The sequence below is a fragment of the Saccopteryx leptura genome, chromosome 3 (assembly GCF_036850995.1).
Source record: "Saccopteryx leptura isolate mSacLep1 chromosome 3, mSacLep1_pri_phased_curated, whole genome shotgun sequence".
Lineage (NCBI taxonomy): Eukaryota > Metazoa > Chordata > Mammalia > Chiroptera > Emballonuridae > Saccopteryx > Saccopteryx leptura.
In genome coordinates this window covers 307,066,390-307,643,105 of record NC_089505.1, presented here as the reverse complement: position 1 = coordinate 307,643,105, position 576,716 = coordinate 307,066,390, and the positions used below count along the sequence as shown (strand labels likewise).

General features: G+C 37.6%; 2 protein-coding genes across 2 annotated transcripts; both read left to right on the top strand.

Moving 5' to 3' along the window:
• The first annotated feature begins 105,460 nt into the window (after positions 1-105,460).
• Positions 105,461-374,542, top strand: PREX2 (phosphatidylinositol-3,4,5-trisphosphate dependent Rac exchange factor 2). Its single transcript, XM_066378926.1, has 41 exons — positions 105,461-105,541; positions 105,686-106,168; positions 186,427-186,498; positions 187,840-187,962; positions 190,231-190,335; positions 194,068-194,169; positions 197,881-198,042; positions 206,998-207,131; positions 212,586-212,689; positions 214,682-214,831; positions 218,359-218,503; positions 223,339-223,439; positions 228,569-228,672; positions 229,386-229,435; positions 232,470-232,545; positions 235,844-235,916; positions 239,160-239,302; positions 239,460-239,552; positions 241,026-241,174; positions 246,958-247,043; positions 251,643-251,779; positions 254,628-254,745; positions 256,981-257,165; positions 259,534-259,695; positions 275,571-275,790; positions 276,300-276,507; positions 282,058-282,237; positions 285,226-285,320; positions 286,107-286,189; positions 286,912-287,002; positions 287,657-287,785; positions 292,193-292,234; positions 297,050-297,267; positions 301,277-301,379; positions 308,815-308,958; positions 316,721-316,835; positions 339,578-339,644; positions 339,891-340,081; positions 361,983-362,085; positions 366,402-366,469; positions 371,755-374,542. Exons 2-41 carry the CDS (start codon positions 106,052-106,054, stop codon positions 371,798-371,800), a joined length of 4,794 nt encoding a protein of 1,597 aa, XP_066235023.1. The 5' UTR covers positions 105,461-105,541; positions 105,686-106,051; the 3' UTR covers positions 371,801-374,542.
• Positions 374,543-425,042: 50,500 nt separating this feature from the next.
• On the top strand, positions 425,043-554,624 carry C3H8orf34 (chromosome 3 C8orf34 homolog). The gene is given in 10 exon segments (XM_066372442.1): positions 425,043-425,085; positions 425,088-425,177; positions 425,180-425,275; positions 425,278-425,357; positions 503,492-503,639; positions 509,350-509,481; positions 516,458-516,586; positions 525,443-525,471; positions 542,605-542,777; positions 554,441-554,624. Coding segments are annotated over 10 exon segments (1,104 nt in total).
• Positions 554,625-576,716: the final 22,092 nt, after the last annotated feature.

Genomic DNA, 576,716 nt, shown 5'->3' with positions numbered 1-576,716 from the left:
CACATCAAGCCACTTTTAAGGTGTTCCTAGGGAAGCTTCTTGTTTATGTTAATTTACAGAGTTATGACATCAAGATACTTCTTATCTATATATAACTTCACACACACACTAACTGGGCCCTGCTCAAAAGTCAGAGTCTGTTTATCATATTTGTACACACTATATTAATTCCTATTCAGATGGCATAACTTTATTTAATTTCTTTAATTGCTTTTAATATTATATCTTAATTACTTTTATATATCTTCCATATTTTTCTATATTTAATTACTATAACATTATATTACTACAACAAACAGTCCCACTGTTCCCATGAATCCATTTAAATTTATTGTAAATACGAACATATATGTCTATTCCTATTTTATTTTGTGCTTTTCATTTTTCTCTTCATTTGTTTGTTTTTTTTCCTTTATCTGTTGCCTATTATTTAATTGATTGAGAGCTTTTTTCTTCTTCCTGTTTTTCCCCAGTGATTCCTTTTAAACTTATATCAAGCATATTTGCCTGATCTGTGGTGGCGCAGGGGATAAAGCGTTGACCTGGAAATGCTGAGGTCGCCGGTTTGAAACCCTGGGCTTGCCTGGTCAAGGCACATATGGGAGTTGATGCTTCCAGCTCCTCCCCACCTTCTCTCTCTCTGTCTCTCCTCTCTCTCTGTCTCTCCCTCTCCTCTCTAAAATGAATAAATAAAAAATAAAAATAAAAAAAATAAAATATCAATTAAGCATATTTAACAGAGAAAATTAAAATCTAATCAATATTTTTATTATTTAGGCAGGAAAAGAAAAACTACTTTAAGTCTTTTAGTAGAGGGGATTTAATACAGGGAATTGGTTACAAGGGCACTAGGAATGCAAATATTGCAGGAATCAAAGGAGGACAAAAAATGCCCTGACAACTTGATAAAAGAAGTAGGATATATTTAGCCAGTAGAGCTACATGATCCCAAAAGAGGCAACAAAACACGTGCTCCCCAAAGTTAGATTTCTTCATCTTATATACCTTTTACAGAATACAGGTTTTTATGCAAGGGGCTCTGATCCCTTTGTCTAGAGCAGAGGTAGTCCACCTTTTTATACCTACCGCCCCTTTTTGTATCTCTGTTAGTAGTAAAATTTTCTAACCGCCCACCGGTTCCACAGTAATGGTGATTTATAAAGTAGGGAAGTAACTTTACTTTATAAAATTTATAAAGCAGAGTTACAGCAAGTTAAAGCATATAATAACAATTACTTACCAAGTACTTTATGTTGGTTTTTCGCTAAGTTTGGCAGAATAAATCTTTATAAAACAATTTACTATAGTTAAATCAATCTTTTTATTTATACTTTGGTTGCTCTGCTACCACCCACTATAAAAGCTGAAATGCCCATTAGTGGGCGGTAGGGACCAGGTTGACTACCACAGGTCTAGAGGTATAACGTTACTCTCCTGACTCCAGATGGGAGGATGAGTTTAGGCGAGGTCAGAGAATAAGCATTGGAATTTATAAATTCAGGTCTTAAAAACTTTTAAGAAAAGAGGACGGGGTTTTCAGAAATGTTCTATCTTCCTTTCTCTGTGTAGCAAGTGGCCCCAAGCACCCTTTCAGAGAACTATAGGAAGCAGTTAATCCCCCGCAGGCTCCCTTCCCCCTGCATTCCTCCTGCCTCCTCCTTCTCAGGGAGGTGGGGGAGGGGGCCTGACTTCTCCTTCCTTACAAAGAAGCTATATGGAGGATAGTCCTTCAGAGTTGAGCATTATCAAGAAATTGCTTCCACTTCTAGTTGGAGGGGCAATGGAAAGGAGTCCAAATGATATACAGTGGTTCCCCTCTTATCTATAGTTTCACTTTCCATCTGATAATATAAAATAAAAAATTCAAGAAATAAACAATTCATAGGTTTTTAATTGCCTGCTGCTCTGAGTACCATGATGAAATCTCATACATTCCTGCTATGTTCCACCTAGCGTGTGAATCAGCCTTTTGCCCAAGTGTCTCCGTGCAATAGATGTTCCCCGCCCATTAGTCACTTATAGCCATGTCAGTTATCAGATTGACTGCTTGTTTTAGCATCTCAGTGCTTAGGTTCATATCACTTTATTTTGCGAAGTAACGGTCTCAGGTAAAAGAGCAATGATGCTGGCAATTTGGACATGTCGAAGAGAAGTTGTAACATGATTCCTTTTAGTTGGAAAAGTATGTATGTATAGGAAAAAAATATAGTATATATAGAGTTTGATATTATTCCTGGTGTAAAGCCAGTAGCCAGGGCCACTATCACAGCTGCCTGGGCCATGCAGGTTTGCATTGGATTCAGACAGTTGGTAAAGAAACAATGGAGCCAAAAACTGATGGGCCATCATCTTTAATCCTAGCTTGCACCCGATGGGCAAGTAAAAACACACACTGGACTCCAAAACCCACTCACATTCAGTGCTCACAAAGCGACTGACTTATCTGAGTTTCCTAGAATCAAAGGTTTCTAGCTCACCAGACTTATTCACCTCTGTTCCCCATCTCCTTCCTTCTCCCTGCACAAACTCTGCACAAACTGGCTTCTCACTCAGCATTCTGCCATCTTGTCTGCTTCTCCTGGCCTCCTCCACGTGGCCTTTCTCTGCTCCCTGCTCTCTAATGCTATTCTCAGGAACCAAGAGGGCAAGCTCCCATTCTGCCCCCATTTTATAGTGTAGAAATCAAAACCTTTAATCCAATATACAAAATAGAGAAGTCTCTAATACAAAGTCACTTATCAGAGACATGATGGGATTGTACCACCCCACATCAAAAAGGGTGGGAAAGGCTTAGTCCTAAAACCAAGTCCCAGGCTACAAGGATCCTGCCTGTCCACAGCCCACCCCCAACGCACATTAATATCACCTGGGCAACAGGCTTCCATGTGGGCAGCGCCATCTTTAACAAAGTGAGCATAATATATTTTATCTGCCCAACACCTGGTTTCAGAGATCCACTGAGGGTCTTGGAACTGTCTCTTGTACATAAAGGGGAACCACTTTCAGTGCTCTCTTTTTACTTGGACTTCACTTTCCATTAATCTACTTTCGGTATTTTCATCTCTTCGTTGTCTATATTCTCTGTGTTCTGTGTAATTTTGTCCAACACCTTCATGTTTCCTATTCCTTATTGTCAGGCAGATAAATTATATTTTGCTCACTCTGTTAAAGAATGGTTGCTGCTCTCATGTGGTGATGTTTTCACATGATACAGCTAGTCGCCCTTCTTGCTTGGGATGGGCTTGGTTATGCTAATGTGTGCTGGAAGAAGGGGTTGTCCCAGGGAAAAGTTTTTAAAGGAGGAGCTAGGAGGCCATTTTGGAAAGAGTGGCCACATTCTTATAGAGAGGAGGAGCCCATGCTATAGCAGGGCAAAGAGAGGCCACGTGGAAGAGAGGAGGTAGCCAAAATGGTGAAATGTAGGAAGTAGAAGCCAATTCGTGGAAGAGAAGGAGATGGGGAACAGAGGTGAATAAGACTGGTGAGGTGGAAGCCTTTGCTTCTAGGAAAACTCAGATGAATCAGTGGCTTTGGGAGCCCTGAATGGAAAGGGAAGTATTTCCTGCTGTGTGTATTCTATCACCCACTGAGTGTGAGCTAGGATGAAAGGAAAATGGAACACCAGTTTTTGGCTCTGTTGATTCCTTACCATCTGTCTGAATTAAATGTGAACCTGCATTGGCCAGGCAGCTGTGATGGCGGCTACGAATAATGGCCATACACTTATCTTTTGTGCTGTTAACCCTTATAACATTAAAATTATTACATAATTGTCAGTCAGATATGTTTGTAAATATGATATATATGTTTGCTTGCTTATAGTTTGCATTGGGTGTGGGAGACTGGCTGTAAGCCGGCAAAGTCATTATAGCCTAAGGCTTAGTTTTAAGACTAAGCCTTTCCCACCCTTTTAATGCTAAGCTCTTTTCAAAACTAAGCTTTTCCCCATACCTTTGACTGTTGCATGATGTGAGGTGGTGCACTCTTATGAGGAATCCCATTTATGCCTCAGATAAGTGACTTTGTATCAGAGCCTTCCTTATTTGTATATTGGCTTAAAGGTTTTGATTTCTACACTATACTATGGGGCAGACCAGGGACTCTCTCTCTCTTTTTTGGTTCCTGCAATTAGCATTGCAGAGGAGAAGCAGCCAAGATGGCAGAGTGCCAAAGAAGAAGCCAATTTGTGCAGAGAGAAGGAGATGGGGAACAGAGATGAGTAAGGCTGGTGAGGTAGAAACCTTTGATTCTAGGAAACTCTGATGAGTCATTGGCTTTGAGAGCCCTGAATGGAAAGGGAAGTGTTTTCCTACTGTGTGTATTTCTCACCCACCAAGTACGAGCTAGGATTAAATGTAATGGCCCACCAGTACTTGGCTTCGTTGTTTCATTACCGTCTGTCTGAATCAAACCTGAACCTGCGTTGGCCAGACAGCTCTGATGGTGGCCCTGGATACTGGCTTTACAATAATTCATCTGTAGAACTTCTCTTTATTTCTTTTCAAAAAATCTGCCTGTTAATATGTGTGTAGTATCTTTCCCTTGTTTAAATTCATTTTTTTCTTTAAACACATTTAAATTATTTTATATTCTACATGTGAAAATTCTACTGTCATGTTTTTGCAGGTATAATTTTATGGTTGGTTTTTTATTTCCTGACTCTCATTCATGGTGACACATTCTTATGTGATTTATTATTATTTTTTATAGTGAACTTAAATTTGTTGAAAGTGTTTCTGAGGATGCTTTAAATCTGGGCATGAGTATATGTTCGTTCAGGAAAATGTTATGCTTGCTCCTAACATCACCTGGGGCACTATAAACTTGTATACACTCTAAACTACAGGTTTTGGTTTACAGTATTTAGGGCCATCAAAAGACTGTAAATCAGGCCCTAAACTCACATGAGGTCTGGCCAGTGATCAAGAATTCTAAGGAAAGACTTTTTAAAACCTCTAACTAGAACCAAGACCAAGACAGAAAAGTCTCGCCTGACCTGTGGTGGCACAGTGGATAAAGCGTCGACCTGGAAATGCTGAGGTCGCCGGTTCGAAACCCTGGGCTTGCCTGGTCAAGGCACATATGGGAGTTGATGCTTCCTGCTCCTCCCCCCTTCTCTCTCTCTGTCTCTCTCTCTCCTTCTCTCTCTCCTCTCTAAAAATGAATAAATAAAAAGAAATTAAAAAAAAAAAAGAATATAAAAAAAAAAAAAGACAGAAAAGTCTCTTGACAACTGCTTTTGTAAACACGTTATTTTTTCCCTAGTAATTATTCCTGAGAGTATATTTCCTCCAGGATCCTGAATGGAAGTGAATGGCCTTTGAGCAATCTCCCTTCCCTGCAAAGGTCCAAGACTATGTCCCGAGCCCTCTTGTGCTCCAGGCTTCAAGGTCGTGGTTGTAACTGAGCATCCACCAGGTTTGGTACTCATTCCCTCATCTCTTACTTCTTCTTCTTTTCTTTTCTTTTCTTTTCAAGTGAGAGGAGGGGAGATAGAGAGACAGACTCCCACATGTGTCCCTACTGGGATCCATCTGGCTACTCCTGTCTGGGGCCGATGCTCAAATCAATTGAGTTATCCTCAGTGCCTGAGGCCTACACTCAAACCAATCGAGCCACTGGCTGTGAAAGGGGAAGACACAGGGGGAGAGGGGAAGAGAAGCAGATGGTCACTTTTCATGTGTACCCTGACCAGGGATTGAACCCAGGACTTCTGTACACTGAGCCAATATTCTATCCACTGAGCCAACTAGCCAGGGCCTAATTCATCTCTTAATTCTGCTTTGCTTCTCTTCTCCATGTTTTTGTCATACTTTCTTATGGGCTTATTTGATTTTTTAAAAGTTATAAAAATATTATTTATTAAACATTTTTAGTAGTTACATATAAAGGTAAAAATTCCATTCTTTTTTTTTAAATAATTTTTTTCTTTATTTTTTATATATTCATTTGTTTTTTAGAGAGGAGAGAGAGAGACAGAGAAAGAGGAGAGACAGAGAGAAAGAAGGGAGGAGGAGCTGGAAGCATCAACTCCCATATGTGCCTTGACCAGGCAAGCCCAGGGTTTCGAACAGGCGACCTCAGCATTTCCAGGTCGATGCTTTATCCAGTGCGCCACCACAGGTCAGGCAAAAAAAAAAAAAATTCCATTCTTAAATAAATATACGGAAATAGCAAATAAAGAAGGGTAGCAACTTCACAAGTTATCTTTTGTACTAGTATACAAACACTCTTCAAAAGGCATTTCTATGTGTTTGTTAATATACTGCTCACAAACTTTAGGGGATATTTCAAAATGAGTATGAAGCAATAAAAAAAAGAAGCATTTGAATTTTTTTATTAAACAAGAACATCAGAAAACAAACAATAAGTCAAGGAAAGTTGTTCAGTTATGCAAATGAGATGCAAAACCAACTTTCATTTCATTGGTGAAAATGCACTATACAAAAGGTTGAAAGTACTGGAGTATCTGCATGTTCCCTGATCCCCTAATTTTTGTGAGCAGTGTATTTTCCTCCACTTACTATGTATAAGGTTCTCTGCTAAGCATATTATCTAATTAGTCCTTGTAACAACTCCATAAAATAGACATTGTTATTATTACCATATCATTTTATACCTTAGAAAAATGAAGTTCAGAAATATTAGGTAACATACTCCAAATCATGTAAGTAATAAGTGTCAGAGGTACATTAGAACTTGGTACCTCTGCCTATAAAACCCATGTTGTAACTACTCTTCTATAAATTTTAGTACAAATAAAATGGTTGAAATACTGTAGACTCAATAATCTTCATAAAAATCTTTAGATCCTTGAGTCAGAAGGCTATTGATTACATTTTTAATCTTTGATTAAAGGGATATAGTGATAAGACTTTGAAGTTGAAAATTATAAATCCACTTTATTTTTATTTTTGAACTCCAATTATATCAAAGACTTCACTGGAGTTTGGTAAGTTCCCATCACTTTTATGCCCATATCTTTTCTTTAGGTCTTTTTTTAAACACTCACCCATACAGCATGCTATGTGACAGATGAGTAGGTAGGAGAGAAAATAAGACAGATAAAAAATCAAACAGAATTTTACATGGCATTCAAAACTCATGCTCCAGACCCTCTCCTTAACATATTTTTTAAAAGTATGATATTGACAGTGCCAAGTCTTTTTTCTATGCATTTAAATCCAAGTTATATGACACGTTGTAAATCAAAAACAAACACAGGAAAAGACATTGACTAAGGGAGATTGTGAGTCAGATTCCTGAGAGAGAGAATCATTTTTCATCTGAGCTGCTCACAGTACACTTTTCATGTGTGATCATTAATATCATTAATGAGTGATCTGTGAAGCAGCAGAAGGCCAGCTTCAAGAAGGAAGGAGAAAATAAAGAAATAAATATTTAGAAGCTTTCTACAGGGAATTTTTAAAAAGGAAATATGAACTAGAGAATGGAGAGTATAGGTAAATTTCTATAATAGGCATAATATAGCATGCACAGATGAGAAGCCTGGGGAGCCGAAGGAGGGGGCAACCCACCTCTGCTCCTTTTTGTACAATGAATGCAGGAGAGTGCAGCGCTTGAATGAGCTTTGGTCATTATCAGATGTGAAAATTCCTTCTTTCCTTGTGCCTGTGAAGAAAAATAACTCTCATTTCCTAAGATCTTTCTGTTCTTACAGCTAATGCTAAAAAAATTGAAGTGATTCTACGTGAAATTTCTAAAACTGAGTTCAAAAACTATACTGCCGTTACAATTGAATGCCCTTTGAGAAATAATCAACCTTTTCCTTAATCTAATAAAGATGTTTACAATGGAATATTATTGGTACTGATATAGAATGGCAGTGCATGGAAATAGAAAAAGCAGCCTAGGTGTTTTTTTAATTTAATTAATTGTGTTTACATAGATCTTAGTGTTGCCCTGAATGCATCGCCCCTCTACCTTATTCCCTTCAACATCTCCCTTACCCCCATCCCAACAGCGCCCTCCCCCCCTTCCCTTCAGGTTTATCTCAACCTGTCATCCCCTTTCCCTCTGTCCTCTTTTCCTCTGGTCCCTTTTATCCCTCTGTCTCAATTTTGTTCCTCAGTTCACATTGTTTCTTGGATTCCTCAAATGAATGAGGTCATATGGTATTTTTCTTTCTCTGCCTGGCTTATTTCATTTAACATAATAGTTTCCAGGTCCATCCATGTTGTTGTAAAAGGTAATATTTCCTTCTTTTTCATGGCCCCATAGTATTCCATTGTGTATATGTACCACTGCTTTTTAATCCACTCGTCCACTGACGGACACTTGGGCTGTTTCCAGATCTTCGCTATTGTGAACAATGCTGCAATAAACATGAGAGTGCATTTCTTTTTTTTCAGTTGGTGATATGGTGTTCTTGGGATATATTCCTAAAAGTGAGATGGCTGGCTCAAAAGGGAGATCCATTTTTAATTTTTTGAGGAATCTCCATATTGTTTTCCATAGTGGCTGCACCAGTCTGCATTCCCACCAGCAATGCAGGAGGGTTCCCTTTTCTCCACATCCTCACCAGCACTTATTCTGTGTTGTTTTGTTAATGTGCACCATTCTGACTAGTGTGAGGTGATATCTCATTATGGTTTTAATTTGCATTTTTCTAATGATTAGTGATGTTGAACATTTTTTCATATGCCTATTGGCCATCTGTATGTCCTCTTTGGAGGAGTGTCTATTCATTTATCTTCCTGGTGTTGAGTTTTACAAGTTCTTTATAAATTTTGGTTATTAACATCTTATCAGACGTATTGTCTAATATGTTCTCCCATTGTGTGGTTTGTCTTTTTATTCTGTTCATATTGTCTTTAGCTGTACAAAAGCTTTTTAGTTTGATATAGTCCCATTTGTTTATCCTGTCTTTTATTTCACTTGCCCATGGAAATAAATCACCAAATATATTGCAGCGAGAGATGTTGGTGAGCTTACTGCCTATGTTTTCTGCCAAGATGCTTATGGTTTCCTGACTTACATTTAAGTCTTTTATCCATTTGACTATATTTTTGTGAATTGTGTATGTTGGTGGTCTAGTTTTATTTTTTTGCAGGTAGCTGTCCAATTTTTCTAACACCATTTGTTAAACAGGCTGTCTTTATTTCATTGTATGCTCTTACCTCCTTTGTCAAATATCAATTGTCCATAAGGATGTGGGTTTATTTCTGGGTTTTCTGTTCCATTCCATTGATCTATATGCCTGTTCTTATGCCAGTACCAAGCTGTTTTGAGACAATGGCCTTGTAGTATAACTTCATATCCGGAAGTGTGATACCTCCCACTTTATTTTTCTTTTTCAAGATTGCTGAGGTTATGCATGTTCTTTTGATTCCATATAAATTTTTGGAATATTTATTTTATATCTTTGAAGTATACCATTGGTATTTTAATAGGAATTGCATTAAATTTATAAATTGCTTTGGGTAATATAGACATTTTAATAATGTTTATTCTTCCTAACCATGAACATGGTATATGCTTTCACTTGTTTGTATCTTCCATTGAATTTTTAAATTGCTTTGGGTAATATAGACATTTTAATAATGTTTATTCTTCCTAACCATAAACACGGTATATGCTTCCACTTGTTTGTACCTTCCTTGATTTCTTTACCAATGTTTTATAATTTTCTGAGTACAAGTCTTTAACCTCCTTGGTTACATTTACTCCTGGGTACTTTACTTTTTTTTGGTTGCAATAGTGAAGGGGATTGTTTCCTTAATTTCTCTTTCTGACAGTTTATTGTTGGTGTATAAAAATGCCTCCGATTTCTGTGTATTAATTTTATACCCTGCCACTTTGCTGAATTCATTTATCAGGTCGAGTAGTTTTTGCAGTGAGACTTTAGGGTTTTTTATATACAGTATCATATCATCTGCAAATAATAATAGTTTTACTTCTTTTCCAATTTGGATGCCTTTTATTTCTTCTTCTTGTCTGATTGCTATAGCTAAGACTTCCAGTACTATGTTGAATAAGAGTGGTGAAAGGGGGCACCCCTGCCTTGTTCCTGATCTTAAAGGGATTGCTTTTAATATTTGCCCATTGAGTATGATGTTGGCTGTGAGTTTGTCATAGATGGCCTTTATCATGTTGAGGTATGTTCCCTGTATTCCCACTTTGCTGAGAGTTTTGATCATAAATGGGTGCTGGATTTTATCAAATGCTTTTTCTGCATCTATTGATTTTATCATATGGTTTTTCTTCTTCCTTTTATTTATGTGATGAATCACATTGATTGATTTATGAATATTGTATTATACTATCCTTGCCTCCCCAGAATAAATCCCACTTGATCATGATGTATGATTCTTTTCATGTATTGCTGGATCCTGTTTGCTAATATTTTGTTGAGTATTTTAGAATCTAAATTCATCAGAAATATTTGCCTATTATTTCCTTTCTCTGTGTTGTCTTTGCCTAGTTTTGGAATCAGAATTATGCTCGCCTCATAAAAGGAACTTGGAGATCTTCCTTCCTCTTGGATTTTTTGAAATACCTTGAGAAAGATAGGAGTTAGTTTTTCTTTGAATATTTGGTAGAATTCCCCTGTGAAGCCATCCAGCCCAGGGCTTTTGTATTTTGGGAGTTTTTGGATAACTGTTTCCATCTCGTTTGTTGTAAATAGCCTGTTTAAGTTTCCTGATTCTTCCAGATTGATTATTGAAAAATTATATGTTTCAAGGAATTTGTCCATTTCATTTAGGTTGTGTAATTTTCTGGCATGTTGTTTTTCATAGTATTTTCTTACAATATTTTGTATTTCTGTTGTGTCAGTTGTTATTTCTCCACTCTCATTTTTAACTTTATTTATTTGTGTCCTCTCTTTTTTTCTTGGTGAGTCTGGTTAAGGGTTCATCGATTTTGTGTACCCTTTCAAGAACAAGCTCTTGGTTCTTTTGATCCTCTGTATTGTTTCTTTAGCCTCTATGTCATTTATTTCCTCTCTGATCTTTCTTATTTCCTTCCTTCTTTCCTACTACCTCTGGGCTTTACTAGCTGTTCTTTTTCTAGTTCTCTCAGATGCAGGGTTAAGTTGTTTATTTGAGCTTTTTCTAGCTTCTTAAAGTATGCCTGTAGTGCTATGAACTTTCCTCTCAGGACTGCTTTTGCTGTGTCTCATAAATTTTGAGTTGTTGTATGCGCATTATCATTCATTTCTGGGAATTTTTTATTTCTTCTTTGATCTCATTGTTAATCCATTTGTTATTTAATAACATGCTATTTAGATTCCAAGTGTTTGAGAATTTTTTAGTTTTTCTGTTGTGGTTGATTTCTAGTTTCATGCCATTGTGATCAGAGAAAATGCTTGATATGATTTCAATCTTTTAAAATTTGTTGAGACCATTTTTGTGCCCTGACATGTGGTCTATCCTAGAGAATGTACCATTAGCACTTGAAAAGGATGTATTTTTTGCTGCTTTAGGGTGAAAGGTTCTGAAGATATTTATTAAATCGAGTTGATCTAGTGTGTTCTTTAAGTCTGCTGTTTCTTTCTTAATTTTCTTTTTGAGGATCTATCTAGTGATGTTAGTGGGGTATTGAAATCCCCTACTATTATAGTATTGCTGTTGATCTCACCCTTTATATTTATTAAAGTCTGCTTTATATATTAGGTGCTCCCATATTAGGTGCTTAGATATTTATGATGGTTATATCTTCCTGTTGGATTGCTCCCTTTATCATTATGTAGTGACCTTCTTTATTTCTTACTATAGCCTTTGTTTTAAAGTCCACTTTGTCTGCTGTATGTATTGCTACCCCTGCTTTTTTTTCATTTCCATTTGCATAAAATATTTTTTTCCATTCTTTTACCTTCAGTGTATGTGTATCTTTTGTTTTTAGGTGTTATCTTGTAGACAGCATATGTATGGGCCCTTTTTTCTTATCCATGCAGCTACCCTATGTCTTTTGATTGGATCCTTTAATCCATTTACATTTAAGGTTATTATTCATATGTAGTTGTTTACTGCCATTTTATTCTTTAAAGCTTTATTCCTCTTTTACTATATTCTTTTCCCTTTCTGTTTTGTTTACAATATGCTCCTTAACATTACTTGCAGCATTTGTTTGGTTGTAATAAATTCCTTGAGTTTTTGTTGTTGTTGTTTTTTTTGGTCAGGAAGCTTTTTATTTCTCCTTCAATTTTAAACAATAGCCTTGATGGATAAAGTAGTCTTGGTTGTAGGTTCTTGTTCTGCATTACTTTGAATATTTCTTGCCATTCCTTTCTGTTCTCAAGTATTTCCATTGAGAAGTCGAATGTCATCCTTATGGGGCTCCTTTGTAGGTGTTAGCCTTTTTTTTCTCTAACAGCTTTTAATATTTTCTCTTTAACTCTTAGCTTTGGTATTTTAATTATAATGTATCTTGGTGTAGATTTCTTTGGGTTTCTCTTTAATGGAGTTCTCTGTGCTTCTTTAACTTGTGTGACTTTTTTCTATGTCAATATAGGGAAGATTTTAGCTATGATTTCATTGAACAAGGTCGCTATATTACCCAAAGCAATTTATAAATTTAATGCAATTTCTATTAAAACACCAATGGCATACTTCAAAGATATAGAGTAAATATTTCAAAAATTTATATGGAATAAAAAAAACCACCTATAGCCTCAGCAATCTTGAAAAAGAAGAATAAAGTAGGAGGTATCACACTTCCAGATATCACGTTATACTACAAGGCCATTGTACTCAAAACAGTACTGGCATAAGGATAGGCATATAGATCAATAGAACAGAACAGAGAACCCAGAATAAATCCACACATTTATGGACAATTGATATTTGACAAAGAAGATAAGATCATACAATGAAGTAAAGACAGTATCTTTAATTAATGGTGTTGGGAAAATTGGACAGCTACCTACAAAGAAATGAAACTAGACCACCAACTTTCACCATTCACAAAAATAAACTCAAAATGGATAAAAGACTTAAATGTAAGTCATGAAACCATAAGCACCTTAGAAGAAAACATAGGCAGTAAGCTCTCTGACATCTCTCGCAGCAATTTATTTGCTGATTTATCTTCACGGGCAAATGGAATAAAAGACAGGATAAACAAATGGGACTATATCAAACTAAAAAGTTTTTGTACAGCTAAAGACAATATGAGCAGAATAAAAAAGACAAACTAAACAATGGGAGAACATATTCGACAATACGTCTGATAACAGGTTATTAACTAAAATTTATTTTAGTTATTATGTATAGACACTTCTTCAAAGAGGACATACAGATAGCCAATAGGCAGATGAAAAAATGTTTAACATCACTAATCATTAGAGAAGTGCAAATTAAAACCACAATGAGATACTACCTCACACCAGTCAGAATGGCGCTCATTAACAAAATGACACATAATAAGTGCTGGCAAGGATGTGGAGAAAAGGGAACCCTCCTGCACTGCTGTTGGGAATGCAGACTGGTGCAGCCACTGTGGAAAACAGTATGGAGATTCCTCAAAAAATTAAAAATGGATCTTTCTTTTGACCCAGCCATCCCAAATTTAGGAATATATCCTAGGAATACCAAATCACTAATTCAAAAGAAGAAATGCACCCCTATGTTTAATGCAGCATTGTTTACAATAGCCAAGATGTGGAGATTGCCCAAGTGTCTGTCAGTGGACAAGTGTAGTAAATAGCAGTAGTACAAAAACACAGTGGAATACTACGTGACCATGAAAAAGAAGAAAACTTACATTTTGCAACAATATGGATGGACCTAGAAACTATTATACTAAGTGAAATAAGCCAGGCAGGGAAAGAAATATCATATGACCTCACTCATTTGAGGAATTTAATGAGCAATTTGAACTGAGGAATAGAATAGAGGCAGAGGCGGTCATCAAAGGGACTAGAGGGAAAGCAGTCATAGGAAAAGTGGATGAGAGGATGGAATCAGAAAACAAAAAGAAGTTAGTGAGATTATATATACATAACACAGCATTATAGAGAACAGGACAGCAAATCCTGGAGGGAAGGGGGGAAGGCATTGGGGGGAGGGTCAAGGGGGATGTCGAGGGGAACAGAGGGATGGGGGGAGATATAGTCATTGAGACATTTGAATCTATGTAAACACAATAAATTAAAATCAATAAAAATTTTAAAAAAAGAATGAGAGATCTCTATGAACTGAAATCAAGTGATTTTCTGAATATATTGCTAAGGAAGAACACCAAAGTGCAAGAGAACATGTAAAAAGCCTATATGGTATGCTACCTTTAATAAAGAAGAGATCATTTTATATATACTAATTACATATAAATGTGTGTATTAATCTTTAAAAGAGTTGGACAGTAATGATAAACCAGAAGACAATAAAGTTAGTCACCTACAGTGGTTAGTTCAGCGAACCCAGTTGGAAGAGATACAGGAGGGAGTGACATTTTTCTGAGCATACTTTTTGGAATATTTTTCACTTTTGGAACTCTTAATGTTCTATGTATTCAAAAATAAAATGAAATAAACAAGATGGAAACAACAAAAAAAAAAAAACTAAAACAAGAATCAAACTGAAACAAAGGAACCAACTGTATTTCAAATGAATATCATAACCACACTAAAGAAGGGAGGGATAAATTTTAGTATCTTGTGAACATAATATTTGACCATGCATCCTCAGTCTTGGGAGTTGATGTGGTGGTGATGGTGTGAAAAATGGCAAGCACATACTTAATCACTTATATTAGGTTTTTAAATTTTTTTGTGGTAGTATGGGTGAAGAAAGTCTGCAATTCTTTTTTTTTTTTTTTTGTATTACAGGACTGAGCAAATGAGGGAATGTGTTGAGTTTTGGGGAGCCAGGGTTCTCACTGTGGAAGGAAGGTCATACATGTATGGGATGAAGGAAGGCAAGGAAGATCTAAACTGTAATGGGGAGTATTGGTATGAGTTCATGAATTCTAAGATGTATGTGTATGTGTGTCCTCGTACATATATGTACATACAGTGTGTGCATAAAGTCATAGTGCACTTTTGACCAGTCACAGGAAAGCAAGAAAAGACCATAGAAATGTGAATCTGTACCAAATAAAAGGAAAACCCTCCCAGTTTCTGTAGAATGATGTGGCAGCATGTACGCATGCACAGATGATGACGTGACACTGTGTATACAGCGGAGCAGCCCACGGCCATGCCAGTCAAGATGTGGACAGTACAGAGGAAAATTCAGTGTGTTCTGTGGCTCGCTAAATTCGAATCCATGACCAAAGTGCAATGTGACTAACGGTGCGTTTGTAATGAAGCGCCAACACATAGGAATAACATTACTTGGTGGGATAAGCAGTTGAAGGAAACCGGCAGTTTGGTGGAGAAACCCCGTTCTGGTAGGCCATCAGTCAGTGACGAGTCTGTAGAGGCTATACGGGATAGCCACCTAAGGAGCCCTAAAAAATCTGTGCATGAGCCCACATCGAACTGCATTGAATAGGTATGAAACTAGGAGACTTTTTCTTTTATTTGGTGCAGATTTCACATTTCTATCATCTTTTGTTGCTTTCCTGTGACTGGTCAAATGTGCACCATGACTTTACGGACACACTGTACTTACTTGTGTGTGTGCAACCGTGTGTTCCAGTTTCATCTGCTGACACATTCCTATGTGTCAGGAGCAATGCATACCTATAACACTCAGATCTTCCTCTACATATAATACTGTTTTCCACTGTAAGTATCAATACTAGGCTCCTCAGAAAAATGTTTGACTACAGATCTGGGGTAGGAATAGTACAAAATGAGCTCAGAACATCTTTTTAAAGATAAAAGTCTGTTAAAAGGACACAGGAACCAACATACATAAACATGCCCCAACTGACTAGATATACAACATAGTGATGCCATGGCTTTGTCCCCTTCAGCTGTGACTCTTTCCCTGACTCAGCGGGCAAGGAGTAGAAGGTAAAAAGTATCTATGTTGATACTTTCAGACCATGTCTTTGTGCCATTTTTATTTACACTTACACTTGCAAATGCAGGTGATTCATTGCAGCATACTCCAACTGTTTTCTCTGTGCATCACCCACTCTGCAGCCCTGCCAAAGTTATCCTTCTAAAAGAAAAAAATATTTTTCTGCTAAAATCTTTCTCTCCTGCTTCTCTGATTACAGAGCTCATGTCTCATGTATGGGTCTAGCACATCTCACTGTCGTGTCCTGAGAGTACTATATGCCTGAGTTTTAATATCTCAAGATTTGATTAAAATAGGGGCTTATAAGAAGAGTATTGAGACCCTCTAAGTAATAAATGCTATGTGGCAGTTAGGGAGAGAAAGAAATCAAATATGCACAGTTAATAACATTGGTAGAAACTTTTTGTGTTAGATATTTTATTCTTAACAAATCTGAACCAGATACGTATATATTTGCGGCATTATTATTTTAATATGAGCCTGACTTTTCTAACCATCCCTTTCCCTGCTATACTTAGTAGCAGTTACCACTTGTCCCTGACAGAATGGTATTTCTGTATCAAAGTTGTTTTTGATTGAGGAAAATATCAATGTATAGGACATGTAAAATGAATAAGTTAATTAATCATGCCTATTCTGTCTTTTGATTCTGGCCCTATCTGGAACATTACTTTAGTTTTCATTATACTTATCTCTTAAATGAATTAAGGAAAATGTTAAAAATTAGTCATGAATGATTTATTCAGATACCATGTACAAATATTTTATAGAGAGATTAGTAGCTCTGACCCTCTGATGCAAAATTCATAAATTGGATTTTTCTCTTTTTACTTTTTAAAGTTTTTCATAGGTTCCTGAGCTTGATTTTGAAATTTTAACTAATTCTATGAGTTTTGGACTATGTGTTAATTGTCAAGTTGAAAACAGTTTCTTCCCACACAAAAAATGCTTATTATACATTATGAAATGAAAAGAGAAGATTATATTTTAGTTTTCATTTTTTAGTTTTGCTTTATTTTTCATTCTAATTAGTTCTAGCTTGTGTACAATAAGAGGCACCCATTTTGAGAATATATTTTTATGAGTTCTGACAAATGGAATAAACATCATCATAATCAAGGCAGAGAATATTTTCTTCATCTCTCCACTTCCAGCTGCAGGCACCCATTAATCTTTTATTTTATTTTATTTTAGAATTTCACATAAATGGGATCATATAAAATTTAAAATTTTAAATCTCTAATTTCTGACAAGTATGTGTGTGTACACACGCATATAAGATAATGTTAGTGGCTGTGCTCTGTCAGTGATGGTATTATAGAAGCAGACTTATGACTTGTCTCCCATTCCCAGCCCTCCTTCAGGCATCAGACCCAGATCTCATTCTGGCATCACATTCTCCACTACCTGCAGTTTTTGTTACCTGGAAGGCAGGTCTCACCCCTGGTACCCTGTCAGTCAGCACACAATCTGTGACAGATTCGGGGCTAGGCCCATTCAGAACCAACTCAGTTCTGAAGCTTTAGTGTCAGCCATCAGGACTGCAGTCTTTCTTTGCCCCACAAGATGTGGACCTGGAGGTAAGGCAGTGCTCAGGTAGCTGGATTGCAACCATGCTGCAGCCCTAAAGAGTAGTCTAGGTGAGCATACAGCCAACCTCGTGGATGGTGAAGCCAGAGGTGACGAGATGGAAATCTGGTCCTGGAAACATCATTTGACCTTAAATCAACTGGTGTCTGAAGCTAGTTCAAGCCCTGCTCTGTCAGTTCTAGGAGCCAATAGATCTCCTCTTTGCTTAGACAATTTAAATTGGTTTTTTTTGTTACCTACCATAGAAAGAGTCCTAGCACTTAAAAATTATAGATAATTTTTTATTAGTTTTTTATAAAATATTTTCTATTTTCCTATGATGGACATAATAGCTATGAATAGAACCCCCCCCCAGTAAATATTATAAAATTATTTTTATTTCTCCAAAATAGTATTAACAAATTCTTCCTTTTATTTTTGATGTTGAAAAGTGTAGTCATTCTCTTAATGTTTTACCTGAATTTTCTTTTGCAGATAAAAAATACATTCCCTTAAAGAAAGAACTTTTTTTCCTAAATCTTGTTCAAGTTATTTTGGCAACTGACAATACACAGGATGGTTTTAGAATAATCTTTTTACTTTCTTTGAAGCTAACTTAGATTTAAGAAAGACTCAGTTTTCTTTATCTACATCAAAGTATTATAGATACCAGTTATCATTCTATAGAAATTTCCATTCCAGGCTAAAGAAACTTTGACACTTATTTCATTTTATTCATTGTGATTATTTGGTATGCATTTTATTAATATATTAATACAAGGCCCTAAATTTAACATAATACCTCACAGAATGCTTTTGATGAATAAATACTTGCTGAGAAATAGTCTGAACTCCCAATCTTCTTAGGTCAAAATTGACTGACTTCAGGGAAGCCAAAGAATCAGCGGAAGGATGAAGGTGAATGACAGGTGGCATCTTTAAATGAATGGAGCCAGAAAGTCTGTGTGGAAATCTGGAAAAAAGAAATTATGTGTTGTCTTAGTCCTTTCATGATGCTATAATAAACTAACATAGGGCGGCTTATAAACAACAGAATTTACTTGTCATAGTCTGTGTGCTAGGAAGTCTAAGATCAAGGTGCCAGCAGAGCTTGTGTCATCTCTTTCCTGGTCATGGATGGCTGTCTTTTCAGTGTGTCCTCGTGTAGTGGAAGGGCAAGAGAGCTCTCTGGGATGTCTTTTACAAGGCACAAACGCCATTCACAAGAGCTCCACATCTTGACTTAAGCACCTCCCAAATGTTCCAATTCCAAATACCATTACATTGGGGATTGGGTTTTAATGTACTAATTTGTGGGGGACATAGACATTTAGCCTATAGCAGGTTATGTTCCAAGAATTTGTTTTAGACATTGAGTATACATAGATGAAAAACATCTTCCCACTTTTCCCTTGAGGACCTTATTATTTAGTGAGAGGTGACCTTCTGTAGGGCCTTAGCTGGCTCACTCATGTGAGAGAGCTATGCGTCAACTAGAGCTCATGGTGGAAAGCAAGAGAAACTGGCTCTGAGAACTTAAGCAAAACATTCACTTTTGGAAGGATCTGGCATGATTCACTGAACAGAAGATCAGCAGAAGAACCCAGCTGGAAAGGATAGGAAATGGGTGAACTGGGCATCCTGAAGCAGGAATTAATCTACGATATAAATCAATCAGCTCTGTCTTTTTTCCTTCTCTTTCTTTCTCTACTAAAAGCATAGTCCTATGATAGAGAAGGTCTCGGGCTGAGAAGGGCAAAGCACCTTCCTTGCTAGATTCATCAATTCTGTTCTCAGCAGAAGGATGCCAACCAAAATTACAATGTTTACTATATTCAGTTAGGATTTAATAGTGGGTATAATACTTGCCCACTCAAGGCCCCCACTCATGTGATAGATAATTCATGTTTTAAGTTAACTCTACATGGTTACCTCCTGTCTTGTGAAATAATTCTGTAAAATAGTCAACACAACACTTGTCATATATTAAGCTGTCAATAAATGGTGGTAGTTACTACAGCATTTGTCATTTCAGAATCATGCTTTTAACACTTTTTTAATATAGCTCATTGTGATGTCCTGGGAAATTTTTATATGAGGTTATTCCTTTAGAATATTGGAGGATAGTGATATGACAGTCTACTATTGCATGGTGGAGTCAGGTCCGGACAAGGAAGAAGTATGACCTTTGACCTGGAGTGAGACCTCAACAAGAAATAGAGTGAGGACTAGATGACTGACCTGGCTGGGATACAGGGTTTGGCTCTAGAAATGTATCCTGGTGGGCCAGATGTAGGATTCAGGATTCAAGAGAGTATAACTGTCCTCACTGACCATTTATGGTGGACTGATATTTTGGTGTTAATGCTTCACTCCCTTGTAGTAGAATTAGATATCTACACGGTTGCCATGGCCTCATATCCCCTGCACCCCAGGACTTTGGGCCATGTGGCTTGCTTTGGCCAATAAGAATTTAGAATACTAATGAATGGAGGCTGAAAGTATGCTTCACTTTTGAGTTTTTAATTCTTCTGCCATTCTTATGAAAAGAACAGAATGAGAACATGGCCTGGGGTGAGTCACACGTAGCAGAGACACCGCATCTGACCCTCAGATGCGTGATTGAGAAATAGTTGCCTATTGTAATGTGTTATAAAATTTTAGAGTGGCTGGTGATATTGTATTATTGTGACAATAACTGACTTACAGACTATTTTTAAAATTCTTTATATGTGCTTAGGAGGTAGAAGATGAGTGGATGTGCAGTGATCTCCAAGAAACCAAAAAAAAACTGTTAATGGATTGAAATTTGACAGGGATATTTTCAAATATGATTGCTATAAAACATCTGTATTTCACAGAAATTTCTTTCCACTATTATGTAATGTAAAATTCACAAAAAAATATTTTATGTTGTTGACCTTAAACAAATAGGCAGCCAAATATTTCTCCAGAAAAATTGGTTCATTTTTGCATACAGTCTAATAGCAAACCATGCACTAATCCAGAGGAACAACGGAGAATAATGTTTTCCTATGGACTTGGGGAGAGCTGTTACATATGAAGGGTCTTATGCAGAAAATGAAGAGCTTGAAGTATAGTGACTTTTCATTGGCTGACTTACAGCAATTCCCATTGGCTGAGCTGTTACTGAGCAAGGAGAAATCTTTTCTTCCTCCTGCTAGGTATTGAAGTAGTATCACTTCCAGTCTGATATGCAAGGTATCTTTTACCTGTGGGGTCAGTCATGTGAGTTGAGTGATACGTGCTTGAGAGTTAGTTCTCTTCTAGCCTCCCAAGTCCATTTTCAGTGAGGTTTCTGTTTATTAGTAATTTTCACGGTATAATATTGTTAAAGAAGTTATCTCTTCATGTCTGCCTAAATACTATGTCAAATAAAAATTATTTGGCTCCTTCAATTACATAGCTAGCATTCTGTTAAGTGGCTTGAAAGAAAATGATAGTGGTATTTGGAAGCTATTTTTAATTTTAAGAAATAAATTGCATCATGTCTTAATAGAGTGACAAAGCAGCTTTAACAGATGTGCTCAGCAGAGTATGTAGAAGGCAAGTTCTATTTTTAATGCTATCTCAACAGAAGAAATAAATTAATATTTAAGGGAATAGCATTAAATAATAAAAAACTAATTTTTTTACTTAAAATTACAATAAATTTTCATAATATGCCTTAATTTTTCCCAGTGGTATCTCTCTTTATTCTTTTTTAAAGATGTCATGCAGAACTTTGGAAATATAATGTTATTATCAGGGAGTTTTATTCCCCTGAACTTTTTTATAGTTGACTTTTAAAAGATTATAATGTTAGCTGAAATTTTCCCAGAAGCAGATTTTTCAAAAGATCAAAATAAGTTGAACTGATCCCTAGGACATAGGCAAAGCCTTTAGGTCAAAAGCTATTTCTACCATAGATAAAGTGATAAAATTTAAAATATATCAAATAACTCAAGTAAATATTAAAGGCCCATCTCCTCAAACGAATGAAAGTTAAATTGAGCATAAGTAATGCAGCAGTCACTACCTCATCTATTTCTGTAAAGGCCACTCAAATGTAGTGGTATGCAGCAACCACCATGGGTTATTAATGTCTCTCAGATCTGAGGGTGGACTGGGCTCAGGGGGCAGTTTCACTGAAGGTATCTCATGCAGTAAGAGTCAGTGGCTAAGACTAGAGTCATCTTGGTGGCTGCTTAGCTCACATGTATGGCACATGAGCTGCGCACACTCAAACAGCTATCATCTGCTGAGATGGGGTCTCAACTCCTATCTCTTCCCTGTTTCTCCAGTAACATTGCAACCAACACTGATGCACACTTGCTTCACCGGTCTCTCTGAAAGTCATTCTATTTTAATTCAACAGCAACATATGTACATTGCCCATACTCAAGACCAAAGCAATGACCCATCTCTATCTTATTTCACTCACATATTGGAAATGACTTAACTTCAGAAACCAAACAAGAAAGGTAAATAAAGTCCATCTGTACTACTGGAAATCTCAACAGAGAAACCAGATTGCTCCAGCCAGATGTTTTCACTTTTACTTCTACAAAATAGCTAACCGATACTCCTCAAAAGTTTCAAAGTTGAAACATGACACAGCTAAGTACTGTGTGGGATCCTGGATTGGACCTTAGCACACACAAAAAAAATTAGTAAAAAACAACAACAAAACAAACAAACAAACAAACAGAAAAAACAAAACCTCATGAAAATTAAATAAAATCTGTCATTCAGTTAATAGTATTGTACCAATGTTAATGTCCTGGTTTTGACCATTGTATTTTTATAATGTAAAATTGATTGCCAGGGATTATGCAGGAGGAAAGGATAAATAGATACAGTACAGCAGTACAGAGGATTTTAGGGCAAAATGCTCTTTATAATACTGCAATGGTGAATACATGTCACCATACATTTATCCAAAACCACTAATTGTAAAACACCAAGGGTGACTCTTAATATAAACTCTGGATTTTGGATGATAATGATGTGCATTCATCATCTGTGACATACACTACTGGGGGGGGGGGTGATGGTAAAGGCTATGCCTGTGTGGAGACAAGAATTCTAAGGGATATCTCTGTAGGCTTTCTCTCAATTTTGCTTTGAACATCAAACTACTTTAAAGAACAAATTTTTTGGCCCTGGCCGGTTGGCTCAGCGGTAGAGCGTCGGCCTGGCGTGTGGGGGACCCGGGTTCGATTCCCGGCCAGGGCACATAGGAGAAGCGCCCATTTGCTTCTCCATCCCCCCTTCCTCTCTGTCTCTCTCTTCCCCTCCCGCAGCGAGGCTCCATTGGAGCAAAGATGGCCCGGGCGCTGGGGATGGCTCCTTGGTCTCTGCCCCAGGCGCTAGAGTGGCTCTGGTCACGGCAGAGTGACGCCCCGGAGGGGCAGAGCATCGCCCCCTGGTGGGCAGAGCGTCGCCCCTGGTGGGCGTGCCGGCTGGATCCCTGTCGGGCACATGCGGGAGTCTGTCTGACTGTCTCTCCCCGTTTCCAGCTTCAGAAGAAAATAAATAAAGAACAAATTTTTTGTTTTTAAATTTTTAAAACATTTTTCCATTCATGTGAGAGAGAGCAGGGAGGCAGGGCAAGGGGAGAGAGAGAGGGAGAGAGAATCATCAATTCATTATTTCACTTAGTTCCATTTAGTTGTGTACTCATTGATTGTTTCTCATATGTGTCGGCTTGATGCTTTATCTACTGAGCAACCCAGCTAGGGCAAGAAAAAATTCTTAAGAAACTAAGATTTTTTTTTTTTAAGTCTGAAAATTTGTCCTGGCCAGATAGCTCTAGAGCGTCATCCAGAAACACAGAGCTTGTTGGTTCAATCGCCGGTCAAGGCACATCACATCAATGTTCCTGTTTCTCTCTCTCTTCCTCTCTCCCCTTTCTCTCTCACTAAAATCAATAACAAAAAATCTAAAAATTTAAGAATGTTGATATTATTGGAACCCCAAATAAGTGGGCCCATAACATATCGTTTATTTTCTACACATGAAATTAATTTTCTTATTCTACATAAATGAGTTTGCGCCTAAAAATAAGCATGTAACACTGCCAGGGAAACTGATGGGAAGCTTACTAGAGCTGCTGTCATGTCAGAGATATCAACAGTCCTTTGTTTTAGAAGTTTGAAGCAAGGTGTTCTGAAAGTAGAAAATTATTCAATTGACTAAATCTCATAGACCTGCACCACAGTTTTCTAATTAAAGTATAAACGAACCAGGAGTAATCTTAAACAAAGAGTATTTTGAACATTAAAAATGACAATTTATCTTCAAATTTAAGCAGATTGTGATTCAGAAATAATGCCTTTGTAAGATTTTTAGTAGTTAATGATCGCAGTGCCCATCAGGGTTTCCTCATTTTCCTTCTCCCTCACTCTCATGTCCCCTGACTAAAAAGAAAAGAAAAAAAAAAGATCTGTCAAAAAGTAACTAGTGTCAACATCTTAACTAGTGGGTTGATTTTCAGCTTTTATAAACCCAATGATATATAATGATAAACCTCCCACCCTACAGCCCTGAGGGGTCACACAGGACCACCTCAGCCAGTGGCCATTTGAGGTTTTCAGCGCCAGGCCAGCAGGAGAGAACCTGCCCGACTTGCAGCTCTGATTTACTTTTTCTGCAGAAGATTCTTCATCGCTAACAAAGCTGTTTCTTGCAGCCCATGAAAACCCCACACCAGGGAGGTCATGCTGCAGGCAGCGGAGCCTCAAGCAATAGGATTCCAAGAGCAGATAGGATATCACTGCACATCCACCATTTCTCCCTTAGATGTGTCAATGCCGGAGTTTCTGGGGGAAGACCCTGTTACTCAGACCTTCAAAACTTGGATCAGGGCCAAGAGATGAAAACCACATTATTTCCAAACCCAAGAGGATACTCAGCCCCAAAATCAAATCGTGTGCTGTGCTTATATTTAACATTACTTTCCTTAAAACGGGACCATCGATTTATACCTTTGAGCTACATCACCCAATTCTGTTTCTGTATTCTGACACAGTTTACTCTGCTTCCTCAACCAAGTCTCTCCCCATCCTTGGCCTCCTAACCGTTACTCTACATTATTAGTAGATAGTTCCTACCCCCACTCCCACCTTAAAAGTTCCCGATTTAGATGGTATTGTAATCCTGAACAGCAAATGTGAGCATCCTGAGATATTGGGCCACAGGTCAGTTTCACTGGGAGAAAGATGCTTCTAATCTAATCCTCTGTCCCCCTGCCCTGAAAATGAACCAGCAACCAGCAATCAGATATTTACCTAGAAGACAATCATGTGTTCAGTTGACTGATGGACAATTCAACCTTGGACACTGATTGATTCACAGGAGTCCCGAAGTGTCTGGGCAGCCTCATGCCTAGTTTAATAGAATGGTTTTTAGATTCAGTTTCAGGATAAAAGACTGTAAAAAAATGAAATTAAAATATTCATCATACCAGTAAATTTGTAAGATTGGGATAGATTTTTCTAAGGCCATATTCACTTTTATTGTGATAATTAGCCCCCATGTTTAAAAATAATGTCAAATGTTATTAGAATCTGGTAAGTTATTGCACAGCTTACTGACACAGAAAAGGAAACCCCTGGGCAAGGTAAAGCCCCCATCCAGTAGTTATTTCAAGTCATCTAGGTAAGTTGAGGTTTATAGGTTCCTATTACATGTGGCTCTCTGGCTTTCCTTATTGTAAAATCTTTTTGAGAAGTCTGGGCTCCGTGCAGTATCTAACCTGAGTGATGACTCTTGTAGGCCCTTGAACACTCAAATTGGCCTCCCTGGTGTCACAGCTTCAGTAGGAACCTAATCCAGACATAAAGCAGAGGATAATGGCTAGAAAAGTGACCTCCTGTCTCTCTCCTATCTCATGTCAAAAATTCTTTGAGCTAGATGGCAAATGTGGAGTAATGTCATCAGGGTGAACTTATCTCATCTATTTTAAATTCTCTTATTAAACTAGGAGATCCCCCTTTTCCTCTCTCTATCCCAACCTTTTTCAAATGCACAATTTAATTTACCCAGGTAGTTAATATTTTAATTCTGGAGGAGATATTAAAAGCTGAGTGTGTATATAATATGTGTAATATGTGTTTGTGAAATAAATATATTCATTGAGTAGCTACAATTTCCTGCATATACTAGAGCTTGACGTATGAGTAAAATATAATACTTGTTCTCAAGGAGCAAATAAACTAGTTGGATATTTATTCACATATATTTATCGAGCACCTATAAGTACCCAGCATTATGCAATAAAGATGTTATGTCTTTGCTTTTGTTTGTTGAATAGTGGAGAGGAGCGTGGAGGAGGGACCCTTAATCCAGTCTGGGAGGAGAGAGGTTAGGTAGGTGGGAAGTGGAGGGAAGGTGAGACTTCCAAAGGAAATAATAACTGAATGAACTCAAAGGATGGGTGAAAGTTAGCTGACTAAAGAAGAAAGAGGCAGGGCAGCGCTTCCAAGACCTGGCACTGAGACAGACAGCAGAACATACATTTCAGGTGTACATTTCATCAGTGAACACAGTCTTGTGAAAACAGTACTCATTTCTCTCAGAAATGTAGGGCAGAAAAAAGAAGTTTGGGGCCGGTCGGGGCCAAAAGAAACAGAAAGCATATTTCATTCACTTTACTGAATTGCCTAGAACATAGACCCTAATTAAGAAGATTTCAAATGCATAAATATAACGCTTTCCGGAAGATGCTGTGTACAACACCAGCTGCTTGGAATATTAATAAATACCACTTTGAAATAGGTTCCAGGGTCAAATTGATTCAGAAAATGTGAATATCCATTGTGAATCTTAATTGGGGGTAAAGTCTAATGCTTTCTAGAAGATTTGGGCAGCTTTTCACCTGCGCACCTTGAGAAACTAATTCTCAAGGGAAATGCCATGTCACGCCTGGATGCTACCCAGCTAGTCTAACAGGTCCAATACTCCCTGAAGATAAGCTGACCCTCCTGAGAGAGGTTAGCACAAGCTGGAGGGGACTAGACAGAGGCATCTGCAGATAATGTTAAAGAGAGAAGATCCAGAAATGGAGAGTGAAGGAAGTTGTTCAAACAACTGGACCTTTGACTTAACCCACTGCTCTTCTGTTGTGTGCTGGGATTTGTAAGCCGTTCAGCTCTCCAAATTGCCTGCTTTCTATGGCTGAGAAGCATTTGTTCCTTTGCCTATTTCTTTACATTCTTCTGACCTCTTTAGGCAGTAAAGTGACTCTCATGGATATTAAATTTAACATTTTTTGTTTGGTTGGTTTTAGAGAGATGAGAGAGAGAGAAAGGGAGGAGGAACAAGAAGCATCAACTTGTAGTAGTAGTTGCTTTCACATGTGCCTTGGCTGGGCAAGCCCAGAGTTTCAAACTGGAGACCTCAGCACTCCAGGTTGACGCCTTACCCACTGCACCACCACAGGTCAGACAACATCTTTTTTTTTTTTTTTTTAGTTAGAGTATTTGATGGGATAAAGTAGGAATTCTTGATAAGGATAGGAGAGGTCATTTGGGAAATAATTTTATCTACTTTGAACCCTAAGTATTTGAGAAAATTGTACCTTCCAAGAATTCTGGTTTTCAGAGTCAAAAGAGGGAGCTTAAAAATTTAAATTAAAGCTACATGAGAGTCATCTGTTATCTATGTTGGAAATTTCAGGATTATTGTTGAGGGCTGGTCACTCAGAAAGGATCTGATGTACTTTTGGACATCAAGGGGATAAAAAGTAATACATTTCTCTTGATTCCTAGAGATCCTCTGTTCTTTGATCACCTATACAAAGAGACAATTACTTCATTTACTCTCTTGATGTCAGTATCTCTCTCCCAAGTGTTAATTTCAATAAGCTATTAGATTTGTAATTTTTATGATGTTCATAGACTTTTAATGTCCTATCCGTAAAAAGATCTTCACAGATCATGTTGGGTGGTGCCTTCAGCTTGATTGTGTTTTTGAATTGTTTGTAGAGAAAGCCCTGATGGTGCTTCTGCAAGAATGGGAGCACTTGGACATGAGGAGAGCCATCATGTAAGCAGAGGTCTGGGGTGTGTTGAGGGGAGTAGTTCTTGTGTTTATTTCTTCCTCTTATCATGACTGACTATGGTCTTTGTGACTTTTAGGAGATGAGGTTAGGACATAGAGGAGCGATGGCTGAGAACATTCAAATGGAAAATATCTAGAGAGCAAAAATTTGTATTAAGCTCTGTTGGAACCATTTCACACCTATTCTGCTAGGTATCTTCTCTGTTTAACTCATACCTAGCATCATTTTTCATCCAAACAGAAATCTATCATAGAAATCACTTAACTCTTGGAAGGTATGTTGTCTCTAAAATAAAATCTGGTTGGATGTTAAAATCTCCAGCTTACCATCCTTTCCTCCCTTATATCGTAAATCTCTCATATAGCCTGATTTATCTGTAAGAAGTGAAGTAGCATCTTCCTGGAATAATTAGTAAAGATTAATTAGATACCTGCTAATTTGCTTAAACATCTGTGTTAAGACACACAAAAATAGAGCTGCTCAACATTTGTGGTGTGAAGCAAAGTGAATGCTTAACTTATTTTCCATTAATTCTTGATGTTGAATTATTGCAGTTTTGGTGTCTCCCATATGTGAGGTAAAACATCAGAGACATTCATTAGTTTATAAATGTCATGTAAGGGGGAAGAAAATGGAGACTTCTGTGCACTTAAGTGAATGTTAATTCATAAATCTATTTCTGGCTTGTAATCTGAGGAGATGAGAACAATGTCTTCATTTTGGGTGTTATTACCTCTATATAACTCTAAGAATAAGTACAATATGTTAATGAGGCAAAAAAAAGTCTCAGAATACTAGTTTCTTCTCCCTTTCTCTAGAATGAGCTAATGGCTTATTATTCAGAACTTTCTTCTTTGCATTTTTTCCTGTCTTTGGAGATGATGTCACAAAGTTTTGCGAATACCCTCTTTGATGATCAGAGTCGGTCAGGACCCCCTTATTGCGCCTGGTCCTGAGCTGCCGGCTCATGTCTTCCTGCCCCAGGATCAGTCACCGTAGCAGATCCCCTGAGCTGCAGTGTGCTCCGGGTTTCCATCTTCAGACTGTTCCCAGGCAAGAAGAACAGAGATCTCATTTAGGATGGGACTCAAGCTTTTTCCAGAGTCAGAATACTTGACAGGGTCACTAAAGAGTTCTGGAAGAGGCCTTGATTAGAAATTTCATGACAGTTTTCTTTCCACATGTTCACTAGGTCAAATAGCAACCCTTATGACAGGGACTTTCTTCCTGACTACGTCTAGCACAGTGCTCAGTAAATAGTATTTTCCATTTGTTCCCTGTAAGGGTGTTATTTAAAAAGATGACGACAGAGAGATTTTAGCAGAGGGAGAGACTACTATGTATAGCTGATATGAGGGTCAAAATATTTTGTGGATAAGGTTGATTTGAACCAAAGACCACAGAGTAGGTTCCCTCATTCACTTGACAGATGCCAAAGCCTACTCACTGTATTTCAGGCACTGCTACACATGAGAGCATAATGGTGATCAAAAATAAACACAAGAGTTTACAAACATTCACAGAACAAACAAGTCAAATAATCACATAACAAAATATACATTTTTATGGCAAGCATTATAAATATCCAAATGAAAAATGGTGAACTAAATTACATGTTTTTTTAATTTAACCCTTTGAGTAGTACAAACGTTCATATACATCCTCCCTCAAAGAGTTAACAAAAAACTCACTACTCAAAGGATTAATTCAAGGTAGCAATTGAAAGTGTCTCCACACATTTTATAATGATTATATAGCACTATTTGAGAAGTGAGAAATAAAAATACAGAGTAAAATTCCTATTTTATGAAAACAAATGCTTGTTTGCCTATGTATGGGAAAGTTGATTCTATACCACATTGAACAGTGATTAATCATGATAATGAGATTTTGAAGCATAGAGCATGTTCTCATTAAAGAGTAATGTTTTTGCCAGGAGGCAAGTAGATTTGTTTTCCCTTGTTTGAATTTACAATTAGAGCCTTTGCATTCTTTGAATGGGGAACTAAAGTTTTGATGTATTTTTTTCTCTTTCTCTTTTGGTTGTTTCTTTTTTGTTTTGATGGGAAAGGGATTAAGGGGAAGGCCCTTGAGAGAATCAAGTTTTAAATTCTAAATAAAACTTGCTTTCAGTGGTCTTGTCTATATAATAATGTATTAATAAATTACTACCCTGTATTTGGTCTGAAAGAACCAAAGAATGTTTGATTTTGCACCAGGAAGAAACTTGGTTTTAAGGAAAGTTCATTTTGGTAAATTTTTCCTTTGAACCTTGGATGGATGTGACTGATGTTACTACTTATCACTGATACCTAGTTTCATTCTCCTTGCAGACCACACTCAGGGGACTATCATTTACCAACTGCTTATAGTTAGGTGCATCCTTGTGACTAGCTCTGGCCACTTCTGAGGATCTTTTCTGACAAGATTTTAAAGAATGCTTATAAGAGACCGACTCACCAGCTCTGTGAGGCAAATGCAGAAACACTTTGGTGAGATGGAGATTCCTTCAACAGCGGTCCCTGAGTGACTACTGAGCTAGGACCCCCCCAATTCCCAATCCTCTCCCCAACCTCAGCCACCTCAGGCCCACATTGGACATGGAACTTAAGTGAAAGATAAAACTTGGCTGTTCAAGCCACTGAGATTCGGAGTTTTGGGGGCTACCACACATAACCTAGCTACCAAGGATGACACAGGGAGCAACTCAGCCACTGACAACCACTGGCTTACCCAAAGATCACAACAGCCTCCTCGATATTCAAGTCCTCTCTAATGACAGATGTCCATGCTGCTGCCAGTTTTAATGCACAGTGGAACGTTCTTTTAGAACAGAAAGCAATATTGTGGGGCACATTACACAAAATGCCTAAAGAATGAGGTCTTTCTGTGATTTCTAAAGACTGTGTGTATTTCATGCCAAATACCCAGATGACATGAAAAATTCAATCAAATATCTGTGTTCTCAAAGAGCATTTAGATGCTGGATATCAACAAAACATCTGCTCAACTGCTGGATTTGGAAAATTTCCATTGGATATTTAGCATTGTCTAAAATCAAGGATTCAGTTTGAGTTTGGGCATAGAAATTCTCTGCTTAATGAAGTGGACCAGGGTAGACTTGCACAAAAGCAGATTAGATGTCTTATTAAATGCTGTATAGCTTTGAAAGTGGATAATTCCAGCCTCTTTCCCTCAAAAGAGATCCTTTAAAAATCCACTGTTAGTGATATACTTCTTTCTTTACTGAAATACAGATTTTCTCTTTTAATATGCAAATATGGCTGAGGTGGTAACAGCACTTTATCATGCATATGCCATATTTCACCATGTATAACAGTGGTAATCAACCTGGTCCCTACTGCCCACTAGTGGGCATTCCAGCTTTCATGGTGGGCGGTAGCGGAGCTACCAAAGTATAAATAGAAAGACAGATTTAACTATAGTAAGTTGTTTTATAAAGATTTTTTCTGCCAAACTTAGCAAAAATCCAATATACAGTACTTGGTAAGTAATTATTATTATATGCTTTAACTTGTTGTAACTCTGCTTTATAAATTTTATAAAGTTAAGTTACTTCCCTACTTTATAAATCACCATTACTGTGGAACTGTGGGTGGTTAGAAAGTTTTACTACTAACAGAGATATAAAAGTGGGTAGTAGGTATAAAATGGTTGACTACCCCTGATGTATAAGATGCTCCTATGTATAATACACACCTTAATTTTGAGGCCTGAAATTTGAAAAAAAAATGTATTACATAAAGTTATTGAACTCAAGTTTTATTCATCATAAAATTCATACAAGTTCTCATCACTGTCAAACCTCCCATCCATTAGCTTGTCTTTATCTGTGTCTGATTATGTATCACTGTCTTCAACAATGAACACAAAAACAAGAGTGAAAAAGCAGGAAATGCAAGTAAAAAAAAACTACAACCACTGTATAAGACACACCCAGGTTTTAGATCCCAAATTTTTCAAAAAAGGGTGCATTTTATACATAGGGAAATACAGTACTTGAAAATCAGTGAAGAAAAGGCTGTTTATGTAAGTGGGCTGTGGAGTAGAAAGTGGATACTAACTAGAAAGAAGCAATTTCAGAAAGTGAGAAGAGATCTGCTGAGGACATGCACAGAGATGTCCCAAAGCTCTTTTCTTCCCTGTGCAGATGAAGACTCCTTTTTTATCTCCTAAAGTGGGATCTTAATAAAAAGTGTGGAAGTGGATTCTAGAATTCCTGGGGGAGAGAGAGAGAGAGAAAGAGGTGTTTTCATGATCAAAGAAAGGATCTATATGTAAACTATAAATTGAGAAAATTCAGCATTACTTTTGAAGATCAAAGATTAACATTACTTTTGAATAAATCAGGCCCAGTTGGTTGGCTCAGTGGTAGAGCATCGGCCTGGCATGTGGATGTCCTGGGTTCGATTCCCAGTCAGGGCACACAGGAGAAGCAACCATCTGCTTCTCTTCCACTCCCCCCTCCTGTCTTTCTCTATCTCTGTCTGCCCCTCCCACAACCATGGCTCAGGTTGGAGCAAGTTGGCCCTGGCCAACTGAGAATGGCTCCATAGCCTTGCTTCAGGTGCTAAAACAGCTCAGTTGCCAAGTAACAGAGCAACACTACAGATGGGCAGAGCATCGCCCTGTAGGGGACTTGCTGGGTGAATCCCATTCAGGGCACATGAGGGAGTCTGTCTCTCCATCTTCCTGCTTCTCACTTAAGAAAAAAAATCCTGACCAGTCAGTGGCGCAGTGGATAGAGCATTGGACTCGGACGCCTTTGACCCAGGTTTGAAACTTGAGGTCGAGGGCTGGAGCACAGGCTCATCCGACTTAAGTGCAGGGCTCAGCAGCTTGAGTGCAGGGTTGCTAGCTTGAGCATGGGATCATAGACGTGACCCAAGGTCGCTGGCTTGAACCCAAGGTCACAGACTTGAGCAAAGGGTCATTTGCTCTGCTGTAGCCCCTCAATCAAGGCACATATGAGAAAGCAATCAATGAACAACTAAGGAGTCAAAAATGAAGAATTAATGCTTCTCATCTCTCTCCCTTCCTGTCTGTTTCTATCTGTCCCTCTCTCTGTCTCTCTCTGTGTCTCTGTCACAAAAAAAAGAAAAGTAAAGAAAAGAAAAAAAATCAATGTTCATATGTTTATTTGGGTCTGTTTTCCGTATTAAGTAATACTTTAGTGGCAGCCAATGATTTCCACTTTGTCGATTTCTGTTTTCCATACAGTGATACAGTGTGGAGGGGCAGTGGCTGTAACCGTGGTGCCATCTTCCCTCTCTGAGACTCAGTTGTGTGTTCTCCTGATGTCAGCCACTTTTGTTCTCAGAAATGCTGCTTCATTGCTGTTGGCTTCACAATAGGATCACAAAATGTTTCAAGGTCATGTTCAGTGCCCTCTGGAACTGAGGAGGAAGTAGAGGAAACCCAATTTCCTGTTAGAATCATTGGAGCTTTTGGTACAAAAGGTCACTGTTGCCTATAAAATCTTGTGTGGCTCTGGAACTCACTGAGTTCCAGAATTGGGCCAAGCAGACATGGGTGTGGAGCAAAAATTGGCCTTCCACTCATTTACTTGGCCTCATGCTGAAGAATAATAATGACTTCCATGTCACAGATTTTTATCTAATAAGAGCATAAAGGGTTTTAAATCCCTATACTCCCATCAACCTCTATGCAGCTAATTAGAACTTAAAATACAGGCATTGTTCCTATTGTTTCTATTGTGGTTTAGGAGGGACATTTAATAGAAAATATGTAGAAATATCTGGATGGAGATAACCTTTCAACTCATATGATTATGATCAGATTCCTGCATCTAACATCATTTCCTTCAAATCATCAAAGGTGAATGTTCAGAATGATAAATTTACATTGTATCACTCAATTTACACTGCTCACAAAAAGTAGGGGATCAGGGGATATGTAGATATTCCAGTACTTTCAGCCTTTTATATAATGCATTTTCACCAATGAAATAAAAGTTTGTTTTGCATCTCCTTTGCATAAATCGAACAACTTTCTTTGACTTGTTATTTGCTTTGCTGATGTTCTTGTTTAATAAAAATAATCAAATGCTTTTTTTAATTGCTTCATATTCATTTTGAAATATCCCCTAATTTTAGTGAGCAGTATAGTTAGTCCAATCTCATCACTTTTTTATTTATTTATTAAATTTAATGCAGTGACATTGATAAATCAGGGTACATATGTTGAGAGAAAACATCTCTAGATTATTTTGACATTTGATTGTGCTGTATACCCCTCCCCCAAAGTTAAATTGCCTTCTGTCACCTTCTATCTGTTTTTTTTGTGCCCCTCTCCTCCCCCAACCCCTCTCTCCTTCTTCACCCCCTCCCCCCTCCCTCTACCCCCCACTCCTGTTGCCATCACATTCTTTTTTTTTTTTTTTTTTTTTTTTTTTGTATTTTGCTGAAGCTGGAAATGGGGAGAGACAGTCAGACAGACTCCCGCATGCGCACGACCGGGATCCACCCTGCACGCCCACCAGGGGCGACGCTCTGCCCACCAAGGGGCGATGCTCTGCCCCTCTGGGGCATCGCTCTGCTGTGACCAGAGCCACTCTAGCACCTGGGGCAGAGGCCAAGGAGCCATCCCCAGCGCCCGGGCCATCTTTGCTCCAATGGAGCCTTGCCTGCGGGAGGGGAAGAGAGAGACAGAGAGGAAGGAAGGGGGGGTGGAGAAGCAATGGGCACTTCTCCTGTGTGCCCTGGCTGGGAATCGAACCCAGGTCCCCCGCACGCCAGGCCGACACTCTACCACTGAGCCAACCAGCCAGGGCCTGCCATCACATTCTTGTTCATATCTCTGAGTCTCATTTTTATGTCCCTTCTATGTATGGATTCATATAGTTCTTAGTTTTTTTTCTGATTTACTTATTTCACTCCGTATAATGTTATCAAGGTCCATCCATGTTATTGTAAATAACCCAATGTCATCATTTCTTATGGCTGAGTAGTATTCCATAGTATATATGTACCAAAGCTTTTTAATCCACTCGTCCTCTGACGGACACTTGGGCTGTTTCCAGATCTTCGCTATTGTGAACAATGCTGCCACAAACATGGGGGTGCATTTCTCCTTTTGGAGCCATTCTATGGTGTCCTTGGGGTATATTCCTAAAAGTGGGATAGCTGGGTCAAAAGGCAGTTCGATTTTTAGTTTTTTGAGGAATCTCCATACTGTTTTCCACAGTGGCTGCACCAGTCTGCATTCCCACCAGCAGTGCAGGAGGGTTCCCTTTTCTCCACATCCTCGCCAGCATTTATTCTGTGTTGTTTTCTTGATGAGCGCCATTCTGGCTGGTGTGAGGTGATATCTCATTGTGGTTTTAATTTGCATTTCTCTAATGATTAGTGATGTTGAGCATTTTTTTCATATGCCTATTGGCCATCTGTATGTCCTCTTTGGAGAAGTGTCTATTCATCTCTTTTGCCCATTTTTGGATTGGATTGTTTGTCTTCCTGGTGTTGAGATTTACAAGTTCTTTATAAATTTTGGTTATTAACCCCTTATCAGACGTATTGTCAAATATGTTCTCCCATTGTGTAGTTTGTCTTTTTATTCTGTTCTTGTTGTCTTTAGCTGTGCAAAAGCTTTTTAGTTTGATATAGTCCCATTTGTTTATCCTGTCTTTTATTTCACACCCCCGTGGAGATAAATCAGCAAATATATTGCTCCGAGAGATGTCCAAGAGCTTACTGCCTATGTTTTCTTCTAAGATGCTTACGGTTTCACGGCCTACATTTAAGTCTTTTATCCATTTTGAGTTTATTTTTGTGAGTGGTGCAAGCTGATGATCTAGTTTCATTTTTTTGCAGGTAGCTGCCCAATTTTCCCAACACCATTTGTTAAAGAGGCTGTCTTTACTCCATTGTATGCCCTTACCTCCTTTGTCAAATATCAGTTGTCCATAGAACTGTGGGTTTATTTCTGGGTTCTCTGTTCTGTTCCATTGATCTATATGCCTGTTCTTATGCCAGTGCCAGGCTGTTTTGAGTACAATGGCCTTGTAGTATAACTTGATATCAGGAAGTGTGATACCTCCCACTTTATTCTTCTTTTTTGAGATTGCTGAGGCTATTCATGTTCTCTTTTGGTTCCATATAAATTTTTGGAATATGTGGTCTATATCTTTGAAGTATATCATTGGTATTTTAATTGGTATTGCATTGAATTTATAGATTGCTTTGGGTAATATAGACATGTTAATGATGTTTATTCTTCCTAACCATGAGCACAGTATATGCTTCCACTTGTTTGTACCTTCCTTGATTTCTTTTATCAATGCTTTGTAATTTTCCGAGTACAAGTCTTTAGTCTCCTTGGTTAAGTTTACTCCTAGGTACTTTATTTTTTTGGTTGTAATTGTGAAGGGGATTGTTTCCTTAATTTCTCTTTCTGACTGTTCATTGTTGGTGTATAAAAATGCCTCTGATTTCTGAGTATTGATTTTATATCCTGCCACTTTGCTGAATTCATTTATCAGGTCCAGTAGCTTTTTGACTGAGACTTTAGGGTTTTCTATATACAATATCATATCATCTGCAAATAATGATAGTTTTACTTCTTCTTTTCCAACTTGAATGCCTTTTATTTCTTCTTCTTGTCTGATTGCTGTGGCTAGGACTTCCAAGACCATCTTAAATAAGAGTGGTGAAAGGGGGCACCCCTGCCTTGTTCCTGATCTTAAGGGTATTGCTTTTAATTTTTGCCCATTGAGTATGATGTTGGTTGTAGGTTTCTCATAGATGGCTTTTATCATGTTGAGGTATGTTCCCTGTATTCCCACTTTGCTGAGAGTTTTGATCATGAATGGGTGCTGGATTTTATCAAATGCTTTTTCTGCATCTATTGAAATTATCATATGGTTTTTCTCCTTTTTGTTTATGTGATGAGTCACATTGATTGATTTACGAATATTGTACCAGCCTTGCCTCCCCAGAATAAATCCCACTTGATCATGGTGTATGATTTTTTCCATATATTGTTGGATCCGGTTTGCTAATATTTTGTTGAGAATTTTAGCATCTATATTCATCAGAGATATTGGCCTATAATTTTCTTTCTTTGTGTTGTCTTTGCCTGGTTTGGGAATCAGAATTATGCTCGCCTCATAAAAGAAGCTTGGAAATCTTCCTTCCTCTTGAATTTTTTGAAATAGTTTGAGAAGGATAGGAGTTAGTTCTTCTTTGAATATTTGGTAGAATTCCATTGTGAAGCCATCGGGCCCTGGACTTTTCTTTGTTGGGAGTTTTTTGATAACTATTTCAATCTGATTTGTTGTAATCAGTCTGTTTAGGTTTTCTGATTCTTCCAGATTGATTTTTGGAAGATTGTATGTTTCGAGGAATTTGTCCATTTCATCTAGGTTGTCTAGTTTTTTGGCATACAGTTCTTCATAGTATTTTCTTACAATATTTTGTATTTCTGTTGTGTCAGTTGTTATTTCTCCTCTCTCATTTCTAATTTTATTTATTTGAGTCCTCTCTCTCTTTTTCTTGGTGAGTCTAGTTAAAGGTTCATCAATCCTGTTTACCTTTTCAAAGAACCAGCTCCTAGTTTCATTGATCCTCTGTATTGTTTCTTTAGCCTCTATGCCATTTATTTCTGCTCTGATCTTTATTATTTCCTTCCTTCTACTACTTCTGGGCTTTCCTTGCTGTTCTTTTTTTAATTCTTTTAGATGCAGGGTTAAGTTGTTTATTTGAGCTTTTTCTAGCTTCTGAAAGTGTGCCTGTAGTGCTATGAACTTCCCTCTCAGCACTGCTTTCGCTGTGTCCCATAAATTTTGAGTTGTTGTATGCTCATTGTCATTCATTTCTAGGATTTTTTTTATTTCTTCTTTGATCTCATTCTTAATTCATTCATTATTTAACACCCTGCTATTTAGTTTCCATGTGTTTGAGAATTTTTGAGCTTTTCTGTTGTGATTCATTTCTAGTTTCGTGTCGTTGTGATCAGAGAAAGTGCTTGATATGATTTCAGTCTTCTTAAATTTATTGAGAGCACTTTTGTGCCCTAACATGTGGTCTATCCTAGAGAATGTACCATGAGCACTTGAAAAGAATGTATATTCTGCTGCTTTAGGTTGAAAGGTTCTGAAGATCTAGTGTTTCCAATAAGTCTGCTGTTTCTTTGTTAATTTTCTTTCTTGAGGATCTATCTAGTGATGTTAATGGGGTTTTGAAATCTCCTACTATTATAGTATTGCTATTGATCTCACCCTTTAAATCCATCAGAGTCTGCTTTATATATTTGGGTGCTCCTATATTAGGTGCATAGATATTTATAATAGTTATATCTTCCTGTTGGATTACTTCCTTTATCATTATGTAGTGGCCTTCTTTATCTCTTACTATATCCTTTGTTTTAAAGTCCAATTTGTCTGATATAAGTATTGCTACCCCAGCTTTTTTTTTCATTTCTGTTTGCATGGAATGTTTTTTTCCATCCTTTTACCTTCAATCTATGTGTGTCCTTTGTTCTAAGGTGTGTCTCTTGTAGACAACATATATATGGGTCCTGTTTTCTTTTTTTTGTTGTATTTTTCTGAAGCTGGAAATGGGGAGAGATAGTCAGACAGACTCCTGCATGCGCCCGTCCAGGATCCACCCGGCATGCCCACCAGGGGCGACGCTCTGCCCACCAGGGGGCGATGCTCTGCCCCTCCGGGGCGTCGCTCTGCCACGACCAGAGCCACTCTAGCGCCTGGGGCAGAGGCCAAGGAGCCATCCCCAGTGCCCGGGCCATCTTTGCTCCAATGGAGCCTTGGCTGCGGGAGGGGAAGAGAGAGACAGAGAGGAAGGAGGGGGTGGGGGTGGAGAAGCAAATGGGCGCTTCTCCTATGTGCCCTGGCCGGGAATCGAACCCGGGTCCCCCGCACGCCAGGCCGACGCTCTACCGCTGAGCCAACCAGCCAGGGCCGGGTCCTGTTTTCTTATCCACGCAGCTACCCTAGTCTTTTGATTGGATCATTTAATCCATTTACATATAAGGTTATTATTGATATGTAGTTGTTTATTGCCATTTTCTTCTTTAAAGGTGTATTCCTTTTTTGCTATATTCTTTTCCCACTTTGATCTGTTTACAACAGGCCCCTTAACATTTCCTGCAGCATTGGTTTGGTTGTAATGAATTCCTTGAGTTGTTTTTTGTCTGGGAAGCTTTTTATTTCTCCTTAGATTTTAAATGATAGCCTTGCTGGATAAAGTAGTCTTGGTTGTAGGTTCTTGTTCTGCATTACTTTGAATATTTCTTGCCATTCCCTTCTGGCCTCCAGTGTTTCTGTTGAGAAGTCGGATGTCATCCTTATGGGGGCTCCTTTGTAGGTGATAACTTTTTTTTTCTCTTGCAGCTTTTAATATTTTCTCTTTATTGCTTAGCTTTGGTATTTTAATTATGATATGTCTTGGTGTAGGTTTCTTTTGGTTTCTCTTTAATGGAGTCCTCTGTGCTTCTTGGACTTGTGAGAGTTTCTCTTGCATTAATTTAGGGAAGTTTTCAGCTATGATATGATTGAACAAAGTCTCTATCCCTTGTTCTTTTTCTTCTTCTTCAGGAACCCCTATGATGCAGATGTTATTTCTCTTCATGTTGTCATAGAGCTCTCTAAGAGTTTCCTCTGACTTTTTGAGTCTCTTTTCTCTTTTCTTCTCTGCTTTCATGCCTTCATTCCAGTTGTCCTCTAACTCGCTGATTCAATCCTGAGCTCTATCTATCCTGTTTTTAATTCCTTCCATTGTAGTCTTTATTTCTGATATTGTATTTGTCATCTCTGACTGATTCTTTTTTATACTTGCTATTTCTTTATTTAGGTGTTCATAATGACCATCCATTGTTGTTCTAAGATTCCTAAGCATCCTTACAATCATTATTTTGAACTCCACATCTGGAAGTTTGATTATTTCCATATCACTCAATTCATCTCCTGAAGATGTCTCTTGTGGTTTCGTTTGGATTGCACTTCTTTGTCTTCTCATTATCTGTTTTTGGGTGTTTTATTTGTAGAGTTGGTTGAGTCTAGGCTTGGTGTTGTCTGCCTCCAGTTTTCAGTTGTGTTATTTCTAGGTCTTCTTGGGTTGGTATCAGCTGTTATCTGTAATCCATTTTCAGATTTGTGCAGCTTTGAAGTCTTGATTTGTTTGTTTTCTTAACAGGTGATAGTCTTGTTTACTGATCTCAGCAGGGGGCTTCCTTGAAACTGTATCCAGGAATGCGATGGGTGTAACCTGAGATTCTGAAGGCCTCTTTAGCCAGCTAATCTCACTGGGGGCAATGTGTTTTCTCAGCTTCAGTAGGGGGAGGTGTATCTCAGATCTCCATGGAGACCTGAGTTACTGCCCCACCTCCCCACTTCTTGTTTTCAGCTGTGTCTTGTTGCGCTGATTGGAGCTGGATAGATGTCCGGAGATCTCTGATCCGAAAGCACTTCAGCTCTGTTTTGTGAAAAGTTCAGTCCCTCCCCCAGCTATGGCCACCTCCAGCACGGATGAGACAGCCTTTTTAGTTCGTTTCCTGCATTCCTTAGCCCCTCACAGTCTGTCCCTCTCCCTGTCCTTTCCACTTGGGAGATAAGCTGGTCTTTTCAACACAGCTCGCTCCCTGGTCACCAGGCAAGTGGCTATGAGCAGTAGTTTCTGCTCTTTTCCCTGTGTGAGATCCCCTCTGGGCTCTCAGCCTCACCCCCTCCCTCCATTCTTGTAAGCAGAGGAGATTCAGGCGCTCCCTACCAGGTTTGTTGTGGCTTCTTCTTTGCTCCTTGGTTTTTGAGAGCTGTTCTTGCAGTTCAGAGTTGGTTTTTCATGCTGATTTTTCCTAAATTGATTTGTATTCCAGTTTGGTGGTGAGAGCTGGGCATCTGTGCGTCCGCCTACTCCGCTGCCATCTTTTTCTCCCTCATCACTTTTTGGATTAAAACTTTCAAAGATCCATTCATTCTTCTCTTTCTGTCCCCCCCTTCTAAGCAACCCACGGCTGCCTATAGAGGTAGCTGATAATAAACATGATACAATAGCAAGCAAATTTGTTTTTGGCGCTAATGTCAACATCAATTTTTCTACTTGAGTAATGAGTGTCCTATTCCTTCTGATCTTCAAACTTCAGTGGTGCTGTCATCTGCATTGATCATTTGACTTCCTGCCCATGTTGAGAGAGACACTTGAACTTCTTGAGTTCCTCCATGTCTTGCTGTGGGTTAAGACTGCAAGGCTCCTTTCCCAGACCATTTCTCAGCCTTCTTTATGCAGCTGTAAACTGGGAGATGAGTGTTGTATCCCCTTTGAACCAGGAGCAGACTAGCTTGCTTTTTGCTAGAAGAGACGTGGATTCCCCAAGCTCCACTGATGCTTGCTGTGCCATGAATGATGATGTCCTTTGTTTCTGACCCAGTATCTCATGTTTTCTGCTAAACATCCAGGAAACCATGATAGGCTAAATTTGTAGTTTATATGTGGGATAAAATCAAATCCATATCCAGCAGTTTATACTGCATGAATTGCTTTTATATATGTGTGTTCCCCTCCACCAAATAGTAAGCTCTTGAGGTCAAGATTCTGAGTACTCTTTGCATTCTCTCTGGTAATAACAGATACACAATAAGTGGTCACTGGCCATGCTGATGACAGGAGTTTATGACATTTGGGGGTGAAATATTGACATTGAGAAAACAAGGATATCATTGTGGCAACTTGAAATGACATAATAGAATGCCACTCCTTGCTCACGTCTTACTCATTCTAACTTGTGATTGTAGACAATACTATGCTGTGGAGAGATTCTTCTGTAGGAAACAGGTGTGAAGAATTAGATTATAATGAAGAGATGCTGAGACTATTGCAGACATAGTTGCTCAACCCTTATTTCTCCACGCTAGTGAAAAATAGCTTTAGGCAGAACAGTCGTTTGTCATAAAGAAGAAAGGCTCACTTAAAGAAAAAAAAAGCTGTTACTTCTCTATATTTTTGCAATAATGATTTTTTTCTTCCTCTTTACCATTTACTGAGAAGGAACTGACAACTTTCTTTGACTAAAAACCATCGAGTGGCTGTCAAAAGAGCCCAAGAGGTACAAAGATTCTCTGAGTAATTAATTCATTTATCTTTTTGTACACAGAAAACACTCATTTCTCTACAGAATTAATTTCTCTATCATTTAAACAGATCTACTTGTAGTGAGTGCCACATGATGCACAGATATGCACATGTTATTCTAAGTCTGTCCCTGGTGACGCATTCCCGGAAGAGCTGACTCTTTGGTGTGACTGCCATGAGAATTTGTCTCTCGGATCTCCTCCCACTGCAGGAAGCATAATTGACCTAAAGTCCCAGCCACCTGGCCCTGAAATCCATCATGGCGTTTGTGCCAAAGCTGCACTTGCCATGTGTTGCTCCCAGTGATTGACTGGAAGTGGCGGGAACACTATGGCAGGCTGATTCCTCGGACAGATGAGACTCTTCTGATTAGTGGCTGTGGTTGAGGACTCACCAACGGCCTTGTGGAACTTTCTATAAAAGTCATTGCTGTCTAAGACACTTCCACTCGAAAGTCCTTTCTTCTTTCTATTCTTCACTGGCTATCAGATTTGTGTCATAGTCTAATGGTTCCCTCTGCATGCCCTCTCACATAAAACACAACCCATTGGCCTGGCCTGTGGTGGCATAGTGGGTAAATCATGGACCTAGAATGCTGAGGTCACCAGTTTGAAAATGTGGGCTTGCCTAGTTAAGGCACATAGGGGAGTTGATGCTTCTTGCTCCCCTCTTCTCTCTCTAAAATGAATAACTAAAAATCTAAAAAAAATTTTAAACATATCCCATTGGTTGGGTTGTGTTCTATGAATATGTGAGTTTCTCTTTTATAAAAAAAACAGATGAGTGCATAGTTCACAAGATGGGTTCAATATACACTTACTGAGCTGAATGTCAACTACTTTCTCAGACCCTGGTTATAGAACAGGGAAATGCTTGGAAGTTTGGCAAATTAGAGCCCACCAATGGTAATTGTTTTTGCTTTTTTTTTTTTTTTTCCTTGTCTCATGACTGCTGAGAAATAATATTAACTATACAATTATATAATGTTCTGTACCCATTCTTAAAAATAACTTATAAATAAAGAAAACAGACTGACAGCTGTCAGAGAGAAAGGGGTAGGGGCACTGGATTAAAAATATAAAGGGATTATGCAAAAAGAAAAGAACCCTCCTTGACTGACAACAGTATGGTGACGACCAGAAAGAAAACAGAGTGCGGAGAGGGAGGAGAGGGTAAAAGGGGGATAAACAGTGATGGAAGGAGACTTGACTTGGGGTGCTGAGCACACAGTTCAATATACAGATGATGTGTTATAGAATTGTTATCCCTGAAGCCTATATAATTTTATTAACCAATGTCACCCCAATAAATTCAATAAAAAAGGAACATCCAAAAGTAATGATTTAAGACAGTCAACTGAGTCTTTGAATTTGAAATTATGACTACTTCCTATGAGCAGACCTCACCCCTGACTTCTCCCTTTAGGTCCTCTCAAAGGGGATGATCAACTTCACGTTCCCTTCTCCTCCTCAGTACGTTGCAGCATTGTCTGTATTATCTCAACCTATCCTGCCTCATACTGGACTCGTTAAGATCCATCAGAGTGATTTGTGTTTGTGTGGAGAAAATCACCTTTTCCTCCCTGGAAAAGCTTCCTGCCAAAGGCATGAAGTGCTAGAGCTTTAATGCCGCACTCCTTTGAAGCGGGAGCAGAGGCCAGGTTCCGTCCTTTTATCTTGACATCTATAAAGCTACGATGTGCAGAGAGAAGCTTCTGACTGCTGCCAAATTTGTATTAGCTGCCAGCCCTTTACTCTTGCCTGCATCTGTGTGTCAAATGACACTGGAGGGGCAGATTAGAGAATTTATTTGCATATGGCAGTGTCTCAAGTGATCATTTTATGGCTTTGAAAAAATATTATATGAAAATATGGGTGTGCTTTTAAAAATCTCATGATACAGCTCCCCCCCCCCCCATAAATGCATTCACCTGTATTTAGTTGCCAGCTGCTATAGAATATGTTAAATTGTCTAATCCTTCAAATGATGGAAAAGTTTGGTGAGCAACTTCTGGTCACAAAGTGAGACAAGGTGAATGTAAATCTCAACTGTGTCTTTTATTCCAGCAAAATTTAATAGCTCGCTGCTGGATGTGTACAATTTTATTGGACAAATTAAATATGTTTAGAGCTCAATTTTAAAATTATTGTAATAGCCCTGGCCGGTTGGCTTAGCGGTAGAGCGTCAGCCTAGCGTGCGGAGGACCCGGGTTCGATTCCCGGCCAGGGCACACAGGAGAAGCGCCCATTTGCTTCTCCACCCCTCCGCCGCGCTTTCCTCTCTGTCTCTCTCTTCCCCTCCCGCAGCCAAGGCTCCATTGGAGCAAAGATGGCCCGGGCGCTGGGGATGGCTCTGTGGCCTCTGCCTCAGGCGCTGGAGTGGCTCTGGTCGCGACATGGCGACGCCCAGGATGGGCAGAGCATCGCCCCCTGGTGGGCAGAGCATCGCCCCCTGGTGGGCAGAGCGTCGCCCCTGGTGGGCGTGCCGGGTGGATCCCGGTCGGGCGCATGCGGGAGTCTGTCTGACTGTCTCTCCCTGTTTCCAGCTTCAGAAAAATGAAAAAAAAAAAAATAAAATAAAATAAATAAAATTATTGTAATAGCAACTCTATACTCTTATGGTTTTTGCAGTGTTTCATGTAAGAAATTAAGCATCTCCCCATTTCCCATGAGAGGGAGGCTCAGCACATATTTCTGAGGTGTCTCTCTGGCCCATGTGCATTTATGGTACCCTAAATAGCCATCTACTCTACTGTTTGACTTCATGAGGGTGTATCAAACTATCAGTGGGGCTCACAGCCTTCACGAATAGCCAGGGAGGAAGCATAATACTCCCCACTGTGCTTGCAGACCCCACCCCCAAAAGAAATCCTTTCCCTCTTGCTAAGAATCATCATGGAGGTAAGCACAGATTTCCTTTCTCTGGAATGCTCCCTGATCTCAAATCTTCGTTCTTATTTTCCTCCTCTCCTCATCTTAAAGCATTTTATCAAGTATGGGGAAATGGTATGTTGTAGATGACAGGGTATAAGTTCTACCCGAATAAACTTTCCCCCAAAAACCCTTTTTATCTTACCTCTGCATCTATTCCTCTGCATTAAAAAGAAGAAGAAGAAAAAGAAATACTGAGAAATCATTGATGCCCCATCCAATGGAAATGAAATTGTATGTTTTGGGGGTTCCTGTAATGACATACCAGTTCACACCCATTAGGAAGGCTACAATTTAGAAAAATGGAAACTAACATGCTGATGAGCATGTAGGGAAATTGGAACTCTCATTTACATTTAGTGGGAATGAATGTAAAATGGTACAACTTGTGTAGAAAGTTTGATGGTTCTTCAAATGCACCTGTCATCCAGCTTCCTGTGTCAAGATTAATCTCCAAAACGTAAATACATAATTCACACCTTATGTAACATTAATTCAAAATGTAGTAACAACATAAATATAAGAACTAAAACCAAAAAACTCAAAGAAGTAAACATGGCAATACATCTTTATGACCTTAGGGTTTTGTGGTTTTAGTTCTTATATTTATGTTGGCAATAGATTCTTAGATCTGAAACTGAAAGCATGAGCAATAAAATAAATAAATAAAACTATCAAAGACTTTTGTGGATGGAAGAACATTATCAAAAAAGTTAAAAGAATCTACAGAAAGGGAGAAAATATTTACAAGTCATTTATCTGATGAGGGTTTAATATCCAGAATATATAAAGCACTCCCAAAACTCAACAACAAAAAAATAAAGAGCACCATAGAAAATGGGCAAAGACTTGAATAAATATTTCCCCAAATTATATATATAAATAAGCAATTCACATGCAAAGGTGCTCAGTATCACTAATAATTAGGGAAATGCAAAACAAAACAATAATGATATATCAATCATTATAGGATGGCTATAACTTAGCAAAATGGAAAATGACATGCTGATGAGCACATGCAGAATTGGAACTCTAATTTACTGCTGGTAGGGATGTAAAATGGTGCAGCTTCTATGGAAAACAGTTTCATAGTTCCTCAAAATATAAATATAGAATTACCATAAGACCCAGAAATTACACTCCCAGTTGTGTGCCCTACATCATTGAAAACAGGCTCAAACAGATACTTGTATGCCAATGTTCATTGCAATGTTCATATATATAAATGTATATCACACACACAACAGAATATTGTTCAGCCATAAAAAATGAATTCCTGATACACACTCCAACTTGGATGTAACTTAAAAATATGCTAAGTGAAATAATGCAGACACAAAAAGACAGATATTGTGTGACTCCACGTGTGAAGTATCTAGAATAGATAATTTCATAGACAGAGAGTGGATTAGAGTTTACCAGAAGCTGATAGAGAGAGAGGAGAATGGGAACTTATTACTTACTAGTTACAGACTCTCCAAAACTTTTGGGATGCTGAAAAAGTTTTGGAAACAGATAGTGGGTATGGTTGCAACACATAGTGAATATAATTAATGTCACTAAGCTATACTCTTAAAAATAGCTAAAATTGCTGTAAATAAATAAATTGATAGTTGTCTTTATTCCCCTGTACCAATAGACTAGCAGAATTTGAAAGACAGGTTTAATTGTTAGTTTATGACTGGTAAAAATGGACATATATTCCCAGGAAGATATTTAAAGGATTATATTAGTGGGTGAGATGAAGACAGCAGTGTTTTATGAGAACCATGGGAGGAAAGACGTATCGCATCCTTGTTCAGTCAGCTCTGCTCCTGGAAGGGGATTCTCTGAAAGACGCACAGAAAAGTCCACTTGGGAGGTATTGTCATTGACCACTGACTAAGACAACTCACACCAGAGGGTACCGGGGTTGGTAGAAGTTATCCATTAATTTTTACTAGTTCTTCTTTAGGAACTTAAAATAATTTCTTTAAAAGTGATCATATGTGCTTGCTTTAGATGCTATTTTTGTCTTTTTTAGTAAGCTGGTATCCACAAAACATAATAGTTATTAGAAGCAAAACCTTATAGTCAACATTTCTGCCTTGCTTTTTCTGTCTGAAATTGGTAATAGGATCGAGTAATATTTTCAAGTAACTACTTTGTTTGTGCTTGGATGACCACTATGAATAGAACTAGACTTTCTTAACTGTATAACATTATTCTTCAGGGAAGTTTTAAATGCTTGGACTTACTTCTATTTCAATTTTGTCTTACAATCTTTTTTATTATTATTTTTCCATTGATTTGAGAGACAGAGAGAGAGAGAGAGAGAGAAAGGGAGAGAGAGAGAAGCATTAACCTGTTGTTTCACTTAGTAGTGCACTCACTGATCCCTTCTCGTATGTGCCCTGACCAGTGGTTGAACCTGAGGTCTCTTGCCTGTGGGGTTGATGCTCTATCCACCGAACCATGCAGCCACAGCCTGTCTTATAATCTTAACCCTTTTGGAGGATAAGAAAGGTGATAGACCTAGGTATAAACAACAATAGCCAATACCCAAAGTTGTTATGCATTTACATGGCAGCTGACCAGCACTTTAAAAAAATTTCCAAGATTGTGTTTCTCAATGTTAACAAACACTTATTTGTAATTTTCCATAACATTCTTGCTAGAAATAAGGAATTTTTTTATAGGTTGATGTCTGTGCAATCATATAAAGGCCTCATAAATATGCAGTGGTACACTAGAGATAAAAACATTCACACCGAAACCAGCACAGGCACATCACAGTCCCAGACCATCCCCCAAGCGTGTCCTCCTGTTAGAGCCTTGGAAAGGGGCATGCAGGAAAGAAGGGGGATGGGAGACCCAGGGCAGTGGTCAAGGATTTATAATGTTGAAAGTGGGTGATGATAACCAGAGGAGAGGGAGTTTGATTAGTACTAGGAAGAAAACAGCTAGGGAGAGCATAAGAAAAGAATGGATAAAAAAAAGTAAATGAGAACAAAAAGGAAGGGTGGGAGGGCGCAGTGCTGCCGTTCCCACAGGCCTGCAGGTGGCGGGCATTGTAATGCGAGTTCACAGGGGTCTAGCTTTTCAAACCATTTCTTTTGTCTGCCACCCCTGTAGGTTCAGGAGCCTCCTCGCCTTCCAGAATCTCTAGGCGTTCATGATTTTGTAGTTCCAGTTTCTGCTGCAAAATTGTTGAAAGCCAGTATGAGGGCCCCACTGTATTCTAAGTCAGAAACACCTCTCAGATACACAAGGATAAATAATCTTTGTAGCCAGTTAACTGTTTTGGGAGAAATTGAACTGTTGCAATCAAAACAACATCAGAAGCAACTGAACAATTTGACCAATGCGTTGCATAGTCTTCTCCTAAGGTTATTATAGGAATGGTGCTTTGTCATTGATTTATCTACTCATTGGTTCAAGTGCATGCTTTGTAAGATACTACAACCTCCCTCACCTTATGAGTGCTTAGTTAATGACTTTTCAACATAACATATTTTAAAAGTTATTCTACTTTTTTGAACAATGACTCTTTTTTCCCCCAGAGGAGCAAGATTTTGACACTGAATCAATATGCTATATGCTATAATGTGGTATCTCCACATTATGATTTCAAGGCCAAGACATGCTTAGTGATTCACTCCAAACAAATGTTTAGTCAGAGAACAGCATGTGGAACCTGTGGATGCACCCCAAATATTTCCTGTGTGCACACAGGACAAGCAAAAGCAATGAAAAGGCAACATCTTCAGCTGGTTACACATGTGGGTTATGTTGAAGTGTTAGGAGGCATTCTCATGGCTCTTTAACCTTTATTTCGTCCTAATGGTGTGTTTATGCTGCAACTTCAAGAGTAGATTTGAGTGCAAGACAACCATGAGACCTAAAAATGCTGAAAAACTGACCAAGAGAATGAAGCAGAAGGAAAACACCTTTCGCAGAATATCTTTCTCACACCTGTCTTTTATTATTCTTATTACATAACATTTTAAGTATAAACTATATTTATTTACTTTACGCTGTTTACTTATTAACTGCAATCCATTTTTTATTGTTCAAATCATATATTTTTCTAAGAAGATTGTTTGGGTGTCTTAAGCTTTGGGCACATGCATCATAATTTTTACTATTAAATTAAATTGAATAGTTTATTTTTTTTCCATTTAATGCTTCTTCACTTGGTGGCAGCATTTCACAAATGAATTAAAGTCATTAAGCAACAGAATACATTGGTGGAGTGAAAGAGATAAATAAAAAATAAAACACAGCTCAGCTTTAAAAGAATTTGCAACCTTTTTGAGGAGATAGATTTGTACATAAGAGTACATAACATGTTAAAAGTCATGTGAACTATAAAGAAACAGGATTGATTCTTTTAAAATAAATAAGCATATCTGAGCTTATACACCAAAACTAGTGTTGTCTCTTTTAAAAGATCCCCTAGAAAAATCTACCCTATCATTCTTAAAAGCACATTTTATTAAAAAATGAGTTGTAATGATAAAGTAATGGGAATGGTGTCACTGAGAATCATTGGGATAAAAAATGCCCTGAGCATAGGAATGACGACCCATAAGGAGCCCCCGCCGTCATCTACCTGAAGGAGACTATCCCTTGTTAAACACTTTCCACATAAGACAATAAGAAGATTCAGAATACCTGATACAAAGGGAGCATCCGTTTGCTAAAGTCCTGTTTAGGAAGTTAAGTCCAGCTCACAATCCATCAGAAGTGGATACTTAAATAATGAGAAACCACCAGGAACTAAAGCAAGTTACTTTGTATAATGACTCCAGTAAATTCATTCTAGAAATGAAGAGCCTTTTCCTGTTCAAAAGCATTGTGGGCAGTTGGTGGATTCTAATGCCACCCTGTGTTCAGCAGAAACAGGCACATACAGAGAAAATTTATGGGCACTTTAGGACATTCAAAAGGAATTTAGAAAGCAAAAAATGTAGAGCCAATCAACTGTACTTTTGAGAACGGTCAAGTATCAATCATAAATGATCACTCTGTATGGACCCGGTCAAGATTCAAAACAAGTGAGACTGAAGATAGCACTGCACCAGGAACAAAGAGGTTCCCGAAGTCACTCTGCTATGCCCTGGCCAGGCTCTCCAGCATGTCCCATGATGATGAATTTGTAGTTAGCATCAGTGCCATGTGTAGACACACTCATATATAATGCATGTTTTGGTATGTTTATCCCATAATATGAGTTAATTTCTACTCAAGCAATTCTTTTTTTTTTTTTTTTTAATTAAATGGGAGTCAGGGAGGCAGAGAAAGAGACTCCTACATGTGCCCTGACTGGGATCCACTCAGCAAGCTCTGTTCATCTGGGTCATTGCTCCGTTGCTTGGCAACTGAGCTATTTTAGCACCTGAGGCAAGGCCATGGAGCTATCCTCAGTGTCCTAGGACCAATTTGCTCTAATCAAGCCATGGCTGTGAGAGGGGAAGAGAGAGAGAGAAGGGGGGGGGGGGCAAAGGTGGAGAAGTAGATGGTTGCTTCTCCTAGGTTCCTAGACCAGGAATCAAACCTGGAACTTCTACACACCAGGCCAACGCTCTCCTGCTGAGCCAACCAGTCAGGACCTCAAGCATTTCTTTTATATTTGTCCCAAGTTAAAAAAAAACCAAAACATTTTATTAAAAGGAGGTTTTTGAGCTGAATGGACATTGTGAATGGATATTGTATTTCTGAAGGTAATGGACACTATAGGTTCTTGCATCCTGATTTGCTGATGAGCAGATATAATATTGGTTCCCTTATGAAGTAAACAGGTCCATTAAGTAAACATTCTTACATTAATCAACTATTAATCCACTAAGGATTATACATTGTTACTACTTAAAAGTCCCCCCCAAAAAAACATAGGCATATAATGATTTCTTCAGCACAATATCCAATATACCTCCATCTCAATTGTATCATCATTCCTAAATTGATCACAGCAGGGGAACCGAGGCTTTGTAAGTCCCTGCTGGTGCTGATTACTCTGTCTGTCTCTTCTCCATTCTGCCCCAAGGAGCTGACAGAGAAGGTCTGCAGCATCCAGGCTCTCCCGCCCTCTGATCAGTTGTTCTGACAATGCAGTGCAGGAGATTGGAGAGTGAGAGCAGGGAGATGTCAGGGTATTTGTTCCTGTTGCTCCCTGCCTGGTTTGGCAGTGTCTGTATTCCTTTACCGGATGGCCTCACTTTGGTCGGCTGGCTTCTCTCCCAGGGTTCCAGCTCTTGCCAGGCTCAAGGTCAGCTCCCTCCCTTGTGCCTTCAGTTCTAGGGGTGGTAACAGGTCATCCTGCTGCTGCATCAACATTCTCTGTTGGTTCTTTGCCCTCCTCAATCAGTCCTACATCAAACCCTGTTCACTTCCCCTCTTTGAATGAGCCACATTTTCTTGCCTGACACACTATCTTCCATAAATTATTTAATTGCCACAATATCCCTGTGAGAAGTATCAATCTAAAGGTCACCAAACAAGATTATATCTACTAAATATTGTAATTTAGATTTAAATCTACATTTGACTGACTGTAAACCATTGTTCCTTCCTATATAATTTCCTTCTAGAAGGTTAGTTAGTACTTACTTAGTGCCATCATCTGTAAATTTACTATTATTTTTCCCATTTTGCAAATGAGAAACTGAACATCCTAACCTTCTACCATCCACCCCGCCCCTCCCCCTACATATTCAGTTTACTGTTCACATCCTCATGATTCTATTCCACCACTGTCTCCTTTATCACCATGTCCTAACCATTCCAGGAAGTTTCTATCCAGAGAGATAAAAGTTAAAAATAACTTTAATGTTCCTTTCAGGAATTTCCTGAAAAATTCATTTTTAATGAACAGAAGACTGTTTGTCTTCACTGATAACATCAAACAACTCTTTTCTAAGACTCTACTGTACCCTTACCTCAAAACCCTCATTTTCCTCTGCCTATCAATCCTAAAGTTTTCTATCTTGATATGTGCCCTATCCCAATCCCACATCCCAGTCCGATGCTCTATCCACTGTGCCATTGCCTGGTCAGGCCTTAACCCTTGCCTTAAACTAAATCCTTAAACCTCGTAAATATCAACCTTGCTCTCTCTCCTTCAAGATGCTACAAATTCATTGTAAAAGTAGTGTTCTCCTTTACTGAAGTAAGCAATAAACTCAGATTTACCAGTTAAATAGGTTATTTTGGTGATATTTTTAAGGGTCCAGTATTTGACCACACTAACATGTCCAAAACTTAGATAATTGCCTATAGCCATCCAGACAGGAGGAGGTGGAGCTGAGATTGAAGCCCAGGTAGTCTGACCCTGGTGCCTTCTATGGACAGCCCACTATTCTGCTTTCAGTAAGCGATAATGTCAAAGGAAACTGTGACAAATTACCCAGCACAAATATTGCTACATGTCTCTGATGACTTAAAAATCAGAGCATTATTAATCTTTTCAGCTATTCAGGAAAAAAAATGACTAAATTAATCCTTTATTATCTTCTAAAGCTGAACTTTTAAGGATTTTGTTACTTAGATGTATGAATATGTCAGAGGTAATTAGCAAAAACGAATAGAATTTCTTTATAGTATCAATTTGTCACATGAAAATGTTAAATTGTGTTTTTATCATTACCGAAGAGTAAAAAAGGGATTTTTCAGAATACCTATTTCTGACTTGTTTTCGGTATGCAGCATAGATTATTTTATTATCTAAATAAAATAGAGCAGAATTTTGCTTTTAAAATAAACATGACTATTACAATAAAAGTAGACACTTTAATAAAAACCGTACATGGTTTTTTTTTCTGATACCAAAGTGTATAACTTGTGGAATTAGAATTTAAAATTTAAAATTACACATTTGAAGATAACCATGGAAATAGAAACTATGAATATAACCAAAGGAATCAAGAAATTTTCTAGAAAATTCTGGAAGTGGAGTCTATTTCTCTTCTTGTTTGTTTTCCATGGTAATCTGTGTCCTTTGGGGACACAATAAATTTGATGCAAACATTGCATGCTTAATGTTCTTTTAGCCTGCTTTATGGGGAGCAGCTCTCTGAGCAGGTAGCTGACTTTCACAAGTAACTGACTCTCTATCATCTGTCTGAACGATACTAATTGGTTCCCTCAGCAAACTGACTTCAAGGCTGCTACACTACTCCCCATTCAGTTCATGCCCTGTGCTCCCACTAGCTGAGTTGTATGCTTCTCTGGACTCAGTTGTGTTTGATCCCAAACTTTTTCATTATAATAATAAAAAACACATATTATGTAAGATGACAAGTTTTATAAAAAAAAAACACGTTGCTATTTAAAAATATACATATTAGCCCTGGCCAGTTGGCTCAGTGGTAGAGCATTGGCCCGGCATGTGGATGTCCCTTCCGGGTTCAATCCTAGTCAGGGCACACAGGAAAAGCACCCAACTGCTTCTTTACCCCTCATACTCTATCTTTTCTCTCTCTCTCTTTCTCCTACAGCCATGTCTTGATTCGAGCGAGTTGGCCCTGGGTGCTGAGGATGACTGCAGGATATCTGCCTCAGGAGCTAAAAAATGGCTCTGGTTGCAATGAATCAAGGGCCCCAGATAGGCAGAGCATCGCCCCCTAGTGGACTTGCCAGATGAATCCCAGTCAAGGTGAATGCAGGAGGCCGTTTCTGCCTCCCCTCCTCTCATTAAATTAAAAAAAAATACTTTAGAAAGCAAACTACTTTTCAAAAATAGGATCAAATCAATGAAAAAATTAGGAAAATAACTTTCAAGGTCTAGAAAAATTTTTGATTTTGAATTGTAAGTTCTTTTTCTTACTTAAGGAAACAGACACTGGAAAATGTAGAAAGTGAATTAAGAGTTACAGTTTTGAACAAAAAAACCTTGTAGAATTTCAATCACCAGACTTATACTGAAAAGAAAAAGCTTTGGGTCTACTACAAAAGATTTGCAAAAAAGTATGCATTTATATATTTGAAGTAACATCAAAAGTTCAAGGTCTCTATGTATATGTGTGTGTATATATATATATATGTGTGTGTGTGTGTGTATATATATATATATATATTTTTTTTTTTTTTTTTTTTTTGTATTCTTCTGAAGTGAGAAGCGGGGAGGCAGAGAGACAGACTCCCACATGCACCTGACCAGGATCCACCCAGCATGCCCACCAGGGAGAGATGCTCCGCCCATCTGGGGCATTGCTCTGTTGCAACTGAGCCATTCTAGGGCCTGAGGTGGAGGCCATGGAGCCATCCTCAGCACCTGGGCCAGCTTTGTTCCTGTGGAGCCTTTGCTGTGGCAGGGGAAGAGAGAGACAGAGAGAAAGGAGAAGGAGAGGGGTGAAGAAACAAATGGGCATTTTTCCTATGTGCCCTGGCTGGGAATCGAACCCAGGACTTACACACACCGGGCCAATGCTCTGCCACTGAGCCAGCTGTGTATATCTCTAATGATTACCTAATATGAATGACATTTTTTGTTTAACCAACTATGATGGTTAATTATATGTGCCATTTTAATTGGGCCCTCAGTTATTCAGATATTTAGTCAAACATTACTCAAGGTGTGCCTTTAAGGGTATTTTTATATGTGATTAACATTTGAATTGGTAAATGGAGTAAAGCAGATCTCTCCTTAATGTGGTGGGCCTCATCCAATCACTTGAAGGTCTAAATCAGTGGTAGTCAACCTGGTCCCTACCGCCCACTAGTGGGCGTTCCAGTTTTTATGATGGGCGGTAGTGGAGCAACCAAAGTATAAATATAAAGGTAGATTTAACTATAGTAAGTTGTTTTAAAAAGATTTATTCTGCCAAACTTAGTGAAAATTTGACATAAAGTACTAGGTAAGTGATTATTATTATATGCTTTAACTTGCTGTGACTCTGCTTTATAAATTTTATAAAGTAAAGTTACTTCCCTACTTTATAAATCACCATAACTGTGGAACCGGTGGGTGGTTAGAAAATTTTACTACTAACAGAGATACAAAAGTGGGCGGTAGGTATAAAAAGGTTGATTACACCTGGTCTAAATAGACCAGAAGGGCTGATTCTCCTCTAAGTAAGAAGGAACTACTTCTTCCTGACCACTGAGCTGGGGTATTAGTCTTTTCATACATTCAGACTCAGACTGAAACATCAGTTCTTCTTGTGTCTCAAGCCTTACAGCTTTCAAACTTGAACTACGCCAATAGCTCTCCAAGATCTCCAGCTTGCTGACTGACGATCTGGGGACTTGCACTTAAACATCTAGGGTATGGCAGAAGAGGAAGAGCAAGAAAGAAGACTGAGGACCATATGATTAAGTAAGAGAAAAACAGGAGAAAGTGGAATCCTTCTACTTCAAAAAAGAGAATTTCAAGAGTGGACAGTTAGTTGTATTAAATGCCAAAATGTCAAGAAAGATAAGGTCAAGGCAATTCTCAATGTATATAGCACTATGGAGGTTGGTTGTGACTTTGATGGAAGTAATTCTACTAGTATGGTAAGAATGAAAACCAGATTATAAGGACTGAAGAATTATACCTCTAGTTAATAAGGTATATTGGATGCAAGTGATTACTTCTGTTCCCTTTCATTATACCCTTAAAAAAACAGCAGAAGAGGTTTTTCTTAAAAAATGCAATGAATGCAGAAGACCACAAAAACTAAATGAAAGACTACCGCAGATGAGATATTTCAGCAAGTTTTTGAAAACTGGAAAATGGATGACCAAGGGGGTAACTAACTTAGTAGTCTGAAAAAAGGTGAAAGTGGATGCAGTAAGGTGAGGAGCAGGTATACAAAAAGCAGGATGGCTCGATGTCTTAGAACCGTGGGAGACTTGGGAACTCAAGGTATCAGAGAACTTTGAAAGATAAGTTAAAAATCTGTTTATGAAACAGGTCCTCACATCTCTGATCTTCAGCCAATGGGTAACCTGTTCTTATACCAGCAAAGATGGAAGAAACTTCACTTTCCAGAAAGGTTGACTCTTTCCCCAAACAACAATGAGAAGACTTCCAGCCTCCTTCTTAACACAACAGGTTGGAGAATATCAGATTCCCCTCTGGGAAAACTGACCAGCCTGAGGTGAAAAACAGAGATACTTATATTTGTGTACCCCTCAATAAAAAATCCAGATGACTGTCAAGTGATATTCACCAGAGACAAATTCTGCTCACATATCTAGAACTCCTAACGTGAAATTCATAAAGAAAATAATAAATAAATCAGGAATCAGACATCAAAAAGCCCCCCCAAAAAAACAGAGAAAATAAAAGATACAACAAGGATCAAAAAACTCAAAAAGATATTTTAATAATATTTTCAAAGAGGTACATCTGTGTAGGTGGACCAACAGCTAAATAATAAAAGTTTCGGACAGAAAATAAGAGGAAATATAAGAAAAATAAAACACAAACATTTTTGGACCCAAAGTTCAGAAGTTTCTAGATTAAAATTGACTATCCCACCATATAAATGAAAGAAGCAAATCAGGAAACTATACTATAGAGAGAAAAAATTAGATTATATACAAAAGCTAGACTCTAATGGCTTTCAAAGGACTTCTGAACAGTAGTAAATGAAGACTTTGGATGAAGGGAAAGCACATGAACACACAAAGGGGATATCTGAAGAGAACTATCCGTGGATGCAGGGAAATACCTGCATGATGGCTGTGCAGCAACGAGAGAGATGTGGAGAGAATCAGGGGCCTTGACTGCAGGGAAACCTGCCTAAACAGTATCGAAAGGCATGAAGAGCTCAGGGCCAATAGGAAGGCAGGCAGTCCACCAGCCATGCCCCAACTTAGCCTATAGTAAAGCGGGCCTTAGCCAGCTACTGTTTGTTCCTAAAGTTCTACTGAAGCAGACAGCAGAGGACTCTGACTAAGGAAGCATGTACTTGGGTTACCCAATGCTAGTTATCCCCACCTACAGAATGCAGTCTTCTCTCATTTTGTTTGTTTGTTTGTTTGTTTGTTTGTCTGGAAGCATTCTTGTCTGTGACCATCAATTTCATTGAGAATTTCCCAACGTGGGAGAACCCCACTATTGGCACACTGAGTCTACAAAGGATTTTTTTCAATTGTGGCTACTTTGAATAGTAATAGCTATTACATAACACACCCTTTCAAGCAGTTGATTGTTTTCCTTTGTGACAAACCCACTCTTTTGAAGTATTTGTGTGATTTAGGTATTGGATTTATTTTCTTAGCAACTGGCCCCAGAATGCCTTTTAGGGAGGAAACTACCTTTGAGGAAATGCCTCAATGAGCCACTGGATAGATCAGGGTTCCCCAAAGTAGGGCCCGCGGGCCGCATGCGGCCCCCTGAGGCCATTTATCCGGCCCCGCCGCACTTCTGGAAGGGGCACCTCTTTCATTGGTAGTCAGTGAGAGGAGCATAGTTCCCATTGAAATATTGGTCAGTTTGTTGATTTAAATTTACTTGTTCTTTATTTTAAATATTGTATTTGTTCCCGTTTTGTTTTTTTTACTTTAAAATAAGATATGTTCAGTGTGCATAGGGATTTGTTCATAGTTTCTTTTTATAGTCCAGCCCTCCAATGGTCTGAGGGACAGTGAACTGGCCCCCTGTGTAAAAAGTTTGGTGACCCCTGGGATAGATGGTGGGGTCCTGTGGGGTGTGGTGTTCAGTAAAGTCAAGGTCACCAAAAAGACTAGTAAAAACCGCCCTTATGAAAATTATAGAGGATTTTCTTTTGTTTATGAAAGGGAAAGGTGGGAGAGAGAGGGAACCAAAGAAGAGAGGAAAGAGAGTAGAGGTTAGGAAGAGGAAATTGTGATGTGATCTGGGTCATAGGCGGTAAAACAGCTGGTGGGAAAAAAAACAAGTGACCAAGGGATTTTCTATGAAGAGGCTTGTTGACAATAATTGTCTGCATTTCTGCAACTAAACCCACTCTTCTCCTGCGTCGCCCCATACCAAATCCTCCAGTGTACCACACTCACAAATGAGTGTCCCTGCCGGCTTGAGCAAAGAGGCTATTTTTATGCCTGGATCAATTCAGTGTTAAATAGAGATGGCAGGCCCAGAAGTATGAACCCAGAAACAGATTTGGCCCTGAGAAGGTTTGTTCTTCAAGAATGGGAAGGCTTTGAATTTCCACACTGTGCAAAATGAGAGTTTAGCTCTCACATTTTGGACCTGTTTAGATCTCAAAAGGGGAAGAGACCAACCGCAGTTGATAGGAAGATTATACTTTTAGCAACACCTCACTAATGTGACAGAGTTTTACATATGACTTTTTTTTTTCTTTAATGGCCAGTTTTTTTCCTATCATTTAACCTACAGTGTGTTCAGTCCAAACTACAGCTTGGTTTTCATTTAGTTACTTTCAAAAAACTCTGTGTGAAATTAATTACAGCTAATGAATGGTATGTGTTTTGTGAGTTTCTCATGCTTCAAAATGAGGCCAGTTCCTTATTAAATAAGGCCTTTAAAAATCTGATTTCATTATGCACTGTGTGTACTGTTTTCCTCATTTTGTGATGCTTAGTATCACCTTAAAAACCCTGTTACTGTGTTCCACATCAGGGCTATATTTCTTCCTCTGTCCACACATTCTCTCCATATATGTTTTTTCCTGTTGCCTACTATCCAGTCTCTCTTCTTCATATCTAGAAATTTTATGTCTTGGCAGCTAGCTATCATAGCACAGAAGTGAAATTATAGCTTAACTGATCCTCTATTTCCGTTTCCTACTTCTTGTTCTTCACTGTCATTTTTTTTTTTACCACACTAATTTTCTTTTCTGCTAACTGTCATAGTTAATTTAAAAGCCTCTTCTGTGTTAGTTGAAAGATTTATCATAGTTAACATTGCTTCCCTGTACTTCCATCAGATCAGTCTTTATAAGCAAACTCATCTCTGTTAACCTTAGCTGATAAAAAACAAACAGGCCTTGGCTGTTTGGCTCAGTAGTAGAGCGTCAGCTGGGCATGTGGATGTCCTGGGGTTGATTCTCAGTCAGGGCACACAGGAGAAGTGCCCATCTGCTTCTCTATCCCTCCCCCTCTCACTTCTCTCTCTCTTCTCCACCCCTCTTGTAGCCATGGTGATTAGAGCAAGTTGTTCCCAGGCACTGAGGATGGCTCCATGGCCCCCCCCTCCCACAGGCTCTAAAATATAGGGCTCTGGTTGTGTTAGTCAAATAAGTTGGTTAAAATATGATTTTCATTTTTGCTCGCTTATAGTTTGCATTGGGGGCTGGGCAGTGCCAGGTATATGTGGTCTGTGAAATTGCAAATTAACTTCCTGCTTGGGAAGGGCCATTGTTTTGCTAATGTTTGCTGGAGGAGAGGTTTCATACATGAAAGTTTTAAAAAGAGAGAAGAAGAGGAAGAAGCCATGTTTGCAGAGTGAGAGCAGAGAGATGCAGAGTGCTGAAGAAGAAGCTATGTTGGCAGGGAAAGAGAAGGTGTGCAGATGGGGAACCAGAGCTGAGGGGCTTTGCGAGCTCCACTAAGACTGGGGGGACCTTTGATTCTAGGAGAAACCAGAGAAGATTCTCCTGGTTGTGGAATTGGAGAATGTTTCAGGGCTTTGGTAGCTCTGAATGAGTGAAAGGGAAGTGTTTTCCCTGTGTGTTTGTTCATTGGCCAATGCAAGACTAGGAATGGCCCACCATCTTTTGGCTCCACTGTTTGTTTACCATTTGTCCGAATTCAATAAGAACCTGTATGTCCATGGCCACGATGGCCGCGACTACTGGCCATACAGGTTGCAATGCAGCAAGGACCCCAGATGGGCAGAGTATTGTCCCTTATAGGCTTGCCGGGTAGATCCCGGTCAGGCGCATGTGGGAGTCTGTCTCTGCCATTCCACCTCTCACTAAATTGAAACAAACAAACAACAACAACAAAAAAACAGAGGCATCATTTTACTTTTCTTTCTCTCCAATATCGAGCTTTTGTTTTTTAGTAAGCTGATACTTTTCACTGCATTTACCAGAGCATGCCTGTAACAGACATCTTTTCTGAACTAATCCATCATTCATTTGGAAGACTCCTGCCTTACTTCTTGACTTGGAAGTTAAGCACAGTTAATGAATCTATTCCTAGAGCAGAATGAGCAATGTCAGTCATAGTTTCTAATCTCCCTATTTCAAGGTTCAGTTCATTTGCTAACAGTACACAAAATCCCATTAAACCACAACCAGTTAATGTCAAATAGCATGAATATTAGAATCTGCACATAGCTGAGATAATCAATGATAAAGGGTGAAGAAAGGAATGCCATTAGTTCTCTAATTCTTGCATTGTCAATAGATACACTTACTCTCTATTTTCTTGAAAAAAAAATTGAAGCTGCCAGAAGAAATTTTTTCATTTCCCTTGTTAAAAAAGCAAAGTTTAATCAAGTATATTTGGAGATCTAATTGTTTTCATTAGCAATTCATGAATCAGGCAGCATCCCACCTAGTACCTAGAAGAGTACTCCAGGGGTTGTACAACATGGGAGATTTTTATAGGAAAGAGGGGTAAAGCAAGGAAGCTATTAGCACAAGAAAAGATTATTTTTAGACTAGTACATCTTCTTTTGGGGATAAGAAAATAGCACGTATTTTGTCACGCACATTGATGCTCCTTTCTATGTAAGTGGTGGTGGGTGGGTAGAGGGCCTGTAAAACAGATTATCTCTTTGATATTGACTAGAAAATTCAAGACTAGCTGACTGAGGTTATGTTTCTGAAAGAGGTAGAAACAGCCATTAGGTCAGATGTGATCTAGATTTGGAATCGTGGGCTCTAACACAAGTGACACCCTTTGGATCTGTGGTTTTTTCTTTAACACCCTGTCTGAGCAATAGACTGGCCAGCCTCTGCCCAACACTTTCCTCCTTATTCCCCGGGTCTCCCTTTTCTCCGGACCCCATCCTCTCTCATCTCCTAAAACAGGTTACCCTATTGATTGTTTACTTCTATATTTTCAGTTTAGACCCATCCCATCAACATTTTAATGTGTTCTAATCTTTCTCATTTAAAAAAAAATTCTGGACCCCATACCCTCTTCCTATAACCATTTTAGGGTTGTCCTGCTTTTTACAGCCAAGCATAAAACAGTTCTGTGCACTCACTGCCTGTGTGTCAGCACATCCTGTTTGTCCCTCCATGCCCGCCACCTGGCTGTGAGCCCCATGCTTTCAGCAAAATAACTCTCAGCTTCAGAGACCTTTCTTATCAGACAAACGTGCACCGTTGTGCTTTTATGTCCCCTGGTTTCTCATTCTCACTCGACATCATTTACCATATTTCCTTCTGTAAAACACAGTACCTGTGGCTTTCAGCACCCGCCAACCCTCTGGTTTTACACTCATTTCTCTGGCCCTGCACTTCTCAGCCTCCTTTTCTGGATTTTTCTTCCACTTTTCTGAGCTAAGCCATTTGTGGCAGCTGCTCAGGGCTTGGACCATCCCCCTCTCCTGATTCCGTGCTCCCTCCCTCATGCCTTCATACCTTCTCGGAGGTTTTACTTCCCATTATCTCCCATCCATTAAATCCATCCAGAAGATGGATGGATTTAAATGCCACTTAATTATAAAAAAGGCTCTGTTGATTTTTGCTTTTGGAGAGGCTTTCCCTCCCTTCACAGGGAAATATTCAAGAAAGGGGTATGTCATCAACTGACATTGTCATTTCCATGTTGACGAATATTCAAAAATGAGGAATTCTTTAACAGATCCTGAGCTCTTTGAGTAATTTTGATAGATTCCTAATTTTGTCCTTCCTCAGCTCTCAGTGAGATAGCTCTCAAAGTATCTTTGGTTTGTTTGTAAAGTTCTTATTTAGTCTCAGGAAAGATTATTTCTTTCATTGGATCATTGCTTACTTCCTCCTAAGGAGAGGACGTGTTTCTAAGCTTTTGATAATATGACTTATTTTTATTACCAGGATACTTGATAACCATCTTACTTTTTTTTTTTTTCAGGCATTACTTAGCTCCCTGGTAGAGAAACTATTTATAATATTTACTCTAGAAAATTCCTTGAAAGTTTTTAGTTTGATGTAATATTTGATAGTTGAATACATGTGGCAGATGGTTACTTCAGAAAATTTTACCAAAATCAGGCCATTTCTTAGAACCTGTGTGTTTGAGTACTGAGCAATGTCAGTGGAGTCAAGGACTCTTCCTTAGGGGCACTGTTTGCTGCTGAACAATCAGGCTACAAGTCCTACTTTTAGGACATGCTAACTATGCATCTTATTTGATCACTGATGGATGGGAGAGTTCTTTAAGGAATATTGACTTATTCATTCACCAGGTTAGAATCTCCCACAATAATAAGCAATTACGAAGAACAATAAAAAGGTCTGTGCTTTGTTTGAAACTAGGCTAGCCTGGGTTCACATGCTGACTCAATGGTTTGTTACTGTGATATTTATTAGGAAATGATTTCACTTCCTTGATTCTCGCTCTATCATCTGTAAATTAGTTTATTTTATGTCAACTTTATTTTTTGGAACATTTTTAGGTTTATAACATAACTGAGAGGAAGATATATTTTTCATATACCTCTTACCCCCCCCCCCCCCACACACACACAGGCCTAGCTTCTCCTATTATCAACTGCATTTATCAAAATGGTACAATTTACTAAGAATAAACCTACATTGACACACTGTAATCACACAAATACCATAGTTTGTCACTCTTGGTTTTGTACATCCTCTGGCTTTGGACCCACGTATAATGACATATATTCATCATTACAATAGCCTACAGAGCATTTCCACTGCTCTGTCTTCAGTGTTCTGCCCTTCATCTCTCTGCCTCTCCTTCCTCTCCACTGGTAACCACTGATCTTTTTATTGGCTCCATAGTTTGTCAATGTCCATAAAATAACTTGGGATTTTGAATGAGATTGCTTTGAATCTATAGGCCAAATTGGGAATAACTGACATCTTCATACTGTTGCATCTCCTATTCATGAACGTGAAGTATCTTTCCATTTATTTAGTTTTACTTTGATATTGTTCATCAGAGTTTTTTTTTTCATCTCTCACATAGACCTCATACATATTGTATTTGAACTATAACCTAAGTATATCCATTTTCCTGAATGCTAATGTAAATAGTATTGTGCTAATTTCAAATTTCACTTGTTCATTTTTCGTTTATAGGAAATCAATTGAATTTTGTATTTTAAACTTTTATTTTATAATCTTGCTGTAATTGCTTATTTGTTCCAGGAGGTTTTAGGGGTTTTTTTGTTTGTTAATGTGTTTGTTTATTTGTTTGTTTTGGTGAATTCTTTTGGATTTTCTACTTAGACAATTATATCATCTTTGAACAATGGTTTTATGTCTTCCTTCCAATTTGTATACACTTAATTTCCTTTTCTTGCCTTATTACAAAGCAAGGATTTCCAGTACCATGTTGAAAATGAGTGATAAGAAGGAATATCTCTGCTTTATAACTGATCTCAGTGGGAAAGCTTCTAATTTCTCACAAGTAAAATATTAGCTGTAGGTATTTTATAGATAGTCTTTATCAAATTGAGAAAGTTTCTATTCCTAATTTACTGAGAGTCTTTATAATGAGCAGGATTTGGATTTTATCCAATGCTTTTTGTGTATCTATTGAAATGATCATGTGATTTTTCTTTTTTTTAGCCTGTTAATATGATGAATTACATTTATTGATTTTTAAATGTTGAACTACCTTTACCTACTTGGGGTACATCCCACTTGATCATGGTGTATAATTCTTTTTGTAACTTTTGGATTTAACTTACTACTTTTTGAAGGATTTTATATTTACATATTTTTAAAAGATTTTATTTATTCATTTTAGAGAGTAGGGAGAGAGAGAAGAGGGGAAGAGCTAGAAGTATCAACTCTCATATGTGCCTTAACTGGGCAAGCCCAGGGTTTTGAACCGGCAACCTCAGCATTTCCAGGTTGACACTTTATCCACTGCACCACCACAGATCAGGCTATATCTATATTTATTAGCAATATTGGTCTGTAGTTTTTCTTCTTATAATTTTTTTTGGGGGAGCGGTATTACAGTGAGACTGGCCTCATAGAATGAATTAGGAAGTATTCCCTCAGCTTATATATTTTAAAAGTGATTGTTAAGAGTTGGTATAATTTCTTCCTTAAATGTTTGGTAGCATCCACCTATGAAACCATTTGGTCCTAAGACTTTCTGTTTTGGATAAATTGGTTTTAAATATTCTTATGTCAAGGGATTATTGTGATCATTAGATAAAGTAGTGTATGGAAAATGTTTGATACTAATAATAGTAATATCCCAGGTCAGGATTAAAAGCTTCCTCTCAATATCTATGTGTTTTTGAAATACACACATTTCAAGTTAGATATAATAATTAAAATGTGGACAGGATTTTGTCACTTTTGTTACATATATATTTTTATCCTTGAAATAACCCTCAGCTTGGAAGTCTTTACTTCTATTTTGGATAAGGAGGCACAGTGTAAGAATTGCTGGATACCATCTTCAAGCTCACTGAGCCAGATTACTATCGGATCCAGGTGGTAAAATCAGTGTCTCATTACTTACAATGTATTGATGAACTAATCCTATTTGCTTGAAATGAATCTTAAGTCTACTATAATAATATTCAGTAAGATTCCTTATACATAAAATTTTATGATTGTCAAATGAATGTGTTTACCTAAATATTTATATATTACTAAGTGTGGCCAAAGCCTAATACTCCTTTTACTTTTTTATTCATGATAGTCAAAGTAATTAAATATTAAAATTATTTGCAGTTCAAACTGAAGGAAAGCTAGAAGATACTTATAGTGCTAAATCATTTTTAATAGAGTTGAAATAACTTATTTTAAGATCACAAAGAGCATTTTATATTTTCTCTCACATGATATTTTAGCTTTTTTGATACTTCAGATGGAGTGTTTTAGAATTTTGATCATAGCAATATGCCAATTTCATATCCTACTCCTGTTAGTGTATTTAAGATATAGTATGTAATCAATTTCTTTTTTCTTTTTTACCCCTGACACCACATACACACACACACACACACACACACACACGTATACACAGGCACACACAGTAGTTTAGTTTTACATCAGACTACTAGCTACAGATTTAATCTTTTTGTTTAACACATAGACAATATCAGAACATAACTGAAGCTAAAAGGTTTTTGGCCAATTGGATAGTTTATTGTTTTTAAATGGATTATTTTAGTCTGAGGAAAATAATACAAGTAGAAAAAAATTAATTTGGTTAGTTTTAATTACTGTAATCTAGAATTATTTTAAAACCATAGTGTTGTGTTAGAGAATAATTTTCTTTAAAAGGTGAGGTCATTATTCTCCTACAAATACAAAATGACCATATGCTAAAGATTTTATATATTTCATGAATTAAATGAGGAAACAAAAAGATGTTACAACAGGCTCAAAGACGTCAAAAAGCAGAAGCATTTACTGATCAGAAGTACTGAATAAATGTGCCAAAGGATGCAACACAGCTTTCCACCACCTCTTCCTCTCTTTTCTGATGAGGAGTAGGGGAGAGGTTTCCCTCCTTGGACATAATTTATCTGTGTATGTATAGACCACCATGACTATACTGCTATCAGTGTTCTGCAGCCAAAAGAGTGGTAAAATAGCCCAAAGACAATGAAGTCTACAGAACACCCATGGAACCAATGCCAGCTAACCCTGAAACTACACTTGAAAGCTGTGAACAGTACACAGTTTTCTACTGAAAATACATTTCCCTACATTTGAAAAATAGTGATAAGACTTCCTACCTTACAAAACATTGAAGTCAGGTTGTGAATGTTCTGTCTTTTAGTGTAGTTTATATTAAGACAGAAATACTTGTTTACTTCTTAGAGAAAACCTGTATATCAAAAGAATTCAAGGAGATTCCACATCTGCTAATCTTGTTTATTTTGACAAAGTCATGGCAACAATAAATAAACAGTTTGGACCTATAGAATATCTTTATAGATTCTTCAAAATCTATGATTCTAAGAAATTCTTGCAAAGGAATAATTTGTTTATACTAGTCCAAATCTATTGAGTCAGTCTTGCAAGATGATTGAGAGGTTTCTTGAATTGGCATTTTTCCAGCCCTTGAAGAGGAAGTGAGCTCCTGAAGAACTTGTTCTAATTTGTACATTGCTCCATACAGTTCACCAACTTGGTGAAGAATCTTATTTTGGAGCTCAGCAAGGGAACACAGCTCTGATTTTAAGAAGCATCAGTGACCAGACCTGGTAATGAAGGTACTGGAAATATCCCAGCTCCAGGGACTGCTGGCTTCTGGTAGGAAGAGCCTCCTTAGCAGCTTTGTTTGCAACCGTGGACCAGGAGGAGGAAAGCAAGCAAACATTGAAGGGGGAAAAAAGAAAGTATCGACTTGCTATTTTTTGGCAGCTTGGTTATGTTACTTGAGGAATGTTGGCATCTTCATTTTTGAGGGCTTTTAAATTGATTTTTGGTTCTCACTAGATCAATGTGTTTGGAGAGCTTATCGTATAGCATTGATGGAGTTTATATTTTTCTCTTGATGTGACTGCAGTTCTCATTAGCACCAATGATGATTCCACATTGCTCTTATCCCCATTTGCCAACTGTGCATCTCCTTTGGAAAATGGATATATTTTTTTCCTATTTCTTGTAAAGTGTCTCCAGCCTTAAAAATTTAGATGGATTTAAAAATGTGCTTTAGCCTATTGCTCTATGCATGGCTTCCAAGTACTTGCAAGTTAATATCTTTGTGTAAGTTACTTAGTACATATATGAGAATAAATAAATGATTAAAAATGTATTAGAAATTTTATTTAGTTGGTGAAATGCTTAATTCATTCTTCATTAAGAAAAAAATAAATGTAATACACAGTTGCAACAAGCTGGTTGTGTGTGTGTGTGTGTGTGTGTGTGTGTGTGTGTGTGTGTCCCTGCATCTGTTGTAGACTCATGATATTATTTTAGTATGAATTGTAATTGTCCTTTTCTGGAACTCAATACAGAACAACAAGGCATATTTCCTCTAGATAATAGTAATTCTTTAAATGGAAAGTACCCTATGCCATTGTTTCATTTTTAAAGGTTCAAATTATTTTAGTATGATTGATGACAACAGCAGTTCCTTTGACAATCTTAATAACTATAGCCTGTTAATTTAAGACTTCACTTTGCCCAGTTTATGGTTAAATGCTCTAATTACAGTTGGATGTAATACAAATAGTACTTGCGCTTGACTCTGACCAAATTTGGAAACTGTAGTTTTGATCAAACCAGTATCCCCATAGAAATAAGAGAAAATAAATAAAGTCCTCATCTAGCCACCTTCTCATCTTGCTTTAGTTTCAGTTTTACTGACTAATCTGGGCTTTTTTATAGTTTATTTAAGCCAATCATACAAATCAATAATTGACAGAATCTCAAAATGTCCATAGTACTGGTTTCCTTAAGAAAAACACCTCCCAACTTCTATTTCCCTAGTCCTTGGTCCTTTTTTTTCCATTACTGACCCTTCAGGGGATGAAAAAAGGCTGGTCAGGTCATGGCCAGGACCTTTGTGCCCTCTGCCTTTGCTTGTCTCTGGAGTCCTTATTTATCTGACACTTTCATTCAGTGATGCAGTTACAGTGCCCTCTCTGGCTTCAGTGCACCTTGCTCTGACTCCGGTTTCCCCATAACTTCAAATAGGGTGCTCTCTGTCCTGTCAGTGACCCACATCTTTTCTCTGAGTTGCTATAAAGACCAAAATTAATTTTCAGTCTTGCAATTTTACTTTATTTCTACTGCATCCAGGATTGTCTTTCTTAAAACCCAAATTTCAACCTCTCACTCTCTGTGTTCAAGCCACTTTCCGCTCAGCTCCTTGGGGAAGGGACAGAATCCCAATTAATGGATCCAGCCACAACTTGTGTCATGACTGTCCTAACAGGCTCTGTTGTGGTCCAGGTTTTTCAGGATGGGGCCCCAGACCAACACCACCCGGGAACCTGTGAGATGTGCAGGTTCCCCAGGGTTCCTCCCCAGACCTACTACATCAGAAACACCGGGATGGAGTCCAGCAATCTGTGTTCTAATAACCTCGCTAGGGCATTCTGAGGCAAGTTCAAGTTCGAGAACCTCTGCTATAATCTTAAACACCTGGAGTTCTAATGCCTGCTTTCTTTTTCTCACTTCCAGAATTGATCATTCCCCCACAGTTCCTACTGTTTCACCTACTGCATTGCCACCGGACTGATTCCTGTTTGTTCTTCAGTACAAGATATAACCTCTTCTAGTGATAGATCCCACACCCCTTATTTGTGTCCCCATGCAAAACAAACCCTGTGCTAACTTTATGCTAGCCTTTTTACCTAACAGCCTGAGGCTCTAACACTGCCATGCTCGCTCCTCCTCCAAGCCTGTGAGTACTACAAATGCATGGCAGCCAGCAATAGTTAATTTCATTCCTTTTCACAGCTGAGCATAATGCCTGAAGCAAAGTAGGTCAGTATAAATGTGAATATGTTTATCAGATCAGTTCCTTACCTATTTGATTTACATCAGCTTCTAATTGTCATTTAAGAATTGACTGATATCATTTCAAACATGTATATGTTGTTTCCTCAGTTGGATTTTAAGATTGAAAAATTTCTCAAGGACAGGCATGATTTTTTTATATGTCCCCTTTTTTTTTCAACAGTGTTTTCTTTCAAGAATGTTAAAGCAACATTTGCTGCATATGGGATTTTATTTCAAAGCATTACTCAAAATGGCATACCAGTAAGTGCTTAGTATAACTGATTATCTTCAGTAAAAAGATGAGAGTGTGGGCAGGATGATGTCTATAACTAAGCTAATTTTAAATGAACCTTTATTATTCATTTTCTTCATGCATGTTAACATGTGCTGATGAACATAAAGTCCTCTGGAGTTTGTCAGAAAGACGGAATTTATTTACTTAACTGGATTTTGAAAGTGTGTTCTCCCATGACCAAGACTGTAGTCTTTTCATGTAATTCAAAGCATTTATTCCAGGAAAAATGTTCAGAGACCATCAAAAGCTAGCGAATTTTCTCAAATCACTGAATGGTGTCTACCAGAGAAATTCTACCCCAAATAACACCCCCATGAGTAGCTTAAAGAGTAAATAGAATCACTTTTGAGGTATATTTTAATAGTTTCCAGGTTCATGCTTAATAAAAATCACTGGATGAGTAGAGTCAGGTTCCCATTTTATGGAACAGTTTCCAAAACTCTACTTCAGAGATGGTTAGTAAAGATATTCTAAAAATGATTTTAAATACAGAGTTTCTGGTAATGTCAATACTGCCAAATATCACTAATCATTTCACTTCTGTCTTAAAGCAAATAAGAATAAATATTGAAACATATCCAGTTTCAGTACCTATAATATAGTATTCAATGTATGAAAGAATAAACTTATAAGAATATGGGACTTTTAGTAGGATTGAAAGGTCTTACTCTCTTCTTTCTGAAAAGAATTGTCTCCTTGATGATACTGACAGGCTATTTTTGAAGTTTATAAGATAAAGGCAACTTATTGAACTACTTCTTGAGAGACACATGCTCTGGCTATTTCTAGTTGGAAATATAGGCTTTGCTGTGGATCAAATGACTAGTTATTCATCTTTAAGAATGGTATTGCTTCTGGGTTTTATACAAAACCAGCAGGTCCTAAAGACTAAATGACTACACTCCCTCTGAGCTCCAGCACTGGGACAGCAGCTTGAAAGGATTCAGGGACATATGGGGAGGAACTGAATTGTCTGGCATCAGAGCAAGAACTAGGGGGCCAGCTTTCTGCCAGACAAAAGTGCTGGAAGAGGAAATTGTTCATTTTCTGAGACCCCTCATTCCACAGAGCCTGAAGTTGGGCATTATATCTGAGTCTCCATCAACCTGGCTCACACTCTTTGCCCCTCCCAAGTGATTCCCTGAGACCCCACCCCACCCAATGTGGGTTCTTCCAAGCCATTTCCAGTGACTTTTCCATACAAATAGCCTCTCTTGCCTCATGCTTTGAACTTGTCTAAAATCTCTCAAAAAAGCAGCATCTGGCCTCTGTGTACTCTGTACCTCTTGTTAAGTGGCTCCAAGCCTGGCAGCTGACTTTGGTTCACAGCTTGGCCTTTCCTGGGCACCTTCAAGCCCAGAGCAAGTAGCAGCCATCTGTACATCTCTCTGTAGCTCATGCCAGGTGGCTCTAGACAAGACAGAGGTTGTAGTTGACCTTACAACTCCTGGTAGGCCCCGGAGCCAGTGCACCCAGTGAACAGCTTCAGACCAAGCCAAGTACAACCCTACCACCTCCATGAGCAACACTCTCAAAATGTGGACTCGGCCCTGGCCGGTTGGCTCAGCGGTAGAGCGTCGGCCTGGTGTGCGGGGGATCTGGGTTCGATTCCCGGCCAGGGCACATAGGAGAAGCACCCATTTGCTTCTCCACCCCTACCCCCTCCTTCCTCTCTGTCTCTCTCTTCCCCTCCCACAGCCAAGGCTCCATTGGAGCAAAGATGGCCCGGGCACTGGGGATGGCTCCTTGGCCTCTGCCCCAGGCGCTAGAGTGGCTCTGGTTGCGGCAGAGCGACACCCCAGAGGGGCAGAGCATCACCCCCTGGTGGGCAGAGCGTCACCCCTGGTGGGCGTACCAGGTGGATCCCGGTCGGGCGCATGCGGGAGTCTGTCTGACTGTCTCTCCCTGTTTCCAGCTTCAGAAAAATAAAAAAATTAAAAAAAAATGTGGACTCAGTGAGCAGCAAAACCCAACCAGAACAAGTCCTGCTTCATAGGGTCAACTTCTGCACAGCAGCTCCTCAACTTGTAGTTGCAGCCAGTCCTCACGGACAATGGGCCTGGGGGTCAATCCTTCCCAATGATGTCTATAGCAATCAAGGCTCAACTACAACAGGATGGTGCACAGAGCTCACACAGGGGCACACCTGGAGTACTCAGCTCATATGACTGGCAAGGCTGTGCCACTGGGCTCTATAGGGTAGTTACTATATACAAGGCCACTCTATCAAGTCTGGGAGATGTAGCAGCTCTACCTAATACATAGAAATAAACATAGGGAAGCAGCCAAAATGCAGAGACAAAGAATCATGTCCCAAATGAAAGAACAGGAAGAAAAAAAACCTATATAAAACAGAGGCAAGCAAACAACCAGACACAGGTTCAAAGCAATGACTATAAGGGGCGCAAGGAACTTAACGAGAGCTTCACCAGCATGGAAAATGACATAAAAACCATAAAAAGAGCCAGTCAAAAATAAAAGACACACTAACTAAAAGGAAGAATAATTTACAGGGAATCAACAGTAGAGTAGATGAAGCTGAGAATAAATTTAGCAATTTGGAATATAAGATAGCAAAAAATATCCAATCAGAACAGCAGAAAGAAAATAATCCCCAAAAGATGAAGATAGTATAAGAGACAAATTTAAATGTACCAACATTTACATTGTGGAACTGCCAGAAGGAAAAGAGAGAAAGCTAGAAATTAAAAACGTATTTAAAAAAATTATGACAGATAACTTCCCCAACTTGGTGAAGGAAATAGATATACAAGCCTAGGAAGTGCTGAGAGTCTTAAAAAAGATGAACCCAAAGAGGCTTCTACCAGAACACACCATAATTTAAGTGCCAAAGGATAAAGACAAAGATAATTTTAAAAGTAGCAAGAGAAAAGCCGTTAGTTGCCTACAAGGGAGATCCTATAAGACTGTCAGTTGATTTCTCAACAAAAACTATGCAGGCCAGAAAAGAGTGGCAAGAAATCTTCAAAGTGATGGAAAGCAAGAACCTACAACCAAGACTATTCTACCCTCTCATCTAGAACAGAAGGACATACTGCTCACAAAAATTAGGGGATATTTTATCACTTCATATTCATTTTGAAATATCCCCTAAGTTTTGTGAGCAGTAGATAAAAAACTCCCAGACAAGAAAAAGCTAAAGGAGTTCATCACCACCAAATCAGTATTATATGAAATGTTAGCAGGTCTTCTTTAGGAAGAAGAAGGGGAAAAAAAAGATCAAAAGCCTTGACCAGATAGCTAAGTTGGTCAGAGTGTCATCCTGAACCACAGAGGTTGCCGGTTCGATCCTCGGTCAGGGCACATATAGGACCAGATCTATGTTCCTCTCTCTCTCTCTCTCTCTCTCTCTCTCTCTCCCTTCCTCTCTCTAAAAAATGAATAAAATTAAAAAGAAGATAAAAAAAATTAATAATAAAATGGCAATAACTATATATCAAAAATTAAGTCTTAAAACAAAATAAACAACAAGCAGAACAAAAACAGGCTCACAAATGCAGAGAACATTTTGATGGTTGCCAGATGAGAGGGGCATTGGGGGATGAGTGAAAAAGATGAAAGGATTGAGAAGTTGTTGGGCAGATAAAATATATTATGCTCACTTTGTTAAAGATGGCGCTTGTTGTGGACCATAAATGGCAAAAAGCCTTTGTAGATTTAAGGCTTAGCAAAAGGCTAATTTCTTCCCCCTTCAGCTCCATACTGGCTATGATGCTGTAAGTATTTGCACCCACTTCACTTGCTTGCTTAAGTTGCTGGAAGCAATTTACATGTCCTTCCTCTCATTCTTTGTTTGTTCAGATATTGGTTGATTTCATTTATACATGGTGGGGGGATTCCTGTTTATGCCTTAAGAGAGTTCCTGTTTTTGCCTCAGATGTATAACTTTGTATCAAGGACTTCCTTGATTTGCATATGACTATATAATAAAGCAAACTGGGGCTATGGGGCACTCAGATATTGCCATCAGCATTGAAGAGTACTCCTGATCCCAACCTTTTTTTAATAAGTCTGTTTTCTTAATTCTGCACCATTCACATTCAAAACCCAGAATTAGGAGCCGCACTGGTCCGCGGCAAGTGGTGCCCGAACAGAAGACTTGAGTACAAGAAAACTAAACTGAAGGCTGGTGATAGAACTCCCCAAGTGAAGTGTGCACAATGAGTAAAGAAAGTTTTTGGGAAAGTATAATCGGGAGTAAAAAGTTATAGGACAGTTAGGGTAAAAAATAAAGGACTTTTTCATAGAAATGTTTCTGTATGAGGACAAATCATTGTCTGAAGAGTATCAGGGTGAGCTGGAAACAGAGGGATGTGATGAATACGAGGATAACTTGGAGTCTGAGGATGACTTGGGATTAAAAAATCTGCGGCTATGGCTGCGTTAGCCGCAGGGTCTCCGCTGCCCTCGGCTCCTTCCTATGTTCAACCCTCTGTTCCTCCATTCTCCTATCGGGCTGATTACAAAGTCTATAGCTCAAAATCTGGGAAATTCCCTCTCCAACAATCTATATACCAGGCTCGAAAAATAGGGGAAACAATAAATAGCTTTACCTGTTTTCCTGTTTTAGAAAGGAAGATTCGGGGAGACTAGTGCGAGAACATGAACCTGTACCTTTTAGAACTCTGAAAGAGCTTAAACTTGCTTGTGTTCAGTATGGGCTTTCTGCCCCCTTTTTACTTGGTTTATTAGATACTATTAGTGCAAATGCTCTTTCCCCAAATGACTGGAAGGCATTCACTCATGCTTGTCTCTCCGGGGGTGATTATTTGCTGTGAAAGTCAGACTTTCATGAAAACACTGTAGAGGTAGGGGAGAAATCTCAACATAGTCGACCTGAGCTGCTGGTTACAGTGACTATAGAATTTGAGAATGGATTTGAGACTTAGGCATTAGGGAAGTAACAGCTTTTCCTGTTATGGTCTGATTTTCTTTAATGTTCTAACTACAATTTTCTGAACTATCATTTTGTTTCTTTCCTATTCTTTGCCTGGAAATTGAGGCGGGGGACCTGTGTTGGATCTGACTATAGAAAATATCCCAGCAGCTGCCAAGAGCAAATTTTCTCGGGGAGATTTTTGTTTAGTTCCATCCTTCAGTCCCTCTGTCAGAAAATGCCCTGACTAAAATCAGGCAGTCATCTTTCTAATTTGATTGTGCTCTGAAATCCCAGGTTACTCTCTGGTTTGTCTGGTTCATCTAATTCTTGTTTCTGTTTAGTCTTTGTTTAATGTTGTCTAAAATGTGTCTGTTTTTAAGGCCTGAATTAAGTTCTTTTTTTTCTTTACATGCATAAATTGGAAATGCTGGCTCTAATATTTAGAAACAATAAAATTATTTTAGAACTTGTAAGGAGCACTCATTTAAATTTAAATAGAATAGAATGTAGATTCTTAAGTAAGATGTGTTCAGAGTTAGGAACAAAATAACAATTCAAGTATTAGGATTAATCAAAGTTATATGTTATACTTGTGTTTTTTGTGCATAAATTGTCTTGTTTATGTGTAAGGTTATACTCTCAGGTATGCAAAACAAAGGAATTGAGCAAAATTAAGCAGGACCCTAATAAGTCATTTCAAGAATTTGTCTCAAGCTGCTTCAGGCAGTTAGAAGATTAGTATAAGGATGCTAATTCTGCTTCTCAGGCCACATCCTGCAAAAGAAGTCCCAGGGAAATTGGTGATTTGGCTCCTCTGATTTTGCCTATTGGATTCAAAACATAGGTCAGGAATACCCTGAAATGGTACTAACAATACAAGGGCATAAATTTAAAGGACTTTTAGATACTGGAGCTGATGTATTGTTATTGCTAAGCTACATTACCCTCCTTTCTGGCCCACTTATGCAGCAGCCACAGAAAGTATAGAGCAGAGTAAATACCCTCAACAAAACTCTAGTTTTTTATAATGGGAAGATCTAGAAGGTCATTCTGGACTTTTTCAGCCTTATGTCCTCTCTGAATTGCCAGTTAATTTATAAAGTAAAAATGTTTTGAAATATATAGGAGCATTGCTTGTCAGTCCTAATAATTTAGTCAATACTCAAGTGCTTAATCAGGAAATTTTGCCCACTAAGGGACTAGGGAAAGAACAGTGGGGAATTCTCACTCCTATACAAGTGGCACCCAATACCAGAAGGCATGGAATAGGATATCAAAATTTAGCATGAGGGCCTTGTTAGCTCCTACCCCAATAATGCATTGTGCAGACCCAATTAGTTAGAAATCAAATAATCCTGTATAGGTAGACCATTGGCCCCTATCTCAGGAGAAACTTAAGGCAGCTGCTCAATTGGTACAAGAGCAGTTACAGCTTGGGCACATTGAACCTTCTTATAGCCCATGGAATATGCTTATATTTGTTATTAAAAAGAAATCAGGCCCTGGCCGGTTGGCTCAGCGGTAAAGCATCGGCCTGGCGTGCGGGGGACCTGGGTTCGATTCCCGACTGGGGCACATAGGAGAAGCGCCCATTTGCTTCTCCACCCCCCCCCTCCTTCCTGTCTGTCTCTCTCTTCCCCTCCAGCAGCCAAGGCTCCATTGGAGCAAAGATGGCCCGGGCACTGGGGATGGCTCCTTGGCCTCTGCCCCAGGCGCTAGAGTGGCTCTGGTTGAGGCAGAGCGATGCCCTGGAGGGGCAGAGCATCGCCCCCTGGTGGGCAGAGCATCTCCCCTGGTGGGCGTGCCAGGTGGATCCCGGTCGGGCGCATGTGGGAGTCTGTCTGACAGTCTCTCCCTGTTTCCAGCTTCAGAAAAATACAAAAAGAAAAAAAAGAAAAAAAAAAAAAGAAATCAGGAAAATGGAAGCTATTACAAGATTTGAGAGCAGTAAATAAGACTATGGAAATTATGGGTCCTCTCCAGATAGGACTCCCTTCTCCTCCATGGAATTATCACCTGTAGTTGTTGACTTGAAGGATTGCTTTTTTACTATTCCTTTAAACCCTCATGATTGCAAGCGTTTTGCATTCAGTGTTCCTTTGGTTAATTTCCAGGCTACAATGGAGCGATACCAGTGAAGAGTTTTGCCTCAAGGTATGGCTAACAGTCCTACCTTGTGCCAAAAATATGTTGCTCAAGCTATCTCTCCAGTACAAAGGCAGCACCCTAAGGCATACATAATTCATTATATGAATGATATTCTCATCGCTCATCCAGGTAAAGACATTGTGTTGACCACTTTGCAACAACTAGAATATTCTTTGAAAGAATCAGGACTGTATATAGTTCCTGAAAAGGTACAGCAATCTTTACCTTTTTCTTATTTAGGACAAATTATTGAGGGACAACAAATTTGTCCACAAAAATTAGAAATCAGAACAGATCATTGGCAAACTTTAAACGATTTCCAGAAATTATTAGGAGACCTTGAATTTAACTACCAGAGAACTGAAACCACTTTTTGATAGTCTTAGAGGCTCAGCTGAACCAGCTTCTCCTCAGCTACTTACAGCTGCAGGACAGCAAGCTTTAAAGCTTGTAGAAGAAGACTTGCAACAAGCACAACTAAAACGCATAAATCCTGAAGAATCAATTGCCTTACTAATATGTCCCTCAAGTTACACTCCAACAGGACTATTGTGGCAAGCTTCAGGTCCTATTGAATGGATTCATTTAGCTGTTACTCCTAAGATAGTTTTATCTCCATATTTTGATCTTGTCGCCTCCTTGATTATCAAGGGACGTAGGCGACTCTTACAGTTTATAGGTTTTGAGCCTCAAATTATTATTATTATTATTATTATTATTATTATTTTATTTATTTTATTTTTTTTACAGAGACAGAGAGAGAGAGTGTCAGAAAGAGGGATAGATAGGGACAAACAGACAGGAACGGAGAGAGATGAGATGAATCAATCATCAGTTTTTCATTGGGATACCTTAGTTGTTCATTGATTGCTTTCCCATATGTGCCTTGACCATGGACCTTCAGCAGACCGAGTAACCCCTAGCTCAAGCCAGCAACCATGGGTCCAAGCTGGTGAGCTTTGTTCAAACTTGATGAGCCCCCACTCAAGCTGGTGACCTCGGGGTCTTGAAACTGGGTCCTCCGCATCCCAGTCTGACGCTCTATCCACTGAGCCACAGTCTGGTCAGGCGAGCCTCAAATTATTGTTGTTTCTTTTTTCAAAGGATCAACAACAATGGCTCTGGGAAACTTCCACTAAATGGCAAATTGCTTTTGCAAATTTAACAGGCCAAATTTATTCTCACTACCCAGCTGATAAAATAGTTACATTTATATTTCCTAAAACAATTGTTAATGGGCCCATTTCTGAAGCACCTACAGTTTTTACTAATGGGTCCAGCTCAGGAATAGCAGGCTTAATCATCGATGGACAAGTTTTTACTAAAACAGTTGCTTTAAAATCAGCTCAAAGACTAGAATTACATGCTATTATCATGGCTTTTCAGCATTTTCCATGTTCCTCCTTTAATCTGTAAACAGACAGCAAATATTTACTTATGGTTGTTTCTACTATAAAGACTGCTGTCTTAGGGACAACTACTGTTGAGGAACTATTGCAGCAACTTCTCCTCTTCAAAGACTTGTGTGTCAACATAGAGCTCCATGTTTTATAGAACATATTCGAGCTCACTCCATGCTCCCTGGAGCTTTAGCACAAGGGAATTTCCTTGTTGATCAAGCTACCCAAAAGAAAATTATTGGAGCAACCATGACAGATCAAGCAATCCAGTCTCATACTATTCATCACCAGAATGCTGCAGCCCTGCGTAAACAGTTTCAACTTTCTCGGGAAGCAGCATGGCAGATTATTAAATCCTGTCCAAGGTGTTCTATACTACAATCTGTCCCTTCGTTTGGAGTTAACCCTCAAGGACTTCTATCAGGACAACTTTGGCAAATAGATGTTACTCATATACCTTCATTTGGTAAACAGTCCTTTGTCCACATTACAGTGGATACTTATTCTGGATTTATAGTAGCCTCTGCCAGAACAGGAGAGGTTGCTAAGCATGTTATAGTTCATTGTTTGTATGCATATTTTATTGTTGGACTTCCTAAACTGGTTAAAACTGACAATACTCCAACATAGGTAAAGAAAAAAAAAAGCATTTACTATATTTTGTCAAATCTTTCGAATTACGAGTATTTCTTACAATATTTAAAGTCAAAGTATTATTAAAGGTGTACCCAGCAAATATTTAAGGTCAATTTTAAAAAATATAAAAGAGGGAGTCATATCCTGGAACTCCTGCAAATCTACTTTATCTTAAAAAAAATTTTTTTGAATGCTGATGAACAGGAGACACCAAATCTTTTTCTCCTGCAAACTTCTATCCCCTTTTATTTGATCCAGCTAATAACACTGTTTTGTCTTTTTCCAAATAGCTCCAGATATACAGAAAAGGTTTATATAGGTGGATGGGGATTCTCAAACCCCTCAGTGAGATCTTCTGAGCATGGCTTTTAAGGCTAAGAGGCAGAAAAAGCCCAATAGAAATCAGGGGAAATACCAGCACTTGGCATACACCCTTAAAGGCTCCAATGCCCCAAAGGGGCCTCATAGGACTCCATCTGGGCCCTGCTTCAAGAGTGGAAAGGAAGGTCATTGAGCTAAAGCCTGCCGGGCTTCTTGGCCCTCACCAGGGCCATGCCTTTGCTTCCCCCTTGCTCCTCTAAGGGAGGGTTCAGTCTCTTCCAGTCCTGCTCCAGCCACCTGTGACCTAACCTTGCCCAACCTGCTGGAACTTGCCACTGTAGGCTAAAGGTGTCTAGGGCCGTCGGCCCCATCTCACGTAGACAAACCGAGGTATTTCTTCCAAGTAGCAAGTAAACTGATCTAATTTCTACGGAAAAAAGGGCCACTTACTATGTCTTGCCTGAATATTTGGGTTTTTGTTCATCCCTTGAAGATCTCTGTTGTGGGTGTTTATAGTCCTATTTTCTGCTGCTTTGTTTAATATATAGTGTCTCCTTTATTCCTCTTGCCTCAATGCCCCATTCATATTTTAGGCTGGAACCTACTCCTAATTTAGAATTCTTTTTCTCCTTTTTGCCAACTTACAAATTTACCTCTGCCACCCAGCTTTGTGTATCCCAAAGTTCTTCTCACCATGCCACGGTTGCAGAGCTCCAGGGAAAAGCACCCTGGTCTCATCTCTCCAGGCTGAGGATAACAGAAGCTCCATCTCCACACATGCTGCAGATGGCTTTTTCAGTCTACCTGAATCATTACCATATTTCACTGGGACTTGGACATGAGCTGCAAAGTATAGAAATATAACAATTCCAATGCCATGTGGACTTTTCCTGGAATCCTGCTCCTTGTGACAGCTCCTAATGTACTGAACTGGGGTTGGGTTGCACTTGCAGGGATTTGGAATGGTGACAGTGCCAACTTGGACTTGGTGAAAATGTTAAGGACATTACTCTTTTATAGATTCTTGTTATATTGGCTAAGAATTTGCTTAAAGGCTTTAATCACTGTAATGAATTAGAATGTTTCTTTGAGTGTCTGTTAGCATTGGCTATACTAATTTTGTGTTTGTTCTGTATTTTTTCAGTCTGCCTCCAAATTAGAATCAGGGAAACTAGGAAATCAGATGAGTGCAAATATCAGCACACAAATTAAAAATAAAAAAGAAAAGGGGGATATGTTGTGGACTATAAATGGCAAAAAGCCACTGTAGATTCAAGGCTTAGCAAAAGGCTAATTTCTCCCCCTAAACCTCCATATTGGCTATGATGCTGAGTATTTGCACCCGCTTCACTTGCTTAATTAAGTTGCTAGAAGCAATTTACATGCCCTTCCTCTCACTCTTTGTTTGTTCAGATATTGGTTGATTTCATTTATACATGGTGGGGGGATTCCTGTTTATGCCTTAAGAGAGTTCCTGTTTTTGCCTTAGATGTATAGCTTTGTATCAAGGACTTCCTTGATTTGCATATGACTATATAATAAAGCAAACTGGGGCTATGGGGCACTTAGATATTGCCATCAGCATTGAAGAGTCCTCCCGATCCCAACCTTTTTCTTAATAAGTCTGTTTTCTTAATTCTGCGCCATTCACATTCAAAACCCAGAATTAGGAGCCACACTGGTCCACAGCAGGCACTGCCCACGTGGAAGCCTGTCACCCAGGTGATAATATTAGTTGCTCTTCTTGCTTGGGATGGGTATGATTATGTTAATATGTGTTGGGGGAGGGCTATTGTACCAAAAGGTTTTTAAAGGAAGAGAGATCACATTGTTCCGGGAGAAGAGTGATTACATTCTAGGAGGAGCCCATGCTGGAGGAGAGCAGAGAAAGGCCACGTGGAGGAGAGGATAAGTAGCCAAGATGGCAGAGTGCTGAAGAAGAAGTAAGTTTGTGTAGAGTTCATGCAGAGAGAAGGAGATGGGGAACAGAGATGAATAAGGCTGGTGAGGTAGATATCTTTGATTCTAGGAAACTCAGATAAGTCAGTGGCTTTGGAGCACTGAATAGAAAGGGAAGTGTTTTCCCACTGTGTGTATTTCTTGCCCACCAGGTGCAAGCCAGGATTAAAGGTGATGGCTCACCAGTTTTTGGCTCCATTGTTTTATTACCATCTGTCGGAATCCAATGCAAACCTGCATAGGCCAGGCAGCTGTGATGGTGGCCATGGCTGCTGGCTTTACAGAAGTACAGATTGGTTGTTACAGATAGTCATGGGGATGTAAAGTACGGCATAGGAAATATAGTCAATAATATTCTAAATTCAATGTATGGTGCCAGATGTGTATGAGACTTATCAGGATGATCACTTAGTAAGTTATATAATGTCTTATCACTGGTTTGTATACCTGAAACTAACATCATGTTGTATGTCAACCATAATTAAAAAAAAATGATCCAGGACTGAAGGACTATACTTCAGGATTCTGAGATTTAGTCATTGTCTTTCGTACTTAAAATAAGGGTGTGGAGCAGGGGTCCCCAAACTTTTTACACAGGGGGCCAGTTCACTGTCCCTCAGACTGTTGGAGGGCCAGACTATAAAAAATCTATGAACAAATCCCTATGCACATTGCACATATCTTATTTTAAAGTAAAAAAACAAAACGGAAACAAATACAATATTTAAAATAAAGAACAAGTAAATTTAAATCAACAAACTGACCAGTATTTCAATGGGAACTATGGGCCTGCTTTTAGCTAATGAGATGGTCAATGTCCAGTTCCATATTTGTCACTGCTAGCTGTAACAAGTAATATGACATGCTTCCAGAGCCGTGACGCGTGCGACCCGCATCACCGGAAGTAGTACTGTATGTGAGCGATGCCGCGCTTTGCGGCTCTGCCACATACAGTACTCTAGGAGCACAGGATGTGGATGCATCCTGTGCTCCTCTCACTGACCACCAATGAAAGAGGTGCCCCTTTTGGAAGTGCGGTGGGGGCCGGATAAATGGCCTCAGGGGGCCACATGCGGCCTGCGGGGGCCGTAGTTTGGGGACCCCTGTGGAGTGTGGTTATCTCTAAGGATTTTTTCTACTTTTCTAAAGTGGAGAGTGACCACGTAAAAAGAAAATAGATTTTGTAGTTCAGGTAGCCCTGGAGTTACTATCTACTGGCTGTGATCCTGGAAAGTTAGTTATTTTGTCTCTGTGTGACTCACTTTATACACCTGCAAATTGAGAACATTAATGCTTATATCACAGAATTACAGTATAATTTTATTCATAGTTACTGAAGCAAAAGTAGATAGGATATTGACTTAGCAAAGTGAAGGTGCTTATTCATGAGAAGCATTATTAATTAGGTATGCTTGTACCCCTGCCAACAATTAAGTGTGCAACTTTAGGAAAGCTACTTAAACCGAAGTTCCTATCAGCAGACAAACCTGGACTCTAAAGTCTAACAGTCATCACAGTTGTGAGACTCTCAACAAATATAAAGTATTTTGGGATGAAGATATGAACCATTTTCAGACTGACCTATAACGATGGTTATTCTTTTTCTGGGTGATTTACTATTTAAAAATAAATGGCCTTGGAGAAGAGGGGTAAGTGCTAAAAATGCATTTTCACAAAACTTGAAAAACAGTATCATTGCTCTACACACGCCCCCTAAAGCAGTTACTAAAAATGGTGCTTAGTGTTGTATCCCTTGGCTTAGAGCCTCCAGCGTCCTATGAGAACATTGAAAATAACACAGGAAATATTTTATTCAAGAGAAGTTAATTTATCCTTTCTTCAGGCAGCTTCATCTGTGCCAAATCTAAACCATGTTTGAAGGTCTATGTATCAAGCAGCATTGGCTGTGTTTTAAGTGAAAAGATCTGTGTTGCTTTTGTGTTGGGTTCCAGGACAAGTATATGCTGGGGAACAGTAGAACTAAAGTCAGGTCATGTCTTTCCTTTGCTCAAACCTCTTGACACCATTTCATCTCACTCAGATTCTCCCTCTGGTCTACATAACCGTGCAGACTGGTCCTCATTTACCTCTGACCTTATCTACTGACATTCTTTCCACTTTTCAGCTTCTTTCCCACCAGCGTTCCCAGACAAGCTCCTGCTGTAGGGCCTTGACATACTCTCCTCTTCTGCCTAGAAGGCTCTTTGCCCAGATACCTATCAATCTTCATACTTCCTTCCTTTGCTGATACTGTCATCTCATTGTGAACTTCTCTAGTTACCCATGCCATTCCTTCCCCCTTGTATCATTTATTTATTTCTCCTTAGTAATTATTATTCAGTTATGTTCTATATAGCATTTTATTTATTTAGTTTGTTAACTGTTCCCTCTACTACCTTGTGTGCTAGAGGAGGTCAGATGTTTTTTAAAATTAGTTTTATTTACTGCTTATATTTTAAATAGGTCCTGGTCCAAGATAGGTTCTCAATTCATTTTTTTTTTTGAATCAATGAAGAAATGAATGTTGATAATCTGACAAGAAAAATGATTCACCAGGACAAACCGTCAGAGATGTTAGTGTGTACGCTGCCCAAGGGAAAGTCCTTGTCTTGTTAATTCTCTACAGCTTCCTCAGAACTTTGCAAAGCTCTGGAATATAGTGGGTATTCCATTAATGTCTATTTTATAAATAAATTAACTTATTAGTTAATGATTTAAGCTTTCTAATTGTCACAGTGTGCCTTAAATAAAACATCATGCTTTGGGCAACTGGTTTATTATTATAATTTGGCTACCAAATTTGTTTTAGAAACTTAAGTAAATTTCTCATTTCTGAGCCTCAATCTTATCTTAAAATACTATTTTTTAGGGTATGTATCTAAGATTTAGAATAGCTAAATTATATACAATGTCTGGCAGATAATAAATTTCAATAAATGTAATGTGATTTTCCCCCCTCTTTTTAAATCAAACTAGCTCTAAATGACTCTTGTAGTACAATTTACATTTACATTGTTCTCTTTGAGAAAAAACTTAAGAGCTCAGCTGCAACACACCATCTGTACCAGTAAAACAAATTGGAAATTTATATTCTCTTCCCTAAGTTCCTCCCTAAATTTCAAGCTACACCTGTGCAGGAAGTAGTATACAACATAAACAAAATCTTAATCATTGACTACCATCAAAAAGGAGCAGAAGGGGAAAACATCTACAACTTCCAGAGGAAATTCCAAGCACAAATTCTCACAGTTGCTTCTATTCACTTGTTGTTATCACTTTGACCATTGTTTTAACTATGGCTTGAAGAGGGACGTTAGTTTCATGGTACTTGTGCCTCCTAAAAGCAAAGTACTATTGCTGCTCTCCAATCTTAATGACTGTAATACTTACACTTGTCAGCTAGGCTGAATTAAGCCAGGTAACATAGAAACTCAAAGAGTAAATTCTGCAAGTTAAATTTAAAGAGGAAAATGTTTAATCCAAGTGCCATAAAGCTTGTAAATAGTCCCTTTGATTGTAGCACTAGAAAGCAGTCTGTTGGAAGGCATGCTTCATTAACTTTCATTTACATAGGCCTGAAGCAGATGATCATCATCTTATAAAATTAATAGTATGGCTATAATTTTTCCTCTTATAATTAGAAGTAGAAGATTTACAAGAGGAATTATTTTAAGGAAATCCTGATAAGGGAACTGATATAATACTTCAGAGAGAGTTCTAAATTTAACCCAATGGTGAACTTGGCCTATCTATCTAAATATCTGGAATTTATTTTTATTTTATGCTGACCAGTTTTTGACTCATTAATCTCATTAGTCCTTCTTTGTTGAACTTTAATTTTAAAAGATGCCACGGTTAGAGAATAGCACCAATTGTATGTGGTATAATTTGTTGTCTCAGTTGATAAAAATGTCCCTATTTTGGCAATTTTTTACTATTTTCTGATTCTATTCAGAGTGGTTGAAATTTGTTACTTTTTTGTCTATTGAATTTATTGAGGTGACACTGGTTAACAAAATTATACACGTTTCAGGTGTACAATTCTGCAATAGGTCATCTATACACTAAAGTGCGTGTTCACTACCTCAAGTCAAGTCTCCATTCATCACCATTTATTCCCCATACCCTCGTCCACCTCTCCCACACCCTCTCCCCACAGTAATCACCACACTGTTGTTTGTGTATATGAGGTTTTTTCTTTTTTTTTCTCAATCCTCCACCCCCTCCTTTTAAGCTCCCCACCCCCCAAAAGCTATCAGCCTGCTCTCTATGTATGAGTCTTTTGCTTATCTATTCATTTGTTCATTCGATTCCACATATGTGTAAAATCATATGGTACTTGTCTTTCTCTGACTGGCTTATTTCACTTAGTATAATATTCTCCAGGTCCACCCATGCTGTTAAAAAGGGTAAGATTTCCTTTTTTATGGCTGAGTAGTATTCCATTTTGTACATGTTCTGCATTTCAGTGCTTGCTTAGGCTTAGGGGAAAGCCAATGTTGACAGGCCTGTGGGGAGGAGAGAAGCCTGACTGAGGTGTGATCATGGCAAAGCAGGGAATAAGAAATGGGTAATTGTGAACATTTGATGCATGTATTGGAGTGGAAGAAGCTGAAAGTAAAGTTTCTAAGCATTTATCTCAAGAAGTTAGGCAAATAGTTGCAAATTAAATCCAATAAGAGCAGAAAGTATGATATAATAAATATAAAAGAAATACATGGTGATGCAAAAATATTATCACTAGTATCCAATACTTTTTTTAATTTTTAAGACTTCATTTATTCATTTTAGATAGGGGAGAGAGAGAGAGAGAGAGAGAGAGAGAGAGAGAAGGGAAGAGCAGGAAGCATCAACTCCCATATGTGCCTTGAACAGGCAAGCCCAGTGTTTTGAACTGGCGACCTCAGCATTCCAGGTCAATGCTTTATCCACTGTGCCACCACAGGTCAGGCCCAATAATTTTTTTTTTAAGTGAGAGGAGGGGAGATAAGAGACAGACTCACACATGTGCCCCTACTTGAGTCCACCCAGCAACCCCCATCTGGGGCCCATGTTCGAATCAACCAAGCTAGCCTCAGAACCTGAGGCTGATGCTCGAACAAATCAAGCCACTGGCTGCAAGAGGGAAAGAGAGGGAGAAGTGGGAAGGGAGGGACAGAGAAGCAGATAGTTGCTTCTCATTTGTGCCCTGACGGGGGACCAACCCAGGACATCTATAAGCCTGGCCATAGCTCTATCCACTGAGCCAACTGGCCAGGGCCATATTCAATAGTTTTAAGAAAAATTCTTAAATAAAACATGCACATAACTTGCTGAATAAGACAAGAAATAAATCTGAATTTTTATAGAGATGTAGGATTTGTTATTAATAATATTCCCACAAACTAAAGCTCAATCTGATATGGCTTCATTAGTGAATTCTTTTAAATGTTTAGATAAAAAATGAAAATGATTTTACACAAATACTTTCAGAAAATATAGACAAAGGGAATATTTATCTACTATTTGTATAAGTTCAGAATAATCTTAGTATTAACATTTGACAAAAATATTACCAGAAAGTAAATTAAATGTCATTATACTTTATGAATATAGATTCAAATACCATAAAAGGTAACTGATTAATCCTAGTAATAGCTTAATACATAGTGACTTATGGGTTTTGTTCCAGAAATATGAGTTGTTTACTTTGTAAAATTTAACAATTTATTTCACTGTATTAACAGGAATAGAGAAGAAAAAAATCATTGTAGATACAAAAATATTTGATAACAGACAAAACAATGGATGATAAAAATTCTTACATCTAAAAACATAAGAGAATTTCCTTAATTTTAAGAAAGTGCCTACAAAAAATGACAACCACAACAAATATCACTTACCTGTAACATATTAAAAGTTTGCATTGTGATATTAGAACTAAAACAAAGGGTCACTTATTAACATTTCAGTTAATCATTTTATTAAAGGTCTTACTTAACCAGTGCAAAAACATAAGGAGATAACAGAGTGGTTAAAACTTTAAACAGTGTTTTAAGTAAACAAAATAAGTTTACAATTAGAATAAGTGCAGAAATATATTTGGGGTAATTTCCTTGGAATAATAATATTTTATTTATATCTCATTGTAATCATGAGCTACAAGATTGGCTTTGAAAGATCCTTAAATTCCATCCAAACTAATTTTGAGCTTAATGTGGCAATATTTTGTTGAGTGCATGCTTTGGTCAAGACAACACATTAATTCTCTCATCTCTAAAGCTGACTCTTTTGCCCATTCAGAGCAAATGGGTGAAAAATAATAGTAATTTTCATTTTCAGCATCCTCTGCCTTGAATTTTTTTCAGTAGTCCTTTGCCTCACATGCTTGACTACATAATACTCTAAAAGGAAGATGTGGTGTTTAGAGAATTATGGCTGAGGTAATAAGTCTAACATTTTAATATAATTACTCTGCAAATGTTTAGTGAACACTGGATTGTTATCTATTGCTGAATAACAGCCTCAAAACTTAGTAGCTTAAAATAACAATCTTGTTTTTCATGATTCTGTGTGTTGGCTCTGGCTCAGCTGGGTGGTTGTTCCGCTGGTCTTGCTTGGGATCTCACATGAGATTGTAGTCAGATGGTAAGTGGAGCTGATCATTCAAAATGGCTTCTTTTCTCACTTCTTAGGCACATTGGGGCTCCTACATGGGTTCTCTATTTCCAATGCGTTGCCTAGATTTCTTTCATAATGGCTCAGGAGACTGAGAGACTGTTATGGAAGCTGCTACTCTTCTGTAAGTCTGGTTCCAAAGTCCCAGGATATAATTTATATTGTATTGTATTGGTTAAAGCCAATCAAAGGCCATTAACAATTCATAAAGATTGGTAAATAAAGGAAATAAGGGTTTCAGCCCAGAATAGAAAGCTGGATAAAATGTCTTTCCCACCTCTACAACAAACACGACAAGGTCTATCACTGGGGTGTACACCTGAAACTAATATAATATTGTATATTAACTGTAATTGAAAATTAAAAAATGATTAAAAGAAAAAAATTAAATTAAAAGATGAATACTTAAGAAATTTTAGAATGGTCGGCTAAACATAGTGACTATGGCTGATTACAATCAATAGACGTTGTAACCATCTACACATAAGCGGATTCTCTATTTTATTAATAATAAATGTCAATCAATAGCCAAATTGATTAATAATGGCCAACAAACAAATTTTAATTTCAAAATTATTATTTATTAACATTATCTTTTAACTGTCCTTTTTCGTCTTATAATATATCAAAATAGAGAAAAATTCTGGATATTCTAATTCAATTTTGACAAGTATATATAGAGTCAATTTCTTTTTTAAATGTTAGTACAAATTATTGGAATCAGTTATAGATTTGGTACTCTTAAAATTATTTTACTGCCACTTCCAAGGATATTTTTGATAGTTGAGTTATGCTTAATACATTTGTGTATATTTATTAAAAAACAATATTCAGTGACACTTGTTAGAGATGGCGAAGCAGACTTTACTCAGGACCATTAAGATAGGTGTAGGCAGCACAGCAGTGGGATTGTGCAGTATGGGAGAGAGCTTGGGCTCAACATCTAAAACAGTATAAACAAGTGGTAATTTATACCGAAAGAGTAAAGTAGGGGTTAGTGGATGGAAAATTACTAAGAGAAAACATGAGGAGTAAAGGAGGTTCTGGATAAACTGGACCTAACAGAATTCTGCTGAAGACAGGCCAGGGTGATTAGACATCACCCGGGAGCTGGTGAAGGGTGAGCAACCTGATCCTATATTGAAAGTGATCAACATATGAAGGGTGGAGTATGATGGCTACACGTACTTCGCAGGTGCTTGCTGAAACTGGATTTTACAAGGAAATGCACAGATGGGCCTAGGAGAACATTCAGGGGACTGACTAAGGTTTGGTCAAGTAATGAATTTTTGTCATATCCAATCAATCACAACATGATAGTATATGTTAAAGGTAGAATAGAATAAATCAAGGATTCTCAAGTCTGAACAGGCATCAGAGTTACCCCAAGGGCTTGTTAAAAACCAGATTGCTGAGCCTTACCCTCAGATTTCTGATTCAGCAGATGAAGGGCAGGGCCTGAGAATTTGCCTTACTCAGAAGTTTCTAGGTAACACTATTATTTTGGGTCAGGGGATCACCTGTTGAAAACTCCTTGCATAGATAAACAAATATACTTTCAGGTCAGACACACCTGAGTAAAACCCAGATCTGCTACCAATTCATTCTGAGGAAATTGGGCACAACCTTATTGTTTTCATCTGTAAAATGAAATATTAATAACTACCATGTAGGGTTGCTGCTAGAATTCCATTATGTGCTAGCCACAGTGTCTGGAACAGATAATGTAGCCAATAAATGAAACCTGTTGATACTATTTTGAATGTTTGATGATGAAGGTATCATTGGAATATTGTTATGCTATTCTCAATGCATTTACTTAATTTATATCTTCACATGTATTGATCAAGTTAAGTAAATTGGTTGAATATTTTTATTCTGATCCCACTAACAGGAAAAATACTTTTGAATTTGAAGTAACTATTTAAATACTATTTCAATTCTGTCTCTCAAGAGGGATCCTTGTTTTGCAAAAAAAAAAAAAAAAAAAATGATCAGTCAACCAATATTTATTGAGCCTCTTTGTCCCCAGGGAGAATACATACACATAAATTTTAAAGTGTATACAAATTGGCTACCTTATTTTTCTCTCTTTCCTTTATCATTTTATCTGTGGAGTTGGTGCTTCAGTTTGCAGGTTGCAGGGTGCCCCTCCCCCATGTTCAACAGGCACATCTTGCATCAATTGAGTACCTACCCCAAAAGTGGCTGACACATGTGTGGGCTCTTCTGTATTTTGGTATTGTAATTTCCTATTACTGAAAAAAATGAGAAGTGTTACCAAAGGGTCCAAGGGGATTTCCTGACTAGCAGTGCTTTTGAAGTTGAAAAATATTTCAAGACAGAGATTTTTAATTGCAAAGAATCTTAATCACGTAGAGAAGTATGCCTTTGAATTTTTTTTTTTTTTTTGAACAGCATATTTACCAGTTCAGGAAGCTCATTTCGAAGAAATTATATTTTAATTTTAATGCTTTTTCTTCCCTTACCTTGCTACAATTTTATTCTTAGTCTTATTTATTACATTCGGAAAATTAGGCCACTTGCCTTGAGCTATTCTATATAATAAATGTTTCCATTTCAAGTACCCATTATTTTACAGATGCAATTGTAGGCTTTAATTGAAGAAAACAATATAAGATGGCTTTGACCAAGATTTTCCGGGTTTATTCTACTGCCATCTTTGCAGGGTGCTATTCCCCACTTGAAAAATCTGAGAATTTCTAGTAGTGTTAATTCTGGGTCTAAACTCATCGATCTGGAGGAAAAAAGACTTTACTTCTAAATTCAATTTTTCTAACTAATTTCATTTGCCTGAAGTTTGAATAAACAGGGCTCATCTTAGAATGGATATCTGATCATGAAAAAGCCAACACAAGAGGAGTAAAAAAGCTTGTCATTTGTTTAAGACAGGAAAACAATACTGTTCAAAGTTTATGTCAAAAACACATTGCCATAAATGTTGCACTATTTATCCCAGTTAGAAGGTAAGAATATTTGTTTGTGTTCCTATTCCTAAGTGGTACATATAACATAACCAGAAACATATTTTGTCTTTCGTTATAGTAACACACACACAGAGGATCATTGAAACCCAAATAAAATGACATTCATTAGGAAGCCACAATCTTTTGAATTAAGTGCAATTCTTTTTTTTACTTTTTGTTTATTTTACTTTTTAAATTTTATTTAGAAAATTAACTTTAACAGGGTGACATTGATCAATAAGAGTACATAGGTTTCAGGTAAACATCTCTATAGTATTTGAATTGTTGATTACATTGTGTGCCCATCACCCAAAGTCAAATCATTTTCTGTCACATTAGAGTTGTCCCTCCTTACACCCTTCCTTCTACTGCCTCCAGCACCCCCCTTTCCCACAGCCCCCTCCCCCTGTGACCACTTCACTTTTAATCTATGTCCATTTGTCTCAGTTTTATATCTCACCTGTGTGTGAAATCATACAGTTCTTAGCTTTTTCTGATTTACTTCTTTCACTCAGTATAATGTTCTCAAGGTTTGAGTGCAATTCTGAAACAAAATAAATATTTTAAGTACAGACCCTTTACTTAAAACACAATCACTAATTGTAAATAGATGCATTGATATCATCAACCTAACCTGAATGAATGATCTACCATATTTGTAAATATATTAATGATTATTATGTATGTAGATATGTATATTAATACATCTTTGGCCCCAGGGTCTCTTAAGATTTGGGTTGCAAATTTGGTTTCCAGGTTGCTTGTTTTGTCTAATTTTTGTTTTTAGAGGTATTAGTAATGCCATTAATAAATTTGATTTTGACTTTAGGAAAAATCTATTACTATGTTTTTTAGCTTTTCCACATATGCCTGTGGGGTTAAAACCCCGGGGTAACCAATAATATTATATTTGCTCATCACAGAAGAAGTGTGAGGCAAGGAAGACTGTACCAGGTGATGCAAGTCAGGGGAGGTCCCTTGGGCCAACCACAGTGGCAGCTTTATGTTTGTGTAAAGGAGAGCTTCCAGAGGGTGAATCGGGCTGGGAGGAAAGACTTGGGGACCTTACCTAAAAGCTGGGGTTGCACAGCATATTACACGGAATTAAGGAGAAGTCAAGTGCCTATTACAGAGAGGGGTGGGAGTGAGGTGAGGGAGATGGTTGCAGCCTCACTGATAGAGATGATGGTTATAGTAGGTAAGTTGATCTAGGAAAAAGGTAAGAGGTAAAAAAAAAAACACGGCAAGTTTAGTGTCAAGAACATTATTCATTATTTTTTTCTAACTAGGAGACTTGTGTGCCAGCTATTCAATGTTGGAAAAATAAGAATCATCTGGACTTTCAAAATATGCTTTCATCTCTGCTTATTGAGAAGCCTAGAAAAAGGCCTGAAGCACTTTCAGTTTTGGTTAAAACAAACAAGCATATTTTTAAAATATCTCACACTTCATCCATCCAAAAGCTTTTTTTAAAGAGCCTAATAAATAGTATTCCTTTTAAAAGGAACATGTAAAAAAAATCTTTCTTTTACATACCATGAGCAATAGCTCCTATGAAAATGGGTATACTGGAAATTTATGATCAAAATCAAGAACAAATTTTCCAGGATATCTAATTTAATTGTATTTTCCCCATTTTTTAAAAAAGGAAAGTTTGTACTAAACATTAGCTCAAAGATATCTTCAAAGAAGCTATCAAATATATTATCTAATGCCTTAAATTTTAAAGACCATGTCAATCACATTAAAGCAGTGCTTTTCCTTTTAACAGATTATTTTGACATTCAGGAAAGGAATATAAAGTGAAAAATACTTTCCTCTATTCACAAATATTCGGGATTAAGGTCAACATTAATAAGTAGACATCTTACCTGTGACAACAGTTAAGGCATATTTTGATTTTGAAGCACTGTAAGAACATTTGGCTTATAAAAACAGAGCAATTTTTGATCTTTAAAGTCTATGGTTGAGGACACAAGGACAATGCTTCCAACACCAGTTCCATTGTGAGTGTTTGTCTCATACCACCAAGCAGCTTTGTGACACCAGGTGGGTGTCTTACAATTCAGCTCAACTCTGTCTACCTGGAGGTACTGTCAGATCCTACAGGTAATGGCCCAGGTCTAGAATATAGCCCTTGCCACACACACATATCAATCACAAGTCCATGTTATCACCTGCTTCTGATCCACCAGATTGGAGGTTCCTAGGACCTCCTCCTTGGGATTGACCAATTTGTTAGAGCAACTACAGAACACAGAGAAACTTTTTGCTTACTAGATTAACAGTTTATTATAAAGTAATAACTGAGGAACAGCCAGATAAAGCCAATACATAAGACAAGGTATGGATAATGGGCACGGAGCTTCCATGTCCTAACTGAGCATGCCCCTCTCCCAGCACCTGGAGGCATTCATCAGTCTGGAAGCACCATGAAGTCCATCATTTGGTTTTTCATGAAGGCTTCATTAGGTAGGCATGACTGACTAACCACTGGCCTCTCTCCCCTTCCTCTCTTACCATCCCTACATGAGAGTTCCCACACTGATGACCTCATCTAAACCTAATTACCTCAAAAAAGTCCCATTTCCAAATGTTAAAATGGGGTGAAGGCTTCAACATATGAATTTGAGGGCACACATTTCAGTCCATAGCAATGAGATTCTTCAATCTGTAGGTTTATAGTTTCACCAAATTTGGAAAAAATTTTGGCCATCATTTTATTTTTAATGTTATTTCTGTTCCCATGGCTTTCTCCTCTTTTTCTTGCGACTCCAATTACAAATAGATGTTAGGTCATTTGTTATTTTACCATAGCTCATGGGTGTTCTCTTTAATTTCTTGTGTTTAATTTTGGATAATTTTTACTACTATGTGTCTAAAGTTCACTAGTATTTCCTTTTGCAGTGTCTAATCTGCATTTAATTCCATCCTATGTATTTCATTTTAGATATTTTATTTTTTTATCTCTAGGGGTTTGAATTGGTTTTAAAAAATATCCTTTTTTTCTCCCCTCTTTATGCTCACACTTTTCTCTATCTTCTTGAATATAAGGGGTTTATTTATAACATTCTTTATTAATTCTAGCATCTTATTTCTGGGTCTGTTGATATTGATTTTTTTCTTGAAAAGTGATTATGGCTCATTTTTTCCTGATTTTTTGCATATAAGTTAATTTTTATTGGGTGTCAGACGTTGTGAATTTTACATTGTCAAATGCTGGATATTTTTGTATGCCTTTACCTATTTGGGGGCTTTGTCTTAGACAATAAAATTACATAGAATCAATGTGACCCTTTGAGGTTTGCTTTTAGTCTTCATTGTGGCAAGTTTAATTTAGGAATAATTGGCCTTCTAGTAAGCAATACCTTCTGTAGACCTTACCTGGTGGCTCCTTTATTATATCTGTCCACTCTGGCTGGTAGGAACATGAATTATTCCTGGCTCTGTGAGATCTGAGGGCTGCCCCACCTACTCCTCTCTGGTGGTCTTTCCTCAGCCTTAAATAGCTTTCTTACATGCACACACAGTCAGAGAAGACCTGGGAGGGCCCCTCTGCACCTCTGTCAAACCCTCTCTGTGCATTGCTCTCCTTCCTGCCACTCTACCCAGCCTGAGAATTATAGCTGCCTTAGCCTCCTATGTTCTGTCTCCATAATCAGTGAGGTTGCTGGACTATTGGAGCTATTCCTTCTAGATGTTAGCCTGAGAAGGCTCTCCAGGCAGTGAGCCAGGTCACTCACAGGTCTCATCTTTCCTGATTCCCCTGTTTTAGGAATCACTGTTCTAAGCTGCCTGTAGTCCAGGTCTGAAACCTGTCATTTCAGTATTAGGTTAGCTTTTCTAGTTCTTTAAGATGGGGGTCTCATTTTCCAATTACTTTTGAATACTGCCTTTGTTAGACATTGGATTTGTACATACATTGTAATGTATCTATTGACTGACTATTCCCTGTTACTCTGATATACTTGTCTATTTATGTGCTAATAACACATTCTTTTGATTACATTAAGAATGTAATATTTTACATTAAGTTGTAATATTTGCAAGTCAAATCTATCCTGTACTTTTTATACATTTTTCTATTGCTCTCAAATATTTTTTATGATATACTTTCCCCTTTCTAAAAATCTTGTTAAATGACCTAAAATAATAGCTTATCATTATATTCAATTAAGCACTTTATCTTTATTGCTGGAAATAAATATTATGTGTTTAAACCATATTATAAATGAATTGTATTATTCCCAGTATAGAATAAAGCTACTAAATTTTGCATATTTTTCTTTTAAGAGGTAATCAAATCTTCTTTTTATAGCATATTATAACAGCAAAAAGATAATTTATTTTTGTTTAATATCAACTGATATTATTATACTTTAACGTTATAGAACTGTGAATCAATGTTGTTTAATTATGATACTAGAGAGCATTTCTGTCTTATTCCTGATTTTGATGAAAATGGCTTTCGTGTTTCACCATTCGGAATAAAATTTTTGGCTCATCATATTTAAGACCTTTATTTTAATGCCTTCTTAGAGTTTTTATTAGAAGTTCTGCTATATTATATCAAGCACCACTTCAGAATGAACTGAAATGATGAAAACATTTTCTCCATAGTGTATTAATTGGTGAATTATGTTAATTGGGATATTTTTATCTTGAACCCCCTTTTCATTCCTAAAATAAATTGTCCTTAATCATTTTGATACCTATTTGTGAGTGGAATGAATTCTATTATTAAATGTCAGATATTGTTAGATTGGATTTAAAAACAACAGGTTTTTTAGAATTTGCACCAATAGTCCTGACAGTAACAAATGAGTGGTTTTCCTTTTTGTGTTCTCTTTAACAAGTTCTATTATTAAATTAAATCAGATTCTTAATATAAATGAGGAGACATCTAGAAAAATCAATGGTCTGGATTTAAAATTCTAAAAAATTAAAATTATATCAAGAAGAATCCAAGCATTGACACCATCACTGAAAGAGGACAGTGAGTTGCACGTCATCATCCAGAGGTGTGAGCAGAGACTGTGATAGCTGAGAGTGACCTGTCCGGGGCATGCATATTTTTCCGTTGTTTATGAATAGCATCTCCCTCTTCTTTATTCTCGCTCCTCCCTCTTCCCTGAGATTTACTGCCTCTGTGTCAACATGAGCTAGGCTCAGCTGCAGAACAGTTTTTGTACTTTTGCTACAGCCGAACATATGAAGCTGGAATGCCCAGTCTCTTAGGGCTTAGCAAGTGTTAAAGCGAGAAAATCCTCTCTGGCAACTGTTGAGGGAATACATTAACGTCAGGGAATGAGGCTATCCTGGAGGCAAAGAGCCACTGCTCAGAGACATAGACATGTGACTTGCATGGCAGGCCCACTCATCATTCTGGGCAGCAGCTGTGGTGGGTGTTCTGGAACTCAGAACAGTTCCTAAAATCTTGGATACTCAACTATAATCAACATTTCTCTCTTTTACAGCTGATTCTGCAGTCAGCACTGTTCTTATAACCTTAAAATAGGCTGCGGTTGTCATTGAAGAAATGTGTGGCCTTTCCCACCCCACACATGAGTCCTCTACCTTGGCAACCCCCCTTGGACGGGGCATTCTCCTTTCCTTCCCCAGTTTGTCACTACACTGTATTTCTGTCTCATCTCTTCTGTCTTTTCAACATTACCTTTACTCTCTCCACATATTGATCGCAACTCAGTTTAGGCTGAATGTAGTATTTGCAGCTCACTTTGAATGCCATGATCACATGGGATGTGGAGTCATTATACAATATTGGCAAAAATAGGCATGGAGTAATGGAAGCAGTACAGTACAGTGGACTCAGGGGTAGCAATTATGAAAGTGGCAAATTCAGTAAGGGTGCCAGCAGCTTCCATAGTGACATTGTTGGCTTCTAGAGGAGCAGGGAATGAATAATGGTCATGAACCAGGACTTTGCCGTGGTCAGTTGCTACCTTCCCTCCACCTGTCATGGACATCATATTTGTCTTGCTAGCATCCATTTAACTCCCTCTCCATTAGCTTGAGATTGAACTTACCCTCATTTCTAGGAATGGGACTTGGTTTGATCTAAGACAATCATAGTTTCTTGCTACAAGAGCTAGTTCAAAGTTAAGCGAAGACTCAGCCCTAAGCTGATTAGTGCACAGATTTGATTTAGCCAGAGCAATTTTTGAAGGTATAGGCACAAGCCTAATGGTTTAGTTAGAGACACTGTTCAGATCTTCTGTTAGATATTGTTGATGTTGTTTCAGTAATTCATTGCTCAAGGGAAAAAAAACACTGAAAAACTTAGTGTCTTGAGAATCAATGATATATTCTCTTCATTTTGTGAGTCAACCATGTGATTGTTTTTTCTTCTCGCCTTGCCTGAGGTCATTCATTGTGGTAACAATCATATAAGAGTTCACTTGTAACTGGAGGATCTCAAATGGTATTACCCTCATGGCTGACAATGATACTGACTGTTGCTTGGGAGTGCCTTGGCTCTTCTCCATGTGCTTTTTATCCCACAGTAGGGTACCCTGGTCATTTGCCTAACATGTTGGTCTTAGGTTTTTAAGAGGGAAAGAATGGGAGTTACAAGTTCTTTTAAGGCTTAATCTCTGGAACTTGCATATGATCACTTCCATTATATTTTATTGGTGAGAGCAATTAACAAGGCCATCTAATATTTAAGCTAGAGAAAAAAATAGACTTCACTTCTTAGTGGGAGCAGCAGAATTGTCAAATTACTCAGTGATATAAACACAAAGAATTATAATTTATTAAGTGACATTATCTATAATGGTTAAGTAAGGCTAGTTCTACAGTGCAAGTTATGTATGTCGCATAACCCATTGTCCATAACTTTGAAAAATTTTGTAGATACTTCCATTTGGTGGAGGAAATTTGTTCTCTTAACTTTCTCTACATAACTGGCTTTTTGATCGACCACATCTTTGTGTGTGTTATGCTTAGTTTAATGTATGTGTACCTGTCATAAATCTAAGTGTGAAGACACTACTGGTTTTTTCTTTTTGGATTATCATAACCCTTTTATTTAAATGTTCCACTGAAAGCTGTATTATATTGGATTTGAAACTTCTAGATAAAGATGGTTCAAGATAATGAACATGAAGATGTATGTTTTTTCTTCTCCTCACCACCACCACCAGGCCCCTGCTACCATGACTAGATAATAGTAAAAGAAAACACCCATTACCACAATGAGAACCATGAGTATGAGAGAGATTTCAACAAATTTCTGAAAAGCAAAAGAGGACAGAAGGTTTTGACAAGAGAAAGAGAATAAGACAATGTTAGAGCAGCATACCAGAAGCCTTAAGAAAAGGAGAGTTGGTGGTTATAAAGGTGACAGAGTGAGAAAGGCTTAGTTGAGAAGTCTATGTGCAAAATAAGTTTATGCTTTTTCCTGATGTGCTATGTCTTTGTTTCCCTTCTTTGTGTTCCCTGATGCTTAGTGCAGGGACCAACCATCAATTTCAGACTAAAATTATCTAAGGATTCTTTTCTAATAAGATGTAAGTATATGCATAGGCAGAATGAGAGCTTTTGGTATCAGCACCCTAGAGTAAAGTTACCCCACTGTCGCAGTTGGATCTTTCATAGCTAATGCCTGTTTCCATTGCAAGGTTCATTTCATTTAGACAAGCCTAGGACACAACATAAAGTTCCCAATCAGTGTTCCTATTAGTGAGAGAGACCAAGCAGGAAAACAGGCCCATACATAACAGTACAAACACACCCCTGCTACAGAGAGAAATTATCCCATTCTCCTTTCTTAAATAGAAGGGAATATCCAAAGACCATTGACATCATGAATGTACAGGATTAAAGTCAGGACAAGAAAAAAATACAGGATAACATTAAAACAACAACAACAAACTAACACACACACACACACACACACACACACACACACACACACACACACACACACACCGTCTCTACAAGAAACAAAGAAACTTCAGAGAAAGATTTCAGAAGGTAGTGCCCCTAGAATTTAAGAACAGAATGCTGTGAGAAAAGAGCAATCAGAGAACAAATTGTAATATCACATGTATAATCATGTGCCACATGAAAGACTTGAAGGGGGGTCATAATATAGAGTATGTCTCTTGCGACATAGAGAAAACAAAACAGAGATTGAACCAAAAAGACAACACCAAGAAAACAAAGAGATTGAATATGAGATAGATATGATATACAGAGAGTAATTCTAGGAGATCCAACTCAACTTTGGAGTTCCAGAAAAATGGGCACACAATAAAAGGAGGGAAGACATTTTTAAAAAATGACACAAAAAACTTTCTCAGAGATTGGAAGAGAAAACTTTTCTGTTTGAGTCTATCAAGTTCCTAGCAAATAATTGAGAAAAGACTCATGTGGATATAGTCCTGAAATCTTTTTGTCATAACACAAAAGAAAGAGAAGATTCTTAAAATTTTTCAGATAAAACAGGTTCTTCAGAAAGGATAGAGAATCAAACTAGCATTGGACTTCTAATCATCACCACAAATGGTAAGAGAAAAATGAGCAATGCATTCAAAATTTTAATGGGCAATAATTCTGAACCTAGCATTCTTACATAGTTAAGCTAGTAGTGAACCATAATAAAAAAAAAGGACTCAGAAAATGTATATTCCATGCACCCTTTCTAAAAAAGTCTTTTAAGACATAATACATCAAAATGAGTATAGATATCAAGTGTTGTCAGTTCAATTGTGTTTTCTTAAAATAGTTCTATCTATGAGACATTATTTGGAAATAAGGTCTTTACAGATTATCAAGTTAAGAGGATGTCATTAGGGTGAGCTCTAATCCAATATGACTATGTCCTTCAAAGGGGAAATTTGGACACAAAGATAGACACCCACAGAGTGAAGACCATGAGAAGACACAGAAAGAATACCATCATCATGCTAAGGAATGTCTGAGGATCCCAGAAAACAGGACAGAGGCATGAACAGATTCTCCTTCACAGACATCAGAATGAACCAACCTTGCCAACAGCTTGATCTTAGACATTTGGCCTTTAGAACATTAAAATATGAATACCTTGTTACAGCAGCCCTAGAAAATTAATACATTAAGAGAATAGATTTTTTATAGAAGAGATGAGGGAATTCATCAGAGTTTTGGAAAAATAATTCCTGGATGACAGTTTTCTATGAGGTCCTTAGCAATCAGTCCAGATTGGAAATGAAATCAGAGGGCTCCAAGGAGAATGAGGAACAGAACAGAAAAGAAAATAACAAATAGGCCTAGGGGGCTAAATAATGTTAGTGACTTTTAAAAGAATATATTTCTTTTTTCCACAAAAAAATCAAGATTTCTACAAAAACCAGAAAACAAAAACAAACAAAAAAACTAACAAACTATGTAACAAAGTCATGGTTCAAGTATAAAGGAAACTGAGAGATGTCATGCATGCCTTTCAGTAATTAATGGTGTGTTATGAAACAGAAACCATTTAACCTAGAAGTAGTCCCTTGAGTGTCATGAGTATTATAACTTTGGACCCAAAGAGAATAAAATGCAATTTTACCACACTATTTATTTATTTATTTATTTATTTATTTATTTATTTATTTATTTAGCATTATTAAAGTAGTCAGATAGTATATATTCCATTTATTGATTTTAACTTTCAGAAAGTAACATTAGTGACTCAAATGTGGTTACAAAACACAAAATAGATATTATCAACCCTGACACTACAAAACTGAGGACAAAGTTCAAAAGGTAGAATGTAGAAAAAGTGAGATGAAGAAAAAAGGCCAGAATTAGGAGAAGTCTCATCTGATATAATGGGTAGATGAGACATTGATTAAATTTTAGAAAAAGAGTTGAGTGTCATTAATTTTTACAAAGGTTATCAGTATAGAAATTAAATTTATAACTATCAAAAATGGGTACAGCCTGACCAATGGTGGCATGGTGAATAAAACATCCACACAGAATGCTGAGATCCCCAGTTTGAAACCCTAAGCTCTCCAGCTTTGCTGTCTTGAGCAAAGGATCACTGACATGATGATCCTAAGGTTGCACACTTGAAGCCCAAGGTTACTGGCTTGAGCAAGGGGTCACTGGCTTGGCTTGAGGCAACCCTCCTTATCCTGGTCAAAACATGTATGAAAAGAAGCAACTATGAATTGATGCTCCTCACTCTTTTTCTTTCCCTTCTTGTCTCTCTAAAACAAACAAAAAAGAAAATCAATAAAAAAATGTATATAGCCTTTCCTAACTTGATAAAGAACATCAATGAAAATCCTATAGCTAATATCATAATTAATGGCAAGCACCTAGATGCTTTCCCACCAAGATCAAGGATTGGCCCTGGTCAATTGGCTCAGTGGATAAAGTGTTGGTCTGGCATATTAATGTCCTAGGTATGATCCCTGGTCAAGACACACATGATAAGTGACCATCTGTTTCTCTTTCCCTCTCTCTCCCCCTTCTCTCTCTTTTCCCCTCTTGCAGCCAGTGGCTTGACTGGTTTGAGTGTCAGCCCCAGGCACTGAGGATAGCTCAGTTGGTCTGTGCTTTGGCCTCAGGTGCTGAGGATAGCTCAGTTGATTTGAGCATCGGCCCCAGACAGGGGATGCTGGGTGGATTCCAGTCAGGCTGCATGCAGGAGTCTGTTTCTCTATTTCCCCTCCTCTCACTTAAAAAAAAAGGCAAGAAAAGCTGCTATCAACATTACTATTCCTCATTGTACAGGAGGTCCTAGCTAATGTAAAAAGAAAAGGAAAGAAAAGATATCAGATTGGGAAAAAAGAAATAAGACTGTTTGTGTTCACAGATGACATGATTATTTAAGTAGAAATCTCAAAATGATAGCAACAAAACTCTCCTGAAACTAATAAGTAATTATAGCAAGATGATAGGATACTGAGTTAATATATAAAAGTCAATTGATTTCTTCTATATCAACAATAAACAGTGTGAATTTGGAATAAAAAACAAGAGACTATTTACATTAGCACACAAAAATATAATAAAATATGTTTAATATCTATATAAAAAATTTAAAACTCTGATAAAAAATCAATAAAAACCTAAATAAATGAAGAGATATTCCACATACATGGGTAGAAACACTCAATATTGTAAAGGTGATAGTTTCTTCCAACTTAATCTATAGACTCAACATAATTCCAACTGAAATTCCAGGAAGTTAATTTGTACATATTGAATAGCCAACTTGGGAGAAGAACAAAGTTAGAAGACTGATAATACTTGACTTCAAGACTGATGATAAATCTAGAGTAATCAATACAATGTGGTACTGGTGAAAGAATAGCTCAAGATATTAGAAAAGAAAGCACAGAAATAGATTCACACAACTATAATCTACTGATATTTGAAAAAGAAGCAAAGGCAATCTAATTAAGATTAAATTCAAAAGGTAGTTTTTGCAACAATTCATGCTGGAACAACTGTACATCCACATGCAAAAAAAAAAAAAAAAAAAAAAAAGACCTTGTACCTTTTATAAAATTAACACCTGGTCATAAACCTAAGTGAAATTGTAAACATTTGAGAAGATAACACAGGAGAAAATCAAGGTGGTTTTGAGTCTGGAGATGATAAATCCACACATTTTTAAATATAATATTTTAGATACCACACCAAAAATGTAATCCATGAAAGAAAAATTGATAAATTAGGTTTTATTAAAATGAAAACCTTCTGCTCTGCAAAATGACAGTGTCAAGAAAATAAAAAGATATGAAACAGACTGGGTGCACATGGGTGACTCAATCTTTTTCTTCAAGACACTGTGATCTCATAGTGAGTTTCCTCAATTGATCTGGCAATAATGATAAAGTGTAATCAGTGCTATGAATGGGAGAAAGGACTGAACTGTGGGGCTTGGCATTATAAGAATTCTGAAAGTACTCCAGTGAGGCTGGGGTGCATTTGCACAGTGGGGCATGGCATGAAATACAGGCAGGGAGGTTGGTCAGCAATGATATTTGTCTTTTTATCTTGAAGTGCTTGAAATAGGATTAGAAACTTCATGTATTCAAGGGAAAAAAACTGTCGTGACTTCTTTTATTCCAGATGATTGTGAAAACAGTTTCTCATACTCAGATCAATCTGATACAGGAACAATCTCAGAGTGCCTCGCCCTTCTCACTTCCTGACTCAAATCTTATCTGTGAAAACCTCTAGGCACTCACTCATGGGCAATGTGGTCTTACAGAGACCAGTCAGTACCCTACGGGGAAATCCTTGACCAACTGAGAACAGGAAATGATGAATAAATGCTTCCCTCTTTCTTCCTCCAGGTGGGTAGCAGGGCTTCTCAGAAGGTCCTATAGGAGAGCATCCAGTTTCCTGTAGGGGTGGCATTTGTGAATTGTTTTCCCTCTTTCTCGGTTTCACTATTCCCTTTCCCTCACTCCTGCTCCTTAGGATCACATGACTACATATACTGTTTTCACATTAGCTTTTGTCTCACACTCTGCTTTCTCAGGAAACTAGGCTAAGACCAGCAGAGAATATGTATACATATATATATATCTATATTATATATTTGATATATAATATTTGATATATAATATATATTATGTACAGGTAACTATTAGATAGTAATATACAATATAACATAACATAACATAATATATTTTATATATTGGAATGACATAATATACATTTTATGTGTATTAGAATGATAATCATGGGAGGATATATTACAGAGTGTTAATATAGAAAGCAAGACAACCAGATAGAAATTTGTATAAGGAGGAGTTACTAGAGTATAGCTTGAGGATGAGAGGTTGGAGAGAATTTTTAAGGAAAGGAAAGGACAGGAAGTTTAATCAGGCAGATGGTACAATGTAAAGATGTATTACTTTTTTTTTTAGAGAATAATCACAGACAAAACCTGGCTATGTATTTTACAAAGATGGTTGTAGGAAATGATTATCTATTACATGTTAGATTTTGTCTATGAGAATTATTTGGGGTTATTCAAGCCATTATGGAAATGACCACATCTTGAAGAACTTTAGCGTCTTGCTGAAGTAATACTATCCAAACATTTATTTAGTTTTATATGCTATAAACATTGTATCTAAAATTAAAACATGGCTATGAAAACTATATTTTGTCCTTTGAGGCAATACACAATTTAAAAGTCCTTGAATTGGTATGATAGAAATAATTACATGCTCCAGTACATTCTATGCTTGTTACCACTAAAGTATAACTGAATTAGTAAGCCTTTTTAGAATTACTTCTTGTCCAAGACTCTTAATTGGGCATTAAATAGCTCAAACTGTCTGTAATATTTTTATACTAGTATAATTTAGAATTATCCACCATAAGCCAGAAGGAAATACCAGAATCAATTTTACTTGTAAAAAAGAACAGTCTGACTCTTCAAATTCTCTATTTAACTAGGTGAATACATAATCTTTTTATTATTATTTTTTTTAGTGCTGTTATCTTAATAAATGCCAGCATTGAATTTATTACTTACCTAGTATTGAAATGGCTGGAAGGCTAAAATGGTCTCTATCTGAAATATGACCTGGGAAGCTGTCGTCTTACAAAGAGACAGCCTTGGATTTTTCTTTTAGTCCAGGAAGTCCTTCTCTCAGCCTGACTAAAGGAAACCTACTCTACCTTGTAGTTTGGCTCTTCGAACCATGTGATAATGGATTCTACTCATGCCAAGTTCGTGCAAATGAAATAAATTTAATGGCTGAGCTAGTTCCCTCCTCAGCAGCCTCTTCTCTCTGTCTTCTTTCCTTCCATCTCTTTTTTATTGGATGCTTCAACCTCATTAGTATTTCAGGAAAAAACTGGATCTTGTCCATCATTTTTGTTGCTGCTTTTCTTTTCTTGGCAGACAGAGCCTGAAGTTTCAATAAGGGAAGTGGGGAGGGATACAACACATTCAGAGTTTATGAAAGACCTTATTTACCATCAAAGTGAAGGTTTCCAGATACTCCGGCCCTGTTTTCTTATGCTCTTATGTCTTTGAGGAGGAATTAATAACTCCAGCCAGGGCTACAGAAGACACTGAGAGTCGCCTGGCAGAAGGCACTACCCGGTGTCCTGAAGCTGTTCATTATGGTGAATGATATTGAGGAGTACACTGAAGTGCAGAAGAGTGGGCAGAACTATTAATAATTCCTCCATGGGCACTTCTGAGAGAAGTCTGAATACTTAAGTGGATATTTTTCTGCTAGCTTTTTTGCACATTTTTTTTTCTTTGCAAAGCACTCATTGCAGTTTGCCTTTACAGAGTTACTTATATTTGTGACTTTCTGTTCCACTCAATTATTAAGTCTTTAGAATGGTGGCTCTCAGATGTTATTGTGTCTAAGAATTATCTGAAGACCTTGTCAGATTGAGATTCTCAATCAATAAATTTGGAATGAGGCCCCGGGGATGTTCATTTTAACGAGATCTTAGAGACTCTCGTACTGTGGTCTATGATCCACCTGAGAATATCTGTCTGAGATCAAAGCCTCTGTGGTCTCACGCCCTAGCACTATGCAATACACATAGAAGTCCTCAGCACATGTGTGTGGAACTGAAGCACATGCTTTGGGTAGGTAGAACCCCATTGGTGATTCAGGCTCAATGTATTGTTCTCAGAGGTGAGACCGAAGCTCTAGTGGGTTGTATATGGACTTTTTACCCCCTACAAAAGGTGTTCTCCATTTAGGAACAATTGATAAGAGAGACATTTTATCTGGGACAACCCCAGTAGGAAAGCATCATTTATTTACTTATTTTTTATATTAGAGGAGGGTGCATGCCCAGGGGGGAGGAAATGCATTCATTCCTCGCTGCCTGTTGTACACTGTGATAGATTCAATCATGTTTGACTTTCCCATTCATTTCTGGATGCGCATTTGCCATGTCTTCAGTTTGTTTCTTTTGTTTATTGTTTACTATGTGCTGTGAGGTCTGCTCTTTCATGTGCTTTGTCCTTTGTTCTTCTGCCACAAGGTGTGAAGCCTTTTATTTATTTGTTCTTTGCTTATAGCTACCTCTAAATAGCCATGTGCAAAAGAAAGAGGAAAACCACATCTTGTCCATCGGCTCTTCATACATCATTCAAAAACGGAGTCCTTAATATATTATATAAGAAGAAAAGGACAGTTCCTCTCCTTTACAGAGGATAGTAATTCATTACAAACTGTGCTCTCAAAAGACATCATCTGGAAAACTGATCATTATTTTAATGTTAATAATTGGAAAGCAACTTTACTTTTTTAGAGTTTTGCTAATGCTTTCAACTATTGGAACAGATTAGAATGCCTCTTTCTTGCATCAAAACCATTCACTCCTCAGTTTATTTAAACGTCATTAGAGCAGACTGTTTAAAGTTGGTTTAACGACTGAAAAATACGTGAAATAGTATGAAGACAAAAAATATATAATATATAGGTTGTTTTGTGTGCTTGTTAAATTAATTGGAAATATTCAGTATTCATTAAGTCCTGGATCTGTTTGCAAGAAAGAAAGGGCAATCAACATAAACATTAAAATCTAGACATGCTCTGTTGTTTTTTCTCCATTTTCAAATCCTACGATGCTGTATCTTTTGATGAGCATTCAATAACAACTTTGTCTTTTTAATTAATGACACTGTCTTAAGTTAGAGCAGCCTCTTACAAACAAAACCTGCACAAATATTCTTGCCAGGTTGGATTTACATACTATCTAGATGTTGAAAAAAAGTTACAGACTTGCAAAGGGTCTCCCTTCAAAACAGCACAGTGCAATGGTGATGCTTATTGTATCTGGAGCATATTGTACAGGCCAGGGCTTCCACTTTCCCATAGTGTCTTTATTTATTATGCTAATTGCCTCTCCCAGGGCAGCAGGAGAGTATCAGCTCTGTGAAATCTTCTCGGTTGGGGGCGGGGGGGTGTTAAAGCTAACCTGTTTTGTGCCTGAATAAAACCAAAAATCAATGCCTCTCCCTCCCCACCCCACCCCCGTCCCCCCAAAGACGGGAGGGTCAATAGCATGCTTGTTTTTGTTCCCATCCAGTTATGTAACCGTGGGGACTTGTTTCTTTGCTTTCAGGATTTGTACAAAACACATTAAAGCTAAACAATAGACGAGAGTCAGAAGGAGCAGCCCTGGAGCTGTCTTGGGAGTATGTATGTGTTCTTTTAGGTTTGGGAATCTTTCATTAGTTCCATCTCAAGTGCTGTATGTGTGTGTGTGTGCGCGCGCGCGGCGTGTGTAGTTAGCTGGCACGCAACACACTTCCCCAGGATTGTGTTTCCTTTTTCCTTAGATTTGGCGAAGGGTAAAGGGTCGGAGTCACATGGATACAAAGCATTTGATTAATGCCCAAGTCACCGCTGTGGCCGCCGGAGCTGCCTCCCCTGCAGTCGGGGCCGAGTGAGGCTGGAGCGCGCCGGGCGCGCAGGTCCCGGGCCGGAGCCCCGACCCCGGGAGTTTCCTCTGCGGTGTCCTGCGCCTCCCGCGCCGGAGTCACAGTGGGCGGCCCCGATTGCCCCCTGCCCCCGCGACCCCCCTGCAGGTAAAGTCGCCCGAGCCTCCTAGAACTCTGCAGAGGCACCGACTTTCCTTTCCCGCGGCGGCGCGGGGCCGGAACTGCGCGCAGCACGGCCGCCAGCCCAGCGCCCCGCTGCCCACCATGAGCGACGAGAGCGCCAAGGACCTGGAGAAGCAGCTTCGCCTGCGCGTGTGTGTGCTCAGCGAGCTCCAGAAGACCGAGCGCGACTATGTGGGCACGTTGGAGTTCCTGGTGTCGGTGAGTGGCTCGGCGCGACGCAGGGGGTAGCGCGCGCGGAGCGGCATTGTCTGCGCCGGGACGCGGCCGGTCCCAGCATCGTAGCTCCCAGATCTGCACTGGGGTGCTGTGTTCGCGGGCGCGTTGATTCCTACCGGGAAATTGTAAAGACCGGGGACGCAAGGAGTTGCCAGGGGTTGGGAGAACTGAGGGTTTGAAAGTTAGCTGGAATGGGGGCGCAGGCGCTGGTCCAGGGAATCCCGGCTGCCCCCATCTTTCCCCACTCTCCTTTCCCCCCTGCCCGGCATGCTCCATTGCATTGTGCAATCCTCCCCCTCTTCTCTCCCTCCTCTGGGGATTTTATGTTAAGACTTTAGCTTGCTGATTAAAGTCAGTCTGCTACATTCAAGAACATTTAGATTTAAAAGTCCTTCATTCTTCTAGAGCCTGAGTTCATTATTCAGATTCCATGGCAGTGAAGTCCCTTTAGTTAGAATAATCTTTGAAGCAAGTTTCTGGTGGAGGGTAGATACAGAAAGAACAGCAGGGTTATGATCTTTAGCAGCTGTTGGATATTAAAGCCATATGTGGCGGTCACCGGTCCTAGTCTTGCAATCTCCTTCCCCACCTCCGACCCTGGGTTTAAATCAGTCCCCGCTCAGGTTCTGGGTTCCCTGTTTCCACTGCGCGCGCCCGGGAGAGGCTCATAATAAAACTCATGTCAAACAACTTCAAATTTTCCTAGAACTGGCAGGAACTTTGTTTCAGAATTTCAGCTCACTGGAAGTCGGCTTTGTAAACGGTTCATTCATTGCAGGACCAGGAAGGACAAAACAGTGAATAAAACTTCTGAGACATAAGCTCAAAAGTTGAAAATGTTTTTTATTTTTTTATTCACTGCTGCAAAGACAAAGAATTTGAAGATTGGCTGCTCTCCCCTTGATGCTGGGGAGAGCATCATTCAGACTCAGGAGTTGTAGCCTTTGCAGTCTCCCCCAAATCTTCTCACCTTCTTCCACCACCATATTGGGTGATCACCTGGTCCAAAGGGAAGTGTGTCATAGGCCAGACTTCCTGCTCAGATTTCTTTCTGAAAGATACTAACTTTTTGCTTATGATTTTGATAGAAGAAATTTACTTCTTAACTATGGCAAGAAGGAAAGAACAATGTCTCAAGGGATGTAGGATGCACAGGTTGGCTTCTGTTTAATTTCTCAAGTTAAAATCAATCTACTTGAGCCCCCAGGGGCCACATTCTTTTGAAATGTAGCGGTATTTGAGAATGCACTACTAATTGGTCATAAGTAGAATTGTACACTTGCATGCAGCAATGTCAAAATAATGTGTTTTAAAAGAGATTTGACTTTTTAATAGCCTCAAATTTGGTTTTCATGAAACTTTGATGGTGACAAAATCCTTTGCTTTATAAAAATCTGTGTCACTTCTTAAGTTCTATTAGTTACTTCCTTTTGGAAGCTTATGAAAAAGGTACTGTGCAGAGTCCTAATTTAGAGAAACAGTTAACCTAAATTACCTGCTTAAAAACCAACTTGTTCTGTATTTAAAGTATTATTTTTCCTTCTCATCTTAACATCTGATTATTAAAACTGCAAACTTACTGCTCTGTAGAGGTAGGTAACAAAATTATGAAAGGTATAAAACAAATTGTATTTTCCTGTTTACAAGTAGATCATCTTATAATTTCATTCTTCTCATCTCATTAAGAAATTAAGGACTTTTCCACTCTTTCTTTTTCTTTGTTCATTATTTGTGCACGTATGTGTTCACGCACATGTGCAAACACACATCCTGGCCTGAAAGTCACCCTTAACAAAAGTTAGCCCTGACTTTGTTATAGTCTTGTAACTATTCAAAGCCTAAAATTTTTACACTGCCAGGTTTTCTTTTTGGGGTAATAGTTATAGTAACATTCAATTATATTTTGTTAGGTCACCATGTAGATGTAGTCATTCTAGTTTTAATTGTTGCCTAAGCTGATATGTACCAAGAGCTTTAAAAATATTTAATCCCTTTGGCCTGGGAAATCATATTCTAGAAGTCCATCTGAATGGAATAGTAAGAAATGCAGACAAACAATAAAAGTTATTTTTTAAAAGTAGCTGTAGTATTAAATGAGTACTGTTGCAAAAATTTGATAAAGCATTCTTCAAATTTTAATATTTGTTGGATTGTCATTTAGATTTCTGTCATTACTTCAAGCTATTTAACATAGATGAAGCGTAACTCTTATCTTTACTACGAAAAGATAGAAAACATGTCTTTAGTTTTACAAAGAACACATTTTTTCACTTGAGGGCCCATAAAAAAGCCAACAAAATGGTATTATTGTTCTTGATTAAATGATTGGATGCCTGAGGGGGATACCTTTTCTTACTAAGGCAATTTTCTTCTAATTCTTTTCTCTTTTCCAAACCTTCACCTTAGGAGAGGAGAGCACTTCTCCCCATGCCCACACCCACATAGTCCACAGACATTGCCTTTTTTCTCTGTACAGAGACTCAATCTGTGTGCACCTTCTTTCCAGTTGCCACCCAGGCACACAGGGAAGAGTAGGTACACTCTCACCTTGGGGGATGCAGCAGGAAGAAAGGGCCTGCCCTTTTATCTTGCTGCTGTCATTTAGAGTGGCTTTCTCTTCCCACGGGTGCTATGCTTTCTCAGGGCTCTTTTGCTCCTCCCTAGCCCTTAGGTACCTGCTGGATTCCTACTGGGCTTTCGAGGCTCAGTTCTAGTACTTTAGGAAACCTTTCACGCATCCCTTTCTTCCTGCTGCATCCCCCAAGGTGAGAGTGTACCTACTCTTCCCTGTGTTTACTTCTTCCTTAGCACTGAAGAAAGCTTATGCATTTATTTGTTTACCTTTGCCTCATTCTGCTGGACTGTAAGCTTCTTCTTGAGGGTGACATTTTGTCTGTGTTTCCCCAGAATTTTGTAAGATGCTTGAGACATTGTAGATACTCAATAATACCGCGGAATGAATGAATGAATGAATGAGCAAATTGACCCATCCTTTAAACTCCCATCCCTTTTTAGGGACAGTTTTGTAATCATCCTTAAAATTTGGATTTTGTTTTTCTTCCATTTGGTCTGTGTAGTAGTGGAAACTTTGTAACAATATTTTAACATTAGTGCCTGCATTTAAAACAGAAACATGATTTTAATCAGGCATTGAGGTATTAAAAGATTTCAACTCATTGTATTCTAAATTTTCATTTGAGAACATGGATAGATTACATTTTCAGGATTAATTACATTTAGGACAAAGATAAAATAGTGGAGAGTGACCAAATTTGCTTGAATGTATGTTCTTGTTTTGCTTGGGAAATGAAATGTTGTGCTTCATTAGAAATACTTTACAACGTTTCTTCTAAAGAAATGCTATCATAGATCTAGTATTTAATGTCCAAAGTCTAGACAATAGTAGGTTGTAACCAGTTTCCTGTTTGCAGCCCAGTCACAGGCATGCCCAGATCACGAAGGTTTCACAGACCCATATGAGTAGATAGAAGATGGACAAATCTGGGCCACCCTCATGGACCTCACTTCATAGCAGCATAACAGTCACACAGTGCTCAACACTGAAAAGGACCTTCAGCAAGGTTCAATGCTCTGCCATTACTGTCTTGAAATTCTTGCTAATTTTGTCTTTAAATTTGTCTTTTTCAAGCAAAGTCCTGTGGGGCAATGTAGTGTGAGCAGAGTGGACCCATAAAAGAAAGGAAAAAACTATATATTTCACCACCTGTAATAGTACATTTTTCTCTGCTTTTTGAACAGAAGGCCTCCCAGTTTTATTTAGCACTGGACCTGTGTCACTGGAGCAAGTGACATCAAGGCAGGCTGGCCATATACTTTTCTGGGATACTTTTGGGAGTGAAAGAGAGCGCTAGTAATAATTACAGCGGGATACAGACATAAACTGGGATTATACCTGGCAAATCAGAATGCATAATTATTCCATGCTGTAGGCACATTAAGATAAAGTTATGTTTGTTGCCATGAACCAAAGATACTGAAATTTGTTATCTGTCTAGGCTTTGACCTCAGATACCCCAGAGTCAGTCCTGTCTCCAATTTACTATGTAACTTTGGACACATTCTTAAACTTATCAAGCCCCATTCTCCTCATCTGTAAAATAGGAAAACAGTAAATGTCTCAAGGTTGCAGTGAGGATGAGATGATGTATATGCATTGGGCCCAGCTTAGAGTCTGGCTTACAGGAGGGCCTTCTAAAAAGTCACTTATTTCCTTTGATGCTATAGTTGTCACACAGAATCACACATATTGGTCATCCTTAGTGTATAATTTTTGTCTCTATTATTTTCTCCTCTACTTTTTTACTATGTCCCTGAGTCTCTTCTTTGCTTCCTCCCTGTGTTTCCTTGTGTGATACACTCCTTCCCACGGTGCTCCACAAATGCCCAGTGGACTTGAAGATAATGAAAACACCTTACATCCAGGGGCCCCCAAACTACGGCCCGCAGGCCACATGCGGCCCCCTGAGGCCATTTATCCGGCCCCCGCTGCACTTCCGGAAGGGGCACCTCTTTCATTGGTGGTCAATGAAAGGAGCACATTGACCATCTCATTGGCCAAAAGCAGGCCCATAATTCCCATTGAAATACTGGTCAGTTTCTTGATTTAAATTTAGTTGTTTTTTTATTTTAAATATTGTATTTGTTCCCGTTTTGTTTTTTTACTTTAAAATAAGATATGTGCAATGTGCAGTGTGCATAGGGATTTGTTCATAGTTTTTTTTATAGTCCGGCCCTCCAATGGTCTGAGGGACAGTGAACTGGCCCCCTGTGTAAAAAGTTTGGGGACCCCTGCCTTATATCTACGTAACAACTATATAGTGTGTTACAGTTTACTCTAAATGATTGCATATTCATTATCTTATTTAGCCTAAGATATGTGTGACTTTTAGCTCTTTCAAATGGTGCTCCCTAGAGCTCCAGGGTTCTGTGGTTTGCTTGGGGTCCTCACAAAGGGTTGGAGGAATTGAATGGTGTGGATTCAGGCTGTCCATCCTGGCTTCTCGCATAGCTCCCCTCCTTCCGCTTTGTGTTTTTGCTAAAGTAGCAAGAGAAACCACTTAACTAGAAGGTAAACTCCAAGAGAACAGGGACGGTGCGTTTACTTCCTCTGTACACTTTTCTTGGACTAAATACAGTGCTTTGTAAATAGCAGGTGTTCAAGAAGAAAAACAGGCAAATAAAGCAAAAGCAAACAAAGCAGTTTAAACAAATCTGAAAACAACTTTTTTTAGTCATGATCTAACTTTTCCAGGCAAAGATTAATCAATTCAACACATCATCTTAAGGTGTATGTTACTGGCTGCATTGTGACTCTTGACCCCACTCATGTTGCAGTCCTAACCATTAGTCTGTGAATACTTTCTGTGTCCTGTGGGAGGCGCAACAATAGAGTGATAAACGAAGTAGGTGGGAGACATAGAGGTGCTCCCTCAGTCTGGGATCAAGGGAAGTTTTGGGGAAGAGGTGATAATGGAGCTGGCTCTTGAAGGCTGTGGAGGAATGGGCAGACAGGGAAAAGAATTATCCATCCCAAAAATGTAGCATGTTCAGTGTGACGTGGTATGGCATGTTGGGTATGCTGGCATGACCTGGCATGCAGGAGGTGTTGAAATATTCTTCATTAAAGGAGATTCAAAGTTCTGTGTGCTTTATAGGTATTGCCAGATGATGAGGTAAGTTCAGTCCAGTTTGAGTAGGATTCCATTCTTTAACATTCTGACTTCAGCTAAAGACAATGAGATAGCAATTGTGAGTGTATGCTTGCTCTTTTTTTAAAATAAAAAATATTTAAGTCTTGCAAGTGCCAAGGTTGACACTGGAAAGTCATCTCCCTTTGAAAGAAGTTGCCAGACCAAGATTCCCTGAATCTGTGTCTCTGAGTGTCACTTTCAAATTCCTTCTCCTTGGCCTTGGCTGGTTGGCTCAGTGGATAGAGTGTTGGCCTGGTGTATGTACATCCCAGGTTTAATCCCTGGTCAGGTCACACATGAGAAGTGACCATCTGCTTCTCTTCCCCTCCCTCTCTCTCTTCTCTCCCTCTTCCCCTCCTACAGTCAGTGGCTCCATTGGTTCAAGCATTGCTCCAGGCATTGAGAATAGCTCAGTTGATTGGAACCATTGGCTCCAGATGGGGTTGCTGGGTGGATCCGAATTGAGGCACATGCAGCAGTCTGTCTATCTCCCCTCCTCTCACTTAAAAAAAAAATTCCTTCTCTTCACTCCCTACTTCCTCCATCTCACTGGCCCTCAGCATGCATGGCTTCTTCAACAATCCACACACACATACAGAGCAGACCTTTTCTGCCTCTGCTTAATCTGGGCCAGGTTATAAACTTCAAAAAGTGTTGTTGTTATTTACTGAAGGAGAACATAGGCCAATAATCCTATAAACAACACAAAAGATAAACATAGCCTAGCATGTGTAATATGGATTTCTTCTCCTACCAAAGTGCTCTGGTTCTCAGGGTTTGCAGACTCTTTCCTGTTTTTAACTTAAGCCGCGGACAGCTTCTCTTTGACCCCCCTGGCTGGGCACTACTCCTGGGCTGATTTGACTGGGTTCTTTGTTTTGTGGTCATTAGCCTGAAGTGTCTATTTAAGGGTGGCATCAGGAAGCTGCCCTTAAGGTGTTCTGACTCTTGCATTATTTATACTATGAACTAAATGGGATTCATGCCTAATTCTGATTTTTGGAGTGGCCAGAATCTACTCCCTACACAGAGGGATGTATCTTCAGCCTACCATTTCATTTGCATAATTGTACCTTATTAGAATGTGATCATGTTAATGGAAAAATTGTATGTATTGAGATTAGCTTTGTTTTTTAGCAAGATAATTCTGTCAACGGATTTGAGGAACAAAGACTGGAGTCTAGTTAGCCATTAGGAGTTTCTGCTCTTATGGCGGTCTGGGTAAGAAATGTGGAATGCCTGCTCGAAGGTAGAAGCAGTGAAGAAGGTACCAAACCTAACCGCAGAAAACCAAACACTCAACAACTAGGAGACATTTCTTGGGTAGAACTGTTCGTATTCATGTTCACTCAGAAGTGAAGGTAAGTAGAATGGAGAATACAGGTGGTGCGTAGATCTCTAGTCTGAAGATAATAAGATGGGCAGTGTCCTTAATGAGAAATGCCATGCAAGGGACAGAACTGTGTTGGGAGGGGGAGAAAAGGGAATTTGGTTTTGGATGTGCTTAGCTGAAAATTCTGCTGATTTTTGAAGATAGGAAGATAAAACTTAGGAAAGAATGTGGGGCAAAAGTTAGAGATCTTGAAATTTACTAATCATATATGTGAAAGCTATCAGGTGGATCAGATGACACAAGAGGAACAATTTGAGGAAGAAAACATACAAACCACACGTTGGATGTGGGAGAGCCAAGGTTAGAGGAAGAAGCGGATACCCTGGTAACGGATTGAGCCATCAAAATTTGAAACAAAGAACCAGGATGACATGATCTTTTGAAAGACAGGGAAGAATCTAGTTCCCAGAAGGAAGGTTTCTTTAAGGTGTCAACTTGAGAGAAGTACTTACTATGAAGATTGAAGTTTTGGCCATTAGAGCGTCTTTGGGGTTTAGCATCAGTGGTGTGTAGTATGTGTGAACAGAAGCCTGCTTAAGAATGAACTGAGATGGAAGTGGAAGCTGAGGAAGTGAAGAAGATGGAGAAACTAGTCAAGGAGCGTGGTGGTAAATGCAAGTAAAGAAATAGATTAGTATTGTAAGGAGATAATTTTGTCCAGGATGATTGAAGTAGATGCCTACAGCCAAGGAGGAAGAGAGAATGAATAGAGCACTAAAGCAGCTACAACATAGCATGGCAGAAGTCAGATGCATCTGGCACGCCTTGGCAAGGGCCTCCACGGCCCCGGGTGACAGGGCACGTGGTGAGATTCACTGAGCCATCCCACCATGGAACGTACCCACAGCAAGATGTCATTGCAGAACCAAGACTGAGCAAGTTGTCTCTTAAATAATTTAAAAATTCTGTATCTTCTCTAGTCTAGAGCTTGTGGAACTGCTGGGATGGCCTTTGTACAAACTCCTTGAGAATACTCACCAGGGCTCTGCCTCCCTCCCTGGGACAGTGGGCCAAGTGCATGGTACAGAGCATGTGTTAGGGAATCTGATGACCTGGGCTTAAGGTCCTGGCATGAAATCTACAAACTGTGTGACTTTGGGCAGATTACTTGGCCTCTTTATGCCTAGTTTCATATTTGGAAAACACGTTTGATACCTCACAGGGCTGGCCTGAAGTTCTCATCTGTTCCTGTAGGGCAAGTCTTGGTAGGTAGTAAGTAAGGGTAAGCGTTTTCTCTCTTTGTCCCTTTCCAAACTCGGAGTTTTTTCTTTCTCCTCTGTTTCTCCTCCCTCACAGACTGAGTCTGGAACTTGCTCAGGCCACCTGCCCTACTCCCGACCCTTTAGTTTTCCAGTTCTAGAGGCATACACGAAGGTTTAATATCATACATAGAGGAAGGTCCTGAGGCAGAGGGGCCTTCAGGAATGCAGGGAGGGGGGTCTTGGAAATACAGGAGTGATGCTGTCCTCTGGGACGGGAAAGGAAGGTAAGGCCAAGGGTCATGTTAGGAGAGAGGGAAGTTGGAGTTTCTACCTGGTGGCCTTCATTTCTCTGTGGAGTTGAACTCTTGTTTTCTTTGTATTCTGTTTTGTTTTTCTGTTTGTTTTGTTTGTATAGACTGTGAGGGAGTTGCCTCCAAAAAAATACTAAATATTTGGAACATACACTTTCAGGAATAGAAAAGGAAATTGAACATAGACTTCTGAGGTTTGTTGGATGTATGTATAACATTGTTTTATAATTATTCTTTTAAATGTGACTTTCTTAAATGCAACATATAAATTTCAAAGTCAAAATAGAGATGTAACATCTCCTGATCTGATACATCTATTATAACTAGGTACAAATCTTGGAAATACTGATGTAATCATTTTTAAACCATGATCCAAGTGGTATAGAATTTCTATATAACATTTAATGTACACAGCAATCATGCCTACTTTTTAAAAAGAAACATTGATATATCTGACATTTTGGTGTGATTATATTTTTCTCAGTGCTGGTCTTTTAACTGTGTTTTGCTGAGTGTTATTTTACTGTATACCTGGTATTACATTTTAATACCTAATAAAACTGTATTGAGTACAATTAATTTGACCTAAAATAATTCTTTTTGTTCATATTAATTCTTTGAAAATCTTATGTATATTTACTTTATATAATGGATGAATTTTTATTCTCAATCTATTAAAATTGCATTAGCTATATTAAAATCCCATTTTCCTTGATTTATGACATTATATTTACCTCAAAGATTTTTTTGATTTATGACATTATATAAATAATAAAAAATACAGGAAAAACATCCCTTAGTATGTTTTCCTTGCTTAAAAGTATGGTTGGTCACTTTTTCAATGGTATTAAGCATAATCAATGAAACCTTGACATCTAATAAAAACTTCTTTTTTCTAATTTTTTTCCCTGTTCTTATGAATTATTTCATTTGATTCAGAGATTTAATGATAGTAATTTTAAGAAAATTGATACGTTACATTGAGGTTGTGATTTTAAACACTTCTAGTTAGGATAGATGATTTTAGACTTCCGTTCCCTGAATAAATTTGTTGTATTTTAGCTAAGGATGATGTATAAAAAAGGACCTGTTTTGTGGGAGAACAGTTAAGCCAAGGACACTATGTTCCGTCATTAATGCAAAATGAATATTTTTCATTAAAAGGCAAACCCTTTATTTGAAAAGGCTAAGTGGCATAATACTTAAGAAGTGACCCCAACTGCTTAAATTTAGAATACTGTTATAAAAAATATTCTGTGAGTTTATAGCAAAAATACAGGAACAGAGAATATGAATAGGTAAACATTTTTATTCATGTGAAAGCCTGGTTTCTCTGAGGCAGTCAAATAAGAATTGATATGAATGTTTGGCATTGCTTTGCCACTTTTGTTACTTTAATGATCTATTTATGTTGTCTTCTTGCCAGTAAGAGAGGCTTTATAAATGGTGACACATTTTTTGTGATTGTGCAAGTAGTGTTGATGTTCCCCTTTGATGCCTTGTAATGCCTCAACTTGGCCTTGCTCTCTTGGATTCTAGTTTTGTCTAATTTGCCTCCCCCCTCCCCAATAAATATTAGGAGTCCAGAAATGACATCTCCCATTCCAAAGTTTTACTCCTGTCAATAGCACTAGGGGAGGAGCTATATAAAGACATTAGTTCCCCTAAATATTAGTCTCATATTCACATAGTCCAAGATTACTTTAATAAGTCATTATTTTCCCAGAGGTGAAACTATGAGAGGAAAGAGGATTTTCATGTTTTTGGACACTATATCTAAGTTGTGTTTGACTTTGTATAACTTTAATATATTTTGATATTGTATGTAGAAATATTTTTGTATTTATATATTTTATATTTGACAATGTTTTTTGAATATTCTAGGCAAAACTTTATCTCAGTTTTTCTTATACCTTTTTATAATGAGACCTCTGGCAGAGACTTCTAATTGCCTCTAATATCCAATATTTTTGGCCTGACCTGTGGTGGCGCAGTGGATAAAGCGTCGACCTGGAACACTGAGGTCGCCGGTTCAAAACCCTGGGCTTACCTGGTCAAGGCACATATGGGAGTTGATGCTTCCTGCTCCTCCCCCCTTCTCTCTCTCTCTCTCTCTGTCTCTCCCCTCTCTATAATGAATAAATAAAATCTTTATAAAAAAATACATTGAAAAAAAAATCCAATATTTTTTCCTTCTGTGGTGATAAAAGTTTTAGTTTAGTACATGATTATCCAGCTTAAGATTACATTTGCCAGCCACCCTTGCAGTTAGGTGTGGGCATATGTTTAGGTTATGAAAACTGGAATGAATGGAAGTGCTAAGGCGTGTCCTTATAACAAAGAAGTATGTACTCTCCCCTTCTCCCCAGCTGGAATGAGGAGATGATGGCAGGTGATGGGGCAGCCATTTTGGACCATGAAATGGAGGTCACACGTTTAGGATGATAGGGTAACAGAACTGAAGAAATCCATTTTTTTACTAAAGCAGTCTATCCTGTAACCTGTCAAAATTGGACCTGTACGATAAATCAGTATTTATTTAACTCTGAAATACAATCCTTTTTTTAAAAAAATATTTTTAAACTTAATTTATTGTATTTACATAGATTCTAGTGTTGCCTCGAATGCATCCCCCTGCCCCATATTCCCCTCAACATCTCCCTTGCCCCTTTCCCAACATCACCCTCCTCCCTTCCCTTCAGGTTTATCCCATCCTTTCATCCCCTTTCCCTCTGTCCTCTTTTCCTGTGGTGCCTTTGATCCAACCTCCTCTGTCTCAATTCCGTTCCTCAGTTCACATTATTTCTTGGATTCTTCAAATGAGTGAGGTCATATGATAATTTTCTTTCTCTGCCGTGCTTATATCACTTAACATAATAGTTTCCAGGTCCATCTATGTTGTTGCAAAAGGTAATATTTCCTTCTTTTTCATGGCCCCATAGTATTCCATTGTATATATGTACCACTGCTTTTTAATCCACTCGTCCACTGATGGACACTTGGGCTGTTTCCAGATCTTCGCTATTGTGAACAATGCTGCTATAAACATGGAGATGCATTTCTTTTTTTGTGTTCTTGCGATATATTCATAAAAGTGGGATGGCTGGGTCAAAAGGCAGTTCCATTTTTAATTTTTTGAGAAATCTCCATACTGTTTTCCACAATGGCTGCACCAGTCTGCATTCCCACCAGCAGTGCAGGAGGGTTCCCTTTTCTCCACATCCTTACAGCACTTAATTCTGTGTTGTTTTGTTGATGAGCGCCATTCTGACTGGTGTGAGGTGGTATCTCATTGTGATTTTAATTTGCATCACTAATCATTAGATTAGTGATGTTGAGCATTTTTTCATATGCCTATTGGCCATCTGTATGTCCTCTTTGGAGAAGTGTCTATTCATTTCTTTTGCCTATTTTTTGATTGGATTGTTTATCTTCCTGATGTTGAGTTTTACAAGTTCTTTATAAATTTTGGTTATTAACCCCTTATCAGACATATTGTCGAATATGTTCTTCCATTGTGTGGTTTGTCTTTTTATTCTGTTCATATTGTCTTTAGCTGTACAAAAACTTTTTAGTTTGATATAGTCCCATTTGTTTATCCTGTCTTTTATTTCACTTGCCCATGGAGATAAATCAGCAAATATACATATATTGCTGTGAGAGATGTCGGTGAGCTTACATTCTGTGTTTTCTTCTAAGATGCTTATGGTTTCATGACTTACATTTAAGTCTTTTATTCATTTTTAGTTTATTTTTGTGAATGGTGTAAGTTAGTGGTCTAGTTTCATTTTTTTGCAGGAAGCTGTACAATTTTTCCAACACTATTTGTTAAAGAGACTGTCTTTACTCCATTGTATGATCAAATATCAATTGTCCATAAAGGTGTGGGTTTATTTCTGGGTTCTCTGTTCTATTTCATTGATCTATATGCCTGTTCCTATGCCAGTACCAAGCTGTTTTGAGTACAATGGCCTTGTAGTATAACTTGATATCAGGAAGTGTGATACCACCCACTTTATTCTTCTTTTTCCAGATTGCTGAGGCTATTCCAGTTTTTTTTTGTTTTTGTTTTGGTTCCATATAAATTTTTGGAATATGTGTTCTACATCTTTGAAGTATGTCATTGGTATTTTAATTGATATTGTATTGAATTTATAAATTGCTTTGGGTAACATAGAAATTTTAATGATGTTTATTCTTCCTATCCATGAACCTGGTATATGCTTCCACTTGTTTGTATCTTCCTTGATTTCTTTTATCAATGTTTTATAATTTTCCGAGTAGAAGTCTTTAATCTCCTTGGTTACATTTACTCCTAGGTACTTTATTTTTTGTTGCAATAGTGAAGGGGATTGTTTCCTTAATTTCTCTTTCTGATGGTTCATTGTTGGTGTATAAAAATGCCTTTGATTTCTGTGTATTAATTTTATTTCATGACAGCTTGCTGAATTCATTTATCAGGTCCAGTAGTTTTTTGACTGAGACTTTAGGATTTTCTATATACAGTATCATATCATCTGCAAATAATGATAGCTTTACATTTTCTTTTCCAATTTGGATGCCGTTTATTTCTTCTTCTGGTCTGATTGCTGTAGCTAGGACTTCCAGAACCTGGTTGAATAAGAGTGGTAAAGGGGGCACCTCTGCCTTGTTCCTAATCTTAAGGGGATTGCTTTTAATTTTTGCCCATTGAATATGATGTTGGCTGTGGGTTTGTCATAGGTGACCTTTATCATGTTGAGGTATGTTCCCTGATATTCCCACTTTGCTGAGAGTTTTTATCATAAATGGGTGCTGGATTTTATCAAATGCTTTTTCTGCATCTATTGAAATTATTATTTGTTTTTTTCCCTTCTTTTTGTTTATGTGATGAATCACATTGATTGATTTGTGAATATTGTACTATCCTTGCCTCCTCAGAATAAATCCCACTTAATCATGTTGTATGATTTTTTCCATATATTGCTGGATCCAGTTTGCTAATATTTTGTTGAGGATTTTAGCATCTAAATTCATCAGGGATATTGGCCTATAATTTTTCTTTTTGTTGTCTTTGTCTGGTTTTAGAATCAGAATTATGCTTGCCTCATAAAAGGAACTTGTAAATCTTCCTTCCTCTTGAATTTTTTGAAATATCTTGAGAAGGATAAGAGTTAGTTTTTTGAATATTTGGTAGAATTCACCTGTGAAGCCATCTGGCCCAGGGCTTTTGTTTGTTGGGAGTTTTTTAATAACTGTTTTGATTCATTTGTTGTAATCAGTCTGTTTAGGTTTTCTGATTCTTCCAGATTGATTTTTGAAAGATTATATATTTCAAGGAATTTTTCCATTTTACCTAGGTTGTTTGATTTTTTGGCATTCAGTTCTTCATAGTATTTTCCTACAATATTTTGTATTTCTGTTGTGTCAGTTGTTATTTCTCCACTCTCATTTCTAATTTTATTTATTTGAGCCCTCTCTCTCTTTTTCTTGGTGAGTCTAGTTAAAGGTTCATCAATCTTGTTTACCTTTTCAAAGATCCAGCTCCTAGTTTCATTGATCCCCTGTATTGTTTGTTTAGCCTCTATGTCATTTATTTCTGCTCTGATCTTTATTATTTCCTTCCTTCTACTAGCTCTGGGCTTTACTTGCTGTTCTTTTTCTAGTTCTTTTAGATGCAGGGTTAAGTTGTTTATTTGAGCTTGTTCTAGCTTCTTAAGGTATGCCTGTAATGCTACGAACTTCCCTCTCAGGACTGCTTTTGCTGTGTCCAATAAATTTTGAGTTGTTGTATGCTCATTATCATTCGTTTCTAGGAATTTTCTTATTTCTTCTTTGATCTCATTGTTAACCCATTCGTTATTTAATAACATGCTATTTAGTTTCCATTTTTTTGAGTATTTTTCAGTTTTTCTGTTGTGGTTGATTTCTAGTTTCATGTTATTGTGATTAGAGAAAGTGCTTGATATGATTTCAATCTTCTTAAATTTGTTGAGACTGCTTTTGTGCCCTAATATGTGGTCTATCATAGAGAATGTACCATGAGCACTTGAGAAGAATGTATATTCTGCTGCTTAGTGGAAAGTTCTGAAGATATCTATTAAATCCAGTTGATCTTGTATGTCCTTTAAGTCTGCTGTTTCTTTGTTAATTTTATTTCTTGAGGATATATCTAGTGATGTTAGTGTGGTATTGAAATCCCCTACTATTATAGTATTGCTGTTGATCTCGCCCTTTATATCCATCAAAGTCTGCTTTATATATTTAGGTGCTCCTATATTAGATGTGTAGATATTTATATTTGGTTATATCTTCCTGCTGGATTGCTCCCTTAATCATTATATAGTGGCCTTCTTTATCTCTTACTATTGCCTTTGTTTTAAAGTCCATTTTGTCTGATATAAGTATTGCTACCCCAGCTTTTTTTTCATTTCCATTTGCATGAAGTATTTTTTTCTATCCTTTTATCTTCAGTTTATGTGTATTTTTTGTTTTTAAGTGTGTCTCTTGTAGACAGCATAAATATGGGTTCTGTTTTCTTATCCACACAGCTACCCTATGTCTTTTGATTGGATTATTTAATCCATTTACATTTACGGTTATTATTAATATGTACTTGTTTATTGCCATTTTATTCTTTAAAGCTATCTTCCTCTCTACTATATTGTTTTCCCTTTTTGTTCTGTTTACAACAGGCCCCTTAACATTTCTTGCAGCATTGGTTTGGGTGTAATGAATTCCTTGAGTTATTTTTTGAAGCTTTCTATTTCTCCTTCAATTTTAAATGATAGCCTTGCTGGATAAAGAAGTCTTGGTTATAGGCTCTTTTTCTGCATTACTTTGAATATTTCTTGCCATTCCCTTCTGGCCTCAACTCTTTCTGTTGAGGAGTCAGATGTCATTTGTATGAGGGCTTCTTTGTAGGTGATAGCCTTTTTTTCTCTAGCAGCCTTTAATATTTTCTCTTTATCTCTTAGCTTTGGTATTTTAATTATGATGTGTCTTGGTGTATATTTCTTGGGTTTCCTTTTAATGGAGTTCTCTGAGCATCTTGAACTTGTGTGACTTTTACCTGCATCAATTTAGAGAAGTTTTCAGCTATATTTCATTGAACAAGGTCTCTATCCCTTGTTCTTTCTCTTCTTCAGGAACCCCTATGATGCGGATGTTGTTTCTCTTTAGGTTGTCACAGAGCTCTCTTAGAGTTTCCTCTGATTATTTCAGCCTGTTTTCTTTTTGCTGCTCTGCTTCTGTGTTTTCGTTTATCTTGTCTTCTAAATCATTGATTCGATCCTCTGGTTCTTCCAGCCTGCTTTTAATTGCTTCTAGTGTAGTTTTCATTTCTGATATTGTATTTGTCATTTCTGACTGGTTCTTCTTTATTATTTCAATTTCCTTTTTGATGCTTGTTATCTATTTATGTGTTTATTGTTTCCATCCATTGTTCTAAGGTCTTTCAGCATTCTAGTAATCATTATTTTAAACTCTGCATCTTGTATTTTGCTTATTTCCATCTCACTCAGTTCATTTTCTGGCGGTTTTTTGTTAGTCATTTGGATTGTACTTCTCTGTCTTCCATTTTGTCTGTGTATACTCTCCTCATTTGGGTATGTTGTTTGTAGAGCTGGGTAAGTTGAGGGTTGTTTTTTTCTCTAGTATCACCTTATTGAGATTTCACATTTTGCTTCCAAGTTTTCATTAAATTATGCAAATTATTAATGAACTGGCAAATTTTAATGTTTTTTTCTGCCTTTGACTTGCCAAACTGAATAGTTTTAATATTTTAAATATATTTTTTTCTGTCTTTTTCAATTGAGTTTTATTGGGATGATGTTGGTTAATATAATTATACAGGTTTAAGGTGCTCCATTCTACAACACATCTCTGTACACTGTACTGTGTGTTCATACACCCTCATGTCAAGTCTTTGTTTATCATCAGTTATCCCTCCTGTACCCTCCTCCACATCCCCACCTCTTTGCTATTACTGTACTGTTGTTCATGTCCATAAATCTTTTCTTTTTATTTTGTCCTTTTCTGCTCTAGTCTTCCACCTCCCTTACCCAACACCCCCACCCCAAAGCTGTCAGCCTGCTATCTAGGAGTCTGTCTTTCTTTTGCTTATTAGTTCCTTTTGCTCAGTAGATTTCACATATGAATGAAATCATGTGTTACTTGTCTTTCTCTGATGGGCCTATTTCACTTAGCATAAAGCTCTCCAGGTCCATCCATGCTGTCACAAAAGGTAATTTGTTTTACTGCTGGGTAGTATTCCATTGTGTAAATTACCATGGCTCTTTTATTCCCTTATCTACTGATGGGCAGTTGATCTGCTTCAAAATCTTGACTATTGTAAATGGTGCTGCAATGAACATAGGGGTGCATATATTCTTTCAAATTAGTGTTTCTGGATTTTTAGGATAAATTTCCAGAAGTGGGATGACTGAGTCAAAAGGCAGTTCCGTTTATAATTTTTTGAGCACTTTTCATGATGCTCAACATCACTAATCATCAGAAAAATGCAAATTGAAACCACAGTGAGATATCACCACACACCTGTCAGAATGGTTACCATCAATAAATCAACACACAACAAGTGCTGGTGAAGATTTGGAGAAAAGGGAACCCTTGTGCACTGTTTTTGGGAATGCAGACTCATGCAGCCAATGTGGAAAGCAATCTAGATTTATCTTAGAATATTTTTAGTTTTCTTTATGGAACTTCTGTAGCTCACCAATGATTTTTCTGGATTATGCTAAAACCACACTCTTTTTTTTTCTGCTATTGGTGTACTTTAGCATTTTTTAAAATATATTCTTTCTTATGAAGACCAGAATCTCTGTGTTTATTATGTATATTTATAAGGATATTTACTCAGCTGCTTTCACTGAGGCCAAATATCAGTAGTTTTAACAACACAGATGGATTTTTTTGTGAACATAAAATCTGTATGTAATCATTATGGCTATTTTTTTGCTTTCTCTGTTGGAGCTCTGCTTATTTAATATTTTTATACTATTGCCCAACACTGTTTTTGGGGAGTAGGCAGCTCAGCTCCATCAGGTCATTTAGAGACTCGTTCTCTCTGTCTATTGCTTCACCACCCTGAGGACCAATTAAATTCGAGTCTGTGGAAAGGAGAGCCAGCCATCAGTATTGTATGTACTTCTCCAGGTGGTTCCATTGTGCAAAGAAGGTTGGGGAACCGATACACTAAAGTGTTCTTATCTGTCTAGTTGAAGCTAGCTAACCAGAGATTTTTCTCCCATTTCAGTCCTGGCGGGGGGCAGAGAGTGTGAGACAAATTCCACCCATCACTGTCACACTCTTGGTCAGAACCAGCTGCAAGGGAGACTGGGAAATGTGTTGTGTCATTAGGTAGCTATGTGTATAGCTTGGGGAGTTCTATAGTAAAATTAAGAATTGGAGAATTAATACCGAGAGGCAAAGTGTAGTCTTTTCCATATTTTGGAACCCAATGATACTTTAAGCTCCTGTCATTAGAAAATCATTTGTGTTAATTCTTGGGTTCCTTTAACGTAAGAGCTTTTTGTACTTAAATTATAATTTGGATTATTTTTTCTTCAAAATAATGTATTCTTATTCACATAGAAATTCATCTAATAACATCTATCTATATTTTCACATATATTTGTAAGACAGCCCTATAGTTTTCCCCCACATTGGCATTCATTACAGGAAGAGTTTGGGGGGATTTAGAGATTTTCATAATTTTTTTATTTTTCTGAAGTCTCCAAAAGAAATATCCCAAGGTAATATTGAAATAACCAATTATTATGTGTTTGTATGTGTCAGGTGCTGCATATTCATTTATAATTCACAACTCACAAACTACCTTCAAATCTTACATCATTGTAACTCACACTAGAGGACATGCCAGTCAGTTTCTAAGTGAGAGGGTGAGGATTCTGAGTAGATCCATTGTGCAGCTATTCCGGATTCAGCGGGTGATTTACTGGCCTGGACGTTTCTAGATTGTGGTATGAGTGTGATTAACCAGGAATGGGAAAACCAAGGCTGGTGTTGGAACCTGGACACAGAACTTGTTGACTCTGGAAGGACATAGAAGCTAGAAGTAGGGAAGGAGCAGTAGTTCACTTTAGGTAAACCGTCAAGAGCAAGAGAGCAAAGATGCTAACGGTCAACCAGGACAGGTCAGAGCCAAGCAAGAACTCAGGAGCCAAAGATTGCCCAGAAGTCAGCAGTGTCCCTCTTAGAAATGAGACACACAATGAACCTTTGAAAAATAAGCACCCTTAGTTCTCTTGGTGGTTTCCTGTTAATATACATAATTCTTGAGACTACTTTCAGCTTAATTTAATTCTTCTAGGAACATTTTGGATCTCTCTGTACTTATTTACTTAGCACTTCATAGCAGATTTGAATTCTTGGTTTTATGTGTTTAATATAGCTCATGTTTATTCAATACATGCTTAAGTCATAAGATATTTGAGGCAAGGATTAATTTTACACACACACACTCACACCCCTTCTACTCTCCAAAATGTGTGCACTGCTCTGCACTCAGTGGATATTGTATAGATAGCATTGGTAGAAAGCATTAAGGTAATTTAAACACAAATAAAGTGACTCCATAATTGAAATGATTATTATCCTGGGATTCTGATGACAGTTTGACTTCTGTTGATCTGAGGGATGAGACAGAGAAACTGACATTCTGGTAGTGAAGGAATGAGGTCTGACAAACAGGCCACGTTATATGGACAGGGTTAGTCACATCAGTTTCCAGCAAGGGTAGTTGGCACAACTGTATATATTCTTGGAGTCCAGAAGAAATCATGCTGTGGATAGATGAGTATAGCTTTCAATTAAAACATAAGAAGTTGATGTTTCTCCTATTTTGTCAGTGAACTAATAATTTTCAGATATAAACTGTACCTCCTCTGTATGGTGAAATTTTGGGGGTTAGCAAATATACATTGGGATTTAGAGTGTTTTTTTTTTCCAAGTTCATACTTAAGTTGACTTCATTATAAGAACATGGTAAAAAAAATAAAAATAAAAAAGGTAAAAAAAAAAAGAACATGGTAAGTTAGATTGTAAGACAATTTGAGAGTTAAGTTGATACATGAATGGATTCTTAATTTTAAGCATACATATTTATATAGTTGAGGATTTGGGTCAGATTCAACTTCCATGATATTATGAAAATATAAAGAAATGTTAATGAGAGATCCAAGTGGTCAGCCAGGATACTTGAATACATTTTTAAAAAGTCTACTAACTAGATTTAAAGAGAAAAACATGTAGTTGTCTATACTGTATTATATATCTTCCCTACAAATATTTCTTTTCCAGCCTGTCAGGATTCAAAGTTTCAACTCCTTTGTGATAGAGTTTCTTAGTATTTAACATGTGTTAAATAAAATTTGTAGTAATTTTAAAATAAGGACAACTGAAAAAATTGTAAAAATGACTACGCAATGGAATCTGATTTTTAATGCATTTCTAAAACCAACTTATTTAATTTCTGAAAAGCGTTATTTTCAGCATAGTGTAATTTATGAGTAAGGTCATTTAAAATAATAACCTAGTATGCTAATTTTGATTGATTTTTTTCAGTAATTGTTTTAGAAAACATAGGGTCCAGATAGTTCAATTGTTAACATTCCAGGGCATATCTGTTGAGTACGTACTGTGTGCCAACCACTGTTCCAGATTGAGAAGGATATACATATGAGTTAGAACTCCCTGCTTTCACAGAGGGAAAGGGGATGATAGGAAGAGATAAACCTGAAGGGAAGGGTGGAGGGCGCTATGGGGAGGGGGGAAAGGAGATGTAGTAGAGGGGAATAGGGGGGAAGGAGAGTGCATTTGGGACAACACTAGAATCTATGTAAACACAAATAAATTAAAATCAATAAAGACAAAAAAAACAAAACAAAAAAACTCCCTGCTTTCATGAGGGGAATACGGGGGAAGGGGGATGCATTCGGGGCCATACTAGAATCTATGTAAACACAATAAATTAAAATCATTCCAAAAAAAACCCAACTTCCTGCTTTCATGAGGGGAATATGGGGAAGGGGGGATGCGTTCGAGGTAACATGAGAATATATGTAAAAACAATAAATTAAAATCAATAAAAAAAAAAGGAAACTCCCATTCTAAACCAGGAGATACAAGATGAAAGATGAAGATATATGATATATTAGACCACCTAACGGCAAGCTGAATGAATGAAGTAGCGAAGGAATAAAAATCAGCGTGTCTTTTGACATTTTCTAGAACAAAAAGGCAGGAATTCACTCCTTTCTGTAATTCCCTAAAAATATTTGAAAATAACATGCAATATTTTTTACTGTTGACCTTAACAGATGGTATCTAAGAGGAAACAGGTCTCTTGTTTAACTCTCCAATATAATTATAATTTATAAATGAAATTAAACCCAGATGTACACTGTCAATAAAGTTAATACAACACATTAACCAAAAAAGCATGGTGATTAAGATTGAAGGCTTTCACCGGTTAATTCTTTAGCTGTCACTTTTCAGCACATTGGCTGTAACATAATGAGCACATATTTCTGGACGTGCAAACCGAAAACCCACTCTCTCATTCTGTTCCACGTTTACGCCAATGAGGAGCTCATTTTGTAGTGTGTTTGCCAGTATGGTTTCGGGTCACAGCAGCTTTGTGTCACCGTCATCCACAGGCACTGCTGCTGAGAAGCTTGTGCAGGAAATGAAGTGTCCTTTGGCCCCAGTGAACCAAGGCACTGAGCAAGGGGGGATGTATGAGGGGTCAGAGATCCTGAGTACAGGTCACCATCTAAAGCCAGTTTTATAGCTCTTACCTTACAAGCTAAGGCATGAAGCACTGTCCTACATTTCAGTTGTTCAAGGTCTTTCCCTGACAGGGAACAGGAAGGGTTAGCAGTGATCCTGGCAACCCTGCCCCCCTCCTGTCCCTACAGTACTGTATCCCTGATGTCCCTATAGGAGTGACTCCCTGGAGAAGTGTGGACAGCTGGACGCAGCCTCTTTGTGGCCTAGAAAGTGTCCCTGGAAGCCACTGCCGAGACTGAGGGGGAGGGAAAGGTCACTTCAGGACTGTGGAAAATATTCCCTTTCGCTCAGCATCCGAGACCTCCCTGTTCAGAGTCTGAGAGCGCGGGTGCTGGGCCCGAAGCTCTGGTCTGGGTTAGTTAGTTCTACAAATGACATTTTAAAAGCAGCCTTTTGTGGAGCTCTGTTCTTAGTTCACTGACTTTGTAGGCACAAAGGGGAGGAAGCAGATTTATTACTGCCGTCATTACCTACTTCAGAATAGAAATTGGTGGATAATTCTGCTTATATTAGATGTTAAAAAAATAGTGTAACCGAAGGGAAGGGATTTAGCTGCCTGTATTTTTTGATAAGGTTCTGCGCTTTCCTCTTCCGTTTCTTGTTAGAAACCATTCTGTGGCTCATGCATCATACAAGCTAAAAGGAAGTGCAAACACAATTACCACAGAAAGTTGAAATCTTTTCCATTCACTTCTTTGTGCTATTTGTGACTTGTCTGCCTGATTGTTTCAAAGTTAAAAAAAAAGCTGGTATTCTTATCTCTCCTTTATCAGCGGCACTGGTTTTTAGAGTGTGGTGTGGGACAAAATCAGCCCTAACCCAGCAGCCATGGTGCTAAATTAACCACAGGACCGTGTGCAGAGTACAGGCAGTGAGCTTCACAGGCGAGTAGATTTGTATAATGAAATAATGTAAGTGTCTAGGAAGGAAGTCAGACATCGAACTTCCCTTTAACCCTATAACAAAATCTTCAGTGCTGTCAGTAGTCCTACTCCGGAGCTCTGAGATTTTCTGCTTCACTCTGCTCAGGATCTTAGCACTCCTCCAGGTCATCGGTCCCAAAGTCCCAGGAGGAGGCACCGAGGCCTGATGGCGCTCATTAATCAAGAGCGCAGTGACTGCCCCTTGGTGATCACTGGGAAGCTAGGCTGCGTTTAGAAGCAAGCTGGTCTAAGATAACATCTGGACATTTCAGAGGGTCATGAAAGGAAATGGGGTCAAGGGTTAACACAGCTGAGTTCTCTGTGACACAGAGCTAAGGAGGCAGCTTCAGGAGATCTCTGCCACCTTTCACTCTCGAGAAGAGAAGTGTGGTCCCTACTGTCAGCCCCTTCCCATGTACTCTGGGCTGGTCCACCCCTGCACCACTCATTCCAGGACCCTGTGGTGGGGACTGTTCTCATGGACTGCCGAGTAATTTAGAGGACGGACTTCAGACTTGTGAGAATGTCTGAGGGAATAGATGATTTCATAACAGTAAAGATTTGGACCAATATTTATAACAAGGAGAGGTAGATTTTAATGGCTTTTATTAAACTTATTTCCTGAGATGATTAGAATAATCATTTGAGCCAATTAGTTTGTAGTTACTCCCTTAGCCCATTTTCCACCTAGGAAGGCTTATTAATGTTTTATGATTATTGTATAATTTATAGGTATTCCTACCAGACACAAGGGCCTCCCTTAATAAATCAAGTCCCTGTCTTACCTAGAGACAGAGCCTTTAGAAGAAAGTTGAAAACATTCCCGTCACCTTGTCTGAATGTCAGCAGTTTCATTTTGCTATGACTGTGTGAATATTAAAAGGGTTTCCTTCAGTCCACTGACGGTCCCAGGTGCACAGAGGTGAAATGGGTCGCTCCAAACAAAAGGAACATCTGAACCTGACCCCATCTTAATGTCCTATAATACAAATTCCTAAAGCTCAATTTATTCTAATTCCCAGAACCTTAAAATACTTCTTTCCCTTAGTTGTTTATATTGGTGATATAATTAGTTTAGAGATTTAGGAAGTATGAAAAAACAAGTAAGAGAAAAATCAGTTATCTTCTTCATTTGGGGAAACCACAGAACAAAGTGTTTTTTTGTTTTTCCTATTACCTTGATGATGTTTGAGTAACAGTCATTGAGAGTAAGGTTAAGATCTTTTATTAGGCGTCATAGTCTGTAAGTTTCATGTAAAAAAGGGTAAAGTCCTAAATCAATTTAGTCTTCAGACTGTCACACCAAACTGAATAAAAAACCTCAAACCTCAAATGAGAGCCATTCCTATTCATATAAAGAAATACTGTAATAATCATCAGCCTTTCAACAACATGGGATTAATTATCCCAACAAGAAGAATAATACCCCTAGTCTATTTTCACCCTTCTATGTCTCTGATGGGATCAATTTACAAATAAAGGCTGACGTTTTACTGTGAGTTCTCAGCCCCACCAACCTCCTGCGGAGACTGGGCTATGCTGCCAGTTTGGGAAAAGACACCAAAAACACTTGGAGTGAAGAGTTCTCACACTAGTAGCTAAAATCTCATATTTTGTTGATCAAGAAGTAATTCCACTTTTGTCTTCAGAGTAAGAAATATATAAATGAGGAGAAAATTGTTCTCCTCTTCTGAAATTGTTATGCAGTTGATGTCATGAATGAGGCTACTCTGAACCTTCTAGAGTAGAGCCTGCTGAGTCAGTACAGAGCTAGTGTTGTGGGGCTTCCCTTCCTCACCTGCTGACCTGGGGCTCAAACTATGAAGCTGTTTAACTATTATATTCACACACTAATTCATTTTATGCAAACAGATTCTCTTTCATCTGTGACTCTCGTGACAAAGAGTGAAGGCCTGTGCTGTGCTGTTTTTGAGTAGACTCTAGTTTTGATGGGAGATGCTGAAGAGGCTGTCTCGTTCTTTGGTTCTGCTTCTACAGAACAGTGATTAGAATGGTCAGACTGAAGGAATAGAGGAATAGTGGTGAGTGACCAAGGTGGCCTGGGTCAGATGGTGGTGGATAGACTTGGATGCCAGAAGAAGTACCTTAGAACTATCAATAAGAAATGGAGAGCTGGGGGACATTGTTGAGCCATGGAGTGACAACACTGAGCCTTGATTCAGGAAGAGTCATGTGGCAGACTGGCTTTAGACAGCCAGTGCTGTAGAAGTGGCTCTACTGGGCCCAAGGGGATTGGAAGAGATTAAATCAGTGGGCAATGTGATGATGGCCTCACTCTACCAACTTAATTAGAATCTCAGGGTAAGAGGAAACAGGATGGGGACTCAGGAATCAGCATTTTAATTTTTAAATTTCACTTATTTTTTATTAGTTGAATTTATCAGTGTTTTTTAAAAGTTGATTCTAATGCATAGGTAGGGTTGAAAAATACAAGGAAATAAATAAAATCGCTTTAATATACATCTCAGTCAAGCATTGAAATAAATAATGTTTTTCCAATATGCCCCTAAAAATTTGATCAGTGTGGTTCAAGCTGTGTGCTTGCTTCCTTGAAGAACGAGAGAACTCTGAGTTGATAAAGAGGAAAACAGAATGACTTGAGAATTGGAGTGCGATTACAGAGTAGTTCAGAAGTCAGCTCTAGGAAGAAAGATGTTATTGAATTGATCAAAATGACCAGAATGAGGCAGAGTGGCCATAGTCATGAACCAGAACAGGTTTTTCTGCAGTTAAATGTGTTTAGGGATTTTCTGATGCTCCCTCCTCTTCCCCACTTGATTCTAGTTCTCCAGATACATGAATCTCTGAAAAGAAGAAATACTTTTTCTTAAAGTGCTATATGGTTGGAGAGGTACGGCGAGGTCTGACGTCTGGTCCTCCTGCTGCTTCCTGGGAAATTGATGAAAGTAACTGATGAATGTCAAGCAATTCCCATATGATAGAGCTTTCTTACATTCCATTATCATTAACCAGCACAGCAGTCCTGGGGTACAGGGCTTAGCCTCCACATTTTACAGGAAGTGAAAGGAGGCCTAGAGGGGTTCACTGGTGTGCGAGGGAGCCACATGTACTTGCTCCATGCCTGTGCTTCTTCCTTTACCCTGCTGTCTCCGCACAGGTGAGAGACCGTGGAGGGTGCTTTGGAATAACGGAGAGTGCAGAGTAGTGTTAATATTGTCATCATTAATCATTATAGAGATAACCCAGATGGATGGCAGGTTCAAGGTTACATAAAAGTAAGCGACAAAGGAAAAGTTTATGTGCAGAAGGAAGATGAGCTCAGTTATCCCGAGAAAAGAAAGAAGAGTTAGGCTGAAGACACAGGTAAATTCACATTAGTCTCTTCACAAAATTTTTGAACCCAGCCCTACTGGTGTTCATTCTACCAGTCCATCAAAAATGCCTTTGTCAAAGTCACCGATGACACCCATGTTGCTAAATCCAGTGGTCAGTCTCTCAGTCCTCATTTCACTTGACCTAAAGGAGTGTTTGACCTTCCACCTCACTTTCTTCCAGGATGCCCCACCCTCCTGACTCTCCTCTCCTGCTGGCTCTGTGCTCGTCCATGTCAGCATCACTTTGCTGGTTGCTTTTCTCCATGACACGTAGTTGTTGGAGCTCCGTATGCTCCCTGGAGGACAAGGACCCATCACTCTGACGCTTCTCTTCTCTACTTATATTTATTCACTTGGTCATCACCCTGAACTTCAGCCTTTAATTTCTGCCCCCCCTTCTGGATGTCTACCAGATGTCTCAAATTCAGCGTGGCCCGCACCAAACTCCTGATCACCTACCCTTCCTCCTACCCGCCTCTCTCGCTGGCAGCCTCATCCTCTTGAGAGCTTACTTGTGTCAGTAAATGACAACTTAATCTTTTCTTGCCTCCCTCATTTAATACTGACAAATCCTTTTAGTAGCACTATCTTTAAAAATAATTCTAGACTTTAACAACTTTTCACTTCCTCTGTCTGCTACTGTTACCCTGATCCAGCAGCTTCCTCTGCAGTGGTAGCCAACCTGTTCCCTCCCGCCCACTAGTGGGCGTTCCAGCTTTCATGGTGGGCGGTAGCGGAGCAACCAAAGTATAAATAAAAAGACAGATTTAACTATAGTAAGTTGTTTTATAAAGATTTATTCTGCTAAACTTAGCGAAAATCCGACATAAAGTACTTGGAAAGTAATTATAATTATATGCTTTAACTTGCTGTAACTCTGCTTTATAAATTTTATAAAGTAAAGTTACTTCCCTAGTTTATAAATCTCCATTACTGTGGAACCGGTGGGCGGTTAGAAAATTTTACTACTAACAGAGATACAAAAGGGGGCGGTAGGTATAAAAAGGTTGACTACCCCTGCTCTATGGGTTTCTGCACTCGTGGAACCGGGATTTACGTGGTAGCTGGAGTGACTCTGTAAGAGCATGTCAGGTCATTTCACCTCTTTGTTCTAAATCCTCCAAATACTTCTCATCCCATTTAATGCAAAAGTTAAAATTCTAGTGGTCTCATTTGGTGCTATTCCTCCCACACCCTCTTTTAATCACAATGTTCTCTTTGCTGATCCTGGAACAAGCCAGGCACACTCCTGCCTCAGGGACTTTGCACACTGTTGTTCCCTTTGCTCAGAGCACTCTCTTCCTAGATACCCTGATAGCTAGCTTCTTAGCTGCAGTTAGGTGTCAGTGGGGCCTTCCCTGTCTGCCTCATTCCAAAATTGCAGCTCTGCTGTTTTCAGTCCAACCTCCCCATTCACTTTCCTGCTTTCACTTTTCTGAAGCACTTGCTGACATACTAAATACTTTAATTTCTTTGTTTATGTCTGTTTCTTCTCTCACTGGAAAGAGAGCTTATTAGGAAAGGAAAGGGATTCATGATGGGTAGTTTATTGCTGTTTGCTCCACCCCTCTAAGGATGTCTAGCATGTAGTAGGTGCTCATAAATGTTTTGGAATGAATTTGTCTGAGTCATACTATATTATATTAATAGATAGAAGTATATTTTTAAAAACCCTACATTGAGAAAAATGCTTGAAACATTCACCATATATTAGGTATTGAAGCTCTAATAATGAGCTACAGACTTGAGTCAGATCTATAAATGTTAAGAGTCTAACAAAGTCAATAAAACAACTCTGAATTAAGTATACTTAGGTCCATTTTATTACTAAAAAACTGAGGCTCTGACTTCTGGGATAAGATGGGAGATTGAAACTACTTCGGAAAACTTCTAACCTACTTTACGTAACAGAATGATGAAGAAGATTTACTAACAGTCACTAAACAAGAAGAAGTGTTCAAGCTGATGTTACAGACCTCAAAAACAGTGTCTGAAGACAGAAACAGGGGCTTCTGGAGCTTAGCAAGGGAACAGCTGGGCTCAGCTCCTGACACCACCTCCACCATCTAGATCAGTGGTTCTCAACCTGTGGGTAGCGGCCCTGGCGGGGTCACCTAAAGCTATCGGAAAATACATAATGCATATCAGGTATTTACATTCTGAATCATAACTGTAGCAAAATTACAGTTATGAAGTAGCCACCAAAATTATTTTTTGGTTTGGGGTCACCGCAACATGAGAAACTGTATTGCGGGGTCACGGCATTAGAAAGGTTGAGAACCACTGGTCTAGATCTTGTGATGGATCCTGAGAGTTCTCACTAATCTCAAGCCTGAAAAGCAAACAGCAACCACCCTTGTCTTCCTCTTCCTCCTTCTTCTCCTCCTTTTCTGCCACCTCCTCCTCCTCCTCTGATGCCTTCTTCAGACTATAACATTGATGGTAACGGGTGAAGCGACAAGCCTGGCCCTACGCCCTGTTATCCTGATCTCAGAATGAGCCAGAGAGTGTTGAGGAGCCAGAATACAGATTCATGTAAATAATGGATTCCAAAGGCTCAGAGAACTTCCCGAACCCAGCTCTGGCCCAAGTCTGCATCAATCTGGATAGAGTTATTTGAGGAAAATGAATTGAGAGTTCCAACCACCTTCCAACCATGGAGAGATCTGGGAATCAGAAAGAATCTAAATGAACTTCATGTTACCATTTCAGAACCACTCCTTGGGGTGGGCTTTGTGATTTAAACATGGTGAGGAGACATCCTGTGAATAAGAAATGTGCCATGCTGATGTGAACCCAGACTCTCTGTGCACTTTCTGGTCCAGCCTGGCTACACAGACAGTTCTCAGCATCTAGGGAAGCCTGAGACATGGAAATCACTCAGCCAAGCCAACCAAGTGATGGGCGGCTTCAAACTGCTCCCTCCTATGGGGAGAAATAGTGAACACCAGATTGGGGTCTTAAAAGAGGGGCTAGTTAGAGAACCAAGGATTTGAAGGAGAAAAAAATGAGGAGGACAGAAGGCCTGGCAGAACAGGTGCACTCGTGGAGTCACCAGCGGAAACCTTTCCAATGCATTTCCCAGGGCTCCTCAGCAGACCTCACAGCTGGGCAGTTTTCCCAGCAGCAACCCACCGGAGAGCGATCTCTGCACTGGCTTTGTGTCCTCCATTTTCATTCTCCTGGCCCACTCCTGTTCCTTGGGATCACTTCCCAAACAGGATCTGTAGCACTTGTCTCCACTCTGCTTTCCCTTTAAATATAGTAAATGCCGTGGGGCACCATCAGGAAAAAAAAAATTTTAACAAAGTAATTAGTATTGATGATAAAATGAATGATGAGAAAGGCTACCCTGACAAAATTAACTTATAAAACTAAGCAGTAACTAAACATTGAAGAAGAAGCTAAAGAGAAATGAAATTAGCTGGGAGACTGCATTTTTTGGGAGATGCCATTCAGTGGTAATCCAGTAATACTTTCCAACAGTAATGAGAAATACTGGTAGTATAAAAGGTAAAGTTTCGATTTAACTTAGGGAGAGAGAGGTCAACTAATTATTTTCCATGAATGTGACCAAAGCAATAAGACAACAGTGGTTAGTGGGAAGTACTCTCGATGTGGGAAAGGAAGTATGCTACTTTGGGAAATAAGGATGTTGTAGAAACTAATATTTTAAAGTCCTTAGATGATTCCCATAGGGGACTGATGTGCTTTCCAAAGTTCTTTGTTGTGATAAGATACGGAGGGCTATTTTCTAAGTGCCAGTTTATGAGTATAAGCATCAGTATACCAAGGGAGATTTGAAATGCAAGGAAACTGCTAAGTTTTGATGCGATGTCCGGAACGGTTTTGTTTTGTATTGTTTTGTCTCATCCCTCGTGTCTAAAGGTATAATTAAAGCTTCCTGGTGTGAGAGGCACAGATGCATTTGCTTTTGGCTGTAATAGCAGTAGTTTGATTTCCAGTTGCAATAAATCTTGTAATAAGGTCCTGTAATAATTGGTGATCTCCACAGAACTTAGGCTATTACTATTATTTATGTAGAAAGACAAAAACCTCACTTTAATTTCTTTCTCTCTGTAGGATTACTTAGTGCCGTCAGATTAGGTAGGTCTTTTGTATTGAAAATATGAGTGGAACCTCACCTGCATCTCATTGAGACGGTAGCTGCTGTGGAAATACCAAAGCTTTCAGACTCTTCGTCTACATTGCTCTATTTAACTGCATTTAATGCTCTGTGCCCTTTTTGAACCCTTTCCAACTCCTCTCTAAAAGAAGGATTCCTGAAGTTTTCCAGTGACCATCTTTTAATCATTTTTCTTACTCTGTCCCAAGTTTGATTTCCCTTTCCTTTGCTTCCCTGTGGCATTTGGCATTGTCTTTTATTTTATTTTTTTAAGTGAGTAGACAGACAGGAAGGAGAGAGATGAGAAGAATAAATTCTTCATTGTGACACCTTAGTTGTTCATTGATTGCTTTCTCATATGTGCCTTGACTAGGGAGTTCCAGCCAAGCTAGTGACCCTTTGCTCAAGCCAGTGACTTTGGGCTCAAGCCAGAGACCTTGGGCTTCAAGCCAGTGTCCTCTGGGCACAGGCCAGCGGCCATGGGGTTATGTCTATGAACCCACGTTCAAACAACCCTGTGCTAAAACTGGTGCGCCCACGCTCAAGCATGCGACCTTGGAGTTTTGAACCTGGGCCTTCAGCATCCCAGGCTGATGCTCTCTATCCACTGTGCCACCACCTGGTCAGGTAGCAATGTTACATTTTTGAAGTTCCCTCTTTTAGGATGGCCCTTTTGGGTTCATGATGAAATTCCATAATTACTCTCTTTGCTTCCAATTCTCATTCTTAGCTTCTCATTCCCTTTTTTACACAATTTTTAGTTTTATTCACTAAGCTTATCAACACTCCATGGCCTCTACAATTCTCCTATCCACCCTTTTTTTGTGTGGCAGAGACAGAGAGAGACAGAGAGAGGGACAGAAAGGGACAGATAGAAAGGGAGAGAGATGAGAAGTATCAGTTCTTAGTTGCGGCACCTTAGTTGTTCATTGATTGCTTTCTCATATGTGCTTTTACCAGAGGGCCACAGCAGACTGAGTGAGCCCTTGCTCAAGCCAGTAACCTTGGGTTCAAGCTGGTGAGCCTTGCTCAAACCAGATGAGCCTGCGCTCAAGCTGGTGACCTTGGGGTTTCGAATCTGGGTCCTCTGCGTCCCAGTCCAATGCTCTATCCACTGCGCCAATGCCTGGTCAGGCTATCCACCTTTTTTTTTAATGATTACCTTTACATAAATAAAATTTAATTCTAATATATTGCTCCAGTTAAGATCTCATACAGGACATTCTACTCTATGTCTCACTATCATGTCCAACTCACCATGTGCGAAATTGACTCATCATTTTCCCTTTAATGAGACTTACCTCTTTCTCTCCCTACCTCTTTATGTAATTGGCATTCTCTAGTCTCCCTGGACGAGAGGGTTTGGTGTCTGTCTCATTATCTTTCATCCCTATCTGACCAGTCTCAATGCCTTATGGATTCCTCTTTCTAAATGTCTCCAGACATTTATAAATGTCCCCGAGCCTCTACTGCTTATTTTATGAATTAAATTCCCTTCTTTCGGGGAGATATAATAGTGATGGAGAGTGATATCCACCCAGCCACATGCCTAGATTAATCTTCCAAAAACAGTCTTTTCATCTTTTTATTTCTTTCATCGTAGACCTCACCTCCTTGAAACTCACACCTCTTAATTTCTCAACTTGACGTTCTAGAGCCTTTATAAAAAGGTCCTTACCATATTTGTCCAAATTTTCTTTCTTTAGTTACCCCTAAGAATCCCTCTTCTATGGTTAGTTTGATTCTCAAGTAATCCAAATGAATGCGTTACTGACCTAACTTTCTGCCTCTGCTTATGCTATTTTTTCTGCTGAGATAACTCTTTTCCTCCTCTTGAGTATCTATATTTCATTTGACTTTCCAGACTCTATTTAAGCCAGGCTGGTTAACTCAGTTGGTTAGAACATCGTTCCAATATGCCAAGGTTGAGGGTTCAATCCCTGGTCAGGGCACATACAAGAATCAACCAATGAATGCATGAATAGGTGGAACAATAAATCAATCTCTCTCTCTCTTTCTCTCTCTCTTCCTCTCTCTCCTTCTTCCTCCCTTTCTCTTTCTCTCTAATATCAAAACCAGTTGTCACCGCAATAAAATCAGTTAAAATCTTTCAAAAGACCTGATTTAAATACACCTTTTTGTAATGGCATCCCTTCCTAATCTGTCCTATACCACTTTAGTTTTCATCACCTTCTGTGTGTTTTGTTATTCATAGCACAAGTTCATCACTTCAGTATTCCTTGTCTTGCATTGCCATTTATATGGTTTTTCTAATAATTATTGGCATGGGCATCACAGTTCAAAAAAAGCATTATCCTGTCTGTATCTGATAATAAAACAGGTCCTACATTTAGCAGCTGGGAAAAGTAATGTTAGTAAGAGCCTCGGAACACGTGGATAGCGAGTCTCCAGTGTGCAAGGGAAGCAGCACCTGAGTGCTGCCGCCAAGTGCTGTGCTCTGTCAGTTGTTCCAGCTTCCAGGGTGCTTCCACTTATTGTAAAAATCTTATGTTTTTTCTTTGTATTTTTTATAGAACCTAGCATATGTATGTTACATAGCGTTAAGTATCTTGTTCGTTGATTGTAATATATGTTATAAGTAATCAAGGCAATGTTTTCTGAATTATCAAATTGTACTTACATTTACCATTTCTGCACTTATATTGAAAACTGGAGATAAGTGAATTATTTCTAAAAATTGCTTTGATGTGCTCTGATAAACAGCTCTCTTAAATTATAGGAACCTCCTGTTCGAAAGATCTTTTCTCTGTGTTGCTTTTATGGTACTTCTGTGGACTTAGCTGATGAAATATAATTTTGCTGGTATCTTGGTTAAGAAGAAACGGCATGATTGGTAGATTGAAAAAGTAAAAAAAAAAAAGAAACGAGTTTTTAAAGGATTCTACTAAATATGATTTTGAAAGAGCAAATTTATGAGCACTCTGTCATATTCTAAAAATATATTTGAGTAGATATATATTATCTCTTGCTGTATATAAATGTTTAAAATAAAAGTTTTAACACTTATTATATTTTAAAACATGGAATAAGATAAGTTAGCTAAAATCTTACTGAGAAATAGTCTTCTTTATTAAGTTTTGAAGTTAATTTTCCTATATAAAGAATAACAAAAGGGTGACTGAAAGGGAGTTTGTTTATTATTTATTTATTTATATATATTTATTTATTTTTGTTAGCTTAAAATAGTATAGTTAGCCAAGTATGAGGGTGAGAAAATGTTCCTACTATGAATCATGCAACTTCTGAGAATTTGTTTGGGACTTAGTAGACAAAACTAATATAAAGAAGTTATGACAGGTCTTCTAACTTGGAGATAATATAATGACATTTAGAAAATAATTGTGTTTCAGCCCTGGCCGGTTGGCTCAGTGGAAGAGTGTCAGCTCGGTGTGTGGAAGTCCCGGGTTCGATTTCTGGCCCGGGCACACAGGAGAAGTGCCCATCTGCTTCTCCTCCACCCTTCCCCCACTCCTTTCCCTCTATCTCTCTCTTCCCCTCCCGCAGCCAAGGCTCCGTTGGAGCAAGAGTTGGCCCCGGGCACTGAGAATGGCTCCATGGCCTCCAACTCAGGCACTAGAATGGCTTCAGTAGCAATGGAGCAATGCCTCAGATGGGCAGAACATCGCCCCCTAGTGGGCATACCGGGTGGATCTTGGTTGGGTGCATGTGGGAGTCTATCTCTTTGCCTTCCAGCTTCTCACTTCAGAAAAATACAAAAATGATAGTAAAAATAATTGTGTCTCAGCTCTATCTATTTCTTAGATCTTTTTCAATTTTACACTTTTATTTATGTCAGATGATAAATAATTGGCTATAAAATTAGTTGTAAAATTAGGTACATGACTGGATCATTTTGGTGTTCACATTTGATCTCTGCTGGGTCCTGCCTGCTGACTATCAGAACAGATTCCTGAGTCCTCCCTGCCATCTTTTCTCTCACACTCAAGATGAGCCTTTACACCTCTTTCTGGATCTCCCTGAACTTTGTCCTCTCAATCCCTCCTGCACTGCTAAGGAATTAAATGTCTTAATGGATGCATGGGCATGGCTTTTACTTTATCCTCCCTTTTGTGCCCTCAGATTATGTGACATCAAAAATGTGTAATGGCTCATCGTGAACTGTTGAAAGCCAATCCAAAGTCATGGTTTTCTCCAGTCGGGGCCTCCCAGTTTTTTGAACTGTTATGAACAAATGAATCAATGGATCTGATTCATGTTCCCTATATGTAGCCTGTGCTCTTCTGGCTCTACGTCTTACTCATAACTTTTTCTTCAAGAACTGCAAGCAGAAATGTTCTTTTTGAATTTTTATTCTCTATCATTAATTCCTCATATAGTGCTACTTTTTTTTATATAGTGCTACTTTTATATATAATGCTACTTTTTTATATAATGTTGCTATATATCTTTTTATCAATTCCATTTCCAAGTGTATAGTAGTCTCTTAATAAACTGACTATAGGAGAAAATGGGAGAAATGCAATTGAGTAAAGACTTGGATGGATATTGTCATGATGAAGGTGTCGTCTAAGTTTACCTTTTAGCATGTGATTGATTATGCCTTTTCAACATATCTTATCCATCTAGTATACTTAGTATTTATTAGGAATTCAAGAGTGGTTTTAGATTGCATTAATGCATGCAATATGTGTGTGTGTGTGTGTGTGTGTGTGTATTTAAGCTTTCGATTAAATAATAACATGATACTGTAGCTGGTTTTCAGGGTTATCTTCCCAATGAACAAAACCTCTCCCAGTGATCACACCTTATGTAGCACCCTTTCTTTGACACTGGGTTGGCCTTGTAAATTGCTGTTGATCAGTGACTTTCAAAGCTGGGTCATAAGAAGTTTTGCAGCTTCTGTTTGAGTCTCTTGGGAAGATTTGCTTTTGGGATGCTTCCTCTTGAAGCCAGTCACCATGTAGGAAGTGTCACTATGCTGAGATTACCCTACTATGGGAAACCTGAACCATAGGGGTAGGCCCATGGAGGGAGAGACAGAGACAGGCCAAGGTTCATCAATGTGTCAGATGTGTGTGATGAAGGGATGAAGCCATTTTAGCAATGGGTCCTCCAGTCACCCAAGCGGTGCCACATATAACAAACATGAAATGGTAGGCTGAGCTCTTTACAAATTTCTAACCCTCAAAATTATGAGCAAAATAAATTGTTGATTATAGCCACTAAGTTTTGGCATACTTAGTTATGTAGCAATAGATAACTGAAACAACATACAGAAAAATGTAAATCATCAATAAATTTACAAATCAAACACAACTAACAACTTGTACCAGAAATAGCACCTTGGGAGCTGTTTCCATCTCCTTCTAGTAATGGCCTCCACAAGTATCTACTGCTCTGACATTCAGCACCCTCGGTTAGTTTTGTCTGGTTCTGAATTCTGTGTAAATGGATTTATTCATTATATATATATTTTTGTGTCTTATATCTTTCACTTATAATATTTGTGTGATTTATATGTGGTTGTAGTTTGAAACTTCTCATTGCTGTATAGTATCTCATTCTATGAATGTATCACAATTTATCCATTCTTCTGTTGATGGACAATGGGGTAGTTTCCCCATTTACATTCTTAGTTATGTCTTTGGTAAACCTATAAATACCTTTTTGTTGGGTGGTTTCTGAATTGTTTTATACCTGTTAGTTTAAACTCTATAAGAAGTCTATATGCATTTTAGAGTACAACGACTAGGTTTTATATATTTTTCTTTCCCATCATGGCAAGCAGAGTTCAGGTTTAAAGTTCTTATTCAGGAAATATATGTTGATAGGTCTTTTAGAAGTTTGAGAGCACATGTCTTTGGCTTCTCCAGAAAAGTTCTAAATTAATCATAGATTTATACTCTAGTCTTTAAGTGCAAAAAATAAGGAATATCCTTTTAATTAGTCAATTCATTTAAATAATAATAGTTTATTGGAAAATATTTCATTTGCCCAGAGCTATTGTTTTTTGTTTTGTAAATAGTGTGAGAAAGAAAATCACTTTGTTTCTTATAATGATGAAAGAAAGGATACTAATGAACAACTAAGGTTTCTGTGTACTGTTAGCATACCTAAAGGTTTTAAGCTTCAGTGACTCACTTGTTAGGAAAGAATAAATTAAATTTGCCTGTGTAACTTGTAAATAGTGTCAGAGTCCCTATTCTGTTTTTATGTGTTATGTGTTTAGAGCTGTATCATATCATTTACTGTAATATAAATTTATGGGTACTAAAATTATAATTTCTTTATTTACATCTAATTAACTCCAGAAATTCCCTTGTTCTTTGCTGTAACAATTGAACTGTTTACTTAAAAAAAAGTACAATGATAAAACTATTTAATATAAGCTAGGTCTGATTATTTTCAATCCTAGCACATTTACTTTCATTCCATATGGAAAAATTTAACTCTGATATACCAGTTTTTTTTTTTCTTTTTTAGTGAAGTGTTGCTTTTGGACCAAAAAAAAAAAAAAAATGAGTGGCATTGAAATTCAGATTAATGTCAGATGGTTTTATAGTTTGTATGCTTGCTAAACTCTGAAGAATCAGGATATACAAAAAGATGAAAGAATCTTTTCAACCACAAAGCTTAAAATATATATGTTTACAAACAAATCCATGCATTGTCTCTCTTGGTTTATCCTTGTCCCTTTAATTACCAGTATTTTTTTTTTCACTACTGTGATGTCTGTTGCATCCTCTCATTTGTTTATTTATTCAGCCAAGATTTTTTTTTGAGTGTTTTCTATGGGGAAAATACAACTCTGAGCCCTTCTGTTTTCATAGACTAGACATGGCTCTGCCTGGAGGAGATCACAGTCTGTCTCCTGGGAATACCAGATATGTAGACAGATAATTTACAATTTACCATCTAATAGATACACGAGCGAAGTGGGAGCTGTTCTGCTAACCTTGGAACTGAGACGTAAAGGAAGTGTAGGAATTTGAACAAAGAAGTGGAGGGAATGATCTATGCAAAGGGAGTAGGATAATACAGATCTGTGCTGAGAAAGGTCTGGCATGTTCAGGAAACAGTGGTACATTCCATTTGCTTAGAGCTCAAAGCATGGGGTCGTGAAGAGGAGAGGAGAAGAGTGGGGATGAGGTAAGAGCCTAGCCTCCCCCAAGGTATCTCTTCTTCTATCTTGAAATGTTGCTGTAATCTGGGAACTGGTAACCCTCTCTGGAATTGGCAGGAATTGAAGGAAAGGTAAGCTTTTGATCAGCTAAGGGATTAGGATTGGGTGTTTCAAAAAAGAAACAAGTAAAGAAGGAGAGGAGTAGTTTTAGAACAATAAGTATATCAGTTGGCCATTCTTAAAATAGAGATGCTGCAGATTAAGTAGGCGCACCACTTGGCAGAAATGGCTTTCTTTATTTGTCTCTGACCTGTGTGAAATCACAGAGGGCAGCTGGATGCAATAGATGCTAATGTGCTTGATGACAGAAGCAAGCAACAAAAATGATTTTTTGATAGGAAGATAGGACGGCCTGAAAATGAGAAAGTAAAATTTAAAGGCGTAAATACAACTTTCTCAAATTTTACAGTTATTTGGAAAAAGATGTTAGGTATTTTAAACAAATTCCTAAAAGAAGGGAACAGTATTCCGAGACTGTTAAGGAAGCAAATATCTTACCAGGATAACCTGGATAAAGAAGGGAGAAAGTGTCTCTCTCCCCTCCACCAAGGCATTTCATTTAGTCTGGATGCCATGTATTAAGAGATAATTGCAGAGAAGAAAATGGCCAGAGAAGGTAACCAGGGCAGAGAAAGGTCTGGGAACAGTACTGCAGATAATGGAACTGAGCCTATACACCCTCTAATTGATTGGAGGAGATAAGACATTTGTTGAAAGCAAGAATTGTCTAGAGGGAAGACAGCAATCACTAAATGAAGTCCAGTGAGTAGATTTAGTTCTAAGATGAGATGATTTTTCTAATGGTTTTCATTGTGAATGGGAAAGTCAACACTATTGGAATACAGCACTTCCAAGGTAATGAGTTCCCTGTGGACTAGGAATGTCCCAGCCTGTCAGGAATGCTGTGAATTGTGGGAGTTTTACCTAGTGACCATCAATGTCACTAGATGTCTGGAAGTGTAAAATATGACAATTGATATTCTTAAGACATGTGGGAAACAGATGGCCTCAGCTGAATGCATTTAGGAGCCTAGAAGCCCATAAACCCTGGGCATAAAGGAGGGCTATGTGAGGAGAAGTTTTATCTGAAATTTGACTGGTAGGAAATGACCTAGTTGCTAAATTGAGATGCAGTCAGTAATAATCGTAGCCACTAGGAAATGAGTGCTCCTTAGTGCCCAGTTCTCAGCTGGGCACTTCACATACCATGCCCGAATTAATCCTCACAACACACTTGGGTGGTGGGATTTCTATTCACCTTTCCTTTCACCAGTGAAAAATTGGGGTTCAACAATTGAGTCCAACTTAGACATTTAGTAGCTGTGTCACCTTGGAAGAGTGACATAATGTCTCCATGCCTCAGTTCTGCCATTTAAAGTGTGGATCTTATGAGGTGTGTTGTGAGGGTTAAAGGTGTCTGGGATAGAGTAGATACTAACAACAAAAGTTTGCTATTATACTTTAATTTTTATAATGGCTCCAAAACTCATGGTTTGCACTGTGGCACTTTAACATTCCCTCACCTAGCAAAGGATGGAAGCAAATACGACAATTAGCAAAAGAAATAATTGAAAAGTATTAGAATCTTCACTCTTTACAGGGAAAATATTAAAAAGGTATGCATTGCATTTAGAAATTCGGTAGGGAGTGGGGTATCACGTGTGTGGACCTACATTTTTATGTATAAGGACACCTCACAGTTATTTTCCTTTCTGTATATTTTTCTCATGCCTATGATCTCTCAAAGCCAATCTACATAGAACGCTACCTACTTTATAAACTTTTTTTCTGACCTACAAAATCAAATGGGAGTGTCTTTCTTTATGCTCTTATAAAATCTTATTTGCTTATTTTCTGCCATAAATAATAGTTACTTGTGCACCTGTCTTATCTTCCCCAGATGATCTGAAGCTCAGTATTGGCCTGGTCTTTGTCATCTTCTATGTGATGTTTCTTGGAATACTTCAATTTTGCTATGCAGGCACTCAAGTCTTTTTTTAAAATTTTTATTAATTTTTATTTATTTTGTTTACATGGATTCAAGTGTCCCACTGAATATAACACCCTCCCCCCCACCCCTGTGTCCCTATTTATACCCCCTTTGCTCCCCTCCTCTAACTCCCTCCCCCCTTCCCTCTGGGATTTGCTGTCCTGTTTTCTGTATCTAGGTGTTATATATATATATATAATTTCACTAATTCCTTCACCTTCTCTGAGCACTCAAGTCTTTATTTGAATTGAGCCACATTATTAAGCTTTAAATTTTATCCTTTTTTTCTAATCTCTTTAAATATGACTGAAGGGCATCTTCAGAACTTTTATTTTATATGAGCATAGTGTTTTTTTTTAAACAGCTATGCCAATTCTAAAAATTTTATGTTTATGTTCTTCAAAAACAAACATTACTATAAAGAAAATAGATTCTGAATTTTTGTTATGCATATATTGTCAATTGTGAATCAGTGGTGAAGAAAACAAACTTTGTGTCACTCTTAGCTCACCCCATAGGACTTCCATGAGCCAAAGACAAGTGCTCCTTTTAGCTGCTCCAACTCCACGGCCACATGGGTGCAGATTGTCCCTGCGTTGGCAGCCAGCCGGCACAACCATGCCTGAATGTACAAGTGCTTTGCAATATCTGTCATCTCTCCATCCTCACTGTCATTGAGTTTGTATTCTAAAATTCTCATACCTGAGTTATTGTAATAGCCACCTAATTTCAGGTTCCTGCCTCATTCTTGACTCAAACAAGTCTCCCCTCACAATGGTAGTGAGCTTCCTGCACAGAGAGTTGACCGTGTTCCTACTAGCACGTCCCCAGCAGTTCCATGCAGTTAGCTGGCCTAGAGCACCTCCCCAGGTCACTCCCTGTGGAATCGCCACCATCCTCCTCCTGGCCTCTCCTCTCTGCCAGACCCATTGGGCTTTATGCTCCAGAAATACAAGTTAGTTCTTTCATTTGTTTACTCTTTGGTCATCCATTGAATGTTATTGTGTTCCTCCTCAGTAGTTATTAGAGACGTGGGCTCTGGATCCACATGGCTCAGATTGAAGCTTTGTGATCATAGAAAAGCTTCCTAATCTGTGTCTCCTTCACCTTTTGCATCTGTAAGATGAGGGTGGTATGAGCACCCAAGTCCTAGATTGTTGTGAATATTGAGTTAATGCAGGTAAAGAGCTTAGCACGGTTCCTGGCTCACACCAGGCACACATCAGTTTCACTCTGCTCCGTCCTGCTCTGGGAATTTGTCTCGTCACGCCTTTGTTCCTGCTGTTCTCTGCATCTCAAGAGCGCTTCTCTGTCAACTTGAAGAATTTCCATCCATTCTTTAGACCCCTCCTAAGGTATCAGCTACTTAGTAAAGCCTTTCTATGTCACCCTTTCGCCCTCAGCAAGACCTGATCACTCCATCTTCTTTTCTACTTCTGAACCTTGACAATAAATTTATATGCAACCCACATTAATGCAAATAATTTTATACATATCAGTGTCCCCTACTGGATTACAAACTCATAGAACAAAGACTACTATTTATTTGTCATTGATTCCTTAGAAGCTAGCTCAGTACCTGTCACAAAGTATTGAACAAATAATTGTGGAATTGTATGTCTTGAATTGAACAGCAGAGCACTTCATGACATAAAGTGGTGGTGGCATTGAAATTCAAGATGTTGGATTCTGATCCAGAGCGTGTTGTCACTATGTCATGCCAATAGGTGTACGTATAAACATATCTGTGTGTAGTCTGATTAGTATGTGTCGATTGAATACAATGACTGCGAGTCGTTCATTTACTTAACTGCCTCTGAAAGTTTAAAAGAAATTAATTTCTCTGACTTCCTATGTAGAAATGGAAGCCGAGAGTTGTGGTTGTGGTGGTTCAGTGGCAAAGTCACGTCACTATTTACCTGGAGGACTCCGTGTCTGCTGGTCCAAGCTGTGCTTTTATAAACAGGAGCTCCAACACTTGATGACGGGAAGGACAGCTGAGGACTCTTTCAAGTGCACATGCTGATCACGCTGACTGCTTTTCTGGGTCATGTTCATTTCATAAAAACAGTCCATTCCCAGCCTTCCCAGGAGAGGAAATGCTGAAGGTCCCCAGCTGCAATGTGGGGTGAGGGGGAAACCAAAGACTGGGAGCGGGGAGGGGGGGGCCCTGCCTGTCCTCTCCTTGGCGAATAACCGGTCGGCACCAGGCCAGGCACACAGGTCCCCGCATAGCAGCTTTCAGGCTAAGTTTGGGCTGCTGCTTAAATGCAGAAGTGTTTTTTTTCCCCTTTTGTAGCGACCACGTTGTTCCAGTGACCAGAGCAACATGACATAGAAGCAGAAAAAACACACAAAGTTCTTGCCAGTTGCTAAGCAGAGAAAATGCTTTTGAGTGGTTGAAGTATGCTTCCCATGTTGATTTCCTAATCATGACTTGTTTTCAAAGCCAAATACAATAGCCCTGTGTACACTCATCAGCATTTGGTCAGCTTTGCTGCCAAGCTAATTAACAGCTTTGAATTGAGAGGGAGGAGAATAAAGGGGATGCTTTTGGTAAAGAAGTAGCTTCGTGGGAAATTTGATTTTTCTCTATTTAAGGGTGGTTACTTCTAATTTTTTGACATAATATCATAAATACTAATTCTGCTGGCCATGTGTGTTTTAATTATAACACGTGCAGTCTTTAGGTTTTACTTAATGTCAATGCCAACATATTTGCAATGGATATTACTCAAATTATCTTTTTTAAAAATCTGATGAATTATTGAAAAGGTACTTCACTTTGGATCCAGATGTCAAGACAAGAGCAGTTTACCTGTCTGATGATGTACTTGTGTACTGATGAGGATTAATGAGGCTTAATTCTCTGTCTTGTCAGGGGTGGGAACGCTGCTGTTTGCTCTGAAACACCAGAGCCCTCCCTGTTATCCTCTGAACCCTCAAGTCAGAGGCTGTTGAGTGTAGGAGGCTGAAAGGGAAGTGGCAAGGGGACTCTTCCCTGGATGGCTAAACACCTGTGGAAGGGACAGGAGCAGGGAGGCTGCCGCGGCCGGTGTGAGAGTGGTGTCAGGGCCGGGATTCGGCTGGTCTCAGTGCCAGCCGTTTACCTGGCTCTTTACCACGCATCCGGGCAGCCAGCGGCACCCCCCAGAGGTATCCAGGGTGAGGTCTCTTTAATTCTGTTTTCAGAACTGTGAGGATTTTAGCTGGGAACACAGCTCTACATGAGGCGTTCAGGAAGCTTTGAGAATAGGAAGATACATGTGGTGGTGGAAAGAGCGCAGACCAGCTGTCACTTGGGAGATGGAGGTTCAAGGTTAATTTCAGTTGGTTGGCAAAAGAGTATTGAGAGAAAAGTTCGTTTTCATAATGTTTCTTTTGGCTGGAGACACGAGAAATGGGGAAAAGATTAACATATTTTTCTAGGATCTTTTCTGGGTGAATGAGGTTATGCTAATGAAAATGATTAGTGTGCAAAGCACAGTACTAAAGTGCATTGTGTATGTAAACTCTCAGTTCTTGCAGTAGCCCCATGAGGTAGAAACCGTTGCTCTTTCCTTCTTGCAGATGAGAAATTCAGGTGCAGAGAGATTAACCAATTGCCCAGAATCACCAGCTAGTAAGTGGCAGAGCAGGGATTCGAACCAAAGAAGTCTTGAGATACAGTCCCTGCTCTGTGCCCTCCCTGCCTGTGTCTTCAGGGAGGTATCGATATTCCCGCTGGACTGGTCTCTGCGCATGCTCTGTAAGGCACTTTTCTCACTGGATTTGAGTTATGATTTACATTGTATCACTGTGTCATGCTGCAGGGCTTTGACTTTGTTTCCCTGCACCAGCGTAGTGCCAGAGACCTCAGGAAGTTGTGGGAAACAGAGCCAGCGACCTGGGGCCCAGAGTGACAGGAAGGTGGGGAGCATCGAGTGACTGAGGTGACTCTTTTCAGCTCTTGTCAGAGGAATAGACATAATGTCTTGTGTTGGGAGTTTAGAATTCACTGAAACCAAACTTAAAAACAATTGAAGAAATAAAATTATCCATTTTTAAATTTGCACAGGAGTTTAACTTTGTTTTTTTAAAATTATTTTTTATTTAATTTATTGGTTAATAAAAGTATATAGGTTTCAGGTGTACAATTCTGTAATCCATCATCTGTATATTGTATTGTGTGTTCACCGCCCCAAGCAAGTCTTCCTTCCATCATCATTTATCCCCCTTTACCCTCTCTACTTCTCCCACCCCCATTCCTCTCTGATAATCACCACACTGTTTTCTGTGTCTATGAGGCACTTTTTGAGGAGAGCCTAATCCCTTCACCTTTTTCATTCAGGTCTGCAACACCCCCTCTGCTCTGACAGCTGTCAGTCTGTTTTCCATCTATGAGTCTATTTCTACATTGTTTGCTAGAGTCTCCTCCGTGTATTTTGAGCAGTCAGGAGATGGTACAGTAGAATGGAAAGAGAAGAGTCGGGGAGATGTGTGCTGGGACCCCAGGGTGGCTCGCTCTCTGTGAACACTCTCTCTTGGGAGAGGACAGTGATGAGGACACACTGGAGTGTACCAGGCACATGGCAGGGCTCAGGAGACTCAGGAGCGGGTGTGTGTGTGTGTCTGTGTGTGTGTGTGTGTGTGTGTGTGTCACAGGGGAGGGTGGGCAGGTATGGGACTGTCAGTGGTGCAGGCTGCCTTCAGATCCCAGCTGTACTCCCTCATCTCCATGAGCTTCAGCTTCTTCACCTGTAAGACTTGAAACAGTGACACAGCGTGCCTGGGAGAGCATTCAGCTCCTCAACTGACCACCAACCCTGCCACTCTAAATCTGGTCCTGGTTCCACATCGCAGGAGGGAGGACGAGGGGAGTGATCTAGAACTGAGGGAAAGGAACTGCACTCTGAAATACAGCAGGGGGTTCTTGGGCAGATGCTGAGAAAAGGTGGAGTTTCAGCATCACAGGCAGAGAAGGCTCCCACAGGCGGGAGAATGTGGGGTAAAGGGCATTTCCAACAAAGGGAACCATCTGAGGCCAGACCCAGAGGCAGAAGCTCCCAGGTCTGTTTGAGGACAGGTGATCAGTCCAGCGCACATGGTGGAGACATGGGGTGGCAGAGGACAGTGAGGGGTGGAAATGAGCCTGAGATGTACCTGGAGAGAGATTATAGATGGCTTTCAGGGCCGGACTGTGGCTGCATTCTGGACACATTCAGTTACTGTACGTTTGCACCCAATGCACATAACTCACTTCATGTAGAGATAACCCCAGAATCCCAGCACAAGTATAGAGAGCTGGAGAGGATTAATAAATATTCTCAAGATGCCCAGACAGTATAAAGAAAAGGAATCAAGCTTTTAGATGTCAACATTGGCTCTGAATTGATCCGGTTAGCATTGGTAGCCAAATGCCTTGCTAGCTTAAATTTAGGGAGAGTTGACTGGCTTTACTTAGTTCTGGAAAGACAGAAATATTGATGATAAAAAGAAAGCAAACATAAACACATCAAAAATGAATTAATTGTGCTGTGTGTTTGATTGATCTCAGAACTATTTTTAATTTCCCAACAACTCTACATAGTAGTTATAATTTTACAAAGAGAAAACAAGAGCACAAAGAACTAGTAAGTAGTAGGATTTAAACCCAGGTAGTCTGACCCCAGAATTCACATGATTAACCTTCCTACCAAAGGGTTCAAATAAAACACTCATGGGATGAGGCAGGGAACAAAAATTAGCAAAGCTGCTCAGGAGCAAACATTAGGGAGTGGTGTGGTCTGGGGCACAGACAGGGGCACCACCACTCAGCTCTAGTCATTGCTGCTAGGCACATGTGTGTCCCCTTATGTAGCCAGAATCTCTGATTTTTAAAAAGAGCTCATCTAAAATATCTGAGATTTTTAATATAAATCTTTCACAAATTCTAAACATACCAAGCCTTTTTGCAATTACAACACTATCTTTACTGTTTTTCATGCTTTGTAAGGAAAAGCCCTAGTCAAGGACAGAGGTTCTGAAAAGATAGTACAAGTAATGAATTAAGTTCTTTGAGAAGAGAGCATAGAGATTCTTTCAATGAGAGACTGGTCTTTCCCATAGACAGGGCCGATATTGACCTACACTCACTCTTTGTCTTACTATCTCCAGAACTAGCGTAGACTGGTCTTTCATGAGGCCAAAGCTAAGCTGCAAGTACAGGAGTGTCACATTGGTGGTCTGAGGTTAAGTCAAGGACATCTGCCCAGTTTCCTTGCTAGCTCTGTGGTTTAGCAAAGATGTCATGGGCACATGTGTTAAGATATACACCCCCCCCCTTCCCTTGCAGCTAAACTAACATCCTGGTTTTGCCCTATTTTCATGGATAAATGTCTAATTTTGGTGCTTGTATATTAGTCTCCACTGAGAAGTGTGATTAACATTTCCTTAGTATTTATTTATTCAACAAGCATTTAGGCTGAGAAACATTGAGAACTTTGGAGAAATAGAGTGTTTTATAATTTTATGGAACATTGCTTAAACTCTGATCAGATATTGATCCTTTTAAAAACACATTTGAGACTGTTTGATGAGCAATTTTCAAAATACAGGTTTCTCCTTTAATTTTCTAACAGCAGTTTAGGCATTCTTAATACAGGGCAGTATTTTGCAAGAAATGTCATTGTTAATGGCAGTATATAACCATGGGATCTGAATATTACCACTTTGATTTAGAAGCAGTCAAAAGCTTGTTTTCCATATCCTTTATAGCAACGGTTCAGATTTCATTAGTTGGTTTATTCATCTGAACATAATAGGAACTGTCTTCTTGTTATGGGAACCAAACTAAGTTTTTTTTTTCAGTGGGTATGAGGGGTTGTAACTGGTGCCTTAGAAAAACAAGGACAATATGATTAGTTATTCTTAAGGAAAAATGTCTATTGAACACACTTCAATTGTAAATTCTAATGTTATGAACAGATTCCAGTGTTTTCTTTAAAAATAATATTTGAAGATTATGAACTATTTATTTCAGAACTTGAACCACCACTAAAATTATCTTTGGCTTAAGTTTGTAAGCAGATTTCAAAATGTTTTTTTTTTTTAACGGTCAAGAAACAGTTGGTAAAAGTGGTTCTAGAATTGATGTTCCTATAAGAATTCTCTTATAAATACTGCTAATTTCTGAAATTGATGTCTTGCTTTGGCTATATTTTCTGAACATGCATTGTACTTTATTAGGCTGTATCTCCTTTCTAGATAATAACATACATTTAGAATCATATGATGGTTGAGGATGAAATTTGTGTCTAATTCTGGTTTCTTAGGAAGAATACTATGGTTTACAGCTATTTTTTGATACTTTAGAATATTAATTTACTTCAGTACTTACTGGAGTACTTTATCCAGTGTCAATCATTATGAGCATGTTCAAATATAAGATTAAAGACCAAATAAGCACTTTAGCCAACTAATTCTATTGGTAATCTATTAAGGAAAAAAAATATATGGGCAAAAGATTGAAGGAAATCTTCATGGAGAAAGTGGGCTTTGATGTGTAGGTCCTGAAGGCTGGATTGAATTTATATAGACACGTGTGTGCAGGTATTATCATTAATAACACTAGTGATTGAAGGGAGAAGTAACTGGGATCACAGGATGACTTTAGACAGATAAATGGCTGAGAGATAATATTAAAAAAAATAAATTAAGTTCTGTAGGATTTTGATGTATAGCAACCATATATAACTCTAGACTGATTATTACTCATCTACTGTCATCTGGTCCTGGGTGATTCTGTTGGTTAAAGCATAGTATCTAATGCAAGCCAGACCTCTTCTTTTGTGTTCCAAGGCCATAGACTGCACTTACTGTCTCAGAAATGTGTCCTACTGATCATCAGTAGGTGGGCTGGCTGAGATCACCACTCAAAATGGACAGCTGAAAGCCTGCATTAGCCAAGCCCATGAATCATAATGTTTGCATTTGACAGATATTTCAAATGGCATAGATGCTGAAACAAAAAGTCAGCTGTTGGAGTTACTGGATGTATTATTGTAAGTTTTGTGATAAAGAAGAGAGGAGCTTTTTATTTTAAATTTTTTTTAAAAAAATTTACTGATTTTAGTGAGAGAGGAAGGGGGAGAGAGAGAGAGAGAGAGAAGACAAGAACATCGATTTGTTTCTGTATATGCCTGACCAGGAATCGAACCAGCAACCTCTGGGTTACAGGACCATGCTCTAACCAACTGAGCTATCCAGCCAGGGCAAGAGGAGCTCCTTCTACTGATTACTTTTGATGTCAACAAATTGGTTTCCTAAATCTTGAACGAAATGTTCTCCTATATTTGAAGAAGATAATAAAGATGAGTATAAGTTATTTTCACATAATGGTATATTAAACAATTGTTGCAAAATTTGGATTCAAAAAAGTACACTGGAGGAAAGAAACATTCACACCCAATGAATTTAGCATGCTTTTGTTAGGCATCTGTTATGTGCAGAGTCCTGGGCTAGATTCTGTGAGACAACCAGAGAAACAGATTTCATCTTCGTTTTCAAGAATTTTCTGTCACTAGCTTTGCTGACTAAATTTTCAGGGGAACTAGTCCCTGAGGAAATGAGTTTACACATATTTATTGAGCCTCTGCTATGTGCCATGTAATATAATATCCAGGGGGATATTAAAAGCCAGAATCATGCCTGGAGAGGAGATGGGGATTAGATTCTAGATGATATTTTATGCTAGGAAGTTCTATAAAGTTTTAATATAATTTGTTATGTGTATAATTTTATACTAAAACTAAAGTATAATCATTTTGAAGGGAAGAATTCTGTTTTCTTTTATCCTTTATTTCCTTTTTTCCTCTTTTCTCCCCTTCACAATTTTCTCTTTATTTCTTTTATACTAATTTGCACAAACTTGGTGTACTCTTTATATCAATTGCCCTCCATACATAATGGTAAATAATAAATGTTTTATGGATAATGAGGGTATAAATTTTAGTTATAAAGTTGTGGAATAGAATTTATATGGCTTTTCATGATTAATTTTTTTATGATTAGTACAATGCAAACATTTTCTTATAACCATTTTATTATTGATTTTAATTTTTTATTTTCACTAATATGTTTTATAAACACAATATGATATAAATTCCCAATTTGAAGATACTGTAATTAATTATAGGTACTTCAATTTTTTTTCCTTTTTAGAGTATCATTTGTGGTCATCAAAAAAACCAGTTATATGTACTTCATTGTATCATACTACAATTTGAAAATAGTCATTTTTTTACAATAAACAAAATTAGCTTGTACTTTTACTATATTTCATTATCTAAGATACCATACCATGTTGTACCTATATATTTTTTAAAAAACTGTGTTTACATAGAAAACTTTCAAATTGTCAGCATATGTGAAATTTTTTTGTTGTTTTATTAAATGATATATAAATATTTATCAATTACAACTTAAATATATACCTTAATGGATAACTTCTGTGAAAAAGTTGATATGCACACTTGTGTTTATAATGGCACGTGGTGAGAACGTAATTCATCTATTCGGTACTTGATACACACTTAGGTTTTTTCTAATTTTTTTATCTATTGTAAACAAAGCTGTCATGGATGTTTGAACAAGTCTTTGGGTTGACATATAGGTCCTTTGGGGGGGGGTAAATTCCATGTAGTGGAATTGTGGGGTCATCTTGGAAATGTATGTTTAAGTTTATAAGAAACTGTTTTTCCAAGTGGCTGTGGTTACTAGTTTGCATTCTCACTAGCAATGCATTAGAGTTCCAGTTCAAATCCTTGCCAACACTTGGTATTGTTAGTCTTCATAATTTTAGTTCATGGTATTTAGTTAGTGGTTACTTATTCTCATTTTCAGTTCCTGGTAATTAATGACCTGAAGTACCCTTTTATGTGCTTATTGACATAAACTATATCTTTTTTTGTGTTCAAGTTTTTATCCATTTAAAAAATTGAGTAGTTTTTTGTTTTTGTTATTAATTTGTAGGTATTCTTTATATATTCTATATAAGGGTCCCATGCCAGACATATGTATTACAAATATTTGTTTCCAGTCTGTGGCTTAACTATTAATTTTCTTAAGTAATGGTGGGTTTTTTTTTTGTAATGGTGTTTTGATAGGGAAAAAATTCTCAATCATGATAACAGGTATATACATTTTTTCTTTTGTAATCAGTACATTTTTATTCTAGAAATATTTGCCTATCCCAAGATGATATATTTTTCTATTTTTTTCTGCAACTTATGTATTTCTATCTTATTCATTTGGGTCTATGATAAACTATGATTGAATGAGTAGGAGTCGAGGTTTAGTTTACATTTTTTAGATGGATATACAGTTCTTCTGGCAACATCTATTAATAAAATTTTTTTCTTCATTGAATCCAATTAGCATACAATGGTACCTTGACACACGAGCACTTTAAATCATGAGCAATTTGAGAGACAAGCAGTCACTTGCAGGATTTTTTGCTTTAAGTCGCAAGCGAATATATGAATCATGAGCTTCCGCCATCCTCCACTAGATGGCCTGCTGAACATTCTGCAAGGGAGGAAGAAACAAACTTCCATGGAAAGGTTTTTGTTGAAACAGCCTCTAAGTGAAAGTGAGGAAAGTGTGGCAAAAAAGCCAAAAGTCATTGAAGAAAATGATGATGATTAAGCAAAGTAAAAAAATAGCAATTAAGTTTAGTCAATAAAGTTACATATTATACGTAGTGTGTAAGTTAAATTTTGCAATTAAATGTAGCATTAAGTGTGTAGAAAGTTATGTTAAGTTATACTGCATGAAATGAAAACCTCCTCTGCCAGTCTCCTCCCCCTCCACCAGCATCTTTGCCTGACCTTGAAGGTAAATACACTTTATAAACCAGTTTATTTCTTTACATTCTCTTATTATGCATATATATATGTATATGTATATGTATTTGTTTTCTTATTTAAAAGCATATAAAACAAAAAATTAATGTGGTTTTTTGGGGACAGAATGGATGAATTGCATTCCTATTAATTTAAATGGGGAAATTCGATTTGATGCATGAGCAAGTTGAGTCACGAGCTTGGCCATGAAATGAATTAAACTTGTGTGTCAAGGTACTTGTAAAAAAAATCAATTAACCCTATGTTTGAGGTTATTTATCTACTCTCTATTCTGTTTCATAGATTTATTTGCCTATTCTATGCTCATGATGCCTTATCTTGAATACTCTATTTTTATAGTATATCTTGAAATCAGGTAATATAAGTTTTTTTTTTTACTATTTTGTTGTTTCTTTTCAAGATTTTTTTGTCAATTTCCTTTTGCATTTCCACGTAAAAGAATCAGAAACAGCTGTCAATTTCTTCAGAAAAAAATTACTGATATTTTGATTGAGTTTGTGTTAAACATATAGATCAATCTGGGCAGAACTGATATCTTATAAGTATTGAGCCTTTCAATCCATGAACATGGTACAGCTCCATTTACTAAGATCTTCTCTATAATCCTCAGAAGTATTTTGTGATTTTCAACATAGAGATCTTCTTTCCTTATATTATTACTAATTGCCTGATGATTTGATGTGATTGTAAATGGTATTTTTATTTTAAGATTTTATTAATGATGTTTATAAAAGTTTTACCTTCCACTCATTTGTTCACCACTGGCTTTAAATATTTTGAATATAGGAACAAGATTTACTTTTCTACAGGGTTTGAAGCCCTGGTGAGAACTAGGAGATTTTTTTTTTTTTTTACATTTTGCAGCTTAGTTTGCCTTCTCTCCTAATAACATTTTGTGTTCCTGGGAGTTTTCTTAGTGCCTCATTACCACACCTGGCTTTACATACCACAAGAGTTCTCTTTCCATCTTGCTGCCCTGAGCCCAGCATTTAGACAGGTGCTGTAGCATGCACTCTCTGAAGGTTGCTGGTTGATTAACGTCAGTTCTCTCTGGTCCTCAGTTTTCAGTGGGTCCCTTGCCTTGCACTGGGGAAGGCCCTGTGTGCTCTACTGGGGATCTTTCTCAGCTTTCCTGCTTTGCTCTCCATGCTTTAGCACACTCTGCCCTTCAGCACACTTCAGCACTTGGTGAAGGCTTGAGGGAAAGAGTTGGCTGGTGCGTGTGAACTTGGCTTGTGGCTGGGAATTCTTGGGATTCTAATTTTCCATGTAGTCTTTAAAAGTTTCTTAAAAGTTGAGCTAATTTCTCTGTACTCCGATCTATAATGGATTCATATTGCTTCTATAGCTTCTCCAGGTATGTAAGCAGCATACCTGGTCATTTCTCTTATGAAGGGCTCACCACTCTCTGAAATTCATTTTATTTAGATTTTTTTTGCATCATTAGCTCTCTGAAAAACTTATCTATTATGTTCTTCTTGTCAGAGTAGAAGCAATGGTGTCTTGCAACTTTTTTATCCCAACTGAAACACAGAAGTGTTTTTATAAAGCTTCTAAAATCTTCACATGCATGGCGAAGAGATTAATTTTCTTCATATCATTATCTCAGTGGCTCTTCATCCTAGTGGAAACATTCAGTGTACTGTTTGTATTATGTGAAATTATTGGAATATGTGGGCTTATTGGTAACGTGTTTGTGATATGTGAACTTAGGAAATTGAAAATATTCTTGGATAGTTCTTTACCACATGTAATACAAACCCATTCTATTGAAAGTGTGGGTGGTACTTCCTTATTTTAAGAGATTTGAAATGCATTTAAAATCATAATGAATGCCAGTTGCATGATGGAAAAACAGAATTTGTTGAACCATTAGTTTGAGAAAAGTGGTAAATATCATAATTTGGTAATGGTTACATCTAGTTATTTGGCTTTTTGAGTTAAACTATCAGATCTATGATAGTTTAGGGAAAATATGCTGGTTAAGGAATTCACATTTTAACCTCATGCAGAGAATAGTTAGCTCTCTGGAGAATGAGTGCTTCATATAATTGTTATCATTATTAACTGCATAGGTCCATGGAGATTTTTATGCTACTTTTAACTCATTAGTACATTGTTCTTAAAAGATGTCTGAAGACTATTTCAGGGTCTGGGATTTATCCTAACTATGTTCTAAACCCTTATCAGTCCTCTTATATTCATTTAAGTAGTAGTTTCTTCATATAGTAATTTCTGATTAACACAACATGACCCTTAATTCCTCAAAGGAAAAAGTTCATTCAGGTGGGTACAGTTTTGCTAAGTGAAACTAGTGAGCAGTACGCAACCAGGAAGACCTCCGCCTGCCCTGTGTCAGCTGGAACTTGTTAACTGAAAGAAGGTCCTCAATTGTATTGTGTCCTTTGATGTGGTCTCCTTCATGTACAAGCTGTAATTAGGATAAGAGGAAAGGGTTTCTGGAGAATTTTCTTTTCTAAGCAATATTCTGTTACAGAAATACAAGGTTACTCAAATTCTGTGATTTTTATTCAGTTAGGGAAAAAGTCAGTTCAATCAAAGTCAAGTAGGCTTAAACAGAAGAGATATTTAATTTCTCTGCTGAAAGATATAAAACCAGTGACATCCTTTTCAAAGCAGGGAAAGGAACTTTGGAAATTAAATTTAGACACTGAGTGTAATTTGTTTTTTTTTTTTTTTTTCTGCCTCTGCATGAGGTCTCCTGGCCTGACTATTCTAACTCACCTGTGAGGAAGTATGGGTTTAATCATCTAATCAATGGTCAGAATGCTGGCTCAGTTCAGCAAGGACTGAATCCAGTGCCTGGCTATTTGGCAAAAGAAAAAAAAAGAAAGCTATTTCCTGGCTGTTTGACCTTGGAGAAGGTACAGCAGTTCCTCCAATGATGTTGTTTTGTTCAACATCATTTTGTTATAATATTGATGAGAAAAACAGAATCTGGGGCCACTGCCACTATGAGTTTGCACCTTCTCCCCACATCTGTGTGGGTTCTGTCCTGGTCCTCCAAATTCCTGCCAGGTCCCAGAGATGAGCATGTGAGGTCAATTGGCGTGTTTCCATTTCCCCAGCCTTGGTGAGTGTGGGTGGGGGTGAGTGAGCCTGGGATGGAAGGGCGTCCTGTCTAGGGTGGGTCCTGCCTGGTGCCTGAGCTGCCAGGGCAGGATTTGGCCACTCATGACCCTGAACTGGAATAAGCAGGTTGGAAAATTATCTTAGTTGTTTTTAATAAATCTTTCTTAAATGTATGTCTAGCTCACATTTACTTCACTGTTTAATATCGGCAGCGTTTGGATCTTTAATTAGAAGTTCGCTGTTTTTGTGATCAGAAATATGCTGTAGGAACTTGACTCTTGTTTCTATCAATTAGCCTCTGGTCAAGTTGGTTTTGTAATATATGGGTTCCCTTAAATTTGGCCACAAGTTTAAGAACTTGTGGGCCCCGGTGAGATTCTTACTGTACTTCTAGGCTCAGTTGCTCCATTGCGGAAAGGAGTTAAGATTACAGTTAGGAGTACTGAAGTATTAATCGAGACAATTTCTATAGCTGGTGAAAATGACCACTTTATCATTTTTGCTATGACTGTAATAAAGTAAGTTGGAACAGAAACCTTGATTATTCTGTAGTTGTCTTTTTTTTTCGGGCCTTCTGGCAATGAGTAGATATTTCATGTCCATTCGTTCATACCTGCTTTCATTAACTTAACTATCATATTTAGTGAATGGACATCAAATCAGCTATGCCTGTCCTTACCAACTTAGACTCCTTTGAAAATTCAAAGTTGTTTATATTTCTTAACAGTGATAAAGGGAGTGTCAATTTATACGAAATGTTCTACTTAGTTTAGATTTCTTAGCTTAGTATGATTTCTTGATTAAAATAATTTTTAATATTTTTTCTTAAACATTAGCAATTCCTGTATAAAAATATATGTATGATGCTTCTCATTTCTGAACTCATATTCCCTCAAATAAGAACTTTTGACAATAGGAGGCCTTTATTTATTAACATCACTTTGGAATAAAAAAAGAACTACAAGGTGAGTATGAGTACATCTAATTTATTCTTAATTTAATGAAATAGGACTTCGGAAGAAAGCAGCTGTTGACATTATTTACTAGTAATATTTTTTATGGCTTCCCTAATTCAGTCTGCAGAACAGAAGGGGAATATTTCAGTGAAAAAGAGAAACATAAAACAGAAGAAATAGCTTTGCAGCTACCCCTTAACTCGCCTTGTAAATAATTTTGAGAAGTAGAAAAGGAAATTCTTTAGATAAGTGTTTATTAATTAAAATTGTTTGTGTGTATGTTTGTGCATCTTTCTGTATGTAAAACATTTCTTATTATGGAGGTGGGTATTAACAAAATTTATTTTACTTAATGAGGGATGCAATAGCTTCATAACTCATCTTCCTGCTTCTGAGCTTGAGTCCTATTTTCTGTGATCAACAAGCTACTATACTTATCCTTTTAAAACGTAAGCCAAGTCATAACACTTCTCAGCTCAAAACCCTTCACTGTGAGTAAAACTTAAAGACCTCATAATGGCCAACAAGGTACTAACTACCCTCTTCCCCTTACTTCTCTGGCTTTATTTTCTACTCCCTCCCGTTATCTATAAGATGATGATATTTGTGCCCCCTGTTTTACAGATGAGGAAACTGAAGCCCAGAGATTCTCTAATTTTAACTTGCACTCAGATTCTATTCATATATTGAATTCCTACTATGTGGACAGCACTGCTAGTTGTTTTGAGTATAAAGATGGTTCAAATTTTACGCTTGTCCTCAAAGAGCTGCAGGCTAGTGGAGGAAAGGCGTGCATACATTTAATACAAGCAAATGGTGCAGGAGGTGCAATTGTGAGGAAGCACATGGGGCATTCTGGAAGCCAGGAATCAGAACCCGCCTGGCCTGGGGAGGTAATACAGGGCTACCAGGAGAGGGGGACACCTAAGTGCCTGTTAAGGAGTGGAAGTTGACTGAGTTTGAAGTGGAGGAAGGATCTTCCAGGCAGAGACACAGTGAGGACATAGGCACAGAGGAGGAGAAACCTGAGGCATGGTGAGCACTGGAGGAAGATGAGCATTTCAGGACCTTGCCCTTCATTGAAGGCAGTGAGTGGTGAATGGACGGGCACCTTCGATGCCCTTTTAATGTCCTTATCTCTTGTGTCTTGCCTTTTTGCTATCATGTTTACTGTAGAAAAACCATTATCTATAAAATGTGGATTTAAAATATGTTTAATTTTAATAGTTTATGAACCTGTTACCTAACATTAGGAATTAGCTGTCTCTTTCCACCTTCTACCCATGTTGAGTGAATTGGTCCTGTTGCATATTTACCTTGACAAGATAAGCACTTGTTTTCCCTCCAACCCTGATCTCCCTGGTCTTTCCCATACCAGTAAATGGCACCAGTGTTCACCTAGATGCTCGGGACAAAAAGTTAACAGGCAACCTTGCTTTCTCTCATTCTTTCACAGTCTATATCCAATCCATCAGTAAGTCCTGACAGCAATAGCTTTAAAACACACTCAGATTCTGACTGCTCAGTCCCCAGCACCATCATCTCTCAGCTTATTTCAATAGAAACCCAGTTGTTTTCCCATGACTCACTCTCTCAGCTCCCTAAGGTGTCTCTTCAAACAACACCTCTTAAGAGAATTCTTCCCCAGTTGTCACTCTTCCCATTACCAATTTTATTGTTCTCCATAGTACTTACCACCACCTGAAATTAAATTTGAAACTGTATTTAGTGGTTTATCTTTTGCATATCTACTCCGTGTAACACATGCTCCCAAGAGCTAGGAATTGGTTTTTGTATCATTACCTGTCTAGTGCCTACTACGGAGCCTGGCATAGAGTGACTCTCTCATATATGTACAATGTTTATCTCATCATCTCATCGACCATCACAATGACTATGAGGATTTTGTTCTTTTTCCTCTGGTGACAATTAGTAAAATTCTGGAGATACTTCAGGACATAGGCATTATTCCCCAATGGGACACCCACTCCTAGTACACTCAGGATGCAATGTTGAATGTGAAGTTTTGAAACTCAGTTCCTGCCATTATTCTCTGAGCACTGTTATCATTGACATGGAGGAGACAGCTCGCTCCCTGTCTGCTGGTCCTCTGAGCCATGTCCTCAGCTTCCCAGTGCCCTAGGGGCAGTCCTGACCAAGTTGAAAGGGAAAGGGGATTCCTGGCCACCCTGGGAGGCAGGGTCTGGAATTAGTTTTGCTGTCCCAAATTGAGGGACCTGGGATAAGCAAGGACACCAAATCCTCCACTGAACCTCAGGCTGATAATCCGCCTGCACAGTGGGCATCCACACTGTAAACTGGGGTTCTACTGCATCTGCTTTTTATTCAAGTTCTTTATCAGGTCTGGGGCCCGAACTGAAATCCCACTGAATTTGGAGGAGGCCGTGACAAGAACAATTATTCTGTCAGATGCCACGCTCCCTCTTCACCACCACCTCTCTCCTTAGGTATCATCAGCCTGTGACACTGCACCATACACTCCCTGAGTACTGTCACTGCTACCTGACGTCTCCTTACTGAGGTGCTTAGGGCTTCTAGAGCTCCTCACCCCCAAACATTTTTTCCATTCAGTTTATCCTTTATATATTTGCATTTTCAAACTCTAAGACTTGAAAATAATTGCCCTAAACCATGTTAGTTATCTGTACTCAATCCAAGCACAATTTCACTTACATTCCCAAAGGGCTGCTTCTCAGGTCCCTGGGATGACACAGGGACTGTGATACCAAGAACTATTGATTTGGGGAGTATTTGTCATTTTTCACGCATTGGACAAATCTGTTGCATCTTTGTGATTATATAACAAATCTCATGGCTAAAGTCTGACCACAATAGCTTTTTCTTTGTTATTTTATGTAACTCAGGTCAGAAAAGTAATGCATGAAATATTGTTTAGTTTTCATAGATTTTTTTCCTGGAAGGTAACTTTTCTTGTTCATCTGCACCCAGCTTGCCTCATGAATATTTAGCTGTTGATAGATCTGTGAGCCAATATCCATGGAAATGAACTCATTAATAGCATTTGCGGACTCCTATTTGACTTATGAAGTGTGTAGAAGTAGCTATGATTTTCATATTTTATTTTCAGTTTTTGAGAATAGTATTGTTGATAATAATTGTCACCAAGATTGGAAGTTGAATTTATTTGTTTTTTCTCCTTTTTCTGAATGTATAAGCAAATGCTTTCAGATATGTGCCTTGCAGATTTGTTGATATTTTTACAAGGACATTATGAATAAAAATTATGACTGGCTTAAAAAGTTTTAAACTATTTTCTATATTTATACATATACAATGCCTATTCCTCTTATTAATGCGTTGATTATAACTGGCTGTGTGGATGTTGTAAAAGAAAATGATCCTCTTTGAAACTCTGCTTTCAGAGATGAAGTGTGCAGTTATTTAATGAAAGTGACTTATTTTTTTTTTCCCATGTTTATTTATTTTTTATTTATTTATTTTTTTGTATTTTTCTGAAGCTGGAAACGGGGAGGCAGTCAGACAGACTCCCGCATGCGCCTGACCGGGATCCACCCGGCACGCCCACCAGGGGGTGATGCTCTGCCCATCCGGGGCGTCGCTCTGTCGTGACCAGAGCCACTCTAGCACCTGGGGCAGAGGCCAAGGAGCCATCCCCAGCGCCCAGGCCATCTTTTTGCTCCAATGGAGCCTCTGCTGCGGGAGGGGAAGAGAGAGACAGAGAGGAAGGAGGGGGGGGTGGAGAAGCAGATGGGCGCCTCTCCTGTGTGCCCTGGCCGGGAATCGAACCCGGGACTTCCGCATGCCAGGTTGACGCTCTACCACTGAGCCAACCAGCCAGGGCCAAGAAAGTGACTTCTTGCAAGTATATTTGGTGATATCAAATCAAAGAGAAAAAATAGTGATAATAGCAAACAGTTAGTATTAGTCCTTGATATGCCAGTTGCTTTATACATATTAATTTATTTAATCTTTAGAGCAAGTCTGCAAGAGTAGAATATCATATTACTCTTACTCGACAAATATGGAGACTCTGCACAGAGAAAAACTCGTGAGATGTCACATGTCTGGTAACTGGCAAGGCTGAGATTTGAACCCAGGTGGACCAGCTCCAGAGTTCAAGCTCTTAACACTTCACATTCTTGTCTTCTGGCATAGTTTGACAAAGTCTATAAACTCAACTGCCTATTGTCTCAGCACCTGTGCATCCTTTCCTCACTTATTTGATGTTCCACCTGTTTTAAATACTAAATTCCCTCCTACTCAGGATGTTTCCTGGACTGTCTTCCGTTCCATTGATCTATTTGCCTAGATTAGCCCAACACTAATTGTTTTCATTACTACACATTAATTCTTGTTAAGAGTAGGGTTTGAATGGAATGAAAAAAAGAAAAGGAAACAAAACTATACACTAAAGATTGAACATTTGGGCATGAGAAAAGGGGAGACAGGACGTGGTGAGTCAGAAGGGCAATGGGATATTGATAGAAAAAATTAGGGTAAGAATGGATAATTCCAGGTGTCAGGTTTTAGAGGAAAGGTAAAGTATTATATAGATTTCTGAATATAAAGTTCTTTATATTCGTTGAAACAAGTAGGTATCATGAAGTGAATTTGAAAATCTTTTTCTCTGTACCTTATGAGATTGCACAGTGTGAAAAATGTGGGAGAGAAAAGAGGGTGGTGGAAACCAGGCAGGGCCGAGTCTCCGAGCTGGAACCCTTGATTCATTTCTCCAGGTTGTTTTCCAGCTTGGAATACTTTTCCTTCCCCCACTGCTTACATTTCCTTTTCATGGGAACTGAATTCTCGAATAACGACTTAAACAGGAATAGTGTTCTGCATTTTGAATTCGGGAAATGACCAGTTTCCTGTGCCAGAGAAAAATTCGTGCTTGAGAATATTATCTATATTATGTGCTCTGTACTTCCCGCTCGGCCTTCTCTCTCATTGTGCTGTGTGTTCCAAGTTATCTGATATCAATGCGCATTCCTGAGCAGCACAATATGAAGTATTATATCGAAGGCACAATAACCTACTGGCATCTCTGTGTAAATATTTGTATGAGAGTAAAAACACAGCGGTTTACGAGGCATCTTATTAAGGAGAATTTTCAGCTCATGAACTGCCTTTTAGAAATTTGTTTTATCCCATAGTGGTCACTCACGGACACCATGCGACATACTTTTATCTGAAATGCCACCAGAAATTGTGGGATATTTGAAGTATTTTTATATTTTTGCTATGGTTCTGAACTTAATTAAAAGTTTATTATTTTCATCTGACACTAAGCTCTTTTACACACGTCATAATTTGTCATGCATGAAGAATAGACTTTAAGTTTTGCCCCCTAGCCTAATATATTACCTTGGTTTAATAGTTCTGTTGGTACTACAAAGAGTTGATAGCATCCAGAAGATCCAAGGCAACTTCAAGAATATTAGTCTTCTTTTCTGTACCAGATTTTTCTGTAGAAATGTTCTCAGATTAGCCTGTGTGTTTCTTGTCCATACCCAGTTCCTGCCGCAAGTCATTGAAATCAATGCCATGGCCTGGCCATAGTCCACGTGCATTGTTCTGTTTTTATTAACACCTTGTTCTCTAAGTCCTCTCCAGTATTATGGAGATAAGCTCTAATCTTTATTAGCACTTTATAGTTTGATCCAGAATTCATTTCTTTTCTACCTTCTGCTATTTAATTTTTACATTTCTGGAATGTTTAGAAACTATGAATGGATAGATTGACGTGTGCCAGGTTTGGGGGTCAGCCTGGAATCCTGTGTAGAAAAGACCCAATACAATTTGAAATATATCTGTGTGGATATATGTATACAAGAATATTCGTGTGCATTTAAATAAATATAGTAGATTTTACCCCCAAAAAGATTTGAATTATTTGTTTTGAGACAAAGGAATTTTTCAGAAGTTGGAGTTTAGGGTCTATTAGAGCGATTCACAATTAACAGAGGAGCAAAAGAAGGGGATAGGCAGGAGTCTCAACTTTTCTCTCTACTTCTCTCTAGTGTTAGTAATGATTATAACCATAGGAGACATAATAGAACTGTGTCTGTGAATATAGCAGCAATAGCAGAAATATCAGCTAACGTTTATTTGGTCCCAATTATGCACTAGCACTGTACAAAGTGCCAACAAAAATTACCTCCATGTAATTTTCTTCACTTCTCCGTGAAATAGCTGTATTTTTAATAACCCAATTTGATGAGCAAGAAAGCTGAGGCTTAGAACCTTGGGGCTCCTACATGCTTCTCAGAGTACTGAACTCCACCTCTTGGAGACATCTTGTATCTGTACAGGTGTGTGTGGGTAGGTGTTTCTAAGTGTGTTGGGGAGGCTTAATTTTGATCGTTTTCACAACTGACTACCAACATTGGGCACTTCTTAATTGTACTTACTTTATTTAGTTGATTTCTCCCTAGCATTTGGTGTATCCCTGACCATTCCGGAAAGAGACACCAATCATTCTAAACAATACAAGGAACACAAGATCATCATAAATCAAATGATACTTGGAGTATATAAGACAAGAAGAGTTTATTGTCAGAAGTTATTTTATTAGAAGAAATATTTAATAGTTTAAAATAAAGGATACAGAGTTGTTTTAGTGTTTGTGAACATCCGTTGAATCCATAGCTTCCAGAGTTATCATCTAAGAATTAATATCTAACTTAATTTTGAATCCTTGGGAAACTAGGATTTAAGTAAGTAGGCATCAGTTTCTTTAATAGTTTTTTCTCACTCCCATCTTGGGAATACATGGTCAGACATGTTAAGATCAAATGCCATTTTAAAACTTAGAAGTCTGGGTGATCAGTATTAAAAATTTGTAAGAGGCAAACGGGCCTAGGCAAACCTCAGGGCTGTGGCTGAAAACTGAAATGGCTACAGACGTATCTAAGTCACAAAAATGAATAAAATGGACTTTGTGTTTAAAAAATAAAGAAATCACTAGTGTGGAAATGAATAGTTAACATTTAGTTTTGGTGTAGGGGATACTAGGGAACAGTGGTGACTACAGCAAAATGAAAGGAACGTGCAGCTCTCTGTTGTAGCCTATTGTTACCATTCAAAAATGTGGGCCCTACATTTTTCTTCCTAGTGTGGAAGAGAAACTATAAATACCGACTTTAAGGTGAATGCTACCATTTCTTTCAATGCTAGCAAGTTAATCAATGTTTTAACAACAGTGTGCTATGTTAAAAAAATACCTTTACAGCTTTTTTTTTAAACTTTTTGTTTGATTTTATTGTGTTAACATGGATTGAAGTGTCCCATTCAATTCCTACCCCCGTGTCCCCCATTACACCCCGTTTGTCCCCCTCTTACTAACTCCCTCCCCTTTCCCTCTGGGATTTGCTGTCCTGTTATCTCTGTCTCTGTGTTATGTATATATAGTTTCACTAATTCCTTCACCTTCTCTGATCCGATCCCCTCATCCCCCTTCCCTCTGATAGCTCTACCTCTCCTCCCTGTGACCCCACCTCTGCCTCTATTTTGTTCCTCAGTTCACTTTGTTCATTAGGGGGAGGGGCACAAAGAAAACTAGATAGAAGGTGACAGAGGACAATCTGACTTTGGGTGATGGGTATGCAACATAATTGAATGACAAGATAACCTGGACATGTCTTCTTTGAATATATGTACCCTGATTTATTAATGTCACCTCATTAAAATTAATAAAAATTTATTTATAAAAAAAAGATTCCACATATAAATGAGATTATATAATATTTGTCTTTCTCTGCCTGGCTTATTTCACTTAACATAATAATCTCCAGGTCCATTCATGCCATCCCAAAAGGTAAGATTTCCTTATTTTTCAAGGCCACGTAGTATTCCATTGTATATGTGTACCATAGCTTTTCAATCCACACGTCCACTGTCTGATACTTGGGCTGTTTCCAGATCTTGGCTATTGTAAACAATGCTGCAATAAACATGGGGGTGCATTTCTTCTTTTGAATCAGTGGTTTGGTATTCTTAGGATATATTCCTAAAAATGGAATAGCTGGGTCAAAAGCCAGTTCCAATTTTAATTTTTTGAGGAAACGCCATACTGTTTTCCACAGAGGCTGCACCAATCTGCACTCCCACCAGCAGTGCAGGAGGGTTCTCTTTTCTCCACACCCTTGCCAGCACTTGCTACGTGTTGTTTGTTAACGGGCACCATTCTGACAGGTGTGAGGTGGTATCTAATTGTGGTTTTAATTTGCATTTCTGTGATGATTAGTGACATTGAACATTTTTTCATATGCCTATTGGCCATCTGTATGTCCTCTTTGGAGAAATGTTATTCAGATCTTCTGCCCACTTTTAATTGGATTGTTTATGTTCCTGGTGTTGAATTTTCAAAGTTCTATATAAATTTTGGTTATTAACCCCTTATCAGACGTGTTGGCGAATATGTTCTCCCATTGTGTGGGTAGTCTTTTCATTTTGTTAATGGAATCTTTTGCTGTGCAAAAGCTTTTAAATATGATATAGTCCCATTTGTTTATCTTGTCCTTGATTTCACTTGCCTGTGGAGAAAATTCAGCAAAAATATTGCTACAAGAGATATTGGTGAGTTTACTGCCTATGTTTTCTTCTAAAATGTTTATGATTTCACGACTTACATTTAAGTCTTTTCTCCATTTTGAGTTTATTTTTGTGATTGGTGTAAGTTGATGGTCTAGTTTCACTTTTTTGCATGTACCTCTCCAATATCCCCAACACCATTTATTAAAAACACTGTCTTTACTCCACTGTATGCTCTTACCTCCTTTGTCAAATATCAATTGGCCATAAAGGCATGGGTTTATTTCTGGGTTCTTTGTTCTGTTCCATTGATCTTTATGCCTTTTCTTATGTCAGTACCAGGCTGTTTTGATTACAATGGCCTTGATATTCGAAAGTGTGATACCTCCCACTTTATTCTTTATTTTCAAGATTGCTGAAGCTATTCATTTTATTTTTTGGTTCAGTAATTTTTTGGAATATTTATTCTATATCTTTGAAGTATGCCATTGGTATTTTAATAGGAATTACATTGAATATATAGATTGCTTTGGGTAATATAGACATTTTAATGACATTTATTCTTCCTATCCATGAACACAGTATATGCTTCCACTTGTTTTTATCTTCCTTGATTTCTTTTTTCAATGTCTTATAATGTTCTGAGTACAAGTCCTTTACCTCCTTGGTTAAATTTACATTTAGGTACTTTATTTTTTTTATTGCAACAGTAAAAGAGATTGTTTACTTAATTTCTCTTTCAGAAAGTTTATTTTGGTGTATAAAAATGCCACTGATTTCTGAATATTAATTTTATATCCTACCACCTTGCTGAATTCATTTATCAGGTCTAGTAGTTTTTTTTACTGAGACTTTAGGGTTTTCTATATACAGTATCATGTCATCAGCAAATAATGATAGTTTTACTTCTTCTTTTCCAATTTAGATGCCTTTTATTTTTTCTTCTTGTCTGATTGCTGTGGCTAGGACTTCCAGAACTATGTTGAATAAGAGTGGTGAAAGGCAGCACCCTTGCATTGTTCCTGATCTCAATGGGATTGCTTTTAATATTTATCCATTGAGTATGATGTTGGCTGTCGGTTTGTCATAAATGGCCTTTATTATGTTGAGGTATGTTCCCTGTATTCCCACATTGCTGAGAGTTTTGATCATAAGTGGGTGCTGGGTTTTATCAAATTTTTTTTTCTGCATCTATTGATATAATCATGTGTTTTATACTTCCTTTTGTTTATGTGATGAATCACATTGGTTGATTTGCGAATATTGTACCAACCTTGCCTCCCCAGAATAAATAATATTTGATCATGATGTATGACTTTTTAAATTTATTGCTGGTTCTGGTTTGCTAATAATGTTCATCAGGGATATTGTTGTATAGTTTTTTTCTTTGTAGTATCTATACCTAGTTATGGAATGAGAATAATGCTTGCCTCATAAAAAGAACTTGGAAATCTTTGTCTCTCTTGAATTTTTTGAAATAGCTTGAGACGGATAGGTGTTAGTTATTCTTTGAATGTTTGGTAAAATTCACCTGTGAAGCCATCTGGTCCAGGACTTTTGTTTGTTGGGAATTTTTTGATGACTGTTTCAATTTCATTTGTTGTAATTGGTCTGTTTAGGTTTTCTGATTCTTCCTGATTGAATCTTGGAAGATTGTATGTTTCTAGGAATTTATCCATTTCACCCAGGTTGTCCAATTTTTTGGCATATAGATCTTCATAGAATTTTCTTACATATGTCTTTGTATTTCTGCAATGTCAGTTGTTACTTTTCCATTTTTATATCTAATTTTATTTATTTGAGTCCTCTCTCTTTTTTTCTTGATGAATCTGGTTAAAGGTTTGTCAATCTTGTTTACCTTTTCAAAGAACCACCTCTTGGTTTAATTGATCATTTTTGTTCTTCTTTTGGTCTCTATGTCATTTATTTCTGCTCTGATCTTTATTATTTCCTTCTTTCCACTTCTTCTAGGCTTTATTTGTTGTTCTTTTTCTAGGTCTTTTAGATGCAGGTTAAGTTGTTTTATTTGAGCTTTTCTTGCTTTCTTAGGTATGCCTGTAATGCTGTGAACTCCCCTCTAAGGACTGCTTTTTCTGTGTCCCATAAATTTTAAGTTGTTGTATGTTCATTTTTATTTGTTTCATGAACATTTTTTATTTCTTCCTTGATCTTATTGTTAACCCGTTTGATATTTAATAACATGCTATGTAGCCTCCAAGTGTTTGAATGTTTTTCAGTTTTTCTATTGTAGTTGATTTCTAGTTTCATGCCATTGTGATCAGAGAAGATGCTTGATATGATTTCAATCTTCTTAAATTTACTGAGACTTATTTTGTGTCCTCATATATGGTCTATCCTAGAGAATGTACTATGAGCACTTTAAAAGAATGTACAGTGTGTCTGTAAAGTCATGGTGCACTTTTGACTGGTCACAGAAAAGCAACAAAAGACAATAGAAATGTGAAATCTGCACCAAAAAAAAAGGAAAACCCTCCCAGTTTCTGTAGGATGATGTGGCTCATGTACGCATGTTCAGATGATGATGTAACACCATGTATACAGCGGAGCAGTCCACGGCCATGCCAGTCTAGATGTGGATGGTACAGAGGAAAGTTAAGTGTGTTCTGTAGCTCGCTATATTGGAATCCGTGACCAAAGTGCAACTTGAATATTGGCGCTTTTATAACGAAGTGCCACCACATAGGAATAACATTACTCAGTGGGATAAGCAGTTGAAGGAAACCGGCAGTTTGGTGGAGAAACCCCGTTCTGGTAGGCCATCAGTCAGTGACGAGTCTGTAGAGGCTATAAGGGATAGCTACCTAAGGAGCCCTAAAAAATCTGTACGTGAGCCCACTTTGAACTGCACTGAATAGTATGAAACTGGGAGAATTTTTCTTTTATTTGGTGCAGATTTCACGTTTCTACTGTCTTTGGTTGCTTTCCTGTGGCCGGTCAAAAGTGCACCATGACTTTACGGACACACTGTATATTCTGCTGCTTTGGGGTGAAGGGTTCTGAAGATATCTATTAAATCCAGTTGATGTAGTGTGTCATTTAAGGTGACTGGTTCTTTGTTAATTTTTGGTCTGGAAGATCTATCTATTGATGTTAGTACAGTATTAAAATCCCCTAATATTATACTATTGCTGTTTATCTCACACTTTATGTCCATCAAAATCTGTTTTATATATTTAGGTGCTCCTATATTTGGTGCATAGATATTTATAATGGTTATATCCTCCTGTTGGATTGCTCCCTTTATCATTATGTAGTGAACTTCTTTATCCCTTACTATATAGCCCAGGGCTTGAGAACCTATGGCTCGTGAGCCAGATGTGGCTCTTTTGATGGCTGCATCTGGCTTGCAGACAAATCTTTAATAAAAAAATATTAAAAATATAAAACATTCTCATGTATTACAATCCATTTATTTTCTTTCACTCATGTTCATGCTTGCAAGTGGCTGGAGCCAATCACAGCTGTCCTCTGGGACAACACCAAATTTTTATTGGATAATGTGTAATGTACACGGGTTGTTGTATGGCTCTCATGGAATTACATTTTAAAATATGTGGTGTTCATGGCTCTCTCAGCCAAAAAGGTTCTGAACCCCTGATATAGCCTTTGTTTTAAAGTCTATTTGGTCAGATATAAGTGTTGCTATACCAGCTTGCTTTTTCTTTCCATTTGTGTGAAATATTTTTTCCATCCCTTCACTTTCAGTCTATGTGTATCTTTTGTTCTGAGGTAGGTCTCTTGTAGACAACATAAGTATGGGTCCTGTTTTCTTATCCATGCAGGTACTCTATGTCTTTTGATTGGAACATTTAATCCATTTACATTTAAGGTTATTATTGACAGGTACTTATATATTGCCATTTTATTCTTTAAATCTACAATCCTCTGCTTCTCAATATCTTGTTTTCCTTTGCTCTTTTTACAGCAGGCCCTGTAACATTTCTTGCAGTACTTACTGGTTTGGTTGTAATGAATTTCTTGAGGTTTGTTGTGGGTTTTGTTTTTTTTGTTTTTTTGGTCTGGGAAGCTTTTTATTTCTCTTCAGTTTTAAATAATAGCTTTTCTGGATAAAGTAGTCTTGGTTGTAGGTTCTTGTTTTGCATCACTTTGAATATTTTTTGCCAATCCTTTCTGGCCTCAAGTGTTTCTGTTGAGAAACCAGATGTCATCTTTGTGGGGGCTCCTTTGTAGGTAATTAATTGCTTTTCTCTTACAGCTTTTAGTATTCTTTCTTTGTCTCTTAACTTTGACATTTTAATTATGATATGTCTTCCTGTAGGCCTCCTTGGGTTACTCTTTAATGGGACTCGCTGTGCTTCTTGAATTTGTGTGACTTTTTCCTTCATCAATTTAGGGAAATATTCAAGTATGATTTTTTCAAACATGTTCTCTATCCCTTATTTGTTCTCTTCTCCTTCAGGAACCCTTATGATGTGGATATTGTTTCTTAACATGTTGTCACAATGGTCTCCTAGAGTTTCCTCAGTCTTTTTGCACCTCTTTTTGTTTTGGTGCTCTGCTTCTGTGCTTATGTTTATCCTGTCTTTTAAATTGCTGATTTGATCCTCTGCTTCATCCAACCTGCTGCTGATTCCTTCTGGTTTAGTCTTCATTTGTGATATTGTATTTGTCATTTCTGACTGGTTATTTTTTATGTTTTCAATGTCCTTTTTGACGCTTGCTATCTCTTTATTTGCATGCTCATTATGTCCATCCATTGTTGCTCTAAATCCTTGAGCATCCTAAAAATCATTATTTTAAACTCTCCCTCTGGTAGTTTGGTTTCTTCTATTTCATTTAGTTCTTTTTCTGGGGATTTCTCTTGTTGATTCAGTTGGGTCGCATTTCTTTGCCTGCCCATTTTGTCTGTGTATTAGGTAATGCTGACTAATTTTGACAGTTTTATGGTGTCTTTATGAGGATGATGGGCTCGGTGGTACTGACCTCCAGGCCACCTGTTTTCTTTTTTCTAGGACTGCTTTTTGAGGGTATTATTTTCCCTCCTGTCTTGTGTGAGTATTGAATGCAGTTCGTCCTTTCTTGGGTACAGTTATTTCTTCAGTCTGGTTGGCTCTCAGGGTCAGCCTTGAGCAAGTATTTTATATATCGTGCAATATCTGCCCTGTTGGGCGTATTTATTCTCCACAGTGTCTGGTGCCTGCTAGACTCGTCCTTCAGGTGTGCCACTTGTGTAGCTAGCTGAGTCTAGGTTTGGTTCTGTCTGTCACACCAGTACCAATTTTTTTGGTTTGAGATCTTCTTGGTTTGGCATCAGCTGTTGTTTTTAACCCACTGTGGGCTACCTGTCTGCAGCTACTGCTCTTTTTTCTGTTTGTGCTGTGTTTTCTATGCCTGGGTAGTGTAGGAGGGGCCAACCTGTGTATAAGGATCACCTTCCTCTTGCTTAGAGATGACCAGAACTCCATAAAAACCCCAAGTTCCTTAATATTTGTCTTCACTTTTCATTTACTCCACCCCCTCTTATAGTTGTCTGGCCCTCAGCAACCTTCTTGGATCTACAAGCAATCCAGTGTTTGTGGCTACTTCTGCTGGGCCCAAGTGCACATGGAAATACAAAGCTGCACATCTAGGCTGGATTTTACCAACATTGGGCCTGGGAGAAGGTCCACTTAAAAGGCTAAGGTTCCCTGAGTCCTGACTCTTGCAGACTCTGTTTGCTGGTTGGCTGCTTGTTAGGCTTGCCCACTGAAAAAACCTCTGGTGGAGTCTAGAGTCTGTGGCAGTTCAGGGATTAAGAAGGGTGGTGGGTATGGCTCTGCCCCTTGGCCACAAGTGTCAGTCTGTCACCACTTTTATCACAGGCCTCAGTAGGGTGTGGCCTCAGGAGTCTGGTAGGTATAGCCTCTGAGACCCAGAGGTGTGGTCTGCTTGTGGTCTGGAAAGTTTCTACTGAGTCGCCTGTGAGGAAGAAGCACCAGTCCTAGTCTCAGGAGCATGTGGGAGAAAGCTCTGGCCTCCTCACCAGAAAACTGAGTCACCGACGCACCCCCTGCTTCCTGGCATCTCAGTACAACCCAATTTTCATGACTGGGGCAGGAGAGACTCCCGAGGGTGTAGCAGTTGCTTTTTCTCAGACTGATGCCTCTCAGAGGGTACTGCTCCACCCAAGTAAAATGGCGACTGCAGTATTGGAGAATGACTCAGCACAAGGGTTCCAGTGGCCGTCCACCACAGTGTCTCTTCCTGGGCCTCCAACTTTAAACTCTCCTCATGCAACTCTATTTTTCTCAGCTCTCCCTCTGCTGGAGCCCTGGGTAAGTGGCTGTGAACAAGATTTTCTGTGTGGGCCCTTTAAGACAGAGCCTGCTTCTCTGAGAGCTCCATTTCTTTCTTACAGATAAAAACCTGGCTCTTTTCACCTCCAAATGCTGTGTGGGTGTCTCTTCTTGGTTCTGGAGCTCTAGGCTGGGTCTCCAGGCCTAGGACTGAGGACCCACACTTCTCAGGTGACCCTCCCTGCAGTGAGAATCCCTCCACACCCTCAGCCACAGCTCACTCTGCCCTTTCTACCAGTCTCGGTGTGGCTTCTTCTGTGATCCTTGGTTATAGACTTCTCTTTGTTAAGTCCAAAGTTGGTTTTTAAAGATGATTGTTCTTAAATTAAGTTGTAACCCAATTTGGTCCTGGGAGGTGGCAGTTGGTATGTTCGCCTACTCCATCGCCATCTTGGAATCCTGAACTTTTTTTTTTCTTTTAAAGATTTTATTTATTCGTTTTAGAGAGGAGAGAGAGACAGAGAAAGAAGGGAGAGAAAAGGGAGGAGGAACAGGAAGCTTCAACTCTCATATGTGCTTTGACCAGGCAAGCCCGGGGTTTCATACCTGCAACCTCAGCGTTCCAGGTCTGTGCTCCATCCACTGCGTCACCAGAGAGTGGAACCTTTACTGCTTTTGACTTCTGGTGTAGATCAACTCATTACCTTAGGCCAGTGGAAATTAAATATTCAAAAAAGATGGCTACAATAACCCTATTCTTAGAGTCTGAGCTGTGAGATAAATTTGTGAGAATTGTAATTACAAAAAAATAAAAAATATTAAACATAAACTTCACAAAAAAAGAATAAAAACTTTTAAAAATCAACAAAAGGCAACTTTAAAAAAGTTTGCATTTATTGTATTATTTTATTATAATCATCTCAATAAACTTTATTATAATCATCTCAATAAATTGCTGAATTGTCACTTTCATTTTCACAGTTGTTGTGATTTTATAATCATAATTCCTTTGAGAATGGTTCTGATTTCTCTGTTATCTTTTGTCCGGTTTCCCTATTGGTTCTCCAGTCACCTGTTAAACCTCCTTAAAAAGTTTAAACTTTTAAACATTTTAAACTATTAAACATCTTTAAAAAGTTTAGGTAGTCAGTGTACTGGTCACATGCCAAAGATGAGTTATTTCTATGAAAAACTGAAGAACACAGTTCTGTCATTGAGGCCAAATAGAAGACACTAATTATCATTAAATCCTGAAAAATTTCATTCAGGAGAGTTTTAAAAATCTGATAAGTATGATGAAAAGTTATCTTCTAGTCTCTGAGTTCATGGCAATGTTCACTTTGATTTAATAATTCTAAAAAAGAATAAAACATATTTTTATGGGAAATTGAGTGGATGTTATAAGGTTCTTAATAACTCAAACACAACAAACCCCTTTGGTATTAAGTACTAAAAACGTCAGCAATCCAAGGGCTTTTGCTGGGGACTTAGACGTACTATTTGGGTGTCACTGTGATCTCTTTGGGCATCTGAGTAATCAGGCATGGCATGCATTTTCTGTGGTTACAGAATGAGAGATGCCCATAAAGGTGAGTCTTAAGTGCTACTTACTCTACTACTAACTAATGATTTACTCTTCTGTACGTTTTGGAGTTTAGTATGGATACAGTGTTGTTATAGCCATCTAGGGGCAAACTAATATCTGTTCTGAAAGTGAGAAGATGCTACTCAAATTCTGAAGAAACTTACACTCTGGTGGAGAGTGGACATACAAATTGACAGCATTTTTAAATTAGTGTTCACTGTAACAACATGTAAATTTAAACATAAATTCCCCCTAATTATAATTTTCTTAAAAATGTGTTTGACTTTTCATTCATAATCCAGCACATTTATTGATAATGGACTGAGCAAAAATTCAGCTAGACATGGGAGCTCACTCATTTTTATAATGTTGTTCAGCGAGGTTGATAATTCAGAAACCTTTATGCTAAGTGAAAAAAGCCAGTCAGGGAAAGACAAGAATATGATTTCACTTATATGAGCATCTTAATGGACAAAATAAACTAACAAACGAAATAGAAATAGACTCATAGATACAGAGAATGGACTGACAGCTGTCAGAGGGGAAGGGGGCTAGGGGCTGAGCAGAGCAGGTGAAAGGATTAAGCAAAGAAAAAAATTAACAGACACAGATGAGACTATGGGAACTGCAGGAGGGAAAGGGGGTTGGGGGAGGTGGAAGAGGATAGAGGAGGGATAGATGGTGATGGAGGGAGACAACTTGGGTGGTGAACACACAATGCAATGAATGTACAGATAATGTATTGTAGAATTGTGCACTTGAAATCTGGATAATTTTATTAACCAATGTCACCTCAGTAAATTCAATAAATAATTTCTAAAAGCCTTTAACCTCAAATTTGTGAATTTACTTGGCATTGCTATAGGTATTTTGGGACTTATATGCCAATGTGCTCAACTTTGGGGGTTGGGTGGGCATGAGGCAGTATATGGAGACATTTTTTGTTGTTATAATGAGGGGTGGTGTTTGCTTCTGGCATCCAGTAAGCAGAACTGTTAAATCTCCTAAGTGTACGAGACAGGCTCTATAACCAAAATTTATCTGGTCCCCAGTGTCAATAGTGTCAAATGCTGGCAGATGGTGATAGAAAAGAGAACGATTGTATGATATTCTTATATTTTACATTGCTGAGTATCTGGATTCAGGGAACGATATTTAGGAAGATAATGTACTATTTGGGAATATTTAGGAAGGTAATGTACTAGGGAAATTAATACTACTCACTCTGGTGGTCTTTAGATACAACAATGTTTCTTAGTTAAAGAAAAAATTCTCCACTCATTCCACTGAAGTTTTTTTGAGAACTTACAAAGTGCTGGGCAGTGCTGTGGGAGCTGGGATACCCAGTGAACCAGACACAGTCTCTGTCTTCATGGAGCTGCTGTCCCAGAGTGGGAGGCTGGCAAACAGACAGACACAGAGCATGGGACATGGAGGAGTGGGCAGTGCTGTGGGGTAAACAAAGTAGAATACTGTGACAGGACGTGACATGGCTTGGCAAAGGGAGCATGTCACACTGGATGGTCATGAGAGAATATGCTGGCGAATATGCTGAGAACTGAGTGCCAGCAGTGAACATCCAGAAAGGAGTGTTCCAAGCAGAGGAAGCCCGTGGTGAAAAGGTGCTAAGGTGGATGTAAGCATGGCAGGTTTGAGGAGGAGCAGGAGGGCTATTGTGGACAGGAAACTGGGACGTGACCATGAAAGAGGGCAGGACAAAGGGAGAGGCTAGAAGTCAGTGATGGGAGTCTGAAACTCTAGAGCAGGCCCACCATTGTAAGATAATTCTAAAAACATTTATTGTTTGTAAATATTCCTGAATTTCTGACTTGTTTTAGTTCCCTACTCAAATGAGTCCCAAGTGCTTGGCAGTAAAAATAAAGAGGAGGAATGCTTGTTTTCTTCTCCTTGGAGGTGACTGGAAATTGTAACGGGAGGCTACAGCATCCCATCCCACTGTTGGTCTCATGCGAGTGCAGACAGTAGGACATAAAGAAAGAAAAGTGAACAGGTGGCTTTGGCTGGCATGAGAAGTGTTGCCATGGATGTAACAAGAGAAAGGTCAAGTTTAATTAAATAACAGAATTGAATGGTGTTCAGATTCATGATGCCAAATTTTGGGCCCTGGATCTTGGAGAGCCTAGGAATTATCGCAAGGCATTATAGGGTTTTACAAATGTGCATAGATACTCTATTATTATGATGTTTAATTCATTGCTGAGTTTTAGCACCTACCTTCTAATATACCATATATGTTTATTATGTTTATTGCATATTATGTGTCTCTTCCCAATAGTATATAAGCAGGGATTTTTGACTATTTTTTTTATTAATATACTGCTCACAAAAATTAGAGGATATTTCAAAATGAATATGAATATGTTCTACATGCCTAGAACAGTAGCTCTCAAAATGTGGTTTGCAGACATTTGGAGTTCTGTGAAATCTTTATAGGAGATTTGAAAGGTCAAAGTAATTTTTATTGTATACTAAAATTTTATTTGCTTTTTTTTTCTGTGTTGACATTTGTACTGATGGTGCAGAAGCAATGGTGTGTAAACCTGTTGATGGTTTGGTATGAATGAAGGCATGGCACGACACTGTGCTGGTGGTCACAGTATATTTCACTGTCACCCACTCATGGGGGCGGGCATAGTAAGATGCCAGTTTCACTTAAGAATGTTCTTGATAAAGCTGTAAAAACTATTAGTTTTATTGAATCTTGACTCTTGAGCACATGTCTTTTTAATAAATTGTACAGTGAAATGGGACGTGCACCTAAGTACTTCTGGTGCATAATTATGGTTGTCTCCAGGGAAGGAATGTGTGTGATTGTTTGAGTTGCTATGGAACATATGTTATTTACTTGAAGTAACAACTGTGAGGCAAACAGTGGCTTCAGTTTCAGGAAATTGAGGCATTTGGCAGATACTTTCTCAAAAGACAATGAAGTGAGCCTGTCACTTCAAGGAAAACAATGGAAAGTATTTGTTGCTGATGATAAATTCAAGCTTGCAAGTGAACTTAGAATTTTGGAGAAGTTATGTCTATGACTATGATCTTTGACAACTTCCTAAAAAAGACTTTCCTAATGATATTAACTTATGGGATGTGGTTTTTTGGATAATATTAAATGAAATGTGTTAATATTTCAAATATTTGCTTGTCTTAGTTAATTGATGTTAAATTTATAAAATCACACATGGATAAAAGGTTCCTTCAGATTACAAGATAGATCATTGGGGTTTTAATGGATCAGTACAAAAAGCTCACTGATAGGATTTTAGATTCCACATCATTAATAACTTCTAAGAAACTACCACTTACTTAGTTTTGGTGTTGTATTAAAGAAGAATACCCACAAATAACTGAAAATGTTTCCCACTATCATTAGAAATATGTTTCCAAATAACATATCACAACAAATGGAAGCATATATGAGAAATTAGCTATTTTCAACCTAGACCCTAAAAAATTTTGTAATTATATAAAACAGTACAACACTTCTGACTAAATTATTTTGGAAAAAGGTAACATTTTTATAAGACTATATTATGTACAGTTAACCTGTAATTGGTTTATTTTTTATTTTTAATAAATTTATAAATAAACTTATTGAATAATAAGTATTAAATTTGTTCTTAGTTTTGATTTCTAATATATTAACTATTGATAGACATAAAATATGAAAGTTAGAGCTCTTTGTGGTTCTCTATAAGTTTTAAAAATTAGCCCTGGCCGGTTGGCTCAGCGGTAGAGTGTTGGCCTGGTGTGCAGGAGTCCCGATTTCGATTCCTGGCCAGGGCACACAGGAGAAGCGCCCATCTGCTTCTCCACCCCTCCCCCTCTCCTTCCTCTCTGTCTCTCTCTTCCCCTCCTGCAGCCGCAGCTGAGGCTCCATTGGGGCAAAGATGGCCCGGGCGCTGAGGATGGCTCTGTGGCCTCTGCCTCAGGCGCTAGAATGGCTTTGGTTGCAACAGAGCGACGCCCAGATGGGTAGAGGATCGCCCCCTGGTGGGCATGCCGGGTGGATCCCGGTCGGGCGCATGTAGGAGTCTGTCTGACTGCCTCCCCGTGTCCAATTTCAGAAAAATACAAAAAAAAATTTATTTTAATTATTTACATTTTAATGTTTATTTTATTGATTTTAGAGAAAGAGAAAGAGAGAGAGTGAGACAAGAACATTGAACTGTTCCTATGTGTGCCTTGACCGGGGGATGGAACCAGCAACCACTATGTTTCTGGTCAGTGTTCTAACCAATCAAGCTATCTGGCCAGGGCTGTTCTTTATAATTTTTAAGACTATAAAAGAATCCTGAGATGGAAACATTTAAGAGCCACTGCCAAAAACAATGCCTGGCACAAAGCATAAAATTGTTGAATTATTTCTAATAGTTTATTGTTAATAAATATTTAAATCAGCAGATTAATATTAGCACCATGATATGCATGTCTATTGCTATTTTTCACGTTGAGAGAAGTATTTCTACTAAACATTTGGGTATCTGTAGATGTTCCGGGAAAGGTGGTATCCAGTGGACTGGAAAGGTTATAAAGGTTCACTGAAACTATACTGCTCACAAAATTTAGGGGATGTTTCAAAATGAATATGAAGCTATAAAATATCCCCTAATTTTTGTGAGCAGTGTATTTTAAAAGAACATAATATGTGATCTGAAGACTAAATTGAAAGTATTATCTAACTTAAAAAAAATAAGCCTTCCCTTGATTCAAATCTGCTCCCATATCTCTGCTCCCTTTATCAGCATAACGTTAAAAATTTTTAAACTTTTTGTGGTAATGGCTCCATTTCCAGAACCTTCCTCTTCCCCTCTACCCATTTCACTGGGAACTGTTCTCGTCAAAATCACCACTGACTGACTTCTATATTGTCAAGTTGTGTATCTGCTCGTATGTTACTTGATTTCTCAGCATTGTTAGAGCAGTTGATCGCTCCCCTATTCTGGAAACCCTCTCTACTGCTGGCTTTTATGACATCCCATTCTCCTGGGTTTGTTCCTACCTCACTGGCTTCTTTGGTTTCTCTTATTCTGCTTGACGTCTAAATGTTGGAGTGCCCAAGGTTCTTTCCTGGGGGCTTTTGTTTTCTCTATCCATATTCTCTATCCAGTGGGGCCAGTTGTCTCTTCTCTCCATGTATACTTTCCCTGCATTATGTCTTTGTGCTATAGATCCTCAACTCTACCTTCAGCTCTGCTCTCTCCTTAGAACCTCAGATTGGTACAGTAACTCCCTACTTGAGGTAGGGACGTTGGTGTCCAACAGGCATCTCAAACTCAACATTGCCAGACACACTCTGATTCTCCCACCCCCAAATCTATTCCTCCTTCAGACTTCTCCATTCCAATAAAGTGGTATCACGATCAACCAGGTGTAAAGAGAAACTCAAATCACAGGTCTTTTTCATTTATTAGGACTTCATTTTTCTCTCAGACAAAATATGACAACTTCTAAAGATTTTTTTTAATTTATATTTTAAATTACTGGGTTAACATGGTTTACCAAACTATACAGCTTTCAAGCATACAACTCAATATAACATCATCTAAAGAATTTTGATGTGATAATATTTTTTTACATTAAAGGGTGAAAGGAAAATATTTACACTTATTTTTTCAATTTATTTTTATGAAATGAGTATACAGTTTCCTGCAATAGTGTAGCCCATTAAAAATTTTCCCCCTTTCACTTTTATATGTAAAATTTATCTCTATCCATATTAAATAGCCACATTTAAAAAATAAGTTGTTCCTAAGATCATTCTGAATGTAGAATATTTATAGGAGTAATATGGTTCGCTGTCCGTGCAATATTATGAAATTCAGATTGGTGTCAGGTATCTAGAATTAAATATATAGACTGTTAAGCCTGACCAGGCAGTGGTGCAGTGGATAAAGTGTTGCCCTGGAACCCTGAGGACCCAGGTTCAAAACCTGGAGGTTGTCAGCCTGAGCACAGGCTCATCTGGATTGAGCGTGGGATAATAGACATGACCCCATAATTGCTGGCTGGAGCTCAAAGGTCACTGGCTTGAAGCCCTAGGTTGCTAGCTTTAGCGGAGCTCACTGTTTTGAGCAAGGGGTCCCTTGCTTAGCTGGAGCCCCCTGAACAAAGCACTTATGAGAAAGCAATCAATGAACAACAACTAAGGTGCTGCAATTGTGAGTTGATGCTTCTCATCTCTCTACCTTCCTGTCTGTTCCTCTCTCTGTCTTTCTCTCTTTCTCACACACACATAGCATGCGCACGCACACACACACACACACACACACACACACACACACACACACACTAAAAGAATGTACAGACCATTAAAATCTATGGAACTTTTGAGAAATCTACTGTGTGTACCTGACAAATGACAAGAGTGGAAAGGACAAAAGGGAGTTGAGAGAAATCACTGAGTACACTGAAATCAGGAAATTAGCATATGTATTCTGAGAATAAAACACATCATGGACTTGACTTATGAACTATCAGTGGCCCAGGTGGGCAGACAAGGGGAAACAGGGTCACTGTCACCTCCGTGTTGTATCTTAATAAGTTTTCTCTCTTCCTTAAATTTCTTGGTAGCAAATGTGTAACATTTAGCTTTCTTAAACTTTAATATATAGCATTGAACATATTTTACCAAATATGATAGGAGGAAAGTAGTATATGGATCAAGTTGAAAAGTTCTGCTTGCTGAGAAGGAAAAAAGCAGCCGTGGCTAGAGTGACACCTAGAAATACGGTGTACAGAATCATGTTAGCGGAATGCTGGTGCACCTGCCGGTTGAAAGGTACATCGAGGGGCACCTGCGAGCCTCATTCCTCCAGATATGGCTCAGTCTCTTGAAACTGGCTCACCTGTTTCTGTGTCTTCCTAGCGTTTGGCGACTATTAAGACTTGTTTACTCCCAGATTGTGATTTTTGTTGTGGGGGTGGTCTTCTGGCAGAGTATTAGCTGTCTCAGTAAGTGAGAGGGAATGGTATACATAGAGGGAGTTAGACAGATTGAAAGTCAAGGTGAAATACACCCCCCCCTTTTTTTCATTCAGACTCACTTGTTTCTCAAAGTCTTTATTCAGACTTTGGAAGAAAAAGCATAAAGGTATAGTCATCAAAATGTGGTCTGTAGAACAGCTATATCAGAATGCAGATTTGCTTCAAATGCAGATTTCTGGGTCCCAAACCAATCTGGTGAATCAGATCTTCAGGGAGTAGGCCAGGGAATCTTCATTTGGAAGTAACTTTCTAAGTCTTATACACAATAAAACGTTTGAGAATGACTGGCATTAAAAGCTATTTTCTAGTACATATTTTCAATGTATTTGTATTAAAATGAAGATGATCTAATTCTGATGAAATTCTGGACCAGTGAGAATGACTGAATGCAGAGCATATTAACTCTCACCCATGGTTTTATGACTAGGATATTAATATTTTCTTGATTGATATGAGGAAGGTTGAATGCCTTACGCACCAAAGCTGAAAGGACTCTAGATTCTGGTTATTAAAGGATGATTCTGAACTCACATTATTTATCTCTATCTTCAGGAAGGAAGACGTAAATATTTTATAAAAAATGTCAACCAGTTTTTATAAATTGGCAGTGTCAACAAACTGTCTAAAATCTGCCTTCACTGTTGTGCAAATTGAGGCTCTTGTGAAAAATAAATGCTTGGTCAGAAATGCTAATAATAAGTTCCAGGTTTTCTTTGTATACAGTTAAGTACAAAGTTCCATAGTGTCACAGAGGATAAGAAGATAAAATGTCAGATAAAGATATAGTTTACTTTATTAGTTTGTATTTCCCCTTCTAACTCACGTTTTGATTCATTTTTACTAGCTCCTTACTTTAATTTATTGGTTTCAGGATGTGACTAGGTTCAGTTTATGAAGAAAAGGTTTATAAATCTAGACTTGAAGTTTAAGCTTTGCTTACACGAGAGGTTACCTGTTTACTGTGTGGTCAATATTGAAATGTAAACTAGGCAACTAAACCATCCATGGTATTTTAAGACTAAATGGAAAGGGCTAAAGAGCACTCTCGGTATAAGTATGTGGAAAAATACTTAAGAAAAAACTAAAATTAAACAGATTAATATTAATTAAAATGGGCACTTCAAGTCAGAAAATTTAAAACCTGTATTTTCATTGCCAACTAAATGAAACTAGAAAATAGTTCAAAAATTGTATCAAGCTTTTTAAAAATAAAAATGTTAAGGTAACCATCCAGTATATTGTTATTCATTTTATTTAATTCAGCTGAATTATTTTATTCTATTGAAGCTATTAGTGCTGATGTAGCTTTGTAGTCATGTAATATGAAACATGAATTGGTTGAATGTGGCGCTTAAGTGAATGTTAAGGATAAGAGCTTGTGGCTCATTCATTTTGTTTCTTTCAAATAGTTTTTCTTTTTACAAATGTTATAACATGCTCACAGTCAAATATTCTAAAAATAAAAGTGTACAAAGGTAGCTTTCCTACTACTTGGAGGTAACCACTGTTTGTGTTTTGGTATATGCTACATATTTTTTCTTGGAATGCACGCATACTGACATTATGCACGTGTGTGTGCATATATATACTTGTAAATGTGTGCATATATGTATGTGCGTGCATATCAAGAATGCTACTTTGTAAATCTTTTCACCAAACAGTATTTTAGAGACAATTGTTTTATACACAAATATATATATAATTTTATAACATTTCATTTATGATTATATATTTGCAATGTATTCTAGAATATGAATGTACAAAAATATATTATCTAATTCTCTTATTGATGGCTATTTATGTTATTTCCAATGTTTCTACTTTTATATTCAATACACTGAAAACCTGGTCTGAATATTTTCTTAGGGTAAATTTCTAGAGTTAAAGGGAATGCCCATTTAAAAACTTAAGATATATTGTCAAAATATTTTCAGAAATGTTCTGCTAATTTATGCTCTTACTAGCAATGTCCTGAGGGTGATAATTTTGGAACATCACGACCAACCCTGGGTTTTATTAATCTGATAAATATTTAGTATGCCAGAGGTGGGATTCTTACTTTATTTGGTTTGCTACAGTCTCTGGAGATTCCCTAGAGCGTCTCTGACTCCTGGGGGTCGGCGCCCTGCATGTCAGGTAGCTGGCAGAGTTCTTAAGACAGACAAGGGAAAGAATGGTCTCACCTGGGTGTTAGATAGTTAATGGACAATGTCTTGAGGACAGAAACTAACTTTGCTGGATGGAAAGTCTTCTCCTTTTTTTTAAACTTCCTCTTTTGAGGCCCAATATAGTGAATTCATCCTACTCTTTTTTTTCTTTGCAAAAATAACAGCTTATTTTTAAAAAAGTCCAGATCTTTGAAATGCTAACAAACTTATTTGTGTACCATAGCGCTATGCAGAATGCTGAGCTGATCCCAGAAATATAAATTCTGGCTTCCTAAAACTTGGGGACAAGGGGATAAAAAGGGAAGAGACATCCTTTTGTTTCTTTTTGAAGAGTCACTTTCTCTTTCTTTCCCTCCCTCTGTCAGTCTCTCAATTCTAACTGGTAATTCAAAATTTCTGGCTCTTGTATTTTTCATTAGAAATTCTAAATTTTCATTAGACTTTGGCTTTTGTACTTCATACAACTTAGAAGTTTAGGAAACACCCATCTCTAAATGTTTGCCATAGAACTTGAGAGTCCAGTGGATTAATTTAACTCAAGTATATGTGATTCCTTGTGCCTTGACCCACAACTATAAAGGAAATATAATTCCCAGGTCAGAACAGCAAGGTACAAGGGACCCCTTTTATGATATAACTATTATACTCAACAATTATTGGATTTTTAAACTTTGGTTTCTTATTAAAAAAATTAATTTTAGTTTAATCAGCTCAGTTATTTTATTAACTTAATATTACCTTTATAATATCTTCTCTTGTTGAATGCAGGCATTCTTGCACCGAATGAACCAGTGTGCAGCATCAAAAGTTGACAAAAATGTCACAGAGGAAACAGTGAAGGTGAGGAGGCGCCCTTGACCCAAACACTAGTTCCCTTGAATCAAAATGTCATCTGTGGTATGTTTCTGTAGGACTTTCCCCACTGATCTGCAGTCCCAGAACAAGTTCTTGTGCATTCACTTGTGTGGGTGATAATTAGGGAAAGGAAAACCAGAGTCTGCAAAAAGAAATGGGGATTAAGAAGATGGACTAGAAGACATAGTAGAGACATTTTCCCCCCCAAGGCCTTAAGAAAGCCCAGAAAGAAGAAGAAATATAAACCCAGGACCAGGAACTTAGTATCTGAGAGAGAGCAGGCAGGCGGGAGCTCAGCTATGTGTCAGATGATCACTAGAGGTGGCTCTGGAGGATAGGTTTGAGCAGATGCGACTTCCAGTCTCTAATCACTAAAGAGCAAATGATTTGGATGGTCCATTATTGCAGAAAAGAAAGTTTGCATAATATCTGCAACTAGGAACCAAATGTGTAAGCATTTCTTTTTAAACTGTAAGGAAGGATAATTTTGAGAAGCTTTGGGGAAAAAAGGCGGGATGGTGAATGAAAATGAATTGTGCTGTATTCATGATTACTCATTTAAGCTGTATAAATCATCATTGATATTTATTTTTGATGCCAAATGCTGTTTTACTTTACTGAAAATAAAAACTTCCAAGGGTTTCTTATAGGCTCTCCTTACTTTGTTTCCCCATAAGTTAAATTACTAACTTGCAAATTCTCCTACCATGGGAGTATTTCACTTTGTGTGTTTTTGGTTGCAAAAGACACCGATTACTCAGATTTTCTTGAAGATAACTTTGACTCTCACTTTAGGAGCTCTAGACAGAAGAGAAGGTTCAGGACTGGGGACTCAGAGAGGTTAATAAGTTTGCCGTGTTCTCCTCAGCTCTTCCTTCTGGCATCCAGGTTGTCAGCTCTGCCCCTGGACTGGCTCCTCCCACTGCTGCAAAATGACTCTGTAGCTGGCCAGACAAAGCAGCTTTCCAGAGTGGGAAGGGTACCCTCTGTAGGATCAAAAAGCCTGCCAGCCAGTCTGCCTGCAGTGTTTTACCTGCAGCCCATTCTTGTTATTGTGGTGGGACCACCATGCTTGGAGTCAGTCACGCAGGCTTTTCCTGAGAGTCAAGAATAAGTTCCTGGTTCCCAAAGCTGTGTGGGAGTAGAGAGGATGTTCAGACAAAATTGGTACTCTGCCTGCTGGGTGGGAGGAAGGGACGGATGTGGGATAGGTAGCTGTCCCCTGCAGTTGTCAGCTTGAAAGAAAATACTATACTTGCCTAGACTTCCTTTAAAAATAATACTTGCTTCTCTATTGCACTTACTTACACATTTATTTATTTACAGATTCTGTTCTCAAACATTGAAGACATCCTCGCAGTACATAAGGAATTCTTAAAAGTCGTGGAAGAATGCTTACATCCTGAACCGAATGCTCAGCAAGAAGTGGGAACCTGCTTTCTTCACTTTGTAGGATAAACTTCTGTTTATTTTACAAGCTCCTCCCCCCGACATTTTGAGGTTTAGCTTTTGGCCCAGTAGGATGTGGGAATTTAGCATTAGAAGTAAAATCGGACACCAAAAGTTTGGGGTCCTTTAAGGCCAAGGAAATCTTCCACTTGGAGCCAGAAAAGGGGAGAGTGCCTCACATCATCCATTTTACTCAGTGAAGAATAAACAGCCTTTTCTTTTTCCCAACAAGTTAGTGCTTCGCATCTTCCGTAGCTTTGAATTCTAATGAATATTCAGGCTGTTCATAATGAATGGATTTTTATGTTTTGCTCAAACATAGAGCATTTCTCTTTTGAGGCAGAGAATTCTTACTCCTATAATGGCATGGGGAGGCTTTGATGAGTCAGAATGTTCCCTTGTGAATCAACTTGTGACAGACCTGGAGGTGAACAAACCCAATTACTCTAGGTACACATATGTCTGTGTCGGCATTTTTCTCAAAGATGGTTTCTCAGAGGGGTGTACTGAGCAGTGCAGAAGAAAATGTCAGTCCCCCTTGACTTCTGATTAGCTCTCATGCTTGTATGATCATTTTCATCTCTTTGAACACGAGAGCTGAAATAATTTATGCAATTGATTTACAAAGTGAAAAGCCACCTGTATAATAAAAATTGTTTTCAGAACTAAAGAGCACTTACCTAAAAAAGTGTTACTTATACCATCCTACTGATGCTAATTTTGAGAATACTAACTTGAATCCATAGTTATCAAAATGCTGTACAATTAATGTTTTATTCAAAAATGTGTCAGTGTTCCATCATCAAAATCAATTTTGGTGTATTTTAGATTTCTATCTAGTCTTTTATAAAGGTAACCATATATAGTTTCTAAGTCTATATGTGGTGAACAGACTGTACATATAATCAGAAAATACTATTTCATAAAGGTAATTATATTAAAGGGAGAGGCTCTTGGGTGGAGGAAGAGGAAGCTGTGCTCTCCTTGGGCGTGGCTGGAAGCCAGGCATGTTTGTGTCCGTGTAACCCAAACTGCTCATTTTCATGAGAGAATTCGAGTCGCCTGCCAGCTGGAGTTGTTGCTATCTCCGATCAGGGCTGCATATGGGAATCTTCCACCTGACATCCATTTCCTCTGCAACACACTATCAATCTGTCAGCCATGAAGTTAGCTAAACTATTTCTGAAGAGTGTTTTATTTTGTTTCATACCATCTCTTGAAATAAGTGATTCAATACATTTCCTACTGGCTATGTACAATAGTGCTCCATGTTTTTTTCCAAATGCATGCCTTTGAAATTTCCGGGGACATGTTTCTGTTCTAGCTTTTGGTCCATATACACTTTCTGTCTTCCTTTTTGATTGTTACTGCCTGGGTAGCTATTGACCATAGCCACAGAGAGAAAATTTTGCAGGCGGAGAAAAGCTTAGAGAACATGATGTTGAAATTCCTCTTTTTATTTTTTTTAAAGTATCCCATCTATAGCTTCTGTGAAAATGTTTTTATTTTGTTTTTCGCTTGATCACTTTTAGTGACAGCTCTACTTGTTAGACACTGTTTATATTAATCCTGAATCTGCCAATCATTGCCTTGTACTCCCTTGCAATTTCCACTTAGTGATTCTAGTTTTGTGTTTTGAAGTAATGTAAAGTTGTAGATTCTTTACAATATGACAGCTATTTAAATGTAGCTACCATTTCCTTATTTTCATATATATTGTATACTAACATAACGTCTTTCTGAAATGACCTGTCATATGTAGTGGCTTCCTTACTTTAGTCACTTTTTGCTGAATATTCTCCTCTTAAACACACGATCCTGCTCAGTGCCTGTGAACTGCAGGGCGCCGTCTCTAGATTCCTGTAGGAGCTGGCACACTTGCCCCTCTGCCTAAAATACTTTCTTCCTTCTCCCTGCCTGGGGATCCTGGACTCGTCTCTCTGGACCTTGCGCTGATGTTACCAGTACTTCTCTTTTAAAGCTGTATCTGAATCCTCTCAGCAAAACTAGAGACTCTCTTCTCTATAAGTCACTGACACTTGGTTCATTTACACATATGGTATTGGATGGTAGTTAATATGTCTAGCTAGTTTCTACAGCTATTCTTCATGGATCAGGAAAAAGAAAGAAATAAAGTGTACTGATACGTACATACATTATAATTCTTAAAATAGAGTGAACACTTAATAAAGTTCATAAATATCACACAGGTTAATATTTCAAAATGGCTAATAAAATGACTGTAACTAATTCTCCTTGAATTTACAGAAAGACAAGTTTCGTATCTATGACGAATATTGTAGTAACCATGAGAAGGCACAAAAATTGCTTCTTGAACTAAACAAAATTAGAACAATCCGGACATTTCTTTTGGTGAGTATATATTTATGTGTTACCACGTGCTGCTGTTTTTTGGTAGGCCTACCAAGAGCCAAGGAGTAGCATTAGTGTGGTGTAGAACTTGCTTGTGGGACAACTCTTTTAACATATCCAGTCTGGGAAGCTAGAGTCCTGTGACAAATGTAGGAACTGAAGGATGGAAGAGGCTAGTAGGTGCGGACACACGGATATTGCCCTCTTCTGGTTGATTCTGCATTGTTTGCAAAGCCCACAGGTTCCTAGTGAGAGAAGACATTCATGTGAGTACATCATTCCTTTTGTATCCCTCACTCTAGGATTTTGTTTACTTCTGCTAAGAATGCTGTAAGTAGGGCAGTAACAGGAAGGAAATAAATCGTGAGTATGGTAGAAAAGAAATTTTGACCTTGGCTAGGTCACTTAGTAGATAAAGCATCAACAAGACACTTGAGAGGTCACGGGTTCAACCCTTGATCAGGCCACATATGAGAAGCAACCAATGAGTGCACAAGCAAATGCAACAACTAAGTAGAATGAGTTGATGCTTCTCTCTCTCTTTCTCCCCCTCTCTCCCTCTTCCTCAAATCAATGGAAAAATAAAAATAAAAGAAATTTGAAGATTTCTTTCTTCTACATACTTTCTTTATTCAGTTTTAATAGGGCAAGAATTTCATTTCTTTAGGATAACAGAAATAAATGCTTATTTTGTCAGTTACTCGGACAATGTAATTGCCAGTGAGAAACACATTGTAAACACAGAATCCAATGATATTTATCAGTGTGTGGAGCAGAACAGCCATCCCCATGGTCCAGCTTTAGAACATTTTCTATTAGCCCACAAGCCCCTCATGCCTTTCTATAGCCCCTCTCCACTCCCACCATTAGCTCCAGGCGATCATTGATTTGTGCTCTGTCTCCAGAGATTTGCATTTTCTGGAGGTTTTCTATCAAGGAAATAACAGGATGTAAACTCTTTATGCCTGGCTTCTTTTACTAAGTAAAGTGTTTTTGAGGTTCATCCTTGTAGTATGTCTCTATATCCCACTCATATTTATTGCCGAATAATGTTCCATTGACTGGATATACAGTTCTTGTTTATCCATTGCCAGTTATGAACATTGGGTCAACAAGTGACCATGACAGTGATGGACCTTATAGAAACCACATATGAAAGGTCATGTCATACAGAGAGATTTGTTAGCATAGAAAAGTCAGGAAATGTTCAGTTTGGGCTATTATCAATAATGCTTTCATGAACATTTATGTACAGCTCTTTGTTTGGACAATTATTTTCATTCTCTTCGTTAGATACTAAGAGTAGAGTTGCTGGGTCATAGTAAGTTCACGTTTAACTTATTAAGAAACTACCAAAGTGGCTGTGCCATGTCCACCAGCAATGTATGAGGATTGTGCTTTTTCTGTATCTGCCAACACATGGTGTTATCATCCAGTTATGGCCATGCTAGTAGATGTGTAGTGGTATCTCAAGGAGATTATTATTTGCATTTCTTTAATGACCAATAATACTAAACATGATTTAATGTATTTTTTTAGTCATTTGTATATTCTTTTTGGTGAAATGCTTACTTATTCAAAAATTTTGCCCAGGGCCTAGCCGGTTGGCTCAGTGGTAGAACATTGGCCTAGCATCCTGGCCCAGCATCCCAGGTTTGATTCCCAGTCAGGGTACACAGGAGAAGTGACCCTCTTCTTCTCTATGCCTCTCCCTTCTTTCTCTTTCTCACTCTCTCTTCCCTAACCACAGCCATGGCTCAAATGGTTTGAGCAAACTGGCCCCGGGTGCTGAGGATTGCTGTGTGGCTTCACCTCAGGCACTAAAATAGCTTGATTGCTAAGCAATGGAGTAGCAGCCCCAGATGGGCAGAGCATTGCCTTTAGAGGGCTTGCCTGGTGGATCCCAGTCAGGGAGTCAGGGATCATGCAGGAGTCTGTTGGTCTGCCTCCCTGCCTCTCACTTAATTAAAAAAAATGCCCATATTTAAATCACACTGTTTATCTTAGATATATTGAGCTATAACCTTATTTTGGCTATAATTCTATATCAATCATAATTTGCAATTTTTTTTCTCCTAGTGTGGTTTGTCTATTTTAAAATATTGCCCTTTGAAAATCAAAGGTCTTACATTTTGGTGAAGTCCAATCTATTAAATTTTTCCTGTTATGGCCATGCCTTTTCTCTTGCCATCTTTAAGACATCCCCATCCAGGTCTGATACTTTGTTAAATTTATTCCTAAGTACATTTAAATTGTTCTTTTTGATGCTATTATGATTGGAATTGTCTTAATTTCATTTTTGGTTTATTCATTTCCAGTTTACAGAAATTAAATTGACGTATATTCTTGTATCTTGTGTATTCTGCATTCCTGTATACTGTGATTCAAATTCATGTTCTGAAATATTTTGGAAAATCTTTAGGATATTTTACATATAAGATTATGTCATCTGAGAGTAAAGATGATTTTACTTCCTCCTCTTCAATGTGAATGTCATTTTTTTTCTTGCCTTTTGCACTGACTAGAACCAATACAGGGCTGCAGAGAAGTGCCAAGAACAGACACTCCTGCCTTGTTTCTCATCTTTGGGGCAAACCATTCCATTTTTCATCATTGCACATGGTGTTATGTGTAGATTTTTTTGTAGGTGTTTTCTATTAGGTTAAGGAAGTTTTATTATATTCATAGTTTGTTAAGAGTCTTTAAGACTCTTTTCCCCCTTTTCTAATATATGTATTTAAAGCTATGACTTTTGCCTTGTATACAGCTTTATTCGCATTCCATAAATTTTGACATGTAATTTCATGTTCATTCAGTTTCTTCGATTCATTGTTTACTTAGAAGTTTGTCTTGGGAGGCATTTCTCCATGAGTCTCTTGTGTTTCTGTATATTTTTTGATTAGAGGAACTGACTATCTGTGTTCTACCTGTCCTTTGTTTTTTACATAATGTTGGCCCCACTAGCAGCCTCAGAGGTGCATTGTCTTCTGCTGTGGGTAGCCACGCATGCTGCCTTCATAAAAGGTTCATGTTTCCTGATCTTAGGTCTCCTCTCCTGTTGTACATGTACACAAGTCACCTGGCCCTCTTTGTGTTGTACTGTAGGAAGTGGAGCTTCAGAAATGGGCCTCCAAATAATGATACTCTGGCTATTGCTGTGACTAAGAGAATAACTGTTCCATATCTCAATCCAGTTGTGTCACTAGTGAGTGGCAGAATGTATAAATACATGGAACCCAGTTGTCTTTAGGACTGTTCTACAAAACGACACTATCTCCCTTTATAAGGAGGATACATCTATATATCTCTCTATTATTTATCCATCCATCCATCCATCCATCCATCCATCCATCCATCCATCCATATATTTATTCATCCATCCATCTATCCACCTTTCCCTCCCTCCCTCCATCTCTCCATCTCTCCATCTCTCCATCTCTATCTCTGTTTCTATGTTTTTCCTCAGACTTCATACTCAGGAGAATATACATGAATTAATTGTCAATATATAAATCCAAAACACATTTTGGTTTCTATAACTAATATGAAAGGCATAAGTATTTCTCTTTATCTTCTGTAAATGTTATTTGTGATGGAATGTGATCTTCTTAGAGAAAGAAACTATATAGAGACATGCTTTCACAACTTTTCAGCAGAAAATTTTATGATAGAAGAAAGATTTACAGCTCTAGGTTTTAAAAATGTAGTTAATTATGTCTATTTCCACCCTAGAACTGCATGCTACTTGGAGGGCGGAAGAACACAGACGTCCCTCTGGAAGGGTATTTGGTAACACCAATACAAAGAATATGCAAGTACCCTCTCCTTTTGAAGGTATTTTATGTGTTTATTGTAACGTTTTTCTCGTACTTGTGTATTTTGGTTATGATCTTTAAAATATTTTTCTTTTAAATAGTCTAACATTCTACAAAAAAGGAGATATCATAGTCATTAAGGGAAATGGCTATTTGGTCACTAATTTATATATGAAGTAAGAAATAAATCTTTTAAGAAAAGAAACAAAAAGTACTCCTTGTATAGAAAACATACTTGTATGAGTTTCATTTAGAGTAAATGCATTAGTTTCAAGATAAAGCTCATGAAGTACATGATGATCAGTTTTTATAGCACTTTGACTTCTTTATCATAAGTCAATTCTCAATGGGTATATTCTTTTATTTACTCTGACATTGGTGCTAATAAGTGAAGGTCAAAGTTACATAATTTCGGAGCCTGGTTTTAAATTACAGGGCATGGTGTGGGTCACATCGGACAGTAAATGATGAGTGTGGAACGACACTGTCAAGAAAACTCTGCCTCTGAAAGATAGGAAATACTTCATTAATGGTTAGAAGGACATTGCCTCATTATAATGACCAATATTTCTATTATGAAAAACATATTATAAAGTACTAATTACTTATGAATAAATTAGAATCACATTTCTGGAAATAGTGTTTGATAGGAAGTTTGGGGTGGTGGTTGAGCTCATGAGTTCTGAATTCAAGTGCTATATGTTCTGTTTCTATTTGTATGACTGAGCACATAATCTAATCTCTTAAAGCCTTAGGTTTTTCACTTTTGAGTCAAAGGATGATGATGAAATTATAGCATATACTTATAAAAATATATATACAGTGTGTCCGTAAAGTCATGGTGCACTTTTGACCGGTCACAGGAAAGCAACAAAAGATGATAGAAATGTGAAATCTGCACCAAATAAAAGGAAAACCTTCCCAGTTTCTGTAGGATCATGTGGCAGCATGTGTGCATGCGCAGATAATGACGTAACACAGTGTATACAGTGGAGCAGCCCACAGTCATGCCAGTCGAAATGTAGATGGTACAGAGGAAAGTTCAGTGTGTTCTGTGGCTCGCTAAATTCGAATCCGTGACCAAAGTGCAACGTGAATATTGGCACATTTATAACGAAGCGCCACCACATAGGAATAACATTACTCGTTGGGATAAGCAGTTGAAGGAAACCGGCAGTTTGGTGGAGAAACCCCGTTCTAGTAGGTCATCAGTCAGTGACGAGTCTGTAGAGGCTATATGGGATAGCTACCTAAGGAGCCCTAAAAAATCTGTGGCTGAGCCCACATCAAACTGCACTGAATAGGGATGAAACTGGGAGAGTTTTCCTTTTATTTGGTGCAGATTTCACATTTCTATCATCTTTTGTTGCTTTTCTGTGACCGGTCAAAAATGCACCATGACTTTATGGACAGACACACTGTATGTATATGTGTATCTGTGTATGTTTACATATATACATATATAAATTATCTAATAATTAATTGAGCTATCTTATATAAATCATTTAGCATAGTATATACTCCATAAGTATTAGCCATTATTATTCATACATATATATTTGGTTTTGATTTATTTTAATATATTAATTATCACTTGGCATTCAAATTTTAAAATATTCAGAAATGCTATGTACATATTAACTGGTATTCTTATTGATTTATTTTTTGAGAAATAAATGTTATGAATTTGAACTAAAAATATACTTCTTATTACAACTTTTGTCAGCTGCATAGTTTCTGTGTAAAAATTTTTTGGAAAGGATATCTCCTTATGGAAAACACAAGTAAAGTTGCCTGGGCAAGCCACAGAGAGAAGCTAGCACAGGGATCTCCAGTTCCGCAGGACTTGAGTGCAGTCAAGAGGGCAGGGAGGAGTGGTGGAGACTTGACTCCTTTTTGGGGGGAAGTCCCTTCAGAACTCTCACTTTTGTGACTCAGATTTGCACAAATACTCATCGCTGCAGTTATTTCTGTCCCCAATTTTGGAGTTTGAGGGATTTGTTTTAAGATTCAGAGGCGTAGTGATGTTAAGAGAAGTGCATCATGCCAAGTGGTTGTTCTAGATCACTCCTTTCTGGATAAGGATGACCTCAGGTACTAGAGCTGACCTTTCAAAAGACAGGATCATGGATAAGCCTTTACTTAGGAAAAAAGAGGTTATTTCAGAGCACCTTCAAGCAGTGGAAAGACGACATCTTCTCCCATTTTTGGAAGGTTACTTTCACAAAGAAACATGAAAAAATGTTTATTTGTGTGGTAGATATGTTAGTGTTGAGATTTTTCTTTCTGGTACTATAAGCTGATAAATTGTGCTGGTGTTCTCTTTGGTTTCGGATGGCTTTATTTACTTAGAGAAAAAAGGGGATTAAGCTATGTGTTAAAGAAAAGATACATTGGTCTTAATTGTGAAACTTAAAATTATTGGGTTGGCTAATGAGCGCTGGGTTTGTAGCAGGTCACTGAGAGAAGGTTGTCACTGGTCACTTCTCACTATTTCACATGATCTAAATTCATGTCTCAACTCTACAGACACCCATACGGCCTCAAATATCATCTACTGCAGACTGGCTTGACCCTTTCACATAATTTACAAATATTTCTACCCTTCAGAATTTCTGGAGAAGGTTGTCTATCTCTTTTATGTATTTGTGATTCAGCATAACTTTTTACACCTTGTCTTGGGAGTGAGGTAATGTGTGTTCTTTTGGTGATTGGCCTGTAGAACAGAGTGTGAGCACATTGAGAATGCAGGGTCAAAGTATATGGCACATTCGTCAAAACTAACAGACCTCAAGAGAACAGAACATCTGCATGTTTTCCCATTGTTACATGGAGAATTAAGAAAACTCTTTCAAAGATTTGCCTCAGGATTTCTGTAATTGTGTTAGTTACTGATGATGGCAACTGTAAGGAATGAAATGACTAATTAAAAAACAATGTGGTCATAACTGTCTAGACAGTGGGTGAAAATGTTTAATTTTGTGCTTCCAAACAAATAACAAAACCTTTTAATATATTTTAAGATTAAAGATCACTCTAGTTCTGATATCTCAAATGGAAAATAAGAACATGGATGAAAAGCAAAAAAACCCTTTGCAAAAACAAAACTACAGCTATTGAGGGACATATGGCAGTTCATTCATAGCAGAGAATGAAATTGACATATTGGTGAAAAGAGCATAAATTATTTCTTTAATGATGGAATACTGTAGAATTTATAAATTATTTATTTTGCCAGAGTATATGACATTATTTAAAAGTTTTAGTTTATTTATGACATTTTTATAGTTTTTTAAAAATTATTAGAGAATAAAGGCACTTACATTATTTTTTAAATCATGGGACATATTTATTTGAAAATTGGCTGTTCTGTTAAAGACTAGGAAATGAAATTAACATTGAAAGTTGTACTCTGTTATTGAAAAGTCAGACATAAAAAAAATGACATGCTGCACGTGAATTATTTGACAATTTGAAAAGAGAAGTCTAATTTAGTTTTTAAAACCAAAATAATTTTCAGGGAAAAATAAAGGGATTGCAAAATGTGTATGAGGGTAACACTTATTCATGGCTCAGCTTTTTGTTTTTGATCTTGATCTTCGTGGAGTCGCGATGCCTCTTCTGGAAGTGGCTCTCGAGATCTTTGCAGTTTTCATTTCCTGGTCAGTCTGAACCTGCTGTACCAGAAAGCTGAAGATCAAAGGGCGATTTGTTCTTTGTGTATAAACAGGAGTTGCTGAAGCGGACTCCAAGGAAACACAGCGACTACGCAGCGGTGATGGAAGCCCTCCAAGCCATGAAAGCCGTCTGTTCCAACATAAATGAGGCCAAGAGACAGATGGAGAAGTTAGAAGTTTTAGAGGAATGGCAGTCTCACATTGAAGGCTGGGAGGTACATTCACTGTTCTCAACAATAGAGCTTAAAATAGTTTTGCTATTTCTCATGATGTGTGTAGAATCGATTGGCATTGGAAGGAACTGTAAATGTTCATTTTCTTAGATAATGCTAGGGGCTTCTATGCATTTCTGAAAAGTGTCATTTTAATTTTTAAATATCTTTAAAGTGGCAGTTAATTGGCTTAACCTCAAGCTTTATGATAGAGCCAGTCAATACTGTGTGGGTTATAAGCTTTGATATTTCAGTATTTGTGCATCAGGGTTATCCTTTCTTTCCTGTCTTAACTTTGATCAGTGAGTTCATAACCTGAGCCCTCGAGAGAGTACAGAAGGGGAGTAAGCTCTATATGTGTGCTGTGATGTTATTTTTACACCATAAATTAGGTGTTTGATGATGACTTTCATTGTAAACCCACTTAATCTTTCTAAATTTGAATTCACTTCTAAAATGAATGAATTAGCTATGTTGTGATTTTTACGGTTCATTCAAGACAAAAAATGTACAGGTCCGTGATTCATTAAAGAAAGATTCTTTAAAAATTATATAAGAGCAAATGAAGAGTAATATTCAGAATCTGTAGTATGTTTATAGCCATGGTAACTTTGAATCCCAGTTAATTTAAGGGGTTGGAGTTCTATATTAGTTACTATTATATAAAGAATAAACTAAAATTTTCTGTCTTTCAATTGCCTTAATTCAGATGAGCATGAGCTTTGGATTGGAATAAATTTTTATTATAAAGTAAGCAATCATAGTTTTTTAAAGTATAATCACTTTTAAAGTATTTCTAACCAAATATTATATCAGACAAATCCTAGTGAATTATTTTTATTTTTAGGGCATTATAATTTTGACAGATTTGTTTCTTATCTTCAAAATGTTGATTCCCATTAAGAGAAAAAATGATAGCCATTTAGCCTTGGACAGTAGCTCAGTTGGTTAGAACATTGTCCCAATGTGCCGAGTTTGTGGATTTGAGCCCGGTCAAGGCACATACAAGGATCAACCAGTGATGGCATGAATAAGTGGAACATCAAATTAAAATTTCTCTCTCTCTCTCCTTCTTCCTCACTCTCTAAAAGTCAATTAAAAATTAAAGAGAAAATTAATTCATGGCCACAATTCTCAAACATTGACCTCAGAGAATTCTCTTATTTATACATTCTTCCCCATGAATTTTTAAAAATGCTTCCTGGGATCTGACTTAGCTTCCTTCTCATTTATATTCTTCCATTTCAAGTGTCCAGGATAACCCCCATTCAACATAAATGCTACTTATTCTAATAAATTAAAATGGTTGTGTGTTTTACAGTTAATTCATGATGATAATTCTTTTCCTGGGGAGCGGTTGTCCTGCTGGGATGAGGAAAATGGACTAAAGTTTGCTCTTGCTGTTCCGTTGTCACTGAACCATTGGGAGAAAAACTGAACTGGCCTTAAGTTGCAGGATTTGCCAGTGATGTCTGCCAGGCCTTTTCCCCAAACAAAAACTTCAGTCTCTGTTTGGCATTTAATGGAAATGGGATCTGTAATAATTTTGTTTCCAACTCATATAGATCCTAAAAATTGGGTCTATTACAGAAATGAGTGATTCTCTGAAAAGTATTGATACTTCTTTTACTGTACAAACCAGTTACCCCAAGGAAGAATGTATAAGGGCCATATTCTGTCACAGGTGACCCATGGTGGTGGTGCCTGGACCCCCTCGGCCTTGCTGGTTGTACAGCACTGGAGGGCAAGAGAGAAAAGGAGCGTCAATATGGAGGAAACTGGTGGAAGGAAATCAGATATGACTTTAGTTCTAATAGGAGATAATATGGATGTTGGGTTTCAAATAGAGTGGCAACATACATTCAGCTTGAGGAGATTTGATAATGATTGCTTAAGACACAGCCATATAGTGCAGCTTAGAGTAGGGCCGGGCCAGTTGGCTGATAACTTGTGTTAAGAACTTGACTCCTCTTCTCAGTCCAGCACCTTCGAGAGATGGGGGAACGCTATTAAGGGGATTCAGTCTCTCAGCCTAGTCCCTTCTGGGCAGTTTAGGAGAAACTGCTGTCTGATAGGACTCCAAAGGTCACAAGACAGACCCAGTCATTCAGGATGAAATCCCTCCCTGGGAGGGTGTGGGAATGGTTCAAGAGCTTTCTTTGAATAACCAGCAGGTTATTGTTCAGTTTACAGACAGCTTTGCATATGTTTAGTGTGGCTGTCCTGGGGTTAGGACAGAGCCAGGAACAGATGTCTGATGGCTTGACACTTACAGGACAGGGTTTCTCAGAGGGTGTTTGAGATTAGGAGTCTTAAACTAACTTTGGGAAGCAGCTCCTTGTCCAGCTCCTTCCCCAGTTCCTGTGGACCTTTTAGGTCCACCTGATAGATGACACTCTTGTTCCAGTAACTAAAATTCTCTTGAATGAGATTGAGTCTGATATGCCATAAATGTGTCTTATTTCCACTTTAGGGGGTTTATTATTTCAAATGAGTTAATTATCTAGAATCTTATTTCCCCATTCATCAAATAAAGGCTTTTTACAGTGAAACCTCTCTGATAAACTTGCCTACTATAAACATCAGGTTTTGGCCAGAGGGACTGCTACCACAGAAGAGCTGTAGTTGTTTTAATTGCTCATAATTGAAGTTCTACCTTTTATTAATATAACTATTGTATCTCTGTCATTTATCTTACCCTTCATTCCAAGCATTCCACAGGATGTTCTACAAAAGATAATTGTAGAGTAATGATCAATGTGCTTGGAAGCAAAGTTTATTAACTGGTAAATCAGAGTCATTGATTCACTTTGTAGTACAAGATCATTCTTAGTCTCCTTTTGGGTTGGGTAATAGTATTGTAACTATAACTAATCTTTGGAGTGATACTGACTGATATTGACAAAGGACTATCAATAAACATTACAACATTTAGTAATTCTACTTTCCATCCTTGATAGGCTTGATCTCTCAAATCAGGAAAGAAGTCACAATAAAAGATAAAAAGGTGAATTATTAATATATGAAGGTATTGGAAAAAATAAGACTCAAGATAATTACTTTGTTTTAGGAAGTAAAAAGGAACAATAGAAAGTTGACACCTCTTGATTACCATTTTACATGGAGAAACACAATGCTCCCAGACCATTTTAAAATCACCTCTTGTTGGTTTTGGAACCTGTTTGATCCTTACACTTGATAAAGTTTTTGTCTGACAGTATATTGACTTTAAGTCATGTACTCTTGTTAGATCATGAGTGTGAGTCTTGCAAATGTTATGGTGAGACTTGTTTCTTTTTGTCTCTTGTACAAGGTGATTTGGTAAATAGAATTTGTCTACCTTGAGGTGGAATTGATTTATAGATAGTCCTTATTATTTAAGGATAAGTGGTCTGGGGAAAAGACCACTGAAAGTGAATCCACATAAGAGAGGAACCAAAATTTCACAATATTAGGGCAGGGGGAAATTTGATTGAACATTGTCTTGATAAAATAAAAATTTATATTATTTGTTTTATCAAATATATAACAGAATTTAGGTTTTAATTTCAGTTAATAATTTGAATGTCTAAAAGAGTAAATCAAAAGCTGAGTCTTTTTGGGAGGAGTGTGATAGTTTTCATGTTTGACTTTCACAGTAGTTTAAAAGTTCTTTTTGAAAGAATATTCAAATGCTTCATTAATTTTCTCAAGAAACTCTTTTGATATTGAAACTGTTCTCTTCAGAAACACCCATCTACTTGTCCTTCTTGTCAATATTCTTTTCTTTTGCTGTGAATGGGTCTTGCTCTCTTAGATCTTTGTCTGTCAATGCATTGTATAGAGGGAGGGAGGGAGGAAGGTTCAAGGTCTCTTTCATCTCTCATCTTTCCCCAGATTATGTTTTCCTTTCTGCAGCCAGATAGTGTTTTTCTGATGTTGACATTCAACCTTTAGTTGACAAGATGAATGAGATTACCCCTGGTGTTAAGCAGGGAAAGCTGATAATGGGGTCAGATAATCAGTGAATGGTTTCCTGTTACAGTGATTTTTGCCACCTCATAGCTGCAAAGAATTTGTAATGAACCCTTAAGTGGGTTATTTTGAGAGAACTTGTTAACATAAAAAATATTTACCCTTGCAAACAGTCCAAATATGATTTAGCAATATTTGTATCGGGTTTCTTTGAGAAGAGATTTGTTTTATTATTGCAGTTCTTCATAAATTATGATTTTAATGTTTGCAGTAACACTGAAAATTAGAAAAGAACCCATAAAATAAATACACATAATTCTGATTGGCTTTTCTGGCTCTAGTCACTTTCTGAAAGTATACTTTGGCACCTAACAAGTGTCCACTCCTGAAATGTATCATACTTCTGCATTAAATTCTATAATGGTACTCTGAAATTTAATAGTTTTTCATTTATGCTGACTGTATAATTAATTGGCAGCCAATTATATATTTTAAATTATAGATGAAAAAATATTCAACTTCTTAACAAATTAGATTCTGAATTGTTGTGTTCTTGCTGTATCTCATAACATGAGGCACACACAAGAAGAGATGCTGTTGGTGAGCAGTGGTATTAAAATGGGCTCGTCTGGGTCCCAGTCTGTGACAGAAGTCATTGTATTGGTTTATCCATTCAGATTGATCTCAATCGTATTGAAAGGTGATATTTATATGCTGTACTTCATATATTCAAAACCTGAAACCACAACATGGAATGAACTAGGTGATTAATGATAAACATACATAATTATAAACACACAGCCATCCCTGATGCCAGTTCTCATTTTATTAATGATTTATTCTTACAGTGATCACACTGCATTTAATTCTGTTCACATTTCTGTTCCTCTACTGTATATGTTTCTTGGGAGCAGGGGTCATGTTTCAAGCTTTGGATCCCCAGCATCTATGACAGTGTCTGATACATAGTGGGCTGAGTGATAACTAAATACAGATATAATTACATTGTAGTTATGTATTAATTGTTAGTGGCTTCTTACTACGTACTTTTGGATACTCTTGGCTCTTTTAGTTGATGGCAGTGATTCTGACCTGGTTCTATATAGGATCCAATGTTTATTTCATTATTCTACTACTCAATGTTCTCCAATGATATTTAGTATCCTGTTCTGGTTTATGGTTCACACATATCTTGTGATATTTTTTCACTTCTCAATTATTAGAGCCGAGCACTCTGCAGTTGTTTGAAATTCAGCATTATAATGGTGTTTCTACAATAGTCCTGTATCTTTTGTCTAAGGAACATGGGTGGGCTTCTCTTCATGTGTTTTGCTCTTTGCCCTGCTGCAGTGGGTGACGGAGGAGGAATAGGACAGGTGTGCACAGTTTCGGGTAGAGAAAGAGAAGCTTTTGCAATGAGAGGGGTCCGGATGGTCTCCTACCACGGATCACAGATACTTGTTCAGGATTACTTATACCTTGAACTTTCAGCCAGCCTTCCTTTCCTGATCTAAGGAAAGCAGTCAGGATCACAACTATCCTCGTAACTTCCCAGCTGGGGTTTTACTGTATTTAATTCTGTGTATGGAATTCATCGCAAACAGTTTCTGATTTTATGCTGCGGACCAGCGCAGCGCCTAATAATGGTGCGGAATTAAGGAAACAGACTTTTTTTTTAAAAAAGATGGGACCGAGGGGACTCTTCAAATGCTGATGGCAATATCTGAGTGGCCCATAGCCCCAGTTTGCTTTATTATATAGGCATATGCAAATCAAGGAAGTCTTTGATACAAAGTTACACATCTGAGGCTAAAACAGGAATCCCCCCACCATGCATAAGTGAAATCAACCAACATCTGAACAAACAAAGAGGAAGAGGAAGGGCATATAAATTGCTTCCAGCAACTTAAGGAGGCAAGTGAAGTGGGTGCAAATACTCAGCATCGTAGCCAATATGGAGGTGCAGGGGGAGGAATTTAGCCTTTTGCTAAACCTCGAATCTACAATGGCGTTTTGCCATTTACAGTCCACAACAATTTTACATCATAAATGTAGCTTCCTACAGGGAAATGTACATGAAAGATAAATCATCTAGATGATAAAGTACATTACTTTGGTTACATTTTAAAGAATTGGTAAAAGACAGTAGAGCTCTGATTTATATGAGTAAAAACATTACTTAAAAGTATCTGCATTAAATATGTACATATACACATTACATCATATGTAATAGCTCTTGGGCAGTTCAAAATTAATGATTGATGCAAAGCCCTCTTAATTTTTAGAAGTAAGTCTTTCATATCTTACCACTCAAATGCTGTTTTATGACTCTGAGATATCACCACACTGTTCAAGTAGCTTATTTTCATGGACAGTATTTTTTTCACAGTACTAGAGTCTACTTCCTCTGACATCTACATGGTGACCCATGAGACAGTTTACAAAGCTGACTTAATTCAATAAACATTTTCCCCCTAAAACTTTAGAAATAGAAGGCCAGTTTGCTAAAGATTTATACGAAGAGAAAATATTTAACACGTCACTTGTCATGTTGTAGAAATGTTAATAATCGGACTTTACTATTTATTTAGATACATGTTTATTATACACGGTTGTTCAATAACTATGCATTTGTGAAAAAATAGCTATATTTAAAAATTAACATCAGTGTGCAAATGAAGATAAAATACTAAACAGGTAAAGTAACATTTATGCAGATTTAAATGAATATTTAGTGATGATGAGATATACCATAGGGATGAATCACACTGGAGGTATAACTGTGACCGTGCAACGCTTGTAACACGTGTAACTTCTGCCTTGGGCACAGGGAAGCAGCTGGGACTGCCTCAGGCAGAGACCTGTGCTCAGCTTTATCTGCCCGTTAGCATGGCTGCCACACTGAACACTTGGGCACCTGAGCTCAGGTAATCAAGCCTCCAAAGCAGTGTTGCTACAGTGTTTACAGAAGATCACATGCATTAGGACCTACTGGATGGTCTGGGACCTACCTCGGATTTACTCAGTTTCAATCTCTGAAGGCAGTGTCAAGCAAAGTTTTAGCTAGCCCTTCAGGTATGTCTTCCAAACTCTAAAATTTGAGAACCATTGTCCTGGAGGTTTTGATCTCTCTGGTGATCTGCCTGACTTGTTTGATTTTCTAGCTCACTCATCTGACATTTTCCTTATGACAGACTTTAGCACTCCTGACTTTTACCTAGCAATCTAATTCTTGTAGCCATACCTTATTTCAATTTCTCCTATAAATTTTGTACCCTGTCTTTTTTATCCTTAACCCCAAAAACTCTCCTGGCGTTTCTAGGTAAATGAAAAAAAAAAATGCACGTAATTTTCAAAGTATCATAAGCTTCATATGTTGCAAAGATAAAGCTACGATATATATATTTACTTCAGAGAAAGGTAGATTTTAGAATATTTATAGTAGTAACCCTTTTATGATATAACAGATTATCTTCCTGCCTTGGCTTTTATGGGGCACTATAAGGTAAATTACAGTAGTTTGTACCTTCTGTAAAATTGCTATTAATAAAGCCCCTTCTTACAATGTTGTGTAGGGCCCTTGTGTAGAAAGCAATGTGATGTTTCCTTTTTTTAAACTTTAAATACTATTCTATCTTAGGTTTTCTTCTAAGGTATGGATGACGTTTAACTATAAATAAGAAATCATTGCTACTGGAATTGGGATTTATATTCATATTCAATTACAGTTTTTGCTCTACTATCACATGACAAAGCATGCGAAATTCTATAAATGTTTGACAGCTCTCCATTTATAATCTACCCTAACGATGGAAAGAAAGAGCAAATTATTTACAATTTAAAATGTATTTTATAATATAGACACTCAAATTAGCACAATAAAACTGTCTTAATTAACTTCCCATAGGGAACTTTCTTATTATATCAACTATCATTTTAACTTAAATTTTTTAATTAATCAGAATAAATATATCAGTTATTGTGGACATGTGATATTTAAAATTAATGTTCTGAGTTTTAAGTATCAAAAATAAAAATTAAACCATTAAGTTTAAAAAGAATTAGAAATTCACCCCTACATTTAAAGAGACTAGACATATTTAAAATTAAAGTATTCTTGTAGACAGAGCACACTTACCAGATTTCTACTGAAAGTTTCGTTTTTATAAAAATCCAACTCAGTGCCTTAGTTTTGATAGTTTAAGTTGAGGTTATAGAAACAAGAAAATGGCAATATTTATCATTGCTCAAAATAGATACTTACGCCTGTGTTCTCCTCAGTGGGTAGTTTCCTCTCGGAATGAATCAGGCACCCAGGCCCTTCCCTCCTGTGGCTCTTCTCAACTGTCAATGGTTCACACTTGTGTTGAGAATCAGTTTTGTCACTGAATCATATGACTTTAGTGGGCACTCAAGGTTTATTTAATGAATGTGTATGTCTTTGCCAACTTTTAATAATGATGCTGAAACACTCCCGTGGAAGGTTATTCTCTTTAAATATGTAGATTTCTTCTTTTACTTCTTTTCTTTTTCCTCTCCATCCTAGGGGTGGGTCCATAAACTGAGTCCTGCTAAAATATAGATGGGTTCTTATTCTTTGTCATGTGTCCATGTAGCTCTTTCCCCAGACCAGGGAAAAACAGGGGGAAGAAAGGAATATTAAGAATGTTAATGTTATTAACCAGTTTGAAATCATTTTATTTTTAAAGAACATAGGTAAGGTGTCATATGCTTATGTATGCCTACATAAGTGAAATAGCTAAAAGAGACCCAGAATCTCTTTTAACAGTAGTTGTATGGTCTGAGACCAACCAGGAGGAGACTGGAAGGAAAGGAGACGTATGTTCAGTTTATAAATACTGTATTTGTGCTGTTTGAACTGTTATCCTGTTTGTATATTGCACCTTTAATTAAAAATGAATATACTTTTAAGGAAAAAAAAAGAACAACACATGAAATTTTCTATTAAGTAATCTGACAGTCTCTCCATTTTTTCTGACTTAGGGCTCCAGCATTACTGACACGTGCACTGAAATGCTCATGTGTGGAGTCCTACTGAAAATTTCTTCTGGAAATATTCAAGAGCGGGTGTTTTTTCTTTTTGATAATCTTTTGGTATATTGCAAAAGAAAACACAGGTAAGAGGATAAACAGGTAACACTTTAGAAACTGTGTATCCATCTCACAGTTTCGACCTTTTCCTCTTTGGTCTTGGGAACTCATGGTTTCATCAGTCAATTCCAGACAGCCTGTTCTATGATCTTGCAACACCAAACTGAAATGTGACTGTCATCCAATGACACTGCCTTCCCAGGAGCCCTTTAGAGAAAAGATATTTTGGTTGTTGTTCCTGTACCCCTACCTTAGACCCTGTAGGACAGGTGGATGTGTCTGCTTTCTTTCCTAATGCTGCTTCCCAGCCACTTCCTTCTTTTCCTTTAAGAATCCCAGCACACGTGAAATTCAGGCCATTAGTCCTTCTTATTTAGTAGCTTTCTTGGTTCGTTGCCTCATACAGAACACTTCATGTCTCCCTGCCACACACGAATTCAGTGATCACTTCAGCTCTTGTACCACTATCTAGTATTTTCTTGCTTACCATTTTTGTGTTCAAAACCCATATGGATGATCTGTTTGGTATTTGGACCTGAAAATCTGCAGGCCCTTCACCTGCAATGATATTCTACTTCTTATACCTGAGCCACCTGTCCTGTGAGCATCCCTTTACTTTGTCAACACTAACAGTTATAAAAATTGAAATCTTGATTGTAAGCATCCCACTCTGCTCCACTGAGCTGCTCGTGCCAAAGTCATCATTCACCTCTGTGTTTTCTAAGGAAGTGAACACTTTCCTGTCCTGTAAGGTTTTACTTGTTTTCTCAGCAGTATTTAGCTTAGTTGAGCACTTCTTCCTTCTTAGAACATTTTCATATCTTTATTTTATATAAAATAAAGAGCATAAATTATAGGGCAGTAAATGGAAAAGTATGGGACCGGTTAGGAGACAACCACTGTCACCCAGGGAGGAGGTACTGATGGACTGGCTTAGGGTAGGTAACAAGATGTGGAAGATTTTTGTATATTTTAAATGTAGAATCAAATGTAGATTTTCTAATGGCTTGGATATGGGAGGATAAGGGAACAATAGCTTTGGGTTCTGACTCCTATGTTTTGGAATCAGGGAGACTAGTGGATGGAGACAACTGAGAGAGGAGCAGTTTTAGGAGACGGAATCAAGAAATTTTCTTTTAATTAATTATTTTTTCAATTACAGTTTACATTCACTATTATCTTGTATTGGTTTCAAGTGTACAGCCTAGTGGTTAGACAAGCATATACTAACAAAGTGATCCACTGATATTTCCAGTTCCCCACTGGCACCATGCCTAGTTATTACAGTGTTATTGACAATGTTTTCTATGCTGTACTTCACATTTCAGTGAGAAAATCAAGAATTCTATTTCTTCCATGTTGCACTGGCTTTTTCACCTTCCTAGTTGCTTTTGCCTCCAAGTTTTTCATGGCTGGGTTCTTCATGTCTTTTATTTATTTATTTTTATTTATTTATTTATTTATTTTTTTGTATTTTTCTGAAGCTGGAAACGGGGAGAGACAGTCAGACAGACTCCCGCATGCGCCCGACCGGGATCCACCCGGCACGCCCACCATGGGGCGCCGCTCTGCCCACCAGGGGGCGATGCTCTGCCCCTCCGGGGGTGTCGCTGTGCCGCGACCAGAGCCACTCTAGCGCCTGGGGCAGAGGCCAAGGAGCCATCCCCAGCGCCCGGGCCATCTTTGCTCCAATGGAGCCTTGGCTGCGGGAGGGGAAGAGAGAGACAGAGAGGAAGGAGGGGGGGTGGGGGGTGGAGAAGCAAATGGGCTCTTCTCCTATGTGCCCTGGCCGGGAATCGAACCCGGGTCCCCCGCATGCCAGGCCGACGCTCTACCGCTGAGCCAACCGGCCAGGGCTCTTCATGTCTTTTAGATCTCATTTAAATATCATCTCTTCAGAAATATCTTCCCTGACCACCCCATCCAACATAGCCTACCAACTTCTATATCAATATCTGGAAAGTGCATGCTGATATTTTCTACATAATTTATTTGTTTATTTCCTGCCACCTTTATAAGATTAGACTGTAAGATCCATAAGAACAAGGGTCTTGCTACTTTTCCTTTGCTATTTCCCCAGAGACTGGAACAGACCTGCCAGGTAATAGATATCAAGATATATTTGTTGAATAAGTGAAGAAATGATTGAATGAAGGCAACCCAAGCCTTGATAGAGCTTAGCCATCATTAGTTTAATGTGATAATATTAGTGTTATTGGTTGTTTCCTTGAAATTTTGGGAAAAGTTTTTGCAGGTCCATTAAGCAAAATAGTAGAGTTGCACTTTATTGGAAAATTTCCTGAGCCTTGTTGTGCTTGTTTTTTACTATATCTAGTAGAAACATTAGTTTTGATGAAGTTGTATCAGGTACCTCGATAAAAGGAAACAGGTTAGAGTCAAAATATAATATATTATAGTCATTTTATTGGGCTTAATGGGCTTTTAAGAAAAAATTGCTGTTTACCACATGTGAAAAGGAACCTTTTTTTTTTCTTGTATGCGCTTCCAAATTCTTTGGTAACAAGATTGAGATTAATAGAAATAGGCTTTAGGAAAATGTAGAAAAGGCTGTTAATTTAATTTTGTGTAACTAATTAAAAAATTGTAATACAATTCAAGTAATTTATTTTTTCTAGCTTTATTGAGGTATAATTAAGAAATGAAATTGTAAGGTATTTAGAGTATATAGCATGATGATTTGATATACATAATATGTTGTGAAAGGATTTTCCCATTGAGTTAATTGACATATCTGTCTAGGTACAGTTATTAATGGCATTCATTTAGAATCATATTTTTTGTTACACTCTTATCATATATATATGTATATATATATATATTGTGTGTGTATATATATATATATGTATATATATATGCCTGCCTTTAAGTTCAAAAGTTTTGTGAGTAAAAATTGTACAAATGATGATATTATTTATGGAATCATGGCATTAATATTGAAATGAGGTAAACAACAGGAAAGGTTTTATAAAATTAAAATCTTGCAGTTTAGCAAATGTCCTTAATGTATGTATAGCATGGGCAAAATACATAGTGATTAGAAATGGAATCACTAAATAAATCTGTGTCCATCCCTTTCTGAATGATGGTACTGTGAATCAACCATCTGTTTTCTCATTTAAAAATACTTCATTTCCTTGCCATGTACTGTCTAAGCTCTAATGATCCTTCAGAAAGTATGAATAAACTGAACCTTTTCCAGCTTCCATAATGTTATAATTGCAAGAACCAGGGACCTGATATATTTATTTCAATTTTAGAGTTATATTCATTAAAGACAACAGTGCTTACAGGCATTCCAGATCTCCATATTTTTAAACATTTTTAATCTTAGAATAAACTAGTATTTTAAAATGTATTATGTAGTTTTTGATACACATGACTGCTTAGTTTACTTGTTTATGAGATTTGTATTTGAGATACTATTGTGTATTTTGTTGTCTGCAACTTATATTTTGAGTACAATGTGCTTTTTAAACTATACTCCATGTGCATAGCAATAGTTTATTCATCTTTACTGCTGCATAATATTCCATTGGTTGAATACAATGCATTTAATTAATAACAATTTATTCATTCTCCTAGCCCTGGACTTGTGGGTTCTTTCTCGTTTTTCTATTATTGTGGACATTCTTGTATGTGTATCCTGGTGACCATTAAAACACATAATTAGAAAGGAAATTATAGCCTCAACATATGCAAATACTTGACAATACAACATAGAGTAAAATTATTTTCAAATCATAGATGTTTTAATCTCTAAAATCCAATAGAGCCATTTTCTTAAGGGACCAAAGATCAATTTGAACTAATTGTTACAGTATAGATAAGACACGTACTAGAGCTTCACATTGACTGTTATCATCTGTAGGTCAAGAGGAATATAAAAGCCTATGCAGAGTTAGCAGCAGAATAACAAAGAAAATTATTACTTTGGAAAATAGGTCCCAATGAAAGATTCCATGCCATGATTATTTCCCTATGATTAAAATTGTCATTAAGGACATTAGGCTTTTCAAAATATGATTGGTTTTAAGTATGATGTATCAACTTATAAGAAATTCTTTTTTGCAACACACCATGATATGATTTCCTACCAGAGAGAATATGTGGTTACCTGCATATCAGCTGGCTCTGCATTCTTTATCTTCGGCCTCCAGTGATGCCAACTTTCATAGCTACCTGGCTCCAATCCCTGATTTATAGCATTTGTCTAGGCTTATGAATGAAAGGCATTTAGAGGTTGCTTTAGATGAATATGAGAGCGCAAGATCGTGAAGGCCTGGAGCTGACATACCCTCAGTCAAATAAATTAATCATTTTCGTTTTCTTTACTAGTGATGAAGGACGGTAAAATTTGATGAGGGTTTAGACTGATAAGCAGGAATATATACTCTATTCCAAAGAAGGAAGTCAGGGACTGTGAAGATACCTTGTGACACCTCCCTGTACCCACCCTTTCCACTCCATAGCAGGCATCTAACTACCAAGGAGAAGAGGAAAGGGAACACTGAGTTGGTGTACCGTCACAGCTTAACTTTGCTAGGTGTGTCTGTATTACACAGTCAATGAATAATTATTTCAGTATATTAAATTGATAGCCAGGCTTGTGTCAATAAGTCAACCTAAATAGTTTAGCTCATTTGAAATCGCTTGATTGACTAGGTATTCTTTAATTATCATGAATCTTTCTTTGGAATCTTTGCGTTTACATTTAATTGAGAAGACCCAGTTTTTAAAATACTATCTTCTGAATGTTCAGTGATTCATCTATAAACATATGTTATTACAAAGTTCTTTTTTTTTTTTTTTTTACTTTATGTTACATACTTTTAAAGATGAAAGGCCAGTACTGGATCTACAATACACAAGGTTTTGAAATTTTTGGACTATTTTGAAAATAAATAAGAACTTTATGAAAGATTATAAATGTAATAAGAAACTCAACCAGTATACAATTATATAGGAAACAATATAGGAACACTGTTTTCAGCTTAAGACCCTCCTAGCAGAGTCCATTTCTTTGCAGAGGGATAATAAGAACTGATTGATTTTAGCAGGGATTGAAAAAATGGGAATTACCAGCTACTTACTGAAAAATGAGAGATGAAGGTGAAAGAAATCAAATGAAACTTCAACCAACTACTAGTGTCTGTGAGTTTGGTTGGGTGCCTTTGATGTCCCACATTAAGCAAAAGCACGTATTTACCCCCCACCTATATATTGTTTTGAGCCCAGAGATTCAGTTTCTTTTAAAAATGAGAATAAATTGCATCCTGTAAAGCAACCAGTGCTGTTATGAATGGAAGGACATAAGTAAAAAATACCAAGAGTCTAATATTTGATATTGTTGATCGAATTGGTATCTCTTTTTCAAAGATTCGCTTAAGTTATATTGCTTCAGCATTGTTTTCCATTAAGTAGAGTAATGATGATTTCTTGTGATTTCATTTCTTTGTAAGACGATTGAAGAATAGCAAGACTTCTACAGATGGACATCGGTACCTTTTTCGTGGCCGGATCAATACAGAGGTGATGGAAGTGGAGAATGTGGATGATGGCACAGGTAGCGATTAGTAGATTTAAAATGAAAGGCCAATGGTAAACCCCCTCAGAGGACAGACTGCTCTCTTGAATAATTCACACGCAGTGCATTAGAGCCTAGAAATACTTTGTTAGGTAGAGCAGTCAGAGGAAAAAGAAAAAAGGGAGAGGGAGACTATTGTCAAAATGGAAAATTGTAGTTGATTGAAACACACTAATATTAAACACAGATATAAGAAATAGCTGAACAGGAATGTCATAGACACAGTTCCTAGTCCAGAGAATGTGCATGCAGAAAATCCTTAATGAATGAATGGATTTTCTTTAAGTTATTCCATATCTTATAAGTATATATATGACATTGATTGCTATGATATATTCAATATAGAATATAGCAAACTCTAGATTTATTTTAACTACACAGTTGTTATTAATATAAACAGGTTGTCAATTGGCTAGTGTGAGAAAGTTGTGGATGGAGGTGGTTTGTGTAATTTTAAGTGCTTACTTTAAGTTTTTAGTTCACAAAGATAGTAAATTTTTGCTCTGTATGGACTTTTATAAGTAAATTTGGGAGATCATGATTAATCACAAACGTTAAGTAAGATGAAGTTAAAATAAATTATTATTTACTATTTGAAAAAAGTTCTCAAACTATGAATGCTTAGTAAATTAAATCACTTTTAAACCCCAAAGATTTTAATTAGAATTTCAAAAGCATGCTTCTAAGAGAAAAGACAAGAAAATATAAAATATATTAATTGTTGATAAATGACTTTTATTCCCATATAGAGAAATATCTTTGTAATTTTCAGTTTAAACATGGTACTGGGGCTCAGATCAGCTCCCCCTCCCACCTGCCTTTGTTGTCATCCCTGGGTCTCAGAGGGGAGAGGACTTTATAATCTGTCAGGAATATAAGTTTGCAAGTGCTCACTTATTTGTCCTTTCTCTACCTTATTAGCATCCTAAAAAAACTGTCCAGTACTTAAAATAGTAAACTGTGGTTGCCACAGGTAAGGGAAAGAGACATGCAATGCACAGAATTCAGATGGTGCCTGAAACAGGGCACTTTCCGCGGGAACCAAGTCGTGCTGTGGAGGTGCTCCTTGTTGCCAGTGGTGGCATGGAGGTGAGGAGCTGTCAGTCAGCAGGACCAGGGAGAAACCCCACATTTCAAATCCCCGTCTGTGCCGCAGACTACAGCACGGCGGCAGAATCTCCTGTAATCACACGGGGACCTAAGCAGGCTATCTTTCCACGACCGGTTGTGTGTGTTAGTTTGTGTAAGTGACACTCATTTTTAAGGCTCTCTAAGGAGATAGTTTAGTGACACATAGAAATGCTACCTGTCTAAAATGTGAACAGTTCTCCTGTTTCAATAACCTAAATGCTCAAGAGAACACCCAACGCCCACATTTGGCTTGAGGTGGGAGGAAGCGAGACCGAAGAAGGCACACTCACACCTCCACGCTGCTCTTGGTTGCCTTGTCTCACCCGGGGAACCTCCTCTCCCCTGTGGCTTCAGCACTGTCTTTGTCTTTTTCCCTTTTCCAATGGGGGCAGAGCTCCTGCATCTCCCTTTCTTCCTTCTCCCTCGCATGATGTGGTTGTGAGCATTTGTACCATCTGCCCTGATTGTCTAAATGAATTTTGTATTGATTACTATGGTTACTGTGCTCATGGGAAACGGGCACTAGATATTGACATGTAAGAATCCAGGGCCTTTGGAGGGTTGGGCATGAAAGCTGTCCTGAGTGTGTCTATGTCAGATGTGAGGGAGTGACACAGCCCACGAGGAGTGGTGATGTTAGAAATGTTCCATTATTGAGCACTGAATGCATTCAGTGCATAAGCATTTTGTTAACTTCTTAGCTTTTGTTCTTTACCACACACATATAAGGCAAAGATATTTCGAAGAATTCAGTGGTTTTGGAGCTTTGGTGAATTGAACGATTGCATTGCTATAATAGGATATGTAACATTGGCTCGTTCCCTTTGCTGTTATTTCCAGCTGATTTCCACAGCAGCGGCCACATTGTGGTGAACGGCTGGAAGATACACAACACAGCAAAGAATAAATGGTTTGTGTGCATGGCAAAAACGCCCGAAGAGAAGCATGAATGGTTTGAGGCTATTCTGAAAGAAAGAGAAAGAAGAAAAGGTGGGTATGTGAACTGGGCACTATTAAACTATGTGAAGATTCTGCCTTGGCAGAAAAACAGATAGTGGGCAAAAGTTATGAGAAAGAAAATAGGTATATTTATATTCACTTGAATATTCTATGTGGATTATGGTGGAAGCCCCATGCTAAAATATTTTTTTTAATACTTCCAATATTGTTACTTTCTAAAGTAAAAGAATAACCTTATTTAGTTAACAAAATAATTATATTGTGATTGGCGTGTCTTTTAACTGGTGTCTTAGTCCATTGGGGCTGCTGTAACAGAATACTGTGGGCTAAGTGGCTTATAAACAACAGAGATTTATTTTTCACAGTTCTGGAGGCTGGGAAGTCCAAGATCATGACGCTGCAGATTCTGTGTTCTGTGACAGCCCACTTCCTCATGCAAGGCTTCATACTGTGGCCTCACAGGCAGAAGGAGCGAGAGGGATCTCTGGAGTCTCTTTTATAAGGGAACTAATCACTGGGGCTTAGGTTTTCACATAAGAATTAGGGGGGCACACGAGCATTCAGTCTACTGCTTTAAAATCTGTTCATTTCTCTTTGCATTTTATTCTTGCCATTTCTAAAGCATTATCACAGAATTTTTCTTTTAGAGACAAGCTTCAAAAATACACAGTGTTACAGGGCCTCCAACAATTGTGCTCTGTGCATTTAATAGTACACTGAAAATGCTTAGATTGAATATATTAGTGTCCTAATTATAGAATAAGGCACTTTGGATTTATATTAACTTTTAAAAAATGTTATAATACCATTGAATATAATGTAACCAATAAGGAGCATGTTCACATGTGGCGGCCTAACTCAAATTTGTTTTTAGTGTTTATAACAAGATTTGCAGTAAGTATTTGGTCTGGCAATATTCAGTTGTGCGGACTTTGTCTGCAAGTAACCTTATTTCTGTAATTCATCTAGGAAATAGAAATGCTCGTATAACTATTAGTTTCTTTATCAAATTTGATAAGAAACATGAGAGTGTTTATTCCTTTCCCCAGAGATCTAGGAATGAAACATTTCATTGTTGATAAAATCTTAGAACACAAAGAGCCCTTTCCATCTTCAGTTATTTTCCCTTGAAGAACACACAAAATTTCTTCAAGGGAAAATATCTGAAGATGGAAATACCCCTAGTACACAGTTGTGTAAGAATTTCCAAAGCATTTTCAAATACTCTTTTAGTTGATGAAGAATGAAAAACCAGAAGGATTTTTTAAGACTAAGATTATGAACTCCTAAGTTTTGTTGAATCTAGCAATTACTTAAAATATAACAATATTTAAAAGATAAATTGAATTTTTCATGAAATTGAAACTTTATTTTTTTTTTTTCAGAATGGCTATGCATGTAGATATACCCAAAAACCCCTAAAAAAAGTGGAGGGGGAGAAAGAATAAATAAAAGAATGAAAGCACATTCTATAAATCTTTGTATGTTAATAGACCAATTCCTTTTTTTTTTTTTTTTGTGACAGAGAGAGGGACAGATAGTGACAGACAGACAAGAAGGGAGAGAAATGAAAAGCATCAATTCTTTGTTGTAGCACCTCAGTTGTTCATTGATTGCTTCTCATATGTGCCTTGACTGGGGTACTACAGCAGATCAAGTGACCCCTTGCTCACACCAGTGACCTTGGGCTCAAGCCAGTGACCTTGAATATAAGCTGGTGAGCTGTGCTCAAACCAGATGAGCTCGCACTCAAGCCAGCGACCTCAGGGTTTTGAACCTTGGTCCTCTGAGTCCCAGTCCGATGCTCTATCTACTGTGCCACCACCTGGTCAGGCAATAGACCCAATTCTTAATGGGTTACTCACTATTGCTGACAAATTTTAATGGTTCTTACATTGTAAAAAATAAAATGTTAATAAGAAAATTTGTATCTAGAAGATTGAAAATAATTTGAGTATTTCTTCTTCTGCAAAAGTTTTTAATGAAAGTTCCATTGATTAAGTGTCAGTGTTCCCAAGATTTCTGCTTTGGCACTGGCCTCCTCTAAACTAGAGTCCTACCCTGGCTCATCTGTTCCAGCAAGATTGACTTCTACTTCTGCATTGCCAAGTTCTCAATCTTTATGTCTGGACTTGTCCTCTTTACTGGACTTCATACTTACGTATTCCATTGACCCCTGGATGCTACCTCAGTGTTCAAAGTCAGCCTGCTCAGTGCTGGGATCCTGTTTACCTGAAACTCCCTTTCTATTAGGCCTCCCCACACCATTCAGTAGTCATGTCAAAATCTGGAAGGCAGCCTGATTTCTTCTCTTGATTTCATACCTGCAATTAACCTTCTGATATGTCCCCCTAAATACTATATCATAGATATTTCTTAACTTTGTCCCTATTATTGTCTGTAGGGGCTCAAACTTGCCTGAACTTTTGCAGTTCCCTCCTAATGGTCTTCCTCTTTTTATTTTGTGTTATTATTTATTTAATTTTTATAATTGAATTTTATTGGAGTAACACTGATTAATACAATTATATGAATTTCAGGCGCCCAATTCTACAGTACATCTCTGTACAGTGTACTGTGTGTTCATACCCCAAAGTTAAGTCTTCGTCCATTACCATTTATCACCCCTATACCCTCCTCTACCCCCGCCCCCCACCTTGGCAATCACCACACTGTTGTCCGTGTCCATGAGGTTATTCTGGTCCTTTTTTTGCTCTTCCACCTCCCTCACCCAACCCCCTGCCAACAGCTGTCAGCCTGCTCTCTATGTGAGTCTGTTTCTGTTTTGTTTGTTAGTTCATTTTGCCCATTAGATTCCACAAATGAGTGAAATCATATGGTACTTGTCTTTCTCTGTTCCCTCTTTTAAACCTTTCCCCTTAAGCTTGTCCTCTGAGCTTAGTTTCCAAAGCAACAAAACATCCTTTCCTGCACTACCCTGACTTCTGCCCTCTGATTAAAACAAACATCTCCCTATTACTTAAGGAATGAAGGACCTGAACAGCAGCTGAGCAGTGTCCCTGCTCCAACCCACCGTTGCATCTCCTGTGCTCTCACCTAAACCCAGGGCTGCCTGTCTCTGCTGCTTCAGCTCAGTTAGCTCTTGTGACTCCTTTCTCTCTCTCTGCCAATCCTGTTCATACTTGTGCGTTCACACAGGACCCTTCTGTGAAGCCTTTCTGAACATTTTCAGATAAGGGAGCTGCTCTCAATGTGTCTCTATTGTATCACAATTTTCCCTCTGGGGCCACCCTGTCTGGCTGGGCTGACCAAGTCCTGCAGCGTGTCCATAGAGTGTGAGATACAGCTGCTCTCCCCTCACTGGCCAAACCAGGTACCTTTGAGGCACAGCTTGCACAGAGGTGTCAAATGGCCCTGGACATCTTATCTCGACTGTCTCCTTGTATCCCATGGGCTTCCTGAAAACCAACCCCTGTAGTACAGAGCTCTGTGTGCACAGCCCAGCACATGGAGACATGCAGTAAATGTGTGCTTAATGAAGGTGAGTGAATCAAGAGACATTATCAGTTACCTGTCCTTTGTTTCATTTTCAATAGGTTTAAAACTAGGAATGGAGCAAGACACCTGGGTGATGATCTCTGAACAGGGTGAGAAACTTTATAAAATGATGTGCAAACAGGGAAATCTGATCAAAGACAGGAAACGAAAACTGACTACGTTCCCTAAATGCTTTCTTGGAAGGTAAGATTGGTAGTCTGGGTGCATGTATCTATTTTTATATTTTCACTATCTTATGTTAATTTTCTTTATTTGGTTTTCTTTAAACAAAATTCTTCTAAGCATTCTTTGAATTTTTTTTTTTTTTTTGTATTTTTCTGAAGCTGGAAACGGGGAGAGACAGTCAGACAGACTCCCGCATACACCTGACCGGGATCCACCCGGCACGCCCACCAGGGGCGACGCTCTGCCCACCAGGGGGCGATGCTCTGCTCCTCCGGGGCGTCGCTCTGCCGAGACCAGAGCCACTCTAGCACCTGGGGCAGAGGCCAAGGAGCCATCCCCAGTGCCCGGGCCATCTTTGCTCCAATGGAGCCTTGGCTGCGGGAGGGGAAGAGAGAGACAGAGAGGAAGGAGGGGGGGGTGGAGAAGCAAATGGGCGCTTCTCCTATGTGCCCTGGCCGGGAATCGAACCTGGGTCCCCCGCACGCCAGGCCGATGCTCTACCGCTGAGCCAACCGGCCAGGGCCTGAATATTTCTTTACTATTATCATTTCCTTGACTGTAGTGGCATGAGGGAATGGATGTGGAGCTGGGAACCATGACTGGATCACTTAAGGCATTGATCCATTCAGTTCTGACTCCAGTACTTTCTGGTAGACTATGGTCCAAGGGCAAAGCAGCGGCTGGGCAGTCAGGCAGATTTGCCTCTAGGGGATAGAGTCTGGCGAGGATGTGAGTACAGGGTCTCGATAGCAGAGAAAACAGGAGAACTGAAGAAACACAGTCGAAGCTACCAATTAATCTAGAATTTTGAAAGCTGGGCTCAGGATGAAGGGCTACAGATGAAGAATCCGAAAAAGTGGATCATGCGAGGGCCCAGGCACAGAGCAACAGGCGGGAAGTCACTGGGGTGTTGAGCTTAGATAGACTGTGTGTGTCTTTGGTTTTTTGCAGACAGCTCCACTCAGGGAGTCCATGTGGGGTTAAGGAGGTGGGGCCGAAGAGGAGGGTGGTGCCTCAGAGACCCATAGGTAGGCCAGGCTTTGGGCTGGAGTTTTTTTTTTTTTTTTTTAGTGAAAGGAAGAAAGGTAGAGACATACTCCTCCATGTACCTGACCGACTGGGATCCACCTGGCAAGCACACTAGGGGGCGGTGCTCTGCCTATCTGGGGCATTGCTCCATTGCTCAGCAACCGAGCTCTTCCTAGGCCATGGAGCCATCCTCAGTGCCTGGGGTCAGCTCACTCCAATCAAGCCATGGCTGCAGGAGGGGAAGAGAGAGAGAGACAGAAGCGAGAAGGGGAGATATGGAGAAGCAGATGGGCGCTTCTCTGGTGTATCCTAACTGGGAATTGAACCCGGGACGTGATGGGCTGACACTCTACCACTGAGCGAACTGGCCAGGGCTTGGGCTGGATTTTTTTATTTAGACATTTTTTCTAATCCTCAAATACATACTTATATTTTATAAAGATTCAGAAACTAGAGATCAGGGAAGTTAACATGCCCGAGTTCATACAGCTAGTGAAGGTTAATGTCACTTCTCTGGAGTAGTAGCTCAAAGCCCAGACATCAGACTTCATAATCACACTGTCTCCATTCAGATCTGGTGCTGCTACTGACTAATTGAGATTTGGCAAAGTTAAATTTCTCCTTCCTTCTTAAAAATGGAGATTATTGTAGTCCCTACCTGTAACAACTACCAGAATGTCTAATTAGTGAGCAGTGCAGACGCACAAAATCCCCTTGGGCCGCACCAGCTCCCAGCCTCATCAGAAGAATGCAGGTCAGGAAACCATGTGCTTGTCGTGAGGGCAGCCTGGTGTCTCTTCTTCAGGGGGTGTCGTCCTCATAGCTGGCCACAGCTGCCAGCAGGCTGGTGTTTCTAGTGTCTCTAGACCGCCAGGTGATGGTTCTTGTGCACAGGAAAGAGCCAGTGTGAACCCACCCTGGCCTAGAAGCCCGTATCACAAGGTAAACACTATTTCTGTTAGCAACCTTGTAGGCATGACTTCCAGGATCTCCATGGGGCTTTTCATCAGATATTATAAGTACAAGGTTTATCCATTGGGGTCATTATGACCATGAGCAGTGCTGCCTGCTAATGCAGCTGACACCTGCCTTCATCAGGTTTCCAGAGAAGCAGAGCCGCTAACCCAGGGTCACACTGGTCCTATTGAAGGAGAAGGGGTTTGATTAACCCTTACCCACACTGTCTCCTATGACTGTAGTGCTAGTTAGTTACAAAGATGTGCAAAGTATTCCCCAGAGTGCTTGATACACAGGAGATGCAGAAATGTCAGCTGTGTTAATTGTGGCCTTTTCTATAGCAGCACACTCCCTCTTTTTTTTTGTTTTAATTTTTTTTTACAGGGACAGAGAGAGAGTCAGAGAGAGGGATAGACAGAGACAGACAGACAGGAACAGAGAGATAAGAAGCATCAATCATTAGTTTTTCATTGCGTGTTGCAATACCTTAGTTGTTCATTGATTGCTTTCTCATATGTTCCTTGACCACGGGCCTTCAGCCAACTGAGTAACCCCTTGCTTGAGCCAGTAACCTTGGGTCCAAGCTGGTGAGCTTTGCTCAAACCAGATGAGCCCGCGCTCAAGCTGGCGACCTCAGGGTCTCGAACTTGGGTCCTCCACATCTCAGTCTGACGCTCTATCCACTGCGCCACCGCCTGGTCAGGCAAGCACACTCCCTCTTATATCCACCATGTCCCACCCGTTAGGAATTTATGATCCAGTTACCCTGTGAAGTTCCTTTCGGTTTAATTTATTACAGAGCCTCTTTTTTGTCAGTACTCCTAATTTGTAGCAGTGCTTAAAATGTGCCCTTTACCTCACTGGAGTTTGACACATTGAGGAATCTTATGATGTCAGAACGTAAAATGATGCTTTAGCTCCATTCCAGACACCTAAACGCACTTGTCAATCTCTGACATGTGAGTGCTCACAACGTGCCCTGCACTTGCTGGGTTCCTGACAGGACCAGCTCCGTTGAAGGAGCTGTGACAGCACTGTGACATTGATGTTATTTCTGTGTTAGAAAGAAGAACACTGAGGTTTACAGAGCTGAATTTACTAATCCAATATCACACAGCCATTAGAAGCAGAAACAGGCTCTGAAGCCAGGCTGTCCTGTCACAAAGCACATGACCTCAACTGCGGTGTTATGGTTCCCCTTGCTTCTTTTATATAAGAAAAAATTCTTTTGCATAATAAAAATTGTAAAATGTTTCTGTAGTTAGTGTTCTTGTAATGATACCACATGGCCTTAAAATTTTTACTACAGAGCTGTGGCTGTCTTTCCTAAATGTTACACAACATCATCCTTCTTATCTGCAATCCCTGGGGCCCCGCCCCCTCCAGAAGTGTTGAGAGATGAGGGCTGTAGTCCTCTGTGGCTTCGCCAGCCCCCGCAGCTGTGTGTGGTAGACCGTCCTGATAGATGGCTTTTTGCTGGAGTGTTCCTTATGGATGACAGTTTAGATACAGCAATGAATTTACTAAGTAACTTTAAATTTGAGAAAAATGTAGTAAAACTTTTCTGTCTTTCGGTGTGTATCAATATTTTATTGCTGCAAAACAAATTACCCACCTACGTTGTGGCTTGAAACAACACCCATTTATTAGCTCATAGTTCTGTATGTCAGACATGCTGGTGAGCAGGACAAAGCAGGGTTTTCTGCTTAGGGTCTCCTAAGGCCAAAGTCAGGGTGTGGGCTGGGCTGAGGCTTTTACCTGGAGACCCAGGAAGAATCCACTTCCAAGCACATTCGGGTTGTTGGCGGAATTCAGGCCTTCCTGGTTATAAGGATGAGGTTCCATTTCATGCTTGCTGTTAGCCGGGGTGGTTGTCAGCTGGAAGCTTCCTGCAGTTCCTTGCAATGTGGCCCCTCCACATTCAAAGGCAGCAGTGACACACTGAATCTGTCCTATGCTTTTAATTTTTCTCATTTCCTCTTGGGCCAGCAGCCTGAGAAAAGTCCCTCAAAGGGCTCAAGTTATGGGGGCTGGCCCAGTGGGATAACTTTTATATGTTAAAGTCAGCTGACTTGCGGTTTAATTACATATGCAAAATCTGTTGAGAGCATTACTTACATTAGTATGTGATAAAAATAAGAGGTGATGGGATTCTTGATGCGGGGTGGGAGGGCATCTTCTGAATTCTGCCATACAGGGCACGCGGTTTGGTTTTCTTTGCCCTCCTGGAGTTCTCTGTGCCTGGAAAGGCACATCAAGAGTTGATCTCTTTACAAAGTGTTTCCCCTGATATTACTGGTATCCACCAGGCCCCATACATAGTTATCCAAGTTTTATTGACTCTATTCCTTATGCTGTACTGTACATCCCCATGACTATGATTGTCTAACCACTAAGCTGTTCACCTGAAACCAACATAAAGTAATGTTGAAAGTGAACTGTTACTGTCTGTAATTAAAAAAGGAGTTTATCTTTTATATTAAGTCATTATTACTGTATTTAGTTTTGTCCCTTAGCTATCTTGAGGATCTGTAGTATATACTCTTTATCCCATATATGCCTTTATGTGGACAGTAACCTTATAATTGAAGCTACTTTAAGATTTTTCCCTTTGTGTTTTTTAGCAGTCTCAAGTTAAATAATTATTAAGTATGGCTTAGGTAAGTCAGAATATTTGGACATGAGTTTTCTAGAAGTGTCCAATTAAATAATTTTATGGATATGAAAAATGTATGCTGAAATACACTGAAAATATTTCTTTATATTTTGAGACTCCTTTCATAGCTGCTTGATGAACACATGGCACAGACAGACTTCTTGGGGGGAAATAATGAACTATTTAACCTTTTCATTGGATGTTATTGCAGTGAATTTGTATCATGGCTGTTGGAAATTGGGGAGATTCACAGGCCTGAAGAAGGTGTTCACTTGGGACAAGCATTATTAGAAAATGGAATTATACACCATGGTAATTATTTTATTGATTGCTTATTCTGTTTACCTATAGATTGCATGTATCTTAGGTCTATTGTTTGGTTTAGTTTATAATAATTCTCCACATTATAAGATGCTTAGGTTTTTCAGTATTTTTGACTGGCTAATACATGTAGAACCATGTTTCAGGGAATGAAGGCTTATGGTCATATATTTGCTAACTTTAAAATGAACAACTATAGTACAGGCAAGAATCAGAAATACAGGTATATGTTGTGAGATTGAGGAAGGGGTGGTGAGTTCTAGCTAGAATATTTAGAAGGTGGGATTCATGTTGAGTACTACAGAATAACTAGGACTCTGACTGGGACATTTCACCCTGAGAAATGTTCTATGGTGCTCAGGCACGGGAGTGGGGACATTCATTGTGGCGTCTTCAGGAACCGGCACTGTCTCATGTGGCAAGACAGGATAGTTCCACAGTGAATATACTGGTGCAGGGGGCAGGTGAGAAAGGTGAGCAAACACCTGATGCAGAGGATCTTCACTCCCTGCCCATAGTATCTGTGGCTGACTCTGGAGGTAATAAACTGATGGATACTTTTAAGCAAAGGAGTGATTAGACTTGGTTTTAGAACTAATAGATGCAGCGATGTGAAGCCTGAAGTAGATGGGTTAGAGACCACAGAGCTCCGTGCACTGAGGGGGGGGTGCATTGCATTTCCAGAAGTGAAAGGGTGCTGTCAGTGGACATGATGCGGGTGGCCCATGGCAGAGGTTCTGGTGAAACTAGAAAAGTGTACTTGGTAACTGGATGAGGGAGATGAGATATAAAGAGTAAAATCAGATTATTCTGAGCTTTCTATTTGGATGACAGGATGACAGAGAGAGCTAATTCAGGAGAAGGAACATGTTGGAGAGGAAATAAAGCTTTGCTGTGGATTGGATATGAGACATCAGGCGGAAGTGCCCGGCCAAGGGTGAAAACATATATATATATAAAGCTCAGGGTAGAGAGAGTGAGAGACAGATTTGAGAATCATTTCAACAGAGTTATTAGATTTTTGAGAACATCAATAAGAAACAACAAATAAAAAGAAGAAAACAGTGATAATGAGACTAAGAATAAAAACTTGAAGAATGTCTAATACAAAATGTGGGAGAGCAGAAAAAGACAGGGGATTATGAATAAATATGGACATTTAGCTATGGTATTTTGATGTTCATTTTCTTTCTAATTTAGAGTGGGTTGAAAACCAGCTAGATCTTTCCCATATTTTTCCACACTGGGCACTGCCAATGCCACGTAACACCATCTATCCAGAGAGGAATCATCTGCAATTCCTTTCTCACCCTCTAAAAAGAACATAAGATTTTTTGTTTGGAAGGTATATCAGAATGGGAGAATTTCAGTCCTAATCAACTTATCTCTATGACACCACTCTTCTCCAACAATACAATTTTGAAAAGGAAATAGTAATAGGTAAATTCTGGATTAAAATTTATTTTGAAATTTGCAAATGCAAGAACCATTTGATTGTTTAATGAGAATTTAAATCTTTTTTGAACAGTGATATTTATAAGCTGATTAACTCTTTTTCTAAGAAATATATCTTTGAGTATTCTATTAATATTGTTCTGTTCACCACAGTTTTGATTTTAGTGGCCTGTGCTATTACTGTTTTCAGGATTTGTTCAGATGTAATATCAGATTTGGCATACACAATTTTTGTCACTGGAAATAGTCTTCTTTTTGTGTTTGAAATTAATTGATTCTCCCAAACTAGGGGTAAGAAAACATATTATGTAATTTCACATTAATAATTTTATTAGATTGCAGAAATATGAGTCCCACGTGCTAGTTTCATTGGTATGTGGTTCCAGCTGCATTTCAGCAAAAATAGAATTCCTAAAATAAAGTTGAGTGAACCATCTGTTTTAAGGAAAGCAAAGCAAAAAACAGTAGAAAGTGGACTGTTGTTACTGTTACTGACATTGAAAATACTGCTGAGAACTTCAAGAATAAAACCTTGTTATATCATGAAGTCATGGATCGAAGTGCATATGCTATTTCTGTGATATACTGATAATATTCTTCTTGTCGAGAGCTACTATTTACATTATAAATTTTTACTTCGTTTGTTATACCACTGATTGCTGCAGTTGGCTTGTACAGGCTCAAGAGAGCTGGTAATTAATTTTTTAAAGTTTGCAAGGTGGTTTTTAAATACATCTATTATTAAACTTTATGTTATAGAAACATGTAAGTATATAAATTATAAACAAAGATATCTTCTTAAAACTCATGGCTTCTTAATTATTTTATTGTATTTTATTGTTAATTATGCTTTTGGTGTTACTTATATCTATTATTTCTGTGTGTCACTGCACATCTAACACTGTGTTCAGTGACTTTGTTTTAGTAGCTTGAAGTTGGCCATTGTGGGAGTGTTGGGCAAATGAGTTTGTATAATCTGTATTTTCTGGTTTTGCTCACTCTTATTTTAAAAATAGCTGCTGCTCACATGATGATGCTCTCATGTGATACAGCTAATTGCCTTTCTGCTTGGGAAGGGACTTGGTTATGCTAATGTGTGCTGGAGGAGGGGGTTTTCCTGCTGAAAAGTTTTAAAAGGAGGAGCTAGGAGGCCATTTTGGGAGAAAGACCACATTGTTATAGAGAGAGAAGGAGACCATGTTGTTCCAGGGGAGAGAGGCTATGTGGTGGGAGGAGAGGAGGCAGCCAAAATGGAGGCAAACAGAGGTGGGAACCTTTGATTCTAGGAAAAAACTGGAAAGAATGGGTTTTGGTGCCCGTATGTTTGTTTTCACACATTGGCCTGTATGAGTCTAGAATAAAGGAAAATGACCCACCAGTTCTTGGCTCTGTTGTTTCATTATCATATGTCAAGATCAAATGTTAACCTGCATGTGAATGACCGTGATAGCGGCAGCAGCCCCTGGTGTTACAGGGAGTATTTACACCATGGAAATTTGGCGAATGCAGCAAATCATAGGTCTACCTATCAGAGAGCCAGTTGTTTGGCATTTACCAGTGCACTTTGGTAATATCTTATAGTTGTTCACAAGATGGGAATAAGCAACCTTTCTCACAGGATGGCCTGAACTCTCATCAGTTAGTAAACCCTTTTGCAATGATCAAGAGGTTGAGGGAGTGGATTTGAATGTAGAGTTATTCCCTGTTTTTCCAAGGCAACAGCTAAGAGTTGTAGGTTAAGGTTCATTCTCAGAGTCACAGGAGTTTGCCTGGTGGCTTAGCATTCCATTTGAATAGGTTAAACCACCTCTTGTTTTGTTGTGGCAAGAGGCATCTGGGCCCAGCATTTCCTTGAATTTTGGAATATCAAGACATTAATTTATTTAAGTGAATCTTTTTTTGTTTGGGGTTTTTTTACAGAGAGAAAGAGAGGCAGAGAGAGGGATAGATAGGGACAGACAGACTGGAATGGAGAGAGATGAGAAGCATCAATCATCAGTTTTTTGTTGCAACACCTTAGTTGTTCATTGATTGCTTTCTCATATGTGCCTTGACCGTGGGCCTTCAACAGACAGAGTAACCCCTTGCTCAAGCCAGCGACGTTGGGTCCAAGCTGGTAAGCTTTGCTCAAACCAGATGAGCCTGTGCTCAAGCTGGCGACCTCGGGGTCTTGAACTTGGGTCCTCTGCATCCCAGTCTGATGCTCTATCCACTGCGCCACCGCCTGGTCAGGCTATTTAAGTGAATCTTAAGGGATAAAAATGGGAATAGGTAGATTATATAGGAGAAATAAATAATGTTGAAAGATGTCTAGGGTTTAAAAATATTTCTCTTGTTTTTATTTATTTTTTTAGCACTTTTAAAAAACTTTGGAGCATCATCTGGAAAAATGATGTCAAAAGTCTATGTTATCTATCTTTTTTGGGGTGTAGCAATCCTGTTTCTGTTTTATGGCTACAAGCCATCCACAGGTTTGGATAGGTAGGGGTAAAATAGCTGAAACTTCGTGTGCCTGTGTGTGTGTTTTACAAGTCTTTTGGGGTTTTTTTTCCTAGATTCACCAAATGTAGTTCATAAAATTTAATTCTGACAGCTTTTCTCCCCCGTCAACATTGTTAGCGAAATGTAAAGGTCAGAGTCTTCTATCTAATGTGAAAATAGAGCCCACCACGCTAAATTGTCTCTTCTGCGAAAGTTGCATTCCCTGTAAAGAAAACATTTACATATAAACTCTTTGAGCTTTTTCCTTTCTAAAGAGTCAGTTGTTTTTTTTTTAAAAAATTGACTTTCTGTAAAATGACTTCTGGAGAAAAGAAAATTTTGGAGGAAGTTTAATAGTCTTTATGAATATGAAAATCTTATCCTGAGAATGCAAGTGAAGGATGGCTCTCATTTTGCACTAAAAAAAAACAAAATAAGTGACATGAAAGAAAACATTTCTCAGTGTAAGAAAACTTATAATTTTGGAATCAGTTATGTATTGAAATTATGTAATCTGCCCTGGAGAACTAAACAGTATAAATGGTCAAGATTGGTGTATGTGTGGTCTTGGCTTGATCACTGTGGGATAAAACAGATAAATATTAAAATTCACTTCCAGGGCTGAAACTCAAACCCTAACTCACTAATTGGAATATCTGCTCTTTGAAGGGCACTTCTTGCTTGATTTTGTGGCATTCTAAAGAAATAGAAAAATACACTCCCTGGCCGGAGAGAGCATCCTCCTGATGCACAGAGGTCGCCTGTTTGATCCCTGGTCAGGGCACACACCGGAACAGACTGATGTTTCTGTCTCTCTCTTTCTCCCTTCCTCTCTCTAAAATCAATAAATACATTTAAAAAAGAAATAAAAACCACAAACTCGTATATTCCTATAAATACAAATACACTGCACCCTAGTACATGTAATATGCTAGCTAAATGTTGCTAACCTCAATTTAAGTATAAGTCACTCTATGGAAATAGTAAATATGTTATGTAACCAAATCTTATTATGAATCTTACTGTCTACTGGATTTGCATTACTGTGTTAGGATAATAGAAGCTCTTGGTAAAACTGAAGTTTTAGTATCTGGGAATATGTATTTCATAAAAATACTTTTCTTTTTTTTAGCTGCCACTTTTTAGATTGTCAGTATTTTAATATATTGGTTTATTTTTCTTAGTTACTGATAAACATCAATTCAAACCAGAGCAGATGCTATATAGATTTCGCTATGATGATGGAACATTTTATCCAAGAAATGAAATGCAGGATGTGATTTCAAAGGTAAACATCTTCTATAATCTTTTATCAATAGCAGGATTCATGTCATACTTTAACAAGATTAAATGCTAAGATTAAATATTAAGAGACTTAAAATATTCTTCTGGTAGAGAAAATTTTTAAATGATATGTATAAGCAAACTGCTCAATTTATTTTTGCTATTTTAAAACTTCTAATAAATTATTTTTTTCATTCTCTTACCTAGTTCTACATGGAAGTAATGCAGTTGCATTATTTAGAAGGTTACATCCATTGAAAGCTATTTCACATTCAGCAATAAGTGGTCATGATATGTGAATAAATAAAAACAATACAAATATATAAAATTAATGTAATATTATTTTTCTTTGTATACTTGACAAAATTTATATTGACATACAATGAACCGATAGTATGATATATTGCTGCATAAGTAGATTTATTTTCTGTTTATATCTTGATATTTTTAAGAAAAATAATTTTAAACGCCCTTTGTATATGTATATGACAAATTCATATGACAATTTAGTGCTGTTCTTAATGACTTAAGTCACAGTGTTTTTATGATTTATAACATTTATATTATAATGTAACATTCAAGTAAGTTTTATATAGATTGAGATTGTGTAATGATTCCAGAAAGTCAACAGTGAATAAATACATTTATTACAAAATGTCATTGGTATGTCCTTTGAGTGATCTTACTTGCTTTTGACATATCTTTATTTTACAATAGGGTGTAAGATTATATTGCCGTCTTCATAGTTTATTTACTCCAGTGATAAGGTGAGTCTGGTTTCTAAATTCTGGACAACTTATATGGAAATATTTATACTGGATATTAGTTAAATATTATCCAGCTGAAATTCATTAGTTTATTTTTTTCTAAAAGTGGAAATTTTACTTTTAAAGATTATTTTAAGTAATAAGTTTATCTTAAAATATTTCTAATTTTTCTGAGACTCTAAGTATGTAGATTCTTCCTGTCTTTTTATTGAGTTCTAAAATTATTTGCATTAACTCATGGTAAATTATAGACTTGCTAATGAAATCTATATTTACTTAAAATTTAATAAATAATAGTTGACTGGGAGAAGACTTGAAGATATTGTTTACCGTAAATATTTACCATTATGATTATGTACATATTAATTTTTAAATGTAATTGTGTAATTCAATCTTGGATGTGTATTTTATTTGGCAGTATTTCCTTCTAATGATCTTTTATTAAAAAAAATTTTATATTTGAAAATTTAGAATCACTTTTGTGTTAATAAGTATAATTTAATAATTTTATTCTCTACTATGTTTTTCCTTTTGAAGAGATATGCCTTTTATTTTTTAAGAGGAATTGGGATTAATTTTTAATTTAACTCTTTCAAAAGAAATCCAAAAACTTTGAGGTTTGTATTATAATTAAAAATAGAGGAACCCATCCAGCAGTAGCATTGTACTTTGTAATATATACTGAGGTACAAACTGACAGCACATAATGTAATCTTAAATTGATTTCAAATGCCCAGATGTCATTCAGACTTTACTGACTTAAAACAATTTTCCACAAAAAAATATGGATGTACTATATCTAAAATGAATAAAGAGGCTTTTCAGTTGTGGCTATAGAATCCAAATGTTTACTGTGCAGTGTTTCTAGTTTTCATTCTGATTTCCAGTTCCAAGGAAACGCAGTGCTCAATTAAAAATAAAAGCATTTCAGACAATGCGAAGTGTATTGGATTGCTCACTAACATTTCAGAGAATAGACTGCAGGGTGTGGAGGAGAAAACAGGGGCTCAGCCATTACTCCTGAAAGTGCCCTGTCCACTTTCTCAGGCAGGCTTCACAAAGTAAGAAGAGGAAAAAGAACTAATATTTGTTGATTCTCTGGCACAGACCCTGCAAATATGTTGCATAATTTCATACTAAAAGATGTTTGCTTAACATCAATAGCAAGCGCGTACTTATTTTTTTCTGCTAAACTAATAGCAAACAATAATTGTTAAATTTTTCATGTCACTAGTGTAGACGTAGAGTTTGTATGTGAGAAAAGGTGTTTTGAAAATACTTTTTAGCTATATGGCATTTTTTCCCCGTCTTTTTTCTTTTTGGAACACAACAACCCTGTGATATGCCTTTTTCCGAGGGGAATTCCAACTTAGTTTACATATGATTGTAAAGCCTATGATTTTTCCTGGTTTTTATTAATAAAATGAAAAAAATTAATAGAGATGTAAAAAGTAATCCCAATTGACATTATAAGACATTTATGCAGAGAGAAAGTGAGACACTGCTGAGTCATGAACAGACAATGTTTTAACAAAGAAATTCAAAAGAACTTAAATCTATATGGGATTTCTTATCGAGAAAGTTACATTTGGTAAGAGCTGATAAGGAGGAATTGTTCTTTGGCTAGAAATGACAATTGTGTGTGAGGCATCAAGGGAAAATTCATGGGAAAAAAGCCACATAAAATAGATGGAATGTATGATAGTCATGCTTTTAATATGTAAGAACTCAGCTTATGAAAAGAAAAATTACTTGGCTGACGTACCCACAGACCCACATGTGGTCTGTAATAGATTTACCTCTCCCCTCCTAATAATACTTATGAGAACCAAGAAGAAATGGGTGATGAGGTGTCAACAAGGAGATAGATCTAAAAAGATTTTTAAAATCTGCTGTCAATTACTGGCTAACCTAGTGCATTTATTATTGACATCTCAGAAATTTCAACCTTATTTCAGGGAGCTCTTTATGAATGTGGATAAAGTGATGTAAATATTAATATAAATCCCTGACAGAGGCTAGAGACCTCTGAATAGAGCTAGTAATTATTCATCACTTCAAGTTGTTTACAGTTTGGATTTCTTGACATTTTGAAAAGACTGTCGCTTTCTCAATCCCTTTTGATCCAGGTGTGCAAACTCAGTGAATTACAGATTGCCTTTGGGGCCTCATTCTGATGATGAGCACCTTATTGGTATCTAACTAACCTTTGACTAGTTTCTCAGACCTGGGAAGTCTACTGAAAGGAGTCTGATGTGGAGACAGTTGATTACTTTGGTTCCCTGGGGAGGTAGTGTCACTACAACAAAATGCATGACATGGGCCTGACCTGTGGTGGCGCAGTGGATAAAGTGTCGACCTGGAAATACTGAGGTCGCTGGTTCGAAACCCTGGGCTTGCCTGGTCAAGGCACATATGGGAGTTGATGCTTCCAGCTCCTCCCCCCTTCTCTCTCTCTGTCTCTCTCTCTCCTCTCTCTAAAAAAAAAAAAAAAAAAAAAAAAAAATGCATGACACAGTTCTCAGTGTGTTTCCCATAGAACAGGGTTACGGTCTTCCCCTGCAGCTGAGCCAAACCAACCCTCCTTCAGAGCAAGTCCAGCCTTTCTGGAGAAGTCAGGAGTGGGAAATAAACGGATTGCTTTCTTCTTCACATTTTGAGATGTTTTTTAGACCTCATCTTGATTTAAAGGGAAAAAATTCTATTTTATTATTCTTTTATTAATGAGATATTATATTTGTAGCTAAGCTATTAGTGGCAATATAGCAGCAGTAATCAGTATGGTTATAAGAAAATGTGAAAGAAGAAATGTTCTGTGTTGGTATTATTGTGGATTTCTTCTATTGGTGTAAGCTAATGAAGGAGTTTTCAGGTGTTGTACAGACCTTGTTAATCTCTCTTATTTATACACAACGTGGACAGTCAGTTTAGATTATGTTCAGTAAATGTTCCTGTTTACATACTAAATGAAATGTTTCCCTGTGCTCAGTTATCTCTTTTCTTAATGATTTTTGGTGTCTTTTTTTCTTTGTAGGGATAAAGATTACCACTTAAGGACCTACAAATCTGTAGTCATGGCCAACAAATTGATAGACTGGTTAATTGCACAGGTAAATAGACAGATAGAAGTTGCTGAGTTACATTCACTGTTGATGTAAATTTGAGCATGTGATTTAGGTAATTTTAAAAAATCCCCACCCACAGATGAGGCACAATAAAATAACTTGACCCTTCATACAGCTAATTTGAAGGAGAGTTAGGATTTGAAACTGGACAATCTATTTGACTTCAGAGTCTTCAAGCTTAATTTTTGTGCTATGTTGTCTTTCAAGAAGATGTTTCATTTTTTAAATTATCAGATGAGATACTTAGATCAAAGAATGGAGTATAATTTGAATATCGTTGAAAAAAGCAGTGGACATATACTAATATTTTTTCATGTTTTGTCCACTAATTTTAGTTTTAAAATACCTGTTTCTTAGTCTTACCAAGTTATTCTAATTGTCCTATGCCTTTTTCTCTGTTAGAAAATAATTGTGCTTTGATACTATGAGCTTTAATAAACATCTTCATATATTTTAAATAAAAAAGTACAAAATTTGTTGTAATTTTTATTCTATTTCCTAAAATGTGGAAGCTGGGAAATGGTATTTGCCAATCAAGCAATCTTGCCCCTCATAATAGATACTCAAATATAAATTTATTTAAATGTTTTATCATATTAGGTCAACTACTAAATGATCAAATATTTTCTATTAATTGAAGAAAAGACTAAGAAAAGTGATATCCACTTTGACAAAACATACTATTTTGGAGAAGGGGATATTGAATATTTGAAATATTGTCGGTTTGTTTGGGTTCTTGAGTCAATTTCATAAGCAGTTTTACTTTTTTGTTATTAAACAAAGTGGCCTACTTCCTGATACAAGTGGATAATAACATTTGATACTTAACCATAAAAATATTTATTTTTGTTTCAAATATTAATTCACATTTGATTCATGTGTACACAGACATTTTGAGATTTTTATTAATATTAATTTCTAGACTGTTCAAGACCACCTAATTTTGTATTTTATAACACTTAAATTTATTCTATTTAGAAGTTAAAATTCTTAAGTTAAATCAACAGTTACCTTTAGATAAAACTCTCATTCATAAACACAATGGGTTTACTAGTGTCAGAGCCTTTTCTAACACTGTGGTCAGCGTCTGTGATTGAAATTGGTTCTGGCCTGACGGGGAGTTGGCGCCATGGATAGAGCGTCAGACTGGGACGCAGAGGACTCAGGATTGAAACCTCAAAGTCACCGCCTTGAGCATGGGCTCATCTGGTTTGAGCACAGCTCACAGGCTTGAGCCCAAGGTTGCTGGCTTGAGCAAGGGGCACTGGATCAGCTGGAGTCCCCCTGGTCAAGGTGAGAAAGCAATCAATGAACAACTAAGGTACCACAACGAAGAATTAATTGATACTTCTCATCTCTCTCCCTTCCTGTCTGTCTGTCCCTATCTGTCCCTCTCTCTGACTCTCTCTGTCTCTCCCACAAGAAAAAAAATTTTTTACATGCATTATGATAAAAGTGATTTTCCCTTTTTTTTTTTTTTTTTTTTTGTATTTTTCCGAAACTGGAAACAGGGAGGCAGTCAGACAGACTCCCGCATGCGCCTGACCAGGATCCACCCAGCACGCCCACCAGGGGGCGATGCTCTGCCCATCTGGGGCGTCGCTCTGTTGCAACCAGAGCCACTCTAGTGCCTGAGGCAGAGGCCACAGAGCCATCCTCAGCGCCCGGGCCAGCTTTGTTCTGATGGAGCCCTGGCTGCGGGAGGGGAAGAGAGAGACAGAGAGGAAGGAGAGGGGCAGGGGTGGAGAAGCAGATGGGTGCTTCTCCTGTGTGCCGTGGCCGAGAATCGAACCTGGGACTCCTGCATGCCAGGCCGACGCTCTACCACTGAGCCAACCAGCCAGGGCCTGAAGAACATATTTTTGAAGTAAAAGCTGGTGTTGAATAAATATTTAAACCTCTGACTCAGGAAGTCAGTTATCATCATTTTTTTATTCTTTTGGCATTTTTACTTTCCAAGTATGAGCATTAAGAGAATTACTCAAATCCTGGACCAATTGCAAGTGTTTTTCTAAAGTGTTTGTTAGCGGTATGTTATGAATGATAAAGTCTGTAGAAATTAAATGCAATATAGATCACAATGGACTGGGACTCTGCAACCTGGTGTCTGATGACAGCTCTGTTGATAAGTAGTTATGCAAACTTGAACAAGGCATTTATTCTCCCTGAATGTTATTTTCACAACTGTTTGCTACTTACTGTATTAACTATTCCTGTCTTTTCTTCTCTATAATATAAGTTTTATAATTCTGATACTGTAAAGCTTATCCAAATGCAAGCATCAGACATAACTCTTATTGCTTAGCTTGAAATTAGGAAAACATGGGCTGGCTTTGATGAAGACATACTAGATTAGAGTGTTGATGTAGAAACTGAATGGACAAAGAAGAGAAGATAGATTATGTAGAGTACCTGAGTGCTGAAAGGACTAGGAAAAAATGAAATAATATGTGGAAGGCACTTTTTAAACTCTAAAACATACAACTCTAAGGTTGTACACACACACACACACACATACACGTAAATATTCATATATATGAATTCATACCTACAGAAATAAAGTAGGTGCCATGACAAGAAGTTGCATTGAGCTTTTTTTTTAGAGTTTAGTTATCTAATCTGATTATTTTTTCAGCAAGACGATGAGAGAGAAACTTGAATTTGCTGATTTAGCCAAAAAATTTACCCTACGGGTCTTACTAGTCACCCTAGATTAGTAGGGTTCATTAAGAGGTTTCAAAGAGCAAGGCCATTTGGTGGAAGGGAAGTAATAGCTGAGATCATGCATAATGATGTACTTAGCTTTATTTAGTATGATTTTAATATTTAGGATATTTTGTTGATGGGATAAAAGGTTAAAGAAATAAGAGAAGGGAATCATTCTTGGTAGCAATACATTTTAATCATGTTTTTATATTTAATAAAATATGGTTTTTCTCAAGAAATATTAAATCTTTGTTTTTATTTAATGTCAAAAGGAGGTGTTTTCATAATCAGGTGAATGTTTTATATATTGTGGGCTTAGAAAATCAATGTAGACCATAATACAGGGTGGGGCAAAAGTAGGTTTATAATTGTGAGTAGGAAAAACACATTTTATTCATGTTTTATTATTTATTAATTATTGCATTATTTTCCATACGAACTACTGTAAACCTACTTTTTCCTTGCCCTGCATATGATTGACTTTGTCTGCTTAGTGCTGGGAACATCAACTACAGTAAAGATGGAAGACTCCAGTTGCATATTAACCTGTACCGTGCTTTCTTTCAATGGTTCACAGGGGGATTGCCGCACCAGAGAAGAGGCAATGATATTTGGCATCGGACTCTGTGACAATGGATTTATGCACCATGGTAGGAATTAGGAATTTTTATTTTGAAAGCTTACAGATGTATTTTACTGTTTGTTTTTGTTAGGACACCGAGAATACCTCAGTGTTCCAGTGAAGTCATTTAGAGGTGGACCAGCAAGACTGTCGGGCCTTGCCAGGTGTCCATGTTGGGTCACCACATCTGCATTATCTCCCAATTTCTGGCACTAGTCTTCTATTTTTCTAGGCTGTAGCTGATTCCAGAAGAGTAAGGACATGAGTTTTGAAGTTTTTATTTTTTTCAAGAAAGCTCATATACATCTTTGAAACTATTTCAGATCAGATTCATGTTTTGGTTTTTTTTTCAATGCTAGAATATAATAAAATAATTAAATGAAAGTATATATGGTTAAATATTTATTGTTCTTTTTATAAAATTACGTTCAAACTTATCTCAGAGAACAATATTATACATTTTTGGAAGAAATTTGGTTTTTTTGGCTACTAATTTGAGATAGATTTTCTTTCTTGTTTGATGACTTCATTTCACATAAATTTATAAAAAAAATACTGAGACTTAATTTCCTTCTCTATTTATACCATTTTAGAAATTATTGTAACTATATACATGCTTATAGACATGTAATCAATAGCATTTGTCAAATATTTATTAATATATTATATATGCTTATAGACATTATTTAATAGCACCTGTCAAATATTTGATACCTATATGTAAGTTGCTTTCAGATGCTTGTTACATTCTTATGAAGAAAAAAGTACACAGCGGTAGAGCGTCGGCCTAGCGTGCGGAGGACCCGGGTTTGATTCCCGGCCAGGGCACACAAGAGAGGCGCCCATTTGCCTCTCCACCCCTCCGCCGCGCTTTCCTCTCTGTCTCTCTCTTCCCCTCCAGCAGCCAAGGCTCCATTGGAGCAAAGATGGCCCGGGCGCTGGGGATGGCTCTGTGGCCTCTGCCTCAGGCGCTGGAGTGGCTCTGGTCGCAACATGGCAACGCCCAGGATGGGCAGAGCATCGCCCCCTGGTGGGCAGAGCTTCACCCCTGGTGGGTGTGCCGGGTGGATCCCGGTCGGGCGCATGCGGGAGTCTGTCTGACTGTCTCTCCCTGTTTCCAGCTTAAGAAAAATGAAAAAAAAAAAAAAAAGAAAAAAGTACAGCAAAGGTTACAGTAATTTGAAGACATCCTTGGTTATTATATATTCCTTTGGGAATTCCATTACATTCCACTATCTCTAGAGTACAGTGTCCATTGTGATATAGAAATATTGATCCTTGAGGAGCGAACCATTGAATGGAAGAAATGACATCATGATAGGGAATTTATTTATTTTTTATTTTTTATTTTTTTGTATTTTTCTGAAGCTGGAAACGGGGAGAGACAGTCAGACAGACTCCCGCATGCGCCTGACCGGGATCCACCCAGCACGTCCACCAGGGGGCGACACTCTGCCCACCAGGGGGCGATGCTCTGCCCCTCCGGGGCGTCGCTCTGCCGCGACCAGAGCCACTCTAGTGCCTGGGGCAGAGGCCAAGGAGCCATCCCTAGCGCCCGGGCCATCCCCGTTCCAATGGAGCCTCGGCTGCGGGAGGGGAAGAGAGAGACAGAGAGGAAGGGGGGGGGTGGAGAAGCAAATGGGCGCCTCTCCTATGTGCCCTGGCCGGGAATCAAACCCGGGTCCCCCGCACGCCAGGCCGACGCTCTACCGCTGAGCCAACTGGCCAGGGCCATGATAGGGAATTTAAACTATAATATCAAGCTGAAAACAAGCAGTAATAAGCAGCAATTTGATCTCAACACTTATTTTTAAATGTTGAGTTATAACAAATATTTTTCCTACAAAAGTCTGTCAGTAAAGTACAATCAGTTCAACTAGTCCTGGCCTTCCTGATGTCTTATCACTCCTTTAGACAGACGATTTTGGGGGGGAGGAAGGAGTACCATGTGAGTTTTGAGACAAAATTGCTCATGTCATGTAGACAAGACCTAACTCAATCTCACATACAGTCTCATTTCTGTTGTCCGCTATGACTTTGTGGTTGATAGCTTCATTTGTTAACTCACATTGACAGACAGTCTTTACTCAAAGATCAATACATACAGCTATCTGGTCAATAATTATTATTTGGAACTCTATAAAAATAACAAAATAAATAGCTATCTTTAATTGCTTACTGTATGTCAAAATATTTACATTTATTACCTCATTTTAATTTTGTACAACACTATGAAAAATGTTTTATGGCCCATATTTCACAGATGAGGAAACTGAAATTCAAACTGTTTAGGTAACTTTCCCAATGTTACACCCAGAATCAATGCCAGACCTGGAATTTAAACACAGGTCTGTTTCATCATAAAGCCTTATATTTCTACTGTGGGGCAGGACCTGCCTGCCTCCTCTTTAGCTCCCTGGCTCAATGAATCACCCTGTTTCTACAAAGTACTTAGGAAAGATAAATGGAAATAGAAAAGATTTCTTTTTTTAACACATTTTGACAGCTGCCAGGATCTTGCTGAATACAAATATCTTCTATTGGTATTAAGCCTAATTTTTTAAAGGCCTATAAAACATAAACCTTGTATCACTAGGGCATGCCAGGAATCTTAGGGGTTTGGGGGGAAATATTAATGTTCCGATGAAAGGGGAAAAAAAACTGACCTTTGAAGAAATAAGGTTATGTGAGACTGATGCTTTTAAACAGAGAAGAGCTAGGAATTAATGGAAACTAAAATCACATTTCTCCCAGGAGACATAGTTTTGGTTTCAAGTGTTAGAACAAAGTGACCATGTTGGCATTTGCTCACACACAGAAAGACAACACTTTTAATCCATTTGAATTTCCCATTATTGTGCAAGATATTAAAAACAGACTTAAAATTTTTACTACAAATTCAAAACATTATAGTTTCCTATGTTTTGGATTGCATACATTTTTTTATTCAATATTTTTTTTTACTTAAATTAAGGTTTTAATCTGGAAAGTTAAGATGTGGTTAAGTATAAAAAAGTTAACATTGAAAAAAATACACCTTATATTAAAAATTCAAATCTTTTAGGTAAGAGTAACTTAAAGAAAACATTGGCTGGAAATTATAGAAATAAACAGAAAATTATCTTATGAATTTTAGAGAAGGTAACTTGTCCTAGAAGTATAGAATTGAGGCCATGGTACTGGTATTACTTTACTGAATGTCTATCAGTTTGTTAAAAAGTTTGAGTTTTGAATTAATTGAAACAATTTGAATCTCTTTCTGTTTCCTTAGTCCTTGAAAAAAGTGAATTCAAAGATGAACCTCTACTCTTCCGGTTTTTTGCTGATGAAGAAATGGAAGGATCCAATATAAAACATCGACTTATGAAGCATGATTTAAAAGTCGTGGAAAATGTTATAGCTAAATCACTATTGGTAAGTTATTACCGTGTTATAGGTTTGCTTCTTGATTTTATTTTGGCAGGAGATTGCATAAACATGTTTGATGGAATGCATATTATTTCTTACTCTTTGATTTGCAGACATTTTTCCTGCTTGCTTTATTAATAATTGTTAATATTTTGCATTTCAGATTAAATCCAATGAAGGCAGCTATGGTTTTGGGTTAGAAGACAAAAATAAAGTTCCAATAATTAAGTTGGTAGAAAAGGGGTCTAATGCTGAGGTAATGTAAATTAGCATTTTTATTTAAATTTGTTGCTCATAACATATAAATATAAAATTTCTAAACTAATTAAAATCAGCCTTTAAGTACCTTTATTGAAAATAACGTTTCTGAATAATCTAATTCTGAGGTTCTACCAAATACTTTTGGGAAGTGTGAGAGGAGTCCATGTCTGGGTACTCAGGTGTAGTTGGAGGGGCAGTATTCAAGGAATCAATAGCTGTGAACTTCTTACCTCCTGGGAGACCAGATGGCTCATTGTATGCCTGTGGGGCTTCCCTGTTCCCTGATTCTTGCCTGGCACCAAGTGAAGACTGTGTAGGGTGGGGCTGTATTCGTTCATTAATTGAGAAATATTTATTTAGTACCTGTTATATGCTAGGCAATGTTCTAGGCTCTGGGAATACAACAATGAACAAAATAGACACATTTCTTGTCTTCACGGAATCTAGTTTACAGTGTTATATACCAAGGTTATCAGAGTTAAAATATTCTCACCTCGTTGCTGGGCTTGTAAAATGCTTAATCCCCTAGCAAACTTCTCAATATTTAAGTCTTTAAGAAAGAATTTGATCATGAATGAAATGTGGCTTTTAACTTTGAATCTGTTTACAGTTAGTACACTGCCACCCATTGTCTCATCTGCTAATGCCCAAGGTCCCTGTCTTTGACCAAATCACAAACTTACACCTGATGAAGCTTAATGTACAGCAGCACATTAATGTCAAACAAAATATCTGGTCAACTTGTACTCTGTCCATGGGCCTGGTCACCAAATGCTTATTTTTAATCATTTTCTGTGAGAAGGAAATGTTTCTCCCAGACATTTTCAGAGGATGTTTCTGAAGCACAGCTTCATCTGACATTGCCCCTGATAAAATACCTTCTCCCAGGTTTTTATCATTTATATGGTAACTAAAACAGCATATAGTGTATAGGCAGTAGGCCTGGTTGACATGGAGAGATATGTCTTCTTTGTGGTCTTTCCGGCATTTTGTAGTCTGTGCTTGTTGGAGCACAATTGGTTTCTAGGCCATTAAGAAATGGCCTGGGAAACGCTTGGGCTTTCTCAGGCTAACGATGCATATTTGCTCATCATGGATGTCTGTGCTGAGCTTGAAGCTCTGAGTTAATTGGATATAGATGGCAAAAGTATTTGACTATAGTTAAAAGGATGAAATTTAAAAAAAACTATAAAATACCACAGAAGAAAGGGACACAGGAGGAAGACAACGTTAAGTCATGGATGGAGGGGGAGAATCTCAGTAAAGATGGGTGATCAAATTTAAAACTAGGTCAGAGAGAATAATTCTGTCATCTCAGCCACAGTTCTGTTTTGTGAAGTTGAGTAAAGACATTTGCAGATGTGTTAAAATGTCAAAATCTAAATACTAGACCTTTTCAGATTCTAATTCTGGAAAAAAAATAGATCCCTTATTAAAATATAATTTGATTTTTTTTTTCCTTTCTTAGATGGCTGGCATGGAAGTTGGGAAAAAGATTTTTGCTATTAATGGTGACCTAGTTTTTATGAGACCTTTCAATGAAGTGGATTGCTTCCTGAAATCATGCTTAAGCAGCAGAAAACCTCTAAGAGTTCTTGTGAGCACAAAGCCAAGGGAGTAAGTTGTTATGATTTGTGTGGGATTTAAAAAATTATACATAGGTGAATAAAATAGAAAAGTTAACTAAGCATATGTCTAGAATTAAGCATCTCATTTCTTGGAATATTTAAACCTCACCAACATTACTAAAACTGGTCTTTAAAATAATGGGGAAACTATGGGTCGGCAAGAAAGTAATTTCGGTTTTATAGTGTGAAAACTCATTTTTATATACAAAAAATGAATTTTAATCAACTATATATTTTCCATTTTGTTCAATGACTTTTTGCCATCTTTCTTGCAGCTTCATGATTCTACACTTATAGAAATTTTGGTCTTTATCAGCAAAAAACTGAACCAAGTGCGATTTAAGGTCATCATCATTTGTGAAAGTTTTACCATTCAAAGAGTTTTGCAAACTTCAAAATAAATGGTAATCAGATGGTGCCAGCTTAGGGCTGAAGGGGGGATGTGACATCACTTCCCAAACAAGCTCCAGTAATTTCCCATGAGTTACTAAAGATATGTGAGGCTTTGTATTATGGTGGAACACAATTCCTTGGCGATTTGCCAATCATGGCCATTTTTCTTTGATTGCTTCATCCCGTTTCATTAGTTGTTGACAGTAAACATCTGAATTAATCGTCTGATTTCTTTGGAAGCAGCTCAAAATACACAACACCTTTGTAGTCCCACCAAATTGACGGCATGACCTTTTTTTGATGCAATTCAGCTTTAGATGTGGTTTGTGCAGGTTCATCACACTTGGATCACAATTGTTTTTGAATGATGTTACTGTAGATGACCCATTTTTCATCACCAGTGATGATACTTTTCAAAAAAGGGTTCATTTTCATTGCGCAAGAGATACTATAGCAAATATTGATTTGTTGTGTTAAGTGAATCTCTTCCAACTCATGCAGAACCCAAATATCGAGCTTCTCAGCGAGTCCAAGATATTTTAAGTGATTTTCAATTGTTGTGTGTGATACATTTAACCTTTCTGCAAATCTCTTGAACAGTTATATGATGATTCTCTTCAATTATGGCTTTGATTTGGTCATCATCAACTTCAGTAGGTCGACCAGAACGTTTTTCATCTTTGAGTGAAAAATCTCTGAAACAGAATTTTTTAAACTAATTCTGACATGTGCGTTCTGTTATGTAATCAACACAATAAACTTCACCTATCTTTCTGTGGGCCTCAGCAGCTTTCTTTCCTTTATGGAAATAAAAATGTAAAATATACCAAAAATGTTTGTTTCTGTACTCCATGTTAATATACCATATAACATGGAGTTTGTTTCTGTACTCCATGTTAAAATTGACCCTAAACTAACAGCTACAAACAAAATTACTCACAACTTGCTTCTAAAGTAACCTAAATGTGACTGATATCAAATGTCAAAAGGGAAAAACTATAACACTGACAGAAATCCTTCAAAACAATTACAACACTATGTGTGACAACTGAAAATACTTTCTTGTCAACCCATACTTGACTTATGAAGATAAAATGCTTCCTACTTAAATCAGGTAGTTTCAGAAGAAATAATACATTTCTTTTGCTGCCTAAATTTCCTGGTGTGGGTTGGGTTAAGTCTGACCATGAGTGAAGAAAACTAATAGAACACTTCGTAATAAATAATTGCATTCCTCCATTTTCAGCTCTAAGAATTTCAAGGGCTATGAGTGGATTCAACAGCATTTATAATTAAATACTCATAAGAGATGGGGTAAAGATTGGATGAAAGACATTTCCATGCTTGTGTGTACTTAGAAATAGGTCCATTCTTCAAAAAAGAAAAAAGAAAAGTCTGCCTATCTATATACCTATGATTAGAAAATAACATATTTTTATAGGAAATTTAGAGAATAAACTTCTAAAGGAAGACTTCTTAGAATCATATCATCCATAAATACCCATTGTTATTCTTTTGAAAATTATTGTTAGTTGAAGTTTATAAGTACTAACACACATATGCATGATTATATATTTCTAAAATGGGAGATGCTTAAATCTCTTGTTTTTTTATAAGAAAAAATAAGATATTATGAATATGGTTAGGAAACAGTGGCTTTTCTTTTGTAATCATTGATGATCTCGTGTTCCCTTATCAGGTTTCCTTTTGTTTAACCAATTAAGTAATTGAAATAATGCATATAAAGTGCTTACCATCATGTTGTAATGTACTATAATTATATCTAAATTACTGATTAAGACTGAATTATATTATTTATCAATAGTGATAAGAAATTTTATGAATTTTAAGATAAGTAAAGGTTACCACTTCAAAAACAAAATGGTTTATTGTAACTACTTATAGAAAGATTCTAAGTATATATTGTTTAATACAGTATTCTATCCTGCCTTAATATAAGTACAGCAAAGCTGGGTGTACTATTTATCTTAAAAGTTGAAGTGCAGTGTAATGGGCTAGATTCTATAGTGTTAAGTCAAGGTAAATGCTTCTACTAACAGCTTACCAACGGGTCTGAAAGAGTGGACCTCATTAAAGTTATTAATTTCAGAGGACTTTGGGCTAGAGAGCAGCAAATAACCAGAAAAGTGGCATCTCTCTAAAATGAATTATATAGTGCTCCCCTCTTCTCCAGCTCTATCTAGGATAAAGCTAACCCAGTTGCCTTACTGGATACTTTGAGGACATTTAACAGGAAAGGAATAAGGGAGTAGTATTTTAAAGCAATCATTAGTGAACATGAAGGCTTTCCCCATGGCCCATTTCCTCCTAACTTAACCCTGCAAACACTGGCCCACTGCTCACAAACATTTTAGCAGGTAGAAGACTTTGAAGTCAACAGTTTGAAAATTAAATAGATAGTGCAAATCCTAAGTCGTCAAAGTAATTGCTTCTCCCCTTAGTGTTTGTTGCACAGTAACTGGAACCTGATATTTCCGGTCCAGGTTCAAGGCTCTCATCCACCACTTGCTTGCTAATTGTGCTGTTTCAACATCCTCATCCATAAAAAAATAGGGATGATAAGCATTCTTATGTCATGAAGCTGCTAAGAACACTAGACAAATCTAGGATGGTGAAGACTCCGTGACACGTTTGGCCCATAATGTATACTCCAGTGATGTTATCTATGATGCTTTTCTGTTCTTTCATTTCATTTTTTCCATTGATTCTTTATTACATCAAGAGTATATTGGCCCTGGCCAGTTGGCTCAGCGGTAGAGCGTTGGCCTGGCGTGAGGGGGACCCGGGTTCGATTCCCGGCCAGGGCACATAGGAGAAGCGCCCATTTGCTTCTCCAACCCTCCCCTCCTTCCTCTCTGTCTCTCTCTTCCCCTCCCGCAGCCAAGGCTCCATTGGAGCAAAGATGGCCCGGGCGCTGGGGATGGCTCCTTGGCCTCTGCTCCAGGCGCTAGAGAGGCTCTGGTCGCAGCAGAGCAACGCCCCGGAGGGGCAGAGCATCGCCCCCTGGTGGGCAGAGCATCGCCCCTGGTGGGCGTGCCGGGTGGATCCCGGTCAGGCGCATGCGGGAGTCTGTCTGACTGTCTCTCCCTGTTTCCAGCTTCAGAAAAATACAAAAAAAAAAAAAAAGAGTATATTTGACATTGTATTTTAAAACTGTTTTGAGGATGGAGTCTCATTTTTATCTTTTTAATTTTTTTGAATTTACAACCTTTCCTTTATGTCCTCATTCTAATGTATTATTCATTTATCTATAAATCACTTTTTTTATTTTCTAGCAATAGCTACTTATAATTCATAAAGTATCCTGTTTGGGGACCAAAATAAAAAATGTGAGAAGTAAATACAACACCATTTTTCTTTTGAATCTGTATTTTATGATAGATAGCATCAAGATATTTTTCGGCAGGCCTTGTAGTAGATAATTTAGGCACTTGTTTTCTACAGGAAATAGAGCATCCTTCTTTATAAATTTAATTCTTCTTTTAATAGGCAACATAGTGTTTCCACAATAGGGAAACATGTTTTCCAAAGATAATTTTATGATGGGAGTCCCCAAATTATGACCAAGCACATCTCATGGTATTTTGTACAAATTTTGTTAAGAAAATTATAATAATCTTCTAGGTGATTAGGGTAGGTCAACCTTCTAGAGCAATATTAGAAGCATAGAAGACCTTACTTAGAAAGGGTTGAGAGGCCATTATGAATTGTTCATAATCCTAAAGAACAATAATTCATCATAGCCTGAAAGTTCTGTTATTTCAGCAAAAGTAGACTCCCACTGATAATTTACAGGAACATGAGATACCTGTATTTTTTGTTTCATACTCAGAAAATGTATTGAATTCCCTTTTCTTTTCCTTAGTTATCTTCTATTTTCAAGTGTATCTTTGACAGACACTAGTAACAAGTTGCTATTCAGAGAAAGCAGGTATAGCTTTATGTACCAAAAATTATTTAATTAAGGATAAAGGATAAATTAGTTCTGTGTCCTCCATCCCACCAATGTGTAGATCACTTCACAGTGTGTTACCTAATTTGTAATAATACTTTTAAGGTTCTTTGAAACAGGCAATGTGTGTTTCTACTGCCAAACGCCTCAATGCCTCAACGCCTGCCTAGGTTATATTTTAGGTTGCAGAGCCAGATCGCTGTCAGGCCTAAATGCACTAGCTGGGTTTCTCAAGTGTTTTGGGCACTGTGTTGCTCCAACTGCTCTAACAGCTATTTCATAAATTGCAAGTAAGACTTGCTGTACCCAACCTGAGACTCTGCTTAATATACCCGTGAAGTACTGCTGCATTTATTTCATAGCTCATTCATCAGCTTTTGGAAAACACTTTTGTTTCTTGGGCATCCAGGACAATCAATCAAAATGTATTGGATTGTATTCGTTTGTCTTTGCTCTCTACTGCAATTTATTATACTCATTTTTATTGTTGTGAGGTTCCATCCTGTCTGCTGTTCTCTGCTTTTCATTGTTACTATCTGATTTCTCGCTTCCTTCTATGAAGTAGCTCATTTGTCAGGGCCACTTCGGACACCCCTCTCTGTTTGCCATGACAGCTTATTCACGTTCTCTATCCCTTCATCTTCTTTTTCGTGTGGATTCATTGAACATTTCTTTTCCCTTATGCAGGTTTATCCTTTGATATATTATTCTTTTAACATTCCACTGAATACATAATAAAGTTCTTTATATTACTTTGATGTAGTGTTTGACACATCTGTTTTTTTATAACTAGCTCTTTGTTGTTTTTTTGGTGGAGTTTTCCAACAGGTAGAAATGTATTGATTCTGTATTTCTTTTATGTTAATGTTAACAAAGACATTTCACAGAGCACTGATGTCTTCTTTGCAATAGTAAACTAAGGAGAGAAGTTTCCATTTTGTTAAGTACCTATGTAGTTCATAGACAATGCAGGGCAATTTACCAAAGGTATCTCTTTTAATCTCCACTGACACCTTGCAAAATAAGTTTTAACACCATCCTCTTTCTGGAAACTCAGTCTCAGAGAAGTTAAGGAGTTCATTCAAGTTATCCAACTATCAAGTGCCTAAAGGAGGATTTGAAGTGACATGTGTCTGAGCCCCTGGTCTGGTCCTTGTTCAGGATATACTTGTTCAGGATATACAGCGATATGTCAAGTGAAAAACTCCACAATGTGTGCCTGCTATGTGCCTTTGTGAGGGCAAGCAGCGTAATGCCTGTTTCATGGGTTTCGAACCCAGTGTTTTTCACATGGTCGACTCTCATTACATATTTTTTGAAAGAATAAATAAAAGTGTGGACAGCTATTGTTTTAACCAATGATGGCATTTTAAGGTTGCCTTACCTGATTTTCTGCTTGATATTAGGACAGTGAAGATCCCAGATTCAGCCGAGGGACTTGGATTCCAGATCCGGGGCTATGGCCCATCGGTTGTGCACGCGGTGGGAAGAGGTGAGAATTCAACCTGCGTGACGCAGCCACTGGCATGTTGGGGATTCTTGACTAAATGAGAATATGTCCAAAATGTGCATAATCATGATGTCATACATATCTCAATCATATTTTTACTGTATTAACTCAATGATGGTCTATTTCTAAAATAATATTTTTTAAAACTTAAAAAGTGTTAAAAATTTATAAGTGAATGATGCCTCCTAAAATCACTCTTTTGTGTGCTTCAGTTTAGTCAAAGCATGTGATGATTTTAAAGTCATCTTTTTGTCTTTTTTTCAAGAAGCAAATAACTATATTTTTTGTCAGTAATTCAAAGATGTGAGTTTCCAAGTTTAAGAATCTGTGTGCTTGAAAGCCTGTTGCTGTATGATTACTTCAGGTGTTCTATTAGCCATGCATTTTATAAATCATAAAATACATTTTAAATGGAATAATTTTAATGACTAAACATTTTGTTTATATTATTCTCTTTGTTTTGTGGACTAATTAGCCATTGATATCTCTTGTTATCATGTATGTTTTAAATTTCATACTAACATTGTAATGATTTAAGGAAGTAACTGTTAGATCTCATACTGCCAAAGATAGTAAGTAATTTGTGGCTATAGGAAGTCACCATGAGCATAAGAGGCCATTTGTGTATCTCATCAAGGAACGTAAGTGATTTTCATTACAAAGAAATATAAAATGTAAAGCATATGAATATGATCACCCAAACATTTGACTGGAACATTTTGAGAAGACATGTCTCTTAGAATCAAATTTGTCAAGAACATACCAGCTAGACCTTTATTAGATTACAAATTTGCATTCATTAGCTTTTGCACAATGAAAATGAATCCTACTTCAAAAGCTTATCTTTTTGCTCAGATTTTTTTTATTTTAGCAACCAAGGTCAGATTTTTAAAATATGTAGATTAATGGACATTTAAACCTTTCTCACAACTCATTGATTTTATCAAACTGAAATGAGATATAGCTCATACTGAAATAGGATATTTGATACATCAAATATCTTCTTCAGTTTTACAAACAAAAAAGAGCAAGTCACATTATCATTTCTATAAAATAACTGAAAACCTGAGTGATTCAAGTTGTACCTCTTTCCCTATTACAATAGCATGTGGAGAGCAGGTTTCTGTCTTTGGAACTTAGCGATAGGGTAGCCTACTTGCTGTGCTCTTTGCTTCTCATGAGTGAAGGACAGAAATGCGCATGTGCTCTCCTTTCAGATATATATATATATAGATATATATATATATATATATATATATATCATATAAAAAGACAGTATTCACTTATTTCTTTTTTCAGCATATTTTTACCCTAAGAGAAAGAGACTTTCTCCTTCACTTTTCAGTCCTTTCCCATGGCTACCCACTAGATTATATCAGTAACTTGAATTTCACCTTTGGAATCTAAAATTCTGATCTGCTAATTTTCTGACTACACTCTCTTAGTTTGCTCTTTTTTTTTTTTTTTCAAAATGAGGGGAGAATCATTTTTTAAATTTTTATCTTTTTAGGACTTTATTCATTTTAGAGAGGAGAGAGAGAGCGCGCGAGAGAGAGAGAGAGAGACAGAGAAGGGGGAAGGAGCAGAAAGCATCAACTCCCATATGTGCCTTGACCAGGCAAGCCCAGGGTTTCAAACTGGCAACCTCAGAATTCTAGGTCGGCGCTTTATTCACTGTGCCCCCACAGGTTGGGCTAGTTTGCTCTCTTATCACTTTGATAGTCTCAGGTTGTTTGCCAGTTCAGTAGGAACTTCTATTCTTTGGATGCTTCTCTTTTTCTCCTAGTTAGTTACTACTCAAGACTCCACTTCCCTCCTTAGCCAGCCTTATCCCCATGGTGAGTCACTTTAGTCATACTTGTCAGCACCAGCAAGATCCCCTCATCCTTACCCCCCAGGGGGATCCAGTCCATTTCTTTTCAGGGACAACTAGGCTTTTTCCTGAGTCGCTAGGTAAAACTGCCATGGATATGGACTTAATGTCATCCCAATTCACTGTCTTGTCTTCACTGGGTCTGGATTACTACCCACTGATCTTCATGTGTCTCTGTTCCACTCCCTCTTTTTCTCCTCATCATTGCCTCCTGGCTCCCAAAATGCACTTCCTTTGCCACCTCACAGACAAATTCAGGATACCAGGTGTGAAGCCCGCAGAGCCCCACCCTTTTATGCACATATTGCTGGCTGGGTCATCATCACCAACTTTTCTCCCATTCTAGAGGAAGAGGTCTTTTTTCTCCTTTCTGTAGTTCAAGGTCAGTTTCTCCACAAATGTTCTGGACCCTACCCCTCTGGATCCTCTGTCAGACACCCCTTTCCAGAACTTTCAACCTTTTCATTGTATTATTATAGTATAGGCTCAGTTCCTTTCTTTAAAATCAACAAGAAACAAAAACTTCTTAAACTAGAACAGCAAACACAAAACCTCTTCTTCTTGCTTATTTTCTCCTCTAGAATCTTGCTATTTAGTTTGGTCCACAGACCTACAGCATTGGCACCCCCACACAGCTGGTGAGAAATGATGCATCTCAGCTCCCCCCACCTCAGGACATACTGAGTCAGAATCGTCATTTTACCGAGTCTCCCAGGTGACAACGATTCAGAGGCGCAGCTCTAAAATAGTGCTCTAATAACTTTTACTTTTGTCCTGGGCAAACTTCCCAAAATGCTGGTCTGTATTTTTGCCTGTCCATACTTACTTCATATTTGCGTTTTAAATCTCTTTTCATCATCATTTATCCTGCTATACCATCCTCTACCTCCTCCACCTCCCCACAGTCAGAACGTTGTCCTTGCCCATTAATTTTTTTCTCTCTTTTTGTCTTTGTTGCGAATCCCTCTACTCCCCTCACCGCCCACTCCATCTGTCAGCCTGCTCTCTGAGTCTGTCTCCGTTTTGCTTGTTAGTTCATTTTGTTCATTAGATTCTACAAATGAGTGAAATCTTCTGGTATCTGTCATTCTCTTGACTGGCTTACTTGACTCAGCATAACTGTGGGCACCTCTTCTCCAGAAGCAATCTTGTTGATTCTCTTTGCTGCGGATTTTTAATTTCTGTCTCCAGCCAAGTCTCTTTCCTGAGTTTTATAGCTTAGATCTAATTGTTCATTATGCATATAAAGGCCCCTGGGCACCTTAAACTCAGTATTATCCTCAAGTGAACTTTTCATTCATTCTCCAAAGCTGCTTTACCTTTTGTGATCTCTCTTTAGTTAAATGATTCCGTCTACTCAGTCACTGAGTCCAAAAGCACAGTAGCGGTCCTGGGCACTGTAGCCTTTCAAAAACATCATCACACATCAAGTACTTGATCTCATTCTCCCCTTTATAACTAATGCTGCCTTAGTTTTAGCTTGGAAAATTGCAGTTAGATGTTGTGATTTTGATTTTCAACTTAAACTTCAGTGATGCCTTGTCCATTTGGAGGGATCATGTCACTTCTCTGGCTTAAAATTTTTAAAGATTTTTCCTCTTCCATATATAGGTAAGGTTCAGATTCTCAAAACGTCACGCAAAGCACCCAGAATGTCACAACCTGGCTCTGCGCTGCTCTTCAGTACCTCTCTCTATTCCAAGGTCACATTCCCAACTGCGCATGTGTTCCCAAATGTCCAGGTTATTTCTTGACTCACTGCCTGTTTTCAGGCTGTTCTTTCTGCTGGGAATGTCGTTCACCGAGAATCAATTGAATCTAGAAAAAGCACTTAATATTTCTGGGAGTGAGTTTTAATGAGAAGACAACTCATATATAAAAATTATGTTCTTCAAGATGATTAATAATTCATTCATGGGAGAAATTGCTTATAAAGAAAGGCTCTTCTAACATACTTACAATAAGTTGTATAGTAATTTATATTAATTATGTATTTTTTTATTAATGGTGATTTGTAAGTGTTGATTTACTTGGAATATCAAATAATAACAACTGGAAGGTTCTGCAAATCTCAACTCACTGGTTAGGATGTGCCACTCCATAGTTAAGTCAATGTCCTTGGGAATAATTGTGGCCAGTTGATGTTATCTGATTAATTTTATACTTCACCAGTTCTTGGGTTCCTGACCCTTTGTACATCTCCTTAACTTATTTTTCTTAGCAAATCCAGTCTACTTGTAGTTGATAATTGACTTTGTTTCCCCGAAGAATTTCTTTTAATTGTTGGCATTTTAAAACGTAAAAGTGAATACTATTTTAATTTTTAGAGATTTTATACACTAAATATAAATAAAGTACATTTCTGGCTTTCTTCTTTCTGCCAGTATATATGTATATTTAGATAATTAGATTGACTAGACATTTTAAAGAGAAAATAACTGATTGCCATTACAAAGGTTACTTTACAATATCTTTTCAAACTAATTCATAGGGAGGTGGGAAGATGTTCTGTTAACCACAGTTTGAATAGGCTACTGAATAGGAGGAAAATTTTGAGAAGGCATTTCTATTAGAACCAAACTTATCAAAAACGCACTAGCTAGATCTTTATTATATTTTTAATTGCTTTCCTCATTGCATATGTGATAAAAACGATTCTCATTCCTAAAATTTGTTCTTTTTTGCAATCTTCTCATTTGTATTTAAAGGAACTGTGGCTGCAGCAGCTGGACTTCACCCTGGACAGTGTATTATCAAAGTCAATGGGATCAATGTCAGCAAAGAGACACATGCAAGTGTTATTGCGCATGTCACAGCCTGCAGGAAGTACAGGAGACCCATGAAGGTAAGCTGCTTCTTGGCTTATCTAGATCGAATTGCAAACCTGCATAGAAACGCCAGGGGACAACATAGGATGTGCCAGAGATGTTTGGGGTTTCCCACTTCTAAGTTCACATTTAATCACAGCATTGTAAATCTAATCATGATTGCTTTATCGGCATAAATTAGTTATAGTTGATTAGGCTTAAATGATTACATTTTTTTTTTTTTTTGTATTTTTCTGAAGCTGGTAATGGGGAGGCAGTCAGACAGACTCCCACATGCGCCTGACCGGGATCCACCCGGCACGCCCACCAGGGGGTGATGCTCTGCCCATCCGGGGCGTCGCTCTGTTGCGACCAGAGCCACTCTAGTGCCTGGGGCAGAGGCCACGGAGCCATCCCCAGCGCCCGGGCCATCTTTTGCTCCAATGGAGCCTCGGCTGTGGGAGGGGAAGAGAGAGACAGAGAGGAAGGAGAGGGAGAGGGGTGGAGAAGCAGATGGGCGCCTCTCCTGTGTGCCCTGGCCGGGAATCGAACCCAGGACTTCCGCACATCAGGACGACGCTCTACCACCGAGCCAACCGGCCAGGGCCTTAAATGATTACATTTTATTGTTGCAGTATTCTCACCTGTTTAAAAAGTGCTCTTAGGGCATTTTAATTGTGATTTGAATTTTTGAATAGCTAACTTCATATTGAAATCCAAAGGCTTCTATTTTTTTTGAATTTATTTATTGATTTTAGAGAGAGGGACAGAAATATCACTCTGTTCCTATATGTGCCTTGACCAGGGATTCTTGGTTCTTGTGATGGCTTTAGATTATAGAATGTGATCTTGTGTCAGTATATATGAATTGTTAATGTTTATAATATTTATTAGAATTTTGAGAAAAACAAAAACTTGTGGGTTTTATGGGGTCTGCAATTGATATTTAGATATATTTATTTAGGCAATTGAATTAAGCTCTGTAAAAACACCATAACAGAGTTGTCATTATTTAAAATTTTCAGCACTATCCTCTGATCCAAATTTCAAGTGTCACAGAAAAGTAAAATTACAATCCTAATTTATAAGCAAAGTTTATTATCTTGTGAGGTACCAGTGAGTATTGGATTAAAAGAAAAAATTCAACCTAATCAACTAAAGGCAAAAGGACTTTAAATGCAAAAAAGCCACAAAACTTCAAAGGAGAGGTTGTATATTTTTTCTGTCATGTACAGTGAAATACAATTTTCTAGATTTGAGAATATGCTTTTGTGTTCAAACCAGAAAGATAAATGACTACTTTTTCATAGTTCAGGCCTGACAGCCTGCAAAATACTGAACATACAAGAAAATAACTCATCGATTTTGCTTACTAATAAGGTCAAACCAACATAGCAAATTGGAATTCACACATTGATGCATAGGTTCTTCTGGTTGATAGTAATTAGTTTAATAAATATTTAATGAACTGTATTATTGAATGAATTTTTAAGAAGGACACTTTGAAATATCAAAATTTTCACCTTCTTTAAGAATTTTAATAAGTAACTATAATAAATAGATTTGAGTTTTATTTCTTTTTATTTCCCCTGCCTGCCTTCTTGGAGTAGTGTTGTTGATCAATAAAATGATTAAGAAAAACAATAAATAAACAGAAAAATGAAATAAGTAAATACCATGCTCTATCAACTACCCATTGACAGTTGACTGTCTCAGCACTTGGTGGCTTAAAATAGCGATTGATTATTTCTCTTGATTCTGCAAGTTGATTGGTATTGGCTCCTGTGAGAGCCCTGTTGTATCTGCATTCTGCTAGGACGGCCCCAGCACTGCGGTCCTGCTGCTGGTGGTCTCCCTTTCCAATAGTTAGCAGGATTTTCATTCCTACATGGTGTCTGAATTTTAAGAGGGGATATTATGTACAATCAACTCTATTTACATCATGCTAGTTAATATCCCTTTGGAAAAGTCAGATCTCATGACCAAGCCCAGGGTCGTCACTGTGGGAAGGAATTGCGTAAAGCTGTGGAAACTGGGTGCTATGTGAAAACTGGAGGCCACAAAGGGATACCAGAATGTGTTGTAATAATCAAGTGTTAGCTAGCATTTTAATAAGGTATAGTAATATAATAAACACAACTGTAAAGTTCATAATACAAGAGAAAAATGGATAATGTGTATATCATACTTCAGAAGCACAATCCAATTTATGATCTTGCCTAGGAAAAGTAATGCAACCATGAAAACATTTACTTGCTAGTCATTTTTGTGTCTCCCATTTCTCTAAAGATTGGAACTGCGATTTCAATTAAAATACAGGATGATTTATGACATGGGAGGATTAAAAGATAGTTACATGACTTGTAACTATCGATATCTTTAGATAGATAGAACTTGATGAGATGATGAGATGAAAGATGTTTTTAAATTTGTTTTATTGGTTAGATTCAAAAAAGCATTAAGTGTATTAAAATATATGTGACTGTTAAGAGAGCATTTAAATGGTTTGTACAATTATAGATGATTGATTCTTTGGAAGACTGTTCATCTAACATTTACTTATTAAAAATATAATTTATAATTTATTTTAAACTATGCTTGAGGCATTTAAGTACAACATTTGAGAAAATATATCTTAAAAACATAGGAAGATAAAACTCCAAGCTTTAAAAGTACAATTTGTTAAACAATAACAATAGTTGCCATTGAATTTCTATTAGTTTCTGATGTTGTTGATTTTCTTTCTTTTTCAAATGTTATTATTTTTAAACAAACTAGAAGAAAAAACAAGATTGTCAGCTCTCCTTGTAAAGCAGGTTTATGACATGTATATGCAGGTTAGGGAGCACTAATACCTCCGAGGTTTTTGTCCTTCCTCATTTCCAGCAAGACTCCATACAGTGGGTGTATAACAGCCTTGAGAGCGCACAAGAAGACCTTCAAAAGTCCACCGCCAAACCCCCTGGAGAGGAAGCAGGGGATGCTTTTGACTGCAAAGTAGAAGGTGGGTTTCTTCTTTTCTCCTTATTTGTTTATAGTTTTCTTTTTCAATGTTCCTGCGTCTAGTCCCAATTATTGAACATTTATATGTTCATTCTTGAATGTAAAGCTCTTTTTAAATTATAGTTTACATACAATACTGTATCCGTTTCAGGTGTCCAACATAGTGATTCGACATTTATATTCCTTACAAAGTTATCACCACAAGAAGTCTAGTAACCGTCTATCACATACACAGTTATTATGATGCTATTGACAATATTCCTTATGCTGTACTTAATTTATATTCCTGTGACTTGTTATAACTATTAGTTGGTACCTCTTAATCTCCTTCACTTTTTGTCTATTCCTCTATTCAGGCTACTTCCTTAAGTCATAGTCACCAATAGTTGTCATGTCAAATGCATAAGTAATGATAGCTTATAGGTAGTATATAATAGCTACTGCACTTCGTTAGGCACTTTATTGTGTTTTACATGGATTATCTCATTTAGTCGTCAAAAAAGAAAATCTCCTAAGGTGTGATTATCACCATCCTCATTTAAGAGGAGATGAAATTGAGGCTAAGGGAGTTGCCCAAGCCAGTACATGGTCCAATGAGGATTCAAACCCAAGTTATAATGGGTTTCCTAGTTTTGAGTTTTGATGTTGGACCTTGCTACTCTAGTGTGGTTTGCAACCAGCAGCAGCAGCAGTACCTGCCGTGCAGGAGAGATGGAGACTCTCAGCTCCCCCACCCTGATCTGCTGACTCAGAAGAATCTCCATGCTAATAAAGATCTGATCTGAATGCACACTAATATTTGAGAAGCCCTGGTTGAGTAGATCCATAGGTCCTTTGAAAGAATTTCTTTATTTAGGTAACCTTTACTGTGTCATAACACTGATGATAAAGAATGAGGCAAACTAATGTGAAAATACAAGCCACTGTTATCTCAGTGGCTTCTTCATCAAAGGTGAAGGGGTAGAGGCAATTATGTTCGCATTTGACAAATGCCTTGAATTATTGTTTCAACAGGTTTTCATAGAAGCCCTTCAATCCTCTCTTCCATTTTCCTAGGATTTTTCCACTCATGTATTGGTGGTTGCCTCTAAATTTTAATTGTAGTTTTTTTAGTTTCTTCTAAACCAGACCAGGTGAAGAATTCCTTATATATATTGCTCATATGGGGAAAATTGGGAAAAGCTGTTTTCCCTCTACTTCTGGAAGGCCACTTGGTAGGAGCCACTTAGTTCATGGGCATATTGGAAATACTCAGCCTCATATTGGAAATACTCAGTGTTGCTGCTCTATGATAAATCAACTCTCTTATTTATGTAAACCAAGGACCTTATCCTGAGGCTTTTATTTATCATTTAGAGTTTTTGTTTTTGTATTTTTTCTAATTATTTTTGCTGTCACAGTGACAGGTAGAGTGGGTTGATGCCGTGTTCTGGAAATTGATTTCTGGCTGTTCTGGGACTTTATTATTTTAAGAAAAACCATTTTCCAGCTTTTGCCTATTTTATATTTTCTGTTTCCAATATTCTATAACCTAATTGTTTTAAATAAACAAACATTTTATTTTTGCTTATTTAATATTTACTGTTAGGTTTCTCAGTGTTTCTTGAGATTTTAGGTGGATTATTTGTTTGTTTATTTGTTTGTTTGTTTTTACCAGCTGACTGATTGTAGGCCAAAACCTGTAAGAAGGCATTCAGATGAAAATATTACTATAGTGCATGATGACAAATTTTCTCAATGAGCTATCTCTGAAAGATGCTATCTGGGAGAAATCAGGCACCCTCTCTGCTGAAATCATGATTATTATATCTTCTTTCTACTTCTTCAGTATGGCTTATGTATTTTTTCTGCTTTCAGAAAGCATTTCTACAATGTTGAAGGCAGTTTTAAGAATGCTGACTTTAACTTATGCATGCTTTTAATGAGAAAATATAAAATAGTGTGTGCAATATTTATATTAGTGTAAAGACGCTCATGTATGGTCATAGATCAATATGGATATGCAGAGATAAGACTAGTCATGTTAGATTAGTGAGGTTTGGATCACTCAAGCATATTTTTAAAAAACGTTCTTTTTTTAAAAAACATGTGACCAAGGATAGATGCTTCATTTAGCACATCACATTTAGCCGTCCTTTAAAAAACTCTTTAAAAATTATTCAAAGAGACTCAAATTATTTGAAAAGACTAATAAACCCTTCATGAATCTGCAGAATTAAAATGATCTTTATTGCAGAGGTAATTGACAAGTTCAACACCATGGCCATCATTGACGGGAAGAAGGAGCACGTGAGCCTGACAGTGGATAACGTCCACCTGGAATATGGGGTTGTGTATGAGTATGACAGCACCGCTGGGATCAAGTGCAATGTGGTGGAGAAGATGATCGAGCCCAAAGGTTTCTTCAGCCTCACTGCCAAGGTAAGGGTGGTCCTGGGGACAAGGGACTGCGTACTAAATAAAGGAACCGAAACCCTCCTCCACCCCCACCTTAAAAAAATGTAAGTAGCTAAATGTTTTAGCTGTCAGCCCATTTAGCTTCTCTCTCCCACCCCATTCCTCAGTATGTATGTGTACAGTCTTCCTTTGTATTAATACTTTTTGGAGCCCAGTGTTAAGTTAGATAGGACTCCAGCCCAGGGGAGTGTTAGTTGATTTGGCAAAGTCTTCTCTGCATTTAGTAAGTTTGCTGTGTTTGTTAATTTAGTATCATGTGTACATTTCAGGTGGTTGTCACAACAGGTGGTGCTTTTTTAAATGTACACAAACCTCTGAAGAGTATCTGAAGTCATAAAATGCATTATAAGAAACTTATATTCTGCAAGTCTTAAGTTTCTTTCATAAAATTTCACAAAGTTTAGAGATTGAGTGTGAATAGATCCTCAGACATGTATATAATTCTTGGTCATGAAGGATGTCATCCTTAGTCCTTAAACTGTAACAAGATAGGGAGGGAGGAGGTGTGTCTTCATCCAAAGGTGTACATCATGTAGGAGGTCAGAGGTGATCCTGTGTTTGCTTTTCATGATCCTTCCACAAGGGACATCGATCAAACTCCTGTGGGTCCCTCAACAGGTTAGAACTTTAGTGTTTTGTTTGCTTTCATATGACCCTGTGAGGAGTCAGGTATTTCGAGAAAGTAGTAAACATGTATCTTCACTATCTTTATTTCTGCATCTCGATTCTTGTGTCATATATACGTGTTGTTGAGATAGACTGAAAACATTTATAGAATGTATTTTTAAAATTTTAGTTGGAGAAAATAATTATATAAATATAAATGCACTATTTAGAAATAATTGTTATGCTTTTCTTTTATTCTAAAAGTGAACTTTTAAAAATCCACATATTTCAGATAACATGTATTACTATATGTAGCTATTGATATAGAATCTATATTTAAAAAATGCAGCCCCTTATTGAATGCATTATACTATTAAAGGGGATCTGTGTAAGAATTTGTGATCAAATTATTGTAGTTAATTTTATCTCATTTTCTAGCTATTTCAAATATGCAAAATTACATGGATTATTTTATATATGACAACTGTATGTTAGTACTCTAAAGTATTTATATTTCCATTTCATACATGAAGATGAGAAAGTCAAAGATGATAAAGGGAGCTCAAATTTCTAGATTAGTAACTCACACTCCATAATAATTAGTGGATTGAATAAATAACTCACACTCCATATTCTGCAAGACAAGGAGTCCAGCCTGACCTGTGGTGGCGCAGTGGATAAAGCGTCGACCTGGAAATGCTGAGGTCGCCAGTTCGAAACCCTGGGCTTGCCTGGTCAAGGCACATATGGGAGTTGATGCCTCCAGCTCCTCCCCCCTTCTCTCTCTCCCTCTCTGTCTCTCCTCTCTCTCCCTCTCTGTCTCTCTCTCTCTCCTTTCTAAAAATGAATAAATAAAATAAAAAAAATTTAAAAAATACAAGGAGTCCAGGTGGCAGGAGAGTTCAGATAAATATACTATCTGTACATTTCTCACAAAATATTAAAAACATGTTTGGTAAGGGTGTAACCAATCCTTATGATCTTTGAACAATCAAAAATGCTACATATACATATGACACGTAAATGATTCTCAATTCATTGGAAATTCTCAGTGATCCAGGGTATGTGTATGTGTTCATGTGAACATGTGCTTATGCACACACACACGCGGGTGCACATACACACAGATACATTGCCTGACCACTATTCAAACAGCCAAAAGGATTAACTAAATAAATATATAATAGGATGCATTTATCTGATGCTTTTATCAGATAGAGCTTGGACATGGCAGGTGACAAGGATTGTTACTTTAGCAAGAGAACTCATTTATTCATCCCTTCAGCAAACATTTGTTAAATGCTCTGTCTGTACTGGGCAAGTGAGGAGGCTAGTCTTTGTTTTTCCTTAGTATTTATTCTATAAAATTGAGAGGGGGAAAACAGTATTCTGAGTAACATGTAGGCATGTGTGTGTGTTGCCACATCACAGTGCACTGGTTTATCCAGCAAAGCCTTGGAGGTGCACTCATCTCCTTCAGGAAGCCTTTTAGAGCCAACAGGAGGCAAACCCTGAGATGCCAAATGCGTAACCCGTGGCTGCCAGCGCTCTGCTGAACATAGAGATCCTGGGCAGCTGGGCAGCTACGTGGAGAACCCTGGGGAAGTGACCTCTGTATGGAATTGTGAACATTTTATTTGCTAATTTTGAAGGTTTTATTTTCTTTTTTTGTTTTACATTTTGCGTGTGTGTGTGTGTGTGTGTGTGTGTGTGTGTGTGTCTACAGATTCTTGAAGCCCTGGCTAAAAGTGATGATCATTTTGTACAAAACTGCGCCAGCCTCAACTCTTTAAATGAAGTGATTCCTACAGACCTTCAGAGTAAATTCAGTGCCATTTGCAGTGAAAAAATTGAGCACATATGTCAGAGAATATCCAGTTATAAAAAGGTAAATGTTCTATGTGTATATTTTACGTGTAATTATTATTTAAATTGTTTAAATGTCAAATTTAATTATATTCCTATTTTTATTACTTATTTATGTGCCCATTTATTGATATGATAATATTGATATAACATTTTGGAGATTTTAAAATGCCTGTAAATCTATTACATTATTTGATCCTAGCAAACCTGTAAGTTAGGTCACTATTGTACATTTTCCAATTCTAATAACTGAGGCTTAAAAAAAATTATATTACCTACTAGCAAAAGATAGAGGGGATTTGAATCCTGGCCACCTCATTCTAAAGTCAAATTTTAAAATTAGACTATAGTTCTTCTTTCCTTTTTCTCTGGACAGAGCGAATAGTGCCCTTAATCAGAAAGTACACAGAACATGCGCTGTTTTAAATTGTCGAATGTTTCATTTATTTGACATATTTTATTGAGCAGAATTTATGTGCCAAGTACTGCTCTTGGGCCCAGGAGTATGGAAGTGGAAGACAGAATATCTTTCCTCTCCTGGTGCTTATGTTTATGTGGGGGAAGTATCAAAGAAGGAAATATCTTCAAAGAGGGGGAAATCAAGTATTGAATAGAGTTATGAGGATAACAAAATAAAGAGCTTTAGTGGGAAGTGCTCAGGTGGTAACTTCATACTGTATGTATTGCAGTTGTAATTTTTATGTCTATAAAACATGAGGAAAATGATACTCAAGTATAAGGTTTAGAGAAAGCCTCTTTGAGAAAGCTTGCACTGAATGACAAGTTGAACTCTTCATTTAAACTGGAGTGGGGAAGCATTCAGGTAGCAGGAGCAGCTGATACAGAAGCCCCCAGCCAAGAGGCAGCCAGGGTAGAAGAGGGCGTGGCTAGGCATGAGGTTGGAGGCTTAGGTAGGGACCAGTTGAAAATTTGGATAGAATTTGGATTTTCTTCTTACATTAATAAGAAGCAAGTGGAAGCTTTTAAATTGGCTGATGACTTCATCTGAAGGAGGTTTTTAAAAGACCATGCTGACTCTTCTATTGGAATGGGTTGTAAGGGGCAGGAATGGAGGTGTAGAGACAAGTAAGAAGCTATTACAGTAGTCCAGGTGAGGGATGATGATAGCTTGGATTATGGTGAAGAAGGGAGACAGAGAAAAGTAGATGGGTTTGAGAATATACAGGGGTGGGCAAAGTAGGTTTATAGTTGTGAGTACATGAAAGATGGAGTTAATAATGATATTTTAATAGTCATAACCTGCATGTCTTTTTCCGTAGGAGCGATGGTAAACCTACATTGGCCCACTTCTATATTTTAGAGGTAGAATTAATAAAAATTTATTTCCAAAACATATAGATTTTAATTTCTTTTCTATTTGTATCAATAGGAAACTAGTTGATTAAGTTATTTCTCTCAAAATGAGGCTAGATGCTTCAAATTTGGTACAGCCATTCTAGGACATATAATTTATCTCAAAATTTATGTACATGAGTGAACTGTATGTGTCTGATATAATAAGTAAAAGATAAGCCAGTGCATGTCCAGTGTGTCCATTTGAAAAGGGAGAAATGCGTGAATGGACTGAAGGGACGTCCACCTTGGCTCTCTTAGGGGGACTGGGATGAGGGGGAGAGGAAGCGCTATGTTTTGTCTCTAAGTATTTCCTATGATGTTTTCCTTGTTTAATTAAATATGTATTGCAATTGTAATTTTTATGTCTATAAAACCTGAGGAAAATGATACTCAAGATCACATCTGTCAGCCTTCTTTCCATGACTGCTGAGCTCAATTTATCTGTTTGAGCTTGAGAAGGATTTCGTGAATGTTCCTTGTTGAAGTTGAAGAACAGAAGATTTTCTTTTTACTTCTGTCTCTGTAAAATGTGACAGTGCTTTGAAGTAAAACTTAAAAACTCTAAATAAATACAAAATACTATTTCCCCTTTGAACACATTTTGAAAAGAGAATCATGCTACTTTGGAGATGGACCTGTATAAGTTGCAAGAGGGGTTTAGGAAGTTGGGCAGTTTCTGGTTGTCAGTCTTGTCATTGTGTATATCATTTTCTTTTCCTTCCCTCCCTCCCTCCCTCCCTCCCTCCCTCCCTCCCTTCCTTCCTTTCTCCTTCCCTCCCTCCGTACCTCCCTCCCTTCTTTTCTTTCTTTCTTTTTTACTTTCTTTGTACTTTCTTTTCTCTATACAACAAAATCAGTGGAAGTAGCTTTAAGAAATAAAGTGGAAATAGGTACATTATATAAATAAAAATAAAACATTTGGATCAGAGCCCAGTAGGTAGGATATGATTCAGCTGCTTTAGTGGGACTGAGATAACATAGGCTAAAATGAGTATGTTTTATTTCTCACTTGTATTGAAGCCCAATGTAATAGGAATCCAGTGGGTAGGTCTTGACAGTCTTCTGGGATCCTTCTATATTTTTGTTCTCTTTCCACCACGATGTAATTCATAGCTCCTCAGGAGGGAAAAGAGCAAGTTTCCTTTTGAGTGCGTGACTCAGACCTTGTAGGTATCACTCCTGATCACATCCTGTTAGTCATTTAGTGAAAGGGAGGCTGGGCATCTGTGTACTCAGCTAAGATTCAGGAAATGCTATTACTAAAAGGAAGAAGGAGACAATAAATATTGAAGGAAATAGGGAGGTAAGTTTATAGGTAAAGCTACATGTTAGAATAACAGTATAGATCACCAGGGAAATAGGTTCGTAGGTAAGAGGTCCCAAGACTCTATTTAGTTGCTAATGTGCAATATTATATTTAGATTTCAGTTTCCTGAGGGCCAAAATGAAAAAGGAAACAAAGTCTTTTATATATTTATCAGCATTCCTGTGATATTTTTACATGTTTCTTAAGAGAAGCAACACTTTTCTTGGCCTGAGTTCTAAAAGAAATCACTCACACTGGATTTCAAAGAGGCGACATCAGGAAATGGCAGGGCAGTACCCATAAACATAACTATACAAAAGAAGCAGCAATTTGTTTTACATGGCAGATATTTTTAATGCCTCTTTGATGAAAATCAATGACTTAGGTTAAAAACTCAAGTTCACAAAAGCCAATTTGCAGGATGGGACAGGAATAAGAACTATTTACTAAATGTGCATCTTTTATATAGGCAACAGAACTTTAATCATTTACTTAAGAATGCCTACCCTTTTATACTTATAGTCTGTTTGGGACAAAAGGTAAAATATATGAAGTTAGTAATAATAATATTGGTTACTTAACCTCCTATAGTAGTAGGTACCATTGTGAATGATTGGACGTGCTGGCACCTCACATTCTGATCTATGTGAGGGTGTTCTCTGAAGTTACATAGCACACAACAATTGGCAGTCCACTACAGGTGTCAGACTCTGTATGTGATAGTTTGCAGTCTGCATGTGTTACATAATCTTACCAATACAATGACACGAGACACATTATTCATTTTGTAGATGAAGTGTTAGAAACTCAGAGTATTCAATTAACTTGCCCAAAGTGACAGAGCTGGAACAGCAGAAGAATTAGAAACTTGTTCCCTTTTGTTCTAAAGCTGGTTGGTGCTTGTTTCCCTGTATTGACACCGAGCTACACAGCTTATATCCTAAACAGTATTGTTCAGACTAAATGGGCAATAGCATTGCAGGAAAGAAGAAATTACTGTGTGTCAAATAGTCAGAAAATACCAGCTGCTAGTTCGAAAGCTTTGTCAGTGAAGAGGAGGAGAGGTGCCACTCAACACTCAAATAAAGGGAAATATAAGTGAAGATAGAGATGTAGGCATGACACTGATCATATCTATGAAGAATTGGCATACTGCCTGGACCAAGAAGGAGAATTTGAGCGGATGCAATAAAAGAAGTAAACGGAAAACAATCTAATTTTTCCAGTGTTATTTGGAATGGCATAATAATCAGATTTGTTTGTAAAAAAAGAAGTGCCAGTTGATGGTGACTTAGATTTGTATATAGGAGCGTTGGGGATTGACAGAAAAGTATCAGGTCAAGCTGTATGTAAGAGGTAAAATATACACAGCTTTGCAATGGCAAATGAAGAAGGTGTTATTCCCTGGCTTCTAAGGAAAAATATGGTTTGTGATTAATTGAGGAGTGTATGTTGTGGGGGATTATAAGCTAAAGAATATTGTTTTCTTTCAAATGTGGGAATTCTCAAACATAGCACTCTGGCAAGTGATAAGAATGAAAACACATCCTTCTTACATATTCTCAGGAGAAACTGGGAACCTGGGAAGTTTTTTTTTTTTATTAATTTAAATGGGGTGACATTAATCAATCAGGGTACATAGGTTCAGAGAAAACATCTCCAGGTTATTTTGACATTTGATTATGTTGCATACCCATCACTCAAAGTCATATAGTCTTCCGTTACCTTCTATCTGGTTTTCTTTGTCACCCTCCCCTCCCCCCCACCCCCATAACCACCACACTCTTGTCCATGTTCCTGAGTCTCATTTTTATGTCCCACCTATGTATGGAATCATATAGTTCTTAGTTTTTTCTGATTTACTTATTTTACTCAGTATAATGTTATCAAGGTCCATCTATGTTGTTATAAATGATCCGATGTCATCATTTCTTATGGCTGAGTAGTATTCCTATCTAAGAACAAGGAATATTTTTCCATTTCATTATATCTTTTTCAATTTCCCTTAACAATGCTTTGTAGTTTTCATTATATAGGTCCTTTACATTCTTTGTTATGTTTATTCCTAGATATTTTTTTTTTGTTGCAGCCATGAGGGGATTGTTTTTTTTGAGCAGTTTCTGATGTTTCATTGTTGGCATATAGGAAGGAAATGGACTTTTGTATATTAATTTTGTATCCTGTGACCTTACTGTATTGGTTTATTGTTTCTACTAGTCTTTTTCTGGAGTCTTTGGGGTTTTCAATGTACAGGATCATATCATCTGCAAAAAGTGAAACCTTTACTTCTTCATTCCCAGTATGAATGCCTTTTATTTCTTTCTCTTGTCTGATTGCTCTGGCTAGAAATTCCAGCACTGCATTGAATAAGAGTGGACAGAGTAGACAACCTTGTCTTGTTCCTGATTGTAGGGGAAAAGTCCTCAGTTTTATGCCATTTAATATGATGTTAGCTGATGGTTTATCATAGATGGCCTTTATTATGTTGAGATATTTTTCTTCTATACCCATTTTGTTAAGTGTTTTAAACATAAAATGATGTTGTATTTTATCAAATGCCTTTCCTGCATCTATTGATAAGATCATATGGTTTGTGTTCTTTCTTTTGTTGACATGGTGTATTACATTAACTGTTTTACATATGTTGAACCGTCCTTGTGATTCTGGGATGAATCCCATTTGATTATGATGAATTATTTTTTAATGTGTTGTTGTATTTGATTTGCTAGTATTTTGTTTAGTATTTTAGCATCTGTATTCATTAGAAATATTAGTCTTTAGTTTTCTTTTTTTGTGTTGTCCTTGCCAGGTTTTGGTATGAGGGTTATGTTGGCCTCATAGAATGTGTTTGGAAGTATTGCTTCTTCAAATTTTTGGAAGACTTTGAGTAGAATAGGAACAAAGTCTTCTTTGAATGTTTGATAGAATTTACTAGTATAGCCGTCTGGCCCTGTACTTTTATCTTTGGGGAGGTTTTTAATAGTTGTTTCTATTTCCTCCCTGCTTATGGATCTGTTTAAGCTTTCTGCTTCTTAATGACTCAATCTAGGAAGATTGTATTGTTCTAGGAATGTATCCATTTCTTTTAGATTGTTAAATTTGATGACATAGTTTTTCATAGTATTCTACAATAATTCTTTGTATATCTATGATATCTGTGGTGATTTCTCCTCTTTCATTTTGGATTTTGTTTATATAAGTCCTTTCTCTTTTTTCCTTGGTGAGTCTTGCCAAGGGTTTGTCAATTTTGTTGATCTTTTCAAAGAACCAGCTCCTTGTTTTATTAATTTTTTCTATAGTTTTTCTGTTCTCTATTTCATTTATTTCTGCTCTGATTTTTATTATTTCCTTTCTTCTGCTGGTTTTGGGTTGTCTTTGTTATTCTTTTTATAGTTCCTTAAGATGTGAAGTTAAGTGGTTTACTTGGGCTCTCTCTTGTTTGTTCATATAGGCCTGTAGTGATATGAATTTCTCTCTTATTACTGCTTTTGCTGCATCCCAGAGATTCTGATATGTTGTATTGTTATCTTCATTTGCCTGTATGTATCTTTTGATCTCTGGTCTTATTTCTTCTTTGACTCACTCATTTTTTAAAAGCATGTTGTTTAGTTTTCACATTTTTGTGGGTTTGTTCACCTCTTTTTTGCAGTTAAATTCTAGTTTCAAGTCTTTATGATCAGAAAATATGCTTGGTATAGTTTCAATCTTTCTGAATTTGTTGATGTTATTTTTGTGGCCCAACATATGGTCAATTCTTGAGAATGTTCCATGTACACTAGAGAAAAATATATGCTCTGCCACTTTGGTTTGAAATGTCCTGTAGATGTCTGTCATATCCAATTGTTCTAGTGTTTCATTTAAGGCCAATATTCCTTTGTTGATTTTCTGTTTGGGTGAACGATCTAGAGCAGGGGTAATCAACTTCTTTATACCTACTGCCCACTTTTGTATCTTTGTTAGTAGTAAAATTTTTTAACCACCACCGGTTCCACAGTAATGGTGATTTATAATGTAGGGAAGTAACTGTACTTTATAAAATTTATAAAGCAGAGTTACAGCAAATTAAAACATATAATAATAATTACTTTCCAAGTACTTTATGTCAGATTTTTGCTAATTTTGGCAGAATAAATCTTTATAAAACAACTTACTGTAGTTAAATCTATCTTTTTATTTATACTTTGGTTGCTCCGCTACTGCCCACCATGAAAGCTGGAACGCCTACTAGTGGCCATAGGGACCAAGTTGATTACCGCTGATCCAGAGCCATCAGTGGTGTATTGAGGTCTCCAAGTATGATTGTATTTTTGTCGGTTTTTGATTTTAAATTAGTTAGTAGCTGTCTTATATATTTTGGTGCTCCTTGGTTTGGTGCCTATATAGTAAGAGGTGTCATGTCTTCTTGATTCAATGTCCCCTTTATCATTATGAAATGACCATTTTGTCTCTGATTACCTGTGCTGTCTTGTAGTCAGCATTGTTAGATATGAGTATTGCTACACCTGCATTTTTTTTGGATGTTATTTGCTTGGAGTATTGTTTTCCAACCTTTCACTTTGAATTTGTTTTTATCCTTGTATCTTAGATGTGTTTCTTGTAGGCAGCATACATTTGGATTTTCTTTTTTATTCCATTCTGCTACTCTGTGTCTTTTTATTGGTGATTTCAACCCATTTACGTTTAGTGTAATTTTTGACATTTGAGGGTTTCCTATTGCCATTTTATATATTGCTTTCTGATACTTTTTTATTCTGTTTGGTTCTTCTTTTTTGTTTTTCTGTAATTTGTTTTTGGTTGTAATCAATACTTTTCTCTGTTACTTCTTTTTTCAAGCCATATACTTCTGTGTTGGTTTTTTCAGGGGTGGTTACCATTAAGTAATGGAAAGCATACATATCATGTTCATTGTAGTACATTATCTCATGAATGCTTCTGCACTCCATTTTCCTTTGTCCTCTCCCCTTTTTTGTTTCTTTGTCACAGATTAATCTTGTTTTTATTACGATCTTGATGGAGCTTTTACATGTAGTTTTGTTTTGTTTTGCTCTTTGTGTCTGGTCGGAAAACCTCCTTTCGTATTTCCTGAAGTAGGGGTTTTCTGGTGATAAATTCTCTCATTTTTTCTGTATCTGTGAATGTTGTTATTTCTCCTTCATATTTGAAGGATAGCTTTGATGAGTATAGTATTCTTGGCTGGAAGTTCCTTTCTTTCAGAAATTTAAATATTAGGGTTCACAGTCTTCTAGCTTGTAGAGTTTCTTCTGAGAAATCTGTTGATAATCTATTGGGCCTTCTTTTATATGTTGTATTCTTCTTTTCCCTGGCTGCCTTGAAAATTTTTTCTTGTTGTTGGTTTGTGCCAATTTCATTATGATGTGCCTTGAAGTAGGTTTGTTAGGTCTAAGATAACTCAGTGTTCTGTTTGCTTCTTGAATTTGAAGCTTTAGTTCTTTCCACAGGCTTGGGAAGTTCTCATCTATTATTTGTTTGAATATATTCTCCATTCCATTTTCTCTCTCTTCTCCTTCTGATATACCCATTATTCTTATGTGCTCTTTCTGATGGAGTCCTACAATTCTGGTAGGGCTGTCTCATTTTTTTTTTAAATTCATGAGTCTCTCTCCTCCTCTCTGTAGTGCCTCTAGTTGCTTGTCTTCTATTTCACTAATTCTCTCCTCTACTGGCCTGTCCTGTTGGCTAAGCTTGTTACCTCATTTTTCAGTTCATGAATTGAGTTTTTCATCTCTGTTTGATTCGTTTTTATAGTTTCAGTTTCCTTGCTGAAGTATTCTTTCTGTTCATTGAATTGTTTTTTTAGCTCCCTAAATTTCCTTTCTGTACTTCTTGTATATCCCTGAGTATTTTTAGGACTTCAATTTTAAATTCTCTGTCATTTAACTCCAAGGTTTCTAAGCTATTGAAATTTTTTTCTATAATTTTTCCTCATCTATCTGAGCTACATCACTGTCTTTTGTATTCATGATATTCAATTTCTTTTTCTTTAATGGCATTTGAGAGTGGTATTGTTAATAACACTAATAAGAATTGATAAGAAAAAAACTTTTTTTGAGAAAATACAATGAAAAACTGAAAATTCTATTGTGCTAAGTGGAACAAAAATACATAGAATGGACGACCTGGGTTGGGGGGGAGTGACAAAGAGGCAAAAAACAAGGTAAGAACCCACAAAATGCCACAAAGAAAAAATTTAAATGAAGAACAAAAGAATATGTTTGTAAATGATTGTCAAATGAGAGAAACAGTGTAAGAGAAAAGAAAAAAAAGAAAAAGAGAAAAAAGAAAAAATACAGTGAAAATCAAAATTCTATTGTATTAAGTGGCACAAAAAGTATGGAATGGAGAGCTGGAGTTGGGGGAAATGCTAAAGAGATAAAAGGTGAAGTAAAAAGCACACAAAATGCCACAAAGAAAAAATTTGAATCCAGAATAAATAATTTGCTTGTGGGTGAGATTTGAATGAGAGAAAAAGTGAAAGAGAAAAGAAGCAACAAAAGCGAGAAAAAAAATTGAGTTAAGTATTTTGGAATGTAACACTCATAGAAAAAAAGAATGGCTGCCCTGGCCGGTTGGCTCAGCGGTAGAGCGTCGGCCTAGCGTGCGGAGGACCCGGGTTCGATTCCCGGCCAGGGCACACAGGAGAAGCGCCCATTTGCTTCTCCACCCCTCCGCCGCGCTTTCCCTCTCTGTCTCTCTCTTCCCCTCCCGCAGCCAAGGCTCCATTAGAGCAAAGATGGCCCGGGCGCTGGGGATGGCTCTGTGGCCTCTGCCCCAGGCGCTAGAGTGGCTCTGGTCACAACATGGCGACGCCCAGGATGGGCAGAGCATCGCCCCCTGGTGGGCAGAGCGTCGCCCCTGGTGGGCGTGCCGGGTGGATCCCGGTCAGGCGCATGCGGGAGTCTGTCTGACTGTCTCTCCCTGTTTCCAGCTTCAGAAAAAAAAAAAAAAAAAAAGAATGGAAAATGTCACTCCTATGGATAATAATGTTCAAAATGGAAAAAAGGAATAAAACAGAAAGAGGATAAAATGACCAAGGTGGAAGGAAAAAAAAAGATAAAAAACACAAGAAAAAAATGGAAAAAGTTATAAAGACTGTGGGTTTTTCCTGGTTTTGAGAGGTTATCTTTTTCCTTTTTCTTTCTTCTTTCTCTTTTTTTGCCGGTGGCACTGTATCCCAGGTTCTTCCTCTGTGGCACTCTTAGGCAGAGATTTGCTGTTGTGTCGCTATGGTGATGACATAAACTAGGCCTCAGACCTGTTGGTAGGTGGGACTTGTTAGCGTTTGCAGGCTTCAACAATGGGAGAGTCTGTTTTCCTGGAGCCTCTCTCCAAATCTGTCCTTCCTGAACCAGCAGCCTGGGGACCCAGCTGTGACATTGCCCCAGCCACTGCCTGGAGAGCCAGAGGCTCTAAGAGCTGCCAAATTCCCCTTCTATCCCCACTCAACGCAGGGTTCTGTGTAAGGTTTTGCCAGCCAGAGCTGCCAGCATAATCAGGCAGGGCTGGGGGCTGATTGCCTCTTAGGTGTCTTTCTATGAGCCTCCGGGCATGTTTAGTATCCCTCAGTACTCCGCAGGTCTGCTCTCCAGAGGCTGCCTGCAAGCTGCCTGCATGCCCTCTCCCCCCCCCCCACTTCTGCAGTTCTCTTCCCCAGGAGTGTTCTTTGTTTGCCTGTATGGCTGGCAGAGGTGCCACGCCCAGACAGGTCTGGGTGTAGGGAAGCCGGCTTTCATGCACTTCCTGCGCTGTTGTTTGGGAAGCTGGGATTATTCAGAAACTCTGGTCACAGCCCACACAGAGGGTCACTACTGACAGTCTCTGACCCAGACCCTCTGTCTGGGAACACGGGCACCCACGCCCAAAGCGCCTGGTGGATTCACTCGCACACTGCCCACACTCGCCGACCAGGATACCGGAAATAAACAAGGCAACTGCTTGCCCACCTTTGCCGGGGTCTGCCACTGGCATTAGCTCCATGTAGGCTGAGCCATGGGCCTACTCTCTCCTTGGCTCGAACGTCTCTGTCCTAGCCCAGCTTTTTCCGCACCCCAGCCCTCGCTTTCTCTCAGTTCCAAGTGAAAGCAGCCCTTGCTCAGGTCAGTGAGGAAAGTGGAATACTCCGTTCTCCATCTTATTTCCTTCAGAGTGGATTATATATTCAACCACCTTTTCACCCAGTCGTACCTTTGTTTGATGTATGTGTATTTCAGATGCTCCTGAGATTGTTTTTCTGTCTCTAGTTGTTGAATTTGTTGAAGTTTCAGGGAGAGGTATCGGGAGCACTCCTCACAACACCATTTCTCTGACATCACTCCCTGGGATGTTATTAAAGCGGATATGGAGAGGCAAATGGTCAACAGTTTCAGATGATAAAAATAATAACACTGAATTATTATGTACATTATTAAGCTCTTTTATGTACATTATTATTTAAGCTTCGAAATAACCGTGCATACTGCATACACTTATCTGCTTCTTTCTCAGGGAGATAACTTCCTTAATGTCACATAGATGGCAAGTGCAAGACTAGGTATCAGTCCTATGCAATGCTCTCACTTAAACATCATCAACTAGGACTTTAAAGAAATTAAAGCTATTTCTCTTTGTTCTCCCTTCTTGATTATAATGTATTTGGAATAATTGGCTATCTTTCTCACTAAATACACAAACCAGATTAGCAAGAAAAAGTTTTCAAGGATCTTTTCTATTTGAATAAAATTTAGATACCTAAGAGAATAGCCTTACTAGCTCATGTAAGGTTAGCCCCATTTGCGTATCAAGTTCATGTCAACAGAAACAATAGCATTGGTGAATATGTATGTTTAATTTTCACATATTTACTTATGTAGGATTATTAGCAAACATTTTTTTTCCAGATGAAGGCTTCAAACACCCCTCTTTCTGTAAAATAAAATGTATCCATAGAAACTGAACTCTCCCAAGAGGCTACCTTGCCTTCATTTTGACTCTAAAAGTTTTAAATTTTAAAAAGAGAAAGCAGTTGATTTCTATAGTTTCTGTAGCCAGGCTAGTGCCATTGTAATTGATTTCCTGACCGGTTTTACCAGCCTTAGCTGTTTTCCCGGCCGTGGATGGGAGAAGTTCAGATGTTGCCGAATACCTGAGTGACTCCTCCACAGGCATTTAGTCTCTGATGGATTTGTGGGCAAACCAGGTGTAAAAATTGCACTGTTCAAGGAATACTCTTCCAAATTGTTTTTAGACACCTTTGTGATTCCAGATTTATTTTTCTGTTTTACAAATAGTTTTATAATTGGGTTTTTGTTTTGTTATTGGGGTACTTCCTCCATATACATATTTCACAGTTTTCAAGAGATACTTCCTTTTTACACAAAAGTATTGCAGGTAGGAATCAAAGTCTTACTTTGAATATTCCAAGGACCTTCAGTTATTTTTTTAATTTTATTTTTTAGTGAGTGTGTGAGAGAGGGAGGGACAAACAGAAAGGGAGAGAGATGAGAAGCATTATCTTGTTGTTGCAGCACTTTAGTTGTTCATTGATTGCTTCTCATATGTGTCTTGACCAGGGGGATCCAGCTGAGCCAATGACCCCTTGCTTAAGCCAGCGACCTTTGGGCTCAATCCAGCGACCATGGGGTCATGTCTGTGATCCTTCACTCAATCCAGCGACCCTGTGCTCAAGCTGGTTGAGCTCATGCTCAAGCTGGTGAGCCCATGCTCAAGCCTGCAATCTCAGAGTTTCGAACCTGGGTCCTTTATATCCCAGGCCAATGCTTTACCCACTGAACCACTACATGGTCAGGTGGGACCTTTAGTTATTAATGCCACATAATCTTCAAACTGAGTTATGGATTTGGAAAATTGTTGGTAAAATTTCTCCCCATGTGCTCATCCCATACTACAAATTGTTTATAACTCCATGTCAATTTTATACTTAATCGGGATGAGTGACTATCTGCAAAATAATAGTTTATCTTTGTATCATTTTGGACTTTTAGTCAAGTCACTGGAATTGAATTTAAATGTGTTGACATGGTTGATAATTCATGCATTAAAATGCATTAAAACCTGTAGTTTCATTCTCAAGAATGTTCTTCTTGTCAGTGTACAAATATGCCTTACTATCATCTATATTTAAAAAAAATAAGTATTTTTATTGACCCTCATACTCCTCTCTATCTACTGTTCCATTTCTTTGATCTTTGTCCTGAAAAGAGCTACCTGTATATGCTCTCTATACCTGTTTTCTCCATCAGCTTTCCTTCTCGGCTCGGTCATATTGGGCTCTGGTCACCTTCATGTAACTGAAATGGCTCTTTTTAAGGTCAACGGTGACCTCTATTTTACCAAAGTTCATCCACTGTTGTCATTGTATTTGAATAACATTGTTATTATCTGTAGCCATAATATATTAGTTTTTTAAAATTCCTTCTTATTGATTGATTTTTGAGAGAGAGAGCAAACCATTGATTTGTTGTTCCCCTTACTTATGCATTAATTGGTTGAGACTTGTATGTGTCCTGACAGGGGATCAAATACTCAACCTTGGCGTATGGGGATGACACTATAACCAACTGAGCTACTTGGCCAGAGCAATTTTTATTAGTGTCTCCTAGTAGACCATGAACTCCATGAGGATGAGGGCTATATTTCTAGCATTTAGCGGAGGACCTGAAATAGATGCTTCTCTTTATATTTATGAATGAATGGATATTGGTTAAAATAAAAGCAAGCAAGAGAAGTGTCTCTGCCAACTGTGGTAGATGCTGTGACATAATATCATATTTGGTATTATAAAAGTGATTTCTGTGCCTTTCTTTGTGCCATGGGAGATTTATCTGAGATTCCTATCCTTTACTACAATAGAGAAGAACTCTGATGAAAGTTTGCATTATTATCACATTTGTTAGTAATTATGTTAATAGTTTCCTATATTTCAATCCATTTTCATTTAGATTCTACTGTGTGCTAGAACTTCACTCAGCTATATAGCTTTTGATTGATTATATGTATATAAAATATGAATACAGAATTAGCCCTGGCTGGTTGGCTCAGCGGTAGAGCGTCAGCCTAGCGTGTGGAGGACCCGGGTTCGATTCCTGACCAGGGCACACAGGAGAAGCGCCCATTTGCTTTTCCACCCCTCCGCTGCGCTTTCCTCTCTGTCTCTCTCTTCTCCTCCCGCAGCCAAGGCTCCATTGGAGCAAAGATGGCCTGGGCGCTGGGGATGGCTCTGTGGCCTCTGCCTCAGGCGCTAGAGTGGCTCTGGTCACAACATGGCGACGCCCAGGATGGGCAGAGCATCGCCCCCTGGTGGGCAGAGCATCGCCCCTGGTGGGCATGCCGGGTGGATCCCGGTCGGGCGCATGCGGGAGTCTGTCTGACTGTCTCTCCCTGTTTCCAGCTTCAGAAAAATGAAAAAAAAATATGAATACAGAATTTAATATACATATAAGATCGTTCATATTCTAATGGTGAGTTAAAATTTTTAAGATGTGATTTTTTGATACCACACTTTTTCTTGAACTGTACCTACAAAAGTTATATGGTAACCAGTGGTAGTCTTAATTTTTATTCTTTTTAATGCCCAAATTACTACTCTACTAATAAAATAAGCAGATAGCATCTGGTTATATGTAATTTTTAAACAAGAAAGAGCATAGACCTGATTTAATCCATATTCTTTATTGTACTATGAATGATAAAAAAATGGTAACTTGTCCAGCAGCACATCACATATTGGGACAACATAACTGAATAACTGGTGGTTCTTGGTCTTTTGCTTTAGAAACTTGAATCCAGTTCATCTCTCTGAGATGCCTGTTTATGGTGCACAGGACAGACAGCAGCATTACCCTCATGGAATTTACCATCTGCTAAGGGAGATAGAGATAGGAAGATTATTCGTAATTGTAGGGAGGGTTATATTGTACTGTAACCAGACACAAAACCAGGGACACCGAACTGAGCCTAGGGCTCAGAAAGGCTCGTGATGATTTCATAGAACTTGGAAATGCATGGGAGTAAGTTTGGTAGTGAGGGAAGAACATTTCGGGTACTCTGGCCAGTGTGTCCGAAGAATGAGTAAATGAAGTATGAGAGGAGCTGCATGAAGAACAGAAGGAGTGAAGGGAGCAAGGGCAAGAGAGCTTGAGAAAATAAGCTAGGAGCGATTAACCTCTGGGCAGCTCTAGAGACATGGCAAGGACTGGGTAGAGTTGCAAGGTTTTTTAGCAGTGAGGTAGCTATCCTTGGAAGTAATGTACTGTAAATCCTTTGAGTATTGCTTTATTTTCAATAGCATAAAAGCAGAGTCTACACCAGGGTTTCCCAAACATTTTATACAGGGGGCTAGTTCACTGTCCCTCAGACCATTGGAGGGCCGGACTATAAAAAAAGCTATAAACAAATCCCTATGCACACTGCACATATCTTATTTTAAAGTAAAAAAACAAAATGGGAACAAATACAATATTTAAAATAAAGAACAAGTAAATTTAAATCAACAAACTGACCAGTATTTCAATGGGAACTATACTCCTCTCACTGACCACCAATGAAAGATGTGCCCCTTCCGGAAGTGCAGCGGGGGCCAGATAAATGGCCTCAGGGGGCTGCAAGCGGCCCAGGGGCTGTAGTTTGGGAACCCCTGGTCTGCACAGTCCTCAGCCTGAGCCTGGCCGAAGAACTCAGCAATGATCAACAGAAGGCGTGGGAAATGCAGTGGTTTCTGTCTGTCATCCTGCATCTGCAGCACCACGCCTTCTATCTAACCTGCTCATAGACTCAGGCTTGGATTCACTTTCTGACAGTTTGCAATAATCCCATCTTCTTCCACTCTTGACCCGACAGCTCCTCTGTTCTGCCACCTTGCCTCAGTTTAAAGATCGAGATCCTATGTTGGTGTCTTAGGACACTGATTTCTCTGGCAGACTCTCAGCTGTTAGAAGTCTGTGAATTTCAATCCTAGGAAGTGATATTGGTCACTTAAATTAATTTTTTTAGCACCTTTCTTGCAATCAGACTTTCAAAGGACTTATATGCATTTATTGTCTGTATTGCTTTGCTTTATTAAAAATATGTGGATTTTAAAATAACAATTTAAATTCTAACAACTTACCCACTTGCACCAGTTGACAGGTTTTAATGTTCTTTTGATTTTGCTGTGGATGATGGAAGTGCAGTGTTTGAGTTATCACCATCTGTTCCACTGCTGTTTATTTCTTAATTTGCAGTTTTCCCGTGTACTAAAGAATAGAGCCTGGCCCACCTTTAAGCAAGCCAAATCTAAAATATCTCCCCTGCACAGCAGTGATTTCTGCCCCACCAACTGCCACGTCAATGTGATGGAAGTGTCTTATCCCAAAACGTCAACCTCCCTGGGGAGTGCCTTTGGTGTCCAGCTGGATAGCAGGAAGCACAATTCTCATGATAAAGAGAACAAATCTGAGCAAGGTATGTTAGCTTTTGAGACTTGATCAATCATGAAATGTCTTTTAGGTGATCATAACTGTCCCCTCTTCCCTGACATTGGATAGACTCCTACTGTGTAAGCAAGTCTGAACTTTTGTAAAGAAACCTTCCTCACTAGATTCATGTGGATGATTGTGTATACGTGTTAAAGAATGCAAATGGAGTATGCAGTTTTATTATATTATTTTTCCTTTAAGAACAATGACTGTTCTTGCCTTTTTCACACATGATAGACACAGCTCATCTTGCTGTGAAAACCATCCATTGGAAGTGGCGCTATAATTATGAGAAAAATAAAGATGCACAATTCCCACCATCACAGCAGGCTGTGAGATCTAACTATTCCTCCCCTTTAATCACAAGTCCCCATAGACTTTAATTCCGGAATTAAATTCTGCATTTAGTTGGCATTTTATTTTATGTAAGCTTAGGAATTGTTCCTGTAAGTTCAAGGTAGTGACTATGACTATGGCGTGATTTTACCTCCTCAGGGAAACTGAGTCCCATGGTGTACATTCAGCACACGATCACAACTATGGCAGCCCCATCAGGCTTGTCTCTGTCACAGCAGGACGGGCATGGGCTCCGGTATTTGTTAAAAGAAGAAGACCTAGAAACCCAGGACATCTACGTGAAACTGCTGGGCAAACTTCAGACTGCACTGAAAGAGGTGGAGATGTGCGTCTGTCAGATAGATGAGTAAGTATTTTGCTTACTGTATTTTTAAATGTGCCTAATAAAATAGCTGTAGAAAATGAAGCTTTTGAACATCCATCGTTTTCTCTTTAGGTTTTGGAAATGTAGATTTTTGTTGACCATGTAGATCCACTTCTTTCTAACAACTTAAAAATGATAAAACCTAGCAAATATCTATAAATACATATTTTAAAGAAGCTTTAATTAATGCCAGGGAAGATAATGACAAAATTTTATTGTATGTAAAAACAGTAAGTTTCTCACTGTGATAATATGAAGCTGAAAAATGTGATTGAAACAGTATTAACTGTGTACAGGGATTTCCTTTTAGTCTTTCCAGAGCAGAACACAGGGTAGGGTGAAAGTGGGTTTACAGTTGTGAGTATGCAAAACACTGAGTTTATTCTTGTATTATTATAATATTTATTAATCATTGTATTATTTGCCACACAAACAACTGTAAACCTACTTTTGCCCCACCTTGTGTGCATGCAGTAGATGTTTAGAAAAAAATGTAAAATATAAAATTTCCTTAACGTCTTAAATGAGTAAATCCAAAACTATGTGTTCCTTGGACCAAAGATGAATACTTTTTTGCACTTCTAATTGAATTAATGGTCTAGTAAGCAATAACCCAAATAGCTGTGCCAGTAATTTGAAAGATTTTACCAAGTAAGACAGAGGACATTAATTATAACTTTCTGAGGAGATCGACTGAACCTTCCTGAAGAGTTTGATGACTGGAGAGCTGCCTGGGCTCTGCAGGGCGGGTGGTCTGCCACATCGAAATGTGTGGTTAAGTTCCAGATCTAGTCAAGGAAGCTCTGTGTGGTCCAATCAACATGGCAGGTGGGGTGGCACAGTGTCTCGTGTATACAACAGGATCAGTAATAGTAGCACATTACAAGTTTGTGGCAACAATTATAAAAATTAATACAAAAAGCCATCAACATAGTGTGTAACATCATGCTTGCTTATCATTCAAGGGGTTGAAATTGTGGAACATATCCAAAGATGGTAGAATCTGACAGTGGTATAAACACTGTTAATCCTCTTTTTATTGTACCTGTTTTTGAAGTTACAGATTTAGATTGCTAACAGGTGTATGTTGTGAAGTCCACACACACAAACATCTTCCCATACTTCCATAGATATTTCAGTTTTGACAAAATACTTAGAGCTTATTCTAAGCCTTTGTTGTAATTAGACATTATACTAATGAAGTCTTAATTGACATGCTCTCTGATTTACACATCTTAAAAATGTAGAGATCAAAATCACCATATTGGATGCATCCTTTCTGTAAGATTATCTTTAAATATTTACTATTTATTATGCTATTTTCCATGATGCTTTAAGGAGTTAATTTAGAATTACAATTCTGTTTCCCTATATTTAATACACTAATTTTTAAAAAGGACTTCTCTTATTTGTATATTATATTGTGACTGTCCCATTTACAGATAAATTTCAACAGTTTGAGGTTCCTAAGAACAGGAAGCTATTTTTAAATAATTGTGTGATACTTTTGAATTGTCTTAGAATGACTAGATGACCTTGTGATAGAGAAGTTTATGTTTTAGGGCATTATAGTTTGCTTTATTTAATAAATCAGATTTCCTTATATGATATGTTCTATATAAGAAAGCACTTTCCCCCTCTCCTTTGAAATACTTAGGAAATGCATACAGGAAGATTTATAGTCAAAAAGGTTATAACTAGTGGCATTGAATTATGTATCCTAGATCTCAAAGTGTTTTGGGAGAACATCTGGACCAATCTCATACTTCCAATCAGGCCAAGAGTGATTATTCCTACTTTTCAGATGAGTCCTTTGTCGATGGTAGGATTATTGATGTCCCTGAGAGCACTCTGCCTCGGAGACAAGGCTTCTGATGCACTGAGTACCCAGCGCTGCCTGGCCACTGTCCAGGCTTTGTCTGTCTGTGTTAATTTTTTGACTTTTTATTTTCAAGTTCTGCATTAGTAGAACTTAAGCATTTTCAAGAAAATGGTTAGAGCCAAGGGACTCCTTTTCCTTGGTTTAAAATGCTTTACATTTAAAGCACTAGTTGCAGAAAAGAGTTATTTTTATTCTCCAAAACTACTTAAAATTACCTATCTTTACTTAAGATCTCCCTACTCTATTCTTCTAAAAGCCTTTACCCAACTGTGCTTGCTTATTAGGAAAGCGACATGAAATGAGCACATGATTTGAGAAACTTTCTTGGTTCTCTTTGTGTACACCATATAATTCAATTCTAAATATAAATATGTTCCACATAATTCAAAGTGCAGTGTAATCACTTTAAGACAGTGCAGTTGTCCAAGAGCCTGGATTCCCCATTGCCCTTAGAATTCAGAGATGCTACAGTGCAGTCGAGCTTGCCAAATTATTTGAAAAGCTAGTTACCAAACAGTTTTCTCCTTACGTAGGAGTTATTCTTGGTTGGACATAGAAGTCTCTGCAGAGTAGGGAAGCAGGCCTCAGATACTTTGCTAATTTTTAAGAGAAATTGCCTCAGAACATCATCCCATCGCTAGCCTTTCTAGAAGTCAGCCAATCCTGTGAAAGGGCCTGGTGGTGAACTTGTCTTACCCCCAAGTCTGATTACCCTGTCACTTGGGAACACTTCTCCTAAAAATAAAAATTTATTTGGACATTCTACTAAATTCTCCTACTTCATCCAAGGCCAAAGATGGAACTAGAGATGAATTTGCTGTCTAGTATCACGAATTGAGGCAGAGTTATTGATTTAATCAAGACTGTGATTTTTGTTTCATTGCAGGATGCTAAATAGTTTTGCCTTTCAATGGGCTAGTTTCTGATTAATAACACTTAGGTACTAGACATATGTAAAAAAAATAGCTTGTGAATAGTCTAAAATCTTTCATGGATTTCAGAAAAGGGAGGAAGTAAATGAAGAGGCTTTGGGACTATTTATTGAAGGTGAGAAATTTAAGAACAGACTTTATTTTACATTTGCTAGATATACCAGGATTGAACTATGGACAAACTGTATTGTAGGACATTCAGAGGGGCAGGGGTTGCAAAGAGGAATGGTAGGGCTGGTGGTGGAATCACCTTTGAGATTTCCCAAGTATTTTTCTGGTAAATATTATATATAAAAAAGGGTGTAGTTTCATGAAAACTAAAATGCATATAGGTGTTGGTACAATGTCACTTTGTGCACTGACTTGGTTCATTCTCACTGACCCTCTGTGATGTGGTTTATGAACCACTGGGATGAGCAAAAGTAAAAGAAAATGCTTTTGAGTGCACACATGTTAAGTTTTATGCCTTATTATTGTTTTTAGGAATCTAGCATTTTATGCAAAAACATGGTGTCAAAAACTGTCTTTCTAACATTTGTCAGCATAATACTTGTTCCCACAAGGGCAGTGTGAGCATGATTGCAGCTATATGAAATGAAAGACAAATATGTATGTGAATACAGATCATATAACTTTAAAAGACATGTTTATGCTTAGCCCCATGGCTTCTAACTCAGAAGGTCCACAGAGTGCAGATGACTCCTTGCACAATGAGAACTCCTGCAAACTCTTGGGTATTCAGAGCTCATCTGTCTGTGCAGTGTAGAGCTTGGGTAACTGGTATTAGTCTTATGTTTCAGTTTTTGGGGTGGAGAGAGTGAATACATATACAGTCTGTCTTATAAGACATAAAAGTATCTTTCCAAATAGAAAAACTATGTTTAAAATAATATGTAGCCTCACAGGGCCCTGCACAATGCACCACAACTTCCTGATTGTTACTGCTTTCTAAAAACCGTGACTACTAAGTGTTCTTCTAGTGTCAATGAGACCTTACCAGACTCCATGATTTGAAGTCACAGCTCTGACTTCTGGTCTTTGCTTTTCTCCTTAACGTTGGTTACCATCTGATGTACTAGACTATTCACTTGTTTATTGTGTGTTTCCACCCAGGAGATTTTAAGCTCCAAGATGGCAGGGGCTTTTGTTTTTTTGTAAACTTTGGTATCTACAGCACTGAGAACAACACCTAGTACAATAAATGTGTCTAATTAATTAATTAGTCAAATTCCCTTGACAGATCTTTACTAATGCACAGAATTGGGTTTGACATTATGGTATAGACCTATAAGAGGTATAAGACATTTTTGTGGTCTTGAAATAAACATGAGGTTGCAATGGAAAAACAAGTGTCAAGATATGTGCATGGGCTGTTGACCAGAATGGAAAATCATTGATGTTTGCTAAATGAGAAGATAATGGTTGGCTACAGAAGCCATTCTAGGGCCCTTCTTTTTATTTATTTATTTATTTATTTATTTATTTATTTATTTATTTATTTACAGAGACAGAGAGTCAGAGACAGGGATAGATAGGGACAGACAGGCAGGAACAGAGAGAGATGAGAAGCATCAATCATTAGTTTTTCATTGGAACACCTTAGTTGTTCATTGATTGCTTTCTCACATGTGCCTTGAGCACGGGCCTTCAGCAGACCCCTTGCTCGAGCCAGTGACCTTGAGTCCAAGCTGGTGAGCTTTTGCCAAACCAGATGAGCCTGCGCTCAAGCTGGCGACTTTGGGGCCTCTCGAACCTGAGTCCTCTGCATCCCAGTCTAGCGCTTTATCCACTGCGCCACTGCCTGGTCAGGCTAGGGCCCTACTTTTTAGATGTGATTTAATTCAAGTTTTATAGCATGTTGTTTGCTAGGAAAGACCAATTTCATTTTCACATAATTTTGAGTTAGATGGTTCTAACAGAAACCTTATACAGTCAAACATTCAGGGCTTGAGTGGTGGAACCTGTGCTTCTCAAAGTCCAAAACCAAGTTTTACCCCAATTCAGCATCATTTTAGCTATGAGCCAAGTTGGAAGTGACCCACACTGGGGCAGATCTATGCCATTCATCTGACAGACTGAAGATGATGTGGAGGGGCCCCTGCTGGCTTCTTATCCTCACTTCAGGTATGACCGTTTAGCATCTTATGGTCACAAGCGCCAGGACTCCTGTTATTCTGAGCAGTGAGGAAGGATTGACAAACAGAGAAAGCCTGGAAGACAGCCAGGGCAGGCATAGGTAATGAGGTGGCTTTTTAATATTACAGGGTAAGCCAGTGCAGATATTTAAGCACAGTTAGTGTTTGTTTTAATATTGGGTAGCCCTTTAAAGTTTCCCAGGTATTTTCATATGAGGTGTGAGTGGCTAATGGGCAAGACAGAGGTAACGCCCCCTGAGTACCAGGAACGCGACGTTCTCATAACATTCTCACAGCAGTCTTGTGGCTAGTTATTATTCCCATTTCATGATGTCAAAGAGAGTGCCATAGTTCTGTTTTGATAAAAAAGTTAATCAGTTGGAGAATCAGGATTTGATCCTGCTGTTTCTATTCCTTGTTCTGAGAGAAAAAAGTAAACTTTGACAGTAGCATATTTACTCCACATGAAACTCAGATGTACTCTGGACATATTTGTAAGCCTATCATAGCAACAAGCAGGCAGCCAGTTTGAAAACGTGCACTTATTCTTTTTTTTTTTTTTTTTTTTAATATCACAATGCAGCCTTCTGTCTTCAATAACATATTCTCCGAAATTAGACCGTAAGACATCCGAGTGCATAGTACCATCAGACAGTGACAATGACAAGGGGGAAAGAAACAGCAAACGAGTCTGTTTTAACGTGGCAGGGGACGAGCAGGAAGATTCAGGTCATGACACCATCAGCAATAGAGACTCTTACAGGTAGGTAATTAATGAATTACTGAAACTCATTTCATCAACAAAGTCCAGTGTGATTCTGTATTTTCCACAAAGGTCTTGAGAAAAAGTTTGATTGTTGCTTTTATTTATTACATACAAAATAACCGCTATCTGTGACTACTCCTAGACAAAGTGTAGTGAGACAACAGGACCTTTCAAATTCTTCATTTTTAAAATCTGAGTAATCTGGAAAAAAGCACTTTTTTTCTCTAGGTTTGTGGACCTAATTTGGGAAACTTGTTCTTTTTTGGATTGTGTAACTATGTATGGCAAATAATCAAACTGTGCCTGTATTAACATTTTATTCAAATATCTGTTTCTGATTATTGAACAATTGGGTAGTAAATAGGGGTTTCTTTTTTGTCTTGTTTCTTCTCCTTCTTCTTCTATTTTTCTGTTCCGGGCTAATTGGATTCATCTTACTTGCTCACCTCCATGACCAGTCTGTGTATTTTTTCTTCTCTTGCATGCCTTCGGTGTAATTTTGGTAGAGCTGCTATGACACAGTACCAAGAACTGGGTGGCTCAGACAACAGAAATTTATCATCCACAGTCTGGCGCTAGAAGTCCAAAATCAAGGTGTCAGGAGGGCTGGTCCCCCTGAGGGCTGTGAGGGGAGGATCTGTCACAGGCCTCTCTTTGGTTTGTAGATGGCCATCCTCTCCCTCTTTCTCTTCACATCTTCTTCCCTCGAATCATGTATCTGTCCAAATTTTCTCTTCTTATAAGGGCACTAGTCATTCGGGATTAGGGCCCCTCTTAATGACCTCATTTTAACTTGATTACCCTTGTAAAGACCCTCACTCCAAATAAGGTCCCATTATGGAGTTCTGAGTGTTAGACAACAATATAATGAATTTTGAGAGGACACGATTCGACTCATCACACCATACAACTTCCAAGCTCTGTTATCATCTTCCTTCCAGACTCGCAAATGATGGCTTCTTCAAAGAACTTTCTTAACTGAGAGTGCTTTTTCTCCTCTGAGTCCTTGCATTACTGAGACCTCACTGAGGACTGGTATCACCTGCCATCTGTGCTACGTTTTCAACTTCAGCAGCTCTCATTTTATTTGCATTAATTAAAGCAGCACCTCTCTTATTCATTCTTATTTATTATACAGTGTTTTACAGTGAAAAGATATTAAGTAATTATTGTTCAATCAAAGTTATTGCCATCAGAGAGGTTCAGTACACACTCATAGCTATTGAAAACATTTTTACCAGACACATGGAGGAACAGGATGATCTCACGTAATTCCCACCACAACCCTATGTAGCTGGCTCAGACATCAACTCCATTTTACAGATAAGGAAACTGAGGCCCACAGAACTTACCTATATCCCTGTGAAACCAGGTGTTCTGGCCCTTAGTTTCTTTCTTATCCACTCTACTATCCCAACTTCTCTGTGAAAGGGATTTTAACAAATGCGTGAGAGTTTAGTATTCCTAGAGATTTAATAATATGTGGTACAGATGGACCACTTTTACCATTTCATTTACTTTTAGCTTCTAAGGATACCAGTATGCTCTTTAATAGAAACCTGTGGTTTCTCTCCAATGGGAAATTATTTGTCTAAAAATACTTTCTTTCCTCAAATTCTAGTTATCAAGTAATTAAAATTACCCTCATAGTCTTCCTCTTGGCAAAAGTAGAATTTTTCAATGTTAATTTAAAGTTAAGTTAAATAATTTTCACCTATTGTGAAAAAATGGTATTTAATCTCCTGCACTATTTCAGGTATCTGTAGTATATCCATATTCACTCACACCAGTTTAAACCTCCTTTCCTTTACATTCACCATTATTGAGTATGTCCAAGGTCCTTGTCCTTGCTGAGCTCTGAGGTGAACAGAAGACACTGGTCCCCCTTGAGGGAGCTCAGGGTGTCATTGATAACTTATGCTTTAAGCTACCAGGCAGAATTGAATGGCAGAGATCAGAAACAGGACTTTATTTGTCTCTATTAATAAATTAACTACTGGCAGACACTATCAAATTGTTTATGAATAATTTTAAATTTGGTTTGATGCCTAATTTATATCTATACCTTTAAAAAATTTATGCATCAAAAATTTTATTTAGGATTAGGTTATATGACAAGAAAATTTTTTCCTGACCAGGCGGTGGCGCAGTGGATAGAGCATCAGACTGGGATGCGGAGGACCCAGGCTCAAGACCCCGAGGTCGCCAGCTTGAGCATGGGGTCATCTGGCTTGAGCAAAAAGCTCACCAGCTTGAACTCAAGGTCACTGGCTTGAGCAAGGGGTTACTTGGTCTGCTGAAGGCCCGCGGTCAAGGCACATGTGAGAAAGCAATCAATGAACAACTAAGATGTTCCAGTGAAAGACTAATGATTGATGCTTCTCATCTCTCTCTGTTCCTGCTTGTCTGTCTCTATCCCTCTCTCTGACTCTCTTTCTCTCCTTGTAAAAAAAAATTGCATTTAAAATACATTTTTTTGCCTGACCAGGCAGTAGTGCAGTGGATTGAGCATCGACTTGAGCCACAGAGGATCCAGGTTCAACATCCCGAGGTTGCCAGGTTGAGAGAGGGCTCATCCAGCTAGCGTGCAGGGTTGCTAGCTTGAGCATGGGATCATAGAACCTGACCCCGTGGTCATTGGCTTGAACTCAAAGGCCCCTGTCTTGAAGCCCAAGGTCTCTGGCTTGAGCCCAAAGTTGCTGGCTTGAGCAACGGGTCACTGGCTCAGCTGGAGCCCCCCTGTCAAGGCACATATGAGAAAGCAATCAATGAACAACTAAGGTGCCATAACAAAGAATTGATGCTTCTCATGTCTCTCCCTTTCTGTCTGTCTGTCTGTCTCTCTCTCTCTCTCTCATTAAAAATAAATAAATAATACATTTTTAAAAGAAGTTCGCTAAGCTCTGTTAGAGTTTATCTCATAAGAAATCAAAGAGCAAGTGTGGCAAATGTAACCTGAAAGTAACTGTAGCTCCTCCTTTTCAGCGACTGCAACAGCAACAGGAACTCCGTCGCCTCCTTCACGAGCATTTGCAGCAGCCAGTGCAGCTCGTATTTTCACAGCGATGAAATGGACTCAGGTGTGTTTGCTGAATACATTGGTGCTTTTGGACACTAGTTCTGTTGGTGATACTTGACTGGGATTGCCTTGTTTGGTCCTCGTGCATTTTTACCTTTTATCAGTCATGCCTGGTAACTGCACATGTGGCGTTTCAGTTTTACATGCTCAATAAAGTCAGTTTCCCACCCCCAGTAATAAACAGTGAATTAAAAAGAGATGCAAGAAACCAATTTTTTATTTATCTTACTATATGGTATGATCTTTCTTTGGCATTATTATATAGGCTGATGGGTATGGGGGAGGCAGGTTTTACTAAAACATTAGGCACTGTTGACTGGATGTGGAGGTGGGAAGGGCTTTGAAACTAAGGATTTCACAACAGTAGATGCACCGAGTGGCCTTGACGTAGGTGATGGGAGTGATGAGGAGAACACCAGCTGATACAGATAACTCACAAATATCTTGTTTGGTATGTGTCACAAACAGGACTTTTCAGTCAGTTAGGATAAGTCTTAATTTTTAAATCTGCCATTTACTTAAACGATTTAACCATTAGAAAAATATACCATTTGGAAACATTAACTTGAATAATGCAGTGCTCTTTCTGTGTGGCCGCTTCACCTTCCTCTCCAAGGATCAATAATCTGATAGCCTCACAGCCATAAAATCTTATGGAATTCGTTTTCTGAACATAAGAACCAATGTTTGGAATAAGAGCTCATGGTTAAATAGTTTTTGTTTTGTTTCTATTAAAATACTTTGGAATGCTAAACATAAGATTAATGATTTTATTTTTACTATCTAGGTGATGAACTTCCGCTGAGTGTTCGTATTTCTCATGAAAAACAGGACAAGATACATAGTTGCCTTGAGCACCTTTTCAGCCAGGTATAATTGAGACAGCCATGGGCACTGTTTCTGCAGACTAAACTATCAAGAATCCCTTTTTCAGATCTAGTGAAGGAGGTTGGAATTAGAATAGAAAGGCCTTACTTTGTTCCTCCACCTACTTGACCTCAATTTCCACAGTGTAAGATAGGAATAAATATTCTTGCCACCAGCTAACCCAAAGGATCATTGTAATGTCAAGTAGTCTACACTCCTGGGAAAATTATAAAAAGTTATATGCACAGTAGCTATTTTCTTCATTGTTTGTTTCTCTGTGGGTTTTCAGAATCCCTTATGACATTTCATGTTTAATTTTATTTCTAACTTCAAAAAGCAGAAGATTGTCTCAGGGTTGATGTTGTTGTTTTATAGTCTTAAAAAATTTATATCCATAACCAAAATGTATAATGTATTAGCTTTTACTATTTTGCAAAGGTTTTTGATGACTTTAAAGCCTTTTAATAACTTTAAACCTTTACTTTTTTGTTGATGTGAATTTATATTTTGTATTAATATATGGGAGGTTAGTAAGAAATGTTATCGCAAATGTTATCAGGTGAGTTTATGTCGATAATTTATTTAAAGGTCGATTTCACAAGAAACATGGGATTTCAAAAAATGATCAATGCTTTAAGAAAAAAATATGTTGCAAGATTTACTCTTGGAAATATATATTCTGTGTTATGAGAATATGTAACTCAGAATCTCTACTATTTGCATAGGTGGATTCAATTACCAATCTCCTAAAAGGGCAGGCTGTGGTGAGAGCCTTCGAGCAAACCAAGTACCTCACCCCGGGTCGAGGATTACAGGGTAAGGTTTAAAAACCAACTGTTAGAAGAAATTGAGAAACAAAGCAGTAGACAATATAGTTATGAAACAAAAGTGTAGTGCACAAAGGAAGATTCTGGTTGCTCATGTTTCATAATTCACTTAATACTACTTCTATTTTGAGCATTTTTGAAGATAAGTAAAAAATCAGTATAGGAACTTTTAGGTATCTTTGAAAGTTAAAATGTTTAATGCTTATCAGGGCCAGACTGAGTAGAAATGAGTTAATTGAAGAGATGTATGTGTTGAGTGGCCTTGGCTAAAACCAAGCATCATGCGGGCTTGCTCTGTCCAAGTGGTGGGGGAGGGGGTTTGGGAGCGTGGGTGGGCAAACAGAACAGCCAAACAAAACAGGGTGGAGAGCTCCCACTTTCTGACATCTACGTTAGCACGTTTAAAGTATAGCTTTTCATCTAAATTTGCTCCTTTGTTTAAACATTTGTAAGGAAACAATATTAAGGTCTGGCTCTCCGTATTTCACACATTTTATCCTGTGATCTAGTTAAAGAAATTGCCACCCTGATAATGATTTAGAACAACAGCCAGGAAAATAAAATTCTGAAGCTTACAGTCTTGTTAAACTGCTTGGTAAATGATTGAGAGTTAAGAGAGATTTTTTTTTGTGTGTTTATTCAGAATTTCAGCAGGAAATGGAACCAAAGCTGAGTTGTCCAAAAAGATTAAGGCTTCATATCAAGCAAGATCCTTGGAATCTTCCCAGCAGCGTCCGGAATCTTGCTCAGAACATCAGAAAATTTGTTGAAGGTCAGGATGAAAAGCAAAGAACATCTCATGACATTAGCAATAATCATTTAAAAACACATTAAAACAACAGTTGAGTAATGCTCTGATGAGCTTTCCAGTGTTTCATGTTGAGAGGATTATAGGGCTGTAGAGTGTGATGGAGGAAAACAGAAGGGAGGGATAAGATTGCAGAACCTTATGATCCAAGGATCTATGATCTGTATCATGGAGAGTATTTTCAATGAATAAAATAAGGGCCTATACTTACGAAGACAAATGGAACATAGAGAGGGTTTCATATTTTATAATATGAAGCAACATCAGAAAAATTTCTAAAGGATTCACAAAAGTCATGAAGCTAAATTGAATGGAAAAATATAAAAAATCAATTGTATATCTGTGTGAGAATCAAAATGATGACATCCTTAGTTTTTAAGTTTCTTTTTCAGAATTTCTTGTCAGAGTTGATGGTGTTATTAACTACCATGACATTGTTTCCCCAATACCCTATAAGTAATTCAACCTGTAATTGTTGATATAACTTCGAGGCAACTTCAGTAAGTCTGATCTCATGCTAAGGGTCAGAGATACTAAGTAGAAAATTCGGAGTATTTTCAACATGATTATGGTGCAAAAGATGAAATGAGAAATTTAATTTTCTGAAATTTAGCAATTTTTCCCCATTATTGTCTAGTGGTTGGCAGTATCTGGAGACACACTGTGGCAGGTACAGCTGTGGGTGTACAACTGACATCAAGTGGGTCGAGTGCAAGGATGCTACGGAATGTTCTACAATGTATAGGACAGTCCCTCACAACAGAGAATTATTTGAGCCAAAATGTTAATGTGCTGTAGCCAAGGAACCTATACAATTAATAAATATTATGCCTGTATTTAAATTTTTTTCTTCAGTCATTTGTATGTCAGTTGGATGTAGTAAGTAGTATTCAGCAAAATTATAACACAGCCTCATTAGAGAGGGTTATATACTGTTTTTTTTATACTGTTAAAAAGCAAAATTCAACTGAGTAAATTTGAAGCTCTAATTGCCTTTATTAAATGATTCATGAATTAGGCAGCGCCCTATCTAGCAACTGCAGGGGTGCTCTAAGGGCTGTGCCAGATGGAAGGTTATTACAGCAAGAAGGGTGGGACAAGGGAGCTATTAACAAATGAAGAAGAAGGATTATACTATTTAGACCAGCACATTTTCTTTTGGAGGAAAGGGAACTGCAAGGGTTTTTATCACTCAGGTTGGTTCTTCTTTCTGTGAGAGATTACCTTAACAGGTTACCTTAGTGTTGTTTGACCAGAAAATTCCAGATGGCTGATGAAGGTTGTATTTCCAGGAAAAGTTGAAATAGCAATGAATAAATAAATCGGGTTTGGTATCATCAGTTCTAACACAAGTGGCGCTATTTTGGGTCTGTGGTTTTCTCTACCAATTCTTTCCTGTTCAAAGCTAGCTCTGAAACTCAACAGAGGCTGAGCCAGTCGCTTAACCCCTTTGAGCCTCAGTTTCTTCATTGTGGGGGGCCTCTTTTCTTCATAAATGACAGAAATGGTTTAAATATTCTATGATTACTAAGTCTTCTGCCTAGAAATATACTCAAATATAACAGCTTAGGTATGGTTTAGAGATCAGCAGAGAAGTTTGTAAAGATGTGAAAAACTCTAGATAAATCACAGCAGTTCTATTGTTTGATGAAATCTTTTGTTCTTGACAGCTGAATTTCTTGGCTGTAATTTTATTTTATAGCTAAATACCATGGTTAGTTGTGATACATTATAACAGAACATTTGAAGTTTCCCAAGATAATGAATAGCAAAAGTGATAATTATGTTTTTTAAAGGCTGTTAGGCTTATGGGATTTAGTTGTATATATACTTTACTAAGTAAAAGATATGTTTTCACTGTATAGATACCAGTATCATAACACTTCTAAAAGTTATAATTTATGAATCTAAATGCAGTTGTTTTCATCATCCTTGAGGTTTTTTTTTTTTACTTTATATAGATTTTAGAGTAAATGAAATATTATGAACAGAGAAATCCTTAAACCTTTTTTGTTTGTTTGTTTGTTTTGAAGAGCTTTATCTTTAAGATATAAACCTCTTCTAATGCAGGATGAAATGCTTACTTTTTGAGAATGTCTTCATTTGAAGAACCATACATTTTTACCTCAAGTCCTGCTTTTATACTTTTAGTTCCTCATAGCACAGTAAGCAGCAGCAAGAATGGCAGTTATCTACATTTATTGATTAGTGATAGAGGTTGAATGTGGACCACTGTTGGTTATGGGAGCCCAACAGCTGAATGGATGTGGCTGGGTATGCCAAGAGTCATAGTCAATGGTGCAGGAAGGGCTCTTGGCAGAATTTAAGATGCATTCCTGGTTGCAAGTTTCAATGAAATGATATTACCTTGGGCAAGAGCTATGATTGTCACCATATTAAGTGAGACCCTGAAAAACAATTCATCACTAGTTCAGCTCAATGAACCATTCAAGGCAGAGATCAAGTTGCCATTTCCTGGTAATGTGATGTGTGTGATGTCTGGTCCTGTTCTATGGGATGGAAGTGGCAGCCCTGGGATCCTTGTTAGCAGCTGCTTGTTACATGGAGGCACTGAAGTAGCCTCACCAGTTCAGCATGAATTTATGTAATGTAACCTAAAGTAATTTTTATTTTATTTCTCAAATTGTCTTTATGTAGAGAATGATTTAATGGAAAGTTAAGTCGTACCTGTAAAATAGCATAGTGCCACTTTGTGAGAATTTCAGTGTTTATATATGCAGCTGGGATGACCCCATTCTGCTGTTCCTGTAGGGCAAAAATAAATATCCCTTTTCTCCTATTCTTCTGGGTACTCTGACTGGGGCTCTGTATGTGAGACTGACAAAAGGCAAATTAACAAGAGGAAAACATGTTTAACATAATAATCTATTTTAAATAAGTTTTTCATGAGACAGGAATCTTCATTATGAAATGAAGACCCAAAGAAATAGTTAAACCTGAGAGTTTTTATACTAGGTTTGATGAAGAGTAGAAAGTTGTGGGAAAATGTAATAGGACAAAGGGTGTGAGCTAAGGGCAGTAAACTGGGGGAAACTTAGCAAGGTCTGTTCCTCCAGCATCTTTGGACTTAAGGGTGCTTCTTTCCTCTAGATAGAGGGAGGGCATCTCTCATATGAGATTGTATGATCTGCTTCAGGGGAGAAGGGGGAGGTCAAAGAGTCCTTCGTACACCTGCAGTTTCTCAAATTCATTCAGCTTAAAATACTTAATATGCCGAAGTGCCATATTTGGGGGTAGCATGTTCTGAACCTTTATTTCCTTACCTGTTGGGAGAGTGCCTATTCAGACAGCATGAACGCTCCATGCTTTCCGCCATACCATACCTTGCCCTTGCCTCACTTTCATGTGACTGTTCTGAGTTATATCATTTTGTAATAAACTGAGCAAGTTGAGACTCAAAGAAGTTTAGAAATTTTTTAAAGACCGCGGATCTAGTATGTAATACAGGGTCTTCTGACCTAGTTCAGTGTACTTCCTGCCTCTGAAATCCTTTGTTTTTGCAATCTCACTTGTAAATGGTAATGACCGCTTAAGTATTTCCTGTATTACTTGTAGGTTGATTTCGTTGTTCTGACTGTTGTGGACCTATATAGAATAAGATGCAACCTAACCTTTGTTATATCCCATATTCTTGGACATGTAAAGAACTTGATAGGCTTTTATATCATATTTACCTGTTGCAAGTAAACTACTTGCCAATTGGAAGTAAATGACCATATAACTTATTGGACAGATAGCAACAAGTATAAAGTTCATACATATCATTTATGAAACACTTGTGATTGACCTTGTTTGGAGATGGGGTAGTAAGATGAGTGTTCCTCAACATTTACTATTTTTCTGTCCTTTAAGGCAATATCTTGACTTACAGATAGAAAAGAAGACTATATATATTCTACATAATCTATAAATATAACCATTTAATTATATATAAACTATAATTCAAATATATTAGTCATAATATAATATGTACTTGTATATTAGTTATATATATAATATTTTAAAGTTTTAATAACTAAGAAAAATACTGTTTGATAGTTTATTGATCATGACTATGACAACTGTAGAAGTTTAGAAAATGCCGTGTAAGCGCTAGCAGCTAAGGAGGAACTATAGAGGGAGCAGAATTTGAGTGATGTTTCATAAGTTCACATAATTCAGATTCAAGAGGCATTTTAGGGTCTTGAGCAATGGATAAAATTTATACAGGTAGGTAGGAAAGAATAGCATTTCAAGTGACTGGGTCTTCATTATCTGATGTAATGAAACTGTCCTAATTTTTAATATAGTACAGTTAAAATGTGGCAGATAAAGACTGAACAATTAACTGATATTTTTTTTTTTCTGCAGAGGTAAAATGTAGGATACTTCTGGCACTTCTTGAGTATTCAGGTAATATTTTTCATTTATTTTACTATTTAAAATTAATATACACCATGACTTTAAAAGTCTTTAAAAGCAAGACAATGCCTTCAGCAAACTAGATGGAAATATGACTCCTTCCTTCTCTAAAGTCTTGCAAAAATTGGAAAAAAAGGACTTAGTTTCAATAAAAACACTAAAATATATACTCATCTTCAATTACAGGTAGAAACATGAAAATACATAGAAACATTTATATAGAATATAATTTAAAAACAGAAAGGGAGCAGATTTGGTAAAGTTAATTGTGCAAATGGATATATATTGTGAAATGGTGTCTAACTTCTGTCTGTGAACAAGGATGAAGTAGACACAAATTTAAGGGGTGGAGAAGTGGGTGGTACTCCTGGATGGGCGGAGCCTCAATCTCATAATCATATTACAAGGGCCTGGGTATAGGCAGTGGAGGAATTCTTAACCTCTTTTACAATCCACCACAGTTGAAAATTTTAAATTGTAAATAAATAAAAGGAAAAGCCAAGTTAACCAAGAGGGCCTTTTTGTTTGTTGGTTGGTTTTGTCTTAAAACAGGTTTTGCTTTGCTTTTTGACTGGATAATAATAATAATAATACCATAAACTTCATACATTTTTTTAAAGTTTCATTAATACGCACACAGTTGATGGACCTCATTCTTATGTATCTCATTAGGTTCTCACAACCACTCAGTGAGAATATTATTATATTTGCACCGTTTTGAAAGTGAAGAAATTAATAATCAGGCAGATTAGTAATAATTAACCAATAATAATTAAAAATAAAAAATAAGGCAGATTAATATTAATAATTAGTAAATTATGTTTGTTCAACACATATTTTTGAGCATCTGGAAGATTAGGCATATAGATGCTTTATTGAGTATATGAATAAATAAATGGTAGATGGCAGGTTTGAAATTCAAACTTACGCCAGTTTCAGAAGTGGTCCTTGGAATGTATTACTTGACTCATTAATATTCAAGTATCTGTTCTTACAGATCCTTATGCTGATTTCACTTTTTTTTTATTCTTGTCATAATTCTACTTTTCCCTTCCTCATTCACTCTTTGTTCCCTCCTGTATGTAGCGTGGCACTGAAGAAAAACAAATTCCTCCATATCCCTGACTGCAAAATCCACTCTGCTTGAAAAGAGTAGACTGTGTCTGCAAAATATTATTCTTACCTCGCTTTTATTCCTGTCTCTCTCTAATCGTCTCCTTTTGTTTCCTTGTCTATTTTGCTTTCTTTTCCCTACTGTCTCAGAAGAATGACTGGGATTGCTTGTGTGTCTAGAAACCATCTCATTCTTTTTAGGCTAGCTAGCTAACTGTGACACTTGACTAAAACAGTCAAGATTAAATGAAGTGTTAATATTTTAAAACATGTTTGTAGAAAATGACTTTTCGTAGGTGCTTAAAAATTGAAATGAAACAGAAGTATTTGATAAGTTTTTAAAATCCACTTGTTTTTAGTCTAATCCCACTACAAGAGAATACTTACAATGAGACACAAATAAGCTCTCACAAAAAAACACAGTGCTCTGCTTTTCTTCTTTTTACTAGACCCAGGAAGCATTAATTGTGATTCTTGCTGTAGTTCCTATTGATAAAAATGAGGAAGGAGAATAGCTTTGGAAAAAATGGACACTTGTGAATTTCAAACAGCTGTATAATTAAAAGGAAAAGACCTTTTAATAGGTTTTTGCTGGGAGTTAGCTTAATTTAGTTTCTTTATCACGGTGTTCCTTCACATTCAGCAATAAAGCTAAGCACCCACTTGGTGCAGGTGCCAAGCACCATGCCAGATGCTAGAGAAAAGAAGAATCAACATAATAAAACCCTCCAATTTCACTTTGCTAAATGCTCTAAATGTTTTTATCTCATTTATCATCATTTCAGATCTAAAACCTAGGAATATCTCATCTTGCATCTAAGACTCTAATACTTAGGATTATATCGTTTAAAATTAGTGCAGTGGGTAGACGAAGGCAGATTATATGTCTCTTAAGTTCATGAGCATAATGCACACGTTATATGGTATATGCCACTTCCCCTGGCCTTCTGTGCTGAAAGTCCCTGGGTTCACAAACAAGTATACAGATTCTTACAACAGTAGGTCATTAGCCATTTAGTACAGGGATGCCCCCAGGCCTGGTGGCAGATAGAAGTGCAAATACTTCCTGAAGGAGAGGGGGGGATATCACAACGGGAGATAATATTTTAATAGTTCAGAGTTTCAATAATTCAGTGAGTTGACTCTTAACTGATGATTTAAAGACTGCTGGTGGAGGAGAGAGCCTGCAGCCAGTGGGCCCATGGACAAAGGTGTAGATTATAGGGGCATTTCTTGATGTGCCTTTGACATCTATGCTAACTAGTTATTTGCTCTCTGTTAAAAATAAGAAGGTGGCAGTTGAAAATCACCTCATTAAATAATAAGCATTTATTTAGTGCTTTTCATTTTTAAATATGTTGGTTTAAGATTTCAGTAGCAGTATGGTTCAAAGGCATCTTGGTTGTCTCCTCTCTCAGTCTGCTGAAAGCATAGACATGTCCAAGACCCCAACTTGGACTTTTTATAACCCCGGTAATTGGTTCAATGTTTAATTCCTGTGGGGCACTCAGTGTTAAAAGTTTGAATCAATGAACAGATTCAACTTTTCCATGATGCATTCTGATTTGATAATGAGGCTGAATGAGAAATATAATTTGGCTTCAAATGCATACAGAATTTAGTAGCAGAAAGTAGAAGAAACATTTAAGTATTTGTTTGAAAAGAAAAGAAGAAACTTGAGAATTTCTTCTCAAAAGCTACTTGGAAATAAATTGTTTTCTACTGTTGGCTAAGTTATTAACCCTTGTAGTCTCTTCTTAAGCACACAGTGGAACCAGGTCCTTCCTTCTCCAGAACTTAGCCTTCCGCTCTTGACATAAGCAATTTTTTTCCACTTTGACTTTTATTAGGACATTATTCTCAGGTTATATAGGTGGGAATATTCCTGCCAAAACTACCAAAATATATTTTAAATTGATCCCAGATTTCTGCTTTACTGTAGAACAATAGAAAAGCAAAGCAACAATGCAGAAAGAAGATACAGGGCAATTTTTACTTTAGTTCCAATCTTGAACCTCTGTCCTTTAGCTGCACTTTTGGGCTAAAAGCTATCTGAGTTACTAAATCTAGGCATTTCAAGAAGCCAGAAAATGAGTGCAGATATTTTTATTTACTTAATTCATTTGTCTGTTAGTTGCTCTACTGGTTTATTACTTCCATTCATTCATTCATTCAGTAAACATCTATTGAATGTCTATATTCTTTTAGAAATTATGCACAAGAATAGAAAAAGTGTTTTGTTTTCTTAATTACGAATTGGACAAAGTTCTTTCCCAGTTTGGGTATTTTATAGTTACTTATAAAATGCTCTTTTCCATTTATTAGAACGAGGTACCTGGTATATAACTGCTTAAGGAAAATGTCCAACACATGCTGTTGGTTAAATTAATAAGTTAAATCATATGGAATTGCATGTTCAACTACTTTGACCTACTAAAGTAGCAAGTTCTTACAGTTTAACCTAAAAATGAATATTTTCATTGTAAAATTAAATATTTTTAATGTTATTTATTTTTCTAATAAAATTTTCAAGAGTAGGTTTCACTAACAGTGAAACTAAGTAACACACCATTACATTATGTGTATATGTGCCTTTGATGGTTATTAAAAACAGATGTTCTGTGTTAAGTTGGTAAACAACTTAAAAACTATGTCTTTTTATGAATAAAGCAAGAATTCACCACTGAGTAAAGGCAGCATTTAATAACTTATACACTAATATTGATAATGTGCCTTTATTTCAAAAGGTTCTGAGCCCTCAAAATATTCAATAGAATTTTTGGACTATGACTATTTTTACCTTTGTTGTTATTCTAGTACAAATGGTTTTTCAATGTATATAATACATGGCTTGGTGTTTATATTATTTATATAGTTTGTTTACATCTGAACACACAAGGGCATTAACCCTTTGTGATCAGGTTCTCAGAAGCCTAGTTCTTTCCATTTGAGAAAACAGTGGCCCAGAAGTGGCAGTTTACATGGTAAACATACCTTCAAAGTGTTTCAGTGAAAACGCCAGTCAATTGCAGAATAAGAATCCTATTAAAGTCAATTTGTGTTAAAACTAAATATATTACTTATTTCAAAGAATTATTGTTGTTTGTGAACTGGACATATTTATAACTTGTGAAGTTGAATAGTAAATTCAGAAGATACAGATTTGCTTATTGTTACAAACTGTTGGACATCAGTATTTTTTTCCTATGTACATGTCACAAAAATATTTCAATGGGTTAGGTAGACAATGTTTAAAAATTTAGTATTAATAATATTGTATTTTATTTGCCAGTGCAGACTAAAAAATTAGTCTTTGAGTTTCCTTTAGGAAAGTCTTGGGCAACAAATGCAAATTGTGGACCACCAGGAAAAAAATGTAAATAAATAAAAACCTTAGTTTTTTTTCCCCCTCCTCCAGTTTTATAAAGCAATTTAGTGATTATAAAATAAAGTTACAATATGAACTAAGAAAAATTATTTTAATGTTTTTAACTTTTTTGGTGTTTAATGTTTTCTAAAAAACAAATATGCTAAAATGTATATGCTCATTAAGGGAGCTCAGATTCACATTTCTCATGTGGTGTGAGTTTAGGAAATGGATGAAATCACAGTGAATGTAAATGCTTAATGGATTGGTTTGGTGTGCATGACATTTTCTCAGAAGAACTTTCTTTGTGTTCCCCTGGATCACAGACAGCGAACCACAGCTCCGAAGAGACATGGTTTTCTGCCAGAGCCTCGTGGCCACCGTCTGTGCCTTCTCTGAGCAGCTCATGGCGGCCTTAAACCAGATGTTCGACAACAGCAAGGAGAATGAGATGGAAACGTGGGAGGCCAGCAGGAGGTGGCTGGACCAGATCGCCCATGCAGGTGTTCTCTTTCACTTTCAGTCACTTCTGTCGCCGAACTTGGTAAGGGGTCACAGTGCGCACCGCTGTCTGTGTCAGCGGCAACATTGTTGTAACATATTCCCAAATATGAACTGTTTTGTTATTATATCAATGGTCATTCAGCTACTTTAAAAACAAATACATTTTCCCATGGGCAAATATAACTTTAATAGGCAGATAGAAGGAATTCTTTCTTTCCCGGTTTTTATCATTTCTCAGTGGCTGCTAAAATCTGAGAAAGCCTCCGTCTGTTTATGACTTTCTGCGTCCTTAAACAATGACTTTAAAAAGTCATCAGAGAAGGAGGTCTTTCTGCTATGGCTCATTTCCAGTCCAAAAAAAAGAGCCCGCCAGGAAACTGAACCTTTCTCTGAGGTTGATATTCTGGAACATTCTTGATAGAGAGTTCTGACAACTTGCATATCATACTGTCTGACAATCTGTTTAAATTTGCATGTGTTAAATGATTCTATTTCCTTCCTTTGTATGCATGTTTGTCCTGTTAAGTCTAAGGACGTTGCCTTAATTACTATAGAAGATTCCATGTTTATGCATTAGTTTTCCACAGTGGGTATGAAGAAAGTATCTTGAAATATTTGATAATTAACACTAAGGTGAACTAAGAGTTTTTTCACATGTACTTTCTGTGGTTCCGGTAGTTGCCATGATGTTTAAAGGCAAACACATTCAACTTTTATATATAAACTTAAGGTGCTAGTTAAATGGAATTGTTATTTTGAACATGAGATTCTATTTCATATGTTAAAGCTCACAGAAGACATAGCTACCATATAATATGGTTATAATTTTAAACAAATGTATGTGAATTTATACATCAAAACAATGTTTTTCTTCAATGACATTCAGGCTAGGAAGGTAATCATTGTACTGCACAGTCATAGAAGGTTCTGGAATGATAAGGTAAGGAAGTCCATCTCAGTATACTTCAGAGAAACAACTAAATTCCTTTAAAAAGACTCTACATTCCAGCTCTGGCCAGTTGGCTCAGTGGCAGAGTGTTGGCCATACGTATGGAAGTCCTGAGTTCAATTCCCGGCCAGGGCACACAGGAGAAGCGTCCATCTGCTTCTCCCCCCTCCCCCTTCTCCTTCTTCTCTGTCTCTCTCTTCCCCTCCCACAGCCAAGGCTCCACTGCAGCAAAGTTGGCTTGGGCACTGAGGATGGCTCCATGGCTTTTGCCTCAGGCACTAGAATGGCTCTGGCCGCAATGGAGCAATGCCCTAGATGGGCCAAGCATCACCCTGTAGTGGGCAACCCGAGTGCATCCTGGTCGAGCGTATACAGGAGTCTGTCTGACTGCCTCCCTGCCTCTAACTTCAGAAAAATACAAAAAAAATAAAATAAAATAAAAAAAGGACTCTGTATTTCATATGGATAATCAATTTCTCATTTGGTTTAATTAATAGAAATTTTAAAATAAGGCAATTTTGAAAAATGTGTTTTAAAATAGTATTAATCATTTCCCCTAAAATAGAACTTACATAAGAAGCCCACTTCCTAACACATGAAGGCACTGAGTGTTGATAACTGACTAAAAGAATGAATGAGGCTTTATTTCTCTTCTAGTCTTACCTTTTCACTGCCATTGTTTAATCAAGTGCAGGTACTTTAAACTTACTTTTATTTGAAATTTTATTTATTTATAAATCATATATCTGATAAGTGTCATCTAGGTTACATAATGAATTCTTCAAACTAAACAATTAAAAAAAAATCTCAAAGAGTAGGCAAAGAATTTGAATGGTTGTTTCTCCAGAGGATATATAAAGTTGCCAAAAATTATAAAAAAGATGATCAACATCATTAGCCATGGGAAATGCAACTCAAAACTACATTGAGATACTATGTCGCATGTGATGTGTATGGCTGTGATTTATAAGACAGTCAATCACAAGAGGTAGTGATGTGGTGGAAATGTAACATAGTGGAGCAATTTTGGTACAGAATTTCCACATTACCAAGACATTTCACCCCTTGGTAATACCGAAGGGAAATGAAAACTTATATTCACACAAAAACTTGTACACAAATGTGCTTAGTGAGATTATTCATAATAATTTAAAAAGTTGAGACAACCCAAATGTCCATGAACTGATGAATGAATAAACAAGTAGTGGTATATTCATACAGGAGAATATTATTCAGCAACAAAAAGGAATGAAATACTGATATAAGCTACAACATGGATGAGTTTGAAAACATTATGCAATGTGTAATAAGCCAGTGACAAAAGACTACATATTATGTGATTCCGTGATTATGTAGTGTGCAAAATAGGCAAACCTTAGAGTCTAAAAGTAGTCTAGTGATTACCTGGGGCTAAGGTTTGTGGGACATTATTGGGGGGATGAATGGTAGTGGGTACTGAGTTTCTTTTTGGGGTGATGAAAATATTCTAAAATTAGATGGCAATTGATAGTTATTCAACTCTGCGAGTATACTAAAAACTGAGCTGTATACTATACATAGGTGAATTTTATAGTATGTGAATCACATCTCAAGAAAACGGTGTTTTCTTTAAATTGTTGCAAAACACATTTATTACAGAACTGATTAAAAATTCAAAGTTTGCAAGAAAAAAAAATTAAAGAAACCCAGAATCTTTGTTTCTGAAACAAGAGCATAAATGCCCTGAGGACTGTGAAGGATTCTGGGAACTGAGGCTCTGGTGGTCTGTGTGTCCCTGAGCTCTGAGGGCAGTCCCGGTCAGTTGTGTGTGGCTTTTGTCAGATCAGGTGGAGAATTGTGGTATGCATGTTAGCAAGTAGAGGCCAGCCTCTTTGGGACATTTCTTCCTGTGTGGGTTTCTTCAACTGGAAAAATACTGATTCTTTAGTCCTGTCCATCCATTTCTATTCATGGCATTCATTCTGCTTCAAAGGACTTTAGAAAAGTAAATAATGACTTAATTAACATTTATCCAGTACTTACTGTGTACCATACACTATTTTAAGTACCACACCAAGGTGCAGAGGTGACAATTATCTTAACCTCTTGGTTTCCATTCAGTATTCTTTTCCATTAGATAGAAATTCTTGCCATCTCCTGCAGTCTCTATTCAAGCTGCCCCAAAATGTGGCTATAAACTTACAGCAGCTTTTTAATAATGTGTGTAAAGCATGTTTAAATTATTGTTTAAAAGGATCATTGACATTATTACAGAAACAAATGTCACCTTTAAAAGATAATCTATGCATGATAAGGCTCATTATTCTTTCATGAGGAAATTAGTGAAAGACTCTCATGGACTAAATTGTACATAGGAAGGCCAGAATCCAATCCTGGAAAGATGGTATTGCTGAGACATGCACTGAACTGGTTATCACATCTGTCCTTACCGGCCTCAGCAAGAGAATAACATGTTGTGAGAATGCAACAGATAATTAAAACAAATCAGATTGCATATTCACACGATTTTAGGTTCAGGCCCCACCGAAGCAAGTGAGGGGGAAATGATTCTTATCCCCATCCCTTTGAAAGAAAAAACATTACACACATGCAAATTGCTTTTATCACAGTTTTAATAAATTGAATAATGAATAATGCATAGATTATCTTAATGTAAAATAGGATGATCAGTATGTAATTTGGCTTTTTAATAAAACAACATTCTCACCTTTCAGCTGTTACATTTATAAGATTATAGAAATTTAGAGGCAAATGACATGCTTTTTTGTACAGATTTATTTGTAAATAATAAACAAAATAAACATGATTAGAGTCTAGCTACAAAACAAAATGGAGAGTTGTGTAGAACATTTAGACAACTGAGAAAAGTAAAAATATAAAGCTATACAGCTTTGAGAGATTTATTAATTTTATTTTAGACAGTAAACTTTTAGTTAAGTGTCGATAATATTTGTATTTCAGTGAAGCACAAGGGAAGCTAGTTTGGGTCCAGAGATGTTATGTTATGTAATGCTATGCTATGTGTGCTGTGCTGTACTATGTTATGTTCTATACAATCCTGTTGTATCATGTATTATTTGTTTGTGTTTTTTCTTTCTAGACAGATGAACAAGCCATGTTAGAAGATACACTGGTTGCACTATTTGATTTGGAAAAAGTTTCTTTTTACTTTAAACCATCAGAAGAGGAACCACTGGTTGCAAGTACGTCATTAAATGTTTTATAGGTGTTTTATAGAATTTCTTCGGTGTCAAAAAACAACATATGGTAATAATTTGATATTAATATATTTAATATGAAGTTTAAATTGTTTTATATAAAATGCCATATTTAGGAAAAATAATAGCAATTTAGAAGGGATAAAAAAGTATATATAACTTAAATCTACAGATAATTCTAAACTTTTATTTTTATCTATCAGTTTGGCCTCCAAAACTTTTTGAGCATATGCATCAAATTTTGTGCTAGTCAAGGTTTTCTTCACTTTTTAAAAATTTTTTGTTATTGTGTTAAAACATACATACCATAAATTTACCTTTTAACCAGTTTTCAGTGTAGAATTCAGTGACATTAAGTATATTCACAATGTCATGCAGCCATGTTCAACATCCATCTCCAGAATTTTTTCATTCTCTGAAACAGAAACTCCATACTCATTAAGCAATAAGTCCCCATTCCCTCCTCCAATTCCTGGTAACCTCTATTCAATTTTCTGTCTCTTAGAATTTGCCTATGCTGGTACCTCATATAAATAGGATCACTGGATATTTGTTCTTTCTACTGCTATTTTATATCAAGATTTTAAAGAAATAAAATAAAAGGACTGTCCTAATATTTCTGGCTGTGTAGATAAAATCCATAGTTTCTAAAAATTTTTCTCAAACAGGTAGCAAAATTGACGAGATTGGGTTTACACTCCTCCTCAGTCGCTCCTGTAGAGAATGTGTTAGCCGGCAATGAAAACAGGCATTTAGGGCCAGTAAGAAACAGAAGAGCCCTGTGTCATGCTCACATTGCATGAAATGTAGATCTAAACCAACTGAATATGACATAATTATTTGATCTGACAATAGTTGATAAAAGTTATAATTTAATTTTGAAGTTCACACATATTCTCTATTTTATGCTAGCTTAAAAATGAAAATTAAAAATCATTTCACCTGAGTGTCAGGAAGTTTAATGTGTATAAATACAATCACAATAACCATCTTGATTCATTTATTCATCCTCTACAATATCTAAGATGGCAAACCTTTTTCCGTCTTGCTCATTGTTATATTTCCAGCATCCAAGAGAATGCCTGGAATAGAAAGGCCAACTTTTTTTTTTTTAGAAAATAAATGAACAAATATCGATTAAGTATATGCACTGCCACAGGCTAAAGGGCTCTATGATTATAAAAGTAAAAGGGAAAACAAACTTAGTGTGGAGAATGAAGGAGAGAACTTCAACAGAACATGGTTGTGTCTAATGCTGCAAGGAACTTACTTAATAAATTGAAGGAAGGAATGAAAAGTATTTCTTTAATTTAGCAATTTGCCATCATTATACTTAATAAAGATGATATTGTTTAGAAGTATACATCCAACAAAGCCTAGGTTTTAAACGCTTTATCTTTTACTTTCTGCAAGTTATCCTTTAACTGCTATTTCAACATTGTTGTAAACAGGTTTAAAATTTATTTGTGAGTCCAAGAAATATTTAACAGTTTGTTATTTTTCTGCCCCTTTTTTTTCATAAGTGCGAGGATCTTTATTATGGTAGAAATCCAGGGCTTGAAAAGGTTCTTACTTATTTTCACGTTTTTAATGTCTAGTGCAACAAATAGGGAGTCAAAAAACATTCACTTAATCCATGATCTGATTTAAGAATGATAATCTTGCCTGACCAGGCAGTGGCACAGTGGATAGAGCATCGGACTGGGATGCAGAAGGACCCAGGTTCAAGACCCCGAGGTCGCCAGCTTGAGTGCAGGCTCATCTGGTTTGAGCAAAGCTCACCAGCTTGGACCCAAGGTCACTGGCTTGAGCAAGGGGTTACTCAGTCTGCTGAAGGCCCATGGTCAAGGCACATATGAGAAAGCAATCAATGAACAACTAAGGTGTCACAACGAAAAACTAATGATTGATGCTTCTCATCTCCCTCCGTTCCTGTCTTTCTGACCCTATCTGCCCCGCTCTCTGACTCTCCCTCTGGCTCTGTAAAAAAAAAAAAAAAAAGATAATCTCATTCATTCATTCATTCATCAAAAATCTTTTAAATGCCTATGAAGACCAAATCCTATTTTCTACATTGGATACAGGAGAGAATTAAACAGAGAGCCCTCACAGGGTAGATATTCAAATGTGGAGATATAAATAATAAGCAAGATAAAAGGAGGTAATTTGATAACAAATTAAAAGATAGTAATAAAAATGAATAAGGGAAATAGAAGAGGACAGAGGAAGAAAATGAAGGGCAGAGAGAAGTGTGCAGGTGGTTAACAAGCTGGGTAGAAAAGACAGACTGAGGAGCAAAGCAGACATCTGAGGGGTTAAGGGAGCATATCATACAGATAGATATTTAGGAGGGGGTGCTCCAGACTCCTTGAGTCAGTGTGACACACTCTCTGGACAGCAGGGAGGCCTGTGTGACTGGATTGGAGTGACTGAGGGGGGAAAAGTAGGAGATAAGAGGAGGCCAGAACATTGAAAGAATTTTGCCTTTTATTTTTTTAAGTGAGAGGCAGGGAGGCAGAAAGATAGAATCCGGCATGTGCCCCGACTAGGGTCCACCAGGCAAGCCCCCTACAGGGCAATACTCTGACCATCTGAAGCACGGCTCTATTGCTTGGCAACTGAACTATTTCAACACCTGAGGCAAGGCCATGGAGCCATCTTCCGTGCCCGGGCCAACTTGCTCGAACCATTCGAGCCATGGCTTCAGGAAGAGAAGGGGATGTGTGTGTGTAGGGTGGGCAGATGATCTCTTCTGCGTGCCCTGACCAGAAATCGAATCCAGGACTTCCACATGCCGGGCTGACACTCTAGCACTGAGCCAACTTGCCAGAGCCAAACTTTGCCTTTCTTATTAAGCCATTGAGCAGAGGAAAGATATGAACTGCCTTACCTATTAAAAGCTGCCTCAGACTGCTGTGGGCCAGGGCAGAAGCAGAGAGAGCAGTTACAAAGCTGCTGCTGCGACCCAGGTGAAAGATGATGGTGACTTGACCTTTAGAGATGGTAAAAGTCATTGATTCTGTATGTATTAAATTATGAAGGTAGAGAAAACAGAATTTTATTAAAATTTCACCTTCACTGATAAATAAGAGAGAACAAGAACATGAATTACAATGTGAAGAATATATGATATGGATGGATCTTGAGAACATTATACTAAGTAAAACAAGTAAATCAGAAAAAGCTAAGAACTGGTTGATTTCACACAAAGGTGGGACATAAAACTGAGACTCTTGGGTGTAGTTAAAACTGGAGTGGTTACCAAGGGGAGGGGAATAAAGAGGAAAAAAGAAAAAAAAATAAAAAATTTATCTGTACTTATTAAAATTAAATTAAAAACAAATGCCCTGGCCAGTTAGTTCCGTTGGTTAGAGTGTTCTCCTGAAGCTCAGAGGTTGCCGCTTCGATCCTCAATCAGGGCACATATAGGAACAGAGTGATGTTCCTGTCTCTCCCTCTCCCCCCTACTCTAAAGACAATAAGTTAAAGAAGTGTAATAACAAATAATTAAATTTAAAAAGAATATAGGTTATATTCAAGGGAGAAATTGTCTGGTAAAGGGGATTATTTGACAAGGATAATATTATTTAAACAGACTTCATTATCTTCTGTGGGCATGTATAAAATAGAATATATTTTCATTTACCTGGTTAATGTAAACACAGCTTTGCTGATGGTAGAGACACTATTTTCACAATATAACCTAATGTTTTTTCTTCTAAATTTTGCCTGAGGAGACATAAGCTCACAGAAGTACTTTTTGCCATGGTTTAAATATGACATTCCTGGTGAAGGGTATATTGAACAAGCAGAAGAAGAGCCCATATTATAAGCTTGATAAACTATTTCCTTATTGTATCATATATCCACTATGAAAGACTTAACTTTGGCATATTGAAAATATACTGTTAAAGGTAATTAAGACCATTAAGTAACATTAGTATGTAAATGTAAATGAATCTGTAACAAACACAAAAACTGTGAGATACATTCAGTGATACATTTTTATGTACGGTATTTTCCTGAAGCAATAACCTCAACTGTTAGAAAGTCACTTCCAAAGCTATATTACTAGATATTCCAAATAATGTAAAACAGTGATGATAGGAAGATAGTTATTCTAAGTTAATTTCTGGAAAAGAGAAAATTATTCAGTACCCAAGTGTCATCACATCTTATCTGTGTGTTGTAAGAAAACGAGTTTTTACATTAATTATATATGACTTAATTTCTATAAGCATAGAAGCAGAGGCATCATTTTAAGTAATTGACTTGTATAGCTAATGAAAACTGGTTGGCTGCATGTCTGTGAGAAAAAGGTGGAGTGCAGAGAAGCAGATGCATGCAAGTATAAAGAGAAGAAAGAGAACATCAACCTTGAAGTCAAGAAACATTAGTTCAGATCCTGGCTCTGGTCTTATCTGCTAACATGAGAATATTAGCTTGCCCTGACTTACAGGGTTGTGAGGTTTAAATCAAGTAATGTATTTGAAAGTCTCTAGTGTTATATAAGGCTTGTGGTAGTATTCAGTAAATACTCTAACCTGTCTATATTTATTACTTTGTATTTAGTATTATTCATAGTCTTGCTTTTATATTAAAGAATAGTAAGATTCTAAAGAAATATGGTATGCCAAGTAAATAGAATTCAAATGTCTGAATTGAAGTCAGTTCATTTTCTCAGAACAAGTAATTATTAAGTATATAAGCATGCTAAGTGCTGAACTAAGTTTTAAGGATATAATGGTGACTAAACAAGATCCCTGTTGGCATACATCTTAGAGAACAGTAAGAGATACAAAAGAATGAACTGGCAATTTGACCCACTTCAGTATAAGGCAGGGGTCCCCAAACTTTTTACACAGGGGGCCAGTTCACTGTCCCTCAGACCGTTGGAGGGCCGGACTATAAAAAAACTATGAACAAATCCCTATGCACACTGCACATATCTTATTTTAAAGAAAAAAAAACAAAACGGGAACAAATACAATATTTAAAATAAAGAACAAGTAAATTTAAATCAACAAACTGACCAGTATTTCAATGGGAACTATGCTCCTCTCACTGACCACCAATGAAAGAGGTGCCCCTTCCAGAAGTGCGGCGGGGGCTGGATAAATGGCCTCAGGGGGCCGCATGCGGCCCGGGGGCCGTAGTTTGGGGACCCCTGGTAGGGAAAGTAAAAGATACTTCCCATTTCATATTATGTAATTGAAGGAAGAATAAAGGAGCCAAATGATTAGGTTGTATAACATTAAATTGTGTGGGAAAGCTTTATGTTTGTGGAGAATAATATAAAGGCAGCAGATGTTTCCCCTTTCACTCATAGTACAGGAATTTTATAGTATCTATTAGGGGAATGAACACTTATGAGCATCCAGTCTCTCTGTAAGTGTCGGGAGCTGTGGATGCCACAGTGAGTAAGATACACATGCCCCCGCATTCATGGAGCTCACAGCCTAGTTGGGAGACAACAAGTAAGAAATCAACAACAAAGACAATTTGGGACATGATAATCTTGTGCAGGAAATAAATAAGGCATGAAGAGCAAGGGTGAGGTGGCCCTTTTAGGGGTCATGAGGAAAGGAGACTTGGTAGATGTAGCATTTAAACTGAAATCTAAAGGACAGGAAAGATCCAACCTTGCAGAGGGAAAGGGAAGAGCAATTCAGGCAAAGGGAACTAACAACTTCTTAGTCAAAGACTTATTCTCAAACTCTCTGGCCCATTCCATGATGAAGGCCATGTTTCCAGAGGAGAGATCATGCCACTGAAACTTCCCTTGAGGATGAATCACTCTGTAAGATGGAACCAGAAACCTTTTCCTTATACAATAATGTTTTTGTAGCTTTAATCATTAAGTTTGTTTTTCATAGTTACAAGTAGAAGGCATCCATTTTCAGCTCCACATTTCAGGTACACCAAACACTTTGAGAGAAATGGGTTTCCATTTTCTTTTTACATAGTATTCTCAGTTTTTTATTTTATTTTATATTTGATATACTTGATTATTTTCAGTTTAAGTTTCTTAATTTCTGGCAAAGCATCTTTATTTGTTCTCTGTTAGTCCTATAATAGGAACTCAAATGCTTCCTTCATATATTTTCCTTTCAGAAATATTATTTTCTTGATAATACCATGATTGGCTACATTGGTGCCAAAGAGTAAAGGGATGGGATATAACAAAATTAAATTTATATGAAAGACTGTGTATGAAAGGGGAGCTGAAGATACCAATATTTAAAATAAAATATATAAATGTATTTTCTTTGGTGTCCATGCATCTTTTTTTTAATTTTAGAATCAGGAAACAAATACAAGAATTTTCCCAATCATTAAAATGTAGTTAATGTCCAACTCTTTACCTGAGAAATGTATTTGTTCTTTTTCCTAAACCAAAATCCTTCGTCTCCCTTAAGAAAAACTACGCATTATTAGTATATGCATAAAAGAGACTTGTAGATGTTAAAACAATGCTTCTATTGATAAGTAGAATTGCATACATTTCAAAAGAAATTTGGAATCTGTTTTTAATGGTATTTAATCTTGGACTCTACTTTTATAAACAGTTTTATTTCAGGAAGCAGATTAGAAATAAGATATATTGAGTCAAGGACATATATCAAATGCCTATTAAATTTTGACCTTGTTTTTTAACTGGTTAATGTGACTATTCTAGCTTTTAAGAAAGATTCTACATTCATTCTTTTTAAATTATGTGGACATTATTTGTCATGATGAAGTAGCATGAAATGAAGAGGATTTATGATAATATTGTGCAGTATTTTACCTTTTAGAATTAGTTGGTGGTTGGTTTTCTGGTTTGTTTGGTTTTTTTTTCATTTTTAGGGGTTTCTTTTGGTAATTTAAATTTAGGATATTTGAAAAAAGCTGAAAGAAGTTGAACGGATAATTTCTAATCACTGTTGGACATCCACAGAGATAATCTAGTTTTGATCTGGGGCTCAGGGAGTGGAACTTGCAAAACCCGTGCTGATTTTGATAATGGCTGCCATGTACTCAGTTCCTTGCACATTGCTTACGAAGTGTACTCCATGGAGTCATCTTGACTAAAATATGAATGAAGCAGTGGCCCTGGGAGATGTGATTCCAAACCACATGTAGCTTAATTTCTCATTTCGTTAAGTGAGACATCTGGTGTGTCAAAGTGAAACGAGGTTTCCTCTTACGGGATTTTATATACACTACAGTAATAAATCTATTGCTTTGGCTAATGAGAATCTGATTTATAGTCTTTCCCTGAATAGCACTGCAAGTATATGTAACCTGAACTTGATAAACATGGATACTTTTAAGATATTTAGTTTCTGGTCATTTTCAGGATTCTTCTTAAAGGTCAACAAATGTATTAACAATATCCTGATTTTTGGAAATACTATAACATGAAATATCATTTTAGATGTTCCTCTGACATACCAAGTGGAAGGAAGCCGGCAAGCTCTGAAAGTTTACTTCTACATCGATAGTTATCATTTTGAACAGCTGCCTCAACGGTTGAAAAATGGAGGAGGGTTTAAAATTCATACTGTTCTTTTTGCACAAGGTAAACTGCTCCCTTTTTATATTTCACACACCTAAATTGTTTTATCTTAATCAAGTTTTAAAAATGAATTTAATTGTAAACATCATCATGTTTTTTTCTGTTGTTGTTAATTGAAAAATTCCTGCATATTGCCTGGGTAATACATTTACTTTTGGGAATGTTTATTAAAGAAAGAATCACAGATGGTTTAAATATTTATAAGAGAAAATCACAGCATTATTTATAATGGAGAAACAAGACACAAATGGTTGAAATACACAAAGATAAGTTAATTTGGCTTAAATAAATGATGGTAGAGCCATTAAAATTGTATGATTAAAAATATATTATGAGATAGAAAAAGGGTGACAATATATGTGAGGATTATGAAAAAGAATTTATATTATAGTCTCAATTATGTCATCCATGTAGATATGTATACACTTATCTATGTATACTTATGTGTGTATATGTATACTTATGTATGTATAATGCTTTCAATATAATTGGGTTATTAATGGTGATATTTTATTCTTTGGGTTTGTCTATATTATGTATATTTTATCAATAAAAATGTATTCCTTTTATAAATAAAAATAATGTTTTTGATAATGAGCAGTGAGTATCAACTACAACAGAAAAAATGAAAACTAACACGAGTGAAACAATTTGTGCCATGAACTGGTTTCCAAGATCCTTTTTGTTTTTGGGGTCATAAATGCTGCTGTGAAAAGATCAGAAGTCCAGATTCTTGTGTCATTTCTGCTAGGCTATGCCTTTAAAAAAAAAATTCATCCTGTAGTCGCAAGATTCTATCAATTTTTTGAGTGGTACCACAGAGTGTTTCATTTAGTTATTCTTTTGAGTTTTCAAGGTCTGCATTGGTTTTGCTGTGGAATTTTTATAGTCTAATAAAAATGAGAAAAGTAGAGGCATAAAATCTGCCTCTGTAACTGAAGGACAGGCATATGAAATCTAAATTCACTACCAAGTGAAAATTCTGCTTGTACCAAATGCATATTATTTTAATTGTAAAAGATAAGTTACCTTTCCTTCAATTACCACTGTTTAAAAGCAATGATCACCCTGATCAGATTCTTGACAAGAATACATTTAAATAAAGGAAAATTTCAGTGGAAAGAAGACCTTAGGCCCTGGCTGGTTGGCTCAGTGGTGGAGCATCGACCCGGCGTGTGAAAGTCCTGGGTTTGATTCCCAGCCAGGGCACACAAGAGAAGTGCCCATCTGCTTCTTTCACCCTTCCCCCTCTCCTTTCTCTCTATTTTTCTCTTCCTGTCTCATAGCCAAGGCTCCATGGGAGCAGAGTTGACCGGGCACTGAGGATGGCTCCATGGCTTTTACCTCAGGCACTAGAATGGCTCCAGTTGAAGTGGAGCAATACCCCAGAAGGGTGGATCATCACCCTCTTATGGGCATGCCAGGTGGATCCCGTTCAGGCAGATCCTGGTCGGGCACATGCAGGAGTCTGTCTGTCTGACCCCCACCCCCACACCCCGTGCAGCTTCTCACTTCAGAAAAATTAAAAAAATAAAAAAGATCTTAGGAGTTATTAGAAGGTATTTCCTCCTTCCCTCCCTCCCTCCCTCCCTCCCTCCCTCCCTCCTTTCCTCCCTCCCTCCATTCCTCTCTCTCTTTTTCTTTACTTTTTTCTTTTTTTGAGGACTATAGTAAGACCCATAAAGTTAATACAAATTTCTGTAATGAGAAGGAATTAAAAAAAAATAACTGAGCAAAAATAGACCTTTGGCCCTATAAGTGAATAGTTTAGCTTACAATGTAAAAAAGCCATTGCAGAGATGTAGTTTTAGAAGAGAGGGAGGGATGTGGGTCTAGAATGTTAAAAGAAGTTAAAGCCTCTTCCTTTCTCTTCCTTTATTTGTCTCTTTTTAAAAAATAGGTCTTTGAAATCATTACTTAGATGACAGATGGTGTTAAGCATCTTTTCTAAAAAAAAAAAAATTATTACATGTGAGACATAGCAGCCTTAAATAGCTGAATATTCCTACCCAGCAGTAAATGACATAGGAAAAAGATTACTTTGCAAGTCACCTCTATTTTATAATTGTGGCTAAAACAAATTTAAAAAGAGTCCCTAACTATATATTATTTCAGTAAGTACGATATCACTTTTAAAATGTAATTTAAAGAAAAACTACAGCAAACGTTAGTTTTAGTATTCACCCAGCACTGTAAAATGATAAATGAATTGAATTACCAACTGGGAAAATAGTTCTACAGTTGAAGTCACAGATAGGGAGAGAAGACTGGAAAAACAGTTTGTCCCATTAAAAAGCTATCCTTGATAAAGTAGTTTATAGAAAGAGCTTGCAGAAGTTCCTCTGCATTGATAAAACTCCCATGAGGAAACATTAGTAGTCTCAGTCCTCGTCAGATGTAGGGAAACACAATAAAAGCAGCCCTAGTTTGAGTGGAGATTACCATCTCATAATAGAAAGTAATAGTAAGCGGAAGAGATTCCAAATGGAGCCTATTCTGGGATGAACGTTTATTTAGTTTTGTGTGTACATGCATAGATAGGTCTTTGCGAGCAAATAAAACATAGAACTATTAGATGAATTGGCCAATTTCCTGGGAAATTTATTAAAGTCAGCCCTCTGAAAGTTGTGTGTGGTACCCTATACACACAGAACAGGAAGTGAAGGAAATGCCTTCTTCCCAGTTTTCTTGCCAGAATGAGTCCTTGGACAGAGGAGGGTACACTCCTTGATGGGGCACCCTGCAGAGATGGGACATGTGAGGGAACATGTATTGCTGAAAATCAGAGCTGCCGAACAGGATTCCAGGAAGACAAAACAAGTGATACAGGTGTCTAAGATAAAGACCACAGAGACCATCAGGAGAGTCCGCACAACGCATTACCAAAATGGTTGAAAGTGAAGATCATGCTAAAGCAATCTTCTATAAGTGCTTCCTACAGGTCAGAGAATTAATCCTGTTGGGCTAGCCTTAGTTGAGACAAAGGAAGTAAAAAGATGGGAGTAAAGGAGGTTATTCAGGGTCACTTCTCCACCTGCTTTTTACTGGCTCATTATCATGCTGGCCGTGTATTAGTCACCATGGAAGGTTTTAGAAAATAACACAATAAATTAAAAATGAACTAAAAAGAAAAAGAAAATACCAATGCCTGATCCCATACCAAACCAATTACATAAGAATCTTGGGGATGTGGGGCCCAAATACCAGTATATTTTAGCAGCATTCCAGGAGGTTCTGAATGTCCCCTGGGAATGAGAAAGCACAGGTCTGTGGGGATTATGAAACACTGCACAATTATCCAGTTAATATTTGTTTAAATAGAATAACCCATTTTACAAATGTTTGACACATATTCTGGGGAGCTGGTATAAGGGGGCTGGACCTTTTACGTATGCTTTATTAGGTCATTAGGATGTGGGCCTCCCCCAAAGGAAATGTGATTAATAAAGTTTTCCAGCAAAGGCTGAAGATGCCTTAGAGCAGTGGTCCCCAACCTTTTTTGGGCCACGGACCAGTTTAATGTCAGAAAATATTTTCACGGACCGGCCTTTAGGGTGGGACAGATAAATGCACAAAATAAAATCATGCAACCGGCGTAAAAACTGTGGTATTTTTAAATATAATTGTCGAACTTACGAGACAAGCATCAAGAGTGAGTTTTAGACAGATGTAACAGAGGGAATCTGGTCATTTTTTAAAAATAAAATATCGTTCAGACTTAAATATAAATAAAACAGAAATAATGTAAGTTATTTATTCTTTCTCTGTGGACTGGTACCAAATAGCCCACGGACCGGTACTGGTCCTTGGCCCGAGGGTTGGGGACCACTGCCTTAGAGAGCTAACAGTTGAGGATGTCTTCTGGCCGTCACAGCAGCTGGGCAACAAGCCCATCATTTCTGAAAGGGAATCTGATTTGGTAATGTTTAGAGCATAGTCCACATCTCGCACCCTCAGATCCATTCCTTTTTAGGATTGGAGGCATGTCCTTCATGACTGATGGGCCTCTCTTCCTGGGAGGTAATTTAGAAGAAACATGTTAATGGTACAAGCTCTAGTCCTTTTGCTACAGCCGATCTTGGCTGCAGCAGATCATTTTTTCTCTTCAGCTGTCCATTGTAGATTAGCCTTGTTCTCAACCTGAACATCTGCTGGTCTCCATGACATGACAAAGACCTTCATCCCTGCTGGGCCTGATCCCCTGGTCACTATGCTCTTCTCAGATCAAGGTCTGTGCAGGTGTCCAATCACCATCAAAAATGGGCAAGGGAGTACCAAAAGGGAGTTGAGTTGATTACCTGGATGCCAAACACATTCCTCATTATGTTATAGTATCCTATTTCCTTATGATGATCAGGGTCTATTAGCCTTGCCAAGATGCTCTTTGCTCTTCTTGGCTGCTAGTGCCTTGGTACAAGGAGCCTCAGTGCCCAGGTGGTAACAACAGCTTATAGTTCAGTGGGAGTCCTGCTTTGTCTCCTAGGGAAAAAGTGCCCCTTTGGGGATCAGGACCTTTACACCCACATAGACAGAGTTTCAGGAATGGAAAACACATGTTTCTCAAGTGACGCACTGGCACTGAATTTGTGTTAGTTTCCCACGGATGTCACAATAAATGACCACAAACTGAGTGGGTTAAAACAACAGAAATCTATTCTTGAGGCTACAATTCTGAAATAAAGATGTCTCATAGAATGAGAATTAAGGTAACCAGACAAGAAAATGCTAAGGAGAGGCCAAATTTTAAAGTTTGGACATTATTATATATTTAACCTACTTTTCTGAGAATAGAAATCTGATTTGATAAAACATCATTCTATTTTCTTCTTTTAAAAACAATATATACCCAACCTATGAACCTAAAATAGGGAATGTGGTTCTTCCTCTTCTTCGTGATACCAAGTTTACCTTTTTAAATATAGAACTCATCTTTTTTTGTTCATTTGCCCACAACACCATACAGGTACCATAAGATCTTGCTGAGACTCTTGACAAAATTATTAGACTCTCTTTAAAAAAGTGTTTTTACATAATTGTAAATTTTAACTGTTGTTAATTTGGAAAAATTGTCAAATATAACAAAAATATGAATTTGTATTTATATTATAACCAACTTTTAGAGCAAGATTGGACATTCCATTTAAAGTTGAGCCATCAAGACTTTTTTTGTGTGTGTGTGACAGAGACAGAGACAGAGAGGGAAAGATAGGGACAGATAGGGACAGACAGGCAGGAAGGGAGAGAGAGAGATGAGAAGCATCAATTCTTAGTTGCAATTCCTTAGTTGTTCATTGATTGCTTTCTCTTATGTGCCTTGACCGGGGAGAGGGGGGCTACAGCGGAGTGAGTGACCCATTGCTCAAGCCAGCAACCTTGGGGCTCAAGCCTCAATCTAGTGACCTTGGGCTTTAAGCCAGTGACCATAGGGCCATGTCTGTGATCCCACACTCAAGCTAGCAACCCAGCTCTCAAGCCAGATGAGCCTGAGCTTAAGCCAGTGACCTCAGGGTTTCGAACCTGGATCCTCCGTGTCCCAGTCCATTGCTCTATTCACTGCGCCACCGCCTGGTCAGGCAAGCTATCAAGACTTTTGTAAGAATTAGATCCCAGGTGTTTTCTTCTTTTCCTTCCATCTCCCCTACTCCATCCACCCTTGCTTCTTCCTAGTGTTTTTCCAGTATTTCTGATCTTACATCACAAATTGAAGTGTCCTTGTATAGACCCTCCTCTCAATTCCCAAAATTTACTGTTTGGCTAAGCACACTGTACATAATCTATATGTCTTGGTAATTAGATAATGCCCACAGGGCATTGGGCATGTTGCCTAGTACACAAAACACGTGCAGTAAATGATTAAGAGTAGTCATAGGCTTCCATAATACTATTAGTTAACTCAGTTCTTTTTCAAGAACCATAATTAGTAGGTACTCTTATTTTCCATTTCACAAATGAGGAACCTGAGGATCTCAGGTATTAATGAACATGCCCAAGGTCATACAGCTACTAAGGAACAGAAGTGGTGGTTTTACTCCAGTGCAAGGGATCTCATTATTAGCTTTACAACTAGTGTGAGGAATCCACATCGAAGCATGACTGTTGATAGATTCCTCCTGTAATATTTGCTTTTCACAAATAAACATCCTGTTAATGAAAGTGAATATGATGTGTATTTGTAGATTGATTTTTCAGGAAGACTTCTTTTTATTTCTGATGTGTATTCAGAACCAGAAACTTGCTGAACCAGTGAAAATCCTCTAATTAATGCAAAGGTCTTAAGGAATTAACAAATAAATAATCACCAAAACAAGCTCACAAATTTTATTTCCTACATCCAAGTAAATGGAGTGGGCTTTCTCTCAAATTTTGTACAAATGCTTTTCTCAATTTTGGCCTAAAATTCCATTTAAAAATTTTCAAATTTAGTAGTCCTCTAAAATTTTTGTCATTTCTTTAACACACTAGAAATCTGACCAGTTCAGAAAATACAACACAGCTAAAGTTAGCAGCAACTTTCTTTTTTTTTGCCCCCAAAATTGTGATAAGTTTTTGTCAATATGAGGAATCCTTATTATTTCATTTAGAAACTATTGTATTTAGAAGTTTTGAAAGAAGATTAATTTTTTAATCAATTTTGAAATCATCTGCTAGGAGAAACCATTTATGTTGGACCAGGTTCATTTCAATGCCATTCTTTTTGTTGGCAATCTCTCCATAGGCAGTCTTGTACTTCTGGGCAATTCTATGTGGTTAATTTGCTCTCCAAAAGGTTAAAAATATCACCGCATAAAGTTACAAAGAAAAGAGCCATTCAACCAAAAATGGTAGTTAAGGAGAAAGTCCATATTAATCAAAGGACTTTTAAAATTAATGAAAGACATTTTTTAACTAAATTTTTTTTATTATTAATATTAAGTGAGAGGCAGGGAGGCAGAGAGACAGAATCCCGCATGAGCCTCAACCAAGATACACCTGGCTAGCCCCCTGTGGGGCGATGTTCTGCCCATCTGGGGTCATTACTCCATTGCTCTGCAACCAAGCTATTTTAGCACCTGAGGTGAGGCCATGGTACCATCCTCAGTAACCAGGGCCAACTTGCTTGAATGAGCCATGGCTACAGGAAGGGAAGAGGGGGGCATGGGAGGTAGGGTAGAGAAGCAGATGGTCGCTTCTTCTGTGTGCCCTGACTGGGAATTGAACTCAGGACTTCAACATGCCAGGCCAATGCTCTACTGCTGAGCCAATTGGCCAGGGCCTTTTAACTAAATTTACTGACCATTGTAGTAAAGATAGTATTTTAAGATTTTACTTTATATTTCTTATTTATTGCACTAATATTTCATAATTGAATTGCAGCTATAAGAGAATGTGAATAAACATGGTGAGCAACAATTGTTCAATATGTTTTGCTTTTATGTATGTTTATATATAGTTCTGCCTCATACATATGCATGTGTTTATACATGTATATATATCTTTGTATATTAATAATATATATTAGTTTGAGTTTAGCTTCACAAAGAACATATATAAAATAGGAGATGGTTTAAATGAGAAATTACCTTTTCCTACTTAACAGAATCAACAACTGTTTGCTATTTATTATGAGAGCAGAAGAATGATTTTTATTTATTGCTGGTCTGGTAAAAGATAGTTTCTTACATACATGGTCATATTGGTGCTATTTAATACATTTACTAATAATAAGATTACAGGAAATGTGGAGAAACTGAGTCATAAAGTCACAGACATTTACTTGTTTACACAGCACTGGAGAGCATGGAAGGGTATTACTACAGAGACAATGTTTCAGTGGAGGAATTTCAGGCCCAAATAAATGCAGCCTCGTTGGAAAAGGTCAAACAATACAACCAGAAGCTCAGGTATGTAATCATTCAATTTTTTTTTTTAAAGTTTCTATAGTTTGACAGGAGCAGAAAAATAAGAGTTTTTGACATTATTATGTTAGCTGATTCATGATATTTCTTTTGATATAAGGTCCTCTATTTAGGATTTAGGATTTCAAATATTCTAATGGGTACTGTTTGTCAGAATAAAATAGAAAAAATGAAACTTTTTCTGCTGTTTTTTTTTAATTGAATTTATTGGAACGACATTGGTTTGCAAAACCATAGAGGTTTCAAATGTACTACTCAACAAACCACCATCTTCCTACCACATCATGTGCCTCTGTCCCTAACAAGGTCTCTTTCTGTGCCCTCCCGCTTTGCCCACCTCCACCAAAACTCCATCCTCTTTCCCTCTGTCACCACACTGTTGACCATGTCTATGTGTTATGTGTATATGTTTTTTAGTTAATCCCTTCACCTTCTTTTATGCAGTCCCCCACCCCTCTCCCCTCTGACAGCTGTCCATCTGTTCCATGTTTCCATGGCTCTGTTTCTATTTTGTTCATAAGTTTATTTTGTTCATTAGATTCCAAGTGAGATCATATGATATTTGTCTTTGACTGACTCATTTGTTTCAATTTCTGTTGAAGATCAAGGGATTAAATATTTATAGTAGTAAACCATTTCCTGGAGAAAAAGCATTGATGTACAGTGGTGTCCCCTAGAACAGTGGTCCCCAACCTTTTTTGGGCCATGGACCGGTTTAATGTCAGAAAATATTTTCACGGACCGACCTTTAGGGTGGGACAGATAAATGTATCACGTGACCGAGACAAGCGTCAAGAGTGAGTCTTAGATCAGGGGTCCCCAAACTTTTTACACAGGGGGCCAGTTCACTGTCCCTCAGACTGTTGGAGGGCCGGACTATAAAAAAAAACTATAAAAAAATCCCTATGCACACTGCACATATCTTATTTTAAACTAAAAAACAAAACGGTAACAAATACAATATTTAAAATAAAGAACAAGTAAATTTAAATCAACCAACTGACCAGTATTTCAATGGGAACTATGGGCCTGCTTTTGGCTAATGAGATGGTCAATATGCTCCTCTCACTGACCACCAATGAAAGAGGTGCCCCTTCCGGAAGTGCAGTGGGGGCCGGATGAATGGCCTCAGGGGGCCGCAGTTTGGGGACCCCTGTTAACAGAGGGAATCTGGTCATTTTTTAAAAATAAAACATTGTTCAGACTTAAATATAAATAAAATGGAAATAATGTAAGTTATTTATTCTTTCTCTGTGGACCAGTACCAAATGGCCCATGGACCGGTACCGGTCCACGGCCCAGGGCTTGGGGACCACTGCCCTAGAAGGCTCGTGGATTAAGGGTAGAATAGTTTTCTTCATGTACCATTAAACAGTTGACACCTTCACACACAGAGATGTTTATCATGGAAGATATTATAACACATGTACTTGGTAATGGGGAAAATATCTAGTTTCAAATACATATGATATTAATGTTTGCATTTTACTTTCTTCCCACTAAAAATAATGTCACTGGTACAATGATCAATGGCAGAGAAAATTAACCACAATAAGTGTTATAAATTAGCAGCTTTGATTTTCAACAAATTATTAGCATACACATTTCCCTCTTATAAGTTACTCTGCTAACAGATTGCCTTTTAAAATTACTAACAGATTACAGTTTTTATTTTTTAAAGAAAATATTTTTTTTTCAACCTTAAGCCCTAATAACTCAAAAATACTATTGTGACATTATTTTGGTTTTGTCCCCAATATGGATAAACTGTGAAGATAATTCATAAAATTCCTGACATGAAGTGGGGATTGGTTCTTGTGGTTGTGACCAATAGGTAGCCTTTCTTTTACTAAAAATACTTTGTCTCCCTAACCCAGACCTACACAAACCTGCCTCTTTTCCTAGGTTTTTAAACTTCTTTCCAGCATTTAATCATCCTCTGAAGCTCTAGCCTCAGAGCCCCCAATATCTTTTTGACTTCTCATTTTTTCCTCCTAAAATGTAGTTGCAGGGCCTGATGACTGTTGTGTCTCCAAGGCTGCCCCAATTTCACTACTTTGTCTAGATCACTATGTCTCAAAAGTGTGGGATATGCTGACTCCTTTCACAGGAAAAAATGTTTATTCTGAACTTTTAACCATTTTGTTCAACCTTATGACAATTTTAACACTGAGTACTGTCTTCACAAAATGAAAGTTTCTCCTGCATAACTGATAAAATATATTCTTAAGGTATCTTTCAAATAAGGACACAAAATTAAAGCACTTGTGTAGAACACAAAGGCCCTTAGAATATATCCCTGGAGTCCTGTTTGAGGGAATAGTTCTAGAGTAGACCGTTGCTATTGCACCTAGCTAATCTTTCTCTAAGAACTAGTGTTGTTTTAGCTCCTCAGGATTTTGCTTCGAGATAGTAACTTTAAACCGCATCTCACCATCAGTCTCTTGCCCAGAGCATGTGTTGATTTACTATTGATTCCAGAGGAGTCACAAGCTGCTTGGTATGGCGGTCAAGGTCTTTCGTGACTCGACCCGAGATTTCTCCGCACTGCCCCTGCACCTGCTGTGCTGTCTCACCTCGTTTCTGATCACGCCCTGTGCTCTCCTTCTTCCTTGACTTCTCACGATCATCTGCTTCTCCCGCCTCTGTTGATAAAACTACTATTCATATGTGTCAATGTTTAGCTCTAGTATAGTCTCCTTCATAGAACAGTTTTCTTTGATTACTGGGCGGGAATAAGGCGTGGGCATTCGATTTTTTGGAAGTGCCCTGGGAGATTCTAATGTGCCGCTAGAATTGAAACCAATTCCCTAGTTCTGGGAGTTCTCAGAGGAGGAACCCCAGACTGGCAGCATCAGTGTCGCTGCGCACTTGTTAAAACTCTCGTGGGCGGCCCTGCGGTCTGCGCGGTGGAGGCTGCCCCTTGGTTCTCGTGCGCACTCAAACTTCAGAACCACGGCCCTGTGCTGAATGGATGGCAGCTTGCTCTTGCAGTTTGTGATTTTACTTTATTTATGGCTGTTACAGAGTTCACTGTTTCTCTCTGAAGACAGATTATGTGTACAGATTTCTCACCGTCTTTAATCTTTTTTTTTTGTAGTTTATACATATTTTTTAATTCTTTCAATTACAGTTTACTTTCAGTATTCTTTTGTATTAGTTTCAATTGTACAGCATAGTGTTTAGACAATATCTATTTTATAACGTGTTCCCCTGATATTTCCAGTACCTACCTGGCACCATACATGGTTATCACAGTGTTATTGACTATATGCTGTACTTTACATCCCCACGACTATTCTATAACTACATACTAATCTGTGTCTCAGGTCCTGCACCTCCTCACCCAGCCGCCCAATCCCTCTCCCCTCTGACAACCATCAGTCTGTTTTCTGTATCTATGTATGAGACTGTTTCTGTTTTGTATGTTCATTATATTGTTCTTTGGAATCCACATAAAAGTGAAATTTATTCTTTTATAACCTGAGATGAGGAATAAGGTTATCTTGGTGTTTTCTATTGTGTTCATCAAAGTAATTTGCATAAGAAGCCCTTCATAAATTTATCTTTCATTGTATCTGATTATTTTGGAGTAACTAGCAAAGGGAAGGGATGTGGCATAGCACTCACACTCTACCCCTATGTATCTTTTTTTCTCTAAAAACCCCCCACAAATATAATGTCTATCTGTATATAGCATACATGACAATATGTTTAAGATTCTATATTAAGAAAACCAGCATGTGCATTAATTGCATGCTATCCTATAAGAAAACATTTTAATGTATCTTTTGTGGAGAAAATACAGGGAAAGATACATTAGAAGTATAGACTCCTCAGTATAAATTAGGTGCCCTTGTCAGGAATCATCTGCTGTTTATTCTTCTTGCTGCATGTTAGATTTTTATTTTTTACAAAGGAGACACCTTCTTCTTTACTTCCAATAATGCCTTCTCTTCCTGCTTATTTCTTGAATAAGGGTGTTAATTTCTTCCTTAATTCTTCCTTTTACCTGTAACTAAAAACAGTCCAAAATTGCTCTTTGACAATCTGTTCTTGGGTTTTGGAGCCTTCTTCAAAGGGGCTCTTACTGTCCCTCTTTAAAAAATAGTCAGAGGTGTTGCTAGTTCCTCATATTTCTACAGCCCTTTTTAACATTTCCACTGAAAACCATTTCATTCTGGATATTAATTTGTTAATTAGACCTCAGAATAAGCCTTTATTCCTTTAGCCATACCACAAACAAACATAAATAAGTAAATAATTATTATTTTATTAGAAGATATTGTCTAAACTACAAGTTCCAGAAACCAAACTCAAACTGCATAAATGAAATACTGTGTTGGCTTATACATATAACTGGTATGTCCAGGGGTTGGGGCTGCTTCAGGCTCAGCTGGATGCAGGGCTACAGGTTTTCAAGATACTGTTTCTCTTCTGTCTCTTGGTACTACTTACCTCTCTGTGGGCTTCATTATTTTGGGGCAATGTTGTTTCACATTTGGATAAGGATTAGTGCTAAGAGCCACTGTCGCATTCAAAGAAGAGAGAGCGCCCCCAGTAGTCCTAGGGCTCCAGTGAAGTCCTGAGGAGTCACTAGCCAGAGCCAAGTCGTGTGCCCACTTGTGGTGAGTTGAGCAACACAGAGGACCAATGGACTGTCGTAAAGAGTGCAGGGTGAGGATGTTTGACAGGCAAAAACATTGGATTCTATTCCTATTAAAAATTTTTCCAGAACAGCAAATAATAGGTGGAAATAATTTGCTACTTAACAGAAAAAAGTAATGTTAACCATAATTCTTGCTAACTTTTAAGAACAAGTTAAGAGTCAGTAACAATGTTAGGTAAGTAATATGGATTATTTATTTAGCCAGGAAGTTCCATATTAATATTTCCTTTTTAAGAGAAACGTACAAGTTTACTGGGTAATAAATGGTGAAACATGAATTTAAATCAAAGACTTTTTTTCTCTTTAAAGTTTATACTTTTTGTGGTAGTTAGGCCATCTCAGTGGATGGAGTAAACATTGTACACTGAAAAGAATTTCTGTGTCGCTAAGGTGTGGCATCAGATATTATCAGAGGTCCCCAGATGCTCTGATTCTGCACCCTCACTGAATCATGCACTCAGTGTTCATGAAGTTGTCATTCTTATGAGAATGGGAAAGACAACAACTGAAAAAATAAATCCATAAAGTATTATAGATAGTGAAAAACACAATGAAGAAAATTAAAAACAAGTTGCTACACTACAAGGTTGGTCATTTAACATGGGTAGTTAGGGATGATTTAAATATTAGGTGGTATTTGAACAGAAGCCTGAATCACAAGAAGACAGCCTTGCCAGTCTGGGGGAAGAACTTTCCCCAAACAGTAAAGAGATCTGTACAGACCTTGGGAGTAAGCTTCTCATGTTTGAGGAAGACAAAGAATGCCAGAGGGATTGTAGCACATTGAGATAGATGATGCATGTTGTATGATATGTAGGACTGTAGGCCATTGGAGGGTGCAATGTAGAAGCCATTGGACAGTTTTTACTTTATTAACTTCTATTGCAAATAATATTCAAAATGGTTCAAGTTCTCACTAGGCAGAAATGCAGCAAGTAGAGGGCAACTGGCTGGTCTGACCACTCTTTCCCCAGTCTCTGTGGAAATACAGACCAGGCAGTACACCTGAGGCATCCTTGCCACCTGCCTCAGAACCCCAACACTGGTGGTCTGAAGACAGCCTTGGGTAGTTGTTACCCTCCATGGACAACAGTAAGCCAGCAGAAATGTTGATAGCTATGTCTAAATATATCTTCCTGTTCCAAGGCACATAGAGTTCTTGATTGATTTTCCTTTGATTATTAAGATAAGAGTATATAAAGTGTTTAACTAAAAAATTCTAACCAAAAAACTCATGAGGGAGGGCATTTTTAGTCCCTACCTTCACCATCCTCAAACTATTCTCTTTCTCTTCCCCAGGCTTTCCTTTTTATTCATCCCCTCTGGACATGAGCCATCATCCCCATTAGCCTTGTTTGCTCCTGCCCTACATAAATGTACTTTATCATTACCAAACCCTTTTATTTTAATGCGTGCTGGGTATTGGCCAAAAGTACCACTGCCTGGTGACCAGTGAGATAAAATGTGATGTAACTGTGAACAGTATTTCTTGTCTTCAAGGACTCCTTTCAATTTGAGGGTTCTAGATTGTATTTTAAATACTATTTTTTATGATAAAGTCAACAGTAAAATAAAGCAGAAAAATCAGAAGGAAGCAAGTTACTGGGGTCATTTATTATTTTTGTGAAGTGACAGCTTCAGACGGAAACTTATTAGAGCTTACGATTTGGGGTATCTACATGTAAATTCATCATCCTTACAGAAGGAAAACAAGGAAATTATTCAAAGCATCTATTCTCTTAAAGTATGCTTTGTGGATACGAATGGCACTTTTTCTTTAAAAGGAAGTGTTTAAAAAGCTGAAATATATTTTGTATAACAAGTAGAAAGCTGATGGAGATTTTGTGTTCACAAGAAATGCTCCACAAATATCCATCTCAGAGCCATATGTTTTGAGCAATTTTTTCAGCTGAAATATGTCTGGCAGGAAGTTTTGGCTATTCTCATGATAGTGCCTCTATGAAATGTGTCATTTCTCTCTATTCTGAGGGGGGGAAATGTCAGTGCATGTGTCCTCCTGGCACGAGACAGATGTGAAGGATAGCATGGACTTGGTGTCACTTTATGTCTCTAAGGACAGCTACCAGAGTGAGGAAATAAAGACCAGGGGGACCTCAGCCCTCATCTCCAGCCCCAGGCACACGTCCCCCTTAGAGCCTTCAACTCACAAAACATTGTTTCTCATTCTTTGTTTGGAGAGCAAACAGCAAACCCAACTGTAAAATAGGAAATCTCGGTTGTTCTATTGATGAGGAGCTGTGGAAACTACCTTAAATCAACAAGAGTATGGACTTAATAAAATCTGGAAAAGAGAATAAGAGGAGACAGAGAGAAAGAAAGACCATTAATTAGAATGTAAATAATTCCTTTATCCTTCCATTGTTTTTCTTAGTAAAGCAGCGGCTTTAGAGTTACTACATGATGGACTTTCTTTTTAATTTAACTGGAAACATTCCAGATGCATATTTAGCTCTTTTATAGCAGTTTTATATTTATTTTCTAGCTTGTCTTACAGGCAAATTCTGTTTCTTTATACCTTAAAATGCAATCATATTTCTGTTGCTCTAAGACAAGCTGTAAACTAAATGCTTATGTTCAATTTCTTTCTGTTTTCAGATTAGGAACAACAATTTTCTGAGTTATAAGTTTTGTTTTATATGAGCAGTGATTCTTCAATAGCAGGAGAAAATAACTAAGTTTACAACGAATTTGAATTCATTTATAATGCTTGAACATTTTCTATACTTCCTTCCTTTATGTGAAATGTGTAAAGGCTCTAACATATACATATTATAAGTTATATTAAATACCACATTTTCCCACAATGTGATAGTAAAAGAAGTACTGAGTACTTATGTTTATTCCACCAATCCTGTATGCCCACCAAGTACCAGGGACAACGCTTCACGTTGGGGGCATCGCGCTAGACAAGATTGCTACCTTATAAGAAAAGTTTTGCCAGTGGGTTATGATAAACATTAAACTATATTTTTTACTTATAATATGTAGCAATATGTGGAAAAATAACATAGAGAATGTGTGAGCTGCTGAGCATATGCCTAAGAAGGAAATCAACCTGAATTGGGGGCAGGATGGGGAGATAGTTGGAGGTACCAGGCATGGATGATTGGAGGAGTGTGACCTTCATGCAGAGTCCTGAAAGAGGAGTTGAGGTTACAGTGTTTAAGGGACAGGAAATGGGAGATGAAGGTGTGGTGTGGAGGGTATTTTCTGGCAGAGACAATAGCGTACATGAAAATCCTGTGGAAGAAGGATAATTAGTAAGGTGGTATGGTGGTTGGAATTCAGGAGAAAGATGGACATGACACAGGCGTGGGAACAGAATCAGCACGCCCACCTGTACATCTTTTACTAGCAGTTCTTTCTCAGCTTCTTTGAACCCAGCTGTCATCCAGGGCGGGCTTCAGCTCCATTTTCATTTGATGAAAGAGTTTAATTATTTAAGACCCAACTCAAATTTATCTTTCTGCAGGAAGCCTTCAGTTATTATAGCCTCAGGTAGAATTCATCACTTTCTTCTTTAAAACTTAACAACCTCTTGGATTTTATTTGTTTTCTTTTGACTTGGGACTTACTTATCTACCTTGCTCAATACATAGGAGGGCAACCAGGTCCTAGTCGCCACTGTGCTTGGTACATAGTAAGTACCATCAAAATAGTTAAATTAAATTGGAAATCAGATTAATTACAGTGTAGTGGCCTTCTTTTTTTGTGCTGTTATCATTTTACTAAATTTATTCTAGTACCCATTCTACTTTTTATATCCAGAAAAATCTAGGCCATTTGATGGGTACAGATGCTGACTCTGTTGGAGACCTCTCAAGAAAATTTATCAGCATAGCCAGGGTTCATAAATTTCACATGAGACAAGAACAGATAAACTTGAAATTACAGTGACACTCTTGAGAGCATCATATCTTTTCTTTATTTGAAAAATACCATAATCTTATTCAATGTTGCCACCACTGCTTTCTGAGAATATGATATAGCAGCGTTTATATTTGTGCATGGAATTGTATTTAATTTAGCTGCACTTTACTTATTCTCATCTGTATTCGAACTAATTCATTTGCCCTTGAGAAATTGTAATTATGTCTAATATTTATTTTACTTTTAAATTAAAAGAATTTTTAATTCAATCTTCAGATAAGAGCAATAAATGGGATTTGAACTACTTAACTCTTTTTTTCCCCACGTTTTGTGATGCATCTCATATTGTGATGATATTTATCTAGGATGAATAGATATCCTGGCTGACAAACAGAAGCAGAAAAAAATCATCTTCGCAAAGAAACCTTTGACTTACCTCTCTGTCCCTGAGCTGAGAAAAGCTATTGTTTTCACCAAAGCAAAGGGAAGATCAAAGTACTTTGTGCTCAGAATTTCCTTGGGGATAAATGAGAGCTGAAAGGGCTACAGATAAAATAAGGCTAAGCGGAGATTCAGTTTAGGATATATACTCTGTGAGGAAATATGTCAGGGCTTATGGAAGCAAGATTGATTTTTATTTTCAACTCTGCTGACTTTTTTAGCCCATCACAAGGGCAGTCAGTTTTTTTTAAAAAAAAAATGTATTCAAGGCATCCTCGTCAAGTTCTTTGAGTGAGTTGTTTTTTCTATTGCTTTTGTTCAGTTCCTTTTGCTGACATTTCAGACGTCTTTTGTTTGGTGGATATGCCACGGAAGGTGACGGAATGATTATAAATTATCCTCCAAGCTTTGTACCTCCACCAATCAGGAAATTTAGCTTGGGCCCAGAGCTTTCAATTCAAAAAAACGTAATTATAACTTAGAAGAAATTAATATGGACATACTACAAATCATGATTTGTGTGAAGAATATAGCATTATATTCTAAAATTAGCTGCCTGGTTACATGGACAACACAACTTCAGTGGTGGCCAAAGTTCTGTTTTATAGTTTGTGCGATTCTGTCAGTCATTTGGGAAGAAAATAAAAAAGTCTTTGCTTTTCTTTTGGTAATTTTAGCCAGAATGACTAATTTCAGTTGTGTTGTCCAGTTTCTACCCACTTTTCCTGCCATACCTCTAAAAGCCATCCCCCAGGAGGTCTTCCCACCTCCCCTATGTTAGTCTTTTTGTTTATATTCCCTTCTGTGCCTACATTATAGCATTTATCATATCAAACCTGTATTCTTTTTATGTAGATCTGTTTTTTCTTTTCAACTTGCCTTTTTCTCTTTTATTTACCCATTGCTGATGAGATTATATTAATAGATGATTAATGAATATTTGTATGTATTTATATATAAATGCTCAAAAGTTGGGGCAACTGAACCAGAATATAAATGGTGGTGGGTTCCTAAATCACATGATGACTTCAACAGAATACCATTCATGGCGAATAGTATGGCCTCTAATGTCAGTGTTGAACAGGTCTTCTTAGCCATTTCCATTCTATTTTGGAAATATGCTTTATGGTTCAACAATATTCACTGCATGCTTTATACAAGTACAGGAATGTGTACAGTGTCAGGATACAGCAATGAATCAGACAATATGTCCTTGAGAATCTTAAAGGAGAGGAAGAATAAATGCATAAACAAGTTATTTTGAAGCACTCTACTAAACACTGTGGCGGAGGTAACAGGATGCCCAAGGAGTACAGAAGAGGACATTTAAGAAAGACCCAGGAGTGCTAGTGGGCCAGTTGAAAGAGGCTCTTTCAGGGGGAGGGATCAATATGAGCAAAGCCATAGCAAAACCATGATGGGTGAAGAGGCAGGAGCAGGCCATAGGGGACCTCAGACACCAGCCGAGCAATTTAGCTTAAGCTTGTAAGTAAGGTGATTTGCTTGTGAGTTTTCAATGGTGCAGGGGGGAGAGTCATGCATTTTAAACTGAGCATCCTGAGGGTACTACTGAAGATAAATTAAGGATGAGAATAAGACTAGAGTCAGAGAGACTAGTTAGAAGCTATTGAAGTAAGTGGAAATGGTAAGGCAGGTATAGATCTTTTTTGTTGTTGTTGTTGGCAGGTATAGATCTTATAGATATTTAGGAGGTAGGGGGAAAAAAGTCTTCTTGATTGAATACAAATGCGTTGAGAGGGAGACATACTCATCAGATTGGGTGCCGGAATTGTTATCTGATACAGTGACAAAACTAGAGGAGAAGTTCCTTGGGGATTCAGGATTGGGAGTGTCAAAAACTGAATTGAATTGGATTTGATGTATGGGGTTGACATCCAAGAGGCACTCCCCCATAATCTGGAGTCACTAACAGAGAGGAATACTTAAAACCCAAATAACACATGAGATTTTTCAGATGATAGAGCCTCACACAGGGAGAGGTTCAGTGAATTGCTCAAAGGCAGGCAACTGCCCACACAGATTGGCAATTAAAATGACTGTCAAGATGAGAAGTTTAGATAAAAATGAATGCTTATGTTTGATTTCTATTTTTATACAATATTGGTTGATAGTTTACAAATGTTCAATATCACTCACTGCGATGGGGCCTTGCACCTCACACAACACAGGGCTTACTGCACTGGTCTATGCCCTGTCCAATAAGAAAAGGACTTTTGAATGTTTGCATGTTGAAGCAATATAAACTTTTATGCAATTTCTAAATTCCTGATAGCATTTTTTCACTTAAGTCTGCAAACCACATTCTGAGTGAGTAGCGCTGAGTTAGAGAAGTAGGCTAGGATTTAAAATAAACAGTTGCAGGTGAGAGACGGTGCTTTGGGCCTTCATATATGTCTATGTGTTCCCTAAATGGGGATGGAAAATGAAAAGTGAGCTAAGAGCATATCCCAGAGGAGGGAGAACAAGCTTGTCTTGTGTCTGGGTGAAGAAATGTTATTGGAAACAACCCTGGGGACAGGGCTGCTCCGTGGTAGAAAACTGATTTAGGAAGAGCCAGCATTTAGGAATTCTGTTTCCCACAAGGAAAGGCTGCCGGAGCCAGGTTCTCCAGGCACTCAGGGAAGGAAGGGCATGTTCTCACCCGACCTGTACATGCTACCTAGGAAACGAGCTCTGTCTCCTGCTCATTGCGGTATTCCTAAAACGGGGAGCAGTGCTTTCTACTGCAATAGATGCTCAAACAATATTGGTTGAAGTAACTGAATGAAAAGCATTAAGAACATGTACTTATGTCAAGAAAATAGTTGTGTGGGATTAGTCATTTTTATGACTCTCAACTGTTGTCGAATTCCACAAGGATTTCAGGAAGGTTATTAGACCTATTCTCAGTAGTTTAGCAACAGTTAGGACAAGGGACAACTTAAGTTTCACATCATTTACCCCTTCACTTTCATTTAATTCAACATAGCAGGAACATGAATGAAAAAAAGGTATAAGGCGCACTCTCTCTCTCTCTCACTTCCACCTGCTCTTCCTCTCTGCCACCATCCAGCTCCTTACCTTCGTCCCCCGTTTGCACGCTCTATCGCTCCTCCTTTCTGTCTTTCCTTGTTCCTGTCTTTGTTTCCTGCCTTCCTGCATTTAACTACTGTTTATATCTGCTGAGTAATCTCCCAATTGTTATTTCTCATGTCTTCTCCTCTCTCCAGGGAATTAAGTAATTTTGCCCAGACTTAAGTTCCATGATCTCAATGAACTGTTTCAGATTCTCCTTGTGCATTAAAGATCCTTCATTCTCTTTGCCTAATAAGTTCTCACCCTAATGTGCTTTAGCAATCTGCTAAACCTTTTTATGCCACTCTCCACACTAGACTGTATTACCAATTCATTGTCCTCTCTCAAACATGGTTGTTTTGTAGGTAAATATTATCTTATTTTACCCTTTAAGTCAGTGACACTGTCTCTGACTTATTGTATGTTTATTAAACATGTAAATAAATACACAAATCTAGAGTTCAGCCATGTACAGATCTAGGTTCCTGAGAGGAAAAAAAGAACCCCGGAGAGTGTTTTGAATGAGAATAATGTAATAGTACTTAATCATGTCTCTCTTAAATTTTTTTATTTAAAACTGAGAAAAGAATTTTGCTGTATTATTTCTTGCTAGTGTCATTTGTAAAATTTGTAAAAACAACTTACTGTGAGGCTTACAATGGGCTCTATAATATTTTTTCTCTTGATTAAAGTTGTCCCTCACTGAGGAAAGAGTATTGAATACCTTTCCTCTCTAATTTTAAGTCCAGAAGATTGTTAAATACTTATCTTAAAAAGAAGTAACGTGCTTCAATGTTAATTAAGATATAGCCTAATATTTATAGGCTTAAAAGGAATCCTCCCTGCAAAGAAAGAATCTTTTTTAATGTGCATAATAATTTTTATGTTTTTAAAATTAAGACATTTAATGTATTTTTCCTCTATTAGGTCCCATGTATATTTAGTGGCTTGATCTATGATGACTTCAATTCCTTCATAACTCTCAGGAAATAAAATTCAATTTTGCTACTATTTTAAGACAATGTGTCTGGCACTATCTTTGGTTGTGGGATTGCAAATTTTAAGAAATGGCTCTCTGCCCTCTGAGAGTATGAAGTTTAACAAACGTGACAGAATGAGTGTGACTCGGTATCATATAGTGAGATAAATTTGTTTCAGTGGAAAAATTCTTAAGGAGATGTCATATGTGAGCAGAATTTTGAAGGATCAGCAGAATTTGGCCAAGCAGAAGGAGGTGAGAGAGAATTCTAGGCAGAAGGAGTAAAATAAGTGCAGGTGGAGCGGTTTTCTTATGGATGGTGTATGGGGAGAATAGCGCATGAACATGGTAGGCCGGAGGATGAGAGATGGGACAGGAAATCTGTTGGTAGACTGTTAGGGAGAGGCAGTGAATACCCAGCATATAGACTTGGGTGTTGGAATGATTTAAGTGACTTTCAAAGGACGTTAAGCGAGGTAATAACATGTTTAAATCTATGTTTTATAAAGGTGATTTTGAGGGATGACTGGAGTTCAATAAGGGATACAGGGAAAGATATGGTGGAGAAGGAACTAAGCCCTATCAACTTAGTATAGATTAGGTCATATAAGACTTTAATGATTTTAAACCTAAAAATTAACCTTTAATATGGAAGTGCCACACTTTCTGGATGTATAATTGTTATTGAATAGAATTAATTTTAAAATATAAATATTACTTTTCTGTTGTTATTTTTTTCCTTGGGTGTATGAGCTTTTTGTTTTTAATAGTTAAACATTTTTCTTGGAAAAGTTTTCTTATTTTCAAGGATTTGCTTTTCCTGTTTATTTCTACTAGATGATGTTTCAAAATGGTAAGACATGGTGTTGCCATTGGAAATTATGTATATTTGCAGTACTTTAACAGTAGATGGTGTCAGTGGTGATAGATACATGTTGCAGGTGCAAGAAAGGAATAGCACTTAGCAGATTTGTGAAAAGATGGACAAAGTGAAAATGAAGAAAAGGAGTGATTAGAGCCTGACCAGGTGGTGGCACAGTGGATAGAGCATCCGACTGGGATGTGGAGGACCCAGGTTCAAAACCCGGAGGTCACCAGCCTGAGCATGGGGTCACCAGGCTTGAGCATGGGTTCACTAGCTTGAGTGTGGGATCATAGACAGGATCCCATGGTCGCTGGCTTGAACACAAGTTTTCTGGCTTTAAACCCAAAGTTGCTGGCTCGAGCAAGGGGTCACTCGGTCTGCTGTAGCCTCCCAGTCAAGGCACATATGAGAAAGCAATCAATGAACAACTAAGATGCCGCAACAAAGAATTGATGCTTCTCATCTCTCTCCTTTCCTGTCTGTCTGTCATTATCTGTCCCTCTCTCTGACTCTGTCTCTGTGTAAAAAACAAAACAAACAAACAAACAAACAGAAAAGAAAAGGCGTAACTGGAAAGCAGAGACTAGGACTCTAGTCCAGTCAGGTTGCTGCTTGAAGGTTGTCAAAAGGAGGAGAATGAAATGAGGTTAGCAGAGCAATAGGGAACATTGGGGTATGTCTCCATCAATTCTGACAGCATGATTCTGTTTTCAGGTTATAAGAGATGCCTCAGATAAGTATGTTTCTTAATGTGGGAAAGTTTTACCCTCTGTGGTCCCACGATTGTCTTGTTAGCTTTTTAGTAATTTTGTTTTCCCAACACTCACGTAGAAATGGTGCTGTTAATGGGTAATAGGCAGTTCTCCAATGACAATTGCCTTACACATTTTTGAAAAAGCCAAGATACACATTTGTCCAAGCAAATTCACATTTATCTCATTATTTAGGATTTCTTTTCATGTAACTTTAAGTAAAGCCTTTGCCAGAGAAGTGAAGGCTAATGCTTAAGGGCATGGAAAGTGATTGGGATGGAGGTACAAATTAACTTCTCCTACCTACTTACTCATCATGGATTCCTTACCCACATGTAGACTCAGGTTGAACCTGCCTGGTGATACTCATTTGTACAAGAGATCAGTGTTTTTAATGAGATTTTTCTGTAGAATTATTTTCCTAATATAAGTACTATAGTAGTCAAATGCAGTTTAACAGTAATACTCTAATTAGACTCCCAGCTACACCTATAGTCAACTGCTGTATCATGTTATAATGACATATTGAATCATTTCTATGACTAATAGCTATAATTAACCAAACACTGTTATCATTTTTTTTCCTTAAATACAGAATAGATGCTAAACTCCAAAAGCTACCTGATACCATTTAGAATATTTTTGGATAGAACATAATATTAGGAGAAATATAGATGAGTCTGGCCAAGTGAGAAATTTTCATAATTACAAATATAGAGATGATCTCATAAGCAGTGATCTGGAAAAGAAACAAGAATATAGCAGAGATCTGAGCTGAGCACTATCATTATCCTTCCCTGTATGTACAGCACCAGGGGCTCTTATGCCGTGATTCTTCTCTCTTTTGAAAAAGTGGATTTCCTCCCAACATGCCTAGAAAAGGAAGAGGGGAAGTGTCAAATAAGAAAAATGTCATATCTGTCATTGATTCAACCTCTGTGTATGTCCAATGACAAAATTAACAAGTTTAAATATTTGCCATCCAGCTGTTGCATTGTCTCTCTTTGTGTGACTACCTGACTATCCCTGGAGCACCAGCCTGTCCCTATAGAGCTGCAATCCTAAATCTTTATTCATCTGAGACAGCATGTTCCTGATTTTTAAATTAATGTATTAGCTTGCATACTCTCTATCACTAATCTCTGCTTCCCAAACCCATTTTCTTTCTCTCCTGGCAAACATCAATTCCCTATTTCCATCACCATGGTGTCTTTATCAATGCCAAATGATACTTTTCATTTCCAGCATTTCTGGGAGCTCTAAAATTCCCTAAATTTTCATATTTTATGTATCCTATTTCTTTTCATTTAGTCTCACTTTTTTTTTTTTTGCTGGTAGCTGTATTTACTATGTTGTGTTTCTTCTACAATTAACAAATTTATTATATATTTTTTTAATTTTGTGTTTAATTTTGTCACAGTATAGATTCAACCTACTTGCCCAACATTCTCTCTCCCTTTTCTTCAGCCAAATTGGCTCCACCACTTCTCTTTCTGTTCTGATTTTTATGGTGCTATCTCCAAGTGAAATGCTGCTCTCCCACTTTGACCTGTCCAGAATCCCACCGTGGGTCAAAGTCCAACTCTTATATAGTCCTAACGTGGCCTTCCTCCTTCTTCGTATGGGTGTATCCTGGTGACTTTCTGTGCCTTTTAACTTACCTATCACTTCTGTCTTATGTTATAGACACCTGTGTACTTGTCTTCACTATTAGACTGTATGAGATTAGTTTGCTCATGATTAGTTTCATTGTGAGTATTTTATTTGGATATATTTATATCATTACTGATTATAACTTATGACATGATCGCCTCTTCCATTGATGTTTTATTCTATAAGGGACTAAATGAAAAGCATTATGCTGTATTCATTTTATATGGTAGAGTTCATTGATAACATTGTGACAGTGATTCCTGATGTAACCCAGCATGAAAGGAAACTTTCTGCTCAGTTTCTATAAAATACGAGCAGCGCTTCCAAAACAGTCTTAGTAAGATTTGCTGCATTGAGACAAAGGGCTATGACTTCACTCTTACTAACCTCAGAAGCCTAATAAACTATGGTCAGTTTTGACATTCATCCAATTTTACCATTTACTTTCTCATAAATTTTGATGAAGGGGCATTGTAAGACTTGCAATTAAGGAAAGTGCATTAGAAATTCATTTTCTGTCCACAGTTTGTCATATTCTGAAAAATACTAAATTTCTCTGAATACCTGCAAACATTAAGGATAGTAAAATATCTGGCTGAACAAGCTTCTTTTTTTTTTTTTTTTTTTTTTTTTGAGGCAGAGGACTGCTTCAAATTAGTTGCAGCCTCAAGTCCAATTTTTATTTTAAGAAATAATTGATTAAAGGCTTTAATGGCTAAGTAAATTTCATGAGTATTAGGGTGGCTGTATTTCATGGTTATTTTCTCTAGATGTCATCAGCTCATAGATGTATTTTATAAAATTTGTTGCTTTCTATAATCATGGATTAACAAATATTAACTGCTCATCCAAGTCTGGATCAGTAATATAGTTAACTCAGAATTTGTAGTTGGTCTTTCTCTTCTAAGAATATTTTCAAGGGTGCAGTTATATCATCCAATATTTTATCTATTTTAGTTCTGTTATATTGCTGCTTAGGAAAGATGAGATTGTTTCTGAATAAGGTTTCACTTGATGTGGGCATTTATTTATTTTAAATCTACGAAAGTTATTTCTCCCTACTGGCTTTCTTTTTTTTTTTCATTTTTCTGAAGCTGGAAACAGGGAGAGACAGTCAGACAGACTCCCGCATGCGCCCGACCGGGATCCACCCGGCACGCCCACCATGGGCGGTGCTCTGCCCCCCAGGGGGCGATGCTCTGCCCATCCTGGGCGTCGCCATATTGCGACCAGAGCCACTCTAGCGCCTGAGGCAGAGGCCACAGAGCCAACCCCAGCGCCCGGGCCATCGTTGCTCCAATGGAGCCTTGGCTGCGGGAGGGGAAGAGAGAGACAGAGAGGAAAGCGCGGCGGAGGGGTGGAGAAGCAAATGGGCGCTTTTCCTATGTGCCCTGGCCGGGAATCGAACCTGGGTCCTCCGCACGCTAGGCCGATGCTCTACCGCTGAGCCAACCGGCCAGGGCTCTACTGGCTTTCTTCATCAAATATATTTTTTAAATGATTTTGCCCCATTGAAATGTGGAAGATTTCTGCCAAGTCAATTTAAATGAATGTAGCATAATTAGATTAACATGATCCTGGCTCTTAAATTTTATTTTTTTTAAGGAACATCTCTTTTAGAAAGTAGGGAGGGTGCCCAGTGCAGCCAGCTGTGGTGGTAGCTTCAATAGTGACGTTCTCCTTGGGTGGGGCCAGTCATCCCTGACCTGTGTTCACAGAATATTTTTCTTCTCAAACTATGCAGGGTATGGAGGGGCTGCAATTTCCACAACCAGTGCACCTGAGTAAGCCATTTAAATGACACTCTTAATATTTTTTTAAGATTTTATCTATTGATTTTAGACAGGAGAGAGAGAAAGGTGGAGGGGGAGGAGCCCGAAGTATCAGCTCATAGCTCCTCACATGTGCCTTGACCAGGCAAACCTGGGATTTCAAACTGGCGACCTTAGCATTTCAGGTCAGTGTTTTATCCACTGCGCCACCACAGGTGAGGCACACTCTTCATTCTTTTTCACCAAACAAAAGCTTCCTTTCCTTTTAGACCTGAACCTCTGTGTGTGCACTGGTTATGGAGTTAAGTAGATGGCAAGTATCAACCTTAATTCTTATTTTTTACACGGATCATAAAATATCTTAGATGGGCTTAGGGGAAAGCAGGACATTTTGGCTTAGCTGTCTCCTACTGTGTGCATTTGAATAATAGTCATTGTCTATGAATGAGCCTGATTTGCTTACCACCATACTGAGCATTTCATATGCATTGATGAATCTCCAACATTAGGCTATTGATATATGGGTATTTTGATATCCATTATAAAAATGCAGTACTTGCAACACTGGTAGACCTGAGAAATTGTTGACTTGTGTATACTTTTTCTACCAAGCAACCGCAAGGAAGCATGAGGATGTCAGATCAGGGTGTCTCGGTGGGTTCTGGCTTTGGAGCTATACCCCAGTTCCAAACGTATAACAATACTAAGTAACATAGGGAGGCAGACAATGTAAAAGTCACCGCTAAGGGCAGCATGTATCATCTCAGTGGCCAATGAATGGAAAGGAAATGTGAGTAATTTCTGGTAGGCTGTACTGAGGTGTCTGGCCTGGTGGCCTCTGGTGGTAGACAGAGGGGTCCACACACCTTCTTTAGAGAAACAAGAAATCAAAGTCATTCCACACGAGGTGGACATCCAGTGCCAGCCTTGCAGTTTGAAACCAGGGCGTGGAGAAGGACTCCTCCACTTCTGAGCAAAGGATCGACGGTGGACTTAGGTGGAGGAGGGGCTGAAGATGAAGGAGGAGGCTGCCAAGGCAATTAAACTAGGAACTGTACCAAATCATTCACTGGTGCAGGGATGTGACTGGTAATAATCCAGATGTCAGCATAATATGACACTCTAGTCACCAATATGTAACTGATTATAGATGGATGATTCTGGGTACACAGAATGATTTTTAAGAGAAAGATGATAAAAGATAGGGGAAGGAGCTATACCAAAAATAAATAAATAAAACTAAATTAAAAATCCTCCCACTTCAAATGAACTTGCAAAACACAATTCCAAAGCACATAAGGAAGCCTAACACTAAGGAAGAGCCAATGAAATAGACCACTGGAAATAAATTTAACAAAGAAAAAATTAAAATGTTAGCCTGACCTGTGGTGGCGCAGTGGATAAAGCGTCGACCTGGAACACTGAGGTCGCCGGTTCAAAACCCTGGGCTTGCCTGGTCAAGGCACATATGAGGGTTGATGCTTCCTGCTCCTCCCTCCCCCTTCTCTCTCTCTCTCTCTCCTCTCTAAAAATTAATAAAAAGAAAAATTAAAAAAAATTAAAATGTTGGCATAACCTGGCAAAGTATATTTCAGATGCTCCAAATATACACAAAGAATTGCAATCTATTAAAAATGTAGGAAATCTTGATGTAAAAGAGTCAGTTATCCAATGATTTATTTACAAATATTTATTAAGATATATTATGTTCCACATACTGTTTTAGGTGCTAGAGATACAGGAACAAACAAAAGGAAATAAAATCAGTGTCTACCTAGAGACTTAGCATTCTCATGGGGGAGTTCACCATTCAGTGCTAGAAATGAAATAAGAATAGGCAGAATTCTTGGAAATGAAAACATAGTCATTGAAATAAATTTCTCAGTAGAAAGTACAAATTTGACACTGGACAGTTTTGTTTTGTTTTTTCATTTTAAAGATACTACTTAGCAAACTACCTGAAGTACAATAATGGGAAAATAAAATCTTAAAAGAATGTGTGTATGTGTGTGTCTGTGTATATGCGTATGGAGAGAACACAAGATTATGCAAAACGATAGTAACTCAGATTATTTTAGGATTGAAGATAAGACTCCTCAAGTTTAAAGTACACTTTGAGATTCTGGATGAATAAAAATAAATCAATGCCTAAATATTTTATGGTAAAACTTTAGGATCTTAAAAATAAAAAGAAAGGCCCTGGCCGGTTTGCTCAGTGGTAGAGCGTCGGCCTGGTGTGCAGGAGTCCCGGGTTCGATTCCCGGCCAGGGCACACAGGAGAAGCGCCCATCTGCTTCTCCACCCCTCCCCCTCTCCTTCCTCTCTGTCTCTCTCTTCCCCTCCTGCAGCCAAGGCTCCATTGGAGCAAAGTTGGCCCGGGCGCTGAGGATGGCTCTGTGGCCTCTACCTCAAGCACTAGAATGGCTCTGGTTGCAGCAGAGCGACGCCCGGGATGGGCAGAGCATCGCCCCCTGGTGGGCGTGCCAGGTGGATCCGGAGTCTGTCTGACTGCCTCCCCGTTTCCAGCTTCAGAAAAAAAAAAAGAAGAAGAAAGAAAAAATTGTGACCTCTCAGAGAAAAATATATAGAATAGACCCAAAACTAAGACACTAGGTTGAGAGCAGACGCCAAAGCAGCACTGAGGCAGGAAAATGTCAATCTAACTCTAGAATTCCGTGCCTGGGTATATACCACTGACAGAAACAGACCAAAATTATTAACTCAATAATCAACTTTAAAAACTGAATATTCTTGAGGAAGCAAGCCTAGAAAGAAAGTGTGGATTTAAAGGGGAAAAAAAGTAAAGAGAAACAGCTTTTCTTTGGTACCTCCTCTTGGGCTAACTATTTGGGTGACCTTATAAAACATGGAAATAATAAACGTCAGCTTCGGGGTGGGGTCGACCTTGGGGAGGGATAGCTTAGAACCAGAATGGAAGTGGAGAAGGCCAAGCAACAAAGGGTTTATCTGTATCTGTAATGTTTCATTGCTTTAAAAGGAGAAACAAAGTGCCAAATGCTAAGATTGCATGCCTGGTTTTTCAGTGTTAGCCTAAATGTGTACCTGTGTAACTGACAAAAAGGCACTCAGATCTTTCTGCAGAACATGAATTTTTATGCACAGCAATAAAGTTTATAGAATAGCCCGTCTTCTGGTAATGGGCCAAGTTGAAAACCAAAGTCTTTAATCAGGGCTTCCTAGGCCCTCCACCCCCCCCCCCCCCAAGCTGGCCTCTTTGTAAGCTGCTCATTCGTTCGTTCTAACTGAGCTCCAGCCACATTGCATGTCTTTATACATCACATAATTCAAGCTCCTTTCCTCTTCTTGTAAGAGCAATCCTCTTAGATTGTTGTTGCTCTTTCTGATTCTGGGGAAAGTCTAGAACGTTTTTAAATAGCTCGAGTTGGTTTTGATTTTGCTCTCCAGCCTGTGCTCTTAGTAACTAGTGACTCAACCAAGTCAGTTAAGCTATTTTCATGGCATGTGATGGGGACGTGGTGGCGTCCTGACCTGAACACTTTGCTAAATTTCTCTAGTGCCCACACTTCTGGAAGTGTTATGTGCTCAGGACCAATAAGCTGTGGGATTCAGGCTGAAGGAATAATTTGGCCATAGACTTGTATACCAAGCGCACTCAAGGGAAGGATGGGGACATCTTATTGCGATATCTCTGTGGGCTCCAGCTTTGAGGCACCATCTCAGAGCCAGGATGGTACATTGAAATCCCCTGTGAGTTCAAAATGAATTATAAAAAAACAAAGAATTGTGGCTTCTGAACTGTTCTAAACACTTTATTATTGTTTGAATTCATATTTCAGAGATGAATAAACTAATTCTCGGTACGAATGAAGATACTTTTCATTTTGGAAGTTACTCTTAAGTTAAAGCTTTTCCTAAATTAAAGTGTAATACTTGATTAATCCATGATACTTGATTTTAGACAAAAACCAACCAACATTACTAATGGCTAGGATTCCACATGTTTATTAAAATAGCTACCAATTCTATGCTGGTGACCAAAACAACCAGTGTATCCTTGAAGAGGTCTGACTTCCAATCTGAGCATACAGTTTAGTGGCTGAAATAATCCAACTCAGTAGTCTGTTCACTCTCAGTTTTTTTAGTACTATTTTTATAATCTCCACTTGCATGATAACTAGAACTAGATAATGTTCTCCAGTAGTCACAAGAAAATAATTTCTTCAACTTTCATGATAATATTAATTATTGAAAATATTCATGAGCACATTGTGCTATGTATGGTCCTAAGCAGTTTATTTGCATTCGCTTGTAATTTTCTTGGCTCCCTTGTTAAGTAGATGCTGATATTATCCCCAGATTACAAAAGAGGAAACAGAGGCATAGACAGATTAGGTAATCTCGCTAAGGCCACACAATACGTCATGGAGCTGGTGGCAGCTTTAATCATTTTTTCAACATTGAAAATTATTGACTTATTCATTTATTTATTTTATTCATTTATTTATTTTTGCGATCCCACCCATCCTAGTGTTTGTCACTTTTGTTTATTCATTTGTCTTTAAAAAGAAATCAATGAAACTTATGTATGTCTTCATGCATTTTAGTTTTTCTCCCAGTACATGGTAATTTGCTCTTTCTCTTCTGACAGGGCATTCTACTTGGACAAGTCAAATTCTCCACCCAACTCCACGTCCAAGGCTGCCTATGTTGATAAGGTAAAAATAGATCATAGCATTAATTTATGCTTTGTCATTTGTATACCTCCCTACCTCAATTTTTTTTGCTGTTGTCTGAAATAATGTGTACATAATTATCAATATTTGTAGTCTCCAATTCTGTTGCCTCCATAATGAAGTATTTTAGACTATTTAAAGCTACAACAGCTATGAATTATATTCCATCTAAAAGAATTTCTTTCCACTAAACATGTTGAACTTGACGTTCGTCCCTTTTTTCTGCAGCTCATGAGGCCTCTCAATGCCTTGGATGAACTTTACCGACTGGTAGCCTCGTTTATCAAGTCGAAGCGCACAGCAGCCTGTGCAAACACAGCATGCAGCGCCTCGGGCGTGGGGCTGCTGTCCGTGTCCTCGGAGCTGTGCAGCAGGCTGGGGGCCTGCCATGTCATCATGTGCAACAGCGGCGTGCACCGGTATGTGACTGTCCCCCGGCTGCGGCTTCTCTGTGCCCACTTTCATTTGGTGGTTCTGGCTTTCATTTTGGCAACATGACATTATAACTGAAAACATTCAGAGGACTCTGATGTATTTGGAAGAAGATTTCAGAAATTAGATAATTCTTACACAGTATTTCCTGGCTTTAGTTACTATATTTGCTGTGACTATTTATTTATACAAACAAATACAGTCCTACATTTATATCACTGTGGCCCAGAATGTTATCCCTCTTGTATTTATATTACAAGATTTATACTTTAGGCACAAAATTGTACATTGACCTTATTCATTGTAGGAATTTGCTTGGTGGGAGCTGATGCAACTAGCTAAACATAATGCTTTTCTTACATATGATAAACATTTCACTCTTGAGTGGTTTGGAAGTCTGTTACCCAGTTGAGTGAGCCAGATGCTGCCTTGGTGTTACTGCTGTCTTCCCACTCCTGGCAACATTATAGTCTGAGCGCCCAAATAGTATGTTCTTTCTGAAAATGTGAGGGGACACCCAGATGGGTCCTACTGAGGTGGTTTGTCTTCAGGAACTGTTTGGGACAGCCAAGGTAGGTGTCTGAATTTGTATAGCTACAAAGCTGCAAAAGGTGAGTGGAGAACCACATGTCAAGTCCTTTCTTATGATTACTCGCTCCTCTTCTGTCATCTCTCCATTTTCACAAGGAAGTGAAACCATATAGATAGAAAATAGGGAAGGATTTTGTCCTCATTGTTATCTGGGTATGCAGAGAACTTTCTGTCAGCTGTCACTGTCTCTTCCTAGTTCTAGGCCAGTTATGTTTGGATGGTGGTTATTTATTCAAAGGGTTGTGGTACTTAACTCATGCCATGGATTGCAGTCGGTGCTCTTGGCTGTGTGACATAAAGTGGCAATGCTCATGTTAGAGACATAAAGTATGAATGTATGAGTAACACACAACAGAAAATAAAAACAAAATTAATAATAATACAACAGTAAGATACCAAAACAATTAAAAAAAACCACAACAAAATAACAAATAAATCTAGATTGTAAGAAAATATAAGTGGCCTTGGCCCTGGTCTGTGTCTCAGTGGATAGAGTATCAGCTCCACATATGGACATCCAGGGTTCAATTCCTGGTCAGGACACACAACAGAAGTGACCATTTGCTTCTCACCCCTATCCTCTCCCCTTTTCCTCTCCCCCTCTCCTCCCTCTTTCCCTCCCACAGCTGGTAGCTTGATTGGTTTGAGCCTCTGCCCTGGTAGCTGAGGATAGCTTGGTTGGTTTGAGTACATAGGCCTCAGGTGCTAAAAATAGCTTGGTACTTGAGCATCGACCCCAGATGGGGTTGCTGGGTGAATCTCGGTCAGGATGCATACAGGACTTTGCTTCACCATCTCCCCTCCTCTCACCTAAAAAAGAAAAAAGAAGTAAGTGCCCTAAGAAAGTTACCAATAAAAAATAAGATTCAAAGGGAAAATAGATCTTTGTGATGGTTAGAACTGGGAAGTTTCCATGGAGAAGCTGATGGTTGAACTGGGGTTGGCTGTATCAGGTTCAAGGCAGCATGTGCTCACGTGTGAATTTCCATTTGACTTGGTATGCCTGACTTTTAGCTTTGAAGCATGTTTTGGCTTATGAAATATGGCAAGACTTTAGTTTTCTTACAGGAGCATCACATTTTTTTGGTTGACAAAATATGCTGAATTTCCCTCTTCATCTTAATTGCCATGTACTTTGTACTTTATCAAAAGCATGTTAAGACCTTAATTGAAAACATTGTTTGCAACTGCATATATAAATTTATTTCTTATTTTTATTAGCAGAAAAGCAATCTCTCCCTTATAATCAGCTCATGTTTATCTATTCTAATTCCACTAATTAATTTATATATTCACTCATTATTCATTCACACAAATATGCATGGAGCACCAATTATGTGCCAGCACTGTTCTTGTGGCTGGAAATAGAGCATTGAAAAAATAAAGCCCCTACTCTCAGATAGCATTCATCATGTTGGGGGAAACAGGTAATAAAGTAAACAGATAAATGCATAATGTGATAGATGAAATAAATACAAAAAAGATTAGAAGTCAGAGGGGTAAGAGGTAGCATCTTCCAAAGAGAACTGTAGGAAATGGTGTGAGCTGTGCAGATATCGCAGAGAAAGAGCATTTGATCTTCACAGAGAGGATCCATGCAAATGTGGGCACCCAATCAGGAGTGTGCCTGATGCATTCAAGGAACGCCTGGGCGGCCATGGTGGCTTCAGCCAAGTGTCATTGCCTTGATCACTTGTGTTCTTCTCTTATCCTGGTGCAAGATCATATTATCTGAGGACTGGATGGATACACTGGGCCAACCTCCACATTAATTTACTGAAACTTAATGCAAGTAAATTTGCGATTTAATTCTAGAACCATGATCAAGTTGTCCAAATTATTCTCAGATAGTCTAAGAGGCAAATGAGAACTTGACTGACATTGTATAGGAGAAAAAGATTAATGTCCCACAGCTGTTTTATAATTGCTTTATTTATTGATAGATGTGTTCAAATCTCAAGTAACATTGGAATTTGCAAGTGGTTTTAATTTTTCCATTTCTGCAAATTCAAAATAAATATAGTTTTAGTTAGCTCATTTCGGAGAAATTTGCTGACATGTAGGCACAGATGCTGAACTGAAGGCTAAAATTATTTGAAAATGGAATGATTTTGTTTTTTTATTATACAGAGTAAATTGGGACTTTAACATTATCTTTAACCTTTTAGTGAAGGCTATGCTAAGATTTTTCATGATGATAAGATGTGTGCTAATTCATGCTGGAAACAAATCTCATAAGACTGGTTCTAAAATAATTCCTCAGTAATCATAATTCAGACAATTAGAGTGAAACCCCGGTAGATCCACACCTGCACTAACATTAGAAATGGTTCTAACAAAGGGGAAAAGTTCAGTATTAGTCAGAATAAATATTATACAACCTATTTCCATCATTAACTTTTCTTTTTTTTAGCAAGAGAGACAGAGATAGAGAGAGCGACAGACAGACGGGAAGAAGAGAGATGAGAAGCATCAATTCTTCATTATGACACCTTTGTTGATCATTGCTTACTTTCTCATATGTGCCTTAACCAGGGGGCTTCAGCTCAAGCCAGTAACCTTGTGCTCAAGCTAGCGACTAGGGGCTTCAAGCCAATGACCTTTGGGCTCAAGCCAGAGACCATGGGGTCATGTCAATGATCCTATGCTCAAGCTATCAACCCCACACTCAAGCTGGTGAGCCCATGCTCAAGCCAGTGACCTCGGGGATTTGAACCTAGATCTTCAGCGTCCTTGGCCAACACTCTAACCACTGCACCACTGTCTGGTCAGGCTCCATCATTTACTTTTAAAATTGAGATGGGAAATTATCAACAATACAGTATCCATGTTAGTCAATTTTCTGACTTTATTTGCAAAAAGAATCTGAAATATGTTTAAAGTATTGAATTATACTGCATATGTTTTTGTTTGTTTGTTTTGTATTTTCTGAAGTGAGAAGCAGGGAGGCAGAGAGACAGACTCCCAAATGTTCCAGACCAGGATCCACCCAGCAAGCCCACTAGGAGGCAGTACTCTGCCCATCTGGGTCATTGTTCCTTTGCAATTAGAGCCATTCCAGCACCTGAGGCAGAGGCCAAGGAGCCATCCTCAGTGCCCAGGCCAACCTTGCTTCAGTGAAGCCTTAGCTGCGGAAGGGGAAGAGAGAGATAGAGAGAAAGGAGAAGGGAAGGGGTAGAGAAGCAGATGGGCACCTCTTCTGTGTGCCCTGACCAGGAATCGAACTGGGGACATCCCCATGATGGGTCAACGCTCTGCCACTGAGACAACTGGCCAGGCCCATACTGCATTTGTTTGATATTAAAGGGAATAATGAGGTTTCTCAGTGTGAAAAGCCAGACCTAGCATTAATGTCTAGGTGTCTTATGCCAACCTGAGTCAGATGGCAGGGCTGCATACAGGGAATGTGAGATTAGTTGGAATAAAACTCAGGATAAATTATTAAAATCTTATAGCATTTGGCCTGGCTTTGCTTTTATTAAATTCTCTTTCCAAGGGAAAGCCTTTGTGTAAGTTACAATTCCACTGATGAATTTTCCTGTCCACACTCCCTTCAACCTACTTATGTTAAATAGTTTCACTGTTTTTGAATAACAGAAAAACCAGAGCATCTCTTTTTAAGATCAGGTTTTGCCTTTTAAATAATATAAACATGTTATTAAAAGGTAGTTTGATGATGGAAAATTCTCAAAATTTCCTATCCTGACATGCCTTATTTTATTTTTATTTTACATTGTCTCTTGCAACTTATATCAAACAGCACACATTTGAACACATTGTTATTAGCATATATAGTTTAATAATCTTTATGCTAATAGCAACTATGTATATATTTTCAAACTGTACACCCACTTTCTCATTTTCACTTTTATTTTTTACATAATATTCCAACTAGTTATTATATCATAGTTTACTCAACTATCATTTTGGTGGTTTCTCTTCTTTATTCTTTGCATATAAGAGGCATCTATTTTTTTTTTTTAGGTAGTTGTTCAAATTTCAATTTTATTTTCCATTAAGCTTAAAGAAAACAAAAATATCTTCCTGGTAAAATTACTGGAATTCAAACCTCTTTGGTATATATATTATTGTTCAGGTTCCTAAAAGGACTGTCCACATGCACAACACAGCTGTAAGATCAGGTGGCTGTGGGAACTCTCCACCCTTACCTTGTCTGCAGAGGGTATTAAAACCCATTGACAGGGATGGACAAAAGTAGGTTTACAATTATGAGTGTGTGCAACAGTTTATTCTTGAATTCTTATTATTGTATTATTTTCCATAGAAGCAACTGTAAACCTACTTCTGCCTTGCCCTGTAAATATCAATTGCTCTCCTAGTTGTGCACTGGTATATCAGTAGCGCTTTAATTTATACTTCTTTGGTTAACAAATACAAACATTTGGATATCTTTTTAATTTCCTTTTCTACCAAAATTTATGCTATATAATTGTCTATACACTTGCCTTATTGACAAGTTTTTGCCAAAGTGAAGGTTTTTATTGCACTGAATCTGCGCTTTTGCTTTTAAATTTCTCTTCCATCCCATGCCGATTAAAGCTGCTGGCACTCCGAAAGCATGCCACAGGGACTTCTAAAATGTCCGTCTGATTTCAGGCTGCCGCGTCCTTCCACTCAAAGCGGTATTTCATTTTGTTTTGGTTCTTTATTCCCACCTCTACTTAAAATCCAACTATTTTTCTGTAACTATTATGAATCAGGATACTGAAAATGTTATAAAAACTGTAGCCTGAGTCTGAGTGTGCCCCCCAAAAAAGACACCATGCCCCACCTCCCAACTCCATTGGCTTCTGCCTCCTTCCCTGGCAAACAGTGGGTGAAAGTTTCCAGAAGCTACCTGTAAAGCATGTCAGAGAAATTTTTAGTGAGGACAAGAATCTAGAATCATTTTTTTTCCTCTAAGGGCTTATTCTAGGTTTTTGTTCACACACTCTCTGTATTCACTATTAATGGGTTTTGATGATGTCAGAGCTCTGAGATGGCCCTGAAGGAAGGCAGTGATCTAGGCACAAGACTCATGCTTCTGACTCACTTGTGATGTCTTTAATGACACCTTAGAGGTCTGTACACATAAATTACCTTTTATCTTCATGCTTTGTTGTGAGGGTGAATTTTTTTCCAGTATATAGGTCCTGCATATTTTACTAACATTTAGTAGGACTTGTGAACAACCATCGGGAGGGGTCACTGCATCAGGGATTCACCAGCATGTCAATGTCACTGCTTTCTTTTGTTTAGAATCACAGACAGATGTGAGAAAGAAACAGTCTGTGTCAACACAGACCTGTTTTCATCATTAAAAACATGATGTTGATAAACATCAAGCTAGCTACCATCCATGTATTCCAGTGTTAGATTGCTTTCTTTTAATACATTGAAGATGTTAATTTCAACATATATAAAGTTTTAGGAACTAAAGGGATATAGATACAGATATAGATATAAATTTTTTAACTTAAAGGGGTATATTTCTAAAATGCATGTCTTATTTTGTTATTTGGAAATTGAGATGTATTTTCACATTTGACATTATTACAAATGGTGGTTAAATTCTCGGTCATCCTTCTTCACCTTATGTTAACGAACTCAAGGGTTTGCTTCTTGTAGTCTTCTGTTCAAGAACTAGACATGTTTGTTGACCTTGCAAGTAAAGGAGACAGACAGGGGATTTGTATCCAAAGCTCTGTTTCCCTGAAGGTAGGCTCAGCCTTTGCTTAGACACTACTTGGTTAATTATACATTAATTTTTTTCTTTGCAGGCTACTATACTTAGGGGTTGAGTTCCTGTCAAGCTGCATCTGCAAAATACTGTGGTACATTTTAACATTTAGCAAGACTAGCATTTATTAAGAACCTTTCAGACCTTGAGATTCTTGTCCTAACACTTCCCAAACAGCTAAAGGTTATATAATGCATTATGTGACCATAGTAGAGGATCCAAGGTATGAGTACAAGCATATTTTTTTAAAAAATGAAATCCAGGAGTAAAAATGCAGAACAACTAAAAAGAAATATGTATTAACTGGTCCTGACTGGTTGGCTCAGCAGTAGAATGTCACCCTGGCATATGGAAGTCCCAGGTTCAATTCCCAGTCAGGGCACACAGGGACAGCAACCATCTGCCTCTCCACCTTTGTCCCTTCTCTCTCTTTCTATCTCTCTCTCTTTCTCTTTCTCTCTCTCTTTACCACTCCCACAGCTATGGCTCAAATGATTGAGCAATTTGGCCCTGAGTGCTGAAGATGGCTCCATGGCCTTGCTCAGGTACTGAAATAGCTTGGTTGCCAAGCAACAGAGTAGTGTCCAGATGGGCAGAGCATTGTCCTATGGGGGGCTTAACCAGATAGATCCATGTCGGGGCACATGTGGGAGTGTACCTCTTCCTCCCCACCTCCCTGCTTCTCATTTAATAAATAAATAAATAAGTAAATAAAAGAAATATGTATTTACCAATTTAGTTAATGAAACGTTTCTTATTTCAAATGATGATAAACAGTGTAATGACTCTCAACTCATTCAAGCAACTTTTTAAAAATATTTTTCAGGTAATTATCAATGAACAATTTTGAAAGCCACTTTTGTTTGAACTTTAAAGGACTTTTTCTTGGCAATATTTTATCCTGTCATCATTATGACATCAGAGGACAAATTGACAAAATAGGACCCGATTACAAAATGCAGAATCTTATAAAAATGGGTTACTCAAGGTAACCTGACGTAGGTCATCAGAGTCTTAGTAAGGCGGGTGATGAAATGGCAGCTTTCTTCACTTGCAGTTGAAGCACCAAGAGGAAGAGATTTACTCTGGGGATTTCTATATATAGGTTAGAATCTATGGGGCAGAAAAAAAATTACTGAAATAAGCAAATCCAGGTTTTGAATGTGTCCATTTACTTTTTGTGCAAAACAACACAAAAAGATTTGAAGGATTCAGTAACAAGATTAGTAGAAATGCTTGAATTTTAAGTCTCCAGAAAGGTACCTAAATAGAACAGAAGCATTTTTGCTGACTCATGATCTCAAGCTACTGCATATTCCAAATAAGAAGTTCTAAATATATGCTCCATATTCAGGAATCTGAAACACATTGGTCTAAAATGCTTCTTTTATATAAGGGTCATAATAAGAATGACAGAACTGCCATTTAAAATTATCATTAAAGATAGCTGTAGTTTCAGTGGATTATTGTCCTTTCACAGTTATATTTGATTATAATTAAACCCACTGTTCTCATTTTTTGACATCTGATAAAATCATTAATGAATCAGAACAAAAAAATGAAAAAAAAATGTACCCTAATTTTTTAAAATAAAAGATAAAATACTATAATAATGGGGCTCTGGGAGAAAGATAGAATATATCTTACTCAGAATATAAGTAGAAATCTTAATTACTCTGCCAAACTCACAAAAATGGAGAGCAGAACAGTGGTTAGCAGGGGCTTGGAAGAAGGAAATGGGGAGATGTTGGTCGACGGTACAACATTTCAATTGTGCAGGATGACAAGTTTCTGGAGATCTAATGTACAACGATGGGATTATAGTTAACAATACTGGATTATATAGCTGACATTTGCTAGGAAGGTAGAACATAAGTGTTTTCACAAAACACACACACACACACACACACACATACACACACACACACACACACAAAGAAGAATAAGAAAATGGTAAGTATGAAAGATGATAGGTATATTAATTAGCTTGACTGTGATGTATATTTCACAGTGTATATGTATGTCAAACCATCAAGTGGTACACTTTATGTAACACACTTTTTAATTGTCAATTTTACCTTAGTTAAGGTGGGGAATAAAAGAAAAATTAGCCTAGAATTTCAAATTATACTGAATTGTAAAATAAGCAAATAAAACATAATTTATGCTAATTTAATCAATCAGATAAATACTACAGGTATAGTCTCTTAAAATTATAGGAGGAAATAAAATATCTCGAAGATAATAGAAGTTTTTATTATTTTACTTTTTCCCATTATTTTTATAAAAGTTCTCTACCTTAAAGGGTAAATTTGTATATATATTTGTTAGATTTTTCTTTGCATCTGATATGAATCATTAATATTAATACATTAAATTATTGTTACTTTAAAAGTTCATTGTTTTCTTAAAATTAGATTACTGTGAAAGAATAAAACAGTAATTACAAGAATGACTTCTCCTTGCAGTGGTTTCTAGTTCTGACTTCCAATAATCATGCAGTGTTGGCCAGACAAGCCTTAAGTTCAGTACATTTATTTTTATTTTTAAATTTTTTTTCACTTATGGCTTATATTTAATATTATTTTGTATTAGTTTCAGGTATATAACCAAGTGGTTAGACAATTATATACTTTACCAAGCATTCTCCTGATATTTCCAGTACTTACCAGGCACTATATGTAGTTATTACTATATTATCCACTGTATCTCCTATGCTGTATTTTACACTCCCATGAGTATTCTGTAACTACCAATGTGTACTTTAGGACATTTAAAACAAGAGCTGTTACATGATTACCTGTCGTCCTAAAATGGTAAAAGTCCAGGTAATCATAATATAATAAACATCATAAAATAGCTAAGTATATAATAGTTATATTTAATATTTTATATCTGTATGTATTATATTACTATTATATTTAATTTAATATGTTATCATTAATGTATTATAAATATAACTAATTTAAATTAATGATAGTTATTCATCTATTTGCCAAACCCAATTTTACTATTGGAGCACATTAGTAAAATTTAAGTATGTACATCACTAAATTTTATTTATATGTAATTATTGAAAAGTGATAAATATAGAACCTACTTTACAAACTATTAAGCAGGGCATGAATCTTTAACACTTTTTTTTGTATTTTTTTTTTCTGAAGTTGGAAATGGGGAGGCAGTCAGACAGACTCCTCCATGCGCCCAACCGGGATCCACCCCGCACGCCCACCAGGGGGCGATGCTCTGCCCCTCTGGGACATTGCTCTGTTGCAATCAGAGCCATTCTAGCACCTGAGGCAGAGACCACAGAGCCATCCTCAGCGCCTGGGCCAACTTTGCTCCAATGGAGCCTTGGCTATGGGAGGGGAAGAGATGGACAGAGAGGAAGGAGAGGGGGAGGGGTGGAGAAGCAGATGGGTGCTTCTCCTGTGTGCCCTGGCCGGGAATCAAACCCGGGACCCCTGCACGCCAGGCCGACGCTCTACCACTGAGCCAACTGACCAGGGCTTAAAACTTCTTTTAAAGAGACTGTAGTTACTGTTTTTTATAACTCGGCCAAATTACATTAAAAGCAAAATAAAATTTTAATCATTTTCTGGAATGTTTCTGAGGGCTTTATAACTTCAATAAATGTCATAAACCATATTCCCCATCCGCAGATGAGAGAACTATGGGAATCTCACTGATCTAATTGTTTCTCTTTTGTCTGCACTGGAAGAATTACCTCGTCCCTCTGGGAACCTGAAGCAGGAAAGCAGGTGGCATGGAAAAGTTGCAGGAAGGAAGCAGCTCTCTCTGCCTTTCCATGTTAGTGTTAAGTTGGGGATAGGTCTTCACATATTCAGAAGGAATACAGAGGAGGAGGATTTGAATCCTGGTAGTAGAGACTAGGGTGTAAGGTAACATCTGCTGTAGGATTTAAAGCATGAAGAGTGTTTACCAAGTGATGGAAGGGGAGAGGATGGTTCATTGCAAAGGAATAGTATGGAAATGTAACATTTGGTGTGAAATAGCATATAACATGGGGGGAGGTCACAGTTTGTAGATTGCCATTTCTGGGCAATGACGTGAGAGGGAAGTGGAGCTGGGAGATGAGGCTAGAGGGGGAGATGGGTTTGGAGAACGGAAGGTCCTACCTGCTAGGTCAAGGATTTGGGACTTTCTCCTGAAGGCTCTAGGAAGCCAGTGAAAGGGTTCAGCAAAACAATACCATGATTAGATATTTTTAAAAAATATTTTATATGTGAAGATAACTCTTATCATCTGAATGGGATAGAGGCAGGGAGACAGCTAGAATTTTACAATAATACAACAGATGTTGAGTTTCAAAACTAAAGCATTGGCGCAGAGTTTAGAAGGGGAAAAATAGTTGGGAAAGGTATGAAATGGTTCTCAACAGGATGAGATGACTGGTAAAAAGCAGAGAATAGAACAGAGAGGAAGTTCTCCACCTCCTGGTCCTCTGTGTGCCCTGCTAAGGGGTAGCCTCAGAATAAAACACCAGAAATACCTTAAAATACTCAAATAAAACTCTATTCAGTGTCTGGGATAAATAAGTCAAAGAGAAAACAATTATGTTCCAGTGAGTGTCCAAGAACTGGGGAGACCGATGAAATATACTGGACACCCCTGAAGTGTTGGTGTCATCAAAGAACCTATAAGGAGTCAAGGACAAAAGTCAGATAGCAAAGTAGAGAAGGTGGGAATAGACAGGTAATGTCAAGGAACAAGTTGTTTAGTGAAATCCCTCAAATCAAGACAGACATGAAATAAAATTGGTAAAGTTTGGACTGAAAATCTAAAATGTGGAGAAGCTGATTCAAACCTGGTGGCTTAGATCCCAGGTGACATATGTACATTTTCTATTCATGTGTTTTCAGCAGAGCAAACACATGCTCAGGTGCTGAGGCACTCAGTTACTCAAAGATCAGTGACTCTCTCTATGCTAAACACAGCCTTGAAACTGCGTTAAAGAAAAACATGACAGTGCTGGAGGAGACAGCATGAAGGGGGAAAGGTCTTTGCCTGGTAGTTGACTTTTAAGCGTCGGTTTAAAGATATGCACTGAGAATTTCCAGGGCATGTATTAAATGAAAGTTGCAATAGAAAATCCCATTATCTTCAATGAAAATTTCATGGCTAAGTCCCTGTGCAGCACTGAAAATGTGTCCCTTACCTAAACTTGATGGTTATTTTGCCTGAAGATATATGGAGTGAGTGGAATATTCAGTTTGGCTCTGTGTCTACCCCCAGGATCTTACTACAGCTGTTCTGTTCCCTTCTGCATTCTGCTCTGTTCTTTTCCTCCCGTCTCTCGGCCTGCCATCTCTCTGCTGTCTTTTCAAATATACATTAACCCCTCATCTTCCAACTCTCAGACCGTGAAACCCAGGAACCCAATACAATCATGGGAAGGTTTCATCAGTACTGACTGTTTAACAAGAGTCAAATAAGAATATTGAAAGCATCAATAGACATCCAGAAGTTAATTCTATAGAATATACTGGAAACTTACCTGAGTGATCACTAGCTTACGGGTACTAGCTATTGTTAGACTGTCATTCATGTTTTCCTAAAGGGAGAGTGTAAATATTTGATACTTCATTCTATCTGTGTACAGGTGTGTGTATAAGTGAATTCTTTACTGTTGGAAACAGCCGGTTTCCCCCATTTTCACATGAAAATAGTTATGTGCTTTATTAAGAAAAGTGTCTCCTCTGTTACAGGAATTCAAGGATGCAGGGGTTGAGTCTTAGAAATCCCTGTGGACTTGTGACAGTTTCCTCCAGCTTTTCATCTATCACAAATGCATTGTGAAGGGCAACCAAGGTGGGAAAGATCTCTAGGTCAGCAGTGGCCTTTTCCGTATTAGTGTCACAGACACTCCCCTTGTGTAGGAGACTAGCAACCACTCCAGGACTGATCGGTAGTTAACATTTTGCATTAGCCCCAGGTGTGCCACTCTCCCTCATGTGGGGTAATAAAAGGGAGCAGGGAATATATAACCATGGGATATTAAACAATTAATTTCTTCAGTCATATGCTTCATTCTATTTCTCAGTAGACTTTTCACTCTGTGCACAGTGGTTAAAAGTAATTAGAAGCCAGAATAGATGAGATCGCTGTGGGAATGAACACTCTCTCCACAGATCAGTGCATTTTATATGGAAAAAGGCACATCGGTAGTGGAGAAAGAACACGATCTCCCTTCGATTTATTTTTGCTACCCGATTGCTTTACAATCGATAAACTTATTTAACATGCTTCACACCTAGTTCCTTTTTAATCATGAACACATTCCTTTTAGGATGAGGAGGTCTGCGTTCATACTGAAGTGGTCTGGGCAGGCTGAATAAAACTCGTCCAAAACAATGCATTTAAAGTATAAAGGCTGAGCCAAGACTGAGATTGTTGAATTATGGATGTGGGGAGCTTGAATTCTCTAAATGCAGTCATCTACGTGATACGAGTTTGGAATAACAGAAAGAGACCTGAATCTGAATCAGAAAACTGGTTTTGAATCCTGTGACTTATTCACTGTGTGACTGTGATTCTATCACCTGGTCTATCAGAGGCTTATTGGAGAAATGTGAATGATGATTTTTTTTTCTGAAAAAAATAAATATCATGAGGATTAAGTGGCCAGTATATATGAAAGCATTCACAGAACCTGGCAATAGTGAATGCTTCATTTTTCAACCTTAATCTGTATTTCTGATTGTGAATCGGACTTAGAAATATGAAATGCATCTGTTTAAAATGATATATTATACTTAGTAAAATAGAAAATATCATGTAAGAATTATTTTAGAAGTCACAGTATAGGCTAGGAGAATAGATCTTAAATGTGTGAACTATAAAAAAGACATGATAATTAGGTGACATGATTCAGGTGTTAAGTAATGCTATGGTAATTGTGCAATAAATAAGCGTATCAAATCAATACACACAATCCTTAAAGTTACACAATGTTATATGTCAGTTTTATCTCAATAACGCTGAAAAAAATCATAGTAACGGGTGATGATACGATGGAAGAAGAGTATGAAAACTCCAAGAGTTAACTCTTCTGATCTATAAAAAAGAGACTACAGAAAACTCTGGATCCTGTTGGAGCTTTTTTTTTAATATAATATGTTTTTCCAAATTTATTATTTTACATAAACTGGTTTTTAAAAAATAATATGATATGTAATTTGCACTTTTACTCATTATAAAAATTAGTAGTATGAATAAAAGATTTAAAGCATTGCTGTTAATCAGAGGCTGAATTATGATTCTTAACTGCACTCTGGGATTATCCAGGCCCAAGTCTGCTATAGCAAGCTAAGTAATGAATCCCAATCTCAAGTAGCTGTGATGTGCAACACCATGAGATCATAGAGCTAGAGGGACAGATTGTAGCAAAGAAGAGGTGTAGTAATTAACTCACTATCTAAGAAGTCAGAAACAGGAATCATATGGAAACTGACTGATAAAGAAAAATAATGTCAAGTTAGTGGAGAAGCAGGAACGAGGAGGAAACAACGGCACTCCTGCAGCTCTCTGGGGGGGAGCAGTGCAGTCCTAAGGGACCTGGGTAAGTTGTTTTGTAGCTGTGCGCAACAAGGACACTGCTTCTGTACAGGCTCAGTGTCATTTGAACTGGCACATCTGTTGGCCTGTAAAGAAATATCAAGCCTTATTGAACTTTTCCTAGAAATGCTCTCTTGTTTGGCCCTGTCTTCTATAATATACTTAGAGCATGACTAGGTTAAGAAAAGATTATGCGGCCTGACCTGTGGTGGTGCAGTGGATAAAGTATTGACCTGGAAATGCTGAGGTTGCCGGTTCAAAACCCTGGGCTTGCCCAGTCAAGGCACATATGGGAGTTGATGCTTCCTGCTCCGCCCCCCCTTCTCTCTCTCTCTCTCTCTCTCTCTCTCTCTTCTCTAAAAAAATGAATAAATAAATATTAAAAAAAAAAGAAAAGATTATGCACAATCTCATTCTCTATGGAGCTCATTTTTAGCATCCCCCTTTGACAGTTTGTAGAAAGTCACTCAAGGGCAGCAGAAAGGCTCCCCTTGAATTCAAGGGCAGAAGGTTTTCTTTTCTAGTGTCAAAGGAAAAAGAAAAACTCAAGGACATGGACAACAGTGTGGTGATTTCTGGGGTGGGGAGGTAAAGGAAGGTTTAGGGAGGATAAATGGTGTTCGACAAAGACTTGACTTGGGGGGAAGGTGTGGGCACACAATACAGTGTAGAAGTGTGTTGTAGAATTGGGTACCTGAAACCTGTATAACTATGTTAACAAGTGTAACACCAAAATTCAATTAAAAATATATTGTATATTAGAATAAAGACACATATTTAGGACTTGAAAATAATTAAGTGCTGGCAATTGTTTATTGATTCATTCACTAAGAAAAAAAAAACTACTTATGGGACATGGCCATGTGCCAAGCACTGTGCTACACCACACCAGGTAGACAAGAAGGATGCTGCACCCCCACACATCCAGCCTGAGTTCTCGACAAAGGAAACACGGGAAAATCAGGCAGCCGCACTGTGTGGCACTAGTTCTCTAATGACAGTAGGAGAAAGATAGTCAAAGGATGGGGTTTTTAAGTGGAGTGACAAAAAGGTGGATACAGACTTTTCAAAGTACAATAGAGGGGAAAAATATACAGCATGTCATTCTGACAGTGTGAAAGAACTGATTCTGTTAGAGGGCACATGTATGCTTCTAAACCCAGAAATATTGCTAAGTGATAAATGGATACCTTCCATCTGTCATAAAAAGCTTTTGTGTGTAACAGAATGGTGTGCAGATAACAGTAGTAGCTGCTGATGGTCCAATCTTTTCACCTGCTCTGTTCTCTTGGGATTGAAATAGATGCTCATTATTCCTCCCCAACACTGAACGCTGCCCAGGTTACTGCAGCTTAATATAGTGAGATCACAGAGAACCACAGCTGGTTAGATTCCTTATAACTTGTTTGTGAGCCACTTGAATAAGGATAATGGACCTGGCTTTTAATTAAAGGAGAAGCAAAGATGACTTTATAGAGCAAGGGAAAATGATTTCATGGTGTTTGGTTTTTTAAGATCTAAATTTGTAAGTTTGTAAGTAGAGACGTAACTGTATAAAGACACATAAATCTTGTGAAGAATATCACAATAATAGGTGCCTCTGGTTGTCCTCTTACATATCCTCCAAGTGATGCATTGGCCCTGAGGGATTTTTCTCGCTCTTGTTTCCATGACCAGAGGCAGCATCACTGTCATAAAGGATGGGGAAAATGAGTGAGGTACAGAAGTTCAGAGCTAAACAAAATCCAACTCGTCATGGTGTAGAATTCTGTATCAGGCAGAAGTCACTGATATCAGAATCAAGTATTTATTTTAATTGAAACCTGTATAATCTTATTGTTAACCAGTGTCACCCCAATACCTTTAATTTAAAAAGAAAAGAAAAAATGGGGAAATAAAAAAGAATCCTTTGCTAAAGGTTGTGTTTCTATTTTTAATTAATTTTTTAATGTCACTTTAGCGTTACATAATGTTAATTTACGGCATGATGCTGTGCTTGCAAATTTAGAAATCTTCATTACATTAGGTTATTGGGTGATATATTTAATGTCAGTTTGTAATTAAATCTGAACGTCCCTCCTCCACTAATAATAAGAAAATCTGGTCTACAGGAAAGTTCTGTCCGTTTCTATCACAACAAGTTTCGACACGTAAGCATATATGTTTATTTGGCGCATGTGTGCCTCTCTATTTTTATCACTTAATGTATACATACTGATGTAGCAAATTAACTAACACAAAGTTGATTCACGTTAGTCTTATGTGTGAAGCGATAGTGTACCCATGGCTACTGATAAAGTTCATTTACGCCACTGTAATTTTTACGAATTTCAACAAGGAAGAAATGCTACAGAAGCATGTCTGTTGCATCCACCATATTCCCCGGACTTAGCACCCTCCGACTATCACTTGTTTTTGTCCTTACAAAATTTTTTGAAGGGCAAAAAATTCAAAAATGAAGAAGATATCAAACAAGCACTGGTTCAATTTTTCGCATCAAAAGATAAAACATTTTTCAAAAATGGGATATACAAATTGCCCTCACACTGGCAAGAAATCATTAATAATAATGGCAATTATATTATTTAATAAAGTTTATTGACGGTAAGAAAAATTTGTATTTTGTTTTATTCCAAAAATGGACAGAACTTTCCAGTAGACCTTATAATATAATCAATTGTTAGTTACCAAACAAAACATCAGAATTTCTGACCATGGCCTTTCTGAGAATTAGCAAATAAATCCACCTTAGGAAAACAGAGCTCAAAGCCATAAACCTCACGTTGTTCTATTTTCCTATGTCAGATTCAGTGACTAGGTCACCACTGTGTCTGAAAAGGGGTGATGCATCTCTCTAAGTATTCGATTTAACACATCTCAACCGTTGGGAGATTGGCTTTCTTGTTCAGTACAATTTCAATTCACATTAAATGAGGCAGCAGATCTGTGGAGGTTTGGAAATGTAGCATACAAATAATGATTTTTGTTTGTTATCATGGTAAATAACCAAATATGTAGAAGATTCTTAGGTTTCAAGAGTCTTTTATCTAATTTGTTATAGAAATGTCAAGCTTGACATGTTTTAAAAAGGATTTACATGTATCTTGACTCAAGAATCAAGGTCTTACAAAGTGAACTACATATAGTGTAATAGATAGGACTTAATAAATGGTTGAAATACAACATTTTCCAATTAAACCAACTTAGGAAAACAAGCTCTGTCTTCATTGGGACTTAATTGAGAAGAAGGTCTGGAAGTGATCACTTTGAACCCCTAGAACAGGCATCCCCAAACTACGGACCGCGGGCCGCATGCGGGCCCCCTGAGGCCATTTATCCAGCCCCCACCACACTTCTTTCATTGGTGGTCAGTGAGAGGAACACTGTATGTGGCAGCCCTCCAACGGTCTGAGAGATGGGACAGTGAACTAGCCCCCTGTGTAAAAAGTTTGGGGACCCCTGTCCTAGAACCTAGAAATAAAACTAGAAAATAAGAGACCATTTCACATGCTTTTCCTGACCCGTAGCTTCATAGTTTGACATATAAAATAAAACTTATAGCTAATGTCTAGGGTCACTTGGGACAGAAGTATGAAATAAAGCCTCATATTAGCAAGTGCCAAATTATAGTCAGGCAAACTCTACTTCAACCAAGCCCCAGTTTCTGAAAGAATATTGGTAGAAGTTTGTCCTTAACACCATGTAATTATCATAATGCTGTAACATCAAACTCTTATAAAATAACTTACCACAGGGTTACTTTAATGAACATTTCTTTAAAATAAAAAAAAGTAGAAAGCTTTTGCCCTGGCCGGTTGGCTCAGCGGTAGAGCGTCGGCCTAGCGTGCGGAGGACTCGGGTTCGATTCCCGGCCAGGGCACACAGGAGAAGCGCCCATTTGCTTCTCCACCCCTCCGCCGCACCTTCCTCTCTGTCTCTCTCTTCCCCTCCCGCAGCCAAGGCTCCATTGGAGCAAAGATGGCCCGGGCGCTGGGGATGGCTCTGTGGCCTCTGCCTCAGGCACTAGAGTGGCTCTGGTCGCAACATGGCGATGCCCAGGATGGGCAGAGCATCGCCCCCTGGTGGGCAGAGCCTCGCCCCATGGTGGGCGTGCCGGGTGGATCCCGGTCGGGCGCATGCGGGAGTCTGTCTGACAGTCTCTCCCCATTTCCAGCTTCAGAAAAATGCAAAAAAAAAAAAAAAAAAAAAAAAAGTAGAAAGCTTTTGAAATACAATGGGATTTGAGAAATTGGGATATATGAAAGCTCACGTTCTCAGATATTCCAAGTAATATAGTACCCTTCTGAGCTCGCATAGGCAGACTTGACTGTATGAGCTCAGGAGCAAAGAGCAATGGAAATGACTTTAGTACATTCCTGGCTGCAGGCATTTCCAACTTGTTTCTCCTCTTCCCCATGTAACACTTACAGTCCTGGCTGCCTCACAGTAAGAACATAGTGCATTACAACCTGGGGTCCTGCACCTCCTTTTTAACATTAGGGTGAATTTGTACAATAGGTTATAGGAATACTCTTGAATCCATTCCTGCACCAGGACACTATAATAACCTAACTATAAATGGAAGTGACTATGAATCATATACACAGGCCCCAGTAAACCAAACCAAGTATATCCCTAATTTACTTCATTTAGTTTAGTTCCAGAAATAACCATGGCCGTTTTAACATGACAGAACATGGCAGAGAAGAAGTTGAGAAATAAAAACGCAGTAGTGGCAACTATTTGCAATTAAAACATTTTGCTTTGGTGAGTTTTAAAAAGCATGTGACTATATAAAGTGGTTTCTAGGGATCCGTACAAGTGCCGGACCCTGAAACTCAATCTTTTTTCTTTTGATAGTAAATCCACTTCTGACAGTACCTAATGGCACTTGTAGGTACAAAGGAGATACTCAAAAATATTTGTTGGATGGATGGATGGGCAGATGGATAGATGGATGGGTGGATGGATGGATGGATGGATGGATGGATGGATGGATGACTAGGAAGGGACTTCTTTGTGACTCTTTCACAGTATTGCTAATTCAAAGTGCCTTTCAAATGAAATTGGACCAGTTACCTACAGGTCAGGTTTATCAAAGTAACCCTATGCTAAATCTCTGAGTGATGCAGGATCTATTTTTAATATGAAATATGTCGAGAAGATTTATTCATGATAAGCACATATATATTGACCTTTTGCTTTTTCTGATTTTCTGATTTATGATTTATGCATAATTTTTCAGCTCTGTCAAGTACACTTCCCCAGGAACATGCCCTGAGCAGAGCTACTACTTGGAATGACTTATTACTGAAATTATGAAACAACTTTTCTCAGTGTCTATGTTATGTCTGCCTTTTTATGAAGGGCAGTTTTGACTCTGTGACCTATTTATGTGGCTCCCAAGCAAACAGTTGTGTAAAATTTTTAAGTGATATTGCAGCTACAAGGAACTGAAGAATTGAGGGTCCATATTTTCCAGTAAAAATACAGATTTATTTAAATGTTAATTTACTGTCTAATGTTAGAGCAGAGGTTATGCCAGAAAAAAGAAATTGGTGGGTCAGGCAAGAAATCATGTCCTGAATGGAATTTGCTTAGGATTCTGCCTTTGGTTTGCTCCCTTAACTCTCATGACCAGCGTTAGCAGACCAGTCTCAATGGTAATCAAAGGACTACCTACAAAATCAAATAGTCTCTTATAAAACCTGAGTCTGTGTATCATTTATACATCACTGAAAAACCATGTGCCACTTTTTGGTACCTGGGCTTTTTCAGAGAATGCCAGAATCGAAATGTCTTGCAAATGCTGACTTCTTGCATTTGACAGAGTTGAGAGAACATAAAAAGTTATGAGGCACATGATGTCATTTTGACAGTGAAGTTGTGTACTTACGGCTAGGCTTTCTTTTACAACCTTAATTTAGGGAATGGACTTCTGTTGTGAAACAATGGAGCCTTCACTGTAAACAACAACTATGAATCAGACACAGGCAATAGTTCCCACATTGACCTGATTGTCTATTTTGAAGCATCTCACTTTTTTTTTTTTTTTTTAATTTTTTTAATGGCATCTCACTTTTAAACAATTGCAAAATAATCTTGGGACCTAATTGGAATAAATGGTGGTTAGTATAAAAAGCAAGTATAGATGAAGCCATCTTTTTGGATATGCTGGTGAAAGAAATTTCACACAGATATTTCGGTGTGATTAGAAAAAAAAATAAAGATTTTATTGGTATAATAAAATCTCATTCAGTTGGTATAATCAGCATTATTGATTAAAATGTTAGGATCAATAAGGACTTAAAATTGGAGTAGAGGAGACCTGAAGAAGGAGAATCAGGTTATGGGCTGTCAAGTAACCTAACAAATGCTTTGTAAAAATAATTGATATTTAAACATGAACTGTCAATGGTGATTCTCAGCTGTCATTGGCACACAGTGTCCTATAACCAGCAGGTACATGCAAAACTACAGTATGTACTGTTGTCAGACACATACATGGAATATTTGTAAACATTGTGCATTACTAGATGTCTTAACAATTTTATAAAGCTTTAAAACTTTATGTTAGAGAACGTAGCCATTGACTATTAATGCTTTCTAAAGAATTCTCTTGAGGGTCGATGAGGAAGCTGCTTTGTTCTCCCAGTCATTTAACAGCCAATGGAGCATAACATGTTTCTCCTTTGAAGGCAATTGTACATGTGTAATAATGTGGTGGCGCTTTGTTAACTACTTTCTAAAATTACAGCAGTGATGTTTCAAATACCTTTCTTCTCCTTTTCTTAATTCATCAGTATTAAAATCCACCAAGTATACTAGACTTCTATAGTCAGCCTTATAACCAGGGATAAATGGGTGAGATATTCCTCACATATTAACAGTTGTATTATAGAACTTATTTTCATTTGTAGGGAAAAACTAAACAGAGCTAGAAAAATACATGTGTAAAAACCAGACCACAGAGAGGTAAAGACAGACATGGAGAAAAAACAATCAAAACTCTAATATATTGAAAAATTAAGTAAAACAACATCTGCTAATATAAATTTTAGGAAAAACACCTAACCTAACACTAATGATAATTTTTATTAAATGTATATAAAATTACCCCTGAAAAAACAATTCAGAGACCAGGACCTAAAAAATATTAACAAATAGTTACACATAGGCTCTAAGAGCTGCTGGAGAGAAGAATGTGGGGTAATAAAAAAGAAGCACCTCAAAGGGAAGGAAATGGAGGAAGACTCTACAGTCTTTAGATTTAGGGACTAAATTCTGAATTTCCTCAAGGTTGCTCTGAGCACACATTCTGGGATCACTAATTAAAGGTTCTTTTTGAAATTTTACAGTCTTTTAGATAAGTCCAAGAAATATACTTTATTTTTTTAATATATTCTGATCTTAGTGAATATTAATTTTACTGTTTATTTTTCTAAGATATTGGGCATAACTCAGTATAAATTTATTATCAGTATGAATAAAAATATTAAGTCATTTTTCAGTTATAAAATATCAGTAAAGAATAATATCTGCTAATATAATTTATTATAATTTTTCTTATTTAATTTTTTGTGTATCAACATAGTTCATTATGGGCTTGTTAGTCTATTTTTAACCAGGTAATTGTGTAGAAAAATCAATGGTTCACTGTCTTGTTGCTTTGCTTTTGCCTGCTGCTCTTTGATTTTGAAATTAGTGTAGGGAGGAAAACTAAATTTCCACCTCCTCTTTGAGTTCTTAGCCAAGACTCCTGTAATAAAAGACAGACTAAAAAGAGAAAAGCAAACAGAAGTTTATTAACATGTGTACCTCCTGTATACATGGAAGAGACCCAGAGGAAAATGAGGAATTCTCCAAGGTGGCAGATGTGGGGGTGGCGTATTCTGCTACCCCTCATTAGTAACCCCAGTTGTCTTGAAGTGCTTAACAGGAACTGTCAGGACTTGACTTGCCCTTGCCTTTGCCCACAGGTGCACCCTAAGCGTGACAGTGGAGCAGGCCATCATTCTGGCCAGGAGCCACGGACTGCCTCCTCGCTACATCATGCAGGCTACAGATGTGATGCGGAAGCAGGTGAGTCTCACTCACATCATAGGGAGCTGTTTACAGGACCTGGTTTTTAAGGTTTCCTGGTCCACCTGTCAGGTTTCTGAAAAGTGTCTAGAGGTGACAGGCATTTTTCCAGGCTCAGAGACTAAGTCCTGAACAAGAAACACTCCCAGGGAAGAAGACAGCACAGATAACCAAGAAACTTAGAAAGCATGGGACAGAAGGGTGTCTAAGAGGTCACCTGAAGGAGGAAAGGGTGCTGGCCAGGCAAAGTGAGCAGGAGTGGCTTGGTGCTTACGCAAAGGAGAAGATAAAGGGCCACATGTCACTCTCTGGGAATTGCAGGGAATAAACTGGGAAAGGGGGTGGGAAGAACAGAGGAAAGAGCTGAGGGCCCTGCATTCTTCCGGAGCTCTCCCGAGGCCTCTGGCCAGGACAAGAGTGTGTGTGCGATTCTGAAGGTAAAGCCGTGCCTTGGATTTTCATGAGGAGGATGGAATGCCGCCATTGGACTGTCTTTAGTATGTGTGGGTAAGAAGATAAGGGTAAGAAGTTTATAAAGTGAATAAACTTCTATACAATAATCCAATAGTATTTTAAGTGTGGCAGTTAGATTTTTAACCCTTGAAATTCTTTTAAAAGATAGACGCAAAGCAGTGCTATTCTCCAATTCAGTGATTATTAGGAAAATATGTTTCATCTAGTAGAAAAGACACAATGAGTAGCAAGACAAGAGAAGTTGAAAGACATTCATTTCATATTTTATTCTGCTGCCTCTTCTTAAGCTACCACAGGAAACTGATTTAACCAATCTTTCTATTTGCTGGCTTGGTTTGAATTGTCCAGTGATAGTTAGTGACTTAGCTTTGAGGATTTGTTTACTAAAGACTTAGTATATAATTCTTAAACATAATTTTTTGGGTTTGTTCCAAAAAACCAAAAATCCATAAAATGAAAAAACCCAGAAGCAGTCAGCAGTGAGGCCAGCTCTGGCCCGGCGTCTGCAGGGCAGAGAGGAGGTACATGTACATTGGTGCTTCAGATTGTGAACCCCAGACCAGAAGACTGAGAACCCAGGTCTCACAGGGTACGAGTCTGATTTGTGAAATGAAGGTTGGCTCCATGAGCACGTGACATGCTGTGATTCAGCTGGAAAAGGGCAAATACAGATGCAGATGGAACAGGTTTAGGAAGAACTTTTGGGGGTCAATATACAACTTCAGCTTTAAAAAGTAGGTCAAGGTGAACTTGTGATTGGTCATATCTGGATTGGGATTTGGGTGCTGAAGCATACAGAGAGATGAACCTTTCTGTTCCACTCTGTTGCTATTAGGTTAAGTTTGCAATCAGACTGACAGAAGCCATCCCAAAATTGTGGTTTACTAAGAGACTTAATTTTTTTTATAATAATCTAGTAAAGGGGAAATTATGAGTTGGCTACATATACATTCCAAGTTTATGAACACTCAAAACCTGTATCTTATTATAACTAAAAATGTGGATAGAGAAACAGAAAAAATAAAAATAATATCACATGGGTTTTAATGACTTGTTTAACTGGTGTAATCCTCTCTAAAACATAATACGCATATTATATTTGTATTAATGTGTGTTACTATTTATTTATAAAGTATAATTTAAAAAGACTAAAGAGCTAACAAAGCTCCTTATAAAACCCTGATTGATTTCTAATCTGCATTTTTTTTTAGTATTTACCACTCCATCTTTCTCCTGTTTTTTTTAATAAATATGTACATTTAGAACCCTAATCCTTCTTCTGTTGCTTGTTTCTCTACTCCAAGTTTTTTTATGACATTTCTAAGTGGTTTTGAGAGACAAAGACTGATTTCTCCTTTCTTTGGGAAAGATTATGGAGCCCAGTGCCTCTCTTTGCAGGAACTGGGGTGCACATGTTTGCAATATTCCTGCCCTTGCGGGTCCTTCGACCAGCACTCACCAGTTCCAGGCAGTGGGATTAATGATTGGGATCCAATCTGCAAACTGACTCTTACCAATTTAGAATCTGAGTAGTTAGGACACAATGTAATGAAAGACGTTCTTTTTGCCTTTCAACCGTTAGATAAGACTCTGTTTTCTAGAGATCGAATGGTTAGAAAATTTACCAGATTAATGATTTATATTTTCTAAGATCTTTAGTCTCTTTTTTAAGAAGAAGCTTTTTGGCATATTTTATTGTCATTACTAATTACAGTATAGTTTTCAAGTACAGATTTTGTATATGTACTTTCCATAGAGTTTTAATTTAACTGCTTGAGTTAGAAGGAAACAGAAAAGATAGCGAGAAGGGTATTGTGCTCCTTACAACCTTTTGTAATGGTTATAATAATCCTCATAAACACTTTAATATAACCAACTGGTCTGATTAATAAAAGGCTTGAGGCAGACACTCCCATTTACATTATGAATTTAAAGTTTTCTTTCCTATAAATAATACATTTCAAGTTCTCTTTGGTCGAAGCCTAACCCAAAATTGTTTTTTGAGCATTTTAATAAAAATTGAGATTGCAAAGAATTCTGACTCAGCAATGGAATCAGGGGACTAGACTGGCAGTAAGACCAAGACCAAGGAAGATGCACTCCTTGCTCTGTCATGGTGGACACAGGCATGGGCAAACCACCACACTACAGGCACCAATAAACCTGTGTATCAGGATATAAATCAGGAAACAGAAAAGTATGGAATCTTCTGTTCTGCTTCCTCAACTTTTCTCTAAGTCTAAAATTACTTAAAATTGGGTTCTTTTTATTTATTTATTAAATTTTTTTTTTTTTTACAGAGACAGAGAGAGAGAGTCAGAGAGAGGGATAGATAGGGACAGGCGTGAACGGAGAGAGATGAGAAGCATCAATCATCAATTTCTCGTTGCGACACTTTAGTTGTTCATTGATTGCTTTCTCATATGTGCCTTGACCGTGAGCCATCAGCAGACTGAGTAACCCCTTGCTGAAGCCAGTGACCTTGGGTCCAAGCTGGTGAGCTTTGCTCAAACCAGATGAGCACGCACTCAAGCTGGCAACCTCAGGGTCTCGAACCTGGGTCCTCCGCATCCCAGTCTGATGCTCTATCCACTGTGCCACTGCCTGGTCAGGCAAAATTTGGTTTTCTTAATTGCTTTATTGCAATTCCTAAATTCCTTCCCATATGTCTTCCCCCCACCCCCATTCCTTTCTCTATTGGTTTTCCTTTATTTGGTCCATCTTGAAAGAATTTTTTTTCTTTATTCCTTTCCTCTTTCCATTTCTTTCCTTCCCATGGGTTAGAATTTGGTAGCAGGAGACAGAGTTTCAGAGTATTTTTAAATGTCAGCCCCACATTCTTGTGTTTTGTTCTATGTTGTAACTAATTCCCATTAGGAACTGAAATGAACAATGATTCTGACTTCATTCATGAACTTGACAGGCTGCAAAGACTTTTTCATGGCTAAAGTACATTGTCTGTGCTATAAATTTGGAGCAGAATTCTTACATTTCAGAGATCCATATGTACATGCCTTGTCCAGAAATTGCCTTAGAATTATTTAAGAAGATATTTTCTTGATAAACGCTGTAAATTTTAAAATAGTAATTATTCAGCTAGGGCGGGGGTCGGGAACCTATGGCTCGCAAGCCAGATGTGGCTCTTATGAAGGCTGCATCTGGCTCACAGACAAATCTTTAATAAAAAAAATAATGTTAAAAATATAAAACATTCTCATGTATTATAATCCATTCATTTTCTACCACTCATGCTCATGGTTGTGGGTGGCTGAAGCCAATCACAGCTGTCCTCTGGGACAACACCAAATTTTAATTGGATAATGCATAAAGTACACGGGTCATTGTATGGCTCTCATGAAATTACATTTTAAAATATGTGGCATTCATGGCTCTCTCAGCCAAAATGGTTCCCAACCCTGAGCTAGGGCAAAACAGGCACATGAGTGTGATAGAACTGTGATCTCTGTTCCATAAAAGTGGGGACACAGCAGATATGTGTAACCTGTGCATTTCCTATTGTCTTAAGTATGGCTTGATTCTAGGAATAAAGGCAGATGAGCTGGTGAACAGGAATCTGTTATCTAAACTCATTTCAAATTATTTAGACGGCTATTGGAATACACACCAATCCTTTGCAAAATACACTATATCGGTGTATTTTGATTTTTAAAAGCATTAACTTTGAAATGCTGTTATGCTCAGATGATGATTTCTCTCTCCTCATCCACTCTCCCTTGATGTTAAATACAGGGTTAGAATACATATTCTACACTCAAACGTTAATGGCATGTTAATTACTAATGTGATGCAAAGCTGAGAGTGAATTTCCTTACCTTTTTCAGGGAGCAAGAGTTCAGAACACAGCAAAGAATTTGGGAGTCAGAGACCGGACCCCACAGTCTGCCCCCAGGTAATGATCCCTATGTCTGCTCTATCCCAAAGGACTCTACCCTCTCCCGGGTTCTGTCACTCACAGCTAATGCAGCTGTTCTAGGCTATGCCCGGTGTAAGCTGATTAGTCATAGGAATTGGCCTGGTAAACATTTTGTGGCTAATTGTGACTAGGCATAAATGCTGTCATAATAAAATGGAGTTTTAGCTGAAGCAAACTTAGAGGTAGGAAATAGAAGTCTTGACATTATTTTATTTTGCAAATTTCCTCATAAATTCAAAAACATAAGGCCATACAGTTCCTATGAGAATTTATATTCCAACTGTGCCAAACTACCAAAATGCCGTTTTCATTTATACTTTTATGACTGCATGTGCTGTTTGTTCCCTGTGGCCTGATTGCCTTTCCCATCTGTGTCTGTATAGAAAACTATTTAACCACAAAACCCTACTTAGATGTCATTTTATCCTTGAAGTGTTGGTTGAGTGTCCTTCCTCTTTATACTCTGTTAGCATCTTGTATGTTGATCGATTATAGTCCTGCTTGTGTTGCAATATATTGCTCCATGTCTCTTCGCCCAACTTGAATATGAATTCTTTGGAAGCAGGGAATATGTTTTCTCAGTTTTGTTCATTGCTCATCACAGTGCCAGTGTTCGAATGTCTGAACTGCTTTCAAGAAAGTGTGAATGAATAAGTGAATGAATGAACTTTTGGTTTATTAGTAAATCAAATGTTTGAAGTTTATATGTCATCATAAGAAAGTACCCTAACCTACCTTTAAAATAAATGAACAAGGGAACAGCCATTAAAGAAATATTCATTTGATTTCGCTGGTGACATTAAGGTAGGCAGCATCTGTCTTGAAGTAGGGCAAAATTAATTTCTTTTACATTTGATTGCTTTTATACATTTGCATTTTAGCATAAAGTAGGCTCCTCTAAGCACTTCCACAGACCAGACACTCTTTGTTTCTATGTACAATGCAGTTACCACCGTTAGAATGATAACTGCAGCATTTATGAAGTTATATTTCATTTTGAAAATCTGTGTGGGCAATGAAAGTACTTTCAAAAAACAAAACACATTTTTCCTTGAAAATGAATAAAGCACTCCAGTTCTTGTTGCATTTAGTTTTAGTGCTGACTCCTAACCTTAATTCACCCTCAAATCTTGTTAATGTTATCTTTCATAGTTGATTAGATTAGAATCTAAGACTTTCTTTTGCTAAAGATTCATTTGTGTAGGAATTTGGTCTGTAGCACCGGAAGCAGACATGGTGTGTTTGGATAATAGGCCCAGTGCAAGTGTTACAGTTACAATAATAGCTCAGCGAGGTCCTCTTAGCTAGGGCTCATAAACAATAATAAACAGTGGGGTAGGATAAGACTTCAGCATTTTAATCAGTAAACCAACAGCAGGCTGAATACAAGAAAGGAAACTGATGAACTCACTCTTTTCTTTATTGGGTTATGTTTAAAATACTTGAAATGAAATGCTGTAAAATGTGCCAGCTGTAAAATGGACATGTTTATAGGGAGTAGTAGCCCTAAGAGAGGGCTAGAGTTATTTTTAAATGTTATTTTATTTATTTTTTTATTCAGTCTACAAATATTTATTGAGGACCTAGCAAAAACACTGTGCTATCCCCTCTGGAGAAGGTAAATATGAGGTAGAAATAGTTTAATCTCTCAAGGAGCTTTCAGTTAGAGATGAGGCTAGGGATAGAGAGGGAGGCTGCAGAGTAGCCCTGGTCCAGTTGGGATGGTAATCGATGTCCTATGCTGCTGATGCATTGATACAAGCGTCTATAGAACACATCGTGTTCTGAGAACTACAGCTAGATCTCTGTGACTGATGGTTGAATGCTCTTTAACAGTGATGAAAAGTGAGGCTGTAGACATAAGCAGGGGCTGGAGCAGGAAGAGACTTGTATGAGATATTGAAGGGTTTTGATTTTAACTTGAAGACAATAGGGAGCTATTACTAAACAATCTTCTCATCTAGCAACATTAAGAGAATCCATCACAGGAGAGCTAAAACCAAAGGTAAGAGCTTGAAGGGAGAGTATTGTAGTATTGAGGATGAAGATAAGCAGGTGGATTAGAGAGATTTTTAGTAGACAGAATTAATAGTCTTTGGACACTAAATAGATGAAGAAGGTGGAGAAAAGGAAGATCCTAGAATGGCTACCAGATCTCTGGCTTGGGTGCCAGTGGGTGAATGGTTCTCGTCACTGATACAGTAGATATATGGAAAGGATGATGCACTCAGCTAGGACCAAGGATCAATGGGACATCCACGTGGAGATGACTTTGTGGGCAGTTAGATAAGGTTCTTTCTCCTCCTTTCCTTCATTGGCTCTTCAGAGCAATAAGCATATCTTTACCAAGAACCAAATATAACATTTCAGATGGAATGGCACATTCGTCCTATTTTCTATTGCATTAAAAAATCTGTAAATTTTTGTAATGAAAGCTTGATTTTTTTATTTGTGTAATTGAAAGGCAGCATACTATCGTGGTTAAAAGTGACAAGATCATTTGAGTCCCAGCTTCTGCCATGTGACCTTATTTGGTCAGGTCATTTATCCTCTGAGACAGTCTTCTCATTTGTGTGATGGGGAAATTGCCTTGCAACAGAGTATTATCGAACTTTAGCCTTGGAAGAGGCATTTGCTTCATGGTTTCCTTTAAAATAGCTTATATTTTGCCATGTACAAAGATGAAGGGCATGATCTATAGACTGCAATTTGCAAGTTCTACTCTGCAGATTTAGATTTGGAAATAACCAGCTCCAACAGAGAAAAATAAAAAGTGGAGCCAAAGACAAACCTTTTTTTTTTTTTGCAGGGTCACTGGTGTGCAGAGTAGATTGAGAAAATCAAGGGCTCCCAATGATGGGCAAAGACCTCCCATTATGTAACAATTTAGCTGCTAAAAACCAAATGCCTTGGTGCAGAGTAAAAGTCTAACTCTTACCTAATACATTTTACTTCCAAACTTCATCTGCTTGTTCTAAATTCCCAAAGCCCCAACAATTTCCATTACAAATGTGTCTGAACTCAAATAACCCCGAGTCGCTTCCAAGAAGCCTGGCAGAAGCTGGATCTGCCCAGCTTCACAGCACTCAGAGCTATTATTTCATTAGGGGATCACAGGCTGTAGCCCTTTCACCAGTTGCAAGGCAGACATATCTAAGACGTGCCTTCCCAGCCTTCCCAGGCATTCTGTGGGAATGTTCAGTTCAAAGTAATAAAAGGTGATGGTTCAACCCAGGTCTCACTAGATAGTTCATCTTCCACCCAACTCACTGTGTCTGTTCTGCTGGACTGTGGTCACTTGCCTTCTCACTCAACAAGCAGTGCTGCTGTTGGGAATGAGGGGATAGGCATTGAGGAGGAAAGAAACTTTTCAATCGTTCTGCTGTTCCAGCCCCAGGAATGTATTTTGAGGAAACACCATATCCTTTAGCTGAAAAAAAAAAAGAAAAAAAGAAAGCAGCTTTGAAGTCTATCAGCTCGTTTTAATGTATTCTTTTCCCCAGAAAGGATGAAATAAGCTTTTCTGATGTGAGATGTCCTTATTTCAGTACCCATTTTCTTCCATGGAGATGACATGTGGATCATTAAGCACTTTGCAGACTTGAAATACGTTTTGCAAACCTCCAAGGCAATAACTTCTTACATGTGTTTCCGAACTAAGAGTTCATTTTGTTAACTAGCTTTCTTACTCAATATTAAATCCTTCTCATTCTTCTTCCTTGATTTAGAATTAGCATGGGATTAAGTGTTGACAAAAGAGAAAAATTTTAATTTGCTAGATTTGTCAACAACTTGTTTCAACAGTGTTCAATTTAACCTGTAAAAGACCGTGAATCATCACAGCTACCCCTGGGTTGGAGTGCTTTTGAAAAGAAACAAAGCAGACATCAGCACCTTATTTTTTAAGACCATCTCTAAGGAGAATGATTGTGGCTGTGGGCACAGTTGAGGCACAGGCGGAGTCCAACATCCAGCCACCTTCAGCCAGCTACCTGATGGTGTCTCAGACTATGCCTTAAATAATGGGCATGCCCTACATGGTCACTTTTTTTTTTTTTTTTTTTTTTGTATTTTTCTGAAGCTGGAAACGGGGAGAGACAGTCAGAAAGACTCCCGTATGCACCCGACCGGGATCCACCCAGCACGCCCACCAGGGGGCGACGCTCTGCCCACCAGGGGGCGATGCGGGGCATCACTCTGCTGCGACCAGAGCCACTCTAGCGCCTGCCTGGGGCAGAGGCCAAGGAGCCATCCCCAGCGCCCGGGCCATCCTTGCTCCAATGGAGCCTTGGCTGTGGGAGGGGAAGAGAGAGACAGAGAGGAAGGAGGGGGGGGTGGAGAAGCAAATGGGCGCCTCTCCTATGTGCCCTGGCCGGGAATCGAACCCGGGTCCCCCGCACACCAGGCTGACGCTCTACCACTGTACATGGTCACTTTTGCAGCTCTGTAATAGCTTGACTTTGTTCTGGAGTTGGGATTCCACCACTCAGGGGAACATGGAGATCTTGAACGTCTGTAATCCTAGGTCAATCCCCTGAACTTTGCTTTGAGGCTGTGTGGTCTCAAATAATAGACCCAGGATGCAAAGAGGGGGCATCCTCCCGTCTTCTGGCATCTCCATCAGGGCAGATGGATTCCTGGACCCACTTGAATCTCCACCTGATTCTTTTGACAGGTGAGGGGAGGATGGGCAAAGCGGGGCATATATTTTTTGGGAAATGCCAGCTAACTGAGCCTTTGATATTCAGGACTCAGAACTGCCACAGCAGCTGTTCCATAACCAACTGCCTATACCACCTATTGGTACAAAATGAAGCAAATTTCTAAAACTGGCCAGAAAAACCAATAGACCTTTGTGAGATAGATGATAATCTTGTTACAAGACAATCATATTAGACATGATGGTAATTATCATAATAATATCATCTTGTGGAATTTAGAGAATCAATTTTGCTTCCAGCAAGAGGAACAGTGGGCACCGGAGTGGAAGCAGGTGGTGTGAAAAAGGCAGCATTGCTCAGCCAGTCGTCATATTTGTGTGCACAGAGATATTGGTGTTTTCTAAATAATAGAACTGAAATTTGGGAGTTTGCTAATTCATACGCAATGTTTAGCGAAGTGGGCAATATGGTCAATGCCTCCTGAACCAAGAAATGATGGTCAATGTATTTATTACACTCATGTATTTGTTATTCTCATAAAACCATCTCAAGTGCTATTAATACATCAACCCCTGTCACACTTTCTCGTGCCTCTCCTAGGCTGTACAAACTGTGTGAGCCACCTCCCCCAGTCGGAGATGAATGAAGAGAACCTCACGGAACCAGGCGAGCAGAAGCCTTCCGGACACTGGACAAGACAAAGGACAGCCTGGCTAAACATTCTCCACTCAATAACAAAATGAATTTTTTCTCTAAATCTTTCACCATGGTGTTAATAACTATTGTTCAGCTCATACCGAGATATTTGTGCTGGAAATGGATAGACCTTCATTCCAACAACTTGATTTCACAAACTGATCTCTCTGTGTGTTGCCATGCACTATTCATTTTGAGAGTAAAATTCATCCCTGGAAATTACAGAAAAAAATATCAGAGAAAAAAATTAATCATCATGCCTTCTCTCCATTTATTAAAAATATATTATTGTGTTTGGTTTTGTCTTCTCCAAATGGGAACATGTAACGATGGATCTTTCCATCTGAAAACGTCTGTCACTGAAGAAACATGGCCACATTTTCTCAATCATACAGAAATGTTACAGAAAACCCAGACTGGTGTCATAGGTTCTCAGTCCCTCTGCATCCAAAAAAATGGTTTCTGTGTAAAAGGTGAAGCATGCTTTCCTCTTTCAAAGGATGTTCTGTCACTAGAGGAGTAGAGAGTGATTGAGACTCCCAGCAAGACCTTCCTCCTGCAGCTTCCAGGAGTCCCTTGCCCTCCTGGACAGTTCCCACGGCAGGTGCTGTCTTGGGTCTCTGAAATGGGTGTGGTCTCCTTGGGCGTGTGTGCTGGTGCTGAGCCAGATGTGGCCAGGGCGTAGGAAGCAGCAGGGACTGGGGAGGTGGGAAGAAAGACAAGGGTACAGGAGGGAAATATCAGTCTATTTAAAAAGTCAACCTTTAACTTAGATACCTAATACTCTTAATTTTATTAAGGTTTTCATATAAGATGTCAGACTCTTAAGAGAATACACCATGCCCAGTATTTTTCTATTAAAGTATTTGTATAAGGTATGAAAATAAAGCTTTATTTGTTGAACTTTAAAAGGACTGTTAGAGACCTTGATCATCTTTGGAAGCACAAGGTATATTTTGTGCATAATGTTTATCATTTCTGCATTGATAAAATAACATTGTTTTTATCATAGAGACTACAGTGATATTGATTTTAAATTTATAATTTTCAGAGTAATTAAAACGCCCTTATTTTGATGGTTACAATTTTATGAACTTGGACTAATTTAGTATATGAAATGCTTTTCATAACTAAAGTATTTACAAACCATTATTAAATTTTAATTTATATTTTCATGGTTTTCAAACTACCATTAAAAATCACTAACAATTGTGTATTAAATAATAAAATATTGTGTTTACATATATATGAGATATTTATATACTGACTGGTCAAAATAATAATTATTGTTTTTTGGCACAGAAGCATTCTTAAGACTTTTGCAATAAGTTCATATGTGTAATGAAAAATAGAGAACCCAACATCAGAGTTTTCAAAGTAAAAGCTGGACACTTTGAATGTAATAAAGAGATGACCTTAACATAAATATCTTTATTAAGTATATCCTTAACTTTTAGGAATTTAACATTCTCAATACTATCAGCAAGTGATCTTAAAGGTTCGTGATATTAGTAAATTGTGATTTTTTCCCATACTGAAAATTTGATTACATTCTATGTAAGGCTAATGAGTGAGCAAAACTGATTAAGTAGCATGTTTCTAATCACTATCCTGGAAGCAGTAATCTCTTAGCAGGATGAAAGGGTCATTTAAACATTTCAGTCTCACTCTGCTATGTTTCGTGGGGGACATTATTTGCTATTGTGGTATGTAAAATCAGTATTGTGGACCTATACTCTGTATATTATTTTAGGGGCTAAACATAGTGTAAGTATACCATCTACTCTGATAAGTGTTTGACATTTATTAAATGCTCCAGAGTTAATAATGGTTCATATTATCATCAGTTACTATCATTTTTTATTATAATAAAAATTGTAGATAACAGTAAAGTTAATTACTATGTGCCAAGCAGTGAGTCCAAGTGCTTTACTCATACTTCACTAATCCTCATAATGACGATTTGAGGGGGTACTCTTTTCATAATTCCTTTTTACAGTTGAGGAACTGAAGCAGAGAATGGCCCAATGACTGGCCCATGACTAAATGACTGACAAGTGGTAGAACCAGGATTTGAACCAGGAAGTCCACCTTCTTAATACATTGTGTTTCTTATTGCCATCAGAACTGTAGTATTGTTACTAATTATTTGTTAGTAAAGTAATGTTTATATGGAGTGCATTGCCATTAATTTATATATCTTATGTTGAGAAAATAAAGCTAATGGAAATATGTAAGATGCCTTTAATGTATGAAAATCTTAGATTTTCCAGGACATTATACCATTCTGAATACACAGTTGAGATAACCCAGTGCTATTGCAGTCTGAAAAGAAATACACTCCTCAAATTAAAGATACCAGTTTTAGGTATATAGTGAAAGTCTGGAATAGTACATATTATCAAATTTGACTATAATTCTAAAGCAGTGGTAAAAGTAAAAAATGTCTAATTAATAGATGAATAAAAATAATTTTTCAACACCATGATGTACCTCTGTGTGACATTGGACATTTAACTGGCCTTGAGTTTTTAGAATAGGTTTACCTAAATGCTCACATAGTCTTCTACAACCGGTGTACCTTTAAATGTTGCTAAAGCTTGCCAACAGTTCCTCCAGCTTCTGAGTGTGATCATCTGCCTCTCTCCAAAAGGGAAGGCCATGCATAGAAAAGCTGGTTCTCAAATTGGAACCTGATTCAAAATTACATATTAACTATATAGTATCTGCTAGTCAATATATCATAAATATTATATTTTACAAAGGTTTATAAGATCACATACTATAAAATTTAATATAATATTAGACATATGAGCATCTTTAAGAAACTAGAATTTTACATATATTCCCATTACTATTTAACAAAGAAGAAAGGAAGAAAAGAAGGAAGGGAAGAAGGAAGAAAGAAGGGAGGGAGGGAGGGAGGGAGGGAGGGAGGGAGGAAGGAAGGAAGGAAGGAAGGAAGGAAGGAAGGAAGGAAGGAAGGAAGGAAGGAAGGAAGGAAGGAAAAAATAAATTGTACTGTTCCTTATATTGTATATATCATATAATGTTGACTTTAGAGTATAAGCTTTATTTTTTCAGCCAATATCCCAATCTTAGAAGTCACATAATATTTTCTGTCTCCTTAAATCACATTTTTCCAGAGGCTTAGATTCAGTGATCACTCTTCTTGAAGCAACAATGTTCAATTTAAAATTAGTTTAAATTCTTAGGATACTGTAATATTATATAGTTGACCCTTGAACAACACAAGTTTGAACTGCATAGGTCCACTGACACATTTATTTCAATAAATGCATACAGTACTGAAAATGCATTTCCTCTTCCTTATGATTTCCTTAATAATATGTTATTTTCTCTAGCTTACTTCATTGTAAAAATACAGTAATAACATATATAATATACAGAGTGTGCATTGATTGACTGTTTATGTTCTCAGTAAAGCTTCCAGGCAATAGTAGGCTATTAGTAGTTTAGTTTGGGGGAAGTCAAAATTTACATGGGGAGTGTTGACTGTGGAGGGAGAGGGAGGTCTCTGTGCCCTTACTCTCCCCACAATATTGTTCAAGGGCCAACTGTATATGGTATTGTAATTATATTGGCTCTGACTTGATTCATTTAAATTTTGTGGTAGTTAAATTGAGAATTAAATAAAATTGACCACAGCACCAACTGTAAAACCAAGAAAATGAATGGGTAAAAAATCCCAAGGGGAATGTTAACCAATTTAAGAAAACAAACTATTTTCAACCCTTTGGGCACATTATATAAGAAAATAGTATTTATTAACATGGAAGTATTCAGTTGACAGTTCCTCCATGTATTTGGAAATAATATATTTGTATTTAAAATACTAAAGTATTCTTCCATTAGTTCATGTAGCCTTTTTCTGTATAGCACAACTCAGTGCAGATTTCAGGGCATATTTTTATTTATTTTGTATCTTTGAAAAAAAAGATATTGAAATGAAAAATAAATAACCTTCAAATCATTTTACTTTACATTTTACTTTAAATATCATTGTTTAGATTTTCTGTACTAGTGGTATTTACTAATATTTGAACTAACCTGTCGTATGTGACTAAATTTTTTCTGAACTTTTGGAATCTATGTTTAATCTTTAAAGACTTATTTTTTGAATTATTGTGCTAAATTATAGTTTAATTACTTTCTCAAAGCCAGTAGCAGTTATTTCATTAAGGTGTACATATATTCAGAGGCAGATTTAATAGCGAGTGTACTGGGCGTACACCCTGGGCCCCGACTTCTGAAGGACCCTGCAAAACCCCAACTTAACACTTTTTTCTTATGACACCAAGTTTGGTTTCATATGTGCAATTTTAACATTAATAGTACATAATATTTTTTATTTATTTAAAAATATAGTTAACGTGTATTTTTATTTTCCCTGTCTCTCTCTTTATTTTTTAAGGGTCCCAATATTTTCTTCTGTGCCTGGAGCCTCAACCGACCTTAATTTGCCTCTGCATATATTAACTAATTTTGCTGAATGAATTGTCACTTGTCCTGCTTAAGTATAAAGGCAAAAGCTTTTGAAATGGTTTAGGATGACCTGAACTTAGATTAAAAAAATATTCTGTACCCTGACAAGTTTTTGAAGTTTTAGTGATGAGTGTCAGAAAATTTCACCTTGCATGAAGCTGTGTTAAAATTGGGGAAGAGTTGCAAGAGGAGACTGGACCTAGGCTGGCCTCCGGCTGATTGCTTTAACTTGCAGTGGCCACAGTCGTCTTAAGTGCTGCACATCCATAACTGCTGTTAGTTAGACTTTAGTTTTAGAATCATTTTACTGTTTCAAAGCTACCTTTAACAGTGATCTCAGCATTCATGTTGCCACGTTGCACATGCACGGAAGACTGTCCGGTTTGGCCTGTGTATCCTCTAGCTGTGGGACATAGACTCCCGCTTCCTTCGCTCAGGATACCTTGCTTCTCACTGAGAAAAGATGACTGCAATCTACTAAGATAGACATAGTATAGACATTTTATATGCATTTATATTTACTGCTCTTTGATTTTTTACAACAGATTTTAGAAATTAGATTCTTATGTCTTGTTTTGAATGAAAATGTGACATAAGGAGTTGTTTGGTATATTGAATGTCTGTTGTGTAACCATCAGAGCCATCTACATGTACAGCAAGCACACCCGGTAGAATATCTTTCTGATCACCGACATTAGTTTGCTACTCATTCTGAAACCAATTCGCCTAACTTTGATACCCAGAAGAATTAGTGATTAAATAAAAGTATTGACTTTTTAAGTGATCTTTCTACTAGAAATAGAAAGCTTTGGATGGTTAACTCTGGGTACAAATAACTGAATAAATGCCATCCAATTGCATATACATTCAACAAATATGTGAGTTCACTGCTTGTAAGGCACAGCTCGTGAGTCTCATTTATGTCCTGGATGTGTTTAGTTTGAAAACCTCAGTATCTCTTCTGTGTTAATGATTGCCTATGTCTTTTACTTGAAATAACATTATTTTTTACACAAACCTATTCTAATACCATGGAGGTATATATACTGTATTAAGAACACTAAGTTGATAAAACACTTTAGAAAACATACATTTAAATTTGAATATCTAATGCCTCAAGCACATTTATTAGATTTTCAGATGAATATATATATTTTTGTTACTGCCAAGTAAATGAGTAGAACATAGCTTTTGCTTAAGAAGTATTTTTATAAGTATTCATTTAAACAGTATCCACTATTTTAAATAGTTATATTGGTTCTATAAATAGTAATTATTTTGAATATATCCATCTTTAACATTGTATAACATCCAAAATATGTCAAATTTCATCTGAAGGTGTTATTAGTCTATTTTTTCCCTTGTAAAATATACATGTAACATAGTTTCAGTCACTCAGTATATTATGTATGGTTAAAATGATCAAAGTGTATTCTGTATTTTATATCATTTATTTTTGTTTGCATAAAAGCTAGAATAGTAACATTGTATCATAAATGTCAATAATAATAAAGTATAATGTAGTATGAACATGTCAAATTCTTTCTATTTAAATTTAACCATTTCTGGCCCTGGCCGATTGGCTCAGTTGTAGAGCATTGGCCTGGCATATGGAAGTCCTGGGTTCAATTCCTGGCCAGGTTACACAGGAGAGGCGCCCATCTGCTTCTCCAACCTTCCCCCTCTCCTTCCTCTCTGTCTCTCTCTTCTCCTCCCACAGCCAAGGCTCCATTGGAGCAAAGTTGGCCTGGGCTCTAAGGATGTCTCCATGTCCTCCACCTCAGGTGCTAGAATGGCTCCGGTTGCAATGAAGCACACCCCAGATGGGCAGAGCATCATCTTCTAGTGGGCATGCCAGGTGGATCCTTGTCAGATGCATGTGGGAGTCTGTCTCTTTACCTCCCTGCTTCTCACTTCAGAAAAAAAAATTAACCAATTTCTACTCTGTTCTCACCTGTTTAGGAGACACAACTTTATGAAAAACAGATTTTCACCCTTTAAGAATTCATAGGTGTTATAGAAAATTGATATGCATGTGAAACAAATCTACAAATATATATAAGCCAAGGTGAGTTGTAGAAATAGTAACTGCTAGGGAAAGGGTCAGGAAATGAAGCTTAATATCGACCACATCATACAAAAGTTTCATGGGAGGTAAGAGCCTCTGTCCTAGTTGCCGAGGGTGTTATCAATGCACAGAATCTCAAACTGCACTTGAAGAACTTGGTATATACAGATGATTACTGTAGTGTACAAATCAAAATGATAACTGTCAACATAGGAAATACACACTAACACAAGATGAGAGGTGAGGCAATGAATTACATGCACTATGAAATTTCAAAGAACTTGTATTTCATCCAGCATCTTATTGGGCATCTAAGAATTGTCAGGTACTGAACTAAGCTGGATATTTAGTAATTAGAAACCCATATTTCGATATTGTTCATGTGGAGCTTCAGTCTAGATGGGATAAACATTGACAGAACATGGTGTGAGAAACCTGGGTCAGCATTCAGGATTTGTAAGATTAAGCACCAGAGGAAGGGAATGGCAACCTTGTTAAGAACAGCATGAATTCACACACTGAGATACAAATTTACCAGATATTTTGGGGGGATGGTGTGTGGATCAGTCTGAACAGAGAATTAAAATTTGTGGATACGATTAGAAAGAGCTATGGATTGAAAAGAAGGTTGGGTCTGGATGGTGTAGGTCTCTGAATGCCTGGTAAAGAAGTCATGGCATTGTATGCAGAAGGAAGTTGAGATATCTAGTTCATAACAATGATTAAGAATTATGAAATCCCAGAGAGGAGTTCAAAAAATGTGTATGCTATTGATTGTGTAAGCCAACCCAGAAAAGTCAAAAGAAATAACCATTGAAGGAAACAAAAATCAATAACTAGACTTTCCTTTTTGGAGACTGTTGGTATACTCTAAGATTGAAATTTAATACAGTAATAAGAACAAAATGGACAATCATGCCCAGCCTGTTTCATAACAGCCTTCCAGACACTGGTTTTCTCCAGGGTGAGACCACACAAAATATTTTATGGTCAACATAAGTTTAAAACAGAATCAAACAGCTTTACTATAAGACTTCTCAAACCTTTTAATGAACTTATAAGAATCACGACTTTGGAGGAGAGAAGTGGTATGCAGTATTTCCAAAACTCACTAGAAGATAGGTTTCAGGGGAGATTTGTTAATATTTCCTTCGAATACAAATACTCAGCAGAGCACACTATGGGGAGACTATTCTAGAAGTTCCATGATAACAGGAAGGGAAAAAAAGGGTAAGTGCATGAACAGGAGATGGCACAGCCTTTATCTAATGGAGATGCCAGTAAGGTTTAAAGGAAGAAATGACAAATATGACATAAATGAATAGTAATGAATTAGAGTTTAAAGCAGATTATAATATTGTAACTTTTATTCTTTCACCATTCATCTACATTTAGGATATGAGAGGTGTGGAAGAGCTTGATCCACAGAGAATGCAAATGTCTCCTCTCTTTTTTAATCATTTCAACACTGTAATATGATGAGATATTAGTGTAGAGAACACTTTATAATGTCAAAACCTGGTTCCAGTTTGCCGTAGACTAAATTTGTAATTTTCAATGGCCATATGCAGGGTGTCTTGAGTCAGATGACTTGCAGGTAAAAGACTAATTTTCCCTTTCCAGAAAGTATCTAAAAATATGATCAGTGCGGGTTTTTTCCATACTGACATTGGTCAGCCATTTGGACATGATCTGAATGTAGTAATATAAATATTACACTGATTTTTTAAAGCTAGGTCTTGAAAATACAACCCCCCCAGGTCATCTCCAAAGTTCCTAGGGTTCAGGAATTTTCCATATCTAAATATGAACCCCTTTGCTATTAATTAAACTAGATGCAAAAGAGAAAGTTTCAGTACAGAACTGTCTAGAAATTCAGCAAGTCATGGAGCTCTTAGACTCTCTGCCCTTGACTCACTATGTTGCTTTTATTTAGGAGAGAGCTGTGAACTCCTTGCCAGAAAAGTAATAAAATACATTACCCCAGGGTTATGTGCTCAGAGAAAAGGCAGTGATCAACCCATGATATAGGAGAGTGTTCCATTTAGGGCACTTCAGTTCAGAAGGATGAAGTCAAGTGAGGATATAAATGATGGTCAGAGAATGACAAAGGACATGTAGGGATTGATGGCCAGGAAATATTAGGTCTACTCAAAGCTGTTCTAACTGCCCACATGTTAACTTGCTGTTAAAAATGTTTCCTCCATAGGTTAGACATTAGGATGGTACCTAACCAGCCATGAGGGATCTGGAAACTAACCAAACAGACTAAAGAACAGGCTTGGTGATGCTATGAATAGAAGCTTTTAGCCATAGCCTTTGAAAAACTTACTTGAATTGTATAAAATATTGGTTGGAAGCTTCCAATCAATAAGCTTTTTTTTCTACTTTTTTATGAAATTAAAATTCATGTAACACAAAATCAACAATTTTAAAGTATGAAACTCACTGATACTTAGTATATTCACAGTGCTATGGCAGCATTATGTCTGCCTACTTCCAAATCATTTTCATCACCTTCACACAGGTTTGTTTTTTTTTTCTTTTTCCAAGTGAGAAGAGGGGAGATAAAGAGACAGACTCCTGCATGCGCCCTGAGTGTGATCCACACAGCAACCCTCATCAGGGGCTGATGCTCTTCTCACCTAGGGCTGTGATCACAACCAAGTTATTTTTAGTGCTTGAGGCGGAGGCTCTGTGGAGCCATCCTTAGTGCCCAGGGCTGATGTGCTCCAACCAACTGAGCCATGGCTGCAGGAGAAGAAGAGGGAGGGGTAGAGAAGCATATGGTTACTTCTCCTGTGTGCCTTGACTGGGAATCAAACTGGGGACATTCAGATGCCAGGCCAATCCTCTACCACTGAAAAACAGATTATTTTTAATTAAACTTTTATTTTGAGATAATTGTAGATTCACATTTTTGACAAAGTTGCAAAAGCAGTTCAATGAAGAAGGATAGCCTTTTCAACAAATCGTACTAGGATATCTATCTATGGACATAAAAATGACTCTTGAACTCATTATTACATTTTACACAAAAATTAATTCAAAGTGAATCATGGACTTAAATGTAAAATGTACAATTATGACACTAAGAAAAAATATAAAAGAACATCTTCAGGATCTAGGGCTAGATAGAGTTTTTATTCTTGATGCCAAAAACATGATGTATAAAAGGAAGAAGTGATGAATGAGACCTTATCAATATTTGAAACTTTTTAAAGCTGGTGAAAAGATAAGTTACAGATTGAGAAACAGTAGTTGCAAATTACATATTTGACAAATCAGAACATGTAAAGAACTCTGAAAAACAAGCAGTTGTGAAAGGTTTCAAACTGTATTAGTCCATTTCTGTAGCATTCTTGAAATGGCAAAATCATGGACATGGAGAACAAATTAGAAATGGACAGGAAAGAAGCACTTGTAGCTACACAAGGGCCATGAGAGTACCTTTGTGGTGATGGAAAACTCTCCATTCACCAGTGTTATTGTTGACATTATGAGTGTGAAACTGACCATTGTTTTACAAGATGTTACTTTCCAAGGAAACTGAATCAAGGGTACAGAAGATTTCTCTGAATTATTTCTCACAGCTGCATGTGAATTTACAATTAGCTTAATAGAAGTTTCAATTAAAAATATAAAATGAGGTTTAAATGTCTATCAAAATGATAGTGTTAAAATGTTTTATTTGTAGGGGAAATATCTTCCTGAAAATGAAATCACATTTTGAGACAAAAGCTAATTAATGGGATGACTTTTTTCTATTTTCTTTGCCTCTCATTGCATTCATTCATTCATTCATTCATTCATTCAGAAAATCAACTGCACAATTCGAGAGTTCACTGTATGGAAGGCTTGGTGTTGGGATTGAGTACCCTGCCCACCTTTCAAAATGCCCTTGAGGAGGTCATATGTTAAACGTGCAGCAAGCCTGTAACCAGATTTCTGATTTAGAGTCCCACTCTAACACTTAGCTGTGTGACCAAGGACAAGTTACTTCTTTGATGCTCACATTCCCTGGGCTGTAGAATTGAAATAATAATACCACTTACTTCATAGGGCTGTAACACAAATTAAATGAAATAGGCCCTGGCCAGTAGGTTCAGTGGTAGAGCATCAGCCGGTGGGTGGATGTCCCAGGTTTGATTTCTGTTCAGGGCACACAGGAGAAGTGACCATCTACTTCTTCACCCTTTCTCTCCCTTACTCTCTCTCTCTTCCTCTCCCACAGCCATGGCTTGAATGGTTCTAGCAAGTTGGCCCTGGGTGCTGAGGATGGCTCCATTGCCTCACCTCAGGCCCCAGACAGGCAGAGCATTGCCCTGTAGGGGGTTTGCCAGGTGGATTGCAGTTGGGGCGCATATGGGAGTCTGTCTCTCTGCCTTCCTGCCTCCTCACCTCTCACTTAATAAAAAAATAAATGAAGGAAGGAAAGAGAGAGGGAAGGAGGGAGGGAGGGAGAGAAGGAGGGAGGGAGGGAAGAAAAGAAAAGAAAAATTGAAATAATACAGGTGAAAATTTAGCACTGAGCCTCGCACCTAGAAGCACGCTATAATGTTCACTGGATGATAGCAGATTCTGCTATTTGAGGTTCAACTAAGACGTAGGAGGAAAGACCTACTTGCCAGAGACATTGTCTTTAAACAGAGGGCTTAACTGGGGAATAGAAAAGTGAGATTGGAGGAATTGAAAGCATCGCATACCATGTAACAGGGTTTGTAGTTTATCTCGTAGGTAGTTGTAAGTAACCCTTTGGGAGTTTTCAAGCAAGTAAACAAATGAAATGATCAGAATAGTTGCATTCACAGCAGAGCAGTTAGAAGGCTCCTGCAGTAATCAGAAGAGTTTCTCAGAGTGGGATTCTCAGATTAAGTTCATCAGAATCTGTTGAAGAATTAAACTCAGGAATTTCATCTGTAATAAGCCTTCCCAGTAGTTCTCTTTGCACGCTGGGGTTTGAGAAGTGATGGAATTCTTAACAAAAGAATATCAGAGAGAATAGAAAAAAGAGGAAGTTTTGGGAAATATTTAGGAGTAAATTGACAAGATTTCTTAATCTATAGGTTGTGGGAAAATAAATAATCAAGAATGTCACCAAAGCTTTTATGTTAAACAATTGGCCCCCATAATAAGGATGAGTTTAAGGAAAAACAAAAATATATGCACTTTGGGATCATATTGAATTTGAGAATATCCAAATAATAGTAGCCAATAGTCCAATAAAAAAATCTGTCTAGATTTTAAGTACAAAATGGGAATTGAATATCTAGGAAATATATGTGAATAAGTCAGCCATCTACAAAGAGCACAATGAGATAACTAGAGAGCTCAGTATAAAATTCTGGGACACTAAAATTTAAGTAAAAGAAAAGATACTATGAATGAAATCCAGAAGAATATTTGAAGTGGTTGGGACGAGATAAAAAAATTAGGTGGTGACAGAGACAAAATAGAGTTCAATTATCAAATGATTCAGTGTTTATAAGTAGAATAAGAGATAAAAAGGGCATTTGACCTTTAAATTACTTTTATTCCATGCACTTTCTTTGACTTGAGTTGCAGAAGTTTTACATGCTTTTTGTAAGGCCATAAAAAGTTATTTCAAAAAAAGTTATAGCAAGTAATAATTCCACCAGAATGCCTATTGCCTGGCACATTCATATATCTCTAGTATTTATAGATTATATAATACAGATATCTATATATGATAGTTTCAGTTCTTTTAGTATAAATAATTGATAGAAACCAAAGTCTAAGGGATTTTAACAAGTAAAGCACTGGAAGTATGTAGTGAAGGTATTAAATGTTATAGGTGGATCTCCTGGGCAGGACCAGCCCTCAGAGTTAAAATGATGTATCCGAAATTTCTCTTTATCTCTTGGCTTTGCTTTCCTCTGTTTTGCCCTGTTGTCAGACCAACTCTCTCTTAAGGATAGCGAAGTTGCCACCAACATCATTAAGCTTATATTCCGTACAGTTTGCCAACTTCAGTGGAAGAGAACTTCCCAAAAGTTGCAGCAAAATTCCTGCATTGCTTTCTGATTGGTTAATGTAACTTCTCTTATACTAATCACTAGAGTCAAGCTAAAGCTGTGCTTTCATTGACAAGACCAGTATTACATTGTTTCTTGGTTTCCAGAGAGGGTACTGTCAGAGAGTCCTAAAAAAAAAATAAATAAATAAAAGTCAGAGAATCAGAGTGACATTATCAGAAGCAGGAAAAGATTCTGGTCAAGCCAAAAGAACAGATGGCCATGAGAATTGCATGAGAGCATTCATGTGCCAATCTTAATTAACAGTTTTATTTTGTATTAGTATATTACCTCTTCTGTAAGTTTCCTGATTTTATCAAACTAGAACAGGAAAATTGTTATCTTTAAAAAGATACTTGAGCCCTAGCCAGAGGCTCAGTGGATAGAGCATTGGCCTGGCATGTGGACGTCCTGGGTTTGATTCCTGATCAGGGCACATGGGAGAAGCGACCATCTGCTTCTCTCTCCCACCCTCTCCCTATTCTCTCCCTCTTCAACTTCTGCAGCCAGTGGTTTGATTGGTTTGAACGTGACCCCCAGCACTGAGGATAGCTTTGTCAGAGTGCCATAGCCTTGGATGCTAAAAATAGCTCAGTACTCAAGCATCGGCCCCAGATAGGGTTCCCTGGTGGATCTTGGTCAGGGCACTTGCAGGAGTCTGCCTCACTATCTCCCCTCCTCTCACTGGAAGGAAGGAAGGGAGGGAGGGAGGGAGGGAAGAGAGACACTTGGTTCAGAAGCCAGGTTACATAGGTTATATATTGAGCAGAAAAAGAAGGAATAAAGCAAATATAGATCACTTTTCTTATAAAGCTGATGGAAAAGGAAAGGAGAGAGATGGAGCTCTAGGTCAAGTAGAAAGCAGTATAGAATGTTTTTGTTTTTTTTTTTTCTTTCTTTCTTTTTTTTTTTTTTGTATTTTTCTGAAGCTGGAAACGGGGAGAGACGGTCAGACAGACTCCCACATGCGCCCGACCGGGATCCACCCGGCACGCCCACCAGGGGCGACACTCTGCCCACCAGGGGGCGATGCTCTGCCCATCCTGGGCGTCACCATGTTGTGACCAGAGCCACTCTAGTGCCTGGGGCAGAGGCCAAGGAGCCATCCCCAGCGCCCGGGCCATCTTTGCTCCAATGGAGCCTTGGCTGCGGGAGGGGAAGAGAGAGACAGAGAGGAAGGAGGGGACGGGGTGGAGAAGCAAATGGGTGCTTCTCCTATGTGCCCTGGCCAGAAATCAAACCCAGGACCCCCGCATGCCAGGCCGATGCTCTACCACTGAGCCAACCGGCCAGGGCCAAATGTTTTTGTTTTTTTAGTTTGTTGGCAATGGATCAGTGAAGGATTATTTCTCTCAAGAATGAAAGTGCTTAGATTTTTTTTGATGTAGCTATTAGGTAAAATGCTTTTCATGGTAAGGATATGTAAATATACATGTCTTGGATTTCTTTTACTTGGCTTTTGCCCTTGAAGATATGTTAACTCTAAGCTTTCAGCATGACATTGACCTTGGTAGAGATGATTTTTGGGGGGGAAAGTGGGAGTTCTACTTTTAGGAATTCCAATGCCTAATGGCAGATTGAGGATCTGAACATGAGCTCCATGTCTTATAGCAGGTTTCCTCCAAGAATTGAAAAGTTATCAGTATGTCTATCTAACAATGCAGGCTTTTACATTGAAATTACACACATTATTGCTCACAGAAGGAAAGTATTGTTAAAAAGTAAGTGGAGTGGAGGTCTTTTGTACACTATTTTGTTTAGATTTTCAGATTTAAACAATGGTTGGAGTGTGTGATTCTGAACTTATATTCCCCTACCATTCCCTGCTTTTAGGATAACAGAAAAATCAGAGGTATTCTGACCTGTGGTGGCACAGTGGATAAAGCGTCAACCTGGAATGCTGAGATCACCAGTTTGAAACTTGGTTCTTGCCCAATCAAGGCACATATGGGAGTTAATGCTTCCTGATCCTCCCTGCTTCTCTCTCTCTTTCTCTCTTTATTTTCTCTGTCTTCTCTCTCTAAAAATGAATAGATAAAATCTAAAAAAAATCAGAGGTGGAAGAAGTAGATTATGCTAACTAGTATAGCATTCACTGCATAAGTTAATAAATAAATGTCAGTGGCTTGAACTTTAACTTTAAAATTGAAATCCAGAAAGAAATGCGTCTTGTGTCATTTTGAGAAAAAGACAAAAATGGAAAGCACTTACACTGTTTTTCCATCTGACACTATAAATCATTGAGACATGTAAGAGCATTGCCTTAGCTTTTCTCAAGTTTCTAGGATATGTTTCAAGAATCCTTTGGAGTGACTTCAACCCACTGTCACTCTATTCCTCAACCAGGGGGGAAAGGGAAAAGACTGTGATGAAGTTTCTTTTTTCCCAGGACTATTTCATCAAAGTCTGTGACGTGAACTAAACTGAATTATCAGATGCTTGTGCCCAGAGTGACAGATGCCAGATGATGCCAGATTCACTTTTAGAGAAGAGGCAGGGTGAAAACTTACCTGAACTATCTTATATTAACATTTATATTGACATTAGTTAAGGGAATGATTGAAAAAAAAATCAGTTGTTTCAAGAAACTTACAAAGTGGAGATTTAATTGCAGCTGTTGCCAGTGCTCATGGGAACAATGTCACTTGAAATGTTAAAGTGGAATCACATCTTTGTTTCCAAAATCATAATTATTATTATGTTAAATATAGAGACATTGGAAAATGCCATGCCAATGAGGAAAGAGATGGATTTCTACATATAAGGAGCACTAATTTTGTGATTGGCAGAAGGACCGGTTCTGATCCTCGCTGACTGGATGTGGTAGGCCCAAGGTGGTTATAAGAATCATGCCTTTTATTTTCTGTATTCTGATATTTTGGCATCTGGGACTGCCTGACCCTGGAGGACTGCCACTCCAAGGTTATTCAGTACCTTGAGATATTGAACAACTCACCAACTAGTGTGCTTTCCAAATACAGATCAACCACTGTAGGGCCCACACGCCCCTACCTCCTTTGCCAGGCTGTCACACTCCAGGCCACCACCCATTAGTCCTACTCACCCAGGCCAGATACCAGACAGCGAGGACAGCACCTGCACCCCAGGTCCTGCAGACGGTACTTAAGCTAGCCAACCCTTAGCCTGCTCACCTACCTTGCCTGTTTCCTCCCACAGGAACTACAGTAAGCTCTGTCTACCCTCCTCTTCCTCTGCCTCCTGACCAAATCTGGTACTTCTGTACATGGCCCCATGTGGCATGGTCCTCTCCCCTGGGGAACAAAATATCTTTTCAATGGCCATCATCTCACGACCTGTTGGCATCACTGTACCTGAATAATAAAAACTATTTTTAAGTAGGAATAAAGGTAAAGGGTGCAGGAGCAAATTTCTTAAAGCATCTGAAAGACTGACAGTGAAGCTCTGTCAGCTGGTTGGTTTGTCTATAGAACCTTTGTGTGACAGTTCTGGGCAGAGATACTTAATGTTTAGCTGTTTGATGTCACTTCCTTTGGGGCTCCCAGGAGTCTCCAGCATCACCTGCTGTACTGTGAGTCCACAACTGATCGTGTTGGTTAGCTAGTTACATTTAGTTATTTGGTTGATTATTCTGTTGATAATATGCTCAAATCTTTGGACATAAAACTGGATGACAATTTTTTTCCAGAAGGGGAAGAATTTATCCTACTGTATTTCTAAATCATGTGGTAGTCTAATCTATATTAAGGGAATAAAAGTAAAGTGTGTTTCCTAAATCTGGCTTACCATCAGAACCACCCATGAAATCAGAAGACAAAAATACATGGCTCTGGCCAGTTTGCTCAGTGGATAGAGCATCAGCCCAGCATGTGTATGTCCTGGGTTTGATCTCTGGTCAGGGCACACAGGAGAAGTGACCACCTGCTTCTCTTCCCCTCCCGCCTTTTCTCTCTCTTTCTCTCTCTCCCTCTCTTTCTCTCCCTCTCTTTCTCTCTCTCTCTCCCTTCCCCCCTCCTCCCATAGTCAGTGGCTTCATTGGTTCAAGCATCAACCCTGGGTGCTGAGAATAGCTTGGTTAGTTCAAGCATTGGCCCCAGACAGGGTTGCTGGGTGAATCCCAGTCAGGACGCATGCAGAAGTCTATTTCTCTATCTCCCCTTCTCTCACTTAAAAAAGAAAAGTAACAGCAACTGGGATCATAAGGTCTGTCAGCAGGTGAAGACCAGACTTTAGGGCATATTGAAGCACTCTACACAGATGACTGTTTCCTTCTCACATCAAACTCACGAAAGATCTACCATTGTCTTCATTTTAGAACACTGAAACTTACAGAGGTTTAATAATTGGGTTTTTTAAAATTTATCTTTAATTGTGGTAAAATACACATAAAATTTACCATTTTAAGTGTACAGTGGAGAGTCTCAAGATTCAGTCTAATGGTTTACTCAAGTTTCTGCTCAAACATTACCTCCTAGGAGAGGTCTTCCCTGATAACCCCATCTAACACTGAGCACCGGCTTGGTTCTCTGCACCCTTGGCTTGCTTTACTGCTCTTCAGAGCACTTGCTGGTACCTGGCATGCTACGATGTACTGTGTTTACATGTTTACTGGCTGTCTCCCCTGTCCTCAAACATTAGCTCCAAGAGAACAGACTTTGCTTGTTCCTATAATGCCCTATCCGCAATGTCAAAGGCTAAGGACCATACCTGACAATGAGTAGGTATAAATACTGTATTTCCCCATGTATAAGACACACCTTAATTTTGGGGTCCCAAATTTGAAAATAGAATGTATTACATAAAGTTATTGAACTCAAGTTTTATTCATCATAAAATTCATACAACTCTTCATTACTGTCAGAACTCCCATCCATTAGCTTGTCCTCATCTGTGTCAGATGACAAATCACTGTCTTCATATATTGCCTTGTCCTCAGTTCTATCTATGGCATTTGAAATGCCACAACCACTGTATAAGACACACCCAGTTTTTAGACCCCAAAATTTTTGGAAAAGGGTGCGTCTTATACATGTGAAAATATTGTATTTATGAACAAGTGAATGAATGAACGAATGATGGAAGGAAGGATAAAAGGAAGTGTTAAAATCGATACTTGAATCCAGACCCCCTGCTTTCAAAGCCTTTGCAAGACTGCTACCTTGCCTACCCCCAGGGGTGCATAAGAGTTTTATAGAGTGATGGAGCGCAGGAGTGGAGTTTCTATTGGAGGAACACTTGTGATGGGCATGGGTGCTGTCAGAAATGAGGTTCCAGAAGGATCACCCAGATGCTGAAAGTAGAAGAAACAGGATCCTTACAGGGAGTTCAATAATGTTCCCCAAAAGGCATGTCAATGAACTAACCTCTGGGACCTCTAAATGTAATCTTATTTGTATAAAGGATCTTAGAAGATGTTTAAATTAAGGATTTTAAGATGAAATCATCCTGAATTATGTGAGTAGGACCTAAATCCAGTGACGAGTATCCTTAGAGGATAAAGGAAGAGTGGGATCTGAGACACAGAAGGCCACGTGAAGATGGGGTGAAGACTGGAGTCATGCAGCTATAAGCCAAGGAACTCGGGGGGCTAGCAGAAGCGGGAAGTGGCAAAAGGCTCTCCCCTAGAATCTTTTAAGGAACTGCATCCCTGTTCTCACCTTGATTTCAGATTTCTGCCCTCCAGATCTGTAAGAGAGTAGGTTTCTGTTGCTTTAAGCCATCGAGTTTGTGGTAATTTGTACCTCAACCCTAGGAAACAAACGCAGTCCTAAAATGAGCAAGCTGGAAGAGACCAGGAGAGAGAGCAGGAGTTTGGTGTTCCTGCTAGAGCTAGGACCCAGTTTAGCCAACCGAAGACACTCAGGTGTCTTAGGACACCAGGTGTTCTTGCTATGCCCTGACTGCATGTGCAACCAAACTAGCAGTAGCGCTGGACAGGGCTACAGGGGGCAGCATCTGCACCTCATGCTGCCATGTGGGGTGGGGTGCAGAGGCAGCGAGGGCTGCCTGCACAATACAGAGGCTGAGCTGCTCTCTTGACTGCAGGGATCCACACTCTATGGGTTTACATGGTTTAAACACATGGCAGAGGACTATAAAATGCTTAGGATGCATAGTGAGGAAATATCATGTGTAAGGTTGGTGGATAATGGGGGATGGTCACGTGGGGAACCTAGGCCCGCGAACTTTGGCTGGGACCGCCCACAACCAGGTGCTCCAGGGGAAGCTTCCCAGGAACCATTTAGAAAGAAGCGATTGTCTGCCAGCCAGTGAAATTTCACCACGTCATAGTAGCTCCACTTCCCTAGAGGGACCCTTTAAATACCTCCCACGCGGTTTAATCCGTGCAACTTCCCTGGCCTCCATCTTTCCTCAGGGCCAGGGAACCTTGCTGGGCGGGATGCGTGCTCTGTACTCAATAAAGCCATTTATTATTCCACACTTTGCGGCTCTGGCCCATTCCTTCCTTCTCGGCGGGGAAAGATACCTTACATCATGGGTATTGGAAATACCTCTAAAAAGTTCATTTGCATTCAAAGGATTTAAAATATCTCATTTCAAATCTATCAAATATACCCAATACTTTGCTAAGGGCTGATATAACCTTTTCTTTCCTCTTTCTAGAGGTTTTGAAGAGTCCAGAGAAAAAGTTGATTGGGATCTATTTAAGGTCCTTTCCAAGGCAGGAAGATGAATTTAATAACCTACTATTGGCCTTTGAAGTGTTAGCCTTATTCTTCTAAAATTTGCTCCACACTCATTTATCCTGAACCAATATTTCATATAAAAATTTTAGGCCTTTTGGTGTTATAATCAAATTAAACTGAATATCTTACAGCATATTCTTTCATCAGTATTTCATGTGATAACTTTTTTGTGTGTGTCTGACAGAGACAGAGAGAGGGACAGATAGGGACAGAGAAGCAGAAAGGGAGAGAGATGAGAAGCATCAATTATTTGTTGTAGCACCTTAGTTGTTCATTGATTGCTTTCTCATATGTGCCTTGACCAAGAGGCTACTGCAGACCGAATAACCCCTTGTTCAAGCCAGCGACCTTGGGCTCAAGCTGGTGAACCTTACTCAAACCAGATGAGCCTGCACTCAAGCTGGCAACCTCGGTGTTTTGAACCTAGGTCCTCTGTGTACCAGTACAATGTCCTATTCACTGTGCCCCTGCCTGGTCAAGCTCATGTGATAACATTTAATGCCAAAACTTTATATTTTCTATTAGAATTAAATTTTAATTTCCAATTTTTGCTTATACTAGTTTAATAATAGTGTTAGGGTTATAAAGCAATAGCAAAAACTCATTACTATTTTTACCATTACTCAGCTTTTCAACCTGTAAAACTCTCTCACATTTTTTTTTCTCTAAGCAGCTGACAGGCTTGTGTTGTGGCTGTCGATAAAAGACTGAATGTGTGTGTCCCTGCAAATTTCTATTTCAAACCCTAATCCTCAGTAGGCTGGTATTTGAAGGTGGGCGCTTTGGGAAGTGATTATGTTATGGGGTTGGAGTCTGTATGAATGCAGTTATTGCCCTTATAAAAAAGACCCCAGATCTCTCTCATACCCCTTCTCCATGTGAGGGCATGGCCATCACATCTCCACAAAGATGGCCATCTTAGAGGATGCTTTGTTGTTGTTATTTTTCTGAAATGAGAAGCAGGGAGGCAGAGAGACAGACTCCCACATGCACCTAACCGGGATCCACCTGGCACACTCACCAGGGGGTGATGCTCTACTCATCTGGGCCATTGCTCCATTGCAACTAGAGCCATTCTAGCGCCTGAGGCAGAGGCCGTGGAGCCACCCTCAGTGCCTGGAAAGATGGCCATCTATAAACCAGGATGCAATCTCTCACCAGACACCAAATCTGTCACCTCCTTGATGTTGGACTTCCAGCTTCCAGAACTGTGAGAAATTAACTTCTGTTGTTTATAAGCCATCTAGCCTATGGTATTCTCTTATCGCAGCCTTAGTAAACTAGGATATAGTTCTACTTGGTCAGCACCAGACATGTAGCAAAATCCTGCACTTTACTTCACCAGTTCCCAAATTGTTCATATTCTCTTGGAAGAAAGTCTGTTTTGCATCTTTATTCAGGCAGTGTGGAGTAGTGGGTAGAACAAACATCCTCATACAGCAATTGTGGGCCAGCTCTCTGTACAAACACCGGCTCACCAGGTGCTCTGGTCAAGTTGACTTCTGTCACAGTATAGTTTCATCAATTAAATAAAATGACATAAAGTGCTTAAAATATCTCCCGGCACACAATAGCATTGAACACATGCTACTTAGCTCTAACACATTCCTTTTCCTTTTTCCATGATAATTTCCTTTTCTTGTCAGCTTCTGAAAAAGTGACCTTTATCTTTACTTGTTTGTATTTCAGGAATGTTTTTCCAAAATCCATTTTTTAAGTCTTTTTAGCCAAAACCTTCATCTAATATCAGCTAGTTGCTGGCCTCCTGATTATTAGAAATTTCTAGACTGTAAACCATCCCCATCTTAGAGCTCTGGTTATACAACATTATAGCAGAATTTCTTCTATTTTCTCCACTTATTATCTCAGAAAAACAGGTAGCAGAAAAAATAGGTTCCACCAATCTCACAGTATTTATGCTGATTCATGCTGTCCTGGATTTAAAGAGCCATCCATCTCCTGGGACACAGCAGATGGAGCACCACTGCTGACTGATCCGAGCAGGAATTCTTCTGAGTCAGTCATCAACTTGGCTGGGCCTTGAAAGATGAGGGTAATTTTTTCTAGATGGAGTTAATAAGGAGCAGACTAGGTTTATGCTAAGATGTTCAGAAAACAGAAAAACAAGGCTCTGGTATTATTATATTCTCTTTTGTAAGGGGCACTGAATCAGTCTTTCCTAATGATGTCACATCAACAATAAAACATGATAATAGGTAAAACCAGAAGGGAGCAGGCAGAGGGTGGTGATGGGAACCAAGAAAGTACTGTGGCGTCCTGGAGAAAATGCCATGCAGCATAAATGTTCTTCAGCCTTTGCTAAGTGCTTCTACCATAAAAGCTGTCATTTAGGTTAGAAATGACTTCAGTTCTAGATTCTAATTTAAGGGCTCATAAAAACTTCTCTTTGGAAACTAATATCCTCCTGATATTATCAGCTTTAAAGTGCTTTTTAAAAAAATAATCTAGAATTGTAGAGAATATATTTAAGTTGCATGAAAGTGGAAAATGCTCTTCAAATATAATCATTGATACAGATGCATCTGACTGTGAACATTTCCAATATATAAATATCCTAATTTATCAAAAATTATACACTGAGCATGAGTAATTCTTTCCAGAAAGTTTGACCACGTATTTTTAAATTGTAAGTACCCCTACTGTGATAATTTATATTTACTAGTATATCCACACAGTCATCAGATGAATTAGAGTTCTCAGCTGATAATGACAAAGTTGGCCATCTATCTTCAGAAGGTGGCATTGCGCAGTGGAAAGAACATAGGTGACTTGACTTCTAGGCTCAGGTCCTCTGCTGAGGAGTCACCATGGGGAAAGCCTTGCATGCCTTGGGGTCCTGTGTTCTCATATATTGAATTACAGAGTTGGATTCAATTAAATTTAAGGTCTCTTCCCATTCTAAAAATACGTAAAAGAAAGTGATCAAATGTTTGAGAGGTCCCAAATGGTAAAAGAAGATACAGAAATGCTTCCTAGAGAAGGTAGAGTTGGAAATGGACACTAAAGGATACATAACCAAAATCAGGCATGTGAAGTCTGTTAAGGTGGGGTGGGTGGTGGGGTTCAATCCCATGAGTAAATATCATAGTATAAAAGCTGGGAAATGTGGAGCCTCTGGGGGAAGAAAAAAAAAGTCTCATTTGGTTAGAAAGGGAAGAATATGTAGAGAATAGGTTTATTAATGCAGAGATTGATACCATATGGAAAATATTAAGCACTTACTATATGCCACATGCTATTTAAAGCGTAAGATAGAATGGTGAGCCTGATAGGCAGGGTCTCCTTAGGGGAGCTTAGAATCTAATGGGGAAGAGAGACTATTCAAACAGCTATGATAGGGGAACTCATGGCAAGACCATCTAACCATGTCATGAGATGGACAGTCTTTGAGGATGTTATATTTACCCTGAAACCTAAAGGTTGACTAGATGTCAGCCAGGTACAGCTTGGAAGATTAGTCCAAGCAGCAGTGAAATATCTGCTTTTCCTAACCTTTTTATATCTAGATCCTGCTAACACCACGTGTTCCGTAGCCAGTTGAAATTGGCATGCCAAGTAAGTGTACTTACCATCCTTGGTCTTGAGGGTACCACACCGATACAGTGTAGCACCAATTAATTTTTAAACATTATATATATAATGATGGTTTAAAAGGCCTCACAGGGTTTGTAGAAGTCAACCAATAAAATGTCAACAACAAAGTTTTCATTCAAGTTTAGCCAAATTTTAGTTAAATTGGGTGATTAAAAAATAATTTATAGAACTCATGTGGTAAGACAGCTTCTGATTATGTCTTCGGTGCTTGCTGAGAGCCTGGAAATGAGAGGCTATACATTTTAAGTTGTGAGTTTCTTTAGCACAATTTACCAGTTAGGATATATAATGAGAAAAATTTAATGGTTGGGTTTATCTAAATTTGGACAGGATAAATAGAATTGATGGCAATTTTAAGAAGAGGTCTAGGCTAGAAAGAAAATACATAAAGCCACCAAGTTGCTGATAGAGTGGGAGATATGGGAACAGTTCCAGTAAGTCTGAAGAATGCATTGGGGGAGAGAGCAGAATGAGGAAGACTTATAACCAATGAATGAAGGTGGCCAGAGAGTGGGATACTGACATTCAGTGTCAAAAGGAGGGGTCAGTTTTGGAAGATGGCAAGGTTTAAGATAAGGCCATGGGAATGGGACTGATAGAAATGGAAAAAAGAAAGAAACAGTGAGGCTGTCATTTTGACTGAATGACATTTAAGTCATCCAGGATCGTAATGGGATTAAGGTGTGGGGTCAAAGCTTTAAGTCCTATGTCAAACCTTTCAAAGAATGTGGGGAATTTTCTTCCAACTGGAAACCAAAAGAGAACTAAGTAAATCTTAAGAATAGAGAATATAGCCTGACCAGTCAGTGGCACAGTGGGTAGAGCATTGACCTGGGATGCTGAGGACCCAGGTTTGAAACGTCGAGATTGCCAACTTGAGTGCAGGCTCACCAGCTTGAGTGTGTGATCATAGACATGAGCTCATCATCGCTGGCTTAAACCCAAATGTTGCTGGCTTGAGCAAAGGGTCACTGGCTCAGTTAGAGCACCCCCCTCCCCAGGTCAAGGCACATATGAGAAAGCAATCAATGAAAACTAAGGTGCTGCAACTATGAGTTGATGCTTCTCATCTCTCTCCCTTCTTGTTTGTCCTCACCCCACACCTCTCTTTTATTAAAAATAAAAGACAGAGAATATGTAAGAGTCTGATGTCATAATCAACCTAAAATCCCTGGGGAAGCAGAACAAGAAGTAATTTAGAAGTTATAGTAGAGAGATTGAAGAATCTAGCCACCTGCTTCCAGAACACAGGTGTGTAGAGGAGAGGCAAGGTGAGGCAGTCTTTGAGGAAGAGTTGAGTCACACTTAAGGTAAGGTTTCGATGTGAGGATGGGATAAAGGGGTTATAGGTATAACATGAACACAGTGGAAAGAAATGGCCATGGATTCAAAAGAACAAAGGTGGGTTTTGGAAGTCAAGGCTTGGGATGAGAATGCAAAATTGGAAATGTATTGAAAAGGCTTGGAGTTGGGACAATGGTGAATGGTAGCAAGTATAAAAGTGTTGATGTTAGTTGATCTTAAAAACTCTTACTAGAACTCGAATGTAAAGGTGTTTTCTGTTGAGGCAGACAGAAACACTCAGTTTTGTCTGAGGCCACCAACAATCTCTGTCCTTTCGCAGACTTCCTGTCTTAAAAAATGAGCTGCCTTATGTGGAAAGGTAGGTATAACAGCAGCTATGATGACCTCATTCAGAGTTCATCTATGGAGACACAAACAGGTTTGTGCAAAAAAAAGGAATGGCCTCTTATTTAAAGATTACTAGGAGGGGTCAGTGTTTGTTTTAACTGAAGTGGTTGGAGTTAACAGGTTTATCAAGGTTAGAATTCAAGGTTGGTCTCCATTCTCAGTATGGAGCTGGGGTGGAAGCCATATGGACCAGTCACTGGGGAAAAGGGAGTTGCAGGAGTGTGGCAGAGAATATAATTGTTTGGCAGCTTGTTGCTCACACACTAGATCTGTCTAGTCACAAAAAGCTATACATATAGGACCCAGGCTTCTGTCACTTTGGGCAAGAATTCCTGTTTACTGCAGCATTATTTATAATAGCCAAGATATGGAAGCAATCTAAGTGTCCATTAATAGATGAATGGATAAAGAAGAAGTGGTGCATATATACAATGGACTATGACTCAGCCATAAAAAGAATGAAATCCTGCCATCTGCAACAACATGGATGGATTAGAGGGTATTATGTTGAGTGAAATAAGTCAGACAGAGCAAGAGAAAAACAAATGCCAGATGATTTCACTTGTATGTGGAATCTAAAAAACAAAATAAATGAACAAGCAGAACAGAAAACAGACACAGAGAACATTTTGATGGTTGCCATATGAGAGAGGTTGGGGGAATGGTTGAAAAAGGTGAAGGGATAAAGAAGTACAAATTGGTAGTTACAGAATAGTCATGGGGATGTAAAGTACAGCATAGGGAATATAGTCAATAATACTGTGATAACCATGTATGATGTCAGATGGGTACTAGATGTATCAGAATGATTACTTCTTGAGTCACAGAAATGTTTAATCACTGGATATACACCTGAAACTAATATAATATATATCAACCATAACTGAAAAAATAAATAATTATTAAAAAAAAAAGGATGCCTAAACATTTCCAAGTTGAGCTCCCTATGACTGCATGACTGGGTGTGGTCAGGGAGCAGGACAGGAGAACCATGGACTGATACAATCATGGCTGGGAACACATTGAGAATTGAATCCACATAGGTTCAAGTCTTTTAAAGATTACTTATTAGATAGTATATCAATATCAGCGCAGGTTATTGTACCTAGTAAAAAGGAGCAAATTTGTCCCCTCCTCTGGAAAGTGAAGTCTGAGGTGGATACCTTTTACCTGTCCTCCAATCTGTGTTAACAGCAGTCTTAAGAGTCTGGAGGTGAACAGCCAAAGACAGGAGCCATGTATTAACTCGGATGAGAACACATGCACATTAGGTTTTCCACACATGATATCATTGCAATTATTGAGACATGTCTCCTTGAAACATCCTTAGGATGGGTTTCCCACTCAGCATGGACTCCTTCAGAGCACAGCAAACAAAATGTCCTAACTGAATTCAAGAAAAGAGAAGGGAGGGAGGAGCTTGGAAAACCTAAACCAAAACTGATCTTTTGACCTAATAAAAGGTGAACGTGCTATATAAAGACTAACTATTAAAGATGGAAATAGTAAACAAATATTACCCTCTAGAGGACAATGGCATCATGACATTAATAAGACACAAATCAGACTGGGAACATAGGTCAGGTTTTCTTTGCAGGAAGGTATTTCTTTTCTTGACTTTTATAATGCAAGATGAGTTGGTAATACTGTTTCTCAATGGTAGCTTTCTTTCTGACTCAGTAATCATTTACAGCAACCTATTCAGGTACCAGTATTATTTACCCATGTAAGTAAAAGGTAGGTGAAAAAAAAATGTGATTATAAGTTACACTATTTGCTATCAGAATAAAGTTAGCATTCCCTTTTATGGTTATATCTGTAGTGTTTCATTTCCATTCAAATTATAGCTGTATGAAGCTCATTTTTTTCAAACAAGATTAAAAGTGTGTGAAGTACTTTATGTTCTGTTCTTTTAACTGGAATCTGAAAGAGGAAAGGCTCAGAGAAAATCACTCAAGGAGATGTCACCACATCCCTGTGCGCCCCCTCCCCCTCCCATCTTAACACCCCCTCACACACACACACACCTACCTGGTGGCCTTTAAAATGGGCTCTCACAAAAGAAAACAAGATTTTAGTGAAATGAAGTGAGGATCTGAGTCAGGGAGAGACCTTGGCCACCAAATAGTATAAATATCTGCTTTTAAAAGTTTCAATTTTAACAACAAAAAATCATGATAGCCAAAATTCTGACCTTTTTAAAACATTTTCATGGAACATACTTTATTTGCGTATGTATTCATATATAGTTAAATATACATTATCTCATATAGAAATTTTTCCTAGTCATGTGTCGCAAATGACATTTCAGTAAAGGATGGATTGACCTCATATATGATTGTGGTCCCATAAGATTATAATGGAGCTGAAAATTCCCATCTCCCATGATGTTGTAGCTGTTTTAACATTGTAGCCATCATATTCAATAGTATCACTGCTGGAATAGCGTCAAAACCTTGTAACCAGCGTAACATCATGGGTTAACAAGAGTAACAACGTAGCTGCTGTATTATTAGCCAGGCTAGCGTGTAGCGTGGTAGCGTGGTAGCGTGGTAGCGTGGTAGCGTGGTAGCGCAATGCATTACGGGAAGGTGATATCCCAGGACTTGCTTTCACTCACCACTCACTGGCTGACTCACTCAGAACAACTTGCAGTCTTGCAAGATCCGTTCATGGTAAGTGCCCTTCATGGGTGTACCATTTTTTATCTTTTATAATGTACATTTTATAACATATATTTTATATGGTACCTTTTTTTATTGTACCTCTTCTATACTTAGATATGTTTATATACCCGAAACCCGTACCAGTGTGTTGCAATTGCCTACCGTGTTCAGTACAGTAACATGCTGTATAGGCTTGTAATCTAAGAGCAACAGGCTATACCAGCAATTTTCAACCTTTTTCATCTCATGGCACACATAAACTAATTACTAAAATTCTGTGACACACCAAAAATTATATATTTTTACTTACCTGACCAAAAATATAGGTATAATTTTGATTCATTCACATTGGATATCTTTTGTTGTGTTGGCTGTTCTCATTTTTTTTAATTTGACGATCTGCCCCTGACTAAACAGTCAAGTGTTGCACGTTTTAAAATTTTTTGCAGTAATGAATTGAAAATCGCTGTGTAGCACATAGCTAGCTGTGTAGTAGGCTATACCACCTAGGTTTGTGTAAGTGCACTCTGAGATGTTTGCACAATGTTGAAATTGCCTGAAGATGCATTTCCCAGGACATATCCCCATCATATAGTGATGCAGGGCTGTTTTTAATTTATATATTATTTCTTTACCACCGTTAATCATATTAACCCAGTCCTTCCAGGTGCAAGCAAAGCCCCTTTCCTTTACTTTGGTAATTAGTGAAAAAGAGAACGCCTGCCAATGTTTTCTTCCTAGGCTATGCATCTTTTAATTTTCAGTTTTTTGATATTGTGAATTAAAATTCAAATGGAAAACTTAGAAAACATGGAATATTACTATGTAAAGCACAGTTTATCTCTGATGCATAACTCAATCTCTGTGTTTAAAATGTCAGTTAAGTTAGGAACTTAATATAAAATAATTCCAATTTCTCTCAACTCTTAGCAAGGGTGATATGTTAAGTTCTACTGAAAGTAGCATTTTGACTACACAAATTCAAATGTAATTGATTCTTAGCAATTATTTTGATACCAGACATAAAATTGTGTACAATCCATTTTCCTTTCCCACTGCCTCTTTAATGCTATTTATTTTGAGGACTTAGATCTCAGGCATGTGTTTTTCAGACCCCAAAGCTAAGATATGCATGCACTAGGGTAATGTGCTTTTCGGAGACAATTCCTTATAAAGTCTCATTTTTATCCAATAATTATTTTCTCCATGAGGCTGTAATCATGAAATACTTTTTCCAGTAAGAATCCTTCAGTAATATGTCAGAAGCTTTACACTGTATTACTACAGAAAGAGGTCATGTAAATCTAATAAAGCACAATCCTCATTTACTTGCTTTCATGAAGAGATGGGCTTAGGTATTATAAAACATCTTTCCAAAGTTAGACTTAAAAATAATGATGGCAACAAATAAATATTTGGCGTTGGGTAAGACTGTGGGTTTTGCAGTCAGAAGGTATTAATCTCTACTCTTTCATTTACTGTGCTGCCTAAACTTGAGACAATTAACTCTTAACTTACCCCACCTGAGAAGTGTAGGACTCTTGAGCACTCAACGGCACTTGTGAGAAACAAATACATATGCCATAATACATGTATAAAACATCCAGTCCAGCAACACAGAAAGCATTCAATAGATGGTAACTCTTTCCATCAACTGAGTTATATCAGTTTAAAGTTGTAATGTTTCCTTTTTTAAAAAATTTTATATATAAAAATAGCCCCATGCAGTAAAAGCTTTAGGATGAAAATAGGAAAGTATACTTTCTAAATATATTTTAAAATGCAAACTGTAGAATATTTATTAATTATTTATTTTAATATATGTCATAAATAATCATACTATACTTATGCATATGAACAGACATGTTTTATATATTTATATATGTAAATTGTTTATTTAGCTTATAGCAGTGTGTCAGCATTTAATTAATTTTTTTGTGGTTTCTCAGAAGTCGAATGACATCAGTTAGTTAAAAATTCCGATTCATAATATATATGTTACAACATTTAAAATTTTCCAAACACAGAATATTAAAACAAACAATCATCTATAACCAAGTTTATACAAATTTCAAATAGATAGTTGTTCAATTTATTAATGAAGTTTTGTAGAACAATTGGAACTGTTTGAATTTACCGTATTTTTCGCTCCATGAGTCGCATCTGACCATAAGACACACCTAGAGTTTTAAGAAGGAAAATAAGAAAAAAAAATTCTGAACCAAATGGTGTGTTAAAATATTTAATAAGATACCATATTTTTTGCTCCATAAGTCGCATGTGCATTTCCCCTACATTTTGTGGGGGGGAAAGTGCATCTTATGGAGCGAAAAATACAGTACCTAAAGTCTCATTATTCCTGTGATACTCTGTTCCTCCTACAATCATCAAGAGATCAGGAAGCAAATTGTAAAATAGCTATGAAGGCAGGCACCTTGGGTGGCTCCTTCAGAGTTGTTTTCTGGACACCAGTTGTGTGCTGCATAGGCATGCTGGTCTGCTTTAAAAGGTAGACACTAAAGTACTGGGTTTTATTCTGTTGCCATTTTGAGCAGAAGAACATCAAAAGAATACTCATCTGGAAGTAAGGTATAAAAGCTCAACTTAAGGACAAGATTGATCAATTAAAAGCAATCATTCTAGAGAGAAAGAGTCAAAGTCTGATGAGACATAGTATAGAAATGGCAAAGAAGGGATATTTATCTTGAAAGTTGATTTGGCACAATTGGCAGTGGTTAGATGAGAGAAGTCTCTGATGAATCTATTTTTTAATTTTTTTCCCTTCATAATTCTTAAAGATACATTCAATAATTGTGGAATATACTACAGGAAACATGTCTATTACATGTTTTGCCAAATGCTCTCCTTTCTGTTTTGGGCCAAGAGCCAAGATTCTAAATTTGATAATGTCACGCTGTGGCCAGATAGTGCACATACCCCCTGTACAAGCATCAAACACCATGAGCATAGAGGACTAGAAAGAAGAATCGGCAAAGTACACACTTTAATGTTAGCTCAACAAAGTACACATTTCCTTTGTTTCCCCTTTCCCTTGCCCTCACATTTTGGGTATTGTGATTGGTTGTGACATCATTTGGGGAACCTGAAAATAAGGGCTAGTCTTCCACTCAGCATTTTCAACATTTCTGCTTCCTGTCCACTTTCTAATGGTCTCTGACCCCCACAACTCTTGAAACCCACAGCTAGGCATGTTTTTAACTGATTTTAGCAGTATTCTCCAATTCCTTAAGACAGCACATGAAGCCTTTGCCAGTTTCCAATATTGTGAGCAAAAAGGGATCTTGGATTTATTTAGTCATCATTGCCTCACCTCTCTCCATGGCTTTGAATCATTTCCATTTCCTTTTGTGTAGATTTTTGCCTCCATTTAAACTCTCAAATATTTTTCTGCTTATAAGTTTCATTCCTGCTTCTTTGTAACCTATAAGATGTAACCTATCTTAGCACACTCCAGTGTAATAAATGTATGATAGTTAATCAAACATTATTTTATTTTGGGGCTTGGAGTATGGATTGAAATCAATAGAAAACATTTCCTGCCTTACAGGGAAGTGGAATCTAAATTCCAAGTTCCCTAGAAATAGTAGCCTGGGGAGCTGGCTGTCCCTCAGGAAAAGGCAGAGATGCCAGAGACCGGAGGCAGCTGCCTGCAGTCCTTTTGGCATTTCTGGGGATGATTATGTTTTTGGCAGATGGTGCCTTGATAGATGCAGTGTTTGCTGTGTTGTTGAAAATGTTGTGGGCACTGAACCACAGGCAAGTTTTTATTCCCCTTATTTCTGAAGCAACAAGAAAATCCTTTCTGTGTCTTGGAACAATCCTGCAGACCCTATGAGACTAGTTCAATAGTGCAACTCTGGCCCTGATAGATTTTTCTCTCCTTCGAAATCTAAGGACAGGGTTCAAGAGATGACTCTGTCTATCCACAGGATGGGGCATAAGTGGGTCTGCAGTTGTCCATATGGAAAATAATACAATGATTAATAAGTAGTAATACAAGAATAAAGTCTGCATTTCCTCTACTCACAACTGTGACCTACTTTGCCCCAACCAGATATTTATCGATTATCTATCTTTACCTATCTAGTCCCTTTTTTTTAGTGCTTATGCAAGAGAGAAAGAGACAGACAAACAGGAGAGGAGGAAGGGAAAGAGATGAGAAACATCAACTAACTTCATAGTTATGGAACCTTAGTTGTTCATTGATTGCTTTCCCATATGTGCCTTACCTGGGGGGACTCCAGCCAAGCCAGCGACCTTGGGCTCAAGCCAGCGACCATGCAGTCAATTCTCTGGTCCCACACTCAAGCCGGCTACCCGATGCTCAAGCCAGCGACCTCAGGGTTTTGAGCTTGGGTACTCAGCATCCCAGGTTGATGTCTATCCACTGCACTACTGCTTGCTCAAGTGTATCTAGCTCTTATATCTTCTTTTCTATCAAACAAAAGTTTATCTTTCCGGAGGCTACTTTTCTAAACAATACTTTCTTAATTTAAAAAATCAGATAAAAAGTTCTGAAATATTTAGACAGGGAATGTCAACTTTATTAAAAATATTTATACAGCTGTAATTCAGTGGCTTATGGATTTGACCTGTAGCGCTCTACTGAATTTTATATTCAGTTAGATATTTAGAAAAGTGAAAGCTATTTTATTTTTGTGTGTGTGTTTTTTAATTTTTAAAAAACAATTTATTTTAAAACACTACAAATGAGATTAATTGCTTTACAAAATGTTTTATATTAGTTATATAATTGAAACACTGAATTTATGTTTGAAATGTTTGAAAATAAATACATTTATCAAATTTGAAATGAGAAGGTATTATAACTAGGAATATCTTTTAAGACATTCTTGGCTAGAAAATATATTTGATTATTACATATAAGCACACAATTAATTTGAATTTAAGTATTATTGTCTCACGCAATGTTTTTTTTTATTCCTGTCAAAAAGAAACAGCAGACCCAAAATGGAGTCACTTGTGGTAAGCCCCACCAAGACTTAATACCTCACCTAATTTCAGTTTCAGTCTCTCTTAGGAGTGGACTTTTAAGTCAATCAGTCTGGGATTTCATGATCAACACTAGTGAATAATTCTGCCTCATAAGACCCTGTGCCTTCCACCTAAGGGGAGCTGACCTTGCCTGAAATAATGGACTCTTTTTGCTGCTTTGTTCCACCTCCCACTGCCTGTGAAAACTTCCTATTTTTTATAACTCCTTGGGAGCTCCCTTCTATTTGCTAGATGGGATGCAGCCGGATTCATGAATCATTAAATAAAGCTAATTAGAACTTCAAATTTGCACAGTTGAATTTTTGCTCTTCAACACCCCTAAGTTAACACCCCAAGAAATGTTGTTTGGTTTTTATGTAATTGGATTTCATGGTAATCCAAGTGAAACTTAATTATTTTGAAATTATGTTTTGTTTTATTTTATTCATGGGGCAGGTGTGGAGGGCGTTCATTTTGTTGCTTCAGCCTGGTCCTATTCTCTTCCATGCTGGTCGATTTATGGTGATGTGCTGTCATTATGTCCTCAGCATTGGAGGGAAGAGCAACCACAGATTGCTCTTATTCAGTTTGTGAAATGTTAGGTGTTGCTGTGAGCTGGGAATCAAATTACAAAGAACACCATGACCTTGTTGAGGAGGAAAACAAATTTCTTCTTTCTTTTTAGGTTCTTTGGCTGGTCTATTAATCAAATTAGAATGACAGATTAACTGGAAAAAGACAAATTTAATTACATATGCATGGAGACTCCATAAGAGTAGGAGATCCAAGGACAAACCAGGAAATTGAGGCTTATCTGCCATTCTAAGCTAAGGAATGGGATAGGTATCTGAGACTTCGAAGAGGAGAAGGAGAATTCACAGGAAATGGCAAGAGCAAATGCTTAATAAACAAGTGTTTTCCATGCCATGCAGAGACAATGGGGCACAGAGAGGGTTTGGAACAAGTAGGGCTTGCTGAGTCCCCTCCACCACACCACACCTTGTTCACTTTCCTTGTAGTTGTCCCTGCTGATAGCTCTCTTCCTGGTCCAGACTCTGTCTAAATTCTTTTAGGCAGGAAAGGGGGATATAAAAAGAAAAATGTCCTGAGTCTTTTGTTTCTTAAAAGCAATCAGCCTAAAATAATCCTCATGCCAAAGAGACACATTTTGGGGTGGCAAATTCTGCTCCCTTCTGCCTACAGTAAAGGCTGGGACAGAGTGTGGTACCAGCACCAAAATAAAATAAAGCCCACCCAAAATACTAAGAGACGGTCCATGGCACCGTGGTAACCTGGTTTCCCCTTCCCAAGATGACCCTCACAGTCCTGATCTTAGTCCATAGCCTTCTTAGTCTCCATAATTCCTGATCTTGATGGGATAGGACACTGAGCACTCTCTTTTCCAAAATTGTAATCTTACCATGTATTAATACATGGTTTCAACTTTTACCTAAGAGAAAACTCCCCAATCAAGCTAAGAGGTTCTGGAAAACAACTTGAGGCAGATAGCTTTAACTATAGATAGAATCAGAAATGAGTGTGCTTAGTTCAACATGGCGAAGTGGACACAGTGCGAATAATAATTGCACTACGGATAACCACAGATGTAAAAGTAGTTGCTAAGTACAAAAAACCACCAATAAGAAGGTAGTCACTATGTATAAATAGTGCAAATATAGGTGTTCTTTAGACTTTGTTGTCAGTAGCCATTTTCAAATGTAAAAAGCAGAAATGATCTTAAGCACTTTGAAAATGAAGGAGGGTTTTACATTGTTTATAAGCAGAAAGCCTAGGGTTAGGTCAACTTTTGATTTTAATCCCAAGTTCAACTGATGTTGGTCAGGTTCCCAGTCAAGAACACACAAAGAGTGTGTAATTTTGCACTGTATTATCCTACATATTGCTTCAAGTGAAACATGCCTGAAGCTCATAGAAGAGAAATGATCTAGGTCTCTAATTTCTCATGTGAGTTGAAGAATGGAAAGCTTTTAAAAAACATAATGTTATATCCTCCAACCAGCATAAAAATCTATATAACTGTGATAATATATGACATACAGATAAATTCTAGCAACATATGGGCAAACTATGGAATTTTAATGTCTTTAATGGAAAGGTTTTAAAATGCAGTTGGGCCTGACCAGGTGGTGGCGCAGTGGATAGAGTGTTGGACTGGGATGTGGAGGACCCAGGTTCAAGACCCCAAGGTCACCAACTTGAGCGCAGGCTCATCTGGTTTAAGCAAAGCTCACCAGCTTGGACCCAAGGTCGCTGGCTTGAGCAAGGGGTTACTCAGTCTGCTGAAGGCCCATGGTCAAGGCACATATGAGAAAGCAATCAATGAACAACAAAGGTTTTGCAATGAAAAACTGATGATTGATGCTTCTCATCTCTCTCTGTTCCTGTCTGTCTGTCCCTATCTGTCCCTCTCTCTGACTCTATCTTTGTCTCTGTCAAAAAAAAATCCCTTTATACATCTGATATTCTTCCTTGACCCTATTCTGACCTAGGATGCATTGACAAGAAGAGCAAGTCAAAGCCATTATTTAGTGATACAGAAGAAAAGACTAAGAAATACTAAAGCCACTATTTGGCCTCTCTTCTCCTTATATATTCCTTGTGCTGTCAGTTAGAACACAGACTGTCTTCTGTTAGAATCTAGAAGAGCAAGAGAGATGTAATCACTAATTAAATCTGAAGGAAATAATATTATTATAGAGCAGGCAAAAAACATACATTTTATTATTTGATTTGAACCTCAAATCTCAGCATATGCTGGCAAAGAAATCTTGTAATCGGTGAGGTACCAGAATGCGGTTCTGGCTTAAGCAGTACCCAGAAAGAAATTTCAGATTGCACTTTTGTGTTTGCTCCCACCCATTAGCACAAGTGATATTTTCCAGGAAAATAAAAGACAAAGATCTACCTCCATATGATGAAAATGCATATAATATTATAGTCACCTAAATTATTTTCTTTTTCTTTGGCAAAATTTGACCCACTAATACGACAGAATGTATGCACCTTAAAATTGGTTTTACAACTTCAAAATCTTAAACATCTTCTCCTAACTAATCTAACTTCTTCTTCTAAAGGGATATTACGTTTGTGGAAGGAGCACACAGTAACATAGGAATCCTCCCCTTCTTTAGTTTTAAGAGATGCTAATCTCAATGATCTCCACAGGCCGATTTGTTAAAATAAAAATTAGTTTAATGTTTGGTGAGTGGAACCTGAGACCTGAAGTAATCAGTTCTGTACCAACATCATTGTTGTGTTCAGCTAATTGCAATCATCTTCCCTTTTAGATCCTTTTCTTATCTCCTGTATTTTCCCAGAGCTCTTTAGCATTCTGTGGTTTTTACTGTCATTTCATTTCCTTCATCCTTATCTCTGCTACATGATAAATTATTCTGCTTTTCACGTTGTTACTATTTTTAAGTTAATATTTTATGTAACCAAATAAACCCAAAATATTATCATTTCTCAATGTAACCCAGGTACAAATGAATAATAGATTTTATATTCTTGATTTTGTACCAAATGTTCACAATCCATGTATAAGTTTATTTTATTTTTAATTGTATTTATTAGGATGACACTAGTTAACATAATCATGCAGGTTGCAGCTTCCCAACTTGACAAATTGTTCTCTTTCCAGCACAGTGTGTTTTCGCCCTGAAGTCCAGTCTTCGTCCACTTCCGTATATCCCCCCCACACCCACCTCCACCTCCCCCTCCCTGGCAGTCACCACACTGTTGTCCATAGTCATAAGATTTCTTTTCTTTTTCTTTTCTTGTCCTTTGTTGTTGTTCTATCCCTCACTCAGCTCCTCCTACCTCCCAACAGCTGTCAGTCAGGCTGCTCTCCGTGTATGAGTCTGTCTCTGTTTTTCAGGTTAGTTCACTTTGTTCATTAGATTCGACATATGAGTGAAATCATATGGTACTGTCTTTCTCTGCCTGGACCTGGAGATCGTTATGCTAAGTGTGATAATCCAGTGTATAATTTTACATTTACAATTTATATCTTGATTTGAATGTTACATTTTATAAGATATATTTGTCCTGTATTTACATTTTATAAAATTTACAGTTGAAAAGGAAGATTCATATACCCAAGTTGTTGTAAACATACGTTAAAAATTTCCAGGCTTAAATCAAATATTAGTTTTTATATTTAAGTCTAATTAACATTAAATCAAATAAAAAGTTCTTTTATTTTTTTTATTTATTTTTTTTAGTGCTGAGCAGTAGTCCATTGTATAAATGAACCAGAGTCTGTTTATCCATTCATCCAGTGAAGAAAAATAGAACAGTTTTTAGTTTTTGGCAATTACAGTAGTGCTGCTATAAATACTTGCATATATGTTTTTGTGTGAATTTAATTTTTAATTTTTCTGGGGTAGATTTCAAAGAATGAGAATCCTGGTTCATGTGGTAAATCTTTGTTTAGCTCCATAAAAACATTATCAAATAGTTCTGCAGAGTGGTTATATTATTTTGTATTCCCACTAGCAATACACTAGTGCTCTGAATACTTTGTATTTTCATCATCAGCCTTTATATGATGAGTAATCTTAGCCATTCTAATGTGTTTGGTGTGTGCATTTCCCTCTCATTTACTGATGTTGAATCTCATTTTGTGTGTTGAATTGCCTCTTATCTATCCTCTTTTGTGAAGTATCTGTCCATGTCCCTACATGTGTTTTAGATTGATAACAGGTGTCCCTGTGGGAAATAACGCTGTTTATGAGTACAGAGGTTCGTTTGCCTTGGGTCTTATAGACTATTGATTCCCGGTGTTACTCAGTCATCACCTTTTGTCCATCTCAGTTGTTTCATGCATTCCATTTCTCCAGTGAGATGGCTCATACAATTGTGGAACTGTTAAAAGATAAACTAAAGCATTTAATAACTGAAAAAGTTTATTTATTTGAACAAAACTGGACTCAAATCAGGCATTGCCAAAACGGAAGTGGTTAGATGCCCCATAACAGGAACTCGGGGACAGATTTGACAGAGAGGAGACGGAAGCAAAGCAAGGAAGTTATGTGATTGGTTGGAACTTAAGCTGTTGTCTGCAGGCTGTTTGTGGTTAGTTGTACTTAGATTTTGAGTTTTTAACCTTAAAGTATCTCAGACTTAGGTTTTGGTTTGCTGATGTAGGCTCTTACGGCATTAAAGCCATCTCAGTCTAATTCTAATTGTGTAATTAATTTAACAATTGAGTTAGACTGTTTTGTCCTCATTTGCATTTCATTCTGAGATCTCTGGGTTGCCTAAATTACTTTCTAAACCATTGACATACGTTAAGGTTTGTTCTTTGGCTGTAAATTCTATGCGTTTTGACAAAGACATAGCATGATAGATCCTCACCATTACAGTATCATGACAATAGTTTCATTGCCTTACATAAATTCTTTGTGCTTTACCTATTCAATCCCCCCACCAATAATAACATAACTACTGATCTGTTTACTGTCTTATAGTTTTACTTTTTCCAGAATATTATATGCTAATCGGGATCATAAAGCATATAACCTTTTTAGTTTGGCTTTCTTTACTTAGAATATGTTTTTAAGATTCATCCAAGTCAGTTTGTGACTTGATAGCATATTGCTTTTTATCATCAAACAGTGTTTTTATTGTATGGCTGTACTATAATTTTCTTTCCATTCATTGATTGAAGGACGTCTTGGTCACTTCTAGTTTTGGACAATTATAAATGAGGATGCTATAAACACTTGAATGAAGGTTTTCTGTGGATATATACTATTTTCAAATCAGTTTGGTAAAGACCTAGGAATACAAGTTCTGGTTCATATGGTAAGACTATGGTTAGCTTTGAAAGAAACTGCCAAATGGTTCTCAGAGTGGTTGAATCATTTTACGTTCCCAGCAGAAATTGAGAGCTCCTGTTGCTCTGCATCCTTCCAGGCTGTTGGCATTGTCTGTGCTTTGGATTTTAGAGTGGAAATAGAATTTAATATGACTGCTGTCCTCATCAGAAAGGAGAGAGACACTAAGGACCCATGCACACCAAGCAAAGACCGCATGAAGGCACAGGAATAAGATAGCCATCTGCTAGCGAAGGAGAGGGGTTTCAGGAAAATCCCAACTTACCAACACCTGTTCTGGACTTCCAGCTTCTAGAATCATGAGAAAAGAAATTTTTGTCATTTAAACCACCCGGTCTGTAGTATTTTGCTTTGGTAGCCCTAGCAAAATAATATAATAGGTCTCATAGGCTTTCTCCTAGTTTTATATTTTCAAATATGGTATTTAGGTCTATAATCCATTTTGAGTAAATTTTTGTGGCAGGTATAAGACCTCTGCCTAGGTCCATCTATTTGCATATGGATGTAGAATTGTTCCAGCACTAGTTATTGAAAAGACTGTCCTTTTCCCATTGAATTGCTTTTGCACTATATTTTTGGGGAGTCATTATCATGTTTTATATTTAAATAAATGAATTTGAATTAAAACATTTAAACTAAATATCTCTCTAATTACAATAATGATCCACATAGCTCTATATCAATTATAAAACTATATAGACTGAGGTGTATAATTTATAGACTTATTTATCTCCCACTTAAATGTTTTCTTTATAGATGACATCAGACCAAACTATTCCTGAGAAAAGAACATTTCAGTTTAAAGACAATACCAATTATTTACGTTGACTTTTGGGAAGTCAGGCTCCAGACCAAAATTTGACATGTGATCTTTCAGGTCCAACCATAGGCAATTACAAAGTTCTTACCTGAGTAACCTCATAGGAGCAAGCTTCCCTCCCACACTAGTCCCAGTGGGTGCACAGCCAGTCATACCGGTTTAGTCTCTGAAGGGCTTTGCAGTCAAGGAATCGCCACCCCCAGTTCTGCCTCCTGGTGGCTATGCATTTACCACGTCTGCATGTGTCCACCAGTGCAAAGCTTGAGCATGCTAAAGTTGCTTTAATCCTATTTTATCCTATCTTCCTGTTTCTTTCATTCTCCAGACTCCATCTGGTTAAGCAAACATTCTCATGGTTTTAAATTCATTTTTTTTCACATATGGGGTTAAGACATTTTAAAGAATTCTTAGGAAATTGGTGGCACACTTATTTTCAGAAGTGAATTTCATTTGCATGCTATGAAACTTATACCAGATAAATTTAAAGTGCCAGTCGATTCTTATAATTTCACTTTCATGTATTTCCAGGATGTCTGAGATTGCTGCTCAATGCAACTTTATGATATATGGAGGAGCATTTGTGTCTCTATCATGTCAAGTTTGTCAGAGCTGCGAGGTTGGCAACTATTTGCATTGCCTGAAAAAATTTTACAGAATTTTCACCTAAATGTACTGAAGAATACTTTTTTTCCCCCTAATGCTTTAATAGATTATTCACACACTAGCTAATTGGGGCTCTTCTTCAAACTTGTAGTAACATTAAGGTCCAAAAAAGTACTGTTTAGGGCTCACTTTGTACACCAGGCCCAGAGTTTGTCATTCATAATTAAAACATTCGCTTCCACAGATGATAAGCATTGATTCCATCATCATCCTTGGGTAAAATCTATGATACTCAAGAAGCTGCTATGTGTATTTATCCAGCTGGCACCTGCACACATGAATATACTTTTCCAAATGGAAATGCATTTGCAAATTCACTACAGAACAATCATCTCTCTTATATCAAATTTCACAACAGAAATCATAGTAGATAAGAAGGCATCAGAGCCTGTGCTACCCATAATGCATGCAGTTGAATTTACAGAATGAGGTTCTAAATTACCATAACAGATTTTTAGATTTTTAAATTTTAAATACTTGAATATAAAAAAGCTTTAGTTAATGCTTTCCTAATGTGTTGGTAAACACACACACACACACACACACACACACACACACACACTTTTTAACTAAATGCTGTGCTGTAATAAAAGTCTAAGCTCTCACCTGGGGCAGTCTGACATACTGCAGATAGAGCGTGGAATACAATTCGTGTGAATCTCCTCGGTCATAAGTGCAGAGGCTGCCAGTTGGTTACATGCTTTCATAAAATAATATGAGCCCCTGCCTTTATAGGATTCAAAAACTAGTAAGGGAGACATATAAGCAAATGTATTAGAAAAAAAGATGAAGCATGTCAGTAGAGGTAAATGCAGTTTCAGTTTAGCACAGAAGGAGTGAGCTAGAATGGATAAGTCTGCTTGGCAAAGTCAGGGGCCACACAGAAAAGAAGATCGCTGTGCTGAATATTTAAGGAAAGTAGAAGCTCTATAGCCAAACAGAAAGGAAAGGGGGCATTTCAGGAAGAAACAGTATTCTGTGTGCAGGCATGAAACTATAAAAGACTAAGATCTGATTGACAGAATGCAAGTAGTTCGGTATGGCCCTACAGAATACATGTGAGAGAGTAGGCTGTCTTACTGAGGATAAAATCAGGTCCTAATTAAATTAAAGGTGATTGCCATATCATTCCATCACCCAGCATTTAAAACAAGCTTGTTTGTTTTTGTTTTGATATTTAAACCAAAATATCTGATTAAGTCAACAGGCAAGTGCTCATTGAAAAGAGCAGAGCAGAGTACAGATAAAGTATACACAATGTACTTGAAGAAGGGACTTTACTAAAGATTTATATCTATACAATTGACAACCACCTTAATATATTTTCAGTATGAAAATGATGTCCAGGGATATCTGACCAGAGAACTAACTGACCACCTCCAAAGAAAGACCTGTAGGCATGCATACTGGCGAGTCCACAATCAAAATACCCAGAAAATCTCAGCAGGATCACCCTTGAGAACAGTCTGCCAGACTGTCACCCCCTGTGTGAGCTTCTAATCTGCCTTTTGGTGCATTACTTTAAAAAATGCAACCAGGGCTCACAAGACATTTAAGAACAGCTTTTAATATGAAAGAAGGAGACCAAAACAAATAGGAGAAAATCTTTAGAGGAAACAGAACAGAGAGGAGTAGAAACCTACAATAACAATTTACTGGGGTGGCACTTTCGTGTGGTGCCCAAGTAACTTCATAACAGGCTGAACTTCCTGTATATTATGTTTCTAAACCTTGCATAAAAATATTTAAATTGTTATAGTGTCTGTCCACACTGGGGACTGAAAAAAAGGATCATTATTAAAATATTCACAGGAAATATAAAAGTGAATGTTTAATAGTCATTATTACATTTTATTTCTCACATGATTACATGTACATATTGTGTGTCAAATATAGTTTTAAACATTTTAATAAAGAGTTATTCGTTAGATCCTTATATAAATCCTATCGGGTAGGGTCTATTATTTACTTCTTCATCTTATTGATGAAACAGCTGTGTACCAGAGAGATGAAGTAAGTCGCCCAAAGTCACACAGCAAGTAAGGAACTGAGTTGGGATTCAAACTAGGTAAGCTATAGAGTTCCCGTCATTAATTGTTATGCCTGTTGCAGTATGGTGACTAGTAAGTACATGCAAAAATGTTTAATAACTCGTTATAGTTGCTAATTTGATTTTACGTCTTTTTTTTTATTATTCAGTGAGAGGACGAGAGGCAGAGACAGATTCCCTTATGCACCCCGACCAGGATCCACCTGGCAAGCCGACTAGGGGGCGATACTCTGCCCATCTGCGGTATTGCTTTGTTGCTCAGTGACTGAGCTCTTCTTAGCACCTAAGGCAGAGGCCATGGAGCCATCCTCAGTGCCTGGGGCCAGCTCACTCCAATCGAACCATGGCTGCAGGAGGGGAAGAAAGAGATAGAGAGAAGCAAGAGGGGGAAGGATGGAGATGCAGATGGCTGCTTCTCCTGTGTGCCCTGACTGGGAATTAAAGCTAGGACTTCCACATGCTGGGCCGATGCTCTATCACTGAGCCAACCAGCCAGGGTACACTTATTTTCTTTATGGTGTCCAACACCTGGGAAATGTTTAAAGATCGCTCAGGTGCTGAAAGAGCTATCAAGCATGTACAGGTCTGGCAGTACAGATAACTTGAAAACCCTCCATCTACAAACACCAAGAACTGATCGATGAATTATAACTAACAGCCTTATAAATGCATGGCTGAACTGTTAAGAAAGGCAGGGAAATTGCCTTAGGCAATAAATGAGGAAGAACTGAAAACTAGGACAAGGAACTGCAGAGCTGACACTATGTCTGCAGGGTGACAGCACAGGGGTTGAACTGAATGCTGGTGTAGGGTGAGGGAGAGTTGAGACTGAGACCCATTCGTTTTGTGTGCTGGAACTTCAGTGCGAGTGAGGATTCAGGCAACGAGAACTCTTTAAAAGTTGTGGGAAGGATTATACTCTTACACAACCACTTTGGACATTTGTCATGTGGCAATGTCTCATGAATCTGAATCTGTGCTTTCTTATGACCAAGCAATTCTTTTGCTAGTTTCCTCCCCTGAGGAAAGTCTAGGGCTATGGCCAAAATCAGATATGAGTGAGAATTTTATTGCAGCATTTTTTGCATTAAGTAAAAACTTGGAAGAGAAATATGGATAAATGAATTGTGCTCCATTTGTATAATGGAATCTAGAGAGAGTGTGAAAAATCAATGAACTATGGAGTCATATCATCAGGGACAATTCTCAAAAGCTTCACTTTTGTGATAAAGACAAGTTGCAGAGTATTTGCAGCATCAAACTGAAGTGCTGAAGTGCAGAGACTCAGAAAGAATTCTTAACAATTATAATTCTTCACCCCAAGAAAGAATGAAAGCAAAAGGACTTCTACTAATCTCTGTCACTAATGAAAGCAAAACAAGATTGCAGATGGAGTCAGCCTCTCTTTGGCCCAGCATGTGCCCTGTGGACAGACCCTCAGCATAAGTCTCACAGCATAGCAAGAAATATGGAATAGATGCAATGTGGTTTCATTGAGTATTTCCCAAGTAGAAAATATTCTCACATTCTCATTTATTTCACCAAAATTCTAATCAACTCAATACCGCATCTCCACACCACATTTTGCCTCTCAGAGGCCTCCCAAGAGGCCTCTCATTCCCCAAATCCATACAGATGCAAACACTCGCCAGCTTTTGCAGAGTCATTTAATTCTCTTCTGCTTTTGATCTTGCATTTCTATCCCATCATGCTGCTCACCAAATAAATAAAAACTCATGTTTAGGATCTGTTCATACCTCTGTGTGTGTTTACAACAACATTTTTCTCTGTCACAACAAAAACCAGAAGTCTAAGAGGACTTGGAACCAACAAAATTGACCAATTGTTATTTCCTATAATAACATGTTCATTGAGATATAATTCACATACCAAACAATTCACCTTTTAAAGTGTACAACTGAATGGCTTTTAGTATGTTCACAGAGTTATGCAATCATCAGCATAATACATTTTAGAACATTTTTTTTTTTTTTGTATTTTTCTGAAGCTGGAAACGGGGAGAGACAGACAGACTCCCGCATGCGCCCGACCGGGATCCACCCGGCACGCCCACCAGGGGCTATGCTCTGCCCACCAGGGGGCGATGCTCTGCCCCTCCAGGGGGTCGCTCTGGCCAAGGAGCCATCCCCAGTGCCGGGGCCATCTCTGCTCCAATGGAGCCTTGGCTGCGGGAGGGGAAGAGAGAGACAGAGACGAAGGGGGGGGGTGGAGAAGCAAATGGGCGCTTTTCCTATGTGCCCTGGCTGGGAATCGAACCCGGGTCCCCGGCACGCCAGGCCAAGGCTCTACCGCTGAGCCAACCAGCCAGTGCACATTTTAGAACATTTTTATCACCCCTTAAGGAACCCCATCAGCAGTCCCTGTCCATTTCCTCACCCTATTATCTGCCCCTACGTTTCACCCTTCCCAGAGCCACTCCCCTACTTCCGGTTCATCTACCAGCTCCAAGAACACACTAGTCTACTTTCTGCTCTTACAGATTTGCTTACTGTGGATGAATCACATCAGTGGAAGCATACGATATGGGGTATTTTGTGGTCTCTTTCATTTAGCTGTAGCATGTATCTGTACCCTCTATATTCCTTTTTAATAACAAATCATAGTAAATGGACATGCCACATATTATTAGTTTTTCATCAAGTAATGGATATCTGGATCATTTCCACTTCTTGGCTTTTATGAATATTGCTGCTATGAACATTCATCTATTTGTTTTTTGTAGTCATGTCTTTTTATTTATTTATTTTTTAGTGTATACCTAGTAGTAGAAATGCTGAGTAATCTGATAACTGATATTTAACACTATGAAGAACAACCAGACTTTTTCAAATTGGCTGCGCCCTTTTACTTATGTGCACCAGCAGTGTATAAGGATTCCAATTTTTACACATCTTTGCCAAAACTATTATCTATGCTTTATTTTTATTATAGTGTAGCCATCCTAGTGGGTATAAGTGGTATCTCATTATGGTTTAAAACATTTTTTATTAAAAATTTTTTTTTCAATTATAGTTTACATTTAGTACTATTTGGTAGTAGTTTCAAGTGCAGATCATAGTGGCTAGTTAGACAATAATTTCCTTTCCAAATGTTACCCTTACTATGTCCAATACCCATCTGACACCATACTTAGTTATTACAGTATTATGAGCTATATTCGCTATGCTGTACTTTCCATCCCCATGACTATTCTGTAGTTCTTCATCCAGTTTGTAATCTTCATCTCTTCACCTCTTTCATCCAGTCCCCAATCCTCCTCCCCTCTAGCAGCCACCAGTCTGGTATCTGTGTATATATGTTTGTTTCAATTGTATTTGCTTATTTTGTTCTTGATTACACATATAAGGGAAATCATATGGTATTGTCCTTTCTCTAATTGACTTATTTTACTTAGCATAATAACTTCCATGCTGTTGCAAATGGTGAGATTTCATTCTTTTTTATGGCTGAGTAGTATTCCATTGTATATATATAATACACTTTTTGTCAACACATCTTTTGATGGGCACTTGGGTTGCTTACATATCTTGGCTATTGTAAATAATGCTGTAATAAACATAAGGTGCCTATATTCTTTCAAATTAGCAATTTGGATTTGTTTGGATATATACCCAGAAGTAGAATTGCTGAATCATAGGACAGTTCTATTTTTAAATTTCTTTGAGAATTCTTTACACTGTTTTCCATGGTGGCTGTACCATTCTGCATTCCCTCCAACAGTGTTTCCTTTCCTCACACCCTTGCCAATACTTGTTTGTGGATTTATTGATGATAATCCTTCTGACAGGTGTGATGTGATATCTCATTGTGGTTTTAATTTGCATCTCCTTAATGATTAGTGACATTGAGCATCTTTTCATATGTTTATTAGCCATCTGTACATCCTCTTTGGAGAAGTGTCTTTTCAGTCTTTTGCCCATTTTTAATTGGAGTTTTTTGATATTAGTAGTATGAGCTCTTTATAAATTTTGGATATTAACCCCTTATCAGGTGTATGTATCACTCAAATATTTTCTCCCAGTCAGTGGGATTTCTTGTGGTTTGTTGATGATTTTCTTTGCTGTGCCAAAACTGATGCCTGTACTTTTAAACATTCTTCTGTACTGCTTCTTTTATTCTAAAAATAGTGACAAATACCAACAAATTATATTACAATACTTAAACACATACTCCTTCCTGTTGTTGAAACATATGTGATTAATCAGTTGTGTTACTTGTTCATTAAATTATGTCATTGCATATTGTTGTAGATGGAAATAGTTTTGAAAGTAAAAACATTACAAAATATAGAAGTGATTAAGGTATTAATAGGTATTCAAAAAATACAATTGAAATTAGTCTTATGTGATAAAATGAAAGGACATATACTTTAAAATAAAACATTTGGATTTTTTTTATTCAGTGAGAGGAGAAAAGGGAGAAACAGACTCCCATATGCGCCTGACAGGGATCCACCTGGCAAGCCCACTAGGGGGTGATGCTCTGCCCATCTGGAGGTGTTGCTCTAAACCAGGCTCTTAGCACCTGAGGTGGAGGTCATGGAGCCATTCTCAGCATCTAGGGCCAACTGACTCCAATCAAGCCATGCTGTATGAGGGGAAGAGAGTGATGAGAGAGAGAGAGAGAGAGAGAGAGAGAGAGAGAAGTGGAGGGGGAGGGGTATAGAAGCATATGGGTGCTTCTCCTGTATGCCCCTGACTGGGAATTGAACCTGGAACATCCACACACAAAGCTGATGCTCTACCACTGAGCCAGCCAGACATATTTGGATTTAAGTTTTATCACCAACTACTATGGTATGTTACAGAACAGCAATTTGCTTGGTTTCCTCATCTGTAAAAGGCAGAGTGATAATGATGGGTGACCTGTCATTCTATCTCAGGTTTGACACCAAATCCAGTTTAACTTCTGAGAAAGTTGCAATCTAAGGGAGATAAAAATGTCAGACAACACTTCAACATGTAGATAGCAACTCAAATACTGAACAAATACAAAGAGCAGATAGAATAGGTAGTAGAATAATTTATTAGTTTTGCACATTTTATTTCATAAGGTACCACTCTGTTATTGCCCATTAATTTTTTATTGGAAGAAGACTATTTTGGAATTAAGTATTAGTGAAATATAGAAGTTTGACCATATTTCCTTGTTCCCTGATTAAATTGTGAAATATTCTTACTGTCACTGCTATACAGTAAGACAAGATTTGATATAATTTCATCTTATTAATAAAACAAAAATGAGAAAACATGTTTTTGTGAATGCTGAGAGTAAGGAAGAACCATCCTAACACATATGAAATCTTGGGTTCAGTGACAATGATTTGCAATCATATTGCAGAGATATGACTGTTAAGAGGAAGCATTTACCAACAAAGGGATTTTAAAATACATGTTAGAAAAAGATGTAACAGAAAACACTTGTCATCAAGTCTAGTCATTTGGTTTTCATTGAGCACTGACAATTGCATACTCATGTTTCAGGCTCAGGCTGCAAGATGAATAACCCTCTGTTAAAAAGAGAAAGAAAAGTAAAGGTGAGAAAAGCGGCAAACTGAAGAGGATAGACTCAAGAAGCATAAAGGAAATCAACGTTGTTATATTATTAAAACATATTTAAATACTTTGTGCATACTTAAAATATTCTACTGAACAAAATCTACATATTACACTTGACTCTGCATGTAAAAAGAAGATTTAAACACAAATGATTGAGAAACTGGTTATTAGATATGCCTCAGAGTTACCTAATGAATTACCAGCATTTATTCTGTCTTTAGTTCATTTATTCTACCATGTACCCACCTATTCATTCATTCATTCAATTTTTACTTTCCTAATCTTCCCAAGCAAAGTTAGCAAGCTTAGATGCTATTACTTATAACCTCATCATGAATCTTTTGTGGCAGATATATAAGTCAATGTGATTCTCTGACATGTGTGGAAGCTTAGCTTATATTTGGACATCATAAAATTCTCTATCTCTAAGGATCAGAATCATTTGAGGTTTGGGAGATAGGTATTATCTATCAGAGATGGACCAACAGTGACTTTGAAAGGAGAGGATTTGCTGACTACTTGGGGTACTATAGTAACCAGAGTGATTTTACAGATTTGTCATCCTTTTTTTTTTAATTGAAATTCTCTCTGGGCAATGGAGGTTTCACTCATTCTTCTATAATGTACCTCTCACCTTTAGTGCTGGGTTGTTGTGAGGTGCTGCATCATGACTTAGAATTAGCTGGCATTTAGAGAGATGCGTGTTTGGAAAGAGGGCCCATGTTACTCATTCCATGCTAGCTGGACTGGAGCAATAGCCCATCCTGTCTTAGGCAGAGTGCCTGGTTCCCCATGGTGCACACCAAGTAGAACTGATTTTCTTTACCAAGTCATCTTTTGTTTGCTTAGTCCCTTTCATTTTATCCTTCTTTTCAATAAATCCAGTATCATGTTACAGTGTTCTGTGACATTGTTTGCTAAATTATTTTTCTTCTTAACAAAGACTTTGACTTACTGGGATGAAAAATTAACAATATTATTTTTGGAAATTATAAGCAAAAAGCACTTTCAGTTTAACAAATTATTGATAATATCAAAGTTATCTACACAGTTTGATTTCTGTAGACTTCCTTTAAGTGATTCATGATATAATGCAAATAAACATGTTATAAGTTAATGACATAAAATCTTTCAGACTATTATTGCTTATAAACATACCACATATTAAAAATTAAATATTAAAACATAATATTTAAATGTGGAAATAAAAGAGACATGTCACTTGAGAAGGCTGGGATTTCACAAGCTGGCAGCATCATTTGGGTTATCTCAATCTCGAAGAATGGATAGTGAGGGGGTAATAATTATATGGCATGGTGATAATAATGACAATATTAGCGTTGCCCTTTATTGAGTCTTTATTGTGTGCCTGGCCCTGTATTGAGTGCTTCCTGCATTATCTCATGTTATCCTCATGATGAACTTTTGAGCTAAGTGCTATTTGTCTTCACTTTACAGATGAGAATAGAGAGGATGAATAGATTGCTCAAGATCACATAGCCAGTGGCCAAGCTTCTATTCTATCCTGGACTAGAACTCCAAGGTCCGTGTTCTCAATGATTATACTTGATAGACTCCCAAATAATGCCTCCCTCCCTTTTAGCTGGACTTGAATCTCTACTTAAGAATAAGCAAGAAAAAACTTTCTAAAATTTCCTGAAGAGCTATTAAAAAGAGAGAATCAAACCCAAGGGAGATTGAGTGGCCCTTCATGCATATTAACCCGATATGAGTCCTCATGCTACTCACAAATCTAACAATATGTTAGAATCAGTATCTTTATAACTGAAATTCACTACAATATGTAAAATGATAATAAACATTCTTGCAATAGAGCCTAAAAATACCCAAGTATCTTTTGAATTGTTTCCTGAAACACATAGTTTGAAAGTTTCCATATACAGAATATCCAAATGCCTAATTGTTTAATGTGGTTTAAGCCATAATTATCATTCATTTTCTGACATTTCAGACTTTGAAATCAAATTACATTAGAGGAGTTTTCACTCAGGACTATTCCATGTCTCTACTTCTCTGCTTTATCTTTTTCAGAGCCACCTTTATTTCTGTCTCTGATGCAGCCTTTCCAACTTATAGCTCAAACATCTTGATGATACATAGAGTCCTTTGGGAAGATATTTGTCTCTGTTTGTTATAAAGAGGCAAGGTGAAAGAGACACGGGAAGGAGACATGTTTGGGCTAGTAGCCTAATTCATGGAACCTGTAAAGAACTTCTTTGCTCTCTGATTTCAATATTTAATTAACTCCAAAGAATTACATTGTTAATGCTTCCTAATTAGGTCAACTGGCCGCACCATTGTTCTCTTCTCTCATCAAAAAACATTTGTAAGGAGCTGTGCAAGGTGTCTAAATAAAGTTAGGCAAGGGCTTTTGTACATTCTATAGATTGGACTCTGTATATTTGTAAATTATGCTGACAGGCAATCCTATAACACAATGAGCTCAAAACAGTCTCAGCAAAAATGGCCTTTTCATGTTGTCATTACACCAAAGGGGGGGGGAGGGAGTGAGGAAAGGATTATAAAGGTACCATGTTGTGTGTGAAAATAGTCAAACTCAACCTAAGACAATGGTTACTTTTCAGATTATTTTAAAGGGACTAAAGTAAATTCTTAAAATGTACAGCAATAGGATATTAATTAAATTAAAGATAGAATTAGGAAGACCCTACTGTATGAAAATGTATTGTTACATACTATAAAGTATAAGAATATTATTAAGATACAGTTCATGATTTTAGAGAGTTTGCCATTTAAAAGAGGGACCAAGATATGCATGTATTAATTATATGGGACAAAATAAATGCCATGTGTTGGAAGCAAAATTTAACCTGAAAGAACATAGTTGGATTGAATTGATCTACTAAAATGTAATTAATTCATCCAAATGCAATTTATTGAGTGCCTGTTATGTGCCAGGTCATGAGACAGCCCTTCCCATTAAGGGACGCTGATACCTACAAACTAAATTCTTGACTAATTTTTAGGATACAGAGTAGAGAATTAAAGTAGCTCAACTTTGGAGTTAGAAAACCTGAATCAAGCCGGGTCTTATCAATTATTTGAGTAACTTGGGCAAATAATTTATAATCTCTTTGTTTCACTGCAGAAATCAGAGGGTCATCTTTGATTCTCTCTTCCAACTTCATCCTACCTATAATCAAATTAATCTTCAAATATTTTTTGAATATATGGCATCCTCTCTACCTACATCCCCACTCCTAAGGCTAGCCTTCAAGGTTTGTTTATGGGTTCTGTATCCCAAACTGGTTTTGTTATCTCTATATTCTTCTTCTTCAATCTAACATAAATATTATAACAAAAGCAATCTTTTTAAAACTGACTATGTATAACCTTCTGTCAAAACTCTTCAGTCACTTCTCATTGCCCAGAATATGAAAGTCTGTGATTCTTAAGGCATTTAAGACCTTTAATGAGCTGCACTCTGCTTAGATTTTTTAACCTCACATGCCAGTCTTCCTCCATAAATACCGTGTGCCTCTAAGCACCAGTCTGTTTTGTGTCTCTGTGACACAAAATGGTATGGTATTTTGCACATACCATTTTTTTTTTTATGCCAAAGCCTAAACTATTATCCCCATTCTCACTCCACTGATTCTATCGGAAAACTTAAAACATTTTACTCTTCGTTCAACATGTTGCTCAACCACCATCCCCTTTACAGACCATTCCCTGATGATCCTGGCACAGATAATTTTCTATCACCAGTATGTGCACAGTATGTTTTGTATATCTCCTGTATTAGCACATTGCATTCTAATGTCATAATTTGTGTCTGTGCCAATTGCCTGAACAAGACTGAATGCCTGAGAAGAAAGACAAGGACTTTCACCTTTGCATCTTTAGTCCTAATGTAATGTCTGCCATGGAGAGGCTGTGCAATAAATATTTATTGTAGTAGTGAAGTCAAGGTTGGGAGTAAGTGGAAAGAACCAAGAAATGCTTTATGGAGGAGTTGGTACATGAGGTAGGCCTTGAAAAACTTCTGAAATATTTCCTGGATTTAAAAAATGTAATTTTGGGATAGTTAGTATATTAACATATTACATAAATGCATCTATCTTCATGATTCTCCCTTTACTAAATAAGGATTTTGTCAGTGAAGCTTTGTCGTTTCTATTCAAGGTGCAGTGCTTTGAGAATGGTGAGGACTTAATAAGTATGTTAATTAACTCATTTAAAAAAATTTCTTGCTAATGTCTTCTACTTAGAGGATGCCAGCCCTTGATTTCAAATCAAAAATACTTGACTTTTCACCTGGGTCATAGATGGCTATACACCAACGGTTCTCAACCTGTGGGTCGCGACCCCGGCGGGGGTCGAACGACCAAAACACGACCCCTGTGTTTTGGTCGTTCGACCCCCGCCGGGGTCGCGACCCACAGGTTGAGAACCGCTGCTATAGACCATGCCTTATAGCAAAAAAAAAAAAAAAAAAGTTTATATTTACTCTGTATATTTAATTTGTCCTGAACATGTTTAAAAACTATACGTGTTTCCCCTTGCTCTACAATGGAGAACATGTGACAACCTTGGGCACCTCACTACTATTCCCTCTAATTCTCCCTGGGCAGATCACTGAGTTTGATTGTCAAAGAAATAACTTGGGCATCTTCCCACTCCACATCATGTCCATTTCAGGGTATCAGTGATAGTTAACCTTTTAGTTATCCTGGCAGATTTCTTATCTGAATTATTTAAATGGAATTAATAATACTTTTTGGAATATTCCATTCTTAACTATTGCCCATTTTCACTTAAGTATATCATTTGAAATACAGATGAAAAAACACTGATATCTATGAAGAAATTATGAATTACAGACCTCCAGAACACAGTGAAAAACAAAAAATCTATATGGTAGCAGTCTCCTTCAAGAACAATTATTCCCTTTATTCTAAATCTTTATATTTACTAATATAAATCATTTTATTTTAGTAGCATGTCAAGGTTAGGAGCCAGGGAAATCGTCTTTGGAAGCCTCAGTGGTTTTATTCATGAGAAAGAGAACTCTGTGAAAGCTTTATATTTGCAGATCTTCACCTTGAAAAATCTCTCCATGATGAGAAAGGTATTGGCTAAATTTGAGGAGTTCATGTAGTAGCTAGACTGAGGAACATCATTAAGTGGAATAGGGTAGCATCTGAGGTATAGCTGTATAATTAGACATAGACATAATTATATGGGGATTAGGGAGGCAAACTTGGAAGGGAGGGCTGGCTGCCTGGCTGGCTTTCATCTCTTCTGTCAGAAGCTGAAGAGTTGCTCCCAACCTTTGGGACTTCTGTGCTGGCTTCTCAGCCCGCAGTCGCCCCGTCCAGATGTCCTAAAAGAAAAGCAACTTCACTGTCGCGGCACACCCCCAGACCCACGCACCTTCTCACAACTCTACCCTTCTCGGACCCTGAACCAGTATAGGCAAAGCAGGAGACGGTGAAAAGATTCCCTGATGGTGTGGTGGGGACGACCCCTTTGAGAACTGAATTTGCAGCTGCCAAAGAGTAGCCAACAAGCACCAGATTTATACGCACTTTGAAAGAAGCCCCTTCACCATTGGCTTTTTGAGCAGCGCTTGTCGCTAGGGAGCGGCTGGCAGGGCGAGCACAGGCTAAGGAGAAACCCGGGTTGTTTGTTGCAGTGACCTGGGAGAGGGGCACACGCATTCTGCACACAAACACACACACTCGTGGATAGTGGAGCCCCACGGCCCCCGCCTGGCCTAGGGCGCCCCCCAGATGCCGCTCTGGGCAGAGCAGTGGCTCCCGGCTAGCCTCCCGCCCTGGGCTCCCGGCTGCTGCCGCCCAGAGGAGAGAGACTCCTCTGCTCCGATCCCCCCGCGCCGCGCCCGCGCTGCGGAGAGCCGTGGAGGCGGCGCAGCTGGAGAGCGCGATGAATGAGTTCCCCCCACGGTTCCGAGTTGTCTGAGTTGGCGGCGCGGTGCCGGGTTTCCGGCTCTCGGCGCCCCACGCGGTCGCGGCTCCGCGGACTGCAGCTCACGCCCACGGTCGGCTCCGAGCCCGCCACGCCGGGATCCCAGGCTCACGAGCTCCTGTCCCGGCCCCAGTCCAGGGAGAAGGCGGGTGGGCCCCCAGTGGAGGCGCGTTCTGCCCGCACTCTGCGCGGCCCCTGTTGGCTCTCCATGGCGTCGTACCAGCAATCCCGGATCCAGGCTTACCTGGAGAAGAACAAGATCGGTCCCCTGTTTGAGGTAAGGCACCGTGGAGGAAGGGGTGCCCACACAAAAGCAGAAAACTCCGGGGGGAAGGAGAGAGAGAGAAGAAACGCGCAGGAGGGGCGCCCCTGTGGCTCCAGGTCACTGGCGTTGCTCTGAAAGGGCTAGGTGTTCGGGAACACAGTCGGTGGGCACTTCCCTGCTCACCTGGGCGCAGACAGGTGAGCTCGGCGGGGCCCAGCCCCAGCCTGGAAGGGGAAGTTTGAGCCGTCCGACTGTCCAGCACCTGGAAGCCACACGCCCAGGACCCTGACAGACTGAGACGGCTCTCTCTCTCTCTCTCTCTCTCTCTCTTTCTCTTTCTCTCTCTCTCTGGAATTCACACTGTTCTACATATTGGGCTTTTTAAAAATGTGAGCATTAGTAGAACCCAAAAAGGTGGAGGAAATGCTTAGCAGTGGGAAAGAACATGGTTAACAGGGAGAAAGTGGAACTGGTCCTGAGTGGGTTTTGGTAGGTGCGGGCATGTTGAATGAAATGATCAAACGGAGACATTGACATTGGTCTCTGGATGGAAGGAGAGTCCTTTGTATTGTAGACCCTACCTGGATAAGGGGAGAAAAGGGGCGTAAAAAGGTTCTGAAAACACACATACACATTTATGGGGAGACATAGCTCTGTGTTGTGTTATCGTGTCAAAAAGAATTGCTGACAAAAATACAGTAGGAGAAATGAAGAGCAGGAGGACTGGAGAAAATGAGGATGGGAGACGGAACCCCAGCACGGGCCAAGTGTCCCACCGGTTGCCAGGGCGCCGGGCGAAATCCCGAGGTGGTGCGGGGAGGGACACTCACTGTCTCCTCTCCTCTAGGTCCAGCTGCCCAGTTGGGCACCTGCGGGCTGCAAGGGACGTTGAAGGGTCCAGTTACCCTCCTTATTCCTCCTCCCAGAAAGCAGTTTTGGCCATTCTTGGGGGGCGGGGGGGGGAGGTTACATATCGCCAGCCTCTGAGTGAGGTTGCAAGACAGCAGGAGGAATAGATACCAAGAATGGAGTAGCCTTGCTAGGACCCAAAACAGTGAGAACTGCAGAGAAAACAGTAATGAGAACTAATGCCCCAACACAAAAAGGAAGAGGGGGACAAGGGCATGAGATCAGATAGGTCTTTTTTTCTGGTGAGGACGGATTTGAAGTAATCAAGACTACTTGATCTCTTAAGTTTTCCTGCCCAACTTGAGTGCTGAACTGTCTTTCAAGACGCAACTATAGTTTCTACAGAAACTCACTGTTGTGTAGAGTCATAACATCCTACAGTGTATGCCTTGATTCTTGTTTCTGCTAAAAGTGTTAGCAAAGGAAATCCATACAGAAAAGCAAAACAGAATTGCTGGAACTACCACAATTCTTTTCTTTACCTTTAGTGAAATAATTGGCATTGCTATATAAGCAATGCCGTATTTATATATATTTTTACAAAGCAGAAGCATAGCCTTTGGTGACACAGTGTATTAATTGCATCAAAAGAAACAGAAAATAAATATATTTAGAGTGTTTTTACTCTCTTAGATATAAAATACAATTTTCCAGGGAGAATAAGTGTATTATTTTTAATAGATGCTGTGTTCATTTAACATATTTTAAAATTCCAGGAGTCTCTCCAAGTGATAAAAGAGTTTGGAATATATGCAAACTTTCTACATATTAGGAAATAAATTCAACTTAATATTTATCAAGTCCTGATTTTAAAAAGATGCTCACCAGCTAGTTCTGCACTGATTAATTTTAAGTGATGTCAAAATTTTCTCATAAAATTATTAGACTTTCTCACTAAAAAAAGAATGACAAAATTATATTTTTGGGGGACACAGAAAACAGTATGGTAATTGCTTAAACCTGTATAATTTTGTTAACCAGTGTCACCTCAATATATTTAATAAAAAGGGAAAAATATGCTGCTTTATATTTTATTGATTTCTTTGATGACATTATATACACCCCCATATGCAGTGATGAGTAGTTAATTTTTAAGGATTGATATGCACTTTAAGTAATTGAAAGGGGAAAATAGGTGAGTTTTCTTTTATCAAAAGCAGGTCCTTCTGCAGTAAATTTGATCTTTATAGACCTTGGTTTTGAGAGTAGAACTATGCATACTTCACAAAATTGGATAATCTCACTAGCTTGTAGTTGCCCTTCCTTCTTATGTTAGAAAACCAGGGAAACTAGTGTAAAACAGATATGTTGTTCTACTGTTTTTCTCAAAGCTCCCAGCACTTTGGTTAACAGTTCTCATAAGGACTGCTCAAGAAATCAGAGAGGAGCCAGGAATCTGAATTAAGTAAGAGGCACACAAATGATTATTATGTATTTAATTCCAGGGCCACAGTATAAGAAACAGTGACATAAATTAAAATCTCCTTTTAACAGTCACATATTGAAATGGTTAGGTATCTCCAAGTTTTATTATCTGTGCTTTGTTGTGATTTTGTGTGTGTGTGCTTAGGTACTGCAGTTACTGACACAGGTTTACTTTAATATTGAAAATATACAAGACCTGACCTTTTGTCTTCTTTACAGACTTTGTAAATTAGGAATGTTTTAAAAGAACTTATTGGAGTGAGGCACTTTAAGGAAAGCAGTGAATGTTACTTAAAACAATAACAAAGGTAACCTACACCATTATGAGAATACTTGTTTCCTGTTTTTACCTGTATATTTTTTTTACTTAGTTGTTACTTAGTTTATTTTTTTACTTAGTTTTTTTTTATTTCTAACATTTTATTATTTGAGAACCTTACCTTATAAAGTGATGCACACATTATGGTGTTTCAAAAGCTATTTTAAAATGAATCTTTGTGTGTGTGTGTGTGTGTGTGTGTGTGTGTGTGTGTATTTTTCTGAAGTTGGAAACGGGGAGGCAGACAGACAGACTCCTACATGCGCCCACCAGGGCGCGATGCTCCGCCCATCTGGGGCACTGCTCTGTTGCAACCAGAGCCATTCTAGCGCCTGAGGCAGAGGCCATAGAGCCATCCTCAGCGCCCGGGCCAACTTTGCTCCAATGTAGCCTTGGCTGCTGGAGGGGAAGAGAGAGACAGAGAGGAAGGAGAGGGGGAGGGGTGGAGAAGCAGATGGGCACTTCTCCTGTGTGCCCTGGCCGGGAATCGAGCCTGGGACTCCTGCACTCCAGGCTGACGCTCTACCACTGAGCCAACCAGAAAGGGCAAATGAATCTTGTTTTCAGGTTTAGTAGTATAAGTTTATGCTACCTTTAAATACTATTTAAGATATTTTGAAACACTATAAAACCATGCCTATAAGTCATTGCAGTAGAGTCTTGGGTAATGATATTTTAATCAAATAATATGAAGATATAAGGTGGAAATGGTACTAATGACTTACATTCCCCCATTATTTCATATTTTTGTAAGATGTAACACTTTGAGTAGTCTATTGGCTTATTCACGGCAGGCAGGTAGGGAAGCCTGGGCATTAATTTATCATATAGGAATGCTTGACATTGCTTTAATAAATTAGACTTTGATCCTATTTACTATAGATTTCCATACATAGCTGTTTAACTGTGACATGGTTTGACTTCCACCAAAGGAGAGTATTTTTGCAACATGCATAGGCAAGATGCATAGTGTAAAATACAAGATTAATCTCAAACCCTAAGGCCAACCATTGAATAGTAAAAAAAAAAAAAAAAATTGGCAGATTTTCTGAAACTGAATAGTTAACTGGCTAATAGATTCTTATTAGGATCAAGTGATTTATTTTGTCTATATTGTAAGTAGTTTAACTTAGTAACCAAGAGATTAAATGATGTGGAAATTCATAGTATTATACATTCATTTTTGACATAGAGAAGTGTATCATTTTAGTTTCTCCCATTCCCTTAAACAAATAAAATAACTATTTGAAAATTATTGCTAGTGCATTCATATATCTTGGTTCAGGCCTGAGCATAGTCACAAGACTGTAAAATTCTAAATTATTAAAAGCAGAATATTAGGGTCTTTATAAAATCTCCATAGACTTTTTAAATTTCTGTGTACTGATGATGTGGCCAAACAAATTCACTACATTTCTCCAAATGTGGTCTGATCCAGTGGTCCCCAACCTTTTTTGGGCCACCGACCGGTTTAATGTCAGAAAGTATTTTCACAGACCTGCCTTTAGGGTGGGATGGATAAATGTATCACGTGACCAAGACAAGCGTCAAGAGTGAGTCTTAGACAGATGTAACAGAGGGAATCTGGTCATTTTTTAAAAATAAAACATCATTCAGACTTAAATATAAATAAAACAGAAATAATGTAAGCCTGACCAGGCGGTGGCACAGTGGATAGAGCGTTGGACTGGGATGCGGAGGACCCAGGTTCGAGACCCCGAGGTCGCCAGTTTGAGCGTGGGCTCATTTGACTTGAGCAAAAAAAAGCTCGCCGGCTTGGACCCAGGGTCACTGGCTTGAGCAAGGGGTTGCTCAGTCTGCTGGAGGCTTGCAGTCAGGGCACATGTGGGAAAGCAATCAATGAACACCTAAAAGTGTTGCAACAAAAAACTGATGATTGATCCTTCTCATCTCTCTCCGTTCCTGTCTGTCTGTCCCTGTCTGTCCCTCTCTCTGACTCTCTTTCTGTCCCTGAAAAAAAAAAAAAGAAAGAAATAATGTAAGTTATTTATCTTTCTCTGCGGACCGTTACCAAATGGCCCACGGACCAGTACCGGTCCGCGGCCTGGAGGGTTGGGGACCACTGATCCACTCCAAGTAGAATGGAGCCACTTTCTCACCTTCTTTGTTTAGCTCAAAGGACCTCTGCCCCCATGGTCTGAATTTGTGCTAACTTATTTGCATATGTTATGAGGTGGACTCAGATCAACCGTGTGGTTACTCATAGTCTGAATCATTCATACACTTGCTGCTACACAAGTTGCTTTTTTCAGGTACCCTGCCCCACACTTTCCAGCCACATCTGCAACCCTGAAATCCAGCTGGCATGGCGAGTATCAGGTAGTCACCTGGCAGGATCAGGAGATTTGTTACATATGAGACAGGGGAGTGCTGAGAAAATAAGTAAACGTGTTGAAAACAATGCAAACCTGTTCTCTCACTGCTGAAGATGGGAGTCACAAATATAAAAAGAAAAAGGTATATGAACCTTGTGGTATTGGAAAGGAATTGGAGGTACTGATGTGATCTCATGACTTTCAATTATAGAAATAGATATATTAGAAATAAATATAGATTTATTGTATTAACATAAACATAAATGTATACATTTATTTCCTTACTTTTTTTTACTCTGAGGGTCTAGGAATAGCAATACCCCACTAGCAATGAGCACACTTAGTGACCAGATTTTGGCTTATAAATACCGTTCTCTGTCAAGCAGAACCAGGTATCCTTGAAGAAATGGTTGATTCCAGCCTTGCGGCTGGGAAAGTACAAGATGAACTTTGAAAATCTTATTGTGCCAGAAAGTAAGAAAGTGACCAAAGAAAAATAGGTACATGTAAAAAGAACATAGAAGCCAGCTTGAAGAAGCTCTTATTAACTAAATCTGGGACAACTTAAGAATCAAAAATAAAAAACAAAACAGATTATCTTACAGTATAAAATAGGAATATTTCATTGCATAGGAACAATAATGATATAAATGAATATAGTAATAGGGAGAAATGAAAGTTTTATCAAATAGTAGAGTGCCAATTAATAAAACTAGAAAGGATAGTGGAATTAGAAAATCACTACTTGGCAACCATCTTCTTAATAATTCAGGCAAGAAACATTAATAGATGCCAAAACAAATGGGTGAAAATTCAATGAGGAATAAGCTGTTACATCATCTCTAGCATCTACACAGAGTAGTTATTAATTACAAAGAGAAAAAGTAATTTTATTGTGAAAAAACCTGGAGGACACTACTTAAATGATAGGAGAAAATGATAGCCTGTGCCACCTGTTAGAACACAATTAAAATAACATGGCATTGCTTCTGGAATACTTGTGCCAATTATGACTAACCTGAATTGAGTAATAAGAAAATATCTGATAAACTTGATAGGGAAGTTCTATTTTCCTGGAGTTTTCAAAAATGTGAACGTAGTGAAAGTCAATGGAAGTATTAAACTGAAAAAACATAACAACTACGGTAAGTGTAAAAATATGGTCCTGGGGCTGATAGTTTTGTTATGAAGGACGTTATTGGGAAAGTTAGCAAAACTTGGGGTCTCTGGATGAGTAATATATGGAATTTTTGTGCTGTTCATGTACTTTTTCTGTAAATTTAAAATTATTTTTAAAACTATATATATATATATATATATATATATATATATATATAATTTATTTATTTATTTATTTATTTTAAAGTAAGAGGCAGAGAGGCAGAGACAGACTCCTTTATATGCCCACCAGGTGATGCTCTGCCCGGCTGGGCTGCAGATCCAGACTCGGCAACTGAGGCTGGGGCCATAGAGCCATCCTCAGCTCCCGGGGCCAACTTTGCTCGAACCATTTGAGTCATGACTGCAGAAGGGGAAGAGAGGGTGGGGAGGGGTGGAAAAGCAGATGGTTGCTTCTCCTTTGTGCCCTGACTGGGAATTGAACCCAGGACTTCCACATGCCAGGCCAATGCTCTACTGCTGAGCCAACAAGCCAGGCCCATAAAAAATATTAAAAATAAAAATAAAGAGCATCTAGGAAATGAGTATTTACAAACTTGTTCACCCATTGGGTTTCTTTATATTATGTAAATAGAATTAAGGGTTCTATTAATCATTCATACATATACATTCTGAGTAAAGACAAATTACAATTCTGGTTAAGCATATGTATTTTTTTCTTCTCCCTTTCAAAATTTTATTGAAGTATCAGCAAAAATATTAAAAAATAAATGTGTAAAAGTGCTAAAACTCAAGAAAGGTACTGAGGCAGAGAGACTTGTTTCTCCTTCTGGATGAACAGAGCACTATTTTTATGAGTGGTGGCATCTCGTTTGCGCCTCTCTGTGGTCAAATGGCAGTCAGTGATCTGTAGTGGAAATGTCTTTTTGTATTTTCCGGAAGGTGCCTTAGAATTATGGACTCAATTGAGACACGCTCCTCATATCCCTCCCTCCTACCTGCTGTCTAGAATGCTCCTTTGTAATTTCTTTTTCCTACCCTTTCTTACCTCTCCCTATCCTCAGGCAACTAAGATATTTTTTTGTCGATATGGATTAGTCTTTCTTTTCTAGAGTTTTCTATGCAGTTATATTTGTTGTTATGTCTTTTTTTATTCAACATAATTATTTTGCATTCATTCATGTTGTATCATGTGCCAGTAGTTTTATTTCTTTTTATTGCTGAGTAGTATTTTGCATGGATTTATGCTTGAATGGCTGGATCACATGGTAGGTGTATGCTTAACTTTTTAAAATGTTCACCACTAGTTTTGAAAAGTGGATGTACAATTTTACATTCCTACCAACAGTGTATGAGAGTTCCATTTGTTCTGCATCCTTGCCAAAATATGGTGTCACCTGTCTTTTTAATAACAGCCATCCTTACAGGCATGTGTGGTATCTGATTGTGATTTTATTTTATGTACCCTTGATGCCTGGTGCTGCTGATAGTTTTTCATATGAGTATTTGCCTTCCACATATCTTTAGTGAAGTGTCTATTCAAATATTTTGCCCATTAATCTTTTAAGTAGTACAGACGTTCATGTACATCCTCATCCCTCCTGACCATCCAGAGTACAATTGATTTATTTTAAAAATGTTTAAGGCAACATTAAAAAAAGGCAAATGTTTGTTCTTATTGTTTCCATAAGTTGGTTATCAAACGAACATGATTATAAGTTAATAAAACTGTAACTGGAACTAATTTCATTTTTTTAAAATAACTCCCTGGGATCAGCAAGCATGAAATAAACTCACTACTCAAAGGGTTAAATTTTAAAAAACCTTTTTTTAAATTGCATTAGTGTGATACTAGTTAACATAATTATGTATACAGGTTTCAGGTGCCCAACTCTGCAACTCAGCTTTGCACACTGTATTGTGTGCTTACCCTGCCACAACTCAAGTCCTCACCCATCACCATTTATCCTCTTTTCCCTTCTTCATCTCCCCCGCTCCCAGCAATCACCACACTGTTGTCTGCATTCATTCTTCTATTTTTTCCTTTTTTATTTTACCAGTCCACCTCCCTGACCCACCCCTCCCACCCTGGGCAGCTGTCAGCCTGCTCTCCAACTATGCGTCTGCCTCTGTTTTGCTTGTTAGTTCATTTTGTTTATTGGACTTCACATATGAGTGAAATCATATGATACTTGTCTTTCTCTGACTGGCCCATTTCACTTATTGTAATGTTCTCCAGGTTCATCCATGCTGTTGCAAAAAGTAAAATTTTCTTCTTCTTTATGGCAGAGTAGTATTCCATTGTGTAAATGTATCACAGCTTTTTTTTTTTTAATCCAAAATTAAATACTACATCAATGAGTGTTTGGCAGAATAATTTATACCTTGAACAAAAATTTTTATTTTATACACATATGTTCCCAAATCTGAGGATCTTATTTTGTAATTTTCTAATATTTTAATATGCTAATATTTATAATATTGGGATGACATTGATTAATGAAATTATAGGTATTTCAGGTATACAGTTCTATAATACATCACCTACGTATTGTATTGTATGTTCACTGCCCCAAGTCAAGACTCCTTCCATCACAACTTATCCCTCCTTTACTCTCTTCCAACTCTCCCCTTCCCTCTTGCAATCACCATACTGTTGTATGTTTCTATGAGTTTTTTCTTTGCTTAAACCCTTCACCTTTTTCACCCAGTTTCCCAACCCCTATCTCCTTTGATAGCTGTCAGTCTGTTCTTCATATCCATAAACCTTTTTGTTTGTTAGTTTATTTTGTTCATTATATTTCACATATAAGTATACTTGTCTTTCTCTCACTGGATTATTTTACTTAGCATAATACTCTCCAGGTCCATCCATGATGTTGCAAAAGATAAAATTACCTTCTTTTTTATTGCTGAGTAGTATTCCTTTGTGTAAATTTACTACTACTTTCTTATCCCCTTATCTACTAATGGGCACTTGGGCAGCTTTCAAATCTTGGCTATTGTAAATAATGTTTTAATGAACATAAGGATTCATATATTGTTTCGAAGTAGTATTTCTTATTTCTTTGGATATATTTCCAGAAGTGGAATTAGTGGATCATAAGGCAGTTCCATTTTTAATTTTTTGAGGTAACTCTATACTTCTTTCCACTGTGGTTACACCAATCTGCTTTCCCACCAACAGATTCCCTTTATTCCATGTCCTCATCTGTGCTTATTGGTCGTTGATTTATTGATGATAGCCATTCTGACTGGCATGAAGTGGTATCATATTTTGGTTTTAATTTGCATCTTTTTGATAATTAGGGGCATTGAGCATCTTTTCATGTGTTTATTGGCCATCTGTATGTTTTTTCGCAGTAGTGTCTATTGAGGTCATTTGCTGATTTCTTAATTGGATTGTTCTTTTGGTATTGATTTGTATAAGTTCTTTATAAAATTTGGAAGCTAACCCCTTATCAAATATATCATTGGCAAATATGTGCTCGCATTTAGTGGGTTTCTTTTTAATTTTGTTGATGGTTTCTTTTGCTGTAGTTTGTTGTAGTCCCATTTTTTTATTTTTTCCTTTGTTTCTCTTGAGTAAGGAGATATATCAGTCACAGTGTTGCTAAAAAATGCCTGAAATTTTATTGCCTATGTTTTCTAATGGGATTTTTTATGGTTTTGTGACTTACTTACCTTTAAGTCTTTAATCCATTTTGAATTAATTCCTGTGTATGATGTAAATTGGTAGTCTGGTTTCATTTTTTTTTTTTTTTGCATGTAGTTGTCCAATTTTCCCAGCACCATTTATTGAAGAGACTGTCTTTACCCCATTGTTTGTTCTTGCCTCCTTTGTCAAATATTAATTCACATAAAGGCATGGGTTTATTTGTGTGATCTCTGGCTTGTTCCATTGATCTATATGCCTGTTCTTGTGTCAGTACTGTGCGTTCTGATTACTATGGCCTTGTAGTATACTTTGGGTAGTGTGATACCTTCAGCTTTGTTTTTCTTTCTCAAGATTACTGAGGCTATTTGGGGTCTTTTGTGGTTTCATATAAATTTTTGGAATATTTATTATGTCTGAGATATGTCATTGGTACTTTAGTACGTTTACATTGAATCTATAGATTTAAATTAGTATGAACATTTTAATGATGTTAATTTTTTCTATCCATGAATATGGTATATGCTTTCACTTATTTGCATCTTCCTCAATTTCTTTTCAGAATCTTATAATTTTTTGAGTACAGGTCTTTTACCTCCTTGGTTAAATTTATTCCTCAGTACCTTATTTGTTTATCTTTTTGTTACTAATTGGAAAGGAGGAAGTGAAACTGTCAGTATTCACAGATGACATGATATTGTACATAGAAAACCCTAAAGATTTCACCTATAAACTACTAGATTTAATAAATGAATTTGGCAAAATAGTGGGATACAAAACAAATATTCAGAAATTGGTTGCATTGTTATACACCAGTAATGAGTTATTAGAAAGAGATGTCAGGTGCAGTTTTAAATGTGTGTTGAGGTATTAAGGTATCCGTATTATAAGCCAGGGGGAGAAAAAAGCACAAGGGTGGTAAGGTTTCTGTACTTCACTTGAACTGGTAAGTTGATGACACCTGTAGATAAATTGTGTATGTATAACTTAATACCTAAAGCAACTGCTAAAAATATATATATACAAAGGGATGCCCTCAGAAACTACAGACAAGTCAAAATGGAACTCTAAAAATGTTCAAGTAATTCACAGGAATAAGAAAAAAAGAAACAAAACAAAAACCAAAAAACAGAACAAACAGAAAATGAGAAATAGTATGGCAGATTGTAGCCCAAATATGTCAGTAAATTACATTAAATGCAAATGTTCTAAATATACTAAATAAAAGACAGCGAGTGGATTGAAAACCATGACCCAAGTCTGTGCCATCTCCACAACTCCCTCTTCAAATAAAGAAATAAGCAAGTTAAAATTAAAACAATGGGAAAAGAGATGCAAACATCAAAAGAAAGCAGGAGTGATGTCAGATAAAGTAGACCTGACAGGATAGAAAATTACCAGAGACAAAGATTGTCATTATATAACAATAGAAGGGTCCCTCCACCAAGAAAAATAACAATGCTAAGTGTGAGCACTGAATAGCAGAGCTGCAAAATCTGTGAAGCAGAAACTGATAGAATAAAAAAGAAAAATAGACAAATGTATAACTTCTATAGAGTTGAAGATTTCGGAGACTTCAGAACCTTCTTTGACAATTGATAATACAACCAGATGGAAAATGAGAAACACCACAGAAGAACTCTGTAGCACATCAACCAAGAGGACCTAGTCAACATTTGTGGACAGCTCCATGTAACAACAGCAGAATACACGTTCTTTTTTAATGTCATAATATACACACACACACACACAAAGACCATTCCAACATAAACCTCAATTGAAATCATATAGGATGTTTTCTCTATCACAGATATGATTTCTCAATCAATATCACAGATATTGATTTCTAAACTAGAAATCAATAACAAGAAGCCAGGAAAGTTTCCAAACACTGGGAAAATATACAGTATACTTCTAAGTAATCTACTAAAAAATCTCAAGGAGATTTATAAAAATACTTTAAACAACGAAAAGGTAAATATATCAAAATATATGAGATACAGCTCAAGTAGTGCCTAGAGGGAAATTTACTGCACTAAGATGCACATGTTAAAAAAGTGGACCGATGTGTCTGGTATGAATAGGGGCCTGCTTTCTATTCCTTTTTTCTGTGTCCTCCTACAGTGGAGGACAATCTGAATGATGTGTTAGTAATAGTAATCAGCTGATAGTCGGTACTTGTTCATATATTATATCATGTATTGAATCTAAAGGTAGATCTGAAGCTCTTGAAGGTTATAAATCTGAGTAGATACCTGTTGAATTAAAGCATTAAATTGTATATATTTTTCCTTCTAAGGAGAAAAACCCATTGGAGATAGAACCAGATTTAAAATAGCATCTTAACATTTATTTCTTTAAAACCTAGAGCAAAATCTCTCCTATCCCATTAATTAGCCTTTAGGTACAGTGAATAACTTTTAATTATGCACTTAAGTGAATTAACCTAATTTAATTTACTTTTAGCCGTATTTTCTCTTTTTTAATATCCTCTTTCTGGAGAGCGCTTGATGAATTAGTTCACACCACTGTGCAAGGCTTAGTGCATAACTTCCCCCCGTGCATTTGCATTTAATAGAGAGGAAGATGCATGACACAGTAACATGGGATGAGACAGGTGACCTTTAGTAGTAACTCTGTTTTAGTGATCTTTTAAGGTCTGCTTGACTCAGAGCAAGTTACTTGAGCCCTGGGAACATCCATGCCCCAATGTGTATAGTAACGCCTAAGGGGTATATTATGAGGAATATGTGAGATGAAACAAAGTCTAAAGAACCCAGTTCAGTGCCTACCACTTGGCGAACACCCAGTCAATGTTGGCTGCCATCACAATACATGCTACCACTATTTCTCTTTTCTGTCGATATTACAGTAATACCTCGGTTTTTGTTGACTTCAGTTATCGTCTGTTTCAGTTTTTGTTGATTTTTTCCCCGCGAAAAATTTGTCTCGGATTTTATCAGCATGCCCATGTGACCCGTCTGCTAATTTTGCGAAAACAAAGGGCGACCCACTTGTTTTCCTGCTCAGTGTAGCATTGTTTCTTATTGTGTGAGCACCAACTCACGTGTCTAGCCACACAATTTCATTGCTTTCTAGCGTTTTTGTGCTTTTTTTTATTGATTGTGAGTGCCAATACTACAATTACATGTAAGTGATTACTGAGGACAGTAATTGGATTTACATTGATTCATATGGAAATAATTGCCTTGGTTTTAGTCGGATTGGATTTTACCGATTGTTTTCGGACTGATTGTCGATGAAAACTGAGGTATCACTGTAATACCCCAGTGACAGAGCCTGTGGAGAGCAGCTTTGGAGGATTGGCCTTCTTGCATCCTGAGATTAGAAGAAACTCAGTGTATGCATCAGCTCTTTTTAGGTTGTAGCTCTGGTACCTCTGAAACAGCATAGCAGTGAAGGTGTCAAGGAGACAGCACAGCAGAGTGTGTAGGGAGAGTGTGTGTGGTCACTGTGGGGCAGGCGAGGCCTTGCTTATGGCTATATCACAACACTGACCATATACTTTGGCAAAATTTGGAACCTTTATTTGAAATTAGGAAACAACCTGGAATATATTTTATTATTTCAGAGAAGCCACCTGGAGCACTCACAACCTCCACTCCTTGTCACTCTCTATGATATGATTTTCTTTGTTTTTCTACATACTTCTTATTGTTATTTGATTTTACCTCATTGGATTTTTAAAAATTTAGTTTATATTCTCTTTGCCTTTTTTTTTTTTTTTTGAGAAGAGGGGCAGATAGAGAGACAGATTCCAGCATGTGCCCTGACTGGGATCTACTTGATGACCCCCCTCCCCCCTCCCCCATCCGAAACCAATGTTCAAATCAACCAAACTATCCTCAGTGCCCAGGGATGACACTCGAACCAGTGGAGCCATGGCTGCAAGATGGGAAGAGGGAGAGAAGGAGGAGAGAGAGGAGAGAGAAGCAGATAGTTGCCTTTCTTGTGTGCCCTGACCAGGGATTGAACTGGGATGTCTGTATGCCAGGTCGATGTTCTGTCTTTTGAGCCAACCAGCCAGGGCTAGTCTATATTCTCTTTATTCCACTAGACTATAACTCCTTAAAAGCAGATATTTTAGTCAGTTTTAACCACTTATATCTTCATGCCTAGAACGTGTCTGGGACGTAGTAGGTATTCTACTAAATAGTTGTCAATACATATATGAATGAAAAAAATCAGGCCCAGCTTGTCACATCTGAAAAGTAGGGTTTGTGTATAAATAAAAATTTGCACTAGGAACATGGAAATATCCTTAACAGTTTATGAGAGATTTCACTTTTTTGAAAATTCATTTTGACACTATTTTCTTTTCAGATGTTAAATTCTTTGGTGCATAATGTTTGCAACTTCATTTCCATTCCTTCGGTATATATACGATACATATTATTTGGGCGCTATATTACCTACAAAAAATATAAATCTAAGTAAAACACTTCCTGTCCTTAGAAATTCATGTGTATTTATAACAGACTGATATATACTTGGGGTACTTTCAACTATTCTGTTCTCATAATTTTACAAAAGCTACCTTGGTTTTCTGTTTATACACCCAGTCCATCCTCATATTCATCAGAGTGTTCCATCATTCTAGTTTTAGAGGTAAGCAGCTCACATTTGAATTTCAAATTTAGAGATCAGTTTTCAAGAAATTTGCCAGAGAATCAAATATGTAAACTGAATAAAGTGAAGGGCAGATTTGTTTTTGTTGTTGTAGTTTTTGTTCCTGAAAGTTCTTAACAAAAATAAGACATGAAAACATAAATTATTAAAAATATTTAAATGACCTGATTGTTGGGTAGTGTTCTACATGAAATATTCTGATAGTTTTAGGTTGTAAGTTGTTTCTTTAACATAAAAAAGAGGAGTTCCTTTTTGAAGTGTAGCCTGGAGCATTAGAGGAGTATATAATTCCTGCTGTTCCTGCGCTGTTTGAACATATTGATCAAAATTCATAGTGACAGGCTATGAATTGAGAATGCATTTGGTTTGTCTTGTCCTTGAAATACCGTATCTATATGTGTGGAGTGAACTTCATTACATAATCTTTATTGTAGCTGTTTTTGAGCTATTACTTTTAATTTAATGTTCTAGAAGATCTGGTATTGTTTTGGTAACTTCATTTTTTTTTCTTTTTAAGTTTTGTTTGTAGAATTTATAATCATCTTAGTATTATATAAATGGTAATCTAAACCAGCTACAGTTTATTAAGCACAGAATATTATTTTATTCTGACCAAAAATATTTATTGAGACATTCCCTAGTATCTTTCCTCTTAATGGCATAGCAAGGGTATGAAAAAAAAAAACCACACCGTTAAATATACACAGAAGAGAAATACTCTATTTCAGGGAAGCTTGTACAAAAGTCCCAGCTTTCACAACATTATTCTAAGTCTAACCCTTATTTAACACTCGGTTTAAGACTTTGAAGTCTCTGTATAGTTTGTAACATCCCATTGCTATGGTTCACAGATTGGTAGGGAATCCAAGACAGATCAGAGTCAGTAAGATCATCAGTAGTTTGGTTTTGAGAAATAATACTTGGGAAGAATTCATGAGGGTCATATACATTGAGTTCTCAAGTTATTAACAATGTATTTTGGATAATGTTAGCTGAGCAGTGACTTGGATACCCAAAAAGAAGGAAATCCCTTCACTTTGTATTTATGCCATTGGATCATAATTTATACTTTTATGGAAAATAACTTAAATTTTTTCTGAAGTAAGCATAAATATAAATATATCTCATGAAGTCACCCACTCATGATCTAAACAATTTAGGTACCTTATAGGATATATTTGAATGATCTGTTTCTAGTTAATACTTACTCTCACTGGCTTTCTTTCTAAAATTATTTGGCTCTTTCTGGATTTAAGGAATTATTTACAGGATGATGATTTCTTTTCCAGGATGAGTCATGAATAGCAGAGATGAAGCTGCCTAACAGCTGCCTGTGTCTCAGGGCCTTTGCATGATCTATTGCATGATCTATTTTCTCTGTGCGAAAGTTTCCCCCAACACCTCTTGTGTCTGCAGTCTGTGTATATAGTTGGCAATACTTCTGACCAGAAATATTTATTGAGACATTCCCTCTCGCCATTCAGATTTAAAGTTAAACATTTCATTAGAGGGACCTCACAGACAACTCAGTGTCATCAGTTCCCCCAGTGGGCCTCCGTCCTGCCCCACTGTTTAATTGCTAGCACTCATCAATCTGTGGCATGTTCTTACTTATTTGGTCAGTGTTTTGGCTCTCCCCATAGTGTAACCTCCACATGGCGAGGGGTTTGGTCAGTCTTGTGCTTTGGCACAACTCCATTTTGTTCAGTAGCTCATTTCCTATAATTGACTGTTCGTTTTTATTTCTCGTACTTGACATTTTTCAGAGAGTGAAATAAACTTTTCCCCAGATGGGATATTATGGAGCCATTAAAAATATAGAAAGGATAAATTCCACATTATATTGCAGTATTATTATAGCTATGTAATATACACAAAAATAATGGAAAATAAGAATGGTTTATAGCTTCTTATGAGGTACCAGGTTAATGGGCTATTTTTGCTCCCAGAACCCACTGTTTTCCTAGCTCTGTATTACTGCTATATTGGTTTTAAATGGTTTGGTCCAGAGTTCCCTACTGACTCCCACATGACTAGTGTATTTGCATATTAATGCTGAATTTCTTGTCATTTAAACCTTATGGAGCCCTTGCCGGATAGCTTAGTTGTTAGAGCGTCATCCAGGTGCACAGATGTTGCCGGTTCGATCCCTGGTCAGGGCACATACAGGAATAGAATGATGTTTCCATCTCTGTCTCTCTCTTTCCTGTCTTCTCTTTCTAAAATGAGTAAATAAAAAATATTTTAAAAACCTTAATGGGGATTTTTGGCTGAGGTTAAGAAACCCCTAAGTTAGAGTAGACCTGATCAGAAGTGTTGGTGAGAGGACAGGTAGGGTGGGAATGAGCCTTGGGGGAGTAAAAATGGCGCCCTGGGGAGGTGGACAAGAAATGAGTCAAATATTTCACATACAGACCTACTGTCACTTTACTCCCTCTCCTTTTAAAACTCTTTCAAAGAGCTAAGAAAAGAACCCCACAAAATTGTGGACTTTACATACTACCTGGCTTCACAAGCCTCGTGCTCTGCCTGGGCTGGATTCAACTGCCCTAAGCATGAAGGGAAGTGAAAGTGAGGCGGCCTCAGGAAGGCCACCGGGAGCATTGTAAAGCAACAGGGTACATTTCACGTGGCTGCACCATCACATACCGACAGCTGTCTACAAGGCATCTCCTGTTGCACAGGTATTTTTGAATGGGTACTGTTTGAAAGACTTTTCATGTAGATTATCTTACAGGTGCATCAAACTCAAAAGGAAGCCAAAACAACACAAGGTGTTCCACTCTCCTTACCTCTTTGTTTCAGCTACAGTTTAACAATTCTCCCCAAGGCTCAGATTGCGTTCTCACCTTCCTTTCCTTAAGTGTATCTGGTGAATTATCAGATCCTTTCAGTTTGTTCTCTGAAATGCCCTTTGTGTTGTTACTTTCTTGCTCTAGTCATCATTGCCAACTCAATCCTGGCAATCACAAATGCCATCAGATTGTCCCACTCTGATGATCCATTCTACATCTGGCTGACAAATTAACTGTTCCAAGCAGTGACATTTATCATGTCATTTTTCCTGCAAAAGAATAAATATATACTGTTTCTCCACCCACCAGGGCCATGCTTCTTGAGTATGCATTTATTATAACAAATGCTAACTGTGGACAAAATGCAAGGTTCATTTTCCCACACAAGAGTTTATTCACTGAATGGGGCAAAAGGAAGGAAATGATTAAATTATAGCATGTGGATCATAGTGGTTTTGCATGGATTAGTGACATAATTACTAGGCTAGCTATTCACTGTCACCACTTTGCCAACCTCATCATTTTACTGATTTTCTTATCAGTCCACTGGATGTAGGTGAGTAATCATCCACGTACCCTGGTTGTTGAGGACTGGAATATCTAGGACTTGCAGATACTTTAACTTGGTGATTGATTTCATCTTGTATGGTACATTAGCTAAGGTTCATATAAATTTTAAAGCTAGTTAAACTGTAGAGAATTTTCATGCTTGTGTTTTATCACATTTTGCTTTGCCTCCAGTTATCCGGGAGGATGAAGTCACAGTCCTGGGCCACTGAGGATGCAAAGGTTTTGCAACACTGAATTATGGAATGAATTCCAAACTAGTGTGGCATTCAAGGTCCTCCCAAATCTACTTAACTGTACTTTTTATTGTCCCCACATGCTGCCTTCAGTGTAGCCAGCTTAGCTTGTTCAATTTTGCTGATACATATAATGTCAAGTCTGCTTGATATTCTGTCAACATGGACTATTTCCCCTGCTCAATAATGTCTTGAATGAGGTCCCTTGGAAAACAGGCTCAGAGATGGAGATTTGCATGTACATTTATGAGATCAGCACCTTGAGGGGAGTGAGGGAAGAGGGTTGGAGTAGAGGAAGAAGTTGACAGATGAGGCAGTTACAACAGAGTCCTCAGCCAATCACACAGATAGGACCACCTCAGGAGCTCAGGCATGGGGAGGCCCTAATGGGTTATTCCAATGGAGGCATGGTAGTCGGGCTTTGTACTCCAGCCATGAGAAGCAGGCTTTCTCCAGAGAAAGTACATGACCTTGGGGATACAGCTGACTTTGGTGGAAGAACAATTCTGGAAGAGGCCTCAGGTAAGAGACTTCAAAAAAGCCAACACTCTTGGCAGTTGTCAGAATGAGTTTTTATTTCTAAAGGAGGGATCTGGGCACAAATCCCAGTATCTACTTTATTCCCCTATCCAACTATCAAACACTTATTAGGAGATAGTTCATGTTTTGCCTTTTTAATTATATATTTTTGGCTGCTCAAGCTTCCCTAGATTTTCCTTTGCTGTGAACTACTGTTGCACTGAGAGGCTGGGCCACTCATTTTTGTGGTTAACCACATCATTACTTAACTACTTTCTGAGTTATGCCTTGTCTAACTATGTTGTTGGCTTTTTTCCCCAACATTTCTTCAAGGCTCTATCTTGTACTGTGTGCCTCCTAAGAATACTTGCTGATTGAATAAATGCATGTAAAATATCATGGTCTACAGAAATACAAAATAATCTTAGCTTTATACACAAAGCAGAGGAAGCCTTTCCATTATTCCTAACCTTTACAATGAAAATGCACAAAGACCTTAAAAGATGATCCACAAAAGTAAAATGAATAAAAATCTATAGTTGGTTTTATGAGTCAATGGATTCCCCTTTCTGTGTATGTAAACCAGACTGGTTTGAATTTTCTGTTCTTTGTAGCATCAGAGGTCTCAGTTATTTGAGTAAATAAAAATACAAATTTGTATAAAAAAACAACCACCTTATTTTCACAATGCCACTCAAATCATGCAAGCCTAAGAAAGGTGCAGCTAAAACAAAAGGCAGCCTATTTCGTGTAACTGTTTTCCTTCTTTCTCACATGTTTTTTTTTCTCCTATGCTGGTTTGTATTGACTAAGTAGTAAGTATTATTCAATAAAATCATACAGTTGGTTCATAGTAATTGTGAATTTGATATATTTTTATTAGCACCAAGGTTTTATTTAATACCTACCAGAGCCTACATCTGCTTTTCATTAACATAAAGCAAATGCACCACTGAGCTAAAGCTTGATAAATTGGTCATTTTTACTCTGCTTTGACTAGTGAAGTGCTATAGAATCTACACCCATTAGTTTACTTTCTTCTGTCCTTTAATATACTTAAAAAATGTGATTTTGGAGGACCACCTAGCTCAGTAAAGTCATGGCTCAAAGAGTCTTAGAATGCCAGCTCTGGGAAGCGGCACAAGGAGGTCTTGCCACAGCTACTCCCTGGGTGGGACCAGGAAGTGGGCTTAATTAGGATGGAAGAAAAATTTCCATTTTGATTCTAAATGTGCATCTAGAAATAGACTATGTTATGTTATTTATTTTTACTTAGCCTGATTTTTTTTACTTTTTCTTTGTAGAGAGCCTTATCATTTGTAAAAATGGCAAAGTTGTTTCTTTGTAGTCATTACAGCTTTTCTTTCCTTTTTGGGGGACTCCATGTGATGATATGATGACTAACTATAGTGAAGAATAGGAAAAATGACAGGTTTTTTTTTCAATCTTGATGGCTTTTATGCCTTTTTCTGGTCTTACTCTCTTGGCTAAGATCTCTAATGCACTGTTGAATACTAGTGGTAATACTTCATATATTGTGTGTGTGGGTCCTGATTTTAAGAGGAATGATTACTGTAATTTTAGAAGTTTTTTTGGATGATGCCTTTTACAAAGTTAGGAAAGTTTACTTCTCTTAATGTTTTGCTAGGCTACTTATTTATTTATTATTATTATTATTTATTTATTTTTAAGTGAGAAGCGGGGAGGCAGAGAGAAAGACTCCTCCTGCATGCACACAACCGGGACCCACCTGCTCCATTACTCCAACCAAGCTCTTCTTAGAGCCTGAGGCAGAGGCCATGGAGCCATCCTCAGTGCCCGGGGCCAACTCGTTCCAATTGAGCCATGGCTGCAGGCAGGGAAGAGCGAGAGAGAGAGGGGAGGGGAGAAACAAAATGGGGAGGGGTGAAGAAGCAGATAGGTGCCTTTCCCATGTGCCCTGACTGGGAATCAAACCTGGCACATCCACATGCTGGGCTGACCCTCTACCATTGAGCCAACTGGCCAGTGCCCACTTTTCCCAGTGTATATGCTATTGTTCATTATTTCAACTCTCTTTCTTTCTCTTTCTTTTTTGTTCAGACCCACAGACAGACAGGAAACAAACACCTTATTTCTTTATCCACATTTAAAGGTGTGCTCTCACATACCTTTTCCTAGACATCCTTGAAAATAGTCTTCCAGTTCTGTTCTTTTTAAATCTCTGAGCCATACCATTATCCCCTGCATTATCCCCTGTCCATCAATCAGTGGTTCCTACATTTGGCAGTAGATCAGTTATGTGGACAAGCAAATATTCTTAAATCTTAGGAGTCTTTCTGCCTGTCTTTTTAGCAGACTTATAGTGAACCTGTAGTGCTATAACAGTCTAACAGAGCACTTAGGTTTTATGCCACTGTATCATGCAGGGTCAGGTCTAAACCAGCCTCAGATATTTTTTTTGTTTGTATTTTTCTTCTCTCGTCTTAGTCATGGGTCATAATGTACTCCCCGTGAGGACATATGTATGCACTGAGGGAAAGGAGGCAGTGTAACAGGAGCATATATTGAAGAGCCTGAACTTTCAGGGAACTTGTACATTCTGGATTGCTAACATTCACAACCAGTCTCATGGTTTGGCAAGTGAGAGAATACCTACTTCACAATGAGCATCTCAGGTCCCATAGCCAACTGATATCCTTTAGTCAGATGTTCTTAGGGGGTCCAGTAACAAAACAATAGGTATATCTCAAAAGGAAACTGGTTATCTGGAGAAGCAGACAGGACCTCACTGAAATCCCCTGGGGGTCTGTGCTGTAGTTCTATGCAGGCTTGCCAGCCACTCAAAGCAGCATCTTGCTTGGCACAGGCATTTCCAGCATCACTGGAGCTAGTTTGGCATAAGGTCTAAGTACTGGAGCCTAATGTACTGCAGCTGGTCCTGTGGCAGTCTTGTCTTGCCCCAGACCCAAGTCAAAGTAGCCTGATGGATAGCTGAATGTCTTCTGGTACATAACGCCTCCCAAATCCAGAGGACTTGCCCCTTTGTAGAATTAGGTGGTGTGGGTGCCACAGATTTGGAAAGGTTATTCTGCAGGGTTAGTTGGCCATCAGAGGCTTAACCAACTTGTACCCCTAAGTTTTTGTGAGTCTCGACTGTCCGTCATGGCAACCCATGTCAAGTTTCAACTTCTAGATTAGTTCCTTTTTTTATGTTATATTGATTAAGTTATATTTCCATAGGCTCTTCACCTACTTCACCTCTAGGGACACTGTGATTGGGCAATATGAAAGACTACTGCTAGTCAAAATATTGTGCTTATCATTTTGTCCCTCTTCCCCAAGTATGGACAAGTATGGCAAACTTGTCCACCTTGTCTATGGAAGTTAAGCATTGCCACCCGGAGTTTGCTAGTCTGAAGACATCATCCCTGTTGAATGCAGAGCCTGTGTGGTTGACAGTTCTCACTGCTAACTCTGGCCTTTAGAAGACAATCAGCACAGAGTTTACCAAGTAAAGAACACGTCCTCTGGGACTATCTAGACTTGGTGGTGAGTGAATGTACAGTTTTCACATGATAAACTTACTCTGCTATTCTTGGCTTTCTAAGCCCTTGGCTTCTTTCCTTTATACCAGGATAAGTTGTGACATCTCTACCCCATTGAATGTAAGACTCTGTTGAAGCCAAATGTCAATCAACCAATCCAGCAAATTGTTAGAACGTGAGAGCTAATGTTTACATAAGGAATCTTTAGCTTCTCCCATATCAATTGACTCACATGATTATGGAGGCCAAGAAGTCCCACGATCTGCTTTCTGGAAGCTGGAGAACCAGAAAAGTCAGTGATGTAATTTATTCTGAGTTCAAAGTTTTGAGAACCAGAAGACTACCAATGTCCAGGGTTGGGAGACTATGGATGTCCCAGTTTTAACAGAGAGAGCAAAGTTGCCTTTTCTTGGTCTTTCTGTTGTGTTTAGGTCCCTAACAGATTGGATGATACCCATCCTCATTGTTGAGGACAGTCTTCTTTATTCAATCTATTGATTGAAATGCTAATCTTTTCTGGAGATCCCCTTTTAGACACACTCAGAAATGTTTTATGAGCTATCTGGGTGTCCCTTAGCACAGTCAAGCTGACACATAAAATTAGCCATTACATATTTACTTCTCACCCACTGTTCTCAACTTTAATGCTTTAGCCCCAAATTTGGAGGCAGCTGAAACTGTCTCATGCCATACCCTATTACATTGATTAATTTAATAATAGAATCTACTTCCTTTTCTTATTCACAGTTTTTTTTTATAGTAGCATGTGGCCAAAAAATTAAAATACATTTTTGCTGCATTCATTTTGAAATAAATACATTTCTAGAGTTTATCATTCATTCAGAAAAATATGTTTCTTATATTTTATCATCCAGTTACTCTTGGTATAAATATAGCTGCAAGTCATTATTATTAAGAAAAACCAAGATGATATGTTACAATAGTTAAATGGTGGTCATACTTTAGAATTTTTGCTGTGAAGCCTATATTAGAAATACATATTTGTATTTATTCTGGTGTGTTTTAGATACATCTACAGTGAACTCAGGATGGGAACTCATAATCCTTGATAATCAGGCTGTTATCCTGTGAAATTCAATATAAAATAAAAATTTTCTCCCATTTCTGACTGGCACAAGAGGTGTGAATCTGCCTGACCTGTGGTGGCGCAGTGGATAAAGCGTCGACCTGGAAATGCTGAGGTCGCCGGTTCGAAACCCTGGGCTTGCCTGGTCAAGGCACATATGGGAGTTGATGCTTCCAGCTCCTCCCCCCTTCTCTCTCTTCCTCTCTCTCTCCTCTCTAAAAAAAAAAAAAAAAAAAAAAAAAAAAAAAAAAAAAAGAGGTGTGAATCTATTTATTATTCATATTAGACAGGGTTTGTGATAGTTCAGAACTGACCAGATGTGAATATTGTATGAGGGTCCAGCTAGCCTTTAAACACATGAAAATATTTGAACTTCCTTGAGTCATTCAACATAAGCTGTGAGATTCAGAGACTGAAGATACCACAAGCTTCTAAAACATTAGCATTCCCCCCCCGCAGTGGTACAAAAAGTCCACATGTGAAACATATTAATTAACTTAAAGTAGTTATTTTCATTATTCTCTGTTTAAAAAATAAGTAATTTAGACTTAGAGAGTTTAAATGAATTGCCCAAGATCAAATCTAAGCGCTAAAATGAGGAATCTGCCGTAGGAGAGTAGTGCTTGACTTTGTGATCATAAATTGTTCAAATACCAATTTCCCGTTTTACTAGAAGTGTGATATTAGAAAGTTTCTTAACTCTCTTAACTAACATTTAATGAAGCATAAAATAGGGTAAATAGTTTCTAACCTAGTGGGTTATGGTAAAGATTAAGGATATGTGTTTTGACCTAGTGACTTGTACAACACAGGATGTAAATAAATAGTAGTAGTTTTCTCTCTTTATATAGGAAGATGTGTTATAGAATTAACATAAGTGATGTTCTTTGAGACATTTTTCTTAGTCTTTAGCAGAGATGGTTTTGTGATGACTCATCCACATCCTCTTAATTGGACTTAATTTTATGCCTTGTAGGAAAGAGACTTTATTTATATGCAATAGGTGGTGTGGGAAATTGAATTTTTGACTTGGACTTGGCCTACATCATGTTCTAAGTGGGTCCCAAATGTTTTGATTTGTACAATCTTATTCATGATGTTTATTTTTGCATCCACACTATTTATGTTCATGTCTATATTATACGCATATACAAATGTGTTCATAAATGTTATGCACAATAAAACATGTAAACAAGGACATTTCAAAAGATGAAATTAAAAAAAGTAGAAGTCTAGTATTATCTTTCCATTCCCTAACAGATGGTCATGTGTACCCCATTAGGAAACTACTGCTTGCTCCAACCACTAAGTGGACAAGAACAATACTGTTGTAATAAACACTCAAGATATAGGATATTCATATGTTTCTTTCTGCTTCTATTGGTGTTTTTGTGCCAGGCACAATTTAATCAAACTCTAGAAAAGAAACAGGTTGACCTAAGACAAGGCAATCTTTCAATCCTAAAAGATGATTCATGAAGCATTTGTTAGAGAACGGTCCCTGGGAGCATTATTTTGTTTAGAAAAACTCTTTAAAGCACAAACTACTTAAAATACTTGTATGTTTTTATTTATTGTAATTTAGGAATCACAATCTAAATTTAGTGGGTGTTTATATGCCCAGCACTGCATAAGCACTGCTAAGTTTTAATTGATACCAAAAGTATGATTATACTTGAAGACACTTCATATTTTAAATGATAGATGCATTTGTCTGGATTGCCCAGTGGTTAAGAGAATGGACTCTAAAGTCAGGCACACTTAATTTTGAATCAAGTCCTTTAATTTAAGTAAAATTTATAATCTCCCTCCATTAATCCAAACATCATCTGTCCTTTAAAATGTATGGAGTGGCAACAGTAAACCATTGATTGTATATATTAGGTGCTGAGATGCTGAGAATACACACAGTGCTGCATGAGGCAATGTCCAGGTCACTTTTCTGTTCTGATTACATTTGTATCCCCAGGACATGGAGCAATGCATTTAATTGTTGTGTGAATGAAGGAAAAAGGAAATGTCATATAGTTTATCAGAAAAGGCAGGTATTAAGTAAAACAAAAGCAGACAAATATTTAATTTGGATTGTATTGAGAAGAGGGAGGAAAAGTACAGCTATTGTGGGAGCTTAAAAATGAGGGTACCTCATGGAGCCTTGGTAGGCTGTGAAACTCTTCCTCAGGTAGTGACAGTGAGGCAGAACATGGACTTCATAGGTGAATAGGTTTAAGTTGAAAGAGTGTGAACAGGATTTGGGCAGAGGAGTAACATAACAGGTGGAGGAATGCCCTGATGTAGTGAGATGCTTCACTTAATTGAAAGTGGAATAAGGGCAATGTGCCTTGGGAGTAGAGAGCTAGGGAGGACCCCTGTAGGGTGTGGCTGGACGGAGGTCAGGAGCTGGATCACCCAGGGCCGGTAGGGTCATTGAATCACTTGCTTGTGAGTCCCCTGCCTTTCCTTTTATGTACTGTGTTTGTCTCCTTCTCTCAATTATTTTACTACACTCTGTCCTTGCCTGTGTATTCAACTATATAAATATAGTTGAGTTATTTCCTTAACCATTTGTATTTTTATTGAATTTAATTATTTTTTTAAAAATTTCTCCCCGGTTATGACAATTAAATAGGAAGCCACAGCTATATTTTAATGTTACAGATAAAAACAAAATAAAAACAATCTGTAAGAAGATTACAACATGTTGTATGTAAAGACCAAGAAAAGATCAGAATGTTTAAAATAACAGGATGTAGGCAAGGCACTAACAGAACAGAGAACTTAAGTGTACAGGCAGGTCCTGTCCCTGATCGTTAGGAATGCCATGACCGAGGTTGTTCAAGATACTGACTCACTGACCACACAATAACAGTATACGTGTTTGGGTTGTTCAAGATACTGACTCATTGACCACACAATAGCAGTATACGTGTTTAGACTTGCAGAATTTTGAAAAATTCCATTCCATATTTGGGTTGTTATGCTACATAAGTATGAATTAGCCAATAGCTAACTGCCACATTTGCTTCTATGAACTGCTTGCTTGCTGAGCTTATAAAAAGACTTAGCTGTAAGCGCTAGGCGCGATTCCCATTGCAGCTCCTTGTGAGTACGGTGTCTCTGGACATCAGGGAATTCGCCCCTGTGCAGGTTAAATTGGCCAATAAAGAAACATCTATACTCCTGAAAGTCTTCGACGTTTGTTCTCGTACCTGGTGCATGCTACATTGTACATATACTGTACTCTGTTTTACATTTTATGCTTGAATGGTTAAAGTCTTTAGGATAAATTTCTTGCCTGCTTCCTGATGCCTTGATTTGTTGAGCAAGGTTAGGTTTTAGCTTCTCCTCTAATAATGTAAGGAATATCTTTAGGATGAAGCCTACAGTGTGGAGAGCAGAATTAGAGAAGTGGCCAAATTCTTTCCAAGTCCTTGGGATGTTAGTGAGCCCTTCAGTCAAACAACTTGAAGTCTGTCCAGCTGAGGACTTTCTAACTGAGTAAGCTGGTCAATTGCCTTTATTATTTAAGCTAGTTAGAACTGGGTTTTCTTTGCTAGCAACCTCAGACATGTTAAACAATGTACAAAACGATAGGTAAATTTGGGGATAAATAATAGAGAAGTTGGGGTGCCTGTGTTGTGAGGAACATTTATTTTTAAAGTTTGAAATCTAGATCACTATATAAAGGCTGACATTAAGAACATCCAGTTAAGCCCTGGGCAGTTGGCTCAGCGGTAGAGCGTCAGCCCAGCATGTGGAAGTCCCAAGTTCGATTCTCGGCCAAGGTATATAGGAGAAGCGCTTCTCCATCTGCTTCTCCACTCTTCCTCCTCTCCTTCTTCTCTGTTTCTCTCTTCCCCTCCTACAACCAAGGCTCCATTGGAGCAAAGTTGGCCCAGGTGCTGAGGATGGCTCCATGGCCTCTGCCTCAGGCACTAGAATGGCTCCAGTTGCAGCAGAGCAAGACCTCAGATGGGCAAGGCAGAGCATCGCCCCTTGGTGGGCAGGTGGATCCCAGTTGGGTGCATGTGGGAGTCTGTTTGACTGCCTTTCTACTTCTAACTTTGGCAAAATATGAGAAAGAAAGAAAAAAAAAGAACATTCAGTTAAAACTATAAACCTAATACTATAAATATCAAAAAGTGACATTATCTTTTCAGTGAAAAGAGAAAATGAAACTTCAAACATATATGTGAATTCATTGTATATATATATTATTAAATGCCTTTTAAAAGTTCTTCCTTATGGTTTTCAAAGAGACTTATTATATGAACAAAATAACCACAGTTACATGCACTTATATTATTTATATTAATAAATCACATATATTTATATGAATCCATTAATTAAATTTGAGTATTATACTAGTTTATAAACAATAGCCTATAATCAGTCATTGTTTGAAGAGTTAGAAGATGATCTACCGCTCTAGCCATTCATGGATTGCTGAAAATCAAAGACTTCGCATGTGTTGGAAATTGTAGTGTTACATTAGTTTCCATCCCAGGCCCAGTCTATTCCTGGTGGCAAGAATCAGACCTCTCTTCTGAACAAAACTCCAGAAAGGACCTCTATTCTTTCCAACATAGGAAGAATGTCTACTTTTCAAATTCCTGCAGGTAGATTAGCCAAACGTGAAGTTTATCTGCCTCTTCCTCTGCCTGCACTCCTCCGTGGCATCAGGCTTAGATACAATTCATTGGAACGTCACTTGAATCGTTGTGATTCTTTTCTTCCTTTGCTCCCACTCATGCTATTGCCGCAACTTCATCCTTTCTCTTTCTTTCTGTTGCTTCCACGGCTTGGTCCTTCCTGTCATTTCTCATTGCAACATTATCTGATTCCTTCCACAAGTCATCAATTGCTGTTCAAAGAAACACGTAAGAAAAATTCAAATAAATTAAAGTGTAACAGTGTAGGCCACTTTCTAGCAAATAAGAGAAATCACATTACTGTCTTGGTTACAAAAGTGCTAGGACGCCCTTCTGTTCTTCACAGACACATACGTATCAGCCTCCACCTTTTGTCTTGTTTCATGATAATCTGAGGCTCTGCTTATGGTTAGATATTTTACCTTTACAGTCATTGAGCTTTAAAATCTGATCCAATATGCCTTTAAATTCACTTACTAAATTAAAAAAAAAAAGGTAGCCACACATTTTTCCCTGGCAGGAACACGATGTACTTGAAAGAGACATTGAGTTCAGCCCAGAAAAATAAATTATAGAGAAGGGAAGAAGCTTGAAGAGAAATGTAGCATTTAATTATGTTTAATTGTCACATGGAAATTTCTGTTTACAGTGTTGTCACTTCTAAGAAGATATTTTCAGGAGTGACATTTTGATTAGAATAATGTCCTCTTTTCAACATAGTGTGTTTTTTCATTATTTGGTTCAGTGGCTATTAAGCCAGAAACACTGTTGACCAGTTTTTTAGAGTAGATAAACACAGGCCCCGGATGTCGTGTTCTCACTGGGGCTTATTGAATGCATCTGTTTCATTGACATAAAAACCACACTGTGCCACACTAACTGAAGTCAGTCATTCTACTTGGTAAGTCGATATACATAAAACATTGATGAGCTCAGCAAATACCGTTCACCGGTATAGACAATTTGGAAAAAAACACAAGGCGAAACCCAGAGTTAGAAAGATACATGAAGGGTGCGGTAAAGGTAGCTTTACCGTTCTGAGTATATGAAACAGAGTTTATTCTTGTAGTCTTGCTTATCAATTATTCTATTATTTTCCATAGAACAACTATAAACCTGCTTTTGCCCCTACTTCTCTCTGTGTGTGTGTGTACATATATATTGATAATATTCAATTCAAGGTAATAAGGTTTATAACACACACACTGGCTTCACAAGATTCATTTAGGAAAATGTTAACTTCCTTTAAGTGTCAAAATAGACTTTGAGGCTAAATTCTAATGAGAGTCCCTAATAATAAATTAAATAATAAAATGTAAGCAAAAAGATGAAAGCTAATATGTTAAGTTGTTCTAGGAAAAAAAAGGATTTGAGGTGACAGACTTATGATTAAGAAGTCTACAAGAAATCATAATGAATCAAGTGTGAAGGATTTCAGTTATTTAGTATAAGAACAGATTAAGGAAAGAATATTCTTTCTGAGTATTTTTAAAAAGTATAATAAGAAGCTTGAATATATTGACTAGTTTAATTGTCACATTACCAGAAGGTGGAAGATTAGGCTATAATTCTGAAATAAGAAGGAAAAGCAATAAACTCCATGAATCTGTATTAAAAAATACTGCTCTAATTTTAAATCTTCCAAAGAGACTTTATAGATTACACTGGGGAACAAAAGTTTTGTTGCATTCACAAAAACACTTGTTCTTACCTAACTCAAGTGTGCTGAACTCAAATCTGACATTAGTTTATCTCTGTAAATTACAGTTTTTTTGCAATTCAAGATTTTAGATTTTCATCTTATTGTAAAATTTTCAACATTTAGTTTAACATAATAAAGTAGAATGTCTTCTTGGGCATCATCTTTGTGAAAATATAATAATTTATATAATGAAGTAAATACACTAATACACTAAAAGATATGATTGCATCAGAATTTGTCTACAATTTCAAAACAGAACATATTAAAACACTTATTTTAATCACAAAATTTTCGCAAAACTTATTTAAATTCTATTCAGGAAAAAATTTGTGTTTGTAGCTCTTGCGTTTGTGTACTTGTTGAGGACAATCTTGTTTGATGCTCCAGCAGTAGTCTGCTCATCACTAACAGCTCCAAGATTTTCAGGAAACTTATCAAGATGACTCTTCAGGAAGTGAAACTTAATGCTCATGTTACATCCAATGTCACGAAAAGCCAACAGCATCCTTTGAACCAGAAGTTCATAGTTTTCTGCTTTTTTGTTGCCAAGGAAGTTCTTTGTAACTGTCACATAAGACTGCCATGCTGCTTTCTCCTCCTTATTTATCTTCCTTGCAAATTCTTCGTCACGTATGAGGGTTTGAATTTGAGGTCCATTGAATACACCTGCTTTTATCTTCTTGAAAGACAAGGCAGGAAAGGCAGAAATAATATATTGAAAGCATTCGCTTTCTCTATTCAAAGCTTGAACAAACTGCTTCATTAAGCCAAGTATGATGTGAAGTGGGGGAAAAATGATCCTGTCTCAATTAACTATGGGTTCATTCACAATATTTTGCATCCCTACTTCCAGAGCTTCACCTTTTGGACACTCCTTCTGTGTCCAGTGTTTCTCCTGAGCTTGGCTGTCCCACAAACACAGAAAGCAAAGATACTTCGTGAAACCTCTCTGTTGTCCTAGCAGGAAATTTACCATTTTAAGTTCCACACAAATGATCCAGTTATGCTCCTCATACTTCAGAAAGTCGAGGACAATTTTTATGTCATTATAATCTTCTCACAGATGAGTTGAATAACCAATTGGAACCGTAGCATAAACATTACCGTTGTGTAGGAGAACACATTTCAGACTCCGTTTAGAGCTGTCAAGAAATAGCCGCCATTCTGTTGGACTGTAAGTGGTAACACCTAGCTGGCTGAGAAGACTACTAATATCATGACAGTAAACAAAGTGTTTGTCTTCGGAAAAAAAAGTCCACAAAAATTTGTTCACGCTTCCTGAATGGGATACTTTAGCTGACTAGTGAAGTATATACATTCTTTTCTTGAAGCCTGAAGGCTAATGACTCAGCTCAGGGGTAGTCAACCTTTTTATACCTACCGCCCACTTTTGTATCTGTTATAGTAAAATTTGCTAACTGCCCACTGGTTCCACAGTAATGATGATTTATAAAGTAGGGAAGTAACATTACTTTATAAAATTTATAAAGCAGAGTTACAGCAAGTTAAAGCATATAATAATTACCAAATTCTTTCTGTCAGATTTTTGCTAAGTTTGGCAGAATAAACCTTTATAAAACAACTTACTATAGTTAAATCTATCTTTTTATTTATACTTGGGTTGCTCTGCTACCGTCCACCATGAAAGCTGGAATGCCCACTAGTGGGCAGTAGGGACCAGGTTGACTACCACTGACTCAGCTGCTTTCTTTGATAGGCCCAAATTGCTTACTAAGTCATTCAATTCAGGTTGGCCAAACTGCTGAGGGGTTAATGACTGCTTGGCATCAGAAGAAGACTCTTTAGATTTTACAACCATTTCCTCATGCATCTTATCAAAATAAATTTGAACACCATGTTCACTTTCTTCGTCCTTAGAAGAAATAAAACCATTGAAAACTGGAACCGGGAGTGTCTCAGAGTGGGGGATAGGTCGTACTGCTGAAGAAATATTGGGATGTGCGATCATATGCTGGTTTTTCTTGCCAATGCCCTTCGTATGAATCAGGCAGAAATAGCACTCACTGCTGTGGTCCTTAGGTTCATGCTAAACCAGGGGTCTCAAACTCACGGCCCGCGGGCCGCATGTGGCCCGCCGAACAATTTTGTACTGATTTTTTTTTGTTTTCAACTGCAGTGAGAAAAGTGTTGCATAACAGTTGCCTTTTGTAGACCTAGTGCGGCCCGCCAAACGGCTGTGATCTTGCTCTGCGGCCCACATGCTGAGTTGAGTTTGAGACCCCTGCGCTAAACCATGGGAATACCAAAAGGCATCCCTTTGCATTTTTCTTTTGTGTAGTCATGAAGCATTTCCTCACAATTATGACACACAATATGAGGAGCCCAATTCTTGTCTTGATCGCCAAGGGAAACTTGAAAATAGGCAATATATGCACGAGTCACAAATGATGAAATATTGCGCCTTAGATGTTGAAGTGTGTAACAGCCACATATATAACAGAAGGTATTAGGACTAGTCTTACATTTATGCCTACTCGAAGAAGCCATGATTCAATCTTAAAACAAAATAAGAGGGTATATTTTTTTTGTTTTTTTTTAATAAATAAATTTTTATTTTAATGGGGTGACATCAGTAAATCAGTGTACATATATTCAAAGAAAACATGTCCAGGTTATCTTGTCATTCAATTCTGTTGCATACCCATCACCCAAAGTCAAATTGTCCTCTGTCACCTTCTATCTAGTTTTCTTTATGCCCCTCCCTCTTCCCCTCCCCCTCTCCCTCCCTCCCCCTGCTCCCCCGTAACCACCACACTCTTGTCCATGTCTCTTAGTCTCGTTTTTATGTCCCACCAATGTATGGAATCCTGCAGTTCTTGTTTTTTTTTTTTTTCTGATTTACTTATTTCACTCCATATAATGTTATCAAGATCCCACCATTTTGTTGTAAGTAATCCGATGTCATCATTTTTTATGGCTGAATAGTATACCATGGTGTATATGTACCACATATTTTTTATCTAGTCTTTTATTCTTTTTTTTTTACAGTGATTAAAGCCTTTAAGCAAACTCTTGGCCAATACAGCAAGAATCCATAAAAAAGTAGTGTCCTTAACATGTTCACCAAGTCCAAGTTGGCCCCAACACCATGCCAAATTCCTGAAAAATTTCAGTCTGTTAGGAGCTGTCACAAGGAGCAGGAGTCCAGGAAAAGTCCACATCCTGGAAAAATTTGCATAGCACTGGAGTTGTTGTCACAATTCTATACTTTGCAGCTCATGTCCAAGTCCCAATGACTGCTGCTTCTAGCTGGTAATGATTTAGGTCGACTGGAAATGCCAATTGCAGCATGTGTGGATGTGGAGCTTCTGTTTTCCTCTGCCTGGAGAGATGAAACGAGTTTGCTTTTCCCTGGAGCTCTGCGACTGTGGCTTGGTAGAGAGAACCTTGGGATACACTAAGCTGGGTGGCAAAGGTAAATTCATAATAGAAGTTGGCAAAAGGGGAAAAGAGAGCTCTAAATTAAGAATAGGTCCCAGCCTGAAATATGAGTGGGGCATTGAGGTAGGAAGAATAGAGAAAACACTATATAGTAAACAAAGCAGCAGAAAATAGGACTATCAACACCCACAACAGAGATCTTCGAGGGAAGAATAAAAAACCGGACTATTCAGGCAAGACATAGTTAAGTGGCCCTTGTGCAAATGAGATCAGTTTACCTGCTTCTTGGAAGAAATACCCTAGGCTCATCCACAGTGTAGTAGATGGGGCCAATGGCCCTGGGCACCTTCAGCCTTCCATGGCAAACCCCAGCATTCTGGGCAAGGTTAGGTCATAGGTGGGTGGAGCAGGCCTGGAAGAGACTGAACCCTCCCTTAGAGGAGCGAGGGGGAAGCCTACCTTCCAGTGTCCCTGTTTCCTCACAGCAGAGGCATGTAAGTCTGGCAGGCATTAGCTCAATGACCTTCCTTTCCACTATTGAAGCAGGACCCAGATGGCATCTTATGAGACCCCTTTGGGGCGTTGGAGCCTTTAAGGGCATATCCTAAAAGCTGGTAGTTCCCCTGATCTCTATTGGGCTTTTTTTGCCTCTTGGTATCTTAAAATCCATGCTCAGAAGATCTCGCTGAAGGGTTTGAGGATCCCCATCTGCCTATATGAATCTTTTCCATATATCTGGAGCTATTTGGAAAAAGACAAAACAGTGTTATTAGCTGGATCAAATAAAGAAGGTACTAGTTTGCAGGAGAAAAAGATTTGGCGTCTCCTGTTCATCAGCATTCAAAATAAATTTAAATTTTTTTTTTTTAAGTAAAAAGCATGTTATGGTGGACCCATAGGAGTTCCAGGATATGACTCCCCCCTTTTAAATTTTTTTAAATTGACCTTAAAATATTTGCTGGGTACACTTTAATAATACCTTAACTTTAAAGATTGTAACAATGACAAAATACAGTAAATGCTTTTGCTCCATATGTAGGGGCATTTTCAGTTTAACCAATTTAGGAAATCCAATAATAGAACAGTGCATATAGGCAATGAGTTATAACATGCTTAGCAGCCTTTCCTGTTCTGACAGAGGTTACTATAAATCCAGAATATGTATCTACTGTAACGTGGACATAGGACTGTTTGCCAAATGAAGGTATATGAGTAACATCCAATTGCCAGAGTTGTCCTGGTAGGGGTCCTTGAGGGTTAACTCCTAATGAAGGGGCAGATTGTAGTATAGGACCTCTTGGACAGGATTTCCCAATCTGCCATGCTGCTTCCCGAGAAAGTTGAAACTGTTCACACAGCGCTGCAGCGTTCTGGTGATGAATAGTATGAGACTGAGTTGCTCTATCTGTCATGGCTGCTCCAAATAATTTTCTTTTGGGTAGCTTGATCAACAAGGGCATTCCTAGACCCTGGCTGGTTGGCTCAGTGGTAGAGCGTCGGCCTGGCGTGCAGAATTCCCAGGTTCAATTCCCGCCCAGAGCACACAGAAGAAGCTCCCATCTGCCTCCCCACCCCTTCCCCTCCCCTTCCTCTCTGTCTCTCTCTTCCCCTCCCACAGCCAAGGCTCCACCAGAGCAAAGCCGGCCCAGGCGCTAAGGATGGCCCCGTGGCCTTTGCCTCAGGTGCTAGAATGGCTCTGGTTGCAACAGAGCAACACCCCAGATGGGCAGAGCATCCCCCCCCCCGTAGGCATGCCGGGTAGATCCCGGTCAAGCGCATGTGGGAGTCTGTCTGACTGCCTCCCTGTTTCCAACTTCAGAAAAATACAAAGAAAAAGAAACAAAAAAAGGGCATTCCTTTGTGCTGAAGCTCCAGAGAGCATGGAGTGAGCTCGAGTATGTCCTATAAAACATGGAGCTCTATGTTGACATACAAGTTGTTGAAGAAGGAGAAACTGCTGAAATAGTTCATCAGCATTTGTCCCTAAGACAGTAGCCTTTTTTTTTTTTTTTTGTATTTTTCCGAAGCTGGAAACGGGGAGAGACAGTCAGACAGACTCCCGCATGCGCCCGACCGGGATCCACCCAGCACGCCCACCAGGGGGCGACACTCTGCCCACCAGGGGGCAATGCTCTGCCCCTCCGGGGCGTCGCTCTGTTGTGACCAGAGCCACTCTAGCGCCTGGGGCAGAGGCCAAGGAGCCATCCCTAGCGCCCGGGCCATCTTTGCTCCAATGGAACCTTTGGCTGCGGGAGGAGAAGAGAAAGACAGAGAGGAAGGAGAGGGGGAGGGGTGGAGAAGCAGATGGGCACTTCTCCTGTGTGCCCTGGCCGGGAATTGAACCCAGGACCCCTTGCACACCAGGCCGATGCTCTACCATTGAGCCAACCAGCCAGGGCTAAGACATAGTCTTTATAGTGGAAACACCATAAGTAAATATTTGCTGTCTGTATATAGATTAAAGGGGGAATAAGGCAAATGCTGAAAAGCCATGATAATGGCAAATAATTCTAGACTTTGAGCTGATTTTAAGTTGACAGTTTCAGTATAAAGTTGTCATTGATTTGCAAGAGCGATTTGTCATTTAGTGGAAGTTTCCCAGAGCCATTGTTGTTAAGAGGGTGTTTTTATCAGATAGTAATTTTTTACATTTAAAAACAACTAGAATTATGTAAAAGTGATGTTTGTAAAACATTAATTGCCTTATGGTTATGTTCAATCCAAGAGTCGTTGCCCTTTAACTCCAATTTAAAAACCAATGCATGCCATTAACTGTAACAAAAAGAAATTAAAATTGCATAAAAACTAGAGCATGCACCAAAAAACAGATTTCAGATTTGGAATCAGTGATGCAGAACTATATAGAAACAGTTCTAAAATCTCATGCAACAGAAAATGAAAAAAAAAATTTCCCCCAGTGTTAACTGTCCAGGCTCTAATTAATCCAGTAAATTCTAGCATTTCATATACAGTCAGTATTATATTTTTATATTTGAAAATGTTGCTTTTTTAATATTGTCATCTTTTGAATGTCACCATTTCTATTTTATGTTTATAATACCAAAGCACTTAAAACAGGCCCAATAAATGGGTGACAAATTACATGTCTTGAACATGGTGTAAGTGTGTTCCATTTATTTCCATTTAAAATTTTCTAAATAAAAGAAATTAAAAATAGTCAAAATAAAAGTCCTCTATAACCTCATCATCAGAAATAACTTTTGTTAAAATGTTAATATGTATTATCCAGTATTTGTGTATGTGTATGTATATATATGTATATATATGTATGTGTATATATACACAAACATATGTATGTATATACAGACACATATATGTGTATATATATATGTATAATATATATGAGTATATATATGTATATATGTATATGTGTGTATATTATATATACATATATATATAATTTAACAAAATTGAATCATACTATACAAACTGGCAACTTGAAAATTTAAATTAGAAATGTATTTCACATAAAAATTCCATTAATAAATTGAATGGCATTTGTATAAATACATCGGTATTTAACCAGTTTTCCATTTGGGGGGTCATTGGTTTTTCTATTTTTGCTATTATTACTATTGCTCTGATGGTTATGTATACATATAGATCTGATTACTTCTTATGGTAATCAGATGGATAGATTTTCCATATAAGGATGTGCCCAGTTTCAGGCATATTTTTTATATTGCCAAACTGCTTTCCAGGGAGATTTTTACAGGCTATGATCAGCAATGTTGTAGGTTACCTTGTTCTCCATATTGTTGTCTCTATTTCTTCATCTGTCTAGGCTTGTTGGAAAAATAGATTGCAATGACATGTGAAAATGGTTTATATCAAAAATTAGGAACTTGAAATGCCCAAGTTGGTGGACTTAGCTCCAATTACCTAAAGTTCTGTCTTTTCACTGTCTTCATTTAGCTCTTTTTGTGGTTGCTGATTCTCTCTCTCTCTGTTTTTTAGGTATTAGACATTAGGCCAATCAGTATACATTCAGTACAAATAATAATTCTGAAAAGGTGATACTGTGACTCATTCAACAAATCAGTTTATGCAATTATATCTCTTATTAATCTGCCTAATCCTTAAAGGCCACATGCCTAATTACTTGGAAATAACGTGTCTCCCTCCCAAATTGTCCAGCCTGCTCTGTGTAAGGCCCAGGAAAAACTACAGGGTTACATAATTTATAGGAGTGGTGAAGCTTGCCCCATTTCTTTGTGTATTTCAAGTATAGATATTTCCTTCTGAGAGAGGCCATTCTATTTGCCTCTGTGTTGTTTACTCTTCTGTGCAAGACCCTGCCTGTGATCCCAAGGGATATTCTCATATGCCCATCTAAGGGAGATGATCATTCATAATTCTAGCTGGTTTTCTTATTTCACACACTTTTTGAAATACCTTAAAACTTTTCTTATTAAGAAAGCATAGAGGTAATAACATCCCTGGCAGGGAAGCTCTGCCCTCAGAGCACCTGCTGCAGCTAGATGGCAGTCATCAGAGAACATCACCTTAGGAAAAGCCATTGGGATCTAAACCTTGGCTTGGAAATTCCAGAGACTAGCTCTTGTTTTCCTGCATGGGTGACCATCCTCTGAACAAAAATAACTCCATCCTACCAAAATGCATATAGGCTAGAAGAGGACCACAAAATGCCAAGTTAACATTATAAGAGGAGATTGATAGCTGTCTCCTTGACCAGTAGTACTGGTGGGCATGACCACCAGTCATGGGGTCAAGCTTTAAGAGGAGAAAATTATTACTATTCAGAAACATTTTGTTGATATAAGAAATCTTCATTACTGGGACAAAAAATCAGCCAGCTGTGTATGTTTCAGGATTTTCTTTCCATTTGATTATCTCATGTGATAATCAGAAGATTCCTTAGGGACATTGATTGGAATAGTGGGTCCTAGACATGCTGGCATCAGGCTAAGGTGGGCCAGTACTTTATTCTCATGGAAGGAAGCTTTAGCTTTTGCAACTAGATAAATACTTAAAGAACAGTTATTAAGATCTTCTCTCCTCTTAAGGGGGCTTGGATGAGCACTGCCAATGTTAGCTTCTTGACTCCACTTTTTGTGCCTCCGTAGTTGACCGTCACACTTCCTGTTGACTAACATCTCTTTGTAGGTTTGTTAAGTGCAACTATATAGGCCAGGAAACCTCTTTTGGATGACTTTTTAAATCTTTTTTTTACCTACTTATGTGTGTTGTTATAGATTTTTTGCTTATAGGTCCATCTGTTTATGGAATCTATAAGTTGTTTCAAGGTGCCACATCTATAAATCTCAACACTTAAAGCACATGAGTTGTTTAGTACTTTTAACAATGCATCTGTTTTAATCATGCCCATTTTGCATGTAAAGAATCTTCGCTTTTTAGAGTTGATATAACTTTCCCAAAATATACAGAACATAAAGGGAAGAGATTATATGAACTTGGGATATCAAGCGTGAAGCTCATACTTTTAATTAAAATATTTTGTTTTTCTAAAATATATACCCGTGTATAAGTTTAGGATTTGCAAAAGAATTAATTGATACACTTACATATTGCAAAATGATTACCACCATAGCATTATCTAATACCTCAATCAAGTCACATTATTATTATTATTGTTTTTTTGTGGTGAGAACATTTAAGTCTACTGTGTTAAGAAGCTTCTAATATATGGTACAGTATTATTAACTATCATCACCATGCTATACATTAGATCCCCAGACCTTATCGATCATATAACTGAAAGTTCAGACCCTTTGACTGTCTCCCCACTTCCCCTTCCCTGGCCCTTAGGAACTACCATTCTGCTTTCTGTTGCTATGAGTTTGACTTTTTAAGATTTCACACGCAAGTGATATTATGCAAAATTTGTCTTTTCCTGTCTAACTTATTTCACATAGCATAATGCCATTGGTGTTACTGCAAATGGCAGGATGTCCTTTACTTATGGAATATTACTTAATATTCCTGTGTGTGTGTGTCTTTGTAGCATGTATAAAACTTCTCTATCAATTTATCCACTGAAGAACACTTATATTATTTTCATATTTTGAATAATGCTACAATGAGCATGGGAGTTCAGATACCTTCTAGATCCTTTTATTCCGTTTTCCTTTGAATAAAGACCCAGAATTGGGATTGCTGGATTATATGGTAGTTCTTATTTTAACCTTTTGAGGAAAATCCATACTGTTTCCTATAGTGGCTGAACCAATTAACATTTTCACCAACAATGCATGAGGGTTTCCTTTTCCCCACAGCCTTGCCAACACTTGCCTTTCTTTTTTTTTAAACAAAATATATGCTTTTATTTATTCATTTATTTCATATACATTTAGTGATAATTGTTAATTATGTTTTTTATATTTATTGGGATGACATGGTTCATCAAACCATACAGGTTTCAAATCTACAACTCTATGTAACACCATCTACACACCATATCATGTACTCTCTACCCCAACAAAGGTCTCTTCCTGTCCCCATTCCCCCCTATTTCTTCTTCCCTCTACCCCCCTCCTCTGGCTATTGTCACCCTGTTGTCTGTATCTCTGTGTTATGTATATATGTTTTTGGCTAATTCCTTCACCTTCTTTCATTCAGTTCCCTCATCCTCCTCCCTCTGACAGCTGTTCATCAGTTCCATGTGTGCATGACTCTGTTTATATTTTGTTCATCAGTTTATTGTGTCCATTAGATTCCACTTATAAATGAGAGCATGATGATCTCCAGGTCCATGCTGTTGCAAAAGGTAAGATTTTCTCCTTTCTCACAACCTCATTGCATTCCATTGTGTAAATGTGCTACAATTTTTTTATCCATTCACCCACTGATGGGCACTTGGGTTGTTTCCAGATCCTGTCTATTGTAGATAATGCTGCATTGAGCATGGGGGTGCATATATTCTTTTGAGTTAGTGTTTCAGGATTCTTAAGATATATTTCCAGAAGTGGGATCACTGGGTTGAAAGGAAGATCCAGTATTGCCTTAGATTCAGAGGCATTTCTTTCTTTCATTTCTTTCCTCCCTCCCTCCCTCCCTCCCTCCCTCCCTCCCTACCTACCTCCCTCCTTTCCTCCCTCCCTCCCTCCTTCCCTCCCTCCCTTTCTCCCTTCCTTCCTTCCTTCCTTCCTTCCTTCCTTCCTTCCTTCCTTCCTTCCTTCCTTCCTTCCTTCCTTCCTTCCTAAAACTTTTATTTTATTCTGCATTGATTTTGAGTGTATGCTTAGTGGTTAGAAGATCATATACTTACAAAGTGTTCCCCTCAATATTTCCAGTACCCCAACTGTCACCATACATAGTTATCATAACATTATTAACTTATATTTCCTATGCTTTACTTACTTCTCTGTGACTATTTTGTAACTACCAATTTGTGCTTCTTAGTCCTGTTACCTCTTTCATCCAGTGCCCCAACCCTCCTCCCCTCTGGCCACTGTCAATTCTCTCTCTGTATCTGTGACTCTGTTTCAGTTCTGTATGTTCATTCATTTTGTTCTTTAGATTCCACATATCAGTGAAACCATATGGTACTTGTCTTTCTCTGACTGACTTATTTCACTTAGCATAATACTTTCTAGGTGCATCTATGCTGTTGCAAATAGTAAATTTTCATTCTTCTTTATGATTGAGTAATATTTTATTATATATATATATATATATATATATATATATATATATATATACACACACACACACACACTACAGTTTTTTGTTCATGCATCTACTAATGGACACTTGGGCTGCTTCCAAATCTTGGCTGTTGTAAATAATGCTGCAGTGAACAAAGGGGTGGCATGTATTCTTTCAAATTAGTATATCAGTTTTCTTCAGATAAATTCCAAAACTGGAATCACTGGGTTATAAGGCAGTTCCATCTTTATTCTTTTAAGGAAATTCCATACTGTTTTCCACAATGGTTCCATTTCTCTCTTCAGTGACTTCAAGTTTTTCAAATACAGATTTTGATTTATTTTTACCTGTTTAGTTAATTTCTAGTTTTTGTTTGTTTTGTTTTCTTTTTTGGTGCTCTTGTAAATTATGTTTTTTTTTTTTAAGATTTCCTTTCTGATCTTTTATTATTTATATAAAAAAATTGCAACTTATTTCTGAATATTCATTTTGCATCTTGATACTTTACTGAATTCATTTTTCAGTTCTAGTAATGTTTTGGTGGACTCTTGAGGGTTTTCTATATTTAGTAACATGTCATCTATAAATAATGAGAGCTTTACTTCTTCCTTTACATTTGGATGCCTTTTATTTCTTCTTGTGTGATTGCTGTGGCTGGGACTTCCAGTACTATGTTGAATAAGAGTGGTGATAGAGGACATCCCTGTCTTATTTCTGATCTTAAGGGAAACACTTTTAGTGTTTTCCCAGTGAGTATGATGTTGGCTGCGGGTTTGTCATAGATGATCTTTTTAATGTTAAGGTATGTTCCATCTGGTCTCACTTCACTGAGAGGATTTTTTGTTTTTGTTTTTTTTATCATAAATAGGTGCTAGATATTATCAGATGCTTTTTCTGCATCCATTGATATAATCATGTGATTTTTATTTTTCATTTTGTGTATGTGGTGTATGACATTAATAGATTAGTGAGTATTGTGGCAACATTGCATCCCAGGAATAAATCATGGTGTATAATCTGTTAATGTATGACTGGAGCTGGTTTGCTAATATTTTGTTAAGGATTTTGGCATCTATGTTCATCAGGAATATTGGCCTATAGTTTTCTTTCTTTGTGATGTATTTATCTGGTTTGGAATTAGAGTGATGCTGGCCTCATAAGGTGAGTTTGGGTGTTTTTCTTTCTCTTGAATTTTTTGAAATAGCTAGAGAAGTATAAGTGTTAGTTCTTCTTTGTTGTTTGGTAAAATTCACCTGTGAAGCCATCCAGTCCAGGAATTGTGTTTTCTAGAAGTTATTTTATTCTATTGTACTTCAATTTCATAAGTTGTAATCAGTCTGCTCATATTTTCTTATTCTTCCTGATTCAGTTTTGGAAGATTGTATGTTTATAGTAATTTATCCATTTTGTCCAGGTTGTCTGATTTGTTGGCATTATAATAGTTTGTAATGGAGATATTTTATTTCCCATCCTCACTGGCCTCCCATATATGGGGGTGGGCAAAAAAAGTAGGTTTATAGTTGTGAGTACATGAAGCACAGAGTTTATGGTAGTAATATTATTTATTAATTTGTATTTTCCCATACACACAACTGTAAATCTACTTTTGCCAACCCCTCTATTCTACACAGTGAGATGCTCTGGACTCCTATGCCATCACTCTCCTAGCTTTCCTCCTTCTTTAAGAACTCCTCCACCGTCTGCTCTTTAAATATTGTATAATCTCAGGGCTGAGTCCTAGAGCTCATTCGCTTCTATGGACTTCATTGTTTTCTATTTACTGACAGTCCTAAATTCATACTTTCACTTCATGCCATGTCTTCTGATATGTCTACTTTACATTTTTGCCACTTGAATTTATTACGAGCTCCATCTTCCTGGAAAAGATGGGGCACCTTAGATAAGAATTAGAAAATGAGAGGAAATTCCAGTAATCAGAAGAAGGGTTATCTTCCCCTTTGGACTAGACATTTAGTTTATGTACCTCGGAGGCTGTTTAGTGTAGCAGAGGTCAAAAGGACATATTATGGCCAAAATCAGGAAATGCAAGAGACAGACTACTTCTAACTGTCATGCGAGATCCAGTACACACTTCAAAAGTAAAATTATCTGAGGTCATCATCATAACAGGGTTTATATTCTCTTTCTTACTTCTTAGTGTTTGGTAAAATTTTATTGAAAATGCTGAACTTATTTCAGCTGCACTGTATAAAGCACATTAAGGAGAAAACTTTCTGCCTAAATTTGAACAAGAGTGTTAACCATGAAACTGTGTCCTCTATTCCTCCATTTCCTGCTTCCGACCCCAGTGATGGTGACTGTGATCATTCATAAGCTTCTCCACAGGTCTGTCTTACATGTGTGTGGTTCTGACTTTTCATCATCATGAAATTTCCTCCCAGGGTTAGCATTGCAGTGTAAAGTTTTTATGATACTAAAAACACACATTCCCTTCAAGTTGCCTATTGAGAGGAAATATATTTGGGTCCACGATATTCCTTAAGGTTTCAGGTCCAATATACCCATGCACATCTGCAGTCTGAGAATGATGAACATGCTTCTCAGCTACCACATTTGGATTTGTGCTTCAAGCTGTAGAGTATGCGACAGAACACCTTGCTGGAAAATAAATAGGAACAAAACCCCCTCCCTCTGATCTCCGCCACTGCAGCCACCCTCCCTGACTCTTTCATTGCTGGTGAGAATTGCTCATATCTTCTCTGTGTACTGGTATCTCCATAAATAGTTTGTGGCAACGTGCCATAGAGAATATTCTGGCAGTACTCAGTGCAGAAAGAAAATTTACTGATTGAGAGAATTCGGGTGTATATCATTAGGCAATCTAAATGAAACTGTGCAGCTTCCCCAGTGGGGTGGGAGGGGTGTTTCTGTTCCACTAAAAGCAGCGGTTCTCAACCTGTGGGTCGCAACCCACAGGTTGAGAACCACTGACTAAAAGCAACATGCAAGACTTTGGGATAGGCATGCCTCTGTTTCAGGTGGTCTGCCCTTCCCATTGCGTGTTCTGTTCATAAAGAGATGCCAAGCCATACTGCCCTTTCTCAGTAGTTATAATAGGAAGGGAAGTTTTGCCCATTTTTGTAACTTGAACTAAAGCTAAATTCTTTAGAGATTAATATTGGGTTTTCTCTATGTCTGTTTTCTGAAACTATTATTTTAAAATTTTGTTTGCACCACCTCACACCTGTTAGATTAGCTATAATTAACAAGACAGGTAATAGCAAATGTTGGAGAGGCTGTGGAGAAAAAGGAACCCTCATTCACTGTTGGTGGGAATGTAAAGTAGTATAACTATTATGGAAGAAAGTATGGTGGTTCCTCAAAAAACTGAAAATAGAACTACCTTATGACCCAGCAATCCCTGGGTATATATCCCAAAACTCAGAAACATTGATACGTAAAGACACATGCAGCCCCATGTTCATTGCAGCATTGTTCACAGTGGCCAGGACATGGAAACAACCAAAAAGCCTGTCAATAGATGACTGGATAAAGAATATGTGGCACATATACACTATGGAATACTACTCAGCCATAAGAAATGATGACATTGGATCATTTACAGCAAAATGGTGGGATCTTGATAACATTATATGAAGTGAAATAAGTAAATCAGAAAAAACCAGGAACTGCATTATTCCATACATCATAGGTGGGACATTAAAGTGAGACTAAGAGACATTGATAAGAGTGTGGTGGTTACGGGGGGGGACGGGGGAGAGGGAGAGGGAAAGGGGAGAAGGAGGGGCACAAAGAAAACTAGATAGAAGGTGACAGAGGACAAACTGACTTTGGGTGATGGGTATGCAACATAATTGAATAACAAGATAACCTGGACATGTTTACTTTGAATATATGTATACTGATTTATTGATATCACCCCATTAAAAAAATAAAATTATAAAAAAATTTGTTTGCATCTTGAGTCAATATCAATTTAGAGATTTTAAATCTTCTTTGAAGTTTTAATAGGTTCCTTTAGTACAGAGGAAAAGGATATATCAATAGCAAAACCAGAAGACCATTGATTCAATGACTTTTACCAGTTTAGCATTCAAAATACATATATAGCTGTTTGCATCAATTTCAGATTTAGTGCATGACCTGCACATCATGTTTGGAACGAAAGGCAGACTGTGTAATACACGGAACTGGCTTCTGCTTCTGGTTGCCTTTGTTGTCAATATATCATATCGCTAACTAAATGAAAGAAAACAAGATTAATTAGTTAACATTTAGATTCTAAGATTTAATGGTTAAATATTGTATAATAAAAAAAATTGAGTGCTAGGAGAAAAAAGAAGATGCTTAGGAGCAGCCGGGATGAATTTACTGTGTACAGACACAGTTTACCCTCTGCTGTTGCTGCTTCTTATCAATAGGCTAAAAGTGGTTGTTTAAATACATAATAATACTTGATAAGAAAATCAGTTCAGTTGTTATATGTAGACAATAAGTGTTATATCCACTCAGTCAACCGTATTATTTCTCTCTTTGCATATATTATGAAAAATTGGAAATGTAGACTTTTAATAATACCATGATGAAATGAAGCCCATGGTCTGAGCAGATGGTGAGAGTTTAACAGTTGACATGAAAAAAGTGGAATAATTCAACCTTTATTTTCCTGATATATTTTCTATCAAAGAGAATTATTATTATTCATTAAGGGAGAGGTGGGGAGGCAGGTATGCAGAGAGACAAACTCCCACATGATCCCCAACTGGGATCCACCCAGCAAGCCTCCTACAGGGCAATGCTCCATTACTTGGCAACCCAGCTGTTTTAGCACCTGAGGTGAGGTTTAGGAGCCATCCACAGTGCCTGGGGCCAACTTGCTTGAACCTTTCAAGCCATGACTGTGGGAAGGGGAGGAGGAGGAGGAGGGGGAGGAGGAGGAGGAGGAGGAGGAGGAGGAGGAGAGAGAGAGAGAGAGAGAGAGAGAGAGAGAGAGAGAGAGAAAGGGGAGGGATAGAGAAGCAGATGGTTGTTTTTCCTGTGTGCCCTGGTTGGAAATTGAACCTGGGACTTCCACATGTTGGGCCAATACTGTACCACTGAGCCAACTGGCCAGGTCCAAAGAGTATTACTTTAATACCACAAAATAGTACTGTATTTCCCCATGTAAAAGACGTACTTTTTAAAAATAAATTTGGGGTCTAAAAACTGGATGTGTCTTATACAGCGGTTATAGATTTTTTACTTGCATTTCCCGCTTTTTTGCACTTGATGAGGAGTTGTATGAATTTTATGATGAATAAAAATTGCGTTCAATAACTTTTTGTGATACATTTTTTTTTCAAATTTCCGGACCCAAAATTAAGGTGCATCGTATACATGGAAGCATCTTATACATGGGGAAATACAGTATGTTCTTAATTAAGAGGAAGATGAAGACCAAGAAATTAGAAAAAATGTAGTGCATTATACTTTTACCTAGTTAAAAGTCTTTTGGTCTAGAGCAGGGGTTGGGAACCTTTTTGGCTGAGAGAGCCATGAACGCCACATATTTTAAAATGTAATTCCATGAGAGCCATACAATATGTTTAACACTAAATACAAGTAAATGTGTGCATTTTATGTAAGACCAACACTTTTAAAGTACAATAAGTCTCTGAATTCTTTTTAATAACGTTGTTATGCTGTTGCTAACCAGTGATGAGTAAAGTACTTCTTACCATTAATGCAAGTTCTGGTGCTGCACGGTTTTGCTGATGGCTTTGTAATCTAGTTGATAAGTGGTGAGGTTAAGCTTCATGCAGGCGTTGAGACTTCCATCTGTTAAATGTGAACATAGGTTGGTCTTAACATTCTTTAGATGAGAGAAAGACTGCTTACATGCATACGTAGAGCCAAACATTGTCAGTACAGCAATACTCACATGCTGCAGTGAGTGGTATGTGACGGGAAGCGCGTTCCAAGTTTTGACAATCAGCTAGTCCACAGGTTGAAGTTTTTTCATTTTTCCCCACTTGTGTTTGCTCACCAAATCTGCTTGCTGTCGTGCAAGTCTTTCCAAACCTTCATTCAGTGACTTGAACTTATTCATTCACATGTCTGAGGCCTTCAGGTCAGCAACTTGTAGCTCAAAATCTCTGACGGAGACACCAGGGATGTAACTCAGGTCGGCACTGTCCACTGCACACTCATGTGGATGGGTGATGAACTTAAAAAGATGAGAGCACTCATGAAATTCTCCAAAGCACGCTTTGAATGACTGCAGGAGATTAGATGTGAAGCCGGCTAGCTGCTGGAGATCAAGATGTTGAGCAGGGTCACTTGCTGTGCATGCATCTTTAAACTCTCCCAGTTTTTCAAAGTGTAGTAAACGACCTGTTTCAATGTCAGTGATGAAGAGTTCCAGCTTGTTTTTAAATGCAAACACTATTTGTTGAAGGGATAAGACTGTATTTCCAATGCCTTGCATTTTCACATTGAGCTGGTTTAGATGTTCAGTCATGTCCATGAGATAGTAGAACTTCAGGAGCCACTCAGTGTTAGCTAACTCAGGATGCTCAATGTTTTTCATTTCAAGAAAAGTTCGGATTTCGCTCAGACAAGCCGCAAAATGGCTGAACACCTCCCCTCTTGACAACCAATGCACATTGCTGTGCAGAAGCAGAACCAGGATAATTATTCCCAACTTCATCCAGCAGTGCTTTAAACTGGTGATCATTTAAAGCTCGGGCAACAATAAAGTTGACCACCTGAATGACCAGCGTCATCACCTCACCAAGCTGCTCGCCACACATCTGAGCACAAAGCGCCTTCTGATGTAGGATGCAGTGAAACTTAGAATGGGTCTCTTTTCATGTTCATGAAGAAGTGCTACAAATCCGCTGTTTTTCCCCACCATGAGCAGAGCACCATCAGTACACACCGAAATAAGTTTATCCATTGGTAGATGTTTTTCTTTAGCGAACTCAGTGAAAGACTTGAATAAATCCTCCCTTCTTGTTGTTTCTTTCATAGGCAAAACAGCAAGACTTTCCTCATATAGTGTGTCACTGACAGCATACCTTGCAATCATGCTGAACTAGGATAAATGGCTTTCGTCTGTTGACTCATCCAGAGCAAGAGAAAAGAATGGTGCTGCATTTATGTCCTTCACTTGTGTTGCCTCAATTTGATTTGCCATCATGATGGTACGATCGTAAACAGTTCTTGCTGTCAGAGGCATGTCTTTTATTTGTTATATTATCTTGTCTTTATCTGAAAAGTTGTCAAAGAGTTCATTGGCAACATCAAGCATGAATGTTTTGGCATACTCCCCATCTGTGAATGGCTTTTCATTTCTCACAATTGCTAAAGCACCAGCAAAGCTAGCCGAATTCCAGTCACTTTATGGGTCCAAACATGGAGTTGCTGCTGACTAGCTTGCACTCTGCACAGTAGCTCTTGACATGCTTTCTTCCTGCTGTCCCCCGCTGGATATTTCGATGCAAATGTAGTATGGTGTGTGTCGAAGTGCCATTTTATATTTGACCGTTTCATTGATTTTATCATTGCATATTAGACACACTGCAGAACCTGCTCTCTCTACAAAGGTGAATTCCCCTGTCCATTCCTGCTGAAAAGTATGATACTCCTCATCTTTTATTTCTTTTAGCCATCTTCTTCATCCACATGGTTTCTGCAATTAGCTAGCTGACTACTTGATTAAAAAGAGGGAAGTTTACTTCCTGACCTCACAACGACCATGTACTTTACGCATTATCCAATAAAAATTTGGTGTTGTCCTGGAGGACAGCTTTGATTGGCTCCAGCCACCCGCAACCATGAACATGAGTGGTAGGAAATGAATGGATTGTAATACATGAGAATGTTTTATATTTTTAATGTTATTTTTTTTTATTAAAGATTTGTCTGCAAGCCAGATGCAGCCATCAAAAGAGCCAAATCTGGCTCCCAAGCCATAGATTCCCAACCCCTGGTCTAGGGCCTAGAGCATTATATCCTTGTGAATTTAAGCAATGTGGATGAGATCAGAGAATCACAGTGTACCCTGTTTAATTAATAATGTGACATCTAACCACAATTGCTGTCAGTAACTATCCTAAGCACAAGATATTATCTTATTTGATTCTCACAACAACATTATGTGGTAATTTTGTTAGCTCCATTGTCGTGGTAAGGATATTGAGGTATATGGAGGTTAGCTTGCCTAAGGTCATAGGTCAATCAAATGGAGGAATTAGAATTAAAACCCAGGTTCTTTGAAAGCAGTGTTCACGCGCTTAATCCCTATGCCACATTTGCCAAGCTTGAACACAGAAGGGCCAATTTTCAAGAGAATAGACTAGGTATATTGTGGAACCAACAGAAGACAAGATTAATTGATCTATAGTAAAATTATAGAATTTATAATTAAATGTCAATAATAAAAAACGATGTGCTCTTAGTGTGAGAAATATGCTCCATTTGAGCCAGTGTGAGTTTATTGAAAAACAAATTGTTCCATGCTACATTAATCATCGTTTCTGATAGGATAATTAGTCTCACAGATAAGATCCATGAAGGAAATGTAGCTTATGAGATGTTTTCTAGGCAATTGGAAAAGTCTTTCATATATATAAGATAGTTTTGTATAAGATGGAGAAATGTAGACTGAGTGGTAATGCAGTCATTTGAGCCTATAGAATCACCCTACCCATGAGGATGGGTGGTGATGGGCGTGAGCCTAGAGGATAGGACCTGGTGACTTGCTGGTGCCAGAACATGTCCTGGGCAGTATTTTTACCAATGACCAAATGAAGAAAGGCAAGCCATATTTTAAAAACGGATAGATGGCACAATCAAAATTTTGAAAAACACCTTGGAACTTGAAACAGACAGTATGCAACTTCACAGGAATCAATATGAATTTCTGCATTTAATTAGAAATATTCTAAGTGCAACTGTTATTAGCACAATGGCTAGGATAATGAAAACCATTTGAATTATCCAGCAATATTAAATTTAAGAAGGAAGACTTAAGGAGAACATCACATATGCCTTGAAATACATGAAATGTTGTATGGAACATATATTTGTTCTGTATATGTTCAGGAGACAAAACTGGAATTAAGAGGTAAAACAAAAGGATGACTTTCTAATGATATTAACTGTTTAAAAAGGGAATGGATTGTTCCCTTGTTAAGTGTCTGTGACATAAGAGGCTGACCTTAGGGTCACTGCCAATTCCACTTAGATTCGTGTCGATCTGAGAAATGTTAAGGCATTCCCTTCACCTTCTAAAATGCCTTTTGCCACTAGATCTTTAAACTTCCGTGTTATATATGAGATTTGGGCCAGGTTTCTCAATCACAGCATTGTGGACATTTTGGACTAGATAATTCTTTGTTGTGAGAAAATGAGCTCTAAGATATTCAGCTTCTCTATAGATGAGATGCAGTAGCATGGTCCCAGTCATGACCATCAAAAATGTCTCCAGACATTGCCAAATGTGCTCCAAGGGGCAGCATCACCACAGATTGATAACCACTGCTTTAAGGAAAGGCTTAATTAAGAATCTTCTTAGAAGGCAAGTTGCAGTATTGTCATACTGGGCCAGTTTATTAGTTAGCATGTTAACTGTGGCCAGAAAGAACTGAGTACAGAACAGGTTAAGTTCAGGGGGATGGTATGACAAGAATCAGCAAAAAGCTAGGTAGATAGGGTGTTTTAGTTATTTATTTAGTGAGAGCGAGATTGAGAGAGGTAGAGAGAAAGGGACAGACAGGAAGGGAGAGAGATAAGAAGCATCAATTCTTTGTTGCAGCACCTTAGTTGTTTATTGATTGCTTTCTCATATGTGCCTTGACTGGGGGGCTACAGCAGAGTAAGTGACCCCTTATTACTCAAGCCAGTGACCTTGAGCTTTAAGCCAGCTACCTTGGGCTCCAGCCAGCAACCTCTGGGCTTAAGCCAGCGACCATGGGATCATGTCTATGATCCCACACTCAAGCAGGTGATGCTATGCTAAAGCCAGTGACCTCAGGCTTTTGAACCTGGGTCCTCAGTGTTCCAGGCCCAAGCTCTAGCCACTGCATCACTGCTTGGTCAGGCTAGGTATATAGGGTATTTTAGGGGACCATTAGTCCAGGTGGGGTGCTCTATCAGATGTTCTCTCAAGTCAGGAGCAAAACACATCATTTTCCCCACTTAACTTATATTACTGTGCATTTACACATAAGGAATGCAAGATGAAGAAAACACAATCTTTGCTCTTTTTTTTTTTTCTGTACTTCTCCAAAGTTAGAAGCAGGAGGCAGTCAGACAGACTCCCGCATGTGCCCGACCAGGATCCACCTGGCATGTCCATTAAGGGGTGATGCTTTGCCCATCTGAGGCATTGCTCTGTTGTGGCAGGAGCCATTGTAGTGCCTGAGGCCGAGGCCATAGAGCCATCCTTAGCACCCGGGCCAACTTTGCTCCAATGGAGCTTTGGCTGTGGGAAGGGAAGAGAGAGACGGGGGGGGGGGGGGGGTGGAGAACAGATGGGCACTTCTCCTGTGTGCCCTGGCCTGGAATTGAACCCAGGACTTGCACATGCTGGGCCGGCGCTCTACCGCTGAGCCAACTGGCCAGGGCCTGATCTTTGCTTTTGATTCTAGCAGAATGAACTAAGTCATAGCCTGAAAGTTTTTGCTTGGTACTTTCAATAGGTCTTTGAAAATTTTTCTCTGCATTATTGCTAATTATGTTTCCTCTTAGCCTCTAATTGAGTTATAAGTTTACTGAGGGATGAAGATGTTCACGTAAGCAAATTGCCATACATTGCCTATCTTAGCATCTCTCATGGTGTCTAGTACAGTAGATGCCTCGAGAAAATGGTTCAATGAACAGATGAATGAATAAGTGAATGAAGTTGCATTTGGGCTGAATCATGCATTATGAGATTTTGACAGGACAGTGGACAATTTGGGCGGTGGCCAAGGCATTCCAAGTTGAAGGATGACAGGATACAAAGATGGGCATACCAGAAGTAGAATGTTTTCTGGGGGGAACAGGTTGGTGTAGTTGGCTCTTGGTCACTGTGCAGAAGGATGGTGGAATGTGGTGATGGGAGAGTAGCCTGGTTCTAGACCTGGAGCACCTTCAATGTCAGGTGGAGAGTGGGTGCGTACTTTAACAAGTGAAGATAGCTAATGATATTTGGACAGGATAGTGTACATCAAATGGGTGTGTAGGAAGATATAGCTTCTAGTGTTGTGCAGGGTGACTGGGATGTGGAAGGCACAAGTTGGTGTTTACTATGGAAGAGATGATGGTGATCTAAACTAGGGAATGGTATGTGGATCTGGAAAGGAGGTAGTAGATGAGGGCTATTAAAACAGGTGTGTAATTGCATATTTATAGAGTGTGTGCGGTTTGGTCAGAATTAAATGTGAATTAAGAAGATAATGTTAATACCATTAAAAAATAGAGAAGGAGGCAGCCATTGCAGTAGAGAAAAAGTTTCTGAAGAGAAACTGAGCTCCTACAATAGAAGACAGAAATAGAAAGAGTTTTGCCATGAATAGAATTTACTCCATAGTACTATGTGTCTATATTTGATGAGTTTTTTTTCTAAAGAAAATCTTATAGAAAGGCACTCTTAATGATTGTTCAGAACTAAAAATAATAACAGTAATTTGTTCTTTGAGATACATACTTCATTGTTTGCTAAAATCTAAAACAAACCCAAAATAAGCAATGGAGCATGGATGTAATGTCTTCAGTCAGTGTTTCTTTTTTTTCCTTCCTTTTTTTAGTTCTCATAAATGTATAATTTTGATTAAAATATGTTATTGCTGAACATCCAATATTTTGGCATTTGGCTTGAGTTAGAAAAAGAAACTTAATGGCCCATGAACTTGAACTTTCTGTAATTGTTGTAGGACTTCTTTGCTGTTAGAAAGCCACTTTCTGATTAGCATGGACTTCATTTCCTGGTAGTAGGTCTCAGTGACTACTTGATTACTTCCTATTGTTGATAGTTATTTTCCACTGATCATTTCCAATAATGAATTCCGTTGCTTCTGGTTTTTGTCCTCATGCAATTTTTTTTTCAGATAAACAGACATTTAATTTATTGTTTTTCCCCTCTATACTAATTATTCCATGGAGAAAAATCTTTACAAAGCTTGTATGAAGGGTTTGGGGATAAAGTAAATGGTTATATTTTGAATTTAGCAACTTCAGTTTTTAAGCTTGCTAGCCTTTGTTGTATTTCATTCCAGAACCCCAGTGGAGTCTAACATAGAATGTTATAGCCATCAAACCATCTTCCATAAATATTGTCTCACTAAACTAGCGGTTTCCAAAACTTTAGCATATATCAAAATCAGTACATATGAAGTGGAAACCACGAAGTTGGATGTCTGGTTCCCAAGCATGTGTGCCTGTTGCTGGTCCAGGGATCCCACTTTGAGAACCACTGCTCTATGCGCTATACACCAGCATTGTAAGTTTTTCATTATCCTTTTTTGACTAGGAACTCTGTTATAACCCTTTTGTAATGAGGGTTATTAGCCTTTTTTGACTAGGAACTCTGTTATAACCCTTTTGTAATGTTAATCAATAAAGAATGCATGTAAAATAACAGTTATAGGGTGTGCTGCCCACCAGGTATACAGTGACTTGAAGCTCATTTTGAGCACATCCAACGCTTAAGTGTACTTGCTATCCACATTGCTGTACATGGCATGTGAGCTTCCCTCTTTAAAAGCATAAATTTATTTTGTCATTAGTGGATTGTAAAGGGCATACATGACACTATCTTTTTAAATTGTTTCTTAGAAACTCAGAATTTATCAGGCACTTGGAGAATTATTCATCCAAGGGGTTATATATTCAAACTCTAAAGGTGAGGCCAAATAAAAGAAAGTGATCTTTTGATCTGTAGAAGAGATGATTTGACAATTTCTTTTTTATTTATTTTCCATAAAGGCTTGGTGAACTTATGTGGAGAGAAATGTATTTACTTTTCACGTAAGGAGAAAATGTAGTTCAAGGACAATTTCTTTCGGTAAAATTATTCTTAGGCTAACATGATCCTGATGACGACCACTTTCTTTCCGAAGATGCTTATGTGTTAAGGCATTTGAGTAAGCTTTTTGGTGAGCTGCAGTTCCTCATGAAGTGATCACCAGCACCATTCCTACTAGTAACCATTTCCCAGATTTATGTACTCCATTTTGAATCTGAATGTGTTTTGCCTTTTTCCTCACGGTTGTATCTTGCCTTTTGGTGATGGACATTTTTTTTTTGCTATAGAAGGAATGAGAAATAAGCAGAATGCAATGAACATGCACTTGATTGGGGATGAGGGATGTGGGTTCTACTTCTGAGTCTGCTCGCCTGTCTCCTGGACCAGTGTCCTACAGTTGCAGCATGTTGAGTTCCATGTCCAAGAGTTGAGAACCATGAACTGAGCTTTTTTTTCCCTTTCTTTTTCCTTTTCTTAGCAAGGGGATGGGGAAACAGGGACAGACAGACAGGAAGGAAGAGAGATGAGAAGGATCAACTCATTGTTGTGGCACTTCAGTTGTTCATTGACTGCTTTCTCATACATGCCTTGACGGGGAGCGGGGGGACTCCAGCTGAGCCAGTGACTGCTTGCTCAAGCCAGTGACCTTGAGCTCAAGCCAGTGACCATGGGTTAATGTTCTATGACCCCATACTCAAGCCAGCAACCCTGTGCTCAAACTGGCAACCTCGAGTCTTTGAACCTGGGTCATCAGCATCCCAGGTTGATGCTCTATCCACTGTCCCACCACCTGGTCTGGCAAACCAAGCTTCTTCTCCTTGGAAAGAAAAGTCCAAGGTAGCCAAATTTAACTGATTAAATTTGTGAACATTTTTGCACTAAAACGTGGTGGATACTTGCTTTCTGCATAACCCTAAGTGGGTCAAGAAGAAATAGCTAGCAAGAAGATAATACATACAAAGGCAGATGCTCTGGTAGTAGAAGTTAATACAAATCGGAAGGGATTATGAATGGAGACTGTATCACCTAGAATTCTTTTTTTTTATTTTTAAAAATGTTTATTTTATTGATTTTAGAAAGAGAGGAAGGGGGAGAGAGAGAGAGGGACAGAGACAGGAACTTTGATCTGTTCCTGTATGTGCCTCAACTGGGGATTGAACTGATAACCTCTGCACTTTAGGACGAAGCTCTAACCTAATCTAGCTATCGGCCAGGGCCACATAGAATTCTTTAAAACTAGGACAAACTCTTTCTTTCCATTCCTGTCATTTTTTCTTTGGTGATAAGACTTTTACCAAGTTTTGAAAATTCAGTGTCTGTAGCTCCCCTAGGCCATGTGCTTTCTAACCAGGGGATCTGAGTTTGAACTAGCCTCTACCACTTATCAACTCAGGTTTGTATCAAGAAAGTGGAAGTGCAGTTAACCTGTGAGTGTAGTTGCAGCCTGGATCAGTCAGGGTACTTCAGAGAAACAGAGCTAGGAGAAATGTACTCTAAGGAGTGGACTCAGGCAGCTGTGGCAGCTGGCAGTCTGCCATCTGCAGGACAGGCCAGAAACTCAGACCAGAGTTAGTGTTGCACTCTGGAGACATCTTTCTTCTTTAGGAAACCAGTTTTTACTTTTGAGGCTTTCAACTGATTGGGTGAAGCCCACCCATATTAGCAAGGATAATCTCCTTTACTTAAAGTCAACTAATTGTAGATGTTAACCACATCTGCAAGGACCCTCTACAGCAATGCCTCAGTTAGTATTATACTAAATAACTAAGTACACTGATCCATCTAAGTTGACACATAAAACTAACCATCATAGTCATCATACCAATAACACTGGGGAAAATTTTTTTTCATTTTCGGTTGCATGAGGTTTTAGAACTGTTTCCATATATTTCTGCATTGCTGATACCAAATCTGAAATCCATTTTTTTAATGCATGCTCTAGTTTTTATGCAATTTTAATTTCTTTTTTTACACTTATGGCATGCATTGGTTTTTAAATTGGAGTTAAAGGGCAATGACTCTTGGATTGAACATAACCACAAGGCAATTAATGTTTTACAAACATCACTTTTACATAATTGTAGTTGTTTTTAAATGTAAAAAAAAACATTATCTGATAAAAACACCCTCTTATTTTGTTTTAAGATTGAATCATGGCTTCTTCGAGTAGGCGTTAAATGTAAGAGTAGTCCTGACACCTTCTGTTATATATCATATGTGGCTGTAACACACTTCAATGTCAAGGGTGCAATATTTCATCATTTGTGACATGTGAATATATTGCCTATTTTCAAGTTCCCCTTGGTGATCAAGGCAAGAATTGGGTTCCTCATATTGTGTGTCATAATTGTGAGGAAATGCTTCATGACTGCAGAAGAAAAATGCAAAGGAATGCATTTTGGTATTCCCATGGTTTGGCATGAACCAAAGGGCCACAGCAGTGACTATTATTTCTGTTTGACCTATACAAAGGGCATCAGCAAGAAAAAATGGCATATAATCTCATATCCTAATATTCCTTCAGCAATACGACCTGTCCCACACTCTGAGACACTCCCGGTTCCAGTTTTCAATGGTTTTATTTCTTCTAAGGATGAAGAAAGTGAACATGGTGATCAAGTGTATTTTGATAAAATGCATGAGGAAATGCTTGTAGAATCTGAAGGGTCTTCTTCTGATGCCAGTCATTAACCCCTCAGCAGTTTAGCTAACCCGAATTGAATGACTTAGTAAGAGATTTGGGCCTATCGAAGAAAGCAGCTGAGTTATTAGCCTCCAGGCTTTAAGAAAAGAATGTACTTCACCGGTCAGCTAAAGTATCCCATTTCAGGAAGCATGAACAAGTTTTTGTGGAATTTTTTTCCGAAGACAAACACTTTGTTAACTGTCATGATATCAGTAGTCTCAGCCAGCTAGGTGTTACCACTTACAGTCCAACAGAATGGCAGCTATTTCTTGACAGCTCTAAATGGAGTCTGAAATGTGTTCTCCTACACAATGGTAATGTTTATGCAGCGGTTCCAATTGGTTATTCAACTCATCTGTGAGAAGATTATAATGACGTAAAAATTGTCCTCGACTTTCTGAAGTATGAGGAGCATAACTGAATCATTTGTGTAGATCTTAAAATAGTAAATTTTGTGCTAGGACAACAGAGAGGTTTCATGAAGTATCCTTGCTTTCTGTGTTTGTGGGACAGCCAAGCTCAGGAGAAACACTGGACACAGAAGGAGTGTCGAAACATGAAGCTCTGGAAATAGGGATGCAAAATATTGTAAATGAACCTGTAGTTAATTGAGACAGAATTATTTTTCTCCCACTTCACATCAAACTTGGCTTAATGAAGCAGTTTGTTCAGGCTTTGAATAGAGAAAGTGAATGCTTTCAACATACTATTTCTGCTTTTCCTGCCTTGTCTTTCGAGAAGATAAAAGCAGGTATATTCGATGGACCTCAAATTCGAACCCTCATACATGACAAAGAATTTGCCAGGAAGATGAATAAGGAAGAGAAAGCAGCATGGCAGTCTTTTGTGGCAGTTACAAAGAACTTTCTTGGCAACAAAAAAGCAGAAAACTATGAACTTCTGGTTCAAAGGATGCTTTTGGCTTTTCGTGACATTGGATGTAACATGAACAGTCACCTCGATAAAAGTTCCCGAAAATCTTGGAGCTGTTAGTGATGAGCAGACTACTGCTGGAGCATCAAACAAGATTGTCCTCAACAAGTACACATATGCAAGAGCTACAAACGCACATTTTTGCCTGAATAGAATTTAAATAAGTTTTGTGCAAATTTTATGAGTAAAATAAGTGTTTTAATATGTTCTGTTTTGAAATTGTAGGCAAATTACGATGTAATCATATCTTTTAGTGTATTAGTGTATTTACTTCATTATATAAATTATTATATTTTCACAAAGATGATGCCTAAGAAGACATTCTACTTCATTATGTTAAACTAAATGTTGAAAATTTTACAATAAGTGAAAACCTAAAATCTTGAATTGCAAAAAGAATTGTAGGTTACAGAGAAAAACTAATGTCAGATTTGAGATCAGCACACTTCAATTAGGTAAGAACAAGTGTTTTTGTGGATGCAACAAAAATTTTGTTCCCCTGTATAATAACTCTTATATACTTTAAATATTCACATAGAATATTTTCTTTCATTCTGATAAATACCACAGGAGAACTTACAGTAAGTTCCTGAGTTAAAAACATCTGATTTACCTGCAACTTATACTAACGGAGCGCCATAAGGGCTATTGGTAATCAGCTGCAGTTGGACATCAGTGAAAATGATATCATAGAGTTACTCAACTCACATGGCAAAGAGCTAACCAATGAAGACCTTATGGTACTAAAGAGAAGATGATAACATTTACGGAAGAAAACAGGGACCTAGAAACTCCAGAACTGAAAAAGTTTTCTGCAAAGGAGTTCGCTGATGCTTTTTATCTCACTGAAGCAGAAAGGGCAAAGTTAGAGGAGCAAGATCTTGATACAGAAAGGTTCACTGAAGTTTACCGCGCAGTTACCACTTGCTGTCAGAATCCAGCATGACACTGTCATATCACTATAAAACCGACGGGTAACAACCAACCATAGAATCTCAGTGGCTTGAACCACGAAGGTTTATTTCTCACTCATACTCAGTTTGCATCTTGGGTCAGTGGGAAGTTTGGTCTCCATCCTCTTCCTTCAGGAGCCTCCACTGTCAGTAAGGCTGAGCACCACCGCAGAGGGACAAGAGCATCACAGATTGTGCACTGGCTTTTCACAGCTTCTGCCCAGAGTGTCATAAATCACATTTCATTGTCCAAAGCAAATCCAAAGCCCCCTGGAACTGGAAAGTGTAACCTTGTCATGTGCCCAGAAGGAAAACTGATGAACATCACTAAGAAATCCTGAATTGTTCATATAACTTTATACTCATGTAAAACTCATTGGATGGTTTTATTGGTAAAAAGGGTAACTGGCTTGAAGAGAATATAAATTCTGATTTCAAAATTATGAATATTTTCATTTTTTGCCATGATTTTTGTTTGTTATTTATAAAATATTTTCTTTTCCTGAGGTCACAAAGATTTTCTCTTATATATTTTTTCTAATAGCCCCTGCTCATCATTCAGCCTTTTAATTAATCTGGAATTTATTTTTGTATGTAGTTTGAATTAGGAATCTAATTTTAAAGATTTTTAAATGAATATAGAGAAAACAGTTGCCTGAATACCCTTATAATATAGTCAATTTTTCTCCTCTGATATATAAGGTCATCTCCAAAATATATTTAGTTTCTATCTTTACTTGAGTGCATAGAGGAGTTTGATTTCTTTTATAATTAAAAAATATATGTGTGATACTTTTGAGTTTGAGCACAAGAATGATTGTTGGTCTTCGTAACTTTTTGTAAATTTTCACAAAATATGAAAGAGTAATGTTCTGCCAAAATGATTATTTTTCTTCTGAAAGTTTTTTAATATATTACAGATAAAATTTCATTGGAAAATAACTTTGCTTATCAAATACCTTTTTAGGCCCTGGCCGTTGGCTCAGTGATAGAGCGTCGGCCTGGTGTGCGGGAGTTCCAGGTTCGATTCCCAGCCAGGGCACACAGGAGAAGCACCCATCTGCTTCTCCACTCCTCCCCCTCTCCTTCCTCTCTGTCTCTCTCTTTCCCTCCCGCAGCCAAGGCTCCATTGGAGCAGGGTTGGCCTGGGCGCTGAGGATGGTTCTATGGCCTCTGCCTCAGGCGCTAGAATGGCTCTGATTGCAACAGAGCAACGCCCCAGATGGGCAGAGCATTGCCCCCTGGTGGGCATGCCGGGTGGATTCCGGTCAGGCGCATGCGGGAGTCTATGTGACTGCCTCCCCATTTCCAAATTCAGAAAAAAAAAATTAAAAAAGAAAAAAATACCTTTTTACCCCCAATTACACTTTACTTCATAAAATACTTAATACAAGAGCGTTCTAGGTAAATGTGTAAAAATGGACAGCCTCTGAGAAGCTACTTTAAGGGAGACTGATCCTGGTTCATCCTCAATATTCTTGGTTTGAAGACTATGCCTGTGTTATGGATTGCAGCCTTATTTTCTTTCATAGCTTATTATGATTTTGAAAAGTGATAACATCATGTTCTTGGCTTTAGGGAATAAAGAGTAAGCTTTGGAAAAAGCCCAAGAGTTGAATGCTGACCTTGGAGAGGTTTCCTAGGGGACTGTGTTAGAAAAACGCATTATTTTCTTAATTTTGCTTAATCCTTTAATAAAAAATTTATTTGTAAAACAGTGCTATAGAACAAAGCATGCTCAGTCATGCTTTAATTATTTAAGGTTAAAGAAGGACAAACTGAAGACTGAAATTGGTGTGTATCTACATATTTAGTGAATTTTCTACAACTGGATAACCTTTCTTTGTGAGTAAAAGGAGTTGAATTCAGGTATTAGTGGAGGCTGGACAAGTCTAGCATTTCTGAAACTGAGGGTTAGTCTCACAACAATTCCATAAATTACATGGAATGCTGACTTATTAATATGATTTGATCCAATATAAAAATGTGAAGAATTGGCGCATTCATCTTGGTACAGTTGTCCACTGTTGCAAAAAATAATCAGATGATATCCTGAAGCAAGACAAAATACAGAACTATCCTACATTTTTGGTAGAACAAGGCCTAGGAATGTGAGAAGATCAGTAAAAAATGAGGAATTTTGAAGTGAACCTTCTTTCCCACCATAATGCAACAGTAGTAGGCTGCAGCGAGAGATTGGAAGCTATTTCACAGCCTAAAAATCAGGCTTCAGCATGGCTCCTGCTCCCTCTTGACTTCCTCAGGATGATACAGGGAGAGAAAATCCATATCATGGCATATAAGGGTGAAAGGACGACCTTTAGAAGTAGATTTATCAGCCCCATGTAAAGACACATGCAGCCCCATGTTCATTGCAGCATTGTTCACAGTGGCCAAGACATGGAAACAACCAAAAAGCCCTTCAACAGATGACTGGATAAAGAAGATGGTTCACATATATACTATGGAATACTACTCAGCCATAAGAAATGATGACATCAGATCATTTATAAAACATGGATGGGTCTTAATAACGTTATACGAGTGAAATAAGTAAATCAGAAAAAAACTAAGAACTGCATAATTCTATACATAGGTGGGACATAAAAACGAGACTAAGAGACATGGACAAGAGTGTGGTGGTTACAGGGGAGGGGGAGGAAAGGAAGGGAGAGGGGGAGGGGAGGGACACAAAGAAGAAAATAAGAAGTAGATTTATCAAAGGAACCAAACTATTTCTGTGTAGAGTTAGAGAAGAGAGAATTAGCAAGAGATGAAATTAAAGAATTCAGTAGGAATCCGCTCATGCAGGTCTGTCTAGATAAACATCTTTAGGAGTTGGAACTTGACTCTGAAAGTAATAGCAAGTCATGGAAGGACTTGGAATATGTGAGTGAAGTAATTAAATAAGATCATTACAGATACACCCTTGTTTCAGTTTGCAAAATGAATTGCAGGGGAACAAAGCTAAAGGTTCCCTGTGATGCCTGTCAGGAGAGCATGACAGTGATCCAAGGGAGACATGATGGTGAGTAGGATGGAGAGTGACATCTGATTTGAGAGGACCAAATAGATTCAAGATTGAGCATTGAAGTACCAGCAGTTAGATGTAGTGTTTGACTACCTGTGGCGGTGAAGGTGAAGGAGGATTCAAGACTAATGCCATAGAGAGAGGCATTGAGTGGGCAGGCATGCTATATCTAAGAGAAGAAACATAGGCCCCTTGGCGATTGTTCCTGATTTTAAAGCGCCAAGTAATGTACAAAGCAATTTTGTTTCTAAATTTATAACATTTGCTACAATTTTAATGATGAATTTCCTCTTGTTTTGTACTCATATGCTTTACAGTAAGCTCAAAATTTCTCATTTCAAGTAAAGGCAGCGATCTCAATAATTTAGTACTAAAAATAATGACATTTCTGCTGTTGCCATCTAGTGGCCACTACTAGTTATGGTAACTTTCATTTAATACTGTGCTCAGAATTTAATTTCTTGAAGTCTATCTCTCTGAGAGAGAAGGCCATAGTGTAGTAAATATTAATTATTAGAGAATCAGCAGTAGGTGTCCCTAAAATTGAAGGAATCATACTAGGGAGAGTGTTAGAGATGTGAAGAAACTTAAATTTTGTAACTTAAATTCTAGTTGCTCTAGAATAGGACTTGAAACAACTTATTTTAACAGCTTTAGGGAGAATGTAACAACAACAACAATAACAAAAACCAGCAATAATTTGAATTCCTTTATATTATGTTTCAGTAAGAGGCTGCCCTTTAATGGCAAATATGTGGGAAAGGTATAAAGGGATTTTTATAATTATCAGTATGCAAATAAAATACTAGTGAGCAACTTCTTTGTGCCCAGGGTTTAACATCCTCACACTCTGAGGGACATAAACAAAGAAGAGAGCATGGGGTTTCCCTAGACCTAGAGCTGTATTGGAGGAAGGGAGAAAAATATACGGCTTCTTTCTACCCCTCTCTGAATCCAACCACACATATGCACGCACACTTCAAAATTTTGAACGTCTGGAAAGGGGTCTCCTGTTTCTCATGACAATCACTGGTCAATACTGATTGTGAAATCTTTGATGTCAAGGAACCTATTCTTTTTTGTACTCTTACATTTGCCTCACTGTGTGTCAAACAATTACGATAAAAGTGAACAGTCTGACCTAATTAAGTACAGTCATCAATATGTACTGTGAGAAATTTAGAAACCTATATGAGCCCAGATCCGTGTGGGTTAGGAGTTTATAGTTTACTAAGGGAGAGACATGTGGACAACTATTAAATTGGAACTATATTATTAGAATAACTGTATAATAGCAGGCAAGGGAGGTGGCAGAGGAGACAGGGAGGGCCAAGTAGAAACTGGTGAGCGTCAAGTGTCTGTGCGGCATTGGATGTCGTGGGGCAGAACACCAACATCCACATTTTGTCCGAGGGGTTCAGTGGTAACGAAACCTACAGATCCTGAAGGCAGGGATATAGGAAGGGCGCCATGCACTTTTAATGCTACTTTACATAGTATAATAAACCATATACATTCTTCTATATCTATTTCTTGAGAAGCTGTACTTACATAAGTTTAGCAATTTTTACACAAAATGGCAACTTTGGGAGCATATTTTTATCTCAATCCCCTCACCCCTGCCACCAAACAGTGGGAGACACATCGTATTCATCCTAATATCTCTCAGACCTTAGCATGGAGTTTAGCATGTGATTAAAGAAAAACAAGGCTCAGTGTCTGTTCTCTGCATTTTCTAAATGCATACTATTTCCTAAAATGTTAAGTGATGAATTCATTAATCATTAATAATAACTGCAATAAGTTCATGATGAATTCCGCCTTGTTCGGTAGACAGCACAACTTTTGGTGGCTTTGTAAGCTTGGACAGGCCAGCTCGTCCCTGCGGTCTTCAGCTCCCTCACCTGTCAAGTTCTCCCAGATTATTGGAAGGTCTTCTCCAGTTGCAGTGATCTTTGAATGTCACTCTGATTCTTTTACCTGTCCTCCTTCACTGCCTTTATGTTGAGGGAGTCTCCTTTCTTTTAGCCTCTCAGATATTTTCCCATTCTTGTTGCAATCCCCATATTTTCCCAATGCCATCCTACTTGGTCTTCCAACTTCTAGTTTACTGGACTATATCTTGAAAATCATGAACTAACCCTTTCAATGTTTTTTGTTTTCAGTTAGCGATTTAACTTAGAGAAAGATCCATGTGAGTATCTATACCCTGCTTTGTTCTCTCTAATTAAGTGTTAAGATATTCCAAAATATGGTATATAATAACTTGTTTAGCCAAAATATTTTTTTTTGTATTTTTCTGAAGTTAGAAATGGGGAGGCAGTCAGACAGACTCCCGCATGTGCCCATCCAGGATCCACCCAGCATGCCCACCAGGGGGTGACGCTCTGCCCTTCTGGGGCGTTGCTCTGTTGCAACCAGAGCCATTCTAGCACCTGAGGCAGAGGCCATGGAGCCATCCTCAGTGCCCGGGCCAACCCTGCTCCAGTGGAGCCTCAGCTGCCAGAGGGGAAGAGAGAGAGACAGAGAGGAAGGAGAGGGGGAGGGGTGGAGAAGCAGATTGGTGCTTCTCCTGTGTGCCCTGGCCGGAATCGAACCTGGGACTCCTGCACGCCAGGCCGACACTCTACCACTGAACCAACTGGCCAGGGCCGCCAAAATCTTATCAACAGACTTTTAGGCTATTTTTCTTATTTTAAATAGTGCTCAATAAATATCTTTGTATATATGTCATTTTTAATTGATAGATTGGGATGCACATTTTTATTTTTAATATGCATTACTAAATTGTGCAACACTATTTAAGAAACTTTTCTTTTTGTCCTGTGAGCTGTCACTGAATATTTTACTTGTGTCTTTTAGATTATTTTTTTCTTTTATTCATGGTATAGTTCTAAGGAAAAGCAAAATATATGTATGACAAGTGATTTACAACCCTGTAACATAGATGATAGGAATACAAAGATACTAACATATAGCCTATGATTTTTCTATAGCCACTTGACTTAGATATCTTCAGGGCCACTTAATTAATTTAAAAGCCAAGTGGGTATGCTTAAACAAAGCTAATTAGAATTCACTTGTAGTTGAACCAGTCATTAATATCTGTGAATACTACTCCATTTATATTAAATATATACTCATTGCTTGATTAGCATAAACTTAAAAGGAATATGTAATCAAAAATTTACCAGGAGCAAAACATAGTATACTGGAATAATATTTTGAAAATCCAGTAGTTATCACAAAATAAGGTTATACTTTTGGCACAGAGGCATTCACTTTCATAATCCTTATCAAAAAAATGATTTTAGATCACTCTGAAAAAGTTCTGAATACTCTGGAGATAGTCATGCTATATTTGAATTGTTTTTGCTAAATATGCAGTTTTAGCATTGGAGAAATTTACTGAAAAAGCAGTTTATAGTGCAGCAGTATCTGACTCAGCACCTCTTAACATTCCTTTAGCCCTGCTGGCTTTGTAGGCGTGTGACCTGTGCCTTCACACAGGCCCCCACCTCAGCAGTCTCCTCAGTTGATTTAATGCTCTGCTCTCACTGTCTTGAAATTCTTAATAATTTTTGAATATGGGACCCACATTTTCATTTTATACTGGATCCCACAAATTATACAGCCAGTCCTACCTTTAGTATATTTTTCAGAATGAAACTACGTTTATTAGAATGTATTGTTGAGGCAGTATTCATCCTAATTATAGTGGATATTTTAGAACTAAATGTATATCAATAAGTCTGTTTTATTTGAAACCAATGGCCAATTAATGATGATTGCAAATGAAATCACCACCACCCCAATCCCTGGCCACTCCCCAGTCACTGAGCAGCGGTGGGCATTAGAGATCCCTTGAGGAGGCTTCTGAAGGTTACAGGAGTTTCAAATCTATGCAGTTCAGTGCTTCCAAGTGCCAAGTATCTGGAAGACCCTGAGTTAATCTGTAACAAACATCAAGGAGCTTTGTGTGATTTTAACTTTGCAGTAGTGGGCCTGACTCCTCCCCATGAAGGACAGTGTTCCTGGGGGAGGACGCTGGGAGGCAGGAGTGCCTGAAGACCGGCATTGACTCCTGTGGCCCGCAGGTCATGCTCCATCCCTTGTCAACCTGCTCATTCTCACCATCAGTTGCCGTCTTCTTAACCTGTGCTTTATTTCCCCATCTACTGGAAGCCTCATTTCCTACGCATGAGTGAGTCAGTTTGTCTTTTGACTCTTTAAGTCTTAAAGTACCTTGATGATCATCTGTTAAATGGAGCTTGGCATCAGTGTTAGCTTAGTTTTGACTTATTTGGCCATTGGCATCCTATGCTGGACCTTCACAGAAAGCAATGACGTTCTCTCAGGATATTTGAATCCCTAGAGCTTAAGGCTACTTTAAACCTTAGATATTGGTTTATTCTAGGATCACTGGATTCACCTAGGTATAATAAGTAAAATATTATGAGTCTGTTACCTACCCTGATCTCCCGAAGAGATCATAAATTCAAAGGTGCGGACTATATTAGTCTCCCATCCAAGTACTAACCAGGCCCGACCCTGCTTAGCTTCCGAGATCAGATGAGATCGGGCGCGTTCAGGGTGGTATGGCCGTAGACCAGACTATTAGGACAGTCCTCACAGACTCACCCGGAGCACTTGTACACTGATAGAGAGAACACGTGGCTGGGTGACTCGTTGTGTGATAGGTTGTGGTTCACATGTCATCCAGGGTTTTGTCCAGGGAGGGTCCTTTCTGTCTGACAGGATTCCAATCTATAGCCACCTATGTCAGATGCTGAAACTAACACATAAGAAAACAAACATTTGATTTTTGTCTCAACATCACTTTTTCCATAATTCCATAATGAGGAACTAAAATAGAGGCAAATCAACTTTAAAAAATAGCAAAGCAAATAAAAGAAACTCCTATTTTCCTGCTATAGTGGAACAGTTAGAGTTCCAAATTTTGGATTCTGACTTTAAAATTTCCTGATTTTTTTTCTGTCTTCTTTGGCCATAAAAAATATCCAAAAGGGCAAAAAAGAAGTTTGCTATTGGAGGGAGAAATCAAAGGTAGAGGAACATAAAAACCATGTTGCCAAATAAAAGGCACAAACGAATATTTACAGAGAGTATTTTATTTTACAGGGTGGAGAGTTGAGTGTAAGGAGGAGGGCAAGGTGGCCCTGAGGTGCAGCAGAGACTGGTATTGGGGACCCAGCCACGGAGCTAACAGCCTATGTGGAAGCGGAGAGGCAATGTGTGGTCTGCTGGCAGCTCTGGTTCTAGTAATTTAAATGTGGTTTCCGTCTCCCTTCTATGCTATCAAAAATTACAGAGGGAAAGTCTGGAATCATAAAGGGGTTGAAGATAGATTAGATTTGTGAATATACCTAGGGCTATGGGCATGACAACCTGGGTGGTGAGGTGGGAGACTTATGTTTCTTTGATGATTCAGTTGGGAGAGATGTGAGGTGTGATGGGTCTTCCTGAAAACCTTATGGGTGAAGGAAGGTCATCAGCTCCCACTGGATCAGGAGCTTCTTGGGGAACACTGTTCTCCCCATTGGTCCCATGCTCATGGTGTCTCAGAGGACTGCTTTCTTAGGTGGACTGTAGCCCCAGGGGCTGAGAGAGCACATGCTCTCTGGTAGAGGTGTGGTATGGGTGGCTCAGCGAAAGCAAAGTCAACCTGCAGTGGAGGCCAGGCGTTGCCCCAGATGTAGGGTTTTGTTGAGATTGAAGCATGGGGTGTGGAGATGCTACCCCGGTCTGTGGGAGAGGGACTGCACCCATAAAAATGGAAAAGTAGTTTACCTTTTATTAAAATATCACCTTGAAGATCTTACCAAAGATCTAATTCTATATTGAACATTTTTTTCTTTCTTTGATTTCCCCACATTTCTCTATACCTGGCTACTTCTGATTTTTATATTCTAATAATACTTCTCCTAAGGATCTTTTTTTTAAATCTTTACAGGGTACCTCTTCTTAAACTTTTTTTTCATCTCCAGTGTGAGAGAGATGTACTCTCTGAATTTCTTTTTTTTCTTTTTTTATTCAGTGAGGAGGGAAGGCAGAGACAGACTCCTTCATGCATCTTGACCGAGATCCACCCGGCAAGCCCACTAGGAGGTGATGCTCTGCCCATCTGGGGCATTGCTTCACTCCTCAACAGCTGAGCTCTTCTTAGCACCTGAGGCAGAGGCCATGGAGCCATCCTCAGCCCCTAGAGCCAACTCAGTCCAGTAGAGCCACAGATGCAGGAGGGGAGAGAGTGGAGGGGGAAAGAGAGAGAGAGAAAGAAGTGAGAGAGGGAGGGGTGGAGAAGCAGATGGGTGCTTCTCCTGTGTGCCCTGACTGGGGATCGAACCCAGGACATTCACACACCAGGCCAACACTCTACAATTGAGCCAACTGGCCAGGGTCTACTCTCTGAATTTCATGTCTGGAAACATTCTGATATTTTTAGCCACACATTTGATTTAAAACTTGACAAATTCATAGAATTTTAGGGTGATTTTCTCCACTCATCCCAGTCGAGGATCTTAAAGGCATTTCTCTTTGTTTTTTAATAAAATCATTGTTTGTTTTACTCATGAGAAGTTTAATATCAATCATTTTATTAGCTCTTTATAGGCTGTATTTTTCTTCTTTGGAATCTTTTATTATTTTATTTTTGCCTGTGAACTTATAACATTTCAACAGGGTCTGTTGAGTTCTGGTCTTTTCATTAATTCTGAGCTCCTTCAGTCTGATGGTTCGGCATTTCTTCAGCCTAGGGAGATTTTATTAAAGTTTCCTTTATTTTCTTATTAGCATTTTCACTGTATTCTTCTGACATAATTCTTGAAAGGATGTTGGCCCTTCCATATCTAACTTTCATGTCTTTATAGCAGGCGTCCCCAAACTACGGCCCGCGGGCCGCAATGCGGCCCCCTGAGGCCATTTATCCAGCCCCCATTGCACTTCTGGAAGGGGCACCTCTTTCATTGGTGGTCAGTGAGAGGACCACTGTATTTGGCATCCCTCCAATGGTCTGAGGGACAGTGAACTGGACCCCTGTGTAAAAAGTTTGGAGACCTCTGCTTTATAGTTTCCTGTTTGTTTGTTTTTTTTTGTATTTTTGTTTCTTTTACCACTAGATTTATTCAATTTTAACTTTTTGAAAATAAACATCACCTCAAATTTATTAAGTCCTTCCAGTTACCATATTTCCCATGTATAAAACTCACCCTTTTGCAAAATATTTGGGGTCTAAAACGCGTGCATCTTATATAGTGGTTCTAGTGTTTTTACTTGCATTTCCTGCTTTCTTGTGCTTGTTTTTGCACTCGTTGAAGACAGTGGTTCATTATCAGACACAGATGAGGACAAACAAATGGATGGGAGTTTTCACAGTGATGAGGAGTTGTATGAATTTTATGATGAATAGAAGTTGAGTTCAAAAACTTTATATAGTATATTTTATTTTCAAATTTCGGGTCCCAAAATTAAGGTGCGTCTTATACATGGGAGCATCTTGAACATGGGGAAATACAGCATGTTTTGATTTTAGTAACAATATTTTCATCCTCATGAATTCTGTATTTGCTCCAGATTTCTCATTTTTTATGGTAGCAAGTCCCTTTATAAATGCAACATTCTTTCCAGTGATTTCCTGAAATAGTTCTATTTCTTCTTGGCTCCATTGTTCTCTCTGTTTATACACTTGTACAATTTTTCCCTAAAATTTCTGGTTGTTGATTCATATACATGAATGAGAGATAAGTTTGATTAGTATAGGTAGCTTGTACTGGTTTCTCTGTAATTGAATAGATTCCACTATCCGACCTCTTCCTTGACAAGGAAGGCTGAGTGTCGGCTTAGAGAGGTTAGCAGTCAGGCTCTCGGGTAGCACATCAGTGGGATGCCTATTGAGGAATGGTTGGGGGTAGAATGCTTCTCTGTGATTCACTTCCATGAGATGTGGAGTCCAGTGTTACTTCCAATTCTATCTGCTGCTTCTTGCAGTCTAACACTGCTCCTGGAAACTCTTTTAGACAGATGGCATGAGGAACAAGAGTCTTCATTCTGTAGGTAAAAGCCCCAGCTGCCAACAGCACTCCTTGGAGGACGGAGATGGGATTTTTACCAGTGTATCTGTTGGGAATGCAGTTCTCTAGTGAGTTACAGTGACAGTGTCCCCTTGGCCTCTGGTTTTGTGCTTTAGCTTGAATATTCCCTCTGACTCTCTTGGAAGAACAGAACTTATGTCTATCGTCTTGGGCTGAGGTGTCTTCCACACTTTGATATAATTATATCTGTACCCTACCTGCTTATTTTTTATGCTTCCAGCACTTCTCAAATCTCTAGTCAAGTGATGGTACCTTTCTTGTCATCCATTACTGCTATGTTTTTACTCTATAAATAATCTTTTCTCTTATTTTAATAGAACTTTGGGGCATGAGGGAAAAGCTAGTCAATGTGTAGGTGTATGAGTTCATTCCACCCTCATATGCAAGAAACCAACATGTATTTAACTTGTTGCCCAAATGTTGCAGAACCACATGGCTTTCAAATAGTATCTGTGGTCTAAATTTAGTGTTGAAAAAAATGTTTGGGGATAAATAAAAATATATAAGCATATACAGCATATTTCATATGTAAAACAGTCTTGAAAACAGCTGGCAAGAGTTTTCACTGCTTCAGCAGAAAATGGATTTTACTGAATGATGATGAATCTTTCCAAATCACCTCGTGGTTTACCAGCTGCACTGAGCTCAGTCAGACTCAGTGAGGGTGTGTTGAAACTGATTGCTGTTTATTGTTCTTCAAGGAATTTTTGTCTCAAGCACAAGATGTCTGTTTTTATCAAAACACATATAACTTTACAAAACCTATGTAAAGCATACATAAACAGAGTTCACCACATACCTTCTGTGAATGAGGGTGTCAGTTGTCTGTAAATTAGAACTATATTTTCAGCAGTTACTGAGGACATCGATATGCTGTCTTGCTTTTCATAAACCACAGGGAGTAAATGATATAAGCATGCTGCTAAATTTAATTTTATAAGAATTTCTGTTTATGCCTAATGCCGTGCCTTTTCATTTAATGTAAATTTAGTATTAAATGCCTTATCTGTTCACATTTTTATAAATTAACTTAGGGTTCTGCATATTAGGTACATTTTTTTCTTTCAAAATGAGCATATAAATTTTAATGTTTGTCATTTTTTATTTTAATGGTTATAGTATTATTTTTCTAGCTGAGAAATATTTCTAATAAAGAGGAAAGATTAGAACTTAAGTGTTTTAGACTTGCTAGATTTAAGAGCTATTTTTCAAATGTCCTTTCAACTCCGTGTCTTTACATTCTATTGCCCACTGTCCCTCATTATTACTTTCATCTACAGACCCCTGCGTGGTTTAGCTAGATTCCCCAATCATTTTAACTCCTAACTATTGCCATACTCTCTAACACTAGCACTGTATTCCTTCTTAACAGTTCCCATATACGTGCAGGTGGCCTTTTCATCACCCTAGTGACTTTCTTGAACTCATCTTGACCAATGATTTTTACCCGATTTCCTGCCTCAGCCACTCCTATGACTGTTACCAGTAACTGCAGACTCTCCATAGACTCACTTTCAAGCATCTTTCTCTTTGACCATCTACTCCTATCTCTCTAGCCTCTTGTGTTTCAACTCCAACTTCCATTTGACCCTACCTGGACATCCAGTCAATTGATCCTACCACACTTTCATTTTTTCTTATCTCCCTGATGTCCTCACCTAGCTTCCTGTCCATCTTAAATCCTGGGGTCAGTCGACAGTTACTGCAGTTGCTCCTTTACATGTACTCTCAAGTGCCTCACCCCTCTCTCAGTTAGTTCAACATACTCAGTTAGCTAAACCATAACCCCGCCTAAATGCAGATTTTTACCTCATTCATGCCTGCACCTGTGCAGCTGAACATGCCTGGAAGGAACACTTGCTGCTACACTAACTGGTCTTTTTTTATTTTTAATTTTTATTGAATTTATTGGGGTGACATTGATTAATAAAATTATATAAGTTTCAGCTGTACAAATTCTATATAATACATCATCTGTATATTGTATTGTCTATTCACCACTCCCAGTCAAGTCTCCTGCCATCACCATTTACCATCCCCTACCTGCCCCATTCCCCTTTCTCTCTAGTGATCACCACACTGATGTCTGTCTATGAGTTTGTTTGTTTTTTGCTTAATTTTTTCACCTTTTTTGCCTAGCTGCCTGACCCCCTGCCCTCTGACAGCTCTCAGTCTGTTCTTTGTCTATTTTATTCCTTTGTTTTTTTTGTTTGTTAGATTCCATGTGTAAGTGAAATTATTTGGTAGTTGGCGTTGTCTGACTGGCTTATTTCACTTAGCGTAATACTCTCCACACTAACTTGCCTTGCTCTAGATTTGTGACTACTAATCTTTAGTTGCTAGACAATCCATCCTATCATTCCTCATCTAATTACATCTCTACGTTCCTTGGTCACTATTGAATATTGATTTCCCTTTTCTCAAAACTATAAGTACTCATCTCTCATCCTCTGTTTCTGCTGTTTACCTTTCTACATTTATTGGGATGATCAAAGCAATCTGAAGAGGAAATCTACAAACCAACATCACCAACTGCAGAGCAGGGGTACCTATCTGTTCTGTTCACATTCTGCCATACACAGTGCCTGGTTTAGAGTGGGTGCTCAATACATATATGCTGAACAAATAAATAGAATTATTGATATTCCAAAGGAAGCATTACAATATTAATTTAAAGATTGCTCTGAGCACTATCATATCTCATCTCTCTGGCTACTTTACTATGTCTTCTTTTATGTCCAGTCTGGAAATCTTCTACCCCTAAACTATCTCTTGCTCATTGTTCCATATCACAGTGAATAGTACCAAATCAGACTCATCCATTCAAACCCAACACCTAGGAGATTAATTCTTCAGTTTGCTTTTACCCACTCCTTCCCAAGATCAGGCCTATTTTCAAATTTTGTATAAAGTCAGGCCACTGCTTTGCATCCTTACTTATACCACCATGATAGTTCAATAGTCTTTGAGGAATTCTTCCTGGTTTCTCTTTGTTACCTTTATATAGTGGTCAGAGAACATCTTTTAGAAGGATGAATCAGTGCCACTCACTTAACAGCATCCATTGGCTTTGCACTTCATTTAAAGTAACATCATCCTCTATGTCTTCGCTGACAGGCTTCTGCAAGGTCTGACCTCTTCACCTCACACACTATTCCATCCCTACTGGCATGTGGACAGCTCTTTAGAATGTATCAAGCTTTCAATGCCCAGGAGCCTTCACATTTACTGTCCTCTCTGCCAGGAATACTAGCTTTTTGAATGTCTGGTCCTAGTTTTATCCTTAGGTCTCAGATCAAATATCATCTCCTCAAAGAAGCTTTCTTCATCACCTTGTACAATAATACAGTGTGTCCGTAAAGTCATGGAGCACTTTTGACCGGTCACAGGAAAGCAACAAAAGATGATAGAAATGTGAAATCTGCACCAAATAAAAGGAAAACCCTCCCAGTTTCTGTAGGATGATGTGGCAGCATGTGCGCATGCGTAGATGATGACGTAACACCATGTATACAGTGGAGCAGCCCACGGCCATGCCAGTTGAGATGTGGACGGTACAGAGGAAAGTTCAGTGTGTTCTGTGGCTCACTAAATTCAAATCCATGACCAAAGTGCAACGTGAATATCGGCGTATTTATAACGAAGCACCACCACATAGGAATAACATTACTCGGTGGGATAAGCAGTTGAAGGAAACCAGCAGTTTGGTGGAGAAACCCCGTTCTGGTAGGCCATCAGTCAGTGATGAGTCTGTAGAGGCTATACGGGATAGCTACTTAAGGAGCCCTAAAAAATCTGTGCGTGAGCCCACATCAAACTGCACTGAATAGGTAAGAAACTGGGAGAGTTTTCCTTTTATTTGGTGCAGATTTCACATTTCTATCATCTTTTGTTGCTTTCCTGTGACCGGTCAAAAGTGCACCATGACTTTACGGACACACTGTATATACTGCCCCCCACCTTTTGCTCGTATGTTATTCTGCCTTTTCCATAGAGGCTTCTAGAATCTATATTTTATTTATTTATTTGATTATTTATTGTCTTAATCTTCCAAAGAGTGTAAGTTCCCTTAACCTGGGTCATAAGAGCCTTGTTTAAGAGATTACTATCCAGTAGTAAAGTGAAGGATATGTCAAGGAAACCGTTGCTATCTAGAGTATATGATCATAAAAAATAAAACTGTAGATTTGGAACAGTTTGCAGACAGTTTTGAATGTCTTGATAGGAGTATATATATTTTTTTGTCTTTGCAAGTAATATGCAGCTACAGAAATTCTTTAGTAATGCAATTGGCATAATTTATTCATTTATTCATTCTTTCTTTTAGTATATGTGCCAGCAATTGCTCTTCAATATTGGGAAACAGAAATGTCTAAGACATATTTTCTGACCTTAATAACTCTGCAGAACTGCACTGGTAAACACATGACAATACAGTGGGATGAGTGTTACCTAGAATTTTATTCATAATGTTATTTAAACATTTACCAACACCAGCTCTGGGCTGATCAAAACTATTTCTTGAGACTTTGAACACTAGTTTTAATAGCAGTTGCTGAAAATTATTTTTACCAAGACTGGAGCTAGCTGATCCTATATGGTACCTAAATCTGTCCTTCATTCTTTCCTTTCCCCATGTTTTAGGATGTGTTAGCATCTCATCTTTCAGGGCAAAGTAATAGTGCACCTGCGCTTACATCTGGGCCTGGGTGTGGGTCTGTGCCTGCACAGTGCTGCTGACATAGCGGATAGGTGGCCCATGTAGCAGACGGATGCCCAGGGCAGAGCCTCCACCTTGATCAGGTCCTGGCACCCAGACAACTTCATGTCACAATTGTTGCACTCATGGCAAAAATTGTGAGCCTGACCTGTGGTGGTGCAATGGATAAAGCATCGACCTGGAATGCTGAGTTCACTGGTTTGAAACCCTGGGCTTGCCTGGTCAAGGCACATATGGTAGTTGATGCTTCCTGCTCCTCTCTCTCCACTTCTCTCTTTCTTTTTCTCTCTCTCTCTCTCCTCTCTAAAATGAAAAAATAATAATAACAATAAAAAAAAACCTAAGCTTTAAAAAAAAATTATGTGTGAGCTCTCTCTCCCTCCCTGAAAATGATGAACTTTTCCTAATGGCGCTCAGCCTCCGACCCGGACCCGGGCTTGCATTCTAGAATACTTTTTACTTGTGGTGAGTGGTAAAGGCTGTGAAACTCTGCAGTCTGCCCTCCATCTCCAACCTGACCTTCCAGCTGCATGACCTCTCCTCATCTCAATTTGTCACACCCTCAGCTGTCTCTCTATATAAATCTTGTGGGAGTAAGAAATCGATCCTCTTATTCCCAGGAGCATCTTTGCAAACCTCAGGATTTAAATTTTCATGTTCAGTCTTTGATTCATTTTGAATTAATTTTTGTACAATGGGACAAACTGTAGTCAAGTTTCATTCTTTTGCAGGTGACTTTCCAATTTTCCCAGCACCATTTATTGAAGAAGCTTTTTTTTTCTCCATTGTGTGTCTTTGGCTCCTTTGTCATAGATGATTTGCCCATATATATGTGGTTTTATTTCTGGGCTCTAGATTCTGTTCCATTGGTCTATATGTCTGTCTTCTTCTGCCAATACCATGCAGTTTTGATTATCATGGCTCTATAGTATAATTTGAAGTCAGGTAGTGTGATACCTATTTTTTCATTCTTTTTCCTCAGGATTGCTGTGTCTATTCGGGATTTTAAAAACTGTATGATTCCACACATATGTGTGAAATAAAACTGAGACTCATGGACATAGATAAAAGTGAAGTGACCAGGGGGTAGGGGATGTGGGGTGGGGTCAGGTGACGGGGTGAGGAGAAGAGTATAAAGAAGAACAAATATAAGGTGATAGAAAATGATTTGACTTTGGGTGATGGGTATACAACATAATCAACAGCTCAAATTCTATAGAAATGTTTAGCTGAAACCTATGTACTCTTATTGACCAATGTCACCCTGTGAAATTTAATTTTCTAAATAAAATTAAAATTTTTTTTTCATGTTCAGGAAAGCAGTTTCTGCCTAGTTCAAACCCTCAAAATCACTCCAGTCCTAATGCTGGTGGATGCATGGATTGAGTGAAAGGCAGGATAATTCTTCTTATAAATACAATGCAGTCAACTCTTGAGCAATGTGGGAATTAGAGGCATACCCGCCAGTCGAAAAGCCCCATGTGACTTTTGACACCCCAAAGTTATCTACTGTAGTGAAAAAATAAGTGAACCCAAGCAGTTTAAAATCATGTTGTTCAAGGTGAACTGAAATTACAAATTAGACTCTGCCTCAATCAATATGCCCAATGTATTTTATTATATATATTAACTGTTTTCATTTTGCTTATCACTGAGTTTATCCTTTTTTTGATCTCATATATTCATTAACTGAATATAAGGATATCAGAAATTAGTTGTTACTATGCTGATGATAAAAAATCAATAGTGATTATTTGGTTTATTATAACTGTAGAAGTCATCTTTTAAAGACAATATAAGAATGCTTCAGTTTTTTTTAAAAGAAAAAAAATAGTCACAGAAATTTTCCATCCAGTTTGAAAGGTTAAGAAAAATGCATGAGCTCTTCAGAAGTTTCAGGATAGAAAATGCTGTGGCTTGGAGCTGTTATCTGATGTAACATTGCTTTATCTGAGTGTGCAGACCTTCTGTGACAATGGTAACCTAGTTGGGCCTTCCATCTATTTCTTTCTCTATTTTTCCATAGCTTTTGCAATGTATGATGAATTTAAAAAGAACATAACACATCACTTCTACAGAAGCAAGATTCAAGATATTTTAAATTGCATTCCACTGATCTATAACTGGGGTTTAATTGAACGCTATATTGCTTTAGCACAATAGAGGAATGACCTCTTTGGTTAGAGCTAAAATAGTTGACGTTTTAAATAACAAATATAAAGAAGACCTGTGTCACCTGGTTGTTTGCTTACCTGTTTTTTAGAATATAAAATGTTATTACACTTGTCTGATAAATATTTTGCTTCATGGTATATTTATGGTAGAATTCCTTTGCTTCTTTTAGTTCCAATTCTATGTTTCATCTGCACATTCTGGAGACACCTTGAATTGTTTTAGTCATGTCTCTGAGATAATATTAACTCTTGTCATCCACACAGTCCATTTAGCCTCTACTCAGATAAATCTGTGTGTTCATAGATTGATATAAATGTCAATTAAGAATCGTGAGCTATCTTGACAGCAGTTTCTGGTGTAGGAGGTCAGAACAGTGTATTTTGCTGAACTAAACTAAGAAATCTATGAATGCTTGAAATTTCGTTTCTTAGGATAGTAAGACCCTTTAATAACTAATATTTAATTGTGGTAAGCTAAGCATTCAGTCAGTGAGTCAGTAATTCAATACCACTTATAGGCCAGGTGGAGTTCCAGGCCCTAAGGGGAGAGTACAGATTGAATCTGGCAGTCCTGGCTCTTAGTGAGTCGGGAGGAGTAGACATGGGTGCAAACAAATAAGCAATTATTAAATGAGATGATTCTGGAGTGTATTAAATGATGTGAATAAAATAAAATAATGAAGTGATAAAGATTTATGGAAGATTGGTATCTTAGAAGGTATCATTAGAGATGAATGATGGCCACCAGCCAACTAAACATCTGAGAGACAAGCATTCAAAGCAGAGGAAAATAGACTGCCAACCAAAAAGAGATGGGATAGGAAATTTCCAGTGTCCCTTCTGTCAGCATCTGGATATCTGATTGTTTGACCTCCTCACAAGAGCTATGGCCTCTCACTGATTCTGAACTTAAAATGATAATTGACAGACTAGAATTCTGAGCTAAAACCAACAAGATGAAATGTGACTGAAACAAATGCAAAATGGTGCATGCAAGGTTACAAAGCCCATTACACAGCACAAAATGATATCTATACAATTTGGCAGGTGTTCATCTGAGAACAATCTGGGATTCTAACTGACCGCACATTGGAGCTGGTTCTTTGCTATTCCTGACAGGAAAAAGAAACAGAGTATAGCTATTACCCTGAGTCAGATTTCTGTCCAATTTAGGCATCATTAGAGCTGTACAAAAGTGAAACAGCTGGTTTGGCAGGTAGAGAGGTCTTCATTGCTTAATTGATTGAAAAGAGCAGAAAGAAGGCATACCCATCAAGGCTTTGGGTAAAACTAAATTCTGTATTGTTTGGTAGCTAGTTTAAGACACTTGTTAATTTCTGTGGTTCTGTGACTTGTTACTTGTTTATTTCATTCCAGTAATATTTTCTTCATTTTGGGATACTTATATCTTGTTAGGAAGAAAAAAGTGTCATTGGTATATAAGGTATATGATGAGGTTTGTTGAAAGTTTAGTTTATAATGTCATCTCCCATAATAGTAATCTGAAGTTCAAAACTCTTAAACTATAATTTTAAAAAGAATTTAGGTTAAATTTCTAGTACGTCTTTGGCCAAGCAGAATTATAAAAATAGAAAGAAATTGATGTATCCTGGCTTAGCTATGTGTTAGCTTTCATAACAAACAACTTAGTTTTCTGCACTTCAGTTCCCTCCAAATGAGGACAGTACTTGTATCTACAGGATTGCTTGCCTGACCTGTGGTGGTGCAGTGGATAAAGCGTCGACCTGGAAATGCTGAGGTCGCCGGTTCGAAACCCTGGGCTTGCCTGGTCAAGGCACATATGGGAGTTGATGCCTCCAGTTCCTCCCCCCTGTCTCTCTCTCCTCTCTAAAATGAATAATTAAATTAAAAAAATAAAATGTTAAAGGATTGCTTTTAGGATTAAATGAGTTCCTGTGTATGAAGCAGCTAGAGCAGTGCCTGGCAATAGTAAGTGCTGAGTAAGTGTTTGTGATTATTGTTGGATGTAAATGTATTCTCTATTCTGCCTTCAGGAACTAATGACCAAATTAATAACTGAGACTCCTGACCAGCCAATCCCATTTCTCATTGACCATCTTCAGTCTAAACAAGGGAACCGTGGACCACTTCAGAGGACTCTATCTGGATCTGCGGCGCTCTGGGCAGAAAGTGAAACATCAGGTAAATGAACAATATATTTTATAGTTAATTTTGATACATTTAATGTAAAAATGTATAAAAGTCTTTCTGATTATAATGAGATAAATGAATATGGTCAACTAGAGTTTCAGGTATTGATCTGTGACTTCACCCATATGTTAAAATATGTCATAAAATTATTCTTGAATTTGAATATATTGTTATGTATTATGCTGCATAATGTGAGAAATTGTGTATCAAATTTTATAGAAAAAAGATTCATATTTTCATGAAAAGATTTCATTCTCTGTGAATTCAAGCTAATTATTCTAAGCTTTTATCTTTTTTCTTTTTATGAAGAATGTGTATTAAATGTTTACAACTCATCTGTAGAAAGGTAAACAATAGTTTTCTACAAAGTTACCTTTATTCTTGCCCAAATATGTGATTATTCTCTATTTCTCCAGACCCAATTTTACCTGTGTAATAGATCAACCTTAGGAAGAGCCTCTGGACATTGGGGAACCAGCTTTCCCATGAGGCAATAGCCTCATCTTCCCCGTATGCACTGGTATGATAATTGGGTAGAGTTGACTTTCTTCTTTGCTTAGACCATAGCCTTTTTTCTTCTACACACTGGTCTGTTTGTTTGGCTTTTACTTTCAAAACCAAATCCCCCAATGCCACTTGCCTTAGCCAACTCCTTGCCTGATTTCCCTGGGAATCTGACTGATAGGACTCCAAATGCTCTCCTGAGCCTAGGAAAGGATTTTGGTCTTCTGTTGCTGTGTTCTCATATTGGTGCCTTCTTGAGATTCTGTCTCAAAACCACTAAAGTATGTAGGATTTAGGGTTTTCCTGGAATGCAGATAGCTCTGATGTTAGTTATCCATATGGAAGTTGTCTGCATTATACAAGAGACAAAGGTGTGGACTTTTGGAATACAAAAGAGGGACTCTTAGTTTTTCCTGGCCCCACTTTCTAAGGTTTAGGCTCTGAGAAGGTTGGGTATATAGGCATGGAATTTGGGTAAAAGATGGCATTTACCATGTTGAGACAGACCTGATGAACATCTGTGAGCCCAATGAAACATATGAACCTATATTTATAAATTACAGTGTATGGATGTTTTATTAAACTCTGCAGCTTTAATCAGCATACATTTAATGTCTCACAGTTTTCATGAGTTAGAAGTCTGTGCACATTTTAACTAGATCCTTTGTCTAATCTCACAAATCTAGAAATCAAGATATTGGCTGGGTTACATTCTCCTCATGGGTCTGGAATGAGAAAGAACCTGCTTTCAAACTATTTCAGGTTATTGGCAGAATTAAGTTGCTTGTAGCTGTGTGGCTGGGGTCCCTGTTTCCTTGCTGGACTTCAGCCTGGGGTTGTTCACAATTCCTAGATGCCACCTGCAGTTCTTTGCCACATGCCTCTCTCATATTATTGCAGTTTACTTTTCTAAAACCAGCATGGGAATTTCTCTCATTCACGTTTAATAAAATAGAGTCCTATGTAACATATCATCATTGTTATAGCATTATGATTAGCAAGTTGAACATCATCTTGGCTGTATTCTTTGGGTTTGAAGTAAGTCAAAGATTCTATCTGCACTCAAGGACTTCTATAAGATATATCATTAAGGGACAAAGACCATAGGGATCATCTTAGGATTCTGACTGGCACAATACTTCATGACTCACTGCTTAAAGAGGATGGAGTGGCAGAGATCATTACAACTCCCAGTTTACTGACTTGGATATGGCATAAGTGCCTGTTTAATAAAGCAAGATGTAAACACAGGATTAAGTTTATGAATGACAGTAGTAAGTCCAGTTCCTACTGATTAATTTGAATTTCTAGTGGGGCATCGTAGTAGGCAGTTCCAGCAGGCAGGTATGAGTCTGAAATTTTTAAGATGGGTCAAGGCAGGAGTCACAGAGAAGGCATTCATAGCATACACAAAATCATTGAAACCATGGGAGTGAAAGAATGGAAGTTGTAAATTTTATAGATTGAGTAGGAGGTGTGCTGGAAGAAGTCCAGTGTGAGATCATGTCTGATACCTAAAATTTTGTCTGTTTCTTGAGAAATGAGTTGTTTACCAAGGACAAGAGGGTTGGGGATTGGATTGGGGAGATTGAAATGAGTGATGCTAATTGTGAAAAGTCACCAAGGGAAAGGAAAAAAGAGTTGGTAAAAGGAAAATTTTTAAAAAGACTGTAGGTGGTTCTAGCCTATTTGAAGTTAGACATGATGAATTCATCATGGAAACCATTAGCAAGTTTGTGATTTTTCAGTGCCTGGAAGTTCTGGGAGGGGAGCAGAGAAAACAGTTGGAGGGACTGACTGAGAGTTGTGGTTTGTCACCATGAGGATGGAGGGTGGAAGAACCATTTTTGCAAAAGAGTTGAGCACTTTTGTCAGCAAATCGTGCAAGTGATCAAAGCACATGGTCTGGTGTGAGAGCGTAGTGAGCAAGGAAAGGAAAAGATTTCTACAGGAAAAGCAAAGCAGAGCACGGAAGACCTTTAGGAGACCAGTGTGAGTGCAGGTGCAGTGAGAATGTGGGAGGTACAGAAGGACAGCAAGTTTTGCTGTTTGAGATTTTTGAGGTGTAATGATTCCAGATGATGAGCAAGTCCTGTTGGTGCCCTCAGTTTGGGAGATTCTTAAGCATCAGGGAAGTGAACCTTCTTTAAAGTTGAGGAGGACAAGAAGGTCTGAGGCTTAATGCATGGTTTGTCTAAAGATTAAGAGGTCACCAGGATTTCATCCAGGTTGTTGAAAGGTGAAGAGAGACTGTGCCAATATCTTGAGTAGGACTGCAAGGGTTGTTGGCAACAGAATGATGGCAATAGTGAAGAGCGGTGAGTAGTATGGACTGGTAGCCTTAACCACAAGACAGAGGAGACTTTCAACTTAACTTTGATGGTCCCAAATGACTGAGCCTATGCTGTGGTGAGTACCACATGGAGGAGTGAACACTCCATTCCAGGAAGCTGTAGAGCACAGAATGCTGTTGTAGAAGAAATGAGGTGTCTCTTAAGACCTGAAAGGGGCGAGAGGAGTGTCTGTTTACCATGAAATGAATGTTCCAGACAGTGAAGAGAAAACATTTTGGAGGGAGCAATATGACAAATGGGAGAAGGAAAGCACAGAATAATTCCTGGATATGAATATAACTAAAACAATTTTAATTTGGGTGACAGTAAATAATGCCAGTTTAAACCCTGATTGCAATTTTGAATTTTTTCTTCTGGTGTATGTTCTAATTAGCTAGAAGATGTCTCAATATTCCAAGTATATGGGTGTAATACTTTTTGAAACTACTGTATCTTAAGATGTCCTCTTATTGCCTTAAATGTATCTAGCAACTTGACACAACATCTTTTCAAACGTGTATCATTTAATATTGTCAAGGACAAACATGAAAGCAGCCTTATTTTAATTCCTTTTTAGATATTCTAATTGTTCCTTTAAAGCACTTATGGGATTTGCTTTCTTTTTATTTCTAATATTCAAGTTTAATGGGAATACATCTAAATATTTGTCTCTCTAACTTTTCTTTGTATTCACTGAATCTTTTCAATCAGTAGATCCAGGTCTTAAGCCTAGAACATTATCCCTTTTGTGTACTTAGTAGTGGCTTCTCTATTATATTTGTTTTAATTTCTTCTTAAGGAAAATCAAGTATGTGTAAATTGAGTTTCCTTTTACTGTTCTCTATTCCTCTGATTGCATTCCCCAGGTATTTGCCATTCCGTATAGACTAACCTCTAGGGAGATTTATTTGTCTAGTGTGTTTGTTCTCTGTGTCAGTGACTCAATTTTCTACAGTATCAATTTTCTCTTTCTGGCTTTGAATACAAATTTAAATGTTGCTATTTCATTTTAGATTTCTATCAGTATTTCCTTATCTCGTCTTTTTTTTATTTGTTCTTGCAGTCATTTTTAAAAAAATTATAGATTAGTCTATCTCCTCTTTTCTTTCTTTTCCTTTCATAGAATACATTTTCTTTTATATTTATTGATAAATTAGCCACAGTCCAAAATTTGAATGTTTCCTAGGATGTTTTTGGTAAAACTGTCAAATACCCTGTATCTTGAATGTTGTATCCTTGTTTTGTATTGAATATATTGATTTTTTAAATCATATTTTTTGTTTAGTCAAATGAATGTTCTATTTAGTTTTAGGTTTTTCAATAAATATATAGGTGGATTTTTATTTGTCCTCTTACCATAGAGCTTGAAACTTATTGAAACCTTTTAAAAAGTTTTAGAAAGACAGGTGAAATCATAGCCACTGCTAAAATTTCCTTTAGCAGTTGAATCCTGCGGGTCTCTGCTAAACTGATGAGTGATGTTCTGCCTCTTATCTCTTTTCAAACAACTAAATAAGAATAATGTTGTTAGTAGATTATTTAAATGAATATGGATATCTTTCCTTACCAGTAGTGGAGAATTTAAAAAGCTACAAAATCCAATGTATCATTTCTCTCTGGTTCCTGTTAGCTTTTCTTTACACGGTGAGATGCTATATCTTACAAACAGGACTTTTCCTATAGTCATATCACATTAGAAGAAATTATGGTGCTAGGATGGATGATGTAGAAAGAAAAATTCTGAGAGATTATAAAACAACATAAGGAGATAACCCTGAGATAGGGGCAAGCATTGTGGATATCTTGAAATCCTCCAATGTCTTTCTGGTTTGCCTGTATTTTGTCTTAACCCTATCTATAGAAATAACTCCTGGGTTCTGGCAGACCACACACCAGTATTCTGTTTCTACTGTTTTAGAATATTAATGGCTCTTTGGGTATTTAATGGGTTGCTAGAAGTAGAAAAATTGAATAACATCTAGTTAAGTTCCACCTTAATATGAACATTTGAGGAATCCAAATCATGATATCTATTTGGTATTTATAAGTGGGTGGCCAGAGAAAGATGTATGAGTCATTCATAAAGCCAGGGTCCTTTGATAACTTGCAAATTTAAACAAGAGGACAGTAGGAAACTCTAAGGAATGCCACTTAGACGAAAGAAGAAGATGAGGAAGTAATGAATGAGACAGAGAAGGAATAGTCAGCTTAATGGGACAAAAAGGATGTAATGTGCTGAGAATAGAAGAAAAATTTCACCAAGATAAGTCTGTCTAAAAAGATTAAATGTTTGGTAGAGAAATCAAGAGGGATGAACTTATGAAAAGATTATTTAATTTGGGAATTGGTATGGCATTGACAACCTTTGAAGAAGAACTATAGCTTTCACCGAAGTTGATTGAATTAATCTTTCTTGAAGAGACAAGTGGGAAAAAATGAGTGATGCTAGGGAAGAAATTTAGGTGAATGTCAGTTTTCTTTGTCATAATGAATAATGGATAAACTAACATTAGTGAGTAAAATTTACTTTCCTGTTTAGTTGTTTTTACTTATAACAGAATACAATGGTTTCTTCCATGGCAGCATTTAAAGAATGTTATTTTAAGTAAAGATAATCCATTCCTTTCAAGTAACTTCACAGTTTAAAATGATTTTAATCATATTAATCCATATGTGATTCTTATCAAACTGATAAGTAAAATTTACAGGGGAAATTAAGAAATGCTTTTGAATACTTGCATTATTTTTGATATAAGGTGACCTATAGGTTTTGCTGAGTATACCTAATAACGTCATGAATTTAATTTTCTATGAATCTTGAAATCACTTATTGAGCTTATATTTGTATATATTTGTTTTAACAGAACATAAAGGAACAAGAAGGGATTTTAGAAGCTATGATAAACCTTGGCAACTAAATGCAAAGAAGCCAAAAAAGTCAAAAAGTGACCTTGCTGTGTCTAATATTTCTCCACCATCACCAGAATCCAAATCATGTAAGGAAGTTTGTCATTCAAAAATTACTTCATATATGTAAGTCATTATTAACAAAATGAAGAAAAGGTAAGAATTAAAGCCAGACTTTTCATATGATATTTCTGGCTTTTAATCCTAAATGAATTTTATATTTATTTCATTATTGACATTGAGCTTTATTTATATCTACTCACTCATTCATATTATTCAGCATGTGTAATTGATTTAGACCTTTCTGAGTATATTCTTTTAAGAATGTATATTGCCTGGAACGGGTCCCTGGCCTGTCATGGCCAGTTGCATTGTTGTATCATATTCAAAGCAACACCACCCATGCATTTAATAAAGTGTATAAAAGCAAATTTAACTCTTTAGAAGAGGAGCAAAGGAGATTTGTATTAAAAAAATTTAACAAAATTTTATGAAATCCTTCACCCATTATTTCCCAGCATTCCTACTTATTATTATTGAAACTCCTATATTTATTTGTTTTCTCTCTCTCTGTCTTTCTCTTTCCCTCACTCTCTGACTCTCCTCCTCTTCTCCTCACCCCATGATAAATCCAAAGCCCTAAAGGCTTATTAATTTTAATGGGGTCAGTACCGGATATCATCAACCTAAGGGAAAAATGCAAGGCTGCTCATTCTGTAGAAACTGTGCCCCTTACAGGGTGCTGCCAAGTCACAGAATGTTGCTGGTGGTCTGACATCTCATGACATTTCTTTCTCTTCAGGTGACCTACTCCTAAGCTCTGGTCCCACTCAGCTGTTAGCTTTTTAAAGCAAACTTAATAAGAAAGTGAGTTTTTATAGTATGTGTAGAGCTTATATATGACAATAAGAATACAGGATTCAGAATTATTGTTTGGAAATATATTGTCAAAATATATTAAATTGTTCCTGAAGTGATAGAATACCATTTTAACTTTTCCTGTGAAAGGGTAAAGGTACATATTGTAATAATGTAAAGCAACAGTACAAAGCACAAAATGGCATAAACAAAAAGTCAATAGATGAGTTAAAATGGGATGCCAAAAGAAAAATATGATTTATTCTCCCAAAACAAAGACAGGAAAAGAGGAACAGAGAAATAATGACAGATTGGTAAAATAGAAAATAGAAATCAAATGCCAAGATGGTAGGTTTCATTACAAAGGTGTCAATGATTATAATAAATGTAAATGTACTAAAAATCTCAATTAAAAAGCAAAGATTTTTAGGCTAGATGAATAAAAGTATAGATTGTTTACAAGATACATTTTAAACATAAAGACAAAAGCAGTTTAAAATACTAAACATAAGGAAGCCATAATGACTATTATAATATCAGACTAAGTAGAATTCAAGATGAAGAGTATCACTAGAGGTAAAGAGGACCCAAGGGCAAAGTTCCCAAAGACATGGAAGGAAAAGTTTATAGAACTAAATGAAAATACAGATAAAATAAATAAACCAAAAAACGAGTAAATTAGTGGAAGATTTGAGCACTATCAACCACTTTGACATATTTAGGACACTCTACTTAGTGTAGTTAGAATATATACTACTCACAAAAATTAATGGATATTTCAAAAATAAATATGAAGCTATAAAATATCCCCTAATTTTTGTGAGCAGTGTACATAATTCTCTTCTTTTTTCTTCTTTCTTTTTCTTTTCTTTGATTTTTCTGAAGCTGGAAACGGGGAGAGACAGTCAGACAGACTCCCACATGCGCCCGACCGGGATCCACCTGGCACGCCCACCAGGGGGCGATGCTCTACCCCTCCGGGGCGTCGCTCTGTTGCGACCAGAGCCACTCCAGCACCTAGAGCAGAGGCCAAGGAGTCATCCCCAGCGCCCAGGCCATCTCCGCTCCAATGGAGCCTCGCCACAGGAGGGGAAGAGAGAGATAGAGAGGAAGGAGAAGGGGAGAGGTGGAGAAGCAGATGGGCGCTTCTCCTGTGTGCCCTGGCCGGGAATCGAACCCGGGACTTCTGCACGCCAGGCCGACGCTCTACCACTGAGCCAACCGGCCAGGGCTTTTTCCTTCTTTTTTAAATGCAGTGTTCATTTTATATTTTAAAACATATGGTCTTTTGAGAAAAACATTTTTCCTTTTCTTCATTTTATTTATTTATTTAAAAAATTTATTGTATTGACATGGTATCAAGTAGAATATATATAATTCTCAATGCCAGATGAAACATTCACCAAGATAGACCATTTTGTGTACCATAAAAAATGATTGAAGTTATATGGAGTATGTTTGCTGCTGAAATGGTATTAACTTACAATAATAAGCCTAGAAACTTCCCTGCAAATATTTCAAAATTAGACAACATTGTGAGAAACAAAATGTTAAAAATTTCAGGATAAAGTGAAAGCAGTGCTTTGAAGGTAATTCATAGCTTTAAAATTCTGTATTAGAAAATAGTGGTGTGAAATTAATGCTCTCAGCTTTTAGTTCAAGAATATAGAAAATAATGACTTAAAACAAGGATATATTGAAAAAATAAATGATAAAATAATAATAAAAATAGAACAATAGAGAAAAATGAATAAATCCAGCAGTTGGTTATTTGAAAATATTAATAAATAAAAGTCTAGCAAGATTGATTTAAGAAAGTAGAGAGATAACCTAACTATTGTACAAATAGAAGGAGTGAAAGAAATAACTACAGATTCTGACGCCATTAAAAAATAATGAGGAGACACTTTGAATGAAACTTTGCCAGTAAGATTGACAATTTAGATTAGAAGTACAAGTTTCTTGATACACAGAAATCACCAAAACTGATTTAAAAAGAAATGGAAATATTTAAGTGTCTTATGTCAGTCGAAAAGAAATTAATTTACCATTAAACAGTTTTCACAAAGAGAACTCCATGCCAAAATGGCTTCAGAGGGGAATTCAAACATTTTGAGAGGATGTAAGACGAGGAGAAGAAAAAGTACATGTTCCAGTCCTTTATGAGGCCTCCATCTCCCTGCTATTTAAACAACTTTAAAGGACATTACAAGAAAAGATAACTAGAGACTGATATCCATCATCATCATAGATATAAACTATTATTATCAAGTATTAGCAGTTTTATTGATAAACTTATTTGGAGGAAACAGTAGATTTATTTTTAACCCATAGAAACTTTTGGTGGAGGTCACAATGAGTCAGAATTTGATAACTATAATAAAAATTTGTTCAAAACTGGCCCTGTTCAAGATATAGAAGGCTGGTGTGTGAAGTAGCAAGCCCCTGTGGACCAATGGAGGATGCTTTCTGCATGGTACTGTGGACAGACTCCTGCACTGGGAGGAGCTTTGCCTCACAGACTTGCCCTCTCTCACTGCATGTAGGTCAAGTTACGTTGTTGATACTGTTCTGCTGTATTCCATTTCTTCTGAGAATATTTATAGAAATGTATTTAAATCATAACTCTCAGTTTTACTATTAAGTATAAGTAAGGTTTTTAATCCACCAGAAACTGTTAGAGAGGTTCTTATCTGGAGGATGTGTCCTTCCATTATTTCTCAAAACATCTTTTGAAATCACCCAGCGTAGTTGATTTGACCATGATCATACTATGGCCTTGGTTGTCCTAGGTTTGGTTTCCTTGATAAATTGGGTATCATATATATATATCTATATATATATATATAAATATATATAGATATAGATATATATAGAGATATATATATATAATCACATGCTACAGAATATTTAAAATTTTTCTTTAGTTCCTCATGAAAGATGCTGAGCAAAGACCTTGAGTGTTTTGAGTGTTTTATCAGTTCTCTACTGCTTCATATATCCTCCTTAATCCTCAGTGGCTTAAACAAATAACAATTTGTGCTTTCTCATGATTCAGTGGATTGACTGGGTGGTTCTGTTGGTCCCACCTGTGCCTGCCATGCTGGTACATTCAGCTGGGAAATCTGCAAGGGCAGGATGACTCAGCATCTGTCCATGTCTGGTGGTTATTTGATATTAATTGGGACTGACGTCTCTTTAAGAAAAAAATCTCTGCTCTTATTCTATAAATTTTATAAAAAGAGACAACTCTTGATAGTATATGGTATTTCTATTAAAATTTGATGATACAATGATGTAGATAAGAGAAATTGTTCAGTGAGGTTTAACAAAAATGCTAAGCAATCTTTTGAAGGATATGGTATGAATATAGTGCTATCTGCTTCCTTTTCTGAATTTCTCTCCCCTGTGCCTGGGCTTGTGGGGTAATAGCAGTGTGCCTGGAAGTCTTTTTAGAACCATTTATCATGGTCACTGTGTCTACTCTCCACTTCTTGAACACCAGTATGTTGATGTTAGCTGACATCTCCATCCCAGAGTCCCTTAAACAAAGACAGACAGAGGAAACAGCTGGATTCTATTTCTAATTTTAGGTTTGTTTAAATTACAGAAGCAATATTTGCTTACTTTGTCAATTTAAAAGTGAAGACATGTGGAAAGATAGTCTTGCTCTAGCACATTCAAATTACACTCCCTCAGAAGTCGTTTTTATTTTTCATATCCTTTGAAATAGATTGTATTTTTTACATCTTTTTCTTTGTCTAAAGTAGCATAAAATATATGTGAGTTGATCTGGCTTAAACTGTAAACATAAGTAACTTAATTTTATTATTTTAAAATGCATTGAGGGCATATCTCCATGCTAATAAACTTAGATCTAAGTTACAGTTTTTAATAAGTGCATATGGTATCATAGTGTGAATGTGCCATAATTTATTTTCCTGTTGAAGGACGTTAAATTACTTCTGGAGTTTTGCTACCACATAACTGCTGAGATAAATTAATATCTTGCACTTCCGATACAATAAACAACCTTGGAATTTATATATGTATAGATGTTTTATTTTTTTATTATAATTTATGAGACATAAGATTGCTGAGTCATAGGATCAGTATATTTTTTTATTATAGTAGATATTGTCAGAAACTTTTTAAATAGATGGCAGAACATATATTTCAACAGTCTGTCTTTCCTATAGATTTACCATATAAATATTTAAAAATTTATTTTATTTACATTTATCAAACAAAAACATGTATTGTTTAAAAAGTAAAATAGTGGGTACTACAAGGCAACAGTGTTCTGTCTCCTCTGTTCTGCTTCTAATATGGAACCACTTTTAACTCCTTAGATGTTGCTTTTGGTATATAAGTCTAGATATCTAAAACATACAAGGTACTCACATGGTTCTCTTTTACTTTTTAAATTTGAGACATCGTCTCTTGACCTCTTTCTAAGACTTTGTGCTTTATACCCAGGTTCCATCTCAGCATCCCAGAACAGTCATGCAGATGTTTTTATTTTTGTTAATTTAGTGAGAGGAGGGGAGGCAGAAACAGACTCCCACATGTGCCCTAACCAGGATCTACCCGACGAGAAACAGAGAGAAGCAAGAGGGAGAGGGGTGGAGAAACAGATGGGCACTTCCCCTGTGTGCCCTGACTGGGAATCAAACCCAGGACATCCACACATTGGGCCAATGCTCTACCACTGAGAAAGCTGGCCAGGGACCATGCAGATATTTCAAACGTTGATCGAATATATACTCTGCATTGATAATAGTAAGACTACATTAATTTGCTTTTTCATAGTACAGCCATAAAATAAATAACTATTAATTTGTTATTAGTGGACTATTAATAATTGATTTGTTTTTGTTTGTTTTCTGTGTATCCATCACTAATGCTTTACTAAATCCTACATTAAAGTATAAAGTATAAAACACTCTCAAATAATAAAAAATATCAAGTAATCCTAACTTCTGCCTTAATTTATGTTTTATACTTTATTTCATTTGAAAAACATTAGATCCCTCTCTCTTGTAACCCTCTGTCCTCTTGTTCCAGTCTTGGCTTCTTGGTCTTTAGCCACTTTCTTAGCTATCTCTCAAGACTGTTCTTCTGTCATCCTAGGGACCTTTTTCTTTTTCTTATGGAGGATCACCTACTCTCTGAATCCCGATTCTTCCCACTTTTCCTTTTGGTGGAGCACCTCCACTAGGAGTTTTCTGGGGGGAAAAAAGTGCTTGCAAGATAAGTTTTGAGTCATTAAAAGTATCTCGATTGGTCATTTAGTTGGGTATAAAATCCTAAGTTGGAAGTAATCTTCGTTTGAAATTTTGAAGGATTTCTTCCATGTCTTCTGGGATAAAGCAACTACTGAGAAGTCTGATGGCAATTTGATTTGCTGTTTTTGTCTCTGAAAGCTTTCATGATCTTTTCTTTATTGCCACTGTTGTAAAACTTAGTGATAATATGCCTTTAGTTCTACTGGACAGTCAATAAATTCTTCCAATCTGAAAAACAATTAAGTTTTTATATCCTTATTACTTTCTCATTGGTCCTCCTTGATTGATACTTAATGCTTAAATGGTCTAAAATGTCCAAATTTGGGGGCCATCTTTCTCTTAAGGGACTAGGTTTCAGTAATCTCTTGCTTGCTAAATTTATTTACCAATCCGTTTTGCATCTTCTAAAAAATCATGGTGCTATTTCTTGCTTCTCTCCTTGTTTAACTAATTCTTTGACCAAAAATATTTTTTATTATAACATAATTTTACTGAGAATTTGGAATTTGGAGGAAAATGAAGGTAAATATAGTCTTCCATGTTTTATTAGAAGACAGCAAAAATGTTTTTGAAATATTTACTAACTGCTGGTGAATTTAGTGATTATTTTTAAGCTGCTAAAACAGAAACAAAATCTACTTTATTTTTGCATTTTCCTTAAATTATAGAAATTATTAGCTTTAAATAAGTACCTGAGTTTTCCTTTTTTATAAACACTGCCACACTTTCCTTTATTTGTTCATTTAAAACATTTCTTAAAACCTAGCTTTGTAACTTCTTCACTGTTTGCTCACAAGACAACTCTATCAATGACATATTTAATTCTTTATTGATCTTGATACAGTTCCTTTACTTAATGATGAATAGTTCTTATCACTATGTAGCATGCTTATGAAGTAATCATTTTTTTTAAATGTAGTGCCAAGGTCAGTATATCATCCTAAGTGGAACTGGCGAACTAAACCAGAAAGCCGTGATTTTGATGAATTGAACCACATCCTTCAAGAGAGCAAGAAGCTGGGAAAAGCCCTTGAGAAGCTCTCTCGAAGTAAGTTCAGTTACTTAATCATAATTGAAATTTTTAACCAATATTAAAGTAGAAACCTTCATTAATACTGCCGGTAACCCATTTCCAATATCTTCATTAAAATTCTGTGAGAGACCTGACTGGTGGTGGCACAATGGATAAAGCATCAACCTGGGATATTACCAAGGCCTGGGTTCAAAACCCCAAGGTTGCCGGTTTGAGGTTAGGCTCATCTGGCTTGAGTGTGACATCATCAACATACATGATCCCAAGGTCACTGGCTTGAACCCAAAGGTTGCTGGCTTGAACCCAAAGGTTGCTGGCTTGAGCCCAAAATCACTGGCTTATTTTGAGCCCTTGGTCAAGGAATGTATGAGAAGCAGTCAGTGAACAACTAAAGTGACACAACTATGAGTTGATGCTTCTCATCTCTCTTTCTTCTGTCTCTTTCTCTCTCTCTCAAGAGAAAAAAGGGGGGTGGGAGAAAAAACATTCTGTGATAAATTGAGGAGTTTTAAGGGCATGAGATTGGAACTGAGGCTTGATCTTGCATATTACACAGATTCATGGGATGACTGGTCACACCAATAGGAGCAGCTATAGTCCCGCCCCCCCCCCCATGGTTATGTGGCAACCTCTTTCTACAGTGTCTCTCTTACCAAGGTCAAGTGTATGCCTAATGGTATCTTATTCAGTCTTTCTCTTTTGAATCCCTTTGTTTTGGGTCATCTTAATTACCTCACATACCTATGGCTTCCATTTGTTTTTAATGTCTTTACATTTCTTAAAAACAATAACTGGGCCAGATTCTTCTTAGAATCCTTTCAGAGTCAGCACAGTGCCTAGTAATGTACTTGCTACAAAAGCAATGACTCTGTAGTCCAAGGGCCTAGGTTAGTGGTTTTGGTTTGCCACCTATGATTTACATTTGGAGCAAACCATGATAAAGTGAGTTTTCAGTTTATTCCTGTGCTATGTTCATAAAGAGAACCTTATCCTGTTAAAATGTCAAAGGCTTATATCAATATGTATAAATCTTGCTGAGATGCTATAGAAAGTTTTGTTTATATCAATTAGCCTGTGGTAAAATTGGTTTTACTGTATGTCATTTTGCTTAAAGTTACAGAACCTATTGGTGAGGTTAGGTGAGAACTAATTGTATTTCCCATTCAGACTCTCTATGCTTTTGAAACAAAATGCCTAAAAAATATCTCCACTTGGCTATCTCACTACCATGTTAAATTCAGTGTGTTAGAGTAGGTCATATCTTCTTCTTCAAATGTGACCATTCTTTTTAATGCTCTGTCTCAGGTGGTGACACTATCGCTACCAATTCATGCAAACTGGAGCCCTTCTGGAATCTTCTCTCTTCCCCTTAACTGTTTATAATTACGTCTTATTTTCCCTTTAAAATATGTCTTGCATCTGATTCTCTTCTCCAACCCTATTATTACCCAAAATTCACATTCACAGTGACTGATCAGATCACTGGTTTGTCTGTTTAACATGTTCCCTTTCATTCCTGGCCCATGTCAGGAAAAACAGGTGCAGTTCCCACCCTTTTACTGAGCTGTGTCTGGCTAGATTGCCACCACCTCATGTGAGGGGTGCCTCGTGGTCACAGTCCTGTGGCTTCATGCAACATGTGTCCTTTCTCACATGGGGAATAGCTTGTGGAGTGAGCCGGCGGTTCAGACTGCGTCCCTTTGTCGTGCTGCCGTCTTCCGCTCGTGACTTTCAGTGGTCCTGCTGCAGCAGGAGGAGGGGGCAGAGGATCAAGCAGGAGGTTTCTAATGCCTAGAGATGGAAACACAGAGCCTTGCATCTGCCACATTCCACAGCCAAGGGTAAGGGAGGCCGGGAATTGCAGTCTAGCTTGTGCATCCAGGGGAGCTATTGAAATGGTTTGAGGGAACAAATAACTAAAGGTCTTGCCCACACTCTTGTTTCTCTCTTTCTCCAGCCAGCCCTCACTGCCATCAGTATGATTCACCTCAAGCAGTGATAGCCATTCTTATCCATCTCATGGCACACATAAATTACTAAAATGCTGCGGCACACCAAAAAATACATTTTTGCTGATCTGACAAAAAATAGGTATAATTTTAATTCATTCACACGAGTTGGCCATTGTAATTTTTTTAATTTAACAATCTAAGAGAAAAGAGGTCAGTGCCCCTGACTAAATAGTCAGATATTGCATGTTTTTCGGTGGTTGTTTTGTTTTTATAGGTGACAGGAGGGGAGATTGAGAGATAGACTCCCCCATGTGCCCCAACTGGGATCCACCTAGCAACCCCCATCTGGGGCCGATGCTCAAGTTCCAAGCAATACTTTAGCTCCTAACACTGACTCTCAGACAACTGAGCCACTGGCTATGAGAGGGGAAGAGAGAGAGAAGGGGACGAAGTGGAGGAGAAGCAGATGGTTGCTTCTCCTGTGTGCCCTGACCAGGAATCAAACCAGGGACATCCATACACCAGGCTGATGCTCTATACACTGAGCCACTGGCCAGGCCAGTTATTGCATGTTTTAAAAATTGTTGTGGCACACTGGTTGAAAATCACTGAGTTAGAGAATAAACAGCCTGGGAGCAAAAATTGAAGCAGATAATGTGGCAATTGTTAGTTCATTCATCCCCACATTCGTTTATCTAGTCTCCAAACATTTATGTCCAGTACAAAGATGGTTAATATGTGAAGTAAAGCCTCAAGTTTATCTTTAATAGGGAAGCTATTTGTAAAAAGCAGGATTTCAGAGTCTCGTGAAGGGTGCTTTAGGAAATCATAGAAGAGCCCTCAGGATGGCCGGCCTGATGGCGGATACACCTGAATAGAGTGCAGAAGGATAAAATCATAAAGCTGAGGTAAAGGGAGAGTGAGCTGTGTTGTGGGGAGGGATGCTTCCAGCAGAGGGAGAGAAGCATGTGTACAAGAAGGGATTTCAAAGAGAAGAAAATTTGTGTTATTGATGCATAAAGGATGAAGCTGGTAATGAAGGCAATGAAGACGGACATCTTGGTAGCAGGGGTCAGGGGTGGGGGCTGGAAGCAGATTATAATCCTGTCTTTTTGAAAGATCACTCTGGCTCAGACTGGAGGGTAAGCTTAATATGGTTCATTCCTCAAGTCAAAGGATAGATGAAGAGACCTGAAATAGAGCCGTAGCCATGGGGTAAGAAAAAGGGAAGGGGTTTAAGAAAATGTAGATATGCAATGAACCCACTGTTATGAAGAAAGAGTGAGAATGAAGAGACAAGGATGTGTTTGTCCTTATTTTTTATTATTATTATTTGGTTTTCTTTATAATCTGAATGATAGGGTGCTGCCTCTACCCTAGATAAGAATTCAAGAGGATTTGGGAGAGGTGGGGGGTGTTCTGTTTCAAACTCCACCCTCAGTTACCTTTGGGTTCTCAGATGGTGTGGGTAGCTCGTCTCTGTTCTCAGCTGTCAGTATGTGTGTGGAAAGTATTATATATATCTTATGTAGGGAAAGAGACACGCACACATATACACATATATACACCATCAACATTTGAGATACAGGTAGAAAAGTAACCTAGTTGAGGAGATTGAAAAGGAATTTTCAGAGAGGTAGAAGGAAAACCAAGACAGAATGTTTTCATAAAAATCAAGGATGCGGGAGTTGGAAACATTTCAGACAATTGAGATCCAGTGACAGGTAAGTTCTATAAGAAAAGAGGGAGAAACATCCTCTGTGTGCATTGTTGTCTCCAAAGCTGTGCTTCTGCTGTTTAGCACAGTGGGATTCACAACAGTGAAAAGTTAGACATTAAGTATTTTTTATTAGAGAAGTGGATAAAGAACCCGTGGTGCCTTCACACCGTGGTACACTGTACAGTCATTAAAGTGAGGTAGAAAATACTTGTACATATATAATATAGTTAAGATATGCTTTATATAAAAGCAAATAACACATTAGTGTATGTGTTTTGTTTCAGTTTTGTGAATATATATAGGCATATGGCATTTATATGTCTGCCTGTAAATGTGCATAGCATTATTTGGAAGAATTTACAATAAGCTATCATTAGTTGTCATGAATGGAGGCTTGTTTTCCTCTTTCCTTTATTATATTTTCTATTTTTTTCTGTGATAAACAGGTATTAATTTGATAAAATAAAATAAGTCTCATTTTGGTTTTTTTATAGAACTTTTTATAATGATATTTTAATTTCTAAGGAATACAGTCACAGGAATGGACTGCTAGGTTGGAAAGCTGTGCATTTGTTAACTTTAATAGAGAATTTTAATGGCTAAGTGCACTAGAGCTTGCCCAACTGTTGCCAGAAACCCAGTGTTAATTCACCTTGCTACTAGCCATGCATCGGTACTACAGCCTTTTAAAGTTTTGCCAGTGGTTTTCACTGTTACTTTAATCTCCCCAATTACCAGTGGGTTTGAGCACCTTTTCAAAAGCCTTTTAATCATGTTGATTTGCTTATCTATAAGTTGCTGATATTTTTACTAGGTCAGTTGTTTTTTCCTACATTGCTTCTTTTTTATTTATTTATGATTTTAATTTATTGTGTTTACATAGATTCAAGTGTCCCACCAAATATATCTCCTCCCACCCCTGTGTTCCCCTCGGCACCCCCTTTGCCTCCTCCCCCCAACGCCTTCCCCCCTTCCCTCCAGAATTTGCTGTCTTGTTCTCTATAACACTGTGTTATGTATATATAATTTCATTAATCTCTTTCCCTTCTCTCATCCCATCTTCTCTTCTACTTTCCCTCTGACCGCTTTCCCTCTGGTCCTTTTGATCCTGCCTCTGCCTCTCAATTTGATTTGATAATCAGTTGGTATACAATTCCTTTTTTTTTTTTTTTTGTATTTTTCTGAAGTTGGAAACGGGAAGGCAGTCAGACAGACTCCCGCATGCGCCTGACCAGGATCCACCCGGCATGCCCACCAGGGGGCGATGCTCTGCCCATCTGGGGCATTGCTCTGTTGCTACCAGAGTCATTCTAGCACCTGAGGCAGAGGCCACAGAGCCATCCTCAGCACCCGGGCCAACTTTGCTCCAATGGAGCCTCGGCTGTGGGAGGGGAAGAGAGAGACAGAGAGGAAGGAGAGGGGGAGGGGTGGAGAAGCAGATGGGCGCTTCTCCTGTGTGCCCTGACCGGGAATCAAACCCAGGACTCCTGCACTCCAGGCTGATGCTCTACCACTGAGCCAACCGGCCAGGGCCTACAATTACTTTTAAAGATAATTTTAGAATAGTGGAAGCAGAAAATGGTAGGAGGAGTGAATGGACAGTAAAAAGAGAGAGAAGGGCTGTGGACTCTTTAAAAAGTTTGCCTGAATTGTGAAAAGTTGCTATGTTTTCTTGTACCTGCAACCTGATTCTAACTCTAGGACTGAGCTGATCACTGGGAAGATAAACATTTTTGTGAAGCACAGAGCTTGTGTTTCCTTGCTCTAACACAACTCAAATATGGGATAAATCCCCCATACCACTGAGACCTCTTTGGAAATTGGGATAATGGAAAGGCCCATCCAGATAGATTTGCACTGCAGCAGAATGAGGACTCCAGCTCTGACATGCCTGGGGGGCCCTTTGCCTTTATACCTAGAAGAGACGCTTAGTTGCTGAATGAACTCACTTTCTCCATTTCTACTGCTTCTATAGTTGGACACCATTGCTTTCCTAAGCCACACCTCTTTGACTGCTCTGACAGGAGAGAGTTTCCTCTGAGGTCTTGGTGCTATGATTAGGAAGATGGTGTGGCCCAGCCTCAGGAATCCCACCATCACATCCTGGTCCTTTCTCCCAGATGATGTATTGTCGTAACCCACTTGCTCACTACATTTTTTCCTGCATATTGTCTGTTCACCTCTGCTCCCCAGTTCTTATAGACTTTAAACATAATATCTTAAAATATGGCCTTTAAAAATTAATGAATAGCTGTGAATGTTGTGCGAGGCACTGGGAGAAATATACTGCCTACTCTGAGAATGGTTCCCTTTGGTTTCATGCTCTGTAAAGAAGCGTTTCTTTAAAATTCTTTCCACTGCTTTTAAGTCAGTCTTTGATTAAAAGTGAAATAGCAAAAGTGAAAAATAGCCTAGGTAATTCAACATTGGTAATAGGAGTGGAAGTAACTATATATTATAGGATGGTGATTTATTCAGATAATTTATTCAGCAAAATCATCAAAATATATAAATGTTAAAAAAATATATAGCAATATGCATCTGAACAAAATGTGTCAGACCAAACACTTGGAACAATTAGAGGCATAATTCCCTCCCCAAGCAAGTTTCCCACTTTTCTAGTCTGAGTTTTATTCTGATACCCATCCCTTCTTAGTGTGTTAGTATGTCTTCATAGCAACCTTCTCTTCATCTCCATGTTTCTCTGTAACATCACTTGGCTCTGCAAAACAGCTTCTGAAAGTTGGTAAAGTTGAGAGTGATGAACAATGGACAGAGGATCTAAGAGCTTACTCACAAGTGATGATGGCAAGTTCTCTAACACAGATTTTACCGTTCAAAGACCTTTTGACGTACCTGCTAGTTCTTGGCTACAGTCTAGATAGGTGAAGTATTACTGCTATCTTTATGAATAATGGATTTATAAGCTGAAGTGTAAAAGAAATTTTAAGATAAACTGATAGCTTTCTAAAAATTTTATGAGAAAACTCCCTTCTTAGGGCTAAGGGCATTAATGCAAATAGTTTTAAAAAAATCAAGAGTGATTAAAAAATATTGGACAGTGCAATCATGGATTATATAATTCCTGGTATCTAAATGTTGTGACTTTGGATGAGAAAGAGTATTTTGTTTTATATGTCTACTCTCTTCCTCTTTTAAAATAGTCTTTTAATACCTATTTTTACATTCAGTTTTAATCTTGAATTCATATTGGAAAGAAATGTTTTATAATAAATGTAAATATAAACATTTAAAATATATACTTGGTTTTTATAACCTGGAATAATTACTTTAAATATGTTGTAGACTGTAGCAAACCATTTGGTGTTCTATGAAATTCTTACATATCTTGAAATCTGAGTTATTCCAAGTGACCATTTTAATTTTATATATTTTTAAACCCAAACATTCATAAATGTATACTTATGTGAGGTCTATATGAATGTTTGTGGTTGCTCAGAGAGTTTGGGGCTCTCTTATTGGTCTCTCATATACTCCCTGATGGTGAATCCATTGTCTCAGAGTTCACATTCAGTGCAGATGCTGGCCAGCTGCAATGCTGCTCCTTCCCAGAGCCCTCTCTCCTTGAGTTGTTGGAAGAAGCTAATTAATACAGCAAGTCCTTGCATAGTTGTTAAATTTACATCACCCAAAATTCCCAAAGTGGTGGCTGGATTCTCTGTTAGTCCAGTAACACATAAAATTCTTAGTTATAAAAAACTTTTTAACAACAACAACAAAAAATTGTGTACAATATCATTATGAAGAATGGATCTCAAATACACCTGTTTCTATTACAAGGGGCCGAGTAGTGCTGATTACTGAGTGGTGATAGAGCAGTTTTTTCTGCTTTGTGTGGAATTGATTTATTAGGTTAGTCAGTGGAATGGGAGGTGACTGAGGAGCCTATAAAGTGCCCTCACAGGCATTCTGTGCCTGAACAGGCAAGAGGATCTTTCCCTCTGGCAGGTTTTCTTGAGACTCTTTTCAGGTTCTCTCTTGTAACACAGCTCATTCTACCTTGAACTTTATCTACTGAGCTTTAGCTTCAATTATGTTCTCATTTTCCCTGTGTTCCATTGGACTTCAGACTTTAGAGACCACATTCCCTTGCCCTGTGCCCCAAACACAAGCACTGGCCACACCAGCTTCAGAGCCCCACCACCATGTGAGAGGTCAGCTCTAGACAAGCATCACTCACACAACGGGGCAAGTGATGTGAAGGGAGAGTGATGCCTTCAGCCTGGCATATTGAAGCTGAAATGCCCATAGAAATTCAGCAGCTAGCCCGGGAAGAAAGTCAATGCTGGAGATAAGATTTGTTAGTCATCATATAGGGAAATAAAAATGTCAGTGATATGGGTTAGGTAACCTAGGACAGTATATCAACTGAAAAGATAGGTTAACAAAGAACCCTGGGCATTTCAGGACAAGACTCCCATCTCCAAAGAAGAGGATTCCTGTGAAAGAGTTAAAGCAGGAGGACAGGGAAGAGGAGACAGCCTTGCAAGAAAGACAGTGAGTTTGATAGTGTCTTTTGTCACAGAGAGAGAATTAAGGACTCTACTTTTTACATGGCTGACTTAAGACAGTTTTGGAGGAATGGTATAGACAGAAATCAGACAGATGTACAGTGAGGAATGTGTGGATTGTGAGTAAGAATGATTTATTGGCTTAAGGAGTTGTCAATCTAAGAGGCTGTAGGTCAGATTCCTGAAGCTCTCTTGTCTGTGCCCTCATCTGAAAATAAGGGAATGAAGATAAATGAAATACAACCACCATTCTGCCTTAATATTTTATCACTCTAGGAGTCCAAATCAATTCATAAGCAGGAACAAAATTGTAACCGGTCAAGTCCTTGATTGTCATACTAGGATAAAGACTATATCCCTACGGTGATCTTTGCACATCAGCTCCACGTTTAGCAGCCAGTATGGTACTTGTTTTATTTTTGTTGCATAATTTGCATTCTTTCGGCAATTCATGCTGTCATAGTTGGCTTAAATTCCTAATTTGTTTCCATGAGTAGAAAAAATCTACCACATTATTTTTAAGTACTAATAAAAAGGAAAAAAAAAGAATAGAAAAAGAAAAAAAAGAATGGAAAATACACTAGTTTTACAAATAAAACTTTTGTCTTTGTTTTTAGCACTAAAGATTGTTTCTAAAACATTTTTATAAATCTCTTTTGAATCCCAGGTATTGCAATTTCAGATGAACTCGATAAGGTAAGTTGAACTTATACATCTAATGAAAAGAACATACAGATTTTAAGTTTTAATTCATTGTCTAAATGAAAAGGTTTGTGATACATAAAATGTTCAAGTATAATTTATTTGGTGCTAACAAACTTTTTAAAACTTTCAAAGTGTTGGCTTAGATTTTTTAATGAAAGTTATTGTATAAAATATACAATATCACCTATTTTTTTGTTAAAGATTTTTTAATTTGGTTAGAGAAAATAACCACTCCAATTGTTAACAACTATATTAAAAAGTGGAAACTAACAATATTGTATTATGTAAACTACTTGGATTCTGCTTGTATTTATATGATGATGATGATGATGATGATATGGAAGACACTTGTTCTTTTCTGTAGCTACCTTTGTAATTTTACTCAGTGTTGTTCTTGCTTTTGTTTTTTTTTTCTTCAAATTTTAAGATGCCAAGAGTATGTGATGATGCTTGCACTAAGTGATAGTTGTGAAGGTAGTGAGAAGTGATATGGTTAGAAATACATTGTAGCAGTAACATCAATGGCACTTGCAATAAGCTGGATCTGGGGCATTGTAGAAGAGATCAGTCAGTGATGATTCTTAGGGGGGAAGAGATGATTCTTGGAGGAAAGGAAACTCTGTGAACTGTGGTGACATTTACCAAAATTAGAAAGACTGGGGAAAGAGCAAATTTAGTAGGTTAGGTATAGCATCAAGAGTTCTCTTTTGGATTGTTTATTTTGAGTTGTCTCTTAAACACATTTATTTGAGTTGTTGCTCATAAGAAAGATTTGATTCCATTGTATGTATATATACCACATCTTCTTTTCCAATTTTCTGTTGAGGGACATGGTTGTTTCCATGTCTTGGCCACCATGAATAATGCTGCGATGAACATGAGGGTGCACATGTCTTTGTGTACCAATGTTTACGAGTTTTCTGTGTAGATATCCAGTAGAGAGAATATTACTCGGTGATAAAAATGATAATATATTGTTGTATATAACAACATGAATGGACCTGAGAATATTATGCTAAGTAAAATAAGTAAATCAGAAAAAACTAAGAACTATAGGATTTCACACATAGGTGGGGTATAAAACTGAGACTCATGGACATAAATAAAAGTGAAATGATTACCAGGAGGAGGCTGGGGAGGGGAGTAAAGCAGAACAAATATATGGTAACAAATAATGATTTGACTTTGGGTGATGAGCACCCAATGCAAATCAACAGTTCAAATGCTATAGAAATGTTTACCTGAAACCTATATACTCTTGTTGTTCAATGCTACCCCATTAAATTTAATTTCTAAGTAAATAAATGAATGAAAGAAAGATTTGTCTTACTGTAATATATTTAAGAGTCACTGGAATAGAAATTCTCATTTTTATAGTCTCAGAGCCCCTTTAGAATCTTGAAATTATAGAAGACTCCAAAAAGCTTTGCTTTATGTAGATTATATCCTTTTCCTTTATATAACATTTATTGAGGTGACTCTGGCTAACAAGATTATACAGGTGTCAGGTGCACAGGTATACAACACTTCCTCTGTCCGCCATATTGTGTTCACCTTGTCATGGCAGGTCTCCGCCCAGCACCGTTTATCCCCTATACCTTCCTTCACTTCCACTTCCCTCCCTCCTGCTAACTCCACACTGTGGTCCATGTCCAGGAGCTTTTTCTTTTTCCCCCCCTTTTTTTGCTAATCTCTCCACCCACCCCAAACCCTTCCCGACAGCTGTCAGCCTGCTCTCTATGAGTGTCTCTATTCTGCTTGTTAGTTCATTTTGTTCATTAGATATTCTGATATTTACCATGTTAGAAATCAAAACAAAAATTTTACAGGCACTTATTTTTTAAAAGTAGCAGTGATAAAACTTACATTAACAAAAATGCTTTCATAAGAAAAATGCTTTATTTTCTAAAATAAGGTATTTGTGAGAAAGTTACATTTTTTACAGTTTAAAAAATCTCTGATGCCTGGCTTAATTGAAAACTACTGAATTTTATCTGCTTCTGCACCAGTCTGTTGTGATACATTGTATTGGTTGAAAAAAATTGACATGAGTATGTAGTTGGAAAAGGGAACAGCATCTAGAAATAGCCATCAATATCTGATGAACATTAATACAAATATCTCTCTAATCAGAAAACATAATGAATTTGGCTTGGTGGCTAGATACACAGATAAAATGGTTGAAAGCATTGTACAAAAACGGGATCATACAATCATGGCACTTTAAAATAATAATAATGTAATATTTATATTATTTTTATAAAAAACAAGTTAGCATTCTTTTTCAAATAGGATTATACGTTTTCAGTTTTAATAAAAGTACATCTATGATACACTAAGTAAAAAGTTAAATTTATGAAATATACTCTTAAGTATGAATTTCTCCTAACAAACCATCTAATAATATTAAAATTATTTTAATTTCCGTCTGTAATAACTCCATGCGATCTAGATCATGACCCTATCCAAGCACAGGTGGAGTACGTGGCAGGTGGAAGCCTGCTTTGCTAGTCCTCCTCTGGGGGATCGTCCCTGTGTGCCCAGACCCATCTCCTTGCACCATGACCTTCCTTCCAGTTTGTAGAAATTTAATAACCCCTGTTCTTGAGGATATGCTCTAGATTCATTTTTAAGGATAAAGACATAATTATCATCATTTCTAGTTCATTTGCTCTTTCCAATATAGTCTGCAAAGCCCTGGATGCATAGATTATAGCTATAGATTAGCTATAGATTAGCTTGTCCTGCCCTTTTCTCTGGGCCCTGGCTTTCAGCTGAGTTAGTTTCTACACCTTTTCCAGTGAGATGAAGAGCAAACTAATTGTTTTTTGAATTGAAAGTAGGTTTTGCCTTCACTGGATTACATTGTGGGTACCCTGATACTCGGTTCCAAGGATTATCCCCAGGACACATCCTCCTTGCTCTCTCCCTCTCTTTTCCAAGCTCTAGCAAGGAGTTTCCATTTAACTAATGTGCACATTGCTAATTTTTGTTTTCTTATTTACTATTCATACTTTGAAGATTTTATAGAAATTGCTAAAATTTCTTGAATGTTTATTATTTTCCATTTTATTGAGGAAGTCACCAGTTGTCATACTAAATAAGCTTTTATTGAAGAAAAATTGGCTGATACAAAAACATTTTCCACTATCACACCTGATTTTCAGGAGTTATCAGATAATTCCAGTCACAGCCTCCATCCTCTGCTGTCCTGGAACCAACCTTGTATGAGAGGGACAGCTTGCCCCATGGCGCCCTCTGGTGGTACAAAGCTTATGGTTTTTTATTTTCCTCCAAGAAAACGTGAATCTTAAGCCGATATTAATTAAAAAAAAGTGAAAGAGAAAGATTTACAATATATGTTGATCTTACACCTATGTTTTAATGCAGTAATAAAAATTCTTCCTTTTAATATTTCATTAACAGTTTGGGAGTTCACTGAAGATATATTTTTTATAACCTTTATAAAACATGAACCTAGCACTATCATTCTAATTAGGTTATAAATTCACTGAAATTATTTCTTCTATGACCTTTAAAATCAGTTTGTGGATTCTGAAAATAATAAAAATTATTAAGTCTACTTAAAATGGAAAGATAAAATAAAATAAGGCTGATATTATTTTTAAGTGTTTTTTAAAAATTGTGGGAATTCTATCAATTTCTTGCTGCTTAGCCACTGTATTGGTTTTCTATTACTGCTGTAACAAATGAAAACAAGTCAGTTTTTTATCTTACAGTTCTATAGTTTAGAAGTTCAACATGAGTTTTCCTGGACTAAAACCAAGGTGTCACAGGGCTTCTTTCCTGAAGTTCTAGGAGAAAACTGGCTTTTTGGTTTGTTTGTTCCCATTTTGCCTTTTCCAGCTTCTAGAGGCTGGTTCATGGCCCCTTTTCTACCTCTTCAAAACCAACAATGTCTCATTGCTCACTTCAGCCTGGAAAAAGCTTTTCATTTTTATGGAACCATGTGATTAGGTTGGGGCCATTCAGCTAATCCAGATAATCTCCTCAATTTAACATATTTAGCCTTAATTATGTAAAGTTCCTTTTGCCATGAAATGTATCCTATCCACAGGATTGGAGATTACCGTAGGTTGTGGATATTTGGGGAAACCATTATTTTGACTACACAGCCATTACACAAGTTCAGGTGCTTTTCCCTTTCAGATCTACACATAATGTTTTAGACTTCTGAAATTCCAGTTCCTCCTTCAAAATGCTCTATTGCAAGCATGGCTGGTGCCCCGTATGGCAGAGCGACCCATCTTTCAAATATGAGTTGCTTCTGGGCTCACCAACTCCTGAGGATTGATTGCTTCAACCCAGTGGGGACCATCCTGTGCGGGGATGCCTATATTGGACTCAGCCAGGGATTGGAGGACATAAGGTCTGACTTGTCACTCACTTTCCAGAGCTTTCTGAGGGGATCAGGCTAAGATGTTACTTTAGCTGAACCTTATCTTTGCCTAGCTTCTTCCCATTTTCTCCTGAGTCATTCAGTCTCCTTGGTTTTTACTTAAGAGACCCCACCCCCAGTAAATTAGTTTCTCAGCCTCTGGCTCTAGGGAATCTACTTAAGACATGCCATTAGAGGAATCTTCCTAAAGCTGAATTCTGCTGAAAATTTTTCTACAACTCCCTGATACCTACCAAATTAAGTTCAAATTTCTTACGACTAGAATGAACAGTCTCCACTGAAACCTCTGCCTTATGCTTTATTTCACTCCTTTTCTCTATTAGAGCCTCTGCTGCACACCACAAGGACTAGTGTAGGCAGCCAGATGCAGGACTTCCAGGTCGTATTTTAATTTCTTTTCTTTTTTTTTTTTTTTTTGTATTTTTCTGAAGTTGGAAATGGGGAGGCAGTCAGACAGATTCCCGCATGCGCCCGACCGGGATTCACCCAGCGTGCCCACCAGGGGGCTATGCTCTGCCCCTCTGAGGCATTGCTCTGTTGCAACCAGAGCCATTCTAGCACCTGAGGCAGAGGCCATGGAGCCATCCTCAGCGCCCGAGCCAACTTTGCTCCAATGGAGCCTTGGCTGTGGGAGGGGAAGAGAGAGACAGAGAGGAAGGAGAGGGGGAGGGGTGGAGAAGCAGATGGGCGCTTCTCCTGTGTGCCCTGGCCAGGAATTGAACCCACTACTCCTGCATGCCAGGCCGACGCTCTACCACTGAGCCAACCGGCCAGGACCTATTTTCATATTTTTGTTCATTGTTGTCTTCCTCCCCCACACACCTCCACTCAGATCTTTCCATCCTTCAAGCTCCAGCCTCCCCTTCAAGCTGCAGTGACTCTTTCAGAAAATGATCTCACCTCCCATGAGCTCTTAGGGAACACAGCGACCACATCACAAAGGACACTTCTTATGTCATGATTGGAACTTTTGTTTACTTCTTAAAGATGTAGCCTGGTATTCTGGAAAAATCCACAAATAGGCCTTGGATTGAATTTTGGCCCCTGCCATTTACTAATTATATGACTTCAGAAAGTTATTTATAGATGCCTGAGTTCCCCTGTCTGTGAAATGTAATGGCCTAAGTAACTATTAAAAATAACATAAATTACTTTCTCACTCAAAACTAACTTTAGTTTGCCAAAATTTCTAAAATGTAGAAAAATATTTGGAAAAATCATTTCAAAGGGTAGAGAGCAGAGACAAAATATGTATATAAACCAGATGCACAAAGTGCAGTTTGATATCATTGTTTCATGTGAGTGACAATTGAGCCTTTTGTTACTCGATGTCCTCATCACCCATAAGACCATTGCAAGCCAGTTGTTTACAGGAAAACTAGCAGTTTCTGCTATAGAATCCTAAGAAAAATGTCGCCTCATTATCCTCCTGAAGTATATACTGTGTAATGCATCGATAATATCCTCAAAAACTGTTTTATATTTCTGTGAACCAAAGGACATAATAGAGTGAGAAGGCAACTTTTGGAATGTGAGAAATGTCTTTTAAGACATTAATATCCTGAGTACATAAAAACCCCCAACTCAACAACAACAACAAAGCAAATAACCTGACCTACTGCAGAGCAGTGCTCCTAAAAGTTACACCATCTGAATGATCTGGGTACTGTTAGTCACCAGTGTAATGGATGGAAACATAGGCACTCTTAGTTTCATATGTAGCCTTGCCCCATAGGGAGTGGAGGTACTGGAACTCAAACCAAGACAGATGGTCTGTACTCAGAGTCTGTACTATCAGCCTCCCCAGTGGATTATGCCAATACAGTTCCTATTATAGTGCTTAGTGCACAGTGATTGCGAATAATAATTGCTATTTTATTAAAAAACTCTTTGTTCACAGTACCTCCCAAGCCTGCACTAAGCCTTTGGTAAATGTTGAGCAAATAACTAGCTGGAACTAAGATAATTTTACTTCTCTAATTCAGTTCTACCTCCTGTGGTGCTTTATCATTTTCCCTACTGTCACGGTATTTGCTGTGGGCCCTGTTTTTATGTTGAGACCTCTACTTTGTTCCAATGTGATGGTAATCTAGAAAGCGAGTAGACAGGTTCATGAACAAAGTGTTTCAGTGTGAAAGTGTCCATTTCTATTTATTTCTTCCCAGGCAAACAATCAATATTTCTTTATGGTCACTAGTTAGAGAATGGATTTCTTATATCTAATAGGACATACTGAAATTGTTATGATTCTTTTGTCTTGCTTCTGTGTTGTGGAATCTCTTGCCTATGTACATGTGACTTACACGTGACCTACATGTGCATTACATGATAATTTGGCAGTGAAGGAAAATCCCTAAAACTGCTTTATGTGCTATGTTGGTTGTATGCTTGATTTATAGTAGGTAATGGTCCTAGTATTAATAACGAGAGATAAAATGTAAGTGAGATTGTTGTCCACGTTGTGTCTCAAAGACCTCTCTCAAAAGGAAATTTGAAAAATGTCATTCAAAGGAAAATATTTGCAGTTTGCATCATAGACATAGACATATTGATGCAGTTTGCATCAATAACCCAAATTATAGGGCACTTCAAAAATTGGGAATAAGGCATGACCTGTGGTGATGCAGTGGATAAAGCTTCAACCTGGAATGCTGAGGTCGCTGGTTTGAAACCCTGGGCTTGCCTGGTTAAGGCACATATGGGACTTGATCCTTTTTGCTCCTCCATCTCCTTCCCTCTCTCCATCTCCCTAAAAATGAATACATTTTTTAAATCTGAAAAATAAGGAATAAAAGACCTGCATTCCACTAAAATGAGCATATGAGCACATTGTTCACAGAAGAAAAAAGCAAAATGCTTCTTAAATGTGTAAGAAGAAGCCCCAGCATTGTTCAAAATAAGAGCATGCAAATTAAACACTGCTCAGCTATCAGATTTTCTTAAATCTCCAAGTTTGTTAAAATACTCTGTTGGTGGGTCTGTGGGGAATAAGCATGTTCACACATTGCTGGTAGGAATGAAAATGATGCAAACACTGTGGAGGGAATATTTTAAGATCTTTAAATTTAAGTGAAATTATTATTTGATCAAATGATTCTAATTTTATGAGCCTATTCTGTGGACACACTAAAAAATATGAAAAGATCTCTTCATGTTACTATACATTTGAATGGCAAAAAGCTAACCAGCTACATGTTCATTAAAAGAATACTGGATAAATTATAGTTCATCTACACAATAGAGACTACACAGTGATCCCAGGATATATTGTTAAATGAAAGAGTCAAGGAAAACATTATGTTTAAAGTGTGCTACTATTTATTTAAGTAAATATAATGAAAATATAGATACAAATTTGTATTATTAAGCCAAAACAACAATAGCAAAACCTGTCATACTGTAAGACACACACACACACACACACACACACACACACACACACACACAATTTTTAAAAGTTACCCAAGGGATAAAGGAAGGAATAGAAAGTAGAAGATAAGAAAAGAAACTTAACTTCTTGAAACTTCAAATATTTGGCTTTAGGATCCTTTAAATATTTTATGTAATTTTAAAACAAAGTTGTCTTGGAACAGTAACTTCTAGTAATTGAAAGCAAGATGAAAGAAGTGAGCACAGCTGAAGCCCACTATTATTTTCTCCATTTTATTCTCTACTGGAAGGAAGGGAGGCTTTTTGGAGACCAAGTTTCAGGCTGTAGCTGAAACCACACTGACTGAGTCTGGAATATAATTTAGTGCCAGAAGGTAAAGATGCAACTAAAGAATGATGGCACCTGTCAAAGGACACAGGAGCCTTCTTGTAGGAGCTCCTACTGTGACTATAAAGAGAAATGATAGTAATGTGTTATAATCCATTGAATAGAAGCATAATCCATAAATCCACACTGGTAGATATATGTACCTACACACATATACCTGCACATATGTAAATGGAGATGAAGGCAGTCTTTTTCACAGTGTGGTACCAACAAATAAGAACTTATGTGTCAAAATTGGAAAATTTATTGAAATTTGAAAGTCACAAATTGTCAACCATTATTGTAATTAATGCAGGCAAAGGTCAGCAAAGGATATTAGAATTATTGGTTGAAATTTTGATGAAGTACAGGTGATCTACATAGTCTCAAAGTTATTTCCAGAAGATACTTAATAATTAACAAGAGAAAAGTAGCAACTTTACAATGGAGAATCCTGGATGACACTGCCTTAAACAAGTGATCAAGGTTAATGTCACTAGTGATAGAACAAATCACCATCATGTGCCTTTTGATATGAAAAGAATACATCACTTCTGTATTATTGTTGTCAAAGTGCAGACCTGTGGTGGCGCAGTGGATAAAGCGTCGACCTGGAAATGCTGAGGTCGCTGGTTCGAAACCCTGGGCTTGCCTGGTCAAGGCACATATGGGAGTTGATGCTTCCAGCTCCTCCCCCCTTCTCTCTCTGTGTCTCTCTCTCCTCTCCAAAAATGAATAAATAAATTTAAAAAAGTGACATAAATAAAAATGTTCCCACTATAAAAGACTGAGGAAAACAGTGGATAGTCACCATATAAAGGAACCTGAAAAATGACTGGCCCTTATTTTTAGATGAATATGAAGGTTAAAATGTCAAAGAAAGATGGAAAGCTATTCCACATTAAAGAAGATTGATAAAAAAAGTATTAAAATCAAATGCCAAATGTGATCCAGGATTTTCTTTTGCCATGAGCAACATTATTCAAATAATAGGGGAAATTTAAACAAGGTTGGTATATTAGCATTTTGGCAATGTTAATTTTTGGTTTTGAGAATTATACTGTGGCCATAAAAGAAAACATCCTTCTTTATAGGAAATATACCTTGAAGTGTTTAGAGGTAAAAAAAAAATATCATATATGCAACTTACTTAACAATTGGCTGTAGGAGAATTTTAATCATATATTAGAGAGAAGGAAAAATGATAAAGCAAAATGTCACCCAACAATGTTAACATTATCATATTAACAACTGGATGAAGGGCATACAGGCATTTCAGTTGTTTTCGCTTTAATTTTTTTGTAAGTCTGAATTATGCCAAAATGAAATATTTAAAGCATATATATTTCTTAGATTTGTTTGCTGATACAAATTCAATAACAAACAGTACCCCTACCATCCAGATTCTAGTCTTAAAATATATTTCCCACTAAAAGGAATCAGAGTCTCTTAGAACAATGGTGGATACCAGTCTGGAGCAGACAGTGTACAGTGAGCCTAAAATATCTTGTCAGGCCAGAAGACAACACGATGGAAGACCACCAGCACTGTGTTGGAAGAGCTCTGGAGCCCAACCTCCATAGTCTCCCACTGGGAAGAGTGAGAAAATCTGACCATGAATAATAAGAATAATACCTGGAGTGCAGTGAATTATGTCTAATATTTTTAAATCTATGTGTTCACCCCAGAAAAGTTAATGATTTTTTAGAGAATGTTAGGAGGCCAAAGTTGTTATTTTCGACTAATAAAGAATCAAACATTTAATCTGACTTTTCTATACAAATTGTACTTCAGAGTAACCCAATAATTGAAGACAGGAAGCTTCTCTGTACAGAGGTATTTCAACAAATAAATGAATGTGGAATTGTGTAATTAGATAATCACCATTTGACAATATCTACTGAATTAATGGGTATAAGGAATATTTTTCAGTGCTGCCAGCATCATTAATAAGCCTCAATGGGACATTACATGCCTCCAGATGAAACTATCCATTGTCTCTGAAATAGAACTTGCCAACAACAACAAAAACTTTATCCAGATCTAACTACTATTTTATAGAAATCGCAAGGGTCAGAGGTACATTTCAAACTACATCATAGGGATGCAAAGGAAAAAATCCAGCTTATGGAAAATTCATACAACAAAGTACTTGAGGTTTTTTTTTTTAATAACAACAGCAACAACAAAATTATAAAAGAAAAAGAACGAGACAGAGGAGGGAAACCTACAGATTAAAAACGATCAGACTAAGAAGTTTTTGCTCAGCAAGAGAAACTGATAACAAAATAAACAGAAAGCCAACTAAATGGGAAATGATTTTTTTCAAACGACAGCTCAGATAAGGGCCTAATATCCAAAATATACAAAGAACTCATAAAACTCAACAACAAACAAACAAACAATCCAATAAAAAAATGGGAAGAGGATATGAATAGACACTTCTCCCAGGAAGAAATACAAATGGCCAACAGATATATGAAAAGATGCTCATCTTCTTTAGCTATTAGAGAAATGCAAATCAAAACGGCAATGAGATACCACCTCACACCTGTTCGATTAGCTGTTATTAGCAAGTCAGGTAACAGCAAATGTTGGAGAGGCTGTGGAGAAAAAGGAACCCTCATACACTGTTGGTGGGAATGTAAAGTAGTACAACCATTATGGAAGAAAGTATGGTGGTTCCTCAAAAAACTGAAAATAGAACTACCTTATGACCCAGCAATCCCTCTACTGGGTATATATCCCAAAAACTCAGAAACATTGATACGTAAAGACACATGCAGCCCCATGTTTATTGCAGCATTGTTCACAGTGGCCAGGACATGGAAACAACCAAAAAGCCCATCAATAGATGACTGGATAAAGAAGATGTGGCACATATACACTATGGAATACTACTCAGCCATAAGAAATGATGACATCGGAACATTTACAGCAAAATGGTGGGATCTTGATAACATGATACGAAGCGAAATAAGTAAATCAGAAAAAAACAGGAACTGTATTATTCCATACGTAGGTGGGACATAATAGTGAAACTAAGAGACATTTATAAGAGTGTGGTGGTTACGGGGGGGAGGGGGGAATGGGAGAGGGATAGGGGGTGGGGAGGGGCACAAAGAAAACAAGATAGAAGGTGACAGAGGACAATCTGACTTTGGGTGGTGGGTATGCAACATAATTGAACGACAAGATAACCTGGACTTGTTATCTTTGAATATATGTATCCTGATTTATTGATGTCACCCCATTAAAAAAATAAAATTATTTAAAAAAAAAAAAAAAAAAAAAACCGATGTAAAAGACGGCTAATCAGTCAAAATGTATGGAGCCTTGTTTAAAGCCTGACTGTGCTAGCAGACAGTCAGGGAAATTTGAGAACTAATTAGGTATTTGTTGATATTCAAATACTGTTGTTATTGTAATTGTTTATAAAAATTACTTTTTAGAGAAAAAGATTGGACTGTTTAGAAATGATATGATATGGTGAATGGGATTTGCTGGGAAGGGCGAATGTGGAAGTGATGTAGGTTGATTTAAGGATAGGGTTTACCAAGGGGTTGATTATCGACTAAAATGTGAGTACAAGCGGTTTATTCTTTCTACCTTTATATTTACATAAAAATTTCCATTAAAAGAGGAAAACGTTTTAGATCATGGGTAGAAGAGTGGAGAAGACAGCAAGCAGGAGAGAGAAGGAGGGATAGTATGGGGCACCTCCTTAGGCTAGCAGGTATGCTAGGTGTTTTCTGATTTACTGAACTTAGTTCTTGCACTAGTCCAGTGAAGTGGTTATGCTTTTTCTGTGCTTGAATGAGGATACTAAGGCGAGAGTAATTTCATGATTTGTTCAAGGTCTTAGAACTAGTACTTGGTAGACCTGGTATAAATACTCCCTGACTGACCCTTTATCCCTTGCTTTTCTTTATTGTTTTCTCTCTCTCTTTCTCTCTCTCTCTCTCTCTCTCTCTCTCACACACACACACACAATCTATAAAAAGAAGGGAAATCCTATATATTGCAACAACATGGATGGACCTTGATTTCATTGTGCTAAGTGAAATAAGTCAGACAGAGAAAGACAAATGCCATATGTTCTCACTTATATGTGGAAGCTAAAGAAACCTAACTCAGAAACAGAGAATGGTGTTTACCAGGGATAGGGAATAATGGAAATTGATGCAAATGGCCAAAAGGTACAAACTTCCAGTTATAAGATGAATAAGTTATGGGATCTAATGCACAGCATGGTGACTATAGTTAACAATATCATACTGTATACTTGAAAGTTACTAAGACAGCAGACCTTAAAAGTTCTTAAGGTTATTATGTTAAGTGATGGAAATTTTAACCAGCCATTTTGTGGTAATCATTTTGTATTATATGTATACATGAAATCATTATATTGTATAACTTAAACTTATACAATGTTATATGTCAATATTATTTCAATAAATCTGGGAAAAAGCAGTAGGAAGAGAGCTTTTAACTATTTGTTTACATTACTTTTCTCTAATTGTTAAGTTCAATGTGTGGATTAGTTTAAGGATAATTATCAAGTTCAAACATCTCCTGTGGTTTTTTGTTAAATCAAACAGTTAATGTGTGATTGTGCTTTAAGATTTTCTTTTGTGAAGTGGCAAAATTAGAATAGTTTACTCTAAAGCTTGAGTTGCTAAGAAATATTTCACCATTCCTAATCAATTATCATCTTGTAGACTTCCCTCTGAAATGTCTTAAACATTTATTATTCAGTGTTGTCCATGAATCATTTACATGATTTTTATTTTTTTATTTTTTTTCATTTTTCCGAAGCTGGAAACGGGGAGGCAGTCAGACAGACTCCCGCATGCGCCTGACCGGGATTCACCCGGCATGCCCACCAGGGGGCAATGCTTTGCCCCTCTGGGGCGTCACTCTGTTGTGTCCAAAGCCATTCTAGCGCCTGAGGCAGAGGCCACAGAGCCATCCCCAGCGCCCGGGCCATCCTTGCTCCAATGGAGCCTCGCTGTGGGAGGGGAAGAGAGAGACAGAGAGGAAGGAGAGGGAGAGGGGTGGAGAAGCAAATGAGCGCCTCTCCTGTGTGCCCTGGCCGGAATCAAACCCAGGACTCCTGCACGCCAGGCCAACGCTCTACCGCTGAGCCAACCGGCCAGGGCCTACATGATTTTTAGTTAGACCTGAAGGTACTTCACAATTTACCATGTATGCATTGTTTTCTATTCTTTGAGTTATTTTTAATTTAATTAATGCACATTTTTGTGCTTGTTTTATGAAATCAGTTTGCTAGTTATTATGGAGGAAACAAAGGAATTTAAGGCATGATCCAGCCTTGCATGAAGATGTTGTTTTATTGAGAAAACATTCAAATAATATAGAATATGAACAGATATTGTGCTGATAACTAGTGAGCAGAGCAGTTGAACACACTGTGAGTTTTCACTGAGGAGGCCATTTGGAGAGCCTGGTCTAAGGTAATTACTTAGACAGATTAGTTCCTGCTGATAGAAAATACTAAGCAAAACTGTGTCCTTTGGGGGAACTTTTGACTGGCAATGTTTTGATTATTAAATTTACATACAGTTGCTTAAGAATCTCAACATCTATGCACCTTTATTCTTAGGAGGCAAAATGTATTTATGCATTTTGAAGGAATAATTAGGATTTACATTGTTTAGCATTGTTTTAAAGAAAATTTTAGCCTGACCTGGGTGGCACAGTGAAACAGTCAACCTGGAAACGCTGAGGTTGCCGGTTCAAAACCTTGGGCTTGCCTGGTCGAGGCACATATGGGAGTTGATGCTTCCTGCTCCTCCCCCCTTCTTTCTCTCTCTCTCTCTCCCCTCTCTATAATGAATAAATAAAATCTAAAAAAAAAAAAATTTTAAATGATTTATTTATCCATGCACTTAAAATATTGTCAGAAATATGTTTTATTCAGTACGAACTTAAAAATTTTCTCTACCCTGTACTGATGTTTGTGACATGTCACATGTCTTGCTAAGAATCGCTCTCTTCACTGAAATCCTTTCATAAAGATGAATGGAGAGATATATAGTCAAAGATAAGCAAAATATCCAAAGAAAAATATGTAATTTATAATTATTACAGGTAAATAGACGTTCATGAAATTTTAGAGTTATATAATTTTTAAAAGGGCAGATATATTTTTTTTAAAAAAAGCTTTGTGCATTCCAAAAAAATAAAAATAGTAGAGTCACATTATTTTTTCTCCTGTGAAATACTCACCACCTAACTCCTCTGGCCCTGTTTGCAGCTCTTTGTATGGCTCTGCTTGTCACTGCTTCTCACTAAATCTCTGCTGCCAGCTGGAGTTAAATGCGCTGCATATCAAACTGTTCCTCTTTATCTCTCTGCTCTACATTCCACCAGCAGTGGCATCTCTTATTTTATTTAATTTCCAATAAATAGCCAAGGGTTTTTTGTTTTGTTTTGTTTTGTTTTTGAGAGAAGAGATACAGACAGGAACAGAGAGAAATGAGATGCATCAGCTTTGTAGTTGTGTTGCTTTAGTTGTTCATTGACTGCTTCTCATACGTGCCTTGACCAGGGGGCTCCAGCCGAGCCAGTGACCCCTTGCTCAAGCCAGTGACCTTGGGATCATGTCTGTGTTCCCATACTCAAGCTGATGAGCCCGTGCTCAAGCTGGGTACCTCAGGGTTTTGAACCTGGGACTTCAGCATCCTAGATTGACACTGTATCCAGTGTACTACCACTGGTCAGGCAGAGTCTTTTTTCTCATTCTCTGTAGTCTCAACTTCTGATCATATTCAACTCTAAATCCTATTTTACTTTTTCATTTATATAGTGTCTGAACCTTCTCATTTCTCTTGTTACAATGGTCAGTTTCCTGGTTCCCATTCTTATCTGATGAGCATATAGTAAGACAAATCTTCAAGCCCAATTCTGTCCCATAATGTAAATGAGAATAATAACATTGAATTAATTATGTTTCCAGTCTTTGAATCATATATCTATAAAATAGAACTTTATGGGAAGAAACCTGCCTCATCAATTCTCTGCTCTGTTTCTCTGCCCATATTTATAACCAAGCATCTATTCTTACCCAACTGGCCCATTCCTGTAGTTCAGCTTACCGTGGTTTTTCCGGGTATATCACATGTAGAGAAGTGGTTTGAATACAGTCCACATCCTTAAATAAATGGTCTAGTATATGTACAGAATTCTGTGGCTTAACTGTACTACCCTAGTAATTCATCTGATACAGTAGGCTTTGTAATTCCCATCATCACCATTTTAAAGTTGGAGAAAGTGAAATTTGGAGAGCAAGTAACATTTCAAAGTCAAACAGACCAAAACTGATTCTGAAGCTGTAAATATGTTTACAGAGTTTTTTATCCTAAGCATATCTTTGTCCTAATTTGCTTTCAGAAGCAAATTTAGGTTTAAGTTTTAACAATATTGCAGTTCATTTTAATTCTTGTGTCTCAAATGATATAGTATAATATAGTGGCAAATGAATATGTCTTTCTAGATGTTTCAAAACATTAATTTGATTGCATGACCTCACAGCTAAAAGCCATTACACTGATTTGGTTTTCTGACTCTGGGAACATAAATATGGAAGGAATTCAGGTTAGTTGCTAAGTTATGCAAACACTGTTACTAAATATTTGCTTTATTTTCATATGGGCTAGGAATGAGTATTAAGATATTCAGCTACTTTCTGTTGCTTGGTAATGTTTATCAAATATGTCCTAATCACATTTCATGTATTACTTTTGTTGTTGCATTTGTATGTTAATTAATATTACCTTGTATATGTTGTAATACTGTGTTGGTATTATATTGTTTTATTTGTATATTATTTTTGAGAATTGTAAGGGCTCAGAAGACCAGGTCTGAATTTTTTAAGGGATTGTTCAAGACTCTTATAATACTAAAAATTATAGCTAAATATAATTTAAACACAAAGCCTGTGTTCCTCAGATTAAGATATTATAAATTGCATTTTTTTTACTATAGTACTAATACATATTTATCCTAGAATTGAAAAGACATGGAATTCAAAAGAAGAAGTTAAAATTAACCTGTGTTTCCTGCATTTAGTTAAAACTATTAAATTTTAGCCTTGCAGTTGTTTTTCCCAACAAATCAAACAGTATCTGGCACAAAGTAGGTCTTATTAAATATATAAAATGAATAAATTAATAGATTAGTATATGAATGATGGATATAGATCCATGTGACTTTTTAAACAAAATTTTAGACGATACTATAGGTATGGTTTTTTAACCTGCATTTTTCCACTTACCAAGATATTCCTAGAAATTACACATATTCAGTGCTCTCCTATCATTTTAAATGATTAAATGACATAAATATTAAAAATGTCATTTCAAGAGCCACATCATATCCAAGCCTATAAAAAGAGATAACATTAACATTTTTTGAATGAGCACAGACCAGTCATTGATACTAACCTGCTTTGAACCTCAGTCCAATCCCCAAATGTCCAAAATGCTCCACAATTGGAGGCAATGCTCCTTCCAGCCCTGTTACCTCATCTCCTTATTTCCTGACCAGTTTCTTCCTGCAAAATTATTCTTCATTTCCCAGCAACATCAAGCTCTTCCATTGTTCAGGCCTCACAACACGCTCTTTTTTCTACCACAAAAGCTCATCCTATACCTCCTTCCTGAGAACACACATGCAGCCTTCCACATCCAAATCAAAGATTTCACTCCTGGATCCTTTGTGGCAGTGATCTTCAGGCATCAGCACAAACCATATAGAGTAAGTCTAGTAAAGATGGAGGGAACTGAAGTTTTAGTTAATTCAGAAAGAAAAAAGGAATATTTAATTTGAGAAAGTAATTGAAACTCTAGACAAAATTATTTCCTTCTTGTCCTATTGACAAGAGTAAATAATCTAAGGTGGCATGCTCTTTTTTCCTCTTCAGGAAACGGTGGCGTTTAATTCTTCTCTTCTGAGGCCCCGTGTGATTGGAGAATGGATTGGCCGAGAAGAGAATGATGCTGACCCATTAGCCGCTGAAATGCTGCAGCCCCCAATTCCGAGGAGCAAAAATGAGCAATGGGAAGGTGAAGACAGCAGCTCCAGCCCTGCAGGAAGGTGAGATGAGATGGCATCTGAGATCCTGAATATTCTACTGCTCACAAAAATTAGGCGATATTTCAAAATGAATATAAAGCAATGAAAAAAAGAAGCATTTGATTTTTTTTATTAAACAATAACATCAGAAAAGCAAATGACAAGTCAAAGAAAGTTGTTCAGTTATGCAAATGAGATACAAAACTAACTTTTATTTCATTGGTGAAAATGCACTATACAAAAGGCTGAAAGCATACTGGAGTATCTACATCTTCCCCGATCCCCTGATTTTTGTGAGCAGTCATTACAGTGTAAAGGGAAAGTAAATCCAAGTGCATGATTTTATTGAAATAACTCATAGCAATTTATATAGAAAATTCTTTTGGACTCCACACAAAATAAAAATTAATTTGTCTTTATTTTTTTAAGTGAGAGAGACAGAGACAGAGGCAGAGAGAGGAACAGATAGGGACAGACAGACAGGAAGGGAAAGAGATGAGAAGAATCAATTCTCTGTTGCGGCAACTTAATTGTTCATTGATTGCTTTTTCATATGTGCCTTGACCAGGGTGCTCCAGCCAAGCTAATGACCCCTTGCTCAAGTCAGCAACCTTGGGCTCAAGCCAGTGGCCTTGGGCTTCAAGCCAGTGACCACTGGATTCCAAGCCAGCAACGTTTGGGCTCAAGCCAGTGACCACGGGGTCATGTCTATGATCCTATGCTCAAGCCAGCGACCCTGCCCTCAAACTTATGAACTCATTCCCAAGCCAGCGACCTCAGGCTTTTGAACCTGAGTCCTCTGAGCTCCAGGCTGATGCTCTATCCACTGCACCACTGCCTAACAGGCTAATTTGTCTGTTTTTTTATTGAGAGTGCTTTCTTTTAGGTTTTGATTTTGATTTTTTTCTTTGCATCTAAGAGATTACCATCTGCTTGCTAATAATACCAAATAGAGAAATAATTTCAGGGATATAAACTCAATTTAGACTTTCTATAGTATTGAGCAGGGAATGGATGACTGTTAATAATTGGAGGTACCTATATCTTTATGAATAATTGTTTTCCAATTTTGGAGGATAGATGTACAGAAGAGGGATTGCTGGGTCACATGGTAGCTCTGTTCTTAATTGTTGGACAAACATTTCTATTGTTTTCTACAGTGGTTGTACCAATATATGTTCCCACCAACAATACAGTACTATCCCCTTTTCTCCACATCTATGCCAACACTTATTGTTGGTTGATTTATTGATAATAGCCGTTCTAATAGATGTAAAGTAGTATCACATTATGGTTTTGATTTTCATTTCCCATATAATAGTAAATGAAGTTGAGCATCTTTTCATATATCTGTATGTCTTCTTAGGAAAAGTGTCAATTCATGTCTTCTCCAATTTTAATTGGATATTTTTTGTTGTTGAGTTGTATGAGTTCTTTATATATATATTTTGGATGTTAGCTCCTTTTTGGAAGTACATTTACAAGTATTTTCTCCCATTCAGCTGGTTGCCTTTCTCTTTTGTTGATGTTTTCATTTGCTGTGCAGAGCTTTTTAGTTTGGTGTAGTCCTTTCATTTATTTTTGCTTTTACTCTTCTTGCCTTTGAGGTCAAGTTCACAAAATCCTCTCTGAGACCAAGGAATATAAAACATAAATCAGCAGACTCATAGACAACAACAATTTGGTGATTACCAGAGAGGAAGGGGTTTGGGGGAGGATGAAGAGGGTAAAAGGGGATCAGATATATGGTGATGGAGGGGAAAAGACTTTAGGTAATGAGCATATAATGCAATATACAGATGACGTATTGTGTAATTGTGTATCTGAAACTTGTGTAATGTTATTAACCAATGTTACCCCAATAAATTTAATTTTAAAATGAATTGAAGAGGAAGGACTTGTGATATACAAGAGACACATAATCAATAGGGAAAAGAAAACTATTAAATGTATAATAGACAATACAAAGCAGTGTTAATGTAGACTATCTATAGAGAGAAACCTTGATTTAGAACCATTTCAGTTTAGTGTTGATAATGATGATTGCATAAAATAATTCACCCTTTCTTTGTTTAATGTTTGAAACTATTATGAATTTAAAAGTCCATCTTCCAGTTTACTCAGACCTATGGTGCTCGATATGGTGACAGGAGATTTGCCTTAAGTTTTCATGTGCTGCAGAAGGGAAATGTTAAGATCATATTTATTTTAAAAAGTATATTTACAATAGCTACTTTTTAAATAATAGAATTGCAATGAGTAAAACTCAAAACAAAAGTGAAAACCTCTCTAAAGACATTGGGATAAAAGAGCACTATATGAAGCATAGTATACATGAGAAAATGGATTTAGATATTCATGATTAGGAATGTGGCAGAATTTAAAACTCTGTGAGTATTACTAGCTGAGCACAATAGAAATCTTTCCTATGCATAGCATAGCCACAGTATCTTTGATATCTTGTATTAAATTTAGCAGCAAGCAATAACTATTTTTTCTCAAGGGGAAACTGTATTTTCTATAGTATAACAACTTTTAGTTTTTTTTATTTTTACTTTGACTTATCAAATGGCTGGAGGGAAAGAAATTCAGATACTCATTAATGTGCTTAGACATATAGAAAATTGATTCTACTTCCATGAGATATGGCTTTTTAATTATTTAAAGAGTTTGAGTGTCCCATATGAACAGATTGAAACCATTTTTAAAAATCCATTTACCTTCTTTTGTGGAATGCCATATTAATTTTACCTGTCAATGAGGGTAATTTTATTTTTAATATCAGGCATATGAAACCTAATAGACCTTTATTTTTATTCATTGCTAGATCTTCAGTTCTTAAAGGTAAAATAAAGAAATTTGACTTTCTTTTAATTATAATAATAATCGAGCTATTTATTGCAAATGCTAGTGTTTCTACTTTCTTCCTTGCTTCAGAGAGCTTTTATTTCCTCTTGAATACCCACTAAAGGGAATCTTTCCTGCAATCCTACTTCAGTCCCTTACCCAGAAAAACTTAACCCATAAAGACCTCTCTCAAATATTTGTTTAGTATTTTTTCAGTTTTGTTTTTCTCTTTCTTTAAATTATGAGTTGGGGTATTACCTATGAAAAGAAGAAAGTGGTAAAATCCTTCCTTGTAGCACTGAAAGAACCATATATATCTGAACTAAATTTAAAGAATAGCAATAAACTATAGATTAGAAACGATATCTCTTCCCATCTCTAATAGAAAACAGGATTTCTCAATTTCTACCAGCTCTCACATAGCCTTAGATTTGGTTTGGATGAATAATAATGGATGAGAACAAATTTTTAAATGATGCTATATTTTGTAACTATAGTATTAGCTTTTGTCCTTAAATAGTAGTGAACTTGTACTATGACAAACATTCACAGACTACATGGTATTCTACTCCTGAAATAAAAGACTTAATTTTCTTTTCTTTTTTTTTTTTTAATTTTATTTTTTTGTTGGGGCGACATCAATAAATCAAGATACATATATTCAAAGATAACAAGTCCAGGTTATCTTGTCTTTCAATTATGTTGCATACCCATCACCCAAAGTCAGATTCTTCTCTGTCACCTTCTATCTAGTTTTCTTTGTGCCCCTCCCCCTCCCCCTTTCCCTCTCCCTTTCCCCCCTCCCCCCGTAACCACCACACTCTTATCAAAAGACTTAATTTTCAAAGATGACTTCTTCCATTTTTCTCTCCCCCACTGGAACTGACACATTATTTTTGCCAATAAATATCTGTTGTACAAGTGAAGAAGGCACACAGAAAGCTTTCAGTAGATTCTGTTAAATGAAGCTTATTTATAAGGATTGCTTGTTGTCTGTCTTAACTTTTTGCCCCTTTTCCTATATTGGTCTTTCCTGTTGTTCAATACTCAATCTTATTTGAATGGCTATTACAACATTCCTTCTTTGGTACATAGCCAACTTTTCCTTTCATTCAGAATAATATATACTCAATAGGCTAAACTTTCACCTTCAGATTAGAGAGGATTGAATAAAAGGCATAGTGAATGTTAAAAGTCTTACTGATAAAAAATTACCGCCAAATTTTTTTCCTGGAAGTTTTTTTTTTTTTTTTTTTTTTGTAAAAAGTGGTGTACCTTATGTAAACTTTTTTATAGGTTCTACAATACAGCATTGTATGAAAAGGTTCAATAACTTTAGTACATCTTGCCATTACTTGAAGGGTTAAGTGCTACTTCTAACAAAGGCAATTATCAGGGCAATATGGAGAAACTATTAGAATGAGACAAAAGATACTGACATGGAGTCCGTGACCCCTAGACGGTTTCTGGATGGACTCAAGAGATCTGAGAGTCTCTTGAAATTATGTGCGAAATGTTGTGTGTATGTGTATATAGGCATTTTCCTGCCACATCTTCATAGTTACCCAAAGTGGTCTAAAATTAAGATAATTTAAGAAAAAAATTAAAGCATCTGAGTTACAAAAGAAAGAGGTGTTCATAAAATAAAAAGGTGAATAGATTGGGGACTAATTGGAAGTTTTCCATGATTTTCAGATAATACTAATTGTCATGAATTGCTATGGCTGATCTAGCCATTTAGGGTTAAAACATATATGTTCATTGCACACTTAGAGTTATTAAGGATAATTATAAATTTATAATATAAATTAAACAAAAATTAAGTTTTGTAAAACTATGCAATTCTGTTTTAAACCATCTTAATCAGACTTTGCAATAGCTGGGTAATGGAGTTCCTAAAATTGCTGGCTGAATCATAATGTGATATTGTAAATAGGCTTAGCAAGGCTTGAAAGCCTAATGAAGTGTCTCTAAGTTGAACCACTTTATTAAAATAAGAACAATATCAATAAATTACATAGATCTGCTGAATTGGCTTTGTTTGTTAAGTGAGCATTGTTATTAGGTGGTAAATATGCCATAAAATGAGTAGAAAATCTTACAACGTAGAAAAATATATATTATTAAAATAAAAGTCAAAATAATTTCCCGTTAAGATGTTTCCTTGTTCATTAAAACTCATAATTGTTTTATCTATATCTGTAAACAAAGACAGGAAATGTTTCCCTCTTTTTAGAGTTCCCTTTAGTTTCAGCAAAAGTAAAAAAACTCAACAAATGAATATAAAAATGTAAGCCATAAAATCAGGTAATGATAAGTAGTATGATAGGAAATAAATCAGAATAAGAAGGAAGAAAATGGATGGAGGGTACTGTTTAAGAAATCCAAAAACAAAGAACCTTAATTATATCAAAATTTTACCATTTAGACATAGTAGAAATATGTTACATATAGCAGAGACTAAATCAAACATTAATTTAGGAATACTCTAACATGTAAATTTTGAGCATAAAGAATGTTGGTTAATCAAAAATCAGTCTACCAAAGGAATCAAAAGAACATAGCCTTAGAAATATCTAAAACATACAAAAATTATGCCTTACGACTCACATATTTCTCTTTACACCAAAAAAAGTATGTAACTAAATTATACATTTATATCACTGTTAATGAGGTCATTTTTATATGTTCAAAACATGGACCTATAGACTCATAGATGGACTCTTAATTGAACAGACAACATTTGGGACTTAATTAGTGGTTAAGTCTCATAGTCTAGCACTATTTTCATAACCAAGCCACATATTTTAATGAGACTGATGAAAACAATTGCTTCAACCCTCATGAAACAGTCTTGGTCATTGTTGGCTCATGGACAGGAGTTACACATTTGTAACCTGCCATTTGTTCCTTGTCATTCACATTCTGGTCTCCATGTTTGTCCTCCTATTTCACTGTCAGTCGTCTTGTGTCCCTGGATTGTCATCCTTCTCAAGATGGAAGGTTCCTATACATCCACTTAAATTAATTCTTCTTTTATTTAATGTGTTTTAAAAATGAGGTTAAAAAAAGAAAAATGAATTTGTTAAATATGTATTTATGGAGTGTCAATGTCAACACAGGTACTGTCCTAAATACTGGGTGAGATTAGCCTGAAAAAAAGAAAAGAAAAAGAAAATCCTAAATTTAAAGTACTTCCTTGAAATGAGGAGAATGACAAGAAAATGTGTCTTATTTCTGCAGCAAAGTTCAAACAGTGCCTTGCATATAGCAAGCACTTAATAAATGTCTGCTAAATTGACTATAAAACATCACATTTAGACATGTAAACAAAAGACAGAGATTTCATACATAAATAAAAAACACAGCAACTAAGGTAAAACTTTATGATCTCTTCAACAATGTTGGCCTTACTGCAAAGAGAACGCATTAATTTCTGACTAGAGTCAAGAGAAAGGGTTTAGAGTCTGCCTACTAAGCTGTGATGGAACTAAAACAAGCTTAGGATACAGTTCAAAAGAGGAATCATGCAGTTTTCCACCCAAAGAGAGCATATGGGGTCAGACAAATTGAATACTTACTAACCTGTATTCAGAAGCAGAATGTAAAACTAAATAGATCAAGGTCGAGTACGTGGTGAAGCATGGAGTCAGGAAGAGGAGGGCAGCTGGTCAGAATGCAGGCACGTGGAGAGGTGGGCACATTGAGGAAGGGACATTGAGGCCCTTTAAACTGTCCCTTTTCATCTGATCTTAGTTTAAAAGTTACCCTTTTAAATCCAAGCAAAATGGATTCCTAGAATGTATTAACACCACATTGTAATACTAACTGCTATTCTTTTTCATGTGGCCAAAGGCCTCTTCTGGTTCTTTTTAATTTTTTTTAATTTAAATATTATTTTTCAATTAGTTTACATTCAATATAATTTTTTATTAGTTTCAGGTGTACAGACATCCATATACTATCACAGTGATTATATTTCCAGTATCCTTGCCTCCCCACCCCCAACGTAGATATTGCAATATTATTGACTATATTCCCTGTGTTGTACATATTTTTGGGATGTTACTGCTCAAGAAGAAATATGTAACTGTTTAGAATGCTTCCCACATGCCTGACCTGTAGTGCCACAGTGAATAAAGCATCGACCTGAAACGCTGAGATCGCTGGTTCAAAATCCTTGGCTTGCCTGGTCAAGGCACATATGGGAGTTTATGCTTCCTGCTCCTCCCCCTCTCCTCTTTTTTTTCTCTATCTCCTCTCTAAAATGAATAAATAAAGTCTTAAAAATAATTTTTTTTTAAAAAAGAATGCTTCTCACTGTGTTCTTTGAACATGTAATGATATTAGTTACCACTCTAGACTGCTTTGTGTGCTTTCTATAATCATAACCCTTTTCATCCTCATGAAAACATTATTATTATCCCCATTTTAAGAATGAGAAAACCTGTCCCATGACTGGATGGCTATTAAGTAGCAGAGCCAGGCTGTCTTGCTTTAAATTCTGTGCCCTTAAATGCTTTGCTATAAAGCTGCTTTGCTATGCAGCTTTTCTTCAGGGAGAAGTTCTAAGAATCTCATATTAATTAAGATTTAGGTTCAACATCTGGATAAGGGCGGGCCCAGAATGCTAAGTGCTCTTACAACACCCTACACCTATCTCTCCCCACCTCCCCACCACTTGTTTGCCTTAAGACCCTGCTTCCTGCCTGACCTGTGGTGGCGCAGTGGATAAAGTGTCGACCTGGAAATGTTGAGGTCGCCAGTTCGAAACCCTGGGTTTGCCTGGTCAAGGCACATATGGGAGTTGATGCTTCCAGCTCCTCCCCCCCTTCTCTCTCTCTGTCTCTCCTCTCTCTCTCTCTCTGTTTCTCCCTCTCCTCTCTACAATGAATAAATTTAAAAAAAAAGACCCTGCTTCCTTGTAGCGGAGTGCTGTGAACTCTCTAATGATGCAGTTTCCACTTCTACAATCCACAGTTATTTCTCTTTCAAAGCAATATGTATATTTTTTCTCATAATCAAAACTAATGGAGCTAAAGTTATAAATGAGTATTATTACTTTAAAATACTTTCACTTCAGTCAAATAATGTAGATGTAAATTCCACTTAGTGTGTTAGATCTGTCAGCTAAGAAATCTAAATTAAAAATTATTTGGATTTGCTTTATTCATTTACTTCTTAATGAATATATTGGTCAAGAAAGACTTTTGAATTGTTATTTATTATTTCTCAGTTTAAAAGACACATGATGAAATTATTCAGAAGACAGATGCCATGACAAGAAATTGGGTCTCCATCAATTTGCAAGTGAATATTTTATGTTTTATCTCTACAATTAAAGTATGAAAATATTTTTCTTTATTTGAATTTGAATCATCCTGATAGTTACTGAAATAAAGACAAGTATTTCAACAGGGAAACCCTTTCTCAGCAGCAATTCTTGTTTAAGTTGGGAAATCAAGTTAGGACGAAGGCTTAAGTGGAAATAAGTATTGTTGACAAGAGAATGCATTTATTATAATTGTTCTTATTTTTCCCTTTAACTTTTCACTTTGAAAAATATCAAACTACAGACAATTTAAGAGTGTTCATATCAATGTTCACCAATTAAAATTTTGACTTTGTTTTATCTATGTCTGGTAACAGATCCATCTGTTCTATTTTATTCTACAGCATTTCTTTCTTTTTTTTTCTGAACCACCTGAAAATAAGTTATAGATATTATATTATATTAATTTCTTAATTATTTAACATTCACTCCCTGAGAATTGAATTTTCTTATACAACTATAATATCATTAACGTACCAAAACATTTAACGACACCATACAATTTTCTAATATAGAGTCTATACTCAAATTTCTCTAATTTTTCCAGTAAAGTCTTCTATGAGTTTTTGTGTTTTGTTTTTGTATATTTTTTATCCATTATCCACTTATGTGTGGCATTAAGTTGTATTTAGTCTTCTATAATCTAAAAGAGTCTTCTACCTTTGTTTTCTTTCCTAACATTGATATCCTTGTAAACTACAAGCAATTGTTTTAAAATCTGAATAGGTCTGATTGTTCCTGATCATTAAATTCAGGCAAAATATTTTTGGCAAGAATTCTACATAGGTTGTATTGCGTACTTCCTCATTTTACCATATCTAGTGGTTTATAATGTCAGTTTATCCCATTATTGGTGATGCTGAGTTTATTTGCTAAGTTAAAGCCATATCCACTAGATTTCTTCATTGTAAAGGTATCATTTGTTTTTTGTAATTAAATAGTTATTAGTCATCTCTGCTTTGGAAAAGATGGATGGCACAGACTCTTTCAGCTCCTCCCCCTTAAATACAACTATAAACCTTGAAAACAATGCAAGAGGTGGCCAAAGGAGCTTTTATGCTGCGAAAGTGTAAAAAGGAAAATGAATTTGTTAGAAACCTCACAATAGTGGCAGGCAATTTATGATCTCCCAGGCCTGGGATTTCCCAATCCCAGACTAGCAAGAGGAGAGGGTGGCCCTGAGAAGTTAATTTCTGCCCCTAACCACATCAGGAGAGGCCAGCTGGATGGCCAGGCAGTTGACTGAGAGACCTACTCACAGTAAGTAGTCAGAGCAATGCTGTCCTTTCCTGCCAGACATGAGACTCCTCTTCCCCACTGAGGACACCAGGCAGTTCAGTACCTTTTACTTGACAAAAAAGATGCCTATGAGAAGGATCCCTCCACAACAAAGTTTGTCATGGGAATCCTTTCCATCCCCACAGTCAGACACTCCCTTCGTCAACCTGAAGGCAGCAGGAGCACAACCTGGAGATGCTCCCTTGGCTCTCTCAGCCAACACCGTGGGTACTGTGGGAGCCACAGCAACACGGACAGACTGAGCAGGCTGAAACAGCACTGCAAGAGTTCTGTAAAGTGAACTATCATTGGTATCACAAGTTACACAAGTCGGCCAGGTGACAGCTTTCTAAAATAAAAAGTGTAAATAAGCCCTAGAACTCCTAACATAATAGCCAAGTTGTGCAGGCTACAATAAAAATTCACCAGTTATATAGCAAGAACCAGGAAAATTAGACCTGAAATGAAAGAAGATAGTCAACTAATGCCAACATTAAGATGAATCAGATGATGAAATTATCTGGCAAAGAATTTAAATTCACCTGTTTCCTAAAATAGAGTCAAAGACAAAGTGACATCATTCTTACCACACATTAGGTTAAAATATGTGATTTACTCTCTTCAGTGAACATGCAACTCTCATAATTGTCTCTGATAGTGAGAAAACCCTTAGCTTTCCTACTTTATAACTTTGAATTTCATGTTGGATTTCTCCCGTTAAATCCACTAACTAATCCTGCTTACAAAACAAGCAACCATCATAAAAATCTTTCAACAAGCAATTACAAGTTTCCTAAACAAATAAGAACAGAAAATATCAACAAATAGAAATATTGAAAAAAGAACCAAATGAAAATTATGTAACTGAAAAAGTATTTAAAAGGGATGAAAACCTGTTGAATGGACCCTATAATAGATTGAAGGTGACAGAGGATAGAATTTTTAATGTGAGGACATATCCATAGAATTTATCCAAAATGAACAATAGAGAGAAAATAGATTAAAAAATATGTATATACCAAATCAAAATTTCAGCAAGTTATTTTGTGGGTATCAACTAACTGATTCTAAAGTTTGTATAGGAAGGCAAAAGACCCAGAATAGTGAATAAATTATTGAAAGAGAAGAGCAAAATTGGAGAATTGATACTACCTGACTTTAAGACTTACTACAAATCTACAGTAATCAAGACAGTGCAAAGTCCCGGGCCTGTTGGCTTAGTAGTAGAGTGTCAGCCCGATGTGTGAGTGTCCCAGGTTCGATTCCTGGTCAGGGCACACAGGAGAAGTGCTTCTCTACCCCTCTCTCTCTCTCTCACATCTCTCTCTCTCTCTCTCTGTTCCCCTCCTGTAGCCATGGTTTGATTGATGTGAGTTGGTCACAGGCACTAAGGATGGCTGCAAGGCCTTCATTTCAGGCACTAAGAAGAGCTCGATTGCTGAGCCGCAGAGCAGCAGCCCCATATGGGCAGAGAAGCAGCCCTGATGGGCAGAACATCGCCCCCTAGTGGGCTCACCAGGTGGATTCCAGTTGGAGTACATGCGAAGTCTGTCTCTCTGCCTCTTGTCCTCTCACTGAATAGAAAAAAAAAAAAGATAAGACAGTGCATATTGGCAAAAGAATAGACAATGGAACAAGATAGAGAGCTCACAGATAGCCCATAAATATTGTAAACTAATCTTTGACAAAGGGGCCAAGGCAATCCAATGGAGCAAAGGTAGCCTTTTCAAAAAAAAAAAAAAAAAAAAAAAAAAAAAAAATATATATATATATATATATATATATATGGTGCTGGAATAACTGTACATCCACATGTAAAAAAAAAGAGTCTAGACAGAATTCTTATACCCTTCACAAAACTTAGCTAAATGTATCATAGACCTAAATGTAAAATAAGAAACTATAATGCTCCTAGAAGATAACAAGATAAAACCTATATGACCTTAGATACAACACCAGAGGCACAATCCATGAAAGCAATATTTCATAAACTGGGCTTAATTAAAATGAAAAGCTTTCGCTTCATACCCACTTGAGAAATGGGCTACCTATGGATGTCTAAGAAAGAAGACAGAATCTATATCCTCAGGGAAATTTTCACTAATATGTCCATAAATTTGTATAGCAAATAAATCGAATGAAATACGTTTGTCGATTTTCTTTACTTAACCACAGCTAATGCATGATGTTCTCATCATTGAAAGTTAACACTTACATATCTCTTCAGTTTAAAGGTGGAACCCAAGACTAAGGGATTAAAACAGCAGCAACAGCAGCATAAGAAACTTCTGGCAGCAATGCTCTCTCAAGATTCTTTTGAGTCTGTTCACAGCCCTACCCCATCTGTAACAGAAGAAGATATTGATAATGAAGATGATGCAATGGAATTGCTGGGTAATTTTAAAAATTAAGCATTTCTCTTTTTCTTCTTCTGTGGCCTTGTAAGAAAGTGTAGAGATTAAGAGATTTTAAAATGTTTGAATAGTTTTGTCCTGGGGGAAGAAAGCGTTTAACGCTTATTTTATTTATGTTAGACTTTTATGAAGTTGCATCTAAGTACTAAGTTAAAATCAGTTTAGCATGTGAACTACTAGACTGTATTTTGTGCTTTGTATATGCAGCTCCTTGCCTTCTGACTATCTCGTCAAGCTTTATTCTGTGTGCAACTGTGATAAAGATTCAAGTCTGTTTGCTTTATTCTCTGAGTATTTGCCTTGATCACATTTTTGGTCTATATAACATGTATCTAAATTACATATTGCAATCCTCATCCCAAGATGTTATTTCAAGGATGTTTCATAAAAATAGAGTAAAATTTAAAGAGGTTAAAAGTCAATGAATGTTTTATGTCTTCACTTAATAACAGGCAAGTTTGTAAAGATTTCCAGGTTTTTTTGTTCTTGTTTTTTTTTGTTTTTTTTTACAGGGCCATTACTTTCGTAAAAATGTTATTAATGTTGTATATGTAGGAAATCCTTTTATATCTGTTTATGAAGTAAATGTATGTTTCTGTGTCATCAGAAATATTTTCATAGTAACTTTAAAAATTGAATTTCCCTTTGAAATACCATTTTTCCAAAGAAGAAATGAAGTTTTATTTCAGAGAAAGTGATCTACATATAAAACCATGTTTTTATTACAGTGATATCAGTTATTCTATTCTAATTAAAGTGATTGTAAACACTTTGTAAAAATATTCTAGTAAGAGCATAAGTAGTTATTTGAAAGCTTCAAATAAATTTGACATAGAGACTATGGAGTTCCAGAAATATACTTATATTTAAATGTTTTTATTAAACCAAATTTCTTGGTTTTCAATGTTTATGACAGTGAAATACTATCATTATAATAAATGAAGTTGATCTCCATACATAGACCTACAGAGGTGTTATTTATTCAGTGATGGCAGGTTCACTGATGTTTTCCAATGTTATAATAACTGCATTTATTCCAGCATTGAGACTATATCATGGCATTTTTACTTCATGCTTTTAGTCTCTCTCTCTCTCTTTTTTAAAGAATAATTAAGCCTGGGTGCTTCTTAAGTAATGTTATCTTTCCCACCTCCAAATCATTAGTGTGGCAGATGTGCCAGATGTGGGGGTAGTACCTTTTCCAATCAGTTTTTAATCAGCAAATATTTACTGAACACTTACTATGTGTTAGGCCAGGGGTCCCCAAACTTTTACAGAGGGGGCCAGTTCACTGTCCCTCAGACCGTTGGAGGGCCGGACTATAAAATAACTGAACAAATCCCTATGCACACTGCACATATCTTATTTTAAAGTAAAAAAACAAAACGAGAACAAATACAGTATTTAAAATAAAGAACAAGTAAATTTAAATCAACAAACTGACCGGTATTTCAATGGGAACTATGCTCCTCTCACTGACCACCAATGAAAGAAGTGCCCCTTCTGGAAGTGCAGCGGGGGCTGGATAAATGGCCTCAGGGGGCCGCATGTGGCCCGCGGGCCGTAGTTTGGGGACCCCTGTGTTAGGCAGTGCGTTTGTTCCTAGGGACATAAAAATAAAATAATCATGGTCTCTGCAGGAACTTTACCTTCTAGTGATCAAGATAAAAATGTAAATACATCACTCCAGTAGTGTTTGCACAAGAACTAATTTGATTAAATTCACAACTGATACACGATAACAGTTACTGCAGGAGTAAAGGACAGCAATCAAGGAATGTTTGCTAAAGAAACTGATTCCTCTGGTGAGTCCTGAAGGACAAGTACGTTTAGCAGGCAATGTGGTCATTACTCTTGTAGGATTACTTCCATAGGAATGAACTTTTTTGCAGTTGTGCTCTGGAACAGTGCCAGTAAATTGTTCCTCTACTTTGGTCAGTAACAGTGAATTGTCTTTGGGTTGTGTCGATATCCTTCTCTCTCCATCAGCTGATGTCCAAATGAAGGCAACTATATCTTGCCTAATGGAGCTTTTGAAGAAATGCAGGTAGATCAGAATCACTGTGGGATTTCTGAGAGCATTTGGGATACCTAAGCAGAGTAGAGGAAATCATAAAACTTCAGTGATAGCTCTAGAGATTCTTCAGGGGTAGTCAGGTGTTCATTCAGTGATGCTTCCCCCTAGATCTCAGCCTCTCTGTTCTCAACTTTGTGGTCTCCCAGATTGAAGACCAAGGATTGGGTTTTGGAGACGACCTAACGTGAACAACTAATAGCTGGTCCTCATTAATTTTGTTGTATTTAGACATTGTAGCCTGTAGTCTGGGTAAAGTTAATCATGAGATACAGTCTAATTTTGAACTTTCTCTGTGTATTCTACATGTCACAGCCCAGACGGCTGGTGGCCTGCTAATGCTGGTCTCTAGGGTATGCCATGGATATCTCTTAATATTTCATTGGATTTCAATGAAATCATTGGTACAATACTCCTAAATCTTTTAAAAACCATAAAAATCTACCTTCATAGTACTTTTAATATTAGGTCTCCATCATTTTATTATTGTAGAATTTTAAGCAGAGTTTTGAAATTCTGCTTCTAGAGAAATGTGACTGTACTTATTTGAAGAAAATACAAATGCTAAGTTCTTGAAAATTGCATGAAATCAAATTATATACATAGAATCAGTATAAAATGAAACAGAGACATCTGGTATTTAAAATATCTTTTTTTTTTACAGAGACGGAGAGTCAGAGTGAGGGATAGACAGGGACAGACAGACAGGAACGGAGAGATGAGAAGCATCAATCATTAGTTTTTCGTTGTTCATTGCAACACCTTAGTTGTTCATTGATTGCTCTCTCATATGTGCCTTGACCATGGGCCTTCAGCAGACTGCGTAACCCCTTGCTTGAGCCAGCAACCTTGGGTCCAAGCTGGTGAGTTTTTGCTCAAACCAGATGAACCCACGCTTAAGCTGGCGACCTCAGGGTCTCGAACCTGGGTCCTTCCGCATCCCAGTCCAATGCTCTATCCATTGCGCCACTGCCTGGTCAGGCTAAAATATCTTTTTGAATCTACCATTTTGTAGAATGAAACCCATTTTGTAGAATAGGTTGGCTATAGCTTAATTACATGTTTTAAGGGTTTAAATTGTCATTGTTATCTGTACCAAGATTTAACAGGCTGAAAATTTTATTTATTATGCATGAGAAGCACTCTGTAAATTTTTTGAATAGATAAATAAATTTATAATTATTAGTTTATGTTAATATAACAAAAAATTATCCCTTAGTAAAACTGGTTGATTGAAAGTGGAAAAAGCCTTTTAGTTGAAGAAGTAAAAGTTAATAAAACTATTGATCTTTGTTTTGTTTATTAAGAAATTTAACATTGTTAATATATACTAATATTTAATTCTTCACAGTTGTTTATTTGCATCTTTGTGGATTTTTTTCCTAATGTGTTGGGTATATGAAAAAAATTATAGTATAGCATCTATAATTTTTATATATATATTAAATATTTCTGTAGGATTACTTTAAATACTACTTATAAAGTCATAGTATAAATAACTTAATATGGAATTAGTATATATCACAGAATAAAATATCCAAATTTGTGGAATGTAAGATACAACAATTTTAAGCACCTCTGAAATTGGTGCTCTAATTATAGAAGACAATAACTAAACTATATGTATGTCTTCATAAATTAACTCTCAACTTCAAAAAAGAAATACTGAAATATTTTAGTAATTGTGCTAGAAATTAATGACCCTAATGAATAAAGCATTATAAAGAATCTTTATGTTTTTAAGTTATTAAAATAAATAATTTTTCAAAATTGGAAAGATAAATTACAATGGTACAAGATATAAAAATCATTGTATACACTGTATTTTATTTTATTAATTTTTACAGATAATTTGAGGGACCTCATTAGTTTCCAAGATTTTACCTTGTAAATGTGAGCCTACTTCATTATATTACAGTATTTTTCTTCCTTTTTTTCATGAAATGCTAATTGCAATTATATGTTTGATTATTCTCTATATAATTAATACTTGTTTTACAATATCATCAGAATTATTTAAAAGACACAACTACTTTTCTTACACATTTTAGTATGGGATATTACTTTTTAAAGTTTTTTTAATTCTTTCTCAGAATTGATGATGAGGTTAATATCTAAAAAATCACACTCCAGAGATGCTATGAAAGAAAAAAAAGATTATTCATGCTTTACAATTTCTAGTCTTAGGTCATAGACATATAAAAACTAAAACTAGGTTTCCGGGCGGGTCCTTCCGACGGCCCCCGTGGTGAAACCATCACTCAGCTTCCTTCCCGGCCTGCCTCGCGCCGGGACCAGGCTGGGCCAGAGCAGCCCAAGATGGCCGACTTGGAGGATCGGGTGTCGGATGAGGAGAAGATGATTCTGGATCACCTGTAGCTCCAAGAAGGTTGCTGAGAGCCAGTCAAAAGCGGTGACTCCCACTGGTCTTTCCCAGTTTCCGGCCTGTGAGTTCCAGGGCCGGTACATCCAGTGGCCAGATACAGAGCATCAGCTCACGACCTAACAACCATAGTTAGAGTGGTATCTTAAGGAAAGGCTCCTCACACCTGACCAAGCTAAGGCAAAGAAAACGTTGTCACAGACAAGTAGCCCACAGCGGATTACAAACAGCTGAAGCCATCCCAGGAAGATTTAGAAATTACACAACTGAAAGCTGGAGTCAGACAACACCAACCCTATACTCAACTACACAAACAACATATTTGAAGGAGCAGTCTATATTGAGACAAAATGGGAAGACAGGGAAGTGCAATTCAAATGAATCAACTAGAGGAATTCCCAGAAAAAGAATTGAATGAAATGGAAATAACTAAAATGCCAGATGCAGAGTTTAGAATAATGATTGTGAGGATGCTCAAGGATCTTAGAGGAACCATAGATAGACAACATGAGTACCTAAACAATGAGATATCTGGCATCAAAAAGGACATTGAAATCATAAAAAAGAATCAGACAGAAATGATAAACACAATATCAGAAATGAAGACTACACTACAAGGAATGAAAAGCAGGCGGGATGAAAAAGAGGATCAAATCAGCAATTTAGAGGACAAGATAAGCAAAAGCACGGAAGCAGAACAGCAAAAGAAAAAGAGGATCAAAATGTCTGAGAAAACTCGAAGAGAGTTCTGTTACAATAGGAAGAGAAACAACATCTGCATCATTGGGGTTCCTGAAGGAGAAGAGAAAGAACAAGGGATAGAGAACCTGATTGAAGAAATCATAGCTGAAAATGTCCTGGAATTGATGCAGGAAAAAGTCACACAAGTTCAAGAAGCACAGAGAATCCCATTAAAAAGGAACCCAAATAAACCTAAACGAAGACACATCATAATTAAAAAACCAAAGCTAAGAAATAAAGAAAGAATACTAAAAGCTGCAAGAGAAAAGCAGTCAATCACCTACAAAGGAGACCCCAAAAGGATGACATCCGACTTCTCAACAAAAACACTTGAGGCAAGAGGGGAATGGCAAGAGATATTCAAATTAATGCAGAACAGTTTTCTACAACTAAGACTTCTTTATCCATCAAGGCTATCTTTTAAAATAGAAGGAGAAATAAAAAGCTTCCCATACAAAAATAAAAAAAAAAAACCCTCAAGGAATTTATTACAACCAAACCAATGATGTAAGAAGTGTTAATGGTCCTGTTGTAAACAGAACAAGGGTAAAGAGGAATGTAGATTTAAGATTTTAGAAATGCATCCAAATTGAAAAAGAAGAAGTAAAACTATCATTATTTGCTGATGATATGATATTGTACATAGAAAACCCTAAAGTCTCAGTAAAATAACTAGTGGACCTAATAAATTAATTCAGCAAGGTGGCAGGATATAAAATTAATATTCAAAAACCAGTGGCATTTTTATACACCAACAATGAACTGTCCAAAAGAGAAATTAAGAAAACAATCCCCTTCACTACTGCAACAACAACAAAGAAAATACCTAGCTGTAAATTTATCCAAGGAGGTTAAAGACTTGTACTCAGAAAATTATAAAACATTGATAAGAGAAATCAAAGAACATAATCAAATCAAAAATGGGCAAAAGAAATGAATAGACACTCCAAAGAGGACATTCAGATGGCCAATAGGCAAAAGAAAAAAATGTTCAACATCACTAATCATTAGAGAAATGCAAATTAAAACCACAATGAAATATCACCTCACACCAGTCAGAATGACACATTAACAAAACAAAACATAATAAGTGCTGGTGAGGATGTGGAGTAAAGGGAATCCTCCTGCACTGCTGGTGGGAATGCAGACTGGTGCAACCACTGTGGAAAATGGTATGGAGATTTCTCAAAAAATTAAAAATGGAACTGCCTTTTGACCCAGCCATCCCACTTTTAGGAATATATCCCAAGGACACCAAATCACTGGTTCAAAAGAAGAAATGCATCCCCATGTTTATGGCAGCATTGTTTACAATAATGAAGATCTGGATACAGCCCAAGTGTCCTTCAGTGGACGAGTGGATTAAAAAGTTGTACTACATATACACATGGAGTACTATGGGGCCATGAAAAAAGAAGAAAATACCTTTTGCAACAACAGGGATGGACCTGGAAACTATTATGTTAAGTGACATAAGCCAGGCAAGAAATACAAATATTATATAACTTCACTCATATGAGGAATCCAATGAGCAATGTGAACTGAGGAACAGAATAGAGGCAGAGGCATCAAAGGGACCAGTGGGCAAGCGGACAGAGGGAAAGGGGATGAGAGGATGAGATCAGAGAAGGGAAAGAGCTTGGTGAAATTATATATACATAACAGCATTATAGAGAGCAGAAGAGCAAATCCTGGAGGAAAGCGGGGAGGGTGTTGGGGGATGGGGCAAGAAGGATGTTGAGGGGAATTCGGGGGTGCAGGAGGATGTATTCGGTGGGACACTTGAATCTATGTGAACGCAATAAATTTAAATCAATAAAAAAATAAGAAATAAAAAAATAAAACTAAAGTTATATTACAAAATCATACAAGGTCATTGAAAATATATCTATTAATCTTAAAACTAGTAATTAAGAACAACTATAATTATACTGATATTCTTTGCAGAATACAGTAATTGAGTGTTTACTCAGTATCTTACCAAATTGTGTAAAATATAAATTTAATTTTCTAGAGGGACTCATTATATTTAAATGATCATTTGTCAAATTCTTTTGCATTTTGAAAGTAAAAGTTTCTGTTCTGTATTTTTTCTTCTTAAAGTAGAAAGCACCCATATTTGCAAAATAAATTTTTATTTATTTATTCATTTTAGAGAGGAGAGAGAGAGGGAGAGAGAGATACAGAGAGAGAGAGAGAGAGAGACAGGGGGGAGGAGCTGGAAGCATCAACTCCCATATGTGCCTTGACCAGGCAAGCCCAGGGTTTCGAACCGGCAACCTTGGCATTTCCAGGTCGATGCTTTATCCACTGCGCCACCACAGGTCAGGCCATATTTGCAAAATAAGAATGTAACATTTCACCTATTGAGAAAAGAGTACTGTCACTCTATTATGTTAAAAAAAGAGAGGAGGCCCTGGCCGGTTGGCTCAGTGGTAGAGCGTCGGCCTGGCGTGTAGAAGTCCCAGGTTCGATTCCCGGCCAAGGCACACAGGAGAAGCGCCCATATGCTTCTCCACCCTTCCCCCTCTCCTTCCTCTCTGTCTCTCTCTTCCCCTCCCGCAGCCGAGGCTCCATTGGAGCAAAGATGGCCCGGGCGCTGGGGATGGCTCCTTGGCCTCTGCCGCAGGCGCTAGAGTGGCTCTGGTCACAACAGAGCGACACCCCAGAGGGGCAGAGGATCGCCCCCTGGTAGGCAGAGCGTCACCCCCTGGTGGGCGTGCCAGGTGGATCCTGGTCGGGCGCATGCGGGAGTCTGTCTGACTGTCTCTCCCAGTTTTTAGCTTCAGAAAAATACAAAAAAAAAAAAAAAGAGAGAGGAGCTTAAATGTAAAAAAATATCTGTTACCTACCCATCTGTATGTATGTGAAATAGCACATGGGAACACACTGTACATACATACATACCTTAATTCCTTTGAGTATTGATCATTGGGAGTATTAGGACAGCAGGAACGTACACTTTAAAATGAAGATTCTCTGTAGAAAAAATTCTTTTAAAACATATAAGGACCTCCAAAATTAAATTTGATACTTTAAATTGTAAGATTGCTTTAAATACTACTTAGAAAATCACACAGCATAGCACCAAAGTAAATTAATATGGAATTAGAACATATTAAAGATTAAAATATCTAAATTTGTATGATGTCAAGATAAAACAATTTTGAGCACCACTGAGTTAGTGCTTTAAATCTAGCATATAGTAAATAAATTATCTTTTAAATCACCATCTAAATAGACCTCATTTTTAAATATGATATTCTAAAAAATTTCAATAGTTACACTGGGAATTAATTACCACAATTAATTCAACATTATAGAAAAACCTTCACATATATTTTTAAATGTTTACTAATTGAATTAGTATAATGAAAAAACTAGAAACTCACACAGAGGAATGAAAATATCCCTTACATGATAAATACTAAATATATCCTCCTGTTAAGCCATGTAATATACAAGAGTAGGCAAAGGTAGGTTTACAGTCATGATTACATGAAACACATAGTTTGTTCTTGCATTACTTATTAATTATTATATTATTTATTTGTCTTACAACTGTGAATATACTTTTCACAGTTTTTAAAAATGTAAGAAAAGTCATATGTGCCTATTACTGGTCTTATAATGGTTTCAGGCTTTCAGCATTCTTAGTTACCTCTGTCACTGAATGTCCAAATGTGAATACTATTAACATAATTTTATTGTTTATTACCTCCCTGATAAACAAAGAATTTTAGAAAGAATACTTATTTTCAGGGAAATTATTAGCACTTAAAAGTCAACATATGCTTATGTTAGGAGCTTTTAACATCAAATCTTCTGAGGATCAAATTTTTTCTAAAATAATGTCTATGTATTATTATTAAAAGGTAGATATTCAAGGAAAAGGACATGACATTATAAAGGTAAAAATAAATAAATATTACACGTACATAATTACTTTTGAGGTTTAGTGATGTTCTTTCTAGATATTTTTATACTAGCATTAACATATATGTACACTTACAATATGCAATGCATTGTGCTGTGCTTCTTGTGCATTACTTAACAATCAAAAATATGCCATGAGATAGACAATATTATTATTTTCACACCATAGAAAAGTCATGGATTCTTGCAAAACAAAATAAACCTAGATTACATTACTGGATACTCAGGTGCCAGATGCCTAAGCCTCAGAATAAAACACTAACTATGCAATACATATGCATTAAAATACCCATTTATGTTAATATATATATACTCACTAATATATATATGATATATATATATATATGCAATTTTCACATAATAAAGTTTTAAAATTTATTATCAGGGGCTTCTGCTTCCAGTCATGGTGGAATAACTAATATGGGCCTTATCCCTCCATATTAAAGAATTATAAAACCAGACAAAGTGTCAACTTTTCAAGTATTGGACAAAAGGCAGCACTGGACTTTGGTTCTTGAGAAAGGGGAAATAAGCAAGGTGAGCCCTATGTTTCACGCTGGCTTTCTTCATGGTGACACTTCCCTAACCAACTTATGTGGAGGTGGAGCTCACGTGGAGAGTGAAGAGTGATGACCTCACTAATCTGAGGAGGAAGAGACTGGAGCTCGGGGCAGCTGCAGTGGCTAGCATATGTGGGACAGTATACTACGAGAAAGCTGCTGAGCAGAGGGAGTGGACAGAAGTTTACAGGTATGTTTTTTGGATCCTTAGCTAAGAACTGGGCTGTTCCTTGCATAGGACAAAACTACACAAGACCTGAGAGAAGGGAAGAGCAGAAAATGCTGGGACACGACAGAGGCCCATCCCATCCATAGAGAATAAGCCTTTCTGATTTCCTTGAGCATTCAGAGGAGACCTTGGAAAAGTCAAGCATTAGGATTAAGAACAACTGAATTGCGAGCCACTTCTAAGAACGAGTGGAAAACTGAGTAAGCCTTGCTTAGCAAAGCATTATTAAACCATGCTACAAAGGTGGAGTGGATTTACTAATAATTTAATTTCTGATGAAAAACTCAATATCCTTTAAAGAAGGCAACATAAGCCAGCCTTTCTATAAAGAGCAAAATGTAATACCCACAATATAATAAAATATTACTGGTCATGCAAAGAAGTAGGAAAATCTGACCCAAAATCAAGACAAATGAACAACCAGTAGAAACAGACTCTATTATAATCAGATGCTAGAATTAGCTGTCAATTACTTTTTAAAAAGCAATTCTTATACATATTTTATGGACTTAACAGAAAGGAACACAAAGAATAAACAGATGAGAATTTAAACAGAAATATTAAAACTAGAAAAAGAACCAAGGAACATCTAGAATTCATAATAAAATATCTGAATTCTTTTTAAATCACTGTATAGCATTACTGAACAATGCAAGAGAGGTCAGTGAACTTGAAGATTGTCAACAGAAATTATTCACACAATATTAGAAATTTTCTTAAAAAGTAAAACAAAATGAAAAGGTTTTCAGTGACCAGTGGGACAATATAAAATAAGATATATAATTAGAATATCAGAACGAGAGAGGAGAGAAAAAAAGATTAAAAATTAATGTCCAGGTTTTGTGTTGTTGTTTTTTTTAATTTGGTGAAAAATATAAGCCTGCAATACAAGAAAATGTCAGACTCACAAAATAAAATAATTTCAAGTAAACAAAAGGTGATAAAAAATGTTACTGGCAAACTTGCACTTTGAGAACAGTTAGAATCTCCCAAGCTGAAGGAAAATTTTGTAAGTAGGTAGCATATCAGATTTATTAGAAGGGATGAGGAACAAAGATAGTAATAATTACATTAAATAAATATACATGGACTACACTCACCAATTAAAAGACACGGATTGTCAGTTTGGATAAATAAGCAAGACTTGTATAGTGACTAAGATCCATAGTTTAAGAACAGAAAGGTTGAAATTAAGAGGATAAGAATATATATTACATGAAAAGAGTAGTTACAAGAAAGTTGGTATAGCACAATGATAAAAAGTGCATTCACCAGGAAGACAAAACAATTGTAAATATTTATGCACTAAAAAAGAAAAACAAAAACAAAAAACAAAACTGACAAAGCAAAAAGTTCGACAACCATAATTCAGTATTTTAATACATCTCAATAATTTATGGAAAAAGACATCAACAGGAATATAGAAAGCTAACAGTATCAACATTTATTGTAGATTGAAATTTATAATATACCCAACAATACAGAAAAATTCTTCTCAAGTACATATAAAATTTTTATTAAAATAGAGTATATGCTCAGTCAACTTTCTGTATTCTGATCACAACAGAGTTAAATTAGAAATCAATAACAGGCCCTGGCCGGTTGGCTCAGCGGTAGAGCGTCGGCCTAGCGTGCGGAGGACCCGGGTTCGATTCCCGGCCAGGGCACACAGGAGAAGCGCCCATTTGCTTCTCCACCCCTCCGCCGCACTTTCCTCTCTGTCTCTCTCTTCCCCTCCCGCAGCCAAGGCTCCATTGGAGCAAAGATGGCCCGGGCGCTGGGGATGGCTCTGTGGCCTCTGCCCCAGGCGCTAGAGTGGCTCTGGTCGCAATATGGCGACGCCCAGGATGGGCAGAGCATCACCCCCTGGTGGGCAGAGCATCGCCCCATGGTGGGCGTGCCGGGTGGATCCCGGTTGGGCGCATGCGGGAGTCTGTCTGACTGTCTCTCCCCGTTTCCAGCTTCAGAAAAATGAAAAAAAAAAAAAAAAAAAGAAAGAAATCAATAACAATATGACATTTATGAAAATTTCATAATTCGGAAATTAGACAATTCTTAATAACACTTGGGTCAAAGAAAAATCAAAAGGAGACTTAAACTAATAGAATAAAAATACAGCATACAAAATTTTGAGGATATAGCCAAAGCACTGCTTAAAGGGAAACTCAGAGCTTTAAACACAAGACTATAAACTATTGATATAAGTTTTAACCTTAAAAATCTAAAAAGTAAGTGAAAATTGAATCCAAATAAATTGAAAGAAGGTAATAATACAGTTAACAAGAGGAGCCAATGAAATACAAAGAATGCTAACAGAGAATATTAGCAATGCTGAAACTGATAATATTTCTAGTAATATAAAGAAAAAGATAAAGAAACACAAATTACCAATATTAGGAAGGAAAGACAAAACCAGGCTTCACTGTAGATTTTACAGATGCAAAGGATCACAAAAAGAATATTACAATAACTTTATGTCAGCATATTTGAAAACTTAGATATAATGGAGAAAATTCTAGTAAAGCACATTATACCAGAAATAAAACAAAGAGAAATAGGACATTTGACTAGTTCTGTATTTGTTAAGGTGTTGAATTTGCAAACAAAATCTATTCCAAAAAGACAACTTCAGGTTCACATGATTTCACTGATGAATTCTCAAATAGTTAAAATGACCAAAAGCTTTCAATAGACAGTTTACAAATGGAGATAAACAAATGGTAGATAAACACATGAACAGTGTGTTTTCCAGGTTAATTCTTGAGGTCACATGATGTCAGAAGAGTGGATTCCTAATTCAGTAGGAATGGTGGCCTTGTAAGAAGATGAAAGGCAGTAATCCCCTCTTTCTGTCCCTCCATGTGCTCACACCCCTGAAAATTTGTGTGAGGATACAGTGAGAATGTGGCCATCTGCAGCCCAAGGAGAGAATTTTAACCAGACATTGACCCTGCTGACACCTTGATCTTGGATTTTCCAGTTTCCATGACTGAGAAAATAAATTTCTGTTATTTAAACCATCTACTGGAAACCATTTTGTTATGGCAGTCTAAGCCAACTAAGACACTTATAAACATTATGTTGAACAAAAGAAACCAGAAACAAATGACTACATACTATACTAATTTAATCATAAGAAATTCAAGAACAGACAAAACTAATCTATGGTGATAAGAATCAGAACGTGGTGGGGATGGTGAGAGATTGGTATAAGGAAACTTTCTGTGGTGAGAGAGGTATTTTATATTTTCACTGAAGTATCCGTTACATGGGTATATACATTTATCAAGACTCATTACATTGTACACTTAATATCTGTGTATTTCCCTGTAGATTTGAATTTGAAAAAGTAAAATAGAAAATTTTATATATAAAAATCATGGCTGCATATAGTGTTACATCGTGAGACTATTCAAGGAATGAAAATTAAATTTGACATTTGTTAGTGTTCCTGAAATGGAATGATTAAATTTTATGGAAAGCACACATGAAGTACGAAAGGTAATTTAAGACAATAATATGGGCACTTGCAATGGAAATGTCTTAACTGTGACCTCTGATAAGTTTTCTGTGCCTATTATAAGCGCCATGTTTGAATAATTCTGAACAGAAACAGAAATTGTCATTTTAATTTCATAGTAGTACTTCAAAAAGCAGTTTGATCTTGGATGATAAATTTCCTAGTTTTGATTATACATACTCTTCCAATATGTCACACTGTCTTTTATTTGATATACCGAAATTCCTTTCTCACTGATTTGCCTGTGATTTAAAGAGCTAAAGATGTGGAAATTTGACCTGAATATGTCCTTATCAACTTGAAATGTGCAGTACTATACTGAATCTTCTTATATTCTTTGTTTAAACAGCTTTACTGAGTTAAACACACATGACAAAATGTATCCATTAAAAGCATACAGTTCCATGGCTTTTACTATATTCAGAGTTCTGCATCCATTCCACAATCTAAGTTTAAAACATTTTCATCACCACCCCCACCAAAAACAAACAAAACAATAAAAGGTAACTGCTTGTCCCTCCACCACCCACTCCCTCGCCTATAGGCAATCATTCATCTATTTTCTTTCTTTTGGATTTGTGTATTCTGAGCACGATATAAAGGAAATCACATACTATGTGTGGTCTTCTATAAAGGGCTTTTTACTTAGCATAATGTTTACAAAATTTATTAACATTGTAGTTGTAGTAGTCCTTTTTTTCTTTTTTAAAAAAAGAATAGGTTAGGTTTTAGAGCATTTTTAGGTTCATAGCAAAATTGATCCAAAGGCACAGAGATTTTCTACATAACCCCCTCTCCCACATATGCAGAGTTCCCACCCCCAACTAGAAACATCCTGTACCAGAGTGACATATTTATTAGAACAAATGGACCTACATTGACACAATAGTATCACACAAAGTTCATACTTTTTATACCAGTGTGTGTTTGGGGTTTCATACAATCTGTTGGTTATGAAAACTGCATAGTGACCTGTGTCCACCAGTATAATAGTATCATACAGAGGAGTTTTGCTGCCCTAATAATCCTCTATGCCAGTGGTCCCCAACCCCTGGGCCATGGACCAGTACTGGTCCGTGGGCCATTTGGTACCGGTCTGCAGAGAGAGAATAAATAACTTACATTATTTCCATTTTATTTATATTTAAGTCTGAATGATGTTTTATTTTTTAAAAAATGACAGATTCCCTCTGTTACATCCGTCTAAGACTCACTCTTGATACTTGTCTCGGTTACGTGATACATTTATCTGTCCTACCCTAAAGGCCTGTATGTGAAAATATTTTCTGACATTAAACTGGTCCGTGGCCCAAAAAAGGTTGGGGACCACTGCTCTAAGCTCTATCTATTCATCCCACCCTTCCCCACAACCCATGGCAACCACTGATCCTTTTACTGTCTCCATAGTATTGCCTTTTTAGAATGTCATATAGTTGGAATCATATAGTAAGTGAAGATTGGCTTTTTTCACTCAGTAATATGCATTTAAAATTAGTACATGTCTGCCCTGGCCGGTTGGCTCAGTGGTAGAGCATCAGACTGGCGTGCAGGAGTCCCAGGTTCGATTCCCAGCCAGGGCACACAGGAGAAGCGCCCATCTGCTTCTCCACCCCTCCCCTTCTCCTTCCTCTTTGTCTCTCTCTTCCCCTCCCACAGCCAAGGCTCCATTGGAGCAAAGTTGGCCCGGGTGCTGAGGATGGCTCTGTGGCCTCTGCCTCAGGCGCTAGAATGGCTCTGGTTGCAACGTAGCAACACCCCAGATGGGCAGAGCATCGCCCCCTGGTGGGTGTGCTGGGTGGATCCTGGTCAGGCCCATGCAGGAGTCTGTCTGACTTCTTCCCCGTTTCCAACTTCAGAAAGAAAAAAAAAATTAGTACATGTCTTTTTATGGCTGGGTCGCTCATTTATTTATAACACTAATAGTATTCCCGTCTAGATGTAATATAATTTATCTGTTCATCTGTCAAAGGACATTTGGTTGCTTCCAAGTATTGGCAGTTATGAATAATGTTGCTAAAAACATCTTTAAGCAAGTTTTTGTGTGAATGTAAGTTTTCAATTCATTTGGGTCTATACTAAGGAACATTATTACTGGATTGTATATTAAAAGTATGTTTAGTTTTACAAGAAACTGCTAAACTGTCTTCAAAAGTGACTGTACCATTTTGCATTCCTCCCCAACAAGAAATGAGAGTTCCTGTTGCTTCACTTCCTCACCAGTTTTTGGTACTGTAAGGCTTTTTTTTTTTTTTTTTTGACCATTTTAATAGGTGTGCTGTGTTATCTCGTTTTATTTGCAATTCTCTAGTGACATATGATGTTGAAGACCTTTTCATATGCTTATTTGTCATATGTCTTCTTTGGTGAGGTGTCAGGTCAGATCATTTGCCCATTTTTTAATTGGGTTGTTTATTTTCTTATAGTTGTTTTTAAGAGCTCTTTGTGTTTTTTTAATCCCCTTTACCCATGTTGTGTGTGCTTTGTATACTATTTTTTATAACAGTCCTGTATCAAATGCATCTTTTGCAAGTATTTTTCCCAGTCTGTGGTTATCTTCATATTCTCTTTCACAGAGAAGCTTTTAATTTTAATGAAGACCATCTTATTCTTTCTTCCTAGATCATGCATTTGATGTTTTATCTAAAAAAGCACCACCTGCCTGACCTGTGATGGTATACTGGTTAAAGCATCAACCTGGAACACTAAGGTTGCTGGTTGGAAACCCTAGGCTTGCCTGGTCAAGGCACATACAGGAAGCAACTACTCTTGAGTTGATGCTTCCTGTTTCTCCTCTCTTTCTCTTTCTCTCTCTCTCTTTCTCTATCTCTCTCTCTTTCTCTCTCTCTCTCCTTCTCTCCCTCCCTCCCTCCCTCCTCTCTAAAAATCAATAAATAAGAATAAAAATGTACCACCTTACTAAAAGGTCATCTAGATTTTCTTTTATGTTATCTTCTAAGACTTTTATAGTTTTTCATTTTACACTTAAGTCTATGATCCATTTTGAGTTAATTTTGGTGAAGGGTATATGTAAGGTCTGTGTCTAGATTTATTTTTCTGCATATGTATGTCCAATTGCTTCAGGGTCATTTGTTGAAAAGTCTTTCCTCCATTTTATTGCCTTTTCTTCTTTGTCAAAGATCAATTAACTATATTTCTGTGAGTATTTCTAAGCTCTCTATTCTATTCCATTGAACTGTCTGTTTTTACACCAATGCTACACTATCTTGTTTACTTTAGACTTACGGTAAATCTTGAATTTGGTAGTTAGTCCTCCAACTTGGAAAAAACTGACATCTTATAATATTGAGTCTTCCTATTCATGAACATAGAATACCTCTCCAATTATTTAGCTCTTCTTTTATTTTATTCATCAGTTTTATAGTTGTCCTCATGTAGACCTTGTACATATTTTGTTTGATTTATACCTAAGTGTTTTATTTTTAGAGGTGATAATGTAAACAGTTACTGTGTTTTTAATTTCAAATTCCACTTGTATATTTCTGGCATTTAGGAAAGCAGTTGACATTGTACACTACCCTGTATCCTGTATCCTATATGTATGCTATAATTGCTTATTAGTTTCAGTTTTGTCCATTGTTTTGCATATTCTCCATAGACAATTATGTCATCTGCAAACAGACAGTTTCATTTCTTCCTTCCCAATGTATGTACATTTTATATCATTCTCTTATTGCATTAGCTAGAACTTGTAATACAGTCTTGAAAAGGGTTGTTGATAGAGAACATCTTTGCCTTCTGCCTGATCTTCGCAGGAATACTTCAAGTTTCTTACCATAAGTATGATTTTAGCAATTCTTTCTCAAGTTGAGGAAGTTCCCCTGTTTCTAGTATACTGAGAGTTTTTATCAGGGATGGCTTTGGATTTTGTCAAATGCTTTTGCATCCATTGATATGATCATGTAATTTTTTAAATCTGTAATTATGATGGATTACATTAATTGATTTTTTAATATTGAGCCAGCCTGGGATAAATGTTACTATGACATGGTTTATAATTATTTTTATACATTTTTGGATTAGATATGCCGATATTTTGTTGAGGATTTTTGCATCATTATTTATGTGAGCTATCTGTCTGTAGTTTTATTGTATTGTCTTTGTGTGATTTTTGGTAATAGAGAAAACCTGGCCTCATGGATACAGTGAGAATTTTTCCCTTAGCTTCTACCTTCTGTAAGAAATTGTAGAGAATTTAGTATAATTTTTAACTGAAATGCTTGGTAGAATTCACTGAACTCATTTGGGCCTGGTGCTTCTTTTTTGAAAGTGTATTATTGATTTAATTTCTTTAAAAGGTATAGGCCTGTTTAGATTGTACTTTTCTTAATACTTATTGTGTGAATTTTGGCAATGACCATCAAGGAATTAATCCATTTCATATAGGTTATCAAATTTGTGTGCATAGAGTTATGTTATTGCTTTGTTATCCTTTTAATGTTCATAGTAGCCATAATTATGTCTCTTTTCATTTCTGTATAAACATACCAAAACTTATTTATCCATTTCTCTATTCATCAGTTTCCAAATTTAAACAATTACCCTCAGTGCTGCTATGAATATTCCTAACATGTCTCCTTAGGCACCTGTGCTGGAGTTACTTTTGGCAACACAACTGAGAGTGACACTTCTAGGTCTTGGGTGTTTGCATGTATGCAACATTTGGAATTTTATTAAATATCGTTTTTGTCTCTTTGTATACATGTGCTAGTTTCTCAAGAGCCTGGTGGAGAGTACTGCACCAGCCAGGTGCATTTGTAAATGTATGTAGGCATTTTTACTGGTCATAATATCTGTGGGCACTACTCACATTTCGTGGACAGGAGCAAATGTAATATCCTGTTTTGTACAACATGCCTGTTTACTGAAAAACTATCCTATTTAAGTTGACAGTGGTGTGCCTGTTAAGATACAATTCTCTAGGATATGTACCTAGGAGTGAAATTGCTATTCATACCAATTGGTATAAACATCTTCAGATATGGTCCAAATTGCCACACTGAGCTCCAAATAATTGTACATACTTACTCTCCTACCAGCAGTTAGTAAGTGCTTCTGTTTTTCTGTGACTTTGTACATGGTATTATTATATTAAAAAAAAACACCTCTACTATGTAAAGTGATGGCTGTTTTAATTACTTCATTGTGGTACTCTCTATATATTTATATGTTAAATCATCATATTGTATACCTTTAAATATCACATTATTCAACCTAAAACAACAATCTTTGTCAATTTGATTATGAAGCAATTTATTCAAAATTTTTTATTTCTCTGAAACTAATGAAGTTGACTTACCATATTTCTTTATTTCTATTATGTTATAATTGGTATCTTTAGATAATTTGTCCCATTCTCTTTGTTTGATCTGTAGTTATCTTGTCTTTTGATAGTTTTAAATTTAGTTATTATATTTTTTATATGTAGACATTTAATTTTTTTAATTCAAATCTGTTCTACGTTTCCTGCATATTTACTATTTTTCCTTATAATTCCTGGATGTTATTTTTCTCTATAAAATTTAAATAAACATATTTAATCTTTGAAGTAAATCTAATAATTTCCAATTTGGGGGGTATTTTCTTGTTTTTATTGTCTTGGTTTTTCTGATAGGTTTTTTCTTTTCTTTTTTCTTTTCTTTTTTATTCAGTGAGAGGATGGGAGGCAGAGGGACAGACTCCCCACATGCACCCCAACTGGGATCCACCCAGCAAGCCCACTAGGGGGCAATGCTCTGCCCATCTGGAGTGTTGTTTGGTTGCTCTGCAACTGAGCTCTTCTTAGTGCCTAAGGTGGAGGCCATGGAGCCATCCTCAGTGCCTGGGACCATCTTACTCCAAGAGGGGAAGAGAGAAAGAGAGAGAAGGAGAAAGAGGAAGAGAGAGAGAAAAAAGCGAGAGGGGGAGGGGTGGAGAAGCAGATGGGCCTTTCTCCTATGTGCCCTGACCGGGAATTAAACCTGGGACATCCATAAGCCAGGCTGATGTTCTACAACTGAGCCAATAGGCTAGTCCTGTAGGTTTTTGTCTAATATGGTTTATAATTTTTAAATGTGACCCAGGACTGCAGAAATGCTCAAAGTGCTTTTCCATTTTCCTCTTGTAGGGTTGTAGAAGGGTTTCCCAGTTGAGTTTACTTCACTTTCTCACTGAACCTTTTCTCATCACGTGAACAGTGTAAATTAAGACTTCACACCACTACATAGCGTCAGTTTCTGTTTCCATTTCTAATGGTTTCTCTTCCAACAAGAGTCACCCAGTGATGGGCAAGATTCCTTGCCACTTCTGTGGCTGAGTGGGAGTACTTTTCTTATACCAGTTCCTGATCACAGTTTAATGTAAATTATAGCTCTTTAGAGTTCACAGCTTTACATGGAAGACTTCATTTCACCTGCCCAGTTGATATGAGCTGAAGGCCTCATCTCTTTTCTTAATAAATTCCTGCCAGTAGCACAAGGCCTAGCCAATCGTAGACCACTGTAGGCTGGCATAGTTTTAGTATGGATTTCTGTTCTGGATTTGTTCTTTATTTCTGCTATATTCTTTTAGGACTTATTTGAAGTAATTTTATTTTGTTGACTTTACCTAGCATTTCTTATTTGGCATGACAGAAAGCCTCTTGTGACATTTAGTCAACTATATTGGGAAAAATTTAAATTGTTTGATTTTGATAAAATCTAAATACTAGTAAAAAATGCAAAAGAAAGATATAGGGAAATATATAAAAATAATTAACTGTTAAAATAAATAGCAAACATTATGTATGTCATCTACTTTCTAAAAAAAGTTGGTCAAAATTGTATGAATTTATATGCACTAAGTATGTAGGTATCTGTCTCTTCCTCCTATATGTTAAAATCAAACTACTATACATGGTTAACTTAAGCGAGCAGAATTAAGGTGGAAGGCATCTTTCATTTTTGTACTTTATATATTTCCTTATTGTTTGATTTTGTACATAGGCATTTTAAGGAAGAAGATGCTAAAACTAGTGATAATTTTAAGACGGAGCATTCTGTAATTTCACTGATTAGTGGTTTGATAATTACAGTGAAACCATGTGAGCCTAAAGGCAGATTGCATACTTGTTTCACCGACTGTGTTGTAACGGGTAAGTTGGAAGGAGTACACAGCCTCAGAGCAAACCCCAGGATCTGGGAGTTGGAGCAGGTGGCAGAATTGACAAGAACAGACTGTGTTTCAGATGCCTGCTGGAGACGAGGACCATGCAAATCTGACCATGTCCACAACCAGCCATGGAGGAAGTTAGTAACTGCCTGTACCTCCTGGTTAGGTCAGCTTTATGGCGTTTTGAGTTTTTATAGAGAACAACAAAGTTCTTACATATTTAAAAACACTTACAGTAATGTAGGTTGTAGACAAGAGAGATGACATCCACAAATGGCATTTAAAGGTCACTTGAATTTCCCTTTCATGGCTCACATTGACTTTGATTCTGGTAACGATATACTCCCTTTTACATGCTTTTCATTCTCAGTCAATATTCCACAAGCTGAATTTGATTCATCATAAATTAAGAAATATGAATGCTTACAACGAAATGTCCTAAACCTAAGTTTTCTTAACTTATTTTTGATTCTTCTTATATATTGCTCACAAAAATTAGGGAATCAGGGAATGTACAGATACTCCCGTATTTTCAGCCTTTTGTATAGTGCATTTTCACCAATGAAAATAAAAGTTGGTTTTGCATCTCATTTGCATAATTGAACTTTTTTTGACTTGTCTGCTTTTCTGATGTCTTTGTTTAATAAAAAAAATCAAATGTTTCTTTTTTTATCATTTCATTTTCATTTTGAAATATTCCCTAATATTTATGAGCAGTGTAGTTCATTTTTACCATACATCCCACCTACATTATTCACATCAGCAGACAAAATGTGTGTTTTATTGAATTTCAGTTCATTAATAGAACTCGGGGGAAAATGCTTGCTCTCTCTATATATTAATTGAATAGTACTTTAGACTACATTTTTCTTTCCTGCAGGGTAAAGTTTGTTAGCTTCTGTGTTTTGTAATTAACTCATTACACGTATATATTTGGTATTGGTATTTTCCTCAACATTTAGTTCAAGGCAAGTAATTTTACACTGAAAAATCCATTAAACTTCTCTGTGGGGGCATTTTTTCTTGTAAATTAAATGACCTAATTAGCTGACCATTTGGAAACTGATTTTGAGCCTGATCCCCAAAAGCTTAACCAAAATGTTCCTTTTAAAATAAACTACTAACAGATTACTTCCTAAAGATACCAGATTCAATTTACTATTAGACCAACCATGCGGCTACTAATCCTAGGAATTAAGTGACTCACCAAGACAAAGCTTTTGCTATATTTAGTTAGTATTTATCTGTTGCGTGCCCACCCAGAGCTTGCAAGTAAATAGAACATCTCCCACCCTGCATGTGGGTTATCAGAGCACGCTTTGGTTTCTTATGGACTGCTTTGCCACATAGCAGCCTGAAACAAAAAGTGAAAGTATCAAATCAGCTTTCTACACCAATAAGTAATAAATACACTTCTCATAGAGTAATTGAGAGGCATTGTTATTCAGGGAATATTGTGACTTTCATTTTGATGTTTACTTGACATTCAATCTATAATAA

Coding starts and splice junctions, on each gene's coding strand:
- PREX2 (XM_066378926.1), top strand. CDS start 106,052: ATGAGCGACGAGAGCGCCAAGGACCTGGAGAAGCAGCTTCGCCTGCGC. Junction 187,963..190,230: donor GAACCTGCTTTCTTCACTTT/GTAGGATAAACT, acceptor TTGAATTTACAG/AAAGACAAGTTTCGTATCTA. Junction 257,166..259,533: donor TCTTCAGCCTCACTGCCAAG/GTAAGGGTGGTC, acceptor GTGTGTCTACAG/ATTCTTGAAGCCCTGGCTAA.